This window comes from Scardinius erythrophthalmus (assembly GCF_964197995.2).
Source record: "Scardinius erythrophthalmus genome assembly, chromosome: 23".
NCBI lineage: Eukaryota > Metazoa > Chordata > Actinopteri > Cypriniformes > Leuciscidae > Scardinius > Scardinius erythrophthalmus.
This window is the reverse complement of record NC_138243.1, coordinates 21618336-22195051: the sequence shown is the minus strand read 5'-3', so window position 1 is coordinate 22195051 and position 576716 is coordinate 21618336. Positions and strand designations below refer to the sequence as shown.

General features: G+C 37.8%; 22 protein-coding genes across 59 annotated transcripts; 12 read left to right on the top strand and 10 right to left on the bottom strand.

The window, feature by feature from the left end:
- The first annotated feature begins 5187 nt into the window (after positions 1 to 5187).
- On the top strand, positions 5188 to 22550 carry pom121 (POM121 transmembrane nucleoporin). 2 transcript variants are annotated; one of them, XM_081353568.1, is made up of 13 exons: positions 5188 to 5783; positions 6855 to 7064; positions 7240 to 7404; positions 7582 to 7662; positions 7765 to 7939; positions 14618 to 14709; positions 15099 to 15178; positions 15343 to 15467; positions 15552 to 15651; positions 15737 to 16117; positions 17570 to 18976; positions 19904 to 20005; positions 20116 to 22550. In XM_081353568.1, exons 1-13 carry the CDS (start codon positions 5230 to 5232, stop codon positions 20205 to 20207), a joined length of 3564 nt encoding a protein of 1187 aa, XP_081209694.1. In that variant the 5' UTR covers positions 5188 to 5229; the 3' UTR covers positions 20208 to 22550. The 2 variants fall into 2 exon arrangements, with proteins under 2 accessions (XP_081209694.1, XP_081209695.1); XM_081353569.1 differs by lacking the exon at positions 5188 to 5783 and adding an exon at positions 5786 to 6066.
- nsun5 (NOP2/Sun RNA methyltransferase 5) lies at positions 21771 to 28335 on the bottom strand. 2 transcript variants are annotated; one of them, XM_081353572.1, is made up of 11 exons: positions 27960 to 28335; positions 27731 to 27804; positions 27049 to 27168; positions 26792 to 26963; positions 26326 to 26434; positions 26053 to 26191; positions 25848 to 25963; positions 25285 to 25463; positions 24078 to 24279; positions 23837 to 23989; positions 22007 to 22945 (listed from the first exon to the last, which is right to left on the bottom strand). In XM_081353572.1, exons 4-11 carry the CDS (start codon positions 26901 to 26903, stop codon positions 22783 to 22785), a joined length of 1173 nt encoding a protein of 390 aa, XP_081209698.1. In that variant the 5' UTR covers positions 26904 to 26963; positions 27049 to 27168; positions 27731 to 27804; positions 27960 to 28335; the 3' UTR covers positions 22007 to 22782. The 2 variants fall into 2 exon arrangements, with proteins under 2 accessions (XP_081209697.1, XP_081209698.1); XM_081353571.1 differs by having other exon boundaries at positions 21771 to 22945; positions 27731 to 28057.
- A 956-nt stretch (positions 28336 to 29291) lies between these two features.
- Positions 29292 to 41414, top strand: ripk4 (receptor-interacting serine-threonine kinase 4). Its single transcript, XM_081354031.1, has 8 exons — positions 29292 to 29699; positions 34164 to 34455; positions 36033 to 36181; positions 36307 to 36356; positions 37223 to 37381; positions 37717 to 37829; positions 38313 to 38556; positions 38986 to 41414. Exons 1-8 carry the CDS (start codon positions 29518 to 29520, stop codon positions 40266 to 40268), a joined length of 2472 nt encoding a protein of 823 aa, XP_081210157.1. The 5' UTR covers positions 29292 to 29517; the 3' UTR covers positions 40269 to 41414.
- Positions 41415 to 52481: 11067 nt separating this feature from the next.
- Positions 52482 to 69170, top strand: cUnh21orf91 (chromosome Un C21orf91 homolog). Of its 2 annotated transcripts, XM_081354790.1 has the most exons (6): positions 52529 to 52671; positions 54468 to 54601; positions 60425 to 60565; positions 65079 to 65567; positions 66450 to 66512; positions 67241 to 69170. In XM_081354790.1, exons 2-6 carry the CDS (start codon positions 54475 to 54477, stop codon positions 67405 to 67407), a joined length of 987 nt encoding a protein of 328 aa, XP_081210916.1. In that variant the 5' UTR covers positions 52529 to 52671; positions 54468 to 54474; the 3' UTR covers positions 67408 to 69170. The 2 variants fall into 2 exon arrangements, with proteins under 2 accessions (XP_081210917.1, XP_081210916.1); XM_081354791.1 differs by lacking the exon at positions 60425 to 60565 and having other exon boundaries at positions 52482 to 52671.
- Positions 69171 to 70192: 1022 nt separating this feature from the next.
- On the top strand, positions 70193 to 85608 carry supt20 (SPT20 homolog, SAGA complex component). Of its 9 annotated transcripts, none has more exons than XM_081353800.1 (24): positions 70204 to 70322; positions 70771 to 70848; positions 70997 to 71032; positions 71156 to 71281; positions 71422 to 71548; positions 71636 to 71739; positions 72322 to 72438; positions 72527 to 72580; positions 72673 to 72812; positions 74391 to 74550; positions 75101 to 75157; positions 75340 to 75411; positions 75512 to 75681; positions 75891 to 75923; positions 76602 to 76704; positions 76983 to 77088; positions 78058 to 78195; positions 79425 to 79698; positions 80286 to 80434; positions 81031 to 81086; positions 81166 to 81282; positions 81398 to 81497; positions 81842 to 81930; positions 84760 to 85600. In XM_081353800.1, the coding sequence occupies exons 2-24, from the start codon at positions 70846 to 70848 to the stop codon at positions 84907 to 84909; spliced, it is 2481 nt and encodes an 826-aa protein (XP_081209926.1). In that variant the 5' UTR covers positions 70204 to 70322; positions 70771 to 70845; the 3' UTR covers positions 84910 to 85600. The 9 variants fall into 9 exon arrangements, with proteins under 9 accessions (XP_081209931.1, XP_081209926.1, XP_081209925.1 ...); XM_081353799.1 differs by having other exon boundaries at positions 81028 to 81086; XM_081353798.1 differs by having other exon boundaries at positions 70204 to 70326; positions 81028 to 81086.
- On the bottom strand, positions 85522 to 88822 carry exosc8 (exosome component 8). Its single transcript, XM_081353812.1, has 11 exons — positions 88606 to 88822; positions 88419 to 88455; positions 88249 to 88312; positions 88061 to 88134; positions 87940 to 87985; positions 87751 to 87856; positions 87524 to 87569; positions 87314 to 87410; positions 87121 to 87241; positions 86886 to 86992; positions 85522 to 85740 (listed from the first exon to the last, which is right to left on the bottom strand). Exons 1-11 carry the CDS (start codon positions 88620 to 88622, stop codon positions 85622 to 85624), a joined length of 834 nt encoding a protein of 277 aa, XP_081209938.1. The 5' UTR covers positions 88623 to 88822; the 3' UTR covers positions 85522 to 85621.
- alg5 (ALG5 dolichyl-phosphate beta-glucosyltransferase) lies at positions 88750 to 92896 on the top strand. Of its 2 annotated transcripts, XM_081353811.1 has the most exons (11): positions 88750 to 88917; positions 89031 to 89066; positions 89588 to 89756; positions 89897 to 89943; positions 90305 to 90373; positions 90469 to 90561; positions 90822 to 90935; positions 91106 to 91165; positions 91268 to 91419; positions 92286 to 92371; positions 92524 to 92896. In XM_081353811.1, the coding sequence occupies exons 1-11, from the start codon at positions 88888 to 88890 to the stop codon at positions 92637 to 92639; spliced, it is 972 nt and encodes a 323-aa protein (XP_081209937.1). In that variant the 5' UTR covers positions 88750 to 88887; the 3' UTR covers positions 92640 to 92896. The 2 variants fall into 2 exon arrangements, with proteins under 2 accessions (XP_081209937.1, XP_081209936.1); XM_081353810.1 differs by having other exon boundaries at positions 88831 to 89066.
- On the top strand, positions 92645 to 104323 carry smad9 (SMAD family member 9). Of its 3 annotated transcripts, none has more exons than XM_081353808.1 (7): positions 92645 to 92724; positions 96548 to 97131; positions 97244 to 97501; positions 97644 to 97754; positions 98798 to 99019; positions 99752 to 100008; positions 103572 to 104323. In XM_081353808.1, the coding sequence occupies exons 2-7, from the start codon at positions 96720 to 96722 to the stop codon at positions 103713 to 103715; spliced, it is 1404 nt and encodes a 467-aa protein (XP_081209934.1). In that variant the 5' UTR covers positions 92645 to 92724; positions 96548 to 96719; the 3' UTR covers positions 103716 to 104323. The 3 variants fall into 3 exon arrangements, with proteins under 3 accessions (XP_081209934.1, XP_081209933.1, XP_081209935.1); XM_081353807.1 differs by lacking the exon at positions 92645 to 92724 and adding an exon at positions 94682 to 94955; XM_081353809.1 differs by lacking the exon at positions 92645 to 92724 and adding an exon at positions 94711 to 94955 and having other exon boundaries at positions 97647 to 97754; positions 103572 to 104219.
- rfxap (regulatory factor X-associated protein) lies at positions 103731 to 107348 on the bottom strand. 2 transcript variants are annotated; one of them, XM_081353814.1, is made up of 4 exons: positions 107201 to 107323; positions 106712 to 107105; positions 106502 to 106612; positions 103946 to 104900 (listed from the first exon to the last, which is right to left on the bottom strand). In XM_081353814.1, exons 2-4 carry the CDS (start codon positions 107069 to 107071, stop codon positions 104805 to 104807), a joined length of 567 nt encoding a protein of 188 aa, XP_081209940.1. In that variant the 5' UTR covers positions 107072 to 107105; positions 107201 to 107323; the 3' UTR covers positions 103946 to 104804. The 2 variants fall into 2 exon arrangements, with proteins under 2 accessions (XP_081209939.1, XP_081209940.1); XM_081353813.1 differs by having other exon boundaries at positions 103731 to 104900; positions 106712 to 107348.
- A 2026-nt stretch (positions 107349 to 109374) lies between these two features.
- Positions 109375 to 117367, bottom strand: sertm1 (serine rich and transmembrane domain containing 1; the record flags this gene model as incomplete). The annotated part of the gene is made up of 2 exons (XM_081353604.1): positions 117279 to 117367; positions 109375 to 109723 (listed from the first exon to the last, which is right to left on the bottom strand). The coding sequence occupies exon 2, from the start codon at positions 109702 to 109704 to the stop codon at positions 109375 to 109377; it is 330 nt and encodes a 109-aa protein (XP_081209730.1). The 5' UTR covers positions 109705 to 109723; positions 117279 to 117367.
- Positions 117368 to 125242: 7875 nt separating this feature from the next.
- Positions 125243 to 127981, top strand: ccna1 (cyclin A1). Its single transcript, XM_081353590.1, has 9 exons — positions 125243 to 125414; positions 125501 to 125664; positions 125734 to 125902; positions 126135 to 126253; positions 126515 to 126738; positions 126806 to 127010; positions 127094 to 127207; positions 127340 to 127473; positions 127543 to 127981. The coding sequence occupies exons 2-9, from the start codon at positions 125512 to 125514 to the stop codon at positions 127592 to 127594; spliced, it is 1170 nt and encodes a 389-aa protein (XP_081209716.1). The 5' UTR covers positions 125243 to 125414; positions 125501 to 125511; the 3' UTR covers positions 127595 to 127981.
- A 1445-nt stretch (positions 127982 to 129426) lies between these two features.
- sparta (spartin a) lies at positions 129427 to 135813 on the top strand (the record flags this gene model as incomplete). The annotated part of the gene is made up of 7 exons (XM_081353903.1): positions 129427 to 130122; positions 132637 to 132831; positions 133278 to 133425; positions 133691 to 133885; positions 133978 to 134136; positions 134276 to 134366; positions 135478 to 135813. 7 exons carry the CDS (start codon positions 129427 to 129429, stop codon positions 135692 to 135694), a joined length of 1701 nt encoding a protein of 566 aa, XP_081210029.1. The 3' UTR covers positions 135695 to 135813.
- Positions 135814 to 137354: 1541 nt separating this feature from the next.
- ccdc169 (coiled-coil domain containing 169) lies at positions 137355 to 143345 on the top strand (the record flags this gene model as incomplete). Its single annotated transcript, XM_081354021.1, has 8 exons — positions 137355 to 137428; positions 137529 to 137611; positions 138223 to 138333; positions 138761 to 138801; positions 142317 to 142415; positions 142661 to 142714; positions 142852 to 142922; positions 143124 to 143345. The coding sequence occupies 8 exons, from the start codon at positions 137355 to 137357 to the stop codon at positions 143215 to 143217; spliced, it is 627 nt and encodes a 208-aa protein (XP_081210147.1). The 3' UTR covers positions 143218 to 143345.
- A 2490-nt stretch (positions 143346 to 145835) lies between these two features.
- Positions 145836 to 197441, top strand: dclk1a (doublecortin-like kinase 1a; the record flags this gene model as incomplete). 3 transcript variants are annotated; one of them, XM_081353755.1, is made up of 16 exons in its annotated part: positions 145836 to 146193; positions 147725 to 148071; positions 168294 to 168393; positions 170421 to 170528; positions 180062 to 180156; positions 187415 to 187499; positions 188345 to 188520; positions 188625 to 188744; positions 190064 to 190210; positions 191692 to 191825; positions 191993 to 192070; positions 192381 to 192477; positions 193626 to 193706; positions 193838 to 193951; positions 194142 to 194215; positions 196224 to 197441. In XM_081353755.1, the coding sequence occupies 16 exons, from the start codon at positions 145836 to 145838 to the stop codon at positions 196279 to 196281; spliced, it is 2172 nt and encodes a 723-aa protein (XP_081209881.1). The 3 variants fall into 3 exon arrangements, with proteins under 3 accessions (XP_081209881.1, XP_081209883.1, XP_081209882.1); XM_081353757.1 differs by lacking the exon at positions 194142 to 194215 and having other exon boundaries at positions 196224 to 196502; XM_081353756.1 differs by lacking the exons at positions 145836 to 146193; positions 147725 to 148071; positions 168294 to 168393; positions 170421 to 170528 and adding an exon at positions 178801 to 178878.
- Positions 197442 to 200851: 3410 nt separating this feature from the next.
- On the bottom strand, positions 200852 to 333760 carry nbeaa (neurobeachin a). Of its 8 annotated transcripts, XM_081354542.1 has the most exons (59): positions 333179 to 333760; positions 276871 to 277102; positions 275623 to 275723; positions 274258 to 274353; positions 273045 to 273166; positions 270245 to 270371; positions 266580 to 266699; positions 265998 to 266144; positions 255356 to 255553; positions 254676 to 254809; positions 252930 to 253038; positions 252540 to 252692; positions 249580 to 249748; positions 243672 to 243751; positions 242017 to 242079; positions 241514 to 241611; positions 240602 to 240694; positions 238151 to 238259; positions 237309 to 237390; positions 237078 to 237201; positions 235596 to 235788; positions 234241 to 235260; positions 233158 to 233375; positions 232706 to 232859; positions 232062 to 232085; positions 231150 to 231233; positions 230264 to 230444; positions 228777 to 228901; positions 228488 to 228595; positions 228233 to 228401; positions 226521 to 226998; positions 222727 to 222881; positions 222246 to 222372; positions 221589 to 221708; positions 219948 to 220081; positions 216575 to 216636; positions 215251 to 215315; positions 214946 to 215054; positions 214662 to 214828; positions 214229 to 214353; positions 213132 to 213278; positions 212061 to 212197; positions 211741 to 211858; positions 211540 to 211642; positions 211262 to 211377; positions 211033 to 211145; positions 210289 to 210429; positions 210055 to 210174; positions 209816 to 209968; positions 209426 to 209593; positions 207923 to 208012; positions 207175 to 207367; positions 207025 to 207096; positions 206353 to 206508; positions 206080 to 206250; positions 204151 to 204252; positions 203331 to 203527; positions 203089 to 203240; positions 200852 to 202666 (listed from the first exon to the last, which is right to left on the bottom strand). In XM_081354542.1, the coding sequence occupies exons 1-59, from the start codon at positions 333458 to 333460 to the stop codon at positions 202576 to 202578; spliced, it is 8997 nt and encodes a 2998-aa protein (XP_081210668.1). In that variant the 5' UTR covers positions 333461 to 333760; the 3' UTR covers positions 200852 to 202575. The 8 variants fall into 8 exon arrangements, with proteins under 8 accessions (XP_081210668.1, XP_081210662.1, XP_081210663.1 ...); XM_081354536.1 differs by lacking the exon at positions 231150 to 231233; XM_081354537.1 differs by lacking the exon at positions 231150 to 231233 and having other exon boundaries at positions 219954 to 220081.
- A 10090-nt stretch (positions 333761 to 343850) lies between these two features.
- stard13a (StAR related lipid transfer domain containing 13a) lies at positions 343851 to 388790 on the bottom strand. 5 transcript variants are annotated; one of them, XM_081354435.1, is made up of 15 exons: positions 372433 to 372469; positions 369852 to 369995; positions 364242 to 364313; positions 360245 to 360326; positions 358656 to 358719; positions 355161 to 356494; positions 354691 to 354861; positions 353644 to 353803; positions 352265 to 352463; positions 351408 to 351621; positions 350364 to 350478; positions 349518 to 349763; positions 348982 to 349199; positions 348020 to 348196; positions 343851 to 345346 (listed from the first exon to the last, which is right to left on the bottom strand). In XM_081354435.1, the coding sequence occupies exons 1-15, from the start codon at positions 372440 to 372442 to the stop codon at positions 345229 to 345231; spliced, it is 3324 nt and encodes a 1107-aa protein (XP_081210561.1). In that variant the 5' UTR covers positions 372443 to 372469; the 3' UTR covers positions 343851 to 345228. The 5 variants fall into 5 exon arrangements, with proteins under 5 accessions (XP_081210561.1, XP_081210562.1, XP_081210560.1 ...); XM_081354436.1 differs by lacking the exons at positions 369852 to 369995; positions 372433 to 372469 and adding an exon at positions 388305 to 388790; XM_081354434.1 differs by lacking the exons at positions 369852 to 369995; positions 372433 to 372469 and adding an exon at positions 383476 to 383752.
- Positions 388791 to 391700: 2910 nt separating this feature from the next.
- On the bottom strand, positions 391701 to 400820 carry LOC308683232 (uncharacterized protein). 2 transcript variants are annotated; one of them, XM_081353584.1, is made up of 8 exons: positions 400442 to 400820; positions 396257 to 396459; positions 396022 to 396118; positions 395371 to 395506; positions 394539 to 394874; positions 393318 to 393477; positions 392328 to 392481; positions 391701 to 391868 (listed from the first exon to the last, which is right to left on the bottom strand). In XM_081353584.1, the coding sequence occupies exons 2-8, from the start codon at positions 396453 to 396455 to the stop codon at positions 391832 to 391834; spliced, it is 1119 nt and encodes a 372-aa protein (XP_081209710.1). In that variant the 5' UTR covers positions 396456 to 396459; positions 400442 to 400820; the 3' UTR covers positions 391701 to 391831. The 2 variants fall into 2 exon arrangements, with proteins under 2 accessions (XP_081209710.1, XP_081209709.1); XM_081353583.1 differs by lacking the exon at positions 400442 to 400820 and adding an exon at positions 399597 to 399652 and having other exon boundaries at positions 396257 to 398695.
- A 29340-nt stretch (positions 400821 to 430160) lies between these two features.
- On the top strand, positions 430161 to 433455 carry rfc3 (replication factor C (activator 1) 3). The gene is made up of 9 exons (XM_081355281.1): positions 430161 to 430405; positions 430641 to 430778; positions 430862 to 430929; positions 431010 to 431107; positions 431248 to 431429; positions 431831 to 431967; positions 432133 to 432231; positions 432911 to 432980; positions 433076 to 433455. Exons 1-9 carry the CDS (start codon positions 430319 to 430321, stop codon positions 433265 to 433267), a joined length of 1071 nt encoding a protein of 356 aa, XP_081211407.1. The 5' UTR covers positions 430161 to 430318; the 3' UTR covers positions 433268 to 433455.
- Positions 433456 to 433882: 427 nt separating this feature from the next.
- kl (klotho) lies at positions 433883 to 440177 on the bottom strand (the record flags this gene model as incomplete). The annotated part of the gene is made up of 5 exons (XM_081354254.1): positions 433883 to 434223; positions 435054 to 436179; positions 437211 to 437479; positions 437676 to 438186; positions 439452 to 440177. 5 exons carry the CDS (start codon positions 440175 to 440177, stop codon positions 433883 to 433885), a joined length of 2973 nt encoding a protein of 990 aa, XP_081210380.1.
- Positions 440178 to 442595: 2418 nt separating this feature from the next.
- Positions 442596 to 444818, top strand: zar1l (zygote arrest 1-like). The gene is made up of 4 exons (XM_081354997.1): positions 442596 to 443375; positions 443946 to 444038; positions 444111 to 444185; positions 444267 to 444818. The coding sequence occupies exons 1-4, from the start codon at positions 442743 to 442745 to the stop codon at positions 444408 to 444410; spliced, it is 945 nt and encodes a 314-aa protein (XP_081211123.1). The 5' UTR covers positions 442596 to 442742; the 3' UTR covers positions 444411 to 444818.
- A 115-nt stretch (positions 444819 to 444933) lies between these two features.
- On the bottom strand, positions 444934 to 512177 carry fryb (furry homolog b). 7 transcript variants are annotated; one of them, XR_014029312.1, is made up of 61 exons: positions 511870 to 512177; positions 499815 to 500005; positions 490131 to 490184; positions 485866 to 486005; positions 483411 to 483501; positions 482978 to 483057; positions 482689 to 482769; positions 481116 to 481284; positions 480897 to 480989; positions 480590 to 480688; positions 479633 to 479734; positions 478298 to 478401; positions 478003 to 478111; positions 477747 to 477833; positions 477366 to 477537; positions 477129 to 477261; positions 476796 to 476903; positions 476458 to 476692; positions 476161 to 476346; positions 473985 to 474071; positions 473516 to 473775; positions 473194 to 473383; positions 472980 to 473104; positions 472151 to 472208; positions 471906 to 471997; positions 471551 to 471723; positions 470307 to 470467; positions 469100 to 469210; positions 468087 to 468241; positions 467871 to 467970; positions 467434 to 467605; positions 466938 to 467194; positions 466532 to 466678; positions 466271 to 466439; positions 465496 to 465586; positions 465253 to 465335; positions 464109 to 464259; positions 462862 to 462965; positions 460927 to 461112; positions 458951 to 459152; positions 458310 to 458461; positions 458012 to 458199; positions 457792 to 457886; positions 457013 to 457620; positions 456332 to 456429; positions 455678 to 455854; positions 455437 to 455577; positions 455153 to 455335; positions 453877 to 454041; positions 453632 to 453706; positions 453188 to 453359; positions 451576 to 451773; positions 450254 to 450400; positions 449878 to 450038; positions 449569 to 449779; positions 448828 to 448977; positions 448592 to 448690; positions 448162 to 448245; positions 446934 to 447044; positions 446632 to 446834; positions 444934 to 446361 (listed from the first exon to the last, which is right to left on the bottom strand). XR_014029312.1 is itself a non-coding variant. In XM_081354960.1 (61 exons), exons 1-61 carry the CDS (start codon positions 512060 to 512062, stop codon positions 446103 to 446105), a joined length of 9174 nt encoding a protein of 3057 aa, XP_081211086.1. In that variant the 5' UTR covers positions 512063 to 512175; the 3' UTR covers positions 444934 to 446102. The 7 variants fall into 7 exon arrangements, 5 of the variants coding, with proteins under 5 accessions (XP_081211086.1, XP_081211087.1, XP_081211088.1 ...); XR_014029313.1 differs by having other exon boundaries at positions 458310 to 458431; XM_081354960.1 differs by having other exon boundaries at positions 453192 to 453359; positions 511870 to 512175.
- Positions 512178 to 522417: 10240 nt separating this feature from the next.
- Positions 522418 to 576460, bottom strand: rxfp2a (relaxin family peptide receptor 2a; the record flags this gene model as incomplete). Of its 3 annotated transcripts, XM_081354582.1 has the most annotated exons (18): positions 522418 to 523615; positions 526796 to 527014; positions 527887 to 528297; positions 533481 to 533710; positions 533798 to 533869; positions 533968 to 534039; positions 534544 to 534615; positions 534757 to 534828; positions 536489 to 536560; positions 540507 to 540581; positions 553323 to 553394; positions 554340 to 554411; positions 555203 to 555274; positions 559923 to 559994; positions 561011 to 561116; positions 563055 to 563132; positions 563426 to 563569; positions 576373 to 576460. In XM_081354582.1, the coding sequence occupies 18 exons, from the start codon at positions 576458 to 576460 to the stop codon at positions 523350 to 523352; spliced, it is 2265 nt and encodes a 754-aa protein (XP_081210708.1). In that variant the 3' UTR covers positions 522418 to 523349. The 3 variants fall into 3 exon arrangements, with proteins under 3 accessions (XP_081210708.1, XP_081210706.1, XP_081210707.1); XM_081354580.1 differs by lacking the exon at positions 576373 to 576460 and having other exon boundaries at positions 563426 to 563563; XM_081354581.1 differs by lacking the exons at positions 559923 to 559994; positions 561011 to 561116; positions 563055 to 563132; positions 563426 to 563569; positions 576373 to 576460 and adding an exon at positions 555450 to 555529 and having other exon boundaries at positions 522418 to 523158; positions 523342 to 523615.
- Between the last annotated feature and the right edge of the window lie 256 nt (positions 576461 to 576716).

Genomic DNA, 576716 nt, shown 5'->3' with positions numbered 1-576716 from the left:
TATACATATATAAATCTCAACTGATGTTAGATAATTCATTAAACAATCCATTTGCTATAGGGTGAATCTCATTAAATATGTTAAGAATATGTTCCAGGTCACAATTTGCACCAAAATCAATTTAAATCAAAATATATACTGTGTGTGTGTGTGTGTGTGTGTGTGTGTGTGTGTGTGTGTGTGTGTGTGTGTGTGTGTGTGTGTGTGTGTGTGTGTGTGTGTGTGTGTGCGCGTGTGCGCGTGTGCGCGTGTGCGCGTGTGCGTGTGTGCGCGTGTGTAATGTGTATAGTGTGTGTGTGTGTGTGTGTGTATATATATATATCATTTGACTTGTAATATATAATGTATATAACTTATAATATGTATATACTGTATATTCTGATTCCAAATACTGTATCATATTCAGACATTTTATATTTTTTGTGTAATTTTTTTGTAAATATTTAAGAACAAACTGCAATAGTGAGTAGTTAAGAGGCAGTAAAACAAATACTACCATGAAAAATAAATACTTTACAATTTTATTATCACTGTTTTCTTATGGTTTATTGAATGAATGGTGCATTTAAAGCAGTATCTAACTTTGGGATAGGGTGGAGGTCAGGTCTCTCTTTCTTTCTTTCACCCACTCTCTCTCTCTCTCTCTCTCTCTCTTCCTCTCTCTCTCCTTCTCTCTCTCCCCAAAGCTGCCTGCCTCAGCCGCATGATGTATATTAAGCTTCTTGCTGGCCAAACCCACTGTCTAAAAATAAATGTGATATCCATCCCAGACAGAGTGAGTGAGTGTCTCTGTGATAGAGAGAGGGAAAGGAAGAGAGACAGTAAAGCAAACCACATTGACAGACGCACCAAAGCCAATATAAAGCAGTACCCTGTTATTAAATGACATTGTCACATTAAGTTGCACTAAAAAAATTATGCATCCAAATCATACAGTCATGCATTTTAGATGCCAAATCATATCTCCAACACTTTTAACTCTGATGCATATGAGCAAATGTTCCCAGTAAGAGTCTTTGGATTAGGGATGCTGTAATCTCTGCACTGGTTTCAGACAACCAATGTGTGCATGTGTGTGATTTCTTGGACATGGATTACTTCTGACCTGTGTACAAACACAGCTCAATGCTGCCTGCCGCTATATTATCAAGCCTTTCAAGCCTAAATAAAGAGATCACGAGTGAATCTGGTTGACTATATGTGGAAACTAACAAAAAGAACTGTTAGACAAGAAATATTAAGCTTTATAGTTCCATTTATCTCAACATTTAGTCAAAATTGTGATTAGTATAACCGAGACACTCTCTTTTACACTGTTTAGACCATTTCATACTCATTTTACATGTTTATCATTTGTTTATCGCCATGGGATGAGTGTACAGAATCCAAACTTGTCTGAGGTCCTTTTAGTGCCAGTTGGCATGTTGTATTAGTTGGGATACATACAGTGGCCCAACATAATATTTTTAGACACTTGTTTGGTCATTTATTTAATGAAAGATAGCATGTTTCAAGCAATACATTTAAAAAGAGGATATGAAACGCTAACAATTATTTCAAAAGGGTAATTAAACGTTAATAGGATAGGTCAGCCACAAATGAAAATTCTGTCATCATTTACTCACCCTCAAGTTGTTTCAGACCTGTATGAGTTTCTTTCTTCTGCTGAACACAAAAAAAAACTATTTTGAAGAATGTTGGTAACCAGACAGTTGACGGTAGCCATTGACTTCCATAGCAGGAAAAAAAAATTCTATGGAAGTCAATGGTGCCTCACAACTGTTTGGTTACTGACATTCTTCAAAATATCTTCTTTTGTGTTCAACAGAACAAACAAACTGAGGTTTGGAACAATTTGAGGGTGAGCAAATGATGATCATTTTTGGGTGAACTATCCCTTTAATGTAACACTATAATGTGGACACTTGTGTGAACTTGAGGGAAATCTAGTTTTGAGGGAAAAGTCTAAGAAATTGCTTGCAGATACCTATGATTTTATCATTTTCTTCTGATACAAGGGATTTTGTTGTTTTCGGGGTCATTTTCCATACAGAACCATCAGTGAATATGCATGAAGCAATACATCATGTGACAAATATCAATGAAGTCCATAAGAGAAAGTCAGGCAACATACCGGTAGATGTGTGCCTGGCCCTTTAAATCTATAATTCAGCACTAAATATGCTGTCTAACTCAAATATAATATTTGTATTTCTTTGTCTGAGGAAAAGAGGGTAACGAGGTTGGGGAGTCATATGAGGTGGGGTACATCTGATCAGGAAACCCAGAGGCTGTGGTCTGGGGGAAGGGGCTTGTTTGAGGTAATTATGCTGCCCTCACAGCGGCAGATGGTTTGGGAGGGGAACGGGAGGAAGGTTAATGTTATTAACAAAGCCAAAACTGGTCTGATGCAGGAAATTGGCCACAAGAAAAGCAAAAGACTGTTTCCTTTGCTCCTTCTCGCTGAATTCCCTTCAAAATAGTGAAAAGCTCTTTGACTGACTCGGGTAAAAACAATGGAGGATCAAGAGGATGAGAGTATTTGATTAATAGCAGCTCACAATGAGATTAAAGTGGGGAGCCCTATACTGTCTAAAGCAGATTTGCAGAAGAGGAATGTTTTACAGGATGTAATTGGCCTCTGCACTTCCTGGTTGAAGCTGGGCCACTAATCTGAGCCATGGCCAGGTTAAAACCATTAGACCAGCAGAAGGTCTGCGCCATCTGCACTGAGCTCATAAGAGAATAAGGCCAATGAAGAGAATTGAGGGGGTGCCTGGATGTAGCCTGGCCAATCTGCGTGTGTATACATTCATGATGAAAGTGCTCAAAGCAAAAGAATCAGACCCTCCCCCTGGCAAACAGCCACACGCACTATCCGGGGGGAAAAAACGGCTGAAGCATGCTGAATGAAAATGAGCATTTTAGGCTTTGGGTAACACACCTGCCCTTTTAAAATGATGGAGCAGCTGGGTTACCGTTGTCCTGCTTAACCAAATGCTAAGCTGATATCAACTACAGGCCACCTGCGGTGCAGACACGACCCATGAGTTGAAAAAGGCAGTTCCACCTTTCCATGCTGTGCCTGATAGAATCTAATCAGGATTTTCCAACACATTTGCAGCTTATATATTGTAAAGCATTTTGGGGTTATTACCATCTACAAGTCGTTTAAGAATCTCATATGCGCTCTTGTTAAAGATAAACGTTATTTAGACTTTGTTGTCTAAAGCAGGGGTTTCAATCTTTTAGACACCACAGAATTATACACTGAAAAAGTAATATCATACATCAAACGATATTACGATATTGATATTATAATATCAATTAATTTCTGTTAAGTTACATTATTATGTATTTTTTCTACTCACTATAGTAATGTATTGTTAATATTGTTAATTTGTTTTAATCTAATTTATTTATTTACTTATTTTTTTAATTATTATTATTATTTTACAGTTTGCCTTAGGGGTCCCTGGTCTAAAAGAGGAAAAGTATACTCTTTTAAAAAAGTACTATGGTGCAGTAATGGTATAATGATAACTATATTTATTATATGTCATGATTTACATGGCACTCAAATATCATGACATTGTATTGGTACATGTCCAAAAATTAAAAATGGAGTAAACAGATCGTGCTGAATTGTTTTATATTTTATAGATATAAATAAAGGCGTATTGATAATCAAAGATATTTAAGTTAGGATAGCCCTAATTAGTTGGGATATATTTGAGCACAAGCAATCTGAAGTGCCATTTAAAATGCCGGACTGCATTATTTATGAATCATGGTACACAAGTAGCCTATATGTCTGAGGAAATGTTTCGTTTTTAAATGTAATTGAATTTGTATGTAATCGATTATCTTAATGAATTGAATGGTTTACTTTACATTCATACTGTCGTGTTTTATGAAAAAGACCCAGTGTGCGTGTGTGTGTGTGTGGTTCAGGTAGGATATTCCCTAAGTTGTTGTGGGGAAGGATGGCAATACAGTTTGTACAGTGTGTGTGTTTGTGTACACGCTTCCAAGAACAACGTATGTATTAAAGGGATAGTTCACCCAAAAATGAAAATGCTTTCATCATTTACTCTTCCTCAAGTTGTTCCAAACCTGTATGACTTTCTTTCTTCTGCTGAACACAAAAGAAGATATTTTGAAGAAAGTCGGTAACCAAACGACTGATGGACCCCATTGACTTCTATAGTAGGAAAAAAACATACTATGGAAGTCAATGGGGACCAGCAACTGTTTAATTACCAACCTTCTTTAAAGTATCTTCTTTTGTGTTCAGCTGAAGAAAGAAAGTCATACAGGTTTGGAACAACTTGAGGAAGAGTAAATGATGACAGCATTTTCATTTTTGGGTGAACTATCCCTTTAAACTAAGTATGTTAGACCTAAGTATGATCGGTTTGCGCCATCTAGTTGTCATTGAATTATAAAGGAAGAAACAGTATATGTGACTGCACGCAGGCACACTTTCTTTTTCAATGCCATGCGTTTCATAACAAAAGTAATAACAGTAATAGGCTACATTGAAATACTTGTATTAACATGTCAGAAGAAGATAATTTAAGCTACACATATTCAGAAAACAAGTACAACTCTGATTACCGTATTCAAAAGTTGTCTTATAAGTATTCGTATTTCGTAATGTTCATTAACGTCTTGTTGATTGTGTATCGCATTTTATGTTACTATAATTCTTTAATTAGCATCAGTGGCATTTTATTTTCTCACTATATTGTGTGTATTACTGATTTAATATTGATTATAATATTAATAGTTAATATTGTAAGTAACAGTGATGCCAATAAAGTTTAAAATTAATACAAAAATTGTACGCCTATAACTTAGAGAACATTTTATTAAAACTAATATAAAATAACCACTCAAAAAAAAAGCATTATTTAGCATTGAGTTACTAAAAATTTGTTAGAGAATAAATTTCCTTTTAAGTTATTTTGTAATTCTCATAGTAAAATATGGTTGGTAAAACCAGCTTTAATACAGTGTAGTTATAAGATACAAAAACTACTGTGACTACTGTGTAGTATTTGTGCAATAAATGTGTAATATAGACAGAAAGCCTTGCTTTAAGTTTAAAATACAACACTAGTGGGAGGCAAAACTCTGTAATCAATCTAACATCCACGATACGTAAACAACGCGCGCGGGCGCGGGGAATTATGGGATATCTTCCGTCGGCGGCGCGGTGCCGCCATGTCTCCTGAAGATAAACGGCGGCTAGTCGTTTTCTCCGCTGTGGTCTTCTCTTTATTCCTCCTTTTACTCGTTTTGAGCTACATACCAGCTTATTTGTACATACTTTTTATCTGTGTCGTGTCTTGTGTCGTTTATTTTCACAAAGCGAAGGAGCTGCAGCTCTTCGAGAGACTAGGCCTCAATCCTCGCCGTGGACTGAGCGTCCCGCCGGCTCTTTTGCGCTGGTTACCGGGTAGAACTTTGAGCGGTGTCCCGGCCGCAGGCAAAAACAAGATACGTAAAAGTGATGCTCGAAATTCCTTTGCGTCACCAAGCGATAGACATTTTGCAGGCTCGTATTATAGAAGAGACCACACGCTCAGTGACTCGGTGTTCAGCCCTCGGGATATACTCATGGGAAGTTACCTCGCCAAGGCTGAAGAAAGCCCCTCCGCCGCCTTGAGGCCCGCTGGAGGCTCGGGGGCTTTCGTCCACCCCAGAGATCACCTCCGGGAGAGACTCGCCCGACCTAATCATGCTGTGCACACCCCTAACAGAAGACTGTCATTCGGGTAAATACTAAATGCTTTGTCTTGTCAGCCAGAAGGCACTTTAGTTTATACCTGCTCCTTATGTTTATGCTCTCACGGTTGATCAGATATTCTTCTGTTTACACTATAGCAGTTCACATGTAGCGTCTATCAGCCTAATGTTTGTACACGTTTAGCTTTCTCAGTTGTTCTAACATGTACGTTGTGCCAGTTTTCCCTCCATGATTTGAAATGGTGGGAGTTCCTGGAGCTGGTCAGGCGCACTGCTCCTCCTACACCAGTTTGGACGCCTGACACTACACGTGTAGGGTTGCATAAAGCTTCCAACATAATGTGAAACTGCATTTTGACAGCTTCGTAAAAGCACTTGCATCCATAATATCCTTAACACTGCTAATACTATGAATTAGAAACATAATGGATTACTTTTTTAGCCAAGCTATCGCCGTTTTCATAGTTTGTATGCAATATTACTCTAGTCTATATTAGGATTTACAACTTACAAGTATAACAATTTCTAATTTTGTGATCCCCTGATACATACAGTGTGTGTGTGTGTGTGTAAAGAAAAAAAATGTGTGTGTGGATATATAAGAAATAGTTACTGTGGCTGCCAGTCCATAACATTCTGCCTAAGATTACTTGCAGCAAAATGGAAATATTTGCATGACTTTCTAACATTTACAGATGGAGAATATATCTGTGAAATGTAAGTTATGCACTGTCTGAGGGAAAACACCACATCTCAGATACATTAAAACATCACAGCTATCTGTCAGAGCATATGACAGGGCAGACCGCTTTAAATTATAGGTGTTATAGGTGTATCTTGCAAGTTATTTTAAAGCCTTAAAATAAAGCATGTTTAGGACAACGCAGCAGCTCACTCTGTGTTCTCCGCTATTTTTAAGATGCACTCATATCAAACTACTGTATATTTATATCAATGGTATTGCCTCAATGCTATCATTAATAAAAAATATTGATATTGTACTTAATTTATATACCACCCAGCCCTAATGTACATAGAACTTTATGCTTTTGTGAAAGATCTTTTGAAGAACTAACTAATTGAAGTTTCTCTATCATCAGGGATCCTGTGGGCACTGCGAGTCGATTCGCCATCACCCCCCACAGACATTACCCCCTTCAGCAGATGGGGACGTCTCCCATTGGAGTGATGCCACCTGCAAAATGGGATGGATTCCAAAAGAAGAATATTCTCACCCAGCGCAATTCGCCTACTGTTCACAGTCCGGTCACAGTGAAGATCGCCAGACCAGACCCCACTCGATCATCATTGTGAGTCACTTCAAATTATGTTGAGTGGATTAAATGCACTAGCATTACAAATGCTTTCGTTTAGTCTAATTAAGAAATCCAATTTGGGATTACGGCAAGATTAAGTTGGAGTGCTTTTTGCATTATAAAGAGAGGTTTGCTTTGCTAATATGTGAACGCTACATTCTGTTTCTAGCTTCAATCACCTGACCTCCCCTGGAGCTGTCACATCCCCAGGGATTGGAGCACAGACAGACCCCTGCTCCAGAGAGGCTGTTCTGAGCGTGCTCAGAGAGAGCAGAAAGAGAGAGGTTGATGAGGAGGACAAGAGTGCTTCCTCTGGGCAGAAGAGCAAAAGGAGGTATGTGAAGGAAGGAAAGCAACCAAAACGAAAGTCACCTTACTTTCTCCATCACATGATCTTATCATTTTTGAATCTGTTAGTTTATAGCTTTCCATGCTAATAAGAACAATTTAGAACAGAAGGCTGGCTGTTGGTTTTCACAATCTCACTGAATAATTGTCTTGCTTTTATCAGGCGACATGACAGCAGTGAAAGTTCTCAGTCAGCGTTTGAGCCACTTCTTGCAAATGGAGCTCTGTCTCAGCTTGTGCCAAAGTAAGTGAATGTTCACTTTCCTCTGTAATAGTCTACTTCTACATCTGATAAACATTGAGGTTCATCATTACTTTGTCTGATTATGTTTCATCCCCTCTGTAGACCTGGCAGTATGAAGAGGGGACTGAACTCCTCTGTCAATGAAGAGTCCATTATGAAGCGCTCTCGTACCTCCTCCATCAGCTCCATGAGTGGTGCTCCTGTTCCCAGTGGGGTCCCTGGATCTGTCCGAAATCCCATTCGCAGTTCCTACAGCTCCTCACAGGGTTATCCACAGGTATCTCATTTAACTATTTTTCTGAAGATTTATAAGTGTGGTAAATTGAGGAAATATAATGAAAATTATCATATTTAGTTAGTATATCTATGGTTATTGCTTTCATTTTTTGTAGGGATGCACAGATGTGAACATTTTGGCCGATACCGATAATCTTTACATTTGAAAGCCGATAACCGATATATTGGCTGATAAATCTAAATTCAAATTTTGATATACTTTGATAGCCTGAATACAAAAACAAAAGGCTCAAGCCATGTCCGAAACACATCAACATAAATCAAACATACACAATACAGTAGCCAACTTTGAACCAGTGTAAGATTCCTTAACTTTTAAAATGAATTTTAGACTCCAATGGCCAACTTTCTTTATTAAAAAATGGTAACATTTTAAAATAAGGTTACATTTTGTTAACATTAGTTAACATGAACCAACAATTAATGAACAATACTTTTACAGCATTTATTAAGCTTAGTTAATGTTAAGCTCAACATTTTCTAAGACATTAAGATCCAAAGTTGTATCTGTTAACAACTGTGAACTAACATAAACACAAATATTTTATTAACTAACATTAACAAAGGCTTTTACTCTGTTAGTTCATGTTATGTCATGTAAAGTGTTACCAAAAAATGTATATTAAATTAAAATAAAATACCTAAATAATGCAAACAAGTCATTGGATAACATTGGGCTGCATATAATAAACAAAAATGCATGTGCCATGGATAAATAAAACGGAATCGCCTCCGCACGGACAATAAGGAAATTATTTTAATCAAACCATATTGTTGATGAAAATAATACAAGAACAAAAAAGTGCTAGTTATTAATAATGCATTAATGTTTTTGTATTATTTTTTTACAATAATAGTTAACTACTTTAATATTAGGCTAATACTGTTTCAAATTACATCATTGCTGTTTGAGCTGCGCTTGCAGAAGCTGAAGAGAACTAATGTTAAACTGAATCGCTTTGCTAGAAGGAGAACTCAACGGTTGCTGAAAATTGCAACTAAATTTACAACTTTTTATTACAATAGTGTATACAAATATAATGATATGACAGTCCCAAATTCAATCATAGCTTTTAATATTTTGCATTGCTGTTTGATTGCCGCGCTGAAGCTGAAGAAAACGAGCACCGGGAACCTGAATAACTTTTCTAGCGGGTTGTTTAAATCAAAGAAACGCAACATATCTGAGATAAATCAGATATTTATATTACATAAACTTAATATTACGACTTATATCTGCATAAAATTACGTGAATGCACAAGCAAACTTGATTGTGCTGGTCAGAACGTGTAATCCCTGTTCTGGACGCGCTATTCTTACAACAACGCACTGAAACACGACAACTAAACCCAGAGAATTCACAATGTTATAAATGTGCATTGCTGTTTGAGCTGCGCACACTAAAGATAATGATCACCGGTACAATGGACCACTTGCACTGAGTGATGCGTTTCCGTTTGGAAATAGTACGTCTCACTTATTTCCAGTTATGTTTACTTTCAATGTACTGTAGTCAATGAGTTGAACAAACGCCACCTAAAATGAGTGTCCACAATAAGATTTAAAAATGTGGCAATTTTTATTGACAGAAGGTATATTCTGATGTTTACTGTGTGCAGAATTTTCCCAACTTATCGGAGCATGAAGTTTTTAATCCAACCCAAGCCGATCTGAGAAAGCAGCGTGTGTTAAAAATACGTCAGTGTTCGTCTAAACTAGTGACCGCGACTCTGAAGTGTATGAGAACAGATGAATGACATCAGTACGAACCACAAACATTTATTTGGTTTAAATATTTTAATAATTCGGTGTCATCTTAATCTTTTCACTGTTTACATGTTTATGCCCAAAATGCTATAATATTTTAAGTAGTTGACTGTCATTCTCCTCTACACTGCGTTATTGATTAAATAGCTTAGCCTATTAAACATGTTACAGGCACCTCGCGAGCATTCATTCATTCAACTATTTTATGAGACTGGAATAAACACCAGCGCACACAAGCAATCCTTTTAATAGTCAATTTCATTTAAAAATGTAAACCCAACAGGTAGGAAATGTCAGAGAAAAAAACTGTTAATGAGAAGACGGGCATATAGGACTGCTGCAGCTTAGTGGATAAATATATTTAGCCTATTTATTATTTATAATGCACAGTTGGAAAGAAAATATATTTATAGGAACATTTCAGCAGGCTCAAGATAATTAATACAGAGATCATTATGCATTGTTTTAATCAATTGGCAGCCATAAAACAGTGATAATCTGCATTCTCATGTATGTAGGTGCGCTGAACGCTCTAACTGGAAACTCCCGAAATGTACTAACTAGTATGTGGAAGTAGTTGTGCAAGTATTCCATTAAGCGCAGGGATTAAAGTTCTCCGTCGCTACGACGGATTTCCGTTAATTGCAGCAAGTCTATGACGGATTTCCGTCAATTGCAGGGTTCCAGTCTGTCCTTAATGTCTTAAATTCACTTTTCATAATTTTAAGGCCGTAAATAGGCTTTCATTTCTCAAATAGTGTAATAAATGTCTTAATTTTAGTTTGAATAGGTCTTAAATTAAGGAAAGACGAGGTGTATTCACCCTGCTGAGGGGGATGTGATCAAAGCCTGGAGTGGAGCAAAAGCACGTTCCTCTCTCCACTCTAAGCACTCTGTAATCACTCCGCTCATGATCCACTCCGGGTTTTCAATTACAGCTCACGGAAAGTGCATGTCAGGCTACAGCTGAGCGCTGAGGTAGATATTTCAGTTACCATGGACACACTTATAATGCAGGTAGGGCGATATATCGATATATTTTTGAAATGCGATATGGAATTAGACCATATCGCATATCGATATAGTTCAAATTTGCGCTGTGATCCTTGCTCCCCGCGCCCCCGCTCCTCCTATTCCACTCTGCGCGCGTGTTTAGAGCGTGTTATGAGAGGCGAATCATGACTAACGTTACTTCAGAAAACCCAGCACAATAGGAACTACCAGGCAGTGATATAAGTGTACGCTGAAATAAAGTTTTTCACCTCAGAAAAACGGACTGTCTTGTCCTGTCAGCCGTTATCCTGTTCTCGTAGCGCACACTCACAAATGCAGCGGCGCGCGCTGTATCGCCTCACTGATCAAGTGCAAAAGAAACTACGAGCATGCAACGCCGTTACGTTGTAAATTACACGAAATAAAAGAAATGCAGGTATGATTTTCATTCTATTCACCAGGAGCAGTTTCCATGTTTCATTAACAGTTATTGTTAGTATTGTGTATTCACCATGGTAACTGTCGTTTCCATATAACCCCAAAATGCCACTATTTTTCTTTGTGTTATTTTTAATATTTTTAAATGACTGTAGTGGCTCATACCAACATTGTATTAACAAAAACTAGTTTGGGACTGCTATTTAATAGCTTTAGCATAGGCCTAATGTTTATTTATTAGTACTAGTCTTTACGATTAGTTATATTCTTACAATTTATGTTAAGTAAAGGGGAAAAGTACTTGTGTATGTTAACAAATTTTGTGTAAACATGTTATAATTTGCCTATATATATATATATTTATTTATTTTATATAGGCAAATTATAACACGTTTACACAAAATTTGTTAACACACACACAAGTACTTTTCCCCTTTACTTAACATAAATTGTAAGAATATAACTAATCGTAAAGACTAGTACTAATAAATAAACATTAGGCCTATGCTAAAGCTATTAAATAGCAGTCCCAAACTAGTTTTTGTTAATACAATGTTGGTATGAGCCACTACAGTCATTTAAAAATATTAAAAATAACACAAAGAAAAATAGTGGCATTTTGGGGTTATATGGAAACGACAGTTACCATGGTGAATACACAATACTAACAATAACTGTTAATAACTTGTACTTAAAGGAGAACTCCGGTCAATTTTAACATTGAGCTAATTTTTTGTAAATTTGGAGTGCTGTCTGTACAGAGAACAACGACAAAAATCGGTGTTGCCTACACTGTGTTATCCTCTTTTTAAAATTTGCACCCTGTTGACTTCAATGGGGCAAGTACTAAACCTGCTTTTAGCCTCTTAACATCCTTGATGTGTCATTGCAAGTGCACCAGCCAATGTGAGTGATTCCTTCTGAGTGAACGCGGTGAGTCTGACTGCAGTAGATGTGAAAGATATGAATAAAAATTATGTTATTTCAGCCAGCGCTCATACCTGTATTTACATCCTGTTTTCGGCTGAAGTCCACAGTAGTCGATTGTCGAGTTCGGGCGCATGATCATAGGTACTAAACCAGGGGTGGGCAAACTTTTTGGCTCAAGGGCCACACTGGGTTTTAAAAATTTGACAGAGGGCCGGCCCAGTAGCAGATTATGAAGCACGATCTCATGAAAGTGCGTATCTATACCACAAATTTTATTTCTCGTGCCATTTATATGCCAAAAATGTTTTTTTTTTGTTTTTTTTCGTGCATGCTACACACTGTAAACCCCTTGGTTAGGATTAGGGGTGTGGAGTGCGTGCCTATTACACGCCATAAAGTGAATATCATATGCACGCGAAAACATATTATGCACTACAAATACAATTCGTGGTATTCGCACTTTCATAAGATCGGGCTGAGCAAACAGACAACGTTGTGGCAATGTCTGTGCGAAATTCAACAACTGAGAGATGACATTCTGACAATAAATTTTTTTATGCTAGATATCCCCCATTTAGCATGTTATGTTTTGATGTTAATTTTTAAAGATGTTAGATAATTATAGCCTATACTTTTTAAATATTGTTTATCCTTATTATTATTTAATGGCCTAACAGTAAATTAGAAACAAAACATCTGCAAGTGTACACTTAGAAGAGTAAAAATTACAGGTTACGTTAATTCAACTTTATTAAAACTGAATGGCAATTTGCACTTCCAAAAGTCATACATTTGTGGAAATAAACGAATATACAAATTTATTTTAAGAATAATAAAATAAAACATAAAAGGCAAAGGGAGATCAGAACATTTAATGAAAAAAAAAAAACGGGTTCTGTACATGGCAGACAGGGGAGCGTAGTCAAAAGCCGGACGATAAAGGTCGGTAAACGGAATCGGGCAGGATACATCCACAAATCCAGAGGAGCAAAGAAACTAAATAGCAGACAAATCAAAGGAAAAACTAAGGTGTGCAAGCGGTTACCAAACATTTTTTTTCTCACTGAGTTTCCAAAAAAGGAAAAAACATTAACGTGCAACAAGTCTATGCGCTTAAGCAGCTGTCTGTTTGGTTTCCATGGTGACGCGTCATTGCTTGTTACGTGACACACCGCAGCCACAACAGCGCTGAATGAATGATGATCTGCTTTTATGTCATTTTTCCTTTTTTACATTTGTTAGCTATGGCATGCAATATCTGATATTCCGATTGTCAAATATATGCAACGCAATATATATATATATATATATATATATATATATATATAACGCAAAGTATTGCAAGAAAAAAAGGCAAAATTAATGCGATCTTAAGACAATTTTTTTAAATACTCGGCGGGCCGGATTAAACAGCCTAACGGGCCGCATGTGGCCCGCGGGCCGTAGTTTGCCCACCCCTGTACTAAACCAATGCGCGTGAACTCGACAATCGACTACTGTGGACTTCAGCCGAAAACAGGATGTAAATAAAGGTATGTGCGCTGGCTGAAATAACATCACTTTTATTCATATCTTTCACATCTACTGCAGTCAGATTCACCGTGTTCACTCTAAAGGAATCACTCACATGACCTGTGCACTTGTAATGACACATCAAGGATGTTAAGAGGCTAAAAGCAGGTTTAAAACTTGCCCCATTGAAGTCAACAGGGTGCAAATTTTAAAAAGAGGATAACACGATGTAGGCAACACCGATTTTTGTCGTTGTTCTCTGTATTGACAGCACTCCAAATTTACAAAAAATGAGCTCAATGTTAAAATTGACCGGAGTTCTCCTTTAACGAAAGTTTAAACGTGTTATAATTTGCCTATATATATATATATATATATACTTATTGCGCCTACTGGCAACATTAAGGTGGTTTAAAACGTCTCCCATTAAAACGCTATTGGTCTCTCGACTATTTAAAAAGTTAAAGGAATGTGACTTGGCCTAAAAAAAATTTCAGTCAGAAGAATTTTTTTCACTTTAATCCCTGTAAGCGCTTTACTGCATCGTTCATTAACTCAACCAAACGCATGCTATATGAGATTAATCAGAGATATACACAAAATAAACATTAAGACATTAAGCTTTAATAACCGTAGACGTGCTCTTTCCGCCACAATGCGCTCGTCGCGCTGAAACACTGGTGAACAGGAATTCACAACATGCTTTTACAGTTGTGCTCTTATTATAATGTTATGAAGCCTATGTGACAGATTTGTGCTGCACGTTGCACTGAACTGCATCTTACTTTTCAAAGTGATTCCAATCATTCAAAACCATCATGGCGAAGAGCGCGCATCTCTCAACTAAAGTAAATAATCTATTATCTATTGGCTTTGAGACATCAGCCTAATTTTACTATAAGATCGATAACATAAAAAATTACCATTTATCGGCCGATATCGATATGTGGTCGATATATTGTGCATCCCTAATTTTTTGTATTCATTGACTCATGTCCTTCAATTTTGTATTTACAGAGAAGAGCTGCATCCAGTCTCAGTCTTTCTCCTTTCACAAGCCCAGGAGGATCTCGGTGTCAGACTCCAGAGAGAGCTGCTAAGAAAGCAAGGTAAAAAAGATTTTAAGAAAATGTCTCTTATGCACAAAGGCTGTATTTATTTGATCAAAAAATGTTTTCTCTCTATACACTATTGCAAAGCAGTCTAATATGCTTATTAATGTTGTGGATTCTTTGATACAGTTTGAAAAAACAGTGTTTATTTGAAATATTTGTGAACTTAATTGTCTTTCCTGTCATTTGGCTGATTTAATGCACTCTTGCTGAATAGAAGTATTTATTTCTTTAAAAGAACTTGCTAACCCCAAACATTTAAATTTTTAAAGACTTCCATTCGGTTGTGTAAACACACCTGCCAAATGTCAGATAAACGCATAACTAGCCTGATTATTCAGGGCTTAAGACATTGTTACTGTTATAAACTATTTTGTGTGCTGTAGGGAGGAAGATGCTTTTTCACCAAGTTCCACATCCTTTGTAAAAATGGATAAGGTGACAACTGATCCTGCGCCTGCTACAAGTGAGGAAACGTGTTAGCTGTTTCATTAATATGCTGTTTTTTTATGTATTAACTAATAACAGCATTGTTTATTAATAAGTAAAATTTAGAGATTGACCTTTTTTTTTTTTTTTTCTCAAGAATGCTACAATTTTAATTTGGGTTTGTTTGTTTGTTTGTACCAGCTAAACTGACTCCAAAATCTGAGGCACCTGTTGCAACATTAACATCGGACTCTGGAGGCAGCAGTGGGAAACGTAAGCGCAAAATCCAGCTGGTCAGCACAAACAGAGGAGATCAGATTTCTATGGTAAGTAGCAAAGCTGCTGTAGATACACATTTCCACCACACATTTGTATAATGGATATTCATCATTGTAACATTGTGTCTGCAGCCACCACCTCCTGAACTAGGATATACGATCACAGTAAAAGATCTAGATATGGAGAAGAAAGCAGCACTCAGCCAGATACAGAAAGTCCTGGAGGAACCTGGTAAGTTCTTTACACTCTTGTTTGAAGTGGCTGTAATAGATCCAACAAAATGAAGTACTTGAAGCAACATCTTTATTTTTTCCAGAACCAGAGATCCTTCCTCCAGCATCTGAACCCACACCAGCTCCAGTTCCCTCTTTAACCCTGTTTTCCCAGCCAACTCCAACCTCCTCATTTGGGACTGCACCTGCTGTGAGCGCTGTGCCCGCTCTGCTTTCTCTCTCCACACCTTTGCCTGTGACCACACCAGCCACTACTACAACTCCTGCTCCAACTATTGACCTCACCATCACTGTTCCCAACATGGCCAGTACTGCACCCCTGACTTTCACCTCAGCCCCCTCCATCACTACCACCCCAACTGCCCCAGCTTCAAGCATTTCAAACCCTCTGCTGGAGTCCTTGAAAAACATGAAGAATAATCCTCTTCTCAATGCTTCCACTATGATGAGTACTACTACTGCAGGTTTGTATAAATTATTTTATACTGTTTTTACTAGGGGTGTAACGGTACGCAAAAATCACGGTTCGGTACATACCTCGGTTTTAAAGTCACGGTTCGGTTTATTTTCGGTACAGTAAGGGAAAGAAATGCAAACAAAAAAAGAATAAGAAATAAAATACTGCTGCAAAGTTCTCCACTAAATAAAATACTCTGTCTCAAACCAATATCACATAATAAATTTAATGAAAAATATAAATAAATAACTATGATTACAGTGCAGCATTACCAATCCCAGCTTGTAGGCCTGCTCATATTTAAAAATTAAGACTGGGAAAAAAAATTAACTTTAATTGCCCAATTTGCTGTAATTAATTGCAATTCCTCCAAGCTTGTAATCATCAATAATTAAACTTAGAATCACCTAATTAAATGAAACACCAGGGGAAAAAAGGAACAGAAAATAGCCCTATATTAAAATAATATTAAACATATATATATATATAAATGTATTATTATTTTTCAATAATCAATCAACAATCAATTTAAGATTTTTTTTTTTCTTTTTCTTTTTTTTTTTACTAATTATCAAAATAAAATATATTCCTACAAAGCTATTATTACCAGAGCATGTGATCAGAGCAGGTCATTTTACCATTGTTGCAAGCATGACTATACCAGCTCAGAAAACAGAAGTCCACTACTGAGAAATTTCACCTTATTTGCTGAATAGAAGTATTTATTTCTTTAAAAGAACTTGCTAACCCCAAACATTTAAATTTTTAAAGACTTCCATTCGGTTGTGTAAACACACCTGCCAAATGTCAGATAAACGCATAACTAGCCTGATTATTCAGGGCTTAAGACATTGTTACTGTTATAAACTATTTTGTGTGCTGTAGGGAGGAAGATGCTTTTTCACCAAGTTCCACATCCTTTGTAAAAATGGATAAGGTGACAACTGATCCTGCGCCTGCTACAAGTGAGGAAACGTGTTAGCTGTTTCATTAATATGCTGTTTTTTATGTATTAACTAATAACAGCATTGTTTATTAATAAGTAAAATTTAGAGATTTACCTTTTTTTTTTTTTTTTACTTCCGCCACTTAATATGTTCGTGTGGAAACACGAAAATGTACCTATGTTCCGCACACAAAATATTGCATTTGGTCATTCGGTACACACGTGCACCGAACCGAAAGCCCTGTACCGAAACGGTTCGGTACGAATACACGTACCGTTACACCCCTAGTTTTTACAGATTTTTTTATATTAAGCAGCCATTATTTTAGTCTTCAGTGTCATTCTTCAGAAATCATTCTAATATTCAAATTTTGTTTAAACCGTGATGATTAAAGCCATTTACTTAAAATTATATTTTTTAACATTATAAATGTCTTTACTGTCACCTTTTGATCAATGTACGATACATGTACTTTAACATGAACTGGTATGTGTCTGTCACTCCATATGCAGCTCCAGCAGTGTCTGTGTACAGTCTTTCTACACCTGCTGTTTCCACAAACTCTAGCAGTGGATTTGTCAAATCTGAGTCGGGCCTTGCCACTCTTCAGACCTCATTCACTGCCCCATCCTCCATATCAACACCCGCCTCCAAGCCAGCCACCTCCATGCCCTCTGCTTTCGCTCAGATCTTGGCCCAACCTCTTCAATCCTCACCAAGCACGCCATCCCTGGGCGGAGGAGGCAGCCTTTTCAGTTTGATCAAACCTGTGGCCACACCTGCATCTGAGCCTCCTAAATCTACAGTTGCTGCACCTAAAACCACGGTTGCATCAGTCAACAGCATTAGCAACCCCCTGTTGTCTGGCTTTAAGCCCATTTTCAGTGCAGCAAGCACCACCCCTGCTTCCACAGCTGAGGTCAAAACTACCCAGCCCACCTTCAAGCCTATATTTGGCAGTACCACAGGAAGCGGTATTAGTTCCTTTGGGCAGACAGCCACACCGACGACATCAACCCCTGCTGCTCCGGCCACACAGAACAGTGGGATGTTATTTGGTGGACTAACCAGTACCCAGCCAACAATGGTGTCCGCTGCTTCTGCAGCCCCGGCCACACAGACTCCCTCCCAGTCTCTGTTTGGAAGCTGGACTGCAACCACCACATCCGCTCCTGCCGCAAATGCCACGTTCCAGTTTGGAGCGCCATTGACCACAACGGCCGCCCCTGTGCTAAACACCAACACAGCTAGTGCCGGTGGCACCGCCTCTGCTTTTCAGTTTGGCGGAGCAAAACCTGCGCCCACACAGCAGGCTCAAAGCACGTTCGCATTTGGCCAGCTACCCACGAACCAGAACTCCACATCTGCTCCGTTTGGTGGGTTCGCCATGACCAGCAGTGCCACCACTTCCTCGGAGGCATCCACAACACAAACCACTTTCGGGAGCTCAACCTTCACTTCATCTGCAACCTTCCCAGGATCCACACAGCAGGCCCCTGCTGCTCCAAAGCCTTTCACATTTGGGCCCAGTGGTGGAAGTAGCGGCGCAGCACCATTTGCGTTTGGAGCCGCTGCCAGCACAGTAGCGCCTGCATTTGGGACTAACAGTCAGCCTACATTCGGTGCAGCATCATCTGGCTTCTCTTTTGGAAACACCACCACCCCTTCAGCGGCTCCCGTCTTTGGGGCCTCCACACAGACTGTGGCCTCTCTCCCTGGCCCAGCTCCTACGTTTAGCTTCGGAGGCGCATCAACAGGCACTCAAAACACTGCTCCGAGTACTCCAGCGCCTCCTGCCTCTGGAGGATTTAACTTTGGCGCCTCACTTTCGGCAACACCATTTGGAACCCCTGGGCCTGCAGTTCAGACACCAGGGTTTTCCTTTGGAGCCAACAACACGGATAACAAGCCTGCTTTTGGTAAGTGTTTGTGACAAAGGTCAGAAGGTCATATTTGCATAGTGTATAAGTGTATAGTGCTTCATTCAGGACACAACTATAGTTTTTCTGTTAACCCAGAATACACTGTTGGTTACCGTGGTTACTACCTTTTTAACAATTAAAATGGGATAATATTGAAGTGCTAAACAAAGGCAAAAAGTTCGCAAAATGCAACCATTTGGCCGCAGTCTAGAGCCCTTTACCAAGCACTATGTTCTCTCATCATTCCTGATTTCTAACACACACTCACCGTGTTCGGCATGGTCTTGAGGCTATCAGAACAGAAAAGAAAGCGGTTGCTCTACGTGTTTTTTTCCATCATCTTCAGTGCGTTAATGTTTTGTGCATTAGATCAAAAGATCTGAAAAAGTCCATACATTGACCCACCCATAGACCCTCCCCATGAAGAAATCAGGACAGAAGTGGTTGAAAGTGGACAAAAGACGTATTAAAACACCAGGTGTAAACGAGAATGTCTCGTTTGAGGAAATATGAAGATATGGGGTTTCCGCCTAAATGCGGCGATATATAACCTACGTACTCATTCATTAGGCTGAAATGTGAAGTGTATAATTTTACATTTTACAGTTAGGATGTTACCATAGACATTGGTGGAGTTCAAGAAGAATATTGATACCTAAACAATATTAGGGTTGTTTCTATTCTAATATCGATTTTATTTTATATTTATTTCGTGCTATTTCCAAAAAATTTTAGAAGATAAATTCTCTATACACATACTCTTTATTTACAGCCAATGTGATTGTACAAATTTGCTGAAATTTAAAAATGAATGTATTTGTTAGTATTGGTTTAGAATTGGTAAAAGTTTGAGGTATTTAATGATTTGGCTAAATCACAGTAAAAGGTCATCTTACATTCTACTTGTTTGTCTTGTTATCTTAGGAACATCTACTCCTGCTTTTGGTCAGGCACCTGCAGGAATGCAGATGCCGTTTGGCAGTCCTGGAACCCCAGGATTTGGAGCAATGGGCGCCTCCACGTTTGGTAAGCAACAAATGACTCACATAAAAAAAATATATTTTATAATAAACTGGGTCTATTCTATCTTTACTCTTTAATACTTTATATTTTAATACAAAAAAAATATCTTTTAGGTGCTTCACCAGCCTTCTCTATCGGAACGGGATCCAAGTCCTCTGGGGCTCGTCGATTACAGGCCCGTAGGCAGCACCCGAGGAAGAAGTAACACGGCTGATGTGAGTCCTGTCCCTTTCATTATTGTCAAATGGACTCTGTTACTACTCCTCCGGCTGTCCCACCTGCCCCAGACACTGCTGCTACTGCTGCTGGTCCAAACACAACAAGGCTGTCAGTCAGACCTCATCTCTACAACCCTCCAGGCTGCCAGGGCTGGTCAGGTGTGTAGGATCAAGGCTCAGGGGGTGTCGATTTTTAGAGTACCGGGCGGCCCCATCTCTGCTGTTGGGTGCGCCCATCGAGACTCATCACAACCTCGCTAATGGAGTCTGTAAATGTCTGATGAGGACGTCTGGTGTTGGGGAAGGATGGCGAACAGGAGCGAATTATACTTGAAAGAAAAAGAGACTTTCAAATCTGGACACTCACATGAATTTCAGTCCAGGCCTGTTGGATGAAACAGAATCTTATTTTTGACTTTTTAGGTTTTGGTCAAAAAAATCAGATGCTCTTTATTTTAAATCCAGTGAATATATATATATATATATATATATATATATATATATATATATATATATATATATATATATATATATATATATATATATATACATACACACAACTTTTTTTTCTTGCAGTTAGCATACATTTGTCATTTCATCATGCTTAGCAGATTCTTCACAATTTTTTGTTAAGCCTTCAAAGCGTGATTATTTTTCCTGTCCGTTAAAAAAACTTTTCTTTTTTTTTTGCCTGAGTGAGCTGCATAATAAACAATTACATTTTACACTGATTTTTCTGCACGTTCCTTTAAGAGAAGCAGTTTACACAAAGATCTTGTCTGTTTTCCTGCATACGTTGAACTTCTGTCTGTTTAAAACCAAAGCTAATGTTTCAGTGTGATGCTCCTCTCCGCCACACCATTGGCCGTTTTACTACCTCTCCATTTTAAACGTGCATCTGTGTCCCAGCTGAATTGGTTTACTCTGCCTCATTCGAATTACTGTTAATTATACTCTTAAGTCGGCACTTCTCGCAAGCATGTAGGCAAAACCTTGTGTTCCTAGTATATCTGTTGCACCTGCCATCAGTGTGTTTGGCTGTCAGGCACTGGATGTTGCTCCCATAACGGTAAATTTTTGTTCTACCACTTTCATTGCTGTGTGCCTTAGTGTGTTTTGCTTATGGTTGCATATTATTGATGTTGGATTTATACTCTGAGACACGGATGCCTGTTTTTCGTAATGATGTGTAAGAGCATTTTAGATGATTTAAAAGAATATGATCTCAAGTTCAATTATTTTTGATTACTGACTAAAGAGATTTGGTCCAACTTCAAACTCTGTAGAAGAGCAGCTTTGAGTGAAAGTGCAAAATAACTTGTTCACATATGTTTTGGAAATAAACATTTGACTGTGATCAATTCAAAGAAGTGCAAAAAATAAAATTGAAAGTGCCCCTAAAAATGTGTGAATTTCAGGAATGTAGAGAATTGCGGAATGTTGGTTTACATTTTTTTTTTTGCTCATTCACCTTCAGATCTGATTTAACCTAGAGAGGCTTAAATGCTATTTATATTTAACTTTTTTCCTTGTTTTTATTTTATTTTTTTGTGCATGTATACCATTTACTGAATTGTGTATGAATCATTCCTGGCTTTGTATGAATCCTATGGTTTGTGCATGCTTGTGATGTTTTAAAATACCAAGATATAGCAAATATTCAACCTGCGTTTGAAACGGCATGTCTTAAGAACGTTCCTGAATCAGAATCTTAACATATTCTCAGGCCTGTTAAGTAAATGAGCTGTGTAATATGATTTGATGATTTCAGTCAGTATACAATGTTGTATATTCACAAAACACTGGATTTATTAGTACATCAATGCACAAATATGGAAGCACAAAACCACCATTTTAGGGTTTTTGTATTTTTGTTCACCCCCTAAAATTCTTTGACCCAGCAAAAGTTTTTATAATGGTGCAGCCATCCTAGTCCCCTTTGCATGCAATTCCTCATGTAAGTCTTCACATAATTTGTAACCACATTTTTGAAGTATCCTCATGCCCAGACTGACGCAAGGAGGCATGAGACCAGGCTTTCTGTTTATTAGAAAGCTGTACCAAATACAAGTGAGATGTGTAGACTGTTGAGAAAATGAGATGTGCGCTGGATATCTCAAGCTGTGAACGTTTGAGAGCAGTTGTACCTAGTTGTTTGTTTTTAAGATGTTGCTATAAGTGAATGCTCACAGTTTGTGTGTAAATGACCCTTCCCACTAACCCTCAAAGCGTGAGTGGATTTCTGGATGAAGCGGCACACGGATTGTGTTGTGTCTGCTTAAATGCTCTGATAATGAGATGCTGGTTTTGAATAAAAATGGATAAAAGTTGATTTGCAGTGGATTTCAGTTGCACTCATTGTGTTCAATGCAAGACGGGTCATTCCCACATTTCTATTCGACCTCTGTATACATGAATGTATTTGCAATTAACCTGAAACCTGACGTGAAATGAACTTTATATAGTTTATCACATTTCAATCAAAGCAGGGGTCGGTGTCCAGTGGTAGTTTAGCTGAGCAGAGAATGTTTTCATTTTCACCATCCTAAAAGTCCTCTAACTTCAGGGTTCTTGCTTTTTGTGTTTCTTTCTGTTTCTCCTTTTCTTCTTTGAGCTTGGATTTGCAGGTTGTTCGTTTGCAGTCTGCGAGGTCTCGTGTTCCTCGTCAGATGGACTGGATTGTGGTGTGTCCTGCTTTTCCTCACCACCAAATGGCAATGTTGTGCTGTGACAATAACAAAATCACATTAATAAAACCAAAACCAGGCTGACAAGAACATATTCAGGTCTTATTTGACCATAAAATATAACTGACATTTTCATGACAATTAAGAAATAATGAGTTAAAGAGGTTGGGAGTCAGTATGATTTTGTTTTGAAAGTTATTCATACTTTTATTCAGCAAAGTTACTTTAAATTGACCAAAAGTGATGGTCAATCACAAAAAAATTCTATTTCAAATAAATGCTTTTTTTGAACTTTCTATTCATCAAAAGATTATCACAGCTTTTACAAATATTCATCAAAGAATATTGGGGGAAAAAAATATCACGGTTTCCACAAAAATAAGGTTTTCAACATGAAAATAAAGTGTTTCTTGAGCAGCAAATCAGCATATTAGAATGATTTCTGTAGTATCATGTGACACTAAAGACTGAAGTAATGACACTGAATATATATATATATATATATATATATATATATATATATATATATATATATATATAATATATATTAAAATAGAAGTTATTTTAAATTGTAATAATATTTCACAATATAACTGTTTTGACTATTTTTGATCAAATAAATGCAGCCTTAGGAAGCATGAGAGACTGCTTTAAAAAAATCTAACCAACCCTAAACTTATTAACAGTAGTATTTTTATTTATTAATTTATGCATCTGAACAGCATGATTCTCATCCCTGTATTACTGTAATTGGTAATCAATTAGAATCACAACTGATAATTAGATTTTCAAACTCAAAAGTCCTAAACGGCCCAAAAACAGGCTTTTTCTTCATGCAAAGCTTTTTAAATTTTATTATGGGGTGATAATAAAAATCTTCCAGATATATAGCCAATAGCCTCACATATAGTAGTCATAATTAATCTTACATCACTGGGACGTTCTGTCCTGTCTGTAGGGGACGTCTCTCCAGCATGGCCACAAAGAAGCCATGCGTCCGTGTTTTTGCTGTGCTCGCACGAAGGCACTGGGTCAAAGGGTCGTGACCCCTCTCGTGCCAGTTCGGAAGAAGATGGACAAGTCTACAAGCAAAGCAAAACTCTCAAAAAACTGTCCTCATACTGAGAAACACATATTGAGTGATTCTGTGTCCCGGTCTGAGTTTCTGACCTGAATCCAGGGTTGTGCTGTAAGCAGGCCGACACAACCTCCTCGTTCTCCTGTGTGTGAATGGAGCAGGTGGAATAGACCACGCGCTGTACCTGAGGAAACTGCAGCGCGTGGTTGAGACAGTGCAGCTGGAATGCAGCCAGCGCCTGCAGACGCCCGTCCTCCTGCGGCTCGGACACCTCATCTCGTAGGCAAACCATCCCTGAGACAAACAAGCACAAGTGTAAGGCCGCATTTACAGCACATGGTTCAAGTGAACCAATTCTGATTTTTCAGACAGATCGGATATGATCTACGTACATGTAAGCAGGAAAAAAGCACATGGATTCCGATATTGTCAAATCGTTTTCAATCAATGATTTGTATTATCTTGTCTGCGTCTTACTGCGTATTACTTCCTTTTCGCCTTAAAGGAACACGCCGACTTTTTGGGACTTTAGCTTATTCACCGTATCCCCCAGAGTTAGATAAGTCCATACATACCCTTCTCATCTCCGTGCGTGCCGTTACTCTGTCTGACGCACCCACCGCTAGCCTAGCTTAGCACAAAGACTGGAGGTAAATGGCTCCAGCTAGCATACTGCCAAAATAACGCCAACATTTTCCTATTTACATGTTGTGATTTGCTATTTCACAGCGTGTACAAATAGCAAGGTCACATGAGACAGCCATCTTCTAATCTTATACATACTGGGAACTATATTCTCAGAAGGCGAAGCACTGCTACTTGGGCGGAGTGATTTGCTCGCAGCACCTGAGAAGCCCCGTGGTGAGGAGCAGAGAGTTCGCTCAGAGTTGGAGTAAATCACTCCGCAGAAGTAGCAGTGCTTCGCCTTCTGAGAATATAGTTCCGGCACGCACAGAGATGAAAAGGGTATGTATGGACTTATCTAACTCTGGGGGATACGGTGAAAAAGCTAAAGTCCCAAAAAGTCGGCGAGTTCATTTAAGCTTTTCCGGGTCAGTACATCTACTTTAGGTTGTTTCGCACATTTCGCCATGTAAATGCAGATATCGAATATGGGTCACTTTTAAAAGGAGATGTAAGCTGGTCGTCAAAGAGTTTTCTATTTTGGATATGGTCAACAAATCAGAATTGGGCATCAAGACCTGCAGTGTAAATGCAGCCCAAACGGCAAATACCTAAAACATATATCAAAACAAGATATATCACTGATGCAGTTATTCATTTATACAATATATTTACCTGATCCACTGCAGGAGGGGTCCAGAAGGATGTACTTGACTTCCTTGTACTCCGAGCTCAGTGGATCTACTTTCAGAAAATCCTGATTGGCCAGCTGATGACATGTGACCCCAGCACGGAGGAGAAGAGTGCTCATGGTGGACAGGCGTTTTGCATCAAGATCGAAGGCAAACAACTTCCTATTGTCCATTTAGAAAATAAATTAAATAAATGAAAATATAAATTAAATAAATTAATAAAATGTAAATATTTAATTTATTTTACTATATATACAAATATTCATTTATAATTGTATTCAGTTTTAAATTAATTAATTAAAGTTTTTTTTATATATATATAAAATATATAAATAAATATAGTAGTCAACATTTGAAGTGGATCAAAAAAAGTTCATCAAAGTTGTCCAAAGATAAGAATGGGTATTGTTCAAATTAATTTAGATTTGATGAAAGGTTTTGATCCACTTCAAATGTTGACTAATATATATATATATATATATATATATATATAATGAATTATGTCCAGACCTTTATACTTCAGTATTAGATAGTCAGATGCTGTACCCTTTATTTTTCATTATGGCGGCTAGATGGCTGGTTTTGTTTCCTGGAGCTGCACAGGCATCGATGACGTGACTGCCAACCGGAGGGTTTAGGAGGAAAGCAGGAAGACAGCTGGCCTGCAAAACATTTAATATGAACAGAGAGCAAAATAACATGAGGTTCAACTCATCTAACAAACAAATGTAGGTGTACTATAACGTTTTACCTTGTCCTGCAATATAATGTGTCCTGCTTTATAAAGGAAGTGATTGTGGAAGTCTGTTTTTGAACTGAAAACCAGAAGATCTTTGAGATGAAGATCACACAGAAATGTTTTCCCAGACAGATGATCAAGATCCTCAAGCCTGAGATGATGAAACACGAAATAACAGATCAAAAATACTTCATTTGAAATGCGTTATTATAGGAATAGTTCAGGTTTTGTGTCCTTCTGAAGTCATATGCGGGAGAATTTTGAGACATGCAGAGGACAACTTGCCGCATTGTTGCTCCTTGATATGAAAATCCCTCTCTTTTTAAATAGTCAATGACATCATCAAGGGTTGTTTTCAGCGTGTTCACTCGCACATAGCGAGGAATTATATTACCTAAAGAGACAGAACATGCAAATTAACATTAATGGTATCTCCAAAATCTATAAATGTAAGTATAATTTGTGTAATTTTAGGTATTTTTTAAGTTTTAAAAGTTTTTGTTTACATAATGTGTGTAAATTATCTTTATACACATGTATGGTTGTGTCTTTGTATATATACATACACACATATTTATTAGTAAACAAACACACACACACTATATAAACTTATGTTAGATTTGACAGCACAAATATACATACACAATTAAAAATAATATAATAGCCTCTACATGAATATCATGACCACTACATTATTTGACTAATTCAATCAAATTACATCATTCATACAAATAATTGATGCCAACATTACCTTGAGTCTGCTGGAAACCGGAGGGAAGCAGGTCCTGATTTCGACTCACTTTCTTTTTCACTTTGATTCTTGCCAGGGCAGATTGTAATCTGGAGCGATGCTTCATCATCATGGTCTTCCAGGCACCTCCACATTTCACCCCACGGCCGATGAGCAGGTCATACACCAGCACCTGTTGTACACACAATGACACGTGTGATGCACTGACCAACACAGGCATGTGCTTCACAAGAGACGATTAAAGTAGAGTTGTTCACTTTGGCTAAATGGATCCGGAGTTTTGTGTCTTTCAGAAGCTTGGTGCTGTTGATGATCTCCTGCAGAACTGATGAGTATTTCTGTGTTTCACACACAAGTGCAAAGAGTTGCTTGATATTCTGATGAAAAGACAAAAAAAGTTGTGTTTTTTTTAACGGGAATCCATCATAATATTTGTTATTGTAATTTTAAAACCATTATTGCCCGCATAAAGAGTAAACAAACAACCATGTCATGTTTAGTAAAAAAAAAAAAAAGTCGTCAGTCTTGACTCGTGACGTCATTTTAACTCGACTATTTTGTCCCAATAAGCTTTAAAGCTGAAATATGCAAGTCTTTTAAACTTTACCTTTGATATGTAATCTTTTCTGATTAGTTATATAACTTATATATATAGTTAAGTGTGACTGTTTATATAATGTTCTCAATAAAAAAAGCTTTGACCCTAAGTATACTTGATTACCAAGGAGACAACAATGTAAATAAAACGCAAGCTTGAGATAAAAAAAACGAGACATATGTGAAGAAAACAAGGTAAATATCAATTGTGAAAAAGAAATTGTACTTAAAATTTGTTCAATTAAGCAATATTTGTCACAAGTACACATACTTGAGACACCCAATTATGCCTTATAGTGACTTAATTATAGATTCCTGAGTGACAAATATATCAGCACTTACTTGAAATTTACTGTCATAAACCAGAGTTTTCACAGCGCCCTTTTTCTGCTCCACTTTCTCAAGAATCTCTGCCGCTTTCATATAAAGTGCCATGATTAAAATAACACTAACGTTAGCGCCTTATGCAGTTAACTGAACACACGCAACTTAATACATTCACATATAACTAAATCTAGTGTCTTTATCCAGTCAATTTCTCTTGCTGTAATGGAGAAAAGGCAGTACCCACGTTTTCATATTTGCCTGGTTAGTTTTCGCAGCGTTTTTCGACAGTACGGAACGTCTTACGATAACTGTAGTACTGATGAATGCCCACTAGGGTGCGCCAAAGACAATTGAACAACTACTCGTAGTTATTGCCAAACTTCAAGAATGTAATGTATTTATGTGATTAATAAATGCGCTTAGGAGTAACTTTTAAAGTCTTCAATGTGAACCATGCAGGTTTTTCTATTAAACTGATTGAGATATTAACATCTTCACCCAAGTGCTCTAGCTCTCTAATACACATCTGAGTTGCTGATTACTAAACTGACGCCCTCGAACATTACGCTTATGCATGAAACCCATTGAGCATCCTGTGAACTATTGTCCTCCTCACGTGTGAATAATCCTGTCTTTAGATCCACTTTAATTCCTCTTGAAGACAATAAAATAGCAATGGACGTCTCTAGTGAGTTTCACTTGAATGCAAATGTAATTTAACATTAAGCCTTCTTATAGTTACCACCATGCAGAGGGCCCATATGATATAGTGAGCTGGAGCTCATACTCCAGGAGGAAAAAATCACCACAGACAGACAACAGAAGTCATAGAAGATTGTGTACAACAGTTTTTTTTTCAGCTAATGGCTTTAGAAATTCATTTAGCAAATATGTAGCCTACTGTAGGCGGCTTGTAGCCTATGGTTAAAAAGGCAAACATTACTAAGGGTTAAAAATCAATGAAATACCACCTACTTGGCTTTTTCTAAACCAGAGGGAAAGATTGGTCATTTCTTTAAGATTAATTACCTTACTTATAATCCATTGAATGGATCTTAAAAATATTCAGCATGACTCACTGTTACCTGTGCATTGCACGAGAACATTGTGGCGCAAGGTCTGGTGGATGTAAACTTAATCAGGTCAATCTAAAATGAGTTAATTTTACCCTGAAGCTAAACTGTAATTTAGATTCACGCATACTTAAACCTCCGGCTAATATAAACGCTTCTATAGGTTCAATGATGATTTTTAACATTCCACACGGCTCATTTTAGCCTCATCGCATAACCAGGACATTGTTGAGTAATCCTAGAAAACATGTATTTAGGGGTTAAGGGACAGTCTTCACATTCTTGTTATCTCAGGTTATAAAGGTGTTGGGTGATAACCAGCATTCCTTGAGCTTGGATAACCGTGTCGAATACAATTCCCAGCCTTTCTGAGCAGAAATCTGAGATGTTTGTAACTTCTGGTGCTGTGTTAGATGTAATGAAGTTGAAAAAGTGGATAAACAGTGCTTTATGGGCGTCACCAATGGCCTTTAGCATATAAATGGGCATATGTGTCATACGACTAGATCGGGCAATTGTCTCTTTGCCGTGTTCCTGGCTTAGGAAATGATGTCATTAGGCTCCTCCCTCCTCTTACCTGAACACAGGGGTAGGGCCAGACAGAAGCCGTCTGTACAGACAGGAAAAAAACAAGGAACAGTTCGCAACCTGTTTGTCTTTGACAAAAAACTTTTTTTATGTGAAAAAGAGAATCCAAATTGCACAGGATCTTGTTTAACAACTTGAAAAATGGACGTCCCAGAGAATTCCCCAGGGATTATGGGACTTCTGAAAACTTTTGACGCTTCAGAGTTTGGGAGTTGGGAAAAGATTGGCTCCGGCGGCTTCGGACAGGTGTACAAAGTACGACATATTCAGTGGAAAACATTGCTGGCGATCAAGTGCCCTCCCAGTCTTCATTCAGATGACAAGTGAGTTCATTTTTTTTGTCACTTTCAGCTCACTTAGACTTCTTTAGAAGAGTGTTTAAAGTGTGTGTGTGTGTGTGTGTGTGTGTGTGTGTGGGTGGGTGGGGGTGTGTGTGTGTGTGGGGGGGGGGGGTGTATATTGGTTAACCACAGTCATCTGAAAGGCAAGTGAAGTTTGTTTTTGTGATGTGAAATCCATAATTTGGGAATGCCATACTGGAAATATACTTTCGTGTCAGTTTGCATTGATACAAATTGCTATTTGTTGGTTTGTTTATTATGTATTTTGAATCAGAAATGCAATACATAATTCCTGAACTTTTTTGTCCAATGTGAATTAATGAGCATTAATATTCATTACTTCTAGGCTATTACTAAGTCTATATTCTGTTCAAATTAACATTTATTGTGCTTACCTCACAATATTGAGGTAATTCTGTGCTTGTCCTCAACATGTCAGGAAACTGCTTCTAATATACTGCCTTGAGCTATGATTATGCCCCCAGTCTCACCAAATATGCACAATATCTCTCAAGACTCCGTGTAAAGACTTATATTTACATTACATCCATTTTCCACTTTAACCCTGTCCTGACATGACAAGGAGTGGCTGTATGTGAGCTCTGTTTCCCAGTAACCTTCCATACATAGATCTTACCAGAGCTTTGGTATGTACACAGATGTTGCAGTCACACGCATAACATTTTACTTCTGGTTATATTATTTAGTTAATTATGGTATACGATATCCCTTACGTTTGTGTTATTGCAAGATATTTACTTATTTCATTCATATTACCTTTAAAAAGTTTGGAGTTGGAAAGATTTTTTTGAAAATCTCTTATTGTCACCAAGGCTGCATTTGTTTGATCAAAAATGCAGTAAAAGCAGTTACAGTGTAAATATTATTGCAATTTGAAATAACTGTTTTCTATTTTAATATATTTTAAAATGTAATTTATTCCTGTGATGGCAAAGCTGAATTTTCAGCATCATTACTCCAGTCTTCAGTGTCACATGATCCTTCAAAAAGCATTCTAATATAATGATTTGCTGCTGGAGATTATAATTATTATTATCAATGTTGAATTATCACAGTGGTGCTACTTAATATTGCCAAAATTGTTGCTGCATACCCCTCTGACACTGGGTAGTTGCACCCCTGACCCTAATATTCTCTATTAATATTAAGCCTAATATTAGTCTCCTGGGAATGCTGAGATCTTGAGCCACTAGTCAACCCATTAAACAAGCAGGCATATATGCAATATTAAAGGGATACTTCACCCTAAAATAAAAATGAAGTCATCGTTTACTCACCCTGGTGTTGTTCCAATGCCATATGTCCTTTTTTTCTTTTTCGGACCATAAAAGGAGAAATTTTGAAATGTCCTGCACGCGCTCCTCCATATATAATGGCAGTGAATGGCGACTAGGCTGAAACTTTACCAAAAGGATACAAAAGTATCACTAATGATACAACGAGACACGTTCCATATATAGAAAGTGTTGCGGATGCATACACAATTTTGCGAGAAATAAACAGTCAAAATACTGAGCTCGGCCGTAACTCTGTGCTTGTTCCCGAGAGTGTGTGTGTGAGCCGTCAGCCGCCCCTGGCTCTTTGAAACTGTCTGCATGAAAACACCAATATATACATTTAAAATTGTGATAATTACTCTAGTTTAGACTTTTTGAGTTGCACTTCTGCGTGACCTTTGATACACAATTTCATGTGTTGATATTGTGTGATATTCTTTGGGCATAAATGTTTCAATAGCCTTGGATGAGCATGAATACAGGAGCATGTATTAAGTCTTTTTCCCCAGGGTTCAGGCTATTTGTATTGTTATGCAACTCCTCTGGCCCTATAACTTTATGTAGACTAGGCCCTGATTGTACTTTGTTTATTAGATCAGAGGCACTATTGATATGTAACACGGGAAACATCAACTTGCTTTCAGTCTCTTCATGTGGATGTCACTTTGCATCGCCAAGCTTGAGGAGGAAAAAAACAAAAGCATCTGATTGAAATCTAATGAATGCGGCTCCATGTGACCCTAAACACAGCAGTTTATCAGTACCTGAGATCTGAAGGTAGAGGAATTCTAATTTGCCTCCCTCGTCTATATAGGACACAGACTTAAAAGCAGGCTTTGTCCTCCTGTGCTCCATCAGGCCTCTGGTTTAGCAGAGTTGCAGAACTGGTAGAACTGGATCTGTTTTTTTTTTTTTTTAAGAAAAGAACGGCTTTTGTTGAGCTGAAAAGGGTGGCAGAACCGTGTGGGGCATTAGAATGGGTAGTTTTAAACGTTTACCTCCACGCTCCCTGTAATCTTCTCACTCCTTACCTCCCATTTGTCCATCCCAGTGGGAATCGCACCACTGTTTTCTACCAGACTTTAAGAGTTATGCTTTCTCTCAGCATTGTTAAAGCTAGTTTTATATCGACACTAACCCCCGGCTTGAGCCTAGTCCCAGACTAAAATGCATGTTTGAGCTGTTTTAACTGAATATTATATCTTAAAATATGTCAGTGCCATTGTTTTGTCTCAAGATTCACACCAGTAAGATTTTCTTTTTCTAAAGCACGTTTATAAAAGCTACTTGAATGTCCTAACTAAACTAAGGCCAAATCCTGGCTTAAAGGAGAACTCCGGTCAATTTTAACATTGATCTCATTTTTTTGTAAATTTGGAGTGCTGTCAATACAGAGAACAACGACAAAAATCGGTGTTGCCTACACCGAGTTATCCTCTTTTTAAAATTTGCACCCTGTTGACTTCAATGGGGCAAGTACTAAACCTGCTTTTAGCCTCTTAACATCCTTGATGTGTCATTACAAGTGCACAGGTCATGTGAGTGATTCCTTCGGAGTGAACGCGGGTCAATCTGACAGCAGTAGATGTGAAAGATATTAATAAAAATTATGTTTATTCAGCCAGCGCACATACCTGTATTTATATCCTGTTTTCGGTCGAAGTCCATAGTAATCGATTGTCGAGTTCACGCGCGTGATCATAGGTAACTAAACCTATGCGTGTGAACTCGACAATCGATTACTATGGACTTCGACCGAAAACAGGATGTAAATACAGGTATTTGCGCTGGCTGAATAAACATCATTTTTATTCATATTTTTCACGTCTACTGCAGTCAGATTCACCCGTGTTCACTCTGAAGGAATCACTCACATGACTGTGCACTTGTAATGACACATCAAGTATGTTAAGAGGCTAAAAGCAGGTTTAGTACTTGCCCCATTGAAGTCAACAGGGTGCACATTTTAAAAAGAGGATAACATGGTGTAGGCAACACTGATTTTTGTCGTTGTTCTCTGTACTGACAGCACTCCAAATGTACAAAAAAATGAGCTCAATGTTAAAATTGACCGGAGTTCTCCTTTAATCTAAGCCTTGTCTGTGAAACCAGGCCTAAAAGTATAAAAAATAAACGATTTACTTATAAATTTATGTTTTATAATTTGAGTTTATTTATTGGCTTGTTATATTTGTTTAGTGTTATCAGCATTCTTAGATCTAGTTTTATATCGACACTAAGTGTATTAAAAATCAATTATTTACTATTTTTCAATAATTTGTATTTGTTTGGAGTTATGATATCTCTTGGTCTCTCAGCTAGTTTTTTTTTTTTTCAGTAGAAAATATCAAAACTAAGTGCACTAAAAAATAAACGCACTAATTTTTATGCATTTGAATTAATTTATTTAATGCTAAAATTGTCGGAGAGAACTACGTGACCACTTTGGCTTAAGCGTTGACGTCATATGAGTAATAAAAGACTCAGTAAACTAATAAAGTGATAAGCAAAATGCTGACTTGCAGACTTTTTGTTTAATATCTGTGCTTGATTTCTTGAGTTACATTGTTCAGAGACATGTTGGTGCTGTTTGCAAAGGCCTAAAATATAGTTATAAAATATAAGACCTACATGTCTGACTTGGTACTAATAAAAGGAGTTTTGAAAGAACAAAGTACAAGAGAGCCATTCAAACAACTCCATATCTATCAATGTTAAAGACTGGAATGTAATTAAAAAGATAATGTCTCATAAATATAGCCTACTGTAAACAGCATTGTGGGAAAACGGTAAAGTTATTTGTGTACGCTGGAAAGCTGGTTCAGATGCGCTGGCTTTTTCATAATGGAAATTTAGCCAATAGCTAAAAAAACATTGTGTCATTGTTCATAATACGCTTCCGGACAATATGAGTGAGTCAGCTTTGTGATTGTGTTCAGGTCCAACGGGTTTTAGTACCTTCCCTTGTTGTTGTTTTTAAAAGTGCCTTGCTGTGATTTCTTTATGATCTTTTTAATGAATTGGGTGTGTTGCCAGTTATCCAACTAAAATCCAGCTGAATCCCTCCCATGTGAAGCCATTCCTTACAAAATAAATGCTATATATACATTCCACAGCTTTTTTAACACGTTGTTTTTTTGTTGTTTAGGGAGCGTGCCGAACTCTTGGAGGAGGCCAAGAAGATGGAGGCGGCTAAGTTCCGCTACATCCTCCCCGTGTACGGCATTTGCAGCGACCCGCAGGGATTGGTGATGGAATACATGGAGACAGGCTCTCTGGAAACTCTACTGGCCTCGGAGCCACTGCCCTGGGAGCTGCGTTTCCGTATCATCCATGAGACGGCGGTGGGGATGAACTTCCTGCATTGCATGAACCCGCCCCTACTTCATCTTGACCTTAAACCCGCTAACATCCTGCTGGACGCGCACTACCACATCAAGGTGAGACAGAGCGAGCCACGTCTGGTCATGACGAGGTCTTGGCTCATGTTTTAGACCTTCCAAGGAATCAATCACAGTTGATTCATTGCATCAAAGTTTTGTGTGCGTGATTCATCACTACCCGAGTAAACTGCACTGCTTTTGAAGAACACCTACAGGTTATTTGAGGCTTTACCCTCCCCATCACTCACAAGGGATAGTTCCAAACCCTCGTGTTGTTCCAAACCCGTATGGCTTTCTTTTCTCTCTCTCTCTCTCTCTCTCTCTCTCTCTCTCTCTCTCTCTCTCTCTCTCTCTCTCTCTCTCTCTCTCTCTCTCTCTCTCTCTCTCTCTCTCTCTCTCTCTCTCTCTCTCTCTCTCTCTCTCTCTCTCTCTCATATCTCTCTCTCATATCTCTCTCTCTCTCTCTCTCTCTCTCTCTCTCTCTCTCTCTCTCTCTCTCATATCTCTCTCTCTCTCTCTCTCTCTCTCTCTCTCTCTCTCTCTCTCTCTCTCTCTCTCTCATATCTCTCTCTCTCTCTCTCTCTCTCTCTCTCTCTCTCATATCTCTCTCTCTCTCTCTCTCTCTCTCTCTCATATCTCTCTCTCTCTCTCTCTCTCTCTCTCTCTCATATCTCTCTCTCTCTCTCTCTCTCTCTCTCTCATATCTCTCTCTCTCTCTCTCTCTCTCTCTCTCTCATATCTCCAATGTTGTTACAGACCCCATTAACTTCTATTTATTATATGGGCATATATATATTCAATAATTTAACAACCCATTGTTTACAGTTCTCTGGTGTTTAATAGAATAGTCACATGACATGCTGGTAAACATTTTTTTTTTTTTTATGATTAATTTTCATTAATACTTTTTTATTTATGAACTTTTTGTCAGTTCAGGAACCCCATTTTAGGAAACCCTGTTTAAGGGGTTATACATTATTTTAAAGGAAAGATCATGATGTTCGGATCAAAAGTGCAAAAAATAAAATAAACAGCTAAATCCTGATTTAAATATCTGGATTATGTGCTTCAGGTTCACGAAAACACCCCGTCAACATGATGAATTGTAATCTTAATCCAGCGCTGACTACCGAAAAACAATTTTAATCTCAGTCGTGTCAGATCACCTATGCGGGAAAATTCATAAGCGATGAGGGGGGAGGGTACGCCTAGCGTTTTCTTTTCACGGTCCGCGCATACCTTTCCAGAAAATTCCCTGAGGGTTGAAAAGCTTTCCCATGCTTTATCCCATTTATATCCAACCTTCCCATGGATGAGTAAGCAGGTGTCACGAGGGATGGGTGGGAATTGTCGTGTCGGATTGAAAAGGCTGGATGTAAACATGTATCCTGGACCAGTCTGAACAAGCTAAAGCTAGGCAGTGTTAATGAAGGGTTGGCACACACACGCCTACATATGCGTGCACACATTTACAGAAAAGTCATGTCTTCCTCACCTAATAGGGCACCTGTAGACGACTCTAAACATGTTTTTTTTTTTTTAGCACAGTCAATAAAACCTAATCTAGAGATAACATTAAAACATAAAATCTAAAGACCTAACCATTTCCCTTTTCTTTCTGGTCTTCGTTTTAGATTTCTGACTTCGGCCTAGCCAGGTGGAACGGCTTTTCCAGGAATGACGATATCAGCCGTGATGGGTTTTGTGGCACCATCGCTTACCTCCCTCCAGAGAGGATTATAGAAAAAGACAGAATCTCTGACATTAAACACGACGTGTACAGGTCAGCCAGTTTGGATTGTTTTCACTGTGTAAATTATAACTCAAATATGAGATTAGCTTCTGTTTTTCAAAACCACCTTTCCATGCTTTGTCAACGTTGACTAACACATATGTGTTGTTTCACAGTTTTTCGATCGTTATCTGGGGAATTCTCACACAGAAGAAGCCATATCAAGGTAAGACGAGAAGTAAAATCTGTCTCAATTGGTACAGAGAGCGTCTGGAAACTCCTCTTTATTATGTGCGCCATCAGATCCTGTAAATGTGGATTTTTTTAATTAATTTCAATCTGTCTGGCACTTTGTGAGGGTTGTGATTTCCAGGTACAAGGGAAGAAAAATATATGACTGCTTTTTTTAGTAACTAGTAGTTACAAGAATTCAGTATGAAAGAATGAAACCGAAAAGAGTCATGAGAGGCAAAACTGTTGTGTTTGGCACCAGTGAATATACAATACAATACAATACAATACGAACCTATACAATATCCTGATGTACTGTACAATGAAGGTTGAAATAACAGGACATGAAATTAGCGGCCTCTGTTTGCTTTTTGAGAAGTGTTGATTTATTTTTATTTTTTTCTGGTCTAATGAATTGAATATCTTCAGGAGTTTGTTGATCCCCATTTTCATTAGAATAATGTATATTATTAAATATATTATTTAAATTGCAGTACTTAAACATCAGTGTAGAATTTGTCGTTTTGCCTTTAATTTATGATAATTGAATAAAAAGAAGAAAAAAAACATTGTGTCCAAACATTGTATTAATATACAATATTAATGGAAGGGAATCAGCATAAACAAAAGTAAACCATTTCAGATCTGTAACAGAAATGAGAATTGAAGGGAAATGTGAGTTTTATTTTTTTAGTAATGCAAAATCTTTTTTCTTTTCCTGTTGATCTTTGGGGTGAAATGACTTTGTGTTATTTACTCGATTAAATTGAGGTATTGTAATGAAACTACATTAACTATATCTCTGCATTCTGTTGTGTGGCAAATATACTGATGTTATTATTTGCTCTGTCTGTTTCATAGGAGACAATAACATCCTGCACATAATGGTGAAGGTGGTGAAGGGTGTTCGCCCAGACCTCAGCGTTATTCCCCGCAGTCGTCCCCAGGCCTGCTCAGGGTTCCTGGCCCTTATGCAGAAGTGCTGGGCACATTCTCCTGAAGCCAGACCCAGTTTTCAAGGTGAGTTGTCTCTCGCTTCCATCATACCAGTAACACACATGCTGAGTCACAGGAACCAGAGTTGCATTGCAACAGTGACATGACAGAAAATGCCGGACAACAATATAATGTTGTCATTCATGTTCTGCAGTACATTTATAACTTTCAAAACATGTGCCCAGACGCCTTTCTGTACTGGGGTTTAGGAGTAGGGATTTGGTTAGGATTACATTTTCAGACGGGGATGTGGTTCCAGGATCATGTCTTAATTGGTGGTTATGTATGCATATTTCTATGTTAATGTTAATGCATATGCATATTTCTATGTGTCTAACATGGTTCACTTTCTCCTCCAGAGATCACTTCAGAAGCTGAGGATCTGTGCACCAAACCTCATGATGAGTCCAGAGCTTCCATTTCTTCAGAACCAGATTGTTCCCCCTGCCCTGCCCCAGCCTCCAGCGAACAGGTAAGATCAGATTGATCGCTATGCACGATTGTTCACAAATCTACTTCCGCTGTCATACCGTGTGTGACGTAAAGCAGTGTTTCCATGAAGTTAAGTTCATATGATTCATTAAGACTGACCTCCGCAATGTAATTTAGACTTCCTGCCGCTCAGTTATTAGGCAACTCTTTGGTATTTGTTTGTTTTAGTCTAAGTACATAGTCCAAATGTTTCACCAAGATGACAGTCTTTCATCAGTGACAGAGAATGCCACCAAACTGCATTGTTTCAACAGAACCCTTTTGTCATTTTGTGGGTGAGCGTATAAAACTGTTTATTTTAGGAGCAACATGCTGTCCTCAATTTGTCAAAATGCTACGTCTTTGAAGGAAATGTTTACATCTGCAGTGACTTATTCATGTATGATCCAAGTGGCACCCTCCATCATTTCTAAAATCGGAAAACATCAAATTAATTGTCTCTGTTACTTTTCTTCACATACAGACTAGCAACCAAAAGCCAGTGAGGCCAAAGTCAGCCATGTTACCCGAGAAGGACTGCAGCCTCTCTGAGTTGCTGTCTCAGATCGACTCGGGCTTCTCACGCAGTTTTAGCGACGTCAAAGAGGAGTCCCTTGAGAGCAAAGACAACACCAGCAAGAGACTGTCAGGCATCTCCTCTGTGGACTCAGCTTTCTCATCCCAAGGCTCTATTACATTGTCCTTTGAGAAGGAAAATGCTGTAAATGGTAAGAGAAAAGCAGCTTACCACTCATGTTTTTGTACAGTATACATAAAAGCATTTCTTTTGTTTCATTTTATAAATGTTTTTGTTTTATTTTGCTTTTTGTTTCGTTTTATTTAGTTAATTGTATTGTTTTGCTTTTGTTTTTCTTTTTGTTTTGCTTCGATTTGTTTTATTTTATTTTGTTTTGCTTCAATTTGTTTTTATTTAGTTGTTTTCTGTTTTGAATTGTTTAGGGTTTTTTGTTTGTTTCATTTTGTTATTTGTTTCTTTTTGTTTTTTGCAAAGATTATTAATTATCAGAGATGTTGAGCAGAAACCATTTGAAGAGACTTAGACAAAAATGGACGAGTGTCAATCGTAAATGTCTAATCCATGTGCCAAAAAAAAACATTTTCACTCATTATTGTTCTCCGTTTATGTACTACTTTAGAATCCAGTGAGTTACAGAAGAAGAAGCTTTGTGAAGCCATTCGCACTGAGGACATCGCTAAGCTGATGAAGATCCTCCAGCCACAAGATGTTGACTTGCTCTTGGAGGGTGGCAGCAACCTGCTCCACTTCGCCGTGAGTCTGGCCAATGAGGAAGCGGTTAAGTTTCTGCTGCTTAGCAACTGCAACCCTAATTTGCCCAATGCTCAAGGAGCCACGCCCCTCCACGTAGCTGCCGAAAAGCGGCTGAAGGGAGTGTCCGAGATTCTCCTGAGCCGCAAGACGACAAATGTCAACGCCAAGGACGAGGACCAATACACACCTCTGCACTTCGCAGCCCAGAATGGCGACGAGGCCCTGACACGTTTATTCCTAGACCGTTCCGCTTCCATTAACGAAATAGACGCTCAGGGACGCACGCCGACGCATATTGCCTGCCACCACGGACAAGAGAACGTGGTGAGGGTCTTGCTAAGTCGTGGTGCTGATGTCCATGTCAAAGGCAAAGACGACTGGACGGCACTACACCTGGCTGCCTGGAAAGGCCATTTGGGAATTGTGAAGCTCCTGGTGAAGCAGGCAGGTGCCGATGTTGATGGTCAGACATCGGACGGGCGCACTCCGCTCCATCTGGCGTCTCAAAGAGGCCAGTACCGTGTGGCACGGATCCTGGTGGAGCTCGGCGCTAACGTGCACCTGACCTCCGACGGCCTCCACAGTCCTCTTCACGTGGCCGCGGAAACGGGCCACACCAGCACTTCAAGACTGCTTGTGAAACACGGCGCTGATATTCAAGGCCGGACGGCCAACGGCTGCACCGCCTTGCACTTGGCATCCGAGAGAGGGCACCTCCCGACGGTTAAAATGCTTCTGGCGGAGGGTGCTGAGCCTGAGAGCTCCAACCATGGCCTTCGCACGGCGTGTCACCTGGCTGCCGAGAACGGCCACTGCGAGGTCCTCCGAGAGCTTCTGCAGAGCTTCCCCGACGTCGCTAATGCTCAAGACCGAACTGGATTCACTCCACTTCACCTGGCTGTACGTGGTGGCTACAAAGATGCCATCTGCGTCCTGTTGGAACGCGGTGCCGACGCAGCACCGCTGTCTCCGCAGCTCGCCAGAGAGCACTCGTTTGACTACACGTCGGAATCGGAGCCAGAGAGTCCGAATCCTCTCACCCCGACAAAACCCGAGAGGAAAGTGGTTATTCTGAAACTCACCAACCACAAAAATATTGACGGCACACTGACACCCGTAGACTCGTTGTGTGAATCGGCACCTTGTTGAGGGTCCTACTGGGGCTTTGGCCTCATGGACACCAGGAAATTTTACTAATATGCTCCCAGACACTTTCTCCCTTTTTTTATCTCTCCTACTTTATAAAGACTGATAGATGCTCTAAAATAGGGACTCTTGTTATCCATTGGGATTTAATGTACATACTGTAATTACTCAGTTATTGGAATATTGACAGGTATTTTCTCCAGGGTTTGGTCTCTTGTTGACTTTCCTCCTTAATAATAGTGTTATTTTGTGACTAGAAATGCATTCTGTATGTATATATCGCTACTGTAAATAGAGACTCGATGTTGTACTTCCGGACATCCTGTCATTTCCATCCCATTGTTTATCTATTCCTGTGTTTGTTGTATGTCTTTAATGTCACCATTTTATTCTTGTTACCAGTGTACTGTGGTGATGGATGCAATGCAAGCAATGCTCTCTCCAACCCCAAAATTGTATTATAGAAATTTCGTTTTGTAGCATATTAGAATAAGCTCATCATATATCAACTTAATATTGCACTTAAGTTCAAATCTTGGCTATAATTTAAAGAGAAATGGCAATGTTGAGAGGCTAATTATATAATTTAAATGGTTCCCTCAAATAGAGCTGTGCATTTATAAAGCCATTTGGCTCGTACCATGGGAACAGGCCCTCAGGGGGATCACAGGTGTGGGTAGACCGTATGGGGGGAGGACTCTATCCCATGTACCCTCATGTTCAGGCCACTGGCTCATTCCTGAGACCACTTTATCTTTTCATCACTTTGTAAAACCACTGCGCCGAGCCCTGCATTATGCAAAGGGGGGTGTAGCCGTCATTACCTTTCACTGTCTGGAACAGAAAGCCTGTTAATTGCTAGGTCTTTAAACTACTGTTGAACTCTGTGATTCTGTGTTGTTGTTGTTGTTAGCATCCATGCATCTGTATAAATAATCTTCCATAGAAAACTCAGTAATCCGCATTGGACACCTCCTGCAGGTTTCACCTTGACTGCTGTAATTAGCCTATAGTTGATAAAGCTGCCTTGCCATTCCCCTTTGTACAAAAAAAGGTATTTCTCAGTTATCCATAGTGTTTGCACAGTTTTATATTTGCACACTTTTATATTTGATGAAAAATTAAAGTGCATCACATGTATGTAAAGTATCTGTTGTCTGTTGTTGCATATTTCAGCCCTAGTCAGACTTAACCATTACTATTACTGTTTAACCTTTACTCTTTTCCCCAGTCAATATTTGGGTAAAATAAAAAAACTAGCAATTACCCAGAACATCTTACAACAGCATAGCAACACACTGGCAACCATCCATAACACCCTCGCAATACCTGGCCAGCGGCAACCAATTAGAACATGCTAGGAACCGCATAGTAACACCCCAGCAACCACCCAGAAAACCCGAGAAACCCTGGCAACCCGAACTCCATAGTAGCTACATAGAAACGCCCTAGAAACCACCAAGAACACATTAGCAACAACATAGCAACACCCTGGTAACCACCAAGACCACCCTAGAAACCGCATAGCAATAGTGTTACAGTTGGGTTCTGGAAGTAAAAACTCCATTCAGGAAATCGATAACTAATATACATCTTTAAAGATAGACCCACAGTAGGCTGCGAGGTTGTTAATCAATGGTATTTGTTTCAGGTGAAGCTGTTAGCCTGCCTTTTTTTTCAGCTTAATTTTAAAATAATCATATATAACAGTGGAGTTCCTGGTGAAAAACTGCATTACCCATGATGCTGTAGGCTATAGAAAATGGTAGGTTGTTTTTTTTTTTTTCATACTATGGAAGTCAGTGGGGCTCATCAACTGTTTGGTTACCCATATTCAGAAGTGAACAAAGTACACAACTTTCTTACTTGAGTGAAAGTACAGATACTACTGGTCAAATATTACTCCGTTACAAGTAGCCTAAAAGTTGTAAAAACCTATTTTTACTTAAATAAAAGTAGGCTACAGAAGTAGGCTACTCATTTTTAAAAGTACTTGTTTCAAAAGTTAAAAGTAAATGTCAATGCATTGTTTTATTATTGTTGTATGTAATACTTACAGTACCTTATGCCTCTGAATCTATGCCTCCCTATCCTCATCAATTTCAAATTTATTTCTAGATCACAGTTCCAGTAGTGGGATTAAATGTGAGATTGAATAAGTGCACTCAATAATGTCCACAATGGTTTCGGACACCCAAATGGCTGTTCCCTCAAATAGTGCCCTATTTGAAGTTTTTAGCCTTTTAGTAGGCTATGAATATGTTAGCCATTTAGAAGACCAAACCCAACGCTGAAAATGAAAACTACGTTGTATTGTGGTTGTAAATGAAAATCGGGTTGACGTCAGAAACCAACATCAGTCAGAAACCAAGATCAGTTTCAACAAAGATCCCTTTAACAAAAACTATTTTTATAAAATCCCTGTGGGAAAAATTAATTTAAAAAAATTCAACTGAATAGCAATGGCTGCAAACCTCTGAAATTGAGCCAATTTATGAGCAGCATCTTTTTGTTTTGTTTTTAATCAAACCATAAATGTTTTAAAACAACCCGACATCGGGTTCTGACGTCAATCCGACGTCGTGTTCTGACGTTAACTTGACGTCGGGTTCTGAAGTCAATCCGACGTCGCGTTCTGACGTCAAACCGACTTCGGGTTCAATTTGACGTTGGGTCGGGTTCTGCCGTCAACCAGATGTCGGGTTCAAATTGACGTTGGGTCGGGTTCTGACGTCAACCAAAATGCAACCAAAATCATTCCCTGACTGGCGTTACTATACTTTCTACTCAAGGACCTTGACAGAAATGTAGTGGAGTAAAACGTACGATAGGCTATTTATCTTTCAAATGTAGTGAAGTTAAAGTAAAAGTTTTCCAGAAAAAATAATACTCAAGTAGGCCTACAGTACTTAAGTAGCCTACAGTAGCCTAGGTACTGTCCACCTCTGCCCATATTATTCAAAATATCTTCTTTCGTGTTCAGCAGATAAAAATAAGTTTGAACTTCAACCACATCCCTTTAACAAAGACTATTTTTAAAACTCCTGTGGGAAAAATTAATAATAAAAAAAATCAACAGCATAAGCAATGGCTGGAAACCTCTGAAATTGAGCCAATTTATGAGCAGCATCTTTTTGTTTTGAATCAAGCCATAAATGTTTTAAAATATTTTGTTTCCATGTTTTATTGTCACAGATTCTTAGAGATTTTATTGACAAAAAAGCATAGCCTAGTGTGTGGAGTGATTGTGACATTTATTTGAATGCAGACCCATGACGATTGTATCTAATGCCTGAAATGACATAATATCGTGAGGGGAATGGAAAATGTTTTTCAAAGTTAAAACAATACCTTACTGTTCAGTGTACTATGACACACACCTCCACCACCTCATTATATTAAAAAGACAACGGCGGGCCATCCGCGATATGAATCCTCTTCCACTTTTTCTACAAAACTGGTGGGACTCGTCTGGCAGGTTGTGGGATGATGGTGTTTTAAAGCCAGCGACAGGCTCGAACGTGCATGAATACACACGTGGACACGTACAAACATCATTCGGTAGATAGGAGAACAAGGGCTTGCAGAAAGCAGACGAATTCACTGATTTATGAGCGGGTGTCAGACATGTGCAGCATATAGGCTACTCACAGTTATACTCTGTTGATCTCATGGAAAGTTACTCATTGACTAGCTCTGCAAACAGGAAAGAGCTGCTGTATATAGTTATTGTTCCTGTAATCTGCTAGCTATATACTGTCTGTGGCCCAGTTCTCACTTGTTGCATAAAAATGAGCTTAAACGGAAAAGTCTGAAAGGTTAACCGGATTTAGTGTATGGTGTCTAAGCATTTGGAAAAGATTAAAATGGTATAAAACAAGGCTTCATTGCTCTTTGAAATTCAACAGAGGGTTATGAGAAACAATTTAATACAGCAATGCAAGAGTTTGTTTTCCATCAAATATACAACAGAAGTAATGAGTATAAAAAGCAAATAGTTAAAACAAGCTTCTGAAATGGGTGATGTCAGGGTGAGTAATGCACTGTGACGCCTTGAACATACAGGTGTTTCCTTGAGGACATCTTGATATGAGAGGAGATGTGCAAGATCTGACATGAACTGCATTCTTCCTTGAATACACAAATGAATCAGCCAGAATGAAGTGAATGTCTTCCACTCCAATGCCCCACCTCGTGGAAAAATAGAAGTAAATATATGCTACTCTGTAAATACATGCTGTCTTTCTTAGTTTATGCATGCAGTTTGAAATACATATCTTAAATTTCTCTTTGTTAAAATAAGGAAGTGGTATTTTGTTGGGTTCACTGAATACTAATTTGATTGCAAGGTGTTTCTTCAAAAAGCTTTGTGTGTGTGTGTGTGTGTGTGTGTGTGTGTGTGTGTGTGTGTGTGTGTGTGTGTGTGTGTGTGTGTGTGTGTGTGTGTGTGTGTGTGTGTGTGTGCCTTAATAAAATTTCTGCAAAGATTAAAATATGAACTTTTTCCACAATATTAAGTTTTAAACTTTTTATGTATATTAACTGATGTGGAAAGTATTTTTATATCATTTTGAGGTGCTACTAGTCCAGTCATTTTATGAAAAAAGGTTGAACAAAATGCAACAGACCCACGGACCCAGCCCCAAACCCCATTTCTGGAATAATAATTAATTAAGGCTGGTTTAAAGTACTTCTTCCTGCCTCTATGTATTAATGTTCATGGGTAGCCTAAATGGGTTCCATTCAGACCTTAACATCAAGTATTTTATGTGTGTGTATGTGTCAACAAGATTCAACAAGACATTTTCACCTGGCTATACCCAATGTTTAGATCTGTTGTGGTATTTATGCAAATTAGCACATACGTAATTAGATTATGCACTGTTTGTCCATGTTAACAAACAATTTAAAAAAACTTGTAATACAATTTATGTTTGTCTTGATGTAAGTAATCAACTCAGTAATGTTCATGGTGATATCTAAAGGTTACAATTTTTACCCTATTCTCGTGAGAAAAATAATGAATAGGGGTATGAATAGGGTATATTTGGGTCTTTTTCGAAACTTTCCCCTAATGGGATTCTTCGGGACTTTTTTTTTCTTTACTCAGGACATATTGAGGATACAAAATCAGTTGAGTTTGCTTCTGTTGCAATTTGTTCAAGGTTGACCCCCATTTTGGCTTAAAATGACTGGACTAAAGCTTTTCACCATTAATCCCATTTTTGCTTTATTGCAATTCACTTAAATGGTGCTGTTGTGTAAAAAAAAGTATTATTCCATATAGCCTAGCTAAAATAAAGTACATAAAAATAGTTTGCATATTAATTATTAAAGGAGAAGAGAGGGCACTTGTATACACCATGTAATTCTGGAGGATATGTTGCATGCAAGGATGTTACCAAATATGCAATACTGTGTAAAAAGAAGAAGTAATAGATAAAATACATTATTTAACCACTTAATATGAATGGATGTCTTTAATGGTTATAGCTCTGGCTGCCATACAGTATACATGTGTAAATGTTGCAGTATCTTATCTGGCCAAATGGTGGTGCTAATGGTTTGTTTATCTGCAGGAAGTGACTAAATATCTTTTTTTTTTATTAAGAAAACTGTACAAAGTGTGAAAACTGTGAGGCTGTACAAACACAAGAAAATAACAAAACAACAAACACTATAAAGCAAATAAATAAATTAATAAAATAAATACAATTATAATTAAAGCTGCAAGCAGCATTTAGCGGGGTTCAAGCATTTAGGGTCTTTAAGCACATAAGGCAGTTTAGTGAGTTGTCTGAGTTTTTGTTTAGGATTTACAGGCTTTTGAGTGTTTTTTGCCATACCCATTTTCTAAATGATCCTGTTATGGCTACCCAATGGGTAAAGTTAAAGTTTTTTATATAATTAATAATCTAGAGCTTCCAGAGAATTGTACTGCACTGGTATATTTCCGATCGGGCGAAAACCTAGGACTAGTTTGCAAAAGTAGGTTTTTAACATAATCGCAAGTATTTAATGAACAAATTGATTGACAGTAGTAGTTCTTGAGGCAAAGTTGTTCAGTATGAGGAGATCTATCAAATGATATGCATCACGTGATTACATAGCCGTAAAACCTGTTAGCGTCAACTAGTGGCTGATTTTTCAAAATTCTTACAGACCTCTAGGGCCACGAATCGAACATGCCCACCGAGTTTCGTTCTGATCGGCCTCCGTTAAGAGTAAACTAACAGCTTTGAATTAAAATGGTGAGGTATCCTGTTGTAAACATCAACCATGCCTGTTGACAGTTCTCTTTTGTGGGAAGGGAATGAAAAGTTCTCAAATCCGCAGCACAGCCTCAGACATAACATTTATATCCATGATCTGCCATTTTCACTATTGTCCTTGCTTGCTTCTTCACAATACCTGCAGATCTTCTGATGATTCGGCTGTGCAGGTCCACATTAACACTGCCTGGCCTAGAACATGGACTGGAAAATGCAAATTTGGGGGGTATAAATATTAATGATCCTGACTCCAACGTCACAGTCGGTGTTATGGTGGGATTCACTCATTTTTCAGCGGTCTTTTGCAAACAAGAGATTTACACATGAAGGAGGAAACAATGGTGTTTGAGGCTCACGGTATGTCAGTTCCATGTCCAGAACTCTTATCATTCAACTATGCCAAGATAAATACAGTTTTCAATTGTATGGCACCTTTAAAATAGATGATTAGTAATATAATGCTTACTTGGAGTCTGAAATGGCTTTAACAAAAGAAGAAAAATATTCTTAGATTTCTGTTCATTCTAATCATGTACAAATAAAGTAGCACAATAAGATTACATTTATTTGAATGCATTAGTGAGTGTGTGATTGTGCTGTGTGTGCAGCGTGTCAATACTAAAAGTGAAGGTTTAGTTGATATCTTTGGTGATAATATCTGTAGTAATCATAAAAAAACAATTAAGAAATAAAGAATTAAAATTACAAATAATATTCTATTAAGATATGAGTTACAATAACATGATTTGCAATAGTAATAATATCAATAATATATGCACAATACACACAGATTAGACTATCAGGTCTGTGTTTTACAAAAACATTAGTATTGCAGCCAATGTGAGTCTGTGGGATTTATAAACAGACAAAATATTATTTGAAATGTTATTTTAATGATTTTATTAAGTTTAAACAATATTTCAAATGGAAAATATTGAAAAATTTCAAAAAAAAATGAAAAATAATATTTTAGTGAGCAGAATGAACCAATGAGTGTTCTTCTTCTGGTGGTTAAAATGTAAATGAAAACAATAATACTTAAACAATAATACTTAATACACTAACCATGCTTGAACACACACATGCACACACATTTTGTTGTAGATGTAGATATTTAAAATAAAAGATAGGTAACAAAATGATAATTGCAAATCTCCTCTGTATAACACCATTTTCAGATTTCAAATTAATTACTGAGAGGCAGAATTGTTCAAACTGAGAACTCAGTAAAAATGAAGTGATAAACTTTGACAAAACATGACTGTGTTATAATAGGTGATTTTCATGCAAGTAATTTTATATAGTCCAAAAACTAATGCAAAAGCACAGATGAAAATATTTTATTAAGTAGAATGTCCTGCTTCCATAGTAGAAGACCACTAATTGACTCACTTTCATTTGAAAGACTTTTTTATCCACCAGTAAAACAAAGCAGTTTCTCCATGTTCTTTCCATTAAGCATGCTTACACACACAGACACACACACAGACACAAACACATCCACACACACACACACACACACACACACACACACACACACACACACACACACACACACACACACACACACACACACACACACACACACACACACACACACACACACACACACACACACACACACACAAAGACAAATATGTTTTCAATGTTTTTAGGATGTGATATTGTGAAAATATCTTCATCTCCTCATCTTGAACAACTTTGCCTCAAGAATCACTAATGTCAATCAAACCGTTCATAATCATAATAAAAAAATAAAATATATACAAATATCATAATAAAAAAAAAACATCATAATAAAAAAGATTGCTTCTTAAAGCATTTGTTTATTTCCCAATACTGAAGCGAATTAAAAGATCATGCGTAATCCTGCTGCTCCCTCTAGTGGACAACAGTGGTATTATAGCTTACATTTTACAGTTGAAGTGTTTGAATGAATGAATGGGAATTTGTTTTTTTACTTATATCTCAGGAACCAAAAGGCGAAAAATTCTGAAACTCAGAGCATAGATAGTGCTTGAGGAGCCCTGTTGAATGAGACCATCAAGGTGTTTTTGGGCGATTGGGGCTGGGAGTTATGACTGTTATAAGGCATATCTGTTCGGGCTATTATCTCTGGAATGCCCAGGGCAAATAACACCACATTTGAATCGAAGCTAGCCAAGGACGCGCCCTTTCCAACGAGCTCTCACACAATGTTCGGGGTGGTCTGGGTCGGGAGTAATGGCCGTTCAAAATCGGGGGTCCCGCGGATTCGCGATGCGCGGGGGGCGCGCTCCCGAGGCCCGCGACGACACGTTTCGATCAAGAGCCCGGAGAGGTCCTCACCATCAAAATTTGAGCGCGCAACGACTTTCCGTTTTCGAGTTATGAATGAATTTGTATTCGGGGGCGTGGCTTAAATGCCGTTATACTTTCGTTTCATTTCATTCATTTACTTTCGTCCATTTCCATATCTCAGTGTAACACAATTGTCAATAGTAATACTCAATAGATGAGTTTTGACAAAATGTGATTGTAAATGTTAAAATAATGATTTTATAAAGTCTAAATATGAATTTTATAACAATATTAGGGAGTAGTATGATGAAATGACAGCAGGGGGCAGTAAAATACCACTTATTGGCTTAATATGTCATTATATTCATATAAAATCACCTTTTGAAGAAGTTAAACTTTTTTTCTGATAATTATTGATCTAGAGAGTTCAGAGAATTGTGCTGCACTGGTTTTGAACATTATGATATGAACATTATATGATAAAAGATAGAAGACACCATTTACAGCAAATACAGGCAATTTACCATAGGAAATATATGGTTTTAAAGCGTTTTAACAGTTATAGCGCCAACTATGGTCCGCTCTCCATAAAATTTTCCATGCTTCTTAAGCAGGTTATGACACATATGCTCATCAATTTTCGTGAAGTTCTGAGTTTTCGTTTAGGATTTATAGGCTTTTGAGTGCATTTTACCACGCCCATTTTCTAAATGACCCTGTTAGCCATGCGAAAAATGCAAAAGTTCAACTTTTTTTTGATAATTATTGACCTAGAGAGTCCATAGAATTGTCCTAGACTGGTTTGGTTCCGATCGGGCGAAAAACCTAGGACTAGTTCGCAAAAGTAGGTTTTTAACATAATTACGAATATTTAATGAACGGTTTGATTGACAGCAATGGTTCTTGAGGCAAAGTTGTTCAACAAGAGGAGATCTATCAAATGGTATCCATTTTGTGACAATAAGTGTAACACCACGTGATTACAGAGCCATAAATCTCGTTAGCGCCAACTAGTGGCCGATTTCTTTCAAAACTCTTACAGACCTCTAGGGCCATGAGTAGAACATGCCCACCGAGTTTCGTTCCGATCGGCCTCCGTTAACCTTGTCTAATAGGTGCTCAAACTTCATTGGCCGATGGCGGCCATGTTTTTTTAGATACGCCAATGTCCTCATACACATACATGACACCTTGGACCAAGACACGGCATACCAATTTTCAAGTCAATCGGACTAACGGTCAGGTGGTTAAAGCCTGTTTTATGTTTTTTTCATATTATAGCGCCACCATGTGGCAAATCGCCGCGATTTTTTTACTGTTACCTCATATTGAGCTCATACATATGTGTACCGAGTTTGGTGAAGATACCTCATTTACTTCTGGAGTTATAGCCATTTTAGTAAAATAGGCCCCTCCCACAACGTACGTTTTGGCGCCCCTTAGCGTCCGTGAATCGAAATTTCGACTTTTTTTCGATAATTATTGATCTTCAGTTTCTAGAGAACATTTCTGCACTGGTTTGGTTCCGATCGGGCGAAAAACCAGGGACTAGTTCGCAAAAGTAGGTTTTTGACAAAATTCAAAATGGCGGAAAATCTATCATGGCGGAAATGAAATCGGAGATATACGTTTTGTTCGTCAGGCGTCCAGCTTTCCAATGATATAAGACACTTGAGTCTACGACATACGGTCTAGGAGTTCTGAGCAGTTTCGCGCTTTTGGTTGCTATAGCGCCACCTATGGGCCAATCGGGGTCATAATTTGATAACCTCTCCTCGATTTTTGTACTACCATCTGGCAAAGTTTCAAGGTTCCAGCTCTTACGGTTTGGGCTGCACGATGCGTTTTACGGCAGAAGAAAAATAATAATAAAAATCAGGACAATTACAATAGGGTTTCAGCACTTCGTGCTTGAACCCCTAAATATGATTTCTTTTTTAAATGGACAACAATGACAAGCAGAGGAAAGCAGATTAAACCTTATAACCAGCATTACCAAAACAATAAATAAAAAATCTCACATTGCTTCAGAAATGTGTCACTTTTTTTATTAGAACACAAAAGAAGATATTTTGAAGAATATGGGTAACCAAACAGTTGATGGAACCCATTGACTTGGCCCCATAGTACTTTATTTTTTCATATATGGAAGTCAATGGGATACATCAACGGTTTGGTTACCCATATTCTTCAATATATCTTCTTTTGTGTTCAGCAGAAGAAAGAAATTACAGGTTTGGGTGAACTATCCCTAGAAGTGAGTACCTCAATCAAAATTGTGAGAGATTAGGATGTGCTATACATGGTTGTGTAGCATTTCCCTCCATGTTTATCAATGAAATGAGTCTTTATGTTTTAAATGTGCTTCTAATAGCTGTATTATTACGCTAATTTGCCAGAATGACTCTATTAAAGACAGTTATGCACATGGACAGAGAATCTGAATGCAAGAGGGGATTTTGGCATGAACACTCACAGACAATCTGTCTATGAAGATGACACAGATGCCAGTGCCAAATGAGGGCCCATGGAAACTGGCACATGATGAAAGCAGAAGCCATTTCTTTTTATATCAATGCAGAATCGAGTGACGATAATGGGATCCTCAGCAGAATAACTGTCTTGATTAGGCATTCACAAAGGCACATGTAGCGTTGGTTTATAGTGCCATTCAGTTATGTAAGGATAACTTCACAGACTACAGTGGAAGGATGGTGGAAAGGAGAATCGAAAGCAATATGCGAGTTGCTTTGACGTATACGGTGTTGTGAAAAGAGAAATTCCCTTCTGGAATTCCCCGAGTGCGTAAATGCTCGAGGCGATGTGATTGTTCTTCTGTGGTAAATTGTGATAAATAAAATAAAATAAAGTAAAATTAAATTAAATTAAAAAACGCGGCCTCGACCCTACAGAAGACAAGTTGGCTACAGAGGGCATTTATATTTAAACATAAATAAAATGAATGTAATGTCATATTAATTTAGGCTAATACTGCTTTATTAAAGTTCTAAAACGATTAATTAACATTGAAAAATGTATGTTTCAGACAAAAAGTCGACGGTTCGTATATTGACTTGAACATAAAGTTTGGCAAAAACACAGCGTCGCCATTGAGATTTCTCATCCCCGCTCAGCTCTCTCTTCACATTACTCACAAACTCAAGTGTAATATTTATATAATAAATAGCAGCACTATTTGAATGCCATACATTTAATTTAAATGATCTGCGCCTTTTTATCTTATTTTATATTGAGCAGCAACTCACTCTCAACTAATTCACCTGCGTTTGTATGTTTGTAAGTAATTAACAAATACCAAAAGTCGATAATGTAGCCTACAGCAAAAATATTGTAAATAACCCCTCATAAAAGTAATGAATCTGAAATGTTACCCTCACCCACCCTCTACATGGGTGAAACATAGACTGTAAAAAATATGAACGTAATGACTAGTCTAGTCTTTCCACTCTGCTTTAGTGGACGGAGTAGAACCAGAGTAGTAGTACTGTAGTACAGTAACGGTAGTACAGTTAAAGTAACAGAACAGTACGTATTGCCAAAGACTACAGAAATATCATTGAAAGAGACTTTGGTATTGCTAACAGCGTGTCTGCGTGCTAAGAGCAAACAAAATAACAGAACCAATCAGAGGCGCGAATGCACAGCACGTGATCGAACATTGGGCTTCCACTAGAGTGGCTTGATTCGCGTCTGTTAGAGCATTCTTTCTTTGTCGTTGCTGTACTTGTAGCTGCTTGCCGTTTGCTTCAATAACAACACCCGCCGCTGTACCAGCGTGGCTTAAGGTCAGCCTGGATTGTCTTGAAATTTCTTCTGACAACGTAACTATTAAGGTAATAAACGTCGATATGTTCTGTAGGTATCGTCTGTTTTTCGAGAATGTGACGTTTTCAGGGGATTTTTAATGAGAAATTGATACGCCGCTAGATAACGGGTCAATGCTGGTGTTTCGTCTAGAGGTAACGTTAACGTTTAACGTTATCGTTATATTCCAACGCAGAATGTCTTGAAAACTGTATTTAAAGTATTTTGTCATATAGTGTTGTGTTCATAAGTTTTTTTGTCTACAGGTATATCAAAATGTGTGTGTTTAAGTAGTGGAAATCCTCAAGCTTTGTTAGTGTCGGGTTAACTTCTGCTCACTTTAAACTAAAATGGTAATGATGCTCTTTGTCACCATATAAAGTTACCATTATACATTAAACTGGTATGAAATCCCTCTGAAATATGTTGATAGCTTTTTGTTGATTATGTAAATGTCAGTTCTACACATTAAGTTTTGGTTTGATTTGGTCCATTTGTCTTCTGGTTTTCAGCTAACGTGCATATCAACAAATATTCGCAAAATGTTTTAGTCAATTTTGTGCAATTTGAACAAATTATATAAAGTAAATTGTCCCACAAGGCTGTCTCATAACATAGTATGCTGGCAACATTTGTGGCCATTATTGACATGTGCAGCACTTTTGAGCTGACTAGGCTGCACATTATGTTTTGAGACACAACCACAGTGTCTTGTTCTTAGGTTATGCAGTTTAAACACTTTCATAATCAGATGAAGTTCAACATGATCCCACGCTTGACACAGCTTTGAACTGTTCTGTTTCATCTGTCTGTGGTATCAACAAAGAACTAGAAAGAAATATTTGATCTAAAAGAAACAGTGTTCAAAAATATATCTTTAGGGTTCTTTTTAGGCTTTTTTTTGTTTATAGGCTTCCCAAAGTAAGGGAAAATACCAGAGAACTGTAAACCCTTGGGAAAAGTAATTAAATCCTAAAAGTCAAAGAAATGTCTATAGTAAATGTAGGCTAATTATTATTTTCTAGTTATGCCATGTTAATCCTCTAAAATATTAAATTGGAAAAATATTACTGTAATGTAGACTAAAACTTGCTTTTAAGTCATTGTGAGCTAATCATTTTTTTGAGTCTATTTTCAAAGAAACAAAAAGGATTTTTAATAATCTTTATCCAATAATCATAGAGGACTGGAAAGGTCATTGGATAAAAAGAGTGGTGTGTGTGTGTAGGCTATATATAAATATTTTTATGTGTGGAATTGTTTACAGTATGATTATGAAATAGTTTTATGCAATAGCAGGCTGTGATGGACAGACAGAGTCATGATTATCTACAGATTGTAACCAAATTTGTCCACTCAACAGGCTGTGACATTCTGGAAGGAGGCTTTATGTAAAGCTTGAGCAAAGGGAATTTAGTTGTGTGTAAACACTGAACACTAAAGTCCTTTGGCTTCACAGGAATCCAAGTGGCTCCCATGAAAGAGACAGTTGTAAAACTGTCCATAATAAATTACAGAAGCACAGCAACTTCCGACGCCTGCTGTGTTGTGAATGTTTGCTTATCTGTCTTGTTAATATGATTGCGTCTCTGTGTGTTTCTTTTACCTTATCTTGATATTGCGTTATGTTTATATGGGACAAAACAATTCTCTTGCTCATCTGTTGGCCTGTTCCTGAGACCTGAATGTGAGTGAGCAGCAAATTTTACGATTAAGGGACCTAGCGATTGTCCACAGTATATTTTATGCATCAATCTCAAAAGGCACTAAAGTGAGATTAAACTTATTGAATAGCCTAACTGTTATTGTTCTGTTTTCTTTGCAGAGGCATCATGGAGGAAGAGGAGCACTTTGTGAACATAGACCTGAACGATGATAACATCTGCAGCATCTGTAAACTAGAAACGGACACAGGAACGCTTTCCTTCTGCCATGTGTGCTTTGAACTGAGCATTGAGGGTAAGAATAGTTTTTGGTATAAGCATTTTAATGTCCTCAACTTGCCAGTTCTGGGTCAGATTATGCTAATTATAAATGAGTAAAACGTCTTTCTTTATCCGCCCATGCATATCCCACTCATTCATGTATTAGCAAGGCTTTTGTTCCGCCGATTCGTGTGCTCCTCAAAAAAGTGAACTGGAGCGTTTGAAGTGCCACTTTGGCATCTAATTAACGCTCTGCTTATTAAGGGTTGACTAGTGTTTCCTGAGGGGCCTCATTGGAGTGGCACTTTTGTTCTCTGCAGCTGTCATGTTTTGCTCTGAACCTTCCCCCCCAAAAAATGTGTGTTTCAAATAGTATTACATCGTTGTAGGCATCTTGGGTATAAAGAATTTTCTCTGGAACTGCATGCCTTTGTTTGGAATTTTCTGTCGTTAGTTTCTGTAAAGTGATTCTCAGGTTTCAGTTATGAAGGAATTGCTAAACAGGAAGTTTTTAATTAGCCTATAGATGAGGATTCTGAGGTTTGGGAGCGTGATTAGACATTAATTAGAAGGTAAAGTGTCATTTTGTTTTTTTAGATGCTCAATATATCGATACCATATCTGGTTTTGTCTGTATTTTTGTCTGTATAGGTCAGGATTGGATGTTTATATGTGCAATTTAATTGTTTTAAATTTATGTTGCACTCCCCCCCCCTTAAAGTCAATAATAATAATAAAAAATTGTTAAATATAGTCTTTAGAAAACTCAAAATGAATGTCAATTTTCCGTACTCTGTGTAATAATGTTGTGATGAATTCAATTTTTGCTTTGTGGCTTTTTTTTTATATGGTGTCAGTTAGAGCTGCACAATTCTGGATAAATTGAGAATACTTTTTTTTTTTTTACAAACAGATCAGGATTCGGAACAGACTACTAAACAAAATAACATCACTAGAGGTTGTGACAAAATGTTAATTGCTGCAGTCTTTCAAATGTTTAATTAATCTAAATGAATTATTTTAATAAATGGTTTGAATGAATGATTCAATGACTCACTTATAAATAGGCCTACTTGTTTCATTACTGGATGAATTAGCAAGCGAATTTTGAACGAATTTCTTGAATCATTGATTCAATAACAAATTATATTTTTAACAGACACTTGTCGCCACCTGGTAGCGTAATGATGCAAGCGTTATTTCAAGTGCCAAGTTACTTTCAAAAGATGATTTTGATCTCTACCGTAGTGTGTTTATATCCAAACTTTTATCCCAGTAGTTCTGTGATGATATTGCAATTACCAGTTAATCATGCAGCACTAGCGTCAGTTTCAGTTATATGATTATCAGGTTTCACAGTTGGGAGTTGGGACTAAATCTTTAAACAGGAATTTGTATGAAAGGATTCCCAGGTTTGTACCTAAGAGGACATGGTGATGGAAAAAATAGGAGATGGGAAGAAAAATTGTTTAAGTATTGCATTTGCTCCCAAAAAAGTATTACATTCCATTGAGAAACTTTGTATTTGCTCACAAAACCACTGAAATAGTTTTTCCTCCCACCTCATATTATTTCCATCTACAGTTTTGTGAGAGAACGCAAAAGTTTTGCAAGTGAATAGACGTAATGCTTTCAAAGGTTCTCGTTCATGTTTGTTTGTGCGCTCTCTTAGCATCAAATGTTTATATTTATAGCATGTTTTTACAAGCATTTGTTGCCAATCGCGAGCCAAATGCTCATGAATCCTTTGATTTTAACCAACACGGTGTAAAGATTCATCGGACGTACAATTAAGACAGCTTTTTTTTATTATAATGGGATTTTTGACGAGAGCGCAGAATTCAGTGAGCTTGCGCTCTAGAGATTGACAACCTTTCGTTCTCTTCTGTTTATATGCGCGATTGAATAAAAAAACTGTGATGATTGTTGACCAAAAGACGAGACAAAATGAGACACATTTTTAAAAAGTTCCTAAATCAACAGTTTTTGCTCTGGTACTGAAATAGTTAATGAGAACTGTGGAATTTTACTGGTATTGAACATTCTGGTACCTTGAAAACCCTGGTTAAAATATGATAATTATTGGTTATCAACTGTTACATTAAAATGATATTTGTATAGGTATCTGCCAGAATTTTCTCTATGTATCTCTAGTTTTGTTTTTATTGTGGCTTTATTTTCTAGCATTGATTCAGTGTCTCACATCCTGCCAGTAAAGGCCTGTACGTTCATTCTGTGGTTGTGTTGGGTCAATGGCCAATCTAGGTCAGGTTGTCAAAGCATGACTAGTGGATTCTATTACATACCTGGGAACTATGCATAATGACCCTTGCATTTGTAATGTCAGGTGTTTGTCTTCTGGAAGCCTTGTTGTATTGTGTAACACAGTGTGGTGTACTAACAATGTCTCCTGAGAATGTCACTTGAAAAATAAACATCATCATCAGTCTTTTTTTTTGTACCTCCCTTCCTCTATTTATTCTGTTTATTTTTGTATTCTTCTACCTTTAAATTTCAGCAAAGCTGAGATTTCAACTGCAATGCATTTTCAATCAAGACCATCTCAAAAATTAGGGATCATTCAGACAGGCTGTCATTTTTGCAAACGCTTTTCTGTGATTTATCTGCTTATCTGTGACATGCATAATCCCAGTTTATGAAGCGTCTGGATTTGAGCTGGAGAAGAAATCATCTGTGACTCCATCGAAGGGCTGGGTCCACTCACAGCACCGAGCTCACGAATTAGACACACTGAATATTCATGCCTGCGATAGAAGGTTACCGCTCTTGAATATTTAACAGAAGAGTGCATGAGTGATCTGGCCGGGCAGCCCACAATCGCCCAGGCATGATGGTGAGCTGCAGGCAGCGGTATGTCATGAGTGATTCACCACAGAATGGCAGAGTGTTGCACAACAGCACTCGTGGACCCATGAGAGGGCACTGACAGGCCTGACAATACTTGCTCACAGGTTATTCCTTTTCTGATTGGCTGTTTGCTACTGAGTTGCATTCTCTTCCCACTAACAATACACTCCAACATTCCCGGCGTGGGTAAACAAGCACAAGCTGACTGTGCATGTTTAGACCTGAATGCTCATTTGCCCACACCTGCTCGCACACCTGCATACCCTCAATAAAACATTCTGGCTTCCGATGTAACCGAACTTGTTAATTCTTCACCCCCGCATTTTTTCCCCCTACATTCATTTCTCCTCCTCTATTTATTCTTTGGACAGCCCAACTACAAATTTGGGTAATTTTTTTTTGGTTCAAATGTTTTGTGTTTGTAGCAGAAGAGGTACTTTCAGTGGCTATTTTTATATTGCCACTTTTACATATGTCGCACATGCTGTGCAGTTCTGCTTTTCTGTTTCCTCAGAGCAGGTTCTCCAAGCACAGAGAGAAAGAAATGACGACACTAACAGTTATATTATAACAGTTGTATCTGTGCTAGGGATGCACCGATTTGAAATTTTTTGCCAGTACCGATAATTCTTTATATTTGAAAGCTGATTACCGATATGTTGGCCTATAAATCTAAATCCAAATTTTATGTAATTTTTAAGAGCCTGATTAGAAAAACAAAAGTCTCACCTTTAAAAACCATGTCCTAAGCACTTCTATATTAAACAAACATATACAGTACAGTAGCCTAGTTTGAACCAGTTCAAGTTTTAAAAATAATTTTATACTCCATGGCCAACTTTCTTTTGTGTGTGTGTGTATATATATATACTATATCTATATATATATATATGCACATCCAGGGCACGAAGCTCCCGTTCCACCACATCCCAAAGATGCTCTATTGGGTTGAGATCTGGTGACTGTGGGGGCCATTTTAGTACAGCTAATCTAGCGGGGGTTAGAATTCACAACACCAAAACCAAACTTAACTGTGCTAGTCATGAAGGTGTAACTCTGTTGTGGATGCCCTTATCCCGTAACAACTCAATAAAACACGGCTAACATAGAATTCACAACATTCTTTTACCGTAGTGTTCTCATAATTTTATATAACCTCTCAGCTGAAGGCAATAATTCATTATTTATCGGCTTCAATGTATCGGGCAAATTTTCTCATCGAGCCAATAACATTAAAAATGAACCTATATTGGCCGACACCGATATGGTGACCGATATATCTTGCATCATTAATCTGTGCATTCATGTTGAGAACACGCACACAGGAAGTCCTTTGCTGTTAAACATGTCCTCCAGCACACAAAGAAGCTGAAAGATTTGAGAGTGGTTAGTTTTTAGCTGAAATGCTTGTTGCAAGAAATGCACACCACATAAGGAAAGACTGGCAGAGATTGCATTTTGGATGGATGTACAAGGGTCTTGTATTGTTCGAAAATGGATGCCTGTAGAGCTGCATCTTTTCTTATGTAAGAAATAACTGCGGCAGCCAGATTTTAATAGCACTTTGATTCATGCTGTCTAGAGCTGATGGAATAGCCTGGGAAATGTTTCATGGGAGTTTGACTTTTTAACATCAGTTGCTTGCCTTGTATTACAGTGATAGTGTATGCCGTTTATTGCATGATATGAAGTGTTCCTTGTGTATTTTGCTTTAGTTCTAGTAGAGTTACTGTTTTATTACACAATTAACAAAAACTGGTGCGATGGTATGATTATTTTCGAAAGCTCACCAAGGCTGCATTTATTTGATGCAATAAAAACAGTAATATAGTAAAATATTTGAAAATGTAATTTATGTGATGGCTAAGCTGAATTTTCAGCATCATTGCTCCAGTCTTCAGTGTCACACGATCTTTCAGAAATCATTCTAATATGCTGATTTGGTGCTCAAGAAACATATTTTAACAATGCTGAAAATAGTTTAATATTTTTATGGAAACTGATCATTTGTTCAGGATTCTTTGATGAATAGAATGTTCAAAAGAACAGCATTTCATTGAAATATGTGTTTTTTGTATTATAATAAATGACTACTGTTATTTTTGATCAATTTAACGGTTGTTGAATTAAAGTATTAATTTCTGTATTCTGTAATTTTAGCTTGTATCTTTCAGAGACGGAGAATTGGCTCTGACAAATGCAAGCCTGGCAATAGAAATATTATAGAATACGATTTCTAATGCTGCTTCCTTATGCAAAATTCGTTGCCAGTGCTAGTGTGTTCTGGGTGGTTGCTAGGGGTCAAAGGAGCCTAAGATCCCAACCAAAGTCCCTTTACGGCAAGTAATTTTACTCCGCGTCGGCGGCCATCTTTGAAATGCCTCTCGGGAGCTATTTCAGTCATGCATGTACAGCTCATATCTCTTTGAATGGGGAAACATAAAATTCTCCAAAGCTGTTCACCAAGCGTACGAATAAATTCCATATTTGAAATCGCCAGTGATATCTGACAACAACTGTCTCATAAATTTGGTTTCCAAACGCTCAAATCATGCCAAAAAAAAAATTTTTTTTAGGCTTAACCAGCCAATGCGCAGAACACTGACTGTTTCTATAGGAAGCTTCTAACGGCAGCTGTGATGCAATTACTTTATCAATTGGCGCGGTTAGCTCTTTTATTTAGAAGGCGAGACTTATTCCACCATATCGCGCATTGCACTTTCTCCCATTCATAGTCATATGAGTGCACCGTCTTTCTACACAAGTCTTTGTCCCAACTCTCTGATATTCTTGTCCTTAGATCAGGCTCTGGTCCCACCGTCAATGAGAGTCTATTGGATATTTCCCCCCTCACCAAGTCTATTGTCAGATTGTGTAGAGAAGTAGTAACACACCTCTCCTCACCAAACTGCAGGATTTAAGGTATCATGTTCGTCTTTGTTTTTTCAAGGCCATTCTATTTAATGGTTTTATTCTCATCACACTGTAGTGTCAGACTCTGCCCGCTCTTCTTTTCTACTGGCCCTGAAAGACCTTGATGGCTGGCTGGTTTCTTGCTCTGCCGAGCACACTCACTCAGGACTAACAGTTTCCCCGCAGCAGACACAGGCCGTCTCTCTCATCCTTTTACGTAAGAGCAGTGGAATTTGAGCTTGCGTACATCAGCCCAGTGAATGGCTGGAAAACTGATTATTCCAGATACTTGGAGCACAGCACAAAAACAATGCTGAAACTCAATGTGTGTCGTTTGTTTGCTTGTACTTGTGTGCTCGAGATGTTTCTAGTTTTTCCTGTGCTCATTTATGTATATTGACTATCCTAACTGATCGATGTAAGATAGTACACTAGTTTGACCTCTTGACACTGAAGTTACATGCAGTCTGCATGGTGGATGAGAGCTGATTTGCTGACTGCACTTTTCTTGCTCGGCAAGCTTTCCATTTGAGTAATGCTTCTCCATGCTCCATAGTAATCGGAGGCTTTCAGCAATATTTCTGCCCTTTGAAATGGAGGCATTAGGGAAAACACATCCTCATAGGTAATGTAGGATGACAGTATTACCTTCATAAATTGACTCACAGCAGGTTTTTTCCAGGATATGCTCATGGGAAATGTTTTACACTGTTCTTGTTTTCAATGTTTGTATGCTACGTGGTCTACTTTCCTAAAATAATTTATCAATGTTCAGTTCACTATTATACTCAACCTTTGTGTTCTTTATCTTTTATGTAAGCAAACACTGTACATTGTAATGCCTTTTTTTTTGTTTTAATCTTCATTGCATGAACAGGCCTTCATGTAGGGGTTATGAAATCAGTTTTATTTTTTCCCAAATTCCTTTTTCAGTTTAAATTTTTATGGATTCAGTTTTACATTTTAGTAATAAAAATGGATGTCTTATGTCTATATTTAATACACATTTATTATCAAAATAATGGTAATTAAATAAAGGCATAAAACATCCTTTAAAATGTTGGCCAATCAATGAAAAAATATTTTTTTGGCAAGCAAAGTGTTGCACAAAAAAGGTTTACTGTTTATTAAAACATGTTTTATTAAGTTGTATTTATTATTTATATTACATTAGTACATTCTACTGTAAAATAGTAATATATTTCTGTCACAATTTCTTCAAGTTAAACCAAACATTTATTTTGATGGCTTGTCATAAAGACCTTTTGAGTTTCTATGTCTTTATGATATGACAGCAGATGCTGTAAACACCACAAGCGTTACTAGACTTTTTGCGCTTTTAATGTTTACAGTAATGTAATTTGATTAATTGTACAGCTCTACTTTTAATTTATTCATCCAAAATTTGCCTAATTCCGTGACAATATACTGTAGATTCCATTTATTATTGGATTCTGCATTTTCAGCATCCCTGCCTTTATGGTTCTACTCGTGCCTTGAAGAGCTTTTTAATCCTAATCCAAGGGATATATTTTACTCTGGTCTGTAGTGGTTGATTGCTTCTGTAGGAACAGGATATATGATATATGAACAGCTATATTTATTCTGTTGTGGGTGACGTGACGCCTCCATGTCAATCACTGCAGCTGTTGTCCCCGCTCCAGCTTTGACCATGAGGTGCTGTTTTGGGCATGGCGGTTTCACTGTTACCCCACGTGCCCATTCCCTGCATATACACAACACACACACACACACACACACACACACAGACACACTGAAGTGTGTCAAGGATCCAGTGTCCTTTCTTCATAAAGCAGAAGCAGCCCACATGATTGTGAATTAACCCGCATGAGACCGGAAGAACAGGCTGATTCAGTGGCTGAATCATTTTATTTGAAGAATTGAAACATTTCTCAATATATGAACGCCTGATTGAGAACACATTTGTAATATTTTGCAGTGCACAATCATTATCATTGAAAATACTGAACAAGAACAGTTATTACTGTATATTGGATAGGGGAGTACATAGTGTATTTGAAGGTTGTTTATGATTTAATTGAATGCTCTGTTTATCTAAAGTGAGGAATAACTGGTGATTTAATGGAACAATGAAAAGTCAAATGACATAGTTTGCACTTGATAAGATTACCGTTTCCATGACAGCGACCCCCTCCTTCACCCTTGGTAAATCGGCTAATCTCGTTGGTGCTGTTTGTAAGTAGTAACACGGATTACAAGGCCTCCTTTCTTTTCTTGTCTCAATCTCCGTTCTTGTCGTTCTTACCGAGAGACTCTTGCTTGTTGTTGTGGTTGTTGTTGAGGCCAGAGTATTACACAAGCACCATTGAGTATTTCATCACTAAAGGGTTTGATTCAGAACACTTCTTCTCTGTCTGCTTTCAGACATCAGCTAGATATGGAAATCAGTTATTTGCAAGTTGACACAGATTTTGTGTTTTGACTAGATGCCTTTTTCAGAGGTTCTTGCTGAGGCGAGCATCACATTCGTTTTTCCCAGCAAGTGTTTATGAATGTATAGCTGTCATGGAGTTACATTTTAAGTTATTTTTTTTATATTCAAATTAGCATTTGTTGTTGTTGTTGTTTATAGAAAATAATGATAATATTAGAATATTAATATTAGAATATTTATTATTGTGTGTGATGCACACATACATACACGCACACACATATACTACAGTAGTCAACATTTGAAGTGGATCAAAACCTTTAATCAAAGTTATACATGAATTTTGAACAATACCCGTTCTTGTCTTAGGACAACTTTGATGTCTTTTTTGAACTTTTTTGATCCACTTTAAATGTTGACTACTGCGTATGTGTGTATATATTATATTATATTATATTATATTATATTATATTATATTATATTATATTATATTATATACACACACACACACACACACACATAATCCTGTTGTTGACCCTTGAATCAGTCAGTGATGTTGATAGAGGAAATTAGATCAAAGTTGCATTTAAAATCTTATGTATCATATACTTTTTCAGGGTCTTGTTTGCTAGGCTCATGATTCCCGCAATAATGATTTTTGGGTTGCACTGGCTTATGGTGAAAGTTAAAACACTCAGAACTCCTTGTGCTCATGTTTTCTGTCAGAGCCTGTCGTGTGTGTGTGTGTGTGTGTGTGTTCTAACCTTTAGTACCTCTATTTATAATCGCACTCTACAGTGTTCTTTCCTGTTATTCAGACTTCGCTGTGAAGCGCAGGAAATTGGTTTATTGTAAGACGGTGAATTCATTTGGCTTTTGCCTCCTCTCAGCTGTGAGCTGCTCTGCTTAAGAAAAGCACAGTTAGTCAAGCTAAACCAAGACATCCAAAGTCTTGAGTTTAGTGGTACATTGTGCGCAGACATTACTGGAACTGTGTATGTGGTGAGGGCTCCTCAGCTTACAGTTACCTTGAAGCAAATGAAACCACCGGTTATGACTAATCCACTGTTTAATGTTGCTTCATTTCGGTTTATTCTTAAAGGGATAGTTCAGCCAAAAATGAAAACCCTGAAGTCGTTCCAAACTTGTATGACTTTTTTTGGAACACAAAAGATGATATTTTAAAGAATGTTTCTACTGTTTTTGTCCACACAGTAAAAGTCAGTGGACTCCAAAACTACACTTGACCTCAGTGAGACCTTTTGTCTAAAAAAAATTTAAATCGTCCCGGACTGGATGAAGTCAGTGAGGTGAATTATAGAACCAGATCCATGTAAACTAGATCAAATGATTCACTGAAAAGATCTGACTCATCAGAATCATTTTGTTCATGAATAAGATGTCGCTGCTGCTCTCATGAAGTAGAGCTAGGGCAGATTATTAGGTTTTCAGTGGAAAAAGTTAAAGTTTTCATTGATTTTGACCCTTGTATCCTTTTGTTATGACACCAAAATTCACAAATCACAAATTCACAAATCTTGAATCCATTTTCGAAAACCACACCAAAAAAAAAAATACTAACCTATAACTAATATGTTCAAACATTAGTAAAGACCAGTAAACAGTCAGTTATAAAATAAGAACGAATAAACAAATTGCAAGCAATAGCACAAGTAAATACTAGAACAGTTATACAAATGAGATAAATGGTGCTTTAAGCTTTTTGGGGCCTGGCCATTGGGCCTTCGTCGTGTTCCACAAAAGAAAGAAAGTTATATGGAAAACATGAGAGAGAGTAGCCTAAATAATGGCAGAATTGTCAGCTTTTCTTTTTAAAAGCAAATGAGTGTGTGTCTGTCTTTGTGCACCCCACAACAGTCTCTGCTGACATGATTACAACTCAAAACATGTTTGAACAAAACTAAGCTCTGACACAAATGGCACATCCTAACGCAAAACCGGCACATAAAGGCACCCAGCAGCACCCGTTCTGTGCCTCTGTGTTTTATTTGTTCTTGGCCTACTTTAAGTTTTAAGCAGAAGTGTGTTTCTACACTTCTTATCAAGGACCCAAAACAGGAAGTGATGTTTTCAGGTGCTAATTTGCTCAGAGATGTATAGATGCATCTGTTTCAAGCTTGTGAGTTTTACAGTGTTTGAAGGGTGTTAAGATGTGTACCTCTTTTAATCTAGCAAAATGGGCACTGTTGTTGTCATGAATATCATACACCTAATAAGCATTTTAATATATGTTTAGCCCATGACAAGCAGTGAATTGCAAATATCTAAGTGTGTCCTCCTTTGTGTTTTATACTAGGTATATCCAGCGCCACCCTGCTGCACTCCAAGTCTCTACGTGGGCATAGGGACTGCTTCGAAAAGTACCATCTCATCGCCAACCAGAAGCTCTCCCGTGCCAAGGCCTCTCACAGCACATACGAGGGCGTGAAACGGGCTCTAAGCCAGCGGATCAACCGCATTATACAGTACACCCAGAACAGAGACTCCTTAACCGCAGAGACACCTGGGCGTTGGGGGGCCAAACAGATTCTGTGTCACTCACAGCAGGGCGGTAGGAAGCTCGTGCCCCAGTCGGATGCTCAAGTTCCCCGTTATGCACCGCGATGGGCGGACGAGGCGTCAATGGCGGTTTCGGAGTATGGGAAATCCATGCTGGACTGCCACTCTGCAGAGGAGCTCGGCCTCGACCTGCTGCAGGGCCCACGGCAGGGATTATGGGCCGGAGAACAGCAGAACCGAGAGCAGAGAGACACAGCCAGACAGAGGAGACACAGTCAAGAAGAACGTGAGTATTTATGATATACGCTATCGTTCAAACGTTCAGGATAAGTACTTTTTTTTTTTTTAAAGAAATTATTTGTTTTATTTAGCAAGGATGTGTTAAATTGATCAAAAATAACAGTAAAGATGTTGCAGAACATTTCTATTTCAAATAAATGCTGCATGGTTGCAACAAAAATATTAAGCACAATTGTTTTTAACATTTATATGAAAATGCCTCTTGTGCACCATTTCATATTAGAATGATTTCTGAAGGATCATGTGACACTGAAGACTGGAGTAATGATGCTGAAAATGTAGCTTTGCCATCACAAGGAATAAATTACATTTGAAAATATATTCAAATAAAAAATGTACTTTAAAATGTAATAACATTTCACAATATTACTGTTTTTATTGTATTTTTGATCAAATAATAGTGCATTTGCTATGGTTTTGTTGGCATTACAAAATCAAGCAACATATTGAATGGTTTTGGGCTCACTTAAATTCTCTCGGTAACGTCTTTGACAAAGTGAAGGAGAGAAATCGATATCCTCACCATTAGGCTTTTATCTGACGCTTTGTATCTCTGCATCTTTCCCGTCAATAGTCCACAAAACAGCAGACCTTAAGTCTAGACCTTGATTTCTCGCTCCATTCTTCAATGTTTGTCTCCTTTTTATCTCACCCAAAGAAATGGCTTCAGTTAAAAACAGATATGTCATCAGGGTCACAGCACATGCTTTTCAGAGCCGCACATCTGATTTGAATGCTTCTCAAGGACTGTTATGAGGTCATCTGCCTTCAGCTGTGAAAGGAGATGTTTGTCAGTTTTCATTTTTTTGGAAAAGATAGCTAGAGAATGATTTTCATACCCACTTTAATGTTTGTCTTTCTGTTTCAGTGGTGACGATGAGTGTGGAGGAGCTTCACCAGCTGAACGAGCAGCTGCTGTTACAGATACAAAGTGAGTTTGACCTTCAAACCCAAAGCTCACCCAAAATAAGAAAAATATGACAGTTTTCATTTTTGAGGTGAACTACTCCATTTAACCTAAACGCATACTGTATGGAAGAGTGACTTGATATTAGAAATTAAAAAAGAAAATAATGTTTTTATGTGATATACCATATTCCCTTTGCAAAATATGGTATGTCACAACAAAAAATGATGTGGTAGATACTTTATTCATCTTGTCAAGGCTCAACAGTATAGCTTTCCTCCCGCCCAGTTTGCACTGAACCTGCCAACAGTTTATCTAGCGCCAACACTTACTTACTTGCCTATTTATTTCATTGTCATTATTTTCTTTTCTTTTTTTAATTTTTTTTTTACTTTATTTATATTTTCTTATAAAAAGATTAAATGTTACTTTTAACATTTTTCTTTACAAAGATAATTTGCAATAATAGAAGTAAATTCTGCAATTTTTACAATTATACAAGGTGCTCCATAAATTCATAAACACTTTTTCTGGAAAATGATGGCATACATTACTGATTGGTGTGTTATTTTCTGTGTCCAGGAAATATGCGACATTAAAAACTTGCATTTTTATGCCTCAAACTATAAAAATAGTAAGAGACCGTTCTGCACTTTGGCCTGCTGGCTATGCCCTGCTTATGCACATTTCAAGTTTATTATGTAGGTTACCATTATTCTTGAACTAATACACACTGTGTGTTTGTCCCTCAGATGTGTTTGAGGAGCTCTCAGTAGCTGTGCAGGAGAAGGACTCTCTTTCATCAGAGCTTCATGTACGGCACATAGCCATCGAGCAGCTCTTCAAAAACTGTGCCAAGCTGCCGTGGCTCCAGATCGGGCGAGCCGGGGTCAAAGCTAGCAACAACCCAGTGGAATGAGACCTTTTTTGGGGACAGCTAAGTCCCCCAAAGACCAAAAAGAAACCGCAGCTCCAAGCAGACTCTTGCGGAAGCTCAAAGCTCAAACGGACCGGAAACGCACACACTGTGCTAATGAGTTCAGTGTCACCTCGCTGAGTCTTCAGCTGGACTTTAAAAAGCGAAAGTGTTTTGCAGGCCTGTTCAAAGTGTTTCTATGCAGAATGAGGTGTTTTTAAAACCTTACAAAGACTCTTTTTTTTCTTTTCCATTCATATGTTGCTTTTTCCTCCTCATATCACTGTTTACTCTCTACACTTGATCATGGGTGGTTAATAGACTTGGATCAGTCTGACAATGTTCCTCCTGCACATTCGGGCTTGCTGATTGGTTGTGGTGTTGCTGTGGTAACTGTTGCTTAGTTAACAGTTTTTCCCTCCCTCTGCTCATTGCAGTGGAACTTGTTAATGACTATGGTTGTTCCGTTACTCTTTATTTCTCCTGTTGTGCTGAGATATGACACAAACGCTTTAGAGGAAGTTTACATTTATTTTATTGCACTCTTAAAGCTGTTCTTCAAATTGACATTTCATAGGTGCATCACAACATTTCACGGGTTATGATTAAGAGAATAGCAGTTTGGACATGAACGTTTCAGCTGGAATGGTTAGTTCACACATGTTTAGCACAGGCCTAACTTTGATTTAGGCTTAATTTAGTGCTGGGATTAATATTGGAACGATAGGAATGCTTAACCAAAGCCTTTGTTACCTCAAGGTAACTATTTCAGTATTTATTTTATGACAATTATTTGCTTGCTACAAATATTCAAAACCAAATTTGACTTTTTTTTTAAAGTGGTTTTCCTTTCTGTAGCGTTTAGAGGTTGTTTTCTTGTGGTATTACAGTATAGTTTCTTACATTTTAGAGTCTGTGCATAAAGTGAAAGTACAGTCAGGGCAAAGCTGCCTTGATTTTTAGATCAGACTGTGTCACCATCTGGTGGCCATTCAGAGAATCCTGTCCACTTGCTGCCCTGAAGTGTGTGCATGGTTCTGTGTCTATTATTATTGTTCTATGAAGTCTATTATCTCTAGAATCTTAAAAAAAAAAAAAAAAAAAAAAATTGTAAATCTCAACATTGTTTTAAGGAATCAGCTAGGTATTTTGAATTATCTGTTCTCTTTATAAGAGATGCACATTCGACTGACCCCTCTGGGGTTTCTAAATATTTTATTTTCTACGAGTGAGTTATCTATCATTCTGGTTATGCTCTGAAAGGTAAAGTCAGCAAACTATAGCTGTGAGTTATTATGGATGAGTTATGGAAAAGAAGCAATATGTGTCTGAAGTGTCAGGTTTGGTTTCTTTGTGCAGTTTAAAAGCTTTCTTTTATGATTCACTCTGTGATTTGTCACAGGAGGTCGGAGTAAATGAAATGAAATGAAGCACACTGTCCAAATGTTTGTGTGCTGTGGAGATACTGAATGAACTATGTGGACGAGATTCATGTTTGTTTCGAGTGTGTTGCATATGTAGGCCATATGTTAAACTTATGTTGGTGTTAATGATGTCTTGTTCTTTTTCTCTTAATTCATTATTGTGCTATTATTTTGCTTTTTGTTTTTCCAGTGGTCTGTGTTATGTGACATTTAAAGCGGTTTATGCAATACTGTTTTGTTAGTGGATCTTCCCATCAGTGTGGAAGATTTCTGGATGTTTTTTTTGGAGTGATGTGTACATTTTCTTTAAGGGAATGAATTAATAAAAATATTTTTCCTAAACCTCTGTGTGATTATTTGCCTTTAATTCACTTGGTTCACCAGCAGCTGGTATGGTTGTTTCTAAAATGTGCCCTGGACTATCCGATACCTGGTCTTAAAGCACTTTTAAGTAAAGTGAATGGTGAAGTAAATTCATTATGGCATTTAAAAAAAAAAAAAGTATTCTTGAAATATTGTGCTGAACACAACCAGATGGTTATTACTTGAATGACAAAATGTATACATGTATTCATTGCTAAACATATTTAAGTTTGAACTGACATTTACATGCAGATATAGTTTGAACATCAAACATTGCCTACAATGTGTTTCTAGGTACTTTCTGGCCAAGTTTCATTCATTCTCTACATTTGCGTACCCCATTAAAGGGATATTTCACCCAAAAATGAAAATTCTGTTATCATTTACTCACCCTCATTTTGTTCCAAACCTGTATGAGAGTCTTGCTTCTGTTGAACACAAAAGAAGATATTTTGAAGAATGTTGGTAACCCTTTTTGGTAAGTCAGTGGCTACTGTTTGATTACCATCATTCTTTAAAATATCTGCTTTTGTGTTCAACAGAAACTCACACAGGTTTGGAACAAAATGAGGGTGAGTAAGTGATGACAGAATTTTCAATTTGTAGGTGAACTAACCCTTTAATAACAATAAATTATTGTTGTTTATAATAATGTATTATTTAGATCATTTAAATGTTTGCTGATTTGTAAGATAAGATAGACATTAAAGACCGAGCTCTGCATTTTGACACTGTATCCCATAATTTATTACTGATCCCCCCACAGAATGTTTGTGTCATTTTGTTTGCCATTTCTCTATTTTCTGATGACATAGGTGGCTTGACCAAGTTACCGCCGTTTTAATGTCGAAACAATATCTGTAACTTTGGTATTTCGGAGAGAACTCTGACTGTTAACCAGGGTGAATTTTTGATATCGTGAACAGAAATGCTTTTTTGTTTTACGTTTTTGAGCGGTTCCGCGCTTCAGCTCTTTGGTTCCGCCTTCAACACGCGCGCACACCGGAAGTTTGGATTTTGTTGTTACACTGGAACAAAATGGCTGCTGTGAGTTTTTTTCATTGAAGGCACTGGAACATTTATTCCGCTTCTTGCTTTGGATTTTCTTCCTGTGGTGATGCAACTCGATTGGCAAGTCAGTTTCAGTGTTTGTCGCCATTGTCACGTTATGCCCCGCTCTGTCAGGTGGTCGTGTTGTGTGGGTTTGTGCATTTTAAGTGAGCTGTTAGCTGTGGTTAGCCAGACTGTCGTTTGCTGGAGCTCCAGTGCTGAAGTTTGTCTTATTCTTCTGGCATAATATTCCTCTGCATTTCATGAATGCATGATATTTACTGCCATTGCATCCTTTAACGCATACTTTGTCATCATCCTGCTGAATTTCACCACATTTGTTTACCAGATGTTGTGATTGCATATAAACACACAGATGCATAACTGTCTTAATGAGCTGAGTCCATGTCTCATACTTTGTTTATTCGCATTCATACACTTGTCATTGGATGTCTGGGGTTACAACTGTCAGCGGACAGATAAATGCACGCGTGGAGTGTGTTTCTGAACTGTCTCTCTCTGATCTCAGGGCTTGAATGGTGTGTTTGTGGAGGTGACAGTGTTGGTGTAACACAGCATCGCCTCCTGTCACACAGCAACCACGATGGTAAGAACTTAAGATTTGTTTTAATGATGTATTTAACATTATGGCATTGATTTGATAATATTTGACATTTTAACTGACTTGTTTGGACAAAATGAGAGATTTGCCCTGCCTCTAATGTTATGCATTTTCATTTATCTTTCTTCCACAGCAACAAGTCCTAGAATATGCATTGGATCGGGCTGAGGTATACTTTTAACTTATTTCTGTGCTGTTTTATACTGTGCAATTTGGTGTTTACTTTGTATCCTGTTCACATGGCAATAATGCATTCTTCTACTCTACAATGACATTGTTATGTCTTGTTTAGTACATTGTTGAAAGTGCTCGTCAGCGACCAGCAAAGAGACGATCGTCCTCGAGCGGAAGGAAATCCTTATATCAGAAACTTTATGAATTGTACATTGAAGAGTGTGAAAAAGAACCAGAGTTGAAGGTAATCTTCACCCGCTAACACACAAACACATTTATGTTTTACAGTAACTTCAAGACTATCGCGGAATGATATTACAGATTGAATATGTGTGTGTATATATGTATATAAATAACTAAGTCCTTACTGCCCTCTTTCTGTAGAAACTGAGGAGAAATGTGAATCTACTAGAGAAACTTGTCTCACAGGAGTCAGTCTCATGTCTGGTGGTCAACCTGTACCCTGCCAATGAAGGATATTCGCTTATGCTTAGAGGAAAAAATGGATCTGGTACTGTCTGCTTTTTATTTGTGTATTATGCTTAGCTCATCATTAATAAACTCTCGCTCGAGCTGATGTTTTTATCCCGACCTAAAGATTCAGAAACAATCCGACTTCGCTATGAAGAAGGAGAGTTACTGGAGTACCTGGATGCTGAGGAGCTGCCGCCCATCCTTGTAGACCTTCTAGAAAAATCACAGGTTAGTAGCATCACTGAACTATTTTTTTAATGTGTAATTTCTTCATGTATTTTTCCATTTCCTTTTATGCAATTTTTGAATTACTTTTTTATTTTTATTTAGAAAAATATTTATATTTTATTTTCCATTAACATTACCTGCCCTATATAAAGTTCATAACAGTGTTGTTATTGTTAACTAAAACTATTATTAATAGTTTTTCTTAATTAGAATAAAGCTGAAATAATGTAAAATATACATATTGTGTAAACTAAATTAAAATGTCTCAGTTGAAGAAATATAATTACATAAAAATAAGTTAAAGCTTACTATAAATATTAAGAAAGTCTCAAAACTAATAGAAATGACAAAAAGCACATATCAAATCTTAAAATAAAATAAAAATAAAACAACTGAAAATATAAAAATAAATTAAAACTATGAAAAAAATACTATTATCGTATATAAATAATGCTAAAATAACACTGGTGCAGAATTGATTCAAAGTGTAATTTTAATTTCATTAGCCTACATTATCACATGCAGTGTTACTGATCCATAAACCAGTGGCTTAGTTTTGTTTTTCCGTTTTTGTTCTGTCAGGTGAACATATTCCACTGTGGCTGTGTCATAGCCGAGGTCAGGGACTACAGACAGTCTGGAAATGCAAAGATGCCCTCCTACCAGAGCCGGCACATCCTGCTGAGACCCACTATGCAGGTCGGTAACAGTCCTGATCCATGACCAGCAGTCTCTGAGAAACTTGAGGTGAGTATTTTTACTAAGCTGTGTCTCTTCTCTTCACCAGACCCTGATCTGTGACGTTCATGCCATGACAAGTGATCACCACAAGTGGACGCAGGTGACGCGACTGCATAGAGCATTAAAAGTGACAGATTCACAGCTCAGTTTGGAGGAGGCATCAATTCCCATGTGTTTTGAATGTGTTTATAGGATGATAAACTTCAGCTGGAGAGTCAGTTGATCCTGGCTACAGCAGAGCCTCTGTGTCTGGACCCTTCCATCTCTGTCAGCTGCGCTACCAACCGTCTGCTCTACAACAAACAGAAGATGAACACACGATCCATGAAACGGTGACGCAGCTTTACATTCAAATGCGTTCTGCTTTTTGTATACAATACTGTTCAAAAAGTTTTTTTAAAGTCTCCGGTTCTCACCAGGGGTGCATTCATATTTGAGTATATTTTAAAATGTAATTTATTCCTGTGATGGCAAAGCTGAATTTTTAGCATCATTACTTCAGTCTTCACTGTCACATAGATATCATTCTAATATGCTGATTTGGTGCTCAAGAAACATTTCTTATTATCAATGTTTAAAACTGCTTTAAATTTTTGTTGAAACCAAAATAAAAAATGTAGGATTCTTTAAAGGAGAACTCCGGTCAATTTTAACATTGAGCTCATTTTATTGTACATTTGGCGTGCTGTCAATACAGAGAACAACTACAAAAATCGGTGTTGCCTACACCGAGTTATTCTATTTTTAAAATTTGCACCCTGTTGACTTCAATGGGGCAAGTACTAAACCTGCTTTTAGGCTCTTAACATCCTTGATGTGTCATTACAAGTGCACAGAAAATGTGAGTGATTCCTTCTGAGTGAACACGAGTGGATCTGACTGCAGTGGATGTGAAAGATATGTATAAAAATGATGTTATTTAAGCCAGCGCAAATACCTGTTTACATCCTGTTTTTCGGTTGAAGTCCAAAGTAGTCAATTGCCGAGTTCACGCGCATAGGTTTAGTTACCTATGATCACGCGCGTGAACTCGGCAATCGATTACTATGGACTTCGACCGAAAACAGGATATAAATACAGGTATGTGCGCTGGCTTAAATAACATCATTTTTATACATATCTTTCACATCCACTGCAGTCAGATCCACTCGTGTTCACTCAGAAGAAATCACTCACATTGGCTGTGCACTTGTAATGACACATCAAGGATGTTAAGAGCCTAAAAGCAGGTTTAGTACTTGCCCCATTGAAGTCAACAGGGTGCAAATTTTAAAAATAGAATAACTCGGTGTAGGCAACACCGATTTTTGTCGTTGTTCTCTGTATTGACAGCACTCCAAATGTACAAAAAAATGAGCTCAATGTTAAAATTGACCGGAGTTCTCCTTTAATGAATATAAAGTTCAAAAGAACAGCATTTGAAATAGAAATCTATTAGAAAAAATGTACTGTCACTTTTGATTTAATTTAATGCGTCCTTTCTAAATAAAAGTATAAATTTCTTTAAAAAAACAACCTTTTTCCCAGACTTTTGAATGGTAGTGTAGTGCTGTTCAGTGTACAGCATGATAGTTAATAACTGCATTTTGCACATACCCACAGAGCTTATGTAGACGTGCACAGAGTAGGTCTTTTATTGTGTGTTTGTGGTTTGTCACCACCTGTGAACTGAAAACCCACTGCTGTTATGATCTCTCATTGCACTGTTGAGACTTAAAGGAATGTGAGTTTTTTTTTCACCAACATGCGCTTTTGTCCTCGCTCTGTGGTGCCAACAGAAACGGTAAAGCTGAAGTTCTTTTAGCTTCAGAATGTTGTATTTGGTACAAAGAGATCCTGAAAACTTAAAAGCAAAATATCAAATCTGCATCATTCCATGCTAATGGAAGTCATGTTTCTCTCCTCCTCAGGTGTTTTAGGAGGCATTCACGAGCAGCTCTGAACAGACAGCAGGAGATGATGAGCCACTGTCCCGCACTGCCACAGCTCCGACTCCTGGACTACCTGCAGAGGAGGAAAGAGAGGAAACCTGCTCCCTCCATAGACCTGAAGATCTCCAAAGCTGGGAATGTGAGTCAAAGATGCAGACGTGTTTTCATTTCTGTGCTGATTTTGGGGAAATTAATTAAAACCTGGTAAAATATGTACACTACTGTTCAAAAGTTTTAGGTCTGTTACAATTGTTTAAAATGACTTTTATTCAGCAAAGATGCATTAAATTGATCAAAAGTGACAGTAAATACGTTTATAATGTTACAAAATATTTCTATTTAAAAAAAAATCCTTACTTTTTTTTTCACAGAAATATTAAGCAAGAAATTAATAACAAGAAATGTTTCTTGAATACCAAATCAGGATATTAGAATAATTTCTGAAGGATCATGTGACACTGAAGACAGCTATTTTAAATTGTAATAATATTTCACAGTATTACTGTATTTTTGATCAAATAAATGCAGCCTTGGTGAGAATTAAGGGACATCTTTCAAAAGTGTTAAAACTAAAAAATTCTCTTTAAACAAATACTTAATATTCATTCCGAGTTTTGGTTAGATCTTATCGATCTTTATCACTAGAGTGGGTGTTTTAGGTGTTTAAATCATTCTTGTTTCTCTTGTAGTGTGTGGACATGTGGAAACAGAACAGTTGTCAGCTGACCGTCCCAGCAGAAATTGACGTGAGTTGCTGTAATGCAATTAAATGAACATACAGTATCATCTCTCTTTTATGAAGGTCCAACAATATTTCATCTCAGAAATAACTTGAAATCTTGTGGCCTTCAGTGTACTGATGTGGGATGTTTGGAGATTTTGTCCTGTAGCCAAATCTGTGAAAATTAGTTTCTCTCTCTGCCTTCAGGTAGAGAAATATGCAGTGGCAGAAAACTCAGTCAAAATAGATGACACTCAGCCCACTGTTTGGCCTGCAAAGGTAACAAAATTGTGTGAATATTACATAGTAACTATACTGTACATGAACCCTGTAAAACGTTGTTTTATCTGTGTGACATGTTGTCTTTGTCTCTGAACAGGACGTGAGGGACGACTACATTTTCGAGTGTGAGATGGGAGGCCAGTCTCAAAGAACAAAAGTCACCATCTTCCAGTCTATGGGCGACCCGCTGGTGTACGGGAAAATCTACAGCGCCAAAGACTCCAAATCAGAGGAGGACGTCACAGACCTACACCTCATTCACCCACCGTAAGAAGCAACTGATGACATTTTAGCATTTCACTTACAAGTACTTATTTCACATTTGTATTATGTTATATATTCAGTTTTCTTATATTATACATTACATTTATATGCGACCAATGGGAGATGGGGAAGTGTCCAGGAAAATTACTTTTACTCTCTGTTTTGCTTGCTCACGTACCTGATCTTTTTTTTCTTTTTTCTGTGATTTGTAGATTCCTCATAGGTTCAAAGACAGACGCTGATCGGTAAGTATGGGAGCTTCATTTTGTCGTTTGGTGTTGTTGGGTTTCTGGTCTTAATAATAATAATAATAATAAACTTTATTTTCTATAGCGCCTTTAAAAGTTACATCTCAAAATGCTTCACAAAAATACGAAAAAAGAAAAGAAAAATACAACAATATAAAAGCATTCATAAAAGAGAAGGACATTCAAATATACAATACACACAAAAAATATAATTGATATGTTTTCAAAACAATTCCATAATTAAATGGTATAGAAAATATAGTTAGAAGTGATCAAATAAATGCTTTGAGGGTAGATTTAAAAACACTTCATAGATTCTGCTTGACTAATCTCAGAGGGCAGAGAGTTCCATAGTTTTGGAGCAAGTGAAGAGAAAGCCCCATCACCCATAGATCTTAAACGAGTTGGCGGGACAGTTAAAAGACCAGCTTCAGTGGAGCGGAGATCTCGCGTTGGGATGTAGGGGGATTAAGAGTTCTGACAAATATTGAGTTGCCAGACCAAAGCGTTATAAATAAGCATGAGAATTTATAAATCAACACGAAACCTGACAGGGAGCCAGTGTAAGGACTCCAAAATAGGAGTGATGTGATTCCTAGTCCTGGTCCTAGTCAGGATTCTAGGATCCTAGTCTTGGTTTTTTTCAGCCACCATGTGAACATTCCTGTGCTGCAGGTTTCTGACGCAGTATAAAGAGGTGTATGAACGGGACGTGAAGTGTCAGGTGAAGATGTTGCACAACTCGCAAGGCCAGCTCTCCCCCACCAGGGAGAACGAGGTGAGACACTTTGCATAATGTATATATCTTACTGTTCCGACTATGGTTTTATGGTTTGCAGTTCATGCTATAGAAAAATAGATATGAGGCAGATATGCTCTTTTTCTGCCTGTCTAAACCAATCCCAAAGTGATTGATTATAGATTTATGTGCCAGATATAGAAAATGGGTACCAAAACAATTGCATGTGCCTGAAAAAAAGAATCAATGTAAATTTTATGACATCCATACATCATCCAAGATCAGACCATTTTGATGGCTGTTTGTTTTTGATGCAGGCTGATGGGTTCTCAGCGCTGGTCCAGTCTTCGGTTTTAGGAAAGGGTGTCAAACACAGACCTCCTCCTATCAAACTGCCAGCCGGCTCAGCCTGCGCCTCCTCAGGTGAGACAGACTTAATGTATGATTATTTTATATGTTCATGTATGTGTATAAATGTTTTAAAACATTTTCCCTGAAAGTTCGAGTTATAATCGTTTGCAAGAGCGTGATTATAAACACGACGGGGCTGTGAAAACGGACGAGTGAGTAGATGAGTTTACCTGTTTGGCTGATGACGTTTAATGTCCCCGACAACCTCCATTTAGCCACTCGTAGCAACCACCTTTTAGAAGACAAGTAAAAGCTTTTAAAACATCACAAGAGGGTATTACTGATGTACTTTATATCGTAGAATAAAAAGTCTTGAAAATATCTTGAGCATGTTCACCACCGACCTTATTTCAAGCATTCAACCAAAAGCCCATAAAAGAAAAACCTTGATTAGAGAACGATGGAACCGGAAGTGCTTAAATGCTAATTCATATCTGGGTTTTGGCCCACAAAAAAATATGTCATCCCTGGCGCCCCTCTATAAAAGACCTTAGTCAGGCGACGACATACAGAATTTATAGCGGATAAAAACGAGGCTGTGAGGAATAGATTTAGTCTTTACAATGTCATGCACTGTATAAAGGTTCTGGATCACGTCATTTTCACTAATCACAACTTTGACAGCTGTTTTATGGAGTTTTTGTCCACTGAAAGTTTTTTTTCGCCAAGCTGAACAATCGGAATGTTGTTAAAGGGTTACTTAGTTCATCCAATAATGAAAATTTATAAAACATTTAACATTCATCAACACACATCAGTTATGGTAAATTGAAGCTCAAGCATGATAATTTGACATGCGAGAACCAATGAGGTTCATTCTAGTGTTATGCAGCATGTTGGAGCTTTCACAAGAACCAGTAAATAGACTGATGAAAGTCAGGTCAGGTCTTGGTCTCATTCCCTTCTTTCTGTCTGTCACAATGTGTTTTTGTCTCTCCACTTTAAAAAGTGTACCAACAAACACTCCGTCCTGTTGTCTAGGAAACCTGTACAGTACACAGGCCTCCAGCGGCCATCTCAAGTGCCCGACTCCTCCACCCTCGAAGAATCAGTCGCTCTCCCGGAAACACTCCATGGAGCTTAGCCTGCTGTCCCCTGCTGCTCTCTCGCCCATGCAGAGTGAGTAACTGAGTATCTCTCCATCCACAACCACAAAGCTGTTACTGACCAGGTCCACATGATATATCCAAATAAAATCGATATGGCAATAGAGCTGGTAAGTCCCGCCCCTTCCGCTAACCCCACTGGACCTCTAGGTTGAAAAATCGTCAATGCAAGTGAATGTGAGATAATAATTATTTTCTGGTCCCGTTTGAATTTTGCCATGAATGTGAACATATGTCGTCTGTGAATTTTTTATATAATTTTTCGTGTGAAGAATGCTACAATTTAGCGGGTAGAAGTTTGATACGGTTAGACTTCAACAACTCAACTCAACTACAACTCTTCGCAGCTTTCAGACGGGAATCTGAAGAAAGAACAGCCCATTGGGTTTGAATGGTGACATTTGGGTACAAAACACACAGGCATCTCGATCTGTCTCCATAGATTATCGCAGCATTAGCACCGTGATTTGACAAGTGGAGGGAAAATGTGTTATGGGGTGACGTCACATAGGCGACATGTAGTCTTTCTCGTTATGTCTTTTCCACAACTGCTAGCCGAAGAATCATACAATATACTGTCAAACTTGTTACATGAAAAATTATATAAAAAATTCACAGACAACATATTGTTCACATTCATGGCACAATTCAAACGGGACCAGAAAATAATTATTTTCTCACATTCACTTGGATTGACGATTTTTCAACCTAGAGGTCCACTTGGGGTTTTACGGATGGGCGGGACTTACCAGCTCTATATGGCTTAGTGCGATTGTCAAATTGTAAAATAAAATGAGTTGTATCATTCACATTTTTATTTTATAGTACAATAGTGTTATTACAATATATATTTTTTAGTTTGCTTCAAATTTTTATTTAATAATAATCACAAAAAAAATCATAATTATAATTATATAGTCCTATTAAATGGGGTGAGAATGTGGACCAAGTAGAAAGACTAAAATATAATTTTCTTGTCAAATTTACTCTAATAATCTGTTTTATTGAACTTTTTGTATAAAAACTTTTTGTCACAGTGAAGCTTTTCCTAAATCACTCTGCCCAAAACGGATTTTGCTATTAAAAACTCTTTTGAGTTAAAAGTAATTTTTAAGCTTTAAAAAAAAGAAGATATGCACAAAACAATAAAATTACCCTACTTCACTCTAGAATGATTAATTCTTTCCAAATTTATCAGCCTATATTTGTTTACCCTCTTTTTCCTCTGATTGTCATCCATAGGATCAGGTACTCCCAAGCCCGCTACACCCACTCCCACCAACACGCCGTGTTCTACGCCACACCCTGCCGACGTTCAGGGTGTCACGCCCTCATTAACGCCCACCCCTCAGGACCCCTCCCTCCCACAGCAACCTACCCTGCTGACTCCCTTCACCCAGCAGCAGATGGCCCTGCCCGTCATGACTATTCCCCTGCCCACGTCCAGCACCACATCTTCACAGGTCATGACCAACCCTGCAGGGCTGAACTTCATCAATGTGGTGGGCCCAGTTTGGTAAGTGACATGAAAAAATTGTTTTATGTGACTAAAGCCGGGTGTACTCTGTATAATTTCATCCACAATTTGGCCGTCTGAGACAAATTTTGCAAATCCTAAAATATTCCTCTGATCCTAGGCTAAAATCGGTAGTCTTTGATCGCTAGTTTGACTTGTTTGCCGACAGCCGATTAATGGCCATTGCGATCAAATACCAATAGGAGAGCAGAATCTAATGATGCAATTAGTGCGACAGCAACAAACCACCATTTGATCCACACACATAGTTTGTTTTCATCTTCTATTCTTCTTCTTTCTTGACAAGCCATGACCAATATTAACGCTAGAGATTGTTTTTCGTCGCTAGCCACCATTTACATCACGCATGCAGCTCAGTCACCGAACATGTCATGGTTTGATGATGTAAAACTCCAAATGAGTTTTTGTACATTTGTCAATTTTTGCCTGTCGTACAGCCCGACATTGACGACTGAGATCCTACTGTGGGACATGGCTTACAGCAGGGATCATGCTCATACAGTCTGACAAGCAACAATTGTAAAGTGACTATTATATTCACCCGGCTGAACCTCTCTTACAAACAGCAGTCCACAGACCCTGATGAGCGGTTCTAACCCGATGCTGGGTTGTAGTCCTGGGACCCTGGCGTCTGGTATACCCCTGAGTGGACTTCTGCCCTCTGGTGGTCTCATGTCTGGAGCTCTGCCTTCCATGCAGCCTGCAGCTCCAGCAGGTAAACGTCTCCGTCATTTGCTCCCTGCATGGTCAGATGTTCACCAGTGACTTTTACAAGTTATCCGTCACTATTGTGAAGATTAAAACGATACTTTTTAACGATACTCTCATGTCACGAATCGATACATCTCATGATACAATAAGGCTATTATAAAAAAAGGTGAACAAGAAAATGTACTGTTGATTAAAATGCTAAATTTGGTATTAAATTGTGGGTGTATGAATAGGCTTGGACTTGGTGCTGGTAACCCAATGCACAGGACAATGGTGACCCCAGAATAAAAATAATCATGATTCTGAAGCTGAAAATGCAGAATTATTTAGATAATTACTGGCTAGATATATTTAAAATAATGTAGGCCACTTTTTACTGGTAACATGATACATTTGGCATTATCAGGACACAAATATTCCTCCATTGCATTATTATACATTAAATTCAACATTTTAGTTTAATGTAGTACTGACTCTAAAACTCTGACAACTCACACAGTAATTTTTATTTTTGGTGAACAATACATATTGTCACTATCCATGATATGTATTTTGATATATTGTGACACCCCTATTAAAATGTCAATGTTGTCCCAGCAGGTGGGCCTTTTGGCCTGAACAACAGCCCGGGACTGCGACCGCTCAACCTTCTTCAGGTGAGGGCGCTTTTCCTGTAATGTAATGGGTTTTGTGGAGAGGATTCTTTCATTATTTTTGTGTTTCGCTTTCTTTCAGCTCCCTACGGGACCTCTGATTTTTAACTCTCTACAGCAGCAGCAGTTGTCTCAGTTCTCCCCTCAACAGCAGAGCAGCCAGTCGGCCACATCCAGCCCCCAGCAGCAGGGGGAGTCTGTGAGTTAGACACAGTGTCCATCATTTTACACCGCTTTCCTTATTCTAGTAATCTCGTGATGCGGAGGATTAACTAATAGACTGAATAGTAATTCAGTTGTCCTCTTTGCATCAGGCTGACCCGGGTCTGACGACAGAACAGGGACTGACCGCGCAACAGACGGCAGTCATCAATCTCACCGGAGTGGGGGGATTCATGTCCCCTCAGGCAGCAGGTACAGACTCATGCACCGGATACATGCATTTCATTTCTCTGCTACTCCTCTTACTGTTATTCAAGTACATCTCTAGTCCAGATATCTCTAACAGACACTAACACAGCGAGTAGACATACTAATGAATTTAGATTTTGTAGTGTGTCATACTAATCTCAACGTAGATCAGTCGAAGTTAATCAGAGCTGTTTTTTTACTATTTGGTTTGTCATTTGATTAACATGATGGTGGATGCCACTTTTCCTTTTTGCTACATTCTACCTTTTATTTCCTGTTACCTCCTTCCCCACCCTATTCTTTCTCTCCCCTCCTCCTCCTCCACCCCACCCCTCTGTCCGTGGTAGTGCTGTCCCAGCTGGGTTGTGGTCTGGAGGGGTCCGGGCCCAGCCTACCATCCCCGAGGCTCCAGCAACAGCACCAGCCACAGATCCAAGTAATGCAGCAACTTTGACCTCATCCACCCATAGACATGTGTATATCAGACTGACCTTTGACCTCTTGACATGAATTCAAAAGCGACCCTATTTACTTTCTTAAAACATCTTTCTGGTCTTATTGTGCATGATTTGTCAATTCATTTTATTCCAACGTCATCAAATTATAATAACTTGTTCCAGCTCTGAAACACCTTCTGGCTGACATCACTTACGCACATTGTACGCACCTTCTTTTAATACGTTGTACGCACCTTCTAAATACGTTACATTACACAATTATAAAACGTATAATTATCACCCTAAAATATCTAAAGGTTGAAAAAAAATTCTATTTTTTTCTTTTTTCACAAAAGTTTGGGGTCTGTAATTTGGTTTTTGAAAAGTCTCTTCTCACCAAGGCTGCATTTATTTGATCAAAAATACAGTAAAAACTGTAATATTGTGAAATATTATTACAACTTAAAATAACTTTTCTATTCTAATATAAATTAAAATGTAATTTATTCCTGTGATGGCAAAGCTGAATTTTCAGCATCATTACTCCAGTCTTCAGTGTCACATGATCCTTCAGAAATCATTCTAATATGATGATTTGGAGCTCAAGAAACATTTCTTATTATTATCAGTGTTGAAAACAGTGGTTTCCACAAAAACATGAAGATTTTTTACATAAACATGATTTTCTAACAATGTGTCTTCACCCTCACTTTTGATCAATTTATTTGTCCTTGCTGAATAAAAGTGTTAATTTCTTTTTTTTAAATCTTTTACTGACCCCAAACTTTTGAACATTAGTGTGTACAATATAGCGACATCTAAGGACAAAATCACAATTGAGTTAACATTGAGTTCAAAGGTCTGGTGCAAGACTGTGGATCAGTCTGTTATATGATGTCTATGCATTCATTCTTTAGATGAAATGCTCAAGACTACACAGCTAAACACTGTTTATCACATCAATAGTTTCTTTCCTGGCAACTTCTGACCAGTGTGTAAAGCTTGCTGTGTTTGAGTAACCATTCTTGTCTAAGCCTTTACCAACATCTTTGCATATAATGTTGAGCTTGTGGCATATCTATTAACAGCAGCTTGAAGCATGCTTTTATAGCAATTGAGATATATTTTAAAACTTCATAAATGTCTTATTTAGAAGGATTCATCAGTTTCATTGATAAGCATGACTAATTTGTGTTGTGCTTGTGTTATCCATCACACACATCTGACCAGTAACAGCCGAACCCTTGCATTAGTCCCAGCTGAGATGCGAGTTGAAGTTGCTGTCTTGCTGACACCAAACAAGAGCGTGTGTGTGTAATACAGCATAGCTGACAAAACAACAGCTGCATTGCACTTTTACATTTACCGCCTTCCTTTTCCATCACTGCTTGATCCTTTCCTGTTCTTCAAAGTTTGTCGTTCCCATTATTTCCCCATTGAATATACCATTCCTCCCTCTTTCTGCCTCACCCAGCTTCTGCAAACACTTCGATGTCTGTCCAGCGTGTTGCTTCCATTTTCACTGCGGTTTTAAAGAATGGTGGTTTCCCTTCAGCAGCTCTGCTTTAGTTGAAACTCTTCCATTATCTGAGCCAACGGGAGGGGCGACACAAACATGTTAAGCATGTAATATTGTATACAATGTACATTACTAGCTAAAGGGATTTTCCAAATTGTAGATAGGGATGCAAGATATTATAACCATATCAGTTATCAGATGATGGTAGAGATGTTTTATCAGGATCCGTTGATATTGGATATTTGCTAGTGCATGCTCATTTCCCATTAGATTACCTTTGCTGTCCATCTTTAAAAGCATGACTAATTTAGTTACACTGTTAAATGTCATCTTTAGCAAGTCTCATAATTAACTTTTTTTTTTTAAATACTGTACATTCATAATAATGTGATGCCTAAATTCACTTGTAGCATTTAATATGATGCTAGTTGATAGTGTTTTATTTTAGACCTAATTTTTCTGTCTTTCGCCATTTGTCTATCACTACAGAACTTGAAAATAATTATTAGCTTATCGACTAGTTTTTTAATATTGGTGCATCCCAAATTTTACAATAATATTAAAGGCATTAACTCATCTTTTTAAAAGAAAATTCACATGTAAGCACAATATACACTACTGTTTAAAAGTTTAAGGTGAGATTTTTGTAAATGTTTTAATCTTATTCTCACAAAGGCTACGTTTATTTGATAAAAACAAAGTAAGAACAGTAGTATTGTGAAACATTTTTCTTATTTTTACTGTTTTTCTTACTTTATAATGTAATTTATTCCTGTGATGCAAAGCTGAATTTTCAGCATCTTTTCTCCAGTCTTCAGTGTCACATGATCCTTCAGAAATCATTCTAATATGATGATTTGCTTTTTTTAATCAATATTCAAAACAGTCATGCTGTTTAATATTTTTATGGAAACTGTGACCTTTTTTTCAGGATTATTTGAATATGAAGTTCAAATGAATAGCATTTATTTGCAATATATATATTTTATAAATAACATTTAAAATTTCTTTAGTCACTTTTGGTCGATTTAATGTGTCCTTGCTGAATAAAAGTAGAAAAAAAAAAACATTTGAACAGTAGTGTATGTCTCTTTAAAACAATTAAATAATTATTTAATATTTGATTAAAAAAAATTCCACATTATTTCAATTGTACTGTTTAGAGGGTGTCAGTTTGATGATCGTCATAACGTTGAACTCCTTGGCTACATGTAGGAAATGCTTCTGAGACACAGCTGCTGTGAGAGGAGACTCTTGGTACGTTTTTAACGGCACAAATTCATTATCCGTTACTTTCCCTTTCGCACAGTTGCAATTCTTGCAGCACCAAATGCAACAGCAGCAAATGGGTATGGCAGTGGGGGCGGCGGCACAGTCGGCGCTGCCACGGCAACATTCCGTCAACCAGCCAAGAAGTAAGAGGAAACGCAGCACGCCACAGCCCCTCCCCAAATCATGACCTCCGGCCCCGTCCACTGACCCACCGTGAGGACGTCAACAAACGCCACTGTGCTTGATCCACAGCATTTTATGGACTGATTGTGGCTCAACCGGACTAAAGTAAAAAAAAAAATTCATAGGGGTGCAGGAGTTACTCACCTGACCTCAGGCCAGAGGACTATTCGTGTTACATCGAGGACATTTAGAGCAGGGGACCTTAGAGTATTACCATATTTTTTAAAGAAATACAAGACATGAAATGAGACAATTCTTCTTGTAGGGTTCCCTACGGCATGCTGTCTTTATTCTCCTTCCAAATGGCCCTTTCAACGAGAGCCCGTCCGGCTCGAGAGGGTGGACCCTACGCACACTAATAAGGGCCGTACAGATGTGCCTCAATCACCTTTTGCTCAACTTTACCATTATGAGAAAACCTTCTCTCTACTGCTGGATGTCAGAATGATGGGCTGCCTTGTCCCAGCATGCAATTACATGTGCGGTTTTTATATGGCACATTTTAAAATGGCATTTTGTTATACTGAGGGGGGGAGTTGATGTATATTCTTATGGAGAAAAAAAATCTAAACCATGTGAGTGGATGACATTTCTGAACACTGAGGCAGAATTTTTTGTAAATGATCTTTGTCGGCAGTTTTATTGTGATAAAAAAAGAAAGTATATATTGACAGTGAAAAATACAACTTTTAGATAAAAATGGCCCGACTGTGTGTTTATTTCGTCGTCTTCATGCTCCCAATGACTTTGTCCACTAGTTTGCTGATCTCTTTGTTTCTCGTTATGGCTCGATTGATGCAGTGTTGTAGTTTCTCACCGGATAACGACGTCCCACCTAAAGCAAAGCATTTGTATTTGTTTTTAAATCTACTAATATTATTCAACCAAATCTACAGACCACAAAAATTCAATCAGGTGATACTCATCGACAATCTTGACACTTTGGTGGATCCAAAATAGGTCATTTATGTGATCCATGTAGATTTGATGATTTTTGTTTTATATTGATATGAGAATCGTTTATACATTTTTTTTTGTCAACAAAAGAGAAGATTTGAGGTCTTCTGCAATTTTTCTGCCAAAATAAAAGCTCTATGGTTTTGTGTTTGAAAGCAAAGAAATTATAGAATAAATTCTATTATTATTAATTACTCATTATTTTACAGTACAATAGCATTTTATTTATATTAATGCATTTGGCAGATGCTTTTATCCAAAGCTAAATATAGTATAATTTGAATAAATATAGTCAAGGGGGAATTTTTCCATATTACTTAATGCTAAAATTGCTGCTATGCTCACTCTTTGTCATATGGAAGCTTGTTTCCCTGATGGAATAGTTTTTTGTAATCTTGTAATTTTGAGTTTATATCTCGCAATCCCGACTTTTACCACATTTCTGAGTTTGATCCGATCTAGCAACCCAAGATTATCTCAAAATTCGAACTTTTTTTCTTTCAATTCCGTGTTTTATATCTCGCAATCCTGATTTTATTTTTAGCAAATCCAAGATTCACACAATTCTAACATTTTTCTTGTAATTCTGACTTTATTTCTAGCAACCCAGGATTCTCAAAATTCCAACTTTTTATCTCACAATTCCGTTTAAATATCTAGCAATTCTGATCTAGCAACCCAAAATTCTCATATTCTGACTTTATTTCTAGCAGTTCCAAGATTATTTTAATTCTGACTTTTTTCTCGCAATTCCGAGTTTAAATAATATAAACACAATTGCAAGTTATAAAGTACGAATTGTGAGAGATGAACTCTCAATTCTGCGAATAAAAGCCTAAATTGTGAGATAAACTCACAATTGCCGGAAAAAGTCAGATTTGTGAGATAAAAAGTCACAATTACCTTTTTTTTATTCCATGGTGGAAACAAGCTTCCATAATGTTGCCTTTTTCACCCCGATGATATTGCATCCCTGATGCTGTAAATAACCTGCAGTTTTGTGTCAAATGTCTTGATGTTCACCTGGTTTGTGGACGGCACAGAGTCGATCCTCCTCGTCTGTTACCACAGTCATTAATGCTGTAGACAAGCTTTCCTCTTCCGCTGTGGGGTCGACGATGATGATGGAACTGCGAAAGGAGGAAATGGAAAAAGTGTCTGTGAACTCATTCTTGTGTCATTTTTAAAGAATTTTATATTGATCTTAATTTGGCTAAACTAAATGGCGTGTTGTGTAATAGAGAAATATGTTGATTACTCATCAAATACTGCAAACGATGAGCCAACTGGGTGCCGGCTGATCTTCAAGTGTCTCTTCTTCTGGATGTCAACTTCTGCTAAATCTGTCTCTTTGTTTACAGTGACTTCAGGAAGTTGGGCTGAGAAATTGGAAATGTGTTTATTAGTCATCATAACAGCAGGAGGATGTTATATTCAGATGAAGTGCTCACCGTTCTTTAAAGCTGCCAGCAGAACTATGATGCAGGCGTCAAGTAAGTTCCCATCATAATCCAAACACATAATATCACAGTACAGCACCCAACAAAGCTAGAAAATAAGTGATAAATGAAATGCAAGGATTTTTAAATGAGCAATGTTGTGGTATTTTTAGAAGTATATTTATTAAAGATTCTAGTATTAACATTATATTTATATCTTACCTTAGATTTTTCAATGCACAATTCCTCCATATTTATTAAATCTGAACTGCAGAGCAGAAGAGAAGAGAATAAACTTGATTTAAGTAATAATAACAATGATAATGTGTTTGGCTTGACCAACATTATTTGCAGGCTTGCTAAAATTTATAAGGAATACATTTTTCTTCTTTTTTGACAACCAATCACGTTGCTTTAACCCACAAAGAAATGTTTTTCTTGAGATGTACCTCTCAATGACATCTGCGATAAATTGGCTGGCTGCCTGAGCCTGTTCTCCTGGTGGTCCGGGTCTGAATCTAGACGAGCACAGTGGAGGCAGATCTACATTTGGGACTTGGAGACCAAAGAGGAACTTCATTCCAAATTTCATTCAACACCTCAATGTATAACATTTGTCAGTTATAATTTACATTTACCTATATATCCTTTATTTGGAGCATCAGAGGGTGGTGTAGTTAATTCCTGCGAGAAAAAATGCTGTAACTTCATTATCCACCGCAATATCATAGCTTTTCGGAAAATAAAAATGATTCTTACGGCTTTTATCCCACAGATTACTGTGGTGTTTCCAATTTTCACCATTGCTGATCCATCGGCTGTAGATATGGAGCCTGGAAAGACACGTTTACCCAATTATATCTAATGACACCTCTGTACTTCTAAAGCATTGAAAATTATTCTGAACATTTTAATGTGTTATTTTATAATATGCATCTAATACTTACTAATATTTAAGGTTGTGGGTCTAAACTCTCCCAATTCTCTTCCATCTGGACGACAGTTTTCTTTCTGTTGAATATTAGGTTAAGATAATTGGTTATTAGATCAACAATATTAACTGTGTTATAACACTGATTCAACTTTATAGCTGACAAAAATCAAACCGTTAACTCACCAAAAAGCTCCTGTGATATTCAAGAGGCTCTGCGGTTCTAAAAAAACAAAACACACACTCAATATTTACGTTAAATACAGCGAAATCACAATCTCACCGTCCTGAAAACCTCAAGTATATTAAATAATTATTAGTTATTCAGATAAAATCAACATACGTAATTCACGCTGTATTGTAATTGACTTACTTGAAACCAGCCGCCATGATGTTTAGCGGCACCACGTGAAACCTGCAGTGCAGTGACGTAAAGAGTTGAATCTCCCGTCCTCCGCTCCAGTGGGGGGCGCTAGTGCTGTTGTCAAGCCGCCGCTCTGTGCTTTCTTCGCCCGCTGTGATGATGGTGATGATGTGGACGTGGTTGGTCAGGACGACTTCCGCGTAACGTTAGATGTTTCTCTGTGACTGGAAGTAAACTTCAGCAATGGAGATTTAAGTGTTTATTCCGTAAATTAGTACGACACCCATTCATATGTCCCGCCTCACGGAGTCTCATTTTAAGGTTGCTCTATATGATACTGTAGGGTAGTTTAGCTGTAAACTGGTGAGCTTCCCTGTAGTGATATGTTGACTGGGAATTGGATGATGGATTTCTGTGTATGTGAATTATTGCAGTGGTCGATGATCCTGGCGCTGATCGTCTTACTTTTGGTAAATGTATATCTTATTATTTTGAATATTTGTATCAATTTTATATCATTGTGGATTTTTTTCTGATTTATGTTTGTTCTTAGTGATCTATCCATGCTGTTGTTCTTATTATTTGTTAATGAATATTTATTTGCTATGAAATACTTGTAAATATATATATGAGGAGTTCAGATGCAAAAGCCTCTAAGTGCCATCTGAAATTTTCTCCTAGAATGATAATTTTTCTCAAGCTCGTATTTAAGTTCAGTAATTTCACTTAAATAGCAATGAAAATGACCTATTAATTGTCATTTAAGTGAAACTACTGAACTTAAATATACGAGCTTGATAAAAATGATCATTCTAGAAGAAAATTTCAGATTGATGTCATCTGAACTCTTCATATATATATATATATATATATATATATATATATATATATATATATATATATATATAGTCACACTTCTATTGAGCTTCACTGATTCATCCAGTTGAACTAGTTACTCCTTTGTGTCACACCAGTTTATTCTTGTCTTTAGGTTGTTGTGATTGCTCATGTCAGTGCTAAGATGATAGATCAGACTCGCCATGAGAAGGAGAAGCACTATTTGACTGCAAAAGGCACAGAAGAGTCTTTTCCCAGTCTGATGGACCCTCCCTCATTGGAGCTGTCTGTGGTTGTCCCTTCATACAATGAGGAACTCAGATGTGAGTTATTTTGATGATATATATATGTACCTAGTTTGGGTTAAAACCCCCACTGAATCCCTATGGCTTAAATTCATTAACGACCTCTTGGCAATAAGAGGATTTATATTGGTAATGTTTGTCTCTGTTTTATCACACAGTGCCTGCTATGATGGATGAAGCCATGGAATACCTGGAGAAAAGACAGGTGCTTTATTCATTTTTTTTTTTTCTTTTTTACATTTCTATGATGAAATAACAGGCTAGCTAGTGTCATAACTGACTTAATAGTTCTATTTTTCTGACTAAAATGTTTATGATAATGATTGTATTATGACATGTGTACTTTAAACACACCTGTAAAAAAGTATACATTTATAAATAAAAGTGTAAACATATCTGAGTTCACCTATGAATCCAGGAATGATGCCACACATTTAATTTTAATCCTTTTGAATGTTACTGCAGACTGTTTTTACAGCATGTGTGAATTACTCACCACTAGATGGCATTGCTGTAACTAAAGTGACTCTGTTTCAACCCAATTTTTCCTCTTGTTGATTTTACAGAATGAGAATCCATTATTCACATATGAAGTTATTGTAGTAGATGATGGCAGCAAAGACAAAACTACAGAGGTAGTTTTACGTCTTATTGTCATTTTTCATTATAATATATAACAATGAATAATATATAACAATCAAAGTGAATGCTTGATCATATGTATCCTCAGGTTGCCATGAAATACACAAAAAAGTATGGAGCACAAAAAGTGAGAGTTCTGACGTTGGTGAAGAACCGTGGAAAAGGCGGTGCAGTTAAAATGGTAATAATGCAAAAAACACCCAGTCCTCCTTGTGCGTTGTCATAGAGGACGGTATCCACATTTCTGATGAAATCTGCTGAAAGGCAAAAACAAAGATTCAGTTTCCATTCAGTTGAGAATGTGAAAAATATCACTAATTAATGATATGACTTGATGCCTGAAGCTCAGGCTTGAATGCTCAAGCTCAGCTAAAAGTCTTATTTTGCACACACTCAACAGTTGCTATAATGTTGTTCGTTGTTGTGTTTGTCTCTGCTCAGGGAGCACTGAGCTGTCGTGGGAAGCTCATTCTTATGGCTGATGCTGACGGAGCCACTAAATTTGCTGACATTGAAAAGGTGGAAGAAGGTCTTCAGAGCATCAGTGAGAAGCCTGTGAGACACCACTTTTTGTAAATATAAATAGGCTTCCAGCAAATCTCAGAATGGATTACATATTTGTCTGGAGCTTAACCAGGAGCTGGAGTTATCAAATTACTTACAGACCTTTCCTTGCCAAAAGATCTCAGAGCATCTGAAAATGTTTTCCTTTTATGTCAATGCAGGATAACATGGCGATCTCCTGTGGATCCAGAGCTCACCTGGAAGAAGAATCAGTGGCTCAGGTATTCAGTGTTTCTCAAAAATACTGGACCATAATAGCTAATGTTCATGAGGAAATTGCCAGTACTTTTGCATTTTCAGTGTTCTGTTTCTTCTTGTGACAGCGGTCAATGTTCCGAACGTTTCTGATGTATGGATTCCACTTCTTGGTGTGGTTCTTTTGTGTGAGGGGGATTAAAGACACACAATGTGGATTTAAGCTCTTCACTCGTGAGGCTGCCTTGAAAACTTTCTCCTGCCTGCATGTGGAACGCTGGTAAGGACGCTTAAAGGTTGAAGAGCTTCATAATACAATGCCCGAATTATGATAAAAAAAGAACATTACCTTTGATGTAGTGTAATATATAGCTGTTTGTGAATGTAAAAAGTGCACGAAAATTGGAGTTATTGTCTCCCAAAAGAAAGAACAGATTCAGAACTGCCGAAACGAGTCCTTAGTAATACTTCCTGCTCGAACCTGTGTAGGTTTGTAACAAATTTGCATAATGCCACCCTTTTGTCTTTATTGTATGCCTGCAATTGTCTGCTACTTTGACCCTCCCTCAAACACTGTAGCTGTAACTGAGGCCTGGAAGCGTTTGATTTGTGTTGTCGACATGTCAATGCGCTGCAAATTCTTTTTGCATGCACTTCAAAAGAATGAGGACTTGAGCTCGAATTGATACAGTAAAACCGACACCATCTTTACTGTTCGTATCACCTATGTATCAAGTGTTGAGGGCGGCTTTGTTTCTAACCCACGCTTGTAAGCGGTAGGCCATCTGACCAATCAGAGCAGAGTAGGTTCTCAGAAAGGAGGGGTTTAGAAAGACACAATCTATTATCAAACCGTTTCAGACACTGTGATAAAAGAGGTCATGCTGCAGTGTATTATTATGAGAATTTTTTTTTTTTTTTTTTTTTTTGGCCTTGGATGCATAAAAACCTACTGCAGACTCCAAAACTAAATTAGCAACCTTTAAAATAGCATAATAGGGGCGATTTAAGGCATTTCTGCAACTTTTGCAAATATAGCATCATATTCCAAAAAGCACTTTGTTTACTTTTAAAAGAACCTATTTTTATTTATTTCAATTTGAATTTTAACCTCTTAATTAAAATTTAAAAAAATGTGTCTTACAGGGCATTTGATGTGGAACTTCTCTACATTGCTCAGTGTTTTGACATCCCTATATCAGAAGTGGCTGTTAACTGGACAGAGATTGAAGGTTTGTGCTGTCAGTTTTGAAATATAATGCACTTAAAGCATAGGCAATTAAAATAATTAATACTCTATATCTTTTTTCTAGCAGTATATGTCTCAAAAATGAAGGTTATTTCCACTATGAGGTAATGAAGATTTGTTTTATTGCACATTTAGGGTCAAAGTTGGTGCCGATCTGGAGTTGGCTACAGATGGGCCGGGATCTAGTCTTTATCAGACTGCGTTACTTCACTGGTGCCTGGAGGCTGGAGTCTGAGAGAAAAACTCAGTAGCTGTTGTTTCTGCCAGTGTGCTGTTCGGGCCGATGGTTAAACGCACAGCCCTTTGCCACAAACGAGTGCACTGCGTACGCAATCGGTGAACAGCATCAGCATTTCATTATCACTGACCGTGCCGTGACCACATAAGGGGATTGTCCTTGTATTTTTATTTTTTTAATGTAATATCGCTGTTTTTCTTTTACAAACTATAGGTTTGGTTTTGAAATGGGGCAGATGGTTCTTGGCCAAATAAAGAAAAATTATAATCAGTTAGCGTTTCTGCATATACAACTAATTTGAAAATGTTGCACAGAACCAGATGAAGACAAAATGATGCGTTTGAAGAGTGCAAAATGAAGAGTTTTTACGACACTTTTTTTTTTTAATTAAACAAGCTTATTTGAAAAACAAATTGATTTATGCTGAGCATCGAAGTATAATTTATTATATGTGGCCAAAAAAAATTATGTGGTGTGTGCTTAAAAATCAGTGCCACCCAAATCCATTTTTAACACACTCATCCACACATGAAAGGTTTAAAAACACAGTTGACCGACTGAAATGGTCCATGGCAGGGCTACAGCTAGGGTATCCGGGCCCGGTGTGGGTTGTTCCTGTGGGCCCCCCTCAGTTGACATTGCGGGGCCCCCCAAAAGCAGGGGGCCTAGAATCTACACCTCCTTTCGCCCCTCTAGCGACAGCCCTGGTCCATGGTCTGGCATGTACTCAGTCCTTTTTAATGTGGTTTACACAATGGGTTGCTCTGCACCCTGGAGAGAATATCCTGTTTATCCTCCCTTTTACTCCACCAGGAAGGCATTTGTTCTTAGTCAGCCCCTCTATCTTGTCAGCCACTCTAAAAGATGGTGTATTTCAATATTTTCACTGATAAATTATTTTTAAAATCAGTTATTTAAGCAGCAATATATGTATTTTATTTCTCCCGTCTGCTAAGCTCTAAATATAGAGGCTCGTCAGTAATGTATATGATCCTCTGCACCTTGATTGAAGAGGATCATTTTGCGGTGTCCTTTTATTGGAAGCGAATTCCCCCTGCCAAACTCATTTGATCAAAGAGCACTAAATATGCGAGCTGTCATTATTGGGAGTATTGTTACGTTCCCCTGCAGTTGTTGTAAACTGTGAAAATGTCAAACTTCTAGACTCTCTGTCGCCATCCTGGCTTGCGTCATTAACTGGACAAGTCACTCTACGCACAGAATCGAAATGTATCCGTCCGCGCCGAGGAGCGCAGGAGAAGTAGGGCTATCGATAAGAGCTGGCGATCCGCCAGTCTGTCACTAAATATTCCACTACTTTCTACTTTAACTTTATCAATATTCTGCTTCCAATTTCTAAATATATAACAGGTAAATATCTAGAGAAAATATAACTTTTTTTTTTAATTAAGTTTTTTTTGTTTAGCCTAAAATTAAGTAATTCGAAAACTGTTCGTTTTAATCACAGTGAGTGTACCGTTGTAATGACCAGGTTGTGAGTTGGGTTGACCCAAAACTATTCTCAACCCCCTCAAAGGTAAAAAGGTTGGACGGTGTCATAAATGTACGTATTTTAACGTATACAGACAGGTCGCCATTAAAATATTAGAATTTAGTGACGCTCGTGATCAGAAGTTGCGTTCCCTGTAACCATAGCAACATTTGGCTGCTCGAGCGTTTCTGTTGGGATCGATATCCGACGGCAAATCGACAAAACGTACTACTGACACTATTTATCACCAATGTTGATACAAAAACGTTATAATAGTAATTTCTGTTTGAAGCGTTTGTTAACTTTAAAGCCCGCGAATTCCTCACAAATTCCTTTGAAACGTCGACCGCTTGAAAGTCACTGAATAATCGCACACTGGGAATGACTAAAAATGAAAGTCTTCAATAAAAAAATTAAATAACGTTACTTTGACTCAATCACTTTCCCTTTACAACTTATGCCAAAAAGGTGCATTCTCTTCCTGTAAAAGAAAAAAAACAGCTGTCTGCGCTTGTCATCTGTCACGGAAAGCAAATTAAAAGTGAAACACTGCTGCCCACAATGACCTGTTTTCCCTCAATAGTAGGCCTGTGAGTGAGTCTCAGGCTGTTCTTTTGAACGGGATGATCCCTCTGTGTGTCTGACGTCCTGGGAGAGTTCCAGGAGCAGCGGATGAATTCCGCACGAAGGCGCTGAGGCTCCAGTCAGACTGACGCCGCGGCTCTCGCTCCATCCAAACACACGCGCTGTAGCTACACCTCCAATCGGCGAGAGATTCAGCATTCGGCTATTTTGCGGAACTACGCGGATTTTTATTCGACTTGTCACAAGAATAAGGTAATGAATAAAACGTGTTATATACATACAACTTATGGTATTATTTAGAATTCATTTCAGAAATTAAAAAGTAAAAGTTTTATAAATGATAAAAAAAATAAGGCATGACAAGTGTCTTTTTAAAACTTTTTGTCTTGACGCTGTATTTTTTTCTTTTTCACGTAACTTGTTGCTTCTCACATGTTAGTCCATATCACGCGAGGCTGCGTAAACAGACATTATGCCACTTGCTGCTTAATGATGCTCCAGAGTGATACGTTTGTGACAGTTGTGTATACCTGGAATACCTTTTTTTATATATAAATAAGTGCCAAATGTAGCATTTGAACATTTTTAAAGCAAACAAACAAAGTGAAGTTGAGGGAAAGGATGTGTATGTGCGTTTGCGGGGGAGTTAGGTGATTAAGCCTATCTCAGCACTCAGACTGCCAGACGCCAGTTTCATAAGGACACACTGCCTTTGAGAACAGAGCAGATGTATTCACCCTCAATTGATCTGAACAGGCCTGCGCCCTATTTGAAACTGAGCCATGATTTCATACGCTGCTATTATTCCTATATGGCCTCATTCATCTCATACGATTATTTGATTTAGGTAGGGGTGTGTTAACACCTCTGGTATCGCATGCAATAATATTTTCAGAAGCTATTATTTGAATAGACTTGGCCAAAGATGGAAGCAAGCCTCTCTGGTTTCAAATGCTCAAACGGCATTGATTTTTAGCAGATCATTTTCTGCATCAGAAAGCCTTGACAGGAAAGGGAGAGGACGAATAGGTGAGGACCAGCGAGACTGTTGACTCCGCAACCTCAGAAATCTCTGCATGCACTGAAGCATGATGTAAAAGATCTTGGGATCTGCACATGAATGTGTTGTGATTACGCCCTAATAGGGTGAATCTCACAAAACATGCCAAGAATATTTTCATATCATATTTCACCCCAAAATCGTAAAAAAAATTATATTTTGATTAAAGAAAATGGTGCCATTTAGATTAAAATATGTTTGGATTTGGACATTGTTTGACATTATTTTTCATGACAATTAAGCACATTTTCTTCCCTAATTGTTATTACTGTAATGCAATAGGTAGGCTATGTTTTACAAAATGCATAAATAAAAAATAATTAATAATAATAAAGATAAAAAATAAATTGTAAATGATTTATGGCAGTATTTAATTTTATTTTTATTAAAAAAAATAATTTAATATAAAATAATGATTTGTATTAATTTAATCACACACACATCCACATACATAATATTGTGTGTGTGTGTGTGTGTGTGTGTGTGTGTGTGTATATATATATATATATATACACAAATCATTTTTGTATTTTTAAAAAATCATTTTTTTAAATTCTTTAAAAAATAACAAAAATATTTAACAATTATATGAAAAATACTGAAAATATTGACATAAATAATTTACAATTTATTTATTATCTTTATTATAGCCTATATACAGTATATATATATAATTATTTATGTTTATTTTAATAAATACAAATTAAAGGCAGTTAAAAATACTGACACAAACAATTTACTTATTAACATTAAATCTGACATTCTTCTTTGTTTCTTTCACCAGATAAAAACTGTTGACAGCCTGACGAAAACATCCCTGTCTGGGGGTTTATTTGACACCCAGCTGTATCTTGGCTGTAAAGTAATAAACTGAGGCTCCTGGCTTGAACTGATATAAGACAGATCTGCCTTGGTTTTAGGAAAAAATCCAGTCCCCGGTGTCGCCCCATCCCACGATGCACTCCACCACATCCATTACTTCCCTCTTCTCCTTCACCAGTCCAGCTGTGAAAAGGCTGCTGGGCTGGAAACAAGGAGACGAGGAGGAAAAGTGGGCAGAAAAGGCTGTTGATTCCCTTGTAAAGAAGCTCAAGAAGAAGAAAGGGGCCATGGAGGAGCTGGAAAAGGCTCTGAGCTGTCCTGGCCAGCCCAGTAAATGTGTGACCATCCCTCGATCCCTGGACGGAAGGCTCCAGGTGTCCCATCGTAAAGGTCTGCCACACGTTATCTACTGCAGAGTGTGGCGCTGGCCGGATCTTCAGTCCCACCACGAGCTCAAAGCGCTGGATTGCTGCGAGTTTCCTTTCGGCTCCAAGCAGAAGGATATCTGCATCAATCCATATCATTACCGCCGCGTGGAGACGCCAGGTGGAAATCAATATGCAAACCACTTTTTCTTGTTTTCTTCAATATTGATTATAGCTTTATGCATTAGTAAAAAAATCTGTTAGTAATCTTCTTTCTCTGTTTTTTCAAACAGTTCTGCCCCCAGTCCTTGTGCCACGTCACAGTGAGTTCAACCCCCAGCACAGCTTGTTAGCAAAGTTCCGGAATGCTTCCCTACACAACGAGCCTCTAATGCCTCAAAATGCCACTTACCCAGACTCCTTCCCTGCATTACCCTGTAGCTCGTTTTCTTCATCTCCTTCCAGCTCTTTAAACCAGTCCCCCACTGCACACAGCTACCCAAACTCTCCCAGCAGTGGAACCGACCCTGGGAGCCCCTACCAAATCACAGGTCATCATTAGCAATGATTTCTCAAGCATTGATGATTTTGTATATTAGCTCTCTTCTAACTTCCTTGCATGAAATGTAGTGCCACTAAACTGCATACATTCATACATCTTGATCATTCAAAAACGTTGTTCTCATTGCACAGCAGAGACACCTCCTCCACCCTACAGTATGATGGAGACCACTCCGTCTGAGGATGTGAAACCAGAAGAGTCCTCCAACCCCAATAAACTCATTCTGTCAGCCCCTCATAGAGGTGACACTAGACTTACTGTTCATTATGTGTGTACTTTGAAATGTGCAGTATGAACACACCTACTCATCTGTTGTTATTATTAACTGAAACTACTAAAAATAAGTTTTGTTAAGTGAAATAATGCTAAAATAAAATATACATATTAGATGAAAAATGTAAACAAAAAAGAGAAATATTGATTGAAATAAAGTCATTAAAAATGATAAATGACTAAAATTGAAATAAAAAAGCTAAAAAAAAATCTAAATAATAAAAACTATAATAGTATATAAAGAATACTAAAATAACACTGCTCATTTAATAATATTACTTTTTTAATTTTAATTTGAGAATAGGGAAGTCCACATCACAACTATAATGACACCGAAACATTGGAACGATATCATTGGAAGCATTTTCAGAACAATGTTTTTTTTCCAGCTAATGAACCATAAAAACATTGACAGCCAATCAGAATCCACACGACTTAAACCTCAAGCTAATCCAATTATAAATGAAAGACCTAACCATTGTTTTCATTTTGAAAATAGAAATGATCAGACTATATATACAATATGTCAAATTGGTCACACAAGACTTACTCATGTATATATGTTTTTTGAAAGTGGAAGATTTACCTTTTATGTGATTTTTTTTTTGTGTGTAAATTTTCCTTAAAGGTATAGCGGAGGATTTTTTACTTCTGGGTGGATCACCTATACTATTGGTCCTCCTAATTGTCAATCATTCTGGTGAATCAATCAAACTTTTCAAAAAGTGGAGTCTTATCTAAAATTCGGAAAGATCCTCCGCTATACCTTTAACTATAAAGCATTTTTTATTGGAATGTCCTGCTATGTTCTTATTCAGAGAGTACATTAATGGATCTAAGATTTTTAAAATCGGGAGAAACATTAATCTAGTCTGGTGTTTCCAAACAATGAAAGTGTTGAATCACTTAAAATGGCATTAAATGGCATTAAAATTCATCATAAATATGGAATGAGACCTGAATACTATGATATGATATTTTACGGTTTTATGAATGCCTTTTTTTACTCCAGACTTGAGGCCAGTGTGTTATGAGGAACCAGAATACTGGTGTTCAGTGGCATATTACGAACTGAACAACAGGGTGGGTGAGACATTCCACGCCTCTTCCCGAAGCATCCTCGTGGACGGCTTCACAGATCCCTCCAACAACAAGAACCGATTCTGTCTCGGATTACTATCCAACGTCAACCGAAACTCTACCATTGAACACACTCGCAGACACATAGGCAAAGGTTTGTTTAAAGTTTTACATTTCCTTTTTTTTTGCATTCTTGTCTTTGTTGAGAGGTTTTGGATCTGAAAGATCAAGCTGATAATGGTCTTCCATCAGTTGATGCAATTCCAAGAGAAAGTAATAGAAAAACAAAAACACACTGTTTTTATGGCGCCAGATAGTTCTGGTCAGTCAACACTGCACTTCAGGAACCCAGCGAGAAAGATAAAGTCCACGCTATCCAAATGTTGGTTTTTCTCAGGGTGATGGATGAGCGTCACTGTGCCAGTGTTGGAAAGACATTAAGCGTTGCCATAGGTTACATCAGTGACAGAGAGAAGTATGCATGCACACACACACACACACACACACACACACACACACACACACCGGGCACAGAGTTCCATCTACTTGTGTGAGAGATCCTAGTTGGAAGAGCGCCAAGGACAACGACATAATCCAGATCAGGATGCTTCAGGAGAATGGAGATTATTAAAGTTTCCCCTTGGCACTTGATAAAACATGATGAATGCTGGGTTTGTGGATAATGATTTCTGGGATTTACCAAGTTCAAAGGTGGTGATATACTGTTTAATGTGTATAGACTTTGCAGTAGTTCACAGTTTTAAAAGCCACTTTAGAATTGTTGTTATACTGTATGTTATTTTTTTTCTTCTTTTTGTGGACCTGTAAGTGTATTTAGTCTGCAACTAGAAACATGCTTTAAACCCTTTTCTGTCTTCTGTTGTAGGTGTGCACTTGTATTACGTCGGAGGGGAGGTGTACGCAGAGTGTCTGAGCGACAGCAGTATTTTCGTTCAGAGTCGGAACTGTAACTACCAGCATGGTTTCCACCCCACCACCGTCTGCAAGATCCCGAGTGGATGCAGCCTCAAGATCTTCAACAACCAGCTGTTTGCCCAGCTGCTGTCGCAGTCGGTGAATCACGGCTTTGAGGTGGTGTATGAACTCACCAAGATGTGCACCATCAGGATGAGTTTTGTCAAGGTAAAGAGGTTTATATAGAATATGTGGCATATAATGGCATATACAGTAGCCTATACAGCCATATATAAAAGTTATGTAAACGCCATTACTATTGATTCACTAGAAAGAATTTACTCATTAGAGTCTTTCCTTTGGGAACCAGTCTACACTGGTTGTGCTAAATGCGTTTGATTCACTTAAAATAACCAGCTCATAAAAGTCCTTGGTTTACACCGAGAATCAGTCTGTTGCGCTAGATGAGTTTGATTCGCTTTAAAGAACCGTCTCATAAAAGTCCTTAGATTGGGAATGAGTCTACACTGGTTGCGCTGGATGCGTTTGATTCACTTTAAAGAACAGGCTCATAAAAGACCTTGGATTGGGAATGAGTCTACACTGTTTGAGCTGTATGCTTTTGATTCAATTAAAAGAATTGCCTCATAAGAGTCATTCATTTAGGAATCAGACTACTCTGTGTGAATTTGATTCACTTTACACTAGGGCTGGGATAAACGATAAATCTAGCGATTATTTTTTGGATGCATCAATTAATCTAACGATTCATTTTTCCAGTCTGATTCGATTTCGTTTCGATTCGATTATCTCCCCATTAATTGACTAATAGCAATTTATACATGTTAATTTACATATCTGAATGAAAAAAACAAGAATTCCTTAACATTGCAATATATGTCTCGTGAGTTCAGTGTTGGACAGATCAGTTGTTTTAACCATTCATTAAAGTGAATCGGTTCAAATGAGTCATTAGTTCGCGAATCGGACGTGTCATTAGTGGACCTGTAGCCTACGGCAAGCGTTGTGTGATTATCCTGGCAGTTTAATTTTTTTTCCACAATTCACACTCCGCGGTAATTCAAGAGAAAAAAATCTCCGAATGCTCCTCGTGAAACTTTGGTCTTCCGCCCTTTTTCTATTGTGTCTAATGATTTTGATTAATATGAACGAGGGAGAGAGAGAGAGAGAGAGAGAGAGAGAGAGAGAGCAAGAGCAAGACAGCGCTCGTGTTGTTTGGAGACTGTGTGAGTGCGCGCGCGCGCGGCCGGGGCTCTCTCTCGTACTTATATGCGCCCTGTCAAGCGCAGTCAGTCATTCTATTCTACATCACTCACCAGTAATAAAAGGCTTTGGCAGCCACAAAAAAAAAAAAAAAAAAACAATTCAATGCAGGAAAACCCCAGGATTGGTTATATAACGTTGGATAGAATGATGGTCCGGCCATCGCGTATCAGCGCACATAAGGTAGCCTACACCAGTGACGTGCGGTCTGGGTAGGCAAACTAGGCACTGCCTACCCTGCCAAAATTCAAAAATAAAATGGTTTATTAAATAATAAACTTGTATTTGTATTTTTACTGTTTATTCTTGTGATTTATATATGCAATATGTGTGTTATTCCAATTATTTAGACGTTATGATGACAAATGTAGCAGTTACGCATAATCAAATAAAAAACAAATCGTAGAATAAGCAGTGCTTTTACTGTCCATTCATTGCAGACGGCAAGCGAAAAACCCATGTTGCGCATGCGCACTTCGATCCTGTATTCTTTAACATGTACGTCAAAAAGCACATCTCTGCTGTGCCTTTGGACGTAAATATGGTATGCCCGTAACATCTCCGTAACATATCAGACATGGACCAATTAAAATCAAGATATTACTGGACATTTGCGCAACTAACGTGATTAACGTTACACACCACAGATAGCCTACATGCCTAATCCCCGCGGCAAATTCAAAGCCAAAATGACAGCACCAGAGTTAAAAGGCTGTCATCAGAGAGTTAAATGTTTTAAATTGAGAGCCAGAGACTGTGCAAACTGAAGGCCCGTAAAGATGAGTTTTACAAAGCTGTGATCGACGTCTTCATGAGGAAATGGCGGCGGATGAATTTGATGTAGGCTACAAATAATCTACCGATTGGTGAGTCAAAAACTATTTTGGGCTTAATATTGAATTGATAAATATGGTTGAATTAATGCAAGCCATGTGACTTCATATTCAATTGAGCGGTGTGTGATTTTACTTTTACTTTTGGCCGCTGTGCAACAATAAGGATTAATGGTTGCATTCTAATGCTGAAGTGGAGTGGACATAAACTACTGTTACTCGCGGTGTGTGCCTGTGCCGCTCTTGTGTGTGTGCGACGTGCGTGCGTGTGTGTGTGTGTGTGTGTGAGAGAGAGAGAGAGAGAGAGAGAGAGAGAGAGAGAGAGAGAGAGAGAGAGAGAGAGAGAGAGAGAATACACGCGATATACATCCTGATTTGTACATTTCTTGATATGCCGCGCTTGTGCGTAATGTTTACTGGTATTATTAGCCTTTAAACAATAAATCAGGTAATATTTCATAACTCAGTGCCTAGCCTCTTTAAGACATCACCGCACGTCACTGGCCTACACACTGTGAAGTAATTTGCAAACGTTTTTTACAGAAATGAAAACAGGTCGACGAATCGACGCGCATATTTTGCGTCGACGTATTTTTTGCGTCGACGTCATCGATGACCTCGACGCGTTGTCCCAGTCCTACTTTACACAACTGGCTCATAGGAGTCATTTGCTGTATGCTTTTGGTTCACTAACAAGAACAGACTCATGAGTAATTTGTTTGGAAATCATACTGCTTTGGTTGCGCTGTATGCTTTTGATTAAAAAAAAGTATTGAATCATTAGTCTTTCCTTCAGGAATCGGACTACACTGGTTGTGTTGTATGCTTTTGCTTCACTAAAAAGCACAGTCTTATTAGATTTGTTTGTTCAAAAATCAGTCGTAGTGGCGCCATGTCGATTAAGTAGGCTAGTGTATAACTATGAAACTCTGTCAGAGAATTTTAGAAAGGTATTTTTAGTAACGTTTTTAGAAAGAATTTTAGTACCAAACAGTTCTACCTACAAGAATTTTAAATAGAACCAAATAAGGACCTGTTCTCAATACCCAAACCTAAACTCTATTCTCTTTTTCCTCAGAAAATGCTCAAATCTGCTTGATTTTATAGTTTATTCTAAATATAAATATAATAATATACAGTATTTTATATAAGACTGTTGTCAAGTTTATTACCTCCAACAACAAGGTTAAAAATTTGCTGTTTAGGACTATCGCAAATACAGAGTTCATGAACGTCAATCACAAGCCAACAGCTCTCTAGGTGGTTAGCAGTTTCAAATAGAAAATCTTCTAAGTGTTGCTATGCAAATGTAATATGTAGTTATTCTAGTCTTTGGCTTGCTGTTTTATGGATGTTGCTCTGCCAAAACACAGCAGATCCCACAGCTCTGGAGTTCTTCTGTTACCGACTGATACGACATGCGCAATATTCCCTGCTTGATTTGTATGCATGCGGACACATAACAAATTGTTTGATTATTTCTGTTAAAATACTTTATGAATGACATGCAATTGCAAATTAGTTTTTGGAAAACTAGTATGCATTTATTTTTGCAATTCCTTTTGGTGCTGCTAGTGGATCACAAATACTTGCATTATTGTAGTTTTTAAAAACATGTTTCGATGTTTTGTAAAGATGCTCAAGTATTGAGGATCAAATGTCTCCTCTTCTCAGGGCTGGGGAGCCGAGTACCACCGTCAGGATGTCACCAGCACCCCCTGCTGGATAGAAATACACCTGCACGGGCCCCTGCAGTGGCTGGACAAAGTTCTGACCCAAATGGGCTCCCCACACAATCCTATTTCCTCTGTGTCCTAATGCATTACAGGACAAGGGGAATATAGTTCCCCAAAAGACTTTCATAGCAACCCAAGACACATAAAGCTCTCTCTCTGTCTTTTCAGTGGATGTTTATGGTACTGGCATAGAATCAGCCAGGAAATATCATGCTGTTAAATAAGCAGCTGTGTGGTTAGATAAGTGTTGCATTGTTTTTAAAAAAAAAAAAACTTTGCTATTTCACAGTATGTAGTAGCTGAGACCAATTCAGATTGAATCGCTGTATTAGGAAGCCAAAGCAATGTTAGTAGGCAGGTACTTGTTCTGGAAATGTTTAAATATTTGTGTCATTTTTGAGCCTTCTATAACATTTCATGCTGTTGTTTTTTTCACTCGCCTTAGCTTTCTTGTTTTTGTAATACAAAAACCTCTCTTATATTTGTGCCTGATTATTTTATGGCCCGAACACAAATATGAAATTTAAAAAACAAAACATCAGAAGTAAAAAAAACACCTAATTTGTATTAATACAATTAAAGTTTTAAAACTACAGGTTATCAATTTTCACAAGATCAGTAAAAACTTCCTTTGCTTATTGAAGGATTTGCTTATCATTTGCCCCATCTCTAAAATAATAAAGCTGATTGAACAATTCTGCATGTATGCTGTCTTTCAGCTACACTGTCAAGATGTGGCTAAAAAGGTCAAACTAAATTGTAGCTTTCATTGATGACATTATGATGACATTAACAAACATTACAGATTAGATAAAGATCTCTAAAAAATGAATTTCTACAGCTGCCGTTTCATATTTTCTATCATTAATTTAAAAATACTAAATGGCACAAATGAGGCTAGGATGGCTAGTCAAACGCATTATTATTATTATATACAGTAGATTTAGCTGCCAATTTGTTTCATGATATCAGCGAGCTTGATGATGACAGCAGTATTTTAGATCGATCGGGTCCTTGTCAAACATCCCAGTTTTCAGAATGGAGAGTTGATAGTCTTCACACCATCAAGGACAGCTGCAGGTCACACGTATAGAATATTCCCCATTTCGAATTTCTGCGAAATTGTGAGCGCATTAAATCCTCAACAGGACGAGTAAAGCATCTGCGGACTTCAGAAGTCGTGCTGTGTTTGAGGCCGATTCTGTGTGGTCAGTAAACGCTGCTGCTGCTGAAGGAAGCTGATGACTTCTGGACTCCTCAGAAGAGACTGAAACCCCAAAACAACATAACATCAGCTAATGCTAAGTCACTTTGCTAAGAAAGAATATTCAGGTAATATAAATATTAATGACATTTGTCACATATAAAATATGCATATATATGCAGAATAATTGATAAACAAATCAGTCAATTAAACGTACAGTATGGCATTTTTCGCCACTAGGGGTCGCTAACCTATTTACAATAACAAAGGCGTAGATTGATGACGCAACATTTGCTAAGAATTATGGATCTTGTCGTCAACGTCAAGCCGACCGATGTAATAATGTTTATGGATGACTGAATACATCGATGCTTTTATCATGACTGTGATATGAAGCAGTTCGGGATTGCTAAGAGACAGCTATCAGCTCCACACGCGACGCGAGTCCCGCGGATATAAAAGGAATATGGACATTTCATTCTACCGAACTACACGCAGAATTACTACTCACAGGTCAGTTTATTAGACAAATTAAACTTGTGAGGTAATGCAGCGCTGTTTCATTTGGTCTAACATTAGCTACATTAGCACACTAAACTGCATTTGAATGTGTTGAAATGTATATGTTAGTTTGTCTGTATGAGACTAGCAGTAAACTAGATCAACATTAGAATAACATACAGATCATAGTCTGACATTTTATCATTGTTGAACTATAAAACATTGATTAGTTTTATGTAAATGTGCTCACCTGTTTAAAGTACATGTAGGAGCGGTCGAAGTCTCGGACGTGGAGCTCTCGTTTATAATACTGTCTATGGGAGCTCTCTGCATCTCGAAAACCGCGTTGATATTGATTCTCGTTTTATCTCTCCTTTTTTTATCCAAAGTCTGCTTGCCATGGTCCATAATGTTTGAACGAAACAACAACAGCGTGCAAATAGACATTGCGAACTACAAAGTTGTCCGCGTCAGTCGCTTTGGTTACTATCAAACGGCTCTGGTTGCCATGGCAGCACGAGCGGAAACCAGGGACAACGCGGATATGACGCCATTGGTGGCGACAAAACGGAAATAAAGAAACGGGACGTTTCTCGAATTAAATTACAAATTTCTCCTGGTTTGAAAGTTGTTGGAAACAGTCGGGATAATGTAAGTACACAACTAAAAAATATAAATAACATAGATATAGTGATTTTTGCTATTTTTAAAGCAAAAAATTTACATATTGTGCCTTTAAAAGTTTTTAAAAAATGGAAGCTAGGAGGAAAAAAATCAAATGAAACCACAGTATATATATGTATTTATATTTATATATACACACAGACATATAATATATATAAATATAATAATATATATACGTAAACAAAAACTTTTGTTAGATTCAATTTGACAGGACTAATATATATAAATATAATTATATAGGTTTTTTTGTATTGCACATAATTTAACATTAACATTTAACCTTTTTGATTTTGAAATAAATTGATTAATATTAAGAAAAAGAAACTTCAAATTTCATTTTCCATTTTTTTTTTCATGGCTACATGAATAATTCATTATCTACTCTAATACCCACACACCTCTGCACCCACTGCATTAGGTTACCAGGGGGTGTAAGAGTAAAAATACTCTAGCTCAATAAAGTGTTTTAATGCACTCACCAGTCTCTTCTGGTTCAGCACCTGCTCAATGAGGGAGGGTCTGGCTGGTCGGTCTCCTATGGTACCCAGCCGTTGCTTAGTAACGGACACAGGCCTTTCCTCCGTACCCTCCTACACATCACGAAAGACAAAACAGTTTGAAATTATGAAATTAAGCTTATAAAGTTGGGACCTTCAACTGAGTCTGTTGTTTGTCCAAACGATTCTTACGTCTAGTTTTCCAGTTGACATGGCCTGGTCGCTTTTCTTCTTCTTATACTTGTCCTTGTACATTTTATTCCGGTGTTTTTTGCACATCCAGGGTTTCCTGGCTTTGGCCACCTGAGTCGTGGTCTCCGTGCAGCCGTCATAGATGCAGGTCTTGGACACGTTCTCGCTCTCTCCGGACGTCTCGTCGTCGTTGAGCTCGTCGTCTCTCGCCTCCGGCACGTCGCTCTCGTCGCCCGGGTCTTCCGCGTCGTACGGGAAGTTCTCCTGGTCGGACGGGGTGGTGGTGCTGCTCTCCGCGGGTGCGGGGGTTTGGCTGTCTTTACCCGTGTTTGCTAAACTAATATGAACGCTGTCGTTCATGTTGTCTTTCTTAGAGTCTCACCTGTCATTCAACCTGGGCACAGAATACTTCAGTTTAAAACGGATTTTATCTGTCTCTCATTAAAATGCCGCATTGTAAATTGCAGTAACCCAATAAATATAATATACCTGCATAAACACGGAGGAAAGGAATATGAGCTTTAAAGGAGGTCGCTACAAAAACAAAACAGTCATGGCCGCTGCAGAAAGAGACTCGCCTGTGTGTGTGTGTGTGTGTGTGTGTGTGTGTGTGAATCAAATTGACGTTTCGCCCTCTACCGGCACCAAACTGCGATGCAGATTCACAGATACTCCCAATACACTGGCCCTAAACTGCATTTTCATATGTAGGCGACACTTAAATATGAATGTCATTGTATTAGATAACAAAATATCAAACTAAATGGCAGACGATAGCGCAATAAGCCAACATGGTCTACTCCGCTTATGGAGAGCATTCTGACATTGTATCCCTGTGTGGTATGGCAATCTGTACTATCCACAACAAATACCAGAATACATCTCAAGTTTAAGTAGTTACTGTTCATCCAACATGTTTCAGGCATGCTAAAGAAACCACCAAGGAACCATCAAACCCAGCACATAACTGCTGAGATCTCTAAAGCGTTGGGATCTCAGCTCTAGTTTCTTTCCAACAGCTGTCAGATTCTTAGTAAACACTCCTAATAACCATCACTCCTCTGTGTTGGATCTCAGTTTGGGTGTTGTATTGCAGATTGAATTTTTTATATTGTATGCATCGTCCATTGCAAATAGTATATATTGGTTCAAATATATCAAATTGTTCTATTGTGTTTTACATGAAAGCCCCTTTCCGCCACATAAGAAAAAAAAAGTAAATAATGACATGAAAACTTATTTTTTTTATTTTTTTTATTTTAATTGACAACTTTTTAATGTAACAGTTATGCCTGTCTCAATTCTGACTGTCAGTTTCAACATTAGCTCATAATTACAACTTAGTTTGTCATAATTTCAACATTTTATCTCATAATTATGACAGTATCTTATAATTTTTACTTTTATGTCATAATTATTTACCAAAGCATGATTTTTTCTTCTTCTCAAGGTTCAAGGTTCAAGGTATTGTCATTGTGTACATGTTGACACATGAGAACGAAATATGTACTCAGGACCAGCGTAATAAAAAAATGAAAAATTATAAATAATACTTACAATAAAGTTAAACAATAGTGTAATAGACTACATTTAGAAATAACTTAGTAAACTAAAAATACCTGAAAACCTAAAACCTATTTAATAAATAACTAAGCAGCAAGCTTTTAAAAGCAGTGCATCAAATTCACGTATAAAGCAGAGCATCATTATGACAAGGCACAATGAATCAGTCACTAAGGCAGGGAATTCATAAGTCTCACAGCCTCTATAGTAAATGCAAATAGTATTCTTATGTGGGTGGCAGACATGGGGTTCCATAGTTTTATTCTGTTCTGTTTTGTTCTAAAAAAAGCCAATATAACAAAAAAAAATATTTTGCTTTTAAAAAATTAAGACAAAGTATTTGGACATTTTCTGGTTATCAAACATTAGTGGACCCTGTCCATTAGTGTGACCTGTGTGCTTCTTAAAATCACTGTAAGTTGGTTAAAAGTGCATGCAAAAGTGAAGATCTATTTTTGCTATATTTTATTAATTTATAATGCAATAAAATGTATTTGTAGATTGCCTGAAGTTTCCAAAATAAAAATGGACAGCATAATTTTTATCAAGCTAATATAATAATATACAATATATTTTTATTACACTGTTTTTAATGCAGTTTTACTAATGATTTTTCTGTTCTGTAACTTTTTTGCATGGTGAATGAAAGATATTTCTAATGCATATTTCATGAGCAAATCAGATTTTATTCAAGCCTTCCAAGAGATGACATGTTGTATTCTATAAAGGATATAATACTTATGTATATGTAAGTGTAATCATATTGTCAAATATATATATATTTTTAAATATGAGAGACAGTATGGCAGCTTTTCTATTTACAGTTCATTATGTACGTTAACATTTTTCCAAAATCGAAATACAAGGCCTTTATGACAATGCTTCAATTCAGTCCATGGAGGATCTTCTGTGGGTCTCAATTTTTACACAGTTGTTTTATACTGTTGACAAAACCTCAACTTAATAATGAAACTGATAATGAAATTGATAATAATGATAAATGTTTCATTCTACAACAAATTTACCTCTAAAATATCTCTGCATTTCTAGTTTATCAGTACATTCAGACATGTGTGTGATCCTTCTGTCTCTCTCTGCTGTCAGGACAGCGAGGACACCGTGGATCTCTGTGAGGAAACACTGCAGATCTCCATGTTAGTGAAGGAGCTCCCGGCCTCACTGCTGCATTCTGGGTATGAAGAACTAGAGGATATGATGTTTTTCAGCCTGTGGAGAGCAATGATCAACAGGGTAAGCAGGAAAAGCAGCAAGCTGAGGAAGATGGAGACGTAGATGTACACGTTGGCAGTTCGTCCATATGAAGCAGCGGCCGCCCCGGTAGAAACAGACGTAGGGCTGAACCTCAGGAAACTCTCGCTGTTTACTCCCGTACCATTCATCTCCTCCACCGACCCATCCATCCCAGACATATCTGATGGATTTGGGAATCTGTTGGGAAGATAGGATAGATAAGGATAGATCAATTATTATTAAAAACCTCAGGGGTTAGGATTGTGTCAACATATGATCATACAGAAGATATTTGAAAGTATTACTGGACACATTAATGTTGTTCCACTAACTGCAATCATAATAGTTAATATAGGTAATTGTAAGTAATACATTTTTTAATCATTATATTATATTATATTATATTATATTATATTATATTATATTATATTATATTATATTATATTATATTATATTATATTATATTATATTATATTATATTATATTATATTATATTATATTAATATATGTTATATTACAATTATTTTATAATTTGTTTATTATATAATAATTAATTTTAATTTATGAAATATTTTATAAATTATAAATGGGAATGAACAACAACTTATTAAATACTTTATATATTTATTTAAACAAAATATGCTAATATAATATCTAAATTATTTTACTATATAATATAATAATTAGTGCCGTCAAATCGATTAATTGCGATTAATCACATCAAACATAAAGGTTTGTATATTTTGTACACACATATATTATATATTTTATGTTAGATTTTATTAATAACAAATAATTTATTTGAAGGCACTAATAATAATATAATTTGAATAAATACTATTTTTTTCCAAGACATTTTTGAAATCTGTTGTCTTACACTTCCTTTTATTCATCTAACAGGCCAGTCATATTTAATGAGTTGAGCCACCCGAGTTCACTGACTATTTCCTTTTCTGACCTCTGTCTTTGATGAATGTTGAATTTTTACTGTTCAGAAAAAAACAACAACAACCAGAACACTTAAATACTTCAGATTGAATGTGAAGAGGATGATAATCACATTTAATTATGCTTTTTGTATCCAGGCAACCTGCATATCAGTGGGCTCATAAGCTGGTGCAGCTTGTTGTTAGGCCATCGCCGGTCCATTAGGACTTTGGGGTTAGTCACACTGGCTCAGTGGTGCACACAGAAGGTCAGTCGGTTGTTTACACAGCCTTCATACTCACACCTCATGAATAATAGATTGAGAGGTGCCTGAGCAGGAAAATGTCACAGAGTTTCCGAATTTAAAGAGAACAACATGCCAAATCATTTGTTTGACAGGCTGTCGGTATCAACAGTGGGGTTTTACAAAGCTGGTTTATTTGTGGTCTAAATCTGATCTATAATTGGAAGCTTACCAACAAACATTCAGCATTGAGCATAAAAGTCTTTCATATTTATAAGCTCATATGACAGACAGCGTTACATGATTCACATTTAGTTCTTCCCATGAGACGGGCACAATTTAGTGGAGGTCACCTCAGCTGTGCGAGAATCCTTTTCATATCAATCCATAAGAGAGCATGTGTGCATTAGTGTGTAAATGAGCTGCAAATGAGCTGTCAGTCACCATCTGATTTCAAGACAAGGGATAATGTGGAGCGAGGCGGTTGTTATAGCAAATACAATAATTTGACACAAAATATTGATTTAAAAAGGAGTTTATTGATTTAAAAACGATTGTATTGCTTCCGCTAAAGAAAATAGTCCGTTCCGTCTCTACGGTTAGAATCCTGCGTCCATAGCAACGCTCTGTTTTTCATGGCAACGGTGTGTTATACTTCGCAGCGGTCTGCTATCAAGTATTATTACATGGCTTGGTTGAATTCCAATGTAGAATGTGGTCTGTTATTTCTTGATAACAGACCGCTGTGAAGTATAACACACCGTTGCCATGAAAAACAGAGCGTTGCTATGGACGCGGAACGGACTATTTTCTTTAGCGATCGTTTTTAAATCAATAAACTCCTTTTTAAATCAATAATTTGAGCCAAATTATTGATTTATTGAGATGGTCCTCAATGCAGAGCATAAAATCCGGGGGGAGGAGTCGGATCTAGATCCAACTCCTCCCACCTTACATACCTAAACCTACCAATCTCCACCCCCTGATCCCTAAACCCACCCCTAAACCTACCCATCTCCACCCCTAAACCTACCAATCTCCACCCCTTATATAAGATCCGACTCCTCCCCCCGGATCTTATGTACTGCATTGAGGTGCTACTGGATTTATTTGGTAGGTAGCCATGTAGTAAACAGGATAATGTAGAGCGATGCGGTTGTTATAGCGAATACAACCCCTTCAGGCTGATTCCAGAGCACTTCGCTTCGCGTCTGGGTCCTAATCAGCCTGTCGGGGTTGTATTCGCTATAACTGCCTCGCTCTACATTATCCCTTACATAACAGACCGCATTCTACATTAGATTTCAACCAAGCCATGTAATAAGTGACTTTATTATTTGTTTTTTCACATTCATAGTTCTTAATCATTGGATGATTCAAGAATATGACGCATGCATTCTTTTTTTATCAGCACTTGAATGTGCGTAAGTTTCATTACAAAAAGCTGAACAAAAAGCTGAGAAAATCAAGTTTTTGTTAAAGACTACAGCATGCATATGCTTTTTTTGCTTGTTTCTGCTCCTAATTTGCCTGTGTTGATCCAGAGATTCTTTACTCTTTTAGAAGATGCGTAGTAGCGTAACGGTAAGCCAGGAAATTCCATCAATGGCTGGGAGGCATAGTCTCATAAATGACAGAAAATTCTGTCAATGGGAGGAAAGAGTTCAATGTGATGGTAAAACTAGTTCGAAAAACATATACCAATGAAGTCACGTAGTGATGTGAGCTGAGGGAATATATTCTCATCGTCAAATGCAGCGTCAAAAGCGTCAAAATTTTTCGTCCTCCCAAGCTGTGATGATGCGTTTTGCATTGGAGTAAATTCATACTGGATTTTCTCTTAACAATTTTTGGTGAGTTCTCACACAGTGACACTTGCTTCACCGTTTTATTCGGGAGTTGTTGCCCATGCTAGATATTGTGGCATCTGACCATTATTCGGAGTTGCTCAACGTGCTGTCGGATTATGAGCCGTCTGGGGACCGATTGTGTGTGTGTTCTTTCCACCGCAACAGCACAGTCGCTTGTTTTGGTAAGTTTGTTTTTATTATATTTTGCTTACGGGCAGTTACTGTATGGTGTCAGTTACCTCACGGTTCTATCTGGAGGCGTGTCACCGTGCTGTTGACTCGCTTTTTTGAGTGAATTTTGTGTTTTTGACTCATTTTTGCATTATACTTTTTCTTGTACTATCTGCCCAATGATCTTGTTGGTCGAATTTGGAGACCAAACTCTATTTTCTCTGTTCCTCATGGTTCATCCGGAGGGATTTTGCTATCACGCCTCATGGTTGTATCCAGAGGGTTTCTAATTATCACAGTTCAAATGGCGTATCACTCAATTTCTATTGCCTTCCCACTGAATTGCAAGCTCTGTCCTAATGAGCTTCTTCCTGACAATAGGCATGATCTCTGCCCATCATGCCTGGCTGTTCAGCATCTGAAGGAAGCACTTACGGACCCATGCCCGCATAGTAGCGGGACTGGACCACAACCAGGATGCTAATGTTTTGCAATCAGATCTGACTTTGCAGCAGAGAGCTCAAAAGCGCCACGCCCCAGCAGCTGCTGGTTTAAGAAAAAATCTATGTTAGTGGTAGTCATTTGGCTATGCACCTGTTATCAAGGAAAGTTGCTTGCCTTTCTTTAGACATGAAGCGTCACTTGCAAAACCTCCAACCAGCAGACTCAGTTCTTACTGCTGCTGTGGCTTCCAAAGAGGACGCTCACTCACAATCATCTACAGAAGAGCCTACCTGACACCCTATACTCCACATAGCTGCTCCACCTTGGTGCTATGCCTGCATGTGCTTCTGACACACATTTCCAGGATCATCTTCCCACTAAAGTTTCTGAGCTACAGGACAAGCCAGTGGGATCTACAGTAGCTGGTGGTTCTGGTGAGGGCTCTCTTCATTCTTCAGGGACTGCTCTGACACATTGGAAATGCTTCGGATGGCAGTGACCCATCTTGGTCTTGATGACTGCCCTGCACATACAGTTTATAGCCAAAAGGCATTCCAAGACTGCTTGCACTCTGGCTTCAATGGCAGAAGCTGAATCCATTGGAGTGCGGAGTGTACCTGAAGTCGAACAGCCGGTTGCTGCACTGGTGGTGTCACCAGACGAAGCACTGCGGGGTAACGTCCAATGACCTAGTGCTCATTGTGGCTGCATAGATTCCTTTCTGAAGAAAGCGTATGAGTCAGCTGACTACATCACTCGGGCTGAGAACACTGTCTGCCAACTAATTTTTGCTGCATTTTGGTTGATCCCTCTGTCCCATTTTTTTTGCAGACAGCCTTACTGGCTATGGGGCACGTGACAGAGAACTGGACTCTCTCACGGCAACACTCTTGACTGCTCGCTTACAGGGATGGCTTGCTCTGGTCAGATTGCCGGAGGATTGTAAAAAGACCTTGAGGGACCTACCCATCGTTCCTGTACATCTTTTTGGTCCCGATGTATCTGAGGTGTTGTAAAGACTCATGAAGATGTCTGTGACCACTCAGCAGCTAACACAGGTGCAGCGTACCCCAAATTTTAGAATGCCAACGGCACCTGCTCATCGGCGTTACATGCCTGTACAACCATGTTTTCGCCATGACTGACTTCAGGGCCAGCAGAGATTTCCGAGTTCTGGTGATTTTAATGATGCATCGTCCCCATAGTAGTCCAGCCCCCCGCCGTTCTTTAGAGAGGTCCATGTCAGCGTCCCCCCACAACTACAATAGGCCAAAACTTCAAGACCTGAGATACTAGGGCTGGTGGTCGGACGTTTTACGACTCAGCTGGAACCGGGAACACTTCCCATAAATCCTGATGTACTCGTTACATCATAAGAAGAATGGCATCTACGCTAATTTTAGTGTCTTTGTTTATCCCGTGGTTTTCCCGCAGCCAGCCGGATCCAGGCCGTATCCAGATCTGATGAAGGACCTTCGCCTGAACCCGATCCAACGCAGTGCTGAAGTGCCAACTAGTCTCTCCCTATGGAGGATCCCTTTACCACTCTACAGATAAAGCGTTGTCGGGAAACTCAATTCGCATACCTACTCCGAATTCTGTATCAAAAATTATAAGGAAACGCCAGTACTTTGTTTAGGCTTGGTTTGTAGGGAATTCCAAACCTGCTCACATATATTCAAATGCACATAACTATAGAACCAATTCTTAATGCGCATGTGACCGCCATCAGCGTTTCTCACAGGTTTAAAGTCTGTGTAGAGAGAATGGTGTCGTCTTAGCGGCCCCAAATTTAATAACAAATGATCGTTGCGACGGAAGCGAATTAATTAAACTAACTTTAGCTGGAAAATAACTTTATTAAAGAACCGCTATAAAGCCAAAACAATCTCTGTTACCTTAAATTATATGTTTATCTCTGTAAAGCTGCTTTGAAACAATCTACATTGTTAAAAGCGCTATATAAATGAAGATGACTTGACTTGACATCATCTGAGTTGCTGGGAGAGCACAGTGTCAGACCCTTGAATCTTGGCGACACGGTTGCGCAACGGTTGTCGATGGATCACATCAACCTTTGGGAGATGTGTGCATTTTTTCTGGCCTTAAGACATTTCCTTCCGGGTCTGGCGGGCTGCTACGTGCTTGTACATTCGGACAACATGTCAACGGTTTTCAGTCTGAACCACCAGGGGGGCACAAAGTCGGAGAGCTTTTTGCAGCTCACTCACAATATCCTCATCTGGTCACTTCCATGGTTTGCATCACAAAGAGCTGCCTATCTGCCAGAGGTAGTCAATCAGACTGCAGATGCTCTGTCCAGGAATTGAATAGATCAGGGTGAGTGGAGGTGCCAGCCGAATGTATTTCAGGACATTTGGCAGGAGTTTGGTATGGCGGAAGTAGATCTCTTTGCTTTAGAAAACACGACTCACTGCCCGTTGTGGTTTGCCCAGATGGAAGCGTCCAGTCCATTGGGGCAGGACGCACTGTCACACAATTGGCCAGATTGTCTTCTGAATGCTTTTCCTCCGATTCCTCTGTTATGGGAGACACTTAACAGGATTGCTCAGGGCAGACACAGGGTACTTCTATCTAAGCAGAGGCTGTCATGATGGGTTGTTGAGGTTATTGCTTTGACCTATAATAAGGCTGAAAGAGTCGTCATCAATTCCATTCTCACTTCCGTTTATATACTTACATAACAAATTAATAGACTACATTTGCATAATCCCAGCCTATGGTCTTCATTAGCTGCCATTGAACAACATCTAATTTGATCCGCCTTAAAACACTGTAGTTGTCTCTTAGACTGGAAGAGTTCGGTTCGTCAAGAAGACGCTGCAAATCTACTTTGCGTGCACTTCTAAAGGATGAGGACTTGCTCTAGAATTGATATGGAAACACAGATGCCATCGTTCATATCACTGTGTATCATACGTTGAGGAAGCCTCCGAAGCAGTCGGAAAGGAAGGGATTAGAGAGACAGAATCTTCGAACAAACTGCTTTCAGACTCTTTAAGAAATTAGGTGATGTGCACTGTATATTATGAGAAAATTAAAGTGATCATGGATGCATGTAAACCTATTGTAGGAGACCTCCAAAACAAAATTAGGAACCTTTAAAATAGCATAATAAGGGCACTTTAATGCATTTGACCAAATGAGACCTTATTGTAAAGTGTTACCACATTAATTTAAAGAGTAGCAATTTTGCAAATCACTGTAACATTTCTCACGGTGTTCAGAATTTGTTTTTGAGAACCCTAAAAATTGTACACATATGCTGGACAAAACAAGTGAAGTATTTTTAGGCTGCGGTTCAGCTCACAACACTAAAACTTGCTATTTGTTTGTCCGCTGGCATATTTCAGTCCCCTAAGCTTCATTGTGTGAGACGACAGTCGTCTGAGCCACATCAAGCCCTGAGAGCCTGTGGTTAGAGTCTCATAAAGAGTCATGATTTATGACCACTTCCTTTTTTCTGAGTTGTGAGATGAATTCGTCTGCAGAAGCAAACGCTAGAAGACATGCAGCAACAAAGGGAAATCACACTTATTTTCCTGGACATTTTCTTCAGTCAACTTTAACGTTCCCCTCAGCTTTTCAATTTATGAGTGAGATGTGAATCCCTGCGGCAATATAAATCATTCAGTCCCTCTTGTGGTTTGCCTGCAATTTCAGGAGAAGTTCAGCGGGTCATTTCAGTGTGCGGGTCTAATCTCTGTTTATGGATTTCTGTTTAGGGAAGCTTGTGGAAGGAGAATTTGGCTATTAAGAAAATGACTCAAAACATAAAGCACCACAGAGGATATCAATGAACGAGGGGAGCGGGGGATGGCGAAATAGAGAGGGATTTAGAAAAAGACATTTGCAGTGACTGGAATGACTGATGACTATCCATTGTGACTTACACAGGCAGATTTATCTTTTTAAATCACTTACTATACGATTACATAAGATCATTTCAATTAAGCACATTTTAATGACACATTTAAGTCAGTTTGAATATCAAATACTCCATGGCATCAGAGAGTTTTTTGACATTAAAATTGAAAACAACTTCAACTTTTATCTTTTTTCTGATTAATGAACATTGACAAGGAGATATTCTGACCTTTCCGATGCAAAAAAGAGTCGTCGGCACTAAATCACACAGCTGTCCGTCGTGCTCATCTCTTGGTCCTGGAGTGAATTCCTTATGGGATTCCTTAAGCTATAACACACGCTGAAATAGATGCCACTCGTGTTTGTACTGAGAGTGAGAGGAAGCAGCGTATCTGAATGCGCTCAGTCTGGTGGGCTGATTCTCAACAGTGGGCTGGATATCGACTGTCCAGCTGTTGTACTCTGAATCCCCCTCCCTCTCCGCTTCATTCCTATCATCTCTCTCCCTTTCTTGTCCCCCTCTCATCTCATTGACGTCTCCTCGGTTTCTTTAGCAGCTGATTTATGTTTCAATTAAAGACGAAAAAGATGTCTCGCTTAACTCATAAAAGATGGTACGATCGTTCTCACTTTAATTACTGTAATTGAGATTTGATTATCTCAGTGATATTACTCAGCTCAGCCGCTTAGACTAGATGACAGGCTTCTGACTTGTCTTCTCTCATGGTGCCGTGCTCAGTCATTCATATCTGACAGAGCTAATCACCGCTCTCATCAGCATCATGAGCCGAGAGGCCTCTTGTAGACGTCTTTGTGGCGTTACTCTCAGATGTAATGAACACTCAATGAGACCTTTAGCCAGGCGACATCACGCTCATCTATTGTATGAAAGGCTGTTCTGCTTTGTGAATTAAACATGAGGGTTTTTGTTGAATTTATAAACGATTTCGTCAAGCCTAATCTTAAAAATAAAGGTTCTAAAAAGGGCTTTTAACACTGTCATAGAAGAATGTAAAATGTAACAAGGAAACTAAGTGTTACCATTGTAAAGTGTTACACATTTTAAAAATCTATAGAACTTGTTTTGTCTTTGTTAAAATCTCTTTGTTATCTCCTCAGTAACTGAATTTGTGACGTGTCGGTCTGTCTGTCTACAGAGAGTCTGGCGCAGGCTGGCATATGGATGGAGCTTTGGATGCAAGCAGTGGGGCAGAGCTATGCATGTCAATAGGACAGAGGCGTCATGCCTCCTGGGAAGGTCTTATATCTTCTGCTCTGTGCAGTGTGCACTAAAGACACGCAACACAGATTATGGATCCGCGCAAAGCAAAGCATGGCGCTCTGGCGCAGCTCGCTTTTGCTATTGTTTTGTGAATCATAAATGGATGGGAATTCTGTTTCAGTAATTACAAAAGCTTGTGTTCTTAAGGCTCAGTGATCGTCACTGATTCATCTTGAACCAGTAGAAAACACTCTATTCCTCTTAAAGGGACAGTTCGCCCATCTGTCATCACATTTACTCACTCTCATGTTATTCCAAACCTGTCGTTCAACTGTTTTTGTCAAGTCAATCTTTATTTGTATAGCGCTATATTGTTTCAAAGCAGCTTCACAGAGATAAACAGGAAAATAACGATCAGTGATCGTTCATCAAAAATAAGACAATTTCTAATTCTGCTTTAAAGCAGCTCAAAATAGACAATAGTGTCATTATTCAACTCAAGTCAGTTGATTGAGTTAAGTGTTGATTCAGTTAAGTTCAATAACTGTTAAAAATTCATCAATTTTGAAATGAGTTCAGTTCAGCTATAAGCAGCTCTACACAAGACAATATGTAGTTATTTAATTTGAATCAATGCTGATTCAATTTAGTTCAGTATCAGTGTTGATGTTTCAAAATTCAATTATAAAAACAAAGTCGAATCGGCTATAAAGCAGCTCTGCAGAACACAGTGGTCTCATTCTCCAGCTCAATTCAGTTCAAGTTTGTTCTCATCCAATTATTTTTGCCCATGCAAAGAAGGTCAATGGGGTCGAATACATTGGTCCTCATTGACTTTCACAGTGCATTGTAAGAACACTGAATGAAATTTACTGTAAAAAAAGTCAGCATTTTAGGTTTAATGGATTTAACTTAAATTTACAGTAACATATTTCATTAACTGATATAATGTTAATATACCAACCTACTGAAGATTTAAAATCTGTTTTTTACAATTATAATACACTGACAACCACCATAAAACAGAGGTGGTAATGAGAAAGCCACATGTAAAATCAAAGCTCATCACAAGTAGCTTTTCCACAAGCAAGGGAGATAAAAACTATATAGTAAGTACACACAGTGTCATGCACACAAATACAAAACACTATCATGGTAATACGCATGCCATAAAAATAATGCAATAAACATTCATTTAAAAACATAAGATGCAACATAAAACCCTAATGTACAAAAATAAAAAGTCATCGAGCATCACACAGATAATACTGGGAATGTCAATGTACGTTTTTCACTGCAAATTATCGAACCTGTTCTTTTGAAATGTCCCGTTAAATTTATATTATAGCTTTTCACAATATATAGTAAAGGAACTTACCAAGTAACAGGTTTTTACAGCCTTTTACCATTAAAATATGATCATTTTTGCAGTGTATGGAAAAAACATTTTCCAATTTTTCTAAAACTGAAGAGAGAAAGTCATACAATATGAGGGGTTGGAACAACATGAGGGTGAGTAAATGATGACAGAATGTTCATGTTTGGCTTTTTAACATTCATCTGAGTATTCGCTCGCCTCATGAAATGTGCAAGGACGGGAGTTAGAGGGTAATATCTGCCTCTAGACATATATTGGCGGCGCTCCACTGCAGTTTAGATGCCCACTGGGGATTGTGGGTACCCTTCCTGAGTCCTGCTGTGTCTGTCCTGTCTTTTGGGTCTTTATAATTGCTCCAGCTAATGCCAGCGCTGAGGCACATGAGTGAATGCTGTTGGATTTTGATAAGAACAGTGCCTTGGCGGATTTTTCCTCTAATCCATAAAACTGTAAAAATCGGAGAAGGTTTGTTATTCCCCTGATACAAGCGATTCAGCCCAGCTTTGGTGCATCTGTTCCCATTGCACGCAAGTGTAGTTCGAATGTTAACTCATGACATTCGACGGCAAGGCCGCCTGAAGCGGTTTTGATTTGACTGTGTGCTAACTTCAGGAGGAAAGGGTCGAATTGATAATGAATCATCCCCTCACCCCCGGTTTGCTCTACTGGTTTGGACAAGAATGGCATGTTTGAAGAACCTTTGTGGCAGACAACGGCAATGTGTCAATCAGGATTATCCTGTGGAATAGTCTATAGGCACTATGGGGAGGTTTACACAGTGGAGCATGTCAGAGGAACGCTCTCTCTTTCTATTTCCCGTTTTCTCTCCCAACTGAGATGATGCTCTTTGCATAGTAATCCAAGTCTCAGAGGTCTCTGTGTTGCTCAGACAGTATCACCTTTGAGTGGACTAACTTCCACCCTGTCATACAGGCACATGCTAAGGTAATTTACATTCATAGACAGATATGGATAAAAACTATACGTTATAAGTTCCAGTTGAATTTAATTAAATACTTAATTTAAGTGACTTAAATGGGTCTTTTTATTAGAGAAGTCGTAGAGTTATAAAATATTCAATAGAGAAATGTATCATTTTCAACATTTATTAACTAAGATTTTGAAACAAAATGACTAAAAATAGCAGTAAATATATGTTCCTATTTAATTTGATTTATTTTACACGTTCAGGAATTTTCATTTATGGATATACACTCACCTAAAGGATTATTAGGAACACCATACTAATACTGTGTTTGACCCCCTTTCGCCTTCAGAACTGCCTTAATTCTACGTGGCATTGATTCAACAAGGTGCTGAAAGCATTCTTTAGAAATGCTGGCCCATATTGATAGGATAGCATCTTGCAGTTGATGGAGATTTGTGGGATGCACATTCAGGGCACGAAGCTCCCGTTCCACCACATCCCAAAGATGCTCTATTGTGTTGAGATCTGGTGACTGTGGGGGCCATTTTAGTACATGGTGGTCATAAAGGGATGGACATGGTCAGAAACAATGCTCAGGTAGGCCGTGGCATTTAAACGATGCCCAATTGACACTAAGGGGCCTAAAGTGTGCCAAGAAAACATCCCCCACACCATTACACCACCACCACCAGCCTGCACAGTGGTAACAAGGCATGATGGATCCATGTTCTCATTCTGTTTACGCCAAATTCTGACTCTACCATCTGAATGTCTCAACAGAAATCGAGACTCATCAGACCAGGCAACATTTTTCCAGTCTTCAACTGTCCAATTTTGGTGAGCTCGTGCAAATTGTAGCCTCTTTTTCCTATTTGTAGAGGAGATGAGTGGTACCCGGTGGGGTCTTTTGCTGTTGTAGCCCATCCGCCTCAAGGTTGTGCGTGTTGTGGCTTCACAAATGCTTTGCTGCATACCTCGGTTGTAACGAGTGGTTATTTCAGTCAAAGTTGCTCTTCTATCAGCTTGAATCAGTCGGCCCATTCTCCCCTGACCTCTAGCATCAACAAGGCATTTTCGGCCACAGGACTGCCGCATACTGGATGTTTTTCCCTTTTCACACCATTCTTTGTAAACCCTAGAAATGGTTGTGCGTGAAAATCCCAGTAACTGAGCAGATTGTGAAATACTCAGACCGGCCCGTCTGGCACCAACAACCATGCCACGCTCAAAATTGCTTAAATCAATCTTTCTCATTCTGACATTCAGTTTGGAGTTCAGGAGATTGTCTTGACCAGGACCACATCCCTAAATGCACTGAAGCAACTGCCATGTGATTGGTTGATTAGATAATTGCATTAATGAGAAATTGAACAGGTGTTCCTAATAATCCTTTTAGTAAGTGTACAGTAGTGGCCAAAGGTTGTGCCCGAATCTTTTTTCTAATGACCTTACAAGTTCGATTTAAACCATCAAATTTTTTAATGTTTTTAAATATTTTAAATATGAAGGAAGAATAAAACACTAAACTTGGTTAAGGTATTTATCTGACTAAATTATTTGGCAAAAAAGGCAAACTACAGTTACAGGTTTTATATGGAAAAAAATGCATGGATGAGCTCAAGCAACAACAACATAATATTTTATTGGTTCTCTTTTGTTTTTGCATGTGTTCATAATTTCTTTGTATGACAGCCTGGCCAAAAATGATGTCCGCACAATTTGGCATGTTTCATTGCCTTATCACAAATAAAACAGTTGATTCCAACCACAACTACGTAATATTACAAAATCTTTAACAAATGTTTAATTTTTTTAATAAAGGATGAAGGCAGGACATCACTTTTGGCCGCTACTGTGGATAAAAAAACTAAAAATAGCAATAGTTAAATCAGATTTAATTTAATTTAAAAACTAAATTAACATTAATTAAGAGTAATATTCAGAGAGAGAAAAAATGTATGAGGTTTTTGAAAGAAAGAAAGAAGGGAGGATGCTTGACAGATATCTTGAGGAAAAACATTACACAACCTGGCAGCTACAACACTAAAAGACCTGAAAATAGTGATTTCTCCTAGATCTATAAAAAAATGCTTATTTAATCACTTATTTATTTCTTTACAATTTGTGCAGACAACTTTAACCAAAGCAACAAGCACCATGCCAGTTGAGCAACAAGAATATGTTAATCTCCATTTTATCTGCCTGCAGACTTTTGGCACCACAGGAAAATTTGGTCTTAGCTGTGAACTGGGATCAACATTTCACAGCATATATACGAGAACTGGAAATTTATCGCTATAACTCAGCTGCCGGTGGGCTGTCAGATGCAATACATCAAGATAATAGAATGGCAGGGATCCAATTCAATCTGCCTCGCAGCATGCAGAACACTTCTGAAATTTACAGTCAAACTTCAGAAAATGTCCAAATAGAAGTTATCAAATGAATCCCTTCTTAGGGTGATTCCTTTCACAAACGCTGATTTTTGGCTAACACACGTCAGAACCCCAAGTTACATCCGTCAGTACGTGAGTGTTCATGGCCTACTGCATTCTCTGAATATTTTAGTGTTGATGTCATGTGTTTACTTGAGTGGGAAAAGAGTCCTTCTGAAGTTTATATCCTCCTGAACTATAAGCACAAACCTAATCTCCAGCTCTGGGTTTGCTGTTTGTTTATACGCACATCACCAGATTTAAATCTCAGCATCTCTTGCTCTGTTGCACAGTTTACCCTGGGTGTCAGCACTCTGTTATTGTTGAAATTTCTCTCTCTGCAAGACAAGGACAAAACAACAGCGCTAGGGATGGAAAGGAAGAATTCATCAGTTCCAGACAGAGCCTGTTTCCCAGAATAAACTCAACAATTGACAGCCATGTCGAGAGAGGAATAGTTCATCTTATTCTCTGTAGGCTTCAAATGACTGTAGACATTCAACCTGTAACTACTTTCACTTGAAATGCAGAGTAAGCAGTTCTCCTCAGAGATAAAGGTTTACATTTGCAATACATTCTCTGCTTGTGTTTCTCAGAACAGGTCCGGTGGGTTTTGAATGCTTCTTTTCATGTGATCTTGTAATGAGATATTTGTGCTTGTGATATTGAATTGAGCCCTGCTGTATTTTATTGTAATGAGTTCTTTAATTGGATTTCTAGAGGCTTTGTATAGTGACACCTGCAGAGACTCGCATTTCTCAAAAGGTCCCTGGTCAAGGCTCATGCAGTGAATTGTTCAGTCTTACATCACATATTCAGAGCGATCTTCGCAGGAGTCAGAATTAAATGAAAGCCCACGCTGGTGTAAACATCCCCGATAGCGAGAAATGTGAAGCACATCTACAGCATTTCTCAGCTTTGAATCTGGGTTGTTAAGAAATATCAAGCAGTGACAGCTGTGTCCTGCAGTGAGAAATGCTGCTATACTTCCCAAAAACACACACACACACACACACACACACACACACACACACACACACACACACACACACACACACACACACACACACACACACACACACACACACACACACACACACACACACACACACACACACACACACACACACACATTATATATATATATATATATATATATATATATATATGCGTGTGTGTGTGTGTGTGTATATATATATATATTATAGCTATTATAAAAGATATATATATATATAACACACATATATATTTACAAACTTTTATGTTAAAAATGATTAATTGATTTGACAACTTTTTATATATATAGAACACACACACACATGTATATATATTTACAAACTTTTATGATAGATGCGATTAATCGCGATTAATCGATTTGACATAACTAGTTTTATATATATATATAAAACACACACATATATTTTAAAACTTTTATGATTAATGCGATTAATCACAATTAATCGGTTTGACAGTTAGTCTATATATAGGCTAGTGAACAAAAAACTTACAGCACATTCAATATACACCTTGTGTATAAATGAGTGTTTCTTCAACTTTTGCCACTTTAATGTCACAGGGATTGATTTTTGTTAAAATGGATTTCTATTTTTTTCTACTTTCCTTATAACATTTTGCCATGATTTCATCCTTTTTTTTGGCTATGTAAGCTATAGATTTTTATTTTTTTTCAGACTTTCTTTCTTAAACTATGAAAATTCAAACTAAACAAAGAGTGAAATAAACAAATCATTTGAAAAGAATAATTGAGATTTTAAAGAAAAGAATTACATGAAATGTGATGTGTGAAGAAAAAAAAAATCAAGTTAGGCCATATCAGAATTGAATACAATATTTTATTTTGCATAATTTCCAATCAAGCTGTGATTTCGTCAAATTATGCAAAAACGTGATATTTTTTACTGTGTGTATTTAAATAGAATAAAATAACCTACTAGAGCAAGACGAAAATGACCACAACATAAAGTTATCAAACATCTATTTTTTTATGATATGGAAATGTTCGTAGCTAGAGAAATGTGATTTCATCTTAAAGTTCATTGTGACATTAATACAAACCTGTATATAAATTCTTTACGTCGAGAAATGTTTGTGTTATTTTGTCAACTGCACATCAATGAACAGCCATGAAACGCGTTCCCATGGTTACGTTGCCATGTGACGAATCCTCATGAAGATGCGAGTTTAATTAGCTTTTATTTGCAACACCTGGGGAAAGCAGCGGATCTAAATTAAGCCAAATGTTTTAACTAACCACATGTCGATTGGTCATGAATATCGACATGCACGTATAAAGGGGTTAGAGAGACAGTCACAGTCAAAATACTGTGATCCATTAACTGATATTTAATTGGTTCTTTAAGAGTTTGACGCGGTGGTAAAAGGTTGGTATAGACCGGTTTAGTTTTTAATGTTTTTGATTCAAAAAGTTGTTTAGAATTTCAAGTGTTGAATGGACTCTTCTTTTCAGAAGTGATAAAAATGGCTTCCCGTAGCTTCGCTCCTCTTTCCAGTCGTCAGGAAAACACCATAGGCCACGGAAGAGCGGATGGCCTGCGCGTTCACAAGCCCGGCCAAAGGCTTGTACTCGGTGTTTTGACAGAGAATGATCAGCATAATCGAGTATTTGGCCAGGTTAGTGTCAAGGGTTTACATTTCTTACTCCAAAAGCGCACAAAAAGTGACGTTGGTTGTGTTTTTAAGATTTCATCCAAATATGAGTCAGCTCTTCATGCTGCATCTGCTCGTGACGTCAACACAAACAGTGCTACACTTGGTGACGATGTGCTTGAGTCAGCTGAGCGATCCACCTCATTCTTGATGCCTTCAGAGCTTCTCCTAGTAGATGATGTTATCCAAGATCTTGGCTCAGGTATGCTGCAAGATGATAGTCTAGAAAAGTGTGAATATCCCAATTATGAAACTTTTTATTGTTTTTAACTTAGATTTTGCATAGTCCCTTAAAGCAGTGACTTCATAGTCACCGCTATAACATAGCATATCGTGCAATATTTATAACACTGAACCCAAGAGATGTTTTTTTACTGTCGGTTCCAATACAGATACTTATGGATATGGCTAAACTATACTCCCTAAATATTTAGGGTCTTGCATGGATGCTTCTATGTGTTCATTGTCTGAGGAGGCGGCCGCTTCATCTGAGGATGTCTTGTGTGTTCCTGAGTATGCTGAGGACATCCACAGATACCTGCGTGAATGCGAAGTTTGTATATTTACTTTTTTCTGTGGCCGGTTGCATAAACTTAGAGTATTTAGAGAAGTCTCAAGTTAGTCTACTAAATTTTCGAAACTGGTCCTAACTTTAGTTACATAAGATGGCAGATCGGTCTAATTCCAGTTGGAAAAGCTTGATTACCCAGTGTTTACTGCAAGTTGGTCAAACTAGTTCTTAAGACAGTCTTAATATAGTTGCTAAGTTTATGCAACTGGCCCCTGTATCTGTCTAATGCACTTAATTTCTCAGGTTAAATACAGGCCGAAGCCCAGCTATATGAGAAGGCAGCCGGACATAACCAACTGTATGAGAGTCATCCTTGTCGACTGGCTGGTTGAAGTTGGCGAGGAATACAAGCTGTGCTCGGAGACTCTCTACCTGGCCGTTAATTACCTGGACCGCTTCCTTTCGTGCATGTCTGTCCTTAGAGGGAAACTGCAGCTTGTGGGAACCGCTGCTGTACTCCTGGCTGCGTAAGTGATGAGCTATTATCTTTAAGTGTTACCTAGTGGTGTAACTGCATGGCCTGTTTCTGATTAGAAAATATGAGGAGGTGTATCCTCCCGAAGTGGATGAGTTTGTGTACATCACGGACGATACCTACACGAAGAAACAGCTGCTTCGGATGGAGCAGCACTTGCTCCGAGTGCTTGCTTTTGACATGACTGTACCCACAGTGCACCAGTTTTTGATGCAGTACACTCTGGAGGAGCAGATCTGTGCCAGGACCGTCAACCTTGCTTTGGTGAGGGGAGGGGGGGGTATTTTTGTAAGGGTTTTTTTCCTTCTTAAATTGGATATTGATTTTCTTTTCTCCCTGCCCCATAGTATCTTTCAGAGTTGAGCCTGCTCGAAGTGGATCCCTTTGTGCAGTATCTACCTTCCAAGACTGCTGCAGCTGCATATTGTCTGGCCAACTACACTCTAAATGGGGCTCTGTGGGTGAGTCTAGCCTTTTTATGGTTACCCTGATTTATTCAAAGTCTTCATGCTTAAACCACTTTAGGTGAGTTTTTTTTTTTAACCCTCATTGTGTGCAATGTCTAATCTAATAAAACGTCTTGTTTCTGACAGCCTGAGAACCTGTATGCCTTCACTGGTTACTCACTGGGAGTGATCAGCCCATGTCTGAAGGAGCTTCATAAGCTCCATCTAGGGGCTGCAAGTCGCCCTCAACAGGCTATCCAAGAGAAGTACAAGAGCTCAACGTGAGTGGGCATTTGTAACATGGCGTCTTCATTTTTGACCAAGCCCTAATGACTAATCCTGTCTTTCAGAAATTGTGGCGTGTCCCTTATTGAGCCCGTGGAGTCTCTGCCTCTCCCTTGATGTTTTGGTGACCGCATGAATTCCTTGGCCCACAAATGAACTGCAGCGCTTAAGTCTCTTGTAAATATTGAATGAAATTGATTTTTAAATGTTTTTAAGACTTTTTAAAACGTGATTTTTATCATAGGTCGCTTAATACTATAATGTAATCAATAAAGTTGTGACTTGTTTCTCTGTAAATCCAACATTATGTTGGTCTGAAGACTATACACTCCCATTTCTGTAAAGATTTGAGATGAACGAATGGTTTTGTACCACTTTGTCTACCTTTTCTCCCTTAGGGTCTCTTTACTGGTATACTATGCTTTACTTGTATACTACATGCAATATCATGTACTCCATACTGTATTTCAATAAACAAAACAAGTTGCAGTGCTGCTTCCATGTAGTCTTTTGACCAGTGTGATACACTTAACCCTCTATGGGACATTTATAAATGATGTGAGGGGAAAATTGCCTGTAATGCATGACACCCACCTTCAGCCAAAAAATTATCTATTTGTCATGTGCTGTCTTTTGGGAAAAAAGGACATGGAGACATTAGCAGCACATGTTAGGTCACATACTGTCAAGGCTCCATAGTTCATTTTAAACTAGAAAGTGCTAAAGTTCCTTTGAAGGAATCTTGTTCAGTTCTAGCAGCCAGTACAATAGCCTTTTTGCCTGTGGTTAAGTTTTATAGAAGATGGAGGAAAAGCTGAACCTTTTCCAGAAAGTAATGATGGCAGTGGCTCAGAAAATAAGGCCATAGTAAAAGTTTAAGATTGAGGATAGAAACAGGGAAGGTGATAGCAGAGTCATAAATTGTAAGTCAGGCTTTTGGGTACATTATCCTACACCAGTTTGAAGGATCATGTGATCCTACAACCAGAGGTCAGGAAAGATGCCACACTGGCAAGGACACTCCAAAAACGATAGTCAAAACCAAGTTGTGTGGGGTTAATTTTCACTTGTGCTACTATCATTGATTTGGAATTCCAAGAAAGAAATTGTTTTCCTGCTTTTTGAAACACTAAGACATGTTTTCACTATCCACGCAGTGAATTTGTATCGAGTTTTTGACTTATTTTCACTTGTGAGTTCCAAATGAAATATAGCACAAGATGAAATGGAATGTTAATAATAAGCTTTTTTTTTTAAGTAGTGAAAGACCCTTTCACTATTTTTCAGATAGTGAAAATGCACTTGAATGTGTGTGAAATTTCAGTTCTAAATGACGGCACTTTAAGATAAAAGGTCAAAGATCACATGTAGAAAACACATTTTCTAGCTTTGATTTCGGTTGATTTCCATGGTTTTATGGTGAACAACGACCTCTAGCGCTTACTGTATGAATCCCGTCCTGATCCCGAAAGCAGTTTTAACTCAGTTTTATCCATGCTGGTCTGTTTTTTTTTTTTTTTTTTTTTTTTTGTTCCATCGTTTTTTTAATAATTTATCTTATTTAGGCTTATACTACGTATTTAACTTTAGAACGCTAAAATCTTTTTGGGTAGGCTATAGAGACGAACAGGTTTCGCCTTGAGGTATTCACTTTATTCTTTCAGGTGTTTTTAAGTAGGCCTATTACACAGAACAAAAACAAAATAATTTCCGCGCCTTGGAGCGCTATAGTGACCAGAAGCGCTATGAACATTGTTTTAGTTTTTTCCCCGTAATCTGGTCGAACCTGCTGGGTCACAAAAGCTGGTTAGCTATGCTATTAAGTGTACGTTCGGGCAGCCCGACTGTCACGCTTTTCCTAAGTAGCTATATCTCGTAGACAACTTTAATAGTTACTCTTTTTAGTTTTCAACCGCAAAGTCATTTCTCTAAAGTGTCCTGGCATTGGAATGGAGTCATCAGATCCTGCTGATACTCGTACCATTCGCGAGAGCTATGCGAAAGCTCTGCAGTGTCTGAACACAGGGCTTCGGTATGATAATTCTGGGAATAAGGAGCAAGCTGTTCTTCAGTACAGACTGGGCAGGCGGTATCTTCTCAGAGGGCTAGAGGTGAACACACAGGGCGAGCGTTGCGTCGGACGCGGCTGGGACGTCGCGCGACAGACGCAGCTGAGGATGAACGAGACTCTGAGCACTATCACCTCTCGTCTAGGGGTGCTAGAGTCCACTGCGACCCCGGGTCAGCGCCTTTACCCGACCCTTCCTGTCCTCCAGGACCCCCAGCCACATCTTTCAGCTTCAGGAGGGGCTCCTGCTCGTCCTGCCTCCCCTATGGTGGGCTTCACTGTACCCAGTGAGCTTCCACCAGCCTACACTCCACAACCAACAGATGGGCACCTGTCACTCTCTCATGGAGGCAACAGGCCATTTCAAGCTGCTCAGCCCCAGCGTCAGGCATTCGCCCCAGTCAATCTCAGAGAGGTTGGCATGGAGATTTTGTTCTTGCCCAGTGGGGTGCAGATGTTCTTTGTGTCTGCTGAGGGTCATGTAAGCGCTCCTTCTTATCCAGGATACCTAAGAATAATAATTTACAGCAGCCAAAACTCTGACAGGAGTTCTGGCTATGCCCCAGCCTACCTACAGGTAAATATTGTGTTTGGACAATATTTCTATATTCATTTGTATGTATAATTATTATTTTTTTGTCTCATTCTCCAGCTGTGTTATTGTTTACTAAAACTATTAGTACAAATTGGGTAACACTTTACAGTAAGGAGCTGTTCGTATACAGCATTTATTAATCTTTGTTAATGTTAATTTCAACATTTACTAATACTTTATTAAAATCTTGTTAACATTAGTTAATGCACTGTGAACTAACATGAACAAACAATGAGTAACTGTATTTTTTATTAACTAAGGTTAACAAAGATTAACAAATACAGTAACAAATGGATTGCTAATTGTTAGTTCATGTCAGTTAATGCATGAGCTAATGTTAACTAATAAACCTTATTGTAAAGTGTTACCAAAAAATGTTTTAAAAAATCTGAAATAAAATAAAATATAAATATTAAATGAAAAACCTAACAACTTAAATGAAAATGAGAAATTAAATAAATATTGAAGTACTACAATTAATTAAACTGAAATAAAAATAAATATGGGAATATAAAAAAATAAATAAAAAATATGACAAAATCACATAACAAGATTAATAAATCTAAAATTAAAATGAAAACTGAAAAAAAAATCTAAATATAATTGTGACTTGTTCCTTGTTTTAAGCAGAAAATGCTTTGAATTCTTTTTTGATTTATGCTTAAAATAAAAAAAGCAGTACAAAAACAAACTTATTAACTTAAGTCACTCTTATGCAAAAAAAAAAAGATTGTAACTTTTTTAAAGGACGGTTATACATTTTTTACTGGCATACAAGTCAAAAATATTGATTAAGAAAATTATTTTTTGTGTGTATGAATTGTTTATATATTCAGTTCAAAGTTTCATCTTCATTTTTTAAACTAGCATCACATTATATATTATCCAGCCTGTATTTTTGCTGTTAGCAAACCATTCACCACCTTGACAAGAACTGTATTCACCTTGCACACAAGAGAGGTCTTGTGACGATCACATGAAACTGGGCGTTTTTTTATTTACTTATTAAGAATTACGTCTATGTAGAGTTTGGTTATTGTTGAACATCAGCTCATGGCTGACAGCAAAATAACTGAAATTACTGTCATGCTCATCATGCTATAACAATTACAAGCACATAGCACATTCTTCTTGTGTGAGAGAGCAGAGAGAGAAGTAGAAACCTTGTGTTTTATTTAGAGAAGGATTGAGATTCCTTTGGAATAGACAATTCAATATGTAGTATTTGTGACAACTTTTAAACTCAGAGTAGTTCTACTTTCAGCTGTTTTTTTAGTCACTCAAATCTGACATGGATTCACTTTCAGATGTCAAAAGGGTAGTTTTACTGCTCCACCTCTTCTTTCAAACCCGCAAAAGCCAGCCCAACCGGACTCTGTGGTGGTTATATCAAGCTTACGCAGTGCTAGAAACAGTCTTGTTACAGATGAAGCCAGGGCTCTTTGTACAGAGTCGGTCTACACGCTGTTTCAGCAAATAGAAATCTCATTGAATAGCTGACTGTCGGCTCTGTGCAGTATTGGCAGATTTCCAGTTTGAGGGCTGATAGCTGTCCAGTGCTCCCATTGCTCTGGGGCTTGATGTAGGACACGTGCAGTCCACGCTCTAACATAACTGCTGCCTGTGTCCCACAGTGATCTTTTGTCCCGCTTTAGCTGTCCAGAACAAAGGCTGGCATTCTGAAAGGTCACACAGCGCCCAAAAATATGCAATAAAATTCCAGTCTCATTTGACCCCAGTTTTCCTTCATATGCACAGTGACATCCAAATACACAAAATTAATCTTTATTGTAGTTTAAAGCAGGGGTTTTCAAACGTTTTATCACTCAGAACTTGTATTTAGTTCTTACTGCTAAAAACTATGACTGTCAATACAATAAATTAACCGTGATAAATGATTTCTGAATGATTATCACATCGACAATGAGTAATATCACATTTTAAATTATAGTTAAACAATTTTTTAACAACCTTAAAATACATTTTTTCCTCATACAGTATGTGACCCTGGATCACAAAACCAGTCACAAGTCGCACGGGTATATTTGTGGCAATAGCCAACAAAACATTGTACGGGTCAAAATTATCGATTTTTCTTTTATGCCAAAAATCATTAGGATATTGAGTAAAGATCATGATCCATGAAGATATTTAGTAAATTTCCTACCTTAAATATATCAAAAATGTATTTTTGTGAGTGGATGCTGCAAAATCGCCAACAGAAATGGACAACTTTAAAGGCGGTTTTCTCAATATTTAGATTTTTTTGCACCCTCAGATTCCAGATTTTCAAATAGTTGTATCTCGGCCAAATGTTATTTTTTCAAATATTATAAATATTCTTATTTATTCAGCTTTCAGATGATGCATTAATCTCAATATACAAAAAAGTCTGTTCTTGCAGGCTCCTGGGGGTCCCTGAACCTCAGTTTAAAATGTTTCGGTTTAAAAGATAAGGGAAAGATCATGTAAGAGACTCTTATTTTGTGCTTGCAGGTTTGTGATTGGATCTACCCACTGTATCCTGACTCCCCAATCTTACTTAGCAACAAAGGTGTGTTCACCTTTCCTGACACCACAGCAGCAGTGCCAGGGTCCTACGTCGGGGTTGTGCTGTCCTCAGAGCTGCCAGCGGCAGACAGGGATCGGTTCCAGGAACAGCTGTCAGTGTTGGCACAGCTCAGGGTCCAGGTAATCAATCTCAGAGAAGAAAAGTTCTGATGAAAAAAAGACAAAAATAATAACTCTAATAGCTGTTTCTGAATCTATACATTTAGTTTTGCATAACTTATAATGTTGCAGTCGCATTTCTTGGCAAAATTTCAAATTCAAAATCCAGTAATTTCAATAGGAATCCATGTGATCCGGAGTATTGTGTGAGGGCGAAACACATTCCCACAGTATTCTCTTTGGGTTTGAGCACAAATTTGCTGCACTGATGAACAATAAGCTCTTGGTTTAAAAGTGACTTGTCATGCTTCATGCATTGCTACACCATTGATAATGGACAATGGACCTTTTTTTGTCCCCCAAATTTCACAGTTTATGTGAGATTTGTAACAATACAAAGCTAATTGAAGATCTGCATTTAAGTTTACTACCTTGTACTGGTTATAACTGAGGCCTTTTTATTTTAGGTAGATGAAGAAGGTGGTGCTACAGGAAAAGACACAAACCTGAGTGAGAAGGTTCCTCCTTCAGAAACATCTCTAACTCAATCACCAGGAGGAGAGGAGAAAACTGTTCCTGTGTGGAGTGAAAAAATGTCACAGGGCATTCTAGCAGGTCTGAACTTTACGATCAGAGTAAAGTAACCAAAACCTGGAATGTTTATAGCTATCTCATTGGATAGCAAGGGTGTTTGTTTCTTTAGTTGTATGTCGTATTATATTTTAGAAAACTGGTTGAAGTTCACACTTTTACCATGGTAGGATAGTATGCACACATTGAACACCTTATTGGTACATTTTAAAACTTGCCACTAGAGGCCACTCTAATACACTCTGAAAAAAACAAGTGACGAAGGTATTGTGATTCCCCCCCCCCATAGGGAGCTCCTGGCTGGGTCGGGGGCTTGTGCGAGGAGCTGAAGCTACCGGTAAAGCAATCCAGAGAGGAGCAACTAAGCTCCGAGAAAACATCACCCCAGAGGAGACGCCAGCAGAGGTCAGCCCCAAGGTCACCAAGGGCCTAAATGCAGCCAAGCAGGCCACTGGGGGTGCTGTGAAAGTCAGCCAGGTTCTAGGTAAAACAATGGTGTAATTAGTTTGATCACGTGCTGAAATATTTAAAGCCTATTCTTTTAAGATGTACAACACATTTTGTTCTATTCACCAGTGGATGGTGTCGCTGCTGTGGCAGATAGAGTTGGGAAAGAACTCGCTCCGCACGTGAAAAAACACGGTAGCAAACTCATCCCAGAATCCCTCAAGAAAAGCAAAGACGGCTGCTCCAAAATGGATGGAGCCAAGCTGGTGGCTGGAAGCAGCATACAGGGTAACCGAATAAATCGTTCAAATGTCCTGAAAGGCCATTTTACTTTTGTCCTGCTAAATAGTAGCTTGATTTAATATATGAAATTTGTAGATTTTAATTTGAATTCATGTTCAAAAGCTAACTGTGTTGTAAACTGCAGGTTTATCAACTCTCTGGTCAAGTCTGGAGACAGCAGCAAAAACTATTGGCAAAAGTATAACTTCAGAGACGGTGACTACTGTGAGGCACAAGTAGGTGTTTTTTTTATTTGTTGCTCTTCAGGATTCAGGGGTTCTCTTCTGCTTTCCTATTATTCTTTTCCCCTGCCAATAGCCTGCTACTCTTGTTTTTTGCTATACCTATTTAAACTTCATTGCTTTGGGAAATGGTTTAATTTACTATTTCCTGTTGCTTTTTCAGATTTAGGGGTCTGGGAAACCTCTTGGACCCCCCTAGCAGAATATAAATGGTGGCGGGTAAAAACATACTGCATTTTCTTTGACTAATGCCAAGTTCTAACATACCCAAAGTGCCTTATTTTCTTGAGTTATTGACCTTTCAGAAGTTGCCGAGAAGGTTCTTGTTCTTATTAACGATCTGTCAGTGTGCTTTCTGAATTAAAACTGAGGTGAATGCAACATTTTGTCTGCTTACTGTGTTCTGTTCATTTTAAAATGTTTCACATTAGTAAAAGAATTTTTTTTAGAATCAATAGAGCTGGTAAGTCCCGCCCCTTCCGCTAACCCCACTGGACCTCTAGGTTGAAAAATCGTCAATGCAAGTGAATGTGAGAAAATAATTATTTTCTGGTGCCGTTTGCCAATTTTGCCATGAATGTGAACATATGTTGTCTGTGAATTTTTAATATAATTTTTCGTGTGAAGAATGCTACAATTTAGCGGGTAGAAGTTTGATACGGTTAGACTTTGTGTGAGAGCACTTTGTGGACTACAACTCTTCGCTGCTTTCAGACGGGAATCTGAAGAAAGAACAGCCCATTGGGTTTGAATGGTGACATTTTGGGTACAAAACACACAGGCATCTCGATCTGTCTCCATAGATTATCGCAGCATTAGCACCGTGATTTGACAAGTGGAGGGAAAATGTGTTATGGGGTGACGTCACATAGGCGACATGCAGTCTTTCTCGTTATGTCTTTTCCACAACTGCTAGCCAAAGAATCATACAATATACTGTCAAACTCGTAACATGAAAAATTATATAAAAAATTCACAGACAACATATGTTTTTTGGGGTTTTACGGATGGGCGGGACTTACCAGCTCTATAGTCAGACAATGTTTAAAGCTCATAGACTCACTCCTGTCAGTTATAGCTCAGAATACCTCCATGTTTTGATCAGGTATGGAGACGAGGCAGGACAAGCTGCAAACACTGCAGTACAATCTGCTGTCAATGTAGGTGTCACAGCATTTAATATGGACAATCTGGTCATCAAGGGTTTACTGAAGAGCACAGGCAAGCAGACTGCAAAAGCAGTGGAGAAGGATGAGTCAGGAAGAGACGGAACTATGGAGAAAAAAAAGCCACCTAAGAAAGGGCAGGATGAGAAAAAATAAGGAAATATTTATTGTTATTGATTACCCTTTATTGTGTATGTTCTTGTAGCACAAAATTATAATTTTGTATTGATAATGCGATTATACTGTGTAATGTTTACAGAAAGATGCACTTAGACACTTACTGCATTAGTGAAATGCTCTACCTTTGTTACAGCCTTACTTACAGATAATATATTTTTATTTTCTTAAAATATTCAGAGGGTTATATTTATAGAAGGAAACAATAGCATGTAATTAGGAAGTACATTTAGCATTCAGCATTTTGCATCACATGGTTCTGTGCTCTTGCTGTTTTTGGCCATTCTTGTAGCTCAAGTTCATCTTCAAGCAAGTGCCTCATTAAAGTTTACTACAAAAAAATCATAGTAACCCTTATTTTTTATACCATAGTAACGCCATGGTACTTTTTGTAACTTTTGTGTATAACTGCCATAGTTGTAGGCTAATAAAATTTAGTAGATTCTTCATGCATACCTTCTATTTGATATGAATGTACATTTGTCAAACATTGACGTTACAGTGTTACTTATTGTAATAGTAAAACCAAGGTAAAGGTAAGGTAATGGCATAAGAGTGGCCAAAAGTAATGTCTGAAGGGGATATTTGCACAATACTTGCTTTTAATGACACTTCAGGTTCTATTAAAGTTTATTAAACAATCAAAATATTAGGAGTATGTTATATTGGGAAGAAGAATACACTAAACTTTGTTAAGGTAAAAGACAAAATTATTTAGCAAGAAAGGGAAACTTCAGCATATAATTATAATATGGGGTTTATTGTATTGTGCAGACCAGGGGCGTAATTTGTGGGGGGGTTAGGGGGGAGATAACCCCCCCAATATTTAAATCTATGCATTACAACCCCCTCAATATGTATATCATGATTACATGAAAAATATGCAGAACCCAAACTTCAACCCCCCCAATGTTCAAACCAAATCTACGCCCTTGGTGCAGACAAAATAAATAAATAAATAGAAAAGCTCACAAGAAATAGAGTATACATTGTTTTTGATTACAGTAGCCATCCTCCCGAGTGTTGACTGGGCAACTTTATGCATGTGTCCTGCTTAACTTCCTTTCAACCCTCCTTAAGTTCGTCCTAAAGTTGAGCTTCATTTTTAGATTATCACTATTCAGGTTAATAATTCCCCAATGTTTTATTTTCAATGGCTTTAAGGTCAGGGGACTGAGGAGGCCATCATCGGGCCATTTTCTCTAAAACCTACAAAATAACATCTTATAATATAGCTAACACCTGCCCCACAGTGATTTATCGAGTTATAGGTTGGGAATAATGAGTGCAAGCTTGGTATGACCCCTTGGCCAAAAATGACGTCCGCACAATTTTGTAGCCTGTTTCATTGCGTCATCATGACAAATGATACAGTTTGGAACGTGGAACGTTCCGAACGCGTACATTAGTTTTACACCCCAGACACAACTTCACAACATACAAAATATGAAATAAAAAGTTAATGAAAAAAGTTTGAATTCCTTGGTCGGACATCACTAGTTTTGGTCACTACTGCCAGGTGTTATGAGGAGTGATCCCGCGAACAGTGTTGTGGCCGTTCGTCGCCATGGATACAGCGCAACAATCAGCATCGCATGGCACAGATGAAAGTGAAACCCGTCCATTACTCAGACTGAAGATGGGAGAAACTAATGTCAGAAATTATGAGTTATCCCAACTGCAAGCAGAAGTCGAGGAAGAGAGAGAGTTCAAGTAAGTCCAAACATTCAGTTGCAAATCGATTTGACTTATCCAGTTATTTCACCCTCGATTAATTGTATGAAATCGTTTTAACTTTGTAAATCGTTTAAAGGGACATGTTGCAGGATTCGGTGTCTGACCTGAGGAGCACACTGGCTGATTTGGAGAAGAGACTTCACACTGTAGATGGAGAAGGTCTGTAACGTCACATGATCAAATGTATGGCATTTGAACTAGGGCAGAATTAGAAATGACCAAATTATTTTCCCAAATATTTTACTCTTTTTTTTTTCACTGCTCTTCTGTAATTTTCTCCATTATGCGGCGCTCTTGTTAGGATTACAAAACGATTTCAAAGTTACATTAGTGTGGTCTCCCCCAGCGGTCTAACTATGGAATTCCAACGCTGCCAAAATAATACATAAATAAATATACGAATAAATGTTTTAAAAAAAAAATCAAATCAAAGAAGGCGGGATTTAGCGTCAGTGAGAGTGAGGTGAGCAAAACATGTAGCCTAACGTTAGTAGCCTAACATAGCGACCTACGTTTTGAATTGAAAATATGCATTTACGTGATTCATGTAATTCCTGAGTGTGACGAGACAAGAAACCTTTTACGTTTTCGACATGTTAGGCATACAAATAAAAGTGCATGTGTGCATTTGATTTGCAAATAGTTCAAATTATTTCCCAACAAGAATTAGATCTAGAATTGTTTATTTATGCTTTGACATGTTTACGGTTACAGCCTTGCAAAAAATACATATTTTCGTATCTCAATATCCGATTTTGCATTCTGCTCAGAGAACGAGTGGAGGACCAGATATGAGACACAGCTGGAGCTGAACGAGCAGCTGGAGAAACAAATCACTGTGGTTCGAGAGAGACTTGCGACCCTCCGTAGTGATCCTGCAGGTAGCAATACACGCGCTTTCTTTTTCAATTTTTTCTTTCTTTTTTGTGTGCCCATATATATTTCGTAATTTATAAAGTTTTTAGACCTCCTTTAGTGTGTCACAATCAATCTGCAATAATAGAAAGAAACACTTGGGGGCACCTGATGAAAAAATAACACAAGACGCAACATTATGGGCTGGGTCATAGTCCATCACGGTTTCACATAGTTTCTTCATTCATGGTTTTCACTGCTGGCTCTAAGTTCTCTTCATCTTCTTTATCACATCAGTCATGATCAAATAATTGAACAAGGGTCCTATTGTGCTGATACAGAATGAAATATAAGGCAGGCCCAGGCAAGATATATTTACAACTAAGAGCTGTGAAATGCTGTTATATTGCATACACTGCACCATGTCAGCCCAGCTTTTTTCTTACTCTTCAGATCGATTGGCTTCTATTCGCTCTTATGACGAAATGTCCGAGGTAAGTATTCCAGCAGCAACTTTTTTTTTGCTATAGCCTACCTCAAAAAAAAAAAAAAAAAAAAAAAAAAAAAATCATAAACACAATTGGGAACTATACGGTTATCCGGACCACACCTATTTGGGTAGGGTGTAGGGTTAGGGTTAACCGTATAGTACATTTACGTGTGGTCACGTGTGGTCCGGATAACCGTATAGTACCCACAATTGTAATGGTTATAAAACCATTTTATTAAAAAATAATTATATTAATTATATAATAAAATTAATGTAAATAATTGAATTTAAAAATAAGTAAAATAAAATTCAAATGACTTTTATTCGCTCATATGATTAAATGTCCATGGTAAATTCCAGCTACAAAACGTGCTACCAATTTCTAAAAAATATAAATAAAATTGAAATTGTTATGAATTATAAAATCTTCATAAACATTTGTTTAATTTTTTTAAAATATAATTAAATTAACATAATTTTAAATAATTTTTATTTTAATAATAATAAAATTATAAATGTCAGTAGGGTGTTAAAAATTACTGGTACTTTGGTATCAAGTCGATATTGAAATTTTTAAAACATAACGATACCAGCCTATCGTAAGCACCGGGTCAATCTGGATAACAGCTATGCAGCTACTTTTAAACAATCCCATGTGAAAAGTGTCAAAGGTTTCTATTTACTACTTGTTTTGCAGCGTTGTTTTGCATGTCGTTCCAAACCCATAAGACCTTCGTTCATCTTTGGAACACAAATTAAGATATTTTTGATGAAATCCGAGAGGTTTCTGAACCAGCAATAGGCAGCAAGAAGCCGGAAGCGCTACACTGTGTTTACTACGTGATCAGCGTAGGAGACTGACACAGAGGAGAAGAAATTGTTGAATAAAGTCATTATTTTTGTTTGTTTGAAAAGTCTTAAATTCTGAACTTTAAATGTAAGGTCTTAAAAAGCCTTAAAAACGGCCAGATTTTCATCCTAGGTCTTAAATTTCATTTAGCCAGGTCTAAAAAAGTGTTTACCCTCGTTCATTTCCAGAAACACTGGCCGCAGAAAGTTATTACAAAGTAGCAAAAAAAGTATCGAGTTGTAGCCTACAAAGCGGAGCCCTAGAGCAGGGGTCTCCAACATTTCGCTCGCGTGCTACCAATAGCTCGTGGCTTGATATGAGCTAGCTCGCCAGAGGCCGTTAACATATCGCGCTTTTTGCGCGCTCAAGTTTGTTCAAATGTAGGCGCGCGGCAAGCGCGCTCATAATTGAAGCAAAACGCTATTTTTTTTTACCAGGCGCAACGAGATGAAAATTTTTTTCAGAATGCCGCCAACGCACCGCAGGTCATGTGACAGGAACCAACCAATCACCCCTTTCCATAACAACATTGAAAGCTCAGTCAACATGAAGGATGGGGGTGCACACCACAAGCACTACTAATAAATATAAGCTGACATTACTGTAAATGTCAGTAATTTATCTTTTTTGACTCATTCTTTTTATAAACAATTATTTAAAGGCTGAAATATGAGGTTTATCTTTGTATAAAACCTTTTTTGTCAAAACTTTATTTGAACTTGTACATGTTAATAGATAACGTTGCAAGACACTCTTTTAAAATCTGGCCATCATTTTTAATGGTATTTTAATGTTTACGTAAACAAAAAGTGCATATTGATGCTAATCAATTTGTTATTTGCTGTTTTTTGACATAAAACTTGTTGAATTGACTTCATTCTGTAGTATTAGTACTTTTTGAACAGGATTCTGTGATAACCCGTGATAATTTTGGTCATTTCATCATTTCCTCTCTAGTTATGATCAACTATGATAAACTAAAATCAATAATAATAGTGTTTTTACAGTATAATATTCAAAAGTAAAATTTTCTATTAAAAAAAAATCTACCTTTCCCTCTCTCTCACACTCACACATCAGATAATCCTAGATAGATAGAAAGATAGATAGATACTCTAATGATCCTGAGGTAACTATCTATTTAAGACCTATCGTGTAGGTCTTAAATTTCAATCTTTATGATCTTAAAATGTCTTAATAAGGTCTTAAATTTGACCCTGTTCATAACATTAAGGTTGAACCGCTGTAGTCACATGGACTATTTTAACATTGTCTTTACTACCTTTCTGGGCCTTGAAAGTTGCAATGATGTTTCTGCCTATTGCTGGTTCAGAAACCTTAATTTGTGTTCCAAACATGAACTAATGTCTTACGGGTTTAGAACGACATGAGGGTGAGTAATTAATGACAGAAATTTCATTTTTGGGTGAACTAACTCTTTAAGTTAGACAGAATCCTCAAAGTTCTGCACGCTCACAAATACCGATCTGTCCGTTATAACCAACTAAGTATAAAGACGATGTAAATAAGATATTAATTGCGGATTATAGACATTTTTTTATTTTTTATTATTATTATAACAAGGGTTTTCAGTGAGTTTGAGCTCAACTGAAGTGATATCGGCTTTATTGATTATAAAGGGACTGCTCTTTGCTTGCATACTGTATAACCCATTCATAATTTGAATAAAACCTTTATTTTTATACTGCTATGTACACACTGCAAAGTTTCAGGAGTGACAGTGACAACCGTAATTCAGTGACAACCAAATTAACCGAATTAAAATGTGAGACTGAATCTGAAATTGAGATGTTTGACAAGAAACGGGACAAAGAAAATATGATAGGGTACATCAAAATAGATCTGTGCAGCAATGTAAGTGAAATAGAACAGCCACATCTTTTGTTGCCTGAAATGTGTAAACCTTGCTTTTCATTTTATTACAAACTTTTCATTAGATTTTTTTTAATGCAATGTTTACTTAACTGAACAATATTTGGCTATATGCTAATGTTTTAATGTATTATTTTCATATAATCATTAATAGCATTAAAAATCAACTAATTTAATATATTTAATATTTTTTTATTTTCAAATAGTCAAATAACACATTAAAACAAAATGGTTACAATACTTTTTGCTATGGTACTGAAATTGGTACCAAGAACCGTACAATTTGACTGGTATTGGTACCGATTACTAAAATTTTGGTACCGTGACAACCAAAGAGCCCAAAATACACATCTCCCTCCCTCACACCCCCTTTCTGTGCAGCATGAAAGAGACGCTTCAGTTTATGCATCAGTTCGTATACGTTTCATTTTCAGCGGCTACTGTTGCGTGGTGCAATTGTTTCTCATTACAGCCTGGCTACCTAACTATGGTCCTCTGCCAAAGACGAGATTAAAAAAAATCTGCTGAGACAGCCTGCGAAAAATATTTAATCAGTGAGAAGTAATCTGTAAATGAGGGAAGAGAAGTGAGAAAGATTTGAGTGAGCCATGCAGGGATGGGATGATAATTATAGAACAGAAAATGAAAATGTTTGGGGTTACTCAAGACCCCTAGCAAAGACCCCTATAATTTTGTCCTAATTATATAATCATAAGAATGTTCATGTAATTTATGTCTTGTCTTAAGTCCATGTGCTGAGATATGTTTGTGTTCAGGATGCTCTCAGAGAGAGGCTCAAATTGCTGTCTACTGAGAAGAGCGACCTTCAATCCCAGCTGATGGATTTCAAAATGAGAATTGGGCAGGAAGGAAAGGTGAAGCTCTACCAGTCTTCTATTCAGAAAAATGCCCTCTAGTTATGGGTCATATCATATTGTTGTACACAATCTCCAGCTATTAATTGTAATGTAATTGACATTATCATGAGGGAGTGAATGAATTTAGATTTGGGCTGCTGAATTCCCCTATGCCTGTAATTATCTAATGATTACGCGAGTCCTAATTATTTCTTCATGCATGAATTTTTGTGTGCTTTTATTATGCATTTCGTTTCTTATAGACTTACCAGAAAGTCTACGAAGAGAGGCGGGCATATCTTACAGAGATTGCAAAGGTGAAGAACACATTTAAAATAAAATTTGATACATTTTCCAGTTTCTTCTTTCAATTATTCAGATGCTTTTATCCGAAGTGCTTTACAGTGTGTAGGTAGCCTGTGTCGTGTTGATAACTATGATAATGTATCCTTAGCTGTCCTCAACAGTGAGCAGAAAACAGCAGATGGTTCTAGCCCGGAGGACAGCACTGGGTCCAGACAAAACGTAAATGTTAAAATGCACAGCACATCATCAAATGACACCACTTTGGTTCAGAGAAAACAACGTCAGTTCTTATATTTTCAGATTTTTTTTTTTAAAGTAAAATGGAAAAACATGCAGAGTTTAGCCATTCAATTATTACAAGGAAACCAGAATGTGTTGGATTTCCTATAACCTACCTTGTTTTTTTATTCCCTTTTCCAGCAGCGGCCAGGATATAATGCAACATTCAAATATGATGAAGGTGCCTGTCAAAAAAACACCTGCAAGAAGCCGACTCCCTCGATTAAAACATTAATGCAGTGCATGGATGGATCCATCAATTATTGTTTGATTGTGTTTTGAAAAAGTGTCCTACAATTAAGCATTATTTTGGTTGGACCACTCTGATCTCACTTATGTTCACTATAAATACTTTTAAATACATTTTTGTATTGTTTCTTGACTTGTTTGGGTTTTGTGAGCTAGTTTCAGCTCAAGGTAGTTTATTTAAAGGAACACTCCAACTTTTTGGGACTTTAGCCTATTCACAGTATCCCCCAGAGTTAGATAAGTCCATACATACCTTTTTAATTTCTGTGCGTTCTGTAAGTGTTATTTGACGCACCCACCGCTAGCCTAGCTTAGCACAAAGACTGGATGTAAATGGATAAGGTAGCATACTAATACAGTGTGTACAAATAAGGAGTACAAAGTAGGAGCACAGCTACTTGGGCGGAGTGATTAGCGCAGCAGACGAGACGTCCTGTTGATGGTTCCGTAAACAAAATAGCCACTCCGCCCAAGTAGCTGTGCTCCTACGCCTATAGTGAGAATATAGTTCCCAGTATTTATACGATTAAAAATGGTCTGTCTCATATAGCCTTGTTATTTGTACACGCTGTGACTATACAGATCACAACATGTAAATAGGAAAATGTTTGCATTATTTTGTCACTTATTGGGATTAGTATGCTACCTTATCCATTTACATCCAGTCTTTGTGCTAAGCTAGGCTAGCGGTGGGTGCGTCAAATAACACTTACAGAACGCACAGAAATGAAAAAGGTATGTATGGACTTATCTAACTCTGGGGGATACTGTGAATAAGCTAAAGTCCCAAAAAGTCGGAGTGTTCCTTTAAAGGGTTAGTTCACCCAAAAATGAAAATTTCTCACTCTCATGCATGTCGTTCCAAACCTGTAAGACCTTTGTTTATCTTCGGAACACAAATTAAGATATTTTTGATGAAATAGTAACGACATCGTTCAACCTTAATGTAAGAAAGCAATGAGAATATATTTTTTTCTGGGGCTTGAAAGTTGTGATTAGCCTACATTGCAGAAATATTTTAGTTTTCATCAAAAATATCTTAATTTGAAGATTTTTTTGGTGAACTATCCCTTTAATTAAGTGTAATTTGTCATATCAGATGTTAATTCTGTTATGATTTGTTATACTTATTCATGCTATTATGAAGAGTCAAGGTTAAGACAATGTAGGCTATCTCATGTAATTTCAGTATGGACCTACATTACATTTAATACACTAATTGCTGTCGCAAATATTATTTGAATGATAAAAGAGAGTTTGAGCAGTGGGTACAACAAGCAAGCCACACATATTCGTTCTGAATCGTGACAGAGCTTCGAGAGCAGCCTCACCGGAGAGGAACGGGGCGGGGTGTGTGTGTGTATGTGTGTGTGTTGGGAGGGATGGCTGTGGCAGGTCTGCGGTGCGGGGCTGAATCTCAATGATAAAGCGGCCAGTGCAAGACACGGAGAGAGAGAGAGAGAGAGAGCAGCAGCTGCCGACCGACCAGCCAGCCTCCTCTGCGGGACAACAAAGGAGGTGCCGGGCTCACATCACGACTCCTGTCAGTACAACTCAACATCTGAATCGTTACCATTCAGAAGAAATCTTGAATCCTACATCTTCACCTTTAGGCAAGTAGAAAGGTCTATTTATTGTCTGTAAGAAAAATTAAATAGTCCGAAAAGCTTGCAAATATTTTGACCTGTCTGTTAGAATGTTGTTTTGGTCATTCTAATTCATTTGAATAGTTCGGATTATCAGTCTTTGTTAAATGGTCAGTGACGTGACGTTCACTTTTGTCCGGATCTAAGTTATTAGAAAATATTTTAAGAAATTCAACTCAAACAAAAATGACTTCAAAGTTTTTATTTCAGAATTAAAAGTAAGTTTTATACGTTTGTGCGACGTAGTCAAACTGTCTACGTGATGTATTCTTGATAAAATATGTCTGTATGTTTTTTAATATTTTATTCACATGTTGATCTTTTTATGAAATGTTCAGGTAGAAAAAAAAATCTCTTGATATTACTAACTAAAAATGAATTTGCTTCAAATTTAAAAAAAAAAAAAATGCCTACTAGGAAAAAGTGTTTAAAACTTTTTGGAAAAACACAAAACAAAATAAAAATACGATGAAGTGTTCATTTACATGTGCTTTTCACTTGACAGTAAAATCTATTTTAGAGTTAATAATCTAAAATAGGCTAGTTGTAAAAATGGAGCCTATATAAATATATATTTTCTTAAATGCATGAAAGCAATATGAATAAAGATCTCATTCCAATAACATGGCGTGTTTTGAACTCGATCAAGGATTTTTAGACATCCTTAAAGGTCATTGATCCTGAAATCAAGAAACAGCCATTCAAATATCACACGTTAGTGTTTTGCCATGTCAAAGTAAGACTGTTAAAGACAACAGCATGACAGACGCAGGATTTAACTAGCTCCAAGAAACATGTAAGCTGTCATTAAAAGGTTATTTTCAGACGAGACTTCAACTGACATCTAGGCCTATGTCACTGGGTTGAAAGAGCATGCCAGGATTAAACTTACTAGTTTGTGTAACTTCCTTTCTCCACATTTAATTTTCACGGTTTAGCCCTACTTTGACTGGACGACATGGAGGAACATTTTGACGAGAGGGACAAAGTGCACCGCCACAGCCGAAGCGCGGGACGGGCGAACGGGCTGCTCAGCCCCACTCACAGCGCTCACTGCAGCCTGTACCGGACGCGCACCCTCAAAACTCTGAGCTCGGAGAAGAAGGCGAAGAAAGTGCGATTTTACCGCAATGGTGACAGGTACTTCAACGGCATAGTGTATGCCATCTCATCGGACCGCATTAGAACCTTTGACGCTTTGCTGGCCGACCTGACCCGAACCCTCTCTGACAACGTCAACCTGCCCCAAGGGGTCCGAATCATCTACGCAATCGATGGTTCCAAAAAAATCACCAGCATAGAACAGCTGGTGGAAGGTAAGAAGTTTCTTTAATGCAGCCCATTTATATTTTTACAGGCTACATATCATCAACATTTGTAAATGAGTATTTTTAGTATTTATGAGTAGTAATTCATGGGATTGTAGCTCTTTCCCTTAGTTTCCCTCTTTCCCATAGTCTTGTACCTTTGTCTTTTTGTCTGAGTTTCAAAAATTCTTTTGCTTTAAATCAAAGTCTGTAGTGTTGTGATTCTCCATAGCTGATTGGCTTGGTTCATGACATACAAGCCCACTGAAGTGCCTTGAAATGCAGCATTATTCAGTGTGTTGATGTGATTTCCACTGAAACAGGAAGTCAGGGTGGGACATATCAAACAGCTCCTCCCCCTTTTTAAAGTAGCCAATAGCGCCTCGGTAAAGCGCAGTTTCCTCCTAATCTCTAACTCTAACTGTTTCTCAAATCTCCTCCATTTCGCTTTAAAATATAGCATTCTGTGCAGAATTCAAATGGATTCGATACGTTTTGTGTTCTGCATCGATTCGTTTATACAATCCGCTCTGTGCTATCGTGTCTTTGGACCGGAGCGCTGCGGCGGTTCGCATGACAATAACGTGAAACCAGACTTAATTTGTCTGAGCCCGTTCCCTATCCCCTATTTAGTGCATTATATGCCATTCACCATGTAGAAAATAGTAAATGTGTTAACAAGTGACCAATTTTAGCTGAAGCTTCAGCTATTTATAATGTAGGGGGCGGTACACTTTAGATTCTAGAGAGCATTTGATTGGACAGAAAAGCCGATGAGAAGCTGAATGCAGAGTGATGTCATCAAAATCATTGATCCATATTGGCAGAAGTAAGAGACTTTTTATATTTTCTAAATGCAAATTTTGTCATTGTTTTGGAGCACACTAGCTTATAGATAACAGTAAGGCTAACATATTCATACTAAAAGCCAAAAAAACTTCGATTTTGATTTCATGGGGACTTTAAAATCTCTATGGGAAAAAAAAGAAAAAAACAACAACCTGGAACCAGTGCTGCTGAAAAAGGGGCGGGCACTGTTGAGCACATCTTGGGATCATACAAAAAAGTATGTATGAGATCATAAAAATTCATACAAATTAGCGAGCAATTTGCCAAAATATAAATTTTATAAATTAGATACGTCTCGAGATTCGTTTTTCTATTTCGCTGCCCCGCGTCTTAGTTTTTGTAATGCAGGAAAGCATTCCGCGTGAATGGCGATTTTATTGTAATAGTCTGTTATTGAAAATTGTTTTAGGAGAGTCTTGGTGGCTTGGATGCATTTGGTTTCTGTTTTCAAAATTAGAGCAGTAGATGTGACGACAAGGATGAAAAATTAGGCCACTCAATGATGATTATTTAAGTCTGCATGACTTTAGCTTAAATCAATGGATTTTTACAGGCATGACAGTTCTACAGTGAAAAGTGCCAGGCAGTGCCTCAGGTCTTTACCCTAAAAATGAATGTCAAGCACACATAATATGGATTAAAGATGTAAAATATAACACATTGTACCACTTTTTTCTTTTGATGATTATAGGGGAGAGTTATGTGTGCGGCTCCACCGAAGCCTTTAAAAAACTTGACTACTACAACAACATCAACAACCCTAACTGGTCTGTGAATGTGAGGGCTTTGGGTTCCAGCAAGTGCCCAACATCTCTAGCAAGCTCGAAATCAGGACCGCAGTCCAAAGAGGGCAAAGACTTCATCAGACCCAAACTGGTCACTGTCATCCGCAGTGGGGTGAAGCCGCGGAAGGCAGTTCGCATCCTCCTCAACAAGAAGACGGCCCACTCCTTTGAGCAAGTTCTCACTGACATTACAGATGCTATAAAGCTCGATTCTGGCGTTGTCAAGAGGATCTACACCCTTGAGGGAAAACAGGTAGGATTGCTCATTTATTAATGGAAATCTTCATACTGGAAAATCTGTTTTGAGCTGATTCATTCATGTGATTTTCCCTCAGACAACTTATAGTTTTGTTATGTAAGCTGACTTCTTGAACTGGCATGGAAAACTTGAAAGTGTACTGGGATTGCACATTGGGAGTCCCAGATAATTGACATGCTAGTGAAATAAGACATGATTCATTTATCAACAGCTGGGTTAATCTTCCTATGTGATTGTAATCATTTGACTCAAACATACATAGACCTAAAAGTGTTATGATGAATTGTTCTTCTCTGGGATAAGAAATATCCCAGAAATATGGGGGCTCAACATCCAAACAATGTGGCTCTTGTTATTTAATCTCTGAAATGAATTCATACCACAAGCCTTGAATTATGAATAATGAAGTCTCATTATTTCAAATGCTACAGAAGAAATCTCTGCCTAACCTGCAGCAAGATTTATGGCAGGTCGAGTTTAGTTTATGAATGGGAATCTGTGTCTTTGCCCACGCAGACTCAAAATGAGAGAACCGGTGTCTCAGAGCATACAGAAATAACTCTGCTCTCGTTTAAATTCCTCCCACCTTTTCGTGCCGTTTTGAGACAGCTGTGCCCTCCCCACGCATGGAGAATGACACAAACATGTGCATAAAGTACTACTCTGATGATACATATACATATATACACACAAACTTCTGCTGTAAAAAATTATTTGATCATAATTTTGTAAATAACCCCCACAGACGTACCATCATCATGAAATTCATCATAATTTAATGCACTATTTTGTAGCAAATCATATTATCAGGATAATGTTTTGAGAACAAATTTTGAAAATGTTTTTATATTTATTAAAATTTATTTTATATTTGTATTTGTCCCCTTTATCACTCAAGCTACATTGAGCATCATGTGCTTCATTGGAAGGAAATCTGACCTTTTGTTACAAAGGAGTCACATGACTAATGTCTCAAATTTGCTTATTTGGTTAGTAGCCTAGAATCTTAATTTTTTTTTTATATACATTTGACATCATAATGTTTTTCATTCAAAATCTAAATCCTAAAACGTTCTATTCATTTCCAGATTTAAATTTAAATCCCAGATTTTCCAGTGTATGAATGGCACTGTACATGAACATCTCTGAGCGCGTCTCTGCTCAGCCAGGTAAAATGTGCAAATAAGGAGACGCCATTTGGCTGAAATTCATTAAAAACTAATTAATCTGCACATGGATCTGTTACCTCTCTCCATTCATCTCTGTGCTGGCGGCTCTGCCAGTGTCTCAGATCTTCAGACTTCATCTTTTCTATTTGAAAACCCTCTAAATCACCTTGAATTTGGAAAACTGGAGCATAGACAGATTGGAATTGCAGATGCTTCATAGAATGTGCAGTCGTGCATAAGACGATTTATTGGCTTTTTAGAGTAGCTGTATTGAGTTTGTAATATGTATTTAAAATATAAAATGAAATCCTTTCAGTTGTTACATGAAACATTATTCAAAAAAGACGTTCTCCCTCCGGTATAATCTGATAGCAGAGGTTATGCAGTAAGGCATCAAAGCCCTGGTCTCCATCCAGATAAAGTAAGAGCATTATGGCTAGCATTATTTTTAGAACAAGGATCGATTGGGCCTGAGGGAGCTGTCTATTGAACAAGCCTGGCCAGACACAGTTACAGCACATGATTTTGTCCTGATACAATTATGAACAGAAGCAACAGAAACCAGGAAGGAGAGACAAAGGGAGAAAGTAAAAGGAGAGAGCAGAAGGATCTATGTGGGTTAGAGAAAAAAAGATGAACGCATGACAAGTGAAACAGGAGGTGGAGAAGTTCAGGTGTACAATCAACAAAGCAATAAAAGTAAAATTTCCTGTTTTTTGTTCAGTTTGAATGCAGGATCCAGGTGTGGACGCAGATATGTCAACATTATTGTTGCAGCGCTTTGATGAATTACAAAAGTAAATCTGTGGATGATTAATGGAATTTCTAAAGCAATTTTTAGATAAGTTCAGTGTTGTTGAAGCATGAAGTAATTCATTATCTTCTATATAAGAGGACTGTGCTGTTTTTTTGTGTTGGTATTACATCATTGCAGCCTTTTTGCGCTTGGCTCATATTGTTTTTGCAAAGTTTGGCAAAAAAAAAAGAAGGATTTCTGATTTTTCTTCAGAAAATCCATGTACATTACATTTTATGTGCTAAGTGAGAGTTTGGTAATAGAGCTGAGTCAGGATATTATTCAACAAACCATACGTTTTAGCATTTTCAGCTGTGTTAATATATGTAAATGAACCTGCCTGTGCCATATGAAAGAAAAATATGGATTTCTGCTTTCAGTTTGTGAATTAAATCATGTTTATCTCCTGCCCTGGTTCAGTATAATGTAAAATGTACAGATGCATATTTCAGAGAGAAATGCCTTGAGTTGATTGGAAAGCTAATTATAAATGCAAAGAATGGACTGCGATCTGATGGGAGGAAGGTTAAGGATGAACGTGATTGTAAAATTGTAAATGTGTTTCTTCAAGCTACAGATCCTGTTGGTTGCTTGGTTGTCGTATGGCAAATGTGTCTTCCTTCTGTTCATGCGAGTCTGGATTCATATATCTGACAACAGGCCTTGACATCTTCAGTGATTTATTCATTATAACTGAACCAACATCTGCCTCTAGCTCTGATGTCTGAAGCACCTGTCATGATTGTAAAAATAGACATCAGATGCTAGAATGCATATGAGACGCATGTATCTCTATGTGGCAATGAAATGTGAATGAATGGAAAAAGCTCAGGATCATGAGAGATCTGGGTTTTTGGGTCTTTGCGTGAGTCTCATGGCACCTTTCTGATAACCTGTATAATGAGGCCAGAGACAGTAGATCAAGGTCTTATTCCATCTTCCTACATATGGTGAGACTTCTCTCTGGAGTTTTACTATAGGAAGTGAAGTATGGGTTGTGACAGGTTTTATGGTGTAAAACACAGTGATGTTGTACCAGAATAGAGCAAAACATACTACGGCTCTGTGTAAATGAGTGTGCTTATAGATGTGTGTGCTTGAATGCTGTGTGAGTTATCATCTAAGAGAGACCTCACTAAAAGCACTGAGGTTGGCATTTATAGGATGAAAATTGTCAGTGGCAAGCTATTTCTGGAGTGATTTCATGAAAAAAGATCTGTGGAATTCTGTGGGTTATGTTGATTTGAAGATGATTAGTGTTAAATAGAGCTGGTAATACACTACCACTAAAAAAGTGTGGGGTCAGTATAGTTGTTTGACAGAAATCAATGCTTTTATTCAGCAAGGATGCATAAAATTGTTCTTCGAACAATCAAAAAATGCATCACGGTTTCCACAAAAATATTAAGCAGCAAAACTGTTTTCAACACTGATAAAAACTGGTGTCTTGAATGATTAGAATGATTTCTGAAGGATCATGTGACACAGAAGACTTGAGTAATGATATATATATATATATATATAGGAATAAAATACATTTTAAAAATGTTGAAACCGAAAACAGCTATTTTAAATTGCAATAATATTTCACAATATTACTATTTTTGCTATTATATATTTACGATTTATTTTTGCCTTGTGAGCAAAAACCTTATAAAACATTAAAAAATATCTTACCAACTGGAAACCTTTGAATGGAAGTGTACATTCTTATTGGCTGATATAAGTGTCAGTTTAATATAAGCAAAAAATGATCAGTTTTGGCGCACGTATTATGTGCAGTCTTAATTATTGGTATGAAATATGTGTTTATTAGTGATGTCTATGTTATAATCGCTCTTGAAATATAAAACCCAACATTGTGCTACAGTTAAACCACCTTACTATTGTAACTTTTTAAAACTTTTTTTGGGGGATAGTTTAGCTTTTAAATGTCTATTTTTAGCTAGATTTGCATTTGCGATACCCTAATGAGTACCATAGAGAGATGGGGATCATTCCTTTTGACTTGAGCTAGTAACCAACCTAGTTACCACCCAGAACACCCTAGCTACCACAAAGCAACATCCCGCCAACTATCCACAACACATTAGGACGAGTTTGACAAACATCACTAGTTTATTAATTGATTCAGGTGCTTTGCATATAGATAGTTCCGGATTACATACGTTTTCTGTGCCTCATCTGATTTGTCCCCTCAGATGGCCACTGACCTGGATCCTGGACCTGGATCCATTTCTGGTTCTACTGAGTGCAGGCTCAGAGTTTGTGGTGCAATGCTTCTGGAGGACACTGCTGATAGACGGAGCAAAGAGGGCATGCAGATGAAATTCACAATTAACGTGTCAGAACTAACCCGTTTACTATCGACTGCAACCATGCACAGACTCAGACAAATGTCTTTGACTTTCACACACATCTTCACTATGCGGTGTACTAGTGCAGTGTGTTGGTTTGTCTTTCCTCACAAAGGACAGGACTTTGGACATGAGCTAATTTTATCCATGCTTTTTGTTCTCTTATGATCTCTCCTTCCAAAGAAACTGATCACCCCCCCCCCCCCCAACAGTTTCTATGACGATGTGATCCAGTTGCTTAGTAACGGCCTGAGCCTTTGTGACGTCACTGTGGGCAGTAGTGTGTGTCGGAGTGTGTGGGGAGTTCAGTCTGAGGGAGAGGTAGACGTATGATAAGTGGTTTAGGCCGCGGACATTGCTCTCTTGTTCTTATCCGTTAAGCCTATATTTACACACACATGCACACTTACACACACACACACACACACATAAAAAACCAGGCAGACGTGTCCTGCATACTGCAACTGATTCGTAATGACCTGTGGCATATGCTTCAGGCCGAGGCAGAGACATAGCAGGCGTGTAATCGGCAATCACTCATGTGTTCGCTCTTCCTGGAGTTTGTCATACGGACATAACAGATTTTCCGCCCCATTGCATACGCACACCCTGCTTAATTAACCATGCCTTTCAGTCTCCATTGTCTGGAGGGCCATTTACCCCCTCTCAAGCTCTCCTCACCTCTCGTTCCCCTCCTCTCCAATGAAAGGGCCAGATATTCTGCCTTTGGCATATGGTCTCGCTGTCCCCAGTTTTTGCAGTCAGCAGAATTTCTTTGTTTCCTGGTGAGTTAAATCCACATTAAAATCCAAATCTGGATTAACAACCCAATCTAGGACTGAAGTTTAATCTGGGTTTCAGTTATGTTCTCATGTATTGTATTTAGTAAAAACTAAAGAAGCAAATTTCACCACTTTTGTACTGTACGTGGAGCTAAATGTGCTGCAATAGCGCTGTGCTGCATTAAAAAAACAATACATTGTCATTTCTGTCATCATTTACTCACCCTCAAGTTGTTCCAAACCCGTATACATTTCTTTCTTCTGCTGAACACAAAGGAAGTTATTATGAAGAATATGGGTAACCAAACAGTTGATGGACCCATTGACTTTCATAGTATAGAAAAAAAAAATACTATGGAAGTCAATGGTGCCCCACAACAGTTTGGTTTCAAACTTTCTTTAAAATATCTTTCGTTGTGTTCAGCAGAACAAAGAAATTTATGTGGGTTTGGACCAACTTAAGGCTGAGTAAATGATGACAGAATTTTCCTTTTTGGGTGAACTGTCCCTTTAATGAACACATCTCTGCCTGCATCTCATGTTTTAAACACGTTCTGTGTGAATTAGATGCTGCAAAAGACAGGTGCGCAATGGTCAAACACGTCCGTCTATCAAGTTTACATAGAAAGATATTGCAAAAACACATTCTCGCCAAGTACGCCAGTCTGTTGCATTCTCTGGTAACTTTGAACTCACAATTGACTCATAAGACTGAGAATTGTGCCATGCAGATTGCTTTCGACACAGATTTTGTGAGCATGTTTGTGTTGTTACCTGATTTGCATAATTCATTTCATAAACTTGGTGCTACAACAACAGAGACAGCATTTGGAAATAAACTGCAGTGAATTCCTCCTCCTCCTCCCCCACCACCAAAAGAAGTGCAGTTGTTGGTTTAGCTCATCCATCCTCATTTATTCTGAGTATGGTGTAGCGTGTCAAACAGCAGGTATCTGGAGATCTGATTTTAGTCAGTCTGCTGCTTTTGCTGAGTCACTCCAACCAGGTGTGTGTGTATACAAGTATGTGAACTTTTGTGTCAACAGCTTGTGTTGGGGCATGAAAGCACCGTGTGTGTGTGTTTGCTCAGCAAATGAGCTCTCAACGCAAATCATTTTAATGTGGGTCTGCTGCCAAAACCACACACAATGGAAGCCAAACTTTCAGGGGCATTTATATCTGTCTTGTTAACTCGTGCACCCCTACTGGCTTTATTTTTTTCACGTTCTGTTTTTCATTACTCTTTTGTTTTTCTTCTAGACAAGTGTTGCTGCTTTAAATGCTCTTAGATGACTTTGAAAATGATCTCTTTGAGAAACGCTCATAATTAATTCATCATAATCATCATCACACCCTTATCTTTTAATGTGTTGTGTAATAATAACGTCCACACTGAACTTTCTAATGAGAGACTATCTGGTGAGACTATCATCAAAGAGAGATAGAGCGAAACTGAGAGAACAGTCTGATCATCTGAAGCTGCTACTTTTCCTGTAGGCTTTTCTCGGAGGACATGATTTTTTATCGTTCGCCGCAGTTCTGTAATAATAAAACGAATCCTAATCTCCTCCCACTTCTGGCATAGAATCTGTCTTATGTAATTGAGATCTTATGTAACTGCTCTTGTAGTCTGCTTGGCATTTAGCAGGCCTGATTTAGGAGATAAAGATGGCAGCTAATTCATCTCAAGAAGCAGACAGTGACTTTATTAGGGCTGTTCCCATGACTCCTGGTGCTCTTAAAGGAACAGTGCACTCAAATATGAGACTTCTGTCACTGTTTACCCCTTTCTTTCTTCCGTGAAACATAAAGGAGATATTGGGTAAAATGTTTAGGCTGCTCTTGCTTTAAAAATTACCCCTCAAAAAAGCATAATAAAAGCAGATGTCCAATAGTCATTTTGTGTGAGGAACAGAATAAAATTTACACGACTGTTCAAAACTTTTTTAATGTTTTTGAAAGAAGTCTCTTATGCTGACCAAGGCAGCTCCAGTCTTCAGTGTCACATGATCCTTCAGAAATCATTCTAATATGCTGATATGTGCGTCTTAATATTTTTGTGAATGTGAAAAATCTTCTGACTTTTTTTTTGCATCAAACATAGTGACATGCATCATAAAGTGACATATTTTCAACATGTTATTGAGCTGTTAAAGGTGTGATTTCAGAAGTCTTCACAAGTCACACGGACAAGTTTAAAGTGTAAGTTCACCCAAAAATGAATGTCATTCCAAACCAGTAAGACTTTCGTTCATCTTCGGAACACAACTGAAGATCCTCATTGGTTCTTGTAGAAGCTCAAACGTGCTGCGTAACACGAGAATGAACCTCATTGGTTATCGCACGTCAAGCATATATGCTTGAGCTTCCGTTACCAAAACTGATGTGTGAGTTGATGTTTATATGTGAATAATGTGAATAAAAGCCTAAATGAAATCTGTGCATCATATAAAGCGATTAAGTCTCTTCAGAAAATTTGGACTAAACCGCTCAATGCATATGAATTAGTTTTGCGGTCGATCTCTTTATGAACTTTTTGAAGCGTCAAAGTGGTATTTGCGTAGCTGTCAATGGAGGGACAGAAAGCTCTCAGATTTCATCAAAAAGATCTTCATTTGTGTTCCGAAGATGAACGGAGGTCTTACGGGTTTGGAACGACATGAGAGTGAGTAATTCATTTTTGGATGAACTATCCCTTTAATGGTGCTTTTGTGATGCCATTTTGTACTTTTTGGAGAATGAGAGGTCACATAAATAGTTTCATTATATAGAAGAACAAGAACGTGAACATCATGCCTTACATCTCCTTTTGTGTTCCACAGAAGAAAGAAAGTCCTGGACCTAAAAGATGTACCCAACTATGTCATCAGGTTCAAATGTGACATTATCAAATGTCACGGCGTCAAATTCATCTTGCGTTTCATCTCATCCGAATGCAAAACAAGCTAAAGACATCAGTTATTTTGAACACTGTGCGGAGGCTTGAGGAACGCTCAGATGGAGGTGGGCATTACTTCAATCTGTTGTCTGATAAGCTTCTTCTGCTTAAGGACCAGCCTGTTTTGATGAGACATGAGCCTCCCACGATCATAATGCTGTCATACCGCCTCATTTTGTTAGGCCTTCTTTTCTTCCCTCACTCCCTCTACGCACATTTACACACACAAACACCCACACAAACACGCACATATGTGTGTAGGATGGCTGTATATGAGCTTGCGGTGTGATGTTCTACATTTCTACCCCTACAGACTCCCTGCTGCTTTACACACGCACGCATGTGCAGGTCTGTGGGCGTCCACATGGGCTGAGGATGAGTGTGAAAGCATGAGCTGGCATCTCGTTGGATCCTTCATGCGGGTCACATCACTTCACCTATGTCATGGCAACAGATTCCACTCTGGCCTCTTGACCGGGACACAACTAATCTGGGTCCCATCACCTGATACGAACGGGATTAACCACCAGTCTGGTACTTGCACTTTAACCCTGAATGAGTACTTTGAGAAAGTAAGGGAGGAGACGCTTTTGCCCTTGTTTTTGTTTGTGTCTATTGCTGCACTTTTGAGGCACTTGCTATTTCTCTCCACATTTGACTGCAAACATAGCTTGTTTCTGTCTCTTGCCAGCAAACACATGGTATAACATCTTGTGGGTCTATTCGCTTTGTCGATGGAAAAAATGTCTCTGTTGCAGTGCTAGACGCTCAGCACCAAGGACAGCGCCGCTCAGGATAGTGAGGTTACCCGAGGGCTGTCTGTGTTTAGAGTTGAAGTGTGTTTTTTTATGTCGAATATTTTAAACTTTCTCGGTTTAATATGCAGATACTACTATCAGTAATCTGTTTGTAGGTTCCCTGAAAAGTAAAAACACTGGCTCTGATCGGCCTGACATAGCAACCCTGGCTCAACCAATGGCATGAGTTTGGGGCGGGGCTTTCTGTTTGTCCAACCAATGACTGTATGGTGCTGCTCTCACAAACATTTACATATTTTAGTCTCTCTCTAACATTCATGTATTTGAAGACAGTTTATATAAATAGTTTTAAAGGGCAACATGGCATAAAAATGTACTGTTTTTATTTTCTTAATACACATTATTGTTCTTTTTGTGGACCAGTGATATTTTAGTATTATTTATTTACTGTTATAGTATTCATTAATATTTTGAATTAGCTTTTAATATTTTAGATTTTAGTTTAAGTTTTAGTAATTATGTTTTTATTAAATATTTTTATTTATTTTTCATTTTATTTTATTTCAGTTTTAGTTTTTAGTAATTTTAGTGCTTCAACTTGTTTTTATTTCAGCTATCTGCCAAGGCAACATTTCACTTTTTTTTTTAAGTTTATATCTATTATTTATGTTTTTTATTATTTCAGCTTTAATTCAATTAACAAAAACTTGTTTAATAGCATTGTTTTAAATAAAAAAAAACCTTCCAATTTTTTTTTACATTTTGACAGTACACTCATATTAGATAAATAATATCTTTCTTAATAATCCAGTGATCACTCTGAGAATAATGCAAACCACACTATGTTTAAATGAAACCTGACTAAGAACAACTAAAACACAGGGCTATAAATACAGGGTTAAAACAAACACGGGTGAAAATAATACATAACTATAGAAACAAACAAGGACATAACCAGTAACCAAAGAAACTGAAACTAAACAAAGCAGGGAAACAGGAACTAAAGGAAGCAAAACAGAATATCAACATAAGAGTCCTTAGAACAAAACATAAACCTGACATACTGTAGGCCTACATTTAAGATTTATGTATTTGAATTGCATATAAAATTTCCATCCATTTTGATTACAAATCTTTAACACATTGTTTATTTAACAGAAACTAATAAACTTCATGTGATGCATACATAAATGAAACGGGAAGAAACAGGTAAGATTTCTGTAATAGTAGTGATAAACTGAATGTGTTTTAAATACACAATAACCAGATTCATGGTGATTCTAAATAATTTGAATAAATGTATTTTGAAAATATGATTATTTAAATAAAATCAAACTGATGAAAACAGTTAAAACTGGGCTAATATCATGACATGTCCAGATTTTGCAGAGTTAGGGGTCAACATATTTTATTGATCCTGGAACAACATTCCTGTTCGAAAATGTAATCCTAACCATAACCCTAATCCTGCCCATAAATTTTCTTAAATCAAAGGGAAATGATAGGTGAATAACACTGACATAGAAGCACCTAAGCCTGTATGGTTGTAAGCCTAAACTTGACATAAACTGTAAACTTGTCCCTCAAATCTGATTGGTTGATTGGAATGTTGATTCAGGATCAACAAAGATGTTGATAGAACATGTTGCATTTGGTAAAATCAGGTTCTGCCATATATCATGACATGTTAAAGAAAAAATATCTGGTTGGTGATCAGCTTTTCCACTTTCTCATACCAAAATAATGTAATATTTTTACATCACCTTAATTTTGGATTATTTTTGGAACTTTTTTTTTGTCCTCATACCTTCATATTGTCCTCCTTTTTGATGACGTCTGTACTTGTGCAGATATAACCCAGACTGGCCTCACTTTCTGTTCAGTTCCTCAAGTAGTTCCAGACATTTTGTACAGAATTCTGCTCCTCTGTGAAACTTTCCTGAGAGTGATTAAAAATAGCATATCACAGTTTTTTTCTTGCTGAATTAGCAGAGCCGAGGGTGAGAACAAGATGGAGCATCTGTACTGCAGCAAAACACTGCCTTGAAGAGACATTTCAAAACACAAAATTTAGTTTCATTTATTCAGTGGGGTCCAAAAGTCAATCATTTTTCACATTTATTTTTTTTCTTCAAATTAGATCAGCATTTTAAGCTTTTGTTCAAAAAACATCCTATTCATCTTAAGTTGACATTTATTATTTTATTATTATTTTACGGTAGAGTATCTTTGTTTTAAACTTTAATTTCTATGTTAACATATTTCAATTTTATAATTATAATTGATATAATTAATCATTTGAAACATGTACTGCTCATGCTAATAAGGGTGCTGTATAAGACACATTTTCTGACCTAGTTTTGTGCGTGAAAGAGTGATGGAATTGGTATGTTTGAGTGTTTTATGACTAACATTGAAGTTCTGAATCAATAAATGAGATAATCAAGTTTGCCAGATAATTTTTATTAGATTTACATGCAAAAATATGGCGCGTTTCATTGCTATTCTTGTTTTCTTAGTGTATGTAAACAGCGACACCTAGTAGTCTCATAAATCATTGCACTATTTAATTTAGGTAAATACTCTATTCTTGTAATGAATCTAACCCGCACATATTCACTGCAAATAATAAAGAACATTAAATGTTTTGAATAGACTTTATTCAGAGCAGGAAAGCGAGGCTGTGAGAGAAAAACTTACCGTGTAAAAAGCTGTACAACATCACTTATAATTTTCCACAGCTCATATTGTCTGGAGTTTTTTTGTCTACTGACATTTCTTGGAAATATATTTTTGCTGAGTTTCGTAAGCAGAACAATCCAAAAACACTTAAAATAACAGTGCAACATACTGAAGAGATGCATGTCTATCCCTCACAGCCTCGCTGTCATTCCCGTAAAAAAAATCAAAGATGGCGCTGCTGTGAATAAGGTCTGTTGCTCTACATCAGCACAACAGAAGACAAACCCCATCATGCGCTACCCCACATTTTCCTCTAGATGGCGCAATTGAAACATTGCAAAACGGGAACTAACTATCCAGTTACCTTTGGGGGGAGACTGTGCCCATCTAACCTGAAAAACATACCATTTTAATTTAATAAGTTATGCTTTCTTTCAGGGAAAATAATGAAGAATTTAAAATTTTGAAGTTTATTGCATGCTTAATGGAAAATTAAACAAAAAAGATTTAATTTAACGTCCTTGCCAAACTTTTAACATCTCCATCAAAGCTGCTGTTCAGAAATAATCCATGTTATAAGCATTTAATCTTTGGATATCTCTGCCGTTTATTGTGCCAGCTTGATCACTTTGTCTGTTCCACTTAGAGAAACAGAGAACTTCTGATCACAGTCGTTGCATAAGCGAACTTGTTTTTACATTTCTTTGCGACATCAAAGCTACTTTTTTGCTCTGGGAGACAGCTATCTCCGTCAGCCTGTGTTTGACGCTTTGCTGCTTCCATCTCTCTTACTTCCTCACTTTTTGCGCACATCACCTTCATCCCAGAGGTCTTTCCGATCCGTGGCGTGCCCTGATGTGGAACCGGCTTGGTGAAAAACATAAGAAAAATTCTGATCCTTAAGGCCGGAGCTCCTGCTGTTTGGACATATAGTCCTCAGAACAGCCCCTTTTATCCTCCTCTTCTTTTTCTCGTATCTTAGTAACCTACACCACATGTTGTAAACTGTGCCATGCCATTTAACTAATGTTGTTTGCGCCTGAAAATGCCATAAATTGATCTGCATTAATCTGTGACTTCTGTGACATTTAACTCTAGGTACTGAACTTTGCTGCATAATTCATCTGTTTGTGCTGAATGATACCTCAAATTGTGCAGCTTGTTGAGGAGAAGTGTGCTATTACATTTGCAAGCAATCAGACTTACAATTTGTTTTCTGAGTGCTTAGCATGCTGCTAAGCAATTGTGTTCTGAATGGATTAAAGGGTTAGTTCACCAAAAACATTTCTTTAATTACACTCTCATGTTGTTCCAAACCCTTAAGACTTTCGTTCATCTTCGGAACACAAATGAAGATCTTTTTGATGAAATCTGAGAGCTTTCTGTCCCTCTATTGACAGCTACGCAACTACCACTTTGACACATCAAAAAGTTCATAAAGAGATTGTAAAAATAATCCATATGAATTTTCTGAAGAAACTTGATCGCTATATGATGAACAGATTTAATTTAGGCTTTTATTCACATATAAATATTGATAAGCGAACATAAACAGAAACGCAACCGAACATGCTTGATGTGCAAGAACAAACCACATTGGTTCTTGCAGAAGCTCAAACGTGCTGCGTAACACACGAGAATGAACCTCATTGGTTGTTGCAGAAGCTCAAATGTGCTGTGTAACACATGAGAATGAAACTCATTGGTTCTTGAGGAAGCTAAAAGTGCTGTGTAACACACAAGAATGAAACTCATTGGTTCTTGAGGAAGCTAAAAGTGCTGTGTAACACACAAGAATGAACCTCATTGGTTGTTGCAGAAGCTCAAACGTGCTGCGTAACACGAGAATGAACCTCATTGGTTGTTGCAGAAGCTCAAATGTGCTGCGTAACACGAGAATGAACCTCATTGGTTGTTGCAGAAGCTCAAACGTGCTGCGTAACACGAGAATGAACCTCATTGGTTGTTGCAGAAGCTCAAACGTGCTGCATAACACGAGAATGAACCTCATTGGTTCTCGCAGAAGCTCAAACGTGCTGCGTAACACGAGAATGAACCTCATTGGTTGTTGCAGAAGCTCAAACGTGCTGCATAACACGAGAATGAACCTCATTGGTTCTCGCAGAAGCTCAAACGTGCTGCGTAACACGAGAATGAACCTCATTGGTTGATGCAGAAGCTCAAACGTGCTGCGTAACACGAGAATGAACCTCATTGGTTCTTGCAGAAGCTCAAACGTGCTGCGTAACACACGAGAATGAACCTCATTGGTTGTTGCAGAAGCTCAAACGTGCTGCGTAACACGAGAATGAACCTCATTGGTTGTTGCAGAAGCTCAAACGTGCTGCGTAACACGAGAATGAACCTCATTGGTTCTCGCAGAAGCTCAAACGTGCTGCGTAACACGAGAATGAACCTCATTGGTTGTCGCAGAAGCTCAAACGTGCTGCGTAACACGAGAATGAACCTCATTGGTTGTTGCAGAAGCTCAAACGTGCTGCGTAACACGAGAATGAACCTCATTGGTTGTTGCAGAAGCTCAAACGTGCTGCGTAACACGAGAATGAACCTCATTGGTTCTTGCAGAAGCTCAAACGTGCTGCGTAACACGAGAATGAACCTCATTGGTTGTTGCAGAAGCTCAAACGTGCTGCGTAACACGAGAATGAACCTCATTGGTTCTTGCAGAAGCTCAAACGTGCTGCGTAACACACGAGAATGAACCTCATTGGTTGTTGCAGAAGCTCAAACGTGCTGCGTAACACGAGAATGAACCTCATTGGTTGTTGCAGAAGCTCAAATGTGCTGCGTAACACGAGAATGAACCTCATTGGTTGTTGCAGAAGCTCAAACGTGCTGCCTAACACGAGAATGAACCTCATTGGTTCTTGCAGAAGCTCAAACGTGCTGCGTAACACACGAGAATGAACCTCATTGGTTGTTGCAGAAGCTCAAACGTGCTGCGTAACACGAGAATGAACCTCATTGGTTCTTGCAGAAGCTCAAACGTGCTGCGTAACACACGAGAATGAACCTCATTGGTTGTTGCAGAAGCTCAAACGTGCTGCGTAACACGAGAATGAACCTCATTGGTTGTTGCAGAAGCTCAAACGTGCTGCATAACACGAGAATGAACCTCATTGGTTCTCGCAGAAGCTCAAACGTGCTGCGTAACACGAGAATGAACCTCATTGGTTGTTGCAGAAGCTCAAACGTGCTGCATAACACGAGAATGAACCTCATTGGTTCTCGCAGAAGCTCAAACGTGCTGCGTAACACGAGAATGAACCTCATTGGTTGTTGCAGAAGCTCAAACGTGCTGCGTAACACGAGAATGAACCTCATTGGTTCTTGCAGAAGCTCAAACGTGCTGCGTAACACACGAGAATGAACCTCATTGGTTGTTGCAGAAGCTCAAACGTGCTGCGTAACACGAGAATGAACCTCATTGGTTGTTGCAGAAGCTCAAACGTGCTGCGTAACACGAGAATGAACCTCATTGGTTCTCGCAGAAGCTCAAACGTGCTGCGTAACACGAGAATGAACCTCATTGGTTGTCGCAGAAGCTCAAACGTGCTGCGTAACACGAGAATGAACCTCATTGGTTGTTGCAGAAGCTCAAACGTGCTGCGTAACACGAGAATGAACCTCATTGGTTGTTGCAGAAGCTCAAACGTGCTGCGTAACACGAGAATGAACCTCATTGGTTCTTGCAGAAGCTCAAACGTGCTGCGTAACACGAGAATGAACCTCATTGGTTGTTGCAGAAGCTCAAACGTGCTGCGTAACACGAGAATGAACCTCATTGGTTCTTGCAGAAGCTCAAACGTGCTGCGTAACACACGAGAATGAACCTCATTGGTTGTTGCAGAAGCTCAAACGTGCTGCGTAACACGAGAATGAACCTCATTGGTTGTTGCAGAAGCTCAAATGTGCTGCGTAACACGAGAATGAACCTCATTGGTTGTTGCAGAAGCTCAAACGTGCTGCCTAACACGAGAATGAACCTCATTGGTTCTTGCAGAAGCTCAAACGTGCTGCGTAACACACGAGAATGAACCTCATTGGTTGTTGCAGAAGCTCAAACGTGCTGCGTAACACGAGAATGAACCTCATTGGTTCTTGCAGAAGCTCAAACGTGCTGCGTAACACACGAGAATGAACCTCATTGGTTGTTGCAGAAGCTCAAACGTGCTGCGTAACATGAAAATGAACCTCATTGGTTCTCGCAGAAGCTCAAACGTGCTGCGTAACACGAGAATGAACCTCATTGGTTGTTGCAGAAGCTCAAACGTGCTGCGTAACACGAGAATGAACCTCATTGGTTCTTGCAGAAGCTCAAACGTGCTGCGTAACACGAGAATGAACCTCATTGGTTCATGCAGAAGCTCAAACGTGCTGCGTAACACGAGAATGAACCTCATTGGTTCTTGCAGAAGCTCAAACGTGCTGCGTAACACGAGAATGAACCTCATTGGTTCTTGCAGAAGCTCAAACGTGCTGCGTAACGCGAGAATGAACCTCATTGGTTCATGCAGAAGCTCAAACGTGCTGCGTAACACGAGAATGAACCTCATTGGTTGTTGCAGAAGCTCAAACGTGCTGCGTAACACGAGAATGAACCTCATTGGTTGTTGCAGAAGCTCAAACGTGCTGTGTAACACGAGAATGAACCTCATTGGTTGTTGCAGAAGCTCAAACGTGCTGCGTAACACGAGAATGAACCTCATTGGTTGTTGCAGAAGCTCAAACGTGCTGCGTAACACGAGAATGAACCTCATTGGTTGTTGCAGAAGCTCAAACGTGCTGCGTAACACGAGAATGAACCTCATTGGTTGTTGCAGAAGCTCAAACGTGCTGCGTAACACGAGAATGAACCTCATTGGTTCATGCAGAAGCTCAAACGTGCTGCGTAACACGAAAATGAACCTCATTGGTTCATGCAGAAGCTCAAACGTGCTGTGTAACGCGAGAATGAACCTTATTGGTTGTTGCAGAAGCTCAAACGTGCTGCGTAACACGAGAATGAACCTCATTGGTTCATGCAGAAGCTCAAACGTGCTGCGTAACACGAGAATGAACCTCATTGGTTGTTGCAGAAGCTCAAACGTGCTGCGTAACACGAGAATGAACCTCATTGGTTCTCGCAGAAGCTCAAACGTGCTGCGTAACACGAGAATGAACCTCATTGGTTGTTGCAGAAGCTCAAACGTGCTGCGTAACACGAGAATGAACCTCATTGGTTGTTGCAGAAGCTCAAACGTGCTGCGTAACACGAGAATGAACCTCATTGGTTCTCGCAGAAGCTCAAACGTGCTGCGTAACACGAGAATGAACCTCATTGGTTCTCGCAGAAGCTCAAACGTGCTGCGTAACACGAGAATGAACCTCATTGGTTGTTGCAGAAGCTCAAACGTGCTGCGTAACACGAGAATGAACCTCATTGGTTCATGCAGAAGCTCAAATGTGCTGCGTAACACGAGAATGAACCTCATTGGTTCTTGGAGAAGCTCAAATGTGCTGCGTAACACGAGAATGAACCTCATTGGTTCTTGGAGAAGCTCAAACGTGCTGCGTAACACGAGAATGAACCTCATTGGTTGCAGCAGAAGCTCAAACGTGCTGCGTAACACGAGAATGAACCTCATTGGTTCTTGCTGAAGCTCAAACGTGCTGCGTAACACACGAGAATGAACCTCATTGGTTGTTGCAGAAGCTCAAATGTGCTGTGTAATATGAGAATGAACCTCATTGGTTGTTGCAGAAGCTCAAACGTGCTGCGTAACACGAGAATGAACCTCATTGGTTGTTGCAGAAGCTCAAACGTGCTGCGTAACACGAGAATGAACCTCATTGGTTGTTGCAGAAGCTCAAACGTGCTGCGTAACACGAGAATGAACCTCATTGGTTCTTGCTGAAGCTCAAACGTGCTGCGTAACACACGAGAATGAACCTCATTGGTTGTTGCAGAAGCTCAAATGTGCTGTGTAATATGAGAATGAACCTCATTGGTTGTCGCAGAAGCTCAAACGTGCTGCGTAACACGAGAATGAACCTCATTGGTTCTCGCAGAAGCTCAAACGTGCTGCGTAACGCGAGAATGAACCTCATTGGTTCTCGCAGAAGCTCAAACGTGCTGCGTAACGCGAGAATGAACCTCATTGGTTCTCGCAGAAGCTCAAACGTGCTGCGTAACACGAGAATGAACCTCATTGGTTCTCATAAATCAAGCAAACATGCTTGAGCTTCCGTTTACCAAAACTGATGTGTGAGTTGATGAATGTTTATATGTGAATAACAGCCTACATTAAATCTGTATCATAAAGCGATCGTGTCTCTTCAGAAAATTTAGACTAAAGCTCTCAATGCATATGGATTTGTTTTACAAATCTTTTTTTTAACTTTACGCAGCATAAAAGCGGTAGTTACGTAGCTGTCAATAAAGGGACAGAAAGCTCTCAGATTTCATCAAAAATATTTTCATTTATGTTTCAAAGATGAACGAAAGTCTTACGGGCTTGGAGCGACATGAGGGCGAGTAATTAATGACAGAATTTTCATTTTTGGGTGAACTATCCTCTTAAACAAATCAGTAAAAACACTTTTGTAGCTTGTTGAGAAGAATTTTGCTACAACACCTTAGCAACTGCCTGAGCTAAAGCACTCAGAATACCTTTGCAACTGCCCAGCAACATGATTAAACCAGTGGCAAGGCCAGACATTTTAAATTGAGTGGATCTTGGAGAAACAGGGTGGACCAATGCCTAAATTAAGATTAGTTAAATGTGATTTATTGTCAGCCAACAGTGTTAAAGGTTTCTATTTACAACATGTTTTTGCATCAAGGAGACAGGGATAGCTGCAGGTCGGAGAAATTGGCGTGCCGAAAGGTTTCTCATTAGTGAAAGGAGCTTCACCACGTTGGCCAATCAGTGTTAACCATACCTCATTTCTTTAGACTGGAAGAAGATGGCAATAAGACGTGGTGTGATGCTGTATATCATAGATCTGTATATTACAATTAGGGCTGTCGATTTTACACATTAATTTGGTAAGATTAAAAAAGTATTAGTGCATTTAACGCACACAACCCCAGCTCAGACCTGTACATAATCTTGCATTGCACACAGTTGCTTAGTGACGAACAAGATGCAGGGCAATGACTGACTTTGTGATGAAGTCTAGAATGCAGTTATATGCCCCTAAAATTCAAGATATTGGGGGAAAAAATGCCCCTGAATGGGTTTTTGTCTTATATTTGTATAATATAGCAGTATCACACGAGCAAGAAAGCTGTTTACCCGAGTATCTGAACAATTGCAAATGTGGAATTGATTTTATACAACAGTTCAATAAACAAGAAGTTAATTTTGTGCTACATTTTAGACACAATATTGTTAATATTGTCTTTGCTCAATTTCGCCAATAAAAACAGTTACAACAAAGCCACTGTAGAACTGTTGTGCATCTCCGAGCAACACACAGCACAGCAGTTTTTCGTTACTGAATGAATCCCGTTTAATCTCCTTCTAGTTGTTTCAACCCTGTATGAATTTTTTCTTCTGCCGCACTCAAAGGAAGATATTTTGTAAAATGTCGGTAACCAAACAGTTGATGGACCCCATTGACTTCCATAGTAGGGAAAAAATAATACTATGGCATGCTTATTTCATCCAATAGATGGAAAGATCTGAAAAAGTCCATACATTTACACACATTCATAGATCCTTCCCTCGAAGAAATCAGGACAGAAGTGGTTGAAAGTGGACAAAAGAGACGGATTAAAACACCAGGTGTCTCCCTCGTCTGCTTGTGATCCGGTCGATCAACACGCATCTTAATACCAGGGGTAAACAGGGCCTAGAGAACACCTTAGAAACTACCTAGCAACATGTTAAAAATGCTCAAAACTACTTGCCAACTGCATAGAAACATGCTTTAACCACTGAGACCAATTCACATTTTCTTCAAAAAATGCAAAAATTGTGTTCTCTTATTCACATTTCACAAGGTATCCTTTATTTTCACTTAAATCATTTTATAATAACTGGAATGACATAGCAAATAAAAATCTCAATATCTGTTTCCAATCCCCTCGGAATCAAATCAAATCAATAAACTAAAATCAAGTTTCTCTAAAAGTGTTTGTACCCTCTTCCTTCAATTCAAACGATGTCCATCTGGCTAATGAAAAATCATCCGTTCCCTCCATTCATGCTTTAGGGGGCTAGAAATCATACTTTGTCATAAAACAGGAATAATGTCATGGTTCTTCTCTGAAAAGGGCCTGTGTATTCCCCATGTGTGTTTTGTGCTGTGCTCAAGGCTGATTATATATGCATTTGTTTACTTTTTGTCCCCTTGATTCATTGTCTGAAATGATCAATCTTTAAAAAGGTTTTCACTGCACCCGTCCCCATAGACGGCCAAAGGGCTGATGGGAAAAAAATGAGGCTTGGCTTGTAGATCTAACTTCTTCTTGATTAGGGGCAATCAACAGCAACAGGGCTGGTGGTTACTCATCTTAAAAAGACATTAGAGATGTGCTCAGCAAAGCCTTCTGGGTGGTGATCACGACCAAAGCATCTCATTCATTTTTGAAGGAGGAAGGCTGAATCTGTGATTTGGGCTCTTTGATCATTAGGGTTTCTGTCCTTAAGCCTTTGTTTAATAGACATTCAGATGCTGTAATGGATCTAATGCTGCTAATGACTTTCTCTCTTTCCAATCGCAGGTCATGTGCCTTCAAGATTTTTTCGGGGAGGAGGACATCTACATCGCATGCGGCCCGGAGAAGTTCCGTTACCAGGATGACTTCCTGTTGGATGAGAGCGGTAAAGCTCTTCAGTAGTTTCCTTTGTGTCCATTTCAACAAAAGAACACTACATATCATGATCTCATCAGCATAAGGTCTGTGTGGATGGCATCTTCCACCTACACAGAAACTTTGTCTTTGTCCCATCTTGAATGAAGAACATCCTGTTAACATTTAGTTCATAAGCAACTTATGAATGAGTCCATTAAAAATTCATCACACAAATGTGGAATATAAAAGAAAGGCATATTCCCCCTTAACGCCTACACCAACCACTTCAGGGTTTTTGCCGTCTCCACTTAGATAGATAGATAGACCTCTATCTATCTATGATTTTGGCTTACAACGATGATTATTGTGCCGCATTACTTTCCTCCCCTCCTTAAAAACCCTGCATATCAGTAGAATCATGTAATGTGACTTTCGTAAAATGGGACATTTCTGATATTAACTCACCGGGTCTGCGCCTAAACGGTCAAATACACGCAAAATATGTCAAAATGCCGGGCTTGCCGAGTATTCACGTAAACCCAGTCGGTTATGTCTTAAGCAAACGTTAACAATTACAGGAGAAAATAGAATTTGTATCAATGGATCTGTGCATTCGTCTTAAAGTGACAGCAGCCTAATAGTCTGTGTCCTTTATGTTAATCAAATAACAAAAGACAATCTATCTATCCATCTGTGTGTCTGTCTATCTCTCCATCAAAGTATCCATCTATTTGCCATCTGTCTATATTTCTGTCTGTCCATCTCTCCGTCTTTCTGTCTTTTTTATGCCCAAGCCTATATATCTATCTGACCGATTAATTTATAATCATATTATTTATAATTATATTTTCATTGAGTTATTACCAGTGGCTATTACCGAATTAGAGATGCATTGTGCAGAACAAATGTAATGAAGAATATCAGATGATTTATCATGGTGAATTAGAGCGAGTGCAGTCAATGATGAGTATAGATTTAATTATGAAGGCACTAGTAGAGGGACACGTGCCGTTCTAATGAGTTTTGATCAGAGCCGAGCCGAGAGAAACATATGAAGCATGCCGATGGCGAGATGGACGGAGCCAAAATGGCAGTCTTTGACGACAAAGATTTCCCTGAAGAACACATATTTAATATAATATGAGCAGAATGGTACCCCATAACAGCAGTTTGTCAGTGATATCCCATGTTATTTTATTTTTTATTTGATCCATAATACTCTAAGGTATTGTCGATAAAGACGATTATGTAAGGCTGTGATTAATAATTGTGAGAAAGCATCTTTTTACTGTATATAAGGAGATGATTTGTTAGTACTGGAGAGATAAGGGCTGAAACTTGCTCTCTAAATATAACTCCATGAAAACAAAGAGTAGAGTGACATCCTGCCCTTCAATAAATCCTGCCTTAATAGACTGTGGCATTTACTGTCATACCTGGTGTCACAGTTATATTGCTCTCTGAATTTATTATGTACACAGAGTTATTGCAGAAAAAGCAAAAAAAGTGACAGATAAACACGGAGCATACGAGAAGCAAAGCAGCACTTCGTCTGCAGAGAATATAATGTAATCCCCAGTCTCTGATCTGTATTTAGGGTTAAGGCACTGCCATCTTTTTGATCACACTTGCATAAATGTGCTTGAACAAGCAGACTGTTTTTGAAGGAGGATTAATTTAGTGCTTCAGTTTAAGGATTATCTTCGGGAAGAGTTTGAGTTTTAGAGGACTTTTAAAGAGGATTTGAGATGGCAATCAAACTAGAGAGTCATTTGGTGGTGTGATATTAACAACTATTGAAATAATGAAAATTAAGCAATCAGCTAGTTGACAGCATCATTTACTTACCCCCATGTCATTCCAGACCTTTCTTTCAGGACATTAGGGTCTAAACAACATTGGTCTCTTTTCTGATAGATAGCAGAAGGGCAACATACCAATTACTAAAACTTTCTGAAATGCACATTCATTTTTCAGCTACCAAATAGTAGTACCTTCATTAGATTTTCGGACTTTTGGAGTTCACTATGTAATGTGATTTTTGTTGTGTGACAGAGTGCCGAGTAATGAAATCAACGTCCTATGGGAAGATGGGGTCTTTAAACAGAAGTTCTCCCAGAAGCTTTGCCCTTTCCAGACGCAGCAAGTCTCCTTCTGGATCAGGTAATGATCATATGTGCATGCGGGTTTATGCAACAGCAAATGCTTCTCTGAATAGTTTCTTGTGGACATGTGAACTCCCTTCTCAAACATTCTCCCATTTTCTCTTTGTCGATTGAACATTTGTTAAAAGAAGATAATTAACTTCTCACATCAGATAAAAACAAACTAATAGCAAGTCATGCACGTGTGAAAGCTCTCCATGCAATAAAGCACCCCTCTGTGTGTGCACCCCTGGAGCGGAGTGTGTTTGTGGCTTCGAGGTGGAATTGCATTCAGATATAGCTGTCTGATTCAGAAGGGCACATCCCGGTAGAGAGGAGTCAAAGACGAGAGATATGAGATATTGAGGCACGGGGCGGGAAGTAGATGGGGTGATGAGAGCGAGAGAGAGAGAGAGAGAGAGAGAGAGAGGAGATGGAGGGGGGTAGTGTGACTCAGTCTTGCAGATCCACATCAACTGTTGTGCAATGAATACTGTTGTGTGTGTGATCTGAATTATAGGCACTATGCGGTTTGCTTTTGTTCCAGTTTGCACTGGTGATTACCATATTCAAATGCCATGTTACAATACATGCATGCTACTCCATATTCCGAAAAGCTAATAGTATTAAAGGTGTTAAAGGGTACTTTGGATTGAATGCAAAGTCTAAATTGTACTGCAAACCAGACTGTGCATCAACTACTTGCTTATTTATTCGATTTTAGGTATAAAGGTATAAATGAGTGTTTTTAGAAAAAAAAATGCAGCTGTTTATGGATAATACAAAAAAACACATGCACTTCCTATTGATGCTTTACTGTGTATCTGTGCCCTAGTTTTCTAACAAAGACCGCCTTTGCGTCTTCACCTCTATAAGATGTGTGGCAGAGACGTCTAGAAGCTGCTGGTTGATATTTTTGTCCTGTAGCCGTTATATGATTGGTTTAAATCGTAACAGTTGAATCTCTATGAGTAGAGGTTTGGCTTAGAGTTCTATCCGGTTGTCATGGAGACGCCGGCTAAGGGAGCTGTGCCTTAGAGACAATAGAGGTGCCCATATATGGGCGTCCCTTCCTGTTTGGCAGGCTTAGTGGAAGCAGGCTCAGAGAGTGTGGCTCATCACTTCTAGTCAGGCGGCTGTTTCTCAGCAGACACTCGTAGACATGATCCATAAAAGCATGGAATCGGTTTCACTTCCAGTGATTGGTGTGCCAGTCATACATTTTCACAATACAGCCCGTTAATCCTTTAAGAAACCCTGGGGTGAGGGAGAATGTGCCAGGTTTGCAAAGGTTTCATTACTGGTCTGGTTTAAGAATGAATTTACTGCGGTCTGCAAAGTTTGATGATAGTTTCGAAATAAAGTTCTAAGAAATTAAAAAGTTGTAGACATTATGCTGGGTATGTTGATTCTTTAGCTGCCTGGGTTTTCAATCAGAAGGTCAATGGAGAGCATAGGTTGTAATATAAAAAAATGGAATTTTCTTAAATTCTAATGCCATTTCTAACTATTGTCTAATGTTCTTAACCCTATAAAGCCTACTGTATTATATTTGAGATTTTTAAGGGCTCTAAATTGCCTCCATGATCAAAACCTGTTGTACACTATCTTCTATACATGACTTCTGATAGTTTATACTTTTTTAGCAAGTAAACGGCCTTTCAGTGATTCTATAAATGTCCACATTCATGTTGTGTCTTTTTGCTGTGAAGTTTTTCATAATGTAAAAGCAAGAATAACTTTTATACTGTTAGTAATCATGTCAAGATGAACATTTACTGGACTGAAGCAACTTATAGGTTTACTTGATTATCCATAGGCTTTTGTTTATCTATTTTTGCTAATTTTGTGTCTCAGTTTGAGCTCCATATTCCAAATACTCCCAAATGTTTTGATTTAGATTTTTAGATTTTGCCTCAAGGTTCAATGAAGACCTGACGGCTGACGCACGTACAGATCCAAAATAATGTTTCTGTTACACATTCCTGAATTGTTTACGACTGTGTCTACGTGATTACTCACCGAGAGGGGCATTGTGACATTATTTTTAGTGTATTTGACAATTAATAAGCCACGAAGAAGAGCTGATTCTGGCACTTGTATGTCAGAGGCAGCTTTATTATGTGTTGCACTTCGGATGTGAGCACAAAATCTGCGGGAATGAGTAGAATTATGCGCAATCCCATGGCGAAATTCAGACCCGGTCATGCCAACACTATCTAACCGGAGTGAATTATATTCACTATAATATTTCAGTATCGATATATATCAAAATATTGATATTTTTGACAACACTACATGACATTGCTGTGCTGTATGGTCACGAAAGCTTATCGTTTGCATACGTTAAGCATTGCGGTTTAAAAACAAGTGATTTTAACCCATTGAAATGCAACAAGCAGCGAAAGAGAACTTCGCTCAAAGAGAACTCATTTCACTATATGCGTGCTCTGTCTGAGAGGCGTGTGTACAGGAACTGCGTATTACTCAGAGCGCTTAAAGGTACTCTAAGCGAAGTTGGGTGACGTCACTTCTTGTTGACGTTCGAAGTATTGTCAAACAAAACGGAGGCTAGCTCGACCCTCCCTCCTCCTCATCCCGTCCCCCCACCCCCTCCCTTCTGTGCTTCCTGAAACAGTCATGAAGGAGTCAAAGGCTTTTCCAATGTAAATTTGGGACTTCACGCATTCCTTCTCTTTTTCCCTATTCTTTGCTATTTATTGATCTTAACGTAGTCTCTTTGGTCGTGTGTCGGCCATATCAAAATTCAAGAGAATATAATTCTAACGTTAGTCGTTGTCGTTGGCTAGGACATCTCTCCTCTAGCTAACTTCCCTCTTCATGCTTCTCTCGCCTCCACCCACACCCCCCTTCATGTGCACACGCACTAACCCCTCAACCCCCACCCCCAAATCATTCTTGTCGGTTATTGGTTGGAACACCGTTCGTTATGTTTCGTGGTCCAGGCTGGGCCAGTTTGTTTTTGTTGCCATTTTTTGGAGCCTGGGCTGTCTACAGAGACCGCGTTTATTACAGTGTGTTTTGGGAACAGACAGCTAGCGGATAGTGAGGAGATGTTTGCTGGACAAAAAATGTTTCGGCCTAAAAAACATGTGACATCGCTTAGAGCACCTTTAAGAACTGAACTGAGTGCTTTTTTTCAGTGCAATTGGGCTTGAACGGTTAAATACACATACAGTACTTAGGTGTCAAAATGTCCGTCCTTGTAAACAGTCATTTATGTCTTCAGTGAAAATAAACAGTTAAGAGAGAAAACGCATATGTAACAGTATATTGGATCCATGCATTCGATCTTAAAGTGATGTGCTGTCGTCTGTCATTAATGTTAATCAAACAACAAAAAAGAGAAAATCTCTCACTGTTCATGACTAAATCACTTTTGAGAGACTTTAATAATAATACATGTATATTTAATTTACACAGTGAAGATATGCAGTGATTTTTATACATTTGATTACATTTTGTTCATTGTATAAATAAAAATAGTTTAAACATTCTTCAGAATTTCTTCTTATGTTCCACAGAAGAAGAAAAAAGTCACAAAAGTTTGAAACGGCATGAGAATAAATCATGAAATCTCTTCCATAATGATCCGTTATTTTTATATAATGATATTTTTTTTAATAATTATTCATTAGATATTTTAAGGTTCTTAATGAAAATTATTATTAAGTCTGGGTTGGTGGTCTCTGGGTCTGTAAAGTTTAAAAACCCCATTAAAATTTTATTAAAATTATTTGGTTATTTAAATTAGTCTCCACCTGCAGCTAAAGCATTGAAACCTATGCATTGCACCGTCTTTATTTATCGCTCTCCTACTAGGAGTCCCACACTGGTGTGGGCAGGTGTATAGTGGAGGCGTCCTGTACTTTCTCAGCAAGACCAGTGGACTGATATGATTGCAATTGCAATTTTGTAGCTGTTGCGTTGCTGTTTGTTATTGCTACTTCTAGGTTGTAGTCAATGTCATTGTATTCACAGCTACCAGAAAAAACGATGGTCAATTTAAAAATAATAAAAAAATTCCCGTCACTGAAAGGATCAAACAGACTGGCTGTTAAACAGGCATCTGCCTTTTAATCTGTCAGACAGCATATGTCAAATGTGAGATATTTCTTGGGATGAATCAGATAAGTGATTTCAAGAAAGGTCTAGCTGTCCTTACTTTAAGTGTCTGTGAGAGAAGCTGCTCACTGTATGAGTGCTGTTTATATAATACACCCTGTCAGGCTAAGTATAGCACATTGATTTCTGTTTGAGAGTGGCCTGCACACCTTTAAACACACATGAACATGGTGAATTTCTATACAAATGGCACTGATGTACTGTTTGTGTACAGTTACGAGAAGCCTTTTGTTTTTTCACACAACGAAAAACTGAAGCCCATGTCATCCTGCGCATTATTCACAGTTTGAGCGGTACGATCAAGTGTTGAGCATGACAGCACATTTAGAGGTGCTTTAACAAAGAAGACACAGCGAGACAGACATAAACAGCCTCTCTCTGTCATATTTATCAACAACTGTGTGGGATGGCAGAGATGGTTCATTACAGACTGCATGTCTTTCTGTGCCTGTCCTATTTACTGAAGGCATCCTTCCAATGGATTTCTGATCTATAATCTTAGGTCGTTCTCCTCACGAATTTCTGTTAAGCTTTCCTTTGAATTTGCACGGAGGAGCTTGGCCTTGTAGTCGACTGAATTTTTATCTGAGCAGTTTATCCAGAGAGTAAACTTTAATTAGAGCACCAGAGAGTAATCTTTAATCAGCTCGAAACACCGCTGGCTGACTGTCCACAGGAAATGTAGAGCTGCTCCTGTCACTCTAATTCAGAGACCTTGTTATTATTCTTACTGTGTAATTCTAGCCAGTTGCTCAGCTTGTTACTAACAAACCCACAAACAGCTCATTACCCCATTAGCATGTGCCCTACAGCAGGAAAACTGAACTATAACTTTCATTAACGCATGTTTATTATTGTGTATGATTCATCTATGCACGTTATTCCAAAGAAATAAGTTAGTGAAAGTGTATTCACTTGTTCCACCTGGGAAATGACTTGGGAATGATTTCAACGGATGTTAGCTACACTCTGTAAAAATTGGACCCAATGTAGTATGCAAGTATGAAGATACTTTCTGTATTTATTTTTCTCAGGTGTTCAATGCTTGAAGAAAATAGGCTACTAGTTAAAATTTACATTTATGCATCTGGCTTTTTTATTTATTTATCCAAAGTGACTTATGCATTGTATTCCATATTGCATATCTTTTATCAGTTCATGCATTCTCTGGGAATCAAACTCATGACCTTGGTGTTGCTAGCACCATGCTCTACAGTTTGAGCCCTAATAGCAAAGTCCAACTCAAGTCTCAAGTCTTTGAGGTCCAAGTCCCACTGTTTTACTCAGAAATATATTTCCTTATAAAAGTACAATGATTTGTGAATGTTGTTTTAAACTTTAAAATGCTAGGTCAGAATGAATTCAGAGATCCACAATATATCAGAGGTATTGGCCAATATTATCATAATGTTTTTTTTTAAATTGTCCATCAGATGAGGAAACAGATAAGAAACCCAATTCAAACTGATTTCAATAGTACTGTTAGGTAGTTATCTTTTTTATGTAAGTTGTAATTTCACTAGAATCATGTTAATTATTGGAGTCTACAATGGGAATGCTATTTAAAAAGAAAAAGTCTATACATATGTATAATATTGACTATAACATTAGCTATCATAAGAATTAGGATAACATAAGAATTATCAGCTATCTGGCTGCATCAGTTTGTCTGCAATAAAAACGATTGAAAAGTCATGTTTGTTTGCATGTTGGTGATGGAACCATTTTATTTTTCGTAGCCCTTATTGCATAGGGACTGATATTACTGTATCCTGGTCCACTCTGTCTTGCTCCTCTCTGAAAGCCTGTTGTGCATATCACATAGATGCACCATAAATAGAAATTTCATTAAAAATGATATCCACTGTGAGACAGATGCGCTTTCGTGAATGTAGTCAGAGCAGAGCGCCGCAGAAGACAGACAGAACCACTATCTGGATGCTCTGTATATTTTAATAATGCAGTATTGTGTTTATATATATATAGTGTATTGCATAATTTGTGTGTAAACATATAATATGTTTGTTCTTATGCCATGTATATACTTACTTTTTTTTTTTTTTACTTTATTTCCACTATCATTTCTCATTTTTTGAACATCTCATATTTGCTATATTGATTTCTAAAGCCACTTTTTTTGTAATGTCTATTCAATGATTTACTCATCTGTGCCAATAATGTCTTTTGAACTGCCCTTCAGGCTTTTCTCTGCTCATATTTGTGTGATGATTTTAATAAAAAAGTTGTAATCAATTAAAAGCCCTAAAACAGTGTTTAGTAAAACAGAAAAACTTCTGTGACTTATCGTAAGTCATTCCTATTCAGACAGAATTTATTTCTGTTGAGCTGTAGTGGGAGTGTTAGATCAGGACAGGGGTATGTCAGGGGAGGACGCTGTACCTCTTTTACGGTCCCTTTTGGATCATATCCTCGCTTTGAATTATGGACAAAGGGTCAGATGCAAACAGCGGATCAAACTGCACCTGGTGTGAAAAAGAGAGAAGTAAACAGCAGAGAGAGAGAGTGAGTGAGAGAGGAGAGAGGTCACATCACTGTATCCATCCTCCCACAGCTGAGCATGTTACACAAGAGCAAACTCAAGAGTCATTTCTCTCTTTTCAGTGTCTAAATTTATATTTGTATTATAAACCATGCTGGACTCATATCCCATACAGTACATAAACTATGGGCATTCTCCCAGCAGTCTCCTGCAATGCTGTAACATCCTCTATAGCTCAATCGTTTATGTTTGTGTATTTATGGGAGAGTGCTGGAAGGGGGGAATAGTTTCGACCTCAGGTTGGGTTATGAACGGGATATTTGATTACTTTCAGTCATGAAAATGGATGTACATTTGAGCTGTCAAACCTTCCGCTCACAACGAAAACATTCATTATTATTCATGGTGTGATAAAATGAGGAACATTTATCAGAATCAGTTATTCTTAAACTGATACTTGGTCACCAATCCAGTCCAGTTTTGAATATTCCTTGTTTTAGACGTTCTTAATCCATTTCTGACAGGGAACTTTGAGAACGTGTTGGAGAACTAGCCCCAAAATAAAACAGTGATGCATCATTAATTTGCATCAAATTAATGAAGCACCACAGATTGTGCTAATGAGTGTACTTCTTCCACCCAGTCTGACACACACACACACACACACACACACACACACACACACACACACACACGGTTTACATATTAGTGAAGACAGATGAAGCGGTTTTTCTATTGAGGTGAAAATTTGGCCTTCATACAAACCTCTTGATATTCAAAGCAAAAATATGATTTGAATGTTTTTGAGCCTTTTAAATAGTGACAGACCTCTTCAAATGTCTTCACAAGTTTTTTTTGGACATATTTCACTATATTTATGAGGAAAATTTTCAAAATTTTAACCTCAAGTACAGCAAAAATCTGTAAACACACTCACTGCATGCATTTCAAAGAGAACTTGGTGCACTCAAAAACCCTTCAGTGTTTTTGGCAGGAAGCCATTTAGAACTAATCACTTTCAATAATAATAGACTGAATGCTGAAAGTATTGACATCTAACAAGCTATAATTGATCTTTGTGTCGTTCCTGTAAACACCACATAGATCACACAGGGTCATGTTGACGAAAGTGCTTTTATAAAGAAGCACTTTTATAGGCTTTTTAAAACATCTTAATATTCACTTGCTATTCAAAAACGAAATAAATTCATATAAATGCCTGAAACCAAACAATACATAACTGAGTTAATGAATAAATAAATAGCCTAACGTTAACTTACCTGAGATCATTAGGCTACTAACCAACTAAATAACGCCACATTTTAAGTAGGTTCATTGATTGAAGTGACTTGGTCATTTGACATTGTTTTCACTACACATAATGAGCGAGACCTAAGAAATTACTATTTCATGTTAAAATACGGTAGTGTTTATGTTTGTATCTGGCCGTGGTTCGAGTGCCATTAAAGGTCTGTCGGTGAGAAGATTCGGCGCGTTTCCACCATTACCTCAGCCCGCGCGCCTCCCACTTACCGTACTGCACTGGCTCAGGCGCGCGTCACAGCTACGCAAGCAGGCCGAGAGCCAATGAGCTCGCAGCGGCTCACGCGCTGTACTCCGCTCTGCTCTCCGCCGCTCCATTCATTGGAATCCGCGCTCAGCGAGTGCTGCTGCTTTCTGCCACCTGGAATAGCACTGTGTCTCAAGATGCTGCAATACGAAGGTAGGAGAGGCGGATTCAGTGCTCTTTTGCGGAAACTGGCTTTTACTTTTCATGACGGAGATTGAAAGTGATGTTTATTCAACTGGGGTTGATGCCAGAGCCAGAAGGATTTTTATTTGAAATGTATTTACATGTGAATCAGTAGGTTACTGAATTAGTCTATAGGGGCGGCCGAGTATAGTGTCGATACACATTTTATTTAAACGTTTTAACTGAGTTTGTTTTCTCTCATGTCTCTCAAACTTGATATGATAATATACTTGATATTCCCATAGCTATTTGTTTGCTATAAATAAAACAGTTTGGAAATCTACAATTTATCATTGGGCTGTAAATTAATGAGAATTTAGAATGTTTATGTCAACCCTCTTGCCATTTTAACAGCAAGCAACATTGGAAGCATATATATGTATGTTTTATATGTTTATAAATATTAAATGACACATTTTTGACAGTAGCACCTGACTTAATTAGTTTGGCCTAGTTCATGATTAATATTTTATCATTTTTATGTATTTAAAAATTCATTGCATGAAAACACATTGGTTTATTGATGTTATACCTTTACTAAGCATTGACCTTTTCCATTAATTCATGCTCTTAGCTGCTGCTTTTATTCCAATTTAAAAGTGAATAAGAAAGAATATGTTGCAGTTAAAAATAATATTTTTATTTTTGCTACCTGTTTAAATTTTGATGGTCTGTTTAAATTTTGATGGTCTGCATAAATTTAATGTCCTGGTGACATAGTAACAAGAGTGTTAAACTGACAAGGGATGCTTCCTATTCTGTCTCAGCAAATAGAGGCAGTGGCCTGTGAATATGAAGCAGCTTGGTGTTGACTGAGAGTTTGGATCTTCTCAGTGGCCTGTAGTGCAGTCATACCATGACTGATAGGCCTTGGAAGATGTGAGTGTGTAGGGATTTGTGCCACTGGGTGTGTGGCACTCTGTCCAAAGAGGATTTGTTTAGGGATGCGAATGTGGGAAGCAGGAGGAGCTGTGTGGGTGATTTCTTCTCTTCTTATTCACAGACAGGTTTTTTAAGATCTCACTTTTTGAATGTAAGAGCACTGGAAGCCTCCTGGGGCGCTTGGAATATTTGCTTAGTTTCATTCACAAACTTTGTGCACTTTTCTTTTTTTCTTTTGTGAACTCAAGCATTTTCCTCTTTCCCCTTGTAGTGAATGGGACCCCAGCCAGTCAGCTGTCCACACCCCATTCTGCAAAGTCACCCAGTCCGTCTCCCACCAGCCCGGGGAGCTTGAAGAAACGCAGGGTAAGACAATATTCCATCTTCAATCACCCTAATACACACACACACACACCATGTTTTTACATTAGCTCATATAAACATGATCCTCAGATCTTCTGCTGTCCATCTGGTGGATTTGATATCATCTATCATCTAAACCCATTTCTGCTGTGTTAAATCGTATCCTTTATAAAGTGTTTATCCAGTATATGGCGTGATTTGAGTGTTCAGGGGCCAGTTGCATAAACATAGCCGCTAACTTAAAAATGTGCCTTAAGAACTAGGATAACCAACTAGCAGTTTATTACGGCTAATCAGTCTTACTTTTCGAATTCAAATTAAACCAATTTACCTTTTTATGTAACTGACTTAAAAAAGTTATGACCAGTCTTGAATAAAAAATGAATGACTAACTTGTAGTCTAAGCAGTTTATGCAACCAGCCGCAGAACCTTCTCCACTTAGATAGAACATCCTTTTGCCCTCCACCACCATCTCGGGCACTTTATAACGCGCTCCTTCTATGTTCTCAGGAAATGGACAAGGCCCTCATTGACAGCACAGCTTAATTTCCCCACTTCTTCAAAGTGGCGCTAAGATCCACAGTCAATCCTTAATTTGGGCCACCACGTTTGGAGATTTTATGTGCTATTTCTGTCTCTAGTGGACTTTTGAGTGTGGAAGTCCATGAATCATCCATGGAGAATGACTTCTGCTTGTAGTAGAGCAGCAATCATTAAGTCCAGGATCCAAAATTAACTTTTGCCATTGTCTGCCAATGGCGAGTATTTGAGAAAATTGACCATTAATACCATTAACACCGCAGTATATTACATGATTTGAAACAACTTGTATGAACTATAGTCATATTCTCACTGATGTAAGTGATGCGAGCGATTCAATATTTCTTACCTGCCATGAAGCTGTATTTTTCATGATTTGTATTTAACAATATATTTTATTTAGGTTTTTAGCATTTTTTCCCCTAGCAGTTTGACAAGTAGCGCAAGTTGTGTCACCTGCAGCATCATATTCGAGATTATATACTTTCTGTGGCACCTATAAAAAAAAAAAAATTGTGATTTGTGAAAGTTTTTAATTGATTGAATCGCTTGCATCACTTACATCAGTGAGAATATGACAATTTGTTTCATATCATGTAAAATACTGCGGTTGTTTACCTGTCAGTTGGCAAATACTGACCAAAACCAATTTTTACACACATTTGGTGCTTGGCGAGTGTGAATTTTGGACCCTGATTGGGACTGTATGGTGGAGAAAGAGAAATTGCATAATACATGCTGTTGAAGGAACATGCAACTCACCAGTTCATTTTTATTTGTTCATTTTTTTCACCAAGAAACACATTACCATTGGGTTTCAGAGGCCAGTTTGTGTGTGAGTGGGAAGAGTTTGTGCACGTGACCAGATCAAAGTGTCTCTAATCCTGCAGTTGATAGACTAATGCAGAGGTTTGATGCAGTAGAAACTTCTCCTTCCCAGTCCAGTTTCTCTCAGGTTATAACATGAGCCTTAAACCCTAGTGATTACTCTGACTGTCTCTCTCTTAAGAGTCTCTCTGTCTTCCATTCTTTCTGAGTGTCTGTCTATTCCTCCTTCTTCGCTCTCCATGACTAAGATGCACTACAGCATCCAAATGTTCACTACAGTATGTTGAGCTTTTGGGTCACTTCAGATCCAGCTGCAGGCAGTTAAAGTTCTTTTGTACAGCCAGTGAATTCACGTGCAGATGAATCGACCCATTATAGATTAATCAGAAACTGCTAGCCACTATCAAACTGGAGCTTTACTCTGACCTTAAATAAGGTTCTGATGGTGTAGGCTCATAGAGAAACGAGTTATTTACATTTAATGTGCAGCATGTTCTTATTTCTTTCCTTTAGTTAGAGCCTTTCTCTTAAAAGTGCACTCCTGTTAAGGTTAACCCATAAAGAAATGACATATACACTCATACAAGAAGATTCCAGTCAAATTTGGAACCATAATAAAAGCTAGTAGAATAATAAATGTTATTTTACATAGTTTGCCATATTGGTGCCACCATGTTGAGATCACATGACCAGCAGAATGGTAACCCTCCTATTATCAAATCATTTCCCTAAACTTCCCAATTCCCTCAGTAGCATAGCTGAAAACATTGCATGACATTGCATCCTCACCGACATAAATAAGCACATTATTGTCTGCACCTTTAAGAGAAAGTACAGACATGTTCAACTTTTTATTTTCGAAATTGTTCCAGATTGCATTAGAATTGGCAAAACTTGCTCTTGTGGAAGAGTCTGACTTTTCATGATTCAAAAAGTGATTGAGTCGACGTGCCGGCAGAGAGACAGCGACTCTGAGCACTTTGTGTTCGCCCTCCACCCGCTAGGGAAGACTTTCAGATTCTCTTCATACTTTTCACTTATCTTGCACCGCAGCCTGAGCTCTTGAAGTTGGATGATCTCTCTGCGGTTTGATTCTGTCAAATGGCTTTGCTCTCAGCTCGTTGCTGTTGCAGAATGAGAATTTGGGACAGTCAGATCTGCCCAAAGCAGAGACGCATCTCAGCGTCTTTACAACCATCTCCTGCATAAGTGGGTCAGGCTTTGAAAACCCCCCCAGTGGAGTTTTGTGAATGAAGGAGAGAGAAAAAACATTTACATAAATATGATACAAATGCAAAAGAACTGAATGTTCTCTCCTAAAAGGCTCCGGAGAAGCAGGCACTTCTTTATCTGGCTTATGAATTTATATGAGTCTACGAATGTTGTTATTGCTGCTTTGTGGTTTGGTTAGTCAATTAGCTTGCAGTGTATGCAAATACGTTGCTAATGTGTGTAATTACAGTAGTTCTCCGCTAGCAATCCAATCTCCTGAAAATCCAAAGATTGCCTATTATAAACTTCTCTGATTGCTTATGCTACAGTTTTAAATGACCTTACTGCTTCCACTTGAATGATTTAAACACTGATCATTACTACTGATTTATTATTAATTGGCTTCACCGCTCAAGCCTGGGCTGTGAATTGCATTCAACGCATGACCCACTTTCAGAAATGAGCCACACAAGAGTGGAGGATCTATACTGGGAATATATATGTGTGTGTGTGTGTGGCCTCTGTATCCTTAGGCATATCCCCTTCTTTGTCTCTCTTTTTTCCATGAACCCTCAGTTTCTCTGGGGGAGAACATGGAACACATGCGCATTTGATGCTATGGCGACAAATACATTTTTAATCAATGTCAAAACACATCTAAAACAGTAATGAACCCTTTCAACGTGTGCTAATCCATCTCAATCTGGGTAAACAAGACTTAATCGAGATAAATGAGGTTACAATTTCATTTGTATCATAGCTGTGAGATTAAATGGACATTTTGTTTGACATTTTTTTAATGGTTGGTTAACTAGGTAGGCTGTGTGTTTTCTGTTGCGTAACATGAAAAGCGAGGCCATCAAGCACAGCATCATTCTCAAAATCACACCTGTCTCTATCAGAGTTGAGTGCTGATCAGGATTGAATTGAGAACGCATCTGTTCTGATTTGAGGTCGCAAACAGGATGCAGAATTCCTTCTTTCCTGTTTTGTTGTTGTGATGGATAAAGTATCCCTGTTCTCGTCATTGCAGTTCCACATCCTGTGGGCGTGGCCAATTCAATTCAAATTTTCATAAAAACACACTCTTCATCATCTCTATGATGATGTTCCTCAATCTGTCTGTTGGGTTGCATGCTCCTCACATTTTCCTTTGGTGTTTTCACACCTGTATTTTTTTTCTTTTCTTTTTGGATGTTTAAATGACATTGTGTGTGTAAGTGTGCATGTGTTTTCATTCATTCCATAAACTTTGATATCTCAAGTACAGTGTTTTCATTTTTGAGTGAGCCATTCCTTTAACTGGTCACTTCATATTCATTTCAGAAAATAGACACCTTGTTTTCTGTCTGATACCATGTAAATATTACCACTTCTTTTTCTCTGTCTGTGCAGTAGTTTTCTGTCCTCTTGTGTTCCATTGGTTCTCATTGTTTTTTTCTCTGTTTGTAGTACCTTATTGTTTTTGACTCTGCTCAGTTTCCTGCTCTGCTCAGTACTCAGCTCCTGTATATCTTTGCTTTATTGTCAATCGTTATCTTTGTTTTTCTAATAGTTTTGTATCATAATCTAATTCTTAGATGTTTTTTATGTGTATAAGGCATGTCATTTTCTGGTCATTGTTTTTAATGTGTTATCTAGACTTATGTGTTTTTTTTCCATAAAGCATGTCATGAAACCATTCCATCATGTACGTATGATTGCAGATGCTTAATACATTAAAGAGTAAGTCTCTTTAGTACGAGTTCTTTACAAAATCATTTCGGTACTCTTCTGTTTATTTGGGACAGTTTGGCTCAGAGTTGCTTTAATTACATTTTATTTATCCCAGACTTGTGGATGCCAAACCAATTTTACTTTTGCACTACAAAAACGCTTTAATGATGGTCCTGCGTTTAAAAAACGAATTAATGCAGTCGGCCACAGAGTTAGTTAGATTATAGGTGTAACCAAGTGTCCTGAAGTGACTTGTGAGATTTTCTCACTTTGGTCTTAATGGAGTTGCAGCTAAGAAGCAAAGCCTCAGAGATTCCAGAGAGAGGGAATGAGTAGCAGCGATCCTGATGAAAACATTGGATTAAATTTCCCTATTGCATCACCATCTCCACAAAACAAAATCATCTCAGGCATTAAATCAGTCATTCAAGCCATTATGTAATTGGTCTGAAGTCTATTTGTGTTATGAGCATCATAATTGCACAGATGCTGAATAACAGACTATTATGCAACCGAGTACTTACATTTATCAGAACATAATATCATAACATAAAATAGTGAGCCTACGTTCTGACGTACAACCCAGAAGCGCTGCGCTGTTACACTACGTGAACTCACTCAGAGGCCCACACAGACGAAAATTAATAGTTGAATAAAGCGCACAAAAAGTATTCTCGTCGCTTGATAAACTTAAGGTTGAGCCACTATAGTCACTTGGACTATTTTAACGATGTCTTTAATAACTTGTCTGGGATGGCAGATATCAATAACCTAGCAGCCTATGAAGGAGTGAGCCAGCTCTCAGATTTCATCAAAAATATCTTACTTTGTGTTCCGAAGATGAATGAAAGTCTTACGGGGTTGGAACAACATGAGGGTGAGTCATTACTGACAGAATTTTCATTTTTGGGTGAACTAACCCTTTAACATAATATAATATTGATCAGTGGATTCAGATCATTAAATTAAACGAGGCAAATGCAAAAAAAAAAAGATTTATTTTGTTTTGCTCCAGAGAAATTCTGTGAAAGTCTGATCTGACCTAGCATTCAGCCAGGAAACAGGAAGATGCCTTATATGGGCTAGTCTCTGGCTGCTTCCTGTCTCGCAGAGGGAAAATATTATTAGTACGCTCCAACAGTTTCCATGGTAACAAGAGTTTTGACAGCGCTAGGACAAACTGTGATCTGAATGAAATAGAAAAAGGATGCGGAAACACACGCGCGCGCGCACACACACACACACACACTCACTCTCTCGAGTCAAAGCTCTTTCTGATGACACTTAAACAGCCCTGCATCGCCCGTCTCATATGTATCCACTCAAACTGACATTATCAAACAGTGTGTGTGTGTGTGTACTGTAGGAGTGCTGACCCTCCCTGACCCATCCACTGTTTCGTCTCGGCATATTTGCGCTTCGTTCTCGCCATTAGCAGCAGCTCCTTACAGCGCCGCCGTCCCTGAGGTGCGACCGGGGCCGCAGTCCAATCAAATCCATTTGAGTTCGCCCAACAGCCAGGAAAGCGCGGTGCTCCCGGAGACATCTTTCCAATTACTCTCCGCGCGGACTTGAAAGGGTCCCTGCACCCTGACTGGCGGCAACCGGGAGCGAAAACCAATTTACAGAACAGCCAGTAACTCCGCTCACACTTGGTGCTTCCATGGAAACTAGCAAAGAAACACTGATGTGCTAACTATCTTTGTCCTGCTGTGTTTAAAAGTGAGAATGAGAGGATTGTGTCCCGAGCGTGCCGACCGTCCTGTCGGGAATAGCACATGCGGCAGCTTGAGGATATCCAGCACAGGTAGAAAGTGAGCGAAACACCCAGGGAGTGGCTTATCCTTTTCAGTGTTTATTTTTTTTTTAAAGTTAAATGGTTAGCTGACCATGTAGGCTACTGCTATGCAGTTGGTGGGCATATGTGACGGCATCAAATTTTCATGTTGCGATAATTGCTGAAGCTTTTATCACGGTATACCGTATTATCACGATATTGTAAAAAGTTGCAAAAAAGTGTTGTCATACTATAACAGGTTTAATAACTTTTATCTTATAACAAAAATAACTGAACATATAAATACAATAAAGCAATACACAGAAATGTATAAAGTACAACAAATGTTTCAAACAGATTGAAGTGCAAAAGACTTATAAAGAACAATAGATATAACTTTACAATAAGGTCAGTTAATACATTAACTAACATTAACAATGAGCAATAGCTATATTTGTTACAGAAGTTATTCTTTGTTAACCTTAGTTAAAAATGATTACACTTTATTTTAAGGTATCTTTGTTACACTGTAATTATACATTTAAGTACTGAGTAATATTAAGTCACTACATATACTTACTACAGGGTTAGGATTAGGGTTTGGTTTAGGGTTAGTTGCATGTAATTATGCATAATTCATAGTTATTATTACTAAAGGAACCGCATGTAACGTAACAATAACAGTGTAAAATAAAGTGTTACCAACAAATACATCTAATCATTGTTCGATAATTTAGGTCCATTAAATAATACAGCTACAACTTTTGATTTTATTATTAAATATAAATAAAAATATAAAAATGTTTAAGTTTGAAAATAAATAGCCTATTAAGTCTTTAAGTATTTGGTGATGTGATGAACACCACTGCAAATGCAAACATCTGAATGGCTGTTTGAAACTTTTAAATACTGTTCAGAAACAGAAAGTAGCGCAGCTGCTTTGTTTATGGGGTTACAGGGGTAACAACTGCATTTCTGCCGTTCGATCAGTGAATCTGCTGTCAGAGAGTGAATGTGCATTTTCATTCAGCACGTATTCTTCATTCGTTCCTCCATGCTGCTCATGCTTGCTGGGCTTGTCTACGTCAGAGTGATCGCATGCCTCTTTCTGACGCAGTGCCCACCATAACAATATCGGGCATGCTTATAGTGGTTTCTGGTTTAATTGGATGTTCTCTTCCTCACAGGGATCCCAGCACAGTGGTTCCTCTCTGTCCCTGGCCTCTACCAAAGTCTGCAGTATGGATGAGGAGGAAGGTTCTGTGAGCGATGGTAAGAGATCAAGCAAAGCTGGTTTTTAGACCGTATTATTTATATAATATTATAAGATTTTTTATATATTTTTAATTAAATTTTGTGGTTTAAATTTGAGTAATTTTGATGTGTGCTTTAGTCATTTTTATTTTTTTATTTTATTAATATTTCTATTTAGCTTAAAATTATTTTTATTTCAGTTTTAGTTTTAGGAATGTTAGTACTTCAACCTAAAAAATTTAAACAAATATTTTTAATTTTGCCTTGGCTACTAACTGGAATAATAAATAATTTTATTTCAGCTTTAGCAAAAACTATTTTTTTTGTATAGTTTCAGCTTTAGTTAACAATAGCATCACTAGGTTTAGACTGTTAAGCATGGCAGTCAACTGACCATCCATGAAATATAAATGTATTCAGGCTTCCTTACAAAGAGATCAAGGTCTACAGTAGGTTTGTGCTGTTCAAGAACTGTGATCTTATGCAGATATGGCAGGTTGATGAATTTATTAATGAGAGGGCCCTTTACTAATGAAAGCTTTATAGTTGCTCAGTGTCTTAGAGTATGTCTGCAATGAAGGTCAACATTTGAAGGCTTTGCATAGGTGTTCATTATACAATAATTTCCGCTTCAATGTACACAGTGTAGCCGACTGTAACACACTAATGAAAGACACATGAGGTGTGAACCAAATACATGTTTATCGTCTTGTTCTTTGAGCTGCATTCAAAGAGATTCTCAGACTAGGAATGTTGGTCTGGAATCAAATGCTACCACTGCCTACAGAGATTTCAGTCATAAAAACAGATTCTGAATGAGGCCCACTCAGTCTTGCTCTAATTTTCTTCCTCACCGTCTGCAGCCGAGCCCTCGGAGGAGACGCCGATACCCGTAGTCCCGAGCTCCATTTCAGATCGGTACAAAGTCGGCCGAATGATCGGAGACGGGAATTTTGCGGTGGTCCATGAATGTGTGGAGCACTCGACTAGCAGGGCGTACGCTCTGAAGATCATCAACAAAGGCAAATGCAGAGGGAAGGTGAGATGTGAAAGCATTATGATATTGTCAATAAAATGCTTATATTTCTATTTTTATGATGATTTATACAATTTATTTTTATTCTGAATTTTTCTCCTACACAGGAGCATATGATCCAGAATGAGGTGGCTATCCTAAGAAGAGTGAAACATCCAAACATTGTGTTGCTGATTGAGGAAATGGACACTTATAGTGAACTCTATCTGGTCATGGAGCTTGTAAAGGTGTGTACTATAGTATTTTCATGCACCTGAGGTGATGCAATTTTGCTTGTTTTACATGTCTTGTGGTGATCCGGATTAATTTTAGCTCTTGATGGTCCGTGAAATGGCCACCCTGTGCAGTTGTGCTGCCTGTGTTGAACTGAGCGTTATTTTAAGCTGCTGCTCCACTTAACTCGACTCTTTGAGGGGATTTCTGCCATGCGAACGGCAAACCAGGCCATCATGAACTTTCTGCCTGTTGTGTATAAACTCCTTGACCTCAAGAAAACTCTTGTGACGTAGATCATTTTCTGTATGTGGAAATACCACCTTGCTTTGAAACCGTTCCATTCCCAAACCTAGCTGTAGATGTGGAAGATACCTCAGACCAGGGCTGGGCAGAATGATGATATACATCATGGATACAATATAAAGGGTCTATCCACAGAGATTTTGCTAAAATGATGGCTATAATCTATAAGTTCTGATTATTATAAGCGTGCGCTGCAACATTGTCTGCCACTACATGTGGACTTCTCTATTCTCATAGGATTAGAATGATTATTAAAACTTGTACCTTATCATAGTTATCGTTCTTGGTGTTAATCAGCATTTAAAGGGATAAAGAAAATAAAGAGCAAAAAGTGCTTGATGTTAAAAAGATTTAGAGGCTGTTTACACAGAACGCATTTGTCAGTTTTTCCATTTTTTTTCTATTTCAAACGAGCAAGACAGACATCTATGACTTTTGTGTCTTTTGCAGTGTCTCGCACATGCATTCTCGTTCATTCTGAAAACGCGGAGCTCAAGCTAAAAACTAGTATTTTTTAAGAACTCAGTGATGCACTCGCGATGATAGACACAAGCGCGCTCAGAGATACAAGTGCGCTCTTTCATACATCATGCAATCACAAATTCAATTATTTCGCGACAAAAATATGTCAAAATGGTTGTCATGCCGATTATTCACGTAGACACATTCGGTTAACGTTAACAGTTGGGAAAGAAATCGGATGTGCGTTGTATCTGTGCATTAGGTAATACTGTGACAGCAGCTTAATATCCCAGACAGCAACATAGTGTCGGCCCAGATCCAGCCCACATCTGGACCGTGTGGAATCCAAGTGTACCAGATGTGGGCCTGATCTGGGCCGACGCTACGTTGCTGTCTGTGATACCTGCTGTGGTCTAAGCCATAAATGTTAAACAAATTACAAAAATAAAAATACTCACTTCTCTTGGATGAATAACTTCAGAAGCATTAATAAGAATCAATGCATATTTAATACAGTGAAGACGACTATTCAATTTCTTACTTTGTTCTTTGTTCTTATTTTTAGGGAGGAGATCTTTTTGATGCCATCACCTCCGCCAACAGATACACTGAGCGGGACGCCAGTGGCATGCTGTACAACCTAGCCAATGCTATCAAATACTTACACAGCCTTAACATCGTCCACAGGGACATCAAGCCAGAGAACCTTTTGGTAAGATATGAATACGCCATCCTTCCTTTCCAAAACATACTTCTGAGAGTGACCTCCTGTGAAAATATCTCATGTCGAACTCTCAAGCGCTGTGGTTGTCACATCCTAAAGATCACCAGCCTCCACAAACATGTGTTCCTGTGTGTACGTGTTGTGTAGAGGAAAGGAACGGATGAAACTCATAGGTCTTGTGGGTTGGAACTATAGAAGTGTGTTTGGAGAAAGAGAGATGATTGCTGCGAGATCTTTGACTGAGTCTAGACCAGCCACCTACTGACTGACTGCATACGTGTGATATCACTTCTGCAGCGGAAGAACTGAGATGTGACTCACACTTTGACAGTTCACAGACTGTACTGTTCCCCAAGGCTGCTCTCGTACGAACCTTTTACCAGACATCATTCATGAATCAATGGCTGATACGCAGCCACTTCCTCTACTGATTTAAGAGGGAAGCGTTGTTAAAGGCAAGACACCACTGGTGAATAGGGTTAAACATTTAACAAATAGATACCACCATACTTCAAGTTCCCCTGGTGATTAATCAGTACATTTAAAAGAATTGTTTTATATTACAAGTTTTATGAATAAATATTTAAATGAGGCATTATCTAAATAAATATGCACTAATTTGCATAAATGTCCAGAATATAAAAGCAAGGCTCAAAATGCCTGTTTTTGTTGGTATATTAAGTTAAAGGTTGAGTTACAGTGGAGAAATTGAGCATCTCTTTTTATAACTCTTTTATAACCCCCTTGTAAAAACCTTCAGAATATAGATTGGAGAATTGTAATATTTTTGGAGTGGACAAATAAGTAGTGAGTGTAATAACATACAATTTTAAATGTGTATTTTGGATGTTTTTTTTTTTCACTGGTCTGAAAAAAGACCAGTTATGGAGGAAAAATATGCCAAAATCTCTAAATGGACCAGTGCATTAAAACACCATTAGTGTCTTGCCTTAAGCCCTGTTTATGAGCTAGGGAATTTGTCTATAAATGCTGTGGATCTTACAATTGAAATGTGATCAGGTAGCAGTAAATAAGACCCTCTGTTTCTCAGATTCACTCCAGTGAGCTGGAAATAGCCGTGCGCTGGCTCACACATGCGCTCACTCAGTCTCAGTGTGTTGAAGGTAATCGCTTGTGGCTGGAAGCATACATGTAAATGCACCTTGCAATGCAGAATGAGGTTTTTTCATAATGCATCACTTTACATATTATATAACAACAAACACAAAGCCAGCCAATCTTAGGATGCTCAATGAATTCCTTTTTAGCATCAGTAGAATTTAGGTTAAAGACATTACATGCACACATATCTGTTTATTTGAAGCGAGTGCATATTTTTGACACTGATCTGCACATTTGCTCACCTTGGGATTTTTGAGAGCCGGATATGTCATTTTCAAAGATTGCTTTGAAGGATCTAGGTTGATTTTGCTCCCAGCTCTAATATCGCTCTTCGCTTTGATTCACAGGTGTACGAGCATCAAGACGGAAGCAAATCGCTGAAGCTGGGCGACTTTGGCTTGGCCACCGTGGTAGACGGACCCCTGTACACTGTCTGTGGAACACCCACATATGTAGCACCAGAGATTATCGCAGAGACCGGGTGAATATTTTAGCGTGTTTGCACAAATTTGGGCCATTGAATGTGTGATACTTTCATGGACTCGTGTGACTGTTGTGATTATGATCATATTATTTAGAATTATAAAGCTGAAAAGTATTAAGTATAGAGCAATACAACTAAAACAACACTTGTTTTCTGGATTGTAGGTATGGCCTTAAGGTAGACATCTGGGCCGCTGGAGTCATCACATATATTCTCCTCTGTGGCTTTCCTCCATTTCGTGGGTAAGTTCAGTGTGTATGAGAAAATGTGGCTTAGGTTTATGTGAGATTATAATTTTTATGCTTTTCGAAGTTGTTTAAAAAAAATCCTGTAATTGCCATCAAAACGGTGAATTTATCAGTAGATGTCAAAGATTCATTCTTAAATACATTCTTGCTGGTATGTAGTGCACTTTGAGTAATGTAATCAAAGCTGTAAGGTTATGTAAGATGTTATTGCGCCTCCCTGTGGCTGTCTGTGGTACTATCCATGAACCAAATGCATCGAGCTCCCCCTGTTGATTTATATTTGAAGTCGCATTCCCTATTTCAGGAGCACTGATGATCAAGAAGCTCTGTTTGACCAGATACTGCTGGGACAGTTAGAATTCCCTCTCCCGTACTGGGACAATGTATCCGACTCAGCCAAAGTAAGTGGAGTTTGTTTGGAATAAGTCATAATTAGTGGATTTTTCAAAAGACAAATAACATAATAAATAATATTGTGTTTTTTTTTTAAAGCAACATTATTTGATATTAAAAATTATGTTTAAAAAAAAGCTAAATTATATGTGGGCTTTTTAAAAGCAAAATAATATCATAATAAATATGTAGGCTTTGTAAAAGCAAAATCATATGATAATAAATAATATGTGGTTTTTTTAAAAGCAAAATAATATAATAAATATGTAGGCTTTGTAAAAGCAAAATCATATGATAATAAATAATATGTGGGTTTTTTAAAAGCAAAATAATATGATAATAAATATGTGGGCTTTGTAAAAGCAAAATCATATGATAATAAATAATATGTGGGTTTTTAAAAGCAACATAATTTGATTTAAAAATATTTTTTTTAAAAGCAAAATAATTTGATGAATAATATGTGGGTATTTTTAAAAGCAAAATAATATGATGATAAATAATATATGTTTTTTTAAAGCAAAATAATAAAATAATATGATAATTATGTGGATATTTTTAAGAGCAAAATAATATAAATAATATGTGTTTTTTTAAAGCAACATAATTTGATATAAAAAAATATGTTTTTTTATAAAGCAAAATAATATAAGTAATATGTGGGCTTTTTAAAGCAAAATAATGTGATGAATAAAATGTTGGCTTTTTAAAAGCAAAAAAAAAATATATATATATAAGTCTATGTTATATATATTATATTATAAATATAATTATATTAATAATATCATAATTTTGTGATTTGTCTATGATATATTATTTCCCTGACTAGGAAATAGTGTATCACTATAGAAAAATAATGAAATGTATAATGTTCAAAACCAAATGGAATTCTGCTTTTAAAAACCTTACATGTTATTATTATCATATTATTTTGCTTTAAAAACCTACTCATTACTTATCATATTATTTCACTTTTAAAAAGCCCACATATTATTATTATTATTATTATTATTATTATTATTATTAATCGTTTTAATTATAACTTTTTGTTTAATGTGGCCACCAACTGAAGGTCATGAGTCTCAAATTGGACATCACTATGTATTTGTTGGCACTGGGGTTTGGCAGTAACTCTGTGTCCCGTCCGTGTCCTCAGGAGCTGATCGTGTCCATGCTGCAGGTGGAAGTGGATCAGAGATACACAGCACTGCAGGTGCTGGAACACCCCTGGGTCACTGTGAGTAATTCAGATTAAACTCATCTCTATGTGTGAATCTTTACTGATAAATTATAACAGACACAGTCTTAACACATTTAGTCCTCTTGTTTAATAACTACAGTAACTGATCGGATCAATGGCTGTTTCAGAATGACGGTCTGTCAGAAAACGAGCACCAGCTGTCAGTGGCAGGAAAGATCAAGAAGCACTTTAACACTGGGCCCAAGGCCAGCAACAACACCCCAGGAGTGTCCGTCATGACGGTAAGAACACGCTCACACCAGACGCAGAATAAACATTAAAGACCAGACACAATGTGTGATGGACAGCTGAGGCAAAAGTTCAAACACTATTAGCTTACAAATATACTTTACTAACAGTTGAAAGACTACAGCTGATGATTTGAGCTTATCTATAATGTTATCTGAGCTCCACTGATTTTTCTTCGCTTAGCTCGACCATGACTTTTCCATCCAGAGATCAGGGTCGTTGGATTTCTATCAGAACCCGGGAATGTTTTGGATAAGGTAACGCCACGTGTCCGCTGTAGCACGCCAGCCCCTGTCTTGTTGAACCCCAGTGAATCCTGCTCGTGTCATGCTCAAAGATGGCCATCTACAGCCATTCAGCCCGTGTGTGTGTGTGTGAACGTTCTGAGTTCAGAATGTGCATGATTTGCTTCAACATCATGGCAATTGACATATTTGTATGTGCTCTTCACCTGAGTGTGCTGCTTGTGTCACTGTCCTGCTTCTAACCAGCTTCTCATGATCTTCAAAAAAATATACTCAGCAACCAGTCCCGCTGTTGCCCATGTTTATTTTGTTAGTAGAAATTCACTTTTAATATATTTATGACATGCATGTATTAATATTAAATGTACTCTACTGTTCACAAATTTAGGGTCAATAAGATTATTATTTGAAATGAATATTTTTTATATTTAGCAAGGATGCATTAAATTTCAATTTTACTTTATTGTTGGAATCTCTTCCAAAAATTGATGAACAAAAAGATTTCAGTAATCTGTTCATTGCTACTCTAAGTCTTCTATTTGATGGCAATACAAAGGGTCAGACATTTGAATCAAGGCAATTTGAATTTTGTAGCAGTAAATCAGCATAATAAAATGATTTCTGAAGAGTCATGTAACACTGAAGGCGAGTAATGGCTGCTTAAAATTCAGCTTTTTTAGAATAGATTACATTTTAAAATCTATAAAAACAGTTCTTTTGAATTGTAATAATATTTCACAATATGAATGTATTTTTAATTAAATAAATGCAGTCATGGTGAGCATAAAATACCTTTTTTCAAAAACATTTAAACAGTCTTACTGACACCAGCCTTTTGAATGATAGTGTATTTACATTAATTTTTTTATTATTATTTAGAAAAAAAAAAAAAAAGATTTAATGATTTTTTTCAGCCTCATAATATTCCAATGGATATATAATGTCTACAGACATAATGTACAATGTCCTAACAGAATGTCCAAGCTTTGACAACCATCCACTGTCTTTGAGTTAAGATCTTTAGGCCTGGTTTCACAGACAGGACTTATATTAAGTCTTGGTTCAATTAGGACATTTAAGTACGTTTTATAAACGTGCCTTGGAAAAAAAAAAAACATTACTGGTGTTCATATTTAGACAAAACAACTGCACTGACACGTTTTAAAGGGATAGTTCACTTTGAAATTAAATTTTGGTATGTTTTAGCTTACCTCCAAATTAAACAATTCCCCATCGTAAGTACACATTGATGGCCTAAGACACGAAACGAGCGGTTTGTGTGAGAAAACGAACAGTATTTATATCGTTTTTACCTCTTGTAACACAGCCACGTCCAAGTGATCTGAGGGCGCGGGCGCTTCCTGCTGTGTGACGTGTGCGCAGACTGGTGCATAGATATATACACTAGATGTCGCCTTGTCTACGGCATTCGTTAAGAACTGCCTTAGCCAAGGCGACATCTAGTGTATATATCTATGCACCAGTCTGCACCAGATCACTTGGACGTGGCTGTTATAAGAGCTAAAAACTATATAAATACTGTTCGTTTTCTCACACAAACCGCTCGTTTCGTGTCTTAGGCCATCAATGTGTACTTACGATGGGGAATTGTTTAATTTGGACGATGGGGAATTGTTTTAATTTGGACTCTGTGCATGCTCTTTGAGACAGTGACCATAGACCTGCATTATACGACTGACAGACAAGAACGGTTTGACCTAAAAATAGCAAAATTGAAACTACTGCGGAAAAAAAAGACACCTACATCTTGGATGCCCTTGAGGTAAGCTAAAACATACCAAAATTTAATTTCAAAGTGAACTATCCCTTTAAGACATGTCAATGCAAGCTTCTTTCAGTTAAAACAGCTCAAACATGCATTTTAGTCTGGGACTAGGCTTGAGACTTGTCTGTGAAACCGGGGATAAGTGTTTTAACTGACGAACATAATGCAAAATTAGAAGGACATGGCGAAATCTGTTGTAATTAAGACTAAAATAATCCCTATTTCCTCCATCAGACCACCGCTCTTGATAAGGAGAGGCAGATTCTCAGACGAGGACGCCACCCGAATGTGAGCGCAGCTCCCTGGACCACCCAGCCGACCTGTAGCCTCCACATCCCAGCCTTTACGCCTCGTCTGTGCCCCGGTCTGCACCTCGACCCCACGTCCCAGCCACCCCTCCTCCCCAGTCCACGTCCCTCTCCCACCACCATCACCACCACCACCTCGCCCGAGTCTGAAGACTTTTCCGCCTGCTCCACGGAGACTGTTCGCTCCCTCTTCTCCCCTTTCTAGCGTTGAAAGGAAAGAGAGCGAGTGGAAAGGGCACTAAAAGAGGAGAAGGGTTTATGAGGATTCGGAACGCGGCCCGAGTGGACCGATGAACTGAACTGAACCATTTTGTAATCGGATCACATAAAGGTGCAGGGAACATGATGACCGTCAAGAAGGGTTTCTTGTTTATTTATGGTCATTATAATAACCTTTTCATTTATTTATACATATTGAAAACATATTCTTTTATTCAAGTTAAATAATGTCCTCTTTTTCTGTTGAAGCACCTTAGAAATGTGATGTTTTTATTGGTCCGGTATTGTTCATATGCTCCAGAAGGAACCTGTAAGGACACTGTAACTGATTAGCTATTGGCATTCCTGGTAATTAGTATCCCGTGTTTCCAAAAACCTTTCGAAGCAGACCGAAAATGGTTTGAATTGCCGATACCTGGACTTCCTTCCCTTAGTGGTTACAGTACTTGACGCACAGCACTTGTTCATCCGTGAGATGGGGACCTTGTTTTGTAATCAGTGTAAATAATATAATTTCAATTATTTTGATATTGACAATATATTTCTTTATCTTATCTAGACAATGTAAGTCACATTTCACCATTTTTGCAGTTTTAAAGTATATGGAACATAAGCACAAATGCATTGTGGGAAAGACATAAGCAACATTCCTTGATACAGGGTCAGCTCTTGGAAATACAAATGCCGGTTCGTTCTGATTAATTCCATTTCATTAATGCAGGACATTCATTCAGCGGTGCTGTGTAATGAGAAGTCAGGAGGTCAGATTAAGGTTGAGTGTTCCTGAAGTGCTGTAAGAGGTGTTCTAGTAACTCATAGCCCTGCTAACGGTGTCATTGTATTCTTTCATTAGTGCATGGAATACAGAGTGGCTCTTACATTATAATTTGAAACATTATCTTATTAAAAAATACATTTTAACCTCATTTTGTTGTTGTGTGTTGATACTGTTTGACCCTGGCTATCCATTTATTTCACGGTGACCTCCAGCCCTGCCGTCACCTCACCACTAGGGGCCGATAGGATCCGGCAGGTTCCTATTGCAATGAGGATACATTCTCCCGATCCACTGTAATTAAAAAGATTTTTTTTTGTTTTTAGTTTTTTTACATTTTTTTCATTTTAAGCGCCGGGGCATCCATTTGTAAATTAAATGTATCTGACTTTCGGTCTCATCCGCTTCCAATTATTTTTAGCTTTACAAAAAAGCTTGTTATGCTGCTTATTATTTTAATGTATTGTCGTAACTGTAAACACACTGGTTTGTAGAGCAAATAGCTTTACTGTTTCTGCACTTTGTTTTTCTTTAATTATTCAATAACTTAGTCTCTGTAATTATTCAATTATATCTGGATAAGGTAATCTCCCTGATAGCACACGCACATCACGGAGACGTCTGTTTGATGTGCGTGTTTACATCTGGAAGACTTTTTTTTTTTTTGCTCATCTGCAATACGTCTATAGGACGTTTCCTGTCAGATGCTAAATAGATGTTTAGAAAATGTCTTTAAGATTTGTATGATTTAGAATGCATGTAAAACTGACATCTCAAAGACGTCTATCAGGTGTTAGTAAACAGCAGATGCTTTCCAGATGAAGTGATCTTTAACAGACATCTTGCAGACGTACATCCAATTGTTTCTGATATGTTTGACTACACGCTGCAAGACATAACATGTACATCTGCATAAACAGATGAGGCAAAAAGTCAAAGAACTAGCTTGTGCTTGGAGGGACGCTAACTCATCATGGTTAAAAAAAAGAAGAAAAGAAAGAAGTGACAAAGATGCGACATCTCCCCCCATTTTCGCTACCATAGCAAAAAACCTAAAAGTGTTGTAGCCTATAAACACCCCCTTTAACCTCAAATCACGTTTTGTCAAAGTTCAGCACTGTTTTGTACGGAAGTTTGAAGTAGCAAGAGTTTTCAAAAACGCATCAGATCTACATGAATCAATCATCACACAAATAACTTATTTTACATTCTCTCTCATGTAAACCTAACGCCTATTCACAAACAAACCAGTTTTTTTTTTTTTTTTTGAGCGGCAGAGGTATTTGGAAATGAACTGATAACGTTTATCACTTTGCCCTCTCAGGCAACAACAGCGTTACATTTTCACTGACCATGACTTACAATGAAACAAAAATATAGCTTATAGGCCTATAGGTAAAGCTCATTTCTGTTTTTTTTCACTTTGACTTCGCTGTTCTCGTGCATTGTTTTACACTTACCGTCTTTTTCTGTTCTGTATGGAAGCTTGTTTCCGCCACTGGCACTGAATAATAAATAAATAATAATAATTGCGACTTTTTATCTCACAATTGCGAGTTTACATCTCGCAATTCTGACTTTATTTCTCAGAATTGCTACTTTTTATCTCGCAATTGCGACTTTATTTCTCAGAATTGCGACTTTATTTCTCACAATTCTGAGAAAAAAAGTCACAATTCTGACTTGATATATCGCAATTGTGAGAAAAAAAGTCAGAATTGTGAGATAAAGTGTCGCAATTATTATTATTTATTTATTATTCAGTGGCGGAAACAAGCTTCCATAGTTCTGCGCACCAGACGTTTCCCTCCGCTGTTCACTTTGGTCACGTGACTGTGTAATTTAATTTCATACAAATAATTGTAATGTCAAAGGCTGAGCGGTTGATATGTACCCACTTGATAATAAAATATATTTTTGAACTAATTTAAAATGCTAAACAAAAGTTAAATAAAAAGATTTCCTTTTTTTTTTATAACGTTTTATTTACGTTTTGACCAAATACATATTTTTCAATATATATTTTAAATTTGCTAAAACTCTTGAACGCTGACGTCTGCATGATAAAGCTGATTAAGCAAACAAAACAAACTGTAATCGATATTATCACTAAATGCCATAAACCAGGGCTATTCAATTAGTTTCATTCGAGGGCCGCAGCATCAAATCGAAAAGTTGAGGTGGGCCGGTGGGTTGGCTTGGGGGTTTAGCTTATTTATTGAAACATAACAGTTTCAAGAAATAAGTTAAAGTAACTCTAAAAAAGTGTGGTATTTACTTGGAAATGTGGTACCCAACAGTATGCAAATATATAAAACCATAATAAATAAAAACTTGATAATTTACAGCTGTGTACAACTATTTTCCTTGGAACAAATAAATTATTTATACAAACTTATAGCTGTTGGTGAGAAATATTAATTATTCTATTTATAATTGTTATGCTTAAATGAAAATATTCTGACAGTGAGACTTGTTAACCACAGGCTACTCGCTCCCACTGTATAAAAAATGCCTAAACACAAGTTAAAAACTATACACACCATTACAAAGAAACTGACATAATTTCATAATTAGCATTAATTATATATTCCTCTACCCACCTAATAAAACTAATGCAATATAAATCACTATATTTACTATTATACTATATAATATTATAGTATATATATTTACTATATTTATTTATTACTACATAGTATTCAATATAAATATTGCACATTTCTGCCCAACCATGGTAAATTACTACAGTACATTCATGGTAAATGTTTGTAAGGGTGATTAGGGGATTTAAAGTCTTCTAATTTCGTTCATGCCACAATGTTTCTCCTGCTTTCCTGATCAGTCTTGTTGGGAATGTTGAGGCTGTTTCATCCGATTTAATACTAATTAAATCATCGAGTGATTTGTGTTTTGTAACAGAGAGGTTTCTGTCGAACTGAAACGCTTCCCACTGGTTGTCGCAACGCTGTTTAATATAGTGTCTGGGACCGGGAGTAAACGCAACTCCGTGCTGGGCCGTGTTGAAACAACTAGTGAAACAACTGAAAACATTGCTATTTGTTGTTTTACTGTACTGAACGAGAAACCGCTTCAGATGATTCAGTGACGGAGCGGTCCGAATGAATCCAAATAGTTTTAGACCGTTATGCAAGCGCGTTTAGAATCGAACCAAAAGAATGATTCATTCACGAATGATTGGTAGCCTATCGCTGGTTCAGTCGACATAAATTCGGGACACATATAACTGCTGAAATATTCGCACGTAAAACGTTTCTCAGGTCAATCGGAGCATCAAACTGAATTAGCCGCACCGCCAGGAAAAGAGGAGGAGGGAGGTTGGTGCCGTCGGGCCGCATAGAGATGATTGGCGGGCCGCATTTGGCCCGCGGGCCGCCAATTGAATAGCCCTGCCATAAACCATCTGTGCATGTGCATGTATTCTTTTGGGACATTCTGAACGCATCCATCATAAAAAATCAAATAAAACCAAGAGGAAGGTGAACACTGAATTCACGACTGTCAAGTGTTTAAAGAAAAAAATACGACTAACTCAAAAAGATGTTTTGGCTTGTTTTATTGTAAATACGACAAAAAGGAAACAATTTTATTTTACAGTTATTGATCTATATATTGGCATGAATTAATATTTAAACATTTTAAGAGACACCTGTGACATTCTGGCTTATTCAAGTTGCAGCAAATGCATGAAACAGCAGGTGGGGACTGAATTTAAAAATTACATCTGAATCAATCAAATAAATCATCCACTAGTTACTTCCTGCCAATAAACGATTCCTCTCCTCTCCACAAACGATGCAGACAAATAAAATAAAGTAATAAATTAAAATTATATGCAATCATCATGATCAGATACATCTTGCAAAATAAATTAACATAAGATATTTAGCAAATGTACAAATCAAATCAAATATACAGTACTGACCACTCACCTACACTGAGACAGACCTGCATGTTATGTATGCGCCTCTGTCTCATCTATATTCACATCCAATGGCCAATGCCAAGGCAGATCAACAAATTCTTTGCATAATTTGTTCATTTGTTCATTTCTGAATTCCATTTAAGCTTCCAGCTGACTAGTAATTGCACCTCTGTAGTAAAACGACTATATTTCAGTATCATAGTGTTGCTGATTGAAAAAATATCCTTCTCACTCTTTTCTCTCACACTTTTTAGGAGGGGGATAAAAAAAAAAAAAAAATCTCAGTATGCGTGTATGCGGATTTCAAATATCTTAATCCACGTATTAAACTGCGTTTCTGCAGTCACTCTTGGCTACAAGGATATTGCTTACTGTGGCTGTGGTTGTACAACATAATCATCACATATGATTATAATATTAATTATTTAAATACAACAAACATCAATGCACAAATTATACAATGGAGAATGGGCCTAAATCTGGTAGTAAACAAACAAAAAAATCCTAACACGTCGATAAATCATGGGATGTTACCGGTGCAAAGTGTCTGACACAAAAACTTCAACATTATTATTTTTTTCTCTCATAAATAATGAACGTGTGAGTGAGGGAGGGTTTCTTTTTCTTTTTTTGTTGCTTTTTTTCTCCTCTTTATTTTCTTTTTTATGGCCCGCTTACATGCCTGGCTTTCCTAACCATCACAATATTTACATATATGACAAAACAATTACCAAATATACAAAGAGGAAAGAGAAGCTTGTTTCCCGTCAGATCAGTTCGCTTCCTCCCTGTGAATCGGCAGGCCTTCGTCGTCATTTCGTTGGAACTACACAATATCTTACAGCAAGTCATTAATAAATTAAAGGTGATGGGTTCTTCCGTAATGGAGAGCGAGCGGGAAGTATGATTTTTATCCCCTTGCAGTGAAGAACTGCGCCGTTGCAGTTCGTATTTACAAAGATTAAGTTCACCGTTGCGTCTTAATCTCATCCCAGAACCCCTCCCTCCATCAACCCTCCTGAAAAATCTCATAGCCTCTTCTGCTGGGAACTGCGCTACAGTCCATCCAGTCCTGCCGTCCTCCTGGCTACGATCCTGTACGATGATCTTTGCAGACAAAAGGACTTTAGGCAATTCATCATAGTATGTGGGGAGTGAAGGACAACCTTAAAGGTCTAAGTAACGTTAGAGATATGTCTTGTGTTTTCATCTGGGATTGACTCCACCCTGAACTTAAAGGGACACACCATCAACTGTCTAGCAGGATATGAACTCGACCCTACTCACTGCTTCATCTGCGAGCCCTAAACAAGGTCCCTCTCTCCTCCTGTCTCTGTCTCAGTATCTGTTCTGATGTTCGTAGTGCCATCGATTGAAATCAATGTTAAACGCCACAATGCTGCCCGACGCCATCCCAGTGATCAAAGTCCTGCAAATAAATATATAAAATGCATTCGTTTGAAAAATGATACATTTCCATAACACATATGTGACCCCGGATCACAAAACCAGTCACAAGTCACACGGGTCAAAAATGGCAAAAATCATTAGGATATTAAGTAAAGATCATGTTCCATGAAGATATTTTGTAAATTTCCTACCAATCCCTTTCCTTACAGCACAATCTCGAACACAAATGGACTTGAGAAACTCGATTTTTTTGCACCCTCAGATTTCAGATTTTCAAATAGTTGTAATTAAAAAATAATCTCAATATAAAAAAAAAGTACCCATGTGAGTGGTTTTGTGGTCCAGGGTCACATATTATGTATATATTATGAATGTTATGTATATAATAAATAGTTAAAACGACCTTATCCCCATATATATATATAGTTGAGGTATGCTCACCTCTGGTCATGGGACAGGTCCATAGCCCTGATGCCTGCATCACATCCGGGGTAAATATACAGCTGCTTAAAGTCACAGGCCTGCCAGACTTCAACAACTCCGTTATCACCTCCTGTTACCAAGTTCTGACCGTCACTGCTCAACAGAATGGCCTGAGGGGAAATAAAGTGAAGATAAATATGGAGACTGTTTCTGGTCAAACGTGTATTTGTTTCTGTTCAAACGTGTATGTGTCCTCTTACGCGTGTGGAGTCATTGATCTCCATCTGGGCCAGGAGTTTTCCATTAATGCTGAAGTTACAGAAGTGTCCTCTCTCATAGTAGATGATACAGTGGCCCTCACTGGACACAGAGATCAGACGGGGCTGGAGGCAGTTCTCGGGGCCCTCCAGGGCCCGCAGTAAATCTCCTGTGATGGTGTGCACCAAACACGGCCCCTCTGTAAAACAAGAACATCAAGAACAGATCAATTCTGTCATTAGACAGCAAACACAGACATTTAAATAACTGAGAAATAAGAAAGTAATAATCATTTGAAAAAATCGTAAATAAAAATCTTTATTTAACTCTTTCCCCGCCTTTTTTTAAGTTGCCAGTTTTTTAAGAAAGAACAGACTCTCTGCTTAAAAAAAACATTTTATTCTAGCTTAATCCATTCTTTTTTTTTTTTAAAAATCAACACTTGAATGTTGGTAAGTTGGATCTGGATTGGATTCAGAACGATGTTCAACACACAGATGGAGTAGTAGATTGAGTCACAGTCCTGTAGCTCGTCCCGGGTCGACATTTCATTCAGTAACATTAGGCAGTTTTGATTTATATGCCGTTTCTTTCTCACACAGGTTTTGATCAGGCGATTCAGTACTCTTTCAGATGATGTATGATAGCGCCCCCTACCGTATAACAGTGAAAACACGGAAAGACGGAAAATTCCGTCAATGGTGGGAAAAGAGTTAAGATCTGCAAAGGGTTTATCTATGAATTCTCTTGCAAACCAATTCTAGTCTGAAAATAGCTCATTTCAGATGTGCTATTATTCAGACTGCTTCCTCTCCGACTGACCTTTGGCCCCACTGATGACAAGTCCCAGTTCAGCACACACTGACACACACACCACCTCATGGTCATGGCCTGTCAGAACCGCTCTAGGTGCTGGATAATCACCTACAATACAACACACAGTCAGGTTCTGGAATCTTACAAATCTACTCCATTAAACAACCATGTCATAGAATAAAGAGGAGAGAAAATGCAACAAACAGAAATGTTTGTTAATATATTTAGAAATAATTTTTCTTGTAGTTTAATCTCAATCTAAGCCAAATAAATATTAAAATATGTATGTGAAATCATATACGCTACACTACCACCCAAAAGTTTGGGGCAAGTAAGATAAAAAAAAAAAGTAATGCTTTTATTCAGCAAGGAAGCATTCAATTGATCAAAAGTGTCAGTAAAGCCATTTATAACATTACAAAAGATTTATACCTCAAATATTTGCTTTCCATTTATCAAAGAATCCTGAATTTTATATATATATATATATATATATATATATATTAGGGCTGTCAATCGATTAAAATTTTTAATCGCGATTAATCGCGTGATTGTCATGAGTTAACTCGCGATTAATCGCATTTAATCGCACATTTTTTATTTGTTCTAAATATACCTTAAATTTATACTTTTCAAGTTTGTAATACTCTAATCAACGTGGGCATTGATAAATATAGATGCTTTATGCAAATGTATGTTTATTATTAAAACCATAGTCAATATAGCATGAAGACGAGACATGTTTCAAAGGTCATAGATGTTTTTCAAAGAACTTGTTCATGTCTATTAGACACATGTAGAAAGAACAAAGAAATACCAGGTTCCCATTACTTCTCTTCTTTGCACTGAGCAATTTACTAACACAAAAATGTTTAGATTTTTGCATGACAGGGCAGCTCTTCTGAAAATGCTAAATGTACATTTAGCATTTATTATTACATTGTAGTTTGTCTCTCTCTGTGCCCATTTTGATGAAGCTAAATTATCAATACATTCTCAATAAAACGTATATTTTACTGTTTCTGTTGTCAAACAACGGAATGAATTTGAAATGGTGACTGAAACGCGACCAAATAAACATAACCAGCTCTCCCTTCCAAGACGTTAATCTGCACAAAAATTCTGATAATCGAGCCGTCGTCTGGTGAAATCAAATACACATAAGCTAATATCCGTGCTCTGATTTCGGCTATATTTGCAAAATTAGAGAAGCAACATAATATCTGTGTTTAACTGAATTAAAGCGCTGCTCCTCCGCGTGAGACGCAGAGAGAGAGAGAGAGATAGAGAGAGAGAGCGAGAGAGAGAGAGGCGCGCGCGCGTGCTGAGAGGGCAGTACCGGCGGTACCGGTATATTCTCAGAAACTAAATAAGGTTTGGGCGCTTTGTTGAAGGGAAAAAAATCGCTAAAGGGGTCTGCAATGTCGCTAAGTTGCCAACACTGTGTATCTCCATTTCTCCATATAGGGGTTGGGTCACGGGTCAAACTAAATACGCGCTGCGTTAATCGAGCGTTAAAAAAATTAGTGCCGTTAATATGATTTTGCGTTAACGCGTTATTAACGCGCTAAATTTGACAGCCCTAATATATATATATATATATATATATATATATATATATATATATATATATATATATATATATATATATATATAATGGTTTCCATAAACATATTAAACAGCACAACTGGTTTCCAACATTTATAATAATATGAGAAATGTCTCTTGAGCAGCAAACCAGCATATTAGAATGATCATGTGACACTGAAGACTCGAGTAATGATGCTATAAACATTCAGCTTTGCCATCATAGGAATAAGTTACATTTAAAATAATATGAAAATAAAGTTTTTTTAAACTGAAATAATATTGTACAATATTACTGTTATTGTATTTGTGATCAAATGCAGCGTTGGTTAAAAGCATTGTGCTCACTGTTGTTGGGATTGTCTCCGATGATGTGGTGTCGTCCGCTCCAGTACCACAGCAGAAGGGTCGCGTCTCGTGAGCCGGAGACGATGTAGCAATCGCCCCCAATGTAGGACTCAGATCGCGCAAGACAAGTCACCACATCCCAGTGGCCAAACACGATCTGAGTGAGCTTCCCTGAATGAAGAGTGGCCAGGTCAGCACATGTTCATTGCAGTAAAGAGTGAAAGTATTTTATATGTGCTACTTGGCATACGAAATCACCAAAAACACACGCACCTGTCTCGGTGGAGTAAACACGGAAACTCTTGTCCCAGAATCCACACGCCAGGATGTAGCGGTTGTCGGCTGTCACCACAAAGCAGTGCGTGTTGATCTGGATGCTTTGATCCACCAAATCTGTGATCTGCCTTTTAGTAATGCCAGAGTTATTGGCTGGGAAAGAAAACAGACCATGCATGAATATTTTGAGTTTAAAAAAAGACCCTTTCAAGGAAAATGTGTTTACTCAGAAGCCATATTTGCAATACCTCCGGTGCAGCTATTTCGGCATCCAAGACCAAATCCTATCAATTTGAATGGGTAAATCCTGAAATCTCAAAAAACTGCTTGCCATTCTCACATTTAAATGACATATTTCAAATCAGCAACAAAGTCTGACACGAACTGTCCCATAAATGTTGTTTCTTATGCTATTTCAGGCATATATGCAACTGGAGCTGCAATGATGCAATCACTTTACCAATTGGTGATTGGTTCTTTCACTTATACCGCCATATTGCGTGTTGCACTTTCTCCTATTCGTAAGTAATATGAGTATATAATGAGCATCTTTGTAAGTCTTTGGTTTAAAGACACGCTTTATCAGTCTATCAACTTGAAGGAATTTCAGAACTGTCTCTAGTGATGTAAAAGGTAAAAACACATGGACACATGACCTGAGAAACTCACCAATCAGAGAGTCCATCTCAATAGGGAGGTGATGAGCCTGTTCTAAAGAATATCCCGGAGCACCTCTGAGACCTGGACGAAACATACCGTTAATCTTGTGTAAAAACAATAACAAATATCCTTAGACGACAGTGTTACGTTGCGACTCACCGACTGTGTTGTGCCAGCGGTTGACGGCGAACAGCCGGCTGCATGTGACCGTGACCGCAGCGGGAATGCTGAGGTGAGGCAGCGTGTTGGCCGCCACGTGCGTGACGGGAGAGTTGGAGGGGAATTTTAGCACCATGATTACATCTTGCTGCATCTGGTCCTTGAACATCAGAGGACTCTGAGGAAGGAAACACTGATGAGCAGAAGAGAGAAAGAGGAGCAGGAAGAGGAAGGGAGGAAGAAGAGGAAAAATAGGGAAGTAAAAGGAGAGAGGAAGGGACAGGGAATTAGAAAGGTAAATTACAATGGAGCAAACAAGGTGAAAAGCACAGGGCAGGATTCTGGGTGAGGATATAGTTCAGGATCAGTTTTGGGTTGGTTTGGACTGTCAGGAAGGGGAGGAGTTTGGGTGATGTGTATAACATCCAACCCTAGGCAGCCTCGCTAGGTGTAAAACCAGGTGTCATGTGATAAATCTATTGCATGATAATCTGAATTTTATCTACCTGCCAGTGATTAGCGTTTTGTATATATGAGGTAATACAAATTTGGTGCATCGCAACTAGTGAAGACAGTGTTATACTGATCTACATAAAAGGTACGTAATAAAGACATATCATGATGAAAGATGTAATAAATTAAATAACAAGAGGCGATATTGATCTATTTAAGAGATCTAATATAGATAATTGATAAAAGAGATGGAATATAGATCTCAATAAAAGAGTTGTTTTAAAAAAAGTCTCACCAGGTGCATGGCGGAGCTGCGTGGAGGATGAGGCTCTATTAGCAGCTGTGATGGAGCCTGTCCAAACGACTGAATCTGAGCCTCCGTGGACTACAGAGAGACAAAAGAGACAAAACAAGCTGTTACATCTTTAGTTGACAGACATCTGAGCTGCCTCACAACAGACAGACATGGAAACGCATGCTGAGTTTAAAAATGAAATACATATTCACTCATTTTGGACGGAGGAGAGAAGGATATTGACAGGGGAGACCATTAAAGGGGTGGTATAACGCCCTTTTCACAAGATGTAAAATCCCATCTGGTGATTGGTTCTTTCACTTAGAAAGGCCTACCATAAGGGTTAGGGTTAGGGTTGGTTAGGGTTAGGGTCTCTGATCTCATGTTGATGTCCCCAGAGTGTGTATGTGAAGTTTTAGCTCAAAATACCCCACAGATATTTTTATATAGCATGTTAAAATTGTCACTTTTTGAGGGTGAGCAAAAACACCATTTTGTGTATGTTCCTTTAAATGCAAATGAGCTGCTGCTCCAGGCACAGTGGGCAGAGCAACAACAGCTTGCACTCACACAGACATGCACTGAAAATTTCTAAAACTTTTAGCCTTTTATGTGACAATCAAGATTTTTTCAACCAATATTCTATCGGTTCTAATATCAGGTCTACTGATGAATAGCAATAGCACTGCACTTTTGTGTGTTAAACAGGAAACAGTGGTATTCACAGGTAAATTATTTCAATGTTTTAATTTGTTTAATAATAGTAATGTTTAATAACAATACAATATTTTAATTTTATAATAATTGCTTAATAAATTATTAGACTTTTTGAGAAAAATAAGATTTTTACCATTAAGCATTTTGTCAATAATTAATATTAACTATTGAATTCAGCATTTTAAGATGAATTATTATTATTAATAAATTATTGAATCTCTAATATTTAGTGCTGTCAAATCGATTAATCGCAATTACATCTAACATAAAATGTTTTTATACATACACACACACACACACACATAAATATATACATATATAAATATATGTGTATATACAGTATACAAAAACACAAACACATAATATATATATAAATATAATAATACACACACAAATATTATCACGATTAATCGATTTGACAGCACTAGTAATATTCAATGTTATGTTATTATAAAATGTAATGTTTTTTATTATTAATTTTTACTTCATTTTTTGTTTTATTTAAATTACTTTTTTAACTAAAATAAAAGTCAGTTCTGCATTTCATTCAGCATACATGATTGAAACACTAAAATCTCAAAATAAAATAAAACGTATGAATAAAATAAATAATAAATCTGCATTGGGAAAATCACTATCTTTCAGAAAAAAAACCCAATACTGGTCAATGTCTAACAGAAACCCATCAAAAACAGCTTAATGTGATTCACACCCGTAGAACAAGTTTGTATATCAACATCCACCGTTGAATCGATGCTCACTGACCTCTGAGACGAGGGGTCTTACCTCTCTGAGCTGAGGGTCTGTGATGGTGTCCAAGTTCACGGAGCCCTCGTAAGACAAGTAATGGAAAACGTTGAGAGCCCTTATGGCCTCCGGTCCTTTCTGCTTGTAGCCGAAGATGAGATCGATCCACTGGTGCAACTGACAGGACACAAATTCACTCTCCAGCGCCTGACACGGCAGAGGACAACAGGGTTAATACGGGGAACAAGAAGGGCTTCAAAAAGAAATTACTAGCCTTGTAAAGGCTTCACGAGGTTCAAAGTTTATCTAGAGCGCCTCCATTCAGCGAACTGGCCTCATCTGACTTTAATTCTTCTCACATTTGAGAAAATCAAAGGTTTTCTCCGAACAAAGGTGCTTAGATGCACACATAATCTTTCCATTCCTCACCATCCTGTTGATGCGAACAAAATCCTCTGGTTTTTTGGCCCAGACTGGTAGGTCAACGTCACACACGGCTGTCCTGTCCTCTCTCAGCCCCAGGTCATATTCGCTGCTGTTCACAAACATCTCAGGGAGGTAGTAGAACTCAGGGATCAATTCCTGTCGTACAAACAAACATGTTGACTTCACAGCACAGAAACACAATCAGTTACAGCACCGTTTTTACCTCACAAACTTTAGCTCACCCGAACGTCAGACGTGTCCCTCTGGCAACTCCGCCAAGAGCGTGCGATGCCAGAAAACGTCCGGTCAGGATGGTCGAACTTGTTGTCATTACAATTCAAGAAAAATGTGGTGAAGGGTTCCTGTGAGATTGAGAAAGTGGGTTAGGGTTTCATAAAGAGCTTTTCGTTAAAACAATCAAGATTTTGAAGTTACGAGAGACAATACAATGAAAATGGACTATAGTGAGGACTCACTATCCTGAGGAGCCAGAAGAGAGTGGACGCCGCGGTGGAGTAGAGTGATGTGTAATGATGGGGCGGAGTTCCGTCGTCCTCCCATGTCTCATAGCGCTCGGCATAGAACACGGCTCGCTTTGGATTCAGAGCTCCGATTGGCTACATTAACAGGAAAGAGAGAAAGGAATTCGGTTATTATACTAACCAAAGGACTAATATATAAACTTATATATATAAAAGCCATCCTTTTAAACTTTAAAATCCTGGAAAATGTATCATGGTTTCCACAAAAATATTAAGCAGCACAACTGTTTTCAACACTGATAATAATCAGAAATGTTTCTTGAGCACCAAACCAGAATATTAGAATGAATTCTGAAGGATCATGTGACACTGAAGACTGGAGTAATGATGCTGAAAATGTAGCTTTGCCATCACAGGAATTAAATTACATTTTAAAATATATTAAAACAGAAAATTATTTTAAATTGTAATAATACTATTTTTGACTGTATTTTTATCAAATAAATGCAGCCTTCAGATCTTTCAAAACCATTTAAAAAATCTTACAGACCCCAAACTTTTGAACAGTACTGTATATATAATTCTATAACATTTAAATAACAAACAGTGGGGTAAAAATTCTGAGACCACACTGATTCAAAAACTGGGATTTTGAAACATTTTGTTATGATTCAAACTAAATTCTGGGTGATTTGTGTAGCTTTAAATTAGTTATGGTAAAAGACAGGAGTGGCACACCTTGGAGAGATCCCGGAAATTCCCAGGCAAGGTGAGATCCAGGTCCTCTGACTCATAGTTAGTCAGGACCCAGGGGAAGACAGGATACTGGTTCAGATCATTATAGGTCCTCCCTGCAAACAAATAACAACCGGGTATGCTGTGTGAGAGTAGGGAACTTAGTACATTTATTATATGAAAATGTTAAGTGCAATTGTAGGAAACTTATTTGTGCAGAAAATAATCTTACCTGCAATAGTGTTGAGGAACATGAGATACTCAAAATTTGAAATTTCCCTCCGCTGCCATCTTTGAGTCATATTAGACGATTTAAAGAGCTGTCTTGGCGTCGCCAGAGAGATCCGTCTATGGGAGAAACGGCAAAATAACAAGGACAATCAATTACCATTGGCTAATAACACATTTACTATTAGTTAACAGTTAAATGTTTAGTAAAAAAATAACCACTCCTAAACTGATCTCATATCATATATTTCAATATTGCAAAGACAACATCAAAGACCTTACCTTGCCTGAGGGAGGCCATAGCTGGTGCCAACGCCGACCCGAGGTAAACTGTACACTACTTTCTTTACTGTGGCCTGATCTGGGAAGTTGAACATGACGGATGCTGTGGAGATGATGTGATGAAAAAAAACAGTGTTATTTAGAAAAAAAATCTTGAATTAAACACCATTGACTTTGCTGTTTGGCATGTTGACGTCTTACTCCTGTTGGCCATGAAGACCTCTAATCCAGTGTTTTGGAGAAGGTAGCGTCTGGAAAAAACTGCTCTGATCTCACTGAACATCCATTTCCCATGCAGACCCTCTGTATACGCCAACACCTGACAAACAAACAAAGGAACTGTGGTTAGCAAAGACAGCGTTTGAGACAATAGCAACGCCAATGTGTGATCCTGAAATTCTGACTGGATAATATTCATGTCAACTGATAAAATCTTCAATAATTCTGTGTAAAATAAAAAATGTAATCTCCACTGTAAGAAAAACGATAACTCATAGGGTGGCGTTGGCACTGGCACATACCTTTGCATCAATATTTTTGAAAGTTGGATCATCCTCGTCCACTTCAAAATAGATCTCTGTTGTGGTGATTGACAACGTCCCTCTAGCAACAATCACAGGAGCAACAAGCTGGGCCGGCGTGCTCAAAACCACCGGACCTGAAAGAAACCATGCCACACAATGAGAAATTCTACATTTAAAAGTCTTGAGTCCTGGATTAGTGATTACGGTTAGATTTTCCAGACCAGTTCTTTCAAGACCAGCAAAGTTTTTAGGTCTAAATCAGTTTGATGCTGTAACAACATCCTCTAGTTTTAAAAAGTGTCTTTCACCATTAATGGTCTTTAAAAATTTGCATTTTAATGGTGCCATCAGCTGATTTCTGTTATCAATATGTTATTTTCCTACAGCTTAGTGATTTGTCACATAGCATTTATAGCTCAGGTGAAAATCTGAGAGCACATGATCAAAGACATTCGAATTGTAACCCACATTTTTCACATTGAGATGAAAAGACATAGACCTCTTTGATCCAACCGACTAATCTAAGGGAAAAACAAGCTTATTCTGTTAATTAAATAATGATTAAATTGCCATAATATGTTAAATACAGTCAACGGCTCATTAAGATAATGAATAAATGGCTATTTTGTTAAGCGTTAATTGGTTAATTTAGTGATTCAGACATTCAATGTCAAAATCAGATGTAGCACTTAAGCTCATAATCACACTCTTGTGCGGATTCAGTTGAGATCTGCATCAAAAGGCGGAGGGGCTGGAGCTTGTTCTGGGCTGAAACATTAATTAGCATACTCGTTTACTGAAAGACCAAACTTGCCTCTTGAGATAAACACCCTCGGACGAAAAGCCACTAGGAATAAAGTACAGTTGAATACATTAGCACATGCATCAACAATACATCAAAGAACCAGCACACTAATGGTTTCCACATACACAGCTAGAGCGGCGCTGTTGGTGCAGGCTGGTCTTTAAGACTCATTTGTTCAGCAGTGCTATGGCACCCTTACTATAGGATTTGAGGAGGCAGCGTGTGAGTAACAGCCTATTGAGTGCAGCAGTGACGCTGAATACCTGCAAGGTTGTCGATCTCTTTCTCCTGCAGCAAACTGACGGCATCATCATCTCCTTCCAACATCAGCTCCGTCTCAGGGTTCTGACTGACCACCGAATGATTGCGGAACGACTTCTTGGACTTCATGCCTTCTTCTTCCTCAGGGCCTGTCCATACAAAAATAAATAAATAAATGACATTTTATCTGTTTTTTTTTATTTTTTTATTTGTACATATTGTTCACAACTATAAAACGAATGAACAGAAAAATTAATCTAACAAAATATAAAGAATATTAATAATAATAATAATAATAAACTAAATAGGTAAAAAAACACATATATACACACACATAAATACATATATATATACATATACATATATATATATACATATATATACATACATACATATATATATATATATACACATATATATATATACACACATATATATATATACATATACACATAAATACATATATTTACACATATATATATATACACACACACACACATATACATATATATATATATATACACATACATACATACACACACACACACACACATACATACAGTATATATATATATATATATATATATATATATATATATATACTGTGTAACACTATTTGTTTTTAATATGTACATATTTAGCACAGCTATGACAAATATTAACAAATGAATCTGTTACAAATATAAAAAGTAAACAAACAAACAGTATTACTATAATAATAATAAATTGGTAAATATACAAATAGGTCAAAAGTAAGCTACAAATTACAGCAATATAATGTTAAATACAAACATCACCATGCTATTTAAATAGTATTTTTTTAACTTTTTTTTTTTTACTTTAATTTCTCTTTTCATAAATCTATGATAATATCAGACAGTTTCTTAAAAAAAATTCTATAATTAAAACATATTGCAAATATATATTTATTTCTGTCAAGAATGTGACTTAAAATAAAATATAATTTAGATATAAAATTATGTAATGTAGTAATGTTTGGACACACATCACTTCATTTTAATGTCTATGATCATAGTAGAAGAGACATATTTGGACACTGTAAATTAAATTGAAGGGTTAAGGATGTGTTGTGGCTGACCGTATTCCTCCAGAGTTTTGAGAGCCACATCCGGGTGGGTGGAGCCAAAGGCATTGCGTACGAATCTCCGCCTCCTGCGCAAGTCATCCTCCCAGTAGTCCAAACGCCAGAAATCATGCAGCTGACTGAGGTGGGAAAGAGAGAGAGAGAGAGAGAGAGAGAGAGAGAGAGAGAGAGAGAGAGAGAGAGAGAGAGAGAGAGAGAGAGAGAGAGAGAGAGAGAGAGAGAGAGAGAGAGAGAGAGAGAGAGAGAGAGAGAGAGAGAGAGAGAGAGAGAGAGAGAGAGAGACAGAGAGAGGGAGAGAGAGAGAGAGAGAGAGAGAGAGAGAGAGAGAGAGAGAGAGAGAGAGAGAGGCGATGAATGGCCAGAAAGCAAGAGGGAGAAACAGAAATTCCAGTAGTAAAGGTTAACAGGAAACTGTGAGATTGTGAACCTCTGTGACATGGTTCCCCACGCTCCATGTTTATTGGTTAGAATGTTGAGGATCTTCTGTTTCAGCTGGTTTGCAGTCACGTGATCTCTGTGCTTGGCGGCACTGATCAGGTGATCACACATCTTCTCCTCTTCCCTCCTGTCTGCAGCGTACTGGGCACAGTTGGACTATTGAGGAAGAGCAAAGGAAATTATCTTCACATGGAGGAGTCCCTTTTGTACTTCATGTATGATAAGCTATTAACCATGAACCCATGGCACAGTTATCCACATAGACTGACTGACCTCAAACTCGGCATGTTTGTGAACATCTTCTGCTCTCTGCCTGTTGAGGATAAACTCAGCCTCATTGGCGACACGGACAATGTGATCCTTCATGGCGTGACACAGAAGCCTGAAACAAAAAACACTTGAAATATTTAAATGACACCGATAGCCTTATGCTGTTATTCTAACAGCATAAACCAAAAAATTAATCCTCTTATTTTTGTATCATTTAGCGTAATGAGCATCTCCTTCCAATATATTGCACCAGATCTCACAGAAATCTGTATGGAAGTAGTGTACATTGTTTATGGTATAACACTTACCGCCCCTCATTAATAAGCTCAATGAACGCAAGTCCTGCATTCTTCTGTATTGAGTTCTGCCATTCCTGAAACGCCACAAAATAACCATTATGGAGCTAAATAAAAAAATATTTTGCTGAAGCCAAATACAATACTGAAAAAGTGTAAATTGCTCAAATTCTACTGTTTTATGTGTATTTTATGATAGTAAAGACATTGTTTGTGTCTCTTTTGTGGATGATATAGGCGCCTGATGTGGTTGCTGAAGAGACTGATTGGCTCTTTGCCACATAAGAGAGTGATTATTGAGAAAGAGAGGCAGAATGCACTTAGCATCAGCTGCAGATGCTTCTAGAAGGACACACCACAGTCAGCTCCCATTACCTTCTGCTTCCTGCCAATCAATATTTAGGGTACAGTTTCGTCCCATGAGCCACTAATGGAGGGCCTGGAGCTTCAGTAATACTATATGTGCTGTGATGGAGTGATGACGGGAAATAGAGGAGAGGGAGGGGAGAGGAGGATGAGAGGGCATCAAACATTGCATGGGCCACTGCTACACCCTAAACCTCCAACTTTGAAGGCAGAGGAAGCCTGCTGAGATGCTGTAGTCAGAAATCTAGAGGGTTCAGTGGGGTTCCTAGTATAAGAATCTGACATCCAGATGTAGCTGTATGATCATTTTGTTTTTGAATGTTTGATTAGTGGTAAGAAAAGTGAAATTTCTCCTCATGTAGATTGATGGCAAGTATGGAGCGCAGTGGATTTTCATGGAGTGTCTTAAAGGTAAGTGAAAATTCTTCACTTCTAAACACTGTAAATCATTTCAGACAGTTAGTTAGTCATATTCCACATACAGACTGTGGAATAAACAACAGGAATGCTTTTAGAATCCTAACAGTTGAAGTTTAGATGTGTAATTGGAAGCTAAAGCAGCATTCCTGTCGCTCAAACAGTAGAGCATGGTGCTAGTAAAGGTCTCAGGTTCGATTCCATGAACTGCTAAAATGTACAAACTGAATGCAATGTAAGTTGTTTTGTATACAAGTGCCTCTTAAATGCATAAATGTAAGCTAATGGGTCTGGTTTAAAACTATGCAGTGATATCCGCACTGGCATACTGTAGGGTGGGTCTGAAATCGGATCCTGTTTCGGTCCAGCTCAAAGACTAGCTTCAAAAGAGGCTTGTGAGACTGGCAAAATGTTGCAGCACCATGACCTTTTCCAAGATTTTAAGCTGTTTAAATACAGTTTATTTTATTTGAAATGTCATGTAGTGGTGATAGAAAATAGTGAAATGAATAAATGAAATAGTAGGAGAGAAAAAAAGAGAGAGAAATCTCACCTGTGAGCACAACAGCATGACAAGCTCCACTACCGATGTGCTGGACTTCATACAAACTAAACCTGTAGCAGTGCATTGACAGAAAACAGATTTAAGCATGCATATGTCTAAGAGATGTGAATTAATCTCAGTGGGTTCCAAAAGAAAGACCAAATATGCAAAAAAATTCTACATCATAACATTCATCGTTTTTAATTTGTCTAAAATCCTAAAAGGTTTTAGTGTATTTCTAGGTTTAAATTGAATTTTAAATCCAAGATATTCAGTGCAGACCTTTGAACCCCACTGTACATGTACAAAAACAAACTATAAAGTGATACATTTTATATTTGTTCTAATTTACACATAGTTCTGCTTTAATTAGACGAACAAAAACAGACAAACATTAAACTGTGAGGAGGTCAAGACAAGGTGAGAGCACAGACAATAAAGCCTGACAGGACAACAGGGAGGGCAGGGAGGGAGAGGATTCAATAAAGAGGGAGGAGAGGAGAGGAGAGGACGGAAATATAAGGAGACAAAAGACAGTGGTGGAACAAGAAGCAAAAGTCAATCACTCTAGATCTGGATTTTCAGATTTAGGGCTTATGCAGATTTCAGACGAAATGAAGAGAGGGCGTCCTATCAGGAATCAACAATAAGGATGGCCTGATGGACCAGGCCTGGTGTGAGCAAGTTGTCGTCTATTTGATGGAATTAGCACTTGCCATACTGGGGCAGGTAATATTGCAAAATAAAAACAATTCTTTGTTTGTGCGTGTTATTTGTTGCATACATTCTGCTGTAAAGAAAATGCCTAATGAAAAATATAAATATATAATCAAATTCAAAATTTAATTCAACTGAAAAAAGGTTGAATTTAGGTCCACCGCAACTTGCTGCATAAATATTTAGCATGGTGGATGGAGTTAATTATCTATAATTGGTAACACTTTTACAATTAGGTCCTATTTGTTACTGTTAGTTAATGCAACTATCATGAACTAATGATGAGCAATACATTTGTTACTGTATTTATTAACATTAGTTAAAAAAAAATTTGACCCATGTAACCTTGTATTGTATGGTTATTTAAGGTTTTTCAGGTACATCTAACAGTGGTTCTCAGGTACAGAAATTGAATTTAAGTAATCAGATGTAAAACAACACTCCATATAATCTTCACTGTACAAATGAAATTAAGGTTAATCCTTATTATAATTTCAAAAACGTTATTCAATGAAGAGCAGGGAGTGATTTCTTTGTATGTTGTAGTTTGATTAACATTAAGAACACAGACAGCAGCAGGAATACTAGACTGTCACTTTAAGACTAATGCACGGATCCAATATAATGATACACATGCGTTCTTTCTCTACTGTTTACTTAAGCCATCACCGACTGTGTTTACTTGGATACTTGCAAAGGCGGGAATTTTGAGATAAATTTGTGTGCGTTTTAAAGGTCCCATTGCATGGATTATTTTATTTTAGAATGTTTCCTGGGGTGCCCTTATAATGTTAGTATGTTTTTTAGATCAAAAGTTGTTATAATTAGAAATAAAAGGCATATTTCCTAGCCTGATTTTAGCCTCTGATTTGAACGCTCTGTTTGAAGGGGCGTGTCTGCTGTGAGACTTCAGTGTAAACGCCCACTGCTGTGATTGGCTGACATGTTTGCATATGAAATATCTAGCATTACATGTGGGACTCTCTCGAAAACTTTTACTATTACAGCTATTATACGTTTTTACTATTACAGCTATCGGGATTACTGAATCGTGAGAAGTTTTTTTTAAGTATTTAGATCTATTACCATCACATAAAAGGTTGCAGTGATGAGCATTGAGCAGATGACAGCCTGTTGATCGCATGAATGAAGATCTTATCATTGCAACACAGTTTCTGCACTCTCACTAATGATTTCACCAATGCGTACAGTAAGAGCTTCGTTGTGCAGTGTAACAGCGTCATTGATAACGAGTTTTGGCAAGTGTCCAGATCAGATAAACTCGCGCTGTGTGATTGACAGCTTGGGCGATTGGAAAGGGTTTAAGTAAGATTATTTTCATCCTACTAAGAGAAACGACGTGAAGTTGATCGTTTAGTCACGACAGTATTGAACGACTTTGAGAGAAAGATTATCCGTCTGAACTTGAACAATTACACATCAGAAATTCACATAACCCACTGGTTCTTCAGAGGCTCGGATGAAGGAACTAAAAAAATACTTTTGTGTTCATTTGTACATCCAAACACTGAGCAACTGCCATGCTTCGCTCGTTTGCAAGCCATGATGTCTCTCAAGGAAAAACCAATATCGTGCTCGCGCAACTCATTTTATCATGGGCGGGCCAAATTCTCTTTGCGGGCAAAGAAGAGAAAGGGGAGGTAACCTTTCCCCTTATGACGACATAAGGGGAAGATTTCTAGATTCGCCCGTCTGAGCTTTCATTTTCTCAAAAATACCCAGGGCTTGGTTTACATCCATCAAAACGTCTAGCCACTGGGGGACCATAGGCAGGCTAGGGAAATTTTCATGCAATGGGACCTTTAAACGCAGGGAGACGAGTTAATTTTATTATTTGCACGCCGTCTGAGAGACGCACAAGTTCTCTTTCGCTTCAATGCTTAAATTGGCAAGGCTTGAAAACGTGTGCAAATGATAAACTTTCGTGACCATAAAGCACTGACCCGATCGAAACAATGACAGTTCACGCTGAAAGGCGCACCTGCATCCGCCATGTTAAGCACTGAATGAATGGGTCCCACTGTAATATCGTGCAAGGTAAATAAGAGGATGACATCTAGTGGAGAAGACTAGTAATAAGATTAACGGCATTCATATTATGTTCAATGTTTGCAGAATTATATTAGGAAAAATATAGATTTGTGGCTTTTGAGAATCGATATAGAATTGACCACATTTAAAAAAAAAAACAGTTTTTTTGCCCAGCCCAAATGTTGAAATGAATATGAACTAAGATTAATAATTGCTTTAGGAGTGTTTTTTATTGTTAACTAATATTAACACATTTTTTTGTACAGTGTTAGAATATAATTTGGATTATGCATTATACAATTGTGTGTGCCATTTATACAATTTCATTTGAAAATGCATGTTTTTGTTGTGAGGCCAGTGAAAAATATATCTATTATAAATCATTATTGTTGAGCCCTGTTGTTTTGGGATCATTTAAAAAACTTCCTCAATGTTGGATTCCTTTGAGTCCATCCTTTGATTCTAAGCAGTTCTGTTGTTCTCATACCTGCTCTGGGTCCATGCACTCGCACAATTGTGTGTGTATGAGGCAGCCAGTGGACACACACACAGCAGACAGTGAGGGACTCCACAGAGACACCAGGTAGAGAGGAAAAGGAGCACTATACAGCACCTGTACCTTCTATGAGCAACTCCTGCCCATGACTGCCCAACAGAGTCCGCGAAAGGAAGGGAGCGAAATCCACAAAGATCTCCCTCAGCAAGGGGGCCACCTTCTCTAGCGCACGCTCCAATTTAGTCGTGATACTGCGGGTGGGAAAAGAAAGACAGAAAGACACAGAAAAAAAGGTCCAGTTAGCTCCAAAATACAGAGACCAGTTCAAAATCACACTTCCTTTCAATTCCAGCTGGTTAGTATGTGACAAAGTCTATGGCGTTACTACTGGGTTAAAGCCATCCTACAGAAATTCAACCACAGGGAGGCAGAGAGAGCAAATGCTTAACTTATCATCCCCCTGTTATATGCACACATCACCCATAAGTGCCACTGCGCTTAGCTACAAGCTGTGTTAACCTGCACTAAGACTACAACTGCAGCGCCAGGGATGCAGATGACACCAGACTAGGGTGAGTGTGAAAGGTTTCATGAGAAAAAGAAGTCAGAGATAAAGGTCTGAGGACAAACGAGGAATGACTTTATGAATGACAATGTCTTTACTGAAACGGCGAGCTAGCAGGGTTGATTCTGTCAAGTTCTTCGTAAATAGCATGTATGCTTTTTATATCAATCATCAAAAAATCCTCACCAGGCGTAATGCAGATACTTTTCAGAACACATACTGAAAATCAGAGCCAATCAGATCATATTTGATGTTTCTGCTGCATTCACATCATGCTTGAGCTATCATACCAGTTGGTTGTAGTAAAAAAAATTAAATTCTTTGTTGAACCTGTCAACCAAAATGGCAGAAGCTGGAGCTCTATCTTAGGTCAGCTTGTAAAGGTCAACTAATTTAAGTGTTTGGCTGCCGACAACAAAGACATGCATGGATCTATTTTTGTGTTGAGTATTGCCATAGCAACTAATGTACTGCTCAAAAGTAGAATCCCATCTTTTCATCTTGTAATTACAGTGAATAAATATGTGAACGCAGCAAAAAATACAGAGAAGTGGACCAATGAGGTTTCGCATTGGGCGGAGCTACCCAGCATAATGCAATGAAGATAGAAAACAAGCAAAATGTTTAGTTGCACATTACAGAGTTGTTATTGCTGACTAAAACTAAAACCTAAACAAAATAAAAGAATTTAAGTTGAAGTACTATAATAAAATAAAAAAAGCTAAATAGAAACAAACAAAATAATAAAAAGAAAAAGAAAAAAGCATATAAAAAATTACTAATACCTAAACTACAATTAAAATGAAATCTGAAAATATACAATAAAAAGCAAATTTAAAAATGTTAATAAATACTATAATAGTACATAAAAAACACGGGCACATTATGACTTGCTTAGGAAAAAAAAAAAAAAAACATTAAAATTGAAGAGATTTTATTTTTAAGCTTGAAGCTTTATCGTGTCATACCTGGTTTGGACAGTGTAAATATGTACAACAAAGACAGAATCAAATCTAGCAGAACCGTTACGAATGAAAGCAGCAGTGGTGGTGTAGCTGGCCAGCCTGAAAACTCACATCCACCAGGAAAGAGAGAAAAAGAGGCAGAAAGAGAGAGAGAGAGAGAAAAGACAGAGAGAAAGGAATGTAAAAGCTGGTAGCACTGGGTAAGGGGGCCAGTTCAAGCTTCCTTGCCTAAGAAACTGTCCTGCATCTCTGGGGGCTGTTTGGAATCCTGTCAGCGAACTAAAGGATTTGAGTTCAGGAGGCGTCAGCCTGGTTCGCAGTGGACACTGGTCCACTTCACAAAAGGCACTGCAATACAAATGGGCACAAACAGACAGTAATGACTGTACAGGCATTCACTGCAGCTCTTAGTCTATAGTGTGACGTAATCCCTGTGTGTTGATCTGTGCCAAATAGAAGGATGATTGAGCCCCAAAGCTTCCGTGTCATACATGCAAAGACACAAAATTGAACAAAATCAATTCTGTTGCATTCAAATTAGAACAGATGAACCCATCCATATTTGGCAGGAAATAGACTTCAAGCTATCAGTACCTCAAAGTGCATCTTTAGAAACGCACAGAGACCTCAGTATGTGTCTGTGTGTGGTGGTTACAAAGATACACTGACAGATGTAGGGAAGTGTATAGAAGAGGCAAAAGGTAAAGATAGTAAAGACAAAAATGGATTATGGGAATCATAGGAGGAAGTATGACTGCCAAAAAAAAGAGGACAAGGGCAGGAAGTGAGGTCATAATGCATGATTTGGGGTTTTAAGCAACTGGATAAAGTGAGGGAGAGCACGGGGTGGAGATGGAAAGGCCGAGTGTGTGTGTATGTGTGTACCTCATGTTTTCCACTGTATCTTCAGGCATGGGTGCAACGGTCTGCACCGCTGGGAGATTTTTACTTGTGGCACCGTTCACAAAGCTTGATGAAGAGGAGGATGAGGAAGAGGCAGAGTCAGTGGCACCTGTAAGACATAACGGACGAGGCACATTAGAAAGGACTGATTAAGCACAAGGAAAGTTAACTGACTATCCAAAAGAAAAAATCCCAGGGATTCATCTGTATTTAGTGCAACCAAACGTTACTATATCAAATGGTCACTGCACATAGAAAAATAGAATTTAAAATGATAGTCCATGACAGCACCAAATGGAAAAAACATCAACACATCACAAAAAGTAATATCACCGCCTAACCTCCCAAATTAAATGGTATACAGACATCACATGAACATATAACCCGACAAAATTTCATATATACACTCTCTTGAGACTAGTACGTTGTAAGATGATCTTAGGTAATATTCAAGAAGACTCGCCTGTTGTGTTGATCATGCTTTTAGGTGTTGCCGTGGCAGCAGCAAAGATATTGGGCGTACTTCCTGACGAGGGCACTCCACTGGTGGTGGGTGTACCTACTGTGTTCACAGCCAGGCTTCCCGGAGGGGGCTTCTTAACGGGCACCACCACACTCCTGTGAGTACACACACAAACACACGTTGAGTTTCCATGTTTTACGGAGACTTTCCATTGGCACAATGAATTTTATACTGTACAAATTGTATATTCAATCCCCTAACCCTAAACCTACCATCACAGAAACTTTCAACATTTTCAAAAAACATCATATAATAAGATTTAGAAGCCATTTTTCTCTTGGGAACCAAAAAAATTACTACTGTTAAAAGGTTTGGGAAGTAAGTCTCTTATACTCACATGCATTTATTTGCTCAAAAATACAGTAAAAACAAAACCATTGAAATATTATTACCAATTTAAAATAACTGTTTTCTATTTTTTTTTTTTTTTTAGTAATCTATTTCCATGATGGCAAAATGTTTCAGCATCATTACTTCAGTCTTCAGTGCCACATGATCCTTCAGAAAGCAATTTCTAATATGCTGATTTGCTGCTCAAGAAACATTTCTTCTTATTATCAATGTTATACAACAGCATTTATTTAAAATAGAAATCGTTTGTAACATTACAAATGTCTTTATTTGGTGGAGTCAAGCCATTTCAGCCCATTCAGGGTGAAAAAAGGATTGTCTGATAATATATTCACCTGTCCTAATGAATTATTGACATTTAAGGAACCTGTAAATGATGAACAGCATAATCTTATGTATAATTTATTCATCAGGTTCTCTTAATTGGGAAGAACAAAGGGGATCGATGTTCGGAGGGGCTTTAGTTTGTGCCGTAGTAGAGTATCAGTGGATCCCACACACTAAGCCAGTCAGTCTCTTGAGCCCTGAGCACACTATTGCACAGAGCCACTGGCATTTCTGCAGACGCCTGTGCGGTAATGAGAAGCTAGACACAGAGAAATGGATTGCATTAATAATGAGAGGAACATCTTGTGCTTTCGTATGTGTAATTGAGGTGACTTTTTCATTTGTTCTCAGGACGTCTTGACGGACCACATGTAAGTGTAACCGCATTGATTTATGAGTGATTTATTGGTTCAATCGCTCTGTTCCAAAATGTAGCCGCTGCCTCCGTAGGAAGTATTTAAGGCACCGTAAGCACACTTTCTTAGCAAATGCTGTTTCAAAGGGCAGGTGGCATAAAATATGTAATTTTCGTCAAAGTCCATGGCAGAATATATGCTTCAAAGAGAAGTGAACTGAGAATGCATTGCAAAACGCACAGAAGAAAGGATGGTGACAAACTAAAAGAAATGTAAATATAAATATAAATAAACGTAACTATACAACTACTGTATGTACAGAAAATTTTAAAACTGTTTTTTGTAGCCAATATCCGAGTGTGCTTATCTCAAAAAGCATTGCGAATTATGTAATTCAATTATTTTGGGTTTTGTTTCTTTATATTATATATTATACTGTTTAGATATGTACAAATTTTACATTTATACATTTTAAAATATATGTATATTATCAATATTACTAAATTATATTTTAATACTATATAATATATTACATTTTTAATTCTATTTATATCATTTATATTAAAAACATTTTAAAATATATACATTATTAATATTACAAAATTATATCTTAATATTATATATGATCTCTTTGAATTATTTTTATATAATTTATCTTAAAAATATACATACATACATATATATATATACACACACACACACACAGTTTATATATGTACAACTTGTATTGTATTATCTAATGTATTATCTAATGTAATATATATATATATATATATATATATACACACATTTTAAAATATACATATCAATATTACTAAATTCTAATTTTACTATTATATATTATCTTTTTAATTCAATTCATATAATTTATCTTAATGTTTTTTAAGAATATATGCATATTTTACTATATATACTAATATAATATATTATCTTTTTAATACTATATATATATATATATATATATATATATATATATATATATATATAGTATCTCACGAAAGTGAGTACACCCCTCACAAACATTCTCAAGGGACAATACTATAGAAATGAAACATGGATATATTTTAGAGTAGTCAATGTGCTGCTTGTATAGCAGTATATATATTTACTGTACTCTGAAAATAACATACAGCCATTATTGTCAAAATAGCTGGCAACAAAAGTGAGTACACCCTAAGTGATAATTACTGTACGTCGTTTAACCATGCAAAGCCACATGTCCTATTCATCATGTTCATGTTTTTGTCTGCTTGACAGGACCATTCAAATTTGTGTATCTTGTATTAGAGCAGTTCAAATTTGTGTTTTGAGTACAATTCTCTCATACTGACCACTGGATGTTCAACATGGCACCTCATGGCAAAGAACTCTCTAAGGATTTGAGAATTAGAATGGTTGCTCTACACAAAATTGGCCTAGGATATAAGAAGATCGGTAACACTCTGAAACTGAGTTACGGTACAGGCCAGGGTCATACAGAGGTTTTCCAAGACGGGTTCCACTCGGAACAGGCCTTGCAAGGGTCGATCAAAGAAGTTGAGTCCTCGTGCTGTGCGTCAGGAGCAGAAGCTGGCTGAAAAAAGAGATGCATGAGTGCTGCCAGCATTGCTGTAGAGGTTGCAGAAGCGGAAGGTCAGCTTGTCAGTGCTCAGACCATACGCCACACATTGCAACAAGTTGGTTTGCATGTTCGTTGTCCCAGAAGGAAGCCTCCTCTGAAGCTGGCTCACAAGAAAGCCCGCAAACAGTTTGCTGAAAGCAACCTGTCCAAGAGCATGAATTACTGGAGCCATGTCCTGAACTCTGATGAGACTAAGATAAACTTGTTTGGCTCAGATGGTGTCCAGCCTGTGTGGTGACTCCCTGGTGAGGAGTACCAAGAAAATTGTGTCTTGCCTACAGTCAAACATGGTGGTGGTAGCATCATGGTATGGGGCTGCATGAGTGCTGCTGGTACTGGGGAGCTGTGTTTCATTGAGGGAAACATGGATTCCAGCATATACTGTGACATTCTGAAGCAGAACATGATGTCCTCCCTTCAGAAACTGGGCCGCCAAGATGACAACTATCTTGCTGAGTAAGCTGAAGGTGAAGGTGATGGAGTGGCCAAGTATTTCTCCAGACCTGAACCCTATTGAGCACCTGTGGGGCGTCCTCAAGCGGAAGGTGGAGAAGCACCATGTGACTAACATCCAGCAGCTCCATGATGTCATTATGGAGGAGTGGAAGAGGATCCCAGCAACAACCTGTGCACTCTGGTGAACTCAATGCCCAGGAGGATTAAGGCAGTGCTAGATTACAATGGTGCTCACACAAAACATTGACACTTTGGACACAGTTCTGTCATGTTCACTTAGGGTGCACTCACTTTTGTTGCCAGCTATTTTGACAATAATGGCTGTATGTTGAGTTATTTTCAGAGGACAGTAAATATATACTGCTATACAAGCAGCACATTGACTACTCTAAAATCTAGCCAAGTTTCCTTTCTATAGTACTGTCCCTTGAGAAGATAGACTAAAATGTTTGCTGAAATGTGAGGGGTGTACTCACTTTTGTGAGATACTGTATATATTTATGTAAACGTATATATTTTATTAAACATTCCTGTGTGCTAATAAGGTAACAGGACATGTACATAACAGATAAGCATAATACACCTTGTGCTATTTTGATGTGCTAGACACTAGAGCCGCCCACCTGTCAAACGAGTGGAACTGCATGGGCAGCATAGCCGCAGCTTCCCTCTTTAGGGCAGGGTCAGGGTGGTACGGCTGGGGTTCGGGCCCTGCCTCGGCCCCCTCCACCGGTGCGGCCACCAAACTCTTCAAGATCTCCCTCACATTGATTCCCTTGTTGGCTTGGCTGATGCTGGAGATCGAGGCGGCCGGTTTCAGAACCTCCACGCCAGGAGGCGACTCCAGCAGGGACTCGCGGGACTTCCTCACCTCCGACGACAGAGTGCACAGCAACTCGCTCATGACGTCTGGGCCTCCAGAGTTCCCGCCCAATCCGCTGGAGTCTACACCCAGCTCGGAGCCATTGAAAGCACTGGTGACTTGCTCCTCCCCGATGCCGGAGTCAGTGTGAGGCAGCGAGCCCTCCAGGGGGAGATCCTCCAGAGGGGTGGCAGCCAGTCGGTCTCCACGAACACCATCTGAGGAGGAGGACGGGTTTTCTGCAGTTTCACACATATACAGTATACTACCAGTCAAAAGTTTGTAATAATTAAGATTTTTTTATGTTTTTGAAAGAAGCCTTATATGCTCACTAGGGGTGTAACGATACCCTCATGTCACAATTTGATACATATCACGATACTGAGCTCACGATATGATATTATTGCGATACTCCAAGACACATGATAAAAGGTGAACAAGAAAATGTACTATTGATTAAAATGCTAAATTTGGTATTAGATTGGGGGTGAAAATGAATAGGCTTGGACTTGGTGCTGGTAACCCAATGCACAGGACAATGGTGACCCCAGAATAAAAATATTCATCATTCTAAAGCTGAAAATACAGAATTATTTTAGACGAATATGCATGCACTCTATCACAGAATAGATATATTTAAGACATATGGCATTATCAGGACACACAAATATTACCCCATTGCATTGTTATACATTAAATTCAACATTATATATAGTAGTTTAATGTAGTACTGACACTAAAACTCTATTTTGGGTGAATTATACAGAATACAGATTGTCATTATCCATAATACATATTGGTGCATTTTTGTATTGCAATATATTGTGACACTATATATTGTTACACCCTTAATGCTCACCAAAGCTGCGTTTATTTGATCAAAAATACAATAAAAATATTGTGAAGTAGTATTACAATGGATTTTAAATGATCTGTTTTAGATTTTAATATATTTAAAAATGTATTTTATTCCTGTGATGGCAAAGCTGAATTTTCAGCAGCCATTACTCCAATATAACCTTTTTACTGTATTTTTGTGCCTTGGTTGCAGCCTTGGTGAGCGTAAGACTTCTTACAAAACATATACTTTTTTTTTTCTTTTTTTTATCACAATTGTTCAAAACTTTTGACCAATATTGTACATGCCAAAATGAGAATTCAGTCATCACAGAAACATTTCAGATATGTGCTGCTCACTGCAGCGAATGCCAACCAGTTCTTTCCCACCGGAATATTAATTCAAAATCACACTCAGATAAAGCTTTGTAATAATGTCTTGCACGCTTAAATTGTTGAAATCCTCTCTGCGGGAAGCACTGTGAGACTATATAGCGTAGATAATCGGAGACTGTTAAGAAAAGCTTATTAGCATTTGTGGGGTGTTTAAGTGGTAAACGACTAAAAATACATACTACTGAGTGCAACAAGGTCACATACTCGTAATGACTGCAGATGCTAAGTCAGTAAGCTCACCTGTGCTGGTGGGTGAATTAATTTCTTGTCGAATGCTTCTCCCTGATAGGCTGCTGGACCTGCAAATCTCCCGTTGTGGCTCCAGGATGTCCCGGTATTTGGACACCATAAGGACAGAGATGAAGTAGACCACGGCCAGAGCCAGAAACTGAGCCTGTTTACTGTCATCCTATTGAACGCACAGCACAGTTAACAATCATTCTGTTCACGTTAACATGCACGTTTTGCTCCGGGTCAGGTAAGTGAGTGTCTCACCACGTCTCTGAAGACGACGGCTCGGAGACGATTGATGTCCACGTCCTGCAACAGTCTGTCTGGGTCTTTGATTGGGGAAAGGTTACGCGGAACATTTTGTATGACAGTCTGCGGCAGAGAGGGAGAGAAAATCATGCGTTATACTGCAGCACATGCACTTTCAGTTGAATTACATACACAATTGCATACAAGTCACACTATGTGCTTCCGATGAGCATTTCATGTGTTTTCAGAGACTCTAGAATGTGTGTGTGTGGATGTGTGTTTGTGCAGGTGTGTAGTGTATAACCTTGCTGGCGGACGCTGCAGTCTGTAGGTTCTCCTGGGTCTTGCTGATTGGCAGTGAGGTTTTGCTGCCTCTGTCTCTCTGCCTCTGCCTGCACTCCAGACAGTTCCTCACTGCTACACAACATACTGAGAAGAGAAAAACACTTTTACTAGAACCTATGCCTTGATTAAATTCACATCACATATAGTATCAAAAGATTGGGCTCGGTAAAATACTTTTTGTTTTTGCTCACCAAGGCTGTATTTATTTAATTAAAAATACAGTAAAAACTGTGACAATTCAAAATAATTCAAATAATTGTTCTCTATTTTAATATATGTTACAATTTAATTTATTCCTGTAATGGCAAAGCTGAATTTTCAGCATCATTATTCCAGTCTTCAGTGGCACATGATCCTTCAGAAATCCTTCTAATATCCTGATTTGGTGCTCAAGAAACTATAAAAATTATAAGTCTTAAAAAGTTGGTGTTTAATACTTTTGTGGAAACCGTGATACATTTTTTTCATGATTTTTCGAATAGAACTGTCACAGTTTTACTAAATATAAGCATTCATTTCTTTAAAGGGGTCATCAGATGCAGAATTCACTTTTATATGGTGTTTGCATATAAATGTGTCTTTGCAGTGTGTGGACACAACCACCATACAATGAAAAAAATCCATTCATTCACTCTTTTTTTAATCCTCAAAAAGTCCAAAAACACTCTCAATAATCCAGCCGTTTGGATTTTCTGAGCAATATGATGTCATATTGCTCATGCTCCGCCCAAAACCGCTGATGGACTGTCCCGTATTAGTATATTTACGCCCTCGACCACTGACGGACTGTCCCGTATTAGCATATTTACGCCCTTAGCCATTTGTATAGTGTCCACCAAGGCAGCACTTTATGTGTCTTGTGTTGACACGCCCCCTGAAAGAGAGGGGTGGGGCGAGCAGTTGCTCATTATCATTTAAAGAGACATGCACCGAAACAGGTCGCTGTGAACAGAGCTGTTTTTGAGGAGGTAAAAAGGGTGTTGTTTTACACAACCATTAAGGAATTTTAACCAAAGTATGTTACAAACTTTACATGAAGACCCTAAAGAATTATACCAACTTCTGGAAATCTTCATGACCTCTTTAGAACAAAAAAAATCTTACTGAACCCAAACTTTTGAATGTTAGTGCACTGAGATGCACATTCTGGCTTTTTCTTTGTGCTTTGAACCCATTTTAAAGGTGAGGTGTGTATTTTTTTATTAATGTTTAAATACTTTCTCTTATTCGGTCTTAATAATGGAGACAAAAATATAAGTAAGCCATTTGAGCAGGGTAAACACAGCAGGTCTGTTTGTTTGATGTGACTCATGTCAATGGTTTGAGTTTTTTTGCCACATAAATTACACAATTTAGCTTTAAGGTACAAGGACCTTACATTGAAACTACTTTACTCAGTCAAGGGACATATTTGAAATTGCACATGGTAAGATTCATCATACATACCTAATCGTAGACACTGGCGCATTAATCCCCCTGACGACATGTTCTTTTCAGCCTCGATCTCGCTGAAATTGAGAGAACTGGCGAACACGAGCACGTCCACCATGGCCATCAGCCTGCTGAGAAACGTGACCGCCGTCTCTGACGACATACCTTGGGTCGCCTCCACATTCTCAAGCTCCGTCTTTGACACAAACACATACACATAATCGAAATCCAGATGTTTAGAAACATATCCCAATTCATTTTTACAAACACACACACACACAAACACACTATAAGACTAAAACAGAGTAATGCTCACACCTATAAAGAATTTTACTGTTAAAAATGTGCTGACGGACAAAAAATTGTGTGATATCAGCAAATCAATAATGCCAGGCAAACTTCACATGAAACATGCCTCTCAAACACATTTAAATGCCTGTGGTGGGGAGGAAGGTGCTGAGAAAAACACCACACAGAGGGAAGTGTGTTCAAACCAGAGTGACACCCATTTGAGTGTGAACAGGCGGTGTTGATTTTTGCAGTGCTCAAGGAACACATCACCATTTTGCAACATCAATTTCAAAAGTTTGACATAATTAAATGGTATATCGAACAGACACCCACTGTTTTGTTTTAAAGAAATGCGGGACTGAGTTTTAATGCGAGAAATGAGAGTTTTAAACTCTTTGAAAAATGATAACTTTTAAATAGGGTGATGGAGATATGAATACTACCAGACTTAAAACTCTAAGTGTAGTGACCAAAGTTGAGTGCTGAAAATAACACAATTGATGTTGAAAACTGGGAACATGCTTGTTGCTAGGACACATAATAGTGGTGGATAAAGAGGTCACGCAGCGGTGCATTGTGGGTATGTATAGGAGCAACAGCTCAGACCAACCTCTGCCCCTGTGCCAGAGCTTCCTGGCAGGCTATTAACTTCATTGCTTTTTGCCCCTTTCTGTAAGCAAGAACTTCCTTGTGTCTTTATGATCAACACAGAGGGGAACAAATGAAGTTGACATTTAATAAAGACCCTTATTAACGGACCAATAGAGCTGGGGGGTTTAGCACAGCACCACAGTGTGTTCATTCATTTAATGCAATTTAACATCAGTATATGTGTCTTTGAGAAGGTTTGTCATGAATAACAGACTATGAAGATGAAACACAAACATATGGGAGGTGTGATAAGCTGCTTTTATCAGGTATGACCACTTAAAGTGATGATTATATAGAGCATGTAAAATATCAATACTGATTAGTTTGCATTATAATATATCCATAATCTCTTATCAATAATCTCAATCCCAAGGTGCATTCAGTTTGTTTTACTAATTAAAAGAGTAAAAAAAGAGACATAAATAGTTCTTAAATAGTAATAAATTATGTTTAAAATCATGTTCACTAACTACTAACAAGGGGCCATTTTGATATCACATGACCAGCCAGATACAACTGACTACTTATTGGACACCACCTTTGCTTACAGAATAAATTAATCATGGCTGACAGCAAATATCGCATTTCTGTGTAACTAAAAACTTGCATGATGCTGCACTTCTAATACCTCTATAGTCCAAGAAGATAGGGATATTGGTCAGCACAACATAAACAACTTTAATACACAATTAATAACATTTGAGATTCAAATGAATGAATAAAGACATAGTCTGAGTCTGAAAAAGATGGAAATGATCTGAAATGGATCATACATTTTAAACCGTGGACTGTGATATTAGTGATATTAAAATGTAACGTTAAAAGATAAATGCTGTGAACATTAGAGAAGAATAAATTAATTGGAACTTACAGGGTTCGCACTAACCTTAGAACTCTGTACATGCAAAACAAAAAAGACAAAAAAGAGAGAAACAGAGAGAGAATTAGAGGGAAGGGGGAAAGTAAGGAATTAGAGAAAATACAGACAACAAAAGGAGCACAAAAAGATGGCTAATAAAAAAATAGAGTCAGTAAACAGAGGAAATTTCAGATAAGCTACAAGAATGCTTGCCAGAAATAAAAAGGTTAGGTTGCAGGTAAGATGTCAAAGAACATAGGAGAAGAAAGTGGCAAAATTAGGGATTGTGTTCACATTTAAAATAAGAATCTCAGGCCAGGGTAAGACACAATTTGCCATCAGCAGCACTCAATGATGTTTCTGTGTGTAAAAAAAATACTAATCTGGAGTCAGCACTCTTACTCTTGAAATACGTCCTAGTGATAGCACCTCATAAGTATAAGATGAGACATGCATTGTCACCCTCTTTTATAACTTTCAGCGATATTCGGGGACTAGAACAGGAACAACTTTTTTCTTCTAGAAAACTGTAAATGTTCCCATTACATCCCTTTCAACCAAAAAAAAAGAAAAACCTGCCACTAAAAGTGGTTTTATAATTCAAAGTTGTTGTACTGATGTGAACATCCACTAGGGGGCGATCATGTGCCACTTACAGATGGGGAGGTGGCAGCAGAGAGCAAGGGCAGGATCCCACCACACGCTATAATGATGTTATCAACCATCTGAGAAATTAGGTGGATGGTGTTGTGGACAAATATAATGTTCTCGTTACTGTTTACGAAGTCCATGACAGATTTTGTAGAATGGCTGAGAGAAAGAGAGAACAAAGAAAGACAGCAGTGAGGCAAGATCATGTAAAAAGTATGCAACATATTCATATTTTCAGCATTTTACTGTCAAGTAACTCAAAAGAGGTTAGAGAAAATTAGATTATAACATCCTTGTTGATGGTCCTGGAACAACATTCGTTTCAACCAATCAGGTTTCAAGGATAGGGAAAGGAGTAGGGTTGGGGGTGCGGATCAGGAATGTTTTTTTCCAGGACCAACTCAAGATGTTTATCTGGGAGCACGCTGTCATTTCTGAAGGCCACAAACCCTCATACCTCCTCCACATGTGTACGTCACTTTCCAGGGCGAACAACAAGTCAGTGAGAAGGCGCTGATGCATGGGCGACCACTTGAATTCTGGGATACGGAACATGGTAGTGCGAGGGCCGGGGCTGAACTGCCGCCTCTGTTCCTCTGTCATCGGCATGCCTCGGAAGCCCAAATCCACACGGAGGTCCCTTTCCATCTGACTCGACATACGTCCATGAAGAGCCTGCAGGAAAGCACCAGTTCAATCATTCATCTAAGCAACTGGCTCTGATTGTCTGTTAGTTTATTCTGCCATTAATTTGTTTATTTAATTTTATAGTTCTAAACCAGACTGAGGTTGTGGAAACCTATTTAAAGGGTTAGGTTACTCACCATCATGTTGTTGCAAACCCATTTAACTGTCTATCCTCTGTGGAACACAAAAGGAGATCTTCTAGATCTTCCCCTTGTCTTCAGATCCCAAATCTCAGTTGTGTAAATGTACAGTGTGTCCAATGCTGCTCCTGGAGGGTCACCTTTCAGCAGGGTTTTCGCTCCAGCCCCAATTAAACACACCTGAACCAGCTAATCATGGTCTTCAGGATCACTAGAAACTTCCAGACAGATGTGCTGGAGCTAAACTCTGCAGGAAGGTGGTTCTCCAGAAGCAGGATTTGGCACCCTGTATATTGAAATATAGCACTTAAAAATGTGTTACGCACGGTTTGACGACAATAACACTCATTGAATGTAATGCACCAGTTTTAAAATTCAAAAGTGTGAATCAGATTTCAGTCGATAATTATTTAAATCTCGGCCTGAACCTCACAGAAAGCTATTGTATGATTTCCAAAAATTGAAGTCATTTGGACTACTTTACAGTGGGTTTTTTAAAGGTAATTTAAAGGTCTACAGCATCCATCCACATGTACTTTCATAATATGAAAAAGAGCATCATGAACATCATGCCTGACATCTCTTTTTGCTCAGCAGAAGAAAGTAAGTCATACAGGTTTGATGACATGAGGGTGAGTAAACATTTCCAAGAGTTGCCATTTGTAGACAAACTATAAAAATTATAAATCAAAGAGAGAATCAGCGATTTGCACCTGTGTGGTGGCTGTGGTCTGAATTTTCTTCATTTCTTTGTCCTTTCCGTCGTCGGATCTCTCTGTGTCTGAAGTAGTGCTGGCTGCGTCCCCTCCGCTCTTTCCTGCCCTGGCCTCCCCAACCTCCTGCTCCAAACACTCTGCTGCCCGGGCTGCAGCCTGGGCCTCGGCCTCTGCCAGCGTGCTGATGTCCGCCAAGGTGCTCTGCAACTTAAACCCATCATCCTCTGCTAGGCCACTTGGGGTTTGAACCAGGTCTGAACCACAAGAAGTCATGTGAGCCAACAGGCTGAGGTCGTCACTGGCACTTGAAGTATGTGGAGTTGTTGAACAAGGGGGCTGTTCGGGGCTGGGCAGCACCAGGGGCTCTGTTGACGCCAACGAGGGAAGCAGCTTCTCGTCCACCTTGGGGAACAGGAAGCCATTGTTGCTGGGAACACTGTCCTTCTCATCTGCGAGTGTGATTAGAGGCCCCAGGTTCCCGTCGTCTTCAGTCAAACCAACCACAACGCTTTCCTCCTCTTTGGGGACAAGGCCCCCATTGAGCTTGTGAACTGCTGCACAGTAGGCGCTGTCCAACAGCGAGTCTACTTCCACCAAGGGGCCATTCTCCATGCCCCCTCCTCCTCCAAGAACCTCCGGGGACAGATCCAGATCGTCTAATTTAACCTCTGTAGCCTCCACCTTCTCTGCTTTTATGTCAACCAGCAAGTCATGGACTTCCACGCGAACCCCTGCGACCGACCGTTCAGCTTCACCCTCCGGGCCTTTGGCTTCAGCCAGCAGGATTCGAGAGTCTGCGTTCTCTCCATAGTCCACCTCACTCTCCGGTGTTTGCGTCTGAGATGTGTCATCAATCTCGCGGATCTCTAGGTTTCCGTTGACAGTGGCGGGCTGGGCAGAAAGGCCGGAGATTGTGCTGACGGAACCTTTTTTCCCTTTCTTGATGTTCTCTTCCTCTTGTCGTTGGTACTCTTCATACATCTTTGCCAGGTACTCCTTGTGCGCTTCGTAGGTCACCTAAAGAGGTCAGGGGTAGTAGTTGTGAGTGTACTTTGGTGTTGGTTTACTTTCCAAGCAGATATTTATCTTAGCATCTCCCTCATTAGATGGAATCATTAGGATCATTGCACTTTATCCAAATGAGCAAAAACAGGCTGATCTGCATTTGACTAAAATCATATGCAATTACCATGAACATGACCAAAAGACAAGGCCAGAGAGTGGAGATATAAAAATAACAACCGTTTCATCCTTCACAGACATAATAAATGCATTAAAACCATTAAATGTGAAATAACGAAACTAAATATGTCAAGAAAAGGGATTAAATCTGCAGACTGGCTAAGTCTAACCTTGGAGTGGGCGATGGAGAGTGTGTCCACCCACACACGCCAGCCTCCCCACTCGTACTTGATGGCATGGTAGAGCAGGATTCGGAATATGTTGTAGACCATTTCGGTGATCTTCTGCTCTTCCGGGTTCTTTGGGTTAATGTAGCCCAGAGAGAACATCCAGTCCTGCCACACTGAACACTGCAGCAGACACCTACACACACATTCAATGGTACCAACAATGCCAATTTAGACGGAACGGACTAATTATTCACTCAAGCAGAATGTTAACTGGGTTAAAAGCTCTGTTTTTAACAGTGACTATTATAATGGAAAACTGGTGGTTTTCAGAAGATACTGGATATTGCTAATTTCCTCTATTTTTACATTAGAATTACGGATAATCTAATTGCTTATTTGAAGTTAATATTCCAAAACACTACTGACACATGTAATCTTCAGCAAATTTCAAAATCAATTTCCATTTTCATACTGTACATTATAATGTTGTGATTCAATTGGATATTTTGTTTTGTTTTAATAGTGTGTGAAACAGAGCACATAATGCAATTTTAAACATTTTAAACAGTAATAAACTCTATTATTGTCACATGACCTAATTATGACCCCCATGTTTAATTAATTCATGGAACACATTCACTCTTCCTTCACTCTTGCCATCTCAGATTCCCAAAACGTCTGCTCACTTCAGAATGCAGGACTTGTTATAGAAAAACAAGCAGTCCCACTTCACCAATGCTAAAATATGCATTGCGATTTTGGTATGCAGTTGTAACCATGGCAGCAGCTGACTGAGTGGGCCTGGGTGCATGATGCGCCATTGGCTTGTTTAGGATAAAAGTGTGTGGACACACACACACACCAGTAACTAAAGCTTGCTAATGAGCAAATAAGGCAAACCTGAGTCAAAAAGGTGAGAGTCAGGTTTAGTCTCTCTGCAGGAACCCATGAAACAGAACAATGCAGAGAGAATGCCACTTCAAATCTTCATTCCTCAATGCATTAATTATGACACTAATTGATTTAATAGGAGGGAGCGTCTTTCCCACTGAGAGGGTGACGCTAAATGCTTTTGATGTTTGCATACAGCTTGCGTGTGTAAAAACATTGTAATGTCTGCATATGTCTAGGTTTCTGTGGGAATGTTTGTATGTACAAGGAGATTTGTATGGCTATGTGCTTTATCGTGTGATTTTTTTTATGCATGTTTATCTATAAATATTTGGGTTTGTTCGTATGTGTCTGGAGTGTTTTCTCAGAGGAGGTAAGGGAGGAATTGCCTTCTCAAATTGGATGAGAAAAATAAAATAAAAAATAAGCAAATAAAATATGCTTTTTAAAAATATAATAGAGTTGTTTGCTCATCGATATTCTAAGCTTAATGTTTTCTACATGAAAAACTGTGTACATCAAACTTTTACTTTTGACAACAAAACCCCCCCCGCAGATTTAGTGATCGCTACTTGTGTGAAAACGGCTTACCGTCTGTTCTCTCTGCTGTTGCTGAAGAGTTTGATCATATCGGACAGGAAGAGGCGTCGCACTTCCATCAGCTCAGCACTGGGGGAAGAGCTTTTAAGCAGCGTAGCCACAACCTTAAGAATCACTGAGAGAATCAAAAAGAAAAAAAGAGAGAGGAAGATGTAGAAAGGGACAAGAGTTTGGACATTTAGACCATAGTTTACCATAGTAAACAACAGACACGACACTCACTGGGGTTTTGGATCTTGACTGTAGAATCGGGTTCTGGGTGAGGCTTGTGCACCACCTGAGTGCAAACCTGTTCTGTCAAGATCTATGTCAGACAAAATTCAGTTTGATTAAACCAGAATTCAGTTTTAAACACATTTTATTCAAAAACACATTATCATAATTATAAATATACAAGGTAAGGTTTCAGAGAGAAAATTACATAACACGTAATAATAATAATAACATAAAAAAAATTAAAATTTTGAAAACAAATTTGATTAATGGTTTAAAAAATATATATGCATTTAATTAATAATATTTTATTGTTATTATATATTCTATTCTATATTAATACGCCCTATTCCTACATTGCATGAAACTATATTATCTGTTTATTAACCGTTTATTAAACATTGCTGTGTTACATAATCCACTTTTTCATGTTTAAAAACACTTTTACTCTAGCTAAAATCACTGCATGGACAGCCTCTTTTGGCTCATTGCTTTAATAACTGTGGCAACAAATATTTATAAAAAGATATAAATGATTACAATGGTTATAATAAGACTTTAAATTGCATTTTTCCATAAATATCAAGGACATGAATATTTCTTGACATTGGTAAAATTTAATCATAGTGGTTCTAATCATACAACCAAACAGATAATTTCTACAACAGCACTTGTGACTAAAAACGTTTGCTTCGTTTTACAAGATTTTAAATTGATGTCATTCATGATACCTGCCATATTGCCTAGAGCGACATAAACAAAAAAAATACTGAATGCACATACATTTATAATGCATTACATACAGGCATCATAGGAAGTGTTGCTAAAAATATACACAGACAGGCTGATACCTCGTAGAGTGTGTTGTAGGTGGTGATGGTCACAGTGCTGGTGTGCATCATTAGTCGTTCTCCGAGCAACGTGAAGAGGCTGTGTGTGTGCATGATCTCCACCTTCCTCCTGTACACAGACACACACACACACAGAGCACAGGGGAAGTGAGATCAGAGGCGCACGTGCCAGGTTGTTTGCGGTCACATTGGCGATGCAAAGGCAGGCAAAAACTCCCTCACGGGTTCAATTTTACCCCCAAGACTTTCACACCATTAGGATCAATGAGGAGGTGCATGCTACTGGCACACTGATGCGATTAGAAGTGACACCACACTCCTCAAGGGCACACAAACACACAGCTGTCAGTGGCCCTCTTACAGCCTCTCGGAGACATCAGCATTCCCGAGCACATCAGTCAGGGGGAGGGGACGTGACAGCACAAAGACCGCCGGTCAAATGCATTTAATTCACCTCTCAGACACACACAAAAGACTGAATATGCAAATGACAGATTGATATGCAAATAAACGACACCAGTTCTGCAAGTGGGCGTGTCTAACATTCAGCTGAACTTTCCAAAAATTTGTAATAACAGAGATATGAACACTGATTACTGTTTTTTTTTTTTTTATCCTTTATGCATTTTTGAAATAAATGTTGGTTATTTTGACACCTTTACTCCTAGGGAAGTCAAGAAAACAGGAAATGTTAAAGGGAGAGGATGAGGAAACAGGATCTGGAAATGACATCAACCAGATTTTATGTACGTTTTGATGATTAACAAGCGCAAACATTTCTTTGATTTATAAATTTCATTCATAAGCAGGAAAGTAATGGGTGTCTCAATAATGATGTATAACCTTCGTAGCATCATCTTCTCTTGTCTAAAGCTCTGTCTCACCGGACACACGCTCTGTCAGAACGATTATTCTGGCAGTAGCCTGTGCGTTTAACACGTCCTGTCAGCCACAGAACACTCATCCCCTAAATGTGCTCTCTTCCCCTCCTGAAAGGGCAGGTTCATGTTTGAACTACAAAAAAACACGAATGTGGCTGTGTTGTAATCGAAGGGAGTATTTCTATTAAAGGTTATACTGTACCAGACTTTCAGAAATATGCGCTGCTGAAGCTCAAGAACTTAAAATAAAGAAACTTAACAGCATGTCTAACAAGATAGAAATAAAGAGCTAAAGTTAGCCATTGCTCAGTGAGACTTCAGATCAGTTTGGCATGTTTTTAATAGAACTGTCAAAAATAACGTGTTCAAATTTATAAATATTTAAAGCAAATAACTCGGCATTCATTTTATTCCCTTCTTGTCATTCTTTGGTTAGCGCTACAGTATACAGCATGATCACACTATCTGGGTGAGAGAGAGAGAGAGAGAGAGAGAGAGAGAGAGAGAGAGAGAGAGAGAGAGAGAGAGAGAGAGAGAGAGAGAGAGAGAGAGAGAGAGAGAGAGAGAGAGAGAGAGAGAGAGAGAGAGAGAGAGAGAGAGAGAGAGAGAGAGAGAGAGGCCAATCGAGGATGGTCCGCATGTATGCCTATCCAAAGATCTGGTTTCCTTTCTCAGTTTTTGATCCTGTCAGTAACATGCTTGTCTCAATGATTAAGACACGCAGGTGTAAGTGCGAAAATAAGTGTAAATACTTGTGATACTGTCGTTGTATCAAGACGATCGATCGACACATAAAAACTAGGGTCACACTTTAGTTTATGGTCCAATTCTCACTATTAGCTAACATTTAACTATGACTTTTGCCTCAAACTTAGTAAAGTAGTTAAGTTTAGGTACTAATTAACAGCCAATCACAGTAATATGCATGCTAATTAGCAACTAGTTAATAGTGAGAATTGGAAAAAGTATATTCCCTGGAGGATGATGTCATTAAGGAACTTGCTTTTGTTATTTAAAGGGATTGTACAAAAGACTTGCATGCTGAAAAAATATTTTGGCACAGAAAAATATCAAATTTGATTTTAAATTACTAAGAGAACACATTGTTTAAAACATTTCGATTAGAAAAAAATAATATTTTTTTATATTTATTTTTTTATAAATGTATAAAATAAATAGCAAAAAAAGATAAAGATTTCAAAATAAAAAAAGATTTCTAAATACCTTGCCAGTTTTTCATGTTAGAAGGCAGCCGGGGACAAAATAAAAAATGGCATCATCTGTTCAAACCAGATGTAGTAAAAACATAATGAAGTAAAAAAATGTAGTGAAGTAGTGTAGTTAATTCAATTTCAGGAGGTTTCCACCTTCAAATTGTGGGCGTAATATTTTATAAAATACATTAAGACATATACAGTACGACGGGGTCATGAAAAATAACCATAAAGTAGGAATGACCCAGCCAAGGTCTCTTTGCATGTTAACATACAACATACAGCCTTGTAAGCTCATATACAAGTCAAAATAGCCACACATCCTTCACACAAATGTTTTGATCATTAATACGCACTTGTGTCCAAGATGTTTCAGGAAGTAGCCAAGAACTTTTAGCGCTTGGACTCGTATACTCTCACTTTTGGAGGCCAGGAGCTTGTAGATGACTCTGAAAAGGAAATATCAAAGATTCATAAATTGCAGTTTAATGTGTACTATCCCTTTAACGCTTTGGTTTTGGCACTTGCTATGTGAACACACACACACACACACACACACACACACACACACACACACACACACACACACACACACACACACCAAAAAAAAAAAAAAAGTACTCCTCATGGTCAAAAATGACCACATTGGAAATCTAATTTCATCTAGTGGAAACCTTTGGTACTTCGCCCAAACAAAGTCTTACTGAAAGCTTTTTTTTTTTTTGAGAAATCAAGCTTAAATTTGGAACACAAGTTGTTTAGATTCATGGTTTTGATTTTCTCGCAGTTTTGGAGTAAAAAGTGTCTTGGAAAATATATAATTCATATAATAATTGAAAGTAGTATTTTCGGGCATTTTTCATAAGCGTAAAATTCTATAGTTCACTTTTTTCACTTCAGTAACAATCTGCCAAATGTCATCTCTAAAAAGAGACCAAACTGAAGTGTGTGCTCCAAAGCATTCAATATTTTAAGTTGTAAAATTCATTTTCAGGTCTATCCTCAAAAAGAGGGTTAACCACACAAAAAAAGATGAGAATAACTGTGATTACATTTCTGAATCGATTGGCAGCCCTAGTAATAAAATGTTATAAGGGGAGGGCAGATCAAACAAGAATTCACAGGGAAGGCAGTTCAAATAAGCACTTAGGTCCCTTGTGATCGGTTGTGAGGCAAGAGGAAATGCGATTGATGCAGCTGTGACAGACCAAATCTATTTCAGTTACATAACCAGACCGTGCAAGAGCCGTTTGTCCCCGAGGCCTCACCGTATTCCATTCCTCTGGTCGAAGGCAGGGATCATGGAGGCGGGGTGTTCAGACATGAGTGCGACCAAGAGCTGAAGCACATCATGGATGTTTTCGTCCTATAGGAGAGAAAAATGAACAAACAGACATTGAACCACACCAGAGTAGACGGTAATGATCCACTAGATACCCTTCAAATGTCTGGGTGTTATATAATCCTGCACTTAACTAGCAGTTTTCAGGATTCATTTGGTGTTTTCAAACAAATGGCTGCAGAGATGGTGCATTACAGCAATTTCATGGGACTCGATCAAAACATTAATGCAGCTTTCAGGATAATACTAGCGCCTTCCTGATGGACTCAAAGATGTCTGCACTTCGGACACCTGAGGTGAACATTTCAGCCTTCCAGACTGATTAAAGCAGCTTGTTTTTCATCAAGAACATGGAGCATGGCCTGTTTGATAAAGGCTAAAGAAAATGAGCCCATAAGACCTTTTGCTCTGTTTATTGATCAGTTTTACCTCATGCATGGTTAGCAGGTAGTTCAATATACTCTGCAACTCATCTTCCTTCACTCCTCGGTCCTAAAAAAAAAAAAGCACACAATATTAGATATAAGCAGACCCATTCTCAGTGTTATTTTTATTTTTTTTTTTATGTTGGTAACACTTTACTGAAAGCTTTTATATATATATATATATATATATATATATATATATATATATATATATATAATGTTTATAAAGTATTTTAATGCATTGTATGATCTCATGAGAAATTGTAACCAGTTATATTACATTATAATACTTCCAGTATCCAACACATGACAAACAAGCCATTTTAGATGTAACAAGGAATCAGCCAAAAACTGCATTTTAACTTTGGTTACAAATACTTATCAAAAGATATACTGCATTCAAATTCTGAAAATGTATAAACGAATGCAAACACGTATCAAACATATGAAAAATATAAACAACATACAACAAGCGTTACTAGGTTGTGAATTATTTTATCAATAAAGAAATTAATAATAGTAATTTAAAAAATAGAAATATCCACATTTTCAATTTGAACATTTCCACTGTTTTGCTTTCTTGATATTTGAGGTTTAAGGCACGCTTGCATGCTATGGATATATTGGCTTTGGAATATTCAAATTTTTTTTTGCCTTTTGAAGACATACACATTTTTTTGTTGGGTATTTTAACCAAAAGGCAGCAGCTAATTGAATAAAACGTGCTGCTTGGCAACCACATTGTGCTTCCCAGGACAATAGCCTAGAGTTCACACAAAACACACATTTCTTTGTGTCGAGAGATGATCCATAATGCAACTCTCTAAGTGTTGGCCCCATCAGGCTGTTTGTGTTGTTTTTAAACAAACAAAGGCAAATAAACAAATTTCTACATGACTGCCTTACAAACCGGATCAAATTTCTGGGAAAAATTAGGATAAATTGTGTTATTTTGACAAAGCTGATGTGTCTTCTGGCTGTCACTGCTTGGGAACTAATGCATTTCCTTCAAGCTGCCCGATTCATTGCAATGACATGTCAAATAAAATCAGTTTTGAAGAACAAAGTGATGCACTGATGCGCATAGCAAGCAAAGCAGAAATGAAATGGAACATTACCATGTGTGTCAAAAAATTTTATTATTAATGTATGACAAGTTTTATTATAAAGTCTAACTACAAAACATGCATCAGGGATATGATTTATTCCTATGCTATATAGTCTTTGATGAATAAAAAAAGTAGTATTATATATATAACTGCATTCAAATACATTAAATGCACAATTAAAAATAGTGTATATAATACTATTATATAAAATAATATGAAAAATGTGTATATATATATGTGTGTACACACATATATATATATATATATATATTATATTATATATACATATACATACACACACACATATACATATATATACACATATACATATATATACACATATACATATATATACACATATACATATATATACACATCCATATATCCATATATATATATATATATATATATACATATATACATACATACATCCATATATATACACACACATCCATATATATACACACACATTTTTAATATGTAAAAAAAATAAAATAAAAAAATAAAAAAATAAAAAATGAAAATCTATAGTGATTTTGTACAGTCTCACCTTGAGAATGAGCTGTTTGAGGAAAAGAAGCATGAACGCCCGCAGGGATATAATTTCCTTCTGAGAGGGCCGTGGACCATCTGTAAGAAAACACAGTAATTTACAACAATGGACTACTAAGTAGTGCGCAACTACTTCCGCATTCTAGTTAGTACATTTCGGGAGTTTCCAGTTAGAGCGTTCAGCGCACCTACATACATGAGAATGCAGATTATCACTGTTTTATGGCTGCCAATTGATTCAAACAATGCATAATGATCTCTGTATTAATTATCTTGAGCCTGCTGAAATGTTCCTATAAATATATTTTCTTTCCAACTGTGCATTCTGAATAATAAATAGGCTAAATATATTTATCCAATAAGCTGCAGCAGTCCTATATGCCCGTCTTCTCATTAACAGTTTTTTTCTCTGACATTTCATACCTTTTGGTTTACATTTTTAAATGAAATTGACTATTAAAAGGATTGCTTGTGTGCGCTGGTGTTTATTCCAGTCTTATAAAATAGTTGAATGAATGAATGCTCGCGAGGTGCCTGTAACAATGTTAAATAGGCTAGGCTATTTAATCAATAACGCAGCGTAGAGGAGAATGACAGTCAACTACTTTGAATATTATAGCATTTTGGGCATAAACATGTAAACAGTTTAAAGATTAAGATGACACCGAATGATTAAAATATTTAAACCAAATAAATGTTTGTGGTTCGTACTGATGTCATTCATCTGTTCTCATACACTTCAGAGTCGTGGTCACTAGTTTAGACGAACACTGACGTATTTTTAACACCCGCTGCTTTCTCAGATCGGCTTGAGTAGGATTAAAAACTTCATGCTCCGATAAGTTTGGAAAATTCTGCACACAGTAAACATCAGAATATACCTTCTCCTGTCAATAAAAATTGGCACATTTTTAAATCTTATTGTGGACACTCATTTTAGGTGGCGTTTGTTCAACTCATTGACCACAGTACATTGAAAGTAAACACAACCGGAAATAAGTGAGATGTACTATTTCCAAACAGAAGTGTGTCACGAAGCTCAGTGCAAGTGGTCCATTACATCGGTTGCACACATCTAAACTCTTAATAAACACCTGCGTATGGCATTTATATAAATCTGAGATGCTTAAAGGGGTGGTTGATTATGATTTCACTTTTTTAACTTTAGTTAGTGTGTAATGTTGCTGTTTGAGCATAAACAACATCTGCAAAGTTACAACACTCAAAGTTCAAAGCAAAGGGAGATATTTGCTTTTAAAGAAATTGCTTTTTAAGGACTACAACAAACGGCTGGTAGGGTCTACACGACATTCCTCCCGGGTTAGTGACATCACCAACCCTAGAATTTAAATAAACTCCCCCTGAACACGATTTATAGATTATCAAGACAGAATATGCTAATCAGTGACTAGAAGATTAGCTACATAACACATAAATTAGCTACACATAAGCCACATAAATTCAACAACTAACCATTCAGAAATGTTGTCTACATGTTGTCACTTCCTCTTGAGTCTCTCCATCTTTCTGACTTCAGTTTGAACATAAAAGGCTAAAAGTTTTTGAAATGTCCAGTGCATGTCTGTGTGAGGTAAAAGGACACGAGCTCTTGAAGCTCCGCCCACTGTGCCTGGAGCAGCAGCTCATTTGCATTTAAAGGAACAGACACAAAAAGGTGCATTTTTGCTCACCCTCGAAAAGTGACAATTGTAACATGCTATATAAGAATATCTGTGGGGTATTTTGAACTAAAACTTCACATACACACTCTGGGGACATCAAAGACTTATTTTACATCTTGTGAAAAGGGCGTTATACCACCTCTTTAAAATGTGCTATTAGTCATCATCAATGAACTAAAAAACAAGCAAAATGCCTTATGCAATTTTTATTCCTAAGCTAATGTTGAAAAAAACATATTTACCAGAGCTGACGTTATAAAATGTGTCACTCTCTTTGAATATTTCCCAAAACTGACAAAAAAAAAAAAAAAACATGTTTTTCTAGTGACTCACATATTAATGAACAAACTAAAACCCGGAGCTTGTAAGGAATTACTTGTTTCATTTTTCAGGGATGAGGGAAAAGCCGCAGTTCAAAGCTGCAGGTTTCTTAGGATGGGTTCAAACTGAATATAGTACAGTGACACACAACACACAAGAAAAACAGCACTTAAGACGCAGCTTAGGGAATACAAGCCCCTAAACGACACACCAACCCCATTTCCAAACCACACAACCACCTATTTCTCTTACAATCCCTCACTATCTTTCTCAAACAGACACAAACGCACTCCTCATCTTTTATTGAACATGCGGTGCACAGACGTTACAAAGCTGCCATAAAAAATTCACATCGCTTCCTATATGAAAAGACGCAGCTCAGTGCATGCGTGTGATGTAATGAAGCAGGTCAGCGGCTTTTCCCATCTCAAGCCATGTTCATCCCCACATCAAGTGTGTGTTGGTGTGTGTCGTCATTGTCCTTGTGCTGCAGTTCTGTACTCTGTGTGTAGTTACATACACAAGCGCTCTGTGGCAGTGAGGATTTGTACGCTATGAACGTGGTCAAGGTCTATTTGTAGCCAGGTATATCCCTTGACCTTTCCCAGCTGCAGTGATTTGGTGCAGTGAGAGAATTGATGACCGGGTGTGTAGACTGTGCTCTTCTAGAGATCTGGAAGGACAGATCTGTTTTGGGTCAGTGCATGTGTGTCTCACAGGATTCAGCGTGATGACCACCACACAGCATCACAAGGGTCAAAGCAAGGTCAGTTAAGACGATCAATCAATGCTACCTGTTATCATCACAGATCTGTGGCATTTGCAAGAATACGACAAAATATACGCTGTAAAAAAATTGCTTCCTTATTTTTAAGTACAATCTACAAGGATATTTAAGTCATTTCAACTTAAATCACATTAAACTGACTTAAAAAATAGTTGAATCTTGTATAACTTATAAAAAAAGTTGAAATTACTTATTTTGATGAGTTAAAGCAATGTAAAAACATCATATCATTTTTTTACAGTGTATGTCAATGACTTTGAATCCATGTAACAGTTATGCAAATGAATCCTTTGTGAAATGCAATTAGAATTAGATTAAGGCTGTTTTTGTTGACCAAAAGTTTGTTAATTTACATTTATACTTTTTTAATTATTAATTTATTAATCCAATTAAGACTAAACAGATTAAAAGGAGTCAAAATTAACACTACAGTACATCACATGGAAACAAACACACTCTACAATGTGACAGACCCATGCAGCATCATGGGAAGGGCAACGGGGTTGCCATGGTGACGCTGGCTCTGCATCTAACAGAGATAAGCAGCCACAAGTCACAGTGCTATCTGAAGTACACAGGGAGGGGAAGAAAGAAATGCAACTACAGGCTTGTCTAAATGGATCAACACATCCGCTATATAAATATAATACAATAGAAGAGAAGGGACAACATCAAAAACTGAAAAACGCGCACAAAAATGATTTACCCTATTTTTACATATAAAATTACTTTTGCCGTTATCTTATGTTCATCTTTAAAAGCAATCTAAATGCTTCTCATCCTGTATGTTATAATGTTGTGATGACTAAACTCACAATTCAAATATTGTGCTTTGCTTTTAATTTACATGTATTGATTAGAATTTTAATATCAGTGCATACTAATATATAAAATCTAAAAGTAAAAGTTTAAATTCAACTAAATTATGTTCTATTCAACAAGTTATATATTTTTTATCTCGGTTTCCACAAAAATATTAAAGGGGGGGTGAAATGCTATTTCATGCATACTGAGTTTTTTACACTGGTAAAGAGTTGGATTCCCATGCTAAACATCGACAAAGTTTCAAAAACTAAGTTGTACGTTTGAAGGAGTATTTTTATTCCGAAATTACTCCTTCCGGTTTGTCACAAGTTTCGGAAAGTTTTTTTCGAGTATGGCTCTGTCTTACGTAAGATAGAGCGGAATTTCCTTATATGGGTCCTAAGGGCACTTCTCCGGTAAGATCGCGGGCGCGCGCGCACTTGTAAACCTGAGCAAGAGAGCGAAAGCAGTTCGCCATCAAAGTGCCCTGCCCGGCTTTTAGGAAGCCAATGTCACCAAAGAAGTGTGTTTTTGGTTGCCAGGGCAAGACAACCCTGCACAGATTCCCAAAGAACCCAGCATTAAGGAACCCGTGGCTGGAGTTTGTTTTCCTGAGCATAAACGGAGTTGTGTAAGACTGTTGTTCCCTGCATTTCAACGATGATTGTTTTATAAACAAAGCCCAGATCTACGGATTTGCAGATCGTCTAATGCTTAAGGATCGAGCAGTCACAATGATAAAGGTTCGCGGTCGTGCGTTGGAACGGTGAGTAAAACTGTTGAACAAATGTCTCTGTGTGTTGTTAGCTCGGCGCGTTAGCACAGCTTTAGCTTCGCCCACACGGCCCGCCCCCAGCCGCTCGTTTTTTTCCGGAAAGACTCGGTACAGTCGATCTTTCAATTAAAAATATAATAAAACAAAAGACTTTTTGGAGATATGAAGGATGCATTATTTCTCTATAGGTACTCAAGATTAACAGGAGATTGAGTGAAAATGAGCATTTCACCCCCCCCTTTAAGCAGCACAACTGTTTTCAACATTGATAATAACAAGAAATGATTCTTTAGCAGCAAAACAGCATATTTGAACGATTTCTGAAGGATCACGTGACACTAAAGACTGGAGAATTATGCTGAAAATTTCGCTTTGCCATCACAGGAATAATTCACATTTTAAAATATGTTAAATTGGAAAAGTTTTTTTAAACTGTAATAATATTTCACAAATTAACTGTTATCATTGTATTTTTGATTAAATAAATGAAGCTTTGGTGAGTATAAGATACTATTTTCAAAAACACAACAAGTGACTTAGCCGCCATCTTGTGATGCCTAAATTTACATTTAAAACAATTGATTTTATTTCTCAGTGTTTTGTTTTTTATTTATTTATTTAGAAAAAAAAAAAACAGTATAGAACTGTAATATTGGCCATTCATTGGCAATTGGCCATGACATGAAAAATAACTATAGACTTATTTGCATTGGCAAGAAGTTTAATATCAGTGCATCTTAATATACAATAAAATGTTATATGCTTGGTTAAACAAGGAGATGAATGAGATCATCTGTATTGGGAAGCTAATGAGCAATTCTTATGATGTCAGATAATTAATGCTGCAGCTGACAGTAAAACACCTCATGATGCTGTTAGACATGTTGGATGCTACAAATCATTCACTTCACTACACCATCTATCTAACTCAGAGACTCACCTCTGGGAATGACAGCCCAGGATGGAGAAAGAGAGAGATGGCAAACAGATGGAAAAACTGACAGATTTTGCATGTGGCATTTGGGAAAACAGTAAAAATGAAGGAGAAACAAGTGAAAGAAAAACTACAGCGCGTGATAAAATGGGAAAGGGAGAGAAAAATGGAAAACAAGAGTGAGACAGAGAGAAAGTAATCTTGAGAGAAAAACAAGATTTAGAATGAAGAGAGAACAGAAGTCTGAGGCACAAAAGTGCACAGGATATGAAAATAGACTGAGACAGAGGGGGGGAATGGAGTGGGCTGTGCTTCAAGATTTATTCACACTCAATATTGCTAGCTGTCTTTTTGTAGACACACGCTCCACCCTGCCACAACCGGCTAGCATGTGTGTGGACTTCTGAACTGCTCAGCTGTTCCCAGAACGTGTATCTCCTCTGTGGTATATTGTTTTGTTAAAATCAAAATGAACATGAGATCTCAATATCTAGGGATTCGTTTAGGCCAATTTTGGTACCTAACCCTGTCAGCAAAGTGCAACTGTTCAGGATCCACATATGGCTGTAAACACTGCAAGTAGATGCATGTTTGAGCACTCACCGAGGCCTTTAGGGGTGATACCGCTGCTTTCCAGAGGGTTGCTGGCCCAATAGTAGTATTTGAGGGTGTGCATGAGCTGCAGGACCGTGCCCACTCTGCGGATGGTGCTGTAGATGGTGGCAGTGCCAATGAATTCGGCCGACAGGTACGTGTAGAGGGAAAGCTGAACCTGAGATATGGAAAACACACAGTGGATCACAATTTAAAATGGGCTGAAAGGGTAATAGTAAAAAGTATCGTTCCAGTCTTAGATGATGATTGGTCAATACAAACTTACTAAAAACCATAGAGCTGTAATTTTCTTTTTACGAATATTAAAAAAAATAAAAAAATTCGAATTTTTTAAATTACAAAACAAAAAAAATATATTTTTTAATGTATTCAAATAATTAGCTAAATAAAAAATTTTAATGAACTTTTTGTCCTTAATAGTATAATACTGTATATATATATATTTTTTTTACATTTTTTAATAAAAACAATAATTTTTTAAATATATTTTAGCAATAAGGCAGTGAAGGCTGTTGTGAATATGCTATCTTGTGAATAACACCTTAAAATATAGTCACCACATTCACTATCATTCAAAAGTTTGGATAATTTCACGTTTTTGAAAGAAGTCTCTTATGCTCACCAAGGATAAAAATACCGTGACATTTGAATATATCTTAAAATATAATTTATTCCTGTGCTGGGAAAGCTGAATTTTCTCATTATTATCAATATGAATAATATTAATAATATCCGTGATACATTTTTTCATAATTGTTTGATGAAAAGAACATTCATAAGAACAACATGTATATGAAATATAATTTTTTTGTTACATTATCGACGCCTTTACTGCTACTTTTACTGCGTCTTTGCTGAATAAAAGTGATTTACCTAAAAATGTAATTCTTTAACCCCAAACATTTGAATGGTAGGGTATATTATCCTACTCTTCCTTTAGCTGGAACAACTGATAAACTTTCCAAGAGTCAACAAATACGAATGAAAAACACATCTGGGTTACAGATTTTTTTTTTTTTTAACGATTCTCTTAAAGTCATCCCTTTGGGAACCTCACACATACACACACACACACACACACACACTTATTACACCCAGTCACTTCTTACACTGATCAACATGGACATGCTACTGTAATTAGGCTCAGGCTTAATGAGGCTGCTGTGGAAACCACATTTTATCAGTGCGTTTAATCTCATGTTGACCCAGCCTGCTGATTCAGGTCAATATCATGGGGACATTTCCCCTCAAACTAAATTACAGCTTTATATGCAAGCAGGTCAAAGAGAAAGCAAGACCACGAGGACCTCTTTATGACAAGCTGAATCCACTTTAACATTTTCTAAAGGAAAATATAAGTAGTGCCTGAGCTAAACTCGCTGCAATGCATTTGCTAAGGTGTTATGGGTGGTTTTTAATGAATTGTGAGGGATTAGAAAAAAAAAAAATTTTCAGAACAAGGTAGAACATTAAAAAGTGTGAAATCTGCCTCAATCCAAAAAACCTGAGCTATAACTTCTTTACCAATAGCCTCTTTCTTTTTTCTATAGAAATAATCTTTCATATATCTGCTTCCTGTACTCCAACGTTCACTTTATCTCTCTCTTTTTCAGTCCCTCTGGATGTTTCTTCATTCTCTCTATCATAAAGGGCTGTAGTCGCTGTGGGATATTCACTCCTCCGCATGGAAGGGTGAAGGAACAAAAGCGGACGATCGTTTCATCCTGCGGTCATGTTTCCCAGGTCATTATCCAATAATTGAGCCTGCCTGCTTTTGTAGAGGAAAGGCACTTTTTTACAAATAAGTAAATCAAGTACCTTTGAATGCAAAGCTTTCTTACACACTTCACACCACACATTTGGTGGATAAAAATATCATATGCATATGCTTTGAGCAATCATCAAGTTCTGCATGCATAATGTAAGCTGACTGACTGGGTTACAATGTCATTAACACCTCACTTACAAGACCTTTAGTAGTTCCATTGTACACAGATGGTCTCAAGACTATATATTGCATCTATTGCAATGTTCACTTGTTTCTCTTACTGAAACAAAAAATATATATATTATGTAGAAAATCTATCAATTTTTTTGAAAATGTAATTAAAACACTGATCCTTTGCATTTAAATACAATATGAAAATACCTGTAAAACACTACCATTCAAAAGTTTAGCGTAAGATGCTAAGTTTAAATTACAATAACATTAAATTGACCAAAAGTGAAAATAAAGACATTTATTATTTATCATAGAGAAGTTACAAAATTTCTATTTTGAATAAATGCTTTTCTACTGAGCTTTCTATTCATCAATGAATACTGAAAAAAATGTGTCAGTTTCCACAAAAATATTAAGCATCACAACTGTTTTCAACATTGATAATAAAAAGAAATGTTTTTTTTTAAAGTGGAAATGAAGCAGTCTGTCAACAGGTTGAAGTACTGCAACAAAAGCTATAGCAAAACATCTATTTTTGTATCTTTTAAATGGTTACATTTATTGTGTTTGTTGTATAATTTTTGATTAGAGTGGAAATCCATTTACTAAATAATGTTAATTAGACCGCTTCATTTCCACTTTGAGCACCAAATCAACATTGCAGTTAATGAAGACTGATAATGGCTGCTGATAATTCAGCTTTGCCATCACAGGAATGCATTACATATACTGTATTATAATATAAAGAATAGAAAACTGCTATTTTAAATTGTAATAATATTACAAAATATCGCACTTTTTACTCTTTAATGCAGCCTTTCTGAGCATAAGAGATTTCTTTCAGAACTTTCAAATCTTACAGACTTTTGGAAGCTAGTGTAACATACTGCAATCTTTTGAAATATTATTTAAAAAGTAACACCAATGGCTAATCCATGGGGATTGCAACATTTAGCAACAATGGACAGATGTGAAACGTGACTCTTCACGTGTGGGACGAGCTCACCTTAGCTGGTGTGTGGATCCAGATGGCAGCATTAAACAAAACGTGATCACATAGCTGCTTCAGTAAAGGAGCTCCATGTGTCAACCCATCTAGATACTTGGCAAAGGACAGAAACTGCTCCAAAACCGCCCTGGTGATGTGCATCCGAGAAGACTGATGAAGAGAGAGACAGAGAGACAGCATGGGAGGTGAGACAGATAGTGTATTTCAGGCTTTTAACACTCTAACAGAAATGCTAGACAGGGGACAAAAGATATTTGGTTATGGGACAAGGCCACAATGCAAGCTATACTCAACCCTGTATCATACAAGCAGTGCAAGTTTGAATCAGACACAATATTGGCCAAAAGTAATTATAACTTATAAAAAATGAGTGGACAACTATCTTACCTTCTCTAGCAAATAGCCAATGACCAGGAAGCCTTTTCCGCCCAACATCTGCTCCTGCATGGCTACTGAACTCTTCAACAACTCCACTAGGAAAGCGAGGAGAGTGGCACTGCAAGAGTAAATGAAAAAATATATTTAAATATGTAGCTTTTGTGAGAGAATGGGATTAGAATACAATGTGTATTGAGTTTGTGAACATATCTGCAGGACAACAACTAAATCACAGCTCAATATTCATTACATTTCATATGGTAGATAAATGTTTAGTGACACCTCAAGGACAAGATAATATATATTTATACATAAAAATGTATAGTACACACACTCATAATGATGGTTCCCCTCCCTAGAAGCAATATAAACAGCGAGCACGAATTATGACTTGGTTTCTTTAATGATGATGTTGAGGTGATGAGATTGCTGATGAAATGTCTCTTTCTGAACTGCCGTAAGCCGACGGATGGGCCTGTGACCTCACCCATCTCCCCACAGACTGTAAACCCCAGCGGGGAACATTACCACTGATCGATACCCCACAGACCTCTGCTCCGCTGATTATGCCTGCCAGCTCACTGCTGATCTCGAATCTACTCGCCATGCCCGTGAGCTCACAGAGCAGAACCACACGGCGACCTGAGAAATGAGGGTACGGCCATACCAGCCTCCCATCCCTCCTTGAGCGGTCTAGTGTCTATATGAACATAAATCTCTCAAAATCCAACATTCTTTCTGTCACGCTCTATTTCTATCCGAGAATGACAGATTCTATTTATAATTCATGGCAGACGTTCCTGACAGTGACTGACTTGAGTTTCAGTCTACATTATGGCACCAACTTATTATCAAATGCAAAACTAGAAGCTTTGGACTCAAGTTTTGAGAGGGCCATGTAGACATTACTTCTACATTTACAATACAAATAATGACTGTTTTCAAACAGGTTTCTCAACGACTGGTGGAGTTTTTGAGATATTGGTAGCTCCCCAAACTCACACCACTGGTTAGCCAATGTTTCTGTGTTGGTGTGGTTTCAAACAGATCCAACAGAACAAACAAAGAACAAACAAACAGAAAAATTTTACTTTTCAAAGTTTAAAAAAAGTTTACAGTACCGTTCTAAAGTTTGAGGTAGGCAAGATTTTTTATGTTTTTGAGAGAAGTCTCTTATGCTCACCATGGATGCATTTATTTGATTGAAAAAAACAGTAAAGCAGTAATATTGTTAAATATTATTACAATTAAAAAGAACTGTTTCTATTTTAACATATTTAAAAATGCGATTTATTCTTGTGATACCAAAGCCTAATTTCCGCAGCCATTACTACAGTCTTCAGTGTCACATGATCCCTCAGAAATCATTCTAATATGTTGCTTTGCTGCTCAAAAAACATTCTCTAATGAATAGAAAGTTAAACAAATTTTTTATTTGAAATAGAAAAATCACACTTTTGTAACATTATAAATATCTTTACTGTCACTTTTGATCAATTTAATGCGTCCTTGAATCTTAAAATGAATCTTACTGGCCCCAAACTTTGAACAGTAGTGTATTTAGTATACTGTAGTATATTACAGTATGATTATACAAATCTGTATTCCTCTGATTATTACAAATTAGAATCTTCTCTTTAAGAAATAAATGTCATATTATCAATATAAGTAAAAAAAATAAGATCTACTGAACCATGAGTGTTGAAATTCTAAATTTAGCTCAGAGGATCTGCAGTCTGTATGGTCGATACTCACCAGACGGTTGTCTCCACAGGGCTGTCGTTGGGTTGCCTGTAGTCCAGCTGTGAGAAGAGCGGGAAAAGAACTTGGATTCCTCCAATGGAGTGAATGGCGCTGTGGATGGAGTGAGTGACGATAGCCTTCACATCCTGCATACACAAGCAAAAATGACTTATTAGAAAACTGAATATAAAGCGTTTTCTGGAAAATCTTCTTAGAAGGCCATAATGCATTATATATGAATACAGTATACAATATAATGTACATTATAATCAGTTGTATGATCATGATAAGCAACATGTTGAGCCTAATAAAACCATTTAGCCTAACAATATAGCACATTTCACACAATATAGCACAGTCTCTCATACCATTGTGCTTATATTTTCTGTGTTACAACCATAATATGTCAATGCCATTACCCAAATTATAAATATACTGTTTTTATACCTCAGTATCCTAAATAAATGTGTGATTAAATGGCTATTTTTCAACAAAAAAAATAGAGGAAAAGGAAGTTGCACCGAAACCGAAATACACATTTTGTTTAATGAATTATTCCAAACCATTCCCTCTCTACATAAATATTTTTTTCAGTTCTGTAGCCGTTTTTTTTTTTTTTTCAGTCCTCAAGAATCAGTGAACAACAGCAGTGATAAACATGATGTTATTTGTGTGTAAGAGAATCAACCGACCTGCAGCATTAGGGCATGTGGCGAGTGCACAAATATGGAGGAGTTTTCCCTGGGCGAGGACTCCAGGCACAGCTGTGCGTCGGTGGCTTTAGCGTTATAGGTGAAGGCAATGCTGCTGGCCAACTTCCCATCATACAAAACCTGCTTATGGTGCTCAGCCAGGTGGATGTCGCTTTCTGACTTGAACTTAAACGTGCTCTGTGAAAAAAGACAATTCAAGTTTGGTAAATGAGTAACATCCTTCAAACAAAGTTCTCTCACTTTTTGCTTCTCTTTCAGCTTCTCTTGGCAGCGGGCTTGTGGAAAGCACCAGGGACTGGGCTGCATCCAAGAGGATTGATACTACTACTAATAATAATAATGATAATAAAAAAGCTTTAATTACTGAGGCACAGAGCAGCCATACACACAGGCGTACATTATCTTAATGAAGCTCTGGCTGCAGAAATGTGCCATTTCACTAATAGCTCTGAGTGTATGCCGCTATGAGCATGTGTGTGTAAATGCGCATGTATCTGCAAAATCTCTCTCATGTGAAGCACTTTGTGCCACTAGTCATCTATTCAACTGAGGGAGTGAATGAGGGACTTACGTAAGAACATGCAGAATTTCCTGACTGTGCATGACAGGATTTTCAACTCACCATTTAATTTGCTTTTCCCTCAAGATTTTATATATGGGATGTTTGGAAACTATTTATTTTGATCTTATTAGGATTTTTTAAAATGCATTTTACCCAGTGAACAGCCTTTGTGTTTTACTCAGATAAATGTGTAATTTAAAGGCATCCATCCATTCATTTTCCAAACCAAATGTCATATTGAGGATGCTGGAGCCTATCCCAGCATTTCAAGCCATAGGCAGGGAACAATCCTGGACATGTGGCCAATTTAAAGACATGTAACAACAAATATATTGGTTAGTCTAGTTGTAAATAAATAAATAAATACACAATAAATAGTATTGTTAAAAATTCATCCTCAAATAAATATTAATATACAAAAGTAATACTCATATAAATAAAATGTAATAAAATATATTTTAATATAAAAAGTATATTTGTAAAAGCCATCTTAAAGGGGTCATGACATGATATTTTAATGTTTTGAGGTTCACTTATAAAGCTAATAATGTTTTTTTTGCACACAAAAACAAATATATATGCAGAAAATGAATATTTTCAACCTTCATTCTGACCTTCTATCTGAAATGATCTGTTTTTAAGAGGCGGCTCCTTTAAGGCTGGTCAGTAACCGGACACTGGTATGATTGGCTAACGCCATTATATAGGAAACAGTATCAATGCCTAATCGCTATAGCATGCGTGTAAGTATTTTGAAAACACTGTCCATATAAAACCGCCATTTACAGACAAAGCATGATGAAATCCTTTACTTGCGTTTTTCGACTGACTGCTTCATCTATCAACAAAAGTTCTTTGCAAACTCTCCATTACACTGTGCCTCGTTTACAAAACAAAATGCTCCGAACAAAAATATAAACCTCTGACGCTATCCGGGACGCTATTAAAATAAACCATCTGATGCTGGGATCCGTCTGAAGTCTACAGAGACACCAACGAGCTGTTTAAACTGGACGCGTCGAAGCGAATGTTCTTTCACTCTTACATTTGTCCTGTTGTCGACAGACTCAAGGGCGTAGAGTATGTCAGAAACTAAACGCACATCTGTTTACTGTATCCAGTGTAGACAGCGTCAGTGATTATAATGGAGTCTATTTGCTTTTGACACAACACTCAAATCCAATATAGGCAAATGTCAGCCGTTAAGTGACTTAACGGCAGAGGGCGTGGCCTATGGTGCGGTGATCTATTCGTCAATGTCTTTCTAGAGGCAGTCATATGCAAATATATTTGCCAGTGTGACGTCACAGATCCTACAATATCCAAACGAGATATTTTTGGAGCTTGATTAAATAAATGCTTTGTTTATAATGAGGAGGAGGTTTCATTTAAGCTATGAAACTTGCAGGATGTTGTAATGGTACATAGACCTCATATGTGTCAAAAGACCAAGGCGAGTTTGATTTCTCATGTCATGACCCCTTTAACTTTCTAAAAGACTGAATATTAAGCATTATAGGCAATGATATAGGCATGAACAAAAGCAATACAATCTGCAACATCTAACTGCCTCACAAGTCTACAGCAGCACTTCTGAACAGGAATGACAGATGTATTAGTAATGAGACCAAACACAGTAACACACACACAGAGCAATTTTTCAAAGAACAGTACGATGCAAATAAGCCCTTGCACTGGCACTGAGATTCGCTGCAGTTTCCTCAGGACTAGTGCCAATGTGTCCACTTAGCAACATACTGACTGGCACAGAACACAGCATCAAAACTTATCTACCAGACACGCCTCACACACTCATTCTGGACCAAATTAAACTAGCTTAAGTTTAGCTCTCTAAATAGGAACATATCTTAGCCTTCTATAATTTATAAACATTATTAAGAACAGCATGAGAAGTTTAACCGTGCAAAGAGTCTAGCAGCTAAAGCACAGCATGCTATCAGCATCAAAACTAAAACTAAAATCTAAATATGTCCAAAAATCAAGACCATGTAAGAAAATATTAACCAATAATTTCAATATGGTTCTCTTCCCCGGAGTCATCCAAAGACTAATCCCATTGAATAAAATAATATAAAATAATAACCAATAAATATGAGATAAAGCACATCATGCTGTCAGCTTGCTAATTAAAGTATGAAAAAGAAAAAATATATAAATATAAAAAAATTATACAAAATATATACAGTATCTAAAATAAGCCCTTCATATCCACCATCATGACTCATCTCTAAAAGTAAATTTTCCCCCCTGAGAACATTCTAGAAAGGTTTTATCAGATTCATCTAACTTCTAAAGACATATTGCATCAAATTTGCATCCAAACCACAACTACTATAGGTCAGAATCACATACACTATGAAAAAAGACATTGTACGAGACATCTCCTTCATTGTATCAACTACTTTTTTTTATTTCAATGAACTTAAAACTTCAAGGCAACCAGGTAACTCACTTTAAGTTAAACCACCGATAATTGTTTCCAGGGGAGCAGTGAGTAGTGAACACACACTGCAAACAGTGGATCTAGGTGTCTTCCTCAAGGGCACCTCAGTCGTTTCCTCACTGTAAAAAGTGAACAGTTGGATCAACTTAAAAAAATTACTTCAATTGGTAACACCTAAAGAAATTAAGTTTTCTCAACTTAAATTATCACGTAAAAATTCTTTAGGTGTTACCAATTGAAGTAATTTTTTTAAGTTGATCCAACTGTTCACTTTTTACAGTGACCTGTATTGAGAATTGAACCTGTGACCTTCGGGTTACAAGTTGACTCTCTAACCATTAGGCCACAACTGCCCCATGAATATAAACCTGCTGCTGTAATCTCATCCAGCATTCGACATATGCCATTCATCTTGAGTCACGGAGGGCACAGCAGCACTGGCAAACTCAACCAGCTGTCTGGGAAACAGGTCACTGCCTCGACACCCTATGGCAGATATCCGATGCTGCAAAGCCAGCACGCTTTTTCCTTGCCGTCTCTCTCTCTCTCTTTTGCCCGTTGCAATCCCATGAGAGGACAGCCACACCAGCGGCAGTGACAGAGACTAACAGCACTGGAATCCAGCATAGCTTTCATACACTCTGATGAATGACGATCTATATAACTTAAACACACACAAAGGCGCCAGTCCAGACGGCTCTCTTTGCGACAATGCCAAGTGCCCCATACCTCACATGCTAATTACCACGGCAACACACAGCCAGAGAGCAGCTTGTTGGCTAACACATGCTGACCAGACATCTGGACTTCCTCTGGTACCAGGACCATATCAACTGGCTGCAGCAGCAATACACACTCACACCCAGACTTTCACAGACAGCTAAGGACACAAATGAGCACACATTTTCCACATAAATGATATGCATGTCATATAATATCCACTACATACTACACATACCAGTTTTGAAGTATGTGTGCTGTGCAGAATCAGTACATTCCACGCATGCAGTATACAAAGCATATACACTTGACCTTTATTTGAAGTGTGACTAATCAACCATGATTTTTAGCATCTTTTCCTTGACTCATTATTTGATCAGACTTCCAAAAGTTGACATTTTCACACAAAATTGAATTAATAATGTAAAATAATTGCTTTTCACCAGATGGTGTTTATTCCAAAATGCAATCTATTGAGGTAATGTGACAACAATGTAGCATGCTATTATTTGAAACGTTCATCTCTGCATAATGCGTACTGTTTCATATACAAGGAATTGAACTGAAAAAGCAATAAAATCAGCAATATTGAACACTAATTACAGTATCTGTAACATTTATTGTTGCATGCTGCATACTTTCTCAGATCAAAAGATTTTTTTCTTTTAAAAGAAATGAATACATTTATTCAGCAAAGACAGATTCAATTTGCATTAAAGACTTGTATATTGTCACAAAAGATTTGTAATTCCAATAAATGCTGTTCTTTTGAACTTTCTATTCATCAAAGAATCCTGACAAAATCTATCACAGTTTCCACAAATATATTAAGCAGCACAACTGTGTTCAACACTGATGATAATAATAAAAATAATAATAAATGTTTCTTGAGCAGCAAATCAGCATATTAGAATGACTTGTGAAGGAGTAATGATGCTAAAAATTCAGCTTTGCATCACAGGAATATTTTACATTTTAAAATAGATGAAAATAGAAAACGGTTACATAAAAATAGTTATTTTAAATAGTAAAAATACTGGTTAAATTTTGTAGGCGTGCAATTCCTATCATATGCTACTATTTAAAAATGTTGGGTAGTACAGTAGTGATCAATGCACATAATGCAGCGAAAAGCATTCCATTATGAACAAGCAATTTGTTGCAATGAAGCAGCATCTTAAAGGCAGGGTAGGCAATTACGACGCAGCTAGCAATAGCAAGCTAGCTTTGAAAGCCAGAGACCCCACCCTCCCCAGAACAACAAAAAGTGCTTATGAAAAAAATTGTCCACCCTACCTTTAACAAGAGCTGTGAGAGATTTTTGCATTAAAAATCCAAATCAACGTCTATATCAATAATGTAAAACATTCACTGCATATATCAGGTCTCTCTCTCCATCTTCATGACAGAGCGTCAGAGCGTTGTACACACATCAGAGAGCGTACACACACACACACATCCCATGAATAATCCACACTCTCTGCTCTCTTGATTTTTCTTCTATCGCTAAAGTGAGCTGCAATCAGGCGCCGGGGAACTTCTAGCCGCGTGGGTCCAAGGATTAATAATTAAAAATCCCTCAATAAGTCCAGATGCAGTTAACTCTCTGTGCCAATAGAGAGAGAGAGAGAGAGAGAGAGAGAGCGAGAGCGGGGGAGAGAGACAGTATGACATGCTTTCGTTTTTAATTCTCAGATTTAATGTAGACTTTCTGTCCCTGTTATCCTGGTTTAATTTAAAGGGTAAGCTCGCCCAAAAATTGTCATCAATTACTCACCCTTTTGTCGTTCCAAACCTGTAAGACTTTCGTTCATTTTCAAAACTCAAATGAAGATCTTTAAAATTAAATCTGAGAGATTTCTGTCCCTCCATTGACAGTATGCGCAACTACCGCTTTGACGCTTCAAAAAGTTCATAAAGATCCTGGTTACATGTGACAGGTTCATAATCTCTTCTTAAAATAACCTGCTGGTTAGGCTAATAATCAGAACCCTGTTAACTTGTACAAGTGGGCAATAAATAGTGAAATATTTAAAAATATATACAAATATTTAGCAGTTTTTTGACGATATTCAATTTAGATTTTTAAACAACCATTGTATCCAGTTCAATTCAAATTCCTGTTTTAATGCAAGTAGTAAAAATACAGTGAAAATATATTTTTTAAAATTAGCCTGTTACTAAATGAACACAAAGAATAACTTAGCACTTTTATTTATACAAACTAATATAACAATATTTTTGTTGTTGTATATATAATATAACCCAAATATTGTTGTTGTTATAATAATTATTACGTACCTTGATATTATTAATCAATTAAACATTACTAAACAAAAAAGTATTTACTTATTTTAATAAAAACTTTTTTTTATCGATTCACTGAAATGGACTGTTAGAACTGATTCATGGAAACAAATCAAACTTTCATGACTTTCATTTATATGGACAAACATAAAAATACAAAGCAATATTTTTCTACATATCAATAATTAACTAAATAAAATATGAATCAAATAAATATTAATTAACAAAAATGATATTTTTACTAAAAAATATTTAGTAAATGTCACACATTTTTGAGTGAAGATTTAAATAAACTGTCAAAGTTTTGAATCAATTCACTGAGACGGATGGTTTGAACTGATTCATGGAAATGAATCAAACTGAAATGAACCAACGCAGTTTCTGCTACTGAAGTTTAAATCAAAGAGGTTATTGAAACATAGTCTAATGAGATAGACTAATGAAAACATACCTAAATGAAATTAATCAACTAAAAGCACATTGAGATATACATCATGTCGCTTAATTTGATATCAACAGCAAAATCAGTGTTAATAAATTGTGAATGTTAGAAATATCGGCCTGTCCTGTTAGGCAGCAGCCAAAACAAGCTGTGCTTTGCCTAATGAAAAAACAATGCAAAGATTATAACTGAGAGATGCTGTTAATCATCTGTCCATTAAGCCATAATGTACAATAACATCATCTGACTGAAGTAAACAAAAGCTGCTTATCACCAGATCATCTGACTCGGGTAAACAAGCCCTGTCCGCACGCTTCCTGTGAGCTTAGCTTAAATTAGGGAGCCTTGCGCTTGGCTGGACGGAAACATCGTGCGGAAGATTTTTCAGTTAAGGGAGAAAAATCAAACTTGACGGCTTGGATTTCCCCTCAACGCTCTTCTCTGAAATACAGCTATTAACTGGTCAGCCAGAAAGATGAGACAGCGATTAACATCACTTATCTATCCTTTACTCTTCGTTTTTATACCAAGGAGGGATTTTCCAAGGGTTCATCTACTTTAAGCGCTGCTTTGGCATAAACACTTCACCCCCATCAAGCAGAAGCCGCAATCGGTTCCCACATGCATATAGACCCGTGAGACAAGCCCGTCTGAGAGGTGAGAGTCCGGTTAATGAACGAGAAGAGAGAAGAGAGTGGAACATCAGGTATTATTAACAGATCTGTCAGGGAAATGTAGAGCCGGTGTAATGAGAAAGTACTTTAGCACGGCACACGTTTCAGGAATAGCTTTCTCAGCCCAATGTCCGATCACTGAACTTCTTCAAAAAATGGAAAGCATACAAAACAGATTGAGAAAATGCACGGCAACAGTCCGGGCTTTTATCAGTTCATAGGTGCACTCCTGACATGACAGCTTTTGTTAACATTAGTTATTGCACTGTGAACTAACGTGAACATTTTTATTAACTAACATTAACAAAGACTAATAAATGCTGCAAGAATATATTGTTCATTGTTAGTTCATCAATAAGATAATAGCTCCATCTAAACTATTTTTATTTCAAATTATTTTTCCAGCTTATTGCATCATTAGCAAAATGTGAAAACTATATGCCAAACTCTACTGAATCATCCCAGTGTTATTTTAGAATTATTTATATATTTATGTACTATAATAGTATGTATTAATACTTTTACATTTTCAGTTTTCATTTTAGTCATTTGTAATGTGCTTTTGTCATTTATGTATATATATATATATATATATATATATATATATATATATATATATATATATATATATATATATATATATATATATATATATATATATATATTAGGGCTGTCAATCGATTAAAATTTTTAATCGCGATTAATCGCATGATTGCCATGAGTTAACTCGCGATTAATCGCATTTAATCGCACATCTTTTGATTTGTTCTAATTGTACCTTAAATTAATACTTTTCAAGTTTGTAATACTCTAATCAACATGGGCATGGATAATTATAGATGCTTTATGCAAATGTATGTTTATTATTGAAACCATAGTCAACAGAGCATGAAGACGAGACATTGAAGATGTTTCAAAGGTCATAGATGTTTTTCAAAGAACTTGTTCATGTCTATTAGACACGTGTAGAAAGAACAAAGAAAAAACAGGTTCCCATTCTCTTTCTTTGCACTGAGCAATTTACTAACACAAACATGTTTAGATTTTTGCATGACAGGGCAGCTCTTCTGAAAATGCTAAATGTACATTTAGCAGAATTATTACATTATAGTTTGTCTCTCTCTGTGCCTATTTTGATTTAGCTAAATTCTCCATAAAACTGTTTTCATTGGTATATTTTACTGTTTCTGTTGTCAAACAACGGAATGAATATGAAATAGTGACTGAAACGCGACCCATTAAGACATAACTAGCTCTCCCTTTCAAGATGTTAAGTTAATCTGCACAAAAATCCTGATAATCGAGCCGTCGTCTGATGAAATCAAATACACATACGATAAAGACAATATCTGTGCTCTGATTTCGGCTATACTTGTAAAATTAGAGAAGCAACATAATATCTGTGTTTAACTGAATTAAAGCGCTGCTCCTCCGCGCGAGACGCAGAGAAAGAGCGAGAGAGAGAGGCGCGCGCGCGTGCTGGGAGAGCAGTACCGGCGGTACCGGTAGATTCTCAGAAACTAAATAAGGTTTGGGCGCTTTTTTGAAGGGAAAAAATAGCCAAAGGGGTCTGCAATGTCTCTAGGTTGGCAACACGGTGTATCTCCATTTCTCCAACTAGGGGTTGGGCCACGGGTCAAACAGAAAATACGCACTGCGTTAATCGCGCGTTAAAAAAATTAGTGCCGTTAATATGATTTTCCGTTAACGCGTTATTAACGCGCTAACTTTGACAGCCCTAATATATATATATATATATATATATATATATATATATATATTTTTTTTTTTTTTTCTATTATTATTTAGCTTTATTTTTATTTCAGTTTTAGACATTTTGGTATTTCAACTTATTTTATTTTAGTTAGTTGTTGTAATGGCAACATTTCTAACTGAAAGCTGGAATACACTACACGACTTGTAAAATCGGATCCAATTTTAGAACACTAGGCATCATAAACTTGCCAACTTTGTAAATGGTCACAGAGGAAAATCTGTTACACATGTTCTGTTCATTTTATTGGAACACTGGTAGTAGGACAGCTTGGTTTCAGTAGCGATGCGTCATCATATGCCTAGATGTGTGTTCTAAAATTGGCTCATAATATCGAACATGTTTTGACATCCTCCAACTGGATGGAATCATAGGCCCTGTTTACACTAATGTGTTTTCGTTTTAACACTGCATTTTAAAATGAAAACAATACTTGTCCATAATCCCGTTTCAGAAACGATCTCACACTAAATGGCTGAAAACGCATGTCACATGATCGTTCATGAACACTGGACAGTTGCCGATTGCCCGCCTCTTGCACATGTAGGTAGCAGCAGTATTATTAAATGCAGAGTTTGACTGCACAATGGCTGCTAAAATGGACAACAAAGTCAGCAAAGCTTGCAGTTCCATCTCCATGTGATCGTTTACATGGTCGTCAAGGCTGGTCTGTTACAAAGCCGTTGAGAGAGACGGCTCTGGTCTGTTATTGTCATGTTCAGGTAGCGTAGTGTGGTAGTTAGTTTTCAAAAGTCTCCGTTTTGGTCCGTTTACACTGAAACGCAACCCCGGACTTTTCAAACTAAACCGGGGTCTGACTCTGCAGCGTTACTAAAAGTCTCCATTTTCGAGGGCTGAAAACTCTGGAGAGGTGTAGACGCCAGGCGTAACATAGCCATTTTTTAAAACAAAAACACACTAGCGTAAACAAGGCCATAGTCTGAAACTAAAAAATCTGAAAAAGACTGGTACAGACTTTCGCCACCATCTAGTTAACAAAAAACAACCCTGAATCCCCTGCTAAGTGTGTCTTTATCTGAGGAGCTGCATTCAAATGACATTTGAGTGACTTAAGACTTTAAATCACTTAAAAGGTTTAATTTTAGTACATACATTATCAAAGAAACCAAGTGTCTAATGTTAAATGCAATTTAATGTTACATCGTATAACGATGTTAAAGGCTCAGGGAAGGAGGCAGGAACCTGCAAACACTCAACGTAACTTTAAGAATAAAATAAACAAACAACAAAACGAAAGTAAAGCGGCAGCCCCTCAAGGTCGACTGCCAGTCTGCCACATAAATGAAAACAAAACACCAACGTAAAGTCCCATGCCTGGTCCTCTCTGATCCTTTACGGTCATCAGCCTTCTTTTTATGCTTCCGGAGTGACACGCAGGTGATGCTCATTAACACTCACACTCCGTTCCCACGGGTCTCTTCCCTGCCTGCTTCTCGCCACACACTGCCTGTCAGTTTCAGAACTAATCCATCTGAATGTTCTCAGCATAGAGTGTAATTACGGCATAAAGTAATTGGTCACAAAACGCTAATTTTGTACTTCAAAATCAAGCAGCAAAGATGGAGGAGTTTCTCACAGCAGCGCAGCACTCTCCCTGTACAACTGATGACCATTATACATTCAGACACTCTCTCAGAAGTGATCTCAGGGGTTGTACCTTATATCCGGGTCCGAGCTGATGAATGGCAAAGATCTGTGCGGGGTTCAGCGCCTCACTGAAGACATAGACAGCTCCGAGCTGCCCACAGAACACCCGGTTAGCATCCGCAGTCTCTGAAGAGCCCAGGAAACATTTATCATAACTCTGCAGGATGGGAGAGAGGAAGAGAAAATAATAAAGATAAAGGAAGAAAAAAAACCAGGAAGACAGACACCGAAAGTGGTTCAACGGATTGGGAGTTTTCTGAAAAGGCCCTCTGGAGCAGTTTACTTGCTATCTTCTTGCTATCATCTTGTTCTGATTAGCTTTAGCTAGTCTAGTCACAATGTACTTTAAAGGTTTGCCTTAGGGAAAGAGGGACACTATGGCTTTTCCATATCTCTTTGATCCATAGAGACAAGTGCTTATCTGAACACGTATCATTTGGACCCTTCAGGTGCAATATTTTTTAAAGCTGAGGAAAAAAAGTTGATTGCAAGTTCATGATTTTGGCAACGTCGAGACGGTCCTGTGCTTCTCGAGGCTGTGCACCGGAAAAATGAGAACGGTGGGAAAGATGCTCGCAGCACAAACACTTACATCATTGGTGTTGACGTGCCACGCCATGTCGCCGTAGGAAACCAGCTGGCCATTGACATAGCAACGGATTTCACTATTCCTCCAACGGTTGTAGATGTGGACTATGCTGATCATGTACCACTGCAGGAGAGGACAGGAAGTAGAAATAGGTATTCGATATTCACACAGCAAAGCACGAAAGGTCATTTACTTAAAATTCTTAAAGGTACAGTAGCAAACATAGTGTTCTTTATACAAGAACATTTCCACCACAGAACAAGAAAACTTAATAAAAAGGTAATAGAGTCAAACAAAAAAAGTGTTCATGAAGAGTTATAAGCAATGAAATTAGCCAATCAGCAATGAGGTGATTCATAACATTTTGAACTTTGATTTGAAGTAAAATAGTTATTGAAAATCCAACAAAAATACAAGATTGTGTACTTAACAGCTTTACTGAGGGAAATAACTACAATCCCATAAAGCATTGCAAACAGCAGAATCAAATTGATGGATTACAAATGTTACATTTATATATAAAAACAATATATACAAAGTTTTTTGAGAGTGCAGAGAGATCGACATGATTACGCCGTTCGCAGTGCTTCATGGGGATGGGCGGATCTAAAGAGCTATTTTGGTGTGTGTTGCTTTTTTTGACTCTGATTAGTGTAATTCTCTATGGAAGCTTGTTTCCGCCACTGAATAAAACATTTTAAAAGATAATTGCGACTTTTTATCTCACAATTGCGAGTTTACATCTCGCAATTCTGACTTTATTTCTCAGAATTGCGAGATATAAAGTCAGAATTGCGTGAAATAAAGTCAGAATTCTGAGATATAAAGTCAGAATTGCGTCTTATAAAGTCAGAATTCTGACTTTTTTTCTCGCAATTGCGACTTTATATCACACAATTCTGACTTTATATCTCAGAATTCTGACTTTATATCACGCAATTCTGACTTTGTAACACATAATTGCAAGTTTATATCTCGCAATTCTGACATTTTTTCTCAGAATTGTGAGATATAAAAAGGGGGAAAAAAAAGACGGACTTTTTTTTTTTTTTACCTTAGAATAGTTTATATCTCACAATTCTGACTTTATAACACGCAATTGCGACTTTATATCATGCAATTCTGACTTTATATCTCCCAATTGCGTGATATAAAGTCAGAATTCTGAGATATAAAGTCAGACTTGCATGATATAAAGTCGCAATTGCGAGAAAAAAAGTCAGAATTCTGACTTTATAACACGCAATTGTGACTTTATTTCACGCAATTCTGACTTTATATCTCGCAATTCTGACTTTAAAACACGCAATTGCGACTTTATTTCACGCAATTCTGACTTTATATCTCGCAATTCTGAGAAATAAAGTCAGAATTGCGAGATGTAAACTCGCAATTGTGAGATAAAAAGTCGCAATTATCTTTTTTTTATTTTTATTTTGTGGCGGAAACAAGCTTCCATACTGTACTGCATCATGGGTAATGCAGTTTCTCACCAGGAATTCCACTGTTAAAAATTATTTTTAAAAAAGAACACCTTGTCTACACAAGAGGTGAGCGACTTGCGATTAGTGTATTGCGACTTTTCTGTCACAATTCTGACTTTTAGAGTTTATATCTGGCAATTTTGAGTTAACAATTGCAATTGTTTTGCACACAATTCTCACTTTATTTCTCACAGTTTTGAGTTTATATCACATTTGAGGGGTGCGTAATTTTGTGGATGAAAGGATCAGTCTATATCATGAAATGCTTATTTCAGTATTTAATAATGCTGAACCATTCCTTCAAGCTTTGGACCAACAAAATTCAGTGGAAATGACCCGGCCCCAAAATGAATATGTTCAAACAGATCAAGCACATAAAACGTCATCTCATTACATGCTTCTAAACTGAGAGCTAAATTTACTAAAACAGAATCATTCTGTTTGATTGCAGCAATGCTAAAAGCTGTTTTGGCATATGAATTAAAGATCAGAGCCCTGATGTTTGAAAGCTCTCCAGCGAGGAATACAACAGCACGGATCACGTAAAAGTGTCAACCATGTGTCGTAATTCAAATAAATAACTGTGGCTCGTCACAGATCAGGAGATTTAGATAATGAAAACTTCCTCAAAAGACCTAATTTCCCAAATATCCTCTCCACCTTCCGAGCATGTTATTAAAACGTAAGGCGATATTAGCTGGGGTGACGGGGGGGGAGGATAAGCCAAAATCTGCTAGACTGAAAATCCATCCCATAACTGAGATTTCATAGCTTTTAATGCCAGTTAAGATTTTACATAAATCCAAGAGAGGGCTGTCTTTGTCTAGACTAGGCTTTGAATTTTGCAAATGCACTAAATGAATCACAGCCCTAGAGTAGTCCATTGCTGAACTTTTCCTCTGACCCCTTGGTGTCTATTGACCAATAACAAGCTGTGAACAACTGTGCTATTTAAGTTCTAGACAGATCTTTTAGCTCAGTTCAATTCAATTACATTTAGTTTTTGCTCACATCTCTGATCCTCTGTGATCCCTTGTTTTGGCTCTTTTCTTCCCCTCTTTAATATCTAAGGAAGCTTAATATAAATCTAAGAGTGACTAACAAAGTGGTTGATTAAAATCCAGCCTTTTTGTCCCACCGCACTGTTTCAATAACAGAACAAAGTGCTGACTAATTGGGTTGGGTTGTGAAGTTCATTGTTAGGCCGAGTACACATTTTCTCACACTAGCATGTGTGTGTCTGGGCAAATGGGGTATAGCTTGCATTCTAATTGGCACACAACCCTCCCTTGCCGTCCTCCTCGGTGAACAGATAGGATGAGGTATCATATTCAAACATCCCTTGCCAAACTGATTTTCATTTGTCGTTAAACAACTCGTGCGACTGAGCCGAATTCATCCCACTGGGACAGTAAGAGGAGCCAAGTTATCAAAAACCAGATGTTGCTGTATCAGCCCGCTCTGAGTGTGAAAAAAAAAAAAAAAGAGAAAAGAAGAAAGGAGCGATAAATAGGCAGATCTTGTGTGCTAAAGGGGAAAAAGGTGCTATGGGAATCAATCCCTCTGGAATTCCCTTTGTTCCTTAAATGCAGAAGCTATCAAATCAGAAGGGCTAAAGGTATGGCTGACTCAGTGGACATCAAATTTGTGCAAAGATAAAGACAGAGAGAGAGAGAGAGAGAGAGAGAGAGAGAGAGAGAGAGAGAGAGAGAGAGAGAGAGAGAGAGAGAGAGAGAGAGAGAGAGAGAGAGAGAGAGAGAGAGAGAGAGAGAGAGAGAGAGAGAGAGAGAGAGAGAGAGAGAGAGAGAGAGAGAGAGAGAGAGAGAGAGAGAGAGAGAGAGAGAGAGAGAGAGAGAGAGTTTTATACAGCTGCTGCTGCCAAGGGGCTCATAGTTATTTGTGCTGATCACCTGATCATTCACTTCCCAGATATTCCCAGAGAAATTCAGTACAATATTTTTCATATTGAATCACCATTTTAAGAAAAAAAAATAATAATTAGAATGGAAAAAAAAATACTTTTGGTTGTTGTTTGGATGGAGGCAGATTTGAATGTGGGCTTGCAGTTGATTACTCCACTTATGAAAAATAGTAATAGTTATGTCACCAAAGAAAGAAAAGACCATACATTTGTACTGTAGTCTAGTTATGTCTACTTATGTGTGTAGACAGGGCAAAACTCACCTTCCTGGGCTGGAAGTCGTACTTCACACAGTGTTGAAAGCCTTTCCCCTTCGACTTCAATGATGTCACAATTAAACAGTTCCCCACAAAGTGCGCTGAGTAGCCAATCCCTTTACTGGTTCGAAAACTAGGGGACAAAGAAAAGAGGAAAAAAGTGATTTTATGAGTAAACACAATGCTTGAAAAAAACAATGCTTGATGCTTAAAAATAAATAAAAATAATGGCAATATGAAACAATATTTCAACATTTTTAAAGGCAACTTGCCCCCTCCACAGGGTTTCACAACATTCTCACTGCCTCAAACAACTCAAAAACCTCATTATTCAGTCCATGCTACAGAATAATCTGATTTCAACCCTTTTTCCCGAAAAAAATGAATTGCACTTTTATAGTCAGACATGGAAACTCATTGAAAATATGGAGGGAGGATGTCAGGCTTTATTCTTGGAGGGAAAACAAACATGGCTGACTGAGTCATTGGCAGCAGTGATTGCTGGGAGCGCTGGCTGCTGTCGATAAGGTGACTGGCTATCAGTCGGTGCCGTTTCTCTCGCTCCGCACCTGCACGGCTACATAATTCTATGCTGAGCTCACCACGGTAACATAGAAACAGGATTACATGCTGATTTAACTGAGGTCAGTGGCCCTCAGACTTCTGAAGTGGTAATCTATACCTTCAATGTATCCGCCTCAATACAGTGCAACCGCTGCTGCCCCAACATGGAGGATATACAGGACATCATTCGCTGTTACAAATATTAAAAAAGACCACCTGGTGGTAATGCTGTTGCCATGGTGATGTTGAAGAACCATTCAAAATCGACATTATCGCCTGAGGTGCACTGCTAATGCTAAGAGGACTGGACAAGATATATGTATACTGTATGTGTCTGTGTGTGTGTACATGACATATTACACCGTGTCATTATTTATTTAACAAAAATAAAGCCAAAATGGAGAAGCCATGGGTGACAAACTAAGTACACCTTATGATTCAATTGCTTGTAGAATCCCCTTTAGCAGCAATAAGTTGAAGGAATCATTTTCTGTATGACTTTATCAGTCTCTTACATCATTCTGGAGGAATTTTGGCCTGCTCTTCTTTACGTTGCTTTAGTTCTTTGAGGTTTGTGGGCATTTGTTTATACACAGCTCTCTTAAGGTCCCGCCACAATAGTTCAGTTGGGTTGAGGTCTGGACTTTGACTGGGCCATTGCAACACTTTAATTCTTTTCTTTTTCAGCCATTCTGTTGTGTGCTTGGGATCATTGTCCTGTTGCATTGCACGGTCTGAGCGTGGGGTGAATTTACTGAGACGAAGATTGGCAACTGTCTTGAATGATTTCCACTTGAGAATAATCTTCCTCACTGTAGAATGTTGGACATCAAATTGTTTGGAAATGGCCGTATAACCCTTCTCAGATTGATGGCAGCAACAGTTGCTGCTCTAAGATCAGTGCTGATGTCTTTCCTCCCTGGCATTGTGTTAACACACACCTGAAGGCTTCAGGACCAGCAAACTGCCCAAACTTCTGCTGTTATATAGGTGATCACGCTCGCTGATGATCAGTTCATCAAACGCATTTGATTAGCAGTGCCTGACTGCTACTCACCCTCTTAATTCCTATGGAAGCAGTAAGAGTGTACTTAGTTTGTCACCCATGGCTTCTCCATTTTGGCCTGGTTTCTGTTAAATAAATAATGACACGGTGTAATATGTCATGTGTTGTTGTTCATCTGAGGTTGTATTTACCTATAGGACCAGATGATTTTTTTTATTATGAACACTGCATAACATAATTATATATGTGTGTGTAAATTCCTTTTGAAGAACTGCTGTTAGAGCCATATAGATGTTCATTTTATTTATAAGCATGTGACTTATACATTTATATACAAGTCACATTTATATATACAGTAATAATTCAGTGCTTCCTTAAGGCCAATATATTCAGTGTATTCAAGTCATAAATATACAGTATGTCTCTTTTCTTGGAATCAAAATCATGACCTTGGCACTGTTAGTGGCACGCTCTATCAGTTGAGCTACAGGAAATGATCATGTAAAATTAAATTAAATAAACTACAACTGTGTATACTACTGTAACTCATTCTGCAGCCTTCGATACAGTGCATCAACAGATCATCCTATCTGTTCTCTTGACACCAAGCATAATGGGAACTGCACTCCACAAGTACTGTAGGTCCTTCAGGGTATCTTGAAGGGGATTACCAATGCTTTTGTGCAAGAAAACATGAGTAACATTAAAACCAGACTAAAGAATAAAATGCTACAGAAGTAGAGAATATAGGCCTTTTAACTTAGCACTGACATTAAACTAAAGGTCAATACTAACAAGGATCCTCAGAGCTACTCTGCAAGGCATCTTCAGTTTACGCTACTGGTTTCTAAAAAACAACCAGAGGTTCTTAAGACATTCTCTTATGACATTTAGGAATTTTGTGAATTTCTCTAGTTTGCCCTCTGGTACGGCAGGCTTTTTTTGGTAACTGGAAAATAGGGCAGGGCTCATCACTCCTAAATTAGCAGTCTCTTCTTGTGGGCCAGCCCTGTAGAGACACTTACCACTTCAAACAGAAATGGTAATATAATATTTCCTATGCACAGATCTCCCGTTTCTACCACGCTGAGAATCTTGAGGCTCACAGGTGTTGGTCTAAGTCACTCAGAGCTTCTGCAGTCTTGCCATTTACATTATAATGACAGACGACTGGTCAGCATTAAGCCATACTAGTACCTCTGCTCTTCCTTAATGTATCATACACATCATACTCACCAGTATAAGTATGGTTTATCCTTGTCTACATTGATATTATTGAGTGGGTCCATTCGGAACCAAGTGTTGAGAGTGAATCCGTTCTGGTAAGGCCACTTAGCAATGGGCGGCAAAGCAATGGCCTGCCGGGGGGCAAAACACAAGGGAATTAGAAGCTGCATACTTGCACAATTAAAACAGCATTTGCAGAACAAGCTGGCATATAATCAACTGACCATTTTGTACAAATTTGACCTTGGTAAAATGGTATTTAATACATAAAATTACATACAATTTGCACTCTAATAACAGCATCTGTGGTGTAGTGTTCATTACCACAGACAATATTTTCAGATAATTTGAGATTTCTCAGTTTGTACGAAACAAAGAAAAACATTTACACACTTTACAGTGGAAGTCTGTAGTTGGAAATGTGAAGCTTCTATTTGTAACATGAATATGATTCAATAAAAATAATTTTAATATATAATAATATATCAATATAGTATAATTATTTAACATTTACATAATTTAAATGTACAAATATATAATTTAAATACCGTTCAAAAAGTTGGGGTCGGCAAGATTTTAAATGTTTTTTTTAAAGAATTCTTACCAAGGCTGGATTTATTTGATTAAAATACAGTAAAAACAGTAACATTGTGAAATTTTGTTATATAAAATGTAATGTATTCCTGTGATGGCAAAGCTGAATTTTAAGTATCATTACTCCAGTCTTCAGTGTCACATGATCCTACAGAAATCCATTATGTTGATTTGGCGATAAAAAAATAAATAAATCGTATTATTATCAATGTTGAAAACCGTGTTGAACTTTTTTTTTTTTTTTCAGGATTCTTTGATGAATAGAAAGTTCAAAAGAACAGTATTTATTTGAAATATAAAACTTTTGTAACATTATAAATGTCATTACTGTCACTTTTGATCAAATAATGGATCCTTGCTGAAAAAATGTATCAATTTAATTCAGGAAAATCTTACTGATTTTGTACAGTAGTGTAAAGAAGCGTATACATATAGTAAAGTATAGTCTCTGCATATTAACCTGGGAAAGGAATATTCCCTAAGAAATAAACAGCATGATAAGTTATTATTGTTGTTGTTTCTGTAGTTGGTGTTTTATAATCATAACACAGTAGTCTCATGCTAACACTTATAATGTCTGGAATGATTCTACAGAAGCTTTATTGTAAAAGGAGTGGGAGAGTCTCACCGCCGCACTGCGTCCTGGGAAGTTGAAGAAGGTGTCAGGGCCGTGCCGCTGAGGCATCTGATTCAGCACTGAGAGGAGCTTAATGGCGTGTCTTGGCTAAGGGAAACAGGACACAAGAAGGAAGAGAACAATTAAGAGAACATTGTAATTAGTGAGAGAGAGAGAGAGTGATGAAAGGAAATTATAATGAGAGAAGACTTTGACAACGGAGGAAAAGATGTATATGTTCATGACAGTCAAAAATAAATAAAATAATTAATGGTAACCATCATGAACGAGTAAACGACCCCCCAAAAAACACCTCTAATTCAGCCAATCAATAGCCTGTCCATCAGTCTTAACCACGGCAGCACAGCTGAAATCGATTTGTAGGCAACCTCAAACAGATGTGTCCGTGGAGAGGACCGGCGGACAGGAGATTGTTGGCTGGGCTTGGAAGTCTCTAAAGGGAGCTGGCTAATGATCTGCACATATCAGATTTTTATGAGTTTTAAGAACATATTTTAACATTCATAGTTTGATTCCCAATCTTCATCCCAATCTTTACGGTCACAAGTTATTAACCCTATAACAAATAAAATTTATAGCAGCCATTTTTTTCATGAATCATTAATAATTAAAGGCCCGCTGAAGTGCCTTGGAACGCGCAGTTTTGTATGATACGTTGATGTATTGAATGGCTCCTCCCTCTTTTCAAATAGCCAATAGGGTTTAGTTTACCTCACAGACTGCAAGTCGTACTTGACAGCACCATGGAAGCGAATCAGAGCGCTGATGATACGTTGGATTCAATAGTAGATGTGTGAATAAATTCTAGCCATTTCATTCTCAACCAACGTACAGTTGGAAAACAGAATAAAACTTGAGCGTTTGAGCAACCGAACACACATCTCCAACCCATATTGCTCAGTGACGTGTCAGAGGTATTTATAGCATAGGGAGCGGGACGCTTTCGATTCTAGAAAGCATTTGATTGGACAGAAGATGCGATTTTTAGATCCTAAAAATCCGTGATCCATTTTAGCGACTAAGTTTTGAATGCTTAAATCTCCTAAATGCAAATCTTGTCATTGTTTTGGAACACACCATCTTATTCATAACCTTAAGGCTAACATATAACTAAAAAAGCTAAAAAAAAAAACTTACATTTTGATTTCAGGGGACCTTTAACCAATGAAAAGTTTAAAAAGAGCTTTTGACTAAACCTCATATCCCTATAGGATCTTCATAATGTCTGTCAAACCTCATAACTCCAACCGCCTCTATCGTGAATGAAGAAGTCCAGAACATTAGAAGTTAATTGCTTTCAGTGGCCACTGAAACTGAACGGCATCCAGTCAGTGTAAAAGGGGCAAGAAAACTCACCCACATGCCTCCGTCCCCCCTCAGCATGCTGAATAACAGCTTCAGTTCCTTCACTGTGATACTATAGCTGGCCAAAACCCCCAGCATGTCCACTAGGAGATCTGAGAAAGACAGAAAGAAGAGAATGAAATGACTCAGCATTATCGGTACACAGAATTGCAGACTCATGAGGATGATGTCACCCGGGGGCAAGAAGCCAATCGTGATCTTTCTGCTGGAACATTATCTACAGCAAGTTCTCTTGAGGCTCCTTTAGTCATCAGATCGTGGCTCTCAACGGCATGGAAACCCAAGTCTATTCATTCACATATCGGCTGTTATGGCTCGGTGTCAAACCGTCTGCTGATGTAATTTGCGAAACATCTGCGTTATGAATTTAGAAGCTCTTTAAAACGTTGCGCGAGACATGAAATAATCTAATTTCGAGAAAAATAACAACCCCTTAGCAGTGATGTTTGTCGTGGCTTAATATCATTGTAATTTGATTTTCAAAATAACCCAGTTACACGCCATTCACTCAAAGGCCACAAATTTGGTCAAAAATGGACAGAAGCTGGAAGCGTATAAGAACTAATTGTCTGATTAGCGGTGGAATTTTCTAACACGCGGATCTGTCTAAAGAACAGTTAGAGAGAAGCTTTCTCCCAAATGTGTTCACAGAGCCAATTTTACACATTACCCCTGCAATAAACGACGGCCATGGTCCACTGATCGTAATTACACAGAAATATTGGACACAGAATGCACAATGAGGGGTTTAGCGAGACAGTGGAACCTGTTTTTCTGAAACGTAACGGAGCCAAATCATAGAGGATTGGAACATATGGACAAGCATGTGATACAACAAAGATTATCACAGACGTTACTGATTCTTTTCTCTTCGGTGAATTGGATTTTCATTTGACTGAAGTTTTCGAACCGAAGGCACTGGTGTAAACGATAGATATGTTCAGAACCAAAGCGCCTTGAAATCAGAGGGCCCACGACAAAGAAGAGGCGTATTTACCACAAAAAGGTGAGTACATAGATGTGACATAAACAGTATTAAACAGGAATAAGAATTGTGGGGAACAATACACTTAAAATCACTCCACACTTAAAAGATAACTGTTGATTATGATCCCAATATTTATGTTTCATTTTCTCTTTATGTATAACTGTTTATTTGAATGTACAAGCCAGACATTAACTTTGAACTTTTCATGTCAAGTTTGGATCCTGCCCTCTACGCTTTCCTTCAGTGCTCACCAGCAATCATGTCGTCGACGGAGCTCATCTTCTGCAGCACCTGCTGGATGAGCCCCACCTCTGTGCTGGTCTGTAGGTTGCGAACGCTCTTCCGCAGGATCGCTGTGAACATGCTCCAGATCTCCGCCTGGCAGGTGACGTCACAGTGCTCCAGCAGCTCCACCATGCAGGCGATGCTTTCGGCATCCTGGATGATGAAGTTCATCTCCAGGTCAAACTCTCCACCCACCAGCTGAGAAAGAGAGAGAGAGAGAGGGAGAGCCAGGGTTATTCTCAAATGAAATTACTGAGGATATGCTCATTGTATATTTTCCACCATAATGATGACGAAAAATGCACATCATGGTGATAATTTTACTGTAAACTCTTTTCATGCCGTTGATTTTCTCTCATTTAAAAACTCATTTATACAAGTTTTTCCAGCAATCGACCATGTTTTCACTGTTACAGTAGGGGGCGCTATTACAGATTTTTTTTTAAATAGTACATAATCTCTGGATCCAAAACGATCTGCGTGAATCAGGAGTGGATAAGTAAGCTAAAGTGATCATCAAACATTCAACAATATATAAATCAAAACGTGAAAAAATGTCGAACCCAGGAAGAGGTACAGCAAACGTTGATGGAATAGTTGATGTACGCGATCTATACCAGAGACAATTTATATGAGACATGCCACTTCCTCAATCCTCAATACAACTATATAAGGAAAACCCGTAACGGCAAAGATGGCGGTTGTATGCACATGTCCCGCCCCTCCCGCTGGAAAGCCAATCATCTGCTTTTAACAGTCAGCAGCTGACCACTAAGGAGCGAATGTACAGTGACGTGACATAACTGCCATATTCAACCTGTGCTTTCGCGCTGTGGTTGGCGCTGAGCCAAAGACGGACGCGCTCAGCGCTTGTCATCTCTATCACAACTGTTCAGTGTTTTAACCACATAATGTTTATTTTAGGTTTCAGACATTTAAATACATATAATTGTTTAAGTGCTTGGCACAACACCGGCATTCTGGATAGAGACGTGAATGAAGTTGGTGTCGTGAACGTGAACCCTTGCGCATGCGTAGTAAAGGTATAACCTGTGGGGAAAAAAGGCATTTTAAACCTTATTTTGGGGCAAAGTCATCAAACTTTTTCAGCGATTTTTATCATATTTTACTGCTGTTTCTATACATGCAGTTTTTATGTCCCAGTGACCAGTGAAAGTAAAGTTCTGACTCTCTGCCCATTCATTTAGATAGGAGCCTGGTCTTGTTAGTCCGAAATAGCTGCCCGGAGGCGTTGCCAAGATGGCGGCCGAGTGGCACGACTTGCCTAAAAGGACTTTGTCTATACTCAATCTATGTTTTGATTATCATTGCAAATCCTATCCGGACAGAGTTTTCTCTGCTTTTTATTTGAAATGTTGTTGTTGTTTTTTAAATGAAACTTACACACATTCAAGTGTTGATTTAAAAAAAATAATGAAGGTAGAATTTTTTTTTTTTAGCAGAGGCTCTGTTCTTTCTTTTGATATGACTGCTCACATATTCATACAACAAAATAATATGGGGGTCATGAACATTTTGTGAATATGATTGAAAAAAAATTGCCGCTGGCTGGTAAATTAATATGGTAATATATATTACTGCTAAAAAAAAAAGAAAGTAATTTAAAATGTTTAATGTCAGAGTAAAATTGCCTAAAATCATGAAATGCAATACTGACAAATTTTCACAAAAAAACAAGAATTATGACAAACTACTAACTAAACACATAAACAAATTAATAAATTGGATGGGAGTAGGTCAAGTATATTTATATAGCATTATTATGCAATACAGATTGCTTCAAAGCAGCTTTACAGTAATGGAAAGGAAAAACAGCATCAGTGTTGCAAAATTTATTTTAAAATAATTTTAATTATAGTTACAACTTAAATTTGACCTTTAAAGCAGCTCTACAGAAGACATTATACATTAGCGTCATTATTCAGCTCAGTTTAATTCAATTATTCAGTGATCTGATTCGACAGGTGTTGGTGAGATTGACATGTAGGACACAAGGTGGATGAGATGGACAGAGCAATGTAATAAGGACATACAAATAATGCAATTAGAGAATAAATTAATTTGAACAGAAAAGGGAATTGGAAAGTTTGTGCAAGTGAAGTGAATGAGAAAAAGCAAAGGAAACAAATAATATAGAGAGAATTATTAAAGGAGCAGTTTTGAGGTTGCTACCGTAGAGAGCAGCACTCTGTCTGATAAATAATGATTTAGATTTGAGAGGGTCATTTAATTCTGGGCTAGAAAGAACATAATGACCTCACACACACGCTTGCCCTCTACGACTCAAACAACACACTGGAAAGGAGAGGAATGGACAAACCAATCATAGATTGTTCCTGCTCTGCAGCAAACAATAATCAATGGCATCAGTCTTGGAGTTCAACAGGCATGAAATTGGCCAGGTTTTGGCCATGCAAACTCTAAACCAAGCAGGTGATTTGGAAAATAAAGGCTGAAATTCCTGAAAATTACATTTAGGTGAGAAAGAGAGCGTAGAGAAGGCGAGGTGCTGGGAAAACTATTGATTTTCACTCTTTGTCTGATACAGTCAAATTGGGAATGCTCTGGAGCTTTAGAACATTCTGTAATTGGGCCGTCGATAACCTTGACCGAACATTCACCTTGATTATTTGTAATATCCATGTGAGGACCTTAAACATGACTTTGCAACCATTAAATAAGGTCTTCAATTTGATTCAGATAATCAGGATAATATTGTGAGTTCAGCCACTGCTTTTAAGGCACAGAAGGTGTCCAATCCGGCTTTTGGAAGGCCACTTTCCTGCAGATTTTAGCTCTAACACACATGCCTGGAAGTTTCTTGTGATCCTAAAGGCCTTAAAGGGTTAGTTCACCCCAAAAATGTAATTCTGTCATCATTAGCCGCGTTTCCATTACCCTTCAAATTGCGCAAATTGAAATTGCGAATTGGAAATACGCTCAATGGAAACGCGCCAATTTCGCAAAAACTCCCATTTATCGCAAAAAAGTTTTCACGCTCGCATGAGGTGGTTTTTCAGGCAATTCGAAAAAAGAATATTTCGCAAAACTGCAATGGTAACAGTTTTTGCGCATTTACAGGTCACCTGACTTAGACGGCGCGGTGTGTTTGGACAGACAAAAAAGACAAAAGAATTACAGAAATACTGGATTCTAAACCTCATAGAGGTGCCACAATCAAGACCTCGGAGCAGAAATGAGTGAGAAACACCCAGAAACACCTAATATGTGCTGTAAGTAAGAGTCTTTCCTTGCCATTAATGCTTGGATAACAAGCCAACGTTTCCTTCCATTAATAATAATAATAATGTCTAGTGCGGTATGTGGCTGTGATATATATAAACCTACCAACGTCCATTGCCATGATTTTTGGAATGACTTACGCAGTCAAAAAAAAAATTACGCAGTAGTCGCATAACATCGGTTAATGGAAACGGTGTCATTTCGCAAAAGTTTTGCGCAAATCTGTAATGGAAACGCGCCTATTTACTCACCTTCATGTCGTTTCACACCCGTAAAACTTTCGTTCATCTTCGAAACACAAAATAAGATATTTTAATGAAATCTGAGAGCTCTCCATTGACAGTCCATGCAACTACCACTTGTACGCTTCAAAAAGTTCATAAAGAGATTGTAAAACACCATCGCTTTATATGATGAACAGATTTAATTTAAGCTGTTATTCACATTTAAACATCAATCATCAACTCACGCTGAACTTTTTGACGCAACAAAGTGGTAGTTGTGACGACTGTCAATGGAGGAACAGAAAGCTCTCAGATTTCATTCAAAATATCTTAATTTGTGTTTCAAGGATGAACGAAAGTTTAGACATGAGGGTGAGTAATTGATGAATTTTTTTTCTTTTTTTTTGGGTGAACTCAACCTTTAATTAGCTGGTTCAGGTGCATTTAATCAACATGCACAACTGCCAAATGTTCTATATATTTTAATCATTATGATCACAACTTGTAATGACTGCTTTATTGAGATCATTGTTTCTGCCTAAATGAATATGTGAAGTTAGCCAACAACATGATTTGTATTATCTTAAAACTGTACATTTCTGAACATATGGACATTACTTTGACACACATACCTCAGATAATGTAGAAACATGCCTTTTCAGTAAAGCTGCTTTGAAACAATATGTATTGGGTAAAGCGCTATGCAAATAAATGTGAATTGAGCTGAACTGAATTAGGTCTAGATTTAACCTCAGCTGGATAGTGGCCCTGCAGGAGCAGGATTGGACAGCAATGCACTAGCCTGAACAATACTCTATGCACGTACTTGAAGGCTCCTAGCTATGCAAATTTGATTTCACGCATCACTGTGTTCCAAAATGTGTCAGAATGCATTGCATTGTATTCTCAGTGCCGCAAGGTTGCTGTAGCCGGCGTTACTACAAAATTGTCTTCTACGTTCATTTTGCTCCTTTAGGTCATCTGCTGTCGTGATGAAAAACAGTCTGATGAGAATCTTGCTGAGGAAGTGAGTTATAATTAGTGAATGCTTCTGATAATAAATAGGTTTCTAGCTGGTCAAATCTGGTCTGACTGAGGTAGATAACACAGTCTGCTATCTTAAACTGGTATGATCTGTTTTTCTCCAGGAGGGTGAGACAGGATTAGTTGGAAAGTGTTACCATGGTATCGTCCCATTGAACTATTTACAATCCATACAGTGCAAAAAGGACAGGGGGGATGAAATCCTATTGATTTGTCATGGTTCATCACTCCCAGTGGCCTTTAGTGAATAGATGATTAATTACGAGATGTTTACTCATCAATAATTTGCCTTTGAAACCCAGAGAGACCAGGGGTTGGTTTTTGTGAACAACCAAAAACGCAATTAAGCTTTCAAACTAATGGTTTGTAAGAGGGCTACAAAATGAACATGTGATCTTGCATGCCGAAATCAATTACATTTAGAGACATTGTCAGTCCAATAAAAAGTCTTTATGTAAAAATAAAGCTGATAAACATGTACACACTAAATTATTGTGAAATCAGTAAAATACTTCATATAAGGACGCAGTATAGCAAGAATAGACTTGTTTACCTCCTACACACAATGCTTATGAGATAAAACAGACTTGCACAAACACAAAAAGACAAAGGATAATACTAGAGTTTCTTTTTGACCCTTGAACACTGACAGTGGTGTCAAACACTATTTTTAAACAACAGCAGAAAGCAGAAGCTGTAAAAAGAGATCAGACAAAAGAGCAGTACAGCCTCCAACACATTAGCTCACAATCTCCTCACCACTTCGCTCATGTTTTATTACAGTGGGAACAGACTTTATCTGTTTAAGTTAATCACGGCAGATATGGCGGATGGGATCAGGAAACAATCCGAGCCAGATGCGTTACACGCCACGCTAAATCTCTGACCGATGTGTCGATTTTATCTGGAAAATTTTATTCAGCAGATGTTCCGAGACATTGCGATTTAGTATATTTCTATCATATAGGTTCAAAAGGCTCAAAACGCTTCAGCGAGATAATTAACGAATATTAAAAAAACGTGAACACATCACTCCGTCCTTGGTCTCTTTACATTGGCTCCCTGTACAATATAGGATTGATTTTAAACTTCTTTTATTGGTGTATAAATCTCTTCATGGCCTTGCACCGACTTATTTATCAGATCTGGAGCATCAGACAGGAAGAACTTTGAGATCATCAACTCAAAATTTGCTGAAAATTTGTTTGCCGTGGCCTATTCATCCTTTTGATGATAATTTTTTATTCTTTTTATTCTATTACTATTTTGTCTATCTTACTGAGATGATGTAAAGCACATTGGTCAGCATGTGTTGTTTTAATAGTGCTATACAAATAAAAGTGACATATTTGTACACTATAATGATGCTGTATTTGTGTGGCAATAGAAAGACTATTAGATTTAAAAACAGCCCCTTGTACTTCATGTATGAGTTCTCCAAACTCAAAAGACTCTTAGAAGAAGAGCTGTTATCTTGGGAAAAGGACGTTGCAATAATTGGGTGCCAATCATTGTGGCCAACGTGAAATAGAGAAAAACATTTAGTTCATAATGTGAGCTTCCCCACACTTTCAATTGTTCTACTAGGTTTGAATTTTGTGAATTGTTGAATGAAAGATCAAAAGGATAAACAATGCAGATTTATTTTCACAGCTGCCTTTGCTCACATTTACCAAGGGCACTGATACATAGCGTGTCTACCAGTCAAAAGTTTGGAAACATTACTATTTTAAATGTTTTTGAAAGAAGTCTCTTATGCTCAACAAGCCTGCAAAAATACAAAGAAAAAACCTGAAATATTGTGAAATATTTTTACAATTTAAAATAGTTTTTTTATTTGAATACACTTTAAATTATAATTTATTTCTCTGATGCAAAGCTGCATTTTCATCAGCCATTACTTCAGTGTCACATGATCCTTCAGAAATCAATTCTAAAAGGCCTATGCTGATTTGATATTATCAAAGTTGGAAATATATATATTATATATATTATATATATATATATATATATATATTATATATTATATATATATATATATATATATATATATATATATTTTTTTTTTTTTTTTTTTTTACCTTTTTTCAGGATTCATTGATGAATAAAAAGTTACAGCGGAATAAAAGAACAGCATTTATTCAAGATAGAAATCTTTTCTAACAATATAAATCTTTATTATCACTTTTTATCAATTTAACACATCCTTGCTGAATAAAAGTATTAATTTCTTTTAAAAAAAGTACTGGCCCCAAACTAGTGGTGAACTGAACAGTAGTGTAGTGTATATTGTAACAAAAAGTTTCTATTTTAAATAAATGCTGTTCTTTTTTAACTTTTAATTAATCAAAGAATCCTGAAAAAAGTATCACAGGTTATTAAAAAAATCATATTTATATTAAGCAGCATAACTGTTATATATATATGCTGGTATATACCATACACTTAAAAAAAAGAATAAGGCACAATATGTTCTGACAAACATGTGCTAACTGGGAATGCTAACTCCCATCCCTCACTTCAGAGAGTAACAGCTGTAGTCATAAGCTAATGTATAACACACTAACTCATTGTCTGAGATTGCACTCTGCGAAGCACTAAAGCAGTTAGCAACAAATTATTTTTCCACATGGGTCTCTTCCTCTACTCCCACTCCAAATAATCAATTACATTCCAGACAGACAGTTGTGTTTGGAAGCTGGCTAATTCCTCTCGAAACAAAACAAGCCACAAGCCCAATAATGAAAGGGGTAGAATCTGATTTGCACAGGCTTTTCCAGAGCTGAAAAACAACTGTGGGAAAATAAAGCGAATCACAAGTGTTCTTAAGTGCTAAATTACTCAATAGATAACACGATAAACGGAGTAAACCCCTTGTTAGCGACAGATGAACCTCACAACTTCTCCAAGGTTGTTGATCAATTTTTCTTTAGGTTGGAGGTTTGAAGGGTGGCTTTTGGGAGAACATTTGTATTTAACGGGGTACAGAATAAATTATTCGAAGAACAAAAAGCCTGGAAGTCAACTAATCCGTGCTTGCCCACACATTCATGCAAAGGCAGGGCCAGTTCACAAGCATTGATTCCCTCCATACAGAATCCATTAGCCAAAATTAGGCCAAAGCCTTAAGGTAGCGAGCTGCATGGGAAGAATTAATTCTCCTCGTATTGAATTTCTCTTTTCCATTGAGGATTCCAATTAGAGCACGGGACAACACCTCCTGACGAGCTAATATTTCGACATCTTCATTTTCCTGGACGAATAGACAAATTCAAATCATGCCTTTATAATTAGGAGCTCTGATTACATGCTGACAAATAGAATAGAAGGGGCAACTGTGAAGGACTGAAAATTACTGATGGTACAATGCCTAACATATCAGGTTTCCTGGCAACCATCTATTCTACAATACACCATGTAGTCCATGTCCATTTTGAGAATGTGAGTACCATGCTAAATATATGATATGGCAGGAAGAAAGGAGAGCAGGCACTGATCAAGACTGAAGAACAGAGGCCTCACTATATCCAACTGGAGAAACCGGCTGTAGGAGTTATGTGGGTCTGGAGCTACCGCAATATTGTTTTACCATGACGCAAACACAGAGCAATCTGAGAGAGAGAGAGAGAGAGAGAGAGAGAGAGAGAGAGAGAGAGAGAGAGAGAGAGAGAGATCGCTAAGCCACCCCTCAACCAGCCCTTCACTTGAACATCTCTATACAAACATCACAAAGCCTATATGTTCTGGATGCTGTTGTACCGTGAACAAGCCTATTTGTTTTTTGAGTTTCAATCTGAAGAAGATCCAGTTCTGTAACCCTGAAAAAAGTCGCCCATAAGGCATGTGTATTTTGTGGATAAGCCAATAACAGGATGGATTGCGACAAGTGTAAAAAAGCAACGAATCATTTTATTCAGCAAGGACTCATTCATTTGTAACATTATAAAAGATTTCCATTTCAAATAAATGCTGTTCTTTTGAACTTTCTTTTCATAAAAAAATAGCAGTTTTCACAAAACATATTAGGCAGCAAAACTGCTTTTAAAGGTGGTATCAGTGATTTCAGGCCCAAAAATATTTTTATCACATTCATCTAATCTTTCCTAACGATCTGCTAGCTGCCCGCCCCATAAGCATGCCGTCAAAAAAACGCGTCTCTGTAGGCAGCCAAGGCTCTGAGATCTGCACACAAAAACAAATGGTTTAGCCAAACACTCAAAACCAAAACAAATAGTGTTCCAACCAATCACCAACAGGGGAAGGGTGTTGTGAGGTTTTGAGCCAGCTTTTTCTTCAGCTCTGACTTCGCGTGCAGCCATGCACGAGCACAAAACCTCACAACACCCTCCCCCTGTCGGTGATTGGTTGGAACACTATTTGTTTTGGTTTTGAGTGTTTGGCTAAACCATTTGTTTTTGTGTGCAGATCTCAGAGCCTAGGCTGCCTACAGAGACGTGTTTTTTTGACAGCATGCTTATGGGGCGGGCAGCTAGCGGATCGTTAGGAAAAAAAATAAAAATATTTTTGGGCCTGAAATCACTGATACCACCTTTAACACTGATAATAAGAAGAAATGTTTCTTGATCAGCAAATCAGCATATTAGAATGATTTCTATGAAGGATCATGTGACGCTGAAGACTGGAGTAAATGATGCTGAAAATTCAGCTTTGTCATCACAGGAATAAATTACATTTTAAAATATATTTAAATAGAACACACTTATTTACAGTTATTTTATATTTTAATAATATTTCACAATACTACTATTATTATCATTGTAGTTTTGATCAAATAAATGCAGCCTTGTAGCCTGGCAAGCCAGACCTACATCAAGATGTTAGGTCTGGAAACTCACCATAGTCACGGCTCAATCCGAGGGGCGGGATAAACGGCTGTCTTTCAAATTCCCTCTGCACGCAATAGGACAGCGCTTCAACCAACCAGAGCGTTTTCCCAACAGCGGAGCTTAGTTGATAGATTCAACTTTTGCCATATCTGGCCGGCAAAACGACGAACACATCTTCCTTTTTTTAAGAATGACTTAAGTGCCGTTCTTTGCTCTTTTCTCAAAGAAAAACTTAACTCCAAGTCCTCCAGAGTCACGGCCAAAGCCGATTCGAAAGACCGTTGTTCTCCATCAGCAGCCGCCATTCTTTGTTTTCAAGTAGCAGCAGCCAGGTAACCGTCGCAACTCTGTCGTGTATGTTAAGCCCGCCCCCGCCTACTCTATACACGACGTGATTGGCCTGACCCAATCTGGGTTTTTGCAGCGAGAAGGTTTATTGAGAGTTGCTAGACTACCCTGGCTGCGAAATACATTTTGCTGCCGCTAGGGTGCGTCTAGATTTCTAGGCTAGCAGCCTTGGTGAACATAATAGCCTTTTTCAAAAACCAAAAAATCTTACCAACCTCAAAATTCTGAACAGTAGTGTTTCTAAAAAAAAAAAAAAAACCCTCAGTTTTTTATTTAAGAATTTGTAACTTAATAATATTCATATCAATAAAATATTTCCACAAAATAGAAATACAAGTGGACTATTTAATTTGATTAGGCCATCTTAGTTTTGGTTGGAGGACTAGTAATCTTTAATCCTGTTTTTCTAATCAGTAAACACACACACACACCATGTAGGAACATGGAAGGTAATAGGTTTTGTGGTGTGACGGTACCCTACGAAAGAGGCGGAACCGACTTGAGCATATCATGTATTCAACAGCAGGAGACTTTCATCTGTCATGTTACACACACACACACAGTACTGGGTTGGACCCCCTTTTGGGCAGGACAGTCCCAGCTCACACCCAGCACAACACAACCGCTGCAATTAGCACTGCGGTCTGTTGAATAGAGGCATAAACTGCCCGAGGTACTGGCAGGGACAGCCTCACTTCACAGTTGGTCTGTTAAGCACACTGCTTCTCAGGACAGTGAATGATGTTCTCTCAAGTGCATAAGGCAAGCCACAGTATTACAATCGCTCACAAATAAAGACATATTTCATCATGTAACTCAGTCAACCCAGTCAGATTTACAACGGATGGGATCAAAGCCATATCTATGCACTTAGAGTTAGAATATATTGATCAAGCAATCATTTAGCAACCAAATCCTAATATTTACATAATTAAATATTGCATATCTGAACATCTTTAAACGCAGCAGTAATTAAGAATGTTTGACAAGAAAAAAAATAGAACCGCAAGTTATGCAAGTTAATTTATTGCATCCTGACGACTCCTGGAGTGTAATTTACCGGCGTACTTAGAAAAGATACTTCATTTGGTGCAAAGGAAAGGTGTGAGGAAACCTGTTCCAATAGACCACTGAGCAAGTAATTATGCACTTGCTAGCCTAGCAATCCTCTCACAAAGACCTGAGCCAAGACAGGCGAAGGCGGCAATTGGCACGGGCTTCTCAGGGTTTTGGCACGAAGCTCTGCGTCGGCGTAGTCGCTGGAACGCTGCAGTCTCCCGCCGTTAGATTGAGGACGGGGATTCTGTGACCTTACTGAGAAAACTATACCTCTGACATTCACTTAGGTCACTCCTGAAATTACTCAGCAGTTGATGTTCTCACCAGTGTTATTTTAGTAATACTGGTATATTATTGTAGTTTTTATTTTTACATTTCCTGTTTTCATTTTAATTGTAGTTAATGTTTTAGTAATTCTGTTGTGTTTCTGTCATTTCAAATAATTAATTTACAGTCCTAACTTTTATTTATTTTATTTCAGTTGTAGTTATTTTAGTACATCAAGTTAAACTAAATGAAACAGAAATATTTCCTTGGCAACTAGCTATATATATATATATATATATATATATATATATATATATATATATATATATATATATATATATATATATATATATATATATATATATATATATATATTTTTTTTTTTACGAAAGTTTTGGTGCGGTTTTAGTTAACTATAATAACCCTGGATCCAAACACATTACAAAATCACTCAAATTATATAACATTTTATTTCAGTTTAAAGAATAGTATGATTTTTTTTTTCTTCTGCGCAACACAAAGGAAGATATTTTGAAGAATGTTTCAACTGTTTCGGTCCATTAAAGGGATAGTTCGGCCAAAAATGATATTTAACCCATGATTTACTCACCCTCAAGCCGTTCGAGATCCATATGTCAATCTTTTTTCAGACGAACACATTTTCAGTTATTTTAGAAAATGTCTTAGATCTTTCAGTGGTTATAATGTGAAGTAATGTGGTCCACCTCCTTCAAGTCCCAAAAATGTGCATGCATCCTTCACAAAAGTAATCCATCCGGCTCCAGGGGGATAAACGAAGGCCTTCTGAGGGTAATCCGTGCGGTTTTGTCGTAAAAATATACATATTTAAAACTTAATAAACGAAAATAACTGGCTTCCGGTAGCGGTCTACGCGCGTTCACGGAGATTGATGCTGGCGTATGACGTAGGAAGCGTCGTGACGTAGAACGAATGTAGAGTTTTGTTTTGCTCTGCTCTCTGGTTGCACTGTCACGTTCGTTCTACATCATGACGCTTCCTACGCTACGTCCTACGTCATACGCCAGCTTATAAAGTTTTATAAAGTTTATAAGTCTTATAAAGTACTTTTGTGAAGGATGCATGCACATTTTGGGACTTGAAGGAGGTGGACCCCATTACTTCACATTATAACCACTGAAAGATCTAAGACATTTTCTAAAATAACTGAAAATGTGTTCGTCTGAAAAAAGATTGACATATGGATCTCGAACGGCTTGAGGGTGAGTAAATCATGGGTTAAATATCATTTTTGGCCGAACTATCCCTTTAAATTAAAGTCAATGGGGTCCAAAACAACACTGAACATCACTGACTTAAAAAATAACATGGAGACATTTTTTAAAAACATGAGAGTGAGTAAATGATGACAGAATTTACATTTTAACGTGCACTATCCCTTTATCAAGACAGTTTTATGAAATTATGATAGAGACATGCCACTTAATAATAAGATGTGGCATGTTTATGTCAGCATGGAAAACCAAGGGACTGTCTAATCTCGGAAACATGCCGTAATCCTCGCATCAATATTCTTAAATTGGCAGTTTTCCATTTGGAAGCTCTAGCAGAGGAGCAAGTTCAAACAACAAGTATTTCTAAAGTAGGAAAAGCAAAAAAAAATAATGAGGTTGTAAACATTACAGATCAGAGTGAGTTATCTTCCGCTAGTCTGGAAGTCTTATCGGAGTTTGTTTACTTGTGCTGTGGCTGGGAGATATCCTTCAGTAGAGCAGAGCAGTCACTGTGAGGCCACTCATTTTCAGATTCACTTTTCTCATTGCGGTTTTCAATTGCTTGCACTTGAGATCTTAGAAGGATTACTGCGGCCTTGCCATCTGTTGTGCGGTGCAGCTGTTTCGGTTTTACACTCTCTCCCTCTTAGCCGCTCGCTGAATGCATTTGTTATTTCATATAATACGGCGTTCGAGATTGCGGCTTCCTCGCCACGGCCTCATCACACCAGGTCACCCGCTCTTCATCTCAGCCTGCCACAAAAGGTCACCAATCCATTTCTCTGGGTTAGGCGTTCAATGTAAATTCTCCAAGGGATATACGACTTTCCTTGGCTGGTTCTTATACTGTAGGTGGCACACAAGGCCTTTTGGAAATGGGAAGAGAATTTCAAAAGAGACTAATGTGCGATATCTATGTTTGGACGGCTGGGACAGAGCGATGAGAGAGACTAGAGAGATAGGCATGACTGAAAGCGGTGACTTCGAGCCAGTAGGACGCACTCTGCGGAAAGAATATATAATTTCAGCTCAGCAGGACGGGCAACTTCAGAGATAAAAAGATGCCAGAGGAAGGTGATTTAATGAGGCATTCAGAATGAATAAACTTGAACGCTGATAAATCATCGGAGACGGAGAATACAGAATTTGTGTGTAAACAAGAAACGCCATGCTGAGAGGACAGCTGTCAGTGGAGTGACAGCTTTAATAATAAACAAACACGCTTGTCTTGAGACTAACTTCCTGCAGAAGCACCACGAATGACAATGAGGGACAACAGACATATGGGAAAGAGTCACGTGCTCAATGCATTTACAATGCCTTTCCCTTCCATATTTAAAAATGCATATTAGTAGAAGTAAAATTGAGCAATTTAGAGGTAAAGAAACTGTAAATAAATAAATACATAAAAAATAACTTTTTTCTAAAAACTTTTATTTTATTTTATTTTAAACTATTATATACTTTTATTAAGTAAAATACATACATTTGAAAATATTTGTTTAGAGTTTTAAAAAAACTTAAACTTAAAATAAACAAAACACAAAATAAATATTAAACATATTTTTAAATAGATATATACAATATTTAAAGTAAAAAAAAAAATAAAAAAAAAATATGCAAAGAAAACAGAAATGGACCATGTTGATTACAATGTCTGAAATCTGTGTTTACCTGGTGTATATTAATTCAGTAAGTAATCCAGTAAGTGTATGCATCCAAGCTGACACGCTCACCTTGTGCGCACTGGTCATAGGTGAGAGGACACCAGCGTATGACTGGTTAGCCATTAGCGAGCATTAGCCTGTGGATGGGACAAAGGTCCATTGAAGGGCTGCATTATTAATCTAGGCCTTCAAAGGCCCGAGCAGCTGAGTGTCATAGCAGAGAGGGCTAATTACGTATTCGTTTGCCTAGGGTAATTTGCACCCATTGTGCTGTTCAGGCTGAATCAAGACATGAGATCACACATTAAACACTTAACGCCAGAGGAGAAGAGCTTCTCAGAACCAAAGTGCAGGAGGTGGAGGGGAACGGAACGAGGCAGGGTGAGAAAAAGTACAAGATGTAATGATACAGTCCTTCAACATGCATAATATTGTCTTTATTTGGTGTTGGTCCAGGCCTAAAGTATATAACAAAACTGTATTGTACATCAATGTTATTAATAGTGTTTGAAGTCTGCAGTGAGACTAGAAAATCAGAGTGGTATCTGCCCATGCAAACCTCAAAGTCACGAAGCAAGGGTGTTGTGGGTGGCTGCAAAGGCATTGCTAAACAACTGGCTATTTTGTCTCAATTGGAGGATGGAAAGAAGAACAACAGAGTCTGAGCAGACGCCATTCAAACAGACAAAGGTTTAGATGAGAAGGCCAAAACATCATATAGCTAGTTATTCATTGGTTCTGATGGGTTCACGTGTGCTGTGTTTGAACTGAAGCGATATGTCACGCCACATTAAAGAGCATCCAAATGACATGTATAGTTTGAATATTGTGATATAAATTGACAGAATTTGAAAGCTGAGCCTTTATTTTATTTCAAAAGTTACAAAGCATAATGATCATTGTGATAATTGGATAGGAGCGCTGCAAATAATGTTTAGTGAAGTTTTGTTCACGCATCAACTGAAAACAGAAAGATAGCCTATCTTCTTGGGATTCAATAAGTAATCTTCAATATCAAAATAAGGGTTGATTCAAATGGAGAAATCAATATTGTCAAAATGTCAACTCAGCTATAGCGTCCACACAGCTGACATGTTTACCTGTTGTATCTTATCCACATTGTGTGCATGTAATAGACACTGATAATGATTTCAGCTCTCCAAATCCATTTCAGCCAAAACCAAAAATTAAATTTGTTGCTGTTTCGGACTCATATTTTTGGTTGCCGATATCTGGGTGCATCACTACATATGGCTCTATAATTTATTGTCCATCTCTGAAAACCGCCATGAACACTATGCGAGAAGGCAGACAGTTCAACAATTAGTGATAAATAACCTAATTTCCTATGTGTTTGCACATCAGATTAACTTTGTTTGCCTGCCTGATCTTGCGTCCCTCTGCACATCTTCCAGTAAGACTCCTTTTCCCGTCTCAGCCAATGCAGATTCATCTCTTTGCGCTCTTCACAGCTGCCTAACCCAACTGATAACCTCTTGGCCTGTCATGGGGGACATGGTCTGAACAGTTCCCTGGCTCTCCATTTGGTCCCTTGGCACCTCCCGCAAACGCAGAGTGTCAACACCCGCAAGCCGTCAGAGGCCGAGGACAAACAGAGGAGCCAATCTCCTGCTGTCAGACCAACACACACACTCACGCTCTGATCAATGAGGAAGGCAGAGTGTCTTTGTTATCTGTGATTAGGTTTTCATGAGCAAAAGCCGCATCCTGTTTGGATGACCATCTGGTCATTTACTTGCTCTCAAAGCGCACTGGGAAATGCAGTCCTTGGGTCCCGTGAGCTCCCACCATTTCTGCTTTGCTTTCAAGTATAGCCGCAGTCAATCAATATGCCACAGTTGATCACCGTCATGAGTGAAATAGAGAGTGGGAAGCTAAATCTAGGACTGAGCATGTCTCATTCACAAACAAACCTGGAAATGACAATCCAGTACAATATTTTAGTTTTTAGGGGAGTAAGCACCACTATTACTATTGCTCATACTTAATGAAAATGATGGCATCATTTACTTACCCTCATGTCATTCCAAACCTCTATGTAGTGTTATTAGTACACTATTAGGTCCACTGAAGCGTTCTGAAAACACCCATCTGTGGGCGCTTGAGAGCACTTCGGCAGGGCAGCGTTTTATTTCAGTTGAGACGCTTTGCTTGCTATGATACGGAATATCCGAGGAAGTGTCACTAGCATCTCATTTCACAGATAGTTAGTTTCTATATAAAAATATCAATACAATATAAAGTATTTGCTCTGGCTCTTGTATTAAATAATGGTGTCCCGTTATTATGCTGCTTGTCGTCGTCTGTTGAAGTTGTACAAGCAGAATGTGGCAGTTAGTTGGTGTGGTATTTGTCCCGCCCCTCCTCCACTGTGATTGGACGGCTGGGTAAAAAGTGATAGTGATGAGCACTGCGTTTTACCCAAAGGTAAGAAAAACATAGCGCTTAGCGCTCAGTCACTCTGAAATAGACGCTCAGTGCCTCATCACGCTGTAGCCATTTAAAAAACATAGCGCTCCCATTGAAAACAATTGGGAAAATACACTAGCTTCGGGAAAAATACCCTTTGGTGGACACACAGCCTTAGTTAGTTTTATTCATATTTTTATTCAAGTTCTTTCAAATATTTAAGTTCTTCAAAATATCTTATTTGTGTTTTAGAAAAGATAGAAATGGTGAAATAGATAGAAATAGTAATGGTGAAACAATTAAAAATTTTGGGTGAACTATCCCTTTTAATGCATCCCTGACCCTACTTGTCCTACACCTTTTACACCACGTCCCTATCCAGGGACTAGAATATAATAGATCCAGCAACATGCTAAAATAAACTCAAAACACCTTAACAACTACATAGTTGCAGTTTTAGTTTTTTATTTAAGACGGCAAGTGTGCAGGCGAACACAACTCTAGTTGAAGATAAACCAAAAACAATACATTGTACCAAGACGAAAAAAAGGGAAAACTGCCAAAACTCAGTAGACGAGCCACGAACACCTTGTGTTCTCAAAGTAATAGAAACCGCTCTCGGCCCAAACCTCAAGTAGACTGTGCCCCAACATCAAGGTTAATTACCTCCTTCTCCAACTCTTTGCTTTTGTGGCTTTATGAATGCCGGCCCTGCACCCTCATCTACTGTGTATTACAAGCAAACACACACAATGTTTCTGCCATTGCTGGTGCTGTGTCAACATTTCTCAGATTAAGAGGAAAGAATGTCCTTCCTGATGATCGCTGAATACCGCAGTAATGTATCAGCAGGGGACAGAAGGAAATCACAGAAAGACAGAGAGAGGAATTCCCAAAAGAAATGTGTGTTTGTGAGAGTGCAGAATTTTCAGAGAAAGCTTGATGAGCCTTGCAAGCAAAAATTTATTATGATAAAATCCTGCTTGATTTATTCAGAATACAAAATTCTGCAGACAAAAAAAAAAAAAAAAAAAGGTAATTTGTCATCATGTGGATTCCTTTAGACATGAATGGATGTTGCCCACGAAAAATCATGGAACAACGCTGTATGACAGCACTTTTACAGTAGGCATTTACAATGGATGAGAATGGGGCCATTGAAACTCCCTGTTTCAATAGTATAGCAACAATATGAGCGTCTAAAGAAAAAATCAAATCACTTATTAACATTCTGTGTAAAGTTATATCCAATTTTACAATGTCATCACCAAAACTATGCAAAACTACCCTAAAATTGCTCTAATACAACACGTCGTTACAGAAGTATTAATGTAAGAGCTTTTATAAAATGACAAGCTTTACATTTCTCCTTCAGATGGCCCAATTGACATTATTGTGCCTCGCCATAACCAAAATTTTAGCTTCTTAAAAAGAAAACACAAGTTTTCTAAATAACAGATTCTGACAACAGTGAAGCAATGCATTATTTCACAAAAACACATACATACACAAGCTGTTTGTGGACAGAAGCATGTGATATTCTCTCTCTCGCTCTCTCTAATTGGTCTTCTGAGTTGCCCAGAGGTGGGTCATGTATATTAAGCACACCTGTTCATTACATCTGCAGTAGGCCTGTTGAGTTCAGCATGCAGAATAAGACCACAGTAATTACTGAACATTCACACTTGCACGGCCCACACGCCTCAGAACACTTGTACAAACACTTTTTTTTATACAAGTTTTTTTTTAAACTTTTTTTGTTTTAATACTTCAATAATAATAATGGAGGCCAAGGAATAATACAATTATATATATATATATATATATAGCTCTGTTACAGATTTCACATAACAGTGTCAATAACTTACAGTAAATATCATCCACATCTGTATTCAGCACATGTCTTATGTGGTGCATTTACAATGCTGAGTTAGATCTTCAAAGGAGAATTCTCAATCGCAATATGAACAAGCGCACACTCACCCACAAACACACATCTATATTCTGCAGTAAATCCTTTTTGAAGAGGAAAGCATGAAATTACAGTAGATACGTTGGACAGAAAACAGAGGAATGTATGAGGATGACTCACTAAGATGAAGACGAAGAGAAGGCCAAGAGGATCTACCCACACACTCTTCTATCACCAGCAGGAAAAGCCGCTCCAGGCCCCAATCAGGCCCGATTACACACCGAGCACAGGGCGCCTGCCCTCCAGGCATGAGAACACACCTGTCAATCACGCCCAAGACCCCAAACTGAGCCAGGCATGCATAAATGAACACAAATCGACATGGAGGAAGGGGAGGGGGTTTACTGCACAATTATGTTTGTAACCCCTCAGGTCCTACTCTATGCCCCGCTCTTGAGCTCAAGGGAGTGAAAATGAATTTTATTCTCTCCCAATGAAGCTTTTTGATATTTTATATAGGCTACTACATTCCCCAAGATAAATAATAACATTCACACATAGCATCCCATTTCAACAACTATAACCCATGTTTTCCCTCTTTGAGCATCAATGACTGTTTGCAGCCTTCTGTATTGTGCTAGTAGTGCTAAAGCTACTGTAAGTTTTTTGGTTTCCCAGCATGCCTTGCACATTTGACGCCTTCCCCACAGTGACTATATGATTTGGAGATCCAGCTTTGCCACTTAGGACAGTTGTGCAAACAATTTTTTTAAAAAGGCTGCAAACAATCACTGATGCAAGAGTATGTATGGTTTTGAACAAGATCATTTATCTTTGGAATATATTTAAATATATAACTTTTGTGTTGTGGAATATACTTAAATATCCATTATGCAGCTTCTTCGGGCAGTAAAAAAAAAAAAAAATTCAATTACTAAGCATCCAACAGATTCTCCAAAGGGTAAATCAACTTATGAGCACTGTACTGTATATCAGAGTGGACGTGAGACTGTGTACACAGTATGTGTGCGTATAAGACCTGCAGAAAAGAGACCCGAGTGTGTGTGTGTCCATTATGCAAAGATATGGCATACTAGATTAAGAGCATCATACTGAGCTCCATAACCTTCATACAATTGGAATTTTATTTGAGGATGTGGGCCTGGAAAAAAGGGAAGAAAAAAAAATAGGAGGGAGAGAGATGAAGAAAAAGAGAGAGGGGGTGATAGGATGAAAAAGAGGGGAACTTATACTTTGATGCATTGTATAAATTTCCATTAATTAAGGCCCCAAACTGCAAGCTTCAGTCATTCCTTTAATGCACCACAGTAATCATGACCTTCACCCTAAAACTACCCACAACCCCCTTTTAATAAAGCACAAGATATGATTGTGATGCAGAACAAAACATAACAAAAAAATGTATACACCAAAACACACCATCTGCTGTGGGTGTGTAACACCTATGTGTATCTTTTGCCGTTTTTGGGGGATCTTTGAGGAGTGTTTTAGTGGTCAACCCCTCACCAATATTTGGCATTTTTTTAGTTATCGGCATCAGCCAATACGTTTTTCTGCTTGCCCGTTAAGTGTGGGAAGCAGGACTTTTATTTTTACAGAATCGGGACATTTATTTTGACAGTGAGAACACCAGCACATGCACGTTTGCCTTTCTACTATTAGTAACAGTTATGTGATGATATATCTTTGTAAAGACACAATCAGAAAGCCTCAATCTTTTGAGTCATGTTCTATCACTATGGTTACAGACATTATTAGAAAGTTAGAGAATAGGAGTGACTTTGGTTGCCAGTTCATTTTGACTTTATTTGACTGTTATTAAAGTCACCATGAAAAAAAAAAAAAAAAAAAAAATTCTCAATAAAAAAATGAATATAATGTTTATTATAAAAATATTTTGTTTTATTCATGTGCCCTCAACATTTAATCAAAATAAGTTCCCATCCCTCTTGCAGGGACATCTCTTCTCTGATGATGTGTTTACAGGCACAAGGGCGGGACAACCTGTCACTCACATGACATCATAGCAATAGCAAACCACAACGATCCAATCAATTCCCAATGAACAAAATCAAGTCCCGCCCTACATTTTTTCTTCTTCAAGAAGCCATTTCTCTTGGATATACGTCACAACAGGGAAGAAAAGACCATTGAAACTTCTGTTTCATGCTAACTTGAAGTACGGTTATCTGTCCTAATCACTGTGAATGTCAATTAGTCAATATTTTACCTTTTCAAGACATTAAAGAAAGAGCACGTCCTCCAGCCAGAATAGAACAGACTTTAGCAGACTTTAGAGATTAACAAGTGATGACTAACTTACTCTAAATATGGTGTTTTGCTAACCAAGCCCGCCCTTAAACCCGTAGTCTGCGTGCAAAGGTGATTGTGCAAGCGTGCAGCTGGATCTATTCGGAGGCGTAATTAAAGCGTAAATTGCTGGTTATCACCCAGTGGGGCTAGCAGGACGCTTGCTGCAGTAGGTCGATGGCGATGCTCACTTTCATTTGCAGGCTCTGAAAATACGTATTCTTTTCCCCATTACATGCACTGTTGAGCTTCCTCTGAGACTGCAGCGAGGCGACGTCTCTCTCTCTTTCTCTCTTTTACACATATGTCTGTCCCAATTCTCTATTCCAAACAAAATTCTAGTTTCTTCTCTTCCCCTCCTTTGGGTCTTGAGGCTGTTTCGCTGTCGCCTGGATGTGATCTCGTACAGTGTGTCAGCAGGAACACACAGAACGACAACACACAGGTGAAACGCAGAGAAGAAACCACATCACATCAGCTGCAGCGGTGGAACGCCTGTCTTGCAGAAACACACCTACGCCAAGTGAAAAAATCTGGTCTTTTCGTACAGCTACTTCTATACGGTCGGGCTTTTAGGCACTGGTGAGCTCTCTCAAGCCCTGGATCAAAGGTGCTCCAGAAAACACACGAGCTCCTGAGATGTGGGAAAACATCAAAGGTGTCTTGAAGGGCTGTGAATGGACTATAAGAGGGACGTGTGAAGACGCCGTCTGTCGCTCGCTGTCTTCATTCTCGACTGGGGACTCAGTTGCGGATACAACTGGTGGTTTGGGGTTATTTACTGTTGAGAAGTTGCACAGTTAATACATTTAATGTATCTTTAATGAATGTATCAGTGTTGTTACCAGTGGTGGAATGTAACAAAGTACAAATACTTTGTTACTTTACTTAAGTACATTTTTCACGTATCTGTACTTTACTTAAGTAGAATCAGTAGTGCATACTTTTGACTTTTACTTCGTTACTTTTTGCAGCAATTATTATACTTTCTACTCGTTTTCTACAACGTTTCGTTACATTTTCGTTACATTTTCTGATCAGTTTTTCCCCTGCCAAAACAGGGATTAAAAAAAATCTCCATGTTTTCGGTGCTGACGCGTTGGTGGCGCTGCCAATAAAGCACCTAAAAGCTGTCACAAAGAACCTGCAATAGTAATGAATATGTCAAATATAGCAAGGAGACATTTTAATTGTTTATTAATAAACAAGTATTTTCTGTGTCGGCTGCAAAGATGAAGTTGTAGCTTTAAATTGACGATACTGATACGCGATCTTCGCAGTAGTGACCGCACCAGAGAGAAATGCGCATTACATGAGCAGAGAGCAGTCTGTTTTCTTTCGTTTTGAATTGTTCTGTTTAAAAGTACACATTTAAAGCTGTCTAAAGATATATTTATCAGGTCTGTGAGGCAAGTAGGTTACCTTATACGCTGAGTTTCGGTTCATTTATGAGACACGCTTCAGTTCACACGCCGGCGCCTACGTGTCGTGATTATCTAGGCCTATTTTCTACTATATTTACTTCTTATTTATTAAATCCTGGCAAATGGTTGACGAAACATTGATTAAAATTAAGATACAATTAATACAAAACGAAATTCGCTTTAAAAAAGGCTTTGTGATTTCTGTTTGAGGTCTCTGTGAAAGTTTTAAAGCAGTCTTTTAGTGCCGCTTTCAGAGCGCTCACGTCCGTAACATTGTTTTTTCCTCATAAATGCGAACACGAAAAATTAAATAAAATGAATATTTTATGTTCTGTGGAGAGCCAACCCTTCTTCATCCGGCGGGTATTACTTTTGGTTTGCGCAGTGTAATTCACAGAATTACTAAAAAAATATTTTGCTACCTAAAAGTTAAAGATTTTTTTGTGTCCCGTAACGCATGTGTAGCCTAGGCTATTTCCCTCATATTAAATATAAAACGCATACTGATATTTTTCAATATGTAGCCTATTAAATGCATTTTCTGAGAATTTATATTTCAAGTTTTTACAGCAAATGTCCCGTTTATAATGCTGGAATTGCCCATATTAAATCATTTATCCTCAACTAGTTTTGTGGTGTAGGTCTATGTATAATGTTAACTTCAAAAAAGGTGTGTGTCGCGATTCTGCCTTCTCACACCGCGACACAGGTTCGTAGATCTGAGTGTAGCGATTTCGGATTCATATTGCATATTGGTACAGCCCTAATTATTAGAATATAGACATTACAAGAATAAATTGTTATGAAAGTACTTTTACTTTTAATACTTAAAGTACATTTAAAATCAGGTACTTTTTACTTTTTACTTAAGTAGGGTTTTCATTGCGGTACTTCTACTTTTACTAAAGTAAATATGTCTCTGGTTATTTGTACTTTTACTTAAGTACTGAGATTCAGTACTTCCTCCACCACTGGTTGTTACTGTTAACTAAAACCAGAGCCATAGAGAGAAAGAGTTGCGACACTCTTTGATGTCGCCGCTATGGCTGTCACGTGGTTCATGTAAGCCCCAATAGTTCCAAAACATACGCTGGCTGTCATGCTCTTCTATGGGACAGACAGCAGCGATTGCATTATTGAACGGTAAATATAAAATAAAACACACCCCCAAGTACTTTTTCAGCTGTTATTGCATTATTGCATTTTGTTAATGTCAGTTTTGCATTTGGAGATAAGTTTTAGGCTATATTTTTGGAGGGAAAAGCTTAGTGTTCATGTTCGCATGGGTAGTAGCACTGGCTTTAGCGGCTCTAACTTAACTTTTCCATATCATTCATCTGATGATGGACGTCTCATGATATTTATTTTAGCACAACTGGGCTGTATTAGACTATTGATTCCCGTGATTTTGCTTATAAATTTTGATTCAGCCATTAGCCTACCTTCGTGATCACGCAAAGAGGTCTGCCGTGGCGGTCCGTTCAGAGTTCGCTTAAATATTTTTTATTAAACAATGACAGACAACAAAAATGTGTGCTTGTGTGGGTGTGTGTGAACAAGAAAAACAAAAATCAGGGGCAGGTGATCCATGAAACAGACAGGACTTGTGATCCCATAACAATCCTAGAGGTCCAGCATTGTTCTCACAAGCCGCTTCACTCAAGACAATAAAACATAATGAAAAGTTAGTATATCCCAAAAAATTTAATTAAATAAAAGTTGCTATAAAGGTGGTAGTGATTCATTACCGAACTCTTACTGTCACAGCTGACGAAGTCGCACTAGCTAGCAGGCAGTGCTTGAAAATTGGTTGAAACAACCAACATAAAATATAAATAATTACGCTGTGCATATACAAATGAAGACCAGTATAAGCATCGCAAAGGGCCTCTGATACAACATAGACAGTTGACAAATCAAAAGAGGTTGATATTTCAGCAACTTAACTCTAGAACAACTCGACGCGCAGCAATGTAAGTGAATGGTGTCCAACGCCAAAATGACAGTGTTTGGAACTATTCCGATCTTCAAATCCCGGAAGTAGGCGGTTAAAAGCGCCGCCATTATTTACAACGGAGGTCTATGGGAGTGTCGCAACTCTTTCTCTCTATGGCTCTGACTAAAACTATTGAAATTGAATTGATATAAAGCTGAAATTAAAACTTTTTATAAATGTTTCCTTGGCAACTCACTGAAATAAAAGCCATCTAGAGAGTTAATTTGGCCAACTGTTCAAGTACTAGGAAATGACAGCAATGTCTTGGAAACACAATTGGTCTCTTTTTGAACAGTTATTTTTCTCATTTCATGTTGCTCAAATTTAAGTAACACACAAACATGTCAAAAGAGCTTGACTTTTAATACTTAGATTAGTTTTGCTGTGATTTTCAGTGGTACAATTTCAGCAAAGAGCAATTTGTACTGACACTGAATAAGGTGACTTTCAGTCCAAGGATGTAATAGCACAAGATTAGACGTCGTTCACACAGGATGACACCTTCCTTTCAAGAACAAGTACATGGAGCATAATTGAATAGAGCTGGGGTGTAAAGAAGTGTTTTAAAAGAGCTATTTTCAACCTCAAACTGCACCATGAATGCCTGTAAAGCTCAGTGACTGTGTGAATTTGGTGCGAGACACAATGCAATGGCACAGACCAACAATTAATAGAAAGAGTAGAAATTGCTTTCCAAATTAGACAAAATGACCATTCCTAATTGTGATCATTGTGTAAATTGGTTTTTGCAGTGTAATTCAGCCAGATTCATGCAGTCACTGAGCATTATGCTTTGACCCATTCATGCTTAGGTGATATAAAGAACAAAATAAAATAATACAAAAAGTAAAACGTAAAAAAATAAAATATACATCATAAACCTACATTAAATATTAAAATGTCTTTTTATTGATGTAGTACAATTATTATTCTGTTATTTTTATTTAATACTGTATATATAAAGTATTTTTGTGTTATACTATTATATGGCCTCTCACACACATGCACACTCACAAAATTGAAGTGCAAGCGATCTGTTTTTGTTTGCAGAGATCACTTCTTTCTAACCCTCTTTTATTGTGTTACTCCCCACAATCAAATCATGAGCATCTAAAAAGCCGGTGGAATTAGCACAATGACGCAATCGCCTGTAGACAACATCCGCCAGCTCTTAACCCCCCCTCTACCCCATCCAGCTCCGAGCCGCTGCTGTAACCATGGTGACGGGGCAGTGAAGGGCTAGAACAAGTTTCAAGGTGAGCCGGTGCGTAGCAGTGAACTGTGGAGAGATGGATTGTGGTGTCTCGAGTCCACGCTACACGGGTGACTTGAACGCGTCTTGCGTGCCTGGGAACACATGCAGGTGCACAGATGAAGGAAAGTATAGCAGGTGGAGTGATGGGGCTTCAGATGTGGAGCGGCTTCCCAAATCCCTCTGCTGGGTTGTGACGGGAAGCTGATCACTGTGTTTCCAGCTCACACTCTGTTGCTGCCTCGCTCCATCCCCGCGGCTCTACTGCAGGACAGGAAAGCCAAGTGAAACCGTGTCCTCTGTAAAACAGAGTACGGTGCGCTCACTCGTTTGACTGTTTTTGCGGCAGGGAACTGTCATTTTCAAGTTCTAATATTTCACACTGTGTAAAGGTCAATTAATGCTCACTTCGTCTTAAATGTTCATCAACTAAAGAGATCTTTTCCGCCACATTGCGCCGCACAACGTGGATCCGGTCTCTTTTCTATAAGCTTTAACTGTTTATGGACGAAACACATTACCTTATAGCGTCCTTGAGCATCGTAAATTCGGCTGCAGGCAAATATTGTGACCAAACACGAATTACTGAATGATTACAGAGGCATTGCCCTGAATACAAAACGACTCTGCACGGTTTTAAATGACCCTATAATTAAACCTCGCATGTTTTGCTTACACCTGAGGGGGGAAATGTCTTGGAACTACAACTAATTACTCAAGCAAACAATCCATAAATTAATTCAAAATAAGAATGAGATTTCAGGTGAAAGCGAATGCTGTAATAAAGATAGTTGGGCACAGACTAGAAACAAAAGCCCTTTGCACTGGATTAGTACTACCTGGTGACCTCTAGTCATTTGTAATAATTGCGGAGGTTGTCTGTGATCTTAATCCTGTGCGAATCGGCCATGTCTGTAATTTGTAAAGTAAAAATTCCCCCGCAAATGACCTACCATATTTCGCCGAACACAGTGGCGGGGTTGTATATAATTTTTTCAAGGTTTTTCTTTCCTGTGCGCCTTTTTATCCATCTTTCGCGAAGAATGGTGGCTGTGTTGGAGTGTTTTGATAGTATTTTGGGTGCTGGGTCATATACACCATACAACTATACAATTTGCAGAAAGAGAAAGCTGAAAACCATCAGAAGCACGAAAACACAAAGAATGATTCGACGAAGATGGATGACGTGTATATAGCAGTATGCAGTAAGGAACATTCTTCTGTTTATGATTTATCATACAGCTGGACCTATAACGACAAGACATTTCCAAGCAATAGCCTATTGACATCATATCCAGGAGATAAGTCAGTAAATTCAAGTAAAACCACAAGCTTTGCTTATCCCGTACGAATGCGCCACACGAAATTCAGATGGGTGGGTAATTTCTAAATCACACGAGGTCCCCAGATAACACTATATAGGGATTTAGGCTCATTTGGTCATTCCTGCCCTGATCGAGTCCTCGACTGCCTGATCCAATGGGATTTTGCACCAAAAAAACAGGCCATACAACTTGAGCACTGTATTGCAAATGTTTTGAAACCATATGATAGCTTTGAATGAGGAACATACTGAAATGTCATTCATAAAATGAAAGGTAGATATTGATCGCATGTCATGAAATGAAAAAGTAAAATATGGTGCCAGTAGCCAAATATAACATCAAATGCATCATATTAGGTTTAAGATCTATGGTTAATTTTATTCTGTTCATTTTTGGGTGAACTATCCCTGTAAGTCACTAAATAAGAAAATAGACTAGAGATGATCCTGGAGATTTTTGGTGTCAAACAGACAAACAAAAACAAATGAATATATCTATTCATGTATATATTTAAGAAATATTTGCATACTGTATTTATACATAATTTATATTATATATATATATAAATATAAATATTTTATATATAAATAACACATTTTTCTTAAATATATACAGTACATAGTACATGTGTGTGTATTTAGAAAATAATTATACACAGTACACACACATATATGATGTAAACACAAACTTTTATTTTGGATGCAATTAATCGTTGCCCAGCACAAAATTATATCTATTATTATTGAAAAATGACTAGTTAAACTGCAAGTTGCACACACAAGCCCAAAGAGTATTTCGACACAGACACTTCCATCTTGTGCCCTTTATAAAACCGTGAAGGGCAAGCAGAAAATCTATCTTGCTATTTTAGCATTGAAAATGTTGAAGGAAGCCAATGAAATTTATGAGACGCAACAAATCAGCCGCTTGCCGCCTGTCGTCTCCATTAGACAGTAAACGAGGTCTGTGTATCCTTGAGAAGCCGACCTCAGCTGAGAAACACAAAATATATTTCAGCGCTTTAAAACTCATTGACCGCTAAATCAAAACAATGTCTGAGTATGTGAACAAGTGGCTTGTCATTTTCAAGTAAAAATAACGAAAAGGCTGGTACAATTACCTCAAGGCACACACAAATGTCAAGCTGTCTGTCTACGACCTGCGGTGATTGTAATCTGGTAAGAAAGGGTTTTAAAAGATCTTAGCATCTATCATCATTAAAGCTTCAGGCCTACAGTTTCAAAATGCCAATTTAGATCATGTTTAATTGACTTCTATAAGAACGGCAGGTTAATAAATAGTGATAAGTGTTCCGCCTCAGGCTGACAGTGCCAAGGACTGAAGATCACCTTGTGAAGGGAATTTGATCCCAAAGCCCTTCTTATATTGTTATTAAATTTTGCATTCATTATTGCGATTACTTTAGGGTTTCCACCTTTCCACTAAAGCTCTCTGGGGGATTTGTCATTGGAGTCAGTGATTCACTGTAACGCAGCAACACAATGTGAACTGATGGGTGCTATAAATCCACACGGTTCTATTTCTATGCGGCCAATTCTAATGCGTCCTACTTATCAATGGTAAAAATAGATGAGGCGATATAAATGGCTTCAAACAAATTGTGATGAAAGGAAAGTAGCATAATTGTGCCAGTTAAGAAACAAACAGCAAACTAACAATAGAGTCGTCTTTAAAAAAAGATCCAGACTAAGAGGAAAGGGAAAAAAATTACAGCCAGACAGGTTTAAACGGAACGTGTTCATCTGGAAGATTGCATAACTCGGACTTGACGTGCTTTAACAGGGTTAATATCATGAAAAAAATATTAAAAATCTCTTAAAAATAAAAATACTTTTTTGATATACTCAAAGTTCAAAAAGATCTGGGCTTTTAGAAAGTAAAGACCTAAGCAATACTGTTGCCATCACTGGTGTCAAAATAAATAATAATTTATTATTTATTAATAATTCAAGTTTTTTCAACTTTTTTCAACTTTTGGAATTTTGGCCTGTAAGCATCAATTCAACTCAATCAACTCTTTCACTCAAAAAAAAAAAAAAAAAATTATTATCAATCACAATAACAATAATAAAATAAATTAATATACATGAATAAATATTAATAAATAAGTCTGATTGCTTAGAAACAACAGTTTCACTGAAAAAAACGCATGACCAGAGGTTTATTCATATTCGTGGCACAAACAATACTGAAAAAGTGCTTTAAAGTTTAAAACAGTGCATGGGGTTAAGGGGTTGTTCAAACTCACAACCCTAATCATGAGAAATAATAATAGAGAACACCATAAAAAGAAACTATAGAGATGCTAGCTAAACAAAAACACTAATGATTAAACCTTTGCCACCTTGTGGTTAGAGAGTGCTTCACATGAGATGATAATAGGAAGTTAGTCATTATTATTTACCGCAGGTATGACTAGTTTCTACTCATGAAAAACATGCATGTTTGCTCATGGCACCAACCCACATGACTCAGACTTGTGAAAAAAGCATTTCAAGGAAGAACGATGTAAACAACCTCTTCAAAGACTCTACAGCCAATTGCCTAATCATTGTAGAGATGTAAAAAAAAAAAAAAAAAAAGCAGTTAAAAAGGCCCCAAGACTCTCATCTGACTGTTCTGAACCCAGAGGAAACATCTGCTTTCTCAAAGAGAGAAAAAAAAATCCACACTTGATTCGGAGGGGAGCAGATAGTCAGTCTAGACTAGAGGCCAGCCTCAGTTTCAGGACCTTGGAGAGCACACAGTCCATGTTTTCCACCTTTACAAAGCACAGTGTCGGTAAATATGTCTGCTTTTTTCAAATGATGCATGGATTATGATGACATATCTAGTGCGCCTAGTCTTCAGGGGCCCCTTTCCCCCTCCCTGCGGTCCCGTACTCCCCCTCTCTTTGGTTTTAACAGCACGTTTGCCAGCCCTGGTGGAAACGAGAGGCATGTGTGGTGTTCCTCATCCAGTGATACACGATTACGGGCAGAGCAACGGCTGCGGCCAATCGAATTACAGCAGAACAAGGAGAGGAACAAAGCAGCCTGTGCTCTAAACTCTAAATGCACTTCAAAGCCTCCAAGCCTGCCATGCAGGACAGACCCCGGCACTGGCAGAAGGGGGGATGGACAGAAATGTGGAGAGAAGAGAGGGTGGAATAAGACCGTCTGAGATGAAAAGAACAAAAGAAGCTCTTGAGGCCGCAGAGAATGGATAGACGGAGAATGGAACACAGACATCGAAGTGTAATCATCTATAAGCATCACAAAAATAAAGTCGATAACAGCCTTATTACAGTCCATTGACGGGTATCTCCTCTGTGATAAGACTGGAGCTGTTCTGGAAAGATCAGATTGGGCCTTAATTAAGACTAAAAGCCATCATACAACTAAAAGCAGTGTTTAGGCTGAAAGCAACATCAGAGACTCACTCAGACTCCAAATGCCTCAGTAGTTTCTGGGCAAGTCAGGAAATCGTTCAACAGTATATGAACCCTTCAACCAGTTATTAACCCTAACGTATGTAATAATAATCTGAAAAATCAAATTTTTTTATTCAACATTTAAACAAAATCTAAAAATAAAAAAGCAGCTTGCATTTGTATTTTTTTGTTGTTGTTGAGTATCATATCTAATACAGTGCATCAGGCTTTTATGGCTCACATGGTATGATATAGGAGAATATGAAGCTCACACTCAAGGAGGGAAAAAACAGCTTAATTTCATCCAGAGACCCAAACGGAGCAAAAATACTAAATTTGGTACAGTTGCTTATATTTATATGGTCAAAAAGTAAGATTAAAGTCTTATAGCGTGTAATGTAAATAAATGAGATCTTGATGAGAACAGTATAGCAGACTACTTACATGAAATGCATATCAATATCGGTTGTCATTCTATATCTCCCAATAATATGTCTTAGTAAGATTACATTTAAATGCTTAGTTTTATGATCAAAGTTTTTAGTTTTTGTTTTTATCATGGGGACAAAACATATAATGCAATGCAATACAATGACGACTGAGAGATGTACAAGTAAATTGATACTCACATTTTAACATAACATTTCCAAAAGTTTATGTGTCTATAATCACGTAAACCTAAGTGGCTTCTGTCTAGTATGCATTCATCTTGAAATATTACAAACAACTTAATATTTATTCTTAATTATGTATACTTTATAAAAATCAATAAAGATTAGTAAAGTTTTCACAGCAAAAAGACACGTTTACCACAAACTATAGAATTACACTAAAAGATCCTTTTCACTTGGTTAAAAGTATAAACTATCAATCAGACGACAGAAGGCATGTAGAAGATTGTGTTCAACAAAATTATTATCAAATATTATACTGTAGGCTTTACAGAGTTAAATTCACCCAGATTAGAGAAGATCCTTCTCTAATGTAAGCATGCTACATCTAAATATCACTATGATCTAAATGTTAATATGCTGCATAAACAGAAAACATAAAATGTAATAATATTTCACAGTATTACTGCTTAACTGTTTTACATTATCAAATAAATGCAGCTTTGGTGGGAATATAACTAGAGTATCACATCCAATGAGAGAATATCCTCTGTCTCAGTGGCTGATGGCATTCCACTAGACCCTCTCAAAGAGTTAAACGTCTCAGGAATGGACCATAAGCCCAATCACATGCCTATCTCTCTCTCCTACGCCCCCTCCAGACACATGACAAGGCTTTTCTTTCTGCTGCACTGCGAGACTCAAACTCTCTCCTGAGATTCTTGCACCCTCTACAGTGGAAAACAAAACAGTTGCCATCTCAGACCTTTGCAAATATCACAACGCTTATTAATAATTGATGCGTTTTACAGAGCTCCGGCCAGTTTTAAAGTAAACTACAAGGCTTTTAAAAGGGATAGTTCACCCAAAATAACACTCTGGGAAAGAGCATCCTGAACATCAATCTTCAAGCAGAAGGAACTGGATAAAATATTCTGAATGATACCAATCCAGAATCTGACATGGATTAAAGGAGACATTTTTTTGTACATTTGGAGTGCTGTCAATACAGAGAACAACGACTAAAATCGGTGTTGCCTACACCAAGTTATTCTACCTATTATAATACCAGTGTTTACATCCTGTTTTCGGTTGAAGTCCAAAGTAGTCGAATGCCGAGTTCACACGCGTGATCATAGGTAACTAAACCTATGCATGTGAACTCGGCAATCGACTACTTTGGACTTCAACCGAAAACAGGATGTAAACACTGGTATTTGCGCTGGCTTAAATAACATAATTTTTATACATATCTTTCACATCTACTGCAGTCAGATTCACTCGTGATCACTCTGAAGGAATCACTCACATGACCTGTGCACTTGTAATGACACATCAAGGATGTTAAGAGGCTAAAAGCAGGTTTAGTACTTGCCCCATTGAAGTCAACAGGGTGCAAATTTTAAAAATAGAATAACTAGGTGTAGGCAACACCGATTTTTGTCGTTGTTCTCTGTATTGACAGCACTCCAAATTTACAAAAAAATTAGCTCAATGTTAAAATTGACCGGAGTTCTCCTTTAAGCCTGGAATCATAACCACACCATGTTGGTTTGTTTGGTCCCCCCGACTGAGCTTCATGGTTTCTCCCAAGGTTTTGTTTTCTTCTCCATTCTGTCACCAATGGAGTTTGGGTTTCTTGCCACTGTCGCCTCAGGCTTGCTTAGTTGGGGATATGTAATATCCAGCAATATTATTGATTTGACTGCACTGACACTATTGGATGAGAACTGAACTGAGCTGGACATCACTGTTTTCTACAGAGCTGCTTTATAGTAGAATCGAACTCATTTCATATTTGATGATCTTTACACAGTTATTAAAAGGAACTGACCTCAGCTGAACAATGACACTATTTTCTTTTTAGGGCTGCTTTACAGCAGAATTGAACTTTGTTTGCATCATTGACTCCTTATTTTTCTGTTTATCCCTGTAAAGCTGCTTTGAAACAATCTGTATTGTATAAAGCACCAAAAAAATAAAGGTACCCTGACCGGCTACCGCTAAATAACCTTGTGATCCAAAGATGAAAAAACAGTCAGTTTGGAATGGCATGAGAGATAGCAAATGACAGACTTTTCATTTTTGGGTGAACTATCCCTTTAAATTAGGTTAACTTCAGAGCCATTAAAACATCCAGAGACTTGTAGGGGAAACCCAAATTATTATATAGGCCACCGTTTCTTAGAACTGCTGTGAGATATGACTGAGGTTTATATAAACGGTGTTACACAAATTTTATACAAATCCTGTATGTATCATGTAAAAGTTTGTGTGTTTATCTGAGGTACAGTCGAAGCTGCAAGGAGCTGAGATACCAACCTGTGCGAGCTTGTTAAACTAAATGCCATTGTTTCCGTTCAGCCTGTGGTTCTAGTTCGCAATGACCTCTGATGTAAATGAGTGTTTTATTCTGCGGCTAAATTTAAGCTTCGTTAAAAGAAGTACTCGCACACACACAATAACGTCAACTGAACACCAGCAAGGTGTATTTGTGGATGTCATGTGAATGAGACTGACCAGGGTCAATTACTCTTTACGAAATTAAAATTTGAATCCATAAAGCTCAATGACTCCTTATGAACTGTTATCAATCATAAAATGAAAAGTATTTTGTTTTATACAGATTAAATGTCTGGCAACAATATCAAAATTGACATCCATTTTCATCCAATCTTTGTAGTAATAACTCTTTTTTAAGTTAGCTACACCTTTCACTGACCATTTGACTTTATATATTTTTTATATTTTTCAGCTGTATATTTTTTACCCTATTCAACTCCCCATTATTTTGAAAGGCTAAATACAAGAGAGAGGGATACTCATTAAAATGCGAAATATCCATCAGTCTCTGAATCAGACACAAAGGTAATAAAGGCAGAGTCATACTCCCCCCACACAGAGCTAAACACACACACACACACAAGTGCCGCACACGCACAAACACACACAGTCGTCAGTAATGAATGCATCCTAGAGCCTCAGCTTCCTGTGCGAGTCTGAGAGCACACGCGGAGCTTCAATTGTCTTCTCTCAGCGTCAGCAGAAGTCTTCTACGACACTTCTCTCTAATCCACCCCCTCATTTTCTCTTTCTCTGTATTTAGCAACGTTCCCTGTTTCGCTCCAGTACGCCATCCTAGAGCAGAGAACTAAGATGGAACCTCTCCTGCCTGATCTCCACAGAGACAGAAACACTCCTAACAACCGCTAGGGTCCGGGGAAGAGGAGAGGAAGAAAGAAATATGTCGCTGAACTGACAGCTAGAATTCCAGTTGGAAATGCCTCACAGGTTCTTTAATAGACTTCATAATTTACTTTCAGAGGCAGTGTCAGGAGTACAGGATCCCAGAAATTCCAAAACACAATTAACCGGTTCACTAAAATAAAACAGTATGAATTAAAATACAATAAAATTAAATCAATAAATCTGATTTAAGTTACATATTTCAAATATATTGTCCCTTAAATAGCATAGTCAGCTATTTTCTTGTGTAGCTGTCTACCTAAAAAGTAAAGTTAGACTGTAAAAATGAGCACAAAATACTACGGCTTCAAAGAAGCTTCCCCAACACTTGTGAGAACCATAATGAAGAGTCATTTGCGGTTTCATGCCAACAGGTGTGACAAAATTAAAGGCAGAGTAGGTAATTCCGGAGAGGCTAACAATAGCAATCCAGCTTTGAAAGCATGAGATCCCACCCTCCCTTCAGAGCGTCTCCAAAGCTACGCATCCTTCAAAACACATAAACGCAACGAGAGACGGCGTTAAATTACATTAACACCCAAAGACAACAACAATGAATGGAAACAACCTACAGAGCTCTTACTTGTACAACCTGACTGCTGCAGATTCATTTGCGTTGATTTTGTTGGCATAGAAACGCACAAATCCAAGTCTGAGGACGTGAACTGCTCCGGGTTGCCATTTTGTAATTACGCCGTAATTATGCCGTGGACGCAGCTTGTTGTTTTGGTTCAGGAGGAACTGTAAAAGGCGGCTGCGGTTTGTTTTTGGCATCGGTGACTGACGTCTGTCTATAACTCTGCATAGCCCTATGGAACATGCTGATGATAATGTCTGCACGAGCAGGGTGCGCGGAGGTATAGAAATACATACGTTGACAGACAGGTAGGACATCGTATGCAATGATTGGAACATTTTTAGGTCCTGAGACTTCCACAGAAGATATATGTACATGTTTTAATATTTTTTAATATCAGGATTTGAAGAGAGTTCCAACCAGTATAACAAAAAGTGTTTATGAAACAAACTGCCAACCCTACCTTTAATGAAGAACTGTCATTACCGATGCAATGGTGTGGGCTGCTAAAAGAACATCCCTTTTGGCTCACCAAATTAGCAGGGAGTATCTAACCCTTTATGCAACAGTGCTTGTGTCAATATATGAAGCACCACTCAGGAAAAATGTGCCTGTGGAAATAGTGAATCCTGTCGGACGCTAATGAGCATTGCTAAGGTCTAACGAGAACGTGTGAGATGAAAACACCTAAACGAGTGAACAAACACTCCAGCACGCTACAAATCCAGTGCCTGGGGATACAAAACTGTACTGTTCTCTGTTGTTGAACATCTGAGTGGGAAAGCGGTAACAATTACTTTCTAAAAATAGCGAAACCTTCAAAACCGAAGGAGTTCAGTTTCACAAGAGAAGAAAAAGAGCAACTTCGGTGGACTTCATGAAGTATAGACCCATATGAAATGGGTAAACAAAGACACACTTTTGTGACCAAGCACACACACACATACAGAAAACAAGCTGAGGATAGAGTGACAGGAACTTGGCAATGACGAGAATGGAGTGGCAGAAGTTTGACAATTTTCCATCTGTGGTGATCCATCTGCGGAATTAAACGTCCATTACCACTCACTTACACACACAAACTATAAGTAGCATCATGCTAATTTCTACAACCCCAGGAATGGTGATTCAAAAATAAGCAATTAACTTGCCATAGCTAATTTCTAAAATAGAGATGAATTGATCTAGCAGGATCTGAAATTGTGGACTGAGTAAGGCAGTACCATGGTACTTTTTGGCACCACCTCCAGCTGGTATGACCTGTTTTTTTCCAGCTGGGTACACATTATCTGAACACAACTGGAATCACGCACAAGCTTGTGGAAATGGCAGATGATGATGAGGCCCATTTTCAACTGCGCGCTTTCTTTCCACAATAACAAAGCACAAGACGACAACTGTTCATCAGACTAGCACAAAGCTGAAGCTTCAAATGTCAGAGTGCAGCTGTGAACCTCCAGCCTCTGCTGACTCATCTGCAGTTTCTACGGTGAGTAATACAACTGAGATCCATCAAAAGACATTACAGCCAACAATAACAAGCTAAGGTCGCTTTTGTATGAAAAAGAACTTCAAGAGTCTGCTTCTGTAAACCTTTAAGCAGGCCCAGGAAATTATGCTACCTGTTTTAACATTTTCTGCTTCTGCTTTGAGAGAAAACCTGCCAGACATATAGGCCTATAATAATCATATACAGAAACACACATATATTATGTAAACAAAAAGTTTTTTGTTAGATGTGACTAATCGCGATTAATCGATTTGACAGCACACACAAATACACATTTTTATATATATCAGGGGTTTTCCTGCATTGATTTTTTTTTTTTGACGGCCTCCAAAGCGAATTTTTGTCCCGCCAAAGCCTTATTTGATCGGTGAGTGATGTAGAATAGAATGACTCCTGCGCTTGACAAGACGCATAAGAACGAGCAGAGAGAGAGCCGCGGCCGCGCGCGCGCACTCACCGTCTTCAAACAACACGAGCACTGTCTTGCTATCACTCCCTCAAGTGGAAGTTCGGTCGGAAGACCGAAGTTTCACGTGGAACATTCTGAGATTTTTTTCTCCTGAACTACCGCGGGGTGTGAATTATGCTTAAAAAAAAAAAAAACATTGCCTTCTCTGAAAAGTGTTGCGCACATTCAGCTGACATAAACCACAATTTCAATAAACGAAAAAACCTATCCAGTGATGAAATGTTTTCTGTGTTGACGTGATTATTGTGATTGGTACGTGATCGAGTCCACTATGACACGTCCGATTCGCGAATTCACGTTTGAATCGGTGTATAACAAATCGGTAACACTTTACAATAATGTTCCATTTTTTCAACTCTAGTTAACTACATTAGTTATTTACTATTAATAAACTGCACTTTTACGGCATTGTTAATGTTAATTTCAACATTTAGGCTAAAAATAGCCCACATTATTGAAATCAAATGTTGTAGGCTATTTGTTAAGTTAATGCACTGTGAAGTAACATGAACAAACAATGAACAGCAGTATTTTTATTAACTAAGATTAACAAATACAGAAACAAATGTATTGCTCATGGTTAGTTCATGTTTGTTATTAGCCTAATACATTAACTAATGTTAACAAATCAAACTATATCGTAAAGTGTTACAAACAAATCTTTTACTCAGAACACCTCTTAAAATGAGAATGTAAGTGTGCTTACCCCCTTTTTTTTTTAGTAAGAGTGGTTAGCAAGATTAACCTTAATAAACTACAGTATTTCCAGGTTATTTATGACAATGTGTAGAAAAATTACCTAAAAAAAATCATTTAGCCTAGACTGGAGAGAGGTGAAAACAGAAAAAAGTGCAAAGCAAATTGCTGTTAGCTAGCTATAGTTTTATTCAATTGTATATGGTAGAAAATTAGACTATTAGTGAAATTAAACATACTTTTTTATATTGATATGATTACCAAACTAATTACCAGGTCTAGCAAAGAAGGATTTTATCTTATAAAGCTATGATCCATATATGTACAATATAAGTATAATACACATTTCTAGATATAAATATAAAAGTATCCTTAGAAATTTGCCCCATTTTTAACATACAATAGGTGTATGATTACTTAAATAGAAAAGTGGAATGTAAAAACACTTGAAGAGTAATTACAATGCAGCAGTATTTTCTTGCGTTAACAGCAGGAATTAAGGAACACTTAATAAAAAGAACTCCAGGAAGCAAAGCAAAGTCCAAAGCATTTTTAACTCAAGTGTCACTGATTGGCAGAGGCCTGTAAACAGAGCTGGCAGCAGGGGCTGTGGTGAGCAGCAAGATCCACTGGAGCTCTAGTGTATGAGCAGAAGGAAAGGACCTCAAGGGCACAGCCACAGCTCTGGATCAATGAAAGAACACCATTGGCATCAGTCCAGCCATAACTGTGGGACTTTTAAGCTATAGGAACACAAATCCAGGTCCTTTTTTCTTCTGCTTGCTGTGGCACAAGTACACACACGCATACTAACATTACTGCCCTGACCCTGAGACCTAAGTGATATTCATACAAGAACTTGACAACAGTAAAAGCAGACTACCATCAGAGCCTCAGAAACCACAGTAAATGCAGGTTATGGGCACAGTGGGAGGTCATCTCTGGGTTTCTATGGAAACAGGTGAGGGGGCTATCATGCTATTAAAAGCAGAAGCACAGGTACATTAGATCAGATGAGTCAAGAGCTTTGTAATGTTGCTTCCTGTCATTTCAAATGGAGTTTTTTTTTTTTTTGCTCATATACAAAAAAGCATTTCAAAACAATTTCATATAGCAAATGCATGGAAAAAAGAAATTAGGAGGATACAAACAACACCCAAATAACATCTGTAAATATTTCCCTCTGAAGAGGACTAAGATGGACAGAGAAAGAGGAAATGCTGAATGTCCATAATGCACCTCTGCTTCTGCACTATTGATTCATTAGAGATGACCATTATATAGTAATGTTATTTAATGCATAAAAAAAAAAATGTTAGCCGATTATTTAAACTAAAATACAGGACAATAACCAGTATGCATGAGAAATGTATTTATTTTTTTATTCACAAATTAAATGACCAAAAAACAGTTTACAATTAACAACCAACACCTTTATTTAAAAATATATATTTATAATAGCAGTAATAACAATAATAATCATGTATTAATAAAACCATAAAAAATTTAAATATCAAGAAACATTTAAATGACTAATTTTAAATATTTTAGATATATTAGCTATTTTTTAATTATGTTTTAGTAATACAATTAGATTTTTCAAAAGGTATCTTAGGCTTTGTATGTATATATTAAATACTATTTATATATATTCTTATTCAGATAAACAGCTTTTACCTGTAAAATGACCTGTTAGAGGTCGCAGGGACACACTGATACAGTTTGATAAACGACCAAGTTTCTTATAGCTTTACTGGAAACTCATCCGGAGGGATGCATTACTCTAACAAGAACCAAATATACCAATAAGAACTGAAATATTGCCACACTTGGATGCAGATGACAGCACACACGATCATCTCTCAACACCTCAAAGTCACGAAATCCACACCGGCACACCAGCAATTATCACGCATTCAGTGAAATGTAGGTGAAGTATTCAGTAGGAAAGTATATGTCATTGGTGCTTACAGCAGGCAAAGCCACAAAGGAAAATCAATTTGCATAGTCCATGCTAGTTACATAGTCGACTTAAGTCTCTTCTACCTTCCTGACCTTTTATTTCTTTTCATCTAACTTCCATTCCCCAGCATTGTGACATCAACACATGGCCTGCCGAACAATAGCCACTTGTGTTACGGAGAAAAACAACATTCGGGTAAGCTGGAGTAATCCAGCATCACAAGACCACACTGGAACTGAGCTTGTTGCTAAGGCTGAATGAGGCAAGGGTTTGACCTTTGACCCCTGGTCCTGCACCCCGCAAGCATAACCCGTTCAGAAAACCAAACCTTCAGAATCACTCAAGTCAACTTAAATGTCAGCATATCTACTTAAATATAAAGCCAAATGATGTCTATTTTCATGATGATACACAAAGAAAAAAAACAACAATAATATATATATTACAACAATAATTTTAATACATTTATGGCCTTGTGAAATTTTGAACACAAACGAAAGAACAATATAATAATATGAATTAATGACAGAAAGGCCATTAGCTTCCACTAATGAGGTGAGCTGGGTCACTCTGTGACTTTCTTCTTTCAGCCAAACACAACCAGAGTTTTATTTAAAAATATCCTGGCTCTTCCAAGCTTTATAATTGGAGTGAATAGTAACTTACATTTTGAAGCCCAAAAAAACACATCCATCCATTAGAAAAGTAATCCATACAACGCCAGGGGGTTAATGAAGACCTTCTGAAGCAAAGCAATGCTTTTTTGTAAGAAAAATATTCATATTTATAATTTTATAATCTATAATCACTGGTTTACGGTAACGTCTGTACGCGAGTCTAGTTCCGGCGGAAGAGTGACCTCCGACCTGACGTAGGATGTAGAAGTTACCAGAAGCCAGTCATTATAGTTTATAAACAATGATAATATTGCCCACAACCCATGGCGCATTGAACGAGGATTCAATTAACAAATTAAAAAGACTACAAACATGGCGGATGTACGAGTCCGACGGTTAAGTAGAGAGGTTTAGATAAAGGGGTTTGAGTAATTATCAGTATCTAACTATATTTATTGTTATCCACATTATATTTCATCTGCAACTACATTGTGAACTTTTGTAAAGATATGTTTGGTCATTAACTTTTAAATGTTTCATTATTCAAATTGCAAACACACGAGGAAAGTTCTCCTCATGAAAAACCCACGACTGGCAGATCAACATGCTACTACACATCTCTCCGAAACGGTAGGAAATTAAATTAAATTGAATGTGGAAGATTATAACTTTGACAAATTGATTGATGGAGTAGTTTAAACGGTGACAGGATGCACGTAACTAAACGACAGAGCAGTCCGTTAAAAAACACAATTATGACGTAGTATGACCCAAAGCTTGCTTACTCTTCTGCTACATACTCAAAAGTATGTACTTTTTCTTCACAAAAAGAGTAAATACTTTTAGGGCGTAGTATAAGGTAGCAAACTGGGACGAAGCAAATTATTCGAGAGATTTGTTTCGTTCAAAACACTGATTCATCCAGTAATGAAACCGGGTTTCATCCATGATTCATCCATAAAGTGAAGTATTTATGAGCGAGTCATTGAATCATTCATTTAAACCGATTTTTAAAAAAAAAAATTCATTTAAAATAATTTACCATTTTAAATAGACTACAGCTATTGAAATGTTGTCAGAACCTCTAGTAAACTGCATGTTATTTGTGTTTTACATACTAATCTTGGAACAAAAGACTACACACAAAGAGATGGAAAGTGAAATTTTGTACTTCCGCCAAATGTGTATACCAGGAATCGTCCTTTTTGGGAGTCAAAATAGAGTGTTTGAAGATCTGCAATATGGGCTCGATGTGGGCCCAACATCTTTCTGAACAAGAAAACAAGCTGAACGTAACATTTTTTTGTACTGTTTACCCATAACAATAGATCAGATGCCCATGGGCAGTCAGGACTGCAATGAAAATACACACTGCAACACACACTTTCTACCCTTAATCGATGTGGAATTAAATGGTTGGCTGGTTTGTACCGAGTGGGGAAGGGAGGACAGAACAAATTGAGGTGAATCAAGGAACATGACCGATAAAAATCTACAAAAAACGAGTATTAGAGGACATTCGTAGATGTTGACAGTGAATAATTCAGACTGAAAACTCTTGCGTTAAATAAGCATTTCTTTCTCATTTACAACAGGTCTAAGGGTTAATAGTGTGCTCTTACATATTCTGCAAAAGATCTCATGTAAGCAACAGTAGTTCAAATCTAGCTCTAGTGTAAAAAAGACCAAAAGGTAAAAATAAAACTTAAACATGTAGTGTTTGGATCCGACTCAACATCAACAAACCCCCTTTTTGTGAGCTCTCCACATATCGCCAGCAAATGTAGCGAAAAGTGATAATGAGTGAAAGATCAGCATTCCAGCCTCACAAAGCCGACTCAAATCCTCGTCCGGCTTATCTTTCCCTTCCAACCCGCAGGCCTGTGCTCTCCACACCAGAACCAACATAATGTGGGTCCTAAATAACCCTCTTGAGCTGTTTATTCCCCCAGTATGCAACACAATGGCCCTGCAGTGCTGGAAACAAGAGTCGGAGAGCTTCTCCTCTCCACCGCTGCCTCACTCTTGTTGTTCAAACCCTCCCCTTTCTGTGACTCTCTCTACCGCCCTCCCTCTTCCAGTCTAACGCCAGACGAAGAGTGAGTCAGAACGGCGAGTACGCCAGAGGGCATGTTGGAGGACAGGACAAGATTTTACCGGGCCAGACCGAGTTCGAGTCCACTGCGAGACCTTGTGGCGGTTAGAGGGATTTGGGTGAACTCTGAAGAAGAATTCAGAGGGTTGGTCCAACTTCCCTTAACCAAAGGGGGGAGAACTAAATTAGAAACACAGCATGTGACCAAAAAGTGTGAAAGAAAAGAGAAAGACTTAAATACAAACTCTGAAACCACAACAACAGGGTGCTGCAGTGATGACATCGTTTTCCAACCCGGAAGTTAGCATCACCCTGGTTCCCTCGACAAAAAGTCAACAGGATTTTTCCATTGGCTTTTGGATTATTGCAGAAAATATGCTCTGTGACCAGCAAAAGTTTATGATTCTTACACATTTTTGTTGATCACAAATTAACACAACTTCTATGAATTTTGATGCTTAAATACAATCTCCAGAAGCAGAAAGCTAAAGTTACGAACTACATAGGGTCACATGACTTCAACGTCACCATCACTACGCTTCTGACAACTCTTTCAATCTTTATTTAAAATGTTAGAAAGTTTAAATTAAGTTTGACTAAGTATAGTTTGCAAGAGCATGAACACAACGGTGCTGTGAAGGCGGACAAGTGAACATATGAGTTTTCCTGTTGATGATGTTTAATGTCTCCAACCACCTCTATAATCCTAATCAGACACTTGTTAGAAAATTCCTTTAAAGGAGAACTCCGGTCAATTTTAACATTGAGCTCATTTTTTTGTAAATTTGGAGTGCTGTCAATACAGAGAACAACGACAAAAATCGGTGTTGCCTACACCATGTTATCCTCTTTTTAAAATTTGCACCCTGTTGACTTCAATGGGGCAAGTACTAAACCTGCTTTTAGCCTCTTAACATCCTTGATGTGTCATTACAAGTGCACAGCCAATGTGAGTGATTCCTTCAGAGTGATAACGAGTGAATCTGACTGCAGTAGATGTGAAAGATATGAATAAAAATGATGTTATTTCAGCCAGCGCACATACCTGTATTTACATCCTGTTTTCGTTCAAAGTCCATAGTAATCGATTGTCGAGTTCACACGCATAGGTTTAGTTACCTATGATCACGAGCGTGAACTCGACGATCGATTACTATGGACTTCGACCGAAAACAGGATGTAAATACAGGTACGAGCGCTGACTGAATTAACATCATTTTTATTCATATCTTTCACATCTACTGCAGTCAGATCCACTCGTGTTCACTCAGAAGGAATCACTCACATGGCTGTGCACTTGTAATGACACATCAAGGATGTTAAGAGGCTAAAAGCAGGTTTAAAACTTGCCCCATTGAAGTCAACAGGGTGCAAATTTTAAAAAGAGGATAACACGGTGTAGGCAACACCGATTTTTGTCGTTGTTCTCTGTATTGACAGCACTCCAAATTTACAAAAAAATGAGCTCAATGTTAAAATTGACCGGAGTTCTCCTTTAAGACACGTACAAGCTTTAAAAAATTCACGAGTGGGTATAGCCAATGTGTTTTACGTAATAAAATAAAATGTGAAAATATCCACCAATATACCACCGATGTTCCTAGAAACTAATTGGAAAATTTCTAAACTTCAGGACGATGGAAGTTTTCCATCATCCCGTTTTTAATGCTTTTTTTCAAGCATCACATCATAGTAACACAATGGTCACAAAAAAAAAAACAGCCCAATTAATTTTGTCCATTTAAAAAAATTCCTTTCTGCTAGTAGGAAGTTAATTGTTGGTACCATCTTGAATCGTTCCAAATATTGAAAAGATCTGATATTCAAAAGAGTCAACTGACATGCTAATTGCAATTGTAAAATCCTTAAACCATCTTTAACCTTAAACCTGCAATTGCCACATCCTGCCAAGTGTCAATATAGTTCATTTATCTTAAATATTTCCCCAAACTGTTGTGGGTTAAATTATTGCAAGATACACTAAATTGCTCCTCAGCGATGAACAAAGCTGCATTGTACTGTATTGTTAGGGTTAGACTTGACTATATGCCTCAGGTTTGAATGACCTAGATAATACACTGCACTCATAACACACTACTTCAATAAATTATATAAAACAGATAAATTCCATCTGCAGCATGCATTTATATTTGTAATAACTTAACGATATGTTGTCAGGCTTATACAGACACATGGACCCCCCCTTTCAGCAGAATCTTTAGATAAAACAAAAATACCAGCTGGGGTGAAGCATCATTGGATGATGTTTAATTCTGTCCACAAAGCATACCATGCTGCTTTTAGCGGGTGCAGACAGCGGGCAGGCAAAAAACTAGGCCAACATGAATTTCATATGACTCTCACCAAGTACAAGAAAGATGTGTGTGTGTGTGTGTGTGTGTGTGTGTGTGTGTGTGTGTGTGTGTGTGTGGTGGGGGGTTGGGGCGGGTGGAGCATCCAGGATCATATGTAGTGTGGGGGAGAATGCAATTGGATGTCACTCTGCACCACAAAAAACGTGTGTGTGTGTGTGTGTGTGTGTGTGTGTCAGACTCTAGTATCAGCGAAACTCTTTGCAGCAGAAAGACAGAGCTTGTGAGACCCTGGTCTGGTTCACAAACAAAGACACATAGCCTCTACATACCTGTGCAGAGCTCAAAACGAATCCGAGCCCCTGGCTACTCAATCCGATATCACCTCCATACACACACACACACACACTTTTCATTCATTGTGTAAATGTGCCTCTGGTTAGACGTGAAAAACAAAAATCACTCCCCCAGCAGCAAAGACAGTCTACAGACACGAGCAAGTAAATGCGAGTACTTCTTGAACAGTTCGACAGTGGGACTTAAAAGCATATTTTCTCCCCGCTGCCCTTTTCTATAATAGATCCGTTGCTGTCTGGAACATGCTCATGGAGAAATGAACCTCTTTTCTGAAAAGCACTGAATTAAAGAAATATGACCTTTTTAGCAATTCTTTTGAGGAGATGGACATCTAGTTGTGCCTGTACTGATGTGTTAGATATTACACAAACAGCGCACACACTCACAAGAGATAGAAAACAAGCCAATGTGCATCACGTGCCTTTGTGTTACTGCAGTGAGAGAGGTAGATGAGTGTAATCTAAAGAAGAGAAAAGAGAGGCGAGGGTGGGGTGTCTGAAAAGGAGGGTGCGGTTTTGCTCTTTCCGGCTACGTTTTCCAGCTATTCGACAAACATTAAGTTTACAGTTGGGACAAAATATACATTTTCAGAATGGTTAATTGTAATTTTCATTTGAACATTCTCAATATCGATAAATAAACTCCAGTCTGAATTGAATGTGATGGTAAGTGAAGGCATTTACCAATAAAAACAAGACACATCTTTCCTTGCATTGTCCTCAAAAGATGTTCACTGTGACATGAATCACGGACAAATGACTCTTATGAACCAGTTCTTTTTAGTGAATCAAAAATATACAGCACAACTAGTACTTTTTTGATTCTGTCCTTTTAATGGAATCATTCAAAAAGACTCAATCTCAAACAAAGACCATTTGAATCAGTCAGATGAATCCTTCCTTACTCATTGAATTCATATGTTAATTATAGGATATCTATAATTTACAGCAATATTTGAGAGAATGTACAAGCAAAAGGGCATCATAAAGTTTTAAAAGAAATGAATACTTCTCTTCAGCAAGGATGATCAAAAGTGGCAGTATAGACTTGTACATTGTTAAAAAGATTTCAGTTTTATATTCTTTCAGACTCTATTCATCAAATAATCCTGAAAAAACTCCTTGAACTCTTGAAAAATCTTGAACTCCAAATCAGCAAATTAGAATGATTTCTGAAGGATCATGTGATACTAAAGACTGGAGTAATGATGCTAAAATTCTGCTTTTCCATCACACGAATATATTACATTTATTTTGGCTGTATTTTTGATCAAATAATTGCAGCCTTGGGGAACGTAAGAGAATTCTTTCAAAAACATAAAAAAAAAAAAAATCTTACCAACCCCAATCTTCTGAATGGCAGTGAATCAGAAATTCAGAATAAAATAAATTGAATTGAATCAGATTCAAATTTAATGAAAAAAGTGTGTGAATCAAAATCAAATTGGCAAATGTCATCAACACAGCAGTGATGGTTTTGCTTCAGGTTAATGTGAAATCTAGGTCCTGAATATAATGTACCATGATATTCTGTAGTGCAGTATGATTTGATATACAATTATAACACCAATGGTCCTTACTTGCTAAGTATGCTCTGAAAATATCCCATAAAGCCGCAATTTGGGGAGTTGTTTTCAGCTACATAAGCTATAATTTTGAGCCCTGATTTTCTTCTCAAGAACATCTCATTTGATGCAGAACAGCTTATCCGACTCATACCTGCCGATCACAGCGTCCAAGAGGCTTGTAATGCCTGGACGTACATGACATTCCTGCCAGCACTGGATGTCTGAGCTAAATAGTGACAACTTTGTTCACTATCGGGAACGAGAAAGAGTTTTATCCCACTTATCTGGAGATTTGATTGAGACATTGCAAGTTTCACATTCCCAAATTCAACCTGGAAAATAAACAACTGAACCCTGTTACGTTTCATTCGCAGCGCAATGGCAGTTAATTCAAAAATTAAAACACAAATATGTAGCAATGAACACACTATAAGCATTTGTTTATCCTATTATTGTTCCCAAAGTTGTTTGCAGCTGGAAACCATCAAATCTATTTCCAATTTCAATCATTTCAGCAGAAGCAGGAGCTTTGTTATCAGATGGCGTGACAAAGACGGTCTGCTCGGGAGTCAGAATCATCCCATTCTATTCAGTTTATCAGTTTTTTTTTTATTGTTTTTTTTAACGCTTCCTCCAAGCATTTGTGCCTCATGTCAAGCCAAAAGAGGTTCTGATTATTCAGAAAGAAATTGGAAGCCAGGTGGTGTGCAGAATGTGTACAACCCATTATAGGAAAAGAGTGGTTTAACTAGGAAAAGGTCTGTCCATTATAATCATATTGTCTGGCCTCTGATAGCAATGAATCTGTTTTGACCTTGCAGCAAACACTTCCCACCACTGAAACCCTGATTGAGCGATTACAAAAAATCTATATTTTCAACCTGTGTGCTAAACCTCTGCAAAACTTTCCACCTCACAAAACCAGTAAAGCAAGGCAAAATAACTATAACAGTATAACAGTAATGGCTGCGTAGCACTTTACTAACTATATTTTCCATCGGACAGCTGACAGCGTCAAACAAGTGTGGAACGATTCAGTTAAAATACACTCCATATGGTACATGTTTCACTTACGCTGAGGTTAGAATTCTGCTGCCGTCAAACGCAAGCAAATTTATGATTGTCTCCGACTCAAAAATCTAACTTCGGTGTCAGATTCTGGGCTCTCATCCAGAAAGATCAGGGATACTGGAGAGAATCGTTCCCAGAGTGCAGAAGCTTGATGATAGACAATACCAACTTATCCGTTTTAAAACAGCTCTGCAATAGCATAGAGATTACATGTATAGAGACTCTCATTAGCAGAGATAATGAAGCTTTGTAAAAAAAGCCCTGGACAGTGAGGCGCTGCTGGAAATACGTAACGAAGGGGTACCGGCTCCAAAATTGGCAGGAACACTGGACTTATCCAGAATCATGCTACAGTTCTTTTCTTAAACCCTCTGCTTTCATAAGAGCCTCTCAATTTGAAAAGCTCTTATGAAAGGGGCTACTGCCCAAGTTGCAACCTTATCAAGTGGAACGTGGCAGCCTTTCTAAATAAAATAAAAAGGTCAAGATGAAAATCGTGGGAAAAGGATGATGTTTGTGCATCTAGCCCAGACCTTGGCTGAATCTTCTGACATTTTTTAGCATTTTCTGCACTGATATTGAGCAAATATGGATTTAAACATGGTAAAATGTGCTTAAGGTAGCCCAAAGGCCCGTTCACATCAAAAACAGTAAGGATTATTGTGACGATAACTATATTAGCATCCACACCAACGGACGATTTATTTATTGCCATACCAACATCTATGCTTGCATTTTCATGGCAAGATAAGTGTATTTAAAAAGAAACAAATAGTGGTAAATTAGTATTGAAAATCCACAACAATGGATGATAATGCTCTTTTTATTATAAGCGAGTGCTGCAGTAATTTTCTCTAACACTTTACATGCTCAAGCTCTTAATAGTCAGATGGATTCGGATTTGCTGTCAATGTTTATTGTTCATCATCAGCTAGAAAAAAAAATCATTGTGAAAGTCATTCCAAAGACATCATTCCTGTGTCGTTATCATTACAGTTGTAGTGCGGACTTCCCTATTCTCAGAGAAACAGAATGATTACCAGGCGTAATGATATGACGCAGCGCCTGTCGCCTGATAATAGGCTACTGAGCTGGGGACTATTATCAGGCGCTGCGTCATATCATTACGCCTGCTGGACTCATGGTACTGCAGCAAAGTTTCTTGATTATTACGCAGGAATGAGAGTATAGTTCCTTGCCATATCAGCCTAGAAAATCGCAACTTTTCATTTTCCGTCGGTTTTAGTACACGATTTAACTACAGAAGAGTCAAGTTTTAAATAGGAAAAATATCAAAACTCTTTGTTAATTTTTTTGAGAGAGATGCAAATGGTCTTGTCCGGTTCAATTCATTATGCTAAGCTATGCTAAAAGTGGGACCCCCAGACCCGGAGATCGGCTGAATGGATTCCAAAATGATAAAACTCAACTGTTTAACTCTGGGGGAGTTGTAAAATGAGCCTATTTCCAAAAAAAGTGGAGTATCCCTTTAACACATCATAACCAGGCACAATGTGACAAAAACTATAAATCCAACCTGTTCCATATTAATATGGCACAGCGACAAGAAACAAGCCACAGAGAAATTGGGCAAAAACATTACAGTCCACTAATAGTTTTTGAGAAAACATTGGATGTCAGTGGTCATGGTGTGGACAGGAAGAGTGGAAGTGCTAAAAGCCCACAGTCGCGCTCGCCACGGGCAGCTAACATGTCAAAATAAGCATGAAGATGATAAGGTTATGAGGGAAAACACACCACTCTGTCACAGGAGAAAAAGAACATTATATACAACTGAAAAGGGAAATACTACAAAATTGTCTTGAATTACAATCAATAAAAGAATTGTAGCTCAAGGTAAAGAATATTGTAGTAATTCTGCACATCAGGCATAGTCATGTGCTCGCCTTTAACAAGATTTTAATCAATGCCTGTGTCCTTGCTTTATGTCTGAGGATAAAATATGGACACAGCAAGCTGTGAGACCCGCAGATGTTCAGCTTCGTCCTTCCCAACAAATCAGACACATGCTGAGTGATGTTATGCAGTTCTTTACTGGATGATTTTGTGTGTGTACATCAACATAATCATTTTGTAAATGCATATTAAAGCATGCAAAAATGTCAACTAGTTGTTTCTAGGTTTGTCAAACATACACACATCAGAACCATTACCTAGGGGATACCACATATAATTCAGACATGTTGAGCCCAGATGTTCATGTAGGACATCTCAAATCATTTTCTGTCGAATACACTGCTGATAAAAGGTAATCTTTCTTTTTGTATTTGGAATGATCATTTTTACATCAAAACTCGCAGTGCTGATTATCTGACTTGCTACATAAAATATTTACCAGAACTGCCAAGTAAAGAATTGTGCGCCTGAATATGACTCATAAAGCACTTTTGAAGAAAAAAAGTGGCCCTTCTGCCTTGTTATGAATTAATCTATCACGATACATAGCTCACAAAGCATTATCCGTGTCAGACAAGTGTACGAATCACTTCCATCTACATAACTAATGAGTGAAGTCAATAATGACGAATGTTAGGAGCTGCACCCTGCCTGTATGCACTTGGTCTCTAATGAAACCGCCAGGTTTAATGAAATTCCTGTCTCAAGGTCTTCACAAAGACAGATGTTACCGTTCAAGCTCAAGCAATTTACATTGAAACAGGAAGTTTGGGCATATTGGAGGAAGGACAAATCTTTTTGTTAGATCCAGTGGTCTCTAGTGACATTCTCATTCGCGGAAATCTGATTCAGTAAGAATTTGTTTAAGAAATTCATACTTTTATTCAGCAAGGACGCGGTACATTTATGTATTTTGAATAAATTTATAAAAAAAAAAAAAAAAAAACTATTGCGGTTTCCACAAGAATATTAAGCAGCACAACCGTTTTCAACTTTAATAATGATATGAAATATTTCTTGAGCAGCAAATCAGCATGTTATAGACTAGAGTGATTTCTGAAGGAGCATGTGACACTGAAGAGTGGAGAAATGATGCTGAAATTTCAGCTTTGCCTGAATAAATTACATTTCAATATATACATAAATAGAGAATAGTTGTTTTAAAATTGTAATAATATTTTATAATATAAGTGATTTAATAAATACAGTAAATTCATAGAATAAATACAAATAAATATATAAAAATAAATACAGCCTTGGTGAGAATGGTTCTTCCAAATACCTTAAAACGTCTTACTTAACTCATACTTTTAAACTTTATTGTGTACATTAGCTAAAAGTGAAGTTTCATCATGAATACTAGCATATACATGACCTCAAAGCTAATATACATGCACTAAAATCCACAAAACACCAATTTCCATTTGCCAGGGTCTTTAACTCTACTGTGGCAGAGGCAGAGAGCACACAGTGAAAGCTTTCAGCGCTGTACGATGACGCAGCACTGTCACAGGTTAATGCAAGCACTTTCATTAAAGCAAGAGATCAGTCCGCGAGTGGCTTTGTTCGCATACTCATTAGCTACTGTCACAACTGCTGGATCCCTGAGATGTAAATGTACGGTAAACAATTAATTAATTGATTATGCGGCTTATCTGATTGTGAGGGCCTGATTTCATATCCGCTTCTCTATTGTTGTTTAGTTCTGCAGGCAAACAAATTGATCCTATAGGTTCCATGCGCCGTGCCATTTCACGCTCCCCAGAGCTCTTTTGACCTTAGAGATTACTGATCCTGTGTTAGGAAGATTTGCGTGAACTTTGCATTACGCTAAGCGGCCTCATACCGTTCTATGCATGGCTACGTCCTGAATGAGCGATATAGAGCTGTGCTGCTGTCTCTGTGGCCAACAAGGACTGTTTGTGCTGACTGTGCAGAGCATCCTGACCTTGGTGATTCTGCAGAGAGGATGTGAATAATGAGATGATCCCTTTAGACAGACAACAACAGCTCAGCCACAAGAGAGTGAAAAACATGCGCATTTAAGATACAAACAGACACCTCAAAGCAGTGTCACAATCATTATATAATATTTTGCATTAGGTCTGGTTAAAAAAAAGCAGACCTAATGCATGCATGTACATATATACACACATTTCAAGATTAAAACGCATTCTAACATGATTTGATGTGATAAAGTGACTAGCGTAGCACTACAGAGCCTCGCCACACACACAAGTTTAGGGTCATTCTGATTTTTTTTTAAATAAATTAATACTTTTACTACGCAAGGATGCCTTAAATTGCTCAAAAGTGACAGTAAAGACATGTTTAAAGTAGGGCTGTCAAACGATTAATCGCGATTAATCGCATCCAAAATAAAAGTTTGTTCTTTACATAATACATGTGTGTGTACGGTGTATAATTATTTTCTATATATAAATACACACACATGCATGTATATATTTAAGAAATATTTGCATGTATATACTGTGTATATGTATTTATATTATATATAATTTATATTATATATATAAATATTTTATATACATAAATAACACATTTTCTTAAATATATGCATGTGTGTGTATTTATATATAGAAAATAATTATACTCCGTACACAGACATAAATTATGTAAACACAAACTTTTATTTTGGATGCGATTAATCGCGATTAATCGTTTGACAGCCCTAGTTTAAAGTCTATAATAGCTTTATGAATTTTTATTTCAAATAAATGCTGTTATTTAGAATGTTCTATTCATCATAGAATCCTGAAACAAATGTGTTAGGGTTTCCACAGAAATATTAAGTAACACAAATGCTTTCAACTTTGAGAATAATAAGCTCCAAATCAGCATAGAATGATTTCTGAAGGATCATGTGACACTGAAGACTGGGGTTATGATGCTGAAAATTATTTTAAATTTTTATAATATTTCAAAATATTACATGTTTTTGACTATTTTAGCTGCAGATGAGAATAATAAAATAATTCTTTCAAAAATATAAAAATATTTTGCCAACCCTAAACTTCTGAACGGAAATGTAACTGTATATTAAACAAAATATTCGTTCCAATTGGTTTGCATTGTGTCGCATTACACAGCATTTTCACTTTCATTATGGACAGACAAAATGCTTGACACTGATTAGGATACGGTTTTAAGATGAAATTTAACAAACTCGTTTACTTGGTTTAAAATGTTTACTACTTTTACACGCCAGCCGCTTTAGTGTCAAATAAACTACTTTGTATATCCTCCTGTCCATATCGCAAAGCTGATCCAGTTGGCCGGGAAGAGATGACAACAGTTGGTATGGTGGGAAGCAAGCAGCACAATCCCATGGTGCCGTTTCCATGGCAACTATGATGCTTTGCTAATGGCATGGGAGTCTAAACGTTAGGCCCTCGGTGGCAGTCTGTGCATGTGTGTGCGTTACGTGTGGGTAGAAAAAAAAAAGGGGGGGGGGGAGAAAAACGACAGACAGTGAGCAGATTGGCTCAGTGTGCCTCTCACAGGAGAAACTGAATGGCGGGAGGTAAAGGACGACCACGCATCAAAGAAAGGCAAATAAAATTACTGTATCATGAACAACATTGCATCTCCCTCGCCACGCACCCAAATTGCCACTAATATTATAATTGCAGCCTACATATTTCCAGTACAAGAATTAATGTAATACAGTACAGCAACCAAAAAGACGAAGCCCGTTTGCGGCAGGGTGAAGACTGCAGCTACGACTACAATAGTAACTATGTCAGATCCACAGGGAGGGAGCTGTGAGCCCTGCATACAGTCAGGGAAGTCTTCCTGTGATCCACGCTAAATAAAAGACACTGTGACCCTCTACACATAAACAGAAGTGACTTGAAAATAGACCAGAGGTAGGATTACAGTGAGAAATTGAGTCTTAAAATACATCTGGTAGCTAGGCTGCTCATCGTTCATAATAAACTACAGCATGTGTGTTTTATAGTACATTTGCAGGCTTGCATGTTGTCTGGCACATTATAAGGAACTGCCTTCATGAAGAGGGCCACAGGACACTCGTTCATCCCTCTGCCAGATCAAGCCCTCTCAACACCTCCTGCGTGTGTCATTTGTTCAGAAGCTGGGTGGCAGGGATGTCTGGCATACCACTGTAAGGCCACGAGGTTGAGGACGAGTCTAATTACATTCAGGGTCTAACAGCAGTGCTTCACAACATGTGTTCTCTGGTCGGAATTTCAATAGCAAGTAGGGAGACACTGGAGAAAAATATTGAAAATTTTGAATCTAGCACACTGACCAAATTAGAACTCAGCCCTCAGAAACTGCCATGAACTGGTGAAAGACGAGGCCTACAGAAACAATCCATCAAAACGCCTTCAAAAGTAGAACAACCAAACCAAACGTGAATCCTTTTCGGAGTATCTTTTTTTTTTTCCTGAAACGCATACTTCTCCCAAGCCCTGCGGAATCGCCAATTAATTAAGGTGATCGGTACATCTGCTCTGCTAAATGGCATTCACCATCCATCAATACTGGCTGTACTCAGGCACAAGCAGTGGTTTCAGACAAAGCTGAATAATACATAAGGTCTACCCCACCTACAGTTGTGTATCGGCATTGTGCCAAACACCATGCAATGCTTCTCTCTTTCCCTAGTGCACAATGTTACTGCTACGTTCTTTGACCAGCAGCGTTCTCCATTAAAAAACAATGGAAACCATAATTGCTACAGTTATTGTTACTATTGCAACAATAAAATATATTAAAACATGGTTTCGCTTTAGTGTAAAACGCTTTTATTAATGACTGATGGATTGTGGTGACTTGCAATAATACACTAAGTAACTGTGGTTTTCTGAAATCATTTAATGTGCATTTCACAAATAAATCTAAATTGTGACTAAAGCAGATTGGCCCACAATACACATCATTTCAAATTTGATTAATATATCAGTTCCAATTTGATTAATAGATTTAAATAAAATAAAAACTATCTACAGCTGCTAAAAGGCCAATCGTAAAACGTCAGAATTTGCTCCAAATATGGATCCAAAAAAGACCACAGATTACTAATAAAAAACTATTTCATATAACGCTGAAAATATGCTACTAGTTGCACTTGTTAAGGTGTTCTTGACAATATTACAGAGTCTACAAAGGTCCTTGTGACAAAAAACTACTACGCTATATACTTGTAATGGGTCCAAATTTAACCAAAAAAACAATAGAAGGGCTAAGAGCTGACAGGATGGCAAGTGACTTGTTTCAAACGTTCATCGTCCGCTTTGTATTATCCAAAGCACAGCATACATAGGAAGTACGTTGGTATAATTTCATTCCGATCTGAAACAGTGAACTCTATGGAGTCACATGACCCGCCAGTAGCTCCAGCCAGGAGAGAGATGTGGTGCTGCGCTACTCTCTTCGGTTTAAATCGCGTTGGCTCGAGGTTTCAGAGCACATCACCACTGCAGCAACCCCCACCCTCCTCCTCCTCCTCCACCACCTGCTTCCACATGCACGGCTACAGGAACTCTGCATCCCTGCGCATAGAGCAACTGCTGCAGCATCCCTTCACTGGAATCACCACTAACATGTTTCTAAACATCCAGCACTCATCGGAAACACGATGACCGACGCCTCCTATTAAAGAGTAGGACTATAAATCGACCGCTTGCGGTCTCTATAGTGCATATAATTACCCCGCAAGCCGTTTTGCTAAGATTTGCTACATTTTTGAACAGATGACGAGATGGATAATGTGATAAATCCGTTTTCACAACGTTGCAGAAACATTGTTAAGAGGTTGCTAGCACGTCGTTTTAGGAACTGAAAGGCTACTAGATATAACAGGCCTACCTTCGTAGCTAAACTATAACCTACACCAAAAAAAGACAATACTCTCATGATGTATTTTCACAACTTTTTAAAAGTGAATATAGTTTATCCTGAGGTAAAAGTGTCTTGCCTCAGAAAACCTGTCCTGTCAAACTCTCTCTGCGCGCGCCGCTCAAATATTTTTAACGTTTTTTCGCCCATTCAAACATCCTCTTCCATTCATAAAGATTTCACCAAGGTGAAATGTTTGTAATTTGTGAAATTGACACGTATTTGCCATTGAACTAAGTCAGTTTATAAACTGCTTGGTTTAAGAAAATAAAAACGTTGATGAATAACGTTCACTGCGTTTCATTTCGATTTGTTTTCATAGTAAAGCACATTATATTAGGATACCTTTCTTTTATCTGAGGTGTGATTTCAATGACTTAAAAAAAAAACTGTAGCCTAACGTTACCTGACTGCAAAGTTAGCATGTAAAAACGTTTCATACAGCTTTAAGGAGGCCTGGCTCGATCGGCCAATTGTAATTATTAATAAGGACGTCGGTAAAGAAATCTCCATCCCTTCCTTCAAAACAAAGATCCTCCCAGCATCCCAGGCATTACTGAATCTGTGTTAATGCGTTTTCTAAGCCGTTTCATAACAAGAATTCGGTTAAAGCCCGCTTTAATCCACCTCGCTTACCAGCCTGTGGCCTCCACGAGCAAAAACAGCAGCCATATCGAACATATACGGACACAGGAGGACATAACAGGTGCCAAACACAGTATTAAACTATTAAAGCTTAAAAATTACGAGCATCACAGACGACACGTTAACGCGCCTTGAATATTAATTACACCCACACTGCTGTACATCTATGAGAATTAATCCATGAATTCCTGCGTCGCGTAACATCTACTCACCAGTCATAGCCTATTTACATACATACATTCGTAAATATCGTTTGATAACATAAGACGTGTTAAATATGTCGTCTAGGCGAGAATTATAAATCGAACAGCATATTCCACGAAAGATGCATTCCCTTATTTGGCGAGTCATTGTTGCAGGCCGGCGTGTTGATACACTGTCAATTTTGCATATCAAACAAACGCAGCGATCACTTTTTGATAGTACGCAGGGAAAATGAATTATGACGTTATTGTACGATATTTTGTCACCCTAAAGCAAAGCTGGTGGTAATGAATCTGAACGGGATGTCAACAAAAGACAGGGTGACATTCCTCCGGGGAATATTTCTGGCTTTAGTGCATTTGATCAAGAAATAAATTCTCATATGACATCATCTTTAAAAACACCATGCGCGCTAAATAAAACATGCGTTCAATAGACTGTATGCAGATGCTTACCAGATTTAAAACTGTCTCCACGATATCTCTGTTGCTAACCTCCCCGACCTGGATCAAACCGATGAGCACGGCGAATTTCATCTTGATATTCCGGATCGGAACCGAAGGGTTTATCACCCCGGCCGGTAGAACCACGGCGCCCGATCCAGACACCATCATGTCCCCAGTAACGGAGCCCGTTACGACTTGCTGCCCCAAACCCGGTGGTGCTGCTGGTTGGGGGGCTTCTCGGTCCGTGAGCGAGGCGGAACCCGGTGCTAAAACCGGTTTCTCGCTCGACATTTCCGACCAGAATCCCAAAAAGGAGCGGTCGCCTCGGTCTCACCTGCTTTTGTATCACCGAGCACTGAGCAGCAGCATCAAATACAGATGAAAAAGGAAAATTCTCGATCAGGTGTCACAAGGCTGTCCTCCTCCTTCTCCTCCTCCGAGATGTGCACATCCAAACCCGTTCAGAGGGATGCGCAGAACGAAATCACGTCTAATGTTTGGCGAAACTGTCCCTCTCTCCTCCCGAATCCCGATGTCAGCCGAAGATCGGTGCGGTGTCGGGCTGTGTTGTCTTTCTCAGGACGCCATATTGACGCCCCCTGTCTGCGGGAGCGCTCACCACGCCTGCGTGCTGCTGCCCGACTGTCAATCAAAAGGTGCTAGCCAAGCAGGAGCACGTGCGCGAGTCCCAGTAATAGGTGTCTCAGCATTAGGCAAATCAGATTAATGTTATGTTGACTATTACAATTAGAGTGGGATTATTTTGGACCGTTGAACAATTGTAAATAATGCCTTAACGCAGTGATGTAATCATAATGTGACATTCTCTTTCACTCTTTCACAGAGCAACTTTAAAGACTAGGCTTATTTCTGTATAGACACTTAAAGTATAAACTATTTCTCAACATTTTTTCATGGGCAATGAACAGTTTATACTTTAATTTAAGTGTCTATACAGAAATATAAAGTATTAGCTGCCATGGAACAACTGTTCTCTTCCAACTGTTATATATATGTGTGTGTTTTTCCCCCCCAAAAAATCATGGGCAATGAACAGTTGTTCTATGGCAGCCAATATAACCAAAAGATAAACAATTTGGAGAAGTATTTGTGTACCTGAAATGTTGACCCTTATTTGCACTTAACTAAAACCCTTGATAATAAATAATGAAATTAATAAATGCAATTTTGCATATTATTATTGCTGTTTTGAGTGTCTTTTGAATAAATATTTTACTGAGCTAAAAGCCTTGATTATAAATAAATGCAATTTTGCATAGTATTATTGCTGTTTTGAGTGTCTTTTTAATATATCCACATCCAATACATCCAAGTGGATGCTGCACACTGGTGGTGGTTGAGGAGAGATTCCCTGATGATTGGGTGTACAGTAGGCTATGAAAGCGCTATAGCATTTATATATATATATATATATATATATATATATATATATATATATATATATATATATATATATATATATATATATATATATATATATATATAAATGCCTCCCTCACTCATTCATTCATATGTTTTGAAGCCAGCATTCAAATCCACTGCTGGAGAAAATAAGAGCAATTTGAATTTCGACCCTTATTGTTAATGAGAAAAAGCCCTTGTTACTTAAAATAAGGGCAATTTATACATCAAGTTTGCTTGTATTAAATTGTATTGATATCAGCCGCCCTGCTCAATCAGCATTGGTAATAAAATATGAGTTAAAGACTATGCAGAAAACAATTGCCTACCAAATCACTAAGACTCAATTTTCCTTCACTGAGAACCTTGGTATTGTGATGTTTTAATTTTAGCACTGCAGAAAGCTGTGAATGGGGACGTGAGCTCTCCTTCACTCAGAAGGACACCAGTCCTGCCTCATTTTGGCACGAGCCCGGCTAGCGGTTTAAAGTCAGTCTGAATGAAAGTGAGCTTTTCCTATAAGCCCTCTCTTCATCCCCCAGCCCCTTTCTTCTCTTCTCCTCTTTCTTTATTTCTCTTTTCTCCCTATGTCTCTTCCTCTCTCACTCTCATTTGCTTGCATCCCGTTCTCTCAAAATAGAAAGGATCTTTAACAAAAGATAAAAGATATTGCTGACATTCAAAATTCTGCTATAGACCAATCCTAAAACAACAAAACTAAGATAATCCTGGCTAGCGACCACACTTTCCATACTGCTTCTTATTATCTTAACACTTTCAAAAACTGGATTTGCAAATAGGGTATAATGCAGTTTAAGATGTTTTAGAGGTAAGATGTAGTTTTATTTGACTTTCACTTGCTTATCTTATACAGTCATGTCCTTATTTCCAAAAAGTCCCTTTACAAGCAATCTCATCCCAAGTGGGATAAAAAAAAGGTAGAGAGAGACATAATTCCTTTTTTAGTGGGGAGATGAATATATGGAGTGAAGGAGAGGAGGAGGGGTGGAGAGGGGGATGGGCTCTGCTCAGAGGAGGAGGGGAACAGAAGGGACCGGCAGCTGGATAGTGAAGAAGAGTCTTCGGCCAATACAATGGCTGACAGGAGGCTGAGTCTGCAGAGCTTTACGTCCCGTCACCAGACTGGAAACCTGCAAAGCTCAGACACACCGATGCAGAACACATGAACAGCATCTGTTAAATACATGTTGTGTATCTTTTTAATTGGGGTCGTTAAGATTTTATTATACATGTTTCTCTTATGCTCATATTAACATTTTCAAGACTTTATTTAAAATAGGCTATATTTTATAATGTAATGTATTCCTGTGTCAGCAGCCATTACTCCAGTTTTTAGGGTCACATGATCCTTCAGAAATGAATCTAATACACTGTATGAAATGATATGATCAACATGTGTTTTTACATTGCTTTAACTCATCAAAATAAGTTAAACAATTTTCAACTTTTTTTATAAGTTATACAAGATTCAACTCATTTTTTAAGTCAGTTTAATGCAATGTAAGTTGAAATGACTTCAACATCCAAGTTGATTGTACTTAAAAATATAAGGCAGTTATATCAATGTTGAAAACAGTAGCACTGCTTCATATTTTTGTGGAGACCGTGATATTTTTTCATTTTTTTTTAATCAGGATTCTTTGATGAATAGTGTTCAAAAGAAAAGCAACACATTTTTATGTAACAATGTTTACAAAAGTCTTTGTCACTTTTTATCAATTTATGAGTTTTTGATTAATAAAAATGATTATTTTCCTTTTAAAAAAAAACATACCCCGTACTTTTGAATGTTAAAGCTATTAAACTCTAAAAGACAGTGCAAGACAACACAACATCAATATTTTAGTCAAACATTTATTTGGAAAAGTATTGCGTAATTTATTTAATAAACTTTTATAATTTAATAAACAGAGTAGCCTATAACTTGTATGATTCCGAACAGGTTTCCTGCACAATATCTGCCATTATTTGGAGGGATTGTTTAAACCAGAAAAGTCATTCAAGTTAATATGAAACACTGTTAATCAATCTGAATGAAACGTGAAACAATGGACTTTATGCATCAGTCAACTGATTGTGAATAGTGGCCGTTACATACTAGAATGGAGCCAGGTGACTGACAAGGAGGGGTTGAGAAGTTAGAGATTTATGGAAGAAAAAAAGTTGAATGAAAGTAAATGGTAACTGTCAGTCTGTAAAGTTCGACGAATGACAGAAGGTCACACAGGTTGGGAACTAATACATGAGAGTGAGTAAATGATGACACTATCCCTTTAAGACTGTAAAGAGTGAGGCAGAGCTGCTTTCCCGTTCTGTTCAGGAAAAGTTTGAGACTTGGCCTCTCACTGGTTGGCTGAGGGAATGTCGTAAACACAGAGCTATTCTGCTCCACATCTTCTGTCACAGGAGAGGAAAAGCCCCTGTATGTCCATATCAGGGATGAAAGAGCGCTTCAGAAAGAAGGAGGGAGCCTTTCTCGTTTAAAATAGCTGCACCGTTCACCACTCGCCCACATCTCCCTGTTCCTGTAGAGCGCGTGGGTTTGACAGACAGGTCTGTTCTGCGCTGGACTCGAGAGCAAAACAACAGGAGAAAACACAAGCGCTGCTAAAGTCCATGACTTACACATTCAAATTTTAACATTGTTTTTTGGCTAACACTTTCTCGCCTTTTCAGCGTACCAGAAAATATAATAAACTTTTTTACGTTTTCTGACGAAAAATCGAGTGGTGCCTGTCAGTCAGAAGCCAGGTATTGCTGTGGTTCTAGATAGTTGTTTACTGGCCCTATAGACAAAAGATACCATCTCCAGTCATGTTATTGTTTCTCTTGCATATGGCAAATGCTGACAATATATCTGTGGTGCAATTTAGTAGTCGAATGAATCATCAGGGCATCTTTTGGTGTTATTTTAATTAGGCCCAGAGTTCAACACATCCTTGTATAATGTATCATGCAAATGCCCAGAGGCTGTAAAACAAGAAATATAACCATCAAGGGCTTTTAACCTGGCCAAATTTATTTCCAAATATAAAAACAAATAAACCACTAAGCAAATGTAAAAAGCATCTCAAGAGCAAATTCTTAATGAAGATCAGAATCGGATCTGCTAATGAAGTCATTGAAACACATAATATGTGCATAATTGTAGGGAAAATCATTTTATGTGCATGTTTATTTATTTATTTGTTATAAAATGAATCCCGGCATATCCTACAGTAAGACAACACATTTATCTATCACCAATACGTTTGTTTTGGTATGTCCCAGTAGGCAAAGAACTAATGTGTGTGTGGGTGTGTGTCTGTTTTAAAGAGCATGTCCCAGAGAAGGGTCCCAGCTGCCATTGTACGTTTCAATTTCGTATGTGAATGGGAAATGAATTGGCTAGTGCGGACACAGACGTACATCATATATTTGTTTTGTATGGCAAGAAGATGGAATCTGCAGGTTTGGAAAGAAGTTCATTAAGAACTTTTAAATATAAGCAGCTTCCTTCAATGCTAACAGCCTGTCAGCGTCATACGCCTCACCTCTGAAAGCAGACAGAAAGCAGATGAGAAAACGCACCGTGTCCAAGGAGATGTTCTTTTCCTTGAGGAGAAAGAGGTGCACACAGACAGGGGTGGAGAAAGAGAGAGAGAAAAAAGGACGAACGACAACGCAAGGAAGAGTAGAGAGAGGGAGAGGACGGAGCGCTGTCACTTTGCCGTTTCACCCTGTCCATATATGTGAAATGCTTGACAATGGCAGGAGAAATGAACTGGCATGTTAAACTAAAGTGACATCCACCACACACACACACACACACACACACACACACACACACGTTGGGTTTCCATGTTTTATGGGGACTTTCTGTAGACATAATGATTTTTACACTGTACAAACTGTATATTCTATCCCCTAACCCTAACCCTACCCATCACAGAAAACCAAAAATGTCCCCACAAGGAAAAGGATTTTGGAATCGGATATTGCCTTCTTTGTGGGGTTATTTTGACCCATACCTAAACCAGACACACACAGACACACTCTTGTACATTTATCCATTATAACCTTATACATCCATTATAACTTTATCCCTAAAACAAAGTCTTGACCCTCAAACAGGGATTTAAAAGGGGTCTCAGAAAGTGAGGACCGACCAAAATATATTTATTTTACTGTCTTTTTCCTCACTCAGATGGTCTAAAACAGAAACCGGTCCTCACAAAGATAGTTTTACAAGTCCAAATACACTCACACACACACACAAATTACCAAAATGTCGCATGGTAAATACCAAGGTAATCTTAGGAGTACCAAGTAAATATCATGGTATATGTATATGGGAGTCATTCAGCACCCTTTGGATCCCATCACTATACACACCACAGTATTTTATTTTATTCTATGAGGGATATAACAAGCACATTCTCATGACAGCTGCATATATCCTCACACAATAGAGACTGTAAAGCCAATGAATGTGACACACACAGAAACACACACATCCCTGCAGACTAAAGTACCTGCTATCACAGGAACTCACAGATGAGGCTCATCTGTAAAAGGCTCTGCTGATGAGAGGTCCAAGTAATTGGTCACATCCTGGAGTGGATGTGAATCACAGGATGTGCGAGTGTGCCCGAGAGAAAGGCAGTCATAAGAGAAACCAGGTAGAAGATGAAAGATACTTGTGATTCCAAGAATGCATTTTCTAGTGACCCAAAACTGAAAGCTTTGCATGACATACTATTGGAATAAGAATTTAGATTCTAGATTCATATCTCCATATACTCTCACTCCCCATGTATAATAGGATTTTTATATTCTGTAAAGCTTTTTTAAATTATTTTAAATCAGGTCTCCCATAAAGGCACATGCCAGCTTTAAGGCTTGTATTACAATCAGCAAATAGCTTTACATTTCCTAGAAAATGATTTAATATGCTACTTGCGTCATTGACAGCATACAGCCACAGTGTGAGAGACAGCGTGACTTTTTATGGGAGAGAGAAAAGTGTGTTCGCACATACGCACGCAAGCTAAATGTGTGTCTGTTGAACAAAAGCCATCAGTTGGAGAAAACGAAGACAGGACAATGAGTCATGGGCCAGCAGATGAGATGAATCCTGAATTCGATAAAATCACCATGCTTGGTTTGTATTTCTCGCATGCCATGTTGGAATAGCCCCGCCCACAACTGAATCTCATTGGCCCACAATCGTGCACCTTACACAGGTGCAACATGTATTTTCTCGGTTGACAACGTAGATGCGTTCACACTTTTGAAATGTTGCAATAAGCAATAGAGTCACAGCCAATCAGAACATATTGGATACTTTAACAGTTGGGTTCCAGGGGGGAAAAAAATCTCATTTATTTTCTCCGTAGGGGAACTGTTATTTTAATAATTTATAACCAGTTATAGTCAGAACTACTGTGAGGTACAAGACTTGTAATCGATGGTATATGCTTCTGTCTACATTACCCATGATTCTCCAAAGAAATTTCTGTCATCACTCAGCTACTTAGCTCTCTCTGTTCCACTGTGTGTACTCCAGCGATCTCTCACCATAGCATCCACGACCTCCTTCATCATCTGCAAAAGAACCACAGACTTTCGGTACGTCTCACCATCATTATTCAAAGACATTCTCCATTATCGTCACCCACTGGTGCTCACCGCTACTTGTTTCAATAAACCTGTTTCTTACCAGTATCATTTTGTCTTGAGTCTCTGTTCCATAACACAATGCTTCATGGTATTGGAGTTTTTTCCCCTCATTGAAGCCGTTAAAGGGATAGTTCACCCCAAAATGAAAATTAGCCCATGATTTACTCACCCTGAAGCCATCCTAGGTGTATATGACATTCTTCTTTCAAACGAATACAATCGGAGTTATATTAAAAAATGTCCTGGCTCTTTCAAGCTTTATAATGGGGGTGATTGGGTACATTTTTTTTTGGAAGTCCATCAAAGCGCATCCATCCATGATAAAAGTGCTCCACACGGATCTGGATGATAAAATTTGCAAGTAGTAACGTAATCTATGACATTACACATTTTAGGTAATATAATCAGACTACTTTTTGATTACTTTTGACCTAACTCATTTAGCACATTGATTTGAATAGTATAATCTTCTACCATATTGATAAAAATAAAAATAAAAAACAGAGAAAGAAAAATGATTCCATTTGTTTTAGCAACATGAAGTGCATTAAACATTACATTACATCAGGGTTTCCCTATGTAGGGTTATAAATAAATAAATAACTTGAAAATAAATTAATCAAAATACAACACTAACAAAAAAAAAGACTAAATATTTTATTTGTTTATGCTGTGTGGCCGCTCAGTTTTCCATGTAATTATAGTCACATGACTAGTGGTCGGTCTGTGTGTGCAATTCCATAAAACGTTTGAGAAAGGAACATTTTAAAGATAAAAAAGAACAACGAGGGAGAAATTAATTCAGATTAATTTACTGCCATTTTGTAATTATTAAGTAATCATGTAATCAATAAAAAGTAACAGTATTCTGATTTTGAGTATTTTAAAAAGCATCTAATTACAAGTAATTCATTTTTGTAATCTGATTTGTAATCCAGATTACATCAGTTACTACCCAGCACTGCTTATACCTTTGCCTTTTTGTCCGATTTTTAAATACCTTTTTGCTACTTTTTTGTTTGTAATGTTGTGGTTCACCTTGTAGCTGGCTGGTTTGTTACATGGCTTATAATTCTTTCCAAGACTTTTCCCTATGGGAAAGATAAAAGTGAAAAATACTTGTGAAGGATGTGAAAAATAGGCCTTTTCGGACCTAATTTGATATTATATTAAAATGACGAATACCTGAAAAACAAAGCATCATATAAAACAGTAAATCATATATAGTAGTAAAAAAGAACAACTAAACAAGAAAGGTTGTGTGGTTTAGGATTGGAAGAGAAGATGATAACAATAGAGTGATAAAGAAAAAAAATGATTCAGTGGTTTTTATGCGAAAGCCCATATCACAACTGATGAGAAAAAAAGACTCTGAGCTCCCCTGCAATGCTGTCATCCAGATAGCCAGTGTATTGTGTGGAAAATGGAAGGAGAAACAAAAGAAAAGAAGAAAAGACGATAGACGAGAGTGCTAGAGGGGCCAGGAGATAGTGAGGAAGTCGGTGACATGAACAAAATGGTAGCCAAGGCAACTGAATTTCTCTCTTTTTCTCTTCTTTCTGTCTCTCTGGGGCTGTACATAACTCATGTATTTTTTTTCTCTAGATGTGTGCATCTTTGACTCTCTCTCTCTCTCTCAGCATATACATCTACATTAGGACCATATCCAGCCACCAAATTGACACTCTGTCAACTCTAAAAGCATGAGAAGTAGAAATAAACAGGACAGGAGGGGAAAGTGAGGTCATGCTGCATCCGTCCCTGGAAGATTCTCTCTCTCTCTTTTTTAAAATCCTCCTCCAAAGGAGTCTGATAGAAAGACAGTAATTAGCTGAAGGTTGTAGCTCCATATTGTTAATTGTTGGCCTGAATTGTTCCCAGGAGAATTGTCTAATCAAGCCGTCTGATTGAAGCTATAGATCTGTTTATGGGATGTTTCGCACGTTTTGCTTTGTTGAAAGGCCAAACCAGATATTATCCTCTCCAAAAGCAAAAACACCCATAGTCTCTCTTTCTCTCTCACACACACTCAGACACAAACATCAATAATTCACGCATTTGATCTTTTATTTATTAATGACCTTATTGCTGTGCTAGGATTTGTCCGAGCTATAGAAAGTGATTGCTTTTTGTTTTTTGGAATTCAATCTGCCAGGCTTCCTCTGAGGCGGTGCGCATATCTGCACTGAATCTTTGAAACAGAGTGAAAGATTTAGTCAGATGTCAACTGAAAAACCAAAACAAGTCTGGACAGCATGAAGGCGTCATAAAATGATGATATGGCCACAGCGCTGTATCATGCCTGCAGAGCAGTGGTTGATTAATATGGGATTTTCAATGGCCGATGCTAATGCAGACATGGGAAAGCAGGGTGGGGGATGCCTTATGCCTGATATATTATACAAATTGATGATGACAAGCGCGACTTTCACAAAAATGCTCTAATTTAATGGACATTTTATAAAATATTTATCAAATTTCACTCAAAATATTAGAAAAGTAGGCCTATGTCCTTTGAAAGGACCACTAGCTATATTAGCCTATATAACTTACAATATTGTTAATGTCTTTACGCTCACATTTTGATTAATTTAACACATCATCGCTGAATAAAAGTATTAATTACTTTTATTAAAAAATATTCCTTGACGATGACATACAAAAAAATGGGTGGAAAGCCATGGGGAAAAATGAAAATAATGTGTAAACAGAATACAGATATTGTTAAAAGTACAATTAAAGCACGAGGAACAACTAGTTATTCAAACAGTTGTGTGTCGTTTTCTATTTTTAAGCTTTACCTCAGCTACCGTGGCTTTAAGAATCTCATAAAAACTGCGTAGGCTACTCGGACTCATTTAACGTAGACTACTGATTTTACTACGTAGTAGACAAGTACGCATAAAACTTTCAGTTCTTTGTCCAATGAAATTAGAGTGCGGAACTGGTTAAATAGCTAAATAAACCCGGAGCATCTGAAATCACTCCTGAAGGAATAGCTTGTGGTCGACAATGTTTATGAAATCTGACCTTCTTTGGTATAAAGACACGCCATACTTTTTTGCTCCCTAATGATGATGTATGGCCCGCAGTGAGTGTCCTCTGCCTTTCATACTTCTGTGTCTAGACGTGTTATTCAAATGGCGTGGATCAATAGTTCCCTTGAGACTCTCTCGGGTTCTGCAGACCCAGGAGAAAACACAATCACATCTACTGTATTTACTGGCAATGTTGTTCATAAGGATAGTTCTTTGACCTCTACATTTCTAAGTTTGTTGTTAGTATTATTCATTCAAACGTACCTGCACACACGACGCCAAGCATCCAATGCTACTGTGGTGCATCCACACTGCCCTCCGGTGGTTAGCCTTTTTATTCAGCCTGTGCGATTCTTTGGAAGTGATTTTGTTAGATCCCATTGTTGATTTACAATACGTTTTGAGAAAGTTACGCAATATTTAGGACACGACTATTGGACTGACCAACAAGACAGAATAAATTCAGTAAATACTAAAAAAAAAAAATATATATATATATCTTTAAACAAAATATGTCCCAAACACAACAAATACTGAAAACAGTAAAACATCATTGCATTGAGGTTTTATTTTTCACATTTCCAAATGATTGGAACTTCAACCACCCTGTTTAACTGTTCAAAAACTACCTTTGGAGCCACAACATATCACCCTCCTCCTGCCACCGAGCTCAAGTCAAACCCAAATACACAGTTCCCATCAAAACAGCACTGAACAAGCCAGCTGATTAAACCAGCTTGCAATGATATTTCAAGCAAAATATTGATATGATGAGGAAAATAACTGAGCATAAATGCAGATAAACCTGCCAATAAGCCTCATTTTTGTACAAAATTTACAACCGGAATTGTATCTACACATTTATACACAAACACACACAAATGTACAGCTCTGTGAATAAAATAGACATGCTTCTCAGAAGCAGTGAAATGAATTCATGTCCCAGACATTGTAGAGTGTGACACAGCAACATATAACAATGACAGCAATAATAATAATAATAATAACAATCCATAATTGCAACAATCACTAGCATTGCCTATATTATTTACAACTTTGTTTGGTTTTTCATCTTAAATCATATTGCATTGTCAGAAGAGCAGAGTACTGGTGCATTTATCATGATAATACATTATTGCTTAACAGTGAATGAAATCAAAGACCAATGTAACGATAACATATTTCAACAGAACTTATATAATATGGGCTTGTCAGTAAATACTTCACAACAATACGTCACCAGGGTACAATCTTACTTTAAAAATATAGTCAATGTAACACTATCTTCATTCAAATGAGGATAAAACACCTAAATACAGAGTTTTAAATAATGTTTAGACATTAAGGTACCTAAATTTGAAGTGCTTGGTAAAACTAAACCAGACCTGCTGTGTTTTGATTAGCATGAGGTGGCTTGTCATCCACATCTGTTTGTTGTAAGCGAAGCTCTGAAGGTGCTAGTTAAAGCTGTCTGCTGTGGTAAAGACTGGACAACAGGAAGCAGCATTATGACTTTCTTTTATAGGCATGGCTTTATGGCTACGCTGGAGTCTGTCTCTGTCACTTTCTCTGTCCATCTTTTCTCTTCTCTAAACACATGCCCCAAAACACACAACAAATGCCATTTCAAAAGTGGCAGTTTTGAACAGCTGCATACATTTATATGAAATAAACGGACTAAATTAAATGCCCTATAAGGGGTAAAACACTCTAAAACGAATCCCAATGATCCACAGTCTATTAAACCAACAGGACATGGCAGTTTGTTGTTGTTTAGGGGGGGCTAGAAACACAAATGACTGTTCCATTTGCTCTCGTCTTCCGTCACAAATCTCTCTAAGTTTGTCCTCTGTGACTATCTGTCCTGACGTCGAACTACATCCCAGTTCCCTCACGCCTGACTCCACGTAGCCCGGCTCAGATTTTGGTCTCTGGGCCCTCGGGATCCAAAGCCTGGAAGGAGTTGCGGATGCGAGCGGCCTCGCTAGCACAGAGATGGCCGAACGCTTTGTTGTACCACTCTGGAGACTTTCCTCTGGAACAGCAAGCAAACATACAGCATTTAGTGAAGTGTAAGTGTACGCAGGTGTAATTTTTAGGACAATTAAGAGATGTACAGCATTCATTACACATGCTTTGAGAAAGTACTTCACAACAGTACACAAAGTACTTTCTAATGAACCAGAGGAATAATTCTGTTCAAATAAAACAAACTATTTAAAGACAATTACAACCATGTCTGTTTTATTAAAGAACAAATCACATGTACAGTATAATTTTATTACACATATTTAAATTTTTTAGGTTGCAGCCTTTCACTAAAATGCTTTAAAATAATAATAATAATAATAAAAAAATAAAAAAATCCCATATCATTCTGCACTCCATACCCCATAATGACAAAGCAAAAGTCAGCTTTGTAATAACTTTATTAAAAATGTATAAAAAAATATATATATATATATATATATATATATTTTTTTTATACATTTTTAATAAAGTTATATATATACTGTATATATATATATACAGTATTTATTTATTTTTAATAAATATATATATATACAGTCAGGTCCATAAATATTGGGACATTGACACAATTCTAATCTTTTTGGCTCTATACACCACCACAATGGATTTGAAATGAAACGAACAAGATGTGCTTTAACTGCAGACTTTCAGCTTTAATTTGAGGGTATTTACATCCAAATCAGGTGAACGGAGTAGGAATTACAACAGTTTGTATATGTGCCACCCACTTTTTAAGGGACCAAAAGTAATGGGACAGATTAACAATCATAAATCAAACTTTTACTTTTTAATACTTGGTTGCAAATCCTTTGCAGTCAATTACAGCCTGAAGTCTGGAAGGCATAGACATCACCAGTTGCTGGGTTTCATCCCTGGTGAAACTCTGCCAGGACTCTACTGCAACTGTCTTCAGTTCCTGCTTGTTCTTGGGGCATTTTCCCTTCAGTTTTGTCTTCAGCAAGTGAAATGCATGCTCAATCGGATTCAGGTCAGGTGATTGACTTGGCCATTGCATAACATTCCACTTCTTTACCTTAAAAAACTCTTTGGTTGCTTTTGCAGTATGCTTCGGGTCAATGTCCATCTGCACTGTGAAGCGCCGTCCAATGAGTTCTGAAGCATTTGGCTGAATATGAGCAGATAATATTGCCCGAAACACTTCAGAATTCATCCTGCTGCTTTTGTCAGCAGTCACATCATCAATAAATACAAGAGAACCAGTTCCATTGGCAGCCATACATGCCCACGCCATGACACTACCACCACCATGCTTCACTGATGAGGTGGTATGCTTTGGATCATGAGCAGTTCCTTTCCTTCTCCATACTCTTCTCTTCCCATCACTCTGGTACAAGTTGATCTTTGTCTCATCTGTCCAAAGGATGTTGTTCCAGAACTGTGAAGGCTTTTTTAGATGTTGTTTGGCAAACTCTTATCTGGCCTTCCTGTTTTTGAGGCTCACCAATGGTTCACATCTTGTGGTGAACCCTCTTTATTCACTCTGGTGAAGTCTTCTCTTGATTTTTGACTTTGACACACATACACCTACCTCCTGGAGAGTGTTCTTGATCTGGCCAAATGTTGTGAAGAAAAGCATGTTGTGACCAAATGCTTCAGAACTCATTGGACGGCGCTTCACAGTGCAGATGGACAATGACCCAAAGCATACTGTGAAAGCAACCAAAGAGTTTTTTAAGGTAAAGAAGTGGAATGTTATGCAATGGCCAAGTCAATCACCTGACCTGAATCCGATTGAGCATGCATTTCACTTGCTGAAGACAAAACTGAAGGGAAAATGCCCCAAGAACAAGCAGGAACTGAAGACAGTTGCAGTAGAGGCCTGGCAGAGCATCACCAGGGATGAAACCCAGCAACTGGTGATGTCTATGCCTTCCAGACTTCAGGCTGTAATTGACTGCAAAGGATTTGCAACCAAGTATTAAAAAGTAAAAGTTTGATTTATGATTGTTAATCTGTCCCATTACTTTTGGTCCCTTAAAAAGTGGGTGGCACATATACAAACTGTTGTAATTCCTACTCCGTTCACCTGATTTGGATGTAAATACCCTCAAATTAAAGCTGAAAGTCTGCAGTTAAAGCACATCTTGTTCGTTTCATTTCAAATCCATTGTGGTGGTGTATAGAGCCAAAAAGATTAGAATTGTGTCAATGTCCCAATATTTATGGACCTGAGTGTATATATATATATATATATATATTTTTTTTTTATATATATATATTTTATATATATATATATATATATATATATATATATATATATATATATATATATATATATATATATATAAAAAATAAAAAGCTATTGTGAAATATTATTATACTTAAAAAAAAGCTTTCTATTTCAATATATTTTAAAATGTAATTTATTCCTGTGATGGTAAAGCTGAATTTTCAGCATCATTACTCCAGTCTTCAGTGTCACATGATCCTTCAGAAATCATTCTAATATGCTCATTAGGACATTTCTTATTATTATCAATGTTGAAAACAGTTAACATTTTTTAATAATATTTTATGGAAACCCTGATTCATTTTTGAAAGATTATTTGATCAATAGAAAGTTCAAAAGAACAGCATTTATTTGATATTTTATATCATTATTCATTCATCTTTCTGACTCCAAACATATGAACGGTAGTGTCTTCAATGCACTTACTTCAGATCAACTCTGCATATATGTGTGAGTCTGGACTTGCCAGAGCCACATGGTTCTAGCAGATACTGTGATTCCAGAACGACCCCTCTCACTCCGGCCAGCTGTGGGCTTTCCTCATGGTCGACCGACAACGACACCAGTACACACACCCCTTTTGGCATATCTGTCCTCCACGTCCTAAACGCAAAAGAAAACAACACCACTATAAATCACAGCAAACACTCTTGATATTGACATTCCTGACGCAAGAGATGTAGGTGTCAATCTGCCAAATGCAAATTTGATTAATTATCAAATAACATGCAATATTCCTACGATCAGATTACTGTTTGCACCTCACAGCTGCGTATTTGTCAAACGATGTTAAACTGTGATCTTACAGTGATATTCAGGGCATGACCTGGGTGGTCTAATTTGCTTAGTTCAAAGCATTTTATGTTGAAGTAACAGAAGTGTGCTCAGTGAGTCTCTTTCAGTAATACTCCATGAATGCCCAGCTGCTCAGCAGGGGAATGCTAGATCTTTTTAAGACCTCAGCGTTCTGAGAATCACAAGAACCGAATGACGCACAAAAAGCTCTCGCTGCAGATGCTCAAATGAAGCACATGCCTTTATTACAGCTTTAACGGTGTAATCAGTTAAGCTTATTCAGATATTTGATAATGGGATCAAACACAAGCACACGGATCCAACAGTAAACAACCCTTTTCACATTTCCGGGTTTCTCAGAAGCGGATGTCGTCATAGTTGGGTAAACTTCTATAGAGGTGAATGAGAGATTACATAAAATATATTTTTTTGTGTTCCCATTTGCTCAGAGGGAAAAAATAGAGAGAGATTGATAACGGCAGTCAGAATCGGGTACTATAATACAAAGTATAGTGCTATAAATGTACATACATATAAAAAAATGAAAACATAAAAATCACACAAGCAGGATCAGATGATGTTTTTGTACTCACCTGAGCACCACAAAGTCTCTGCTGGGGTGAGGGGCCATGCTGTTCAGCTCATACTGGTACACTTCTGTCTGCTTGTCCAGAGTTTCCAGAACCTTCCACTGCAGCAGGTTACTGTCCCACAGGTGGCGCTCTCGCAGTATACGGTACAGCACCACTGATGGAGGAGCCTCCACCTCTGCAGAAACACGCCAGCGTCTCAACGGGGTCCCGTCTCCCACCTGCGCGGGACAACAGACTTCCCTCAGACTTTTAATTATGTTGTAGGCTTTTTTATTTTTTTATTGGATAGGATAGACCATGAACTTCTTCCCATGCCATGTATCTGTCTATAATTTCAATATTCACAAACAAATTTGATCCGACGTTCATAATTCACTAAATGTAATCAAGATGTTAAAGAGAGAATTTAAATAAAAAACAAATAAATAAATTTATAGTATTTTATTTATTACAAAAGTAAATATTAAAAACAGTCTATGCAACATGAATGAATGAATAAAAACATACATAAATCTGTATCTAAAATTCGTTCTTACCTTTTTGAATGATAGCTCAATATTGTCAATGTTTGATCTGGCCACCCAGCCTTTGGTCTTGTCTTTGGCTTCTTTCATCAAATTCTGTATCATGCTCTCCAGATAAGAGTGATATGTACTTTCTTCCTCTTCTTCCTCTTCCTCGTCCGGTTGTGACTGTTTTTTACAGAGCTCGTCCAAAGAGGGCGCCAGCAGCTCAGCTTCCATGTACGAGTTCCTGGACTGAGAGAGCATCTCCTGAGGAATCTGGACAAACCACATTAAAAGAAAAAAACATTTCAAAAGAAGTCTCCTTTTGTCCTCCAACACTGTTCTTTTAAATAGAGGTCAGTATTTTTTATACTCTTTTATACTCACCAAGGCTGCATTTATTTGATCAAAAATACAGTAAAAAATCTTGCAATATTATTACAATTTAAAATAACTGTTTTCTGTTTGAATATATTTTAAAATGTAATTTATTTCAGTGATGACAAAGCTGAATTTTCAGCTTTTTTTCAAGATTCGATGAAAAGTAAGTTCAAAAGAACAGCCTTTATTTAAAAACAGTGCAAACATTTTTACTGTCAATTTTAAACAAATTTAATGCATCCTTAAATAAAAGTATTAATTAGTTAAATATATATATATATATATATATATATATATATATATATATATATATATATATATATATATATATATATATATATATATATTGTACTGATCCCAAACTTATTAGTGGTAATGTATTCCAGGGAATCCCATACTGAAAAGATTACAATGATCAGCTAAACATTTTGTACTTGTTCTGCACACAACTGTACAACTTCTCATTGCAAACATGACAGAACATGTATCTCGTACCTCAAACAGCTGATTGCACTCAGCAATCATGTGTGAAAGCCCCTGAGTAGCCGCAAGGTTCTCATTCAGGTCCTTTTGGTCTGGTCGCCCAGTGGCATACTTCCTCTGGATAGACCTGAATGCATAAAAGACATCATGTGCTTGAGCTTCCATGTGATCCATTATATTTTCACAATATTTGTGGCTGTAAGCATATAAAACAAACGATTAAACCAATGAAAAACATCGGTTACACTTCATTTTGATGTGTCCCTGTTAGAGTATTTATACATTTAAGCACTGAGTGTAACACTTTATTTTACAGTGTCCTTGTTACATATGCTACATGTACTTACCATAGTAATAACAGTAAATTATGCATAATTACATGCAACTAACCCTCAACCAAACCCTAATTCTACCCTAACCCTATAGTAAGTACATGTAGTTGCTTAATATTACTCAGTACTTAAATATATAATTACACTGTAACAATGACACCTTAAAATAAAGTGTAACCGCACTGAGTAATATTAATTAACTACATGTACTTACTATAGGGTTAGTGTAGGCTTCGGGTTTGGTTTGGGGGTAGTTGTAAAAGCATGTAATTATGTCTAATTTATAGTTATTACTATAGTAAATACATGAAACGTGTAACAAGGACATTAAAATACCTAAACATCTCTCATGGTACACTTAATACATTATAAAGAAATCTCCTAATACCCCCACCCCCCTTTGCCCAGTCTGGGTAAGTCTGAGGTTAAAGCTAAACTACCCGTCTCTTTTAAAACGCCCACCACACCTCCTCCTGTCTCTGGCCCTCAGGGAAGTGTGTCTGCTCTGTGTTCATTAGGGAGCATTACTCGACACAATGATGTGGGAGTTGTTTTTACACTGAGTTAATAAAACCCTTCACGCCTTCTCACGACACCTCAGGTCCAGGGAGTCCTAATGACAAAGCACACATATCATCCTATAGCTCCTATACAATAATGAAACCCAAGTTTCACCCTTTCTAAGCACATGTGTTGGAATGCACTGAAAACGGAACTCTGTTACCTAGGCGACAGGTTATCATTCTTCATGATGTTGAGGTGGAAGAGAGAAGGAGCGAGGCACACTGCCAGGTTCATGGGGGTCATCTGGTTCTCCTCAACAGAGGAAGTGACATCATTTAGGAAGCACAGCAGTGTCTGCAGGACATCACGGTTTTCGTCGGCCATTAGCATGATAGCTGCCTGCACAGCCTGTAAGCGTTGTTCTTTAGGGACATCTGGGTAGAATGAAAGCACAATAGAGAGCGTTAGGGATTTGAAAGTACTGGTTGTAGCATTTGTGCACATGAGCTGGTAACAGACAGCCTGGCAAGCCAGACCTACATCAAGATGTTAGGTCTGGAAACTCACCATAGACACGGCTCAATCCGAGGGGCGGGATAAACGGCTGTCTTTCAAATTCACTCTGCACGCAACAGGACAGCGCTTCAACCAACCAGAGCGTTTTCCCAACAGCGGAGCTAACGTTAGTTGATAGATTCAACTTTTGAATCTGTCCAGCAAAACTATGAACACATCTTCCTTTTTTAAGAATGATTTAAGTGCCGTTCTTTGCTCTTTTCTCAAAGAAAAACCTAACTCCAAGTCCTCCAGAGTCACGGCCAAAGCCGATTCGAAAGACTGTTCTCCAGCAGCAGCCGCCATTCTTTGTTTTCAAGTAACGTTAGCAACTCTGTCGTCATTATGTTAAGCCCGCCCCGCCTACTCTATACACGATGTGATTGGCCTGACCCAATTTAGGTTTTTACAGCTCTGAAAGTCAACAGAGAGTTGCTAGACTACCCTGGCTGCAAAATAAATTTTGCTGCCGCTAGGGTGCGTCTAGATTTCTAGGCTAGGTAAAAGACAGGAAATGCTTACACTGGTATATGTGGAGGATGGTCTCGCCCATTTTGCTTGTGAGGAGAGGCTCAGGCAGGTCTCTGAAGAACTGTTTGACCATGTCCGCCACGTCATACGCGGACTGATCCTCGTAGTTCACATTTTCTGGGGAGGTTTCACACATTTGCCTGAGAGCCTGAATACGAGACTTCACTCCAGATTTGCGGAAAAGTCCCACCTGAAGCACAACAAGAAAAGGAAATAATTGTACTTTTTATAAAGAAAATGTGAGAGGTGGCATTGTGGGTGGTTGCCTGGGTGCCGCTTAAGTGGTTGGGTTTTTTGGGTGGCTGACAAATGAGTGGCATTACCATTGCTTGGTGAAATTTTGCTGGCAAAATCCACTCATTTCATTAGGAATCCAAGCGATCAGGGGTTTTAGAAGGGCAAGGGTTTACTGAACCAAAGTCTATGTAAATTTATGGACTTTTTTCAGTCTTTTTTTTGTCCACCAGATGAAAATCGTATGTCTGATTATTTGGAAAAGAAATATCACTCATCTACTCAACAAACCGCACAATTTGAGGTATTGTTCATGACTGTTGCACAAACGTTTGTTTGAAACCTAACCCAAAATATGAGCAATAGTAATAATGATTCGTAATAACGAAGCGAATACATCTCATTTGATCTTGAATTACTAAGACATTAGCATACAGGGAAGAAAAGCAAAGACTTTGGTTTGTAAACTGGCTTTTCTATCTTTAGAAACACAGCAGTCACTGGACTAGACCATCAAGATTTTGAGAGTTTGCAATATCATAGGCTACGTTCACAGTATCGCAACTGTTCAGATCCGATTTGTGTGTACATGCCAATGCCAATGGAAATGGTAGGCATACGCCAACAACAACCGCAACATGGAGGGGTTTGCAATACAGATGTGGTCATATTTCTCCGCGCTGGACTACTGAGGCAGCGGCAGAACCATAGGAGGCTGGTATGAGCGGCTTTATTATGTGCTGTCGTCTCCATTGGTTTCAAAACATGTCTCCGTTTTAGGCTATTGTCATTTTCTGCTCGTCCGGCACTTTGCAACACCACAACCTTGTTTGTGCAGCGACTTTCAACATGCTTCCTATAACAACATCTGATGTTTACGTTTTACATGACAATCCACGCGAAATCCGATCAGAGCAGTCAAACTGAAACGGATTTCCAGAATTACGATTTTCTTGATTTTCTGATTTGTAAAAATTCCATTTCATGTGATTTTTGGCCGTTCACACTTGCTAAATCTGATCGGATTTCAAAAGGATTTCGGATTTGGACTGACAGTCTGAATGTAGCCTTTGGCTGTGATCTAAATTAGACTGAACCTTATAATCAATCTTGCAAATGTGAATGAAACCGTGTACCTGGTCCAAACACTGGCTCCTTAAAAAGCGCAGGGCGAGCTGTAAGCTTAAGGGCAAAGGGTGTCCGTACCGCTGGACGTGGACAATCAGAGGAACGCCGAAAACCACCTTATCCTTGTAGTCTGGTCCCTTCATTCTCTTCATAAATTTTGGCACTGACCTAAAAACATATATATATGCACAGCATTAACAAGAGGATATCAGTTTATGTCCATATGTATGTATATAAAGGTACAGTCTGTCTGTGTGTATAGGATCTGCAATAAGAGTCTTGATATATAATGCAGGAAGGAGTGTGAATGGAAGAGTGCAGACTTGGAAGGCAGAACTGTGATTTACTGGATAAGACTGTTCCACAAGCACTGGAGTTTTAACACTTGACTCATTTGACTGAGGAGACACTTTGATCAGTGTGTCATTCAATAAGAGCTAATAACTGATAAGAAAACCCCAACGACACCCCACAGGGACTTTCCAAGACTGACTCATCTTGTGGCTTTAAAAGAATCCTTGACTTATGTATGTAGACTTCCATTCAAAAGTTTTTTTAAAGTAAAAAAAGGTTTTTTTGAACTTTCTATTAATCAAAGGAAAAAATCCACAAAAATATTAAGCAGAACAACTGTTTTCAGCATTGATAGTACTTAGAAATGTTTCTTGAGCAGCAAATCAGCATATTAGAATGATTTCTGAAGGATCATGTGACACTGAAGACTGGAGTAATGATGCTGACAATACAGCTTTGCCATCACAGGAATAAAATACATTTAAAAATATATTACAATACAAAACAGTTATTTAAAAAATTTCATAATTTCACAATATTACTGTTTTTACTTTATTTCTGATCAAATAAATTCAGCCTTGGTGAGCATAAATATTCAAAAATATTTAAAAAATATCACCAACCCCAAACTTTTAAATGGTAGTGTACACTATGATGCTGAATACTTGATGTCACATTCTTACCCAATGTGCTCCATTGGTTAAATTTTTTTTTAGAATTATCCTAATGATCAGTCCCAAATTTGTTTGTAGGCAACTCACCAAGTCCACCCGTGCTTGTTGGACATGGAGTATTTTTCCATGACTGCAGTGAGACGCAATAAAGAGAATTTCTGCAGCAAGCTAAGCTGGCCAACTGATTGGCTAGATATCTGAAGCGAGATTCCTGATTGGCTGAGGAGGTTTGACATCCTGAAGCTTGGCCATCTAAGGCTAGAAATACAACAAAAACATAAATATTCATGAACATTTGATAATGTAAAGATCATTTAATGCTTACACACCAAACCCCAACAAAAATTTAAGGGGCAGACAGATTTTGTATCATGCATTTCAATTATCAGTATTCAAGCAATTTTTAATCTATATCTGATATACATTTATATAAGAGAAGCTGTATGGATATCTAAAGCTTACAAGCTAGTGTGATCGCACTTTGAACACAAATCACTTTAAAGTTTCTCGATATTTGAATGAGCGCCTCTCAGAGTATATCCATCCTGAAGTCTTACTGTGGTCGTGTTAGAGAAGCTCCCACCCCCGAGTCCCTCCTCTCTCTGGTGCTGGAGGTGTCCGTGCCATTTAACGAAACCCCATCCCTGTTGCCATCACTCGGAGTGGTCAGGCCTTCGACCGAGGTCCCCTCAAAGTCCAGTGTGATCTGACTGGAAGATTGGCCGTCAATAATCCTCTGATCCTGCCCCCTGCTGCCCTCCCCCTCCCCCTCCCCTTCATTCTCCGGCAAGACGTTTTTGGACCAGTGGTCCACGATCTGCTGCAAGCCATTCACATGCTGCAGTATGTCATCTAAATGTGGGAATATATCCTCCTTTTCAAGGTCCAATAAGTCCCCCGTGCTCGCATACAGGTGTGAGCCGGGTACGTTATCGTACACGCTGATTCTGCTTCCCCTCGGGCAGCAGCGCGTCACAGGCCGGAGTTCCCTTCCACCAACTTTCCTGCACTTATACAGCTGTGGCTCTGAATCCAGAACCTTCCAGTTTCTTTGTCCCTTACTGGCTGGTGTCAGACTCTCGATTGACAGTGCTTTAGGGAAGGTACCAGGTTTGTGATCTTTTGGGATATGCACCAATAGCTCATCATAGGAGCGGAAATCATTTTTGCGGCTCTTTTCAACCGGTCTCCTCCTCTGGGGGGCGCCGGCGAGAACATCAATGTCTTCGAGGTAGACACCTGCACGTTTACCAGGAGGATACAAGTTTGAGACGCGTCCCTTCATGTTCGGCGTGCTTCCGGTACTACCGCTGGTCTCCGACTGGCTGCTGGCCTCACTGCTGGCCAACGAATTTGGGCAGTTGTTGGCAGATGGCATGTTTTCAGAGTTTAGAGGCCCGTCGTTAAAAATCTGAACACATTGTAGAGTCTTTAACGCCTCTGGCTCGCTTTGCAGAACTGGGCCGCTAATAACCAAAGAGCGTCGCTCTGAACGACCCATCGATGGCCCCCACGTCCGACCCAGCGTCTCCATCCTCCTCAGAAAGTCTTTGGCGCGTGTGCGTCCACGTCGCCTGCTCTTGGCAGGAAGTGAATTGTAATGAGGCAGCTCTCTGGGTAAGTGCAGTGGGGTGAGCGAGGCGGAGTCAGGCATGGCAGCCAACGAGTCTTCACTGTGCAGGGAGCAGATCTCCGGCTCACTGAGGTCTGTCAGAATGCTCTCGCTGCTCACAGTGGTCCGCAGATGCTCACCCACCTCCGAGGGGCTCCGCTCCTCTTCTCTACCCAAGAGGTAATCGATGTCTTGCATACGTGACCAGCGCCGACTGTTCCACTCAAATGTCCATCTATTGCTGATGGCCAGCAGGTCCTCCTCATCAGAGTCCTCACTCTGCGGGCACAAGAAAGCGCAGGAATATACTTAGTTCGACATATTTTTGAGTAAAATTTTCAGCTCCTAAACTGTACAGTATTTAGTCATTATTCTGTGGTATAACTAAAAACTGACTTGCAATTCTGATTCAGTGGATGATAAAATAGGCAAAAGATCTCACAGTGTTGCAGGACGGAATACAAACTCGGTCCCGGAGGACCACTATCCTGCAGAGTTTAGCTCCAATTTGCCTCAACACTCCTGCCTGTTCTAGTATGCCTAGTAAGAGCTTTATTAGCTGGTTCAGGTGTGTTTAATTGGGGTTGGAGCATAACTCTGCAGGACAGTGAACCTCCAGGAGCAGGATTGGACACCCCTGCCACAAAGAATATCATTAAGACTTGGATATGGGCTCTTTTGACTAGGGCCAGTATGCAACTAACTAGCTTATCAAGGCTCTAGCAACCACCCAGAACTCCTTAGTATAATTATATTAAATATATGGTAATAAAAAAAGCATAATAATTAAATAAAAGAAAATTTTATGGAACATACTGTACTTTAGTGTACTTTAAATAATGTCTCTTTTTTACATTACAGTAATGAGAATTTGATTTTTTTTTCCTTTGCATTAAGCTAATTTTATTGCATTAAGTTTTTATTTGGAATTGAATCTTTTTCCCCACAGCTGTTGTCCTTCTTTCTAAAACAGAAAAAAAAAAAACCTGACAATTATTTGTATTGCAGTCAAATGACTAATTTATTTATAGTTGTAATTTATTCAGTTATTTAAAAAAAAAAATAAGTGTGATTAACATGATGATATATTGATAGATATTAAGGCTTTATTGTACAGATGTAACCAATATGTTTTATAGATAGTAAAGTCCAGATATGTGAGCTCACAGTACAGGAAAGAGCTGTGAATGTCTCTGACACCCTCTTAGCATTGTATATTCTTTCACATCCCATTTCCTATTTAAAATATCACAGACCTCATACATTTAAATTGAATAATAGTGATGATGTCAAAAGAGGCTCATGGTATTTGAAAAATGTCAGAAGACTATTTCAAAAACATCCCCTAAGTCATACTAGCTGGTTAGGGGAATTCTCAAATATCATCCAAACAAGAGGACATGAACATAACAGGTATCATATCACCATCTGGATGTGTTAAAGACAGCAACACCCAAAGACCCCTTTCACATGCCTGAGACGTCAGTAGAAGCAGAAACGTCAGAAATGACCTACTGAATGAGATCCACAGCTTACAATCATAATTAGTCTGAAATACGACCCGAGTAAACAGTCAAAGAGTCTTGAATGAAGATTAAACTGACACTTCTGTGCTTTAAAACCATCATCAATTCTATTGACTGCGAACGGCTGCTCTTTTTATATAATCTTCTTTGTTATAAGCAGTTCACAAGCCATAGCCATTTTTAAAACCTAGACGGACAGATTTACTCTAAAGAGATTTTTATTTCGCAGACATACCTGCACCATAAACCAAAGCCATTATTGTAATTGTAAAAACTTTGCAGTTTATTTAATAGAACAAATATTTCATTTTCATTTGTCTCTAAAATAAAAGGGTGAATATCATGAAGAAATGTTTTTTCATTATTTGAAAATGTATTTTGAATAGACACTATGAAATTACTTTCATGACAATGAGGGACATTCCCCCCAAAATTCTAATTACTGTAATGCACAAAAATCATATGTATTCAATATAATGTAATACAGTAATGATATAACTGTTTTCAGCATTGATAATAATAAGAAATGTTTATTGAGCTGCAAATCAACATATTAGATGATTTCTGAAAGTGACACTGAAGACTGGCGTAATGGTGCTGAATATTCAGCTTTTTTTTAATAAACTTCATTTCAAAATATATTAAAACAGTTCTTTTAAATTCGAGTAATATTTCACAATATTGCTGTTTTATTGTATTTCGATCAAATAATGCAGCCTTGGTGAGACATAAAAAATCTTTCGGACACCAAACCTTTGAATGGCAGTGTAGACGTATATCACGATATCACGATATACATATATACACACTGTACTTTATACTTTCAATAATACATCTTCATTGTTTGTAAATATGACAGATATTTCTTTGAAAAAAATTTGAACCAAAAAAGAATTGATTAAACAGCCACTTACTTTCTTCTTGGGGAGGCTCACGTCCAGTTTCATGGAGGCACACTTGTTCAGAGTGTTGAGTCGACTGGAAGAGAGAAGACACAGTCACTGGTGCATCCGTCACTCTCATCTCCACCACAAAGAAACCATACAGCCACAGAGAGAGAGAGAGAGAGAGAGACAATCCACTGTAGATCCTACACTCGTCTAACCTCTGTTTGCCTCTCTACGTGCAGGTATAGATTTCAAGAAACTCTCACTATCTGTGTCCTGATTGGCTGCCGGAAAGAGTGACGGGACAGCTTGGCAGCCATAGGTTCTAATCTCTTTCAAGACATGGCCATGAATGAATGAGACTCTGATGAGGCTGAAGAAGGAAAAACAGAAGGATAAAGAGCGAGAGAGTGGGCAATCCACCTTCTCGTCCACCTCCTCTTTGATCTAACCCTAAAGCGCCCTTTAACGTTCTCATCTGACTGATCTTCACCCCTGAAGAGTTTTCCTCCACCCCTTTTTACACACACAGACACAATCTTCTTTACTCTACAAAAGACTGCAGACCCTTCACTTCATACCCATTCCAGACACAAACAAGCTATTATTTTACCTATAAAACCAGACTTGTTGTTTTTGACACGCTAAAATGTTCCGTCATGACATCAGCTCTGTTAATCAGCTGTCTGCCGAAACAATCTGCTCCACTTTTCAATCTAGATTCCCTAATTAAGCATCCAGGCCCAGATGGCCACATAAATATGCGTAAGTATCGTGTCTGTGGCGTGATAATGAAACGCCATTATCATTCCAGCAGACACCGTCCTTAAGAGTAGTGTGTGTATTCTCTGACAGTAAAGCTGTCAGATCTCCCTAACGCTGTCATTAGTGGCATTAGACAGGGAGACAACCTGCTAGAAACCCTCAATGTCTCAAACCCCGGGCCTCGTTTCACGAAAACACACACAACCATCTGTTAGTAGCCTATCCCGCTACCCCCCCACCCTGCTCTCCCTCAGGCCTTTGAGAGGGACATCAGAGCGGACTCCACGGGGGCTGCATTAGGGATCAAAGCGACGGGGAAGGGGACAGACTTTATGGAGGACATGGGTCAGACAGCTACAGAGGTGAGGTCGCCACCGGGCTAGCACCGCCAAGCTTTCTCGTACTTGTACATGCAGGATGGGGGGCAACTATAGTGTTTCGTCTGGTTGGGTACTGGTCTTAAAAAGAACTGTGAAGTTTCTTCAAAAATGTTTGCTCATAAAAAAGACTTTTGGGAAAAAGGTGTAGTGAGTTTTTATGAAAAAATTCAATAAATACACGTTTGCTTATGAAAAAGAAGTTGTTTCAGTGGCAGAGAAAGCTACTACATCATTGTGCACAATAAGACCAGCATGTTGTCCTTAAAGCTGCCATATCGCTAAACACTGAGCAACATAAACGGCCAGAACAACATAGCCATCAGAGCTCGAGTGATTGACAGTAAGGCCTTTGATTTTCACAGCTGTCATTTTAAGTAAAGACGGTGTATCAGATTCCATCCTGTAGACTGCAAGACTCTCAATCTCAACAATCTCAAAATACTGAGATAATCTACACATTTAGAAACTTACCGGCAAAGAGGCTCCACAAGGTCTTTGTCGAGAAAGTCATGGTCCCTCTTGACTGCGGATATTTCAATGGGAAACTGGGAATCTGTAGGCAGAGACAGGAAGCAGATCACTTTTCTGTCCTGTTCAAGAGGTTTAATGTAACCAACATCTTCAAAAATTCACATATGGATTATGTGCATGTTATTTAATGATATTTTCAAGACATATAAAGCGAATCACAATCATGAATTAAACTAGAAAGGGAGAAATAAACAAATAGAGATAAGTGGATAAAATGTTTCTAGTTCGTCCAGCCAGACATCTGCGGAGGTTCTGCAGAGGATCACAGATCCACAGCAGCTGTGGTGTAATTCTTATAAAGCAAGCGCTATCTCTGGCAGATGCTCCTTCACTGATTACATTATACTGTACACAGCAGACCAGGGTAACACTTTAGAATAGGGTTCCGTCATTGATGAATAACTACACAGGAACACATGAGTAATGCAATATTAACATTCTAGTAACTGCTATTAACAAGAAATTCTGATTATCTAATTAGTTAATAATAGCACTCAATTGAATGAGGTAGTTCACTATTAGCTAAACAATAACTATTATTGATCACTTTATTTTGATGGTCCCTTTTGAACAATCTGATATTCGCCGACGTTTAACGCCTCGTGACTAAACAAAGGGCGCCAATATGAGTGTGCACACCGACGCGAAAAACGGCACGTGTAAAAGCGTCATTTAAAAAAAAACGCCTCTGGTTCGTTTTTTTGGTTTGACGCACCGCGTCAAAAAATATCCGACCAATGAGATTGCCGCTTTTGCTCACGTGCCTGGAGCTTCTGAAGTTACAGTAAAACACAACTTGGGGGCGCTCAAACACAAAACGGTCTTGCCGAGCACAATACGTAACGGCGAAGAAGATATACGCAGAGTAGAGTCTAAACACTGCCGGGAAGAAATAAGACGAGGAAGATGCAAGGCAAGATGAATGTAGAGCTGCTGGTCTCGTTGGTGTCGGAACACAAAGATCTATATGACAAACGCGACAGCGACTACAAAAATCTTGATAGAAGAGAACTGTTATGGAGGGGTATTAAGCGCCATCTAATGTCAGGGAATGAATTTGCATGTTCACTCGGCTCATCGTCAGCGAAAATCGCATGGGTGTGAACATAAAAAACGCGTTGAAAAACGCTGGCGAATAACGCGCGCCGATATTCGTCCCGGTGTGTACGGCCCTTTACCCTAACAGTCTACTAATACTCTAATAACACTCTAATGAGAGTTGGTAGACATGTACAGTGGGGAGAACAAGTATTTGATACACTGTCGATTTTGCAGGTTTTCCCACTTACAAAGCATGTAGAAGTCTGTAATTTTTATCATAGGTACTCTTCAACTGTGAGTGACGGAATCTAAAACAAAAATCCAGAAAATCACACTGTGTATGATTTTTAAGTAATTAATTTGCATTTTATTGCATGACATAAGTATTTGATACATCAGATAAGCAGAACTTAATATTTGGTACAGAAACCTTTGTTTGCAATTACAGAGATCATACGTTTCCTGTAGTTCTTGACCAGGTTTGCACACACTGAAGCAGGGATTTTGGCCCACTCCTTCATACAGACCTTCTCCAGATCCTTCAGGTTTCGGGGTTGTCGCTGGGCAATACGGACTTTCAGCTCCCTCCAAAGATTTTCTATTGGGTTCAGGTCTGGAGACTGGCTAGGCCACTCCAGGACCTTGAAATACTTCTTACGGAGCCACTCCTTAGTTGCCCTGGCTGTGTGTTTCGGGTCATTGTCATGCTGGAAGACCCAGCCACGACCCATCTTCAATGCTCTTACTGAGCGAATGGCCCCATCCATCCTCCCCTCAATACGGTGCAGTCGTCCTGTCCCCTTTGCAGAAAAGCATGCCCAAAGAATGATATTTCCACCTCCATGCTTCACGGTTGGGATGGTGTTCTTGGGTGTGCACTCATCCTTCTTCCTCCTCCAAACACGGCGAGTGGAGTTTAGACCAAAAAGCTCTATTTTTGTCTCATCAGACCACATGACCTTCTCCCATTCCTCCTCTGGATCATCCAGATGGTCATTGGCAAACTTCAGACGGGCCTGGACATGCGCTGGCTTGAGCAGGGGGACCTTGCGTGCGCTGCAGGATTTTAATCCATGACGGCGTAGTGTGTTACTAATGGTTTTCTTTGAGACTGTGGTCCCAGCTCTCTTCAGGTCATTGACCAGGTCCTGCCGTGTAGATCTGGGCTGATCCCTCACCTTCCTCATGATCATTGATGCCCCACGAGGTGAGATCTTGCATGGTGCCCCAGACCGAGGGAGATTGACCGTCATCTTGAACTTCTTCCATTTTCTAATAATTGCACCAACAGTTGTTGCCTTCTCACCAAGCTGCTTGCCTATTGTCCTGTAGCCCATCCCAACCTGGTGCAGGTCTACAATTTTATCCCTGATGTCCTTACACAGCTCTCTGGTCTTGGCCATTGTGGAGAGGTTGGAGTCTGTTTGATTGAGTGTGTGGACAGGTGTGTTTTATACAGGTAACAAGTTCAAACAGGTACAGTTAATACAGGTAATGAGTGGAAAACAGGAGGGCTTCTTAAAGAAAAACTAACAGGTCGTGAGAGCCGGAATTCTTACTGGTTGGTAGGTGATCAAATACTTATGTCATGCAATAAAATGCAAATTAATTATTTAAAAATCATACAATGTGATTTTCTGGATTTTTGTTTTAGATTCCGTCACTCACAGTTGAAGTGTACCTATGATAAAAATTACAGACCTTTACATGCTTTGTAAGTGGGAAAACCTGCAAAATCGGCAGTGTATCAAATACTTGTTCTCCCCACTGTAGGTGCAAGGTTACTTATAGTCAACAGAATGTGTTAAAGGGACCATCAAAATAAAGTGAAACCTTTTTTTTCATACTTCCCAGAGGACTACTAAGAACTACGTTCATAGTTAATGTGAATAATGCATAATGTATAATTAATTCTAAAGTGAAGATCGTGGTAACCCACTAGTAATGATTCAAGAATTACCAAATCATTCAGAAGGAATAATTACTTCTTTGGGGCAGTATTCTAAAGTGAAAAGCATGATAACTCTCTAGTAATGACTGAAGTCATTGTAAGTTTTTGAGGTTTTTGTAAAATGTTACTCAGACCAGCTCTGAAACTGAAGCATGGGTAATTGCTCACTCAAAATGACTCAAACAAATACAGACAATTAGCAAAAAGGAGGAGAGACAGATCAGGATGAACACTAAGGTATTTTCCCAGTGGAATATGGGAGTTCATTTATGTCATAATCGCATAATAACCTCACAAGGCCAAAGAGAGCTTTTTCCATTTTCTCATGAGAGCCAAGCTATGAATTTACACGGCATTAAATATAGAATTGTTGACATTTTATCGCTCATTGACGTAAAGCACCATAAGGAGGAGTCAGGGGAACAGAGAGAGAGAGAGCGGCAGAGAGAACAGTATCCTCTCGACCCCTTTGTTGGCCTATGCGGAAGACTGAGGCAAAGGCCTGTATTTTCCCGGCAGTGATAATGAAGACTTTTTCCCATGACCTCTTCCTCCCTTTGGATAGAAACTCTAGTCTGCAAATAGCTCGCCGTGGCCCGAAAATGACCAGAGAAGATAAAGAGGGAAGAAGAAAAATGTGCTGACAAATGGAGCACACAGCTGTATAAATGCAGTTTTTATTCCATATGTCTGAAGCGGAAAATCAAGAATAATTCAGCTTGTGATCACTGCTTGGCTTCTGTCCGCCCAGTTGAGGTGGGATGGGATAGGTGTGATCTCAAACTCAAAGCAACTCTCTCTCTCTCTCACTGCATTCCTGATTTTTTACCGTCACTTAACCTCACAGCTGCAACCACACTGCAGACATTTGTTGAGGCCACAGAATCAACGAGCAATTCTTTGACATCTGTGTCTATGTTTATAGATATTAATCCCATTTCTTACCCTCATAAAGTTGGGCATACTGTGGGAATCCCGCCGCCCTCAGCCAGTCACATGCTTCCTTTGCCTCGATTTCTGAAAAGAAACAATGATACAATTCTTCAGCAGTTTATCTCTTTAACCAGATTAACTCTTTAGTTTATCTTTCAACCTGATCTCACACACATGCTCATGGACACACTATTGATTGATATATATAATTAAACATTAAAAAGTATATTTTTATGATACATTTATCTATTTTTATCTATATTTAACTATTTTAATGACATTAAAAAGTATTATATATTCATAAGCAGCACAACTAGCATCAATAAGAAAACAAAAGCAGCAAATACACAAGTAAAGAGTATGAAGAATCCTTATGTGTTTTTTCTCTGTTTTTTTTTTTTGTGTCTGGATCAAGCGGCAACCTCTCCGTCTTTCTCTTGAAACCGGGAAAAACAGGGAAGTGAGTTAAACTGCAATTCATCGACTGGCCGCTTGAGGCTGGATGCAAAAGTGAGTCAAATCTGCATCTCCCCCATGTTAAAATGACCAACTTTACAGCAGAAAAAAACATGTTTACAGCCTGGTGCAAAAAGTGGTTTTGGTCTGTATAGCCAATTATGCCTTTCATGACAACTGTGAGGGGGGTGAATTTTTTCACCGTTTAAATGTTATTAAGCCTTAAAGTTCTGCATAATTAAGGGAGTGGTCACTTGAGTGACAGGTGAATTGCCGCTGCTGTCAGTACTAGCCGTTTGTCTGCGGTTAGCGTGACGTTACTTCCTCAGCCGATTTGAGAGGCGGCCAAAATCAGAATTTAAAATGGACTGAATAAAGCTCTCTACGAACTTGACGTGTGATGCCGCGCTGACTGACATGTTTGCGCATGAATCACAAGCTCACAGCAATGTTCTAAGTTAATACACTTTTAACTAGCAGAACAATACAGCATCACAATACACATAGTCTCACTTTTTTTTCTATTGTCTGGATCCATTTACACCACATTTCAATAGCCATGTTTCTAACCAATTTTTTTTATTCGAAAAAAGTTTTAGCTGATGGAAATGCCATTTAAGTGTCACAATCTTTTTCCAATTAACTTTAGCGCATAAATGCTATATCAATACTTTAAATGTCGCAAAAATTTAGTTTGGAAACAGGGCTTTATCGTAAATAAATGTGGTGTCACATGACAGAATTAGACTACATGAAGCGTCGTGTTCTGGGTGTTGCTCATTAAAGCACAGTTTCTCTGTAATGTTCAAAGGTGCATTAAATCTATTATATTCATATAATTTAATTATACATACAATTATTTTATTACTCTTGGTATTTGGTAAGAATAAGATGCATTACAAAAATAAGGATGAATGATGTTTGAGAGGTAATACATTTTTTTTTTCTAGTTTACAAATCTTAATTTGATGTTCCTTTTATGATGTTTCCTTTTTTACAGTATATAAATTGTATTGTACTGTTGCATGCAGTCCTGTCAGACAAGCTCGACTTCGCCATCTTCTTCTGATATTTCCTAATATTTCCTAATTTGATCATATTATTTGTGAAAATAGTAAGGTGTAAACTAGAAAATTTAAATTGTCACACTCTCTTTTTACAATATTTGAGATGCAAAAGATACGGTATAATTTGCCATAATACAGTGCGCAAAATTACTTATGGAAACATCTCAAGAGCAGATTTTTTTGCAATACAACAAAACTAAGCCTATGCAACAATGCATTTTTTAGGGATGACGTCATTACGCACACCATTTTATTAGTGAGCAAACAGGCTGGACTTTTTTTCACAATCACTTTCACAATTCACAAACAAAACAGTGCAAAATATGGGAAGAAACTTGGCTTTTGAGAATGATCCACAAGAGATGAAATAAGAGAGTAAAAACAAAGCGTCTCTCAAAATAAGCCTCTATAAAAATGGACGGGTCAGGAAATGACCTCACCACAATCCGACAATTACATCCTTTTCTCACAAGATTCTCCACATACTTGTGCTAAATTACACATTAGCAGAATAGAAACCACTCACAGTCTGCAAAAATCTCCATTTCTGCATATAACCCTTACATACGGCGCCTTCCATCCATGTGTAGATAAAGTCTAACAGTTCACACACTTACTGGTTGTTCTCATCACTTCGTCATGCAGAGAAAACATGTGTCCCTCAGATCTGAGCACCCTTTTCCTCCAAAGTCTCTAAAAGTCCAAAATCTGGTTCAGTCAGCATACGTTCCAGTTATTTCTCAGCTGCCTCAGATAGCAGCTTGCTGAACTTTTTCTCCCCCTGGTTGATGTCTCTCAGGAACCACTCTGAATACTCTAACAACTGCATAGCACCCAGAACACATTAGCAATCATATAGCAACAAACTGGCAACCACTCACAACATTCTAGCATAATGGGGCCAATGAGCATGAGACTTCTATGAAATATTTTCAGTGGTCAATAAAGGGCTCTGGAAAGCTATTCATTCTCTCTGTATGTGTTCCTCCATTCATCACAACATGGAAAAAAAACACCACGCAGCTGAGATGATGAAAGATGTTCTCTGTGTGTGTTAAGTCGAGCCGGCAGATAATGCCAACATTTACTGACAGAAGCTATTCTGCTAATGTCTAATCATCACATAAGATTTAGTCAAAGAGAACAAAAACTAGCCACAAAATCTGTTTTGAAGCATGTGGATGTGTCACCAATTACATTTGTACAAAAACAATATGCTGACACATAAATCCCTGTCTGACGTTTTTTATTCTGTATGTTTCCAATCTGACATTGTCATTGTTCCTGGCAGCACGACAGGAATTCCTCACGCTTGGGTCTACAGCACAATCCCCAGTGGTTAGCTCTCTCCTGAGGGGTATGAATTACTGATATACAATAACACCACGGCACTGACAAACACAAGTCCAAGTCTGAGAGACAAACTCTAGCAGTGTGTCATAAATGTCATTTCCTCTGCTCCTCTAAAGGATGCAGTAAAAGGACACATTATGGATTTTTTTTTTTTTTCTCTCTTTGGACAGATGATACCATGGAGATATATGCTAACAATCGCAACACAGTTATGACATCACAACCTCAAGCACATTAACATGCCCACATAAAGTAACGCATCAACTGCTATTCAGCAACTATTTAACAATATATCATAAATATATTTACTATTTAAAGCATCTCTAATGAAACTTAAACATACTAATCCCTTGTATATACTGTACATGTTCGTGCAATACTAGTTCAGCGCTCAGATTCACAATCACACATGGAAGTAATTAGAGAAAGACACGATGGGGCCCTTTTACAGAGTGCAACACTGGCATCAAGAAACAACGCTCAGCGGGGGGGAGCCAACCATACTGTCATAGGCAGGAAAAGACCCCTGTGTCACCACTGTGGATGTTTGTTCCGTTTTAATGGTTTGTTTGTTTGTTCACATCGACAGAGTTAAAAAAAGCTTTGGGATTTTAAATCACACAAGGAGTTGATTATCAACAGACAGGTTGCAAGTGGAGGAGGAATTTAAAGTGTAATGGTGTGTAATTATGGACATTAGCATGCATAAAACATGATATTATATATGAGATTTTATGGTCGTTTGTGATGGTCTTAAACATCTACTGAAGTGTTGTGAATAAAGAGGATGTCATATTACTGTTGAATGTACATTAATCAAGTCAACATGAAGTCATAATTTACCTGATTTAATTTCTTATGCATGTCCCTGGTAAATTTAGAAAATTAAACAATAAACAAATGGATTTTTTTTTCATACATCAAAATGTAAATTTTCCATCTCCAAAAAATACTTTTCTTTTCAGCTGACATCTGCAATCCTTCATATTTTTCAACCCCTCCAACTGCATGATAATGCCCACTTTTCCACAATTATTCCTGATGGATTAATCAACACTTATCCAAAATTTTGTTTGCTGTGAAAAAAAACTGTTTTGCATACAATACCATTTAAACATTTGGGGTTAGTTAAAGCTAGTTTTCAAAAGAAAGTAATACTTTTATTAGCAAGGACACATTACATTGACTAAAAGTGACAGTAAAAGACATTTACATTGTTTTAAAATTCAATACAAATAAATGTTATGTTGAACTTTACATTCATAAAATAATTGGAAAAAAAAAATGTTTTCAACATTGATAATAATGATAAGATGAGAAATGTTTCTTGAGCACCAAATGAGCATATTACATTGATTTCTGAATGTTCAGAAATCACATCAGAAATGTGACACTGAAGACTAATGAGTAATGATGCTGAAAATTCAGCTTTGCCATCACAGGAATAATTTACATTTCTAACATATTTAAAGTTATTTTAAGTTGTAATAATTTTTCACAATATTACTATTTTATTATATATTTAATCAAATAAATGCAGCCTCGGTGAGCATAAGAGACTTCTTTTGAAAACTTTTTTTTTTTAATCTTTAAGTGTATGTCCAATTATAGAAGTAAAATGGGTTACAAACCATTTTATGTTGATTTTAAACATTACATAAAATACATAAAAAGTAGGGGTGTAACAATACACTCGTGTCATGATTCGATACAATTCACGATACGGATCTCACTATACAATACCATTGCAATACTTTAAGCCAAAACAAAGAGTTTGCTTGCACTCTGTCACTGGTTACATATTTAAAATGCCTTTTTACTGGTAAAATCAGACTTTCAATGCAGGTATTTGTTGGATCTCTTACACACACAAGCTGCACGCATAGACTCTTGCGGTGCTCACTATGTCCTGTCTCTCCCTCTATTAATGCACTTACACAAGAAGAAACCATCTAAAACACTTTGAATCATCATAATACTAAAACTAAACATGTTACATGGCGATTTAAACAAGGGGTGTGTTGTCACTTTGAGTGGAATGGGAGAGAGATTTTAGGGGATTTCAGAAATCCAGAAATCCAAAAAATATCTTAATTTATGTTTGGAAGATGAACACAAATCTAATTTGAAACAACATGAGGGTGATTATATGACGGCAGAATTTTCATATTTGGATAAATATCCAAGACTTTTATCCAGTCTTGGATAAAACTACCTCTATACTGTGGTACATGTTGTTCACATCACTGATACATATCGTTGCATTTTAATTGCAATATATCGATATAACACCCCTAACCCCTAATAAAAAGTGCTCTTTTATAATAATTTACAATTAGTTAACCTCAACTTCCTGTTTGCCTTCAATATTACAAAAAAACTGCACTGTTCCCAGATCAGTAGTAACACCAACTTCTAATGAAGCCCTCAAACGGAGCCCAACCACTGGGCTTGTTTTGCGGAACTTTAAAGAGACTCTCAGAGGGGAATTTGGGTAGGTCTGAGTCCACGGCGTGGGAATAAAGAACTGCTGTGAAGTCAAGAGTTTAATTAACACATACCATTAATATCTAATATCCCCCGCCATGAACCAAAGGACCGAACCAACACAAAAGGTGCCCAAAACAATAAATCTAAAGCAAAGCAGCATACAGAACATGAGTCAGCCAAAGTCACACAACTCAACACAATAAACTAAGAGCGGTGCTGATAAAAAATGTCACAGAAACAAACACACAGCGATCACCTCTGCATGTTACGCTGCTATGGCATCTAATCCCAGCAGCCAGGACACGCAGCCCCTCGTGACCCAGGCATTCCTGATCACCTCGACGTGACAACAGGCAGCGCGCCATGAGAGAGAGCAGCAGGCACGGATGCCACGCAGAGCCTGGATGCCACAGGGCGCAGGGCACAATCAAAGGCATTCTTGTTTTGATTGAGCAGGCAAGATCTCTGATTATATAAGAACACAGGTCCTGTGTCCTTAAAAGTCACCTCGGCCCACAAATGACTCTCTCAGCTCTTTGCATTCTTTGTTTTTTTTTTTCTTCCCCCACTTACTCCTTTAGTTATGGTTTTATTCCGGCTTTCCCAGGTAACAGGGAACACTGTCTAACATTCTGGCAAGGTTCTCTCAAAGTTAAGAACCAAGTTAAGAATTTGTTCAAAGGTTATCTGGTCTTTAATAATGTTCTCAAAACGTTAGCACAAATATCATTTGACATTTTTCAACTGATGAACAATAAAAAATATTGACCAAACCACAGCCAATCAGAATCCACTCAACTTGAAAAAGCTTAAAGGATTAGTTCGCTTCAAAATGAAAATGCTGTCATCATTTACTCACCCTCAAGTTGTTTCAACCCTGTATACATTTTTCTTTCTTCTGCTGAACACAAAGGAAGATATTTTGAAGAATGTCGGCAACCAGACTGTTGATGTAACCCCATTGACTTCCATAGTAGGAAAAAAAAGACTATGGAAGTCACTGGGGTCCATCAACTTTTTGGTTACCGACATTCTTCAAAATATCTTCCTTTGTGTTCAGCAGAAGAAAGAAATTCATACTGTACAGGTTTGAAACAACTTGAGGGTGAGTAAATGATGACAGAATTTTCATTTTGAAGTGAACTATTCCTTTAAGCTTTTAAAGAGCCACAAGATATAGAACATGCTTATAATAAACATAATGTTACTGTGTGTTAATGTGGACACTAAATTAGTTATTGTTATCATACTTTTTGTAAATGTGCTTTTTTTATATAGTAAAAAGCAAGCATTTCTTATTTAAGAAAACATTAGATACTTTTTCCAAGTAATGAATGATTTAAGTGAACAAATAAATAAAATAAATAATATGATGGTGAAATGTTGCAAACAGTATTCAAACCCATTGCTCCAACCAATGAAATCTATTGTAACATATACATTCTCAACACACACATATTAAGACCACGCAGAGTATGTGTGTGTGTGTGTAATCTCAATCTTTGTGATACTGTTCAGCTGTTATGCTATCATGAATGTGAGTGCTACAGCACATTCAAAGCTGTATCTGAATCATAAATGTTTGACAGTATTCCCATTAGGCTATGAGATCTGAGACGCCCATACAATACCTCTACAGCACAGACATCAGTCAATGCTGCCTATGGAAAAACACTTTCAAGACTAACAAAAACTTAATGGATTCATAGTACAAATGTACTAATCATAATCCACACACTTAACAAACACAGATAAAAAAAATGTACCTGGTGAATAGGCTGGACCAAAAAAAAAAAGAAGCTCTAATCCTATTTAATTTACAGTCAACATGAATTGCATCACATTTTACTTCCATGATGTGACGTATTCCTGAATTAAACATTCAGGATAATGAGAATGCAAAAGTTAAACTAAATCTAAACCTCTGTTCGGAAACTATCAATTGTGTCAACGGGCAGCTAGATGTGTTTCAAATCTGCTTTGGTGTCTATGCGTGTGTGTTAAACTGTGTGGACTTGACTCTCAGACCACCAAGGAAGTAAAACTATTATCTTTTCTGAGCTTTGTAATGCAAACTCTCCCACAAACATGCAGTCTCTTTTTACTCTTCATCTCAACTATTTCTAACACACACACACACACACACACACACACACACACACACACACACACACACACACACACACACACACACACACACACACACCTCTCCCATGGGGTTTCTCCAGACAGTTCCTGTATTGCTCATCAGAGCATTCAGTTAACACGCACACGCACACGCACACACACACACACACACACACACACACACACACACACACACACACACACACACACACACACACAAATACTTATGGACCAATGCCATTTTCCCACACATGCTAAAGTGATTTGACATCCATCCACTGGGATCATAAGGATGTTTCTTGTTTAACTAAACATGACTCCGAAATTCCATTAGTATGTACCATGTCCTCCATATTCAAACTCAGTCATAAGACAGAAAAATCACAAAGGAAATCCTTAAATATCTCAGTAATATCTTCTAGGCAGCCATAATGGTGAGCAAATGGATACTTTTGTTTAAGTATCAGATTTTGCTCCTGGGAAAATAACCCAAGTGATTTTAGAATAAGCAGCATCAGAGAAAAAAGTCGATGCTTAAATAAAACATAACTGACATAAAAGAGCATCATTTGAGCATTAACATTTCCTCAAAAAAAACAAACTTTTTAAATAAAATGACAGAATTCTAAAAACTTGATGCATATCATAAAGTTAAAAAAAGAGCCATTTGGGCTTCAGAGTAAATTGAAGATGCAGTTGGTTTCTGGTACCTCTAGGCATCGGCACGCAGCTGTGGTCATGGGTAAGATCCAAAAACCATATCGGAGTTTCCCGTTGAACATTCAGCGTGATTTATTCTATCAGTCTTCTAGAAGAGCCCGTTCCAGAGCAGCTCCTCTCCACCGCAGACTTCAGCTGTATGTTTCTCTTTCTCTACACTTCACCTCCCGACTGTAACGCTTATGTGCCAATCTCTCTTCCGCCCTCCCCTCCACTCCTCCAAACAGCTGGAGTATGTACAGTCTTCAGACCCCCGCCCCCCTCCTCAACCATGAACATGTGAGAAAATGACCATGTGCGTTTGTCTTCAGTGCGCCATAGATCATACACACACACACACACACCCGCAGCTGTAGAAGCAACCCGTCCAGCTGCCTGTTCCCAGACAATGACACAATCCGTTCAAGTGCTGGGAGAAATTCCCACCAATATTTATTTTTACTTATTTTTACCTGAAAGGCACTTTGTTAAATTTCTGTTGTTTTTACATGTTCTATAGAAATACTGTAGAAATATCTATATTATTATAGTAATACCAAAAAATCCAAATGTAATAACTTTCTGAGTCTATTACAGCATAACATGTTTCGATCCAATCAAATTTAGACAGATAAAATCAAGTCCCATCTTACATATTATGTCACATTTCAGAAGTTAAATGCATTGTAAGCGTTCGCCTTTAAAGCAGAGGTTTTCAATTTATTTGGAACAATATTTAAAAAAATGCTATACAACTAAATTTGAGTTGATAATATTTTATTTATTTATTTATTTTGACTACTGTCCAAATGGCAATTATTTAAAGTCAGCATTAAATGAAAATTCCCATCTATTTTCTAAATGTATATTATAGATCTTATTGTACACCAGTAATCCATAGTTCCATATATTTTATTTAAAAAAAAAATTTGTTTGTTTGACATAATCGTCATGTTTATGTAATCAAAATGTCATAACTAGACCTTGCGGTGAAAACGACAAACATCTCACTGGTATTTTCTTTTTCGATAACCCATGTGTCACAATTAGAAAGAAAAGTTACCTCAGTTTCAGTATGACTTTAATTTAAATTCTTTACAATACTACACTTACTGTGGGCCTGTTTACACCAAGGGCCTCATGTATAAAACTTTCCGTAGATTTCATCCTAAAAGTGTTTGTATGCACAAAAGCCAGATTTTGCATACACACAAAAGTTTTCAGATTTATAAAACCATGAGTAAGCCAGAACCTGTGCAAATTTTCCTTTATAAAACCCAGTCAGAACATCTGCTATTTAGAACACAAATTAAAACAGAATTATCATGCGCCAAGCAATCCTCGCTGTAGGTAAAACATTAAAACACAGCTTTCCACTGGAAAAGTGCTCCACTACAAACATTTCTATTTAAATTTATATAAAAAATAATGATTTCATGAAATTTCAGTGCTTAACTCCATTAATGAGAGTAGCATATTTAATCTAAATGTGTATATCAGATGTAAAACAGTTTAAATCATTCTGTTTTACTTCATTACTCACTCCAGTAAAAGCACGGTCAAGAGTGTCCGTACGGTGCGCACATATTTAGGCTACGCCTAGTTTATTTTTCATAAATCCCGATATGTGCGTGGAAAATTGCGTTTATACATCAGGCTCCTGGTCACTTTATGCTCAGATTGGATAGATATCTGATCATGGAAAGATCCGGTGTAAATGCCCTCTGAAATGCTTTCGACACAGATTTAAATCTGATCACTTCAGGAAGTGGTCTGAGACGCATTACAAACAGAACTGGACAAGTGTAAATGCATTTGGTTGTTGAAACCGCACATGTAAATTTGACTCCTCCCAAAATGTTAAAAAATAAACGTGTGAGTGTGTTCTATATGTGACATGTTATAGCCAGATATGACAGTGACACTGAACACGCCTCGCCAAAGATGAGCAGCGGAATATCTCTTCAGCAAGCCAACGCACAAACTACCGCAAATGAAACGGAAAGTAAGTCGCAGACGCTCAAAAACACACAATCGTCTTTATTATAAGTAATGAGAGTAAATGATCTTACCAGTGCTGATGCTGCTCTCTCTCCTATGCGGTCTTTGATCTTGAAATTAGCTGATGATAAATAACACGCAGCTCATATCTGTTGCTTTTGTTGATGTGAACTCTGTTAAATTTGCATGTAGCATGGGAATTGATAATCAGATTTATATTCGTTTTGTGGCCAAATAGAACTGTTAACAAATCAGATAGTTATCCTATCAGTAAAAACACATGAAGTGACCAGGTGTAAACTGTCTCACATGGTGTAAATGAATATGAAATTATATCCTCCTGGGACCCAGAAAAAAAAAGTTTTTTGAATTTAGTTTTTTTCCATGTCATCACACTGTTTAGATCACAATAAACAAATGGTAAAAAAACATTTTTGCAAAATAATATTTTATTCATAAGTTATGCTATGTCCTCTGTAGTGGACGCCAGGACTAAGTTGTTTAAAAAATAAAATGACATGAAATTATCTGTATAGGCAAAAACAATGGGATTTTTTTTTCAATCACCAATAAATTTGGGGGTTTCAGGATTTTTTCAACCAAAATTTGTATAAAGATTATTCTCAACTATGTTATGAAAGAAATAACGTAATGAATTGATACACCATTTTACATTATGCAATATGTGGGTAAAATGTCCATAAATTAATATTCCCATTCAATGCAATGTATATATAAACTGTATCTAATTTGCACCTTAATGTGTTCTTGGAGCAACATTTAATGAAAAAAGAAGTGTAATAATTGGAGTAATAATTGGCAACATTTTAATAATAATATCTAATATTTCATAGGAATATTGATGTATAATTTATTTCCATATTCACTTGTTGTGTCTCACAAAATGCCTGATAAACATGATTTAAGTCCTGGTGTCCTCTACTGTGGACACGTTTGAAATCAACGCCCTGTTCTATAACAGAAAATATTTTTTTTATTTGAAACCCCTTAACATTTTCCTGAGATGTTGTTTTATGAAATACAATTTGAAAAGTATTCCAATTTAAATTATAATTACAATATATTATCATATTTCCATAAGAATGCTACATTTGATCACTAAATTAATGTCAGACATTTTTAAAGACCAATGAGAAGTTGTTTTCATGGTGAAACCTCCAAACATTTGGTATCTCTGAAAAGTCCTGAATGTGCTCTTTACAGGACACCCAGGTTGTGTCATGTGACATGTATGACGTCAGAGAAATTCACTAAAATATAATGTCCACTACAGTGGACAAAAGTCTATTCTTGGGTCCCAGGAGGATATAGCTGCTTTTATATTTTAGGGGGTTCTCTTTTTTTCATACTATGGAATCCAATAGGGACCAGAAATGGTTTGGTTACACCCACATTCTTCAAAATATCTTCCTTTGAGTTCAACAAAAGAAAGAAACTCATACAGGTTTAGAACAACTAAAGGGTGAGTAAATGATGACAGAATGTTTATTTTGGGGTGGACTATCCCTTTAAAGATCTGTTTAATAGTCTGTTATTTACTTTATCTCACTTTCTTGCGCAGTCAAGCAGTGAAACGATAGGAGGAGGAATAACACTGGGGAAGAATGGTTCACAAAAGAATAACAACAGAGGAGAAAGAGAGACTGCTGTATGTGTGTGTGAGAGAGAGATACCAGACGGTCAAGTGTGGGCTAAGTGGCTCTGGGCACACTCCCTAGAGTCCTCACACATTCCCTTCTGGGAAAAAGATGAAGCTGCACGTGTGTGTGTGTGTGTGTGTGAGTGAGTGAGTGAGTGAGTGTGTGTAGGTGTGTGTGTGTGTGTGTGTGTGTGTGTGTGTGTGTGTGTGTGTGTGTGTGTGTGTGTGTGTGTGTGTGTGTGTGTGTGTGTGTGTGTGTGTGTGTGTGTGTATGAGATGGGAAGACAGACAGCAGTGGCAGACAGGAATGCAGGAATTGTATGGCATGAAGGAAAAAGGGGTCAGAAGTGAAAAAAAAAATCTATTAAACAGTGGGTTATTCTTATTGATTTTTGTTTTGTTTTTTGGAATTATTGTGGGCAATGCAAAACGTGCCACATTGCTATCGATCGCTACTGCATATGGTGTTTTTAGCATGTTGTTATGATGTCGCTCCTGTATGGTTACTAGGTAGTTATGGGTGTTGCTAACTGACCCAAATCAAAAGTCTTTCAGGTCTGTGATATTCTGCTCTCTAGATCTGCGTTAGGTCCCTCCTTCGATGTAAGACTGTCATTTTATCATTCACCAGGGAAAAATTATCTTTCTGATCGCACAAGCTGCATGATTTCAGGTATCATCAGTCATGTCTGCAGCACCAGCGGTAAGGAAAAGTTATGTGCCAAATTATAATACTTAGGGTTACAGGGGATAGGTCACATAGTTTGAGCAATACCAATACTGATTCTTGCCTTAATAAACAATTAATAAGTAATATTCTGTGATTGACATAAATGATTATATATATTTTATCCAACAGAGGGCAACCAAGAGCAAGGGAAAAACTGCAAAATGTCAGCCCAGTGAAACTTCATCTCAAACAAAAACAAAACTGAATGGCTTTGCAAGACCCAAATACCATTAATGCAAATACCAATTATGATACACACAAACAGTACACAGAACCGCCACAGTGTTTGATTATGTCTTGGTTTTTAATTATGCTGTTCACACAATTCACTTCCTCAATCTACTCACTGACCCTACAGAAATGTTTTGTCTTAATTTTCCATCTTTAGAGCATGCACATCATGCAGTGCATAAAAATCGCTCACATACTGCTTTTTAATCTTCTCCTACACACTTTCCTGCTACAAATTCAGGCTCAAACCACTTTATGACTTAATGTCAATACTGAGTGTGGTTTTATAAATGTTATACATTAAAAATGTATGATACAAGTTTAAAAAAATCTCTTTAGCATTCAAAATCTATTTGCCAGTGATGATGCCATACAGTATGATGATGTCAAAACGGTCTGGGTCCATTCTCTTTGTCACCCATTCCTCTGACTTTCTTCTCTTTTGGATTCGGGACTCTTCGGCACAACAAATGCTGCCTTGTTCCTACTGGACGGTATGACCAAAAATCTGTATCACATATATATCGTTTTGGAGCTAAATGAAAACAAATCTGAAGTTATCTTATTCCAAGTCTTTTCTTTCAGCTAGAAATTTTGAACAAAACATTCATTTATTTTATCTAGCCTAGACTATTACAACTCTTAATACTATGGAAGTCAGTACTCTTTAATGCATCTCCAGACGGTTCAAAATGCTACTGCCAGGTTGTTGACAGACAGACAAAAGTTTAATCACTTTATGCCCATTCTGACCTTGCTACACAGGCTGTCGATTAAACTTAGAATTGTTTTTAAAATTCTAATATTCGTTTTAAAATCACTACACAATCAATCACCATCATATCTTTCAGAAGTGATCTCCACCCACAAACCAAACAGGTCCTTGAGATCTAGCAATCTTGGTCTCCTCTCCATTCCCAGTACTAGGTTTCACTGCAGAGGTGATCGAGCTTTCACTGTTGCTGGTCCTAGTCTCTGGAATAACTTAGCAATTTCTGTTAGAACGGCTTCCTCTATACCAAGTTTTAAGTATTATTTTCAATAGCTTTTGACCAGGCATAACTTATGTACTACATTGTTTGTATTGCCTTTCTATTTTGTCTGACTTTACATGTATTTTACAGCTTTTTAGGTCAACCATGAATTGTGTTCAAGGTGCTTTATATGCACATATATATATATATATATATATATATATATATATATATATATATATATATATATATATATATATATATATATATATATAATCTGTATTGCATAAAGAGCTCTATAAATAAAGGTGACTTGACTTGACTACCACCCTTTCGACCACTGTATGCTATTTCAGTTCCCGCTTTTAATGTGTCATTGTTTTGATAAATGCTTATCTGTATGGACAGGAGATGATTATTGTTGGATTAAGGGGCTGAACTGAATCACTGAAGCCCAGCCCTACCTCTCTGACTGCTGTTGAGCAACCGCACAGTCGCACACATGCCACAGCAGCTCATGGTATTACAAATGTACATATTCACCATCCAGGAATCCACTCAGCATACTGAGTTAGTTAGATAAGAGTTAGATAAGGGCACTGATCATGACTCATTTTAAATACCGTTATATTTCATCAGGGGTGTGAAGTAACGAATTACAAATACTCACGTTACTGTAATTGAGTAGTTTTTTTCAGAAATTGTACTTTTTTGAGTAGTTAAAAAATTGTGTCATTTTACTTTTACTTAAGTATATTTTAAGTGATGTATCGGTACTTTTACTCCGCTATTTTCCTTCCGTTTGTGGTTATTACTCGTTACATGCTTGTTATAATTTTATTTTTATCCATCAACGTGATTGGACTAAGTAGTCGGTCTCGTGACGGTCATCAAATCAAATTCTGCATAGAAAACTATATAGCCGACCTGCTGTTACTCGTGTCTGCTGTGGAAGTGTATTCTTCAAGCATCAGTTCAATCGAGATATCAGCGTCTTTCTCTAATATGACAAGGTACATTTCACATTTCAGATTACTATGATATTTATATAGGCTGGCCTACAGTATCTACAGGGCCTAACATTTTGTGTGAGGTTTGGGTATTGCGTACTGTGTTGTTAACTCCCTCAAGTGACGAGTTCGTAATGCGGTAAATTCCCGCTCCCATTTACTTCACATATAGAGACATGCGCGATTCAGTAGGCCTATGCAGTGCACCTTATGAACCATGGCGTTAACTTGAACTGCATTTCAGAAAGTGCATGACTACAGCTCGTTAATAAAAGTTTTTTGATCGATCCATTTCATACAGTCCGCCTTCATTTAGCAAGTGCATTTGCACACAAAAAAAAATTCAAGTTCAACTTTTTTTTCTGGATCTACTGATAAAACAGCACATTATTGCACAATTTTCCTTACAAGTTATATTATCAGCATTACAATTTGAGTAAATGTAGCTATGTAAAATGTAAGGGATGATGCCACCCTTCTAGACAATGTGCATTTACGCTTAAATTGTAACATATTTAATGGCATGGAATTACAGTGTAATTAGTGTTAGCTCACTATCTTAGGCTTTTTCAGTGCATTAGGTGAGGTAAACTGATAATATTAGAGATTCTCATTTATTTATCAAAACACTAAATTGTCTTGCCGTTTATCCCGCCCCTCGGATTAAAACGTGTCTATGGAGAGTTGCCAGACCTAACTTCTTGATGACCACACCTATGAATAATGAAGCTACTTCAGACCAACACATTTTAGATTTGCGCCTGGCGCAAGAGTCATTTATCCCGCCGGGAAAATAGCAACAGCGCCAAGACCCGCCCACAAAGTTACTTGCGTTTTGTGTTTTGACAATTGCGTTTCAGATCGTTAAAATAGGGCCCTAAAACTGTTACCGGTTTGGAGAGAAATTAGGAATTTTTAATTTCTCCATTTAACCCATCTCATGGTGTGTGATGCTGAACTATCATATGAGTTTCTAAAGATTTCTGAATTCTTTGCAGTTAAGAACATTGATATTTTATGTGCAACAATATCAGGCTCAGTGGCCTTACACCTAATTTTAAATGTATTTTTTTTCAAACAATATGATTTAAATGGTGATGAGTGTACTGATTTGATGCATTTTAAAAAGATGGATGATAGCTATTCTTGTAAGATAATGTCAATTACAGGTTGTACAATGTTTTTTTATTTATTAATTGTAGTGCACAGTGTTTATTATAAGGGGGTAGAATCCGCAGCTCAGTACTCACTACTCACTACTCATGAGTACTTTTAAATTAGCTACTTTTTTACTCTTACTCAAGTAGTTTTTTGGACAAGTACTTTTAACTCTACTAACACAAAAAATGTTTTTTTGAGTATGTTTTTTCAGTACTCTTTCCACCACTGTATTTCATATTGTTATAATTCTAAAAATAATTTGCTACTGTGTCTAATAAATGCGGCAAAAATGAGGTATAGTAATTAGATCTAGAATTATGGAGTATTTCATTTTTCATTACGTATTTGGCAGGTTTTCATTTAAAGTCGTGACTTACTTGCAGTCAAGAATCTCTAAGGTATGCTGTGCGTGGGTGAGGACTGCTTTTAGATGAAACATATTTTTCTTTCCAATACAAAAATAATATAAAAGTAGTTGGCAGGCTTGTACATAACTGTCGCAGCTGCAAACCATAAATAAAAGTAACAGTTCACTGAAAAATGGCAATTATGTCATCAGTTACTCGCATTGTTTTTCCAAACCTGTATTTTCTTCCAGAGAATAAAGCAATAAGCCTTGTGAAGCTGTGGTTAACAGCTAAGGGGAGTTTTTTAAAACAGAGTTAAGGGGCACAAGGCGGAGCGGAACCCCCTTAGCTGTTCTAAATTCACTGTAAACCACAGCTTCACGGGGCTTATTGCTTTTATAAAATGGTTACCACACACAATACATATATTAAAGGCAAAATATCTGTATTAAAGGAATAGTTCATCCAAAAATGAAAATTCTGTCAATAATTACTCACCATCATGTCATTCTAGATGTGCAAGACTTTTGTTCATCTTCAGAACACAAAATTTGAGAGCTTTCTGTCCCTCCATTGACAGTTACACAACTACCACTTTGACGCTTCAAAAAGATCATAAAGAGATCGTAAAACTAATCCATATGAAATGAGTTGTTTAGTCCAAATTTTCTGAAGAGACATGATCGCTTTATATGACGAACAGATTGAATTTAGGTTTTTATTCACATTTAATATTGATCAGCGAACATAAACAGAAGCTCAACTGAACGTTCTTGTTGAAGCTCAAACATGCTGCGTAACACAAGAATGCACCTCGTTGGTTCTCGCACGTCAATCGAACATGCTTGAGCTTCTGTTTATCACAACAACTGATGTGTGAGTTGATGAAGGTTTATATGTGAATAAAAGCCTAAATCAAATCTGTTCATCATATAGCGATCAAGTCTCTTCTGGAAGTTTTACGATCTCTGAATGAACCTTTTGAAGTATCAAAGTGGTAGTTGCGTAGCTGTCAATTGAGGGGAAGAAAACTCTCAGATTTCATCAAAAAGATCTTCATTTGTGTTCCGAAGATGAACAAAAGTCTTACAAGTTTGAAAAGACATGGGGGAATTTTCATTTTTGGGTGAACTTTCCCTTTAATATGTTACTTATTTAAAGTTAAATCCTGACTTGTATAATTTACAGCATAATTAGAGAGAGCAAAATTAACTTTCTAAATAATACACATCCAAATCAAATAAATTTGAGAGCTTGTGAACCAGATTCAAACTGAATCAAATCAAATTGAGAGATTGTGAATCAGAATCAAGAGCTTGTGAATTGGAATCAAATTAAATTCGGAGCTTGCAAATCAGATTCAAATCAAATCGAGTTTGTGAACTGGAATCAAATCGAATTGAGAGCTTGTGAACTGGAAATGAATTAAATCGAGAGTGTGAATCAGAAACGAAATCAATATATTTTGACCTCCAAAGACAGCTGAAGAAAATGCAAGGGACATTATCAAGCGGACTCAAAAGATGCTCATATTTCTCATCATGGCATTGACTTCAGTCCACATTTAGCTCAAACCATTCGCAGTGGCAGACCCACTTTAACAAATTGCTGCGCATGACAGGCCTCGGGCCCAGTTTTTGATGGAATGGGGTATTCTTGGACCCGACTCGCGGAACAGCTGCTAACACTTAGTCTGCAGTCAGGCAAAAGAAGGTCAGGTTAAGATTTGAGACAGAGGCAGTGAGAATCAAACTATCTTAAGTGTGGGATGCAAATAATTTCAAATCAATAATCTTGCTCCGCAGATGGAGGTGAATAAATCATGCAGCATGATATGCATCCACATGCCACAATCATGACTGAACAAGCCCGTGATTTCACAAGAGCTCTCCAGCCATCCAGACATCCAACAAGCCCAATGACAGAATAACCGGTGTGCAGTCCAAACATTCCTGCTGCCATGTGAGAGAGAAAGTGTGTGTCTACGTGAGCAGATTACAACCAAAACTAACGCTGCCACGGACAGCATTTCTATTGAACTCTAAAGCATTTCACTGTCAAACCAAAGCTAAACATCAGTAGTACTATAAACATATTTAACAAATCATATTTGTACTTCTCAATAATACTTCTTATTAATGAGCAGACAAACCAAAACAAACTGCCTTGTTAGACCTCCAAGAACGTAATGCAGTGACGTTAACCTTTTGAAAATACTTGTCATGTGTTTTGCTATAATACACACTAAGCATAAAAGGGTTATTCATTAATAATACTGTGGATTTTTGCATAATACTTTGGAGTTGGACAGACTGTTCTCTAGTGCCAGAAAACACAAGAAAAGTCTTGTAGAGTGTATTGCAATTTAGAAAACAGAAGATCAGCTTAGCATGTCAAAGCTGAATGCAAAGTGCTTCATATTCACGTAAACAAGAACAAAAAAATAAAACATTAAATGAGAACAGGCACATCTTTTGTTAATGCCAATGGGACATGTTATAAGTTTCACTCACATTTCAAAAACAAGGATATCTTGTAGGAACAAAAAACCTCATTTTAATAGCCTATCTAAATTGTTTTTCTTAGACAGCTACGACAATAAATGGAGAGGAAATTGACACGTTCACTCATAATACTAACAAAAAGATCCTAATAATCTCACACGTGAAACCGCAATGTCTCAAACTGTGCTCAGATTTGCTAATATACCAAAGGCTGCAATCAAAAGTCACAGATTTCAATAGGAACTCACATTTGTCTATAGGTTTATATTCTTACTGCAGTCTCATTTAACGTGTCTCATTTAAAGTGTCTTTTAATTTTATTTCTCCCAATGAATTTTAGGAGAAACATCCAAGACAAACTTACAATACAAATAATAATCAAAATGCATATAAAGATGAGTACAAACTGGTACTGTACCTAAAACACTTCTCATACCTTGAGATATCTTCTTTAGCAGCTGTTGCCTAGCTATGATCCGGGCCAGGCGTAGTCCAGAACGCCTGCGGTGGCTGTCCAGTCTGAGGTATATATCTTGAGTCTCTGGAGTCATGCTTCCCAAACACTCACTGTCCATGCACTCGTCTAAGAGGTCAGTCAACATTGTGTCCATCTCTCCACTGTCCACAGGTACAGAGTCAGCCAAAACTGCTTCCCTCGAACTTGTCATTTAGTTTCTCCTTTAACTTTCACACATAAACAGTCAAATGTACTGCTGAAATTCTCTACAAAGTGTGATCCTTTTGTCATGTAAACACTGTCAAATATAAAGACTCAAACACACCTAGGCATGAAGTCAGTTCTGATCTGAGTGTACACTTTCATCTGCACCACCCACTCAATGGTCGTGTGACCGCGAGAAGAGCCAATAGGGTTGAGAGGATAGGAAGTTGTGCAGTGAGTCAACTGAACTTCAGCCAAGAACCTGCTTCAGAGCGATTTTAGAGTGTGTTTCTCAAGTACAGTCTGTGTGTGTGTGTGTGTGTGTGTGTGTGTGTGTGTGTGTGTGTGTGTGTGTGTGTGTGTGTTTCAGCCAAAGAAAAGAGAAATGAATGGTGCACCTAGGGAAAAAACACCATCCAACATACCTTCTGCTAGAAAAGAAATCTTAGTAGAAACAGAGTAAAAGTGAGATGCAGTGGGAAGGAAGGAGCTGTCAGAAAGTATTGCAATATCCTCAGAGATCTCAATGCATCTTTACAGAACATCTGACATGCTAAATATTTTAAATCTAAATCGGTAGAATAACATGAACAGCAAACAGAAAGAAGCGCTACAGATTTTGGTACTAATTAAAGTAATGGCAACTGTGTTTAAAGGTCCTCTGAAATCAAAATAATTTTTTTTTAGCTTTTAGTATGAATATGTTAGTCTTAAAGTTATGAATAAGCTGGTGTGTTCCAACAATGACAAAATTCACATTTAGGAGATATAAGCATTCAAAACTTACAGTCTCGCACTTCCGCTTAAATGTATCACGGATTTTTTAGACATCACTGTTGACTTCAGCTTCTCCTCACATCTTCTGTCCAATCAAATGCTTTTTAGAATTGTCCCGCTCCCTATGCTATAAATACCACCTGGCCAAAGCGACCACTGACACGTCACTGAGCAATATGGGTTGGAGATGTGTGTTCGGTTGCTCAAACGCTCGAGTTTTATTCCGTTTTCCAATTGTACGTTGGTTAAGAATGAAATGGCTAGAATTTAGTAACACCTCTAAAATTTAGTCCAACGTATCATCAGCGCTCTGATTCGCTTCCATGGTGCTGTCAAGTACGACTTGCAGTCTGTGAGGTAAACTAAACCCTATTGGCTATTTGAAAAGAGGGAGGAGCCATTCAATACATCCTGCCTTAGCTTCCTGTTTCAGTGAAAATTACGTCAACGCATCATACAAAACTGCGCGTTCCAAGGCACTTCAGTGGGCCTTTAATTGGAAGCTTAGAGTCAAGACCCTAAAGATATTTGGCCACCAGGACCACTCACATTTGGTTGGTCTTGGGAGATCGCTATAGGAAGTTCTTGGGTGAATCAATCCAGAAATATAAATACTTTAGATACTGATGATGTAACAAGGGGACTGTCTTAATGGACTGGTGATAGAATTTTTGTTAAGCATGCCAGAGGTTTTGGATTGTAATGTAGCCCTCAAATAGTTTATTTTGGGGAAAAAATTGTCATTAAAACAAAAGATGTTCATCTGTGATTATATTTCAGGAGCAGGGAAGTATCCTTTAGTAGAAATCTAAAAAATTGTTTAAGAAGTATCAATACCGGCTACACTTGCCTTGATCATACTTGATCATGGATCAAAAAGAAAATCAGTGGTATTGTCCATCTCTAGAGCCTGCTATAAATTTCTGTGAGTTCAGAAAATACCTTGTTCTCATTGAGAAGATGTGGAGCTTGGAGAAAATCAACATTTACAGACCTGGCCAAACATTTCTAATGAACCATGATGTTATTGAGAATTCTAAAAGGAAAATGGCAAAGCACTTCAGGTCAATGATTCAGACACACCACTGGAGACAGCTACACAATTATTTTGTATGCAAGCATTTGTGTTTCCACTTTGAATGCTTGAAACATGCATGGACACGCTTGGAAAGACTGAATGTCGGATGCATATGGCACACAAAATAAGAATCACTATGGGAGTGTCGAAGTCGTCATCTGATTGGTTGAATTCTCCAGGATCTTTGGGAGACATGTGTCACGGTATAACAAAGCCGTTGTGATGCCAAACCCCCTTATGGAAGAAGAACACCATCGCGTTTACAACAGTGACAATGAGCGCTTATCGGGATCAACTAAACGCTAAATTTTCATAAGTATGAGGTTTACAGCACCACTGTTGCAATAAATGTGCATGACGTGCTTGAAGGAACTGCACGCCAGTCTGTTATTGTGGGGACATCGACTTTATATTTTCACGCCCCTAAACATGACACTGAACAAAACAAACTGTGATTGTTTCGGTCAGGCATCCTCTTGGGCTGCCCTTGGCCAATAGAAAGATGCGATGGAGTCCAGACCTTCTCCCATCAGTCAGAAGATCTGGCTATATGTGAGACTAGGAAAGATGCTGTTGAAGCATACTGGCATCTTTGAGGGAGAATCTGACTACACTCTCAGAAAACAAGGTAAACGCTGTCACTGGGACAGTACCCTTCAAAAGGTTCTAATATGTACCGTTTACGTACTAATATGTACACTTTTGGTACCAATATGTACCTTTGAGGTACTAATATGCACTCTTTAGGTACAAAGGTGTACCTTTTGAAAAGGTACCACCACAGTGACAGCTTTTGTACCGTTTTTGAGAGTGTATGACTGCCATCTGGTGGTCATGAAATGCAATTCGTTTTGAAAACCATTCATAATTGATTCAGGTCAGCTGAGGACTTGCTTCAAGCTGCATAACCTCCACAGAATTCAGTCCAGCCAACACACCCACATAAGGGCTGTGCCAAAATTACTTAAACATGAACTTGATCCATTAAAATAAACCTGTGTCATTATGGGTATTCACTTATGAGCTAAATTCAGTAGGGGTCAACCAGAGGCGAGTTGTTCATGGTCTAAATCGGGGGGACACTGCTTACAGTAATCCCACATGTTTTACTAGAAACAAGAGTCCACAGGCTCAATATCCACTTGAATCCACTCTAAACAGGCACAAAGCTACAAAACACTGGTTTTAATATACGGTTTTTATATATATCTTTATATGCTATGTTTACCCAGGAGATAAAAGGTCTGAGTGCTGGAGCAGAAATGAATCCTGAGGTTAAAAAGAGAAGAATGAGGTTAGTAGGTTGAAGGAGAGAGAGAAATAGAGAGAGGAGTGTCTGTACAGCACTCACTGAGTCCAGATTGCTTTGAAATGAACTTTTCCTGTCATTTCCTCACTCAAAGCCACAAAGGAGTAAGCAAAGCCCTGCCATTCATGTTAAAATGGACTCTACTTTACTAGAATTACTTTATTCCCCATGGTGGAAAACAGTTAAGTGTCCAAACAAAGACATCTCAAAATTAGGTCTCTAAAACAGATTATTGATTCAAATGAGGATATCATTATTCTGCATGACTAAAAAAGTGATTTTAGAGATCACTCATTCACAAGTCATTCACCTAAATTTAGTCAAATCAACTGAATCACAACTTTCACAAATCATTTAAGTTTAAACTGTCATCATCCTCAGGATGCTTTTTGATTTATTCAATGTGGAACAAAGTGTCAAAACTCTTTTCTATACAACAACACTGCTGATCGCTGGTTGTCATTTAGCTTTTTTCTAAAATATTTTGATGCTTTTTTCCCCCAAAGATTTGAACCCTAACCAAATTGATACTGTTTTATATTCTTAACATTGTTGAACTTTATACGTGTACAAAAACTCACTTAAGATGAACTACTTAAAGATTGGAATTTTCTTCAAATTTTTAATTCAGCTGATATTAGATTATAGCTAGTTGATATTTCAGAGTGTGTGTGGAGGACAATAACGTTGTAAAAAGAGACAGTTTTTTAATTATATGATAAATAAGTAAATTACATGTTTTTACATTGCTTTAACTCATAAAAATAAGTTAAGCAATTTTCAACTTTTTAAATAAGTTATAGGCCTAGGCTACAAGATTCAATTACATTTTAAGTCAGTTTAATGTAATTTAAGTTGACTTTACTTAAAAATGTAAGGCAGCAACTTTTTTTTTTTTTTTTTTTAGTGTAGCCTACAAACATGTTGAACTTGATGAGAACTATTATATAGGCTAATAACATGTTCAAATACTAACATGTCGGTCGAAATGAGAACAAACTGAGACATTGAAATTCCATAAACTGAAGAAAAAACAATACTCCACAGCATATCACTTTTTAGAGTGTAAAGAATATTTAAAAAATGGTTTAAAACAAAAACGTGACATGGATCGAGTGTCCTGATTAGTTTTTGTGCAGGAATGCGCATTTAATCGAGTTGAGAGGCTGCAGACATCAGCTAATGACATTACAGCGCGCGACTGCGGATTCACGCGCACAACAGACCGGTGGCGCGCAATGTCAATGTTGATTTTAATTATTTATAGACAGCACAAGCATTCGTCACATGCAAGCTTATTAAATCCATCCCAGTCAAGACGGCACAAAATGACCATGACCTAAAACTTGACCTTCCCCAGGCCCATGTGGCAGTAGGCATATGATTAATTGGACGATGCATTGTTTATTTATAAAAGTTGATTCGTGTCCTGTCACTGACCTGCCAGTCGCTTCTCCCGTATGTTTCTCCACAGTAAATCCCAGGCTTTCGACGTGGAGTCGCGCAGCTGCTCGCTGATTGACCGCCGAAGCTGCAGTTTGCTGGACTTTCGTCTCGTTGTCATTGTGAACGGTGACACATATCAGCACCGCGCCCGGGTTTCCTCTGAAAGGACCGTTATCCGCTCGCTCGCCCGCTCGCCCGGGTCTCTCGCACTGGTGCCGCAGTTGTCGTCACTCCACCTGATACGCGGCGCTGCGTCACCTTGCAGCAAAAGAACAGCGAAGCGTGTTTATATTTTGCTCGGGCACGAGGCTGAATTGGACGCAGAATCCACTCGGATGGGTCTCATGCTCTCTGAGGTTTTCCCGCGTCTATAATCAGCGCAACATGACAGCGAGAACAGCTGTGTGACGTTTCCAGCACTAATGCAATGCAGAGGCGCGTGGTACCCTCACTACAACACACTTCAGCTCTCTCTCTCTCTCTCTCTCTCTCTCTCTCTCTCTCTCTCTCTCTCTCTCTGTCTCTCTCTCTCCCTCTCTCTCGCTCGCTCACTCTCTCTCTCCCCAGGTGAAATATTGACATTTGGATCTCTGAAACTGGGTAGATGACAAATAAATGGATACTGGTCTGTACATATTTTTTAATGTATATATAATAATAGGGGAGATTGAGGCTAGTTGTCACAATTTCTACTTCAGTAGCCTATTTAGATGCATTGTTTAAGTCATTTAGCATAAAAAAGCAAGAAAGTATTAAACTTACAAAAGAAAGAAAGAAAGAAAGAAAGAAAGAAAGAAAGAAAGAAAGAAAGAAAGAAAGAAAGAAAGAAAGGGGTGATGGAACAGTTCATCCAAACTAACATTTGACAAATGTGTGACATGAATTTGATCAAATAGCTACAAGTACAGTTCAAAACTTTGGGGTTTGTAAGATTTGTTTTAAGTGTCTAATGCTCACTAAGATTGCACTGATTTGATAAATACAGTAAAAACAATAATATTGTGAATTAGTATTACAATTTAAAATTACATAAAATAATGTTTTCGATTTCAATACATTTAAAAAAATTAGTGATGGCAAAGCTGAGTTCTCAGCATTATTACTCATTGTTGATTAGCATTCAAAATATTAATATTTAGGGTTAGGGTCTTGTGGTTGCTAAGACTGTGTATCAATGTATTTCATAAGTCCTGTCCTTCTTTAAGGCCTCATTATACTTCTGCGTCGGACCTACGCCGGAGCCTATACGCCGTAGGCAACGTGTTGGTTTTAATTTATACTTCTGTGTCATTGTCCGCGTTGACGCGCACCTAGGGAGCATGTGAAACCCCGAGGGAGGGGTTCTGGCAGACCAATCACCGCGCTTGTGTCCGCGTAGAATTGACGCGTTGTTACATTTTTGGAGAGGTGCACGTCAGGGTACGCCGTAGGGTACGCGCGCTACACACAGCCTACGACGTAGCTACGGCGGCAGTTCGACGCAGAAGTATAAAACAGGCTTTAGTGTGCACATAAACACACACACACACACACACACACACACATTCCAGTGTCTGTGGGTGTCAGGCATTACACTGGCTCAGCTCCTTCTCAGAGGGGGGTGTTTCAGAGGGAAGTTTTGCGTTGGAGATTTATGTCAGTAGGTTACAGTGGTGACATGACTGGAGTGAGGTGTGGAGAGAAAAGGAAAGACATGAACGGAGGGGTAAAGCAGTCAGTTCATCCTGGGTGGGTCACAGTTAAACCGGATACGCCGCTGTAACAGAGAGCCTAAACCTCCTCAACACAAACCGAGGGGAAAAGATTGTTACCGCAACTGAAACCTCAAAATAAAAACGCTGGAGTAACTCTACCCAGAAAACAGCGGCGCAGGAGCCAGTCTGGCGCTGAAGGGGTCTCAGCGCCACTGACAAGGGCGTAACTTTGGGTCTACCATTGGGGGGGTTAAACTCGCGGCATATTTAATTTATTTATTGAATAATTTTCTTGTGTAAAAGGTCATTTGCCGTTCCTGTTTTAGAAATACATTGTGATACTTTTACTGATTTAGGCTACTTAACGTAAATGCAGCTGTTCACTTGACTATTTATGCCATAATGACACAGTAGTTAAATTAAGTGTTTAAGCACTAGCCAGCAGTGGCAGCTTCCACTTAATTGATTTTTTGTGTGTTCAATATCTTATAAAAAAAAAAAAAAGAACTTAAAGATTAATCAATTGCATCACTGTATTGGCACCTACATGCAGCAAATGTATTATGCACAATTCAACTCTCAATATTACACAATATAGGGTGGCACACTGGAGTGCAGCTTGCACCTTTATTCTGAACAGATTTCACATATTGGTGGGCATCACCAAAACTCACCATCCACTAACAAAATCTTTAAGTTTATCTGTTAAAATGTATTTTATTAACATCACATTTTAAAAACTTAACATCAAATAACAGCATTAAAAACTTTCAAATAGAGAAAATGAAAGTGCAATTATATTATCACTTTGCATGAAATAAGACTCAAAAGTAGATAAAAAAAATGTGTTTGCATTTAGCCTCTGATAACTTCAAATTCAGAAACTTGGAAAGTGTGGACTAACGTTAGTTGTGCTTTGATTCATTTTGTCACTTTGCAAACTCCATGCAAAAAGAACAAAAAATATAAAAAAAATAAAAATTCCTAATAATTTACGTATTTTTGTTACCTAAAATACGTTGCGCATACAACTAACGCGATCGTTATAAAGGTGTTTAAACAACAAAACACATCCACTTGCACATATTTGACAATCGGAATATCAGATATATCCTGCTATAGCTAACTAATTTGTGAAATTTTGAATAAAAAGAAATAAAAGCAGATCATCAGTCATTCATTCAGCGCTATTGTGGCTGCGGTGTGACAAGCAATGAATGACGCGTCTCCATGGGAACCATAAAGTGATAGCCTAGCTACCCAGCCAACATGTCCATGTGGGCCCCATGTGGGCTTTTGATGGGCTGTAACTTGGGCCCTGCATGGGCCACCCAAATGGGGCCCAGATAAATTTGTCCATCGGCTCCACATGGGCCCCATGTGTGTTAGCCCATATGGGCTAATGATGGGTACACAGTGGGCTCCAAGTTGGGCCCATGTAGGAGTTCATTTTATGGGCCCACTTGGGTCCCAAATTATATAATATTAATGGGCCGAAAGTGGGTCCCATACATTACCCTTATGGGGCCCTTATGGGTGATCTCACTGGACCACAGTGGGCCCCATTTATTAAGTAAACCTGATTAAGTAAATGTGCTATACTACAAAATTAACTTTCAAATCACTCCAACTTTGTTACTGTTTTGTTAACCAGTACCTGCCCAAACCAAAAATGCATCAATTTGTGTTACTTTAACATTTTAATATCTAAGAAATTACAAAATATTTGAATTGCAGGAAAAAAAATGACTTCAATTCAGAATGTGTAAATCAACATTTCTTTTATTGAAGTTACTGTCTTCAAGATGAAACCTCAAATAAAAGTGATCAGTCCTGTGCCAGTACAGAATCCTCAGCTTCAAACCTAAAGAGTAAAGAAAGAAAAGACAAATAAATACTTTAAAAATCTTAGCAGAACTTCAAAAAAATCAGTTTTACATGAACATTAAATAAATGCATGAGTATAATCTAAATTATAATCATGCTTCACGCTCATACCCCCCAAAATAATCTGAGCAAATACAATAGATATTCTAGATTTTGGTGCTTGAACCCCTAATAAGAAAATTGGAATATAATAAAGATCATTAATAACAATAAGAACACTACCAAAATTAATAGGTGCCTATGCACCCTCAATGATTGGCCCCTAACAAATACAATAAGGGTCTTCCTTTGCAGTTTGCCCCCTAAAAATCAGTGCTGTTGAATATTTGATTCTGATTGGTTAACTTAACTTAACAGATGTTAAAAATGACTACTAACTGAATGAAAAACAAACAATTTAGCTTTCCCTTTATTTGTTATAAATTATGTAACTTACACCTCTGACTGTGCTGCTCTCCGCACAAGGTTTGGCTGGGCTCTCAAGGCACGGTTGCCATCTCTATCCCTAGCATTTGTAAACCATTTACCGAGGGCTGTCTCCACCTCTTTCTTGCTGACAGTTCTCAAGAAAGTGTTCTGTTTCAGGCTACCTGTGAACCAAAATAATAAATTAATTTTAATGAAAGGGTGCTACTGCAGCAATACACCACTATATTGAGCGCAATACAGCTAATATATGAAAAGTTCAAGATAGATAACTCAGTTTTTATTTATTTTCATAAACATTTGGTGATTTTTTTTATATTGTTCATTCAAACATCAAACGTAAAAATTTTTTTTTATAAAAATAAACCTGACGTCTAGGGCCCTATTTTAACGATCAGAAACGCAAGTATCATCGTCATGGACACAACAATGATTTCCCTCTTGTTTTAATACTTTATCTTGTAATAATGTATGATTTGCAAAAATGAAAACTGCTGCATCTGTGTAGATGAGAGAAGCAAAGTATATGCGTGTTGTGCACACACAACATTATGGCCAAGCATGCGCCCTTAAAATAGCACCAGGGAATGTTTGCGCCGGAACACGCCTCCTCTTTTCGCTGAACCGCCCCCGGGATCGAAAGTTCATTCCCTAATTTACCAACGTGTGTCTGTGGAGGGAAAAGCCCGCTGTGCGTTGGGTGCAAAATAGGAATGATACATGATATGATACATGCATCGGTGTACAAAGTCAATTGTGCTGGGTGCAAGATAGGGCCCTTAGAGTGTTTTTGTATATCTAATTTACATTCGCAGATGTAATCTAAAAATCCATACAAATCTTCAGGGTTCCCTTTAAGTAATCATTTTTATCACCAGAAAACAAAATGATCAAAATCAACATTGAGCTAGGAACTTCTGGTTGATTTGACACAAAATGACCCCAAACCGTTTGCGTTTTTACTAATCTATGTAAATGAAGGATGTTGAAATGTATATACCATGCAAAGTATCAAACAGACGTAGGCTCCTGAACGAGCGTTTTCCATGGCGCCCTGTGAGGTTCAATTGACGGGCAAGGTCATTCGTCATCAAAAATGCCATAGTTCTACGGACACACTCATCAAGGCTCCTCCCTCCAATGTCCCCAAGGACAGAGACCTGAAGTTGAGATGAAAAGAAATATAGAAGAAACAAAATTACAAATGTAGTGGTAACAGTTCATTAAGGGAAACAGAGTGGGTTAACTTAACCTAGTATGTACACAGAACCACCCTCTGCATCTACAACTTTGGTTATGTGGGGAATATGGCAAAAATGTATCACAATTTTTTTTCAGGCAGGATCACGATCCACAATTATTATTTTTTTATGGTGTTTAAGACTATTTTGCAATTTACAGAGCAGTTCAGCTAAAAAATTTCCCCATTTATTTTCTCCTTTTCAGGAACAAGTGAAGAGTGAGCTTGTTATAATTGTACTAAAATGAAGGCCAGTCATTAATATGTTTACAGTCATTAATATATTCATATAGTTCTTTGCATATGTGTAATAGTTAATTCCCCGTTGTTATTTAGTCAGGCAGTAAGTCACTTGCATATTGTTAGGACCCGACGGTGCTAAGGACCCTGAAGTTGACGCGATTTAGGCTAGTTGGTTTTACACTGCTCTAGGACCATTCTGAAAAAAACTCAGGAGTGATTAGTCCGTGGGAGACCATCTAGACTAGTATAACCCCCAATTTCCACCAGATGCGGAACGGCTCCGCTGCGTGACAGCTCCGTGTTCCGTCGTCCGTCAATACCCACCAGGTCCGTATTTGTTGCGGAACGGCTGCGGTCATGACTGACAGCTGAAGTCACAAGGACCCACGAGATCTCGCAAATTCACGTATGATCGCGCAATATAAGTGCTGAATTGCTGCGGAGCTCTCCGGCATCCGGCAAAAATAGAAGCTCTGCGTATCTACTCCGGAGGGCTGCGGATCGCCGGAGTCGGAACGCAGCTGTACCGCATTCAGTGGAAATACACTCATTGACTTTAATGGAAACCTATTGACTCCGCCGCCGTGCCGGAGCCGTAACGCAGCCGGTGGAAATTGGGGGTAAAACTACAACTGATAGAATGTGCACTGCATCACAACACAACACTCTCTGTAGAGAGATCGTGGAGGCATTTAATTGTCAACGATTTAATTTATCGCACACACCTAGAACACTTACCAAATTTTTCTGGAAGTCAGACTCACAGAGCTTCAACTCCAGATCATCCACTTCAGTAAAACTCTTCAATGGAAAGGGGACTCCCTCAGGCAAGACAGGAACCACACAGTTTTGTTCTCTCTGCTGCAGAAGACACTGTATCATGCTACCCTGTACCTTTTGGCAATCTTTAATTTCTTCCAGTATTGTCAGTACACGAACGAACATTCCATCCCTCACTGCTGTTCCACTGGGCTGAAGTGGTCTGACCTGGACTGAACTGGGCTGAAGTGGTCTGCAGGGAGTACTAGTAGAACTTGTCTGTGCTGGGGTGCTGCGACCTGGCGTTTGTGCTTCCTGTAAAAGAGAAAGAAAATAAGATACAGCATCGCATGCATTGTAGTCTCCCTGAGGAAAAAAAAAAATCACTGCTTTAGGAAGAATTGTCAAAACTCCTTAAATCATCTAAATCTACAACATGCATGTTAGACCCTAAGCTATTAACGTTTTGAAGTTTACACGGAGATTATAACTGTATTGTTTTTAAAAACTTGCACTTTGTAACCTATTAATCATTATCATGTAAATAAACGGCCAGAACGAATTAAAAGTTTATCGGGGGGGGGGGGGGGGGGGGTTCCAGTTGAAAACGGTGTTGTGTAAGCTAAGTTAATAATTTTTAAAATGGAAATTAATCAATCAAAAACTTAATTTAGATGAACAATAACTTTTTCTTCTAAAACTACTGTACAGCCAAAACAATCTCTGTTCTATTAATTTCCTATTATCACTGTAAAGCTGCTTTGAAACTATCTGTTTTGTAAAAGCACTATATAAATGAAGGTGACTTGACTTTTAAAAGATGAGGTGGAGGTGGTGTAGCGGTTCGCTGATTCCCAAGTCCTTTTATTAGAAGCCTTCTTGGGGGTGGTGGAGCAGCCATTTCTGGACCTTCTTCACTGTCTGAGTCGGGATCAATAAATTTGCGTCTAAAACACAGGGAAAATGTTTTACCGTCACTACATATAGACTAAGAAGCATAAGGGTAGACATAATATCAAAAGAGCAAATTTTATACAAGAACCTGGTTTTGAGGTGAATTTTGCGACCGGTCATTTCAGTGCAGTAGAAGGATTTTGATTCTTGACAATTGAAATGGCCTTTACAATACAGGTGCACTGATATGCATTAGTTCATGCTTTCATGCACAGATAATCATGTGTTGACTATTAATAGTCAATCACCACTATTAAACATGATTATCTGTGCATTAGTTTAGCATGAATTAATGCATATTAGTGCACCCGTATAGTAAAGTGTTACCGATGACCTCTAAAAAGGCAGATTCTTTGATCAGTGCCCTGACTACTAAACTACATACTGCTTGAGAGACACCCATAGTTTTGGGGTGAACATTCCATTTATATAATCATTCAGTATCTGTATTCCTAATGTAAAACCACGCATCTGAATAATCATGATTGTACAACATAATTAATCTTACTTTCTTTTACGCTTGGCTCTTTCTGGTTCTGGATCTGTCTGAAGATCTGAAGTCACTTCAGCTTTACGCAGCTTTGTTCTGGCAGCTGTGTAGTCAGCTAAGGAAATGTGAAAAAGATTAACTGAACATTTAAGCTTTTCCATTCACGTAAACATTTTCCACACACATTTTAAGTTACTATAACATGGGTATTACAAAAAATCGATTAATCTAAAATTATAACATTACCACTTACCAGCTTTTCCCAAAACTCGCACTTGGAATTTCGTCCAATCTTCTTGTGGTTCTCTTCCCTCTCTAACACATCGATCAACATTGACAGTGGAGGAAGGTGGCCAGTAACACTCCTCTTCCTCTGGCCCGGTAAACCAATTTCTTGGTATAATAGCCACAGTCCGTGAATCCAGAAATTCCACAACCACAAAGGGCAGCATTTTACTAAACAAATGTAATCCACAATATTAGCAGTCATGTAGCAGAGGCAAGGCTACAAATGCTCCATTATATGGTAAAAGGACCATTTTTTTTGTGCACTCAGCCACAGGAAAAACTTGCAGTTGTCCACGTAATCCATGTACAAGTTTGATTCCCAGAGCTGAAGAGTCAATAGGGTAATCATAAAAAATGTCCACATTTGAAAAAGAATCACACACTACATATGTGTCCCCAGACAAACTGTACAATATATTGCTTACAAGGCACACTTGTCCATTCAAAACAAAACAATTGTCACCTATTCCACATGAAATGAAAATATTTTCTCCGTAGTACTGTTTGAACTGCTTGCACGCTTCAAATCCTTGAGGTAATGGTCCAGAGAGATGGAGTTTTTTATGTTGACTTAGTAAACTATCCACCTGTATATTTGCCTTCACTTTTTGTTTTTCATGTACACGTTTTACAACTTGCTGCACCGGATGCTGTGGCCTCCGTACCATCTTTTTGACTTTACCTAAAAAGTTCTCAAATGGGAAACATGAAATTAGATCAAGAGGTCCATGTTTCCTTGCATCCTCCGCTAGATGAATTAAGTTATGTACATTATACACAATAAACTCAGGACCATATATTTTGGAAAAAATGTCAACAAAATCTTGAAGTAACTGATTTGCATATTCAGAAAATTCTGAACATAAATCCGGACTGAGAAGAATTCTCATTGCTACAGACAGGAGCATGAAATGTTGGTATAAATTTTGTGGTAAATTATTACGCAACACAACAGGTCCAGTATACAATAGAAATAATCTGAATTCTGTGGCTTTCCACATGGCCACTTCAAACAAAGATCTGGGTTTCCTGGAGAAGGTCTTTGGTATGTGCAGCCTAACTGAGGTCATGTGTTGTGAAATTACAGAAAGAATATGTGCTGACACTCTACAATTTAAAGGACCCTTAATCCACAAATAAATAAGCTTTCTTACAACACCTAAACACACAAGATGCATGTAGTCTAACACAAAGCTTGAAACTAGACCAACACCTAAACCTTTTAGTGGAGAAACTCCTGTGTGGTGATCTTCATCAATCATTTCTTCAAACTCATAGTCACTTCTAAGCTCTGCAGTCCTGTCTGGATATGTCATTCTACCTTTCACATACACACCTGTCTGTTTACAACGTTCACAGGCGTTGTACCCCGAGTGACCTTTAACACACTTGAGGAAAGCCCTGGCCGGTGCATCACAGATAAAGGCCTCGGGCGGTGCAATTTTGTAATGTTTCCCATTAAAATGTAATCCTTCTTGAATGACAACTTTCAAATCATCAACAAATTCCTTTAGATAGTCATGCACTGAAGACGGTTTGCCAGAACCTGAATACAATCCGATTAAAAATACACTAGAATTCTCAAGTTCCTTAATCCGACCAAGAATGGGCCACAGGTTCACTGCAGAACTTCTAAAAAGGGGCAACCCATCTATATTTACATGAAGTGTAAGGGAATCAATCAGTTCATTTAAGTCACATGTAGAATTCAACTCTGCCATTAATGCATTTGCAACTCCAAAATGGTAGTAGCATCCACCTGCAATGTATTTTACTTGACATTCGTGATCTGTGGAAAGCAAAGTCCTTGGATCCATTGGAATGTTTAGACCTTTGCTCCTCAGTATTTTCTGCAAAGCTGACAGCGCAGAGTGAGAAATATTAAACTGTGTTGCCCATTCTGCAAAACCTTTAATATCATCTGAAGGGTCAGAATCACTGGTTTCTTTGTCATCGCTGTCATTATTCAGAGATGGGCATGGGTACTCAAAACGATCCATGTTGGGATTTGTGGTACAAATCTGAACCGAGGGCCTATCATCGTCGTCATCATCATCACTGTAATCAAATGAATTGTCAGCGTCCTCAAGTGAAGCAGCAGAGTTTCTGTCAGAAGGATGCAAAAGCCCATCAAGGGTCTCAAAAGAATCATAGTATGTTTCACTGTCTAACTCGTCTATTAGTGTAGGAGACACAGCTCTGTTAGTACAAGACGAAACATAATCTTTGACTAGATCTATGTGCTCTGCCACTTTAGACTGTATTCTTCGCCTTTTTGTCCGCTGCGAGCAGTCATTCTCCATTTTCTCAAAAAATTAAATAAAAAGGAATCTGAAATTTAACAGCAGTAGATTAAAAAGCAGAATTAAAAATAATTAACAAATGATTTAAAACAACATGAGTCCTGTGATAAGTGAAAATGTACAGTACAGGTCAAAAGTTTGGAAACATTACTATTTTTATTGTTTTTGAAAGAAGTTTCTTCTGCTCATCAAGCCTGCATTTATTTGATCAAAAATACAGAAATTTAATGATGTGATATATTATTACAATTTAAAAGAATTGGTTTTCAATTTATTATACTTTAAATTATCATTTATTTCTGTGATCAAAGCTGAATTTTCAGGATCATTACTCCAGTCTATCACATGATCCTTTAGAAATCATTCTAATATGATGATTCATTATCAAAGTTGGAAACAGTTCTGCTGCTTAATATTTTTTCATAACCTGTGATACTTTTTTAGGATACTTTGATAAATAAAAAGTAAAAAAATAAAATACAAAAATGTTTTCAAAATAGAAATCTTTTGTAATAACAATATAGACTACTGGTCAGTAATTTGGGGTCAGTCATTTTTTTCTTTCTTTTTAAAAAAAAAATCAATACTTTTATTCAGCAAGGATGTGTTAAATTGATAAAAAGTGATAGTAAAGAAGATTTATATTATTAGAAAATATTTATTTTTTATTTTGAATAAATGCAGTTCTTTTTAACCTTTTATTCATCAAATATTTTAGGCAGCAGAACTGTTTACAACACTCATAATAAATCAGAATATTAGAATGATTTCTGAAGGATCATGTGATAGACTGGAGTAATGATGCTGAAAATTCAGCTTTGCATCACTGGAATAAATTATTTTTTAAAGTATATTCAAATAGAAAACTATTATTTTAAGTTGTAATAATATTTCACAATATTACTGTTTTTTCTGTATTTTTGATCAAATAAACACAGCCTTGATAAGCATTAGAGACTTCTTTCAAAAATATAAAAAATCGTAATGTTTCCAAATTTTGACCTGTACTGTACATCAGCGTAATGTTTCTTCATGCATTACCATTGTTAATAATGTACAAAAATGAAAAGATTAAAATAAATTACTTATCTCTTTTTACCTGATTAACCTAAAGGCACAGCACAACTATGACATTAGTTTAGGATACTTTTTAAACGATCAATACCGACATATGCCTACTGATTAATTGAGATAACATAATTAAGATAACTTACATCTAGCAGTATCAATCCATTCTGTATGTGGAGACATCGCATTAGGAACTGCTTGACCGGATCACTAATCAGCGAGTCAATTGATTGACTTCAAATGAGTCATTCTGACAGTTTTGTGATTTTATTCAACAGGTTCACTAAAAAGAACCGATTCAAAAAACGAATCGTTCATGAATGAGCACAAATTATTAATGTTTCTTTAACTACGACGAACAATTTCGATCTGTCCCTCAAATAAAACTTTCCTGAATACTTAAACTGAGTGTACGGGTAGTATGCATCATTTTATGGGACTTTAAGCCGGGTTTTCACCGGCTGCGAAGCACAGGCCTAGAAGCGCAATGACGCATTCTTGCACGATATACTGCCTCGGTCATTATTATGAGACCGAACGATTATGAAAAATACGGTAAAGCGTGTAAAAGGGTGAAAAGTCGGCGCGAACACATTATTGTATAAAATTTGCTGGTTAACCAACTTCATTTTAGTTAGCTTAACTAGTTGTTTGAGCTCGGCTCGCTAACCTTCGTTAATGTTCGTTAAATGTTAGCTCTATTGATTCCGAAATATCTAGTTTTATAAAATGTTAAGTAAAACAAAGTTAATACAAAATAAAACGTATACATATCTTACCTTGGTAGTGTTAAACAGGAGATTTGACGGTGATGTCTAGAAGAAACTTGTCCAGGAGAGAAGGAGACCGTTGGTTTTTTTTTTTTTGTTAGTTTGAATGTAAAGGCGGGAGGAGGCAATCATTATAGCTTGTGGGGGAGGGGACAGTATGATGCAAGTGCTTTACTCTTTTAGAAAATATAGTTTTAAGCACTTTTTTGCACATAATACAAAATAAGTGTTTTATAAGGCCATGAAATTTACACACACACACACACACACACACACAAAAATAATTATTTGACAAACATGATGTGCATTTTGTATTATATCAAATTAAAAAAACTTAGTCAAATATTTTTAAATGTTTTTCATTTTCAATACACAATTATGGCAGGTACTTTTAAAATAAATACAAACCAAAATTAGTAATACAAATTTAGTCTAATATAGCCCAATTGGGGCCCAGACAAGACCCACAAATAAACAATAATGGGCAGCCTAGCTGGAGCCCACTACCTAAACCAAACTGGGGCCCATAGTAACCCCATCAAAGTGCCCACTCTGAGCCCATGCCCACATGACACCCATATAACCCAGAGAAAACCCATGTGGGGCCCACATGGACATGTTGGCTGGGTACTACGATCAATAACGGTCGCCTTGAAAAACTTTTAAACTTACGTGTAAAAAGGTTAAGCAAGGCTTACATTTAAATGTGTCTTTGTTTTGTTTTGAGTGTATGGTCAATAAATAAAGGAATTAAAAAGATGGGCACAAAACCTGTTTGTCGCGCCCCATTTGTCATGTCTCTATTCCCCCCCAGCAGTGGGCTGCGCACGCGCCCGCGCCCCCGCCTCACACTTTGAGAAACGCACCTCCGTTTGGTCAGGATTTTTCCTCTTTTTGGCTGGTGTCGACCATAGACTGTAAAAAATGGTGTCGACCAACAATGAAAAATCGTTATCTGGCTGCCTTTCAGTGTCCTTTTTCATCTTTCCATCCGTTAGCATGCACCGTCAGCTTTCTCCAACCATTCATCCCAGCGACTGCGCAAAATAGTGAACAAACAAACTTGGTCGAGAAAGCGGGTTGGGTAATACCAAGTGGTCGGCGGTGCGGTGGGCGGGGGGTACATTACAGATTATTTAAAATATGATACTATCTTTCTTGCTGGCAAATGAAATTAAGAAAACGAACAAAAGTATTCATTCGGAATATTTCATATTTATTTTAATCTGAATGATGTGATGATATTGGGGGGGTTATATTAGCTGGATCAGATTTTTTGGGGGGGTCATAACCCCCGTAACCCCCGTGCAAATTACGCGCATGGCCACTGAGGTCTCACACATTTATCATTTCTATATAAATCCTAGTGAGGTGAATTATGTTTTATGCACTTAAGGAGGACCAGAAAGGAAAATGAATAAAAGCCTCTAATAATCGTAAACAACAAGGTAATTAAAGCCACACCGTGGACTTTGTGACCTAAAGAGTTGACGCATACGAGTTATTTTAAATGATTCCTCAGGCCAATATACAGCGTTTGACACTATTAATGCTCCGAGCAGGGCTGCCCTCTTGAAATACCGCCTATGTAAGTTTGGAGGAGACGGACCGTCGTTGAACAGGTCATGTGACCTGGAGAACGTATCGCTTTACGGCCGTCACGTGACCATAGGCTCTGATATACTGTCTTCTAGACTTTTGCGACAGTGCTGCGGCGCTTGTGGCCTCTAAGTGGCGCTCGACGTGAAAGTTCCAGGGCTAGTGCCCCTAGCGCCCGCAAAAGTTCCGCGGTGTGGCTTTAACAAGTATTGAACTGACACTGTATTAAGTAAATAAATAAACTTATATGCCACTATATGGCCTGCAAAAAAAAAATCAAGAGCAAACTTGTCTGAATGTGTAACCTGTTTGTGGCCCCAAACGTCCCTCCATGTTAGCGTGGTTATCACACAGCTAACTGCTCATCTGTGTGAAAGAGTGAATTCATATGAGTCCCCGGGGCCCCTCAGGAGACCCTAATGAATATTCATATTAGAGGCCAGTGGGCGTCAGAGGGAGTCACTGGCCTCTGGCGTCCTGTACTACTTTTTCAAAATCGTCCAGAATGCAAGAATGTATAGCAAAATGTGTCCTTCACTTGTCCCACAAAAATCCGGACAAATCAACCTCCAAATGCCTTACGGAGAGCAGCCAATCACAACAGCAGACCTGTTTTTGACAGCAAACATGCCATTGAGTAGGGGCGTGTAATGGGATAGAATTAGGACAGACAGACATTCACAGAATCAATGGGAAACCGGGACTTAAGAACGGCAACTCAGTTTTTCTACCCTTGTCTGGATAAGGCTTTTCCCCCCTTCCTTTTCCTTTCAAAATACGTTTACTTTACACATTTGAGTCAACTCTTGAGTCACATAATATGACTTAAATGTTGAATGTGTTTTTTTTTAGATTAACATAGCAGCAAATCATAGCCACATTTCATGGGCAAAAAAAGGTCCATTGTCAATAGTGTAGCGATGTGTGAAACACAGCTCACACAGAAGTCACGTTCTAACCAAGCATCTTTCTGTTGATCAGCGTGGCGAATGTGTGACCAACTTGACAGGACAGAACCTGTGACCAAACCCGTTACAAAATCAGCATGAGGAAATCTTTCACCCTCATGTGAAATTCCAGATTGTGTGGATTCCTAACTGGATTTCGCCCACGAAAATGTTCTCTTTTGCCAGTGGTGGAGAGAAAAGCATGTGTGTGTGGATATCAGTGTGGGTAAATAATTACAGGGTTGTGGTCGTTCAGTGACGGCGGAGGAATGCAGGGCCACAAGGTCAGATGGACGTATCTAACTTTCAGTATAGAGGCTTCTCTGCACATCAAGGGTCAGCTCTGTCAAAACATGATCTAGAAGGAAATCCCCTTCATGATTCCAGTTCATACAACACTATTTCCTTCTCCTTTTTTCTTCTGTAACCATGTAGAGATCTTTTAGACTGGAAAAACTCCCCCAAAAAAGTCCTCCTCAGACTTCCCCCTAATCCCAAACATGCCCAAAATCCTAAAACTGACTTTTCCCTGCTGCTTCTGAACTTCTGTAGACCCCCTGTTGCTCTGGAACCATTTCCCTCACCAGTTTTAAAATGAGAGACATCAAGATTAGGAAGAAGCTGCCTGCCAGATGGTGCTGTTTTCATTGACCTTATTTGTGGTTTGTGGCTGTTTTTCCTGTGGGGAATGTTTTTAATCTGGGGCCAGATTCTGAGAGGTGATGAAAATCATGAAAAGTTTGGTAAAAGGAAAAAAAAAATCTGGTTTAACTTTAGAGGTTTGCTCAAAATTGACATCCTGACATGATATTCGGATGCTTTAACAAGTTCAACATTTTGTTTGGCTTAGACTAATGTTAGTTAAAAGATCCGAATGAACAAGCCGTTAAAAAAATAAAATAAAAAATTATGTTATGCTGTACCCAAATGTTCAAGGAAAGAAAAGGAAAGATCAGCTTCTTTTAGAGTTACCTTACATGAAGAATGTATTCTAGACACATCAGCAATGAGTCACTAATGTCATCAGTCTCATCAGCAGCATTGGTCACCTCAACAGAGAGGCTATGTAAAATGGGTCAAAGGATGTGTGGAGCCTCAGTCAAATCCTGCCCTGCCTAGAGCGTCCCATCTTCGGATCTCTCTTCCACAACATAAACATGCCAATGCATTGTTTTTATCCCCAGAGTTGTTTAAATTGATTCCTAAAGTACTTACTAATGGTGTGAGATTATTATCATAGAGGTGAGGATTACTGAGGCTGAGGGGTTGGGCCGGGTCGAAACAATGACTAATGGACGCAGAGGAAATCTGTTTATGTGTATGTGAGAGTTTACTATCCTGCAGAGCCCACTGTTTGTGTTGGCCACCCAGAGCAACTGTTTTCCCCTGAGGCTGAGTGGGACAAAATATCCTGCTGGATCACGACCTCCCCTCCTTCTCTAAATCAGCCCCCTCAGGGCCCTCCAAAACTCTCATGGTGGATCTCACAGATGCCAGAAGGGCCAGAGACAAGATGGTTCTCATGTGATGGCCAGTTGAAATGAACAAAACTGTTAATTTCTTAATCAGTATGTTTGTCCTGTTTCCAATTAAATATCTAAACATTCTTAAAACGTGATTAATAATGTATTAAATTAGTAGACATTTTCAGAGAATATATTTTGAATTAAGTATTAAGTTCTTGCACAAATCACTTTATAAAATATCTTGTAAATTTATCTTGTTTTAAAGGAGAACTCCGGTCAATTTTAACATCGAGCTCATTTTTGTGTAAATTTGGAGTGCTGTCAGTACAGAGAACAACGTCAAAAATCGGTGTTGCCTACACCATGTTATCCTCTTTTTTAAATTTGCACCCTGTTGACTTCAATGGGGCAAGTTTTAAACCTGCTTTTAGCCTCTTAACATCCTTGATGTGTCATTACAAGTGCACAGGTCATGTGAGTGATTCCTTCAGAGTGAACACGGGTGAATCTGACTGCAGTAGATGTGATAGATATTAATAAAAATGATGTTATTTCAGCCAGCGCTCATACCTGTATTTTCGGTTGAAGCCCATAGTAATCGGTTGTCGAGTTCACACGCATAGGTTTAGTTACCTATGATCACGCGCGTGAACTCGACAACCGATTACTATGGACTTCGACCGAAAACAGGAAGAAAATACAGGTATGAGCGCTGGCTGAAATAACATCATTTTTATTAATATCTTTCACATCTACTATGCAGTCAGATTTACCCGTGATCACTCTGAAGGAATCACTCACATTAGCTGTGCATTTGTAATGACACATCAAGGATGTTAAGAGGCTAAAAGCAGGTTTAAAACTTGCCCCATTAAAGTCAACAGGGTGCAAACCACACACACACACACACACACACACACACACACACACACACACACACACACGCACACGCACACGCACACACACACACACACACACACACACACACAAATAGATAAATGTACACAGGCTCCATTAGAGAATATTACAGAGATCCCATTTAAGCTTTTATTAGACTATGAGGTAAAGAGGATGTTTAAGCTAGAGTTGCATTTCTGAGGTGGATTTACTGATGTCTGAACTATAAATAGACAGACAGTCTAGCACAGACCACAACCACAAAAGCAGCAACAACAACAAAACACTCAGCAAGGGGCCAAAAGTGTGTGTGTAAACTAGATTTCTGGCAAGAAATAAAACCAGTGCCTTTGCATGGACCATAACATAGGGCTTACTGCATCATTGACCACTTTACTATGATAAAACTTAAACGACAAAATGTATATAACGTATAAAAAAAGTATTAAATAATTAAAATGTATTATCATATAAATTACTAGACTATTTATCGTTAAAATTAGTAAAAAATATAAATTGATATTATAAATAAAAAGTAATAAAAATGCATATTTAAGGTATGACATGGTAAAACAATAAACAAAATAATAATAATCATTACTAACACATCCAGAACAAATGCAGTACTTGAGTAGTAGAAAGAGTTCAAAACAACTCAAACTGCCATCCAGGAATCGGGGGCCGGGAATCTTAGTGCCACCCAAGTGGGCAAGAGTGAGTGCCAAAGTCGACTGGAAAACATGCCCCGATGCCAACAGTTCCATGGGAGGGTTGATGGTTGTGTGTGCGGTTTGTTGTAGGAACAGAGTAGGCTGTCTGCCAAAGCTCAGAGTGCTGAATTAGCAGTCCAATTAAACACACTCAACACTTGCACAGCAGGCTAATTAAGCAACCTTCGTTTAGAAGCAAACTCAACTGACATCCATCTGGAGTGGAATCTCTGAGACTCTCAAAGGTCTCTCCAGATATTACAAACATCCAACAGTTTTACGCTAGAGAATCTCTATAGTGCCTTACTGTAATAGTAACGTGTGGTTTTAGATGCGATGCGCTGTTAACTGCTGAGCTAAGAGCTTTATTTTTTACTGCCTGCAAAGCATGCAGTTCCACACAACTCTTTTTATTGAGCGTTATTTTTTTAATCAGATAAATACCACACAAGATGAGTCTAATTGGACTTGTGCACGCATTTCCACACGTATGCAGACATGCAAAATTGTTGCACCTTTCTACACTTATAACATGGCAAATAGTACCGGTTGCATGTCACCTGCCTGTCCTCAGATTAGCCTCGTTGAGTTTTTCCAGGAGAACACATGCCTGAAGTGCCAGAGACTTTGGAAATATTACTCTGTGTTCTATCAGGTTCTGTCCTGCCAGGCTGTGTCTAATCAGAAGACACAGATGCATGTCCATCCTCATGCGCGATACACATAATCCCTCCAGCCTGACACTAGCGAATGCACGTTTTTCTCTCTGTGAGTGTACAGTATATTATGGCAAGATTGGAAATTCAGTGAATTATATACATTAAAAATGCAAATGGGGCATCACAGTAGCCATTGTAGTAAAAAAACAAAAGTAGAAGCTAAAAAAACTATCAAAAACAGCATAAAAGAATCATTCAAGTTTCCCTTTCCCTGTGATAGTCTGGGGCGGGGGATACAGGGACATAAATATATGTAAAACCAGAAACATCTTCTAAATGCAAAATATAAACATATTCTGGGTTACACTTTTCCAATATATTTAAATAAATCTAATTTAATACATTAAAAAAATATATTCGCTTTGCAAGGTCACAGGTTCTTGTTGGGTTTCACTGGTGTCAAAATGTTTTTTTTTTTTTTTTTTCATGTGCTGGGTTTGTATTTCATAGATGCAGTTCTACTGTACCAGCTGTATATGCTGACATAACTCATGACAGACACACACACACACACACATTGCTGACCCAGTCAGGCCCAACAGCTATGCATGCACTGTCACTTTCAAGCTCCATATATGCAGACGTATACACATACTGTACATGACTTACTAATAGAAAAGGGCAGACAGTGAAGTCTTACCCTGACAACATGGGCATGTGTGCAGTGAAAATGAGCACAAATATCACTAATAATGCATTAAGAAACCAGCTTCGCTCTCTCTCTCTCTCTCTCTCTCTCTCTCTCTCTCTCTCTCTCTCTCTCTCTCTCTCTCTCTCTCTCTCTCTCTCTCTCTCTCTCTCTCTCTCTCTCTCTCTCTCTCTCTCTCTCTCTCTCTCTCTCTCTCTCTCTCTCTCTCTCTCTCTCTCTCTCTCTCTCTCTCTCTCTCTCTCTCTCTCTCTCTCTCGCTCTCTCTCTCTCTCTCACACACACACACACACACACTCACACTCACACTCACACTCACACACTCACTGCCCCAAGGGAATGGAAACAAGCTAGTGGACACTTGGAAAAAACATTTTCCCTATCCTGTGTGAGATGTGAGATGAGGAAGGAATGACGGATCCAAATGTGCACTACTACATACACAAGGGACACAATATGAGGGTGTGTTTTGTAGGTCATAGGGACATCACAGTGAGTGGATTAGATCAGTCCAGATGAAATTGAAATTTTGAGATCAATGTGGTCTGTAAGCGCTTAAGCATCTCTAAAGATAATACAACATTACAGAATATTAATTCTCAGGGTGAGATGTGATGGGGGTTAAATCCTTCAGCTTGTTTTGAATGCAGAATGAAACATTTCTGCAGCCATGGCGCAGGTTAACCCGAGGGCAGGAAGTAGAGAAGACAGTGGGAAATTCTACATGACATAGGGGCCATTCACACAGAACGTTTTTCCATTCCACTGTGCTACTTTTCCATTGTTTTTCAATGTAATTATGCACTAGACGGAAGTGTTTAACCGTCGTGCTCGCATCTTACGTCTTTTACAGCGTCTTGTGCATGACGAGGTGTTCCAAAACAATTTGTTAAAGTCCCCCTGGAGTCAATAATTTAATCCCTTAAAACTAATTTTTGATCAACAAAATAATTTTTTTTTATATTTATTATTGATGCCTTAAAATAGCTTGAAAGTAACTATGGTTCCATGAATTTGCAGATTATTGGATCTATAATTAGAACATCATACTTCAGTAAAGAAAGGCATATAGTTCATCACCACATTGTAATATATATCATATACATAATTCACCAGCTATGTTGCTAAAAGAACCTGGTATTTAATATCAATAGAAAAACATACCAGGATAACCTGGATTCTCTTGAGACATCCCTGCTTAAGTTGACGTGATTGGTCACAAGGTAGTTTGTGACGTAAAAAAACAGGCAATTTCAAACCATGTCTTTTTTCACTGAGCGAGACTATCACTGAAATTTTAATGTAGCAATTTTGACCATGTAATGTAATTCATTTAAAATGAACGGTAAGAATACACAAAATCATTGTTTAAACTGAAAAACTTTTAACAATTACTTTATTGACTAAATTTATTTATACAATTTACAGGCCCAAATGAGGTATTAAGATAAGTTATCAAACATTTTAGCCACCTGTCCCAACAAATCTTCATTCCGTCTTAGTGCAGGATAAATTGTAATGCCGTGCATGGTTTACCAGGCTGCTTCAACGCTGAAAATAAAATCCGTAACAGAAGAAAACATCAACAAATGTTTTGATCTCAAGAGTGAGTGGTTGCACTGACTATAGATAATCTCGCCTCATGTCCAGGAACTGCCATTTATAAACATTAGACCTAAAATTTTACCATATTAATCCAACTACTTACAGCATACTGTCAGAAATGGCAAATGCATCCCGTCTGACCAGAAGCGGGGAGAGGGTATGTCAGTAGATTTTTTTTTTTTTGCAAACCGTTGCCACTGTTTTACGAAAGAAACGAGGCATTTAAGGTCTTAGCACTTAACCATGGAATATCCCCCATAAATCTGAGTAGCTTACTGCTTTTATTGTAGCACAGATTGGAAAAATCAATGGCACCACAAAGCATTTAGAAGCTGGTTCCTGGACCAGCACAGACCAGTCAGAACACCTGACGTCCAGTAACCATCAACCTAAAGACACCAATAGCAGAACAAATGCTCTCCCTTCTCTGTACAACACTTCAATATCCACAGATTCTCTCAAACACACAGGCAGTGCATCTACAGAAGGCAGGAGCTAAATTTAACTCAGAGGAGGGAGTGGAGAACACGTTCTCTGCCTCTGCTGGTTTCTGAGACACGGGACAGAGAGGATCTGGGGCGGAATGACCTTCTATGCAAAACACACACATAAAACAGCTGTAAACGTGATTCTTGATTGTACAATTTCTTGCAAAAGCACACTGTAATTTGCACAGTACAGAACTGAGCACAAGATTAAAGAGCATTTATTCAGAGAAATCCCAGAGTGCATATACTCTGTTTATTGATCTGCCTTGCTGTCTACATAAACTGCCATCTTCTAAAGCAGCAAGCATCCCAACCTAAATAGAACCTTGTAACACTATTTATTAGTGATGCAAAATATACTGTATGGTACTGTATAGGTTATTGGATCTTTAATTGTTGATTTCTAATGTTTACATGTACATGTACATTAACCTTTATCTAAATCTCACTTAAAGGGGTCATATAATGGTACATGCACTTTTAAAAGTTGATTGTACTGAAATGTGTGTTGGCAGTGCCTGTACACAACCATCATAAAATGATAAAAATCCATCCAGTGTTTTTTTTTTAATCTTCTTATATGTTTTCCCCCAACTCAAATCAAGCCGTTCGATTTTGTGACGTCACAAAATCGACGCCCCTCCCACGATTGTTGATTGACAGCAGCGTTTCAACACAGACCCGCCCTCGCTCATGAGCGAGCTGTCAATCATAGTCTGCGCGGACCGGCGCGGTCATTGTTGATACGCTGGAGCACTGTGTATGAGCAGAATGGCGTCTAAGCGATTGTGGTGTTCTGTTCTTGGGTGTAATAAGGAACACAGCAGTCATTTTGATGTTCCTAAATCCGAACCGCTGAAGACGCAGTGGCTGAGTTTTGTTTTCGAAGGGAATATTCCCCAGGATCAACGTCAATTCTTTCATGTTTGCGCGAATCATTTCACACACCAGACTGCTTTACAAACGAGGTCAATATAAAGCTGGTTTTGCTAAGAAGCTGCTCCTGAAAAAAGGATCGGTACCAACTATTCGTGTTCCTGCTGCACCTCCAGAAAAAGAAGTGAGCGTAACGTTTTATTAACCTTTATATTAATATTTATTAATCTTTGCAAATCGCTTGCTGCACACTTCACAGTGAATGCGGCTGTTTTCACTCAGGGTACATTACGGCATGTTTTCTATGTACGACGTTCTCAATATAATTCATAATCCCACGTTTATAATGAACAACGCGTTATGGTTATTGTGTTATATAATTATGTTATTGTGTACGCACAGAACAGAGGGGCGGGGTGAGCAAAGCTCATTATCATTTAAAGACACATGCACTTAAACGGCGTGCTGAAAACAGAGCTTTTTTTGACCAGGTAAAATTAGTGTTTTCTTACAATACTAATGAGAATTTTTAATTAAAGTTTAAAAGTTTAATTGCAGTGCTTCCTTAGAATTTTTTTTTGTCAAGGCTCCAGTATGCTAGCAGCCAGGTACAAACAAACAGTAGCTTATCAGCTGTCAAAGTTAAGAGTAAGAGTGTTAGCTAAAACATCATCCATCGCACAACAAACACAAACAAATCAATGATATGACCTATAGATATACACATTCCTACCAGATTCCTAACAAACACACATCTAGCCGCTTACCCCAACAAGCAATATCCATCATTTCACCGTCTAGACCCGATGTAGTCCGGCTATGAGTAACTCACTTCTATAGCCAAAATAACCTTGAATTTGGTTGCATGTCGTTTTTGCCAAAATAACTTGCGAGATGTATGATATTCCATCATGTAAGCAAAGTCAACAGTGATTACAAGGTGTCTGGTTTCATTTCTTTGACGTTATCTAATTGATGACTAGTCTATTCTTGGGCTATGGTTAGACGTCTATAAAATTTTCACTGACAGCCCAAATTTTGCCTTGTTTTAGCCTAGACGTTAGGGCTGTGTTTGGACTATTAGACTTTTAAACGCAAAATTGCTTGCTGGGTACTGACGGTCAAATATATTAAGCACTTTCAACACACTTTCCAAACACACGCAGTGCTCGTCGCCAGTGAGGTTATGTGAGAGGCCATTTCAAGGCCTAGAGTGGCATGACCTTTGACCTCAAGAGGCCCTCCAGGGGCCCATTACACACATCCACACACTTCCCCAAGGCTGCTCAATAACAGTAACGTGACATGACTCCTGATAATGGTCCTGTTTCACTGGGAGTCCAAGGTAAACCTGAGTCCTTTATAAACACACAACTTGAAGCTGGTCCGACATTTACTCACTCGAGCCAATGTCTGTGCAGTCTGACGCCTGACACTGTCAATCACAACATTTTCAAATCCTCCAGCAAAGATTGTCTCTGTACAATAGACAAAAACATTGGCAATTGGCTTTACAATCATTTTGCTGACATGGAAACCGCACGCTGTTTTCTAATGTTACATGTCTCTACGTAGTTATCAAACCACCTTTAAAAATAATCTGTAACAAAGCCTCAAATATTTTAAATAAAAACACATACATTTAAAAACTGAACATCATGAACTATCATTTCCTTCTCCAGACTTTCTTGCTCATGTTTCCAGAGGCCACAGAAGCATGAAACAAAAACTATTTCACAACGCTAAGCAGGACATCACAAAACCTTCTGCAACCACAAACTCATGGAAATTAGACTTAATTAGAGAGATAAAGCCAGGGAGAAACAGCCATCTAAAACATGTTCTTTTCTCTCATTTCTTCTCATTATCAGCTGTTCATTTAAGGCCTCTCTGTGTGGTTTCTGTGGTGTGGTTGATTCTTTTGTGAAAGTGTTTTTTTTTTTTTTTTTTTTACCAGCGTGTGTGGCATAAAGTGAAAACAGCCTGTCATTATTTTTGGAAAGCTAAGCTTTGACATACTGGAAAGACCTGAGAAGTCATTCCCAGAAATCCTATTTTACTGTCATGCATTGAAATAGATGCCTGTGAAGAGACATTCTATGACTTCTAAGTGTGTGGGAATGAAAATAGGAAATTGATAATAGAAACGGGAATGTCAATAGGACTGGAATCGGGAACAGAAATTGGAATGGAAACAAGAAAAAAGCTTTAGTGGAAACAGGAAAGGAAATGGAACTAGAAACGGAAACAAGAACAGGAATTAAAACAGAAACAAATGTGAAACAAACGGAAGGGAAAAAGATAAATGGAAATGGAAATAGGAACAGAAACAATTAAAAGAATCGGAACGGAAATAAACAAAAACTTAATGGAAACAGAATGTGAATGAAAAAAACACATTTGGGAATGTCAATCAGAAGAGTCCGTGAAACTGAAGCAGGAACATTCAAAAGGAAAGGGAAGTAGAATCTAAACAAAACTGGAATCTGTATGAATAAGAATTACAATAGGAACAGGAATGGAATCGGTAATGGGAATAAAGGTCTGCCTACCTGGTGAGTTTGAATTCATCATCACCCTGTCCTAGGGAGAAAAAAAACAACAAAATGCTAATTACTGACGATATGCAGAAAGTGACCACAGATAAACTTCAACTTTGACATTTGACCTCCAGAGGTTAACTGAAAACATGAATGCGGCAACAATAACAGCTTCAAAAAGTACCATCAAAGTTCAAAAGGCCATCAGCAATGCATTCAATTTCAGACAGATGGCAATAAAATGTCTCTTTATCGCGTGAGAAACGGTTCTTTAAAAACTCATGAGCATCATCAACTAACATCAACATTCCAACAATGATAGTCGGCTTTACACTGGCTTTAGAACATGTCTTTAGAAGAAGCAGAAAAGGTATCACAGAAACTCTAAACTGGATGTGTGACTGTGAGCCTCTACAATCTGCATCTATCCAGTTGATTTAAGTTGAGGTTTTTTTCACAGTGTGGGGATGGTTTAGGAGGAATACTTGTCCTGAGAGCTGATGAGGTTGTTTCAATTCCGAAATCCAGCGAGTGCTGATTTCATGCTTTTTTATTGATTGAAGGCTCCAATTACACAAGAGAGCCAGTAGACAGAGATCCTACTCAGCAATCAATGGACGCTCTATTTTAGTCTTTGATTTCAGAGCTACAGTATGTCTGTACAAAGTGAATAGACCGGCTAACCTCAGTCCAGCAAGCGAGAAAGGGTCAATTATTGTCTTGAAAGTATAAATATACCAACACACCTCGGAGTACCATGTAAACACAATTCAGTACCAGCATTAAGTACTAACATCAAAGTAAGTAGATTGCTGAAAATACATTATTGCTAAATATTTTTCTTAATGCAGTAAAAAAAAAAAAATCCCATCATATTTAATAGGCTCCCATTCTTTCTTTAATCAAGGGTTTAACCTCTAGCTCTAAAAATATTGACACTTTTAGTGAAGCGGGCGTTTATTTTTGGGTTGTTTCTGACCCTCATTCTTAGCTAGTCTCAGGGGTGTCTATGAACTGATCTAGTTGGGAGAGAATGAAGGCCACTCGACTAGCTAAAGGAATAATAGTTTTCTGATACGACCTACATATCGAGCTTGCATGTGATATTCTAAATAAAGAAAGGACCCAGAGGAAATGCTGGCCCTCGATGTCTGACCAAGAATAACTTCAACAATACATGAAAGTGTTAGTTGACACTGTACAGTTCGAACTGAACAAATGTTCTTTTCAAAGGAATAGGGGAAGACCACATTTTTCTAGATCCACTCCCTCACAGACCACAAGTTCATTTGAGCAAGACCAAAGAGGAGAATACAATAGCTCAGACAGAATCACAGTCCTCTGACACCAAAGGCAGAGGTTATTTCCTACTTGTATACCATCTTTAGGCCCTAAACACAAGTATGTGAATGCATTCTTACTACTGTCACAAGGTATGCTATAGAGGGTAATAGCATGAACTGGTTTTAGCAGATTTATAAAAAACATATACGCTGTACCGATTTTTTCCAAAAACAGCCGAGTTCCTCGAGGCGTGCTGTGGGCGGAGCTAAAGAGTCACGCACAATACATCATCGCATTATCTCTGGATAACTTTTTTTTAATTCACTATACGTTCGTGTTGTTTACATTATATGCACTTATACGTACCGACTTTGCTTGCAATTCCAACTCATGACCGGGATATTTTATCGCTGGGATCGCTCCATCTTTCAGTTTCAAACAATCTGCAAATCCAGCGTCGAACTGGGCCTTGTTTGTAAAACATTTGTCACCGAAATGCCGGGAACAAACAAACACACTTCTACAACTTTTGCTGCCCCGGAAAAACTAACTGCATCCACTGTTCCCCTAACGCTTCTTTGGGAAGCTGAACAAGGTTATCTTTCCCATACAACCAAAAACACACTTCTTTGAAATTCCGCCCTTTATGACATGATACAGGGCCATACTCGAAGAAAAACTTTCCAAAACTTAGAAGACTTCTGAAGGAGTGTATTTGGCACAGAAATAATCCGTCATACTTCCAACTCATTTTTTCTAAACTTTGGCCATGTTTAGCATGAGAGTCCAACTCTTTAACAGTGTAAATAAGTCAGAATGCATGAAATAGCATTAGACATCCCCTTTAAACTATTGACATTTATAAAGCCCTTATGTCGTTCCAAACCTGTATGACTTACTTTCTTCTGCAGAGCATAAAGAAAGATATTTTGAAGAATGTTTTTATCCATACATTAAAAGTCAATGGGGTCCAAAACAACATTGGACTAAATCAATTGTTTTGTGGATCCCACTGACTGTTACTGCATGGACAATTAAAAAAACACTGAGACATTCTTTAAAAAACTTTTTTTGTGTTCCACAGAAGAAGAAAAGTCAAACAGGTTTAGAACCAATTTTCATTTTTGGGTGAACTATCGCTTAAGTATGTTCAACTTGACCACACGCTTACAATGACAAGCATTTTTGTCTGTGTTCTTGCTGTAGGCATTTCTTTGGCCTAAGAAAGCTTCATCCCAGGAAAAGGGAACTAAGGACAGAGCACCACATCAAAAGCCTGGTTAATTTACAGGTTTCTCTGTAACAAAATTATCTAATTTCCTTTATGTTTACATAACCGAGAAGGAACAATGTAGCTGTGCAAGCGTGCTCGTCTAGAAGTGCACCGTGACCTGGTCTATTTTCTCGACCCAGAGGTTGGGGGAGGACAGACTAGTTATCTGTTTTCGCCTGCAGATGGCTGGACGCTAGGCTGGATGCGTTCGACCCTCTACGGCTCGCTCACCACTCAGAGACACATTTGGACAGCTGCATTTTATCAGCGGTAGCCGAGGAAAAATAAACTCAGTCCAAGAAACCTGGTATGATCCCACGACCTTATACTCCAACATGCATTAAACAAAACAAAATGATACGAAGACACATGCACATTCGCACAAAGACAAACATTGCATTATGCTGCAATATCTGCTTTCTGATACAAACACTCACTTTCAAATGTGAAGTACACAAACAACACAGTCAAGTGCTTGTTTTAAATCATGAAGGTTTACTGGAACATTTCAATTTGCTCTCTATTTAATCTGATTGCTTTCTAGGAGAAATAACTGAGATGTTAAAGAGATCCAACTGTTATAACAAATAAAACATCTGACTAGATTTCAAGAGCATTATGTCTCACGGTTTTGTGACCTCAGACATGTTTACTGTTTGTTGAGAGTGACGATAAGAGTAAGTGGTATTAAGGGAAAGTGGGGCCATTTTTGCAACCTCTGCCTGACTCAAAATTGAGTTCCAGGCAATGGATGTCCCCCGCTGCAGATTTACCGCTAGCCTGAATTTCACACACCACCCCTCACAGAGCCTGGAAATAACAGATATTACTCAAATGGCTCTGTAAATGAGGCATGCATGCATGGGTTTGGTTTCACCATTTGTAACCCTAATCCTTTGCTTTGTGTACTGAGTTATTTCTATCTTCATTTGCAAGATATTTCAAATAATAACCCCCCTTAAGAAAAGAAAACTGTTTTTCACACTCTCGTACTGACTTTATTCAATCTGACAGGATAAAGAAATCATTAAAATGGAGGTAGAAAGAGGTTTTCTATCCTCACTCCGCAGATGGGGTTTTAAAAGACCGAGAGGGATGTAGCATTCTGAGGACAATCACATTGGTCATTGTTTTCTGTAATGTACTTAATCCGCCCTTAATCCCCAGATGTGTTTGACAACATCGACATCACACAATCTCAACATCTGAATCCTCATCACAGACCTGATTCCACCTGATTCTGAGGGCCGGCCATGAAGCGATTAAATGAAATGAGAGAAATTTGCCTCAAGTTGCATTTGGTGTAAACGTAATCATTAGAATTAGCACGTCACCTTATTTCCCTTCTGTGAGCTCTCACACTACACAGGAGACTGGTCCAACTCAACCCGGGACTAGAGTCACAAGGTTAAGAAATGTCACACTGGATCACAAGGGGTGAAGTCAGGCTGTATGATCTCTGGCTCTTTCTAAAATTAGTTAATTTAGAGAGTGAATTAATGAACAGAGAGTTAAAAAGGAACATACTTTATCAAGTTAAACAAGGTACATGAGATACAGTTCTTATGCTAATGTAAATAAAAGTAAAGGCTCTAAAAGTAATAATACGGGTATCATTATATCTGGATATATGATGATGTTGCCTGATTCTGTTTTTTTTTTATTTTTTGGATCCATTTAGTTTCTTTTGGAAAGAAAAACCAGAAGACAGACAAGTAACGGAGTTAGGATGCTGATATGACTATACACCACTCTAAAACATCATTAAACATTAATTCTGAAACCATCTCTCCATTCATACATATAAACATGAACAAAATGTTCCTAATTTGTAATTAGATCACTGATATTAGATGGGAAGAAAAAACTTTAACAGGAACAAAATGGAGGTAAAACAAGTGAATACAGTGAAGATTAATACAATTTTCATTGTACACTGTAAAAAAAAAAGCCAGGAATTTACAGGATTAAAGAGTATTATTTTAGAATAAAGTACGAAATTACATTGTTTAGTTCTGTAATTGTTTTAAAGTCACCATAATGGTGATAGTGTTCAATTTGCTTGGGGAATTGGACCTTGAATATTCATATTTAAATTTCTGATCTAGCCAAGTCAGAAGTGTGACAAATAAAAACAAGTTAGAATATAAAATAAGCTAATTGGCTTATTTTAAGTTAGTCAAACTATACTATTATTAGCATTATTTCAGCATAAAGATTTATTATTATTTTATTTCTTCTTTCAAATTCATAATTGTTTGTTGATGGATAATCCACAATAGTAAAGCAGCTGCTGAGATTTATCTTTGACATCATCTTATGTGTGACCATCTTGCAACAAGATTTTTTTATCTTCCATCACTTAATGATGCACAGACATCAATACTCTACATATCACAGTCAACAAATAATTATAATAAAAAAATATAAATTCTGAACATTACAAAATAAACAAACTGCTAAAAGTGAAGCAAAAATAAGTTCAGCAGCAACCAACAAGATTCAAGAAACTCATAATCTACTCATGCCACACTGCATGCTGGGTACCTTCATAGTACCCCGCCCATCTTTCTCCCGCCCATCTTTCCTCTGCCGTGTCTTCTTCTCTTCCCTCACCCTCACAATTCTCATCTCTGGATGTGAATACCGCAACGGATACCTTATTCTCCACTCTAACCTCTTCTCTAGACAATATCTGCCCTCTCTCCTCCAGGCCTGCACGCGCCACTCCCTCCAACCCCTGGTTATCTGAGGTTCTTCGTGAACATCGGACCGAACTCAGGGCAGCGGAGAGGAAATGGCGCAAATCAAAAGACACATCTGACCTGAGTATGTATCAATCTCTCCTCTCTTCATTTTCTGTTGATGTCCAAGCTGCAAAATCTTCCTACTTCCACAGCAAGATCAACAGCTCCTCTAACGCACGATCACTCTTCAAGACATTCAACTCTATCCTCTGTCCACCTCCACCACCACCACCCACCTCCTCTTTAACTGCTGACGATTTTGCTAACTTCTTCACCAACAAAATAACAACTATCAGCAGTCAGTTCTCAGCTCCACACACACAGGAACCCTAGACCAACCTCTCCCACAGCCAACAACTTTCTCTCCTCCTTCTCTCCGCTAACCAAGGAAGAAGTATCTAAACTTATTAAACTTATTAAACTTAGTCATCCTACCACCTGCCCTCTAGACCCCATCCCCTCACACCTTTTACAAGCCATCTCTCCCACACTTCTTCCAGCACTCACACACATCATCAACTCATCCCTCCATACTGGCACTTTCCCTACCGCATTCAAGCAGGCTCGGGCAACCCCACTGCTTAAAAAAACAACACTAAACACATCACTTGTAGAGAATTACAGACCTATCTATACCATTCATTGCAAAAACACTTGAACGTGCTGTTTTCAACCAAGCAACTTCATTCTTATCTCTGAACAACCAGCTGGACGTCAACCAATCTGGCTTCAAGAAAGGGCATTCAACTGAGACTGCATTACTGTCGGTCACACTTCCAAATCCTCAGTTCTCATTCTCCTGGATCTGTCTGCTGCCTTTGACACTGTGAATCATCAGATCCTTATGACCAGCCTCTCAGCACTGGGCATCACAGGAACTTCCCTCCACTGGTTTGAGTCCTATCTCACAGGTAGATCCTTCAGGGTCGCATGGAGAGGCAAGGTATCCAGAGCACATCAACTGACTACAGGGGTTCCCCAGGGTTCAGTTCTTGGACCCTTGCTCTTCTCCATCTACACCACATCACTGGGACACATCATACAGGCACATGGTTTCTCTTACCATTGCTATGCTGATGACACACAGCTCTCATTTCAACCAGATGATCCCACAGTAGCTGCACGGATCTCAAGCTGTCTGGCGGACATCTCGACATGGATGAAGGATCATCACCTGCAGCTCAACCTGGCAAAGACTGAGCTTCTCGTCCTCCCTGCCCATCCGTCTCTACAGCACAGCTTCACTATCCAGCTAGACTCATCATCAATCACCCCATCAAGGTCGGTCAGAAATCTTGGAGTAACAGTTGATGACCAGCTGACCTTCACAGATCACATTTCAAAGACAGCTCGATCATGCAGGTTTGCACTGCACAACATCAGGAAGATCAGGCCTTTCCTAACTGAGCATGCAACACAACTTCTCCTCCAGGCCCTGGTCATTACTAGGCTTGACTACTGCAATGCTCTTCTGGCCGGACTTCCATCATGTGCAACTAAATCTCTACAAATGATTCAGAATGCTGCAGCTCGTCTTGTCTTCAACGAGCCCAAGAGGGCCCACGTCACTCCTTTGTTCATCTCACTGCACTGGCTACCTCTCTCTGCTCGCATTAAGTTCAAGGCATTGATGCTTGCTTACAGATCTATCACAGGCTCAGCTCCCTCCTACTTTCACTCACTCCTACGAGTCTACATCCCTACCAGAAGCCTACGATCGGCCAACGAGCGACGTCTCGTGGTTCCATCACAGAGAGCCAAAAAATCGCTTTCCAGAACATTCTCATTCACGGTTCCATGCTGGTGGAATGATCTCCCCACCCGCATCCGGAATGCAGAATCCTTGACAACATTCAAAAAAGAACTGAAAACCCATCTCTTCCGTGAGCACTTAACCTCATAAAAAAAAAAAAAAAATCCTTTTCCTTTTCCTGCAAATTCTCACTTATTGGGCTTATACTACTCTGTGCCTGACCTTCGTATTTTGAGCACTTCTTGCGTTGTTTTTGCCTCTTCACGATGACTCGCTTAATTTAGTCCCAATTTGTAAGTCGCTTTGGACAAAAGCGTCTGCTAAATGAATAAATGAAAATGTAAATGTAAATAGTACATAGAAATACATGATATTGTATCTAACTGCACTCTTGGAATTTCTTGTAAAATCTACAAGAGAAGTCCAACTGTGGAATTACTGTGAAAGTAATCCAATTATTAACCTGGAATATACTGTAATTTCACACAAAAAAATGTAACTGTGTATCTAATAAATTGTATGGCTTGATATATATATATATATATATATATATATATATATATATATATATATATATATATATATATATATATATATATATATATATATATATATATATATATATATATAACAAAATAAGATATGTTTAGAACCTCCCATGGTGGGTACAACCCACTAATCCTTCCAGCAAAGAAATGCCAGAAAGCATTGAGTGAGTGTCACGCAAATTAGATTTAAAAATATATTCTCTGTGACATAACAAACTGCTCTTTTTATATGGAAGTAAACGCAAAGAGACCTCCGGCACACTGCAGTAAATTAATCCATCTGAGGGACTTACATTTTCTCTAATGTGGAGGCAAACATGGAGGATATGCACACTTACTCCACCTTACATTTGCTGTTCACACACACACACACACACACGCACACAATATAAATCTTATCTAGCACCACCTAATGAAAGTCAAACAAAGGGACTAACATGGGAAAGAGTCTTTCAAGGACATGTAAAATGATCGAATGTGGTGAGGGCTGTTTTTCTCAATAGCCTTGAAGACTCAAGGTTGCATTTGCGTCGTCATGTATCGCAAATCAAACTACAACAAAATGCCAGTGTTTGTTGATAAGATTGGGAGATTTTATCTGTGTCAGAAAGGAGTGTGGGCTCTCTCTGCTGGATTGATCAAACTAATGCGTTTGAGCTTCAGCCTGACTGCTTGCTCTGTAAATACACCTCATTCCATCAGAGTCAGCACACACTTGATTTCATTCATCAAGACCCTAAGAAGAAACGTCTAGGACTTTTTTTTGTCTTAAGAGAGCTAAAATCACTTAAGGCCTTCAAAACATTGAATCACTACAAGGAGCCCTTTGTTGAAACAGACTTAAGTATTCTCATGCAATTGAACATGACAGTAAAGGCACTCTTAGAATAAAGAGCAACTGCAAAAAAAAAAGTCTTTCCCCAGGAAAATTCCTCAAATACATTTACACAAGAAGTTTATAACGTTATGTACATATACACGTCACATTATATTATATTATAACTTTTTTTTTTTTTAAGAAATTTATACTTTTATTCAGCAAGGATGCATTATATTGATCAAAATGTATCACAGTTTCCACAAAAGCATTAAAAAGCACATCGGTTTTAAACATTGATCATACTAACAAATGTTTCTTGAGCACCAAATCAGCATATTAAAAGGATCATGTGACAATGAGGCCTGGAGTAAAGTATCCCATCTACCTTTGTCAGATAACCACCACTCCCTTCACTCAAGAAGAAACGAAACAACAGGTATTCTGTCCAGTCTGGACCTCAGCGTGAGAGATGATTCTGCACTGCCATCGCAGCAAACAAAGACTGAAACTCCAAAACTCCCCATTCCCCAATAAGAGTCACTGATTCAAGCATACACATCAACAGACTGAAGATCCCCCTGTGCCAGCTTATGCATATAGTGGAAATAATCTTGGCAGGGTGACAGCCATATGACCTCACATCCTCTCCATTGAAATTTGTTTCTCAGAGATAGTATGCTGTACAACAGTTTTATGGAACAAATATGTCATGTTGCTCCAAACGGAGGGGCCGTAGTTACATCCTCATCAAGAATACCACTTTTGTCTCCAAGACCCACAACAGACTAAAGTCAATGGACACAAGCATGTAAAGCAGCTATTTCGGTAGGGTGTGTGTGTGTGTTGGATTGAACTGGGGTGTTAAAAACATGCTCTTCCCTCTCAGTAGCTCTTGAGTCCCCCTTGTTCGTTCTCTCAAAGACCCTCACCCATCACACAATGGCTGTTTGTCTCCAAAGTTCCCGCTTGACTCTGGAGGAATGTCCGGCTTGAATCGGACACAGTCTGCACATCTTAACACTGTGCTGGGTCTGTGAGGGCACCACTTCAGTAACCCCAAAGACCTCTCGCTGGAGGTAATACTGCGGTAGAGTGGAGTCAGTCAGTGGCTTTTACCAGTTATATAGGAATTTACTTAAAGGTAGGCAATTTTCAGAGCGGCTAGCAATAGCGAGCTAGCTTTGTAAGCATAAGATCCCACCCTCCCCTTCAGAGCGTCTCCAAAGCCACGCCTCCCTCAAAACACATGAACGCACACAGAGTCAGCAGAGCATCACGAGAGACGCCGTTAAACTACCTCTCGACTCAAAACACATAACATTACAAAAATAATGCACATACAGTAAGAGCACTAACCTGTACCACATGACTGCTGCAGATTCATTTTGGCGTTGATAGTGTTGCCATTGAAATGCAAAAATTCTAATCACAAACTACTCCTAATATAATGTCACAGGTTTCCATCTCTTCCATATTACAGTAGTTATGGCGTGAACGCAGCATAAGTTCATTATTTTGGTTCAGGAGGAACTATGGCAGCTGTTTTTGATGAAAATGCATATGCTGACAGGCAAGTATAGGGCATGCAATGATTGGCTGAATGATTGGATGAACATTTTATGGTCCTACGCCTTCCATAGACAATATATGTACATATAAATACATTTAGACCACTTAACTTTGTGATTGCTATCAGGATGTGAAGACACTTTCAACCAGTATAAAAAAAAAAAAAAAAAAAAAAATCTAGAACAAATCACATACCATGCCTTTAATGGCTCACGGTTCTAGATCGATTGGACTCACAAAGAACGGCTGAATTTGTTAGATAACAAATACAGTAAAAACAGTAATACTGTGAAATATCATTTCAATTTAAAATCAAGTCTAATACATTTTAAAATGTAATTTATTCCTTTGATAGGAAAGCTGAATTTTCAGCATAATTACTCCAGTCATGATCCTTCAGAAATTATTCTAACATGCTTATTTGTTCCTCACAAAACATTTCTTATTTGAAATGTTGAAAACATTTGTGCTGCCTTATGTTTTTGTGAAAATGTTTTTTTTTTCAGAATTATTTGATAAAAAGAAAGCTCAAAAGAATAGCATTTATTGAAATAGAAGTCTTAACATTATAAATGTCTTTACTCTAATTTTGATCAATTTTAATACGTCCTAATCTTACTGACCCCAAATTGCACTAAATTTACTATGGCACTACAGAAAGACATTTTTGTTTTTATCACAAAAATCGCAGTGATTGTGCACTATTGGCTTATAGGTGATTTCAGAAGGTTTCAACTGGGGGCCAGGTGGCACATTCTGTCAACCAATAACAAAATAGAGGATTTTACCATGGAAAAGTAACCGCAGGTTTACTCCAAAACAATTATCCTTAATTAATTGCGGGTGTTGTCTAATGGCAACACATTCCACTATGCTGTCATGACTGCTGATTGTCTCGTACAGTATGCTGAGCTGGTGTCAGTAATTATGTTTAATATGTTCTTTACACTAGGAGTTTCACCCCATAGAAGCCATTTATGCATCATGTAGAGCTACACAATTTATACCAATACTATATCATTTATCCATTTTGTGTTAAATTCACATCAGTTTACTAGTACTGGTGTTTCTGACGTTATGGAGATACATATCAGGGCAAAGCAGAAGTCCTGGATGAATTGGATCACTCAATGAATAAAGTAAAGAGATGAATATATAGTGTAACTGTATATACTATCTTAAAACATAACTAATATAAGTTAATGTATAGTTCTTTAAATTTGCACACAGCTAATTAAACAACAAATACAACAGTAAAACTTACAAGTTTCTACAGACGACCTGAAGATAAACGTCTTTAAAGAAGTTTCATTGCATAAGGTATTAGCTTTTTTGCAATAAGTATTGGGATGTTCTCCATTGCAACCATTTCAAAAACATATGACTAGGCATCAGAACTGATGGCCACCAGCAGGCATCAAAATATCATATAAATGATCCAAAACAAGAGGAAACACCATGGTACTTTGACTATGATATTCATGTACATATCAATAAAACTCAAATACTATATTTATGGTATTTAATTATTTAAAGATGCTTCAAATAATACCATGGTACTACAACATAGCCATTTTGTAATGTAAAATTTCCATTTTACAATGTCCAAAAACACATTAGTTTTAGGCTATTAAATATATGGAAGGATGTCCATGCAACATGTCACAAAACATTTCTCATGCATGTTAGTGTATATTATATTATATTATATTATATTATATTATATTATATTATATTATATTATATTATATTATATTATATTATATTATATTATATTATATTATATTATATTATATTATATTATATTATTATAGGCTAATTGATCATTTCCTTGGAAGCTTCATATGAAAGCATCTTCTCACCTCAATAGGTAACTGTGATATTTCTTATAATTGTGTTTTTTTATATAACAAAAAGGGTCATTTTTAAGTCACTAGCCAATGAATTGTGGGCCTAGTTCTCCTCTATGATTCAGCGTGCTTTGCAGCAACATGCACTTTTAATGAATGCTGAAAGCACTGCAGTGTATGCTTGTCCTGCTGAGAGTGCTTCTGTGTGAACATGTCTGTCTGTCAGTGCGTGAGTCCGTGTGACTTGCTGCAATTCATGGCTGAAGACATTCCATCACTCTATGCGTTCTCAACACTCCCCCAGCCTCGTGCGGGTAAAAATAGCCCCTCTCCCACACAAACACTAGAGCTGTGTGTTTGGGAATCTGGAGATCTGGGGTTGTAAACCAACAGGAAGTGGCTTCGTCGCCAGGCACTAAATGAGGGTTCGTTTTTCTAATTGTCAGCATTACTGGGGAAAGATTGGAGGAATTTTCTTTCTTTTTTTGTTAAGTTGCTCAAAAAGGCCCTTATGCGAGTACAACCACTGGCTACCACTAAGCATCCTGGGACAGATATTAGTGCCACAGCGCAAAGCTATTAATTCTATTAATCCGGTCTGTGTTCCTAGCATTAAATGTGGCCATCTACTGCATCAAAGCCCTCTCTTTCTCTCCTCACAATAACTCCTTACAGGCAGGTGTCACCGTCAATGCCAGGACAGACAGAGATCTCCCCTCAGAGATCAATCGTGTGGGGTGACGGGAGAATGTGGCATCATAAAATCATGTTTTTAACAGTTTAAAGATGTCCAAATACCCCCAAAACCGACCCCTGAATTTCTTTGGATAGGAATTACAATACTGTAAAAATGTATGGAGTGCTGCAGCCGTGACGTCAAAACCTGGAAGATTATTTGGGTAAAATAAGTTCTGTGTTAAACTTAATAACTCGACGATACTTGGAAATTTGATGCTGTTATGTTTCTTTTATAAAACGTATGTTTCTAATAAATTACTAGATAAGAGAACGTTTGGGGTGAGAGTGAGTCCAGTTTACGTTGTAGAAAAAAACGTCAAAATATCATCGAATTATGTTTTCCACATTTACATAAATTGAAAAACCCTTTTATGAAAACCCACAGGAAAACCTCGAGGGAACCACTGGTGAATTAGTCTTCTGGGTTTTGATGTCACAGCTGCAGCACTCTATTAGTGGCTATTTTAAGATTCTCAAGAATGTAAATAGGGCTTTAAGATCTCTAAAACATTTTACAGCATTTCAGTGAAAACTAATAGTCACTCATCATCACAACTTTCTAATCGACAGCAGAGAATTGATTTTACCCTGGTCACGAGACAACCCGCATTACATTCGCACAGAGCAACACTGGCCCTGACGGTGACCATGTTTGCATGGTTGAAGAAAGTTAAAATAGAACGAGTAAGGAAGAATGACAGACTGACCCACTTTTAACAACACCTTTGGCATCGCTGAGAGCAGATACAGCTTATGCAGCATTTTATGAGCCAAGAATGTTATGCATTATTCATTAATGAATATATATATCAGTGTGGATTGTATATTTATTACATTTACAAATTGACAATTTGCCTTCTCTCATTTATATATTCTGCTGATTATTTAAAAAAAAATGAATTTGAACAAACCTCTAACCCTTAAGAATTAATCTTTGGGGCAAATCAAATGTAAAGCTCTACTCATATCTGTAAGAATTTCAGGCATAATACAGCCTCACTGCATGTTCGTCCCACAAACTCACAATCCATAGATATAAATAAATCCCTTTTGGGGCTTCAAAATGTCTCTGAGCTGCACTGACGGGAAACAGACTGACAGTGATGCAAAAAGCGTTCTCAGATGTCATAACAATATGTTTATGCAATGCATGCTGGGAAAAGTGAATACCAGGACTGCCTGGCATCTGATCACACTCACCAAACTGATAAACACTTTAAATGCCTTACAGTCTCCTGAACAGCCTTATCTGTCCAACACAAACTACAATACATTTTAAAAAGATGCACATTAGTAACCCAGAATGGACATGTTACACTACTGTTCAAATGTTTGGGGTCTGTAAGATTTTTAATAAAGTAATATTGTGAAAGATTATTAAAATTAAATGTAAAATAACTTTAAAATAACTTTTCTATTTGAATATATCTTATTTCTGTGATGGCTAAGCTGAATTTTCAGCATCATTAGTGTCTTCAGTGTCACATGATCCTTCAGAAATCATTCTAATATGCTGATTTGTTGCTCAAGAATCTTTTTTTATATATATTATGGTTAAAGTTGTGCTGCTTTATATTTTTGTGGAAACAATATTAGCCTACATTTTTTTTTCCAGGATTTTTTTTTTTTTTTTACGAATAAAAAGTTCAAAAGAAAAGCTTATATTTTTGAATGGTAGTAGGCCTATAACTTTCTCCAGGTTTTAGAACCTTCACAAGCTAAATAAAAAAAATGTCCATCTATCTACAGTTGTTATGCCATCTAGTGGCATAATTTTAGAATTGAAAAGCCAAAAAAAAACAAAAAAAAAAACAATAAAAAATAAATTAAAATCCACAAAACCACATTTTCAGATCTGGCTGGTGTCTCCTCATTCTTTGCCTCTGTGAAGCTGTAACTGATAAAGAATAACAAAGGTTTTCATACTTGTTGATGGGTGCTTCTGTGTGTCACTCAGCCATCTTCTCTTTAGCTGGCCATGGCTTTGTAAACCAATGCATTTTTGTTGAAAATGAGAAAACTCTTTTAAAAGACGTTTTTCATCATCAGTGATGATCACTGAGGACGACTCCCTGCCATCTGAGCGATGTCATGCACGCCCATTTTCAATGAGAGATGGAGTGAGAGAGTGTCCTGTGTTCGTAATAAAAAATCCGATCTTCGATATCTTGTCCTTTTAACAGTGAAGAGAATTTCAAGTGCCCTGACTCTGACAGCGCTATTCAATGCATTTATCAGTTTGCATCATAGGTTTGCATCTTGAAATTTCAGTACTTTCAATATAAAGTCTTCACTAGGCTACTAACTGACTCACTCTTGAAGACAGCATTTGCCGCCATCTAACGGCGTAATAATGTAACTCATGTTGCTTCACGATCAGGGACATTTTTTTTGGCTTTAATATTTGTATTGTGTGGTAACTGTTTTATAAAAGCAATAAGGTAGACTCCAGGCTAGTTCTGTATCGTAAATAAGTCACGGCTGAAGGGGTTGCTTGCAGGCACGACGCAAAGCCGTAACCGTAACTTATTCACGATACAGCACAGCCTCTCACATAGGCTTCCCAACATCTTTCATCATATATGGGTGGGGAACGGAAACTTTCGTGGAACTTACCTCATCAAGTATTCATACACGCTGTTATTTTCAAGCGCGGTCTACTTTTAGCATATCAGAGAAAAATGAAAATATCAGTGACGGACCGGTAAACACGTTCCGTGAAGAAATTGTTGGCTAGTTGATTTATTTTGTGCGTTTGAGGTGATTTGAAACATACTTTTCTTCACTTCCCCAGACAAGTGATTATGGAGATCTGTATGGGTCCAATCTATTGACCTTATAAATATGCAAATTGCAAATAACCGGGTTTAACAAAAGCACAATTTGAAACCGAGGATTAATTTACCAAGGTTAAAATAGAGGAAAACATGGAAAAAGATAAAACATAGGCTAACTACGTTAAACCAGAGTGACCCTATGATATTTATGCTTTGTGAAATTGTGACAAGGCCATTCATGCATGTGATGTGAAACATTGTCAAGACAGCAGAAACCATTTAAACAGACAGCTGAAATTCCTCAGTTGAAATACATAAATATTTCTGTGATTTAAAGAGCATTCCTGACATACCACAACACGAGCAATATCATTTAACAGCAAACACCACAATTCCGCTTTGTCATTCTTGCTCACATCTTCATTTACTCATGAACAGACTGAGAGCTGAGTACAAAATAGATGAGATTCTGGTTTCCCTGTACAGACTTGTAAATGCTATGATTTTACCAAATGTCATACAATATTGTAGGCCTATATGTTTGAGATCAACATATGGACATAATCAGACTAAGCTGTTTTGGCAGCAAATGCAGCATATGACTTCAATAATGTGAGATGCTGAAGGTGAGACTTGAGGAATAAACAAAAGATAGACCTTGTTTTATATGGGTTGAATGCCAGAAACTGTAAGAAAGCATCTGCTAAGAACATCTATGTACAGTAAGCTGTTAGAGCAGTGTAGTTTACATTCAGGTCCATTTTTTTAGGACGGCATGTTTGGCAGATAGAGCCTTTCATTCATTCAGAGTTTGTCAGCTAAACAAGCATGTGAACAGATGAACCTAAAAGGGAGATCTGAACTCAGAACTGAATGGCCGTACAACCCACCAATAGAGGACAGTGGGAATGGAGGTACAACCTGAAAATTGAATTCCTTATGTTCTTGATAGAAAACATTTAGAATTATTATTCTACCTACTATGTGCAACAGACTGATGAATGAATGAAATATGAATGAAATATCTTCAACAAATTAGAAAATATTATTACTGAAAGCAGATGAAGCAGATTAATACTGCTCTTCTTACCTGATTACTATATAGGCCTATAACATTTTGAGTTGTTCACATGGTGAAAAATAGATATGGTGATTTTTTTTCCCTCTGGAGGTTGACATTATTTTCTGATTTATGGAGTGATAAAAACCTTTACCTTAACTCTAATATGTCAACAAAATGAAACAAGATTTTGAACATAGCTTTATGTTCATATTTCTGTTCTGGAAATTTAATGCAAACCAGTACGTTTTTATTTTGATAGTGTTGCATTTGCATAACTGCCTTAATACTATGAGTAATAAACTGTGGGAAAAAATGGTAATAGTTAACATTATTACATTATTCACTATAACATCTTGCCTTAAAGAACTATATTAAATCAACATAGCTATAATAAATTAAATATGGGGATATGTATAGGACTATTTATATGATATAGCCTAACTGCAGGCTGTGGAATAATGTGCTTAGTTTTGTATTTTCCTGAAATTATTGTTATTGTTCTATATTAGGCTACTTCTGTTGAAAACAACAACAACATCATCAACAACAAAAGAGGCTAGGCAGAATCATTGACAACCTCACCATTCACTTTCATTGCACTATTTTCCAGTCAATGAAATTGTAATTTTATTGTGTTTTTATTTTGACACGACCATATCATTAGCTTTAATACGTGCATCATCTGACGATAATAAAGCTAGGCATTATCATGAAATATTGTCAAAACAAACCGATATCTTAAAATAAATGTGTAATATAATTCTTGAATGTGTGTTGTGAATTCATTAGTTCGAAACTGTAAAGAGCGCCGGCAAAGTATCGAGTTTTACGAAACGCGAAAGCACTTGTCCTTCCTCGCTCCCTGTAGTTGCCGTTCTGACAGCGCACTGCGCGGGTTTATGTTTCGCGGGAGCAGGCGGCTCAAATTCTCACAATAACATATTCAATATTCTCATCATTCAGATAGAAAAATGAGTTTATGGGTGGATAAATACAGACCAACGTCCTTGGCTAAACTCGACTACCACAAGGAGCAAGCAAACCATCTGAAAAACCTGGTAAAAAAGCAGAAACTATATAATGCTAATTGATGTTGTTGCTGTAACTTACTCAAGGCACGTCAAATAACTAACGTAAACGTGAATTCAATTTACCAACATGTATATCATTGCGCTCTCTGGCTGAATAGTAGCTTTCTTTTTACAGTTGCAGTAACAATACTGGTGATATAAACTTAAATGTGCCTAATATTTATTAGATAAAATAATGGTCTCTCGCGGTTTAATTCTACAGGTCCAGTGTGGTGATTTTCCACACTTGTTGGTTTATGGACCGCCTGGTGCTGGGAAGAAAACACGGATCATGTGTCTGCTCAGAGAGTTGTACGGACCCGGGGTCGAGAAACTCAGGATTGAACACCAGTCCATCACGGTATTAAAAACATCAGATACTTTGAACATCTACTAAGTATATAGTTAACTACAGTATTAACTGCTACTGTTTGTCTCTTGTAGACTCCATCTAAAAAGAAGCTTGAAATCAACACTATTGCCAGCAACTATCATCTAGAGGTGAATCCAAGGTAATAAAAAAGATTTACTCTGTATGTTTGGACTGGAGTCTTCACTTGCAGTTCCCTCATATCTGATCTGTTTTCCTCAGTGATGCGGGGAACAGTGACCGTGTGGTCATTCAGGAGCTGATAAAAACTGTCGCCCAGTCTCAGCAGATTCAGTCCAGTGCTCAGAGGGAGTTCAAAGGTTCGGCTTTGTTCTTTCATTGGGTTAGATCATTAATCTGAATCAGCTGAATAGCTAAGAGCTGTGTTTGGATATGATAACCTTTTATTAGTGATCGCGTGCACTTCTAACAGTAGTGGCAGTAATGAATCTATTCACAGTGGTGCTGCTGACTGAGGTGGACCGTCTCACTAAAGATGCCCAGCATGCCTTGCGGCGTACGATGGAGAAGTACATGTCCACTTGTCGACTGATCCTTTGCTGTAACTCCACCTCAAAAGTGATCTCCCCCATCAGGAGCAGGTGTCTGGCTGTGAGAGTCCCCCTGCCAAGTGTGGAAGAGGTGAGGTTGAAAGAAAATAATACTTTTAAGTTGATCAAAAGTGATCGTAAAGATGTTTACAATGTTACAAAAGATGAAATTCCTAAATAAATGCTGTTGTAACTTTCTATTCTTCAAAGAATCCTGGAACACTGTTTCAAGGTTTCCACAAAAATATTAAGCAGCACAACTGTTTTCAACGTTGATAATAATAAGAAATGTTACTTGAGCATCAAATCAGCATATTAGAATGATTTCTGAAGGATCATGTGACACTGAAGACTGGAGTAATGATGCTAAACATTCAGCTTTGCCATCACAGAAATAAATTACATTTTAAAATCGAAAACATTTCTTGTAAATTGGCATATTGTCTGCATTTCTTACATCTGAAAGCAACCCAACCTTCTTCATCTTCTCAGGTGTGCAGTGTTCTGTCAGGCGTTTGCAGGAAGGAGGGCCTGCTGCTTCCTCCTGAACTGGCCAGACAGATTGCTGAGAAATCTGGCCGTAACCTCCGTAAAGCCCTGCTTATGTGTGAAGCCTGCAGAGTTCAACAGTGAGAGCCTTCGCTTCAACCAGAATAAAGAGACTGTTCTATTACCAGTGATAAATAAAAAATGAATGATTGCATCCAGCTTTCGAATGAATAAACATAACTCACCTGAAGTGCAAGCCAAATATCCATTTTATGTTCTCTGTTCCCAAATTTACTTTCCTGCAGGTATCCATTCTCTCCAGACCAGGACATCCCTGTGACAGACTGGGAGGTGTACCTCAGAGAGACCGCTAATGCTATAGTCAGCCAGCAGAGCCCTCAAAGGTCACAACATGCATAAATACAAGCAAAAACAAAATCACCAGCTGTCTGCCAGTGCTAATAACAGGACCTAAAAAGCGATAGATGTTAATAAATATCAACTTCTAGAGCATGACTTGCCAAAGTCCTTTTTAGGGTTAAAGGGATAGTTCACCCAAAAATGAAAATGCTGTCATCATTTACTCTCCCTCAAGTTGTTCCAAACCTGTATGACTTTCTCTCTTCTGCTGAACACAAAAGAAGATATTTTGAAGAAAGTCGGTAACCAAACGACTGATGGACCCCAGTGACTTCCATAGTAGGAAAAAAAATACTATGGATGTCAATGGGGACCAGCAACTGTTTAATTACCAAACTTCTTTAAAATATCTTCTTTTGTGTTCAGCAGAAGAAAGGAAATCATACAGGTTTGGAACAACTTGAGGGAGAGTAAATGATGACAGAATTTTCATTCTTGGGTGAACTATCTCTTTAAAAAAAATCATTCACTACTTTGCTTTGGTGATTCTAGTAAATGTGGAATTTATTTATTTATTTATTTATTTTTTACATCATGATAACTTTTAATAATTAACTTGGGTTTATGTAGCCTGGTTTGTTTTTTAAACAGTATAATTGAAATGTTTGCTAAAATCTTTAATTTTTACTTTTAATTTTTACTTTTTAACTTTTAATTTTGCAGACTTTTGGAGGTCCGGGCACGTTTGTATGAACTTCTAACTCACTGCATCCCACCAAATGTCATCATGAAGGTACAGCTGCTTATTAAAATGTTTTATACTGGGAAATCAAAGTTAAATTACAGTGTACAATCACAGCATCAACACTGTTCGCATTGGTATTCCAGGGCCTGGTGACGGAGTTGCTGAGTAACTGTGATGGACACCTGAAGGCCGAGGTTGTTCAGATGGCGGCGTACTACGAGCACAGACTGCAGCTAGGCAACAAAGCTATTTACCACCTGGAGGCCTTTGTAGCTAAATTCATGGCCATCTACAAGAAGTTTATGGAAGATGGACTTGACAACTTTATGTTCTGAGCTATTCTAGCCTAAAATTAATAAGATATGTTGGATAACTGTTTTTCATAATAAAAGCTATTTAAAATGTTTTTGGACTGTTGTTTTTGCTATTTCCTGTACCTCTAGGGAACTTGGACATGTATGAAATAAGCAGAAAATTAACAACAAAAAGCAGAAAAATAAAGAAAATTGCACATATGAATATTACAAAGTTCTAGAGATTTTTGGATTGTACATATGACATAAAAGGCTTAGATGTTACAGAAAATTATAAAAGTGCATATATATTATAACAGGTACTATAAAAAGAAAATTAAAGATATCGCATTTAATTACTTTGAAAATATTTATTTAATATATCTGACAATGTATGACATAATATATCTATACTAACCATAGTCAGTTTCTTTTTAACATGCCATTTTTTTACAAACCCCCTGTGAAATAACAAACTTGCCCAAATAATGCAAATATTTTACTTTTTACAAATAAATAATGGTTTTACATGATAATTCTGAAATTATATATATATGGTCAGGCTCATGTTGAGTTCAAAGCAGTGTTGTGTAGTCATAAACTAACCATTAAAACAAATAAATTAAAAGTATAAGAGTCCACTGGAACCATTTCCCTTCATTTTTTGGTGGCTAATTTGTGCCTCTTGACTGCGTAGTAGATAATAAGGCACACTGTGATCAGCATGCAAGAGCTCACCAGAGAGAGAAAGCCAACGACAGGCTGCTTGGTGAGGATATAACGGCCAGAGCTGTGCACTGGAGCATGGGGACACTGTTGCTGAGGTGTGCCTGTGGCAGGGAAGCCATTGTGGTGGATGATGTTTTTGTAATGGGCCAGTGAAGATTTCAGAATGACCTCCTCCTGCACGTGACCATACATGCCAAAGCCTGGGTCCCGCTGGTCGCTGAATGCATATGCAAAGTAGCCCTTTAGATTGACTCCATCTAGCGTATACGCTAAAAGAACAAATCAGAGGTTAGAATGCGAGTGAAGTGAACTCCTGAACCCATGATGACGTAACTATAAAGCGAGGCCTTGCCGGTGTTTTGAGAATAGTAAACAAATATTTTTCCAAAGATCAGATGAAGAGTGGCTCGCTAGTTTTCCTAAGGTCAGCAAACTGTTTCCCTAGTTTTCTGTTTAATAATTAAGCCGCTGCGTGTGGATGTGTGTGTACAGCCTGAGATTTGTGCCTCTAAATAGAAACGGCATAGATTTGAGTCATCAGAACTTATCCAAGTGGGTTACAGTACTAGGAAACTTAAAAAAATGAATCTTAAACAATTAGATGTTGAAACATTCAACATCTACGACACACTACAGACATATAAAAAAGTGTGAAATATCTAATCTCTAAAACGTGATAAAATGACAATGGATTCAAATAATGTTTGATTACACTTAAAATAAGTTTAATTGTTAATATATATACCTGTGGGTTACACTTACAGTAATATCAATATATAATTTGTTATGAATAATATAATTAATATTAATGATTCACATTTCCTTTAATTATAATTTTATTAAAATGTATATGAAATTTATAATAAAAACTAAATAGATTAGGAATTGCTAATTATTAATATGAATATTCATTATAATATATTGGTTTTCTGTGCTTGTTTCTTTGATCAGTTAATTAATGTAGCCTACAGTATTTTACACCATCATTTTAATTCAGTTAACAGTGACTGAGACAGAGCTCTTGACAAAGCCAAAAAAATAAAATTCTGTATGAGCCACCCTAGTGAAAGCCAACACATAACATTATACAGTTTCTTACCTTTCAAGGCCTCATTAATGTAGTTGTATAGGTAGTAGACGCGCAAGCTATCCTTAAACCTAGCGGTGTCCTCTTGAACACCATTGGCCATCACATAAATGGGAACCCCTTTGTATCGGGAGTTAACCCAGTTCAGTGCCTTGCGAAGCCCCCAGGGGACCACAGGAGAGTTGCGTCTTGGAGACATGATCCAGGTCACGTCAGATATCAACTGAACCTGCAACTTGTCCTTGAAGGTGTATTTGTCTTCCACTCCATCATATACCATTGAGGTAGTAAAATGGCTGATGGCGAAGAAATCGTAGGTTCCTTTTACCAGCAGTTGATCCTCTTTGCTGAACGTCGGTAAGTGGTAGTTGAAGAGGTCGATATTGTTTCGCTGTTGGAGCCAGCTACGCATCACCGCTGGGTAATCACCTCTACCGAAGATGGGCTCAGCAAACCAGCCGACTCGAAAGTCCAGGACTCGGTTTGCAGGCGCCACATCCTCCCTGCTGAATGAAAACGCAGGTTCGACCCAGTCCATATGAAGAACCAGCGATACCTTTCCACCTTGGGCTTTGCGAAACTCGCTGTCGTAGACGCGCCAAGCTAACGCGTGCGCACGAAGAAGCTGGTGGCCCACAGTGTATTCAAGATCCTCATCGTTAGGCTCATTCAGAGTGATCCACAGCTTGACATGAGTTCCCAGTCGTTGGAAACACAACCTGGCGTAGTCTGCAAATGCCTGGACTGTCTCCTCGCTCTGCCAGCCCCCACCAGCCTCCCTGGATGCCGGGAGGCTGGATAGTTTCCCTGTGTGGTGCCAAAGGGTCACAACAGGGGTTACGTTAACCTTATGTAGCTCACTAACAAAGCAATGGTAGTATCTCAGCAGTGTTTCGTTAGCATCAGACACCCGGCCTGTTGGGATGATGGAGGACCAGTTGAGGGAGAAGTGGAAGTGTGAGACTTTGATCCGGTGCACATCAGACACCTGCTGGAGGATGCTGCCGTAGTCGGCGCAGTGGCGCGGCCTGTGCATAGGGGGCGCCTGCACACCAGGGACCTTTTTCAACTCTCCGTTACCAGAGATGTTCCAGATATAAACGCTAGGGTCAGCAAACTGGGTTGGTGTAGTGTCAACCTTCAAAACAGGTTCAGATGACATTCAGATGATTTTAGATATAAAATTTGAAAAGTGAAAATTGATTAAAACTAGGTTTTGAATTTATGCAAATGATGTTTATCAATGTTTGAAGTTTGAACAAAGGTCAAAGATTAAAGCTAGATACATCATACGATCAACACAGAATCTAAGTTCTATAAAAATGACCTTTGAATGGGACAAACAAGAACAACCAAGTAAGATTGATTTGCTGGCCTGCACTTTACATAGAAAGGACTTTTTGATGAAATGTGTGCAGTTAGATGTAATCAGATTTTTTTTTTAATGTGCATTAATCAACATTTAAATAAATGCAAATGTACCCTGTCAAATGTAAATGTATATATGTGTGTGTGTGTTTGTGTGTATGTGTATAAATAGAAACATTATATAATATGAAATATTACTATAAAATATAAATATTAGATTTATATAATTTATGTTTTATAGTTATATTTCATATATTAAGTGTATATAAATACGCACACATACTGTATATATATATATATATATATATTAGTGTTGTTAAATTGATTAATCGTGATTAATCGCATCTAACATAAAAGCTTTTGTTTATATGTGTACATATATATAGGTGTGTGTGTGTACACACATATATGTATGCATATATATATATATATATATATATATATATATATAATATATATGTGATGACTGTATCTATCTATCTATCTATCTATCTATCTATCTATCTATCTATCTATCTATCTATCTATCTATCTATCTATCTATCTATCTATCTATCTATCTATCTATCTATCTATCTATCTATATATATATATAATATAAACCACCTTTTATGTTAGATGCGATTAATCGATTTGACAGCACTAATATATTATATAATATGTATAAATATATTTATTATTATAAATAAAGTTCAAATATAAAATATATATCATATACAGTATCAAATCAATAATAAAAAGTTGTGTTTTTACAAAGTAATTATTTAAGCATGCATGGCAAGCAACCAGGATAAGCTGTACCTGTATGGAATTGGCAGCCACTCCCCAGGCAAAGTCACATGGAAAGACACCCTGTGCAGGGCGGTTCTCGGGAAGCTGAGGGAAGCCATTCTTCTCTATTAGTTTGCTATAGAAAGTGGCAGATGTCTTCGGCTCTCTCTTCAGATCAGGAGTGTTGAAATCCACAAAGAAAAGCCCCCGTCGTATTGCATATTCACGGTACCACTCATACCCGTCCAGCAGAGACCAGGCTGTGTAGCCAATCACATTTACTCTATCAAAACGGATCGCTATAAAGAGGAGAAAATTATTGTTCATAATCAGTTACTGATCGTGAAATGTGAATTGTTGAAAATAGCAGTGCTAAATGATAGCTAAAACACATTGTAAATGCTCCTTTGACCATTAAAAGATATGATAATCTCAAAATTATCATTCATTCTAAGCTTATCATTTCATCAAACACCCTCAGTTCAGATACAGTACCTTTCAGAGTCTCCATAATAAAGCGCTTCAGATAGTACATATGCTTGGCATCCTTTGTTTTCGTGTCACCACTTCCATACCAGCCACTCTCCACAACAAAGATGGGAGGATTGTTGTACTCGGCACGGACCCAGTACAGCAGCATCCTCAGACCTAGGTCTTCTGTCTGGCCGAAGCGCAGACTGTCATTGATCAGCTGAAAACTAAGAGCCGGTCCATGAGACAGGGCAAAGAAGTCCGCTGTTCCATTAACATACACGCTCTCAGCCTCCGTGAAGGACGGCAGTCTGTGGGTCAGATTGTGTTTCATGCAGGGTGGATAGTCTCCATCCACAAACAACGGACGGGCGAACCAGCCGAGCACGAAGTCCAGAGAACACTGGCAGGCTCTGCGGTTCTCCTGCCTGGTTCTGCTAGGCTTGATCCAGTGGGAGGCCAGAGCCATGGACACTAGCCCACCCTGACGGGAACGATACCGGTCGTCATACAAGTGCCAGGCTGCAGCATGAGCCTAGACGGCAACACAAAATACATGGCTATACATTATATTTGAAAAACATATATTGCATACAGCACTTTGAACTACACAAATTTAACCAACATAATAATAAAGCCTATTAATAAAATAAAAAAACATTTTTTTGTATATATATATATATATATATATATATATATATATATATATATATATATATATATATACACACCAGTCACTTTATTAGATGCACCTGTTCAAATGCTCTACTATCTAATCAGCCAATCACATGGCAGCAATGCATTTAGGCATGTAGAGATGGTCAAGGCGATCTGCTGAAGTTTAAACTGAGCATCAGAATTGGGAAGAAAGGTGATTCCCCCTTGGTGTATCACCAAGAAAGGTGACTTTGAACACGGCATGGTTGTTGTTGCCAGACGGGCTGGTCGGAGTATTTCAGAAACTGCTGATCTATTGGGATTTTCACACATAACCATCTCTAGGGTTTACAGAGAATGGTCTGAAAAAGAGAAACTATCCAGTGAGTGGGAATTCTGTGGGTGAAAATGCCTTGATGATGCCAGAGGTCAGAGGAGAATGACCAGACTTGTTCGAACTGAGAGAAATGCAACAGTAACTCAATGCACAACACGTCAAACCTTGAAGAAGATAGACACACCGGTGCCACTCCTGCCAGCTAAGAACAGGAAACTGAAGCTACAATTCAGATGGGCTCACCAAAATTGGACAATAGAAGATTGGAAAAACATTGCTGGTCTGATGAGTTTTAATTTCTGCTGCAATATTTGGCACAAACAACATGAAAGCCTACCGTATCCATCCTGCCTTGTATCAACGGTTCAGGCTGGAGGCAGTGGTGTAGTGGTCCCATTTGGCACACTTTGGGCCCCTTAGTACAATTGAGCATCGTTTAAAATGCCACAGCCTACTTGAGTACTGTTTCTGACCATTTCCATCCCTTTATGACCATCTTTTGAAGGCTACTTCCAGTAGAATAACACGCCATCTCAAACTGGTTTGTTGAACATGACAATGAGTTTACTACACTCAAAAGGCCTCCATACTCACCAGATCTCAATCCAATATAGACCAGTATCTCTGAGGAATGTTTCCAGCACATTTTTGAATCTATGCCACAAAAAATTAGGTAAAAGGGGTTCAAGGTGTACCTAATAAAGTGGCCGGTGAGTGTATATATATAAACAGACAGACAGATACAATTATACAGATACATTTGGTAATTAAATAAATAACTTATTTGAGTATGTGGCTCTCATTACCTTCAGAAGATTGTGTCCCACTCTGAAAGGCAAATCTGAGTCATTTTTGATACCAGGAGCCACAACCCCAGTTCCATATCCATGCCAGGCCACAACAAAAGGATTGTCGATGGTAATCCAAAATTTCACATCCGATCCAAATGTTTTAAAACAAAAATCTGCATATTCTCTGAATAGATCAACCATTACCGAATTGCTCCAGCCTCCAAAGAGGGTTTGCAAACTGTCAGGCAGGTCCCAATGATATAAAGTCACGACAGGTTGCACTTTCACATCCTTCAAACCTCGAATTAGACTTTTATAATATTCCACACCTTTTTCATTGTAACTTTCTTTGGTGCCATTGGAGAAGATGCGCGGCCAGGACAGAGAAAACCGGTAGTGACTTACTCCAAGTTGCTGCAGGGCTCGGAGGTCCCCCGGGATGTTGTGATAACTGTCACTGCCCACGTCGCCTCTGGATACACGGGTCCCTCCGCGAGTAAAAGTGTCCCAGATAGACTTACCCTTCCCGTCTTTTTCCCAGGCTCCCTCAACTGAATATGCAGCCGTGCCGACAGCCCACATAAACTTCTCAGGGAAAATGTCATAAAGGAAGGCTTTGTCACCGGGATATGGAAGTTTGCTAAATCTATCCCATGTGTGCAGCCCTGCGCCTGGATCAGCTGCTGTCCACTGTAGCTGACTGAACAATACGAGCGCCAAAACAATCCATGCAACTTTCATGGTGCCAGAGAACTGGACAACTTTCCTAATGTTAAACAAGTGAGTTGCGTCTCTTACCTCACTCCGAGTCGCTTGCAACTGCGGTATAATGCACCTGGCCCCATCTGGTCCCGTTTTTTGTCCTCTCAGGAAATCTATCAATTATTACCCAGGCACTTGACGGGTAAATAGGTATCCAAGCGCTGCGCAATTCCAGCCTCCATAATAACACATTTCCTCCTGCTAGTGTATGATAGGGCAAATATGATTACAAAAAAACATATATATATGATTTCTCCAGTGGCTCTAAATGACAACTGATTATCTTTTAAGACAGAAAAACCCATATGAATGAACCATATATCACAGGAATACTGATCACCTAGTTATCCAGTAATCCAAATGGATTACTAAATGACTTTCAATGACAAATAATTTATGAATGGAATACATACAGTACATTACATTAATGTTACCAGCCCAAACTTTGTAAAATGTATTAAAAAAAATTATAAACAGAATTGAAAACAATACTTCGACCAGGTGTTTTTATTAGCTAGACCTTGATTACGTAATAAAATCAACATTTTAGAATACATGAAAATACAATGTAATATGTACTAGGAAACAGATCTGTGTATTTAAATTGAATTACATGCGAAATCAGAATGCATATATTGCGTTATCTCCATCTAGAAGGCTAATGGTAATGTGCACGGTGCACCCGCATGTCCTGAACAGAGCCAGAAGGAAAAATTGACATTGTAATACATTAATGCCAATAATATGTTCCCGGAGATTGTTTTATTAGTTTTAAACCAGCTATTGGGGCCTCTGAAGGGGCAATGTTCAAATTATCTGGGCTATTTGCCTGTCTGACTCAAGCGAAACATCAATATTACAGTAGCATTGACCGCCAATGTACATAATTTAATGAAATAAAGAATGTATCACTTCGATAAGCATGCAATTATTTTTATTGCAACTATCTGCTGCTCTCTATAATCACACAATATTATTTTTCAATACCTGAATAGCACAGAATATTATTTCTCAACACCTATCCTTGTCGCATCCATATGAGGGAAAACCAATGGTGTGAGTCTTGTGTTTCCCCGCAGGGCTTGTTTGTCAGTTTTGAAAGGTTATAGTCAAATTTATTTGATCCCATATAGATGAATTATAGAGATGATTGGCTAGAAAGAGAAAACAGAGGAGGAGAAGGAGGGAAATCAAATCCAAACAGTGATTTGTATGATGTATGATGTAAATGCATGATACTTTAAGCTGGAATAAAAACAATACACCCACTGTGCATTGAACTTACTTGAATATTGAAGAGTGATTGAATTGATGTGTCAGGTCTTCTTCTGCATGAGATGGTGGTAATCCAAAGGTTGTTTAATTCATGAAGTGAAGAATCAATGGGATCACTTAACACTTTTGTGCCCATAATGGGCAAGCTGATCTAACAGGACTGTCCCCGAAATAAAAGTTACTTTGGTTGAGACAATGTCTGCTAAATGACTACTACTACTAACAGTGCTTTAAGACTAGTTACATATATATATATATATATATATATATATATATATATATATATAGCCTGTATATATATATTTTTTTTCACTTTATTTTGCACTGTGCAGGAAATACTTTCCATACTTTATTTTATTTTATTATAAAATGAAAAGGTTCTTGACAAATAAAACAGAACAAAATCCTCAGCACAAGAAACACACTTTAGACTGGTAATGCAAGCTAGATTGAACAGCTTCAACTATAGTGAACCTAGAATTTAAGACCTTTAGTAAACCTTTAGTTTAGTTCTCGTTGTTTGCCTGAAGCATAACAGGGTTTTAAAATCCAGCTTTTATAACCCTCCACTTATTTAAACGCCTAGCAACATACATACCTCACAAATTATTATTGCTCTTCAAATCTCGACTCAGTAAAAGAAAGGCTAATCTTTAATCGGGTTGACAATGTCACCATTATAATTACCTTGTTTTTAGTGAAATATATATTTTATAAACATATATTCATAGTTTTATAAACATTTATTTATAAATAAAATATTTATTTATTCATTATTTAAATTTTTCTGTGATAAATATTTTTTTTACAGTGCAAATATTCAATGGTGTCTCTTAATTATTATGAGGTCATAATAATTACATATATAATAATTATGCAATAATTTAAAACATGTTGAAATGAAATAGTAAATTTGTGTTACATTCCAGAAATCATCTTAATTGAATTCCATAAAAAAAAAAAAAAACTTGCAATTTTAAAAATAAAGGTGAAGTGAAGTTGTGGAACGTGCGTTGTCACTACCTGCCTTTTCATATAAAATACAGTCTGTAGCCTACCCAACTGCATTTTCAACTCATGCTAAATTAAATATATAAAACAGGGAAAGACTGCCGATTCCTAGGGATCATTACTGCTAATGCGTCATATTCGTATTGCTGAGCCACGCCCACATGTGATCGATGCTGCTAATTAGGTCGCGTCAATTAAGGTGTGTGCTCAGGAATATCATAAATATTCAGCAACGTCTTTACTAATGATTACGCCACAATGGAGGAGTATCTCATTCCACCTTACAACTATGGAGGGTATCCTGGCTATTTTCCCTTTTACCCCGGCAACGCGAAATTTAAGCAGCAAAACTGGAATAAAAAGGGAAACAATTTGTATGTTGCGCCAGATGCCCCCGATTATTTTGACGTTTATAAACGCGCGCAGTTAAAAGCGATACTTTCTCAGGTGAACCCGAATCTGACCCCGCGCCTCCGCAAGGCCAACACTAGAGAGTTCGGTGTGCAGGTAAACCCAAAGGTAGACGCCACTGTCCAGTGCTCACTCGGCCCAAAAACGCTGTATTATCGCGGCGATAAATGGGAGTCACCGAGGACGCCGTCCATCAACCCACTGAAACTGAAACTGAAAGACACTCTGCCCAGCACACCTGTCAACTCCGTTCGCTTCTCCCGTCCCGTCGCCATCTACTCCCCCGTCTTCGACCGCAGGATTTTCTCCTTGACCACGACTGCCGGTGAACGTAAGGACGATGGCGGGGATGAGAGCAGCAAGACGGACAGTGAGACGGACGACGACGACGACGAGAAGTGTAAACTGGATGAAACCACGCACAACGAATCACGGCAGGGGAAGTCGTTGATTCAGCGAAATAAACGGTCTAACTTTCAGGTGTGTTAAGGGCAAAGGTTTAGCATGGCAACTATTTTCTCCCTAAAATACAATGGTTATTCTGTGAAATTAGGTGACTTGGGCTTGTAACTGATACTACGTAACGTTAGTCAGATTTGGAAATATACAAATTATTAGTGTAATTATTTATCCCCCTCCCACTTTCAACATGAATATGTAAAGTTCCTTGAAGTGATATTCACCAAATTTGTCATTACTTGCCCTCAAATTGTTCCAAACCATTTTCTTCTGTTGAACAACTTTTTTGAACGTCGTTAACCCGACAGTTGACAGCACCCATTGACATCCATAGTTTTTTTTAATAACATTTATTTTATAAGTAGCCTACTATGCAAGTCAATGGGTGCTGTCGACTGTTTGGTTACCAACATTCAAAATATCTTTTTGGTCAACAGAAGAAACTCATACAGGTTTGGAACAACATGAGGGTGAGTAAATGATAATTTTCTTTTTTGGGTGTAGCTTACTATGCCTTTAAAATTGTGTACACATGGAGTTTTGGTAAACCATTTATTTTGAGTTGTATTCTAACAATTTATTCTTATTTAGTTTCTGGAGCAGAAATATGGATTTTATCACTGCAGTAAGTGCAATATTCGATGGGAAAGTGCATTTGTGTGGTGCATCTCGGGAACCTCCAAGGTAAAATGCAGTGACTTTAAAAAACATTTAAACTTGAGGTTCAAACCTAATTAAATGGCATCATTCCCACAGGTGTACTTCAAACAGCACTGCAGAAAGTGCCAGGCGGGACTGAATCCATTCAGGGTTGAATCCATTCAGTGCCAGGTAGGAGTTGTCGATAGTAATTGTGCACTTATTTTGAAGTTGTTTGTTCAATTTGACCTTGCTCTGTTTGACCTCTACCAGGTTTGCTGCAAGGCTCGCTGCTGCTGTGAGCGAAAGCAGAGGCACATTGACCTGCGTCGTCCTCATCGTCAGGAACTGTGTGGCCGCTGCAAGGGCAAAGGCCTTTCCTGTGACACCATCTACAGTTTCAAGTACATAGTCTAAATGTTCAGGTGTATAATGATGTGTTTTAGAATCTGTATTGGTGGCCCATGTGACATTGGGTGGGATGTATTGTATTTTTGTATTTGTATAAATGTGCAAGTTTATATAACCTAATAAAGTATATCAGCATAATACTAGAGTCTGTGAGTGTTTCTGCTTCGTGAAGGACTTAAGAGCTCAACCAAAACTTAAAATGTTATGTGTTTTCCCTTATTTCTTTCCAAACTTGTAAAATGTTTTTCTGCAGAACACTAGTATGAAGAACTGTTTTTGACCATGCAATGAAAGTCAATGGGGTCCAAAACACCACTATCATTGTATGGAAATTAAGATCTTGTTCCACAATTTAATTATGGTAGTGCATAATGGAATATTATTTTGCTCAAGATTATGCATGCATAAAACCCTAAGATTAAGCGTCACTGAAATAATTGCTTTAATTTGTAGACTGCAAAATCACTATCCTTTAAACACCAGAATTTCCTCATTTCTTATTGAAATGAACAACAAACTGAAGAATCTCAACATGAAGAAAGCACAATTTATTTCACAAAAGCTTTAAGTATTTACACAGTGAACGAAAAGAAACCATTTTCTCAAAGAAGCTTTACAATGTGCAATCTGTCTAGGCATGCACTAGAGAAAGACTAATCTTCACGTGATGCCTCCCTTTTCCACTTTATACAAATAACGTTTTAATAAAATACACTTTTAATAAATACAACTCGAAAGTACAATGATGCATGCTTGGCAACTTGAACCGACAAAGAACAATTTCAAAAACTACGTTCAACACACTGATTTCTTAAATACAAATTTACCCTAAAGGTGAGCCTGTGTTTGGCGTAGCGCAGGATGTCGATTGGAAAAACAGCCAAACAATCACTTATCAGCACTTGAAGTAGAATCAGGTTTAGCCGTAGCTTCTCAGTTTTATGAACAAATCGCTGAATGTCAGCGTGTCTTTGTGCAGGTGCGGAGGCTGATATTTAGCGGTACGTAAGTGATGGACAGGTTCACAAAGACACAAGCTCTCAGCTTTAAACAGTTACAAGTATCATGACGATGACCGACGACATACAAATAGCATCCTTTGTCCCTCCTTCATTTGTGCGCCGTGTCCTGTTCGCTTTTAAAGACAATCTTGAACAGTTACAGTAGAAAGGCATCCGTTTCAATGATCCATCATTGCACATTCCCCATGTTAACAAACAAACCAAGAAGAAGTTCTCACTCAGGTGCTTCCTTTCCAAAAAGGCAGCTTTTCTCAGTAGCAAACGGGATATATTTTTCTCCTCGTGATTTACGACATGAAACGTCAACGTAGTGCAATAATTAAAAGATGCGTTTTAGTGACTCAATCCAAGGAATCTCGCAGGAGCAGCTCAGTTTCTCCATTATTGCTGCACTTTTGAGGACCCGAGGACACGCTCACTCTCAGGAGCCCCTTCCTATTTAGTACAGTCAAGGATGCTCGTGCAAGTTTCCCTAAGAAGGGCACAATTTTATGTGTTAAACCCTCAAAAGGGTGGCAGCACTCCCAAACGTCACACTGGATCTGGCCTGGAGCGGGTGGCAGGAGTGGAGGATCATGGGATGAGGGCTGGTGCAGGAGAGGTTGGGTGACTATGGAGGGATCCAGTGGTCGGGGGGTCCAGGCCAGGGCTGGTCTGGGGTGCCGCAGGCTTCCTGTCAGAGACTCAAACCGGACACGCTGGAGTCGAGGAGGCTGGATGAGAACACCTGGTACCCCTGGGCGCGACGGATCATGTCCCGGATCTCTCCGTTGAGCTCCATGATCTTTGTGCAGACCTCGGACATGTCCTTGTTCGAGCCGACCAGTGCAAAGGTGCCAGTTTGGCCCAGAGTCTGGTGCCGGAAGTAGACGTTGAGGAGAGTCTGGATCTCGTCCTCTGAGCCACCGCCGAAAATGTCATTTGGCCACATTCGTCTAAAAAGCAGAAGAAAGTTATATAACAGTAATAACATTTTGATACCATTTCAAATTCCAATTTCAAGACCACAGTAAAAACTAACATGCTATTAAACACCAGTATTATTGTTAAAGAAAATGAAAACATTTTCATTAACTGAAATAAAAACTAACTTGAGTGGGGAAAACTAACTAAACCTAAAATACATTTTTGTTTTATTTCCTCATTGTTGTCTTTACCACCTAATTAACAGAGTTTTGTCTCTCCCTAGTGGTGTCATAGCTTACCTGCACTCTTGAGTGTAGCGGATGGCCATAGAGAACTCGTTGTTGTTCAAGCACTCCAGGATGGCCTGTACAGCTGCCTCTGAGCTGGGGAAGATGGGCTGGGAGCCGTGCCTTTGCCGGTCCACTAGATCACCAGCCAATGAGGCTTCAGCTAGCCGCAGGCAGTTCTTCAGATCGCTCAATTCCCGAGACATGTTCCAAAGCTACAGATTGAAAGCACACGATTAAGGGTAAGGTTCGAATCAAATCAATCGGATCATGACCATGAGGTGTCTCAGTGGGGTCATAGGTGCATTGTGTACCTCTGGCACAGAGCTGATGGTGTTCACTTGTCCTATAAGTTTACAATAGGACTGAAACAGCAGGAGGAGCTGGAAGTGAAGTTTGTACAGGCGCTGACACAACTCCAATTGCTGTGGACGATACGAATACATTAATAACATGATATAACAAGGAAATCACACATATGAACAGCCACGAAAAATAAAGAGTGTGTTTATATGCACAAAAAATGCTCATAACAATACAAAAAATTACTTGTTTTATGAAAACCATGTTTACATTTTTAAATGATTCATTACTTCTACAGTCTTCAAAAACATTTGATATGATCTTAAAAGTATGCTTACTAAGCATAAGTTTGGGTAATATCATGCATGTTAACACACTCGCTGAACTGAACGCATGTGCTAAACTATAAAGCTGTAAACACAGATCACTCACTCTAACAGATGAACAAGAAAGAGAACTGTTCTTAGTTTCAAACTTACAGCCAGAGTTTCCATTTGCTGCAGAGCAAGCATGTCATAAAACAGGAAAGAGTTGAGAAGGGAGAAACAGACAGCATTAATACCCAGCATGCAATCTGTGAGACTGAATATGTGCCACTGTGCTCAGAAATCCCATCCACATAATTAGAAGATTAGTGCCTGTCGCATTCAACCCAACCCATATAAATCATGCAGAGGATGACAAGAAGAAAGCGCACCGAGTGACAAGAAGAGTAGTGAGGAAATAATGCATTGCATACAATACCATTTAAAAGTTTGGGGTCAGTAAGATTTTTAAAAGAACTTAATGTTTCTATTTAGCAAGGATGCATTAAATTGACCAAAAGTGACATTTATAATGTTACAAAAGACTTTTGAACTTTCTATACATCAAAATGTAAAATGTATCATGGTTTCCACAAAAATATTAAGTGCTGATAATAATAAGAAATGTTTATTGAGAACCAAATCAACATATTAGAATGATTTCTGAAGGGTCATGTGACACTGAAGACTGGAGTAATGATGCTGAAAATTCAGCGTTGTCATCACAAGAATAAATTACATTTTAAGATATATTAAATTGTAATCTTGGTGATCATAATATAATTATTTCAAACACGTTAAAAAATCATAACGACCATACCGTAACGAACAAATCTATCAGAAATTACTGTGTACATATTATGAATGTTGGTTTCATGTAAACAATGGCAAGATGGAAGATTTCATTTTAAAGGGCACAGACAGCAGCTTTCACCTTCTCCTCAGAGTCTCCAGGCTGACAGGTGATCACACCATCATCGGGATACCTCGGAAATGTGGACCTGCAGTTCTGCAACCACTGTTGAAAGAGGAGAAAGTGGATGTGCTTGACTAAATTCAAAACAGCTGTCTCACAATTAAAACATAAGTAATTTTGTGCAAAACCCGACACCATGATGGGTGTTACAGCTGCCAAGCAGTTCTGTGTGAGTTTAAGTAAATGTAAATTGATGGGATTTTTTTTGCCTGGTTCATAATCCATCAAGTCTGATCACTTAGAGAAGAATTGGCAAACCTCTACTCTTAAAGACGCATGATTCAAAGTCTCATTCACGTTTGTAGAATGAACTATTTCAGAAACTCAATTCAATGTAGCAGCTTCCAGTGGTCCTGTTTGAGCAGCCTGACAGGTTAGAATGACTTACTGAGACAGCGGCTTCCTCCCGGGTGTTATATGTGTCCAGATACTCCTGAAGCTCAAGAACACTGAACTTCATCTTTTCTAGAAGCCCATATGAAACAATCTACAAGAGGACAGATGACATAAAAGACAAAAAAAATACTTTCTGACTTGCAATTTAAAAGTTTATATACAAAATGATTCTCAATAATTTGTTAGGAGAGGTCCCTGAAGCACGGCTGGGGAGGAATATTCACTGACCGTTTCTGCGTCCACATACAGCGTGGGACAGTCTGAGCATAAGGCCAACATCTCTGATGATCGCACAAATTTTGACCCAATTCCCCTCAGGCCGTCTCCAAGGTAACAGGCAGCATCGCTGGTTAGGGAGCAGAACTTGTTTTGGATGTTCTGTAGAGACAAAAATGAATTTTAACAATGCTAATTGTAATAAATACTTATGGGCTTCTAATTAACCAGTGTTTCCAGTTAAATATGTAGACTCTGGTGGCCTGTCACAATCTAATCTGTCCCGCCACAGTTTCATAATAAACTGAAAATATTTTTACACTTCTCATGATAACATAAAAGGTCTGTACGATTATGTTTTCCGCCAAAATAAAAGCTTGAGGGTTTAACTCTTGCAAGTGAAAAATGAAGACCAAAGTATTGTAATTTGTCTACAGTAAAGTAAAATAATTGCAAAAAATTACTTCTAATTTACATTTACAGTACAGTTGTATTACAATAGTAATATACAGTATTACTTTTGTTGGTATGAGAATAATAATAATATAAAGGCATTATTATTATTACTATCCTAATAGTTTGGCTTCCTATAACACCAGTGTGAACTGAGACACTATATCATGAACCACGAAATAAGGACAGAGGTCCACCCCCCCCCAGTCTTACAAAATCATGTGGGAAACACTGATTTAGCAATTATGAATATACATTTTCAAACAGGACTGCTTTGTGTACATATAAGGGTGATGTTACCTGAAACATTGCAGAGAAAATGTGGAAGGTGTAGACGGCACAAGACCCATCTGTATCACACAACAGCTGGTTAATGTGACTCCGCCAGGCTTCTTCGGCATCGTCACACACTGTGGGCTGAAATGCTGCCAAGATGGCAGAGAAAAATGGGGAGGGTGGAGGAGGAAAGCCCAGCTCATCCAGATCATCTCGGTCCTCCCCAAAATGGTAGCTACGGAAACCAGAAGAAAGGATGTTACCCTTAAATAACCATTCCAGTTAGCAGTAGTCTAATGCTTTAAAACTGTAGTGAAGTGTATCAGTATTAACCTGGGCAGGGAGTTTGGGTTCTGGTTGATTCCAGCTCGGTTTTGTTCTGCAGGAAGTTCCAGATTCGTGCTAGAGCCACAGTCAAACCTCACTGGCAGCTCATTCACACCGAATGGCAGGTCGTCCTCTTGGACATTTGACTCCTCGTCTTCTGGTAAAACCTGTGAAGATGTGAGAAGATCATTATTGATCTTCTCTCCTCAAAGTTTATGTTCTTAGTAAATCTAAATTAGTCAGTAATTAAGTCTCACAAACATGCCAGCAATAGTTTCAAACAGCATGTTGAAGCAGATGTCAACACATCTAGCTTCGAGGTTTGCTGCTATTTGGGCACGTTGAAGAAGCTTTAATGGGCTAAATTTAATTTGAAACATACACGCGGCATGATGTGGTCATCTGGAAGCGATGTTCCCAAGCAAGGTGTTGCAGCATTAAGGGAATTTGGGTCAGCTGATGTGGTGTCATAGGAAGTGGACAGAGAGTCTGTATGATTGGTGTCCTCTGAGGGGGAGAGGTTCATGGTCTGAAATCAGAAAATGCCCAACTTTAGAAAAATACCATTAGGCTGAAACAAACAAACAATAAGACAAACACTAGGTAGTATCATAGACAGACAGACAGATAGTATTATAAGAATACATAGAATGAAAGATAGAACTATAGAACGATAGATCGATAGATTGAACATTAGATAGATAGATAGATAGATAGATAGATAGTAGGGGTGTAACGATATGCGTATTCGTATTGAACCGTTCGGTACGAGGCTTTCGGTTCGGTTTTCGGTACGCATTTTCAAACCGAACCGTTGGACCATTTTTCCTGCTGACCAAAATTTTGTTATTTCAAATGTAGGCGCGTTGCGCGTGGCAAGCACGCTCATGTGAGAGACGCCGGCGCGACCACAACATTGCCCAACATCAAATGGCAAACGTAATGCAAGCGGAACGAAACTGCTCGTTATTATGTGGTTGAAGGACCGTTTATCAGTTTGGACCAGTGCAGCGCGAGCCGATCGTGATCATGCGACACTGTTACTACACAGCGCTAGGAGATCCAGTAAAGAAAGCATTTGAATTCGCCACAGAAGTAATAACATCGCTGCGAGATCTAGTGAGAAACATTCACATTTCTCCGTTACTAACGGATCAAACAGCGCGTGGAAACCAGGAAGAAACATTGTGCCATAAATGATCTATCCAGTGTCCACAGATCAGCAACATTCACCATGGATTTACTGTAGTAACACTAACTGCAACCATGGAATTTTGGCAGGAATAGTAGGCATAATGCCTTCAAGTAACATTGAGTCGGTTTTATTTTGACATTATGAATACAATTGCTGCCCTCAAATGTTAATCTGAACTAAAATAAACCTTTGTTTATAACTACTACAATATTACATTTCATTTTTTCCAAGGAGCTGTTTTGTTTTATATGCTCCTAAGAAGAGTCAATTATAGCTCTAGAATTGCTCAAAGTAAAACAAAATATCATACTTTATGTTAGTTTTAATAAAAAAAATTATAAAAAAAAATTAAATCAAGGAAATTTCTCTGGCATTTCTTTCTTTTTGCTGTATCAAAAACGTACCGAACCGAACCGTGACACTAGTGTATCGTATCGAACTGAACCGTGAATTTTGTGAACCGTTACACCACTAATAGATAGATAGATAGATAGATAGATAGAACATACTAGTTGAGAGTGGGAGAGGCTTTGGCTGGTGGAATTGGACTCTTCCTCAGAGGAGTCATCAGAGTCTTGCTGGGGGTCGTGTAGGCCGATGCAGGGGGTTATGTCAGAGTGCTGGCTCTCCTCCAGGAGCTCAGTCAGGTCTGTGCTGTCCAGAGAGCGTCGGCGCACTCCCCAGTTAAAGTTATCCATACTCTCGCCCTATTAAAACATACATACAGCACTGATTCAGCAGCTATTCTTCCTAGCATGAGCTGATGTTGGGTGTGCACCACTCTGGCCCTCTTAAGACCCAGGAAGTAGACACAACACACTTCTAATCAACCATGCAAAAATGAACAACACGTGCAAACATACAGTAAATACAATAGAACAATCTGAAATATGAAACAATATCTGCCTCTACGTTTAAGGTTTCTGACTTTGCAACTAAAACACAAAATCCTGATTTTAAGGATTTTAGACCAGCAGTTTTCTCCAATAAGCATTTGAAACAATCTGAATTTTAATACTTTTCTCACAAAACAAAAACAAGTAGTGAGGAATGATTTAATATGAATGAAACAAAACAAAAAAATATTCAAATGAGATGCTTCTAACATGAATTTCTATAGTATGTAATATGACATCCATGAATTGAACACATCAAAAAATTCTTTATCTAATCTCTTTAGCAACAGCAGCCTGATAGATGAGAGTCTACATGACTGACACATATAATTCTCAGTGATTCTGAGCAGGAATGGAAACAAGATCTCTGCCATTCTCTATGTCACATGCTAACACAGCTGTTCTTACCTGCAGCTCCTATGGCAGCACAGGAGAGAAAGAGAGAAAGTGTTAGCTACACAGTGAGAATGTCCAGAGGAAAAGCAATGGGCACATTAGTTAGGCAGTCTCTTATCAGAGCAAAAGAGTTAACTCATTATCCAGAGAGAACATGAAAGAAATAACTGAAGGAATAAGGAAATAAAGTTGAAAGGAACTGGGTTTTTGTTAGTAGGGACGGGAATTGTAACTCTGAAATCAACATCTTTTGAGTTCCTAAGTCATTTATTATGTCTATATCTGTATAACTAAAATATATACACACTACACCGGTCACACGTTTGAGGTCGGTAAGATTTTTAAAATGTTTTTGACATAAGTCTCTTCTGCTCACAGTAAAATAGTAATATTGTGAAATATTATTACAATAATAAAAAAAAAAAATGTTTTTTAAAATGTTATTTATTCCTGTAATGGCAAAGCTGAATTGTCAGCATCATTACTCCAGTCTTCTGTGTCACATGATCCTTCAGAAATCATTCTAATATGCTGATTTGGTGCTGAAATATTTCTTATTAATATCAGTTGAAAACAGTTGTTCTGCTTAATATATAACCGTGAAGCCATTTTTGCCAGGATTCTTTGATGAATACAAAATTCAAAAGAACAGCATTTATTTGAAATAGAATTTTTTTTAATGTTATAAATGTCTTTTCTGACATTCAGAAAGTAAAAAAAAAAAAAAAAAAACTTTTCAATTGTAGTGTATATATTTTTAAATCTAACATATTTGAATGTAAATAATAATTTACATTATAACATAAATAAATGATACCAGGTTTTCTACTGACCTCTCCATCTTCCAGCTCTACGTCTAAGAAGTCAAAGTCTCTGAAGACTCTGAACTGCTGCTCTGACGTGGTATCATCCAGGGTGTCCTCCCGGGTCCCATCCTCAGAGGACACCTGACTGGGCTGATGCTCCATGAGGTCCAGATCACCACAGGATGAGAAGATCACCTGAGGCAAATAAACATGACAGTGGAATCAGCGTAGAGTATGCAATTGTCCCATTACTAAGATGCCTTATGAGTCTTATAAGTCTTATACTTCATTTGTTATAGCAATAGATGCACGATAATTGGGGCTTTAATTAATATGAAATAAACACAGATGTAATCTATTATTCCTGCATTCTATAAGACCAAAGTGATAAGCGTCTTTCCTCATAATAAAAAAAAGTATGGTTGTCTACATACAGTGTCTTCCCAGGAATGACAGTGGGGACTCACAGACGGGTTCTTGGTGAGGCCAACTTCCTGTCCGCAGAGTGACAGAACGTTCACCAGCTTCTCTCTCGTTCGCTTCTGAAAAACAAAAGGAAATTACCAGCTGAAAAAGCAGACTGATAGAATCATCAAGATTTTCATAGTATCACAGGTACACATTAAAAGACGATGTTCAGAACAGCCCAAAGAAATAAAAGTTCCCCTCCTTCATACCATGACAGACATGAACAGCATGAAATGTTAGTCACCTGTGATGATTGTGGCCGTTTCCAGCTGACCGGCACCAGGACGGTGTTTGAGTTGGACCCTGAAGAGGTAGAGGATGTGCTACGGGTCACTGCGATCACACGGGCTTTCCCATCTCTTCCTCCAGATCCCTGCAGGTCATCATATCTGCGGCCAATAACCGGTGTCTGGACACAAACACATGAATAAAAACATGTCATTGAACAAACATATATTACAAAAAAAGTTGAACATAGATATGTAACCCCCTACAAAAACATAAGCACACCAGCACAACAACAGGTCCTGAGCACGGACACTCATAGACTCACACTACCTATGAGTCACAGCCTTCCTGTAGATAAACAAGCATGTGTGGAAAAACAGCCTAATTGCTGGACTCCTTATCAGTGTGGACCCACTCCATCTGGACAGGATATCACTGCTTCCATCAGGGTGGATAAGAGGCAAAAACTCAATTCTAGGAACTGAGATGGTTTCCTGTAGTTGCACATGAAGCCACAAGAGGGAAATCATGCACAAAGTTGGCTCTAAGGAGGTCTTTGTTATAACTGGAGAAAGCAGTACTTCTGGTGGTTCCTGAATGGAACTGGAATCATGAATGGGAATGCAAACAGATAGCTTTCTCCAGGTATTATAGACTTCCTTGTTTTAGATCAGATGTCATATTAAATGCAAATGAATATAACCAGGAACTGACTATGAAATTTAACATTATTATTGGACAACTCAAGATTTTAAACAATATTGGGTTGTCCAATAATAATGTTAAATTTCATTTAATTTTGCTTTACGTTATTTGACCTATTTAGTGTCAAAATTCACTAAATTCCCCAAAAGACCACTACCTATTCATTAGGTTTCAGAAGAAACCCTCAGAAATCCTCATTACATCCACCAACACATTAATCTGAGAGGTTATTAATCACAAATGCAGTCAAAACACATCTCTCCGAACTTCCTTTGACTATTATCCTCATTTCTCCACCTGAAAGCAAGCTGAGAACTCGACTTCCCTTTAGCCTAAAATGTACCAAAAACAAAAGGAAAAGGGGCTGCGCCCTTCATGGGATCTGATAACAAATGCATGCTCAAAAACAACAACATGGCCACGCCTGAAGAGGTGAATGAGTCAGAGAACCTGTTGCATGTAATTGCATTGAAAACTGATATTTTGTAAAGCATTAATGGTTTTTGTGCCTTCAGCAAACAAACCCCCCCCCCCATGCATTTCAACAACTGAACGACAAAATATATTGTGCACACTATGTAAAGTACCTCAGATATGTCAAATTGGAATTCCAGTGTCTTTCCTGGCAAGGCTTTAGATGAGCCATCCCACATCATACGGCTAACCTCCAGGTGGGCTAGATCACCATGGGCATAGGACGGCAGGGACAGGCTGGCTGAGCGGGAAACGACCAGCTTCAAAATGTTCAGAGCTTCTTTCCAGTGAACTGTCTATTGAGGACACACACATATTGGTATTACAAATCAGATCAAAATTCTTTCATATTACCAAATTAATCCTACTTCAAGTGGTTTAGCAGAAAGGATCTCACCTGTACAAATTTCTCAATGGTCTTTAGCACCTCTACATTGAAAGGTTTGACCTGAATTCCAACCAAATCCATGTGGCTCAGCAGACTGTAGATGATCTGCAGCAGGGGCTGTTGCATGCTGGGTAATCCTTTATCAAGCAACTATGAAGAGAGGTCAGCTGGTATTAAAACTGCATAAGCAACACCATATCTGCCATTTTGTAATTTTATACTTATATTTAAGCCAGTCAGGACATCTCACCTCAGCCATATATGTCACCAGACTGAGCGTGATGTCAGAGAAAGCCTCGTGCAGGTAGCGACAGACCACATTAACCCACGAGAAGGGGTCTCTGGTGTAGGAACGAGTCTTATACAGGGTCATTACATGAGCCAGGTGTGATAGTTTAGTGTTCTTGTCTTTCTCCTCTAGACACACCTAGAATAGACATCACACCATAAACAGTCAAATACATGTGTAATTGTGTTTCAAAAATAAATATTATTAGTATGCACTGACTACTACTGACATAGCTCGTATATATATATTATTATTATTTAAATTTTTTTTCATATTGAATGTATTTGGGATTTGGGAGCTCATATTATTTTTATACTTGTATGATGTAATGTTATTAATATTTTATTTTTGGTGGCCGATTGTTTATCACATACACAGAATGTATTCTACAACAGACTGACACTTTGTTAATCAAAAATAAGACACTAGAAATATGCAAACTAGCACACTATACATGATAGTTTTCTTGTTACAAGAAAACAAAAGAGTTATGAGTTGGGATATAATACAGGATTAGGTGTTGAGAATGAGTCTTCACTTTCAGGTGTAAATATTAATGAAGCCAAGGGTGTGTTTTATAGTAGGAGTGTGTAGAGAAAAGGAGGCGGGACAGACCTGTGCGATCCTCTCAGCACTTTCTTTACAAAACTGCGTAGGGCTACCGAAGTGTTGCACCAAGTGAGGCAGCAGACAAAGCACATTCAAAGGAAAACCTGAGCAGACAGAAAATAAAACATACAATTATGTGTAAGATCAGAAAACTTGCTAAATATCACAAACAATCAATATTCAACAATAACACTCATAATAGTCCTAACCCTGTCACAAGATTTTAATACAAAAGTAAGCTTGGGTTTTAGGCTTCATCCCTACTACATCAACACATCTTGTTTTGCGTAGGGCAGGCTCAACACTAGTAGACCAATCGTAATGCATATGCAAATAACAAACTGCAATGACATCATCGTTGTCGCTGAAAATTCTAGGTGCTCTATTTCATTTTTTTGGCAGTACCAAACATAAAAAACCATACTATGTTTGCGGAGATGTACAATTGACAATTTAAGTACCAATGATGACTAAGTACCAAATGGCCTATTATTAACATTTAAAACATTTACACACACACTAATTGTTTGGACACAGACAAAGTCTAAAACCGATCGAATAAGGAGTAAAAAGCAATCATAAATACACAGTTTGCCACTGCTTTCAAGTCATTTAGCCACATTAGACCCACAGTATATAAACAAGTTTTAAGACAGTGCCAGTACAAGTATCTTCTCTACTACCCACCTATAGCCTGCGATGTGTCCACCACTGGCACTCGTGAAACAGGCGTGAGCTGACAGAACAACTGAAGCGTAAGATCATTTGTAGCTGGAGAAGTGAATCCCTTTAGGAGCAGCTGTTGCAGTCCGGAAAAGCCACTCCACCTCAGCTGACCCTGGAGCTTCTCTAGTCTCTCCCTGTTCTCCTGCAGATCCAATGGAACCCGAGCCAGCAGTTTGTGAACCAGCCTCAATGACATCTGGTATTCAAATTCAAAGTCCGACTCCATGAGCGACACCGCCACCCAGAAGATGGTGGCGAGCAAGTTTGCTGGGTGACTGGAGTGGGAGGGGTCAGTGATGACACTTGTGTCGGCACGGGTGGAGTTGGAGGACGTGCTGCGGGCTGATCGAGCGAGACACTGTTGGGTACAGGCTTGGATGCGGTCCAACGTGGCACTGCGAGGAGGGTTGGAGGATGAGTTTTCCCCGCTTTCGCCGAACTTTTTGGGGACGGAGTAACTGCGCTGGTGCCTGTTCCGCTCATTAGTCTCTTGGTGCAGGTTCAGCTGCCCTGTGCTCTTACGGTTTGGGTTGAGCTTCCCGCTCACCAGGAAGTCTGGCGATGAATCTCTGTTTGTAGAAGAGACATTGCAGGAATTTACTGAATGTACTGAACAAAAGTCTTATTTTTATTTTTTAAAATCTTACTAATCCCAAACTTTTGAATGGTAGTGTAGTTTATAAAATATTTTACTAGGTTGAATTAGTAGGAAAGCATAAAGTACAGCATGAAATTCTAACCTTGTCAAAGCTGCCATAAGTTCACTGTTGTTCAGACATTCAGCTAAGTTATCCACAACAGACTCCAGAGTAAGTAAAATCTCCATGACGTAACCCTGGAAAGCAAAATAACATTAAAAACTATAGCAAAGAAATTGAAAAGTAAGAGCAAACAGATATATTTGACCAAATGCATTTATTGTATAGATGTTATTTAACACTCTGGTTGATGGATACACACCTGTACTTCATCCCCGTGCTCCCCCACAACCTCCACGAGGCGTGAGAGCAGGTCGGACACGGCGTGGGCAGAGAGGGGCTGTCTCAGGGCTCGGAAGATCTGGAACGAGCGTCCAGCGTAATGGCGGGAGGAGCTGCAGAGGGCCGTCTGCAAAGCAACGTCGCTCAGCTGATGCTCTAGGTGGAAATCTGACACATGACAAAGATGCTGTGAAACCAAACACTGTACCAATGTAATGTATAAAATATTTAATTCTGTCAATATGAAACATAAATGCACTAAAATGTTTGGTAATTACCTGATTTGGACTCCTTGAACACAGAGACCACATGCCGCAGGAAGTTGGTGAGTTGCTCTGCGCTCTTAGAGTTGGGGTTCTTCGGCGTGATGTCTTCGTGGCACCAAAGCGGTCCAAAAGCCCTGAGTAAGGACAGGACAGTACTCCATGCACTGTACCACCACCACCACCAAAATCACAAATACATGAACTACTACTCTCTAACTGCCTGATTTACTGACCCTGGAAAATCCCCAAAAGTTTTGCTGAAGAAAAAATGCAAAAAATATGTGGATAACATATTTATCAAATTGCATGTGTGAGAATTTCAAATGTAAAATAATGAAAATAAATTTAAAATAATTATTTTAGTAAACTAATTAAAGTAATTAGAATAATTTAAAATAATAATAATAATAATAAACATAATAATTAATAATTCAATAAAAAAAGTGTTCTTTGGCCACTAGGGGATGTGTGAGCTTTGTAATATTTGATCGTTGATGCACCATCCATTTTTGTCGTCATTCTGATTATCATTATGCATTCTAGATCAGCATCTGACTCCTCCTTTTTAATGGGAAAAAGACTGATTTGCGTTTTAATCTATTTTCATCTGCATATATTGAAACAACTACTATACATCTATAATTACCACATACCTGGTGGTGAGGAACTCAATGAGCTTGTTGGTTTTCTCATCTGAATCTGTGGAGGACTCGTCCAGCTCCTCCAGGTCAGCTGTAATTTGTGGCAGGTTCCCAATGCTTCCTCCCAGGCTCACACTGGAGGAGGTGGAGGATGAGCTTAGTCCAGAATCTGCCACTGGTGATGCTTGCCACTCTCGCAGGAAGTCAAATCCTCCTGTTCAGACGAGAGTGTGGTTTAGTGATGTAGTGCAAGCAGGTTATAAATAGTACTGCAAGGTCCAGTTTCACAGACAGGACTTAGATTAAGCCAAGATTAGGCTTAATTAGCCTTAATTAGTTCAATTAGGGCATTTAAGTAGCTTTTATAAACATGCCTAAGAAAAAACAGTCAGTGCAAGTTGCTTTCAGTTAAAACAGCTCAAACATTCATTTTAGTCTGGGACTAGGCTTAAGCCTTATCTGTTAATCCAGGGGCAAAACTGTAAATTCTTACACATTTTTGTTTTCCTATTTCTTATAATTGTGTCTGTGGCCTGGTTTTAAAATTAGCCTTAGCTAATTCGTCTATCATGATTTACAGACCTGTAGTCTTTGCTGCAGGTCTGTAAGATAAGCATATGAACCACACTTATCTAAAAAATATCAAAAAAATGTGAGATGTATTCCAAGCTTTAATTGTGTTCATTCAGATATCATTAAACAAGGAAACAAAAACATCAGTGGAGTGCACGCGCAGGATGAAAGATTAAGGGCTAGAAAACCCTAAGTCATAATGCAAATTGGGACTTGGCATAGAGTCTGGCCTAATTACCTCCATCTCAGTCTCTTCTATAGTAGGAAAGACAAACAGCTGCCAAAAATACTTTGAATTCTATGCCAAAGAAAGTTAAATCCTAACCCTTGGGGTTTTTCTTAATAATAGTAACCTACTTCCTCATTGTAAATTCAAGCTGTTTAGTAAATGTAGGTGAATCTTATGCTCAGTAGTTCACACTAACTATGTTTCCATCTACTTATTTTTATGCAAATTTTGGGATATCACATAAAAAAACACTGTATGGGAATGACAAGATGCGCATAAATTCTAAAAATGTGCATAAAAACTAAGATGGAAACACATTTACCGAATAAATTTCTCAATGCGCATCAAAACAGATGCCACTTTTTCGATGGGATGGCATAACTGGATCAACCAGCGGACCGATCTCATTGCACAGAATCTGAAATGCTGTTTGGTAATTTTGAAATGCCTAAGCAAAGTCTGTTGTCAAAGTGGTTCGGTATAATTACCTCCCGAACTGTCTTACATGACTGCCTACCCAAACAGCAAGTACCCACCTCAGAAAGTAAGTTAACATGATCGGGGATTGCGTTTATTGCGTTTTGTATACGCACTCTGAGGAGTAATATATTATACAAACAACATTACTATATATAGTGGCTACTCCTACTGCATCAACTTCCATTTTTCTTAGTCATATTTATCATCAGTTTATCAGGAAACTATGATTTTGTTCTCTTGAGCACATGGGTGCTTCATTCGTAAATGTTTTATGCGTTATATTCCAATTTTGCGCACAAGTTAAATTCGTAGCTTTGGATGGAAACATAACTAGTGACTGCTCTGTGCTGCAGGTGAAGTAACAAAATTAGGTCAGGAGAGTTTAAGGCAAGGTATTTGTGTTTTTTGTGCATTGATTTTGCTGTGCAAGTTGGCAGGACTGAAATGTTGTTGTACAGTTGCTGTATTTAAAACAAAGAATTGTGGGTAAAGAAACAATGACTGTACCCAGGAATATTTCACAGGTTGTCAGGTTCACAAGATCATGTTTAATTTGAGTGTCCACTTTGTCGTTCTCCTGCAGACTTTTGATATCTTGATATTTGAGCACAGTCTGAGATCTTTATATTTTTATGAGCACAGTTTATTTCTTTTTATGTCATGTTGTATTTGAAGCATGGGACTCTGGGTTGAGAACTGATTGTACCTGTGTAGTGGTATTCAGGCTGGTAGCTGGATTTAACAGTAAGGGTCTTGTTGTCACCGATCTCTCTGGTTAGTAACAGGACAGAGGCGATAACCTGGAAATTGTTGTTGCAGGAGAGGGCGATGAGGAGATGCAGGAGTAACCTCTTGCTGTGCTCAAACACCTCCGGCCTGTAATGATCCAAACCTGAGAGGACAGAGATACAAAGGTAAATGAACTGAACTGATTTGAGATGAATAGAACAGAAGCCAGTGAAGTAGACAGGAATGAAACACATTCTGAACATGAACTAAATGACTTTCAAAGGGTGTTCCCATTGTTGTATAACGTGGATAACACAACATACATACATACAGACAGACTAGTGCAGGGCTCTCAAGTCTCACGCATTGGGCGTGAGACACACGCAATTCAACCAGTTCAGACGCTCACACGCCACACTGTGTATTTCTCACGCTGAAAAGGCAATGCCAACCAAGTTGTCCTGCAAGCTTTATATATAACGTTGTATACGAGGCGCAGGCACACAAAGTGAAGTTTCCTGCCGCCAGCACGTATCTCGGCCAGATTGCGTTCGTTACAAGGCAACACAGATGCGCGAACACACAGAAGTTGACGGAACATTCTCGGCCACCGTACGTTCGTTACTAGGTAACCAACAACATCGCGTGAACACACGTCGTGATGGAGAAGATAAGTTGGAAGAAAGCTCGTCTAACATTTTTAGGCTAGAACATTTAATATATAACCCATCGTTTACATTATTATTGATGCAGTCAAAAACTCTACAACTACTCTGCAACCAGGCCAGAAGCTTTGGCTCAGTTTGGCTAGCTTACGTTTTCTTAAACTAAGGGAATGTTAGTGGGTATGGGAAGGAATGAAGATGTATTTCTTCATTTTATTTTAAATACATTTAAATTTGTTAATTTTATTTTATTTTAAATTATATATTATACTGTATTAATAGTCTTTCTAGTTACATTAAGGCTACATGTATTAAAGCAGAGTGCCCTGGGTAATATTTTATATCCTGTCAAAACATACATTAATCATTGCCATTGCATTTGTATTTTTCAAACACAAAACACATTTCATAAGCTGGAGTGTGAACTCTTGTGTACACACACACACACACACACACCTTAATAATACTCTAATATGTCATTTGTTCACAATGTCCCATGCACCACACAATAAATAATTATACCATTTTGACTAGACACATTCAAAATGCAAAAAGATTTGTTTTTCCAAACTGTTTGGAGCAATTTGTTATATTTTTGTAATTTTTGTATAACTTATTTGTAATTTTGAAATATAACATTAAAGAGTATATTTGATGTGATGAATTGCTCTGTCATTTATCAGATTTACCAGTTGTTATAATTTCAATTTGGGCTGGTTAATTATGAACAATGGGTAAAATTGGGGGGCGGAGACATATGGGGGCGGGGCTCCATTAGGGCTCCTCCCCTAACCGCATGTGATCTCACTCCAAGCTTTTGGTAAAACTTGAGAGCCCTGCTAGTGCCTCTAGTCAAAAGACATAAAGAGAAACACATTGTTTGGCTGAAGGTGCTGATGACATAAAGAGTCAAAGAGAGATAAGCCATGAGTAGATGGCATTTCGCCAGCCCTCTTTCTTTCCTTCTCCTCCTCATTTTCCATTACAGACATTTTTCACATTTTTGACATTGTTGTGCTGGTTATTCAGACAGCCTGCTGGGGTGAATTAAAGTGGAGAATGCGGGAACTATATAGACCAGACAAAAGATGTGCGTTCTCACAGCGAGAGACCCAGACACAAACACACACTCCTTCATAGTTTTTTTTTTTCAGCTAAGAAAAGAGTAAACACTGGACAAGGGGTTCCCCCACATTAATAACATTGAAAAGAAAGAGAGACAAAGAGATAAAATAAAGAGTGCTTACCTAGGAAGAGAGCATGAAGAAGCAGCGGCAGGTGTAGGGCCCAGTCTTCTCTCACACTGTGGTCCACCACCATCTCCGTCATGAAGATCACAGCTATGTTGCACCTGTCAGAATACAGCAAGAACAGTTTTAAGGCCAAATCACACGGCACCGACAGACACAGATCAACACTGACAGTCACCAGATCACAGTACGTCACTTCTCAGATTCCAAGACCGACCCTCGCCGATTCAGCATTTTCAATCGGCAAAAATGAGAGGGGTAACAGGGGTAACACACTCATCCAACAAAACCCCAAAAAAGAGTCTGTTGCCGCCAGTTGGCGTCGTTTGGTGCAGTGTGAACTGACCTTTCGGCTGAAAGATATACATATTCAGTAACTGCATTCATCGAATTACTTTTACAATTCACAATCTTTGTGAACAAATATTGTCCAATATTGCATGCCCTCTCATCACTATTGCATCTATAAAGATGGTAAAAGGGCCTAAAATGAAGGCATACAGAGTCAGGGAGAGCTGTGACCATGAATCACCAAATAAAATTTAAGATCCATGAAATTGCAGACTGGTATAGACAGATGATCTCTTCATTTGGCTTGTGTATAACCAGACAGAATACACAAAGGAGAGTTTTTAGCAGATATTCCTGCTATGCAATTGTGCCCATATTTTCAATAACTTCACCCGAGTTTGATGTATATCTTGCTGTTCTGATGTCAGTGCGAGTCTGTACATATCTGATTAACTTGACAGATGGTTTATGAAAATGTAAAACACGTTGATGTAACACCCTCTGATGCATGCCTGACCGCCCATTCCTCCCTCCCGAAAAAAATCACTGAACGTCATAAGGATGCTGGTAAGAATCACTGTTATGTCATGGTAACGGAACAACAGTTCCTCTCTTGTAAACAAAACAGAGCTGAGGGTAACTGCTGTAAAATGCCAGAGCAAACTAACACAAGTGAGTTTTATGGGATTGGGTAAATAAAATTCATCCGCTGCACATGAACAAAACAGACTCTGTAAAGATGACTTTATTGTATGAATCCATGTGTCTTTGTAAATGTTTTCCAAGTCATGTATGTGTGAGGAATTTTTGTAGGAGGGTAGTAAAAGTTCAAACACAAAAGGGACAAAATTACTTCGAACATTTAAGACCTTTCATAAATCTTCTGTTCGAATAAGTCTGACTTCATGAAATTGCAAAGGAAGCAAAGAGTAGATTAAAAGTTTGGGCAGTACCTGTGAAGAGGTCCCCGTGGGGTGATGGTCTCGGGCAGGTAGTCCACGAGCGGGGCCCAACAGCCTCCATTTACGGGCATGGGGAGAGGCTGAGGTCTGTTACTCTCCAATACACTGATCAGCCAGGCAGCATATGGAGGTAGAGGGTCATCTGCCAACACACACAATTGGCATAAAAAAATATATATAGACATCTTCGTAAAACAGGACCCTAACATGAACAGGTAAACAAATCCAAATCAATTTAGCACCACTATACAACATTTGACCACAGAATGCTTTGATTAGTTTCTGATTGGCCAATCTGATAGTCTTTAGTTTCACATACAGTTAATATTAAATCTGTAGTTGAATAAACTGAATCTGAGTTTCTATAATCGAAATCAATCAGGAAACATTTCTAAAATCCCTCCTGCAAATTTCTACATTCATGTAGTATAATATAATAATATTTAATCTTTAGATTAATTTTAAAGAATTGTAATAATTCTAAATAAACTGAAAATCTATCATTTAAAAAATTATGTAAAAAGAATGAATTGATTTTAATAAATTATTAAATTAAAGAGAAATTTCAGTCTGTCAATTCATATGACCATTTGGTGTGAGGAGTCGTTTTAGAGCACATCATCCAGTCAGATAATCATTTCTCTCCATTAGAGATGACATGTTGCCACCCGTCCATCAGCTGTCATGACAGGTATGTAGAGAGGACAAAAGCTGTCGGCTCCCACACCCAAATCACAAATACAAGTGCACAACTGGCTGACACGCAAATAGTGAAAATACATACAGACAAAAGGATGCAATGTGACCTAAATTTCAGAACCGAATTCCTTAAAACAGAGGCTTAATGCCGTACTAAGCATGTATTTTTGGTAAATACAGTATGTGCTAACTGGTAAGTCACATGTACAGATATCAGCTGTTAGAAATCTACAGCTGTAAAACAAAGAGTGTAAATGTATCCTCAGCTACATGTGTCAGTGAGTGGACTGACAGCTGTGAACCATCTGTTGCTCTGTTCTTGTAATCTCAGGGATTACTGGCAGTAACCTATAAAGTCTGGAGGTGCACAGAGGGCTTGTGAATCAAAAAGACGTCCATAACTACGTCCATAATACAGGTCAGATGAAGAACTTACTCTTCTCCTCATCATAAGAACCTCCTGAGCTGTTGCTGTAACGTGATTCCAGGCGGTTATGAGCCCGTGCTGCGTTGCTCAACCTGAGTAAATGTGTGCACAAATCACATGTTAGGGAACACAGAATGCACATGCATCCTAAAATGCATATTGACTTAACATGTATTCACTGGCTGTTTAACAACCAAGTAGCTAAATTATTATTATTATATTTTAATCTCAGTTGCATAAAGAAAGATGCACCTCTCTACATTCTCTCTGGTGATCTTTGCCTCATCTGTCTCCTGGAAGTTTTCATGCCCGGCCACTATTGTATTACTGCTAGATGTTGTGCCTTTGCAAACAAACAAACAAAAAACCCAAATTAATTTAACATTAAGTCAGAACCATGCGTTTGGTTATGAGATTTACAGCATTGGATACAACACAGGGTTCGCCAGTAAAGATGTCACAAAGCCAAAGAACTGTCACTGCTCGACTGCTAGTCACAACTAGTACTACATTTATTAATTTATAGAATTAATTATTTAATAATTGAATAGTTCATGCAATAATTTACAGATTATCGACCATTATTATAAAAGTTGTAAATTATTATAAAAGTAATTTCATGTTCACTAGTTTCAAAGTTTTTCTTAAAAATGTAAAGATTTAAAAATTTAAATAGAAATGTCACCAGACCAAGTAAAGATCAGGGTAACACTTCATTTTAAGGTGACGTATACATTACTACATTAACTTACTATAGAAATAACAATAACTTAATGCAATTATAAGTAACTAACCCTAAACCAAACCTAACCGTAACTCTACAGTAAGCACATGAAGTTAATTGTACTTACTCAATTAACTACTGAGTAATATTAATGAAACTATGTGATCTTAAAATAAAGTGTAACCAAAATCAGTACTGCAGGCAGACATAAACCCTGTTGTTAAGTCCTGTAACCTGGGGATAACCAGTAGTAATGGGAAAATCATCTAGGCATCTCCAAGTGGGGGATCATATGTGCCTCACCTGAGGCCACAACCGAAGTCTTGTTGCTGGCAGCAAAGCGGTAGAACGGTGGGTTGTCACAGTGTAGAACCACTGGGTTTACTGGGTCTGTCTGCTGAAGCTCAAAGAGCAGCTCCTCCATGGTTTGAATGGTGTTATTCCGACACAGAAATATCACCACTTTCTTAATCTAAAAACAGTTAGAGACAAATTTAGTCCATTATTTAGATCTAATAAAATGACCATGTGGGTTAAGAGTTTTTGTATGTGTGTTTTCCTTACATATGGCAGCAGTGTGGTGTCGCTGCTGACTCCACACAAGCTTATGAGGAACTGCAGCGTTATTCTCAAGTTGTTACTCCACTTGTCATTGGACACAATAGCATTCCAGGCGTTCTCCATCTCAGGACCTGGAACTTCGTCTCCATACTAATAAAAAACCCCAACAACAGTAACATCTTAGTTGACTGTAGAACCTTTAAAGGGGCAATTTTGTACACTTTTACAGCATTGTATTTTTCCCTAACGTTATGTGAGACAACAATTCTTGCATAATGAATAATCAACTCTTTGCAGTCTAGGACAAACAACTGAGATATTAAAGAGATCTAATTCGTGACTTTTCTTTCGTATTGGGTCGAGCCATCACCACAACTGGTATTTAAGCAATAGCCGCAGCGCCTCTTACCTTTGCTGTCATGAACATGAGGTTGTTTAGGACCAGTGAGGTGGCCTGCAGAGAGCCCCAGCCGTTGCCCTTGAGCCTGTGGGTGATTCCCAGGTTGTCGGCCTGCTCACGGGCCTCTTCCTCCGGGGTGCTTGGGCTGGAGGTCGGGGGGAGCAGTCCTGTGTCCACCAGCTCTATGTTGTTCAGCCAGGGCAACAGATAGGTCAGCATGATCTGTCTGCCGTTAGGGTGAGTGGTGGGGAACCTTTGGCTGACCTCTGCATGTGAGAAATGATTGTGGAGGGGGAAAAAAGCAGGCAGGTTTAGCGTTCAAGTTCAAAAGTTGAGCTGCAGTACAATAACAGAGCACGCCTGACCAGGCCCATTCTTTTACACGTAGGTGTTTATTTGCCTTTAGTAGGGCAACACTTTGGTGACACATCCAAACATGTGGCTAAGAGGTATTCCTTGTAAAGCATGAGAAAGTGTGTCACACACGCAGACACGTACACCTTACCTGAGAAGAGAGGCAGGGTGAGTTCAGGATACATGCAGGCCAGCTGGTTTGAGAGCTGGAAGAGAGAGACGCTGTATAGCGGTGGTAAAGGACCATGTGTGCCATACAGGATATTTCCTGTTTTTTGCCCCACAATCCTCTTTGAGTAAACAGACAACTTGGACTCCAGAACCTGAGTGACAAAGAAAATAGAAAATAATAGAACATTCCACTGTATGTCATTGTTTCCCACAAAAATTGTGATTATGAATTAATTCATAGCTTCCATGGAGCTACAGTAGTAATTTATTTATTTTTGGAATAAAAACTTTCTACTTTCTAACATATGGAACAAAAAATTAATCTTTTAGACACTGAAAATACAGGAAAGACAAGTAAAAATCTGAGCGACTGGCTTGAATGAGCCAGCACAAAAAAGGCAAAAAAAGGTTAGGTACCTGCATAAGCTGCATGGATATCTCGTATATCTCTCTGCTTGTGTCAGATGACTTAAACAGCACCAGATTCAAAAGGGTCACAATGTCACATGGATAATTCCTGAAAAGTAAGAAAAAATACAGATAAAAAAAAAAAATTATTATGATGTAAAGTGACATCAAAATCTTGAAATATCATGAAGGGTTAACCATGGCAGTGATGAAGGTTCTGATTACCTGCTACCACACACAGTAGCAATAGCTTTGAAGCATCCGGAAGCGAGCTGGTATGATCCAGTGAAGCAGCGATCCACAGCCCAGTTAAACAGATTCACCTGATCTGGGTTTAGTTCCAGGAGTAAGATAACAACCTCACAGCCAAGCCGATGCACCTGCAGTCCAGGCCAGTGATATAAACAGTTTAAATGTGTTTTTCCCATAGACAAATCCGAATTAAAGTTTTTCCATCCTACTAGTCATTAAAGGGTTATTTCACGGAAAAAAAAATTCTCCAACGTGCGTGTTCACGCAACAACATCTGCTCTCACATCAAAACAACATGCATGCTTCGCTGTGCTCTCGTGAATGTGTGAGCACATACGTGTTGGACGGTATTGTGTTGACAGTGTGTAAGTCAGCTCCTGCTGTCGTGTCAACACAAATTGCATGCATCGTGGTGTTCTTGTGAACGTGCGTTGGAGATTTTTTTTTTACAAAAGTAAATAAAGTTGTAAATTATGTTATGTTGCTTCATAAAATTGAGGTTAAATCACTGGAGTCAGATGGATTACTTTAATGATGTCTTTACTACCTTTCTGGGGCTTGAAAGTGGTAGTTGCTTAGTTGTCAATGGAGAGACAGAAATCTTTCAGATTTCATTAAAAAGATCTTAATTTGTGTTCCGAAGATGAACGAAAGTCTTATGGGTTTGGAATGACAAGGGTGAGTAATTGAAGTAAACCTTAAACTTTAATAGCAGGCCTAAACAAATAAGATTACTCATTATTTTAATGGTTGACAACCCAGAACCAATAAAGTCAATAAATAAGAAAAGCATATAAAACAAAATGTGTTCTTAGGCCAATCCTGACAGGCTTGTTGGTTTAGTTTTAATGACAAGTATTAAACCTGATGCAGGTATTAAAAGCAGCTATAAAATTTTAAACAGGAAGCCTGTTCAGCATCAACAGGTTAAGACAAGGACTACAGCCAACACCTTTCTAGCGATAAAAAAAGAAGTGCATGCATACCCGGAGATCATGGCAGGCTAAGATATTGTCCAGCCACTTGTAGAGGTATCCGTCTGTAGAAAGGCCCACGTTATCGAACACAGGGCCACAACACAGTACCGCTGACATAGCCTGAGGACAAGCAGTGTACACACACAAACACAACATTACATCAAAGGAAATCCCATATCAACACTCAGTGATTTGGAGCATGTGGACAAACCACAGTTCCGACCCATTTCAACATGAATCGTCATCACGAGAAACTTTATACACAAGCTTCTTCTGTCTAAAAGCCCTGATCCATTGTAACACACAGAATTGGATTTTCACGCCTTCTACAAAAAAGAAAAAAAAAGATCAGAGCATCGGGTACCTGCCAACTGCATGCCTGTTTGGACAAAGAGGGTACAGAGAGCTTGGGGAATTTTCTGTATACAGGTAGTTCTGTATACAGCTTACAGGTACTTTCCAGATTGGTTTTCAAATTTTAGCGATTTAGTGGCGCTAACATGACTGTATCATTTCATCCGTCCACGAAACTGTGATGGCAAATTCTAAACAATTCAAAACTTCATCTGTTCTCTTAAAGGGGCTATGTGTAGTTTTTCTACTAAAATGAATCCTTTTTTATTGCCTCTGTGTGAAGGGGTTGTAATCTCACATTTAAATGATCCACTTGGCAGTTTTTGCTATTACCTCTGAAAGCAAGTATTCCTATATCTATGTGAAGGCTCCGGGTCGGATTTACCGCGAAATCCAGTGACGTGACAGACCTGCATGCGCGCTCCCGAGCCTCTCGCCTCGTCTACTGACTTTGCACTCAACAGCGACGACACTGCAACTTATGACATGGAGTCTGCTAACACTAAGAAACGACCTGCTCCCAGCACAACACAGACTCCAACACAAACTCCACATAATGATAAAAAAACAAAAAAAAGTTTTATCTGCTGAAGCTCGTCAGGCCAAACGTGAATCGGATCAACTTTGGACGAAAACACGGATCAACATTGGCAAGGCTTTTGAATCATGGAGAAACCTCTGCTTTGTATTGGTTGCAATCTGAAACATCACCGCTAGAGGCCCCTGAAAACTACATATAGCCCCTTTAAATTACGAGACATTTATAAATGCCAAATATGAGGAAATAAAATATTTTTTGCTAAAATGCCTTTATGGTGAACCTCTTAGAGACATCAATACCAGATTTTTTATCCAGGTTTACCTTCAAAGCGCAATACTGGTAGCGTGTGATCTGGTGGTTGCGGTCACTATAGCGGTCCAGAGGCGTGAACATGACACTGAAGGGTCCGGCCCACTGGCTGAAGAGAATGAAGAGGTGATGTCTCAAGCTCTGCTGGGGGAACAATAACCGCCTGTTGTGGACTAAAGAGAAAAACCCAAAAGAGATTTGAGGATCTAACATGCTTTGATGTTTTGTTTTACAAACAAGAATTAATGGTACAGTGTAAAATGTGTTTGGACAGGCAAATCTACATTTATTTTACATTACATTACATTAATTCTGTTAATTTATTTTTAAAATGTAATATATTCCTATCATGACAAGGCTGAATGAATTTTCAGCATCATTACTCCAGTCTTCAGTGTCATGTGATCCTTTAGAAATCATTATAATGTGTTGAATTAGTGGTCAAGAAACATTTCTTTTTATTATCGATGTTGAAAACAGTTGTGCTCCTTAATAGTTTATGTGTACAATGAATATTGAATTAAAAGTAATTATAATTATTTGAATACATTTTAATATTAAATGATAATACTATTATAATTTATAATACAACTGATGAATTAAGGGTCAGATCAAGTGGAAATAGCTCTTTAAAGTATCATCTGTGTACATTTGTCCATTTACTTTGTAAAGGTAAATAGCTTGTAAAATAAACTTCCCTTTTAACAGGTACAGACTGTCATATTTATTTATATAAAATGGTAATATTGATCCCATATTTTACAGGATGTGAACACACTGAACAGCCCTGCATCACAAACAGCTTTTGATTTGTGAGCTGGCTGTGACGCAGGACTTTTGATGGGCTTGCGTAGGCTACTTGTGTGTCAGAGGGGATGTTGTGCTTTGCTGGTCTGAGGGTTTTCTTGGTCAGTCAGCGCGTATTAATCAGAGCCTGCACAGTTCTATTCATAGCTCTGATCCTGGGCCTTTAATAAGTGACTCACTCAGTGTTGGAGCCTATTGAGCCTTTGAAGGGGCGGTATGTTTGGATAACCTTATACTCCAAGACCTGTGTATCAATGGCTCTATTATACCAGCTAAAATATCTCACCTGCTCTAATTTGGTATTCAGAAGTACACTTCTGAGTATTCTGAGAATTCATTATACATTGGGAATGATCACCGAGATGCTAATGGAGAAGATGGTTCTAACTAAAATAATAAATTAGGGATATTCAAAGTATTTGGTCTATGTTTTTAATGTACAGTCTTACCTGGAACACACTGGATGAGGTTGGCCACCATTCCACTGAAATGAGCTCTCATGTCTTTCAAAATGTCCAGCTCTTTGTCATTCTCTGCTTCTAAGAGCATCCGGGTCAGATCAACATACTCCAGGAAAAGGGCTCCTAGAGCCAGAGAATCTCGCTCCAACGCCCCATTAGTACTGCAGAGAAGAAGAGAGTAAAACAGATGCACAAGGGATTTTTACAAGACTTTCTCTTTCCTAATTCAACAGAGGCCAAAGATTCACTTTGTTTTGAAAGAAGATCAGTTTAAAAAGTTAAACCCTGGATTTGACTTCATAAGTCCACAAAACCAGTCAGTGGGATCAGAGGACAAGTTCACCTGTCACTGATGACCCCTGAGTCAGCAAGAAGCTCAAAGATACGCAGCAGCTGCAGCCGGAGCAGATCTCTCCGCTCTCTCCGCTTCTTATTCTATAGAGACAGAAATACAGAAGGACACAGAGAGAGAGTCCATTTAAATCTAAAAATGTAAATACTACTGTGCATGAGCACTGCCACTGCACTATAGACACAACAATACACATAAGGTTTCCAAATTCGGCTGGATTTAGCCAGAGCTCTCACCTCAGGCCTCCTCTCCAGAGCTTCTTTCATTAGAGGATGGAGTTCTTCCACCAGCTCCCTAATCAAACACACATGAGAAACAGTCATGAGACACCCACAGAGTGAAAGCAACATAAATATTTCCACAAGCATGCTTTTGACTCAAAATCCTGAAGTAAATAAGGCTTTTTCCTGCAATAACTGTAATAATGTTGCGATGAATTCATATCTGACAAAAATTGTCAAAATTAAAATCCATACATCTAGGGGTTGACTTTTCAAATTACATGAAATAACCTGTACTGAGTGTTATTTACTTTGTATTTCTTTTTCGCTTTATTTATTTATTATTTTATTTTGGATTTAGTAAAAAAAAAAATACTTAAACTGATTTATTTCAGTTAGTTGCCAAGGCAACTAATTTTATGTTTATGTATTTCATCTAATATTTATATTTTATTTCAGCTTTTTTCCGATTACAGAAAATGATTTTAATAGTTTTAGTTAACAATAAGAGCTTCAGTGAACCACTAGTAGTCCTATAGAACCTGTAGACATCTGTCCTCTTCTAAGTAACGGCACACGTCAGAATGGAATGACAGTCATCTCTGCTATTTTGTTTGGGACACACATTACTTGCTCTTTTTATGCGCTGTTCTCAAACACCTCACATTTTTCACAGCTCCCTCAGTGTGTGTGGCAAAAGTCCAGTGTAGCTGCCAGAATGCTTTGATAAATTTGCCTTGGTTTAGGAAATAATCCAAACTCTGAAAATCAGCTGTTTTTTGGGGTAAAATTATGCTAAATAGCTCATTAAGTGAGAAAGAGGCATGTTTATTAAAAGCAATACCTGAACACAAGGGAATTTGTTCGCCCAAAGCCGAGGACCAGAGACTCTGTGATCTCTAAACTTTCCGATCTCATGAGGGGAACCAGCTGTTTCAGGAGCCATGCCACTGATGGTGTGCCTATCACCTGATCAGAAACACATACATGTACTACTCATGACATCACAGTTCTTTAATCTTCCAAATCATCACTGTCCTACTATGGGCACAACGCACCTTGTTATCATACGTGACACTACCATCAGGTGTGGTAGCCATAATCTCAGGGGTGGAGGCTCTCAGGTGACCCGGACTCATGATGCTGGGTTTGGCAACACCGAGGCACAATATCAGGTAATTCCTCCACAGCGTCACATAGCCATCGGCTGGGCCTGGCGTGCTGGTCTTTTTGGCGTAAACGGGACTGCTGCAAATGTGTACCAGAGAAAGGGAAATTCTTGAAAGTCTGTTTTCCACCCCAGTATTCGTAAAAAAAATTAAATAACAAAAACTACTATAAACCGGACGTTTTAAGAGTAAAGATGATCGAAAAACTCACTTTGGGTCAACAAGTGGCATAAGCAGCTGTAGGCGAGTGAAGGCGTAAGGCCAGGCATAGCTGAGAGCCGTTGGGCAGTGTTTGGGGAGGTGCTCTGGCCTAAGGAAGCTATAGAGGCAGAGCACCCAGGGATCCTTCACCGAGTGGGCGAAGATCCACACGTGAGAGGGACTCTTTACATCATAGTGGCTGTTAACCAGGCGGGCGTTCCACTCTACCAGCCACTGAAGGTCCACGTGATGACTCATGGGCAGGGTGGCCTACACAGAACACAGATTTTAATAGCTGAACTTGAGCAAGCATGCATGAGTGTTATGACTTTAAAGACAGACATTTGGCAACTGAATTCTATAAAACTCTTGTGGCACAAATCAATTTCATGCAAGTTGAGGTCAGTACTGAGAACGACACACAAACATATGGATCCACAAACAGAAACACATCCGGAGGGTTAATAGGGAATGCTTACAGAGTCAGAGACAGCCACATGGACGAAACTGTCCAGCACGCTGGGGGCCAGTTGGTCCATAACCTCGATCATGGACTTATCGTCATCCTGAGAGCAGAATCACATGACAGTTACAAGGCTTGTGTTGAATAATGTTTAGGTTACACACTAACAGGTCTAGTACTGATTTGGATTGTATCTGATATCCACTGCATGTGCATGCATGTTTATGATTAATTCAACTGGTCACATGACATCAAATTCAGTCAATAAGCTTTAGTTCAACCTAATGTTTGGTTATTATCTGTGTTTTAAATTATTTCCAAGTATAAAACTAATTTCTCCAACAACAATAATGGCAAAAGAGAAACTCTTCTGTCTTTTCTTTTCTATTCATTTTTCTTTTTCCAAGTTATTGTACTCGGTTGGATTCTATAATTTTCTCTTCTGTCTCTTTCTATTCTATTTGTTCTAATTGTTTTTTTATTCTATTCTGTTTTATTTATCTATCTAATTATAAATATATATATTTATATATATAATATATATATATATTAGGGCTGTCAATCGATTAAAAATTTTAATCGCGATTAATCGCATGATTGTCATGAGTTAACTCACGATTAATCGCATTTAATCGCACGTTTTTTTATTTGTTCTAAATGTACCTTAAATTAATACTTTTCAAGTTTGTAATACTCTAATCAACGTGGGCATGGATAAATAGATGCTTTATGCAAATGTATGTTTATTATTGAAACCATAGTCAATATAGAGCATAAGGACGAGACATGTTTCAAAGGTCATAGATGTTTTTCAAAGAACTTGTTCAAGTCTATTAGACATGTAGAAAGAACAAAAAAATGCCAGGTTACCATTACTTCTCTTTCTTTGCACTGAGCAATTAACACAAACCTGTTTAGATTTTTGCATGACAGGGGCAGCTCTTCTGAAAATGCTAAATGTAGGCTACATTAATTATTTATTATTACATTGTAGTTTGTCTCTCTCTGTGCCCATTTTGATGAAGCTAAATTCTCAATAAAAATGTTTTCATTGGTATATTTTACTGTTTCTGTTGTCAACGGAATGAATTTGAAATGGTGACTGAAACGCGACCCATTAAGACATAACCAGCTCTTCCTTCTAAGATGTTAAGTTAATCTGCACAAAAGTTCTGATAATCGAGCCGTCGTCTGATGAAATCAAATACACATAAGATAAAAACAATATCTGTGCTCTGATTTCGGCTATACTTGTAAAATTAGAGAAGCAACATAATATCTGTGAATTAAAGAGCTGCTCCTCCAGCGCGAGACGCAGAGAGAGAGAGAGAGAGCGAGAGAGGCGCGCGCGCATGCTGAGAGAGCAGTACCGGCATTACCGGTAGATTCTCAGAAACTAAATAAGGTTTGGGCGCTTTGTTAAAGGGAAAAAAATCGCTAAAGGGGTCTGCAATGTCGCTAAGTTGGCAACACTGTGTATCTCCATTTCTCCAACTAGGGGCTGGGCCACGGGTCAAACAGAAAATACGCGCTGCGTTAATCGAGCGTTAAAAAAATTAGTGCCGTTAATATGATTTTGCGTTAACGCGTTATTAACGCGCTAACTTTGACAGCCCTAATATATATATATATATATATATATATATATATATATATATATATATATATATATATATATATATATATATATATATATATATATACACACACACAATAATATTATATTATTGTGTCTTTTTCTATCCTATCTTACTCTTTTCTATTATGTTCTCTTTCTCTTTTCTATCATGTTGTGTTCTATTCTATCATTTTCTATTTTATTATATTCTGTCTTTTTCTATTCTATATTATTCTATTCTATATTCCTCTTTTCTTTATTATTTTGTTTTTTTTCTATTCTACCAGAATCTGTTCTAATATATTCTGTCTTTTTTATTATATCTTATTTTATTCTATTCTGTCTTTTTTCTAATCAGTTTTATCCTTTTCTTTACAATTCTGTATTTTTCTGTTCTACCTTTTTCTGTACTATTCTGTCTTTTCTATTCTATGCTATCTTTTTTATTCTTTCAGATTCTATTATATTATCTGTATTTTTCTGTTATATCTTATTTTACTCTACCTTGCTCTACGTAATTAGTTTAGTTTGTGTTTCTGGCATAATCTGCTACAGACCCAGCAGCCTGTCTCACCTCGGCTTGTCCGATGGCTGTAAACAGGCAGCGTATCTCTCGGAGGACGGACACAGCCAGTTTGCGAGTGCTGGTCTGGCAGGAGCACAGCAGCAGCAGGGCCAGACCCTCCACAGCGTGCAGCACCGTGGAGTGAGGACTGCGATCGGGCGCCAGTCTGGAGCTCCCGCTGCTTTGAGATCCCATCTAAGGTCAACAAATATACACACATACACATGATCATGCACACAGCCCCCAAAAACCATTTACATTGGTTAAGTGTGTATAGCCATTAAAGAGAAAAATTCATGCTGATACCTCAGCCGAGCGTTTTCCAGGCGCCTGTATCGCCAGCCTCCACTGTGTCAGGAAATGCAGCAGCAGTTTAACGGAAGAGTCCTGCAGGCCCTGCTGCGTGTCCTGCACCTCACGGAGCAGAAAGTTAGTGTACCCGAACAGCACGTCCTCTCGCCAGTCGGAGAAGTCCAGCAGCAGACTCTGCAAGGAATTCTGGGCAATGAGTCTGAGTTCATCATCCATGTGGACCGTCAGCCTGCAGAACGCAGAAAGGAAAACAATCAATGACAATTACAGCTTCTCTTATGTTGTAAATGCACAGTGTATTGTTTATACAAAGGGTACATGGTGAAACTCACCTGGCCAAGAGATCGATGAGCTCAATTTTGGACATGCCATCTGGCAGGATACGTGGAATGGCCGCAACACACGTCCGGAACAAGTCAATCTTCGGTTTTCTCTCACCCCTGACCCGAGAGAAGGGATGAGGTAAGAAAAAGTAAACAATGAGAGAGACAGAGTAAAGAGAAACACAAGGAAATGGAAAAAAAGAGAATGTCAGACTATCTAAACAGGGTGTGTGTGCTGAACGTGACTCATAAGTTGTCTGGCTGTGAGCGTTTCCTTCACCCACTCATGTTACACTCTGAGATAAATAATAGGTGGTGACAGGTCAGAAAAAAACTGTTTACGTGATCATGTCTTCGGGCTCCTTGTTGAGCATCTGGGCATTGGTGAGCATCATGCAGCGGCCCACTTCCTTATCCAAGTGCCTCAGGATGTTATCAATGGATTTCCTGACCTGGGAATAATACAGTGCCATACCTGCAGGGGAACAGCATAAACAACCCAGACTATGAAAAACTGAAAAAAGAACAACAACGACAAACACAAACAGGCAGGTGTTTGTAATAGCTAAGTGCCCTGACCTATCAGTTTTGCTTCCTCCTCAGTTAGAGTTTTGCTGAGGTAGGTTTTTTTCTTCTTCAGTGTGTTCCCAGAGGGCAAAGTGGCCCCTGTGTTTGGCATGGGTGGTTCACCATCTTTCTGCTGCAGGTTATCGGCTATGACGAGGAATGCTCTCAGGGCGATGTTCATTCTCTAGATATACATCAGAAAATAAACAAAATATGCATTTCCTCATAGCAGGATCTCATCTTAGGCGGTCTATTGGGTTAAATGTGTTTGTATGGGTTCAAACACAATTCCATATTTATAATTCTATTATTATTAATAGGTGGTATTAATAATGAGCTTTAGATAAAATCATTACAACATTTGAAGTAAACGTGTGTGTGTTTGAGCATTACCTCTGGGTTTAAACTGAAAGCTTTAGCTGATTTTCCAACACTCAGCAGATCACATATTATTTCTTTCATAGCAAAATCCAGTCTTTCCTATATCCAGAAAAGAAACAAAGATTACATTACACAGTGTTAAATGATAATCATTTGTGTGACAACAGTGTAAAATTGAAGGACCGGCAAAAAGGCACAGGAAAAGATGTGGAATATTTTCTTTATGCGCATCAGACGTCTATAGGTGTGTGTGCGAGTAGTGTCAAACCTGGGCAATGAACTGAATTATCTTGACAAAGATGTTGAGGGGCATGTCTCTGGGAACGACGCTCCGTGAACCCTTAGGGAACAGTGTTGATATGATTGAGGTGAGGCGGCTGGAATGGATAAAAATATAAAAATGTCATGTTAATGGATGTCAATCAGAATCAACATTATTATTTTCTTTTTCCTTATCATTACTGTCAGTGCCATGCACTTAAAATGAAATCCATTATATGTCTTATATTAGAAATATATTTCTTTAAATCGTGTTGGTATGATTTAGTTTTACAAAATGCTACCTTTGTGTTGCAGTGTTGCTTTCACATTTGATTCGGATCATGTAGACCCACAGCAGTCGATAGAGAGATTCAAGTGCCACCCGGGCCATTTTGTGGTCTTTGTTCTGCAAGAAGAGCACTTTATTGTAATTTCCTGTTATATTCCTGTGATGCATCTTATAAATTATGATCACCAAATGAGTGCACTTTTTATGCTTCTGTATAATTTCCATTAATTCCACGATTTTCACCCGTTTCTACCAGTTTGTTTTCCAATAAAAAAATTATCTAAACATTCTTAAACCAAGATAAATTTACTTGAGAATATATAAAAATGTTAAGACTAATAATAATTTCAGAGAATATCTCTTGAATTAAGTTTAGTTACTTTTTTCTTGTTATAAGCATAAATCTAATCAATTGTAGTGAGGTTTATGATGAAAAGAAAATTCAATAAATATTTTTTTCATTTTACAAAAAGAAAGATATATATTTTTATTAATATATATTATAAATATATTAATATAATATATAAAAATATATTATTATAAGGATGTTTAGATATTTTTACTGGCAAGGCAAACATACAAATGATTTTTCCCCCTGAAAGTTTACCATCTTTTTTTCTTCTTCTTTTTTTAAACCTGATCTATTCTTTCATGTTTGGTGTTTCTTGGCTTTAGTGTTCAATTTCCTTTGATTTTTGACCAAATGTTTGCACTGAAACAAACAGGATATTTTTCCTGCAGGTCAAAACCTTAATTACATAACAAGTCAGCAGCTCTCAGACTGCAGCAGACCTCTGAGAGTACGACATGACGACTGACTGAGAGATAACAGAAATCAGATAAAGCTAAAATCTCGATAGAGTGATCCAGGATCTTATTAAACCATTCTCACAGTTCTGCACATCATGGTTGTTGTTATTATGCACCTCCTTTCTGTTGTCCAGACTAATTTCATTAATTCTTTCATTCCACCTCTCTCACACCCCCACACAGGTACAGAGACTGAAGTGCTGAGCACAAAATGTACAATGAGATGTTACAGCTAATGATAAAGGATTCTCCTATCCTACAGGCCTCTCCTTCAAGCAAACAAAACATTCCTGCAATCTGCTGCACTCCCTCTGCATTTCACACATTTTTAACAGCTATTTGCTTCTAACTGCTGCCACTTTAAATATTTGTGCACTTGACTGATGGGCTCCACTGGTTAAAAGAACTTGCAATCACATGATGCTAACACAACCCCCTTGCACAACAAAAACTGCATTCCTTTTTGCATGTGATCTGCTGTTATTTGCTGATCTATAAAAGCTGTATCATACAAGCTTTGTAGATCTCAAATACTCACTTTCAGGTTGGACAAGCAGTTGTTGAGGAATACGTGCCATCTGTTTAGAAAGATTTGCTTCTGGCTCACACACAGAAGACACGTTACCAATGGATACAGAGCCTAAGAAAGACAAGGAGCAAGTCAATGGTTTCATTATATGTGCTTAACAAGAATAATGTAATTCAATGACTTTGCAAAGACAGTGAAAAACACTCTAGAACAAAATATTCAAACTTTCTTTCCCCAAGACCCAATAAGACATTCTGTGTTTACTTGAGACTCAAAAAATACTGGTAAAATACATTCCATGATATTATAAACCCTGGTAACCGCAATTCCAATCAAAAACACCACAGTTCTTAAATTGTTTACTACAAATGAAACAATCATCAAAAAAGTAATTAGCATATGGCATAAACATAAAACTAAACAAAGATTTTAAAATATTCATAGACAGCTTAAAGGAGGAGATGTACGTTTAATGTTTTAATAGCGTAAAATAATTGCAGCAACTGTGTTAGTTTGCAGAAACTATGGTTGCATTAAAAATTTTGCTAAGGAAATGCCTGAGCATTTGCTTTTAGTAATTTCATTTAATGTCATTAACTTATTAAAAAAATTGCTCATTATATGGGTATTTAAGGGTTGGGATCCAAACCTTAAGAAGCACTGCTCTCAAAAATATTTTAGAAAGCAATTTCCTCTTTCCTGTCACAATAATTTTGCACTTGAGTTGTTTTCTTTAAGTTGGATTGTAAAATATTTAACAAGGGTGTCAAAATGCACACACATCACACAGCTATTGTGTGCCACTGTTTAAAATCAAAAGTTGCTATGTTAAGTCGTGAAAGATATTTAGAGATGGAGTATTTGAAACATCACAGACAGCGAAAAAATGTCAGCTACGAGCCAATTACTGTAGATGCATCTCCCTCTATTGCTCTTGAGCATGAAAAAAGAGAGGGCAAGACTTGCCAGAGAGTGTTTCTTCCTGGATGACAGGTCTAAAGTTGTGTCGTAAAGTGTTTCCACAAAATTCCTCAAACAGGGCACATTCACCTCGTTCTTCACCGTCTGAAGAGAAACATCACATCAAGTGTGAATTACAGTCTGGACAAGAGCCACATTATTACATTATTCAAATGTACATATTTGGTAAGCCTTTCTTACTCAAAACAAATTACAGTTTAGCGAATGAATGAAAACAAACATTTTGAAGTATTCAAATATTTAGTTTGGCAGTGCTTACTGCAGCAGATCTATCAGAGACGGCTGTACTTACTGCGGCTACTGGGACGAGAATCTCTACAAAGAGTCCAGCCATAGAATGTTTAATATCCTTATCTTTCACCTCCAAGAAATACTGAGCACACTCCTATAAACATATAACAGTATTTAAGTCTTTTTGAATACTAAGAGAGAGAGAGATTTTTTTTTTTAGAATTGTGTACATTGTTTGACAAATAAAGTAGAACACTGAAGTAATTGTTGCATTGTGTACCTGCATAAACTGGAAAGACGCTTCGAAATCTTCCACTGGGTACATCTTAATGCGGAAAAACTTGACCCCCATAATGAGGCTGATAGTGCTTTGGAGCACATATGGGCTCTGCTCTTTCTGCCTGAGCTCCTTCAACTCTGAAATGAACTTCTTCCTCACTGCAGGAAACCTGGGAAGATTGGGAAAGAGGGATTACTATTTATAAAAATAATAAAACATACAGCAGAGTTTCGGTTTGAATCCCATCATTTTGCACTGGCTTATATATACGGTATATCTATATATCTGCATAATATACCTTATGATAAACTGGTTAAAATATTCCTCATTTGTAAGCTGTGTTGGATAAAATGATCTCCTAAACAAATAAATGTAAATGTATGCTGAAGCTGAAAGATGGTTTACAAAAATGTGTTCTGTCTGAAAGCATCCAACTTATACTTTTTTGATAAAAGATTGATAAAAACTCAATTTACAATTCACTCAACTAAAAAACAAAAATAATATACTGACTTTTAAATTCACTTGTTGTCTATTAATGCTTTACCAGTCTGTCTTTAAATTATCCTCCTTTGAGGGCTTTTCTCAGGATGCATGATATTTGCGACAATTAATTAAATTAATTAATCAGAATATCATCAAATTAATTCAGTTAAATAACGACGGGAAGCCCAAGTTTAAATCAATTTCACCATTTCATCCACCAAATTCCAGGACTTGGATGTTTCATGTACACATGTGTGTTAGGGAGTGTTTGTGAGTTCGTTCTGACAGAGAAAGAGATCTTCAGACCTATATTTAGAAAGGCATCTGGAGGGGGGAATAAGGAGGGATCTCACTCTGTGTCTCTCTGCAAGCCTTAATGTTTGTTCTCGGTGAGCTACAAACTAACTGGCTACTTTCCCACTGAGAGAAATAAAGAATATTAGAGTATTTGCATTGTACACACTGTTTGACTGAATTATACTATTTATCTTGTACTGTACTGGGATGATGAAGCACATGCATGTCTAACATTTCATTTGACTTTTAACAGAACATGTAGACACCAGAATTTCAAGACTTCCTTATTATACGTGCTGCCACAAATACATTTTTCACACTATTAAATATGGAAAGAGGCCATTACTGTCAGGACTGGAGCTCTCATACTGATAAGGAGAAACTCCATCTCTGTGCGACACTGATGGAGCTCCCTGTGAACATGACGAGACGTCTCGTCTATCAGCGTAATGGCCTCCCATTAGTGCTTCATCTAACAGTAGACACTCTGTCGCAGGAAGAAGAATGCGGCCATCATTTTGAGCTCGAAACCAGGTCGCTGGCTTCAACGGGAATCATGAAGCCATCCATTTAGAGTTTAAGTTAGGTGGGAATTTTATTGCAAATGGAAGTGGTTTTGATTCAGGATCAAGATTTTACATTGGACTTCAAAGTGGTGACCCAACACATTACCAAACAAAAATGTCCTTAATAGGAGATGGTTTCACTGGTCCAAAATTACACTTCACATATCTAAATATGAAACATTAAATAAGCTCTTATCAGCTGATTTTGCTGCTTCATAATTTACCTGGACTGGGCCACGACACCGACAACCTCTGCATACAGATCAGCCACGATGTGCATGTTGGTCGTGTTGGGCCCAAGGTATCTGCAGGACAGAGAAATATCATAATTCTTCCTGTCCTTCTGTAGAATCCAGTCACACTTAACCACACTTACATTTACAGCGAGTACGCATGATTTAGTGAAAATTTAAATGATATAAGATGCTTATTAGGCAGATTAACTAATGCTAACACATGCAGGAAAATAATGGCTTATGGTGGATGGAGGAAATAACTTAAATGGATCATTACCCCTCTTTGTATTTGAAGTGTTTGAATGCCAGGTTAATGACTTCCTGAATGAGGCCATCCAGAAGAGGATGGAGAGGGATCTACAAAGAGAGAAAGCGACAGGATAAGTAAGGGGAAGAAACACTGTATAACGTAAATAAAATAATAAAACAAAATAAAATAAATGCATTTATCTATTCGTTTTATTTATTTAAAATAAGCTAAATTAAATAAAACATTTAAAGAGTTAAAAAACTAAAATTAAATGAAATAATATTTAATTACAAAGCAAAGGATTAATTATAAATATATTTATATAAATGATGTGTTCATGAACAAGGAAATGGCCAAATTAAATTATGACAATACAAATTCCAAAGCAGATATTTCTGCTTCTTGTTGCATTTGTTTCAGGGCAGGCTGTCAGTTTACTGATCATTCAATCATAACTTACCTGTTTTAAAACCTCAATAAGCACAAGTGAGAATATGAAATCTATTGCCAAGTCTCTTCTTTCCATCAGATAATCTTTCTGCTGTTCATCACTAAAAGAGACAGGGAACGAGAAGAAATTGAGTAAATTGCATTTTGATAATCATTGCTTGCTTACTGCAAGTCAAAAATATAAACATGCTTCTGAGGTCTGTGTCATGAGAGCTTCTGAAATCCTCTATGGTCTGTATTTGATTCTGAAACACTGATGTATTCAAACCTAACTGCCAAAGGTGTTATTTGATTAGGTTCCACAGTCATGAGATCCCATATCATTGCTGAGAAATTTCTGCTTTGCTTTTACCACTCAGGGCCTGAATTTTGGTGTGGGATTTGGTGCACAAAATTTACGCAAAAAAAAAAATCATTCCTGCAGGTTTCGAGCTTATAAGATGGCAAATACCAGCAAACATTTATTCAGTTAACTTATTGGTTGAATAAGCAAATGAATCCACACAGATTATCTGATCAAGTCATTTGAAAACTTTCTGTGAGACATACTGTCACAAAAAGCGAGAGTGATTCAGCACTACTGCGTCTTCTTTTAAAATGTGATTCACATCCCCACATCGTCTGTACAAACGAGCTGCACGCTGCGATACAAGACCTTCGCTCCCGTTTTGGGACAGAATTGTCACTTGCCCAATCGGGCCAGTGTTGCATTCCGTAGTACTGTACTTGCGCGCTCTCTGAGAGACGCATAAAGCCGCCTCTTAAACAGCTCGCAAGAACCAAAATGAGTGCTTTTTTGCGGCTTATTCTACTTAAACCGTTCCTAAACCTGCTACTGTCTGCATCATTAATGTTAATCAAACAACAAAAGGATTTATTTTATAAAATGCAACATTTGATTTATTTAATTCCTGTAGTAGCTATTCCTGTACCTGAATACTGATAGACCTACCTAAAAACCTTAAAGCATGCACTCTTTATTTCATTTGTATTTTTAGTTTATTGTATTTATTAGTGCTTCTGCTTGTAATTTGTTTATTTGTTCTTGTTTACTTTGTAAATTAAATTCAAAGTTGAAATTAAGCTTCCTTGTTCTGTGTAAAATCATGCGCAACAAAATGACCCCACTGTAAAAACACAAATACATAAAGTGAGCATACATTTAGGTGAGATAAATGTAATTTAAAATAATAATCTAAAAAATAAAAATGGGATTGGAAAAGAAAATGGGACTAATTTCTAAAACACACAATAAATGTTAAAAAAACAGCAGACAATGCTAATCTTGTTAGCACAACAGTTTAAAAACAGCCGATCCTCACATTCCTTTCGGCTATTACTGGCCTTATATCGGATGAGCTGCTTCACAGTGCACTGCAGTACAGATTGTATTTCATCAGATGAAGGCAAGGCTTCCTGATGACAGCCATTAATTACAAGCTCCCATCCACACTAGATCACACATGCATAAACACAAATATACACTTGCACAGAACACCATAAACACGCTTATGCAACAGACATTAAATCAGATTATATTGACACAGACCTGTGAAAATGAGACGAGCAGACACTTGTGCTCTAGTTTTATCTAAAGTTTGCACTACAGACAGGGTGGAAAATGAATACACTTTTCGCCATACCTGCCAATGGCAATTAAGTAGGGATGCACCAAAAAAATAAAATTCTGGGCTGAAACCGAAAATTCAGGATGCACTTGGCCGATAAATAAATAATAAGTAATCATTTAATAATCTATTAATTAATCAAAATTATTTAATAATGAACACTTAAAAATCTTGAGTTGTACATACATTTAAATTGCACATAAGGCAATTTTTATGTCAACTTTTTAATAACATTGTTTCTACTCCAGTTTGTTGGTGAAATATAAATATTTAAATGACAATAAACTTTAATAACTTGTTTTTATTCAAACATACATTAAATAACGAAGACATCACTAACAGGTTAAGAAAAATATAATGAATATGTAATACAGTGCATATATTTAGCAAAATGCCCTTCTCTAGAGTTATTTTATTGTATTATAATATCATCAGTCCAGAGCTAGTGTCCACACAGCTGACATGTTTAAATGTTGTAGCTTATGTTGTGTGCATGAGATTGATTCTGAACACAGTCAAAACGTGCCATTGGAGAAGCGTTAATTAAACCTTTGTTTCAGTCACCGATTTCGGCCCTCTAAAATCATTGCGACCCGAACCGAAAATAGCTGTTTCGGCTGAGATTTTTTTCGGTAGCTGAAATTTTGGTGCATTCCAACAATTAAGCATCTATTTTTGTACATATGAAAGGTACAAAAGTTAGTTACCAATACCCTATATGGGTATTATTTTGTCTGAGGAGAGTTCACACACTCCTAATGGCATTTCAGTTAATATTTTCAGAGAGTATAATTTTTTTTTAGAAATGTAACTTTAAATGTAGGCAAGGGAACTCACTTTTTGGACTTTGTGTTTGCACGTGGACGGTACTCATGGGACTCGTCTTCCAAACCGTTCTGTCTTTTATACCAGTCAAACAGTGTCCGCAGGATGGAGGGAAGACAATACTCAGCAAGAGAGCTCATAGTGCTGATCAGCTGTGGAGAAAAAAGGAAGTAACTTCAGGAAATGTTTCTGTTTTGTCACAGCACTAATTGTACAGCTCAAAATGCAATGTGATTTAACTGAGGCTAGACACGGAATGGAATATTAGCACGCTGTGTACTGTACAGTATACTGTACACAACCTATCTTATAAAATTAGCATGTGAAACAGTATGCAGTTTCGATCAATTATGAACTGGAGTAATTTAAGCAGGCAGAAAATGTGCATGTTGTGCACATCTCTTAATTAAAAACAGAGGGTAGTATGGTGTGCCGAACATTGCCTGAATGTGTACATATTAAAAAGAAACACAATATATTGCAGGTAATTTAGCGCAGTCCGTTAATGACACAATTATGACACGGTCCAAAAACATGCCTGTTCTTCTGCAACACACTCAAAAGTATGTACAGTGCTATGCATAAGTTTAGACACCCATGCTAAAGTTGACTAAAAAGAGGAATAAAAAAATCATCTTTTGGAAATTGAACTTAATGCCTTAATTAAAAAAATTAGGAAAAATCCAACCTTTAAGGACACCAATTTTCTTTGTGAATGAATAATGTATCGTAAATAAATAAATGTTCTTCCTTAAAATACAGGATGCATAAGTCTGGGCACCCCTATGTTAAATTCCCATAGAGGCAGGCAGATTTTTATTTTTAAAGGCCAGTTACTTCATGGATCCAGGATACTATGCATCCTGATAAAGTTCCCTTGGCCTTTGGAATTACAGTTTTTTTCAATCGCTAACAAGCGCTTACCCATACTTAAGATACTTTTTCTAAACTCTTAACACAGACTCACACCTACAAAACACAATTGGCCAAATGGTTAATTGTCTTCTCAAAAACACATTTTGTTAAATATATACTAACTCTTCATTTCAAAACAGAAAACATGTTTCTCTGCGCACACACTAACTTTACCAAAACACTGGAAATCTGACTCAAAATAAGATTATTCTGTCAAAGAATAACACTTGTTTTCACTTCACAAGGTACATGCACTCAATCAAAGTACACCAGGTTTCAAAATCCTGGCTATTGTTGACATTACTAAAACTGCATAGACTTTTATGTTTCAGTTTTACAGGTATTTGCATGCAAAACGTGCAATCCACCATTTTACACTAAATTCTTGGTTGGGAACTGTCCACATGTACAGTACTGTTCACATTCATAATCATTCCAGTAAAAAGCAAATCAGTTTTTATACCTTTACTGTTTACTACAGGAGGTACAGTAGAAACACGGTTTGATAGAACAGAAAAAGTTTTACAGTATTGCTTACAGTGAACAAAATATCCATGAAACACACAAGAGCATTCTGAACAAAAAAACAACAGCAAAAAAACCCATAAAATTACTGTATCTAATCTCTGCGATCTTCAGGGTTAGGCCACATGTTTTCATCAAGATCACATCTGATATCATCCAAGGTGATGCACCTGGGATAAAACTGCTTGGTATGTCGGATCCACCCTTGGAGCCAGCATCCATGGCTTCAAGGAGGAACATCTGCTCATGTGGCTGATGGTCATAAACCTTCCACCTCCACATTACATTTTGTCCAGGTTGATGCCTTTTGGCCAGATTGAATCCTGCCTCATCTATGTATATGAATTCATGAGGGGCCTGTTGGCCTCCAATTCCATAACTCTCAAAACAAAGTTTATGTAAATCATGTCATTTACTGTATACCATACTGTACTGTAACCTATTGCTGTGTAGGTTACCTACTTGCAAAGTGCAAAGCTTATAGAACTGGACATTGAATTGAATATACACTATACCTGGACATATTGTTGTAGCTAGGGATGGGAACCGAGAACCGGTTCTTCTTCAGAACCGGTGCCCAGTGAATCGATTCCTTGGAACCGTTAGCGTGCCTGCTTAACGATTCCGCTTATCGGTTCCGCTCGTCGAAATGTGACACGACGTCACACACGTGCTGCGTTGTTTTGGTTCGGAATGTAGCAAACACTATGAGTAAACATGGCATCGAGGCAGAAGCGCTCTGACCGCGTCCTAACTACATGCGACGCGACGGCGCGACACGCGATAAAAAGTATCATTTTTCATAATCAAAGTTTAACCAGCCGCGACACGCGACGATTCTATTTGAAACGGATCCTATTTTACTGCGACGTCGCGAAAGTGTCAATGATAATACCAGGTACTATTTATGTGCTTTATTTAATGTTAAAAGCGTGTATAATGTGACTGAATATCATTTACTGCTCCCAGCTTTGTAGCTGTAAAAACAACAATGGATAAGTCACATCATATCTTGAAATTAAACAAATGGAAACAAAAACGTTCAAAATGTGAAGAAAACCCGTGTATTATTTGACAAAGATTGTTTAAGTAACTCAATAGCCTAATCCCAATGAGCACTGTTAATATTCCAAAAGGCACAAGCTTTTCCTTTACTGTTTTCAGTCTGTGTTTTTAGTTTTTATGGCACATAAATGGCAGTTTTATTTATTTTTTTGTCCGGACCAATTAATGTGAAAATTATCAATTTGATCAGATATTAAAGCGAGTTAATACAAACAAATTTGTTTTTAGTTCCTCACCCAATAAGAATCGATAAGAGAATTGATAAGGAATCGGATCGATAAGCAATATCGATAATGGAATCGGAATCGTTAAATTCTTATCAATTCCCATCCCTAGTTGTAGCTCCTTGACTCTCTCACTGATATATTGTTTTTGAACTGATATCATTGCAGAAGCAGAGGTTTTTATAAACTTTCATATTGTGAAATATTACAGTAGTACAATTTGAAATAACTGATTTCTGTTTAAAAATATGTATGTCATGTAATAAATTGTGTAAAATTTATTCATGTGATGAAAAGCTGAATTTTCAGCATCATTACTCCAGGAAGAAAAGCTTGTTTCTTCATGACATTGTTCAAAAGCAACACATTTTGCTAGCAATCAAAATCACATTTTGCTAAAATCATGAAATTTACAAAAATGGTAAAAGTTTCATGTAAATGGTAAATAAATAAATGCAGTCCATACTGTATCTAAGGTTTGGAATATTGTTTTTGCTGTTGTGGGATGTTGTGTGTTAACATTTGTAAATACTACAAAAACAATCCATCATTTTGTTGGGAGGTATAGCTTGTCTGTTAAGAAAATGTAAGCATTGTGGAAATGTGTTCACTGACTGCATATTGTGTGAAAACGACAAGAAATGTGTGAATGGTATGGCCACAAAAGGCTGATGCTGTGCTAATTGTGTTTAGAGTTTTGAAAATGTGACAACTGATTGGACAAACGCTTGTTAGCGACTGAAAAAAACTGTAAAATAGCCCCACATCATCACATAGCCTTCACCATACCTAGAGATTATTATTATTATTCATTCACAAAGAAAATTGGTGTCCTTAAAGGTAGGATTTTTCCCAATTTTTTTTAATTAAGGCATTAAGTTAAATTTCCAAAAGATGATTTTTTTATTCCTCTTTTTAGTCAACTTTAGCATGGGTGTCTAAACTTATGCATAGCACTGTAATTTTTCTTCACAAAAAGTGTACATACTTTAAGGGCATAGTATGAGTAAGCGAATTGGGACACAGTGAAAATGTTACTATGACGAAGTGAAATGTTACTATGGGTGGAATTTGGGTAATCAGAAAACAGCCAGAATTAAGATTCAGGGAGTGAATGTGGTCATACAGGCTGGGCTAAACCAAATAGAGGAAAGGAGTGGTGTCTGGGCAGAGCTGGCCTGGTATTCCCCCAACCACTGTGAGACGTTCAAGAACCCACACACATTCAGGCTACTTAAGAATTCAATACAGAAGGGTAAAGTCAGGACAGCACAGCACCAGCAACAGGAATGCTATTCTTAGGGTCTGACTAATGATGACTCAAAAAAAAATTGTCCATCAATAGAGAAGGGCCGGAAACACTGGATGGTATGGGAGCAGATCATTAATTCTTTGTCAGTCTTTTTCAACATTACTTTATCATTTCTGATTGTGGAAACAAAACAAAATCATGTCTCAAAGCCCTAATTGTTTAATTGTCAGTGTGTGTCTGGTAGAGTTAAAGTCTTAAATGTTAGGAAGGATGTGGAAAATGTTACTTAATCTCACCTGATCAAACTGCGGGTCTTCTCCTCTTTGTAGAGATTTGGTGAGGGGCTTTTCCTGCAGAACATCAAAAAGAACTTAAGAGGCATAGATCATTGGTTGCAGATTCCCAGCTGGAAAACAATCTTGCTTTTGTAGTGCATAAACTTGAAAAGCCCAGATTAAACATATAATCAAGACATAGGGGTGGGCGATATGACCAAAATCTTATATCTGTCACAGTCTTAGGCTGTATGAATGCATAAGCATTACGAATAAAGTAGTCTTTAATGATAACACATGGAGAGTTCAAAACAACGTAATACAATAGACGAGAACCGACAGGGGTCTGAACACAACAGGGAGCTTAAATACAAGATGAACACAATGACTGAAAGGTGTAAAACATTAGTAATCAGACACTAATAAGGAGAAAATCATTAACCAATGAAACCAGATCTAAATGTAGAGTAGACAAAACATTCCTGTCTTCACTGATCCACTACAATTTGCATATAGATCAAATGTGGACGATGCTGTATCTTTGGTTTTACATTCTGCACTTCAACATCTAGAGGGTAGGAATACGTATGTCAGGATGCTGTTTGTTGATTATAGCAGTGCCTTCAATACCATCAGACCTTCCATTTTAATATCTAAGCTGTTAGACTTGGGCCTCTGTACTTCCATCTGCAGGTGGATACAGGACTTTCTAACAGGCCGTTCTCAGACAGTTAGAGTAGGCACTACATACTCAGCCCCAATAGTGTTAAATACCGGAGGACCTCAAGGTTGCTGTCTTAGTCCTCTATTATATAGTCTGTATACCTATGATTGTATTGCAAAATATCCCACAAATAGTATTGGAAAATTTGCAGACGATACTACTGTACAGTGGTAGGACTCATTGACAGCAATAATGAAACTGCCTATAGGGATGAGGTGAGTAATTTGATCATGTGGTGCCGAAGAAATAATCTGTCCCTGAATGTGGGGAAAACTAAGGAGGTCATCATAGATTTTAGAAGAAATAAACCCACACATACACCGGTCTACATTAATAACTCTGCAGTTGAAATTGTTAATACTTTTAAGTTTTTAGGCATTCATATTTCAGACTCCCTTTCATGGTCTTTTCACATCACCTGTGCCATTAAGAATGCACACCAGAGGCTTTACTTCTTGAGGTGTCTTAAGAAATATGGTATGTCACTTAACATTTAAAAAATTGTTTACCGTTGTACAATTGAGAGTATACTGACAGGTAATATTACAGTGTGGTTTGGAAGGGCTACTTCAAGTGAATTGAATCTTCTGACAAAGGTGGTTAAAACTGCATCAAACATTATTGGGGTTCCACTGGAATCACTCCAGGACATTTATATGAAACGCAGCACTGGAAAGGCACTGAGTATTATACAGGATGTTAGTCATCTGGCACATAGTCTCTTTTCCCAACTCCCATCAGGGAGACGTTGGCAGAGCATCCCAACACGTACATCACGGTTTAGGGACAGTTTTTATCCACAGGCTGTAAGGCTACTGAACGATAGTGCAAGAGGATGGAGGGCTGAGGTTTGAGCGTATGTTTTAAAGGGAGGGAGGGGTCTTTGGAGGTAGGTGTGGAGCTGGTAAAGGTCAGGGACCAGGGGGATACCATGGTGGACCCGACAGTGAGAGGAGCCAGGGTGGAGCATTGACTGAATGGCTGGGTGGAACTCTGGGAACAGACTGGCGAAGGCAGAACCAGGGTGTATGGAGTATCTGGTGAAGCAGAGAGGCCAACGAACCAGGGCAACATCCACGGCCCGGAAGACCAAGGTGGAGCTGCTGGCTCACGGGTCTGAAGCGGAGACAGGGGCTCAGCAGACCGGGGCAACGATGGAGGGAGTGAGGACAGCGGAGAAGTCAGAGGGACAGAGAAACTGGGTGGAGCTGACGGGCTGACTGGCCGAGGTGGAGACATGGGCCTGGAGGCCTGAGGTGATGCAGGGAATCCTCATCATCGTGTCGAGCTGCACAGAGCTAGCAGCGGGGACAGAGCCGAGGAGCTGAACGATACTAGTGGAACCAGCGGAGTACTGGATGGAACCAGTGAAGGGGATGGGACCAGGAAGTTGAGTGGGAACACCGGAGCAAGAAGATTTCCGGATGGGACCGGGAGCATCCAGATAGCCGGACAGGACCGGGGGAAAAGGCAAAGACTCGAAGGTGGGGAATCAGGATGGAACTGGATCCATGGACCCACAGCTATCGTCGACTCCAGAAAGATCCAGGTAGATGGCTATGGCTCCTTTTCTGCCTCGTTGGTGTAAATGGGGAGTCGCCCTGCTGTAGCAACCACAACCAGTATTCCACCAGCGACCTCTGCTCACAGGTGATGAGACGACATAAGGATGGTAAGTCCATATTTCTTGTTCTGCTCATTTTGAGGACCCCTACCAAGACCCGCAGATTTTTACAGACTTCAAACTACATTCACCAAGTTCTACACAAAGTCCTTGAGTGTCTGATAAATATTTAGGCTAATTCTGATCAAGCATTCAGCTGCGAATAAAAATTTAGGACTTTCAGCTTTGTTGAACACATTATTACATTTTTCCTCTAAAATCAGTGTAGAAAATATTTTACAAAAACTTGTCTTGCTGTGAGCATTATCAAAGACTTCAACAATCCTTGAAGACTCTTTTGCAGATTATTGACGCTAAAACAACAGTAATCCTCTGAAATTCCTTCATTTGAACTAAACAGGACTAAACTTAATCTAAAGATGTCACATGGAGAACAGGCATGGGAAAGTGGGCCAAAGAGCCAAGAGAACAACTTTACTGGGGCTGGAACAGGAGGTCAAGTCAAGTGATTAACCCTATAACACGCAGACACACTCGTGGACACAGACACACGCTTTCAGACTGGAGAGGATTGACAGGGTCAGATGAAAGGGCAAAGGAGAGCAGAGATTCTACAAACAGGTTGATGTCTAGGTCATGGCTTGTGTTCTGCTTCTAAAGTTACTGATTTCTAGTTAAACTTTGTGTTCCTAGATATTAATCTGATGCAAAGTTCCTGTTGTGATCAATAAATTGAGAAATGTACATTAGGGCTGCTCGATTATGGCATCTGTTTTGTTTTTTGGTCAATATTGAAATAACGATTATTTAACATGATTATTGGTGGGCGATGTGATCACAGTCTTATTTCACGATATGAGCAATTTTAAATATCAGTGAAATTTCACAATTAATCCTTATTAAAGCTATTTAAGTTTTTCAGTCAAGATCAGTGAGTGATTTTCTTTTGTCATTTGTTGTTCGCTTATCATTAATGACAGACTGCAGCAGGTATATTAGGCTGCTGTCACTTTAAGAGCTAATGGACGGATCCAATATACTATTACACACGCGCTTTCTTTCTCAACTGTGTATGTTTACTTTGGACATAACCATTAAAGGGATAGTTCACCCAAAAATTTAAATTAGACCCTGATTTACTCACCCTGAAGCCAATAAGGTTAATAAAGGCCTTCTGAAGCGAAGCAATGCGTTCTTTTAAGAAAAATGTCCATATTTAAAACTTTATCAACTAAAATAACTAGCTTCCGGCAAACGGCTGTACGCAAGTCAACTTGTATGATGTAGAATGTAGGAGTAGCGTAAGCTTTGACGAATCTTGCGGTTCAAACAAACAGGGCTGGTTAACCGCGTTCGTCATTACGTTGTGCGTCAAGTTCAAGGGTTAGTCTTTTGCTGTAAATCGATGCATACGGCTGTCTGCCAGAAGCTAGTTATTTTAGACGATAAAGTTCTAAATATGGATATTTATATCGCTTCGCTTCAGAAGGCCTTTATTAACCCCTCGGAGCCGTTTGGGACACTTTTATGTTGGATATGATGCACTTCAAAAAAATGGTGCCCATTCACTCCCATTATAAAGCCTGGAAAAGCCAGGACATTTTTTTATATAACTCCAATTGTGTTTGTCTGCAAGAAGAATGTCATGTACACCTAGGATGGCTTCAGGGTGAGTAAATCATGGGCTAATTTTAATTTTTGGGTGAACTAAAGCATTTTGACATATTTGTGTGTAGGTCTGCGTTAAGGCATGTATCCGAAGCCCATTTGCTTATCCGCGTTCGGCTCTGACTCGAAGCACGCACACAGAAAGCCACCTGGGGAACAGTGTCTCTTTTGCGGCTTATTGCGCTTTTAACCCTCTGAGGTCGACAAACGCGCCGGCGCGTTTTGCTGGATTTTCTCCACATTGTAGCACTTTAAACTTAAATTTCTCCGTCATTTATGGTCATACAGAAAAAATAAATATAAAAAAAGAATCTGTGGTATTTCTACTTTTGTATGTGTCCACTTCCAATCAAATCAAAACATTGTGCTTTTGTAAAATAAGGAAAAAAAACAGTGTGTGCGTTCTGCCTCTCCGTCGCGGTGAACTTTTTTTCTTGAGCACGTCTATAAACTGAAACAAAACTCAGCGAATACTTGTTACACATTTATGAGCCATACACCTTTATAAACATTTAAGTGTGTACTTTTAAATGATCGGATTCAAAACGAAAACAAATATTCTCTGTTTAAGTAATTTGTATAAAACCAACAAGATTTCCAGCTTCTCAAACGCTTCCTAATTATTTTTAATTCGGCCACGCCCACTCGCGCAAAAGATATTCACATGCAAATCTCCACATGGAACGCGATCGCCCTCATTACCTCAACAACAAAACACTTCACTTCACTTTTCGTCGAGTTTGAAAGACGTGCCTGAGCTTACATTGGATTTACATCAGAAGAAGAAGAACGATATTTGAAGACAAGAAAGATAAGGTAAGAAATTCTTACATATTAGTTTGCTATTGTTGCATAAATTTCACATTGCAGTTGAACTGTTGCTAGATATATGGTGAATATTATAATATTTAGACCCGTGTTTACTGTTACTGTGTTTGTGGATATCTGCTCAAACGTAGATAGGCTATGTATATGGTAGGCCTAACCATAATGTTTTATATTTGATCGCAATCGCGTTTTAATGTATCATATTTTTGATCGCGATCGCGTTTTAATGTATCATATTTTTGATCGCGATCGCGTTTGAATGTATCATATTTTGGAAAAGCAAAACGCTCCAAACGGCTTCATGTTTTTACTATTATCTCATTTCATATTATCATAACGAATGGAAACATTTGAAGTAACATGATAATCAATATATTTTTCTCTAGCTTAGTTGTTACTGAAATCTTTTTGAAAATATATATAGGCTGCTATATTGTTATTATTTTATGCAGCACTGCGCATAGCCTATACCTACAAGGCACAACAAACCTGGTGTTCATTATATATTGTTGGAAACATTTGTGTGAGTGTGTGTGTGTATTCTGTGAATTTTAAAAAGCAACTTTAACAAGAAAAATCTAAAATGTATTCCCAAAATCGTGCAGGCCTTTCTCTTGATATCAGTATGTTCACTTTTTTTTTTTTCAGGGCCCAGATGCCACTGAGTCCTGCTGACTTCAACATTCACAGTACATGTCTCTGTACATGAACATGGTAAAGTGAAAATCAAACACCTTAGAAAATGAAAGGTATGTACAATGTTTTTAGGAATGGCACAAAGGTCTCTTTCTTCAATAAGTGCTTTTTTGTTGTGTATCTTTAGATTATGTTGTGTTGTAAATAAATCCAAACAATTTTAAAAGCCATTCTTTTTTAAATCTCCTCATTCTTTGTGCAAGGTTGGTCAGAATGATGGGCCCTGATAAGCTCCTAATAGGGCCATTAGGGAGGTTCTTTGTCTTTCTCAGGTGTGGAAAGCTTTCATATTAATGAGGTGATCCGCCCCTTCGCATATTGCTTTCTAACACAAAACACGTCGTAAAATTTTTAAATCAATATATTGTCTTCTCTGAATGAGCAGTCAGGGTGATTCTCACATCGTTTTGGAGCAAATATTCTAGGCTACGTGATACAATTTTCAAAAGTCTTGTGAAGAAATAATCAGTATGGGTTTCATGACCTTATTTCAGTGAGAATTTATTTTTGTATTTTCACAAACCACGCATAAATGTCATTATCTCAAAACTACAAACTTTTACATACATGCTGCTGATATATTATTGTAGCAGAGTTTGTGCTGAATACAGTGTAATTAGACTTTAGCCATGAAAATGTCACAAGTAACAGAAATAACCACAAATGTCAGAGCATGTCAGAACACCTCCAGGGCCCAGAAAACAGCTCAGACCTCAGAGGGTTAATATATAGTAGACTGCATTATACAACAGTAGACTGCATTTACTAAACTGAATGTAAATTAATGTAAATGAGGTAAATAAGTTTTCTGCAAGGTCTGATGATTTTGATTTCTCTGCCTCTCTCTCATGATCTGTTTTATAATCTCTTGTACAGAGTGGTGATGTGGACTGTAGTCCAGCAATTATTATTAATGAAAATGAGGTTAGTCAGCAATTAAAGTGCCTTAAAACCAACAAAGCAGCAGGCCCTGATGGTATTCACCCACGTACTTTGAAAGTCTGTGCTGATCAGTTGTGCGCAGTTCTTCATTAAATTTTTTCTTTGTCCTTGTCTTCATCAAAAATACCTGAAATGTGGAAGACATCGTGTCTTCTTCCTATTCCAAAACATGGTAATGTGGGTCGTAGTTTAAATAATTTGAGACCCATTGCTTTGACATCACATATAATGAAATGTTTTGAAAGGATTATCCTTGGTCATCTGGGTACAGTTGTCAGTTTTTCAAGATCCATTACAATTTGCATATCGAAAAAATGTGGGAGTAGATGATGCCATACTTTTTATGTTGCATAATATTTATAATAATTTGGAAAAAAACACCAGTTCTGTTAGGATTATGTTTATTGATTTTTCTAGTGCTTTTAATACAATTCAACCACATGTTTTAGCCGATAAATTGCTGCATTGTAACCTTCATAGTACAACTATTATGTGGGTATTGGATTATCTTCTCGACCCCAGTTTGTTAGGCTGGGTGATACAATGTCTGACATTATTTTAACTAAAACAGGAGCCCCCCAATGCACAGTTTTATCATCCTTTCTTTTTTCATTGTATAGTGCTGACTATAGGCACACTCAGACATCAGACAAGTTTTCAGACGATACCGCCCTTGTGGGTTTAATTAATCAAGGTAATGGCGTGGACTATAGAAGAGAGGTTGAATTATTTGATACTTGGTGTGATGAAAATTTCCTAAAATTGAATGTGGAGAAGACTAAGGAGTTGGTCATTGATTTTAGAAAAAAAAACAAAAAGTGATATTACTAGTGATAATTAAAGGTCAGAAAATAGAGATTGTTCAGTCTTATAAATATCTTGGTGTCCATTTGGACAGTAAATTAAACTGGAAGAAGAATAGTGAGGCTATTTTTAAGAAGGCACAATCAAGACTATTATTTTTGAGGAAGTTGAGTTCTATTGGTGTCAGTAGGAAGCTTCTTTATGTTTTTTATCAGGGAATCATGATTAGTGTTTTGTTTTATGCAGTGCTCTGTTGGGGATGTAATATCACTGTAGATGATAAAAATAGGATTAATAAATTGATTAGAAAGGCTGGCCCGGTTATTGGCCTTAATCCTGATTCACTTGAGGTCATTGTGGAGAAGAGAACAAGGGCAAAATTAAAAATTATTCTGTTACAAAGGTCATCCACTACACTGTATCTTTAGTGGACTTAAAAGCTCATTTAGTGGAAGATTAGTAATGCCTCAGTGTTCTACAGAGTGATTTAGAAGGTCTTTTATTCCTACTGCAGTTAGGTTTTTTAATGAAGTTGTGCAATTTTTGTATACTGATTGTTTTTGTTTTTATTGTTTATTTGTCTATTTGTGGTGTTTGTAATGTGCAATGGTGGCAAATGAGTTTCCCCTTACAGGGATTAATGAAGTTTTCTAATCTAAAATTTCACAACACTCACTTATTTGGCTGTTTGGATGTTAAGTTTGGACTTAAAAGAAAGCGCACCGCTGTGAAGAAAAGGAAGGTGGAATGCGGCAGTGGCACAATAATTGTTTTACCTCGATTATCTTGTTTTCATGATCGTTGGAAGTCAAAATCGAAAATCAATTACGATTAATCACACAGCCATACTGTACATTACTGGAAGTTGACTGGAAAATGCACTTTAAAAACTCAGCACCTCAACCGTGATGACATTTATTCGCTTAAAGCACACACCGTTTGGGTGCGGTATGCATTTAGAGATGGGGGTGCTGAGAGCTTTGACTGCCTCTCATACAGAATAGGCGAAACCCATTCCTGTCCACTTAAATCCACACTCCAGCATAATGGAATTACAATGATTCAGGGAGACCAGGCAACCTGAGCCACTGCAGAAAAAATAGACACAGTATCTTACGGCTATTAGTGCAGTTTGAAGATATATTGTGAAGTATTACTGTTCGATGCCTGCCAGCTAAAGCAATTACAAATGAAAGCCATTGCAGGGTCATTAATATATTGTGTGCTAGGGCTGTTAGATATCTCTCCTCCACTGTCTAACTGATTTAGACAGCATACTGTATACTTCCTGTTTTTCCAGACTACTCAACATACCAGAGAATCAGCTAAAACAAGGCATAAAAAACCTCAAACCCAACTGTGACTTCTGGCAACTTCTTATAATATTGGCTAGATCAGGGGTATTCAATTAAAGTTCCAAGACATATAGTCTCAATATTTCCTTCCCAGCGGAGTTCCGGACTGGAACAGCTATCCATTTCCATCGAGGCAGCCGTAGTACTTTTGAAAAAAAAAAAAAACTAAACACTCAAATTATTCATCAAAGATGAAAATCTTGGGCCCAGAGAGCCAAACCAGTGATGTCTAAGAATTTTTACCAAAAAAGTATTTATTTCTCCCAACTGGATGTGAATATAAAAAGGTTAGATCAGTTTCATGTTTCAACAGGCAATTTTTTTTATTTATTTTTTTATCTTACATTTAGACACCTTTGTGTATGGCACATAGAAATTCTAACACAGTTTATTATGAAATGCCTTTTATATGCTGATTAATAATGCTAAATATATGAAAAAAACCGTCATGTTAACTTGTCTCAAACTTGGTTTAGTTAAACGGTCAGAGTCATCTGTATGACAGATAAAAATATATGTATTTGTAAGATATAAATATTTGTATTAGCTGCACTCTCGTTTTCTGCAGTGTTTTAGCGAAAGTATCTATTTTGCTGCTCACCTAGTTTCTGCTACTGTTGTAAAAATAACCACGTCATTTGCAGCTCTTAATGTGGTACTTTACGTTGTTAGAGAGGGAGAGAGAGAAGCAACGTGCACGGAGCAGAAAGGGCTTGAAAGAAGCACCTTTGTCTCTTGATAAAAATATTATAGATAAAACTCCGAAAGATCATTACCATAAACAACCCCGAGTACTTGTGGTGTGAACCACTGTGTTGTTTTGATGCGCTTCTCACTTTAATCTGTAGAAACGGTAAAATGGCGCAATTATGTCGCGCGATCAACCACTTGAATAATACTGGACAAGATGTTATTTACTTGCATTTGAGGTCTTGTGTCTTAGATTATCTGCATGTAAAGGCTTTCAAAAATTAGATCCCAGTAGATGTTAAACTTTTTCTTGTCTGAAAAATGTCTGATAAATATAAAAAAATAGAACTTTTTTTATAAAAAAAACAACTTACCAGTGGTTCTGCCATGATGATGCGTATTTTGCGTTCAGACAGGGTGGTGAAGTTGGCGAATAGGCTTTTGAGGACATACTCGCCCGGTTTGCTCTCGGGGTCCACAGTAACCGGCATGGTGGCAACAGGACCTTTCCTCTCACCCGGAGCGCAGCTCACTTGGGGGAGGGGGCGCTTTCCTACGGGGGATGCTGGGAACGCACAAAAAATATAGGATTAGTTTATTATGGATCTTATTAGTAGCTCAATTGTTGTGAGCTCAATTGTTGTGTTGTCCGCTCTCCAGAACATTCTCATTCACGGTTCCATGCTGGTGGAATGATCTCCCCACCCTCATCCGGAATGCAGAATCCCTGACAACATTCAAAAGACAACTTAAAACTCATCTCTTCCGTGAGCACTTAACCTCTTGAAAAAAATAATAATAATAATAATAATAATAATAATAATAATAATAATTCTTTAATTTTCCCTTAATCCTCCCTTGTCTGGTTTATGCTACTCTAAGCATTGCCTGCACTTTGTATTTTGAGCACTTCTTGCATTGTTTTTACCTCTTCATGATGACTCGCTTAATTTAGTCTTTTTGGATAAAAGCGTCTGCTAAATGTAAATGTAAATGTGATAATTATTCTATATGACTCGGTGCGCTGTGCACAAGCTCTGACGTGTGGTGCTGGTGAAATGAGTTTAAATCCAGCTTGGGTCATTTTCTGATCCCACACAGAGGCAAAAGTGTCTGACCAATCAAATGCATTGAGATGGAATGGTCTCATCAGATTAGCAAATTAAAAAATGTGACAGATATACTGACAGGTATGAAAAATTAAAGGAGAACTCGGCAACTCTAGCGAACTCTAGTCACTTCTTCGCTGATTTTCCCTTTTGTTGTCGCATGTTTTCCCCACGAGCTCCCCCTACAGCTGTGGTGGGGCGTATATTTCACAACACAGTCGTAAAAAACTCACTTGCGGCGGCCTCCTCCCCTTCTCTACCGCTGCTCATGTGCGTTTGTTTTGATCGGAGCAAGCCAACTGTATCGCGTGGAGCTATGTCTATCGAGGTGGGTAATCTGGTAATACATCATACATGCGTGTGTGTTTATGTCGAATTGCCGTAAAGCGATTTGTGTTTCGCGCTCGTTCTCGTTCTCGCTTTCGCTTCTCACGAGACTTCCAATTTCTATCTTGCCGGGACGGTAGTGAACAAGTTGCAAGGTTGGTTTTCCGCCTGGGAACGCTGGGGGGAGCGGGGAAAGTCACCAATATCACCAGAACAGGTTGTTTAACCATCCAAATGATTTCTAGACAGTTTTATTAAGTTAAAAAAGCTACCAAGTTCTCCTTTAAGAGTGGTGCTGTCAAAGGCCCGAGACTATGCCTTGAGAGCACCATCTCACAGTCGGCCAGGGCTAGAGCAGCTGGTGTTTTCATTTTTGGCAAGACCATGTCATCACTCCCAAAGGAGGGAGGGGGTCAGCCGGCTGGCCGGGGCCGGGGGAGCCCACGTCATGTGGCTGCAGGGGCTTCTAGCATGTGCTCCTCTTAGAATAGACCCCTGCAACATCACAAGTCACAAGCAGCAAAACGCATGGCAAAATATAATCTTCCTAACAGCAATATGAGCAGTTTAAAGAGACTAGCAGTCACTTAAAATTAGGCAATTACCTTAAAATGATGATTGCCTAACCAGTTTTATTAGAGTTAGAGATTAAAGCTGTAAAAACCTTTTAAAGTGGTTTCTCATGCACATGCTTTTGCTCATTTAAAACTAAAGCAATCTATGTAAAAACACTGATGCATTGCTGCTGCTGCTGCAATAACAACAAACAAGCAGCATCAAAGAAGACACAAAATCAGTATTACACTTTTTCTTCTTTAATCTTAAATGTCATCTAGATTTTTCAGGGTTTTTTTGAAGAATAAGTGAATTATGTACATGCAAAACTTGTTGCACAGCAACAAAATATTACAGTGATGTAGATGTTGTCAAATCGTTTTTACTGAATGCAGTTGTGGTTTCTATGATATTCTGGTGTTAATACATATGCATATATATAGTTCTGAGAAATACAACCCTATGCTCCAAATAAGTAATGGACTGCAATAAGTAACATCAAGCTGATGTTTTGTGAACTAAATTTCCTCTCGCAGACCACAGTACCTAAATAGTTTAAACTTCACACCATGTTAATGGGAGTTCATGACCTGACACCAGGGTTTCACTGCTCAGGTCAACAGTAGAACATTTGAATGACAGCTAAATCAGTATGCTAAATGACATGAGATACAAACTAGACAGAAAACCCCAATATTTAGCAGCTGTTAAATCATTATCAAACAATACTAAAACAGACGTCAGTTGCAAATTTATTCATTTTCGATTTGAAATTGCTACATATGGTTGGCTTGACAGTCATCTGGAGACGGAATTAACGTCAACGTTATTTATGGACAAACAGCAGATATCAGTTGACACCTCCGAAGTTTCTGTCGAGCCTGAGCAGTTCAAACTGAATGAGGAGGGGAGCTGCTGGAAAGGAATTGTAAAATATTTGGTTCACTACTTTAGCCTTGAACACACTACAAGGAATCCACAGAATGCAACCTCCTTACAGCAAGCGTAGAGAACAAGAACAACACCCACGCACCCACAGATCTTTCGCTCAGTGGCACCTACCAAGGCCCTTGATGAAGCTGATGACGCTGGCCCGACTCCACCGCACGGGAGAAAGCTCCATGGTGCGGCCACGTTAGTTCCAGTAATCCGACACAAAACTAGCCCTTTACCACCACCAGACCTCCATACTTCCCATTTGTTTTCCCGTCCTGTCTTTGTGGACCTGCACCATGCTGGGCAGCCCTATCAAACAGCCATGAACTTGGGATAGCTGGGCTTTGCTCTTGGAGTTATGGGAGTTGGAGAACGCAAGTTAAAGGAACACACCCTTCCTGTGTATAGCTCTTCATAGGCTTTTGACAGAAGCAAGCCCTAACTGAGGAGAAGGTCAAGCTGGAATTTTAGCAAAGCCAAGAGAGAGAGAGTGAGAGAAGAGAAATAGAGAGAGGGTGGGAGGGGACTATTTGGTGCTATATTTAACCTCAGCACTGACACACACCATTCTAACACATTCATTCCTTTATATTGGGAGCATACATGAATGATCATGAAACATGCATACATACAAGATTTAATAATTATAAAAAGCATTGCATTCTAAAAAAGCATTACAATGCCCTTTATGATATCATAATCGGTGCTATGATTACATCATAATACCAATTATGATATGCATTGTGACATCGTAATACCCATTATGACATCATAATGCCATTTATGACGGCATTACTGGATTTCACTGAAATTCATTACGACACATTGCAGTGAAATCCAATCATGATATCACAATGTTTCCAGTGAAATCCATTGATGCCATCCTAATGCTATCCTAACACTGGATTTCAATGCAGTAAATGTTGGGAACAAAGTGACATCACTGGATTTCACTCCAATGTGTCACAATGAATTCCAGTTATGATGTCATAATTGCATTGTGATGTCATTCACTTCATTACAGTGAAGTCCAGTGATAATGTCATAAATTGCATTATAATATTGTTCACTGGATTTCACTGCATTATGATGATGGCATTCACTGCATTCCAGTAAAATTAAGTGAGATCCAGTAATGATGGACATAATGGACATTGTGATAACATAACTTCCAGTAAAAACATCATAATGTCCATTATAACAGCATCATTGGGTGGATATTATGACATAACAAATGCACAACAAGCTGCACGGAAAAACATTCAGTGGAACCAGTTTAATTTGAGTCACTTATGAACTGTCTCTTTCTGTCCAAAAAGACCCAAAAAGCATTATAAACAAATGAGAACATTCCCAGATTTAGAGGGACAAATTTAGCAAAGGAAACACAGATGCAGAAACACAGAAACTACAGCAAAGTATATAAACATAATTTTGAATCAGTGCAAGGCAAGCCCAAACACACTAGGCTACCTTCTGTATAATGATGAAAGTGATTGCTCGGAAATACAGTATGATGTAGTAATCGCACTCACTCTTCATAATGAGTGTGCATTAAAAGGAAGCAGCAAACAGCACTTTATTTATCAATATAATCATAGACTCCCTCTCTCCATATATCTATTTTTCTTTATCTAGCCTTGATTATTTGTTGCTCCATCTCATCCCAATCATCAGTTTATACACAAGCTAATTCACAGCAGGTTGGCCTTATAAAAAAGGGTTGATCTGACAGAAAAGACAGGGCATCTGGAAAGCGTAACAAGTGATAGGGAATGAAAGTGGTGGTTTAGGGAGAAAGAGAGCATGCAGAAAAAGAGATCAGGGGGACTGGAAAGAGATTTGAGTGGATTTGCTTGAGTGAGTTAGCAGACTGTTATCAGGCCACCTGTTCTACTTCACAGGGATCGAGCAGCACGTCTAAAACACATGGGAACAAATTAACAGCCACTGTACAGCAACACAGCTCCTTAGTACAAGAAAAAAGCTTTATCACCTTTAGCTGAAAGTTTTACCACTGTTGGCGATGCAAGTTAGAGATCCCTCCAAAACAAACACACTAGCAGCACAGAACAGTGACTTAACATCTCAGAACTTAAAATAAGTTTAATAATCAATGAATCAAATAAACAGATGAATCAATGACCAAAATAGTTGTTAAATAAAGCTGTAGGTCCATTTAATCTAAACTACTAACTAGTATATGAAGTTATTCGGGTACATTACGTTCTCCATTTCTCGGCTCGCTTATCTAAAAAAAAAACACAACCCATTTCCACTCAGCCTTTGCATAAGATGAGTGATCTGAAGCATCATTCTTACATCATCAGAGATTTACGATGTCACAGTCACCATCATCATTTTCATATACATCATCGGTGAATAACCTTGACATTGTGCACACTCACACACAGTGATGTTTGTACACTGAGAGGTACTGACACGCTCAAACACTGCACATGATAAAAACCAACAACAGCACAAATCCTCCTGATCCCGTCACGAGCCCCTTTGGTCTGCAGTCATTACATAACGCAACCTCTCCATCCAAACACTAATGAACCGGACACACGCACATCATAAAGTAGCATCCTAAGTGCATCTACAAGTGTGTATACTGGACAACTGAAGTCAATAATCTCGTTCAAAAGCAGGATGTAAACATCCCAGAGAGAACTGAACAATTTAGCCTGAGTCTCCTGATAGAGTTGACATGAAACGGATCGGGTTTAAATCTCATCACTGGCACTAAGGGATATAAAACTTGTCTTCAGCATATCATAAACAACTCTGTCCTACACAAGGGTCAGCACACAAACGCAGCTGCATCTCACGAGGATGTAGAACATTGCGTGTGTGTGCGCTGAGTTGGTACTCACTGCTGCCCCAGGATTTCAGCAGAGACTTGATGCTGATCTCAAAAAAGCCTGAGTCCTGCTGGCTGGCCATGGCTGGTTAGCAGCCTCAGTCGCTGTAGCGACACAGAGATGAGAGTCCAGGCAAAGAGAGCTGGTGGAGTGATGCAGAGAGAGAGAGAAAGGCCGCTTTACAGCGCCATACGCTGCAGCACTGCCTTTCCCTACGTGTCCTGTGTCAGCTCTGAGCACCAACTGTTCTCTCTCCTCTCCTCTCTCTTTCCTGCCCCCTCCCTCCATCAAACTCCCTCATCAGCCGCTCTCTCTCTCGCTCTGCATTAAGAGGATTGGCTCCCAGAGAGAATGAGAGAGAGAGAGAGAGAGAGAGAGAGAGAGAGAGAGAGAGAGAGAGAGAGAGAGAGAGAGAGAGAGAGAGAGAGAGAGAGAGAGAGAGAGAGAGAGAGTGAGAGAAAGAGAGAGAGAGAGAGAGCGAGCGCTGCTGTTTGTGTTGTCCAGTCTCCCTTAAAGGACATTAAGAAAAAAGGGAGGGGGGGATGGGATTTTTGGTTTGTTTGTTTACCGCAGTATTCCCTGAGCAGATCGGTTCAACCGTACCTCAACGCCCTTGTTTGCCATCCTGACAATTTACTAAAATGTAAACGTGTTCTCGGTAGGATGACACTGCAGTTGATTTGTGGATATGTTCATTCTCAATGTCTTTCAGCAAATCAGCTTACAATGTACAGCCAATGTATCTGGCTGCCATAAAAACAACACACACTTCTCTATTGCACACAGTAGTTTAATATTAGAATATTAATAATAAGTACTTTAATTTTATATGCGCAATTACATTTTATAGCAGGTGGTGGAGGGCAAGAGCCTGTCACTCACAGATCATGTGATCCTGTGTGTTCACTGTGCATGAGAAGATGACAAGCGAGTATGGGAATGGGATTACATCGTCACACCATCTGCTGGCTGACATGCAGAACTGCAGCAATACAACGGAAGATCATTCAAGGCACATGAGCTGTGGGTTTCTAAAGCAAACATGTGGTTGAATACTGCACTGCTGAGCATTTCAGTTGACTCATGTTGAAGGTGTAACAGTTAACATGATGACATCTTCGTCTTCTCTGTCTGTTAGGCTTTTTAAAATTCCCATGATGGTGCCTCAGGAGGACAAAGGGCAATATGCTTCAAAATCAAAACTAGTCAACATTATACACCAGAATCGAATTGATTCACACCTTTTGCTTTTCACATTTAAAAGAAGAAAAGAGAGACAAAGAAGAGGGAGGGGACTAGAGCTGTATTCAAACCTGTAGAGCTGGTCTGATCATTTCTAAACATTCTGTGCAGAAACAGCAAATGTATGGCCAGAGATTCCTATGAAATGGCTTCAATGTACACATCTACAAGTGTACAGCTGTACTTACAAGAATATAGAGAAAAGAATTTGTATAAGGGATAATTAAGGTATGTAATGGAACATACCTGAAATGTTTTTTTTTTTTTTTTTAACCAGAACATTCCATTAAATTTTAATATTAAAACAGAGCAAGTGCTTAATACACACATACATATAACCTTTATGGTCGTTTTTGGGTCTCTTTTGCTCACCAAGGCTGATTTGGAGCTCAAGAAACTTTTCTTATTATCAAAGTTGAAACTGATTTATATTTTTTGGAGGATTCTTACTGTCACTTTTGATCCATTTAACTCATCCTTGCTGAATAAAAGTTTCAATTCCTTTAAAAAAAAAATACCCCCACAGTTTTGGACGGTAGTGTATGATTAGCAGAATTCAACAAAAGCATCTTTTTTTCAAAACATGCTCTGAGAATTGAACAAGCAAAGCACTGTGTTGCGTTAATGGTTGATACACATCAGTAAAGGAATGTGATGCTAATATCTCAGAGGTTCCCTCACAGCAGAGAGAACATAAGTGCTTTGGAAAAATGAAAGTAAATAGTTTCCATGTGAAAGCAGTTACCAAACATGTTCTCCTCTATGCCCTCTAAATTATTGTTTTTCTTTTGTTGTCTTTTGCCCTGCCTATATTAAGACGTTGACAGAAACAAGCAAAAAAAAAAAAAAAAAAAAAAAAAAAAAAAACGAAATATGAGGAACTGTAATAGTAATGCTTACCTTAGCAAACATACAGTATGTTTACACCAAATTAACAATTTTGGAAGGAGCGGTGTGCTGTATATGAACACTTGATTGACAGAGCATGTAATTACTGCACTGTCTCATAGCTTTCAGCTAAAGGACTGGAAGAAGATCATTCACATTCTGTCACATCCGAATAAATGTGAAACAGAGTAACTGATCTGTATTCTGTGAGATGTGTTACCAAATTAGGCAATTGTCTGCATTATATAATGAAATTAAGCAGCCCAATGATGGAAATTAAATATGCATAATAGATTTAAATTGCTTAAAAAATGTATGCTTTATTTTAGTGCTACTCATTGCATGACAGCTGCAGCTCGCTTAATATGCAGAGAGCCAAAAAACGTCCCATGAGTCATGACAAAGCTCTGGTAAACACTGCTAGTATTTATAAACAGAAAAGTGGTGAAACAAATCAGTGCAAAATGAATTGTGTTTGCACTGAAAAAGTTAATGTGCTGAATTGAGGAGTGTCTGGGTCTCTTGAGGGTTTTACTGCTACTGTGGACTGTGGAGTCGTCCCAGCTGACACTGAGCTCTCCCAGCTGCCCCGGGCACATCTCCACAGCAACTGGGGTCACACCCACCACTTCCACCACACAGAAACGCTCTCACGGTTTCATCTAGTGAGCTGCTTCAAACGAATCACTTAACAGTACAGCTTACTGTCCAACTGAAAAAATAAACCATCACAAAATACAACTTTTAAAGTGTTTTCCGTTTACATCATTTTCTGGAATACGTTTTAATGGTATAATTTAAGGATTAGTTCACATAAAAACGAAAAAATTGTTATCAATTACTGTAAACCGTTACAAACCTGTAAACCGTTTGTTCATGTTCGAAACACAAATGAACAGATTTCTGTCCCTCCATTGAGTCCAGGCAACTACCACTTTGTAGATTCAAAAAGTTCATAAAACTAATACACATGAATCGAGCGGTTTAGACCAAATTTTCGACCGGTTTATATGATGAACAGATTGAATTTAGGCTTTTATTCACATATAAATACTAATCTGCAAACAAACAGAAGATTGAAGCTTGAAGCGCAAGAACAAATCTTAAATCTGTTCATCATATAAAGCGATCGTGTCTCTTCAGAAAATTTGGACTAAACCACTCAATTCATATGGATTAGCTTTATGATCTATTTATGCACTTTTTGAAGCGTCATAGTAGTTGCATGAACTGTCAATGGATGGACAGAAATCGCTCACATTTCATTTACAACATGTTAATTTGTGTTTTGAAGATGTCGTTCCAAACGTTTTACGGGTTTGGAACGACATAAGTGTGAGTAATTGCTGACAGAATTTTCATTTTTGGGTGAACTATCCCTTTAAATTGTAATAATCAAAACTGCAAACATCTATTTAATTCATAAAACTTTTAAATTTTAACAATAATAGTGCCCAAAATGTTTTTTTTTTATTCTGTGTCTGTTCTTTTATGATTAAATACAAATGTATTATCAAAAACATTAAATTTAATATTCACAGACACTAGTTCATATCAACGTTTAATTACTTGTACAGTCCTACTTTTGATGTATTAATCCAAATTTTGCCCAATTTCGTGACATTCCATGTTACACTGTAAAATCCATTTTTATGACTAGATTCCGCGATTCTGTCCACATTTTCCACATTGCATTTACATCATAGGGCCATACCTGAACCCCATTGACTTTCATTGTATGGACAAAATATTCTGCTGAATTGATATTTAAACATTCTAAAATTGTAAAACGTGTTTGGCAAGCCAAACAAAGAGAGCTATTACAGAAGCCACCCAGGACAATTATGTATGTCCATGTCTGCAGGTACAAGCTGAAATCAACACAGCTGCTTAAAATAGATTGTATTAATAATGAAGAGTAATTAAATGCTGAGGCATGTGTTTATTTTGCTGCGTTACTCATGTTAGGCATCAACTGATGACGTTCATAGCAAACTGTTCAGGTTTTTATTCTCTGTTACGAGAGCTTCACAGCAGTCAAGCATGGATTATCTTTACAAGAAACCCCCAGAATTCCAGGCATTCAGAGCACCAGGCGGTCTCTGCCAGCTGTTAAGACTCTGGCACAGGGATCACTGACTCATAACTACTCAGTGACCAGGATCCTGTTAACATGATCCTAGTTCAGTGTCAGTACTGGCGAGCACACTGGCTTCTAAAACCCATGATCTAATTGGGCTGTTTCCAATAAAAGTCAATGACGGGTCAAGATGCTAAAATTAAATAAGGAAAACCGAGAGAGACTCCTTCAAATGCTACTTGCGGAAATTCTTCAAAACAAATCTTTGGGTTTAGATCAACATGAGGGTGAAGGTGAATAAATGAAATTGACATTAATTGCTGTACAGGATTCAGGATTCTTAAGCAATCTAACCAAAACTTTGTTTTCAGCTGTTTTTTTCCTCTTCAGACAACCATCGGTGAGGCTTCTGTGAGGGTTCACAGTCTTTCAGGCATCCAACACACCTGTTCAGTACAGCTCTGAAAAACCAATCATGGGAGACACATGTGCCCACTCAGCAGAAACCCCTAATATAATCCCTTAGCCTTGGAGAGGAAAGGACAAGAGAATATAGCAAAACACAAGACATCATTACCACACTTCACACCACAGATCAAACCTTTGAAACAACCAAATTGTTTATTATACTACTAAACCTATCCACTTTCCCTCCAAAGTCTCTCTCTTCTCTCTCACTCTGGTTCTTTGTTTTAAAGGGATAATTCACCCCAAAATGAATTTTTTGTCATCACTTACTCACCCTCAAGTTGTTCCAAACCTGTATGAGTTTCTTTCTTCTGTTGAACACAAAAGAAGATATTTTGAAGAATGTTGGTAATTAAACAGCTGAAAGTAGCCATTGACTTCCATTGTATTTTTTCCTACTATGGAAGTCAATGGCTACTGTCAACTGTTTAATTACAACATTCTTTATAATATCTTTTGTTTTGAGCAGAAGAAAGAAACTCATACAGGTTTGGAACAACTTGAGGGTGAGTACGTTTTTATCCCTTAAAATCCTTTGTTTTATGTTTCAAATATATGCTGTTCTTTTGAACTTTCTATTCATCAAAGAATCCTGAAAAAAAGTATAGACCTAATGGTTTCTACAAAAATATTAGCAGCACAACTCTTTTCAACATTGATATTAAGAAATGTTTCTTGAGCACCACATCAGCATATTAGAATGATTTCTGAAGGCTCATTAAAAGATAATAAAATGGAAACCAGTTACACTAACTGTAAAAAACATATGTTGCCATTTATTTTTACATCGTATTTTTTTCAAATTGGAATAAAATTTCACAATATTACTGTTTTTAATATTGTTTGCATTTTTGATTAACAAAATAGAGCCCTGGAGACCATGAAAGACTTTTTTATTTAAAACACCAAACTTTTGAATGATAGTGTGTCACTATTTTTTTCCTCTATTGTCTACAACCAATGTTTTGGATACTGCCCTCATAAAAAACACAATCAGTGGTAAAACATTCACTAACATCTCAAACATTCTGGACCTACAAACCACATCTGCATCATTACTTGAAGAACTGCATTTTGAAAATAAAAATAAAAAGATCTGACCAAACATTTAAAAAAAAAATCTAATGTGTCTAAATAAAAATTTGAATTTGACATTTCCCCAGAAGTGTGAACAAAATCACTTTAACTTAAAATTGATTAGACAAACACATCTGTATCTTTGTGATCTTTTTCTTTGCCTTTTCCTCTATACTGTATGTTGGCTTTGCTTAAGGACCATCCCAGTTGTGGTTCCGGATGATTTGAGACGCTGGTTTAACTAAGGTCTAATTAAAACCCAAAATGATCTCTTTCCTGATGTTGATGCTATCTCTCATCACTCACATCCACCCTTCCCCCTATTCCATCATCGCTCACGTAGACACGGTTGACTCGCAAGATTTGGGTCCCAACTGAAGCCAAGGTCTTGTCAACCCTTGGGAACCTCTTTTTCTTTGTCTACAACTACAAATCAAACTCCACAATGAAACGGGGTGGAGGTAACATTTTATGGCTTCTCAAAACCTGACTCAATAACGTGAAAAGAAAATTAAATACGATATCACCAATATCAGCCACAAGTTTCAACTAAATTCCCCGCCCACTAAATGATCTCTAGCTGAAGGCTACCAGAAGTCAGTCTTACGACACATCATGACATCATAGCGTTGTGTCACAGTTTCACACGATGAGCTATACCACTGAGACAAATTGCAGGCTATCAACTGGATGACTAAGAAAAAATACCAGAAACACAAGTTTGATGTCCTGTGTGTGAGGTAAAGATGGGAGTCTACGCCTTGGCTGGACATAAAAGAAAAATCTAATTAAATCGCACACTATGAAGGATGACTTGCGTGTCATAACACATCAAGACATTAAAGACAGCGGCACTACCAAAGCAAAACCTGAGCAGTACCTTCTTTGATGATGGTGGGTCTTTTTCTCGGCTGGATCTTCCTAAACTTCCCTTTAAAGTCTGCTGGAGTGAACATATGCATGGAGAGACTAGCCATCTGGACCAAAACAATCCCATCCTGGCACTGAGTTTCGCATGGGTTCGGTTTACCATCCACCACAACTCCGGCACTGTTGACATCCTCCACTGACATATCCGACACGGATGACAAAGAGAGGGACTGCTTTCACCTGCTCAGGATCAGCATGGATACGGATCTCCAGAGAAGTTCCTCTCAGTTCTGTCTGACACTTCTTTGTCCCTCTTTCCTCTGTACATGAGCTTTAAAGTGTGAATTAAATAAGAGAGGGATGAGTGCTAAAGCTCTCTGTCTGCTCTCACTGGTCCAGGCTGTTTAGCCAGTTGCAGTAACACGCCTGAATAGGGCAGGTGTTGAATTACTCAAGACGGACACGCCTCTTTTGTGTGAGAGAGGGTGGAGATTTTGAAAGTAAAGGAGGAGAGATGGGGCAAGTGAAAAGTGTGACTGTATACAGTGTTTATTTTAGAGTGCTTTAAAAACACTGCCAATTGGGAATAGAAAGCAACCTATCAAAATGACTTGCTTCTGGTTTATATTAACTTGTTTTATGTTTTGCATCCAAGGTATTTTCAAAATGGTCGTCAAGGCATCATGTCCCCCGAGTTTGATTCCCAAATGCTATGTGCTCACAAAACAAACACATCATTTTATAGGTTGGTTTTTATAAGTCAGAGGGAATGGACAAATGTGGAGTCCTTGGGTTAGGGTGTTTATTTGGACCACCTTTTAATGCCATTAAGCTAACAAATAGCCGCACTGTTCACTGACCTGCAGGCGTTGCTGGTTTTATGGAGTAAACTTTTTGAAGGCCAACATGGAACAACTACCTTATTCTGTCTCTCTCTCCAAGTGGCCTTGGCTGAAAGTGCTGATGAAAAAGAGCGGAAAAGAAACAGAGAGACTGACCACTCCTTCGAGAGAACACAAAACAGCCCTTTTGTTCAATAAACAACATTTTGATGCAAATCCAAAAAGGGTCAGCGTCTCTTCCCAAGGGCCGCCTCAGCCATCTCAGAGCTGCAGAACTGAAGGCTACTCTGTCTTTACGCCTGCAAAAAATATAGTGTTTTTTTTTTAAGTCAAGCACAGACTGGCTGTATGAACAATGTCATCTGAATGTACAATGATATATGACCTGGACTCACCCAAATGTTTATGTTTGAATGTATGAACTCTAAAAACACAAGTGAAGAAGAAAACACACATAAACTCACATTAAGGGCCACAAGTTCACACAAAAAAAGTATTTAAAGTCCCACTGTAGTCAATAATTTTATCCCTTAAAACTCATCTTTGATCACCATATGTACATATTTAAATGTTTTTCCTGTGAAAAAAAATGCGTCGTGCCTTAAAATAGCTTGAATGCAACTCTACCCTCTTGCTTCATTTAGTATACGTGGAACCATGAATATGCTAATTAGCCCCGCCTCCACTCACGCCAGCTCACAGATTCACTCGGCCAACATACTGAGGTAAAAGCTGCACAATGCTATCGCTTTTTACACTGTTGAACACATAACGATAATTAATATGATTAGCCTTTTGCTTCACTATGTTATCAAACAGCTAATAATTGCTAATGTTGCTAATGTTACACAAACCATGTTCCCGTTCGCCATGTCAGTCTGCCTTCTAACAATCATTAGAAATGCTTTAAACAATTCAGAATGTCAGTGGAGAAAGGCATAGGCTATAGTTCATCATAACATCGTAATATACATCATACACCCGCTATATTGCTAAATCTACCCGATTTTTCATATCAACAAAAAAATATACCGGGATAACCTGGCATCTTTTGAGACTCCCCTGCTAGTTCGCTTTTAATGATATGCTAAAGCCCGCCAGCATGTTGACGTGATTGGTTACAAGGTAGTTTGTGACGTTTGAAACACCAGCGATTTCAAACCGCGTTTTGGAGACTGTCTTTTTTTCACATCAGTTTTCAGGAGAAAATACTCAGCAATGGTGTTGACTTATGAATTTGCACATGGTTTGTCTTAAAGGGGTCATATAATGGTACATGCACTTTTACAAGTTGATTGTACTGAAATGTGTGTTGGCAGTGCCTGTACACAACCATCATAAAATGATAAAAATCCATCCAGTGGTTTTTTTTTTATCATCTTATATGTTTCCCCCTCTCCTGAATCAAGCTGTTCGATTTTGTGACATCACAAAATCGACGCCCCTCCCACAATGGTTGATTGACAGCAGCGTTTCAACACAGACCCGCCCTCGCGCCATCGTAAGCGAGCTGTCAATCATAGCCCGCGCAAACCGGTGCGTTCATTGCTGATAGCTGGAGCAATGAGTACAATGGCGTCTAAGCGATTGTGGTGTTCTTGGGTGTAATGGTAATAACGAACACAGCAGTCATTTTGATGTTCCTAAATTCGTACAGCTGAAGACGCAGTGGCTGAGTTTGTTTTCGAAGGGAATTCCCCGCGATCAACGTCATTGCTTTCATGTTTGCGTGAATCATTTCACCAGACTGCTTTACAAACGAGGGTCACTATAAAGCTGGTTTTGCTAAGAAGCTGCTCCTGAAAAAAGGATCGGTAAGTTACCAACTATTCGTGTTCCTGCTGCACCTCCAGAAGAAGTGAGCGAGTGTAACGTTTTATTGACCTTTATATTAATCTTTATATTAATCTTTGCAAATCGCTTGCTGCATGCTTCACGATGAATGCGGCTATTTTTACACTCGGGGTACATTATGGCATGTTTTCTATGTATGACATTCTCAATATTATAATCCCATGTTTATAATAAACAACGCGTTATGGTTATTGTGTTAAATTGTGTTACAAACGGTGTACGCACAGAACAGAGGGGCGGGGTGAGCAAAGCTCATTATCATTTAAAGACACATGCACTCAAACGGCGTGCTGAAAACAGAGCTGTTTTTGACCAGGTAAAATTAGTGTTTTCTTACAATACTAATGAGAATTTTTAATTAAAGTATATTACAAACTTTTAATTTAGACCCTAAAGAATCATATTAGCTTGTACAAAAATGACATTATATGACCACTTTAAAGCACATAAAAAAAACACCCCACAGACATATAAACAACATTAAAAACTTGATTTTCACCACAGGGGGACTGTGGAATGGGGGGAAAAACGCAAGGTTATTAAAAGTTGAACTGATTTTTTGGTTTGTTTTTAGAAGGCTGTGTCATATGCGAGACACTGCAAAAGACGCAAGACGCGAGCTCAGCAGATATACGCGTCCGTCTAGCGTATGTTTACATGGAAAACCAATGGAAAAGTAGCGCATTAGAATGGAAAAACGCGTTCTGAATGGTCCCTAAGGCCATGCAAGCATGAAAACTCATCATCCCATCCTTTAAAAATGTGTCATCTTTATATAACAGATAAAAATACAAAGAACCCTGCAAATACCACTGGCCTACCCGAAAATAGCGCACCTAATTGGTGCAGCCTAATTACTGGAGATAACCTAGAATTCCAGACTGTGCGCACACACAATCGTGATCACCACATCAAGGCAGGGTTTGTTTTTATGTAATCACCAGTGATCTTCAGATATCACATTCCTCAGATGGCAGTTAGGACTGGTCTGCCACGAGAGTGACGCCACATGGACACGCGGTCCAGAAAGAAAGGCATTCTGAGACACTGTCAAGTGACTTCATGAAGCGAAATGTCAATATTTACATAAATGTTCATATTTCGACAAGTTCGGCAAATGACTTTGAGGCGTCCACTGGCTCTTCATCTCAAGGGCACTTTGAAATGCTCTTTTATTGATCTCTCTCTCAACAATTTATGCATTAGCAGAGTCATGTTTCAAAAGCTCTTCAGTTAAAAAGCCCTTTAAAGAAAAGTGGAACTGTGATTTAGAAACTGTGAAAATGGCATGGAAAGCTTGGTGGAAGATCTAAAGAGAGTCAGAAACACAAAACAGAGATTTTTAAGAGGTGTTTTGGATTCAACTGTGAAAACTAGAAAAGAGGAGTGGATATAGCAAGTTCTCATTACAAACATTTCTATCAAGAATTGTGAGGGAAATGAAGTGTGAGGCTGCCCTCTAGAGTTTAGTAGACGTACAGTTCATGAGTTTATCTCAAACTAGTTTTATTTAACTTAAAATATGCTATCCAAATAACTTCAACCAAAGCTAATGTTAAGAAGCAACATTTCAGCAAAAAATATTGTCCCTTCTAGATTATAATTTTATTTATACTAACACATGTCAACTCCGCCTAGGCCGGTCCCAAGCCCGGCTGCAAAAGGAGGAGGGTTGGGCGTGGGGCTAGCAACCCCACCCCGTAAAAAAAAAAAAAAAAGCTACAGAAACTGCAATCAGCCCTATGCTCCATAAGGAGCCTACAGGAATAAATGAAATGAAAACACATGTCAATGTAATTAATAAAATGTACTCAACCATTCAAAAGTTTTTCTTCAGGTTTCAGTGTCACATGATCTTCAGAAATCAAAATTGGTGCTTTGAAGAAACATTTCTTATTATTATCAATGTTGAAAACAGTTGTGTTGCTTAATATTTTTGTGTAAACTGATACATTAAATTTTTCATGATTATTTGATGAATAGCTGCTCAAAAAACTTTTATTTGGAATATATTTATTTTTTGTAACATTATAAATATCGTTTGATCAGTTTAATGCATTCTTGCTGATTAAAATATATATATATTTTAAAATGATAATGTACACCAATAAATATTTTATGGCATAAAGTATGTAAAATCATTCAAATTGTATATGCATACTTTATTTTAGGCCAAACTTAAAATGCAACACTCAACAGAGTTCCTTTAAGCGTTCATCACTTCAAGGGATCCCTGTAAGCTTTCAATACAATATAAGATGTCTCTAAAAAAGTATTATGGTAACAGTTTATAACTTTACACTTGACAATGATGTTTCATTTGTTAACATTAGTTCATTCATCAGCTAACATGAGCTCTCAATGACTAATGAGCAATATATTTTTACAGCATTTATTAATCTTTGTTAATGTTAGTCAATAAAAATGTACATTTTTCCATCCATCCATCCATCACTCTCCAGATCTCTTATCCTCTGTAGGTTCATTGTTTGAATTGTTCATTGTACATTGTTTATGTCAATTCACATTACATTAATGTAAACAGATAACTTTCAATAAAAAAGATTAGTAAATTAAATTAATGTTGAAATCATCCATAATATTTTGTTTATTTAGAACTATTGTTAGTACAGGTTAACTAATATCAACAAATGAAACATTATAAAGTGTTACTGAAATTGAATATTTGTATAAATAAAAGTGATTTTTGTCATAGCTCTGTTTTTGGGTTACTGTGTAGATCGCAGAAAGTGATTTATGCTTACAGTGTACATCACTCTGATCGCTTAGTCTAAGAAGGCATCAAAAGAGACAAAGAGATAAATGATTTGAGGAAAAGTGATGTGGAAATGGATGGAGGTAGAGGTGAAAGAACAATGCAGTGTTGCTGTGGCTGTCCTTTTTTTGCAGCTCTTACTCCCCAGTTAATAATTCATGACTTGAGCTTTGAAAAACAGCCAGTGTGAGAGGAGAGACACACATAATATAGAAACAGCAGGTGAAACAGTGAACAACTCTTGACTAAAAATCGGTCACCATAGCACAGTGGCTAGTTTCAAATGCATTCATCTCTGTTTCTAAAACTACCTGTCAAAAGCTGTTATATAAAATCCTGTAAGCACCCACTAACCTACACACAATAACCAAGAGCATCTCTCTAAGATTACATAATGTCTAAGTGGGCAGTGCATCACACATTCAGTCAAGTCTCTTAGTAACAGTAAAATGTGTGCTCTTGTATGCACTAGTATGGACAGTATGTAAAACAATTAGATCTGAACTTCCTGAAGAAAATACCAGTGCTTGCAAAAGCAGCAATCACAATTATTTATGCAAACATCAAGATGATGTCATCTCTGTTGTTTAGCCTAGATTTTGAACGACAACACTCTACCAATTCATTAGAAGGATCGTTCACTCTAAAATGAAAATTAAGCCATCATTTACTCACCCTGGTGTTGTTCTAATGCCATATGCCATTCTTTCTTTTTTGGACCACAAAAGGTGATTTTTTTTTGGTCGCATTTTTGTTAAACTTGATTTCCCAAAATTGTGTGCTTTTTCTGGGTGAGACGGCGTGAACTGTGGCACTAATAACCATATATTGTCGTAGTTGTGTGTTTATTAGTCATGTTTAATCAATCATCTGTTATTCAGCTACAGTGATATAGATGCCCATAGGGATTTTCTAGAATGACTGCGGGGCATTTTTGGAGTTTCTGCATGAGAGCACCCACTGGCTTTCAGATGGAGCAGCATTTAATACTGATTACAGTGCTGTGCTCTGTGAAAAAAAAAAAAAAAAAAAAAATCACAGCCTTTGCAAAATCACATGTTTAATTTTGATTAATCGAGCAGCCCTATGGCATGTTTCGCATGGGATCATTCTGTAATACTTCTGCATTTTTTCTTTTAAAAAGCTTGATGCTGTCGCTATTCACTGCCATTACATGGATGAGCGCGGGTGTAATGTAGTGAACTCAAAAACAAAGGAGAGCTGGATCCAAATGTTCTGAGTTTTATTCAAAATGATATCCAAATGAGTTTTATTGAAAAAAATAAACAAACAAATCAAACAAAGACCAGACAATGAATGAGTGCACCAAACATAACATACATGTAGGAACAAGACTAGACAAACACAAGAAACACTGGGGTATAAATACACAAAGACTAACAGGCTAACAAGGGACAGGTGTAGGTGATAAGTAGTCATGGAAACAAATGAGGCAGACACTAGGCTTGTTTGAGATGTGAGAGTAGGCGGCTGCAGTGACAGTTCTCTCTTCTCGTAGTGGATCAGACACCAACGAGATCGAAGGAAGATATAGCGGGATTCAAATTCATGCGCTGTGTTGCTAATAAACTGGATGTCATTTAAGTTTGGTTGCTTTTATATGAAAATAAAATATGATGAACAAGACAACCAAAGTACTTGTTATTTAATTCTATTTGAAAGACATTTATCAATCATTTTTACTTTCATACAGACATGTTTTTATATTTTTATAGAAATATGACAATTACATAACCCATAGAGAGATTGCACTGTCAAAGAGTTTGGAAATATTCACACATAATGCAAATTTTTAAAGGATTTATGCACATAAAAACATGATATCAGAATTTTAAAATCAAAATGTTTAAAAGAGAACAATTTTACACGGTTGTTTAAACCAAAAAGCATTAAGCTGTCGTCAGCAAGTCGTTTCCAATCGTGCTTTTGATCTGTCTGCAGAATCCGACACGGCCGCCTCGCCGTCGCGTGAGTTTTTTGACATACGTCAACGTGACATCAGAGCAAGTCGGACCACACTCGGACACATTTCTAACCGGGATGTAGTGATCATCGGTGATCGGTTCCGCGCAGATTTTACTCATCGCAAACGAGCCTAATGCAACAAGGGAAAACAGGAACTAAACACAGGACGTGAACACAGAAACAATTGGAACAGAAAATACACTTCAACGTAAAAGTCCTTTTCACAACAAGGGACCACAAGACTGGGATTGTGACAGCGGGACTTTTTTAAATTTATTTATTTTATTCTCCTTTTGTGGTCCAAAAAAAAAAAAAGAAAGAAGGGTATATAGCAACAGGGTGAGCAAATGATGGCTTAATTTTCATTTTAAGTCAATGGGAAATTTGTAAGATAGAAATTTTAGGGTTAACTATCCCTTTAAGTCAATGGGAAATATGAAGATAGAAAATGAAAATACAAAGCACACTTAAGCCTAAAATTACAAATTCTGATCCAGAGAGCATGTCTTTGTCATGAGAACCCAAACACATCTGGATAATGTGGATGCTAAAATATGTCCTTTAATATTTAATCATGCAAATAATATGGTTTCCACTGTGAAAATAAAGTTATCTACACTAACTGCAGATAAGGATATGACTGACAAAACGAACCACAACACAGTGCAACCTAAAATCCAATGAACTATTCGACAGACCTATGCAAGCCATTCCACATATTGGATCAGCATTTGTATAACAAATTATTAGAATTATTAACAAAACATTTCAAGCTTCACAAATGGTTTCTGCAATTGAATGTAAATATTTACAAACCCTCAAGTAAACACACATGGTTCAGAGCAATGAAGATGGCTGTCCGCTTTTGTCTGAACTACATGTAATGCATAAAGCACAGATACAAAAGCTGTTCCTGCCTAGTGAAAACAGATAGACTCAAAACAATCCTCACTGGAACCTGCGAGGATCAAAACAACAACTGGAAAAAAATATCCACTATAAAACACTATTTTGTGTATACTGTTTAATATTATGTAATAGGCATAACAATTTCACATGGTCACTGTCACAAATTTGCTTATTTGATTAGTGACAAAACAGAGCAAAGCAATTTTACGTCATCTTTTCTTTGTTCAGTATTTTTTGAAATATTTATTTATATTTTTTTATTCAATTTTAAATCCCTGATATTCAATAGGGACTTTTGGACCCCACAAATTTCACATAACGAGTAGCCTACGTGTGGTTTGTTGTATTAGCTACTCAAAACTACAATACATAAACAGTAACATGACTACTGTAATTAAATAATGACAAAACGACTCACCCTGTTTAGACAAAGGAGGATGCGATTGTTGCCATGCAGAATATCAAATCATCCAATTTCCTAAAGGTAAAATTCATTATCAGTAATGCTGGATAGTGATGGTCCGTATCAGAAGTACGATCATGTGTCTCAAAAGCGCGTGAGCTGCCTTAAATAAACCACTTTTAAAATATGTATATATATATATATATATATATTTAAGTCGTAGGCGCGTTCGACAAAAGCTGCACGCGCCCGTGATGCCTAAAAATGCTGTCTATGTAGGCAGCACACTCGATTTTGAGCACAGCCACTACTATTACATTGTTGTCATAATCACAGCAGACATCTATCTCCATTTACAGCTATAAGTAAATTACATTAATTCCGCTTCGTGAACCCAGAACACCGATGGCAACCATTTAGACACCATACATTATTTCTAATTATGCAAGGGACAGTTTGAAGCCAAAAATATTGTGTTGTGTTGTGTTTGTGTTATCAACAACAGACAAACACAATCTGTGCTGGTGGTCTGGCCTTCCTCACGGCTTCTCCGTCAATTTTAAGCGGTTTCACAAATAAAAGCTCACTGGAACGGACACGGGATTACATTTAACACCCTAAAATCATCGAGCAAAAAACATCATACCTTGTATGTTTGTGTTTAGCAGTTTATATGTTCATATCTTTATCCAAGCGTCGTCGCTGAATTCTGCTATTTTCACTTCATTAGTCTCGCGTCTCCTCGCATCGACTGACAGAAAAAGACGGCCGCTGAGGATGGCAAAACTCCGCCCATAGCGACCAATCAGATTGTAGGTATTTACTGAAGAGAGAAATGGAGATCGCTGATTGGCTGAGACGCACGTTCGTCGGTGTCCTTCCATCCATTAGGTTCTGGAGCGCCTGGAAAGATGCTGCTGGATACTGACAGGTGCACAGTCTCAAACAACCCAGTTAAAAGGCATCAACAACAATATTTTGAATGAGTTTACCTTTAAAAGAGCACAATTTCATTCAAACTGACTGGGAATTTTCTTCCAATGCAGTCTAAAATGGTATAAAACTTATTATCAGAACTTACAATTTTCTGGTTTATGTCTGTCTACCTGTTCACAGCATATGCAAAAATATACACTTTCAGTCAAACAATTTGAATAATTATGATTTAAAAAAAAATGCTCACCTAGACTGCATTTAAGAAACAGTAAAACATTTCAAAATGTAATATGCTGATCAGTTATTATCAATAATTATTGGTGCTCAATTATTAATTGATTAATGTTGAGAACAGTTTTTGCTGCTTCATATTTTTGTGGAAACCATGACACATTTTTTTCAGGATTCTTCGATGAATAGAAAGTTCAATGAACAACATTTATTAGTCAAAATAAATCTTTCAAAACATTATAAATGTCACTTTTGAATGTCTTTCTCTTTTTTTATTCGCACTTACCCCACATTTTTGAATGATAGTGTATCACGGTTTAAACAAAAACATTAAGCAGCAACAATGTTTATCAACATTGATGATAATAATAATAATAGGTGTTTCCTGAGCACCAAATCAGCATATTAGAATGATTTCCGAAGGATCATGTGATGTAATGATGCTGAAAATTCAGCTTTGCTATCACAGGAATAATTCAAATAGAAAACAAATAAATGCAGTCTTGGTGAGCATACGAGACTTCTTTAAAAAAAAAATAGATATAAAAAACTTAATATTCATACATTTTATGTAAAATTGCACAAACACAAGACTGTGAGAATGAAAGATCACTCATTTGTGGGGTATACTGTCTTTTATGATAAATTATAAACAATCAACAGGGTTTTTTAAAAGAGTTTAAAAACTCTGTTATACAATGATTGAAGTAGCTTGACACTGGTCATATTGTCAATTTTATATTGCTTGACACATTCCACGAGACTTCGGACTATGAACATATTTACAACTTTGAATGTTTGCATGGATCTTGAGATGCGTAGAAAAATCGAACTTATAAATAGTCTACATGAGTAGAAAAATAAAATGACAAAGAACAAACAAAAACAATGTATGTTATATTATCTTATACAGATGAAAGAAATGCACCTCTTTAGCTTGACTGCATGCTTCAGTAAACAGTCATCAACTTTGTTGACCAAGACAACTTTGAGGCATTTCCCTTTTAGTCTGTGAAATGGCAAAGCAAGCATAAATCCCTTTACTGTACATTACAAATAACCTCTCAAATTCCATCTCAAAATCCATTAAATTTGCAAACATCTCCATAAAAAATATTTGTACAAATTTTTCCTTCATAGAAATGATGCTTTAAAGTTCCTTTGATCTCTCAAAGATGTGCTCTGCAATAAATACTGTCAGTGTTCTGCATTGGTTCAGCAGTCATTGCTTTTCTTCTTTAAAATCTTTTGAGACAAACAACAAGCCCAGCTCAAGGGCTACAGGCCTGACATGCTGTTTAGGGTGAAAATGGACGCTGGAGGGGTTCGAGGCTCTAGCTGAAGTGTTCGAAAATGCTTCTCCTAATGGAGAAAACATTAAAGTTAGAGTCATGTGTCTAAAAAGAGCACTCCATATTGGAGCAAAAACAGCAGGAATACACAGTGCCATCCTTTTACTTAAACTGTTCCAGGAAAGACCGTCAATCTCCTTTCTGTACATAGATAATGATTAGGATAGTCCAACATATGATCCCTTTTACTCACTGGCTCTTTCACCCATATTGGTTATCCATGTCTGCCAAAGACAGTCGTGGCAAGGAAATTTTTGCAGGGTATTCTGCATTTCGAGAGGGATCCATGTAGATGGTGGAGCTGGTGAGACTCTTGCATTTTTTCTTTGACACGGAGCGTCGCTGCCAGCGGCAGAGGAGAAGCTCCACCTGCTCTCTGAAGAAGCTGGTGGTCAGGGTGTAGAGGATGGGGTTGAGGGCACTGTTGATAGGAAGAATGAAGATCACCACCCAGGAGTTTATCGTCCCTGCAGAGATAAACATAAGACATTGATGTCAACAACAGCAGAACTCATTGTACCGATCATCTTAAAGGAGAACTCCGGTCTATTTTAACATTGAGCTCATTTTTTTGTACATTTGGAGTGCTGTCAATACAGAGAACAACTACAAAAATCGGTGTTGCCTACACCGAGTTATTCTATTTTTAAAATTTGCACCCTGTTGACTTCAATGGGACAAGTAAACCTGCTTTTAGCCTCTTAACATCCTTGATGTGTCATTACAAGTGCACAGAAAATGTGAGTGATTCCTTCTGAGTGAACACGAGTGAATCTGACTGCAGTAGATGTGAAAGATATGTATAAAAATGATGTTATTTAAGCCAGCGCAAATACCTGTGTTTACATCCTGTTTTCGGTTGAAGTCCAAAGTAGTCAATTGCCGAGTTCACGCACATAGGTTTAGTTACCTATGATCACGCGCGTGAACTCGGCAATCGACTACTTTGGACTTCAACCGAAAACAGGATGTAAACAGGTATTTGCGCTGGCTTAAATAACATCATTTTTATACATATCTTTCACATCTACTGCAGTCAGATCCACTCGTGTTCACTCAGAAGGAATCACTCACATTTTCTGTGCACTTGTAATGACACATCAAGGATGTTAAGAGGCTAAAAGCAGGTTTAGTACTTGCCCCATTGAAGTCAACAGGGTGCAAATTTTAAAAATAGAATAACTCGGTGTAGGCAACACCGATTTTTGTAGTTGTTCTCTGTATTGACAGCACTCCAAATGTACAATAAAATGAGCTCAATGTTAAAATTGACCGGAGTTCTCCTTTAAATTGAGGATTTGTGACACACTTGGCTAGAGGGAACTGGGTCATTTTCAGGAAACAGTTGTTTTTTTGCACAAAAAAAAAAAAAAAAAAAAGATAATTAATTTTTATAATTTTATTATTAGTAATTAAGTAATTAATAACATTAGTAAACAGTATTTAATTTGTATTTATTTATTTTAATATAAATGTCAGGCCTAAAATACCAGGGCCATGACCATCTTAAATATGTGGCTATAACCTGGCAAAAACACCAATAGTTATTTATCATTCCACCTCATTTTCTGTGAATGTGCGAGACTTCCGATTCATTAGCGCTATAGAAGAATATCAAAGGGCAGTAAGTGGTAAAACTATTTGCGCTACAAACCAGTATATAATCACGACAATACATTAAAATAATATGGTAAGAAATACCAGTTTGCAATATGAAGCAGCATAACAAGCCGTTTTGTACAGCTAAAAATAACTGGAAGTGCATGAGATTGGAAGCCTTGACACATTCAATTTATAAATGGCTGCTTTTAAAAATAAAGTGGATAAGTAACCACAGATAGCTACTTTATTTTAAACCCATCACAGTAAGTTTGGAACTTGAAATCTTTATTTGAATATATGACTCAAATTAGTTCATTCTGGTTGCATCAACTAGTTGTTGTGTGCCTTATTAGAAATAACAAGATACAGTGGTGGTCAGAATTAATGGCACCCCTGGTAAATATGATCAAAAATGGCTGTAAAAAATGAATTTGCATTGTTTATCTTTTTGATCTTTCATTCAAAAAATTATCAAAAATCTTTCATTGAAGTAAAAGAATTGAAAGTGGGGGGTAAAGTGGTGGGTTATTGGCTCCCTGTTATTAAATACTTTTTGCAAACTCCTTTTGCCAAGATAACAGATCTGAGTTTTCTTCTATAATGCCTGATGAGTTTGGAGAATAACTGACAAGAGATCAGAGACCATTCCTCCATACAGAATCTCTCCAGATCCTTCAGATTCACAAGTTCATGTTGGTGCTTCTTCTGTTCAGCTCACCCCACTCATAGGGTTCAGTTTAGGGGACTAGGACGGTCATGGCTGAAACTTCATTTTGTGCTCAGTTACCCATTTTTGTGTTGATTTTGATGTTTGTTTTGGACCGTTGTCCTGATGGAAGAACCAACCACGGCCCATTATAAGATTTCTAGCAAAGGCAGACAGGTTTTGCCGTTGGTATTTGCTAGAATCCATAATACCATGTATCTGAACAAAATGTCCAGGACCTCCAGCAAAAAAATAGGCCCACAACATATAAGATCCAGCAGTGTATTTAACCGTAGGCATGGGGTACTTTTTTTCCTATTTGCACCAAACACATCTGGTGGGTTTGCTGCCAAAAAGCTCTTTTTTAGTTTCATCTGACAATAGAATCCGGTCCCTTTTGAAGTTCCAGTTGTGTCTGACAACTGAATATGCTGGAGTTTATTTTTGAAGGAACGAGGAGGATTTTTCTTGAAACCCTCCCAAACAACATGTGGTGATAGGGGTTGTTTGATAATTTTTTTTTAGGCTTTCTGACCCCAAGACTCAACTAATCTCTGCAATTCTCCATCTGTGATCCTTGGAGAGTCTTTAGCCACTCAAACTTTCCTCCTCACCATGCATTAAGACAATATAGACACACGTCCTCTTCCTGGCAGATTCGTAACATCTTTAGTTGATTGGAACTTCTTAATTATTGCCCTGATGGTCAATATGGGGATTTTCAATTCTTTAGCTATTTTCTTACAGCCACTTTCTATTTTGTGATGCTCAACAATCTTTTGCTGCACATCAGAACTATATTCTTGGGTTTTACTCATTGTGATGGATGATTCAGGGAATTTGGCCTTTCTTCCTCACATTTAAACTCATGTGAAACAAAAAGTCATAGCAAGACAATTTCATGTTCCTAATCACCCTGGTGTGCTAAATAAAGGTAAATATTAATGGAAATATACTTCAGAGATATTTTACTCGTAAAAAAATCTAGGGGTGCCAATAATTGTGGCCGACGTGTTTTGGAGAAAAACATTTATTTCATATTGTGATTTCCTCCCCACTTTCAATTCTTTTACTTTAATGAAAGATTAGATTTTTGCGAATTTTTTTTTAATGAAAGATCAAAAGGATAAACAATGCAGAAACCATTTTTTTTATCATATTTACCAGAGGTGCATTAATTCTGACCACCACTGTATTTCTCTTTCAAAATATATTTTGTGCCAACTGCCTTACATTCGAAATGTTATGGGGTTGAAGACTCGTGCAAAAATGAGAAACGTGCTTCTGTTTTTACCATGTGGTCAAAAAAATGGTGCTCCAGAAATATACAACAACATACCTGGAATCTCAACTTTTAGAAGAGAGAGTGTTTTGACCAAAAATATGGGTATCCAGCAGAGGGCGTCAGAGAACACAATAAAGAAAAAGCGGTTGGCCACAGCCACATCTTTGTGCAGCCGACTGCGCACATCTGTGGCATTGATGCCGGTTTTATAAATGGAACAGAACATACTGGAGTAAGAAACGACAATCACCAAGAACGCCACCAGATTAAGACCTGTGAATACATAAGACACTTAGTTCAGTATATGCACATAAGGACTGACTGACATATTAGGAAAGTAATAAGACTGTATACAGAATTTAAAAATTACAGGGTGACCAGACATTCCCGTTTCCCAGAAAAGTTACGGTTTCATGATGAGTAGGATAGGCCTACTTAAGGTGTAAATTTCACTAATTTCTGGTGGTTTAGTATTTTTACATAGCCTACATATTATATATATATATATATATATATATATATATATATATATATATATATATATATATATATATATATATATATATACATACATATATATATATATATATATATATATATATATATATATATATGTAAAAATACTAAACCACCAGAAATTTGTTAAATTTACACCTTGAGTAGGCCTATCCTACTCATCATGAAACCGTAACTTTTCTGGGAAACGGGAATGTGTATATATATATATATATATATATATATATATATATATATATATATATATATATATATATATATATATATACAATAAAAATCACAAACATTTTTATGGAAGCTTCAAAAAAAAAATTTGTCCACCGCATGCATTTTCCTTCGACAACCCAAGTGAGTTTTTTGCTAGGAATTTTATTAAATCAAATATTAAATATTTTCTGTAGCCCACAGTAAATCATGGTAAATCGGACATTGCAGATCATCCCCTTGGTCGGTTTGGGCTTAAAAAAAAAAAAAATAAGAGAGAAAAAAAAAAAGGTCACCCCGCTTAAATTTAGTATATTGAAGAATATATATAATATGAATGAATATATAATTAAAAATACTAAATACATGAAAACAATTGAATATATTATTAAAAATGTAATCAGTGAAGAACCAAGATATCGAACCAAGAAATATCCCTGTGGAGTATCCTTTGGCTGTTGGTTTCTCCAGTCTATCAGAGTGCAGAGGGAAACAAACTCCATTTCGCCCATAATAGTTCCCAAACACGTCTTCATTTAGCAGGGGAACAGCTGCTATGACAAATCCCAAAATCCATATGAAGGCCAGAACCAACACTGTCTGCAGCTTTTCTGGCCGCAAATGGCTAAAAGGGAAAACAATGACTAGGAATTTCTCTAGCGTCAAGTAGGTGAGGAGGAGAACAGATACTTCAGAGGAGAGCATGGCAAGAAAGCCAATTGTTCGGCATTCCACACTGTCCATCCAGATAAGAGCGTTCCGGTTATATTCGCCACGAAATTTCACATCGAATATCCCCAGGAAGAAGAGATAGACTCCCATCAGACAGTCAGCACCTAGAAAACATTAAAACAAAAATAAATAAATAAATAATCAAAACAATGACATGGATATTTAAGCATGATGTCATAGCCTACAAAAGCCTACTTAATATTTTCATAAATGAAAAAACATCTCGGGTTACTCAACTGTAACCCTGTTCCCTGAAAAAGCAGGAACGAGATACCGTGAACGCAAACGCATTGGGAAAACATCTTTGTTTGACCGGTTGTGAAGCATGTGTTCAAACACGCCAAGAAAGAGGCTTAAATAACATCCGATGATGACGTCATTGGACGTTTCCCCTGTAAACAAGTTAACTCGTCATGGCGGTCTTCGAAGAAGGGGAGAGACCGTCGCTCAGGCCTCTCCCCTCAGCAGACAGAATTCTATCCTCTAAATTTGTGTGCTTGGGGGTCTCTTGTTTCTGTGGCCAGTCCAGTTGTAACCTGGCCACTGCACGAATCAACTCTTCTTGCGCTTTATCATTGTGGGAGGAGCGTTCAGAGGTGGCACTCTCGAAATCATCTCGCCTGAAACAAGAAATGCAGCATTCTCGGCCCGGTCCGAAGAAGCGCCAATGCGTATGAGTATGCAGCATCGAGAGTAGCTTTTCAAATGGAACTGTAGGCTTCTGCAAAGAAACATAACACAAAATCGGTTTCCCCCTGCTGAGACTTGGTTTCTTCCTCACCCAAGTTCTTCAGTTTTGTCCTCATTTCATAACTTTGGAATGAAAGACAACATCTGCACTGATTATAACCCCTCATTTACACTGCAAACGTCTGCGGTGCATTACGTCTGCGACAAGGTTTTATTCCGTCCTCCACGCGGTGCCAACTCACACCAGGAGCATTTCAGAAGCGGAGCGACAGAGTCATTTGCCTGTCAGACGTGTTTTTTTTTTTTTTTTTTTTTTTGAGTTTCTACCATAGGGAGAGCGGGGCACAAAGTAACGCTTTTTGACTTTCTCAGTTTGTGTAAATCTACTTATGGTTCAGAGTATTTTTTTCCCCACATTAATTTCCCACATGTCTAGTACAATTATGTGTTTTTGTTTTATTAATACAGTATATACTTTTTTTCTTGATATACCCCGAAAGAATGGAAGTGAAATGTAACAACATGCCCCATAGGTGGGGTACATTGTAACATGTGTGGGGCACATTGTAACATAACATATGACAGATTAAAATTTTATCTGATCTAATAAAAAAAATATACAAAACAAACTAAAATATTTTCTAAATAAAATACAATTAAAAAACTTTTTCATATAAAATAATGGCAATTTTTAATAATTAAATATAAACTTATTTTTGAGTTTTGCCACTGTGAACGCATGAAAACACAGCTATACAACATAGTTCAAAACAAATAAATAATTAGTAATTTCTGAACATTGACTCTCAGGCTTTATTCACCTTTTTCCCACGTTTTCTCAAAAAAATTAATAAAAGTATAGAATAATAGCATATTTCTAAAAGGGGCACATTGTAACGCAGTGTTACAACATGCCCCGCCTGCACAACTGGGATTTAAACCCTGCTAGTGTCTTCTGCTAGTTAGTGAAGCATTAAATAACTATCTCAACTATTAAATAACATCTTGGAGATTAAAATAATATAATTTTTGTCTTATTTTAAATAAACACAAAAAATAGAGATGAAAAATTAACTTAAGTAAGAAATTTACTTTTGCTATGGTTTAATAAATGTCTATGGATATCTGGCGGAATTTTTTTTTTCTATATAGTGTTGATATGGCAACTAGTAAATACACAAAGTTTCGTCATCCAAGCATGTGCGGAAGTATTTAAAACAAGCGTGCCGCGCTCCCTTACAGTGGTTTCTACCAAGGATATTGGTGTGTAATACGTTTGGGAGTTTGCACAGGGTGTTTATTTTGAATTTTACAATGTTGTTTTTACTTTTATTTTGTATTCCCAGTGCGACTTGGACGCGCGTCCGTCAAAAATAGACTAGGCACCTATATTTAGCGAAGCGGCGCGGAGAGCCGCTTCTGAAATGCGCCGCGTCGCGGCCGGTGTAAACGCAAGCATTGCCTAGGATGGGTGCGATCAGCTCCGGTAGCCGTGTCACAGCCGTAATGCGCCGCAGAGGTGTGCGGTGTAAATGAGGGGTAAGATTGCTACTCCTGGTTTCATCAGGTCTAGTTGCAGATTCATTAAATTTGATTTAAATAGTGACTAGCTCCTGCTGCATCAATTTGGGCAGTGGCTGTTAATACCGACAGCGTAATTTCTGTTCCTCATTACCAATATAAAAACAAGACACATTGTGACCAGAGGTGACAAAGGTGCTTGCAGGTTAATTTTAGCAATTTCCTCCCAGTGGAAGTGTGAAATATTCGACAGCTGCTCATTTCCTGTGTGTCCTAAAAGTGCAGGCAGTAATTTAAGAATACTCCAGCTGTCTTAAAAGCTTTTGAGAAAAGGTAATGTCTTTTGAGAATAATGTATGAACGCATCATTCTTCCGTAGTTTGATGGAATACATCATTTATCAGAGCCATGCGATGATACCACCATCTTGTGATAGCAGGCGATCTTTGATTCGGACAGCATGGTAAAGGGGAGCAGAAAGATGCTATTAAAGTCAGTGAACAGCCGGAGGTAAAGGCCAAACTCCTTTTCCCACCCTGACTATAATCTAGACACACTGCTATAGCTGAGATTAACAGTCCAAGTACAGAGAAGGACACTGAACTCACCTGAAAATGTCACCGGCTAATAACAAACCTCCATGATATATATATATATATATATATATATATATATATATATATGTATATATATGTATATGTATGTGTGTGTGTGTGTGTGTATAAAAATATATGAATTACGTGATAGAATTATCTGTGAATAAAAAATATCAATGATGACTATGACATATACATAAGTGGGTGAACTTACAAAATCAGTAAGGGATCAAATAATTATTTCCCCCACTATATATATATATATATTGATATAGATATAGATATATGCCCACTTACAAAGAAATGAAGGGTCTATAATTTTTATGGTAGGCTTATTTTAACAGATAAAGACAGATATCAACCCAAAAAATCCAGAAAAAACTCATTATATAAAGGTTATAAATTGATTTGCATTTCAGCAAGTGAAATGTGTTATTTAGTAAGGCAGAGGAAAACACTAGCCCCACTCCACATCCAGAGACCAGCCACCGACACCCGGCCCGATGGATAAACGAGAGCCCAACCGCAGACCATGGACTTCGCAGCCTGCTGCGATTGACGAGTCTGAGCTTAAAGACAGGACGGAAGGAGTCGTCTCCCCGGAGCCTAAACCACAAGGTGTGTCTGACCAGGTGTGTAAGCCCGCAACATCGCGTGCGGCCGAGGGAGCGTTTGTGGAGTACGAGGGCAGGGAGGAAAGCCCCACCCACAACCTCACAGAGGTGTTAGAACGAAGAGCTTTAAAGTCTGGTCCTTCAAGAGTTATTAATCAAACAATTGGTTTTCCCCATGTGTAAAATGTGTTATGTTCTAATGATGATTAGGAAAAGCCTTCAGATATTAAGAGATGACAGCCAAAAATCATTAAGCCTGGTGAACTGTTAACTGTTCTATTATTTAAAAAAAAAAAAAAAAAATTTAAGAAAATGTTAAATTACTTTAAATTCCCATGGCAATTCTGTCATACTGATACGGTTCCAGCCTCTGGTGCTGTTCGTGTGTCGATAAAAAAATAAAAAAATATGATAAGATAATGTTTTTTTTAATTAATATTTTGGGGATTTTATGATACCAAATGATATTTACGCTGTTTTATAATCCATTTATTCACTTTTTGAACATCGTAAATTTTGAATGATTTAGAGCACAGACTTAAGTTCTCTTTTCAAAGACGACACTTGTCAGATTAATGCTGGTGAAAAAAGTTAACTTAAAAGGGAAGTTACAGAATTTTGTTTATTGTTGCACAAAACTACTATTTTAAAATTTTGTATGAAATATATATTTTCAAAAACATGTTTTACTCTAAAACTGCAAGAAAAATCAAAGCCTTGAATCTAAACAAGTTGTGTTCCAAATTTGAGCTTGATATCTCAAAAAAAAAACTTTTCAGTAAGTTTTGTTTGGCCGCAGTACAAAAAGTTTTCACAAGATAAAATTAATTTCCAGTGCGGTCATTTTTGATCATGAGAAGCACAAGTGTGACAGTTTTTTTCAGGATCATTTAACCTTTTCAAATCATGTCCATGTTGTTTTTTTTTTTTTTTTTTTTACATAGCAAGTGCCAAAACCTTTATCAAGTTTTGTACCATTACGATGAAGTAAAAAAAAAAAAAAAAAATCAAAATCCTATGTAAACAAGTAATTGTTAACTACAGTAGGCTATTACTTTATTGCAGTTATGTTATCAAAAACCTTTGCATCTGTGGATGATAGGCAAGATAACCTTTGCATCTGTGGATGATAGGCAAGATACCACAAAAGACATATCTCATATCTCACGAGGCAGCATTCCCTGATTCCCTTTTTACTTTTTAAATAAGTAAAAAAAATGCTAGCATATGAAGACAAACAAACTGTCACTCTCTTAATAGGATTACAGATGCATGCATAAACGTTCAGGAATGAACAATCAAACACCCACAACAATATACATTCAGACACAAAAGCAAACCAAATCATAACAGGCTTTACTGACAGCTTCCATTATTCAGATAAAATCCTTTATCTATTGTTACCCTTTTTTCTGCTGATACCCCCATTGATGAAGGCCTTAGCATTACTGGATATATTTTCCGTCCAGGAAAATCCTTTTTTGTTGTTGCCATTGTAGAATGTGTAGCCAGACTTTTTTGGAGCAATTTCAATTCTGGCCATGTGTGTGTGTCTGTCTGTCTGTCTGTGTTGCAACATGTAATTATTGGATAATAATGATAATAATAAATAACAACAACAACTAGTAATAACTGGTCTTTGTGCTGTACACTTCATATAATTAAAAAAATAAAACAATAATAATAAAATATTTTAATGCATTACTTTTTTATTTTTATCAAATATATGAAGTGTTCAGTGCAAAGATAAGATTAATCAATAATGAAGTTAGTTGTTTTATTATTATTATTATTATTAAAAAACAAAAAAATTGAACTCAATGTATTTATTTATTCAGTATTAAAAATCGTTTCAGCCCTACTCACAACACAGGACTTTGATGCAGGCTGCATGCAGGTTGTTCTCCGCTCTAATGAAGGAGCGCATTCCGATGACAAAGAGATTCCCAAAGCAGGTGATGAAGGCCATCACCCAGACGGACACCCGCAGAACCAGGCTGGCTAACAGGTCTTCAACTGATGAAATCCCATCGGTGTTAGGTTTACATTTCCGAACATGTGGGGCATAGGAACAGTACTGAAAATCCTTAAAATATCTAGAAAAAATAGATATAAACAAACAACAGATTACAAACTGAGCAGATGCAGATCATTACACAGACCACACAATGAGAGGTACGTACATGTGGGACAGATTTCCCATGGGAAGAAACATCTTGGTGGTTATATCAGGAATTTCAATGCCCTCCAGACTTCTGTTAAACATATGAATCATGTATTTCATCCGACACCTAATAAAAGGGTCTTAAAAGCCATTCTTTTCCTAGGCAGAGCATGCAATGCTGATACTTACAGAGACTCCAGTTGAACCAGGTGATCGAAGTGACTGGCATGAATATGGAGAGCAGGATTATGGGATATGTTCCTGCAAACATTAAATGGAATATGGCCAGCCAAAAATGATTATTCACTAATCACATTTCAAATTCAAAATTTTGTTCTTGCCAGCAACAACAGTGGATAGGCACCAGGAGTCGTCAAGCATAAAGGACATGAAACACTCATATGCTATATTTCAAGTTTTCTGAAGTCCATACATTTTTTTGACATGTGTCAACACACCATTTTTTAATGCAGATGTGGGCTACAGACAAGCTTAAATTCAAGTCTGTAAAAAGCTAGAACATAGCTTTTTTCAGCCACCAAATGAAGACTTGTTTGTTCCATAGAAGAAATAGAAGCACAGAGTTTTGGAAGGACATGAGGGTGAGTGAAAAATGACAGAATTTTTCCTCTTTGGGTAAAATATCCCTACAAAATGTTTATTTTGTCCTACTGTATCAATCATGGCATCATTTATTGCACTGCATGCACCGACCAATTCAAACAGTTTTAAATAAACGATGTAACTGATATTTGCATAACTCACAGTTTCTGCAGATATTTTAAACTCTTGAAAGTGTTTTTAGGAAGGTCGGAAAGTCTGTTGCAAGACAAATCTCTAAAAAAAAAAACAAGAAGGACAAACAAACACAACAATCAGGTGTGCATACAAAGACATCTCAATTATGATTTAAGTGTAGAACCTTATTACTCTCAAATCAAAAGATTGTGCATCTAGATTATGTGCTGCAGTACTTACAGTTCAACCAAGGATCCAAGAGAATGAAACATGCTTTCTGGAAGGATCTTGATTTTATTTTCATGCAGTGATCTGGGCATATAAAAATAAGAGAACAGCGTTATTTTTTTTAATGAGACTAAACTTCAACATTTTCAGTTGTGTGGATAGCCTCAAAGAACAGTCACTGGTCCGTGAAACAGCCAGATGATAATGAAATCCTCCTGCTTTCTGCTGCATTTCCAGCTTATTTTTTCAGCAAGGGCATGCTGACCCTGCTTGCAAAGATACCACCTCTCCCTCAAAATCTCATTTAAGATATGTCTGACACTTCCCTACATCTATTACAAAAGAGAACATCTTCATAATAAACTAATAGAGCCTTGAGGAAAAAGTCTGGAATGGGTTTAGTTGCCGCTGCCAGAGACTTCATTCTGTCCGAATAAAGCGAAATCTTTCTGTCATCACACTGTTCCAAGGAGACATTCTGTTTTCATTTGCAACGGTTTTAGGAGGAAAACGGTACCAGGACTACAAATTCACAGCTCTCTGAGAAACTGGGATTAGATTCCTCTATTTTTATACACCAAATGTGATCAACCACAAATGAGTCAGCCCATAGATAAACGTCCCGAGGTATTGATTAACTTGTAAGAAAGTGATGGGAGTTAGATTTCTTTTTCCAAGTAACATCATCAGTTGCATCAAACTTACTTTGCCCAAAGCAAAATGAAAAGGAGAATAGAAAGTCTGTTTTAATTTTTTTTTCTAATTATCAGAAATAAATAAATAATTGGCAGATGGAAGCCTCATTAGACAATGTGCAGCTTGTATCTCTGAAATGGAGACCTTTTAACATATTCTTCACAACTCATTCTCAATCTGTGGTAGAATTGTGATTGCAAAATTTGCTCTGGTAAACTGCAAAATTCAAATTGTGGTGAAGCAGGGTGGGGCAGAGAGCTGTGGGAGCGGAGCGAGGACAGTGGAGAGAATGATAATGAGCGAAATCTGCAAGACACACCATTCTTGAGTCCCACGGAGAAGCTCCGAAAGGATAAAAGGAGGAGTGATGACAGTGGAAAGGAGAGAGGACAAGGCCTGGCCTGGGACATTTTGCTTCTTTTTATCACTAAAACTTTATGCTGAACTTTGCTGGTTCCTGCCTCATTTCTTCCCTGAACTGTTACAATTACATTTATGTAAATCAAACAAAATGTATCAAATCAAATACTTGTTTTTTTAAACAATATTACTTGTTAAATTGTTAATCTGACAATATAATTTGAATAAAAATAGTGGAATAAAATAAAATTGTGAAATAAAAAAAGGCAATGCAAGCTGACATGTTGCATGATGCATTTTCAAAAGTGGTTCCAGACTATTGTACCCCACAGTATATGGCATATAATAAATGTCCCTAATTTTTTAAACTCACAGTTAAATTAAGATTTCAACATGTGCTTGACCTCATTCTCCACAAGGGCATCAAGCTTTGTTCTTCACTTGTTAGAAACACATGCATGCAGACACTCACATCCTAATGACTAACTAAGAACAAGCATTTCCCTTTAGAGATAACAAACTGGGAGTTAAGGAAACATGACTGGCATTATAAACTAACATCTGTAACACATTCATTTAAACTGACTATTAAATCAAATTTTATTACCATTATAAATTGAGATGCTGGCATATCACGTACACAAGGAAACCAGCTATGGCTGAGGGTAAAAGCACGAAAAACACTTACAGCACTGTGAGCTTGGTGCATGTCATTAGAGAGGAATAATTCAGCAACTCAACGTGGTTCTCAGCAAAGTCCCTGCGAGGAAAGACAAGCCAAGGAAAAGAAAAGAAAGGTAAACAGCTGTAAATTTAGAAAATACATATTAATCCTAAATTCGAGTACAAAATAATGGCACCGACGGCTGCAAAAACTCATCCCTCTACTCTGCCTGCAACAACAAAAATAAATTTGTTCAAGAGCCATAGGTGCATGACAACTACATGAATAATAAGCTTGCCCCATGCTGAAATCGTTCATTCAGTGAGTGCCTTGATCAGAGGACGTGACTGACTTTGATAGTGCCGCTGATAGTCTTTCTCTCAGAACTGTCGGGCTGGACTTGCAGATGGCAAATTGTCATTCAGCGTCGAGAGTATTGCAGTACGAGTGAGCCTGCTCGGATAAGTAACACCAAAAAACACAGTCCCCCTGCTGATGTCCACGGTCCATTTCTTTCCATTCTGACTATAAAAACCAGAGTATATTGCTCACAGAAAAGCTGTAAATGAGTGCTCATTATGAAGGGAGAGATGGTCGAAAAAACACCGACGACACATTTGGCAAAGATACGGGCACTTTGAAAGAAGTTTTCATTGTTAACTCAAGATGTGTGACAGTCAATGGAGTTGTTGTCAGACCTTTGACTAAACAGCACAAGCGGCTTAATCTTGCCTATAAGCAGCACCAACTTAAACAGGAAGAGAGTATCTGACTGACATGTCAAGCGACAAAACAAAAATCTGTTTTGCTCGCTCTAACCTGAAAAACGGCAGATCCAGAGATTATTTCATCCTCAAAAGCACTCTGCGTTTCACCCGGGACCTCATAAACATGACTTTGTTTCCAAGTAGACTGATAATAAACTCTGTGTTCCCTTACTCCAGAAAGTTACTTAAAATCAGCCAATCAGATTAAAGCTGGCCAGAAAATGCTTTCCAGTTTTGGGTGCGATGCGCATCGGACAGTCAGCCAGTGGCCTGTGGGCCAGTCCGTGGGCGCCCTGTCTGAGAATAATCATGTTTCTAGGTTATTGTTGACTATAAAACTTTGAAGCACACATCTTTAAAGGTTTTCCAGTAAGTGAGTGTGGTCTTCTCTGCAAGGTTCAGCTGAGCAAAGCAACTTATTAAAGCAGTGTAAGTTATATTGAGAGGTTTAACTTGGACAGCTGTGGAATGCTGATATGATTTATGCCGAGTGAGATTTGCTAAAATCCAGTGTTGTAATGTAACGGAGTACAAATACTTCGTTACTGTACTTAAGTAGAAATTTCACGTATCTGTACTTTACTTCGTTATTTAAATTTATGTCAACTTTCACTTTTACTCCACTACATTTCCTAGATAAAATGTATACTTTTACTCCGCTATATTTCCACTAAGCATCTTCGTTACTCGTTACTACAAAATAAAATCGGAAGAAATGTGTGCAACTACAATAAGGGAGGTTTGGCGAATCACTGCTCCTAGATTGCAGTACGCACACTCCGCACGGCGCGCGCTCTATTTCAGCGTAATGCTTGTTTGTTGCCATGCCAAAGGAGGAGGAAGCACAACTGAAACCGCCATGGAAGCACGAGCACCTGGAGCACGTTTAACCAGAGCTGCCAACTCTCACGCATTCTCCGTGAGACACACGCAATTGACATTTTTCACACGCTCTCATGCCACACATGCATTTTCTCACGCACAGAAAAATCGCGAAGCAAAGAGGACACGGAGACCGACAGACTAGATAAAAGCAAGTTACTTTATGACAACTTACCGAAATGTATATTCCTCATACATAATATCGATCAATAAGTGTTTTTCATCAGCGTGAAGAGGTCAATAACATAGCTGAAGGACAATTATGTCACATTTACCTCAGGAAAGCCATTTAATAAACATAGGCTAGCCTATAGCACAGTTGGCAAGAAAAAAAATAGCTATTTAGAGAGTATTTTGCTAAATATGTGTTCTATATTATATATTTATTATATTTTTACTTATATCATTAAAGGTTTTATTATAATAATAAAAAACGCATTATATTTAATTATTTTTAACCTTAAATAATAGCCTACTACCAGCTGATAGGGCTCTCTGTATGTTTACAGCATTAGGTGAGTTGTTTTTATTGTTTGTTTGTTTTTTTGAGAAAAATTAACGCCTATCTTGTGTAGCCTACCTAATATTTATACAAATGAGTCAATATTAAATCAAATCACAATTGAATTGAAATAATAAAAAAGCGTAGCTTACCAGAAATTGTACCATCTAAACATTGTAACATGTCACTAAACCTAATAAAATTCAGTTTAATTACAAAAATGTTAGTGACAATCACAATACACTTATTGTGATGCAATTTTTTTTTACAGCTAAAGGTACATGCAGTGGGAAATAAACGATAAAACAAATGTCCTACAGTACAGGCTACACAGTCCCTCCAGTTTTTCGCATTTCCGTGATCGCTGAATTCAACGCATAACCAAAAAAAAAAAAAAAAAAACTTTTACTTTTACTTCAATTACTTAAGTACATTAAATATCAGAAAATTACTTTTGATACTTAAGTACAGTATATATCAGATACTTTAAGACTTTTACTTAAGTAATATTCTAAAAGGTAACTTTCACTTCTACCAAAGTCTTTTTCTAGTACGATACTTGTACTTTTACTCAAGTATTGCTTTCTAGTACTTTATACAACACTGCTAAAATCAAACCTACCTGACAGTCTATTTATATAGCAAATACAAAAGAGGATTATGATAGGGTCTCAATTGTATAGAGTTTAGAGACCAACGGACTCTCTCAGTTTGTTAACCTCAGAATGACCTATTCAAATAAAGCAAAGAGCCTGATGACTACTATACTAACGGAGATGTGGGTATAAACACACACATACAGACATGTACAGTTGCTTACACAACTGAAAGTAGCAACAAAATAAAAAAACTTCCCAGTGTACCAAAACCTTGCTGAGAAGTCAGTTTGATGATATGTTGAGGCCACTTGGATCAAAAATAAATGCTTTCTCTATACAAGATTCAATGCAAATGTACACACACAGAAATAAATGGACCAGCCAAGAAGGCTTTAACATTATTAAAGTATCATGCAGCAACACTGGTACACTAACAAATATCCTGTTAATTTTACGGTATAAAACTGACAGCAGCTGTGGTTGCCAGAAATTCACTGTAAAAATACGGTGACAGTGTTTCCAGTTTTACAGGATGCCTGTATATTTTACAGCACATTTCAGTAAGTGATATAATAGAACTACCAATTTTATGTCAAAGCAATTTTTTTAATTTAAATTTTAAATTAAATTGATTAAATTTTAATTTAATAAAAAACATAAATCATACTGTATATGTGAATTGCCAAGTTATAATACCACATTATTATTTGGCTAAACATTAGCCATTCATTAACAAATGATAGATGTGGGGTAAACTGTACCAGATGCTTTGGGGTAAGCTGTGTCAATGGCTGAACTGGCCAAAATTGGTTACCGAGTTCTGAAACCGAGATGATTAAGGATTTCTGGCTAGGATTTTCCAGAATAAGATTATGTAGAATTATGAAGAAGCTACTTCAGCCTGGGAAAATTGCACAGAGGGAATAATATTTCCATGCAACCTTGATTAATGGAATGTTGAATAATAATATTTGTAATTCTTTTTATAATCATGAATTTAACATTTTTTATGTTTCACTATTTCATACACAAAAATGACTATACAAAATCTGAATTTGTAATATATTAAAATGTATTCCTGTCTCATTTAAAAAAATAAAAATAAAAAGGTATTATAGTGAACTATAAACTTTTTTTGTTTTACCCCATCTCATTTCTCCTTGATAGAGGACAGCTACTGGCACAGATTACCCCACTCTCCCCCAATGAATTTAGAGAGAAACATCTAAACACAATCCACTATTGTATGTTACTAAGAGGGGAAAAATGGGTCAATAAAATGAAGTACTCACAGCCAGCTGAGCAAGGGCATGTGTTGACAGAGACTCGAGTTGGGCAGCCACATCAAGGACGTGTTCACCATAGATCTGTGATTAAGTACAAAAATTATAATCAACCACCTAAAATGGCAACCCAGCCTCAATGTGCCGACTGTCACTGCAAGAGCCTTGAAGATCTTTATTGTAGAAGTCAAACAAACCCCCTGCAGCACTTCAAGGTGCGACTGAATCAGTCTCAGAGGGAAAACAATCAAGGCTTTCTACTTTGTGTTATTAGACGACAGGTGTTCTCTGTTTCACAAGCATAATTAGCTTAAAATTAGTTTTTGTAAAACGAGTCCTTAGTTATTATCAACTAACTAAGAAATTAATTTTAACCTCTGAAAGGAGATCATGCATATAATCAAAAACACCAGAAAATTAGAAATTAACATTAAACATGCATTTAGCTAATTATGCTAATATAGAGAACCGTTTCATCTGTACTCATAAATGCTAAATTAATTGAGTGCTTGTTATGCAGTGAGCACTTGTATTACTAATTTACAAGGTAGTATTTTTTTATTAATAAATTGGGCTCAAAAAGTAATTTTCTGTAAATACAGACTCCTGCAAGCTAAGCTTTTGCATGCAATGGCTAAACTTAAACAGAGCCAGGCAGCTGGAAAACGTTCAAGAGATTTACTGCTATTATCCAGGAATCACAGAGCGAAGTGAACTGGCTGGAGAAACATTCTGGGCAAGTGTATAGTCTCTTCTGGGATGACTTCATATCTTAATTCATGAAAGGTTATCTCATGAGGTACTTTTCTTTTGAGTGATGCTTAATATCTGTTTTGGATTTTCTGTTATTAGTTAGCAGTCCCTGAGAGAAACCATGGTTTTCATAAAGATGGAGGAACATAAATTAAACACTTCTTTAAAATATCTTGTTTTTTTGTTTAGAAATACTGTGCAGAAGTGGCATAAATGTTTCATTTTTACTTTGAAGTTCAAATTAAACTCACACCTTAAAGTGTAATTTGCAGATTTTCAAAGATGATTGACAATCAGTATAGTGTTTAGATTGGCGGTATGGTTCTGTTCTGATCAGAAACATCCATACAGCCTAACATGGATAAGAGCAGGGACTGCAGCGAAAATAACAGAACAGAACCAACATAAATGTATTAAGGATATCATTAAAGTTCTTAATGACAATAAATTAATTTACCAACATAAATCAAGATAAATAACAGTCTACTTTGAAGAGGAATATCAGAAGGCCAAGTCCTAATTGTGGACGAGAGGAGGAAGGTAATTAGCTAACAATATGATAAAGCTGCTGATAATAATAATACTGAATGGTGCCTTATGGATACTGTGATAGGCATCATATTCCTATCGGTAGACATTGATCAGCTGGGAGTCAGCTGATGCGAGCTTGACTGACATGACCTGCCAGAACCGACGCTACTCTTGATATTTATAGAATTAATTAATTTAATTTGGTAAGTGTTAATAAACTGTAAATACAGTCTTAGAAGGAATGTGTAGAAAAATTACACAAAATATGTGTAACACTAATTTACACATTCTGTCAATATTAACTAAAAATGTGTTGAAAAATATAACCTATTTTAGGCTATGTGTAGTTTAAAATTAACACAACTTGGGAAAGCATTTAAAGCAACACTAAGGAACATTTTAAAATAATGTTTCCAAAATCGTATCATCAAGTCGTAACAGGGTGAAAGGCACTTCTGGATTCGCTTTGCAGCCCTACATCTATGCAGGGGTTCCCAAACTTTTCCATTCCAGGACCCACCTAGACAAGAATAATCTATCTCAAGACCCACCAAAATATAAAATAATTTTAAAGCATGAATGTGGGGTGGGAAGTTTAATTGCAATACAAACTTTTGGCACATTATCAAAAATTGAGAGCCTAACAGCCTAATGGCTGTTGAAACAATGTGAAGAATACTGAGTAGTTTTTGTCTGCTGCCTCAACTGATTTACCAGACATGGCAGAACAAATTTAAAGAAATGAAAAAAGATTAAGTAAGCTTAATCATAACCAAAGGTTTGATATGACAAAAATCTAAATATAAAAAAATATAATAGACTAAAAATTTTATTTGACAGTACCAGGACCTTGAATTTCAATACTAATATTTATGCTGCGAGTGTTGTTAAACTCGTGCGTTGTTCAGCGCAGAAAACGCTTTCGTGCTCGTGTGTGTAGCCTACATGTGAAATACTTTTTATATAGGCTATATTTTTTGCGTTGTAGCAAAATGCATGCAAGGGAACGCAAACAACGCACTCTTACGACGACCATATCTCTGAAAGACAACAGTGCTGTGTTGAACAGACGACAGAGAAATCAGTGTGATTTGTTTCATGAAGCGTGCGCTTGCGACATGTGTTAACAATTTTAGCGTCTCAGAGCGGCGCGGTTCATTATGCGGTTCTGTGCGCATTATTAACAAGAAGAAACTCGTTTACTCCAATCACTGCTCTGCATTCTGCATGAGATCGCATTACACTGGATAATTCAAATGTCACGAAAGGCTGATTCAGGTCTCCGCTGCGTTTCCCAAAAGCATCGGGAGCTAAGCTGATCGTAGAGAGCATAAGTGCCAACGGTTTTACGATCTACTTAGGCATACGATGCTTTTGGGAAACGCAGCGCCTTTCATGACATTTGAATTCTCCTGTGTAATGCGATCTCATAGCGATTTCTATTTAACGTTGGTACATCGTGCAAAATGTTTGTGTGTGTGTCATTCATGAAACGTAAATTTAGCTGCAGCCAATAGTGACTGCGCGACCCACCTCTTCCCAATCTGCGACCCACAAATGGGTCGCGACCCACAGTTTGAAAACCCCTGCTATACCACACTCAGGGCCGTTTGAAGGAATTTGGGGGCCCCAAGCAAAATGGACATGGAGGCCCCCCCAATAAAAAACATATTATATGAAACCATATTCCGTCCGTTCGAAAAAAAAGTTGCACTAACTGTTTGTTACAAGCAGCATTTGCCGTCAGGCAGGTAGCTAACATAAACATATTTTTTCTAGCCTACCTGCTGCAAAATTACACCATTTGTACAGGACAAGTGGAGCTATTTTATCCAGTGTAATTTATCACTTACCACTAGGGGTGTAACAAAATTCACGGTTCGGTTCAATACGATACACGTGTTACGGTTTGGTATGTTTTCGATACAGCAAAAAGAAAGAAATGCCAATTTCCTTGATTTATTTATTTTTCTTCTTTTTTAAATTAAAACTAGCACCATAAAATATTATTTCTTTTTACTTTGAGCAATTCTGGAGCTATAATTGACTCTTCTTAGGAGCATATAAAACAAAACAGCTCCTTGGAAAAAAAAAAATTAATATTGTAGTAGTTATAAACAAATGTTTATTTTAGTTAAGATTAACATTTGAGGGCATTGTATTCATAATGTCAAAATAAAACCGACGTAATGTTACTTGAAGGCATTATAGCCTACTATTCCTGCCAAACAATGTGAATGTTTCTCACTAGATCTCGCAGCGATGTTATTACTTCTGTGGCGAACTCAAATGCTTTCTTTACTGGATCTCTTATTAGTGCTGTGTAGTAACAGTGTCGCATGATCACGGCTCGTGCTGCACTGGTCCAAACTGATAAACAACGGACCGTCAACCACACAATAACGAGTAGCTCAGTTTCGTTCCGCTTACATTACGTTTGCCATTTGATGTTGGCCAATGTGGTGGTCGCGCCTGCGTCTCTACATTATGAGCGCGCTTGCCACGCGCAACACGCCTACATTTGAAATAACGAAATTTTGGTCGGCAGGAAAAATGATCCAACGAACCGTTCGGTTTGAAAACGCGTACCGATCACCAAACAGAAAGCCTCGTACCGAACGGTTCAATATGAATACGTGTATCGTTACACCCCTACCACTATCTTGTTTTTTCTTTCCTCCTCTTCCTTTCTCCTCATTCTTTTCTGGCTTCCTGAAGCATAATCCCACTTCATGATGACTGCCGAGGAGGTTTTGTATTTTGCCGGCAGCAGAGATTACGCAGTTGGCTGGCTGCTGTCAGAGACTACTGAGGGGGGCCCCCTTGAGGGGGATCCCGATAACAGTGTCATTGCACTTTACTGCATTGCCTATCAAAGGGGCGCTCACACAGTTTGTCGTTGCATTTTATTCTTAACCAGTCGTTGTCTTGGGGCCCCAGGACAGCTCGGGGCCCCAAGCAATTGCTTGGTTTGCCTGCCTTGTCGCGACGGGCCTGACCACACTATGCAAGTTTGCCAAACCGGGTCGCGTTTCTGTAGTTCGAATGAGACTACAAATTTGACTTGCTTTACGTCAAGTGTTACAATAGTCATTATTTAGTTTTCCTTCGTTTCTGATGTCGCAATACATCATACTTTCATGAAATCATGCAACATACTCTACCTTGTCTGTGGACATCGTTCATTCCAAAGCCGGTGCTAGATAAACAGTGAGCGTGTGTGTGACAGTAGGCTGCGGGCGGCGAAATTATTTATGACAGCGGTAATGGACAATTACGCTTCCAACCTGTAGGGCGACCGAAGAGGAAAAGTTCCTTAGTGTTGCTTTAACACAATATGAGTTGACTGATGTTGCTTACACTTCATGTGTTATTTTTATAACGCGACCGTTATTTAAATTGGCTAGTTGAACTGAACCATAAGGTCTAGTGACTTTGAGTGAACAGTACAGTAGTAGATAATAGTCTGTTAATGACAGCAACTATTTTGTTTTTACTTCTATATTGTTGAAAATAAAACATTTATATATATCACTTCGTTATCGACTACCCTGGACCTCGCGTCAAAACTGTTCGTGAAAACCACCTTTTACCTGGGAGGAGATGATTCGCGCCGAATCACGCCTGTGATGCTAGCAAGATTCTTGAGGTAAGTTAAGCTGTACCTGAATTCATATATTTACTTGTTTATTTACAAAAACAATATTTTCTGCTACTGTTATTTTAATACTGGTTTAAACGCTTGGTTACGACGAGATTTTGCGGGCAAAAAAACTTCCATTAGTCAACAGTGTAACGTTAGCTGAAGCACGCTAAACCAATGAGCTTTATGTTGATGAACACTGCGAATTTGCGTGGAAAACCCGATTCAAAATCGACATAATTTTTTCCACTTTCACACGAAATTTCCGATAATGAAGTGACGTATACGAATTAAAAAAATACATTGTCACATATTCACTTTTCGGTTATCAGTTGTTAATCACACATCTACAGAGAATTGTGATAAAACAAGATAAAATTATAATATATTTGTGATTTACTGAGTAGTTCTTTACATTAAAAGGAGAAAAATATGATTCTAAATATGATTGATGATACCAGTGCTGATGCACACCTGGAGAATATTTAATTAATATGTATTATGTCAATAAAGTAAAAATAAATCCATGTACAGTAAAAAAAAATTGTATTTATCATGATGAAAGATTTATTTATTTATTTTTAGAAAAATGTCTATAGCACCAATTTTTGTGAATTATGTAGAACAAACCCCAGCACAGATTTTGGCAGAGTCTAGGCCACACACACACACAAAAATTTAATCGGAGGTGAACACGGATGATAAGATAATACCAAGAGGAAAAGAATAAAATGAGGAGGGGAACATTTTTTTAAGAACAAGTATTGTGATAGTAAAACATTTCCTTCTTTTACTCTAGTTAGTTTTGGCACACAAGTTATCACAGCAGGCATGAAAGCCGTAGGTTATTAATAACATTAGCCTTCGAGTAACCCACAAGTTAAAATCCAATAGTATTCAATTTCTTTGGGTACAGACAGTTCTGTGTCACGGTGAAAAGATCTAAAAGTTGTTTTGTTGCAATAAGAAAATTGGCTGTGTTACAGGTTTAGTGATCCCTAGATCCCTTTCTTTGTACCCAGGGGGCAAAACACCTGTTTTTTAGGAAATCAGACATGGGCTGCTGTAAAAGGTTGTCATATATAAATGAAATCTATGATGTCTGAGGATCACAATCTGTGTGGCCAACCCGGTCAACAAGCTGCTGGAAACTTGTAATTAGGGTCAAAACAATGTTACCTCAAATTCGGCTTTAACTCCCAGAATCACCCAAACATGCTAAAACGGTTTGATTATATTCATGAATAGTGAGCCATATCTTCCTGATACTTTATGCTAGAAACAAACTGAGCACACATTTAGAAAGAGTGGAAGATAAGCTTTCATCTGATGCCTTGATTGTACATGTAATTAGAATGTAAGAGTAAACAATGCCTCTTAATTCATAGGTAGGCAAAAAAAAAGAAAAAAATATTGAACATTCCATTTGTAATCGGTAGCATTCTTTTCCCTTTGTTGTTGTTAAAATAAACAAATTACCATGTAAAGTTAACTTTTACTGGATGAAATCATATTTTGATTTTTTTTTTTACTAACCAGACAGTCCTCATGGCCCATAACACATTTAGAGGGAATGCAATGTCAAGCCTATAATAGCCTGTCAATTCAAACAAGATCCAAGAAAGAAGTTTACCATTAACTGGTGTTAATTGTATACTGCTCTGTTTCTGTATGTACAGTATATCGTTTGCACATTTATGCAATATCAATTATTTGTATTGCAATGTCTATTTCTAATATTCTTTCACAAGTGGGATAGCTTTATTTATTCTATTGAAATAAAAAAAGGGATTTGAGGATTTTGGGTTAGGCTGGTTAGTGTTCAATCCAGGTGTTTGGAGTGTGAGACAAAGGTACTGACAACTAAATGCTGAAAGACTAAAACACACAGGAGTCATGTGTGGAGTAGGTTTAAAAGTATTTACTGATTAAAACTGTTACATTAAGTAGCAATTTGTACACACACACAAAAAAAAAGACGAAACAGACAAACAGATTACAATTCAGGGTGATAACTAATTTCTGTAATAATGTTTATACACTTTGTTTAGCTGTTTCGGAATCACCGCTGCTGTCGCTGCTCTATTGTTTCAGCATGCTGTGTCCTGCTACATTTGGTTGCCAACCCCTAGCAACGGCATCCTATGTAGCATGGAGCCGTTCTTCTGACAATCTTTAACCAGAGATGGGCACAAATACATCAAAAAGTATTTAATTAAAATACAAGTAATTTGTAATTTGAAAATACAAAAATATATTTTTTACAGTCTTCTGTAGTGTAAGTGTGGCGTTAGGTACATGTAAGAGTCTAGAATATTGCAATATTATTGTTTAGTGCAGAAGATGTGCTTTTAACGTACATGTTGCCACATACTGTCATAATAAAAGATAATTACGCATATAACACTATAATTGTATTATTTACACAAAAACTAGTTAACGCTGCTGTGAGGGCGTTTCTAATAGCGCGGCTGTGACAAAGTTGACAACTTACTTTCTTCCGACTGCCATTATCTATTTTTTTACTCTTTTTGAAAGTTGTGAAAACACCGTTCACTGTTTCTTTTGCTATTTGAGCAAATTGGAACACAAAAATATATATTTAATGTAGTCTTTCATTCACTGCTATAGAAGTTAACCCAACTATGATGCCTTACACTTCTGAGAAACCCAGAAATGTGAACAGGGTCAATAGGATGTGTCACATCACGTGATTTACTTGCCAAAAACTGTGATAGGCAATTTGGTAGTCCTATTTGTATTTTATGTCTATGGTCCTAGGGATAGTTCACCCAAAAAGGAAAATTAGCCCATGATTTACTTACCCTGACGTCATCCTAGGTGTATCTTACTTTCTTCTTTCAGAAGAATACAATCAGAGTTATATTAAAAAGTGTCGTGGCTCTTCCAAGCTTTATAATGACAGTCAATGGGTATATTTTTCATCAAAGTGCATCTGTCCATCATAAAAGTGCATCTGTCCATCATAAAAGTGCATCTGTCCATCATAAAAGCGTATCTATCCATCATAAAAGTGCATCTATCCATCATAAAAGTGCATGTGTCAATCATAAAAGTGCGTCTATCCATCATAAAAGTGCATCTATCCATCATAAAAGTGCATCTGTCCATCATAAAAGTGCATCTATCCATCATAAAAGTGCATCTATCCATCATAAAAGTGCATGTGTCAATCATAAAAGTGCGTCTATCCATCATAAAAGTGCATCTATCCATCATAAAAGTGCATGTGTCCATCATACAAGTACGTCTATCCATCATAAAAGTGCATCTATCCATCATAAAGTGCATCTATCCATCATAAAAGTGCATCTATCCATCATAAAAGAGCATCTATCCATCATAAAAGTGCATCTATCCATCATAAAAGTGCATGTGTCCATCATAAAAGTACGTCTACCAATCATTAAAGTGCATCTATCCATCATAAAAGTGCATCTGTCCATCATAAAAGTGCATCTATCCATCATAAAAGAGCATCTGTCCATCATAAAAGTGCATCTATCCATCATAAAAGTGCATCTGTCCATCATAAAAGAGCATCTATCCATCATAAAAGTGCATCTATCCATCATAAAAGTGCATCTATCCATCAGAAGTGCATCTATCCATGATAAAGTGCGTCTATCCATCATAAAAGTGCGTCTATCCATCATAAAAGTGCATCTATCCATCATAAAAGTGCATCTGTCCATCATAAAAGTGCATCTATCCATCATAAAAGTGCATCTATCCATCATAAAAGTGCATGTGTCCATCATAAAAGTACGTCTATCCATCATTAAAGTGCATCTATCCATCATAAAAGTGCATCTGCCCATCATAAAAGTGCATCTGTCCATCATAAAAGTGCATCTATCCATCATAAAAGTGCATCTGTCCATCATAAAAGTGCATCTATCCATCATAAAAGTGCATCTATCCATCATAAAAGTGCATGTGTCCATCATAAAAGTACGTCTATCCATCATTAAAGTGCATCTATCCATCATAAAAGTGCATCTGCCCATCATAAAAGTGCATCTATCCATCATAAAAGAGCATCTGTCCATCATAAAAGTGCATCTATCCATCATAAAAGTGCATCTATCCATCATAAAAGTGCATGTGTCCATCATAAAAGTGCGTCTATCCATCATAAAAGTGCATGTGTCCATCATAAAAGTGTCTATCTATCATAAAAGTGTGTCTATCCATCATAGATGTACTTTTATGATGGACAGATGCACTTTTATGATGGATAGATGCACTTTTATGATGGACAGATGCACTTTTATGATGGATAGATGCACTATTATGATGGACAGATGTACTTTTATGATGGATAGATGCACTTTTATGATGGATAGACGCACTTTTATGACGGATAGATGCACCTTTATGATGGACAGATGCACTTTTATGATGGACAGATGCACTTTTATGATGGACAGATGCACTTTTATGATGGATAGATGCACTTTTATCATGGATAGATGCACTTTTATAATGGATAGATGCACTTTTATGATGGACAGATGCACTTTTATGATGGATAGATGCACTTTTATAATGGACAGATGCACTTTTATGATGGACAGATGCACTTTTATGATGGATAGATGCACTTTTATCATGGATAGATGCACTTTTATAATGGACAGATGCACTTTTATGATGGACAGATGCACTTTTATAATGGATAGATGCACTTTTATGATGGATAGACGCACTTTTATGATGGATAGACACACTTTTATGATGGATAGATGCACATTTATGATGGACAGATGCACTTTTATGATGGATAGATGCACTTTTATGATGATAGATATGCTTTTATGATGGATAGATGCACTTTAATGATGGATAGACGTACTTTTATGATGGACACATGCACTTTTATGATGGATAGATGCACTTTTATGATGGATAGATGCACTTTTATGATGGACAGATGCACTTTTATGATGGATAGACGCACTTTTATGATTGACACATGCACTTTTATGATGGATAGATGCACTTTTATGATGGATAGATGTACTTTTATGATGGATAGATACGCTTTTATGATGGACAGATGCACATTTATGATGGACAGATGCACTTTTATGATGGATAGATGCACTTTTATGATGATAGATATGCTTTTATGATGGATAGATGCACTTTAATGATGGATAGACGTACTTTTATGATGGACACATGCACTTTTATGATGGATAGATGCACTTTTATGATGGATAGATGCACTTTTATGATGGACAGATGCACTTTTATGATGGATAGACGCACTTTTATGATTGACACATGCACTTTTATGATGGATAGACGCACTTTTATGATGGACAGATGCACTTTTATGATGGATAGATGCACTTTTATGATGGATAGATGTACTTTTATGATGGATAGATACGCTTTTATGATGGACAGATGCACATTTATGATGGACAGATGCACTTTTATGATGGACAGATGCACTTTGATGAAAAATATACCCATTTACTGTCATTATAAAGCTTGGAAGAGCCACGACACTTTTTAATATAACTCTGATTGTATTCTTCTGAAAGAAGAAAGTAAGATACACCTAGGATGACGTCAGGGTAAGTAAATCATGGGCTAATTTTCCTTTTTGGGTGAACTATCCCTAGGACCATAGACATAAAATACAAATAGGACTACCAAATTGCCTATCACAGTTTTTGGCAAGTAAATCACGTGATGTGACACATCCTATTGACCCTGTTCACATTTCTGGGTTTCTCAGAAAAGTAAGGCATCATAGTTGGGTTAACTTCTATAGCAGTGAATGAAAGACTACATTAAATATATATTTTTGTGTTCCAATTTGCTCAAATAGCAAAAGAAACAGTGAACGGTGTTTTCACAACTTTCAAAAAGAGTAAAAAAATAGATAATGGCAGTCGGAAGAAAGTAAGTTGTCAACTTTGTCACAGCCGCGCTATTAGAAACGCCCTCACAGCAGCGTTAACTAGTTTTTGTGTAAATAATACAAATATAGTGTTATATGCGTAATTATCTTTTATTATGACAGTATGTGGCAACATGTACGTTAAAAGCACATCTTCTGCACTAAACAATAATATTGCAATATTCTAGACTCTTACATGTACCTAACGCCACACTTACACTACAGAAGACTGTAAAAAATATATTTTTGTATTTTCAAATTACAAATTACTTGTATTTTAATTAAATACTTTTTGATGTATTTGTGCCCATCTCTGGTTAAAGATTGTCAGAAGAACGGCTCCATGCTACATAGGATGCCGTTGCTAGGGGTTGGCAACCAAATGTAGCAGGACACAGCATGCTGAAACAATAGAGCAGCGACAGCAGCGGTGATTCCGAAACAGCTAAACAAAGTGTATAAACATTATTACAGAAATTAGTTATCACCCTGAATTGTAATCTGTTTGTCTGTTTCGTCTTTTTTTTTGTGTGTGTGTACAAATTGCTACTTAATGTAACAGTTTTAATCAGTAAATACTTTTAAACCTACTCCACACATGACTCCTGTGTGTTTTAGTCTTTCAGCATTTAGTTGTCAGTACCTTTGTCTCACACTCCAAACACCTGGATTGAACACTAACCAGCCTAACCCAAAATCCTCAAATCCCTTTTTTTTATTTCAATAGAATAAATAAAGCTATCCCACTTGTGAAAGAATATTAGCAATAGACATTGCAATACAAATAATTGATATTGCATAAATATGCAAACGATATACTGTACATACAGAAACAGAGCAGTATACAATTAACACCAGTTAATGGTAAACTTCTTTCTTGGATCTTGTTTGAATTGACAGGCTATTATAGGCTTGACATTGCATTCCCTCTAAATGTGTTATGGGCCATGAGGACTGTCTGGTTAGTAAAAAAAAAAAAAAATCAAAATATGATTTCATCCAGTAAAAGTTAACTTTACATGGTAATTTGTTTATTTTAACAACAACAAAGGGAAAAGAATGCTACCGATTACAAATGGAATGTTCAATATTTTTTTCTTTTTTTTTTGCCTACCTATGAATTAAGAGGCATTGTTAACTCTTACATTCTAATTACATGTACAATCAAGGCATCAGATGAAAGCTTATCTTCCACTCTTTCTAAATGTGTGCTCAGTTTGTTTCTAGCATAAAGTATCAGGAAGATATGGCTCACTATTCATGAATATAATCAAACCGTTTTAGCATGTTTGGGTGATTCTGGGAGTTAAAGCCGAATTTGAGGTAACATTGTTTTGACCCTAATTACAAGTTTCCAGCAGCTTGTTGACCGGGTTGGCCACACAGGTTGTGATCCTCAGACATCATAGATTTCATTTTTATATGACAACCTTTTACAGCAGCCCATGTCTGCTAAACCCCCTTTGCCCCCTGGGTATTGTTTCTTGAATGACGTCGTGACATTTCCTTTTGGCATACTTGTTATCAACAAGCAAATAAAACTCAGATGTGTCTTTGACATATCAAATTGTTGTGGGGATTAATTTAATTCACAGTGACTGGCAAATTCTAAACAGAGAAAAAGTAGTAAAAGTAAAAGATAATATTGCTTAATTTCAACCTCCTAAAACAACATCCTATAGTTTTCAAATTTACTTGACTGGTCAGACACAATTGTATCAGAAACAGGGACAAACTTGATAAAATTGATAAAAGATAATTATATATATAATATATAATATAATATATAGATAGATATATATATATAGATATAGATATAGTAGTATATATATAGTATATAAAAAAAAAAATACAAAACTTGACATCTTCCTTAAAGAGATAACAAGGACAAGCTGATTAAACTAAATGCCACACTTGAGAAACAACATGAAATATTTTTAAACAGCAAGATACTTACAGAAATGTCAGCGACCTCAAACCGATGAACGCATCACGGGTGATGCTTTTAAGTGGATTGTGATCCAAGACTCTGAGGAAAAAAGAATAACACAAGAACGGAAGTGTCTTTTACGAAATGTTTAGGAATACATTGTTATGACACCATATTTTACCTTGTGTGTGTTTTTTGTTTTGTTTGTTTTTTGCATGATAGAAAGAAATATCTTAATGGCACATCTTTTGTCAATGACTGTGCTTGTTCTAAAGGTGCCCAGCGTGTGCGTGTGCGTGTGCGTGTGCGTGTGTGTGTGTGTGTGTGGTGTGTGTGGTGTGTGTGTGTGTGTGTGTGTGTGTGTGTGTGTGTGTGTGTGTGCTGCTGACTGTGCCAACAAGCCACCCAAGTCATTCTCAGCTTCTTTTTGTTAAATCATATCATATCAAGCCATATTCTACTAACTCAGAGCTATTATGCCAAATTTAATTAAGTATTTATTTTTAAGGAGACAGTGCCTCGCCGGAAATTTAAATGAGAAAATAAAATCAAAGTACACAAAATAAAAACAAATATCGCAAAATATTGTATGAAATGTCTATGAAGTGTGTAAAGCCAAAGAATAACAGAAGAAGTACAAGAAAATTAGTTATTAAAAATTAAACGTAAGGCAAGGCAAGGCAAGGCAAGTTTATTTATATAGCACATTTCATACACAATGGCAATTCAAAGTGCTTTACATAAAAGAAATTAAAATAATAAAAAGAAATAAGAATAATTAAAACAGTTAAGAGAAATAAAAAAATAAAATACAGTACAGTACAAACAGTCGGACGAGCATTACCTAAACGTAAACTAAAATATAACTAAAATATAAACATAAAACAAAGAAATACATATACAAATATATAAAATAAAATAGAAATATAACAATGATAAATGGAATTCAATATTACATTTTGTGACTGATATTTGATGCAAAAGATCAAGAAGAAACCATTTTCCCTTTTGTAATTCATTAAATGTGTTGTGATGCATACTCACAGCCAGTTTAATTTGTGCAGATCTCTGAATACACCCGGGCCTAAATAGGTTATGTGGTTTTGGCTCAGAAACCTGCATAAAAGACTATGTTTAATTAGGGACACAGACTTGAAATTGATAAAAAAGCTCCATTCGCTGTCAAGGTTAGGCATTCATTTGTCCAAACGATCGATTTACGGATATAAAAATAATAAATGGCCCTATAAAGAATCCAAATGAATACGAGCGCTGCAAAACTAATGTCTGCCTCACTCACACACTGAGCTTCATCTGAGATGCGTTCAAATTAACTAAAGGAAGATTAGAACAGGAAAGGAAAGGTAAAAGATCATAATTCCTACAAAACTCTTTAAGAAAAATTGATAATGTCATTTATCATCCAGACCCACTAGACTGACTTTCCCTAAAGACATTACATCATCATCTTCCCAGGATTAGCTTTGTCCTCATCCTGCTTTTTATGGGAGCAAGGAGATCTCAGAGCTGCTGTGAAAGAAAGACAATTACTTTATGCTAGTCGCAAAAACTTTGTTGAAACCACCTTAAAAAATAGCCTGCACCCACCTGGCCACATAGAAAAAGATCTACAGCCCAAAGAAGCCATTGTGCTCTGCTACATTGAACACATGATGCAATTTTGTTTGTGACAGGGCACACACTGTTCAATATTCGACCGGAGATGTCATTTTATTATCTCCAGGTCTGAACACCTCTTCCATGACCATACAATCTCTTACTGCTTTTAATGAAGGAGCAGTTGCTTATAAAAGTTAAAGAATGAAATTGCAGAAAAAAACTAAACAGAAATATTATTCATAATCTTTTTAAAAAGGTAATCTTAAGTGAAAGGTAAGAGTACTCACAATTTTTCTAGAGTGAATAGTCCACTGAAGGCATGGCTTGAGACCATCTGAATTGTGTTGTTCTGAAGAAACCTGTTCGAAAAGAAAGTCAGAACAAATAAGTGCTGAAAATGTTTATGGATGCTATTATTCAGCTGTGTTAATTTGGACGTCTGACACCATAAATGGCTAGATATTCAGCTGAAGTCTTTTAAATCAAAATAGTTGCTTTATGCAAATTCTAACCATAACTTTGCGTTTGCATTACTTATAATATACTTCTCATGCTGTTCACTATTGCCGCATTTGGTTTTGGTTCACTTTCATTTTGTAGTTTGTCTTAGCCCTATTTCATGTTCCTGTCTTGTGATTCCCTTATTCTGTCATGTAATCTTGCCACATGCTTTCCTTGTCTATGTGTTATGTTCTCATTGGTTCATTGTTTAATTGTTCACAGGTGTCCCTTGTTTAGTCATTAGTATCTGTGCATAAATAGACCTCATGTTCCCATTGTCTTTTGTTTTATTTCCTATTACTGCTGTAGGTGAGTTTGTTATGTTCATGTTTATTTCAAGTATCAAGTCAGGTTTTTGTTAATGTTAAATAAACTGCACTTGGGTTCAGTACACTCAGCTTCAGTGGACTACTGTTACAACTATAGCAGCCATTATAAAGTACCTAATTAATACATCATTTGTACAAGCCTCATTTACAGTGTTACAACAGTGGGTGGACTGAGACTATTAAATTATTAACCTGTCATAACTTACCTTTCGTCATGCTCTTGATGATTAAAGTAGTCATCTATTTTTTTTGAAGGAAAACAAGGCCACAAAGTACTAGAACATTAAGTGAAAGTCACTAATAATAATTGTGTATATGCCTACATTTGTGAGACAGAAAGCAAGCAGCATTTACATGTATCTTTACCTATTTACTTACAGGGATGGACCGTAATCTGATAATAAATTTGAGAAAAGAGACACAAACCATCTTTGGCAATCAGCACCATACCCACATGCTATTTGTTTATTGAGGTGATTTTTGGTGATCTTGAAAATAATCTGAAATCTGAAAATAAGATTTAAGGCAAACAAGGCTATAAAGTATTAGAACTGTGAGTAATGTTACTCATTATAATCTCATCATGAAGATAGAGACACAAATGAGCTTCTGCATTAATACAGAAGTGCAGTACATCTAACTTTCTAAGTTTAAAATTCATTTTTGTTGGGTCCATGAGCCAGAAATTTTTCTGAAAATGCAACGGTATACATTTTTAAGAGTCTTTAAAGTTTTTTTTTTTATGTCAATTTCTGATTATTTACTCTTGAAATACATATGAATATGATGTCAAGTCTCTTCGATCTTGTCATTTTAAATATATTTAATAAAGCAACCAGATACATTTCAGATAATCAAATATCAGCCTCAACAAAGGAAGGAATGATGGATTTGATTTGATTGATTTTTGGTGCAAACATTTAAGAATTATTATTGGACTAACATCATGAGTGGGCCTTAGGAGGAAATATTTTTATTTATTTTTTAAACTCCATGGCATTGGATTCAAAGAATAAGAGTACAGTTTGCAACAAAGACATTGGATGTCGTTAAACTAAATGCATAACTAATTTTAATTGGCAATTAATTTCCATTTTTTCACAGATTCACTCATACCATAAATATGTGCTGCATTTTCTCTCTACACTGTACTGTAGTAGGCAAAACTCCAAAAATAAATCTTAAATAAAAAAAAAAAAAAAATGCAGTGACAGCAAAAGTTGCCATGAAATTTTCAACTGAAGTTATGCCAGTCTTGACAGAACTGATTTGTATCTGGAGAGAACTACAACTGCCTTTATTATGACCGCCGCTAGCGAAAAGCGGTCATATAGGGATTGTCAAAGGTTTTTTTTTTTTTTTTTTTCGTCATCTACTGAATTTTCCGTCAACGATACCAGGGACACCGAAACACCGGGGAACATGAAATTTGGTGGGCATGTAGCCCCACTAGACTTTTACGGAAAAATTTCGTTTGGTCCCCGGGGGCCACTCATACATACATTATTAAACAAACTGCCGATGTAGCATGAAAAATACTTGCTTGAACACAATAAGTGTGTTTTTGAAACTCATTTTTGTAATACATTATGTAGGGAAAACCACTGTTATGGATGTGACGTTTTCACATTATGGATGTTGAGTGTCTAATGACTTTTGATATAAAACTTAAATAGTAATGGCAAATAATTACAAAACTCTAAATTATCCATGATCCACAGGAATACTCCAGACAGTCTTTTAAAATATACAACTTATATAAACACGCAATACAGCCAAATTGCTCCACGTCATTTATTTTTGTGGAAAGCCAGTGCAGGCCTGAGCGGCGGTCATATTTTGTACCGCCATGCGGTACATCTAGTTTTAAACAGAATTTATAGCTCATAAATATAAATAGATATATATAAATTCATATAAATAGGTTTGAATAAAAGCTCCAAGATTTTGAATATAAAAATAGCCTCTCTTCCAAATCCTATTATTTAAATTTGGAAGAATAATGATAATCTCATCTGGCACTTTTCGAGGGTGCAGAAGAGCTTAAAAATGAATGTGCAATTCAAGTAATGAGATCAAAAGCATGATCTCAATTCAGAGGATTCCTCCAAACTGTGGGGAACATGTTGACCCCGTGAGAGTTACAGAGCTCTGAAGCTCTTACCTGCAAACATTATCAGCCATCACCACACGCTCTCAAATTCAAAAGGGAATTTAGTGGTGAGAAGCAGTAAAGCATTCACGGACATGCTAGGAAGAACTGCGCGCATAACTGAGAAAGACTGAGCTTTCTCTGAGCTCACGATATTAAAACAAAAGTATCTGGGGTTCAGGGGTTTCATAGGTTAGTGGAACGTAATGAATTTTAGACATTAAGGGCCAACAGCTTGCGCCAGCGCAAACCCTCTTTTGGCATTAAAAGCTGTCAGACATGCAGCAAAAAAAAATTGTGCTGGACAGTTATTTACTGTTATTTACAGTTTCATTGCACATGCATCATAATATTGATTGGATCACAAAACCCTAAAATATATATAAGATATTAAGACCAATAGGCCAAAACTGCTGTAAAATGCTAAACACAGAGGACCTGTCAAATAAAGTGCTGAACATTCCACAGACGGTCCCAACAGCCCTTCACTGTCCTTTTAGTTTTATTGCCTTTAAAAAAATGTATTAGTCTGTGGTTTTAGGAGTATTTTATCCTCATCACCACAATGTGAATGGCAGTTTTTTTCCATCATCACTCAAAAATATGATTTGCAAGTTAAACTGCTTTATGACAGGGTTTCAAGTGTGAGTCACATGGTGTTGAACCTCTGCTAAATAGTTTAAATAAGTCTATTCAGCTGTTTATTATTTTACGCATCGTATCTTTGGTCTGTCATCTGTCAGATATTTATGAATCATACTTTTTCAATATCAAGTGAAAAAACAGGATTTTCCTAACAAAGTTCTGAAGTTCTGCACACACATTAATGTGCTTTGGAATCATGTGTTTCAAGATATGCCAAAACAAAACATTTCATCGACACAGTACTACCAGACAAAAGATTCTGAATTGATAGACTGTACCAAAAATTAACTGAGTTCTTCTGCCTGGCAGAGATCAAAATGATTTATTTAACCATTTATTTTACTGTCTGGCAGAGACAGTACTCAATTCTCACTCAATTCATTTTCACTCGCTTGACATCTTAGATCTCACTACGGGACTCGCCTCTGCGGGGGCAAAAGAATTAAGCCCTATATTCTGTAGGTTCCCTCTACAAGCCCATTCCAACTGTTAGATAGGGTGGATATAAAGACTGTTCTCAGTTCAAGGCATAGTCTATAGCCAGTGGTGTCTCTTCTCTTTATTTCTGATTGGGCACAATTAATCAGAACCCTAACTGCCCACAAAAACTGCCCTTCTCGTCATCAACTAATCATTCATGTTAAGAAAAAATAAAGTGAAACCAACCACTGATGGGTGCACATCTCACACAGTGCATTTTTTCTCACAAAGAATAACAAATGCATAATTCTCATGGTGAAGTGTACTACAAGACAAGATAAATCATAAACATCTCAAAAATAAGACGAAATAAACAGTGCATGTTCACTACAGCCATTAAAAAGCAGTAGGATTAAATCAGCTTAACACACCATTAACATCCATTTGAAACTTGTTAGTGGCTTTCCAGTCGAGATATAGCAGCCCATTAAACCAATTAAATTTCAACTGAAACTGTCTCTGATGACTGGACTTTAAATTTTCTACGTTTTTCTCATATGGAGAACTCCACCAGTATAATGGTTGCTCATCAGCTCAGAACAATCTGAATTATGAATGAAGATTTAGGCCTGAACAGTAGATTATGTAGACAGGAGGAAGGCTTTCTTGCTGCACTGGCCAACGGCCTAAAATACTTTTAAAGTGTTTTATCGATGGCCTGCAGATCGGTGAGATATTGCACTCATCCCCCTCAGAGAACCAGGTTTTTAGGCGTGACCTAAAGTCCTCAGGGCTGAGATAATTTGGTTCATCCGATATTAGAAATTTAACAGCATCCATAAACTTAGGCATCAACAGGAACAGGCGATACACAGGAAAAGTAAAACTGTAGAATGACTCAGAAGACATTGGCTGAAGACTTTAAGCAAAAGCAATGGCAATGTGCATTTTTATACTCACAGTCTCTGCAGTTGTGTATATTTAGAGAAGATGTGATCATCCAAAATCCTAATCCTATTGTTCTTCAGAGACCTGTACAATTATAAAGCATTGAATTACAAACAACACCACATTACTATCAGAACATTCACAGGCATAGTTAGTCACAGTGGACAGTCACAGGTGGGTTGCAGAAACAAGGATGAAATAAAAGCTGGATTCATGTGCAATGGTCCAATTTATTTAAACACAAAGAAACTAAGCACACTGGCAAAACCCATTCACTGACGAGAACAGACAAAGAACTGAACAAAAAACAGACCAAACTAATCAAAGAAATCAACATCAGGTGTAAGCTAATCAATACGTAACCAAGAAGACAAATCAAGAGCGGGAACAGAAAACAGAGCAAAACCAACTCATAGAAACACAAAGAGATAACACACATCAGAATGCTGAAATGGACATTTTAAGTATCTCCTTTGGTGTGCACAGAAAAACAATTGCACATGTTTCGAAAGATATGAGGGTAATTTGAAAGTAAATCATGAACAGAATTGTCATTTTTTGAATAAATTCTCCCTTTAAGGAGTCTTTTCATTCCACAAAGATGAAACAATGTGGATAAATTATTGGATACAACTTAAGTGACCACTGATATTCATTATCTAACATTCCTTCATTTTCCAAGAACATCCCCATAATCCAATAGATCATCTCCAGAATCCTTATCTCAAAAAACATAAATTATCTTTAAATACCTCTTCAACCCTGTATATCTCAATATCTTCAAAGTCCAGATCACAATAAAAGTATCAAAAGCACAACTAGAATTCATGCAGAACAACTGAAACATCATAACCAAACAAAACAAAACCCCACCTTTCAGGCAGTGTACATCATTTTTATTTCTTTTGGTAATTGTTCAGTGCAAAGAAGCTCTTAATCTCGTTAAGCTTTATAATTCAGTGCTTTAAAGCTCTATGTCTCACTGATGTCAAATCTGTACTCCTCTTCTCCAGCTACAGATTAATAACCTCTGGTGGAAGCAGAGAAGTAAAAAAAAAAAAGTTCTTCTCTGCAGTTGGCTCCCAGTTTGATGTACTTACAACCAAGTCACATTGGAGGAGAAGACGGGTACAGCATGCAGGTTCTTGTCCACACATTCCACCTCTGTCTTAATGCAATCACATCTCTCTGGGTACTGCTTCAGAACTATAAAAGGATCAACACAAACAAACATAATAAACTCAGTTATTAAAGTAAATCTAGTACATAAAGCTGTTAAAAAAAAAAAAAAAAAAAATTGTTGCGTCTTTAGTTTGCTTACTATTGTTAAATTCCAAGTTCTACTATCAGGAACGCATAAACAATCATACAGTATTTGATGATTTGCATGAATGCATTTTTTGTTCAAATTAGGCCTACACTGAGAAAAATATAGTTTTTATCCCTTTTGTCCTATTTCTAGTCATTGATTTCTCTCTCTGTCCCCTCGCCCTCTTTTAAATATTACCATTTTTTGTTAATGGGGTCTACTAGAATATGGTTACATCATTTAATGTTTAAATAATTATTTTATTATAATTTACATTGTTGTAGCACCTGTTTTCACCCTGAAAGGTCTGATTTACGCACTGTTACAACAGTCATTGTTTTGTTTTGTTTTTCACAATGACATTTGAGTTCATGATTTTAATGTTGTTGTTTTTGTTGTAGACTAAAGACTAATGACAGACTGTTGATCTTTGAATAAAAATATGTTTGGTTCAGGTTTGAAATTCATTATCGGCGAGAATCAGCTCCAAAGGCTTCCTGAGGCACTGTGAACATAACTGTAACTACCCAAACTGTGCCATCAGTTTTGCCAAATCAGTTCAAGCCTGAGTTCTCTCCAGCAAGAAGAACAAGCTGATCAACCCGAACCACCTTCGCAAACACTACATGTGCCAGGGTGGAAAAAACACCTTCTCTTGGACATGGTGACAACAAACGCAACTCAAGTAGGTGCCAGTTGCATAAACATAGCCACTAACTTATGAAATAGTCTGACTAGTTAATGTTAATCAGTTTTACTTTTAGGATTCAAACAAGACCAATCTACCTTTTTATGTAACCGAAAAAAAAATTTGACCCGTCTTGAAGAAAAAATTACTGCTAATTTCAGAGGTTATGTTTAGGTATGGGGTAGGATTAAGAGATGTAGAAAATGGTCATGTAGAATGTAGTGCTTTATATGTACTAATAAACAGTCAATATGCTAGTAATATGCTTGTTAATAAGCAACTTAATAGTGAATGTGTTCACTAATTTTAAGTGCTTCCAAAAGCATAATAGGACCCCTACAAGTCAAGATATACATTTTGTATAACATTTAAATTTGATTTAGCTATCATTTCAACTAAATTGAATTAAGCTTGTAGAAGACTAATCTTGTACAGTAGTTCAAGCTTAGTCAAGCTTAGTTCAACAATGTTTAAATTGTATTTAATCTACAGTCTTCAAAAATCATAACAATTTCAGGGTGGGGGGGGGGAAAGAAAAAAGTAAGGATAAATGACAACCTTAAGACCAAACATCTGCTAACCAGTACTGTCAGCAAACGCAGAAGCAGTAAGTAATATTTTTACCATGGTCCATGCCCACTTACCTGCCTTTCAGCAAATCTGTTTTGGGACGATTACGAGGCAAGTGTCACTAAATTAATATTCATGATCCATTCCATATTCATAAGTTTATAACGTTCCCCCATTTTTCAGGTCATTACGAGGCTCCTGGTAACTACAAAAATTTCAAGGCCAACTGACTTTGAAAGCAAATAAATTTCCAACCAGATGCTTCTACAAGATTGTAAAACTCATGCAGATTTATGACGCATTACAGTAAAATGAAACCTATAGCATTTCTGGCTTTAAAGGCAACCAGTAGGCTATTGAAGGTTGTAAATTCATGAAATAAACTCTGGACGAAGAAAAAAAAAAGACTCTGACTCTCTGATTTTTTGTCAGAAAATCTGAGTCTGGCCCTCACATGAAAATTGCAGCTGAGTTTTGGACTACATTTTTTGGATGAGCCTAAAGATAACATCATTTATGCTTATCTATGTACTCCTATCTTTTCCAGAGGAAATCAGATCAAGACCGGGACACATACAGCAGTCATTAGGAAGGTCCTGTGGCTCTGCCTTTTTTATGGTGCGATCAAAAATATCCGCCCATCCGCTGTTGTCCCCTGCAAAAAGTAAAAGCAAGTCTTTGTATGAGAAAGTCACTGTAAAAAAGATAAAAATGACACTTTAAAGAAAGAAATGACCTAAGAAAGATGTCAGAATGTCTCGCTGCAGAAAAACTGATAACATCAATATTGAATAAACATTAGCTCCTAATGTATTTTAAAGTGTTAACATACAATTTTGTCCCAGTTGTAAGTCTGAACCTTACATTTCAAGCCTATTTTAAATGGATGAAATGCTTTAGAACTGAGAACAGCATTAAAGTGAAAAAGACAAATATATGTGGCCTCACCGCAGTGTTCCTCATCTGCTCCGTTTTTGCAGTCTCTGTGGCCATTACACTGAAGGACCTGGGGCAAACACACACTCATGTTCCCACAAGGGAACTGGCCAAGAGGGCAACCTTCTGTCACCGCCCTGTTAGCCATCATGGATGCTGCTGGCGGCAAGAGTGCAGAAGGAGGAAGAGAAGGAAAAGTTATAAAAGTACAAAAAGGACAACCACCAGTGAAAAGCTCTTTAAATCACCACAGTGCTTTGTGCTTCCATCAGGGTAAAGTAGATGATAGAAGCCCTCCAGCTGTCGTAGATGGAAAGCACAAGCCAATGCGGATGATAGTGCACCAAAACACAGCAGAGTTCGATTGAGTTTGACAAAAGATAAGAGTGTATCTTTTGCATATTTATTTTACCATCCTAAAACCATCCTACGGCTACAGATGCTGCAGTAAATACAATGACGTGAAAAGCACTCACACACAGTGCATGACGACAATGCTGTATTTTGTAATTGGAAAATATGACTTTACGAAGACGGGGTTCCCTATGGCACGCAATTATTCTTCTTTTTCCATATGACATGACAAAGAGAGGTGTCAGGCCAGAACATACAAACGAAAAGTTCTGCACAAAGGCTTTTTCGCAATAAAAAAATAATGTCTGACAGCTTCATTTTGCATGATAAATTTCTGTTTGTGTTTTTTTCTTATTGGCTCTCACTTACACTCATCACAAAGAGGATTTGTAATAAATTGTGAGGGTGGGTGGCTCTCAACACGGAGCTTTATCATAATGAAACACAGCCTTGTTTCTAACAGCCTCGTATACAAGAAATAATACGCTGTTCTGTTTGAGGCTATTTGTCACACTGTCCGTATGTCACATTAGGCATTAGTGAATAATATGATTTAACTAGCCACTGAAATGAAAAATGATAGGTATATGCAGCTAAGAATTTTTTTATATATATATATATATACAGTATATTATTGGTTTATACAACAACCAGTGATATGTATAGCTGGTTAGTCTTATACAGCTTCTGCATAAAACTGATCACTATACTGAAACGTTGTATTCCATAGCATACCGTTTTCACATGCAGCCACTCTTATAGTGTATTGAGCGTATTGATATTCACTTTGATAATAAAAAAGTTTAAAATAACTGGGTTCTTTTCTTGAACCGGAAGCTTGCTGCTCCTGTCTGCCCACTTTTTTTTTTTTCATTTAGAAAAAGCATTAAAAAAAATGCTAAGAGCACAGGCTTCCACACATAAATTAATAAAAGAAATAAGCTTCAAGCATATACTGTAAATAAAAAGTCTTCATCAAGCAACCTCAAGTCATGAAGAGTAGCCTATTATGCCACAGGAGCCAGAGTGCTGGTAATGAAAAACAACTCCTCATGGAACAATATTTTTATAGAGTTGTTTTAGAGGTGTTTTAAAGTAATAACGCCAGCCGCCAGGGCTCAATAGAAACCTTTCTGTCCACCAGCCTGATTGGGCCAGTACTCAGACGTTTTTTTATTTTAAATATTTTAAATGAATATTTGTACAAGTATTATACATTTGAACTATTTTAAAATTATTATTTATTACATCTTTTCCACACATATATTTTCAAATCATATGTTACCCTTTCTTAAGACAATTTGCAGTAATAACTAAAATCCTCATTTACGTTAGCCAGATAATTAAATAATGGTAGCTGGAGTTAAAGTTAATAAGCACATTTTGCAAACCAAATGTCACAGAAGGTTTGCAGAGGATAAAAAAAAATAAAAAATGTACAAGATCAAAGATCAAGTATACTGTCCTTATTGTTAAGCTCTGAATGCAAAACGCAGAGGAAGAGAGACATCAGTGTAGGGGGATATACAGTTTACAGTATAAAAACCATTACGCCTAATGAACTTTTACTGTTGTTAGTTTCACTCAAACCATCCTTGTTCACTTTACTTAAAAAACTACATGAACTTAAGTTAACTGAGTATTTTCAACAAAAAAAGTATAGTATTGTCAGCTTTGCTTAAAAAGTGTTTGTTCAGTCAACTTAACATTGCTGAGTGAAACACACAAATTAATAAAACAATATAGCCTGGACCTTTGCATGCACCATTGCTGCTTACACTGAGCAACAAAAGACAGAAGAGCCACGTTGTGGAGAAGATGCGGGTGACTCTGTCAGGTATGAATATTTTATTAACGTTCCTTACCATCCTGATAAAAACTGCCTAGGAAAAATAATGTATGTGTCCACAGAGTTTTATTGTTTTAAGTTGGCAATTTATTGTGGCTATACTAATCTGTTGCATACAGGTTAAGTTTTCTTTCTTTAGTATTTTTCCATTTTAGTCAGTTATGCTAACTTGCGTTTCTATCTCAAGACAAGCAAGTAAAGACTGCAAAATAACAGTGTCAACTAATTGCAATTGTTGAAGTACTATAGTTTAGCGAATTGCCTTTTTGGACACAGTAATAATTTCCCATCCACTTATTCCGATTGTCCCTGCAGTTTTTAAACATGGAGTGCACAAAAACAATGCTGCTTGTCTTCAGATGTCATTGATTAACGCTTAATGTAATTTAAAAGCTATCTTTAGTGTTGTGTTGTGTCTCTTAAATCACTACATTGCTGCTGAGTTCATTCGAATCATCACCATCCCACTGATTCAGCCATTTATGTCAAATCTGGACAGTTACACAAGCAAACTGCCCAACATCTACCAGAGATAATTAGTTGGAGGACGAAAGAATTGTAAACTAATGGCTATCATTGTCCAGATTTGTGATCTGTTTATGATGCTTGTGAAATGTCCACTTTAGCATGGTGATTTGTAATTTTTTCTCTTCTTAATTTCTTCTACAGAACAATACCATCTCAACTAGGAGAGCTTGCATTCTCAGAGCACTTTCTGTGCTTCATCACTTATCTTAATGAAGACTGTGAATGAAGGAGTATACAGTAGGTCTTCTCAGGCATTCTTTTGAACGGTTACAGTAAATAATACCTCCAATAAAATCACTAGACAATACAATAATCACATATGGATACAGAATCCTCAGAATCTTTGCTTTTACTAAATGTATTCAGTGATGTTACATTTGCATTTGTTGGTGCAATTAAAATGACTGAACTGTTTTACTGTTGTTCTGTGCGTTTTAGGACACAGATTTTGAGAATGCTAAGAGAGATATGGCTAATAAAATCATTTTGCTTCAAACCTGAAAATGAGGAAGTTTGTGACCACATATGTGAACAATTGCACATTGCAAGATTTTGGGTGGAACTTGTTGACCAGATTTCGTTGTTTTATTGTTTTTAAAGGTGCAGTATGTTTTTTCTCAAAGTCATTAAACAGTGTTTATATTTGAACCCCTCTCTTCATTGCTCCGCCTCCAAAGCTCACCCTCCAATCCTAACCGCCTTGCTCCGAAAATAAATCGCAGATGATAAACAAACGACAAGAAAGCACAAAAAATGAACATACATACACAAGAGTAAATACAAAGAGTTTGCTGTTAGTTGTAAACAGCAGAGCAGCTCCAGACAAATAATGACACTCAAAACCAGTGTTACTCACATATTCCACCGCTTAGCTCTCCAGGGCTGGAAAACTTTTCTAATATTATGGGGGTCCTAAAGCTATTTCCTGATCATAACCCTGCTTTTTCCAGTGATATTCTTAAGAGCTTTTCTCTTTCTCTCAAATCTCCATCTTGCTCGTTCTCTCTCCTCCACCATCATTTGCCCCCTAATAATGATTGGCTACACGTTTGTTGTTGTGTCTGGTTGTCTTTCCGACCAACTTTTAAAAGTTTTTCAAATATCGCTTACCCCACCTTTATGATCTGTGAAATTTAAATTGTGTTAGTGGTTGATTAAAAAAAAAAAAAAAATAGGGGCCAGATTTATTGTTACCTTTATTGATGGCTCAAAAATCTTTTATTGTTTTTGTATTATTTTTGTAAAAATGACATAATGAAAAAATGACATAATGAACTAATAATGACCTGTTCCCTATAATGGCATACTTAATTTGCCTGATGAGAGTCAAGGGATTGAGCTGTGCCACAAATATGTTACCTCATTTATCTCTCTCTCCTGTACACAACAAAGCGGCTGTAATACCAGTAACCGGAGCAGACGGCCCAACAAAGCCAGCAAATCTGGTTTTTATGATCTCATTAGCAGTTGTCCAGATATGGCGTCTTTTATGGCGTCTCAGGATATGTTTGTAGTTGGGATTCAAGCAAAAGAAAACCTGATCCTTCAAATCAGGGGAACAAATAAAACCTTTAAAAGGTGTATTGAATAGAGAAAGAAACAACAGCGGCCAACTTCATGTTTCTGACACATTTCATCGACTGGACTTCTAAGTTTGTGGTATGGATCTTTATTTCAGGAGTCTCTTTTATGCTACATGGAAAAACACACATTCTCAGTCTAGAAATGTAATCATTTGTTCTGTAAAACCCAGATGCACATTTTACATCTCCCTGGAGATTGAGACATGTTGTTGGTTAAGAGGGAGCTAAATATTCCAAGTTAACAATTTTCCTGAGGAAGAGCCGCAAAGGGATTGTAAACATACTGCATATCAGCACCAATTTATATTTCTGTAAACAAAATAGTGCTCTATTCCTTCTTATATTATCATGTATTCAGACCAGTGAATCCTCCACTGAGGAAACTGGAAATGATGCCCCAACCATTCTCCTATTAGACTGGGAGGATATATACAAGTGTCATTACTGCTCGGTAAGCATGCACAAACTGCTCACAACCCTCCCGCCCTCACCACTATAAGCATCAAGCATATTACTGTGCACCCTCTAGCTGTCGTCTTCTTTTGTTTCAGATTACCAAGGCTTTCAAGTCTTAGCTGTCACGGACATCATTGCTGAGAGACATTCATCCTCATAGCCAAGGTACAGTATAGACATGGATGTCATGTGCAGTATGCCATGTCTACACGTTAACACTGTTTTGCTTTAAAGACATTACTAAAGAGTCTTAATCATCTGTATATCACTCAAGCTGATGGTTCTATGGGGGGTTAATGCTTAAGCTCTGTATGTCATTAATCATGGAGCAAGATAGGAACCATTAAGGGGCCATTAAGGAACCATACCGCCAAAGATAAATTGTGTTTAATAAACTCAAGTAACTTGCCAAAGTGGTCCTGTATGAACCACATTAATGTAATGTCATGGAATTATTGTTGGAGACTTTATACATATTGACATATGCAACTCATTTATTGAATCATCATTCAAAAAATTAGCTTGAAAATGTTTTTAGTTCAGTTGACAGTCTTAGAAAAACACATTAGTAATTTATGCTATAGAGGATATGCACAAAAGATAATGCTACAGCAACAAATTCAAAAGAACTTACTTATGAGAACTTACACTTACTGTACTTATGAGAAAGCATAAGAGAAGAAGAGAGCATGATGACACAGATAAGGAAACCAAGTGTAACAATTGGCACTACAGAGCAGAACGGTGCTCTCTAAACTGTGGAAATGTATTAGATTTGCATTTAGTTTTTTGTTTGAGGTTGAGGTTTGTAACTCTCTGTAGGGCTCAAATGAAACATTGGGGCGTAACTAATATGTGCCTCAAACATCTGGAAAGAGGCTTACTCCCATGACAGTGGCAAAAGGATTTTTATGGCAATGTTGCCAGGCAACCATACTGGGTGACAATAAGATACTGCCAACCAGTAGTATTTCTACATCTTTTTTCACTGCCCATAGCTACAATAGCTGAAATGCATGCTGTGCATCTTCAACACTCAATTCGAAGCCTAGGCAAAAAAAACAAAAAACAAAAAAAAAACTACATACCAGAAATGTGTAGGAAAGGGGTACATGGGACATATAGACTACAGTTTTTTACAATCACTTTGTTACTATTTTCAGAACCTGGATGTCATTTTTCACAACTCTAGACACAAAACTCACAACCAATGATCAAAATGCACATTTTTCAAAACTCTAACCCTTTTCTCAATTGCTTGGATACAATACACATAAAACTTAGATCATTTGTTCATTCAACAAAAATCACCTGTTCAATATGACACAACTTAACATCAAAGTACTACTATTTCAAAAGGCAATTCACACATTACATTTCAAATGAGTGTCTATTCATTTCCTTACATTGATCTAACTATCAATTGATACAACTGCTCAAAATGATAAGAAACTATTGCATTACTCTGAATGCATAGTTGTATGGAAACAGACAAACATTCTTCCATGTTTACTAAATCATGAAAGTTTCAAGATAACGATATTCATTGTCACCAATTAGCATGGAGCATGAACCAATTAGACTACAATATCCATGGATGTAGCCTAATATTTGATCATACTGCTTCATCAGACACTGTGTCTATGGTCCCAAACACTGTACTACCTTTTCAGACTATGTACAGTATTGACAGCACTGCACTGTATAGATCATCACTCCTGTTCTGTTTCTTACAGTACAAGCAAGCAAGTTGAGGAACACTGCATTTGATGTTTTACAGTACTGTCTTTTCTTTTCTATTTCATAGCTAATTATTTTTTGCTTTGATTCAAATAAACCTATGTTGTGATTGTACTGTAGTGTTTTGCATCAATATATTACAAACTTTGTTCAATGATTCCACTGTAGTATTCTCTCTACTACTGCAGTGCCTTTACAGAGATGTATTTACTGTACATGTAGTGCCATAATGAAACCTGTATCACCTATTTTGTTCTACAATATTTAATGATTGTACGAACAATGACACAATGAAACTATCAGTTGCTTGTGTGTGGGTGATCTATAGTTATGTCTCAACGGTATTTCACAGTAAATTAGTTTTTTGAACCAATGATTGTGCAAGTGCAAGATTTCTTTAAAGATGTGAATACACAATGCAATGTTTTGAACATTAGATAGCCTGTGTTACAAGTGATAACCGTTTTGAGTTTTGTGTCTAGAGTTTTGTAAAATGACATCAAGGTTCTGAAAATAGTAGCAAAGTGATTGTAAAAAACTGTAAGTGAAAATGTAAGTACAATACAGGACAGCCCCATGACACTGCAGATACAGTGAAAGAGACTGGGTTTCAGTCCATGGTGGCAGGTGCTCATTTGTCTCAAAACAACTCTCTCAATTTGTTTTTGTTTATGTTGTAGGTTGGAAGATGTGTGTGTGTGTGTGTGTGTGTGTGTGTGTGTGTGTGTGTGTGTGTGTGTGTGTGTGTTAGTGTATATATATATAGCCTATATATGTGTATATATGTGTATATATGTGTGTGTGTGTGTATGTGTGTATATATATATATATATATATATATATATATATACTGTATAATAAAAGAGGAAAAAAAGGACACCCCTTTAAAAAAATTGTACTGTTCATAAATGTGCCTTCAGCATTTGTTTATTGATGGTTAAATTCATTGTTACCTTTGTTGTGGGTAAAGAAAATGTTTTTATTGTCTCCTGTTAATTAAACTTTGCCTGAGCTTGCAGCCAGTACTCCTGTCTCACGTCGAAACTGATGTTAAACACTGTTTCAAACATGTAAATGTTGATTTTGTTGGGTTACTGAGAAAGACTGTTAGTTTTATTAATACGCATGCAGTAGTAATGAGGCATAAATCGGATTACACATGAGTGAAAAATATGTGAATTTGAAGTGAAATGAGAGAAAATACTCATGTGAAAAGAGTTTAGCAATGTTTCTAAAGTGTTTTGGATGTTGATTGTAATTGGATGATAAAGTTTAAGCGAGCTAAATGTACATTTGCTTCTGGAGTTATCTCAAGCCAAAATGGTGGCGCATGTTTATTGTTAAAAGTATCCCCATTAGCTGTCACCAGAGCCATAGAGGGAAAGAGTTGCGACACTCCCATAGACCTCCGTTGTAAATAATGGCGGCGCTTTTAACCGCCTACTTCCGGGATTTGAAGATCTGAATAGTTCCAAACACTGTCATTTGGACGTTGGACACCATTCACTTACATTGCTGCGCGTCGAGTTGTTCCAGAGTTAAGTTGCTGAAATATCAACCTCTTTTGAATTGTCAACTGTCTATATTGTATCAGAGGCCCTTTGCGATGCTTATACTGGTCTTCATTTGTATATGCACAGCGTAATTATTTATATTTTATGTTGGTTGTTTCAACCAATTTTCAAGTACTGCCTGCTAGTGCGACTTCATCAGCTGTGACAGTAAGAGTTCGGTAATGAATCGCTACCACCTTTATAGCAACTTTTATTTTATTTTAATTTTTTGGGATATACTAACTTTTCTTTAGGTGTTATTGTCTTGAGTGAAGCGGCTTGTGAGAACAATGCTGGACCTCTAGGATTGTTATGGGATCACCAGTCCTGTCTGTTTCATGGATCACCTGCCCCTGGTTTTTGTTTTTCTTGTTCACACACACTCACACAAGCACACATTTTTGTTGTCTGTCATTGTTTAATAAAAAATATTTACGCGAACTCTGAACGGACCGCCACGGCAGACCTCTTTGCGTGATCACGAAGGTAGGCTAATGGCTGAATCAAAATTTATAGGCAAAATCACGGGAATCAATAGCCTAATACAGCCCAGTTGTGCTAAAATAAATATCATGAGACGTCCATCATCAGATGAATGATATGGAATAGTTAAGTTAGAGCCGCTAAAGCCAATGCTACTACCCGCGAACATGAACATAAGCTTTTCCCTCCAAAAATATAGCCTAAAACTTATCTCCAAATGCAAAACTGATATTAATAAAAATGCAATAATGCAATAACAGCTGAAAAAGTACTTGGGTGTGTGTTTTATTTTATATTTACCGTTCAATAATGCAATCGCTGCTGTCTGTCCCATAGAAGAACATGACAGCCAGCGTATGTTTTGGAACTATTGGGGCTTACATAAACCACGTGACAGCCATAGCGGCGACATCAAAGAGTGTCGCAACTCTTTCTCTCTATGGCTCTGGCTGTCACCAAAGTGAGACGAGCTAGTCTTCCTGGGTAAAACATTATAGATATCATTATAAACATCATCAGAAATTATTCAGAATAAATTATTACAGTATTACATTCATTATTACATTCATACAGTAAATATGTCCATTCCCTACTTACAATTTTAAATAGTGCATTCTTAGATCATACTTGAAAGAGACTTTGCCATTCATTTTTTTGCATATTCAGTGGGCAATTATTCCAATGATTGATGGCACGATAAATAACTGTTCTCTTTAAAGCATTTGATTTTAGGCATGGTAACATCATCTGGCCATTATCAGCTGACCTAGTGAAATGAGAATGAACCTGATCACACCTAACACCTAAGTGTTTCTGAAAAATTAAGTTGTATTGAAAACCAGCCTGTTCTCCACCGTTAACCATGAGAGTCGAGAGTGCATACTGATAGTGTTTGTTCTGATGGGACAATGTAATACTAACCTGGCACCTCTGTTTTGGGCAGTTTGTTATTTCTTTAGTTGACCTTTAGATGTAGATGACCATACAGGGGCACAATAATCCAGATGACATAAAATGAAAGAATTAGCCACCTGTCCCAGGATGTGTGTAGGGACATAAGAAAGACATTTCCTCACCATAGAGATACCATAACCCATCTTCTTCACGATGATATCAATATGTTCTGCCCATGACAGCTGACTATCAATTATTGTGCCCAGTCATTTTACTTTATCTACCTGTTCTATAGGTTCCCCAGACAAGTTCAAACTCATCTTTGGTGTAGATGACAGTTTATGACTCAATCTCAAGATAAATATATATATCCCAAGATGCATGCATGTATGTTTGAACTAGAGCCAAAATGGCGACTTGCATTTAAAACAGGTTAGTGTGAAGCCAAATCTGAGATTCATTTATGTGGCAGTGTGAAAATGGAATTAATGTTTATGATGATGTGAAAACACTGTAGCAGGTCAATGTATTGTGATTGATTTTAATGTGTTGCAGAACAAGTCAAGTACAGACAAAAGTAACTTCTGATTCTGAAAAGCTTTATTGAAATATTGTTTTCTTTGGTGTAATGTGCTGTGTTGTAGAGAAACAAGTATTGTTGTTCTGTAACGTTAAAGAAGCTAAGAAAAGCTTGAGAGTTAATTAAACTTTGCCGGAGCTTGCAGCCTGTACTCCTGTGAGTCCTGTCTCACAGCATGTCTTTTATTATTCTACAGAGCTGACAAAAGTGGTCCATTCAATTTCCCCAATCAGGCTTCCCAGCCCTGATGCGAGTAACATATAGTATAACGGGCCAAGTCATTACCCGAACACCTCAAAATCAAAAACACAAAAACATTGTATACCCTACCTATAATCAGGAGTTTAATGGAGTAAAGTTATGTGGAAAGAAAACTGTTGAAGTGGGGACCTATAACATTGCCGGAATTAGTCGCGGAAGTGCCCTGTGTGAACAAAAGCCAGGACCAATGCCGTAAGGGGTATTTTGTTGCTCTTAGAAGAAAGTCTGTGTTCGTCATCAACAAAGAAAGAACGAAAAAATGTCTGCAAAATAGAATGAAGCAGAGACCAGCGAGCTCCTTACTATCCATGCTGAAGCTGAGATCGTTCGCTAGCTTTGTTAGACTGGCCTTTCTACAACACATCTACATCACGTCAAGTGTCTTTACGGCATGTGTATGAACGCACTCACAGATTCCGGAAAATCACTGGCAGTGGGAATGAACCAAAATCAAATGAGTGTATTTTACAGAATCTCTGTGTGAAAGGGGCTTTAGAGAGGCATTCAAGTCTGGTCAGATGTTGATAACACGATGCGTTTGCAGTGAGAGTGTTCCCTGATTGACATGGCAAATCCTGGACATTTATTTGTGCGCAAAAACAAACAAAAATAACGACTTTATTCCACTTTTCATTTCCTTCTCTCTGGACCTCGAGTCTTTTTACGTAGTGTCTAAGCGTAGCGTGTCTGTGTTGCACGTCACCACGTAGGCTCACTATTGAGCAACTCTGGTCATGTGTGATGTGGTGACGTGAAACACAGACGCGCTACGCTATTACACTACGTAAAAAAGACTCGAGGTCCAGAGAGAAGGAAATGAAAAGTGGAATAAAGTCGTTATTTTTGTTTGTTTTTGCGCACAAAAAGTATTCTCGTCGCTTTATAAACTTAAGATTGAGCCACTGGAGTCACTTGGACTATATTAACAATGTCTTTAATACATTTTCTGGGCCAGCAAGTTAAGGTGTCCATAAGCCTGCTCTCAGATTTCATCAAAAATATCTTAATTTGTGTTCCAAAGATGAACAAAAGTCTTACGGGGTTGGAACAACATGAGGGTGAGTAATTACTGACAGAATTTTTATTTTTGGGTGAACTAACCCTTTAAGAAACAGATAAATGCTGATTTTACTTATTTATTAACCCTCATGCTTTGTTAGGGTTCTGAGAGACCCTTTTACTAGTTCTAAAAACACGCTACATACTTATAAACACAATTCCAACTTGATCCTTTAAACATAAACCAGGAAAAAAGAAAGTTATTAAGCATATGTGAGGATAGGAAATTCCAGATATAAAAGATGAATAAATGCAAATAAGTTTTACATGAAAATTTCTCATATATTTCACTCCAGCCAACTGTTGGATTTGTTTTGGTCAGTAAATATATATTTTGAATTAGTTTTGTTTTTTATCTTACCACACTGGCAAAATTCAGCAAGGTTTATCCTTAAAAACAATTTAAATGGGAAAAACTATTTATTATTGCATCTCAAATTTATCCTGTTTTAAGGATATGTTACTGGTAAATGTGACCACAAAACGTTTCATTTTTTGAAACGTCTTATTTTCTGACATACAGTAATAGAAGGATAAAACTTAGGTAATATAAGACCAGGGACTTTAAGACAAAGATACATATTAAATTAATTTGAAGGGAAAATGTAATTTTGTACATATTTTTCACATACACATCACTGTATCTGGGACCTCAAACAAAGACAGTAGAGTCAATCCCAAAGGTTTAAATAACAGCAGAAATAAGAGTAAACAACGCATACCAGGTTCTTAAGGTTCTTAAACTAAAAGGTTTATTTATAGAGTGGACTAAAATGTGGAAATGAAAAGGGATTAATTCAATATTAATAAATTATAGTAATAGAAAATAAAGTCAGTTACTAAGACTGAAAATCAATGTAATTTATATGCTAGCCTACTACTAAAATTACCCCAATAGCGCACAGCTCTCCAAGCACCTTTGCTTTATATTCATAATTTTTACATCGGCTTAAAATACTCACAGATGTCCAACCACCGCTCTTTAAGGCTTGGGTTTATGAACAATGCAACTTTTTATTCAAAACCTGTAGTGTCTGACAACGTGCACCGCAGTGCGCACAGGCTGAAACGCAATTCAATCGAGTCTTTGTGTAGAAAAAGCACCCGAGCGACTCACTTACTGCGATAAATAAGAACCCGTGAAACGTTGTGTTTTGCAGATAAGCAGCGATAAAAGCCACCACCTGTGCCACGTTTTGTTTTATTTGATAGAAGTTCGCGAAGTCAAAGAACGCATGTTGTTAAACAAGCAAAATATATTCATGCCACGGAACAGTGTCTACCGCGAGAAAGGTCAAAAGTTCCTCAGAGGTCCAGTGAACTATGCGGTAGCATAATACATTGCTGATTATGTGTAGGCTAGATTATTTTATATCGCATTATTTATAATCCATTCAGTACGCTAACCAAACACAGCCACTTCGAATAAATCATCAGAATAGGCTACATTAAAATAATGACTCGCATAGCCTATGTAAGAGGTTGCAGATCACATGGACGAAAGAGTAAAAGTTTGCAGGAATTAAAGAAGATTGTTGGGAGAAAGACCACCATTTAGCTTAAATTTTACAATTCACATCCAAACGAAACCGGTTATGAAGTGCCAAAAAAGATCTTACCTTCGGTTTCCACCCTGGATTTTTGAATGAACAGGAAAATGACGGTTAATTCCAAAAGAGTGTTTGAAGGATATTTGAAGGATTTCATGCTGAAGCCTCACAGCGGTCCTCCAAAGACATTACCGACCGGACAGACTTTTCCAAAATCGCACTATTTCCAAAGGAAGATGAGCGTTTATCGCTTTCGTGGGGACAAACGGTAGCATCTCTCGGTTGGTCCAGCAGTTTCTGTCACCTGCTCCCGCGGACTGAGATAGACTTGATGAGCTGGAGCAGAGCTCGACATTATTCATTGAGAATTTCGTCACTACCGCGTGGTTAGGGATTATAAACACTTATGTCTT

Excerpts from the sequence above, each read along its gene's own strand:
- pom121 (XM_081353568.1), top strand. The coding sequence starts at position 5,230 with ATGTCTCCTGAAGATAAACGGCGGCTAGTCGTTTTCTCCGCTGTGGTC. Across the intron at positions 7,405-7,581 it reads GGGCAGAAGAGCAAAAGGAG|GCGACATGACAGCAGTGAAA; the intron begins GTATGTGAAGGA and ends TGCTTTTATCAG. Across the intron at positions 20,006-20,115 it reads AATGGGCGCCTCCACGTTTG|GTGCTTCACCAGCCTTCTCT; the intron begins GTAAGCAACAAA and ends AATATCTTTTAG.
- nsun5 (XM_081353571.1), bottom strand. The coding sequence starts at position 27,823 with ATGGCACTTTATATGAAAGCGGCAGAGATTCTTGAGAAAGTGGAGCAG. Across the intron at positions 26,964-27,048 it reads TCCGGATCCATTTAGCCAAA|GTGCTGGTGTATGACCTGCT; the intron begins GTGAACAACTCT and ends TGTGTACAACAG. Across the intron at positions 22,946-23,836 it reads GGACAGAACGTCCCAGTGAT|CACAACATTGCCATTTGGTG; the intron begins GTAAGATTAATT and ends TTATTGTCACAG.
- ripk4 (XM_081354031.1), top strand. The coding sequence starts at position 29,518 with ATGGACGTCCCAGAGAATTCCCCAGGGATTATGGGACTTCTGAAAACT. Across the intron at positions 34,456-36,032 it reads ACGCGCACTACCACATCAAG|ATTTCTGACTTCGGCCTAGC; the intron begins GTGAGACAGAGC and ends TCTTCGTTTTAG. Across the intron at positions 37,830-38,312 it reads CCCCAGCCTCCAGCGAACAG|ACTAGCAACCAAAAGCCAGT; the intron begins GTAAGATCAGAT and ends CTTCACATACAG.
- cUnh21orf91 (XM_081354790.1), top strand. The coding sequence starts at position 54,475 with ATGGAGGAAGAGGAGCACTTTGTGAACATAGACCTGAACGATGATAAC. Across the intron at positions 65,568-66,449 it reads GAGACACAGTCAAGAAGAAC|TGGTGACGATGAGTGTGGAG; the intron begins GTGAGTATTTAT and ends TTTCTGTTTCAG. Across the intron at positions 66,513-67,240 it reads GCTGCTGTTACAGATACAAA|ATGTGTTTGAGGAGCTCTCA; the intron begins GTGAGTTTGACC and ends TTTGTCCCTCAG.
- supt20 (XM_081353799.1), top strand. Across the intron at positions 81,498-81,841 it reads CATGTCCCCTCAGGCAGCAG|TGCTGTCCCAGCTGGGTTGT; the intron begins GTACAGACTCAT and ends TGTCCGTGGTAG. Across the intron at positions 81,931-84,759 it reads AGCACCAGCCACAGATCCAA|TTGCAATTCTTGCAGCACCA; the intron begins GTAATGCAGCAA and ends CCTTTCGCACAG.
- exosc8 (XM_081353812.1), bottom strand. Across the intron at positions 87,570-87,750 it reads ATCGCAGATGTCATTGAGAG|TTCAGATTTAATAAATATGG; the intron begins GTACATCTCAAG and ends TCTGCTCTGCAG. Across the intron at positions 85,741-86,885 it reads CTGTGCCGTCCACAAACCAG|GTGGGACGTCGTTATCCGGT; the intron begins GTGAACATCAAG and ends GCTTTGCTTTAG.
- alg5 (XM_081353810.1), top strand. The coding sequence starts at position 88,980 with ATGTTGACTGGGAATTGGATGATGGATTTCTGTGTATGTGAATTATTG. Across the intron at positions 89,944-90,304 it reads AATACCTGGAGAAAAGACAG|AATGAGAATCCATTATTCAC; the intron begins GTGCTTTATTCA and ends TTGATTTTACAG. Across the intron at positions 90,374-90,468 it reads GCAAAGACAAAACTACAGAG|GTTGCCATGAAATACACAAA; the intron begins GTAGTTTTACGT and ends ATGTATCCTCAG.
- smad9 (XM_081353808.1), top strand. The coding sequence starts at position 96,720 with ATGCACTCCACCACATCCATTACTTCCCTCTTCTCCTTCACCAGTCCA. Across the intron at positions 97,132-97,243 it reads CCGCCGCGTGGAGACGCCAG|TTCTGCCCCCAGTCCTTGTG; the intron begins GTGGAAATCAAT and ends TTTTTCAAACAG. Across the intron at positions 97,502-97,643 it reads GAGCCCCTACCAAATCACAG|CAGAGACACCTCCTCCACCC; the intron begins GTCATCATTAGC and ends CTCATTGCACAG.
- rfxap (XM_081353813.1), bottom strand. The coding sequence starts at position 107,071 with ATGAACGACAGCGTTCATATTAGTTTAGCAAACACGGGTAAAGACAGC. Across the intron at positions 106,613-106,711 it reads TGTCAACTGGAAAACTAGAC|GAGGGTACGGAGGAAAGGCC; the intron begins GTAAGAATCGTT and ends CGTGATGTGTAG. Across the intron at positions 104,901-106,501 it reads TGCTGAACCAGAAGAGACTG|TCTCTTCTGAGGAGTCCAGA; the intron begins GTGAGTGCATTA and ends TTGGGGTTTCAG.
- ccna1 (XM_081353590.1), top strand. The coding sequence starts at position 125,512 with ATGGCTTCCCGTAGCTTCGCTCCTCTTTCCAGTCGTCAGGAAAACACC. Across the intron at positions 127,208-127,339 it reads CTCTAAATGGGGCTCTGTGG|CCTGAGAACCTGTATGCCTT; the intron begins GTGAGTCTAGCC and ends TGTTTCTGACAG. Across the intron at positions 127,474-127,542 it reads GAGAAGTACAAGAGCTCAAC|AAATTGTGGCGTGTCCCTTA; the intron begins GTGAGTGGGCAT and ends CCTGTCTTTCAG.
- nbeaa (XM_081354542.1), bottom strand. The coding sequence starts at position 333,460 with ATGTCGAGCGAGAAACCGGTTTTAGCACCGGGTTCCGCCTCGCTCACG. Across the intron at positions 235,261-235,595 it reads TCTCCATCGCCCACTCCAAG|GTGACCTACGAAGCGCACAA; the intron begins GTTAGACTTAGC and ends TGACCTCTTTAG. Across the intron at positions 212,198-213,131 it reads AGAGATCGACAACCTTGCAG|GTCCGGTGGTTTTGAGCACG; the intron begins GTATTCAGCGTC and ends GGTTTCTTTCAG.
- stard13a (XM_081354434.1), bottom strand. The coding sequence starts at position 383,707 with ATGACAAGTTCGAGGGAAGCAGTTTTGGCTGACTCTGTACCTGTGGAC. Across the intron at positions 364,314-383,475 it reads GCTAAAGAAGATATCTCAAG|AAATCGAGGCAAAGGAAGCA; the intron begins GTATGAGAAGTG and ends GTTTCTTTTCAG. Across the intron at positions 350,479-351,407 it reads AATGATAACCTGTCGCCTAG|GTCTATCCAGAGGAAGTATG; the intron begins GTAACAGAGTTC and ends TTATGCATTCAG.
- LOC308683232 (XM_081353584.1), bottom strand. The coding sequence starts at position 396,455 with ATGCTGCCCTTTGTGGTTGTGGAATTTCTGGATTCACGGACTGTGGCT. Across the intron at positions 396,119-396,256 it reads GCGAGTTTTGGGAAAAGCTG|CTGACTACACAGCTGCCAGA; the intron begins GTAAGTGGTAAT and ends ACATTTCCTTAG. Across the intron at positions 392,482-393,317 it reads TCTGTTTGATACTTTGCATG|GTAGCCTGAAACAGAACACT; the intron begins GTATATACATTT and ends TTTGGTTCACAG.
- rfc3 (XM_081355281.1), top strand. The coding sequence starts at position 430,319 with ATGAGTTTATGGGTGGATAAATACAGACCAACGTCCTTGGCTAAACTC. Across the intron at positions 431,108-431,247 it reads TGCTCAGAGGGAGTTCAAAG|TGGTGCTGCTGACTGAGGTG; the intron begins GTTCGGCTTTGT and ends ATCTATTCACAG. Across the intron at positions 432,232-432,910 it reads AGCCAGCAGAGCCCTCAAAG|ACTTTTGGAGGTCCGGGCAC; the intron begins GTCACAACATGC and ends TTAATTTTGCAG.
- zar1l (XM_081354997.1), top strand. The coding sequence starts at position 442,743 with ATGGAGGAGTATCTCATTCCACCTTACAACTATGGAGGGTATCCTGGC. Across the intron at positions 443,376-443,945 it reads ATAAACGGTCTAACTTTCAG|TTTCTGGAGCAGAAATATGG; the intron begins GTGTGTTAAGGG and ends ATTCTTATTTAG. Across the intron at positions 444,039-444,110 it reads GCATCTCGGGAACCTCCAAG|GTGTACTTCAAACAGCACTG; the intron begins GTAAAATGCAGT and ends TCATTCCCACAG.
- fryb (XM_081354960.1), bottom strand. The coding sequence starts at position 512,062 with ATGTCAGTGGAGGATGTCAACAGTGCCGGAGTTGTGGTGGATGGTAAA. Across the intron at positions 467,971-468,086 it reads GCTACTGTGTGTGGTAGCAG|GAATTATCCATGTGACATTG; the intron begins GTAATCAGAACC and ends CTTACTTTTCAG. Across the intron at positions 448,978-449,568 it reads TTTTCTCTGCAATGTTTCAG|AACATCCAAAACAAGTTCTG; the intron begins GTAACATCACCC and ends TTGTCTCTACAG.